Raw genomic sequence first — 576,716 nt, 5'->3', positions numbered from 1 at the left:
ATGGCTTGATAAGTGGTGTGCAGGTCCACATCTGGGATCCAAACTGGCAAACCCCCTACCACCAAAGTGGAACAGGCGAACTTAACTGCTACGCCACTGGGCTGGCTCTTAAAGATTGTATTTTAAGGAAACTAAAGTAACATATTAGGGAGGGCTTTTTAAAAATTTCCTTTGCAAGACTACGTATAAGAAATAATTTTCAGGGGGCTGGCCCCATGGTGTAGTGGTTAAGGTTGGTGTGTCCCGCTTTGGCAGCCCATGTTCACAAGTTTGAATCTCAGGCATGGACCTATACCACTCATCAGCCATGCTCTGGTGGTGACCCACATATAAAGTAGAGGAGGATTGGTACAGATGTCAGCTCAGGGCTAATCTTCCTCAGCAAAAAAACAAATAAATTTCAGCATAACACAAACTAATTACCTCATCAGTTTTATGGATGGACTAATAATAATAATTGCATTTTTTCCTTTTACTGTTTTATTTAGCTCAGAGGAATGAAAAAATATCCATGATAACCTGCTGGAAATCCACACCAATGACTGTAGCCATTATAGTCTCTAAATTTGGCATGTAATTATTGTATGACTTTTGTTTGCTTTTTCGGGGAAAAGGTGGGCTTATACATATTCATCCAGAGAACATCTTGTATATTATGCCATCATGCATTTGTAGTTTGGCTCTAGAGTCATGGTTCCTAATATTTTCACTACTAAGGACTTCTGGTACTCTCTTTGGAGCTCCCAGAAAGGCATTACTGAGTGTGCTTACAGATAAGATATAATATTTGTTAATTTTTTTAATAAAGTATTAAAAAGCATTTCAGATCACCGTTCTTAGTTTTGGAAATCTCTGGTTAACTGAGAACCCTGCGTTCTCAGAGTCACTGGTACAGAATCCTGTGGTGTTAGAGCCCTGTCCAGGAATTTCATTTCAGAGGTGAGGAGGATGTTGGCAGCCACCTGAATAAATCTTTCCACACATTCTTCAGTTACTGAATGGGTCCACGAGGAGAGCAAACAGAAAGTATGCCTCACTTCTACCTCCAGCATCATTAGGGACCAGAGTACTATAAACTTCAGAGCAAGTGGGGAAATACATATCTGGATTGACTTGAGCTGAGAGTCAGATGGAGACTGATGGAAATGAAGAGAGTGCAGCTGAGCTGCAGCAGTGGCGGAATACAGAGGCCCACCACCCTGGGGAGGGAGAGGGCCCCGCCTTGAGCGGGGAAGTAGTGAAGACAGGCCTGAGACCTGGTGGATCTGAGCACCGCCTGTTGGGGAATTTAAGGGAAGGGGATTAAAAATGCGAGGGACCAGAGGTGACAGTGTTAGGAGGGGGCTACTCTTGGAAAGAAGGGGGAGTCATCCCCTGGAGGTGTGGTGGTGAAGGCAAAAAGAAAAAGGGGGGGAAATTAAGGGTGCCCCCAAACAAAGAATATCAGAAAGTCAGGGGAGACTGACCCACTCCTCTCCCCACCACCAAAAAGAGATGTCACTTATTAAAGAAAATGTACTTCATTTACCAATGTAGCTGGGAAACCTAGTAGACTGCCCAAATATCTTGTCTGCTCCATAGGAGCGCCTATTGCTGCTCTCTGGAAAATCTGAGACATTTAAAAAGGAACTGAAACGGCAGGTAGCATCTATACGAAGCTACTCTAGGACGAACGAATACCAAGTGGGAAGCAAACATTATCGGCCCAAGAAAACAGCAGCCTAATAGTCCATCCTGAGTTGGATGTCTTTAAACAAGCATTCGTGGATAGCAAAATCTGTCTTAAACCAGAAATTAAAAAAACTCGGAAGAGAAGTGGACAAAAAACTAGAAAGTTAGGGAATAAGAGTTGACCACACTCAGGAAAGAAATGGAAGGAAAAGATAGTTACTTTAAAGTTGAGGGAACTGCGACCCAAAAGGTAACCTGACTGTGTAATGTCGTATAGCTGGTTTGTGGGAGAAGGGAGTTCAAACTCAAGTCCTCAGACCCTGGGCATTTTCCGTCATTTTACCTTCTGCTTAGGATGGCACTAAAGGACTGGAGTCAGGCCGTCGGGTTCAAGTCTCAGCTGTATTTCATACTTGCTGTGTGACCTTGGGCGCTCATCTCTATCCTTCACTTTCCCCCTGTGGAAAAGGGGGGTTATGGCTTACCTTGTGTGGTTACTGTAAGGATTAGGTAACATTGATGTTTGCAAAGCATCTCCTAAGTGCCTGGCATGTGGGAAGCACTCCGTGAATATTATGATGTTTAGCTTGTGTTTTAGATGTGCTGCTGGTGGCTCTTTTTACTGCCGGGGCCTTCAACCTGTGGGCTTGCAGAGACTCCCCTCTGGCTCTGGGAAAGTGCTTACTCTCCCCGATGCTCCTGATTCCAGGGCGTCTATGGACCAGCTAAGTGGGCAGGCTGGTGCTAGACCAAGTGTAGGCTTTGTAAGTAGACGGTGTTGGTTTGCAATCCAGTCTTTGGAGAAGTTTTTCTTGGGTTTCTCACTCAATTTGAATCACTTTCCATCCCAGGTTTGATATTGTGAGATACCACTTGGTTGCCAAAGAAGCTTTATTTTTCCTTTTCTCTTTTTCCTCTCTCTCGTCATTAGGTTTTGTAACAGTTAATTAAGCTTTCCCAGGGCAGCCATTTCTTTGTATATTTCTACGTCCTCTTTATTCAAGTGCTCAGGTAATTTCCATTTCTGTGAATGATGCTGCTTAGTGTTTTCAACCATATATTATAACAACTTATTCATCACTTTGTGAAATCCTGCATTTCATATAAACTGAGCTTTTATATCAGGAAGGTCATAGTGTTAGGTTATTCTAAGTTCTTATTTTTTTAATTTTTAATTGTGGTGAAGTACACATAACATAAAATTTGCCATCTTAACCATTTTTAAGCATGCAGTTCAATATTGGTAAATACATACACATTGTTGGGCAAGCATTCTCCAGATCTTTTTCATTTTACAACACAAAAACTATACCCACTAAATGACACCTCCCATTCTCCCTCCTCCCAGCCCGTGGCAACCACCGTTCTACTTTTTTCTCTCTATGAATTTAACTACTCTAGGTAGTTGATATAAGTGGAATCATACAGTATGTGTCTTTTTGCGACTGGTTTATTTAACTTAAGCACCGTGTTCTCAAGTTTCATCTATTTTGTCATGTGTCTGAATTTCCGTTTTAAGGCTGAATAATATTCCATTGTGTCTACAAACCACATTTTGTTTATCCATTCATCCACCAATGGACACTAGCTTGCTTCCACCTTTTGGCTATTGTGAATATTGGTGCTGTGAACTTGAGTGTACAGATATCTCTGAAAAGATGTATCTTTTCAGTTCTTTTGGGTATATACCCAGAAGTAGAATTACTGGATCACTTGGTAATTCTTTTCTTAATTTTTTGAGGAACCACTATACTGTTTTCCATAGCAGCTGCACCATTTTATTAGAATTGCACAAGAGTTCTAATTTGTCCACACTCCCACGAACACTTATTTTCTGTTTTTTTTTTTCTTCTGATAGTAGCCATTTTGACAGATATGAGGTAATATCTCGTTGTGGTTTTAATTTCTATTTTCCTAATGACTAATGATGTTGAGCATCTTTTCATGTGCTTGTTGGCCATTTGTATATCTTCTTTGGAGAAATGTCTCTTCAAGTCCTCTGTTTGTTTTTTTAATTAGTTGGTTTGTTTTTGTGTTGTTGAGTTGAGGAGTTCTTTATATATTCTGGATATTAATCCCTTATCAGACATCTATATGTCTATCTATATCTATCAAGAACTCAACAACCTATGGATAGAATAGATAGAGGAATAGATGAATAGATCTAGAGCTACAGAGTTGTAAGTGATTTACTCATATCTCTATCTCTCTTACTATAGATATCAATAATATAGATAATACAATATATAAAGAATATATAACTTTATATGTCTATATCTGTATATCCCTTTTCACCTATATGATTTGCAAATACTTCTCCCATTCCATAGGTTGCCCTTTTACTCTGTTGAGTGTATCCTTTGATGCATAGATGTTTTTACTTTTGATGTAGTTCAGTTTGTCTGTTGTTACTTTCGTTTTCTGTTCTCCTCATGTCATATACGAGAAATCATTGCCAAATCCAATGTCATGAAGTTTTTCTCTATGTTTTCTTCAAAATTCTTATTTTAACGTGTTCAAGAGAAGAATATTGACTGCTCAAAATTGTTATCCCTATTTTGAAGCTGTACGATCTTTTCCATACTGAGGCATAACTGCTATGGTGGTGTTGGTAGCAGCGTGCTACGGGAGCATGGGGGAGTGGATGGTGAGTCAGGAATGGCTTCATTTGTAGTCCTCGAGGTTAGTATGGAAGATGAGTCTGGGCAGAGAAGCTGGGCAAGTCTTCAGGAAGGAGGGAACGTATGTGCAGAGACCAAGTTGTGAAAGTGCACTCACGTTCAGCCAACTGTGATGTGCTCCCTGTGGCTGGAATGTAGGAGGAAGTTGGGGAAATGAGGCTGGAGAAGGAAACTAGGGTAAAGTCTGGAGGCTCCTAGTGTGTCAAAGCAGACAGTTTGGACTTGATCGTATGGACATTGGAAGCTGGGGAGCCAGCCAAAGCCTTGATTGTCAGGGGTGGGGATAGGGGCTGGTGACAGATGAACTGGAATAAGAGCCCCTTGTCAGGAATTTCTCCTGGAAGTCCCCATGAGAGATAGTAGGGGTAGAGGGGCCTGGGCTAGGCAGTACGGAAGACAAAGAGGAAATGCCTCTCAAGTTCAGTCGATAGGAAGTGTAGGATAGTATGTGAGAGATGAGCTACATGGGGGAGTCAAGAAGATTCTGAAGTATCTAGCTTAGCTGTGTTGTAAGAAGCTAAGTAAACTCCACTATTAGGCAAAAGAAAAGGATGACTTTTTTCCTTACAGTGGTACTTTTTAATCTATTGGTGACTCCTTTATAATGGTTTTATTCAGGCAGAAACAAATAATATGCTTTCATATTAAACATATTTTTAAACAAAAGCAAGTGAGCAAACTGATATTTGGGATTTTACTTTATTTTTAAAATCCTACAAGTTACTGCATATAGAGGAAGATTCTGAGCTGTCTTTGGAGCAAAGATGGTGCAGTGGAACCAGCACAGCGTTGGAATCAATTTTGATAATGAAGATTATTACAAAAGCAAACACGCAGAGTGTGAGAAATAGTGCTTGGCACTTTGGTCAGCTCTTTAGGTTTATTATTCCACCCTGTGACTTGCCTCTGATTTCTGCTTCCGTTTTACGGATGAAGAAATAGACTGAGTGTTTAGTTAATTTGCCCAAGGTCACCTGGCTGGTAAGTGGATTTGAATCCAGCAATTTGACTCCAAAGCTGGTCTTCTAACCTCTGTTTATACTGCCTCCAGCTTCACTGTGACCTCTCTAATGCAGGTTCTTCCTCTGTGTACCTTTGTAGAATTGGACAAGATTTAAATAAAAATCTTTGGAACTCTTGCTTATGTATAAAGTGATATTTTGGGTGATGTTACAGATTTTGACTTGTTCAACTAGTAGGAAAAGATTCAATTTAAGAATCTTTGAACTTTGCTTTCTCTTCTGGAGAATAGAGAATTGTCTAGCTGATTTATATATAGTGTTAAGAATTCTAATGAAATTCCTGCTTTGCCATAAAATAAATAATGCTATTTATTTAGAAATTAATAATTATAAAATAAAATAATGTTAGTTATAAGTTGTATCTCCTTTGAAGAGTATATCCTTCTCTGTGTGCAAAATTTAGTGGTAAGAGTGTTGATTACAACTTTGTTTATAATATAAAAATTTGGAAACAGGCTAAATATCCAGAAATAAAGGAATTTTTTTTTTTTTTTTTTTTGAGGAAGATTAGCCCTGAGCTAACATCTGCTGCCACTCCTCTTTTTTGCTGAGGAAGACTGGACCTGAGCTAACATCTGTGCCCATCTTCCTCTAATTCATTTGTGGGACGCCTGCCACAGCATGGCTTGACAAGCAGTGCCAAGGTCCACACCTGGGATCCCGACCGGTGAACCCCAGGCCGCCGAAGCAAAACGTGCTAACTTAACCACTGTGCCACCCCATATTATCTTTTTAATTGAAAAAAGCTTTTTACAAAAAAGGCCATTTAGAGCAGAGGTTGGCAAACTCTTTCCGTAAAGGTCTAGATAGTAAATATTTAAAGTTTTGCAATCAAAGAGGCAATATTGAAGATATTATATAGATATGTAACCATATAAAAATGTAAAAACCCTGCTTGGTTTGCGGTGGGTTGTACAAAAACAGGTATTTGGCTGGATTTTGACTGTGGCTTGCTGATTCCTGATTTCAAGTAAAATCCACTTTCTCTCCAGCCTCCAATATCCACATCTAAGCATAGAAAAAAAGACTACAAGACCATATTATCAGTGCATCGTGTGATTTTTATTTTATTTACTATCATTATCTGCCTTCATTTTCTAAATTTTCTATAGCAAATATGCCTTACTTATATACTTAGCAAAACAAGACAATTATTATTTTTTTAACAAAACACATTAATGTCTATGCATATCATAGTAGTCTGCTGTGTTGATGTTACAGAACTTTTGGGTTGCAAGCCATGGAACCCAGAATGAAAATGCATGTCATTCCTTCCCCACCTCAAACTCTTAACAAGGGAGTTAGCGAGAAGGTTTAGTTAGTTTATTTCTTGCCCTCTTTATTTTATCCAAGATTTTATATAAAGCCAAAATTGTTTTTTACTGTAATAGACATTTTTTTCTTGAGTTATTTTTTAAAAGTTTTTGTTTTTTTGAGATAATTGTAGATTCACATGCAGTTGTAAAAAGTAATAGAGATTCTTTATGCCCTTCACCCAGTTCCCAAAGGGTAAGATCTTGCATGACTCTTTATACATTACAACCAGGAAATCGATATTGATAGAGTCTACAGACCTTATTCCGATTGCACCAGTTTTACATGCACTCATTTGTGCATGTGTGTGTGTGTATTTAGTTCTGTGTACTTTTGTCACGTGTGAAGATTCATGTGAGCATCATTGTAGTCAAGATACAGAACATTCATCACAAGGTTCCCTTGTACTACCCTTTTATGGTCACAGCCGCTGGCAACCATCAATCTATTCTCCATCACTCTAGTTCTCTCATTTCAAGCATTATATGAATGGAACCATACAGTGTGTAACCTTTTGTAATCGACTTTTTTCCTACTCGCCAATCTGTCTTTTAATTGGTGTGGTTAGATCATTTACATTTAAGGTAATTATTGATATGTTAGGGCTTAAGTCTGCTATTTTTAATTTTCTGTTTGTTTCCTCTGTTTTTCATTTCTCTGTTTCTCATTTCTTCCCTTCCTGTGAGTTAGTGAATATTTCTTTAAGATTCCATCTTGATTTGTTAATAGCGTTTTTGAGTATATTTCTTTGTATGGGTTTCTTAATGGTTGCTCTAGGTTAAAATATACATATATAACTTAGTGGAGTCTGCTGGTATCCATAATATTTCACCACGTTTAGTCAAGTGTAGAACCTATACTTCCATTTATGTTCCTTTACCCTTCCCACTTTTTAAATACTGTTGTCTTAAATATTTACTTTATGTTCGTTGAGCACCACATCAGTTGGTATTATGCTTTTTGCTTCAACTATTAAATATTATTTAAGAAACTCATGAAAAGAAGGATAGTCTACTGTATTTACCCCTATTTTCAGCCATTCCTATGTTCTTTTTAGAGTTCTAAGCTTTCTTCTGTTATCGTCTATCTTCTGTTTCTTTCTGTTTAGAAAACTTCCTTTAGCCATTGTTTAAGGATAGATTTGCAAGCAACAGACTTTCTTAGTTTCTCTTCATCTGAGACTGTCTTTATTTTCTCTAGATTCTTGAGGGATATTTTCACCAGATACGCGTTCATGGTTGAGCTTTTTCTTTCGGAACTTGAGAAATGCTATGTTACTTCCTTCTGGCCTCTGTCACTTCAAATGAGGACTCTGTTGTCATTTAAATTGGTGCTTCCCACATAAGTAATGTGTCATGTGTCTCTGGCTGCTTTCAAGACTTTTTTTTTTATTTTAGTTTTCAGAAGTTGAATTATGATGTCTTTTGGCATGGATTTCTTTGATTTATCTTTTTTGAGGTTCCCTCAGCTTCTTGAATCTGTAGGGTTATGTCCTTCACCAAATTTGGAAAGTTTTCAGCCATTATTTCTTTGAATAGTTTTTCAGTTCTGTTCTCTTCCTTCTGGGACTCTGATAATATGAATGTTAGCCCTTTTCTTTTTGCTCCACAGGTCCCTGAGACACTGTTCATTTTTTTTCATTCTCTTTCCTCCTTGCTGCTCAGATGCAGGAAATTCTATTGCTCTGTCCTCAAATTCATTGGTTCTGTCCTCTGTCATCTCCACTCTACTGTTGAGCCCATCCGGTGAGTTATTTCTTTTGGTTTTTGTATTTTCCATTTCTAAAGTTTCCATTTTTTAAAATAAGTTACATTTCTTTGCTGAGATGTCCTATTGTTTCATCTGTTTCAAGACTTTTTAATTGCTTGTGGAAGCCCCTTTGTGGTGACTGCTTTAAAATCCTTGCCAGATAATTCCAACATCTGTGTCATTTCATTCTTGTAATATGCGTTTTAATACAACACAATATTTAAATCATGAAGAATCATCAATTCAGGTTTTTCAGTCAGCTTAGTACATGCCACGTGTTGCGAGAAGTGCTTTACGGTCATCATCTCATTTAACGTGAACCACAGTCCTATTAGGGAATATACTAGGCAGGAGGGACAGGTTATGCCACAGTAACAAGCGGTTCCAAAATTGTAGTGGCTTAACACAGCACAGATTTATTTCTGAGTAGAATCAGTAGTGTAGGGAGAGGAAATCGAGGCATCAGCAATACAAAAAGCTCATCATTTTCAAAAGCTTCTTTCCTATTTATGGAGCAGGAACAATATGCTGTGGAATACTTTGGTCATAGAGCTGAAAACTGAAGCAGTTCTGCTTCATGGAGATATGTATGTTTTAAATCCTGCTTATTTTGAATGGGTTCTAAGTTTTTTATTTAGAAGCATATTCTACCTTTTCTTAGAAGAATTTAGTGTGTTGTACAAAGACTTTTACAGTAGACGCATCAAACTGTTAGCCTACCATTTCAAGATTAAACTTGCAGAGCGAAGAGAAGAATCACAAGGGAAAAGCCATCAGGCTAAAGAGGGGTGGCGAGGAGAGAAAGGAGCACCTATTGGAAACTGATATGTAGTGAGGTCTGTGCTGTACCAGGTGAGGGTTTCGGTGACCTTTTGTTGTTCGTGAATGCCGCTCAATAGCTAAACTCAGGCATGTTCTGCCTGAAGTTTGTTACTTTGAAGCAAAGATTGCATGTAAATAACATAAGTCTGTACTTGGATCATGGCATGTAATAACACAGTAGTTAATTAGTGTCGCCTCTGTCTTTCTTAATTTTTGTTACTGTTATTAATAAACCTGCCTCCTAAACAGATCTCCATTCAGATCTAGCTTAGCTCGTGCAGATACTATAGTTAGGAGGCCTTTAATATGTTAGATATATTAATTTTAGTAAAATCAAGCAGGCTAACAAATAGTTGAATCTATTTAAAATAAACCTATATGCAATTTATGTTGAATGAGAAACTAATTTTAAAGTAAAATGCAACTTCTAGGTGCATCAGCCACAAGGAGAATTCTTTTTCAGTTTTATTAAAATGAAAACCAGTCGTGAGAAGTCAGGAGATAGCTTCTTTCAATCAGCAAATGCATCACACAAAAATAATTTATTAATCTTACCTGGTGAGTAGAACATTGTGAATCATTTATTGAAACTTAAATTGATTCTTTACATGTATTAATTTTAATAAACAAATTTATAGCAACTAGTAACTAAAATGGTAATGTACCTTGTTATGAGATTGATTGCTGAGAAAAATGGAACCTGGGGTTGTAATGTGACATCCTTCCAAATGGCCTTTGGATTAAAAATTTGCTCTTTCATTTAATGAGCTATTAATATTAACAGGTTCTGCTGATTATTGCATCATTCAGGCAAGGATAAACATTCCCTTTGAAGCATATATTATAAAAATTATATGTTTGGAAACTTCGTAGAAACTTGCTGAATGCAAGATTTATGAATCTCTCTTTCTGCCGTTGGTTCGAGATTGAAAAGATGAAGATGACTCTTTCTGATGATATGTGATATATATTTGAACAGAATTTATAATTTTACTACCTAGAAGAAAAATTATTTTAGGCAGTCCAAGATGGATTTACTGATCATTTATTCATTCAACAAATATTTACTGAGTACTACTATATTTGAGTGCTAGGATATACTAGTATTTGGTGAAGGAGGTAGACAATAAACAAAATTATATATATCAGGTGGTAATAAACGTGTGGGTAAAAAAATAACATTGGATAAGGGGAATATGGAGTGAGCCGAGGAGGTTATTTTATCCTGGATGGTCAGAGGAGCCCTCTCTGGTAAGATGACATTTGAGTAAATATCTGGGGGAAAGGTCTTCCAGGTAAAAGGAAGAGCAAATACAGTACTTTGGAGTGAGGTCATGTCTTTGAGGATTTGAGTGGGGCTGAAGCAGAATGGTAGGAAATTACGCCTGAGAAGTAATGGGTGGCCAAGAACCTAGGGCCTGTAAGTCAATTTATAGACTTTAGTTTTTACTGTGAGCAAGATGGGAAGGCATTGGAGGGTCCTTGTTTTAATAAGAGCACTCTTGATGCTGTTTGAAAGGGGGCAAGTAGGAAGCAGCGGGACCAATTAGGAGGCTTTGGCAGAACTCGAGCTGGAGGTGATGAAGGATTTAGGGTATTTTTTGAAGTAGAGCCAGTGGATTTCCTGACTAGGGTGTAGGGGTGTGAGTGAAAGTGGAATCAAGGATGAGCAGCTAGAAAGATGGAGTTGTTAGCTGAGATAGGGGAAGACTCTACCTAGAGCTGGTTTGGGTGCTCAAGGGGAGGTGGGGCGGGGGAGTTCCATTTTGGGTACTTCAAGTTGGAAGTGCCAATTAGACATCCAAGTGGAAGTGTCAAGTAGGTAGCTGGATAAAGAAGGCTAGTGCAGGTCTGGACTAGAGATGAGAATTTGTTAGTCAGCATTCGGATGGTGTTTAAAACCAGGAAACTGGGTGAGATCATTTAGGATATGAAGTCAGATAAATAAGAGGCCTGATGCCTAGACCTCAAGGGTACTAAGGCATTTTAGGGATCTGGTAGATGGAGGGAAATCAGCTAAGGAGACTGAGAAGGAGTAGCCAGTGAGGTAGGAAGAGAGCCAAATGAGAGTGGTGTCCAGGAAGCCAGGGGAGAAATGCATCTCAAGAAGAGCCTGGTCAACCATTGCCACTGCTGCTGAGAGGAGGAATAAGGTGAGGTCTAAGGATTTGCCCTTGGATATCTGCGAAGGCAGAGCTATTGGTGATCCTGATATGAGCAATCGCAGTGACTCGTGGTGGAGGTGGTGGTGGGGCCTGGCTAGAATGGGCTCAAAAGAGATTGGGTTGGCAAAAGGTCTTTGATGCTCTCAGAAGTTCTTGTACTGTGTATTACAAAATGATGATGTCTGGAACTCTCATAAGGGACAGCTCTGTTGAGTGACTGTCAAAAGCGATAATGTGTAGTTAGCGTGTGCGTGTCATTAGCAGGTATCCAGTAAGCGTGCTGCTGCTGCTGTTTTATTATTCCTGTCCAGGTCTATGCCAGGTGCTTTCATGAGGGCGGGGAGAGTCACCAGAGTCTCATTAGCAGAGCTGCTTGTGAGTGAATAAATGATTTGATTTCATTAAGCCTTACACCAATTATATGAAGCTGGCATTATGTCCTTATTTTGGACGTAATGGTGAAACCAGGGTTTTGAGAGCTCCCTTTGTCAAAACCAGATACGAAGGACCACCCCTGGCTTCCTGACTAGCTGAGAACTGGTTTACCCCACGGTGGGTCCATGAAAGGATTGTGATTTAACTTAGGAACAGCAGGTGAGAACCATCTTTTAACTTTGGGTTTGGCTTATGGCATCCAGCTCCATAGCCGCAACCATTTTTATTCTCTCTCATCCTTAGTGATAGGCAGAATAATGGTCCCTCAGAGATGTCTGTGTCCTCATCCCTGGGACCTGCGAGTATGTTTATGTTCCATGGCAAGGGAAATGAAGGTTGCAGATGGAGCTAAGGTTACTAATCCGCTGGCTTTAAGATGGGGAGATTATCCTGAATTATCCAGGCAGGACCAGTATAGTCATGAGGGTCTTCGCAAGTGGACGAGGGAGGTAGAGGAGGTCAGAGTGATGTAATGTGAGAAGGACTCCACCCATCCTTGCTGGCCTTGAAGGTGGAGGAGGGAGGAAGGGACTCACAGCCAAGGGATGCAGGTGGCCTCCAGAAGCAGGAAAAGATGAGGAAACGGATTCTCCCCTGGAGCCTCCAGAGGGACGCAGCCCTGCCAGCATCCTGATTTGAGCCCCTCTTGATTTTGGACTGTAGGACAACAAGTTTGTGTTGTTTCAAGCTACAGGGTCTATGGTAATTTGTCACAGCAGCGATAGGAAACATACGGTAAATGATGTGATTGGATTGTCTTGTTCCCTTAGCACTTTTCATTAGAGTTTGTTTATTTCTCAGGGTTTCAGGAGTAACATACATCCAGCAAGGGAAAACGTACAGAAAATAGTTGTAATGAAACCGCTAATGCTGTCAGGAGCTATATTTACAAAAATGTGTGTCTCTCTCTTCTGATAATTGCTCCAAAATATTGTTTAAGTGATAATTGCACTTGACAATTATGGCCTGTTTCTACCTTGTCAGGACTTTAGGCATTCCTTTCTCTGCAGACTCAAGAGATGCCATAACAAATCTAAATACCACGTAGATTTCTTTTCATCCATGAGCTGTTTCAGTTTTAGTGCAGCCATTATTAAATACAGAGATTCACAGGCATCCATGTCATCGTAATTCTTTACTTTAGAATCTGACTGTTTTCTCCAAAGACCTGAGTGGATTAAATAAATCCCTCAAAATAGTATCAGAAGGGGCGGGAGTCAGGGAAACCTCTGATAAAGCTTAAGGTTTTAGTCTATTGTCATCATTTCTGTTGATGATTGGGCGTTTTTTGAGATATTTGGCCTGTGATGGGCTACTTTTAGTCTTTTTTTTCCCTTGAAGATTGGCACGTGAGCTAACATCTGCTGCCAATCTTTTTTTTTTTTTCCTCTTCCTTCTTCTTCCCCTGAAAGCTCCCCAGTACATAGTTGTATATTCTAGTTGTAAGTACCTCTGGTTGTGCTATGTGGGATGCCACCTCAGCATGGCCTGACGAGCGGTGCCACGTCCATGCCCAGGATCCGAACCAGCGAAACTCGGTCACCAAAGCGGGGTGCACAAACTTAACCACTCGGCCATGGGGCCGGCCCCTACTTTTTGTCTTTACAGCGCCCAGGAGAGGTTATTGGCTTAATAAGTAGAAGAATGTAGCATTTCCTTTTACTTGGCTTATAAAAAGATTCACACTTGGATGTGTTTGAAACCATTTTTTTAATGATGTGGCAAAGTCAAAAGTAATGTATCTTCAGTTTCTCTAAGTACTATAAAACAAAGAGGTAATAATTACATTAGAGATGTTATGTTTGCTTAATGTTATGTCTGGGTAATGTGATAGGGAGTAAACTCAGAAGGGAGAGTATGAGTCATACAGTTTAAACTTGCTACTGTAGTACAAATAATGGTAATATTTTTAGTAACTGACATTCACCAGATACTTAACAGATACTGTGCTTTATGCTTTACATACGTTTATTTCATTTAATTCTTAAAACAATCCTATGAAGTACATGTTATCATCCCATCTCTCACGAAGATGAGGAACTGAGGTTTTAAGTAACCTGCCCCATGTATTTGGGCTGTGTATGGTAGGACCGGCCTAGGAGAAATTTATTTTAGTTTATTTTGTGGCTGGCCTCTTGATTATGAATTCCAGTAGGATTTTGGATAATTTTCTCTCCCCTTCTCTCTCATCCTTTTTTTTGTTGTTTAATGACATTAGTGAACTTTACCAAGATTTTTTGATCCTCCTTATTCTCATATCTCTTACAGCATCTCCTAGATGTTTCTTTCTATATGAAAACTTACTAAAAAAGTATGTTTCAGAATTTGTGCTGTGAGTCTTATGAGCACTTGTAAGATGCCCTTTAGGCAAGTATCTGGGAGGAAGCAGCACCGGGAGAGGGGCATCTCCCCTTGGTAGGGGAAAGTATATAGGGTGGAGGAGTGAATGCAGCTGGCCAGTCCTCACCCCTGCGAGGCTGGGCCGTTGCTGCTGATTTCTGTAGTGAATGGGGCAGCAAAATGTCCAGAGGCGATTTTCCCAGGAGAGGTGAGCGCCATGTCTAAACAGCTCCTCCTTCTGGATGATTTCACTTGCCTCCAGAGTTCCTCACCCAGGGATGTTAAGTTCTGGGATCCCTCTTTCTTCTCATCTTTACAGTATCTTCAGGGCTGATTTAGGGAAAGAGGGCCAGCAGCCCGGGCAAGCTCTCTGTCTTGGCAGGAGCTGTGTATTAGTCAGGTTCAGTAGGGAAATAGAACAGTAGTAGCTTCTGTGTAGACAGAAAGGATCTGAGAGAGATCCAGTAGCATCTGAGAGAGACCAATAGGATCTGAAAAAGAGAGAGAGAAAGAGATTCATTTTAAGGAGCGGACTCCTGTGATTACGGAGCTAGCAAGTCCTGAGATCTGCATTGTGAGTCGGCAAGCTGGAGACCCAAGAGAGCCAATGGTTTTGCAGTCTCAAGACCCAGAAAGAGCTGATGTTTCATTTCAAATCCGAAGACAGAAAAATCTGCCCAGTTCAAAGGTGGACAGGAAGAACTCTCTCTTACTTGGGAGAGGGTCCATCTTTTTGTTCTATTCAGGCCTTCAACTGATTGGATGAGGCCCACCCACGTTGGGGAGGGCAGTCTGCTTTACTCAATTTACCAATTTAAATGTTAATCTCATCCAAAAACACCCTCACAGGAACACCCAGAACAATGGTTGACCAAATATCTGGGCACTCCATGGCCCAGTCAAGTTGACACAAAATTAATCATCATAAGCTGTGTAAGTGTTTTGTTCTTTCCATACAATCATATCATCTTCCAGTAAGGTGATGCCAGCAATGATTGTTTTCCATTTTCTTGTCTTTTACCTTGGCTAAAACTTCTAAATCAGTTTTGGAAAAAAAAAGGTGATAGTTTCCTGTTCATTATGGGAATACTTCTCTTCATTGTGTCATGTTGGCTTTTGATTTCAAATGATCATTCTCAGCTCTTCAGGAAAGAAACCTCTTTTTATTTACTGAAAGCTTTTCTTAAAAAAAATATTTTAAAAATCAGCATTTAAAAAAAATTAGAGTGTTGAACTTTATAAATGTTGTTTCAGGATCTGTCAATGTGGGCCTATAGTTTTTCTTCTTTGACCTATCAAATGATGAATATCCAATCTTTGCCTTTTTGCAATATTTCGTCTTAAAAGTTTTCTATTAATACATGCTGGTTTAATTTATGCTGTTCTATTCAGAATTTTTACATTTAAATTCTTACATGAGTGAGTGAGTGAAGTATATATTTTTCTCCTTTGAGGTACTCTGGGAATTTTGGTGCCACCTTTTCAAAATGAATTGGGAAGTTTTTAATATTTCCCTCTTATGAGGCAGTTTAAATAACTCAAGAATTTTCTATTCTTTGAGAGTTTTTAATAGAACTTGCTGCTAAAACAGTCTAGGCAGATACCTTTCTGCAGGAGATCAGTAGCACTTTGATGACACTTATTTTCTGAATTCATTCTCTGGTTATATTATTCTGTTTAAATAAGATCTTTTAAAAGTAGTAACCCTTGGATAAAGAAGATATGGTGTGTATATATATATATATACAATGGAATACTACTCAGCTATAAAAAAGGACAAAGTCGTCCCATTCACAACGACATGGATAGACCTTGAGGGTATTATGTTGAGTGAAATAAACCAGACAGAGAAAGACGAACTCTGTATGACTCCACTCATAGGTGGTAGTTAACATATAGACAAAGAGAACTGATCGGTGGTTACCAGGGGAAAAGGGGGGTGGGGGGAGGGCACTAGGGGTGAAGTGGTGTACCTACAACATGGCTAATAACGATGTACAACTGTAATTTCACAAGGTTGTTAACTATCATAATCTTAATAAAAAAAAAAGTAGTAACCCTTGGACTTATTAACTGTTCTGTTTTCTGATTGTTTAGTGCATTCTTGCTTTTGCCTTTGTTAGTGTTCTCTGGTTCCCTGCAGGGTCCACCTTCCTGCTCTCTGTTCTCTGGGTCAGGCCAGGGCTCCTAGACCATTGATAATGCGCTGTCAAGGTGTTAGGGGCTTGTAGAGTCGGCCGGTGGAAGAAAGACGTAGACAGTTGGTGGCCAGGGCCGAAAGTGCAGTTGTGGAGAAACGGTGGGCAGAGGCTGCAGACTGTCGCCTCCTTCTGGAGAGCAGTCCCTCGGGGGTGGGCTGGGTGTCTGCTGGTCGAGTGGGGCAGACTCTGAGTCATGGGTACAGAGCTAGAAAGCAGCTAGCTTTCTACCTTTTGTTCAGGTGGTTTACGTTTTCATGAAACAAGTCAGGGTGTGTCATGAGTTCGGATTCATATTCAGCATATGTATCAGCGTCTCCTTGATTTTGGTAACAGTTCGTCTTAGTTTTTATTGCTATCATAAGTTTTTATCTTCCTCTGTTTCTTCATGGGAAGTTTTGAGAACCTGTCAGAGGCTTCGGTGGGCGTGGCTAGTGAGGGCTTCTTTGCATCTTGGATATAGAATGTGCAATTGGAAGATGCTGGAGAGGTATTTAATCTCCTCTAAAACATAAAATAATTTCAGGAACTGTAGTATTTTCCTTTTTCATATAATGATAGACATATAAGTTATAAATAAATGTAAATTTTTCATGAAAATTGAGTTTGCAGGACTTCTGTTTGCTCCTACTGTTAGAAGACTATAGAGCTTGATTTCTGTGCATTTTTCTATAATTTTAACTTACACTTTTTCTGAATAGCAACCCCCCTCCCTCTGTTTGGTTCCTCTACCCACATACCTCCCCCGTGTCTGTCAAATAATGCATAGTTTAGATGATCTCTGAGGGTCCTCTTGGCTGATATTCTCTGATTTGGATTTTCCTGTGTGGAAATCCAAATATCTTAGTAAAGCTTCTTACTCAACTTGGTCTGCTGTTACTGCATAATTGTGTTTTCACTGGTCTTTGTGAGGTACCCACAGTTTTGTCAGGTGAAGTTCAGAACAATGGAAAGGCATAAACCCTGCTTCTGAGGATCTTGTGATCGCCAGGGGATATTGGGAAGAAAGGAAAAGAGGGTTATGTGGGCTTCAGTGGCGGAAATTGTCCACCTGAATGGCTTATCTTGAAGATTGCTTAGGTTATTCCATATGGCTGGAAGGAAATGAAAAGCTTATTTGCTTTTCTCATTTTTTTTCCCCTCCTCTATATATTCTTATCGCTTTCCCAATATAAACTAAATGATGGGAGTTGATCCTGTTTATGGTATGTGGCTTGGGGCATGGGGACCTTCACCTTGTTTTTTCCTCCTTGAATTGAACATGAAATTCAGATGCTACAGGGCAAAGGAGAGACCAGGGTTTATGAAGACTGCATATCTTGTGAATCTTAAGTAGAGCTCTGCAATTATTAGAGGTTCCAACTTTTTCTCACTTTTCTAGTCAAAGTGTATGGTAAGGAAAGCAGCTTTGAGAGATAAGAATCTTAGTTAAGGCGATATAAGGTTTTGAAGAGGATGTTGAACAATGGCTTAAAAAAATAGTGTTTATTTCTACAATAAATATAATACATGTTTACTGTAGAAAATTGAGAAAATATTGGCAGTAGCTCACAGTAGTGATTTTTATTTGCCATCTTCTGTAATGGCCACAGCAGCCCTGTGACCCACTGTCACTCCCATTCTACAGATGAAGAAACTGAAGCTCAGAAAGGTTACTATTTTAGTGTTATTCTCTTCATTTTTCTCACACATGTGTATAAATATTTCTTCAATAAAATTTGGATCATGCAAAGCAGATTTTATGACCTACTTTTTCACCTATTAAGATGTTTTGAGAACATTTCCCTTTGTTATGAAATAGTCTTTGAAAGCAGATTTTAATGTGTGTGTAATGGTTAATCTTGTGAAATTTACTTAAGCCAGGGTTTCTCAGCCTTGGCACTGTTGGCATCTTTGGCTGGATAATTTTTTCTTCTGGGAGATTGTCCTGTGCATTGTAGGATGTTTAGCATCATCCCTGGCCTCTCCCCACCAGAGGCTAGTAGCACCTTCTCCCCCTACTCAGTTGTGACAACAAAAATGTCTCCAGACATTGCCAAATAAATGTCCCGGGGGGACAAAATGAACTCTGGTTGGAAACCACTTATTTAACCATATGTATTCTATGCCTTTAAAAATAATATATGGATATGAGTAGACTCATCTGAATTTTCTATCTATATGAAAAAGTAGACCGATGTCATCTAGATTACATTTATCACTTCCTAATTTCAGCTACCTGTTTTGGTTAATATATGTTTTCAGTAATAGCTATATTGCTTGAAAGTCAAAAATTTAACAGCATTATTTGCATTCCTGTAAGAACATAATTGGTTACCTGTCACCAGTCTGATGGAAAGGCATCCTGGGAGCTTTGACTACAGTTGTTTTACTGTAGATGAATTCCATTATCTCCATGTCACTTTCTTAAAAAGTTTGGTCATTGAGGCAGCTATAATACCTTGTGTTATTAATGGAAGCCAGAAGTTATTCTCTTGGCTTGTTTATGTAGTTTTCTTGATATGTCTTGACATTTTAGAAGGGTATATGAAACCATCTTTCCTATCAGATAATCATCTTTTTGTGTAAATAAAATCATCTTTCTGTAATAGAACTGTAGCCTACAATAATTAATAATCGCACTTGCCCTTTTAAGGAAGTGACATTCATTTGGGGGAGTGGTGGGCAATACAAAGCTAATTAAAGTCATTAGTCCTTGATTAATTTTGAATCTTACATTTAGGGTCTTTTTTTTGTGTGCAGATTTTTCTCATCATAGATCTCTTGTACACTTTCTGGAAAAATTCAAGATTGATATAACATATTTGGAGATGTCCTATATTGTCCATGTACATTAATTGATAACATTATAGTTTCAAGTAAATGTGTTTGTATATTATTTGTACAATAATATATAGTTCTTGATTATGTTGCCTTTGTTGATAGTACTGTGTTGTAGTGAATAGATCTGTTCCTTAAAAGTTTGTTAATTATGTTTTTGAGACTCAAATTATATGTTTTGATTGACTTGCAGTATAATTTCAATTTTGCTTTTTTTTAAAAAAGTCTTATTTTTGGAAGCAACTGGTTTTTTTAAATTTTTCTGTTCTCCCTCCATCTTCTCCAACAGTGATCAAAGAGAAATATTTTAGTATATCATGGGCTCCATATGAGGTGAATTACTTGTAAAGAGAAAATTTTTTAAATGCACATTTTCTAAAATTCAGATGTTCTGATATTAGATTTTTATAGCTTTTTTATATCTTAAACTTATAAAGTTGATTACTAATTTTGAATATTTCATTTCTCCTTAAGATAATTGGAATTCTAGAAAGAATGTTCTAGAGGAGGAAAGCCTTTATTTTATACCTTCATCATACCCATGGTTGAATATTGATTTGCTTTTTATTAACACTTAGTTTTTTACTGTGGAAGTTCAAACTGCATTTTCTTTTTGAGCAATGAGAATTCTTTTTGAGGATGTTAGTGTTCCCTGTAGTATCTAGCTTCAAAACATTGGATATTTATTAAAAGGATTTGCCCCTAGTCAGGTATAGTTGATGACATGAAACCAAGTAAACCATCTCTTGAGAATTCCTGGAGGTTCAGCTGAGGTCCTTCTGATGGGTGAAGCTGCGTGGGATAAAGGCCATCTCCAAAGAGCGAGGCTGACTTGTCCAGCAGTGCTCAATGGTGGTGTTTCGTACTAGCTTAACTTGGGCTTTATAAGAATCTCACCTCTCGCCTTCAATATGTCTAGTATCATTTTGTTCTGTAAAAAAAACAAACAGGACAAAACTGGAGTTTAATAAAGAAATGCTATCCAAAAACAAAATTTTAAGTTCTATATAAATATTAACAATAGAAAATGTAATGATCTGTTAACCTCCAGAATTCATGTCACACACACTTTTCAAAAGGACTGTAACAGTGGTGTGTAAAGTGTACTGATGTGTGACAGGTATGGATGAAGTTAAAATTAAAAAATTGGTTTTAAACACCAAAAGAATGTTTCTTGTACATGAATTTTAAATTATCAGGTGAGAAGTGTAATATTCTTTTTGGTACGCAAGTCCAAGGTGACAGGACTTCCTCCTTGAAATTTTATCCTATGGTGTTAGTAACAAATTACTAAATAGTTTTTTAGGCAGAAATCTTTAATTGCCTTAATTTGTTGTCCCCCAAAGTATTTTTTTTTTTGCTTTTAAGTTCAAAATTCACTAAGAATGACTCTGATATGAAATTTACTTTTAGATCATGTTCTAGAATCCTGTATGATGGTTTAAAGGACTTGTCTTTAATTAAAAGTGCTATACATTTAGTGAAAATCCATGTTAGTGGAGGAATTGATTCTTTTTAAAGGAAAGCTGCAAATTTTTCTTGTATGGGTAAATGTCACTCTGTTCATATCTTCGCTTAGCTGCAAGTCAGGACTTGTACTATTCCACTAGGTTGTCATAGAAACGCAGTTAACTGTCATCTCAAGTCAGACTGTTGATGGTTTTATTTGTAGGTTTGCAGGATTATTAAAATTTAACAAAAATTATTGATTTGCTTTTTATTAGCACTGGATTGTTTTCCATGGAAGTTCAGACTGCACGAAACCCTTTTTTTCTGTTTAGATGTTTTTTGTAGTGAAGCTCTATATTAAATCTGCTTGATTTTTAAAAATATTTTTTATTTAAAATGTGATATAAGTCTGCAGCAATACAGTAACCTCCATGAATTGTATATTTGAATTACTTTCCATTTTCTTTGTTTACAGCAAGCAGAAAAATACCTTAAAAATTCACCTTATCTTGCTTTTAACTTAACATAAGATACCTGTCAGAAAAGCGTGAAATGTTACATCAAGTGCCTAATATTGGAGTTTTCATTTTATTTATGGTTTTTGAAGCCTAGCATGAATGCTTCAGTGAACTGTATTGTGAAAGTATTTATTTTTGTATATTTATGTGAGAGAAATTATTTAGTTTTCACTTATAAATAAGACAGGCAAACCTTATTTACAGTAACTTTATCTAATGGTCCGAGGATGAGTGCTTTTATGCAAAATAGTCAAGAGGGTGGAATTAACTTTTCACGTTGGATGCGCATTTGATGTCCAGCCTGGAACAAGATGTGGCATCTTATTATAAAGACTAACATTCAGGGCTCAATTTGTATTTAACACGTTTACTTCAGAATGCACATATCATCTTTGCCACATTTAATGTTAACTTGTTGGTAATGATTTCTATTTCTTGCTTGGAAGTACATAAGCAGAACTGTTTGTTGCTTTTTGTAATTTTTCTTTTTCCAGGTTTTTTAGACTTGGTTAATTAGCTCTTTCACATTTATTTTAGCAACAGGTCGCTTTTTGACATGTAACAGCTCCTTGGGTTGGGTTGACTATCATAGCTACCTTTTTAAAGAAGTGTATGTCTTGAGATAACCATGTTTATTATGCTTCCTTCTATTACTATTCGTTCTTAAAATTATTCTTGGAAAGTTAATAGCAGGTGCATCATCTTTGACTTTACTACTCTTTTAATAACTAATAGCTTGTGCATACTTGGAGAAGAAAATTTAAGACAGCTCATCAGTAGACATGAATACTGATTTTTTTAAAACTAGGTTTATTGCTTTTAAAATTTTCTATCTGTTTTGTAGCTAGCCTGACTATGGCCCCCAGTGGTCCTCACCTCCTAGTATTCCTGCCCTTGTGTCCTCCCCTCCCACACTCAATTATGGCTGACCTGTATGATCAATAGAATATTACAGAAGTGTTGGTGTGCAACCTCGGAGGCTAGCTTGTATATAACATTGTGGCTTCCACTTTGCTCTTTCTTGGATCACTCACTCTGGGGGAAGCCACCTGTTATGTCCTGAGGACATTCAAGCAGCCCTGTGGAGAGGTCCATGAGGCCAGGAACTGAAGCCTCCTGCCAACAGCGAACACCAACTTGCCAACCACTTGAATGAGCCATCTTGGAATCGGGATTCTTTAACTCCAGTTAAGCCTTCGGATGATTGCAGCCCCAGCTGACATCCTGCCTGCAGCCCCATGAGAGCTCTAAGTCTGAACCACCTGGTTAAGCTGCTCCTGTATTGCTTACCCACAGGAACTCTGTAAAATAATATGTATTTTTGTTTTAAGTCAGTAAATTTTGGCATAATATGTTATGTATCAACAGATAACTAATGCACCTGCTAAATAAACACATGTTAAAACATTTCCTGTTGATCACATAGTTTAAATTTCTTTGTAGGCATAAAAATTGTGGAGGCTTCTGTTGTGATTTGTGATATTTTCATAGGAGTTTGGGTAGTGTGTTGTACAAGGAAGGCATTGACTTTAGAGCATTCATAACTGAATTTGATTTTTGGCTTTGTGTATGTGTCTTGATGAAATTACTTAAAATTTCTGATTGTCAGTTTTTACTGAAACTCTGTAAAATGGGATAATTATACTTAACTCACCGTAGATTTTTTTTTTAAGTCACGATGAAATGCGATATCTGATGTTAAGCCTATAGCATGACGTTTGATATATCATCCTCTCCATTTATCCACACATTAGCCCCCTTGCATGTGAAAATGCAAATCTGTGCCCCAAAGGTAAAGACTTTGTAAGCATATGAGTTTGCGGTCTGTGCTTGGTGTGTCCTGTCAGTTTTAATGTTTTCAGTAGACCCAGCTCATAGTACTCTGCAAGTCATTTTTCTTTTACATAATTTTCTTCTTACTATGATGCACCTGGGTGTGATTTTCTTCTTATTTATCCTGCTCAGGGTTGGAGATCTTCTTGAATTTGTGGATTGATGTCTTATCAGTTTTGGATAATTCTCAGTTGGTATCTTCTTACGTGTTGCTCCTGCCTCTCTTCCATCCCATTTGCCTTATCTTTCTGGGACTGTAATTAAAAGCATCTTAACCCTATTCACTGTGCTCGATACATCTCATACATTCCTTCCTTTATTTCCCATCCATTTTTCTTCTCTGGACTTCTCTTTGGATATGTTTTTACCTGTTTTTCATTTCACTAATCCTGTCTTCTGCTTTGATAATCTTCTGTTAAACCATCTATTGAGTTCTTAATTTGAGTTACATTTTTCAGTTGTAAAATTTTTATTTGATTCTTTTTTACAGATTGCCATTCTCAAAAACTCTATCTTTTCGTCTATTTTCTCCATCTTTTTCTCTTTTTTGAACATACTGGTCATAGTTGTATTAAAGCGCTTTTCTGCTAACTCCAGTATCTAGTTCACCTTTGCGTCTGTTTTTATGGTCTTGTTTTTGTCCTTGATTTTTAGTCATTTGGTCCTGTCTTTGGCAAACCTGGACATTTTTTATTGAATTCTCGGTATTGTAAGTGAAAAATTGTAGAGGCCCCAGTGATTTTCTTTCTCCAAGGAGTCACCCTTGCCTTACTGGACAGATGGTTTGGGGGTTATGTACCTTACTCCAGTCGGGGATTGAACTGAGTCAAAGCTAGACTGAAGTTTTGGTAAGCTACTTTTCATGTCCCCTGGAGACCAGGAGTGTTCTGAGTGAGGCCCCGCAGTATTCACCAGGACCTCATTTCCCGATGGCACCTGACTCTAGTTCTTGTCCTCTTGGCACCTCAAAGCAGCTGGTTTGCATTTTTGAGGCTTTCTGTTTAGCTTTTTTGCCTCACACTCTATGTAGCTTTGGAAATGGCCAGTCGTCTTCGGGGAACAGTGGTTGTGTAACAAGCTCACTTCTCTGCCTCTCTCTCTCACTGGAATCTTAGCCCCTCAGGTCTCCAGTTTTGTCACTCTGTCCCCACAACTATCAAAAAGCTCACTGCTTTCTCTGTCCCTAGCAGTGGCCATCGTCCCAGGCAGAGGCTGGGTTCTCAGCCTCCTGTCCTGCACCCAGAATTGGTAAATACCTCCAGGAAGAATGGCTGTGGAAGGCCAGCTCACCTCCATGGTTTCTCCACCACCTTGGAATCTGGTCCTTCTAGTTCAGGTTGCCGCAGCAGCCTTTTAATTGATGCCTTAGATGGATGCGGCTGTATATTTCCTCAAGCCTTTCTAGTTATGGTGGTGAGAGCATTGCTGCACCTCAGACTACTTGAAGGTTAGCTGTGAGGTGAAGACTATGTTTTTTTTAAGCTTTTTTTTTTTAAGATTGGCATCTGAGCTAACTACTGTTGCCAATCTTCTTTTTCCTTTCTTTTTTTCTTTCTGCTTTTTCTCCCCAAATCCCCCCAGTACCTAGTTGTGTATTTTAGTTGTGGGTTATGGGATGCCACCTCAGCATGGCCTAATAAGCGGTACCATGTCTGCACCCAGGATCCGAACCGGCAAAACCCTGGGCCACCAAAGCAGAGCACGTGAACTTAACCACTCCGTCATTGGGCCGGCCCCCTATAGAATTATTTTTGAAGGAAATCTCAATGAGTGGATTATTTTTGTGAACTTCTGTTTTGGCCAGCTTTAGCATATCATAGTTGTCAGCATGTGCACATTTTTTTTTGTTTCTCATTACGTATCGATGCAGTAAAATAAAATCTTTTTTTGAGTCATTGTAATGATATTTGTAACTACCCTTGATTTATTAAGTCATGGCCATTATAGTCAATCTAGATTTGATTTAGATCAATTTAGTTTTAGATCAATTTAGGTTGATCTAAAGTCAACCTAACTTTATTCCATAAATGTAAGGATTAGGGATATCTTATGATGCTATATCAACAGTGAGGTTGAACATATAAAGTTAATAGTGAATAGCAATACTTATAAAATGATTAAGAAATTTTTAATGCATAGGTAGGTTTATTTAGATGAGAGTAAATAATATATTTTCTAGCATGAACTAAAGTAATGACTGTGCATGGATTATCAGTTATTTAAAATAAATATTAAAATTTTTTATCTGAAGGGTAAGTATATATTTTCCATTATAGAAAGTTTCAAATTTTCTTTCACTTTGACTTAATGTTTTTGCAGTTATATTTTTCTAATGAAAATTAGATTTTTTTCAAATCTGACAAAAATATTTATAATCTTGCAATACAAAATTCACGTCTTTTAGAGATTTGTTGTATTCTTATGTCATTCCTGTGTTTCTTGCCCATGAGATCATGCTGACAGGTATTTTTCCCCCATACCTTTTATTGGCAAGTGTCTGCATAGTGGGCCAGGCAGTTTAGTATTTAATAAGCCAAAGTTGATTACTATCGACAGTAAGTATGTATATTCTTGATTTCAACTTTTGAATTTATTCCACCAGTAAAGTTGTAGCAGTTTTGATACATCTAGTTGGAAAAATGAAACGTGAAGCTCTTAACCTTTAGTTACAGTTGTAGTTATTGACGGTCATTGAGGGAACGGTCTCCGGTTCCCCCTTAAGAAGTGTATTTTGAGTCTATTTCGGATAAATCCGTGATATCTGTCATTTTCTCTGCTTTTTGTGCAGGAAGAAGAGAGTGAAGAGGAACCCAAACTGAAGTATGAAAGGCTTTCCAACGGGGTGACAGAAATCCTTCAGAAGGATGCAGCTAGCTGCATGACAGTCCATGACAAGGTAAGGTAGCCCTTGTAGAGGATTCTTCTGTAAGTCATGTCTCTTCTAAGTTTGTTTATACTTGGAGTCCAGATGCTTTTGGTGGTGGATTTTTACAGTAATTGTATCTCCCTGCCTCTCCTCCTCTCTTCTTCCTCACCAACAAGAAAACCAAACAACCAAAAATATTATATGTGTAATCGTGTGCACTCACTCAACACGTTGCAAGAGTGTATCAAGTAGAATTTAGATATTGATGGATGTGAAAGATTTATAGCAAGTGGTTCTTGGGAACTCTATTGCTTAATTCCTCAAATCATAAGGAATAGAGTAGGAAAGTGTTAAGATTAGAAAAAGTGTGGGGCTCAGTGCCTTCATAAGAATAGAAGAGATGACGTTGGAAGCATTAGGAATCAATCGACAAGCCCCAAATTATTACTTATGTATTACACGAATGAATTAATCCACATCTGGGTCTTCGTCGCAACAAAGCCCCCACCAGTTTTCTGAGTCGACGCTGAGTATCGTACAGCACCCTGAGCCCGTTCTTGGACCAAAACCTTCCGTGTCGTGGTCGGAGTACTGGAGGCCAGGCACTTTCACCCATTGCTCTCCTCTTCCCTGTGAGCCTCATCCTCTCCTTGCTCCTACCCCATTCCGTTTTGCTTCGGATTTCACTCCATTGTAAACAGATTCCTGTGCTCACTCAGCATGTTAATAGAACGTTTGCTCTCTGTTTTACCAGAAACCCCTCCTTTGAGACGCCTACTGTTCAGCTGCCCCACCTCTAGCCCTTCCCATTGCTGCCATCTCCCAACTACCTTGTCACTTCCCTTCGCCCCCTGGGAACTGGCCTTGCGGTTCTTCAGCCTACTTTAATTCCAGGGACTCTCCCGTCTGCCCTTTCATCTCCACCTTTAAGGCCACACCCTGGATGGTTTCAGTACCTGTAACTTGAGGATCTTTCAGTATACTCTCTGTTGACTCCTTTTATCCTTCAAGGTATTGTGTTAATTTTCCCACTAAGCCTGTTTTGTAACTTTGTGGCGCCCTGATCTCTGGTTCATTCTTTCTCTGTTCTTTTCTGTCTCTATCAGGTGGTTAACCGTCCTAACTTAACTTTGCCAGCATCTTCAATTCTCTTACATCCGTGTGCTTTCTTGTGCCCCTCAGCCTCACTCTGAACTCTGAGTCAGTGCTCTGATGACCAAGCCAGCCAGGCACTTGCTGGTCCAGATTCACATGTCCCGGTAAATGTGTCACTAAAAGTGCTCCTATTTATTTGCCCTTCATCAGCTCCTTTAGTCCTCTGTCTGCCTTCACTCTCAGAAGATGATGTCATTTCCGTTTAATTAAGATAATTGAATCTCTCAGGCATGATCAACCTCAGTTCCTGACCCCTTTCCCACCTCATCTGAATCTACACCCATCCTGACTCACAGGAGGTTTTCTTCCTTCTGTTCAAGGACCTTTTTTTGTCCACTGTTGTTTTTTACCTCCCCTCATTACTTCCCGTCTCTCTTAGAGAGACTATGTCCTGAGTCAGACCTATTCTAGCCCTAGGTAACCACTAATCTACTTTCCGTCTCTATGGATTTGCCTATTTTGGATAATTCATATAAATGGAATCATATGTTGTTTGGTCTCTTGTGTTTGGCTTCTTAGCATAATTTTTTGAATTCATGTGTGATATAGCATGTATCAGTACTTCATTCCTTTTTATGGCCGAATAGTGTTCTGTTGTATGGACATACCACATTTGGTCTGTCCATTCACCAGTTGATGGACATTTTGCTGCTTTTAAAACTGTGCATCTCACCTTTCTTCTTGAAACTTCTTTATCATGGCACCATTCTCATTATTTTCTTGATCATTTCTGTTACTCCCTTCTGGTTCTTTCACTTGCTTTTTACCTCTCCCTTTCCCTTACATGTTGGTTTTCCCAGGACTTGGTTCATTGTTTACATTTCTTCTGGATTTTTACTTTTCTGGATTTGAAATGTCATGTTTTCTGTGACACCTACACCCCGATGCTCCCCAGAGTAGCGTGCTTATTTATCCAGGTGCCTCCTAACCAGCTCCAGCTGTTGTTCTATGTTTACCTGAAACGCAGCACATCCATAGTGAACTTATCTTTTCCCTGTAACCTTGCATCTGTTTTTTCTTCTCTATCCCATTTAGTGGCATCACCATCTCCTTTGTCACCTAAGCCAAAGCTGACTTCTTGTCCACTTTCACCCAGTCTTCCCCAAAGTCCTGGTGATTTTCTTACCACACCTGCCCCAGCTTAGGCTCTCATCTTCGCCTGCCTGTACTCATGTGCCTCTGATTTTTCCACTTCAAACCCGCCTCCCATCTGGTTGCCAGAGTGATCTTTCGAAAATACAAATTTTAAAACCCATGTATAATTTTCCTTATCTACTAAGTAAAGTCTAAGCCCCTCAATATGGTATGTAAGATCCTCTAAGATCTTGCCCCCTTGTAGGATTGGCCTTATGTCTTACCACTTTCTGCCATCAGTGTGGTGCTCTGGTGGCAATGCTTGGCTGTCCCTATTTACAACATCTCTTCTGCCTGGATTCCACCCCCTTCTCACTTGCTTGAATCTGCTCCCATCCTAAGCCCAGGGTCCTTTAGTTCAGACATTCGTCATTTCTCCCTGGGACTAATGCACACATTGCAAACCAATCTGTCTTCCTCCAGATTTGCTTTCACTCTAGTCCATTCATAACACTTCGTTTACTAAAGTAATCTTGCAGAAATTCAAATCCTCCTTCCTAGAATTCTTTATTGGCTTCCTGATGTTTTCATGATTTGGACAGTCCTCCCCCCTTTCCTCTGCTTTCCTACCTTCATTTCTCCATAAATATTCAAGTGCCTCCTGTTAACCAACCTTTCCACTCCCATTGCCTGTCTCCTCCCCTGGGCACAAACTGGATGTTTCCGCTATGTAAAACTACTTAGAATTTCTTGACTTTGTCCAGCTCCTTATGTGACCCCATGCCTTGGAGTACATCACATCCACTCTGTCTGAAATGGTCTTTACCACAAGCTGCCTCCATGTCTGCTGTCTAACTCTCCTTCACATTTCAGTGCAGCTGACACCCCTCATGTTCCATAGAGTCTTAGAGATACTTGCATTTTAAGCGTAGTCTTTAAATTTAATTTTAATCAGTTAATTTTTTATATCTTTCTCCCTCATTATACCGTCCCCACTTAAGTCACGCTTGCTTATTATCTGAGCATATTTTAAATACTTTTTGTGTGTTGAATGGACCACTGAATGGATGAAATGGGGAACAAAGTTTGCCTGCCAAGACATCAAACTTTATTAACACTGTACTCAAACCACTTGGCCAAGGAGCTTGAGAGTGGGCTTTGTAATCAGTGCTAACTTCTAGAACATGCTCTCTGAATCTGAGACCCATCTTTCTATTCATCAGGTTTCTGATCCAGTTGAGAGTATTTTAGCTCTTAATTCTGGCCCCAGCACTGCCACTGATTGACTTTCCAGGGAAGTCACCTCTACTCTCAGGACTTATTTCCTCATGTGTATTGAAGGCATTCCTTGCTCTCATGCTTTGAATACTATAAAACGCTATGTGAAGCATAGATGATATTATACAGCTGACCATATTTGAAATATGATATTTCTTGTTTCCTTTTTCGTGTCCAAAGGACTGCTTATCACTTCTCCTACTTGTTTACTGACAAAAAGTCCAGTCATTCAGAGTAGAATCAGTTATGCTAGTGGAGGGTTCAGAAAAAGAATTTGATGCCTGATCTGATAGTTTATAAAATGAGTCAAGTTTCTGTAATTAAACACAAAAGTGGCTGATTAAATTGCAGTTATTATTTGCCCATCCTGGATACTAAGTGCTCTTACGTGGAAAAAAAAAATTAATAGTTATAAAAGAGGTGCAAGACTTAAAGGCTGGAAGGAGAGTCACATTTAAAGAATTTGTATTTACATTTGTGGTTTGTGGCCAATTCTGCATTTTTTGTTGTCTTTTAAGTAGTTGAAAGCATTAGCAAATTGAAGTATGAATCATCAATGATTTTGTTAGTTAAATAAATTTTTTAAGACCTGTATGATTGGCTTATCAAACTTGGTTTCTTCAAAGGGCACATGAAGTTATTTATTTCTAAAAGGAGCAGCAATAGTTTATCTAATCCAAGTGATGAAATATTTTTCTAAACAAAAGCTTGTCATAAAAACCACTGCATTTTTTTTTCAAAAACATTCTTAAGTAATTATAGTTTTAAGTTGAAACTATAAAACCAAAATAACTATCTTGTGTTTCCTTTCCATCTTAAGTATTGAATGAAATGAGTAACTTTGGAAAAAGAAAAAGGGAAGGCATTAATATTTCGGTAAAGCACCCTGCACAGAATCTTTAAAACTTCGAAAAAATAAAGTATAATTGGAGTTTCAAGAACGGCCTTCCCAGAGGGGTCAGAGGCTGACCCAGTATTAAAGCATTTTAAGGATCCAAGCCCCCTTGGTTTTCTAACAAATGAAATACAATATTTATGAGGCGAATCAATACTGTCGAGTACTTGGGGTGCAGGGAGCTTTTAAGACCCATTCTTTTCCCATAGATGGTCTCAGAATGAAGTGGAGTGTTGTTTGTTTTTAGCTAGTGTTATGTAGTATTTTTGTATTCAAATATTGTCAGAGTGTAACTGTAGGGAAAAAATTGCAACCATCTCAGTCCTCTATTTCTGATTAGAATGTTCTTTTGCTTCGGAGGAAACATCCCTGTTTGGTTTAAATATTCAGGCTAATTTCCCTCCAGAATTCCCTCTTTCCCCTTCCCTTTCCAGGCCCAGGCATCCTGTTTTCACCCGGCTTGCTGTCTGCCCTGGATGAGTAATCGGCGTGGCACCTGGTGCATTCAGGCAGGCCTGTGCAGCGGAATCGTCATACCTAGTTATGTCTGCACACCTGATGTTTTATTAACCAGTATTGATTTTTTTACCCCGGGGACTTTTTTCTTCCTGAAAAAAGGCAACCTTGCAGGGAGTGAAAGGCATTGCAGGGGATGAATTTCTAATGAACCCCCTTCTTTCCCTTTTTGTGACTCCTCTTTAATGTAGCTTCATATTTTAAGTGCCTGGACTGAAATTTCATTTTAAGCCATTCCATTTTGAGAAATCCTTTTAAATCTTGACTTTCTGTAGGGTTATTTTTTAAAGATTGTGCTGCTTGACTGAAACGCTTAGTAGTGCCTGTAAATTTGAGCATTTCATTATAGGTTGCAATGAAGCATGCTAACATGCAGTGAAATATAGAGAATTTGGAACTATTTGAGTAATGCGCAAAGAAATAAAAAGGGAGAAAAATCTCATGTCGTATTTCAGGTAGTCCTAAAGTTTCTTCTGGTTTGTTTAGGGTTAGTTCAGAGAATTAAAGGAACAGTGGGAGTTATGAACTAGTTTCACATCATAAAATGAGTATGTAGCACAGTAGTTTTTTTGTGACAAAAAAGGAATTTTTTTTGCATTAGGATATAAACATTTATACTCCATATTATACATTAACTTTTCCAGAGGCATTCTAATGCTAACCAATAGTATAAGTACATCTGAGTATTTTTATCTCTCTATATGGCATGGATTTCCTTTCTAAAAAATAATACTTTGTTGTTTGTGTGTGTATGTCTATGTTGAACTTAAATGATAGTGCAGATTTACACATTTGCCATAAATTAAGGTGAGTTTCTTAATCATTCCTTTCTGATTTTGAGTTCAACTGTAGGTTGGTCATGCTTTCACAGCTGCATTTTAATTTGCTGCCTCAGTCCAGCAGGCATTGTGTACAGAGCGCATACACACCATTAGTTGTCAGTAGATGAGGGCCCTCATGAGTCATTCTGACAGCTAGCTTGCACTATCACAATAAAATAGGCCCCGTTCTGTTCTTTCCCTGAAGCTGGAGACAAACCTCCTCCGAGGAACGCATATCTTCCAGGGCATTGCAGATCACGTACACATTAAGGAGGCTTGACTTTCAAAATGGTTTTATTACTAATTGTGTATTAATGGTATGCTAATAAACTGACCCTTCTGTTCTTCTTACAGTTTTTGGCACTTGGCACACATTATGGCAAGGTTTATTTACTTGATGTCCAGGGGAACATCACTCAGAAGTTTGATGTAGTAAGTATACAGTATAAAATAATGTATGAGCTGAATTTCATGCAAAAATGTGTGCCTTAGGATCTTAATTTTAGCTGTTTGTTTTAATAGCATAAAGAAGGATCTTTATCAATTAAATGATAGGGTGCTAAGAGTATAACTCTGAACTTAATAGTATATGCTAAAAATTTTAGAGGTGGACTTACAAAGAAAGAGCTCTATATGTATATGTTATATATTTTGGCTGGGTATCTTTTATATACAAACTCCCTTTAAAAATCTCTTTTTATGAATCCATTTAATGGCGATTCTTTAGTTAATTATTGTCATCCATTTGGCTTTAAATGGAGCATTTAAAATATTCCTATGTGTGTTCTTTTTAAATTGTAACAGTGCAGAATGTCTAAGTGAATTGTTATTAAAAAAAAAAATATTGGGGCCGGCCCAGTGGCGCAGCGATTAAGCGTGCATGTTCTGCTTTGGCGGCCCAGGGTTCGTGCTAATTTACGTACTTGGGCATTTGTGGACTCTTTACAGCATGGACCCTCTCATTTGGTGACTAGTGTCAGTTGTAAGTACGTGCCCCATCATCTTCTCTAGATGCCGAATGTCATTGAAAATTGATTGATCACCTTGCTGCTTCAGTTTCTCTCTTCTAAATATATAAAACTAGTATTTTATGTGAGTATTTTTATGCTTGGACTCTTAGGGGATTATATTGATTGAATTTGAAGAACCAAGTTTTTTGTTTTTTTAATTGTGGTTTAGAATCATTGAGGAAACGTTGAATTTGAAGCTTGGTTTTGGTGTTTAAGATGTACCTTGAAAGTATCAAGAGCATCCATGGTTGTGTGAATGTGAACATTTGGGATGAAAAAGGGGATCGTTTCAGGGGCAGATAGTACTTTTTTGAAGAAGGCGTCAGCGCTGTTGTGAGAGCCATCATGAGGTATTGGTGTAGTTTATAAAGGAAACCACAGTTTCTAGAGCTGATACATTGCATATGAAAGGAAAAGGGATGCTGTTTTACTTAAAAGAAACGGAACCGCCAAATGGTGGTAGAACCTTTGGAATATTCCAGAAAGGGAATTACGTGCTCTAATCATACTGATAGATCAGGAAAGTTGTGAGTTTTTGTTTTGCTTTAGCATCACTTCCAGGCAAGAGGAATATACTTTTGGCCATCTTTCATCTACCTCCTGGACACTGGACACCCGTCTTAATGACGTAAGCGTTTGGTCTTTCAGTTGCCATCCATTAAAATGTGTCGCTGCTGCTGGGCAGACCCCTTTTATGTGGTGTTACTCCTGTCTCCTCACCTTGAAAAAAGAACTTGCCTACGTGGTCTCTTAAATTTCCTGCTCCAGTTCAATGATTCTGTGACACTCTGCTTTTTAATATTGTATAGAAATTGTCGTGCTTGATTGCTAAGGTTCATGGTGCGTCTACCACTGGTTCCGCTGCCAAAAGAGAAACCAAGACAGATACTGCAGGAGTACATTCGTGTGTCTGCTCACTCATTCGTTTGTTCAGTCAGTCTCTGTGTCTGCTCAGTGTAAGCCTTCAGTGACATCTTCTGATGTTAATTTTATGTCAAGTGTATCTTACAACGTTTTTCAGGTCATCTATGGTATCATTCCTAAATTTGCCCACACTTTTTTTCACTTCTTTTTTTTGGTCCTGCTTACGTGACGTCTTTGAAAATTAAGTTCTCTATAGCTTTGCACTCTTTTTTTTTTGGCAGGAGAGGAAGGTGCCGTGGTGCTATTTTTCTTTATTTGTTTGCCTTACTCAAGAGTTTGATAGTCTGCTGTGGACAAGTTTTTCATGAGGCCCTGGCTTTTTCATGATTGTTACCATATTAGGTATATGACTTTCAGGTGACAAGTTTCAGATTGTCATTATCTTTTGAAAGGAGCCTCAATCTTCAGCTTCTTGTCTCTGATGAGTTTTTTCCTTTATTATTTTATTTTCCTATTTCTGATGATGTAGTTGCTTTGTGTGGCTCTGTATCATTGTTCCTAAAAAACAATTCTTTTAATTCTAAAAACACTGTTATGACTTGAATTTACTAATTTTATTTGAATGTAATGATTACTATATTTAATCAAGAACTTTTTTCATTAGAAATGTGTGAGAGTAAAACAAGTATTTTTTAAAAAATTAATGAATAAATGCCCTTTAGTTTCTGCTTCTAGGCGAAGATAATTTAAACAAAATAAAATTAGATAAATAATAATACCTTATATTTGTGTACCTTTTTTATTTTTCCAAGAAATATCTCTACAACTCCTTCATTACATTTATAGTTTTGAGTCTGGTAGTAGAAGTCGTGAAGCAGTGGTTCAAACCTCACCAATCAATAGAGTTTTGTTTGGCAGAGGTTGGGGGCATTGAGGAATCTCTCCTTTAATAAGGTTTCCCAGATGATTCTGCTATTTGTGATGGAGTGGAATCATTGCACCAGAGACTGTCTAACGTTATTTTAAATATATATGATATAAAAGAAGAAATAACTAAATAAATCATTCTGCATGTTGAAGAAAGTTATTTGTTATCCCATTAATATTTCAGGAGAAATACCGTTTGGCAGAATCTACAAAAGCTAAGCATATGCCTGCCTAATCGCCCAGCAGTTCCACTCCTAGGTGTATACTCAAGAAAAATGAATGGAGTGCGTATGTCCGCAAAAAATATATAGACAGGTGTTAATAGTAGCATAATTTTAATAGCTTCAAACTAGAGACAACCCAAATGTTCATCGATAGTAGAATGGATAAATAAATTCTGGTATATTCTTAGCAGTTAAAAAGAATAAACTATTGATACATGTAACAACATAGACGAATTTCACAGACTTAATGTTTAGCCAAGGAAGCCAGGCGCAAATGTGTACATGTTGTATGATTCCTTTTATATGGTGGTCAAGAAAAGGCAAAGCTGAACTATGATGATAGAGGTCAAATAATGATTTGACCTGCGAGAGAGCGCAGGAGATTCTTCTGGAGTGCTGATTATAGTCTCCATCTTGACGGTTTCCCAGGTATATACATATGTAAAAATCACTGAACTGTAGAGTTGAGATTTGTGCACGTTATTCGATACGAGTTATACTTCATAACACACCCGTACAGAAATACTTAGACACGTGTATGTCTCTTTGACCTTGAGCAAAGCTCAAATTATCCTTTGTCTGTTGAAGTAACCCTTTCCTCTACTCACTTCCAAACACCAGCGAATTTCCTAGGTTGGTATCCTCAGGGATCTTTATACAAATGAATCATGCTACTAAGATTATTCCTACAGCTGTATATTCTTCTACAGTTACATAAAAAGGTTGATAGAGAGGAGTCTGTGTTACCCAACCATCTATGACTGTTCTTTTGATGGGCAAGACGGAAAATCAACTAGGATGATACTTTATTTTGCCTGTTGATATTTACATTTGGGTACATTTGAAATATTCAGAATATGTGTTAATTAAAATGCTTTAGCCACAAATCTGTTTTTTAAGATTGTTTCTTGATGTAACTTTATGTTAACTCAGACTTAATTGATAAAATTCAATTTTACTTAACTCAAAGAATAAAATTAAAATAGGCCTTGCTTCTCATGTAAAAGGGCTCAAGTTGCTAAGAAAACTGCCTTCTTTAATATAGATCAGGCCGTATTCTCCTGAATAATGGTTGTCTTAATTGCTTGCACCAGTCTGTGACATGTGACTTTAATCCCTTAGAGAATCTCAAATTCCTTTTAAATTCCCACATGGCCTTTATGCCTAGGTAATGCCATTAATCATAGTAGTTACTTTCTCTTTAATAGCCTCCACTTTCCTTAAGCATGTTAATTTAAGTCTGACTAATTAGGAGTCAATGAGCACAGTATTTGGAGCATTATTCTGTATGTTTTAAATCTTTATTATTTTACGTGTGCTAGAAGGAGAGTAAAGAACTCCATTGACCAAACATAAGTTTCTGCCGTTTACCTTTATGTGTTTTTGTTTCTTTGCTAGAAATGGAAAATGCGAAGATTTTGCTGTCATGGTGCCCTGGCGGGATATATCAGATAAATACCTGTAAAATGGATGGTTACAAAAGGAAAGAGATAAAAAACCAAAACAGAACAGGGGCTTATTGGGCATTTTATGTTAAGATACATACCACGTTTTTTGAAATTAATCTCCTAACAGGTCGGTGCAGGATTCCCCCTGACTCCACCTAGAGAGTCTGTTGATATTTCTCTTCCTGTTTTTGATTTGGGATTCAACTAACACATTCTGTTCTTTACTGCTAATCTTTGGTGAAAACCCAGATTTCTGTCAATATTTAACTAGCTCACGCTCCAAAATTTAACACCCTCCTAATAGGTGTCCATTTCTGCTCCTTCTCCCACCCAGCAGTCTCATCTCTGGGTCTCCGAGAATGCTAGATAGCTCCTCATGACTTCCCAGGTAAAGTCCTGACTCTTTAGCTAAGCGTCAAAGACCCTGGTCACATGCTGAAACCTACCTTTCGAGTCTTGGTGTCAGTTTCTTCCCTCTTCACTGTGGTCCGCTCACCATCTCCTGAGTATTGCCTCGGATATGCTTGCTTCCAGTCTTTAATTATATCTTTCTAGAATGGTGGCTCTTCTTCCATTAAGTTCTGCTGTTTCTGTGATGTGCGTCCCCTGGATTCCTGTCCTGAGATGTCCTCTCCTTCTCTGAACTGCATTGTTACTATTCACTTGCAGCGCTAGTCCCTCCTGGTGTCAGTTCCAGCTTCACATGCATATTTAAGGTTTGGAGGGCGGGCGCCATGGCTCCTACTATGCTTCTCCCCTTGTTCCTCCCTCTCTTTTCTCTGGGGCTGTTTGGTACCCAGTAAGCATATATTGTTTGATAATATCTTGAAACATACCCATGAAACTGGTTTTCTGAAACAGACCCATGAAAATTAACCTCTCCGTGGGTCTCTGGGAGTCACCTCTCTGCACTCTTGTGTATTATTTCACCCTCAGCTCCCCGTTGGGTTGAGAATTAGGAATTGTTATATTGAGTCTCAACCTTAACTCCTACTTATGGAAAGTAACCCTTTTATGTAGCAATACTTATCAAGTTTTAACATATCACCTTTCCTAGTTGCTATGGGGAATTCATAAAGTCATCAAAGTTTAGAAGCTGAGGAGGCTTTAGAGATCATTCTAGATATAAAAGATACCAAGTAAGGAAACGGAGGGGAAATGGGCTTGATTTGCTTTGGTTCTGTATTCCCTGTCCACTTCCTCTTCTACCCTCGTCTCCTGGCTCATTCTAGGCCTCCCTCACATATCTAGACGCTCTAATTAAGTCATTTCCCTTACATAGTTTAGAAAGACGTTTTTGTGACTGGTGTTTAAATGGCCGTGGTTTCATTTCTGTCCCTGGGCCTGGGGACTCGGCCATCTTCCAGATTGCATTCCTGGCCTTCTACTGCTTTCTTTGGCTTAGAGGAATTAATCTCTAATATAAATCAGTCTTGTTTTTTGTTTCCTTTGTATTGATATATAAATATTGTTTGCAGGATTACCCATGTTTATTTTCATGTTTCAGCCAACGAAATGCCTGTCTTCTCGCTCATCTCTCTCTTTCCAATATAATCCTGAAAATTTATTGTTCCTTGAAGCCTCTTAGACTGCGTTTTTAATATTCACAAACACCTCTTTTATCTTTCACATGATTTAATCATCTGCTTTACTGTGATACCTTCATTTTGAATGTACAGTCATTTTGTTGAGATTATTTGCATCTGTGTCATTCTCGCCATAGAATGTGAGCTTCCTGAGGGCAGTTTCTGTATGTAATTTAACTCTGCATCCTCAGGGCTTAGCATAAAAGCTGGTAAAAAGTAAGAAATTGATAGAAGTTGGCTGAACTAATAATTCCAAATCTGAAAAGTTGCCTATATCTGGACTATTTTCCAGATAAGCAGGGTTTTACACCTTCCTTTCACATATCAGGGTTATTGTGTGTACGTTACGGGATATCATTTGAACATAACCATTTCTTTGCAAGTTAATGCAGATACCTTGCATTCGTTAATACCCTGAAGAGCCCAGCTATTTCGAGCTTATTCATAACATGGCCAGGATAATGTTGGGGTGACTACTTATTAAAAGAACCCTTGAAGCAGATCTAAAAACTTAATTTATCTCTCCTTGAACAAGGAAACTGCTCTACTATTGGTCTTGTGGTACTGGCTTATCACCCTGAAGCAAATCCCATCTATAGGATGCTGTTCCAGATGTGGTATCATTTCTTGGGAAGCATGGCATGTATCTTTTGATATTATCAAAGTGGTACATTGTTGGCTTAAATGTACCAGTGTCTGTAATACCTAAGACTGATTGGCAGGTCTCAGATTCTTATGTGTTTAAAGAACCTGTTTCCTATATTTGGACTTGGTATTTTGAGTGATAAGAAAATGTGTCAAATGAGTTGAGAATTACTTAAACAGAACTCATTCTAACTTCTGATGAATGGTGCCAAGGAAAGTCATATTTCCAATTTTATGCATTTTTTTCTTAAATAATCTCCAGTGTGTGGATTAAGTATTTATAGGTAAGTTGATAACTTTGGTAGCATTTATGCACAGAGGTGACTAAGAAAATATATTCAGCTTTAAGGATGCTCCTCTCATTTAGAATAGTTAAAATATCATGCTTACAGAATATTGTAATATCTGACCCTTTAGTGGTAACTACATTTGGGAAAATATGTCTTAAATAGCTAAAGTTTGAAATATTTCTTCATTGAACGAAGCTACCCTGGTACTGCACACATTTCAAAGTCATGGTTGAAGTAATTTTAACTTTTCAGAATAGGACTCTGACCTGGGTAGCAGACTGGGGCTAGTTGTCAGGAAGACTGTGGACCCCATTCTGTGGTGGGGGGGTCCTCAGTTCTGATGCCTCTTTCTCTGGGGTCAGGTGCTTATTGCAGCATAAGCACTTTAAAAGGATTGTGAACAGTGTGGAGGCTCCGAGGAGGAGTGATTAACTTTGTAAGCCAGAAAAAGTGACATTTGAGGTGAATCTTGAAGGATGAAGGAGTATTTCCTGATTGTTGGAGTGGGTCTGGACAGACTGATGCACTCTTCCTGTGAAACAAGGAATCAGAAAGGACTAGGAACAGTCATTGCAGACGTTTTATCTACATAGACGTTTTGTTGTTCCTCTGGTAGCTTGAGAATAGGGGAGTGGAGAGGAGAGAATGGATGGTGAGATGCACTGAGAGAGACTTAGGCAGCAGGTTGGGCAGAAGGGCCGGAGGAAAAACAAAGACATGGAGTGTTTTCATGTCAGCGTCGTTGTGGTGACTGACTTTGGAGTTAAGATTGTTTAGGGAAGTAAGTGAAACAAACGGTGATGGTAAATCGGATGTCTTGGACCAGGAGGCAGGGGCTTTTACCTGGGGTATGAGTGTCTGTGTATATAGTTTAATAGCAAATAGTTTATACCTGGAGTTTGTTAATAATAGACTTTTCAGTCTGTGGAAACCCTGACAGAGTATGTTTCAAAATAATGGTGTATTACTTCTTCCTTAAACAAGCTCCCTTTTTCTGTTTGTTTTATTAGCCTTCTCTAGAAATTACTTTTTTGGCTATAATTCCCAAATATTTTCATTTGATAGAGTCATGATATATTATGATAAATGGGAACTTAAAGAATATTTTGTTCATCTGTCCATCCAGACGTGAAATTCTTCTATAGCATTCTTATCATTTGGTTGTTCAGTCCTTATTTTACACCTCTACTAAGAAGAAAGTCTTTACTGCCAAGGGCGGCTATTGACTCTTAACACTTTTGCTTTTGTTAGTTTGATAGAAAAGGAAAAAATTCACATTAAAACTAAGTAAAATGTAATAATGCGTACCACTACACACCTCTCAGAGTGGCTAAAATTACAAAGACTGCTAATCAAGTATTGGTGAGGGTGTGAAGAAACCAGAACTTTCATACACTACTGGTGGAAATGTAAAATGGTATAACCACTTTGGAAAACAGTGTAGCAGATTTTTTGAAACATTAAACATACACCTACCATATGATCCAGCCATTCCACACTTAGGAAATGAAGCATATGAATGTTCATATCATTTTTATTTATAATGGCCGCTAAATAGAAACAATGTATATGCCCATCTACAGGGGGATGGAGAGAGAAAATGTGCTATATCCATACAATGGCATTCTGTTCATCAATGAAAAGAAATGAACTTTTGATACACACGACAACATGGAATCTCAAGGCTATGAAGTTAAGTGAGAGAAGCCAGACTCAAAAGGCTACATATTCTATGGTTGCATTCATATAAAATTCTAGAAAATGCAGACAAACCTATAGTAACAGAAAGCGGATCACTGGTTGCCTGGAGATGGCCAGAGGCGTGACATGGAGGGATTGTAAAGTGGCGTGAGGAAACTTTCAGAACTGATAGATATATTTTCATTATAGTGATCATGGTGAAGCTTTCACAAATGCACACATATCTCACAGCTTTGCCAGATTTACCCTTTGAATATGTGCGGTTTATCGTATGTCAATTATTTCTCAATAAAGCTGTTTTTAGAAAACAAAAAGACAAAACTACAGAAAAAATAGAATAATGTGTTCCCAGAGGTCATGTTTACACATCAAAATACTTAGGTTATTTGCATCCAGTCACCCCAAACTGTTGGATGTTCTGTAAGGTGTTTGACACTATAAATGACACCATACAAAGTGGGGTCTGGGTTACTGAGGATTTGTTTGAGGTTCCCCCAGAGCATTGGCACTGTGTTTCAGGTCAGAAAAATGGGCTTGTTTGCAATAATAGAGAGAGCAGCTTCTGCACTAAGTATCTTGTTAGGGTATCTCTGCCTAGTAGGCAGGAAGTCTACCAGAATTGTGTTAGATTTTCCAGAAGAGTTTCATCTCAGAGAGAGAGAATTAAATGCCCTGTGAGGTAGTCTAAAAATAGGATTCCATTTTACTTTAGTGCAAAAAAAATTAATATATTATTTCAGAGCATGGCAGAAATCCGACTCAGCCAGACTTAATCAACAGTGGGATTACTGGCTCCTCCTGTTGTATGTCAAGGTGACGTGCGGCTTCAGGACTCAGACGGTGTCGTAGAGTCCCCATTTCCAGGATAGGCTCTTTTCGTCTGGTGGGCGTCAAGGTCAGTCCACAGTCTAAGACCCGTGTCACAGAACTATAATCCTCATAAGCGAGCTAGGACTCCTCCTTCAGTCACTCTGGCAAAAACCTGCCAGGAAAGACTTTGCTGGGCCTGGCTGCGGTACATACTTCCCCCTGAAGCGGTTGCTGTAGGTCATTTGATAGGCTCCTCTGACTAGGCTTGACTTAAGAGTGGAAATTAGGGGAGGGGGATGAGCCCCACTCTGATCACACAGAATGAATTTCTTAAACAGAAAAGCAGGTCTCGTACTGCCTGGAGCTGTCTAGGAGCCAACTGTCCTGTGCCTGGTACTCCTATCGAATGATGCTAAATCTGGGAGGAATACTGGGATGAGCATCCTAGGGCCGGCTGGGGAATCTTGTGACACTTTATTTCCTTTGAACAGATCCTTTGAGGTGAAATCACTGGGTCAGATGCTATGAACATTTTTAAGGTTTTGCTGCAGATTGCTGCATTTCCCTGCACTTAGGTAATACCGAATTAGCCTCCCACCAGCACTGTATGATGAGAAGGTGTCACTGTGTCTCATCCAGCATTAGCTGTTAGCCTTCAAAAATTCTTTGCCACTTAGATTTCTAGAAAATAGGAATTTATTGATTTAGTGTGTATTTTTCTGTTTGCTAATGAGACTGTTTACTCTTTTGAGAATTGTTTACTTCATATGCTGTCAGTATGTGTGTAAAGTTCGAAATTGATTTGTAATTAAAAAGTTCGTTGTTTATAAGCAGAAATAACAACATTGATCAGGGTGGCTCATGTGATGGCTCAGAATCACAAGTCACCAGCAAGTTAAATTTAACACTTGGAAATAAATTGTTCCATATTAAATGAAACACTGATGATTTACTTTTAGGACAACAGCTGTTTTCACACTAAATTAATACTTTAAGTCTCAACTTTATTGTCTTTGTTCACTTACTTTGATTCTTTAAGTTCTATAAAAGCTGTAAACATAGGTGTTTGTAGCAAATTTTAACAGTGTTAAATTTTAACATTTTTGTTAAAACATGACTTCTATAACAAACTCTTACAGATCAATGAGGAAAACACACACAACCCAAAAAGAAACTGGACAAACAGTATGAACAGGAAATTCTCAGATGGAGAACCCCGAATGTCTCCAGTAACCACGTGGAAAGATGCTCAGTTTCTCTAGTAATCATGGAGTAATCAGGGAAATGTGAAATTATCCTAACCATAGATACCATTTCACACCCATCAGTTTGGCAAAACATTTAAAGTCTGATCAACACCAGATTTCAGACCCTGTGATGGGCCAGAGAATTGGGTGCTCTGCTCCAGGGGCAGAGGGCCTAGAGAGTCTGGACGCATCTCCTTGATGGAAGAGTGGCAGATGTCTGCTAGTCTGTAGTTTTATCTTTTAATTCCTCATTTATGGTATTTTCAGTGGTTCAGAAGTTTTTTTTATTTGAATGCAGTAAATCTGTATCAATCTTCTCATTTATGGTTTGTATTTTTTATGTCTTCTGAGGAAAAAGTTTTTTGCTCCTTCAAAGTCATAGAGGTGTCTTTCTGCGTTTTCTTCCAAAGGTTTTCCTTTTTACATTTAAGTCTTCATTCTTCCTCAAGAAAAAAATCCTCACTGTGCTGTGAGGAGAAGGATCTATTCCTTGATAGCGTGATGGCGTCTGAAGTTCTTGTCTTGACAGAAAAAAAATTACACAGAAACTTTACAACCTCCCAAACCTACTGATTCCCCATTTTCTTTTCTTAGTCTCACTTCAGGCCCTGACTCGGTTGCATTACTGGAAATCTGGCTACCCTAGAAAGGATGCAGAAAAGGTGCTGAGGGGATGATTGGAGATGAAGGCTAACGGGGCAATCATACCCAGCAGAGGGGTGGCTGGCCAGGGTCTGGAGTTGGCAGGTTGTGGTCATGAGGTGGCAGTTGGGCTGTGTGGCACTGTGGCTGCCAGCCAGCTCAGGGTCAGACTCCTGGCTTCCAGCCCTTGCCCCACATTCATTCGTTTGAGCAATTACTTAACCTCTCTTTCCGTTTGTCTGTAAAATGTAGAGTAGAGTTGCATCCCTGGTTGATGTGATTATTTTGAGGATTATATAAGATATGCATGTAAAACGTGTAGCACAAGGCTCAGTTAGCCATCATGAGGGAGGGACTCAAGCCAAGAGTCGGACTGCAGATGTTTACAACACTTCCTGCAGGAGAGCTGTTATTTTTTAATTCAGTTATATGGTTGGCTTAACAGTTGTCCTGACAGTGTCCAGGGGAGGCAAAATTAGAAGGGAAGGAGGCAGGAAGGAAAAAGGAAAAAGAAGGGAAGGAGAAAGAGCAAATTCCTCGACATACCCACTCTTACCAAGTGGTTTTGCTGCCTGCTCCGTCAGATCCTTTGTTTATTTGGGAACGGGTATCTTTTATCACATGGCATGAACAGGTTTCTCTCTTTGGACTTTTAAGAACATACTTGCTTATGTAACTGGGCTCTGTGAAGTGGTTCCTGGGGAGGTCTTGTGAGTTGACTCCAGGAAAAACGTCTTAGTGTGGGCACTTTGCAACTTGGTTTACAAGATGCCTCTTTTGAGAACCATTGAGAGATGACAATCTGCTTGGGAAATGACTTACTGGGGAAGTGATAAAGCACTGTTTTTATACTGGAGAGCATCATAGCAGTAATTTCTGTGGTGACAGTACAGCTGAACTGATGAAGTTTTAAATGCTCTTCATCTTATGTCTGAAAAATGAGGTAGGCATTTTCTACTTGATTAATGACTTGGTCTCAGTTATTTAAACTATTAGTGCTGCCCTTGTTAGAAGTGATTTTCTTTCCAACCTGTGGACACACAAAGGCTTTACTTTCTCAAATGTTTTTAGATAAATAGAATGCATTAGCATTGCTGCTGCTGCTAAGTTACAAATGAAAGCAAGAAAAAATAAGGAGGAACATCTGTAACACATTTGTCCTCCATCATTGATGGTATCATTAACTTGCACATTGAGACATTAAGCAGGGACGTCTGTGGGCCCTGGTGAGGTGCTCACATCACTCTGCGGTCATCATGGAGTTGGGCTGTGTTTGGCTTACTCGAGCTGCTTCTCTTGATGAAGTTTGTCCTCACAGGGGTGGCGTAGCAGATGCTTAAAATTTGGACAGTCTAAGGGGTAGCCCTCTAAGACTTAATTTTGAAAAACAGCAATATGCTTATTATTCCTTTTCTAGTTATATGGTCTCAGGGGCGACGACCTCATTTCTGTTGCCTTAACTCTTAGAGAAAAAAATTTATTATATGCCCTAGGGCAGTGTTCTCTGGGAAAAAAAAGAAGAATTTTGTTTTCTGGAATTGTAGTGTTAGAACCCTGTAGGCTAGGAGTCTTGGGGGCATGGCCACCTGCAGAGGGCGCCATATTCACGGTGCCCACCTTTTAGCCGAACATGTCTGGGTGTTGAAACATCAGTGTTTGTTTCTATGCTACATTTTTATTTGAAATAATTTAGGCCAGTTGGGCTGTGTGTTGTGAGTTACCATAGGGACAGAAGAGCCTGCCCTGCGCCTGCTCTGCTGAGGCCTGGCTCCCTGGGCTGACAGCACTAACCGTGCCCAAAAAGGTCTTGTCTTTTCCTTAGACCAGGTACTGTATCTTTTGTAAGTCCTTTCTCTTTATCAGGGGAGTCTAGTAGGCCAGACAAGGTCAGGTATCTTTTTGAATCTAAATACTGTAGCCAGGAAAAAGCCAGTGTTTGCCAAGCTGCACAGACGAGGCTTTTCCAGGCCCCTGGTGGATATCATCCCTTCAGAAGGCCCTGTGCTCTCTTGCTCATCAGTCTTCACTTCCGTCTCTGTGATGCTTATCCTCCTTCATATCCCTCCATATCCCCCAGATTCTTCTCTCAGCTCGCTCTTTCCTTGCTCGTTCTTTTTATTGCCACCACCCTTGTTCAAGTCTTTACTGAATCTCACCTGGGTTATTGCAATGAAACCCCACTGATCTGCGCCTCATGTCCCTCCTGATCCATCCTTCACACAGCTGCCCAAGTCATCTTCCCGAAGGAGCACTGGGATTTGCTGCTCCCCCACTGAAAGCGCTCGCGCCTCCTTGATGCTGTGGAATAAAGCCGAGCTCCTCTCTGTGGCCCTCAGGGCTGCCGCTGTGTGGGCTACGGTATTCTCCCACACTGTGGGCTGCACCCTCTCTAGACTTTGTCCTTTGGCTTGTGCTGGAATGTACTTTCCTATCATTACCTTTGGAAATGCTCAGTGGCCCACCTTCTTTTTGACACCTTCCTTGATGGCCCCACATGAAAGTACGTATGTCACATTCAGTGATTGCTTCTTATTCCTTCAGCAGACATTCTGTAAGGATATGCATGGGATGTAAAGAATAACATGACACAGCCCCTGTTCTCAGGTCGAACCAGTCGTGGAGCTGGTCATATAAACAATGATCTGTAATATACTGTGTTAAATTGTCAAATAGAAGTGTTGCCAAGTGCTGGGATCCCAGACTCTGTGTACACAAACACCTTGAAGGCAGGCCTTGTCTGTCTATTTTTTTGTTTAATCCTCTTTATATCATGTAGAGTTTTTGTTAATATTAGTTGCTCTTTTGTTAAATGCACTTATTAGTAAGTTTTTCTTCTGTACTATTCTCTTTTGATACTGCAGTGGTTTTGCATTTCTCTAGTGACTGCTTTCCTTTTCTATCACTCTTTCCTTTGTATCTTTGATAAGCAAGGACAATATTTACTTAGTTTAAAAACAAATAGTTTTTATCATACTTCACACATTATATTTCACCATTTTGAAAACTCAATTGTATTTCTTTTCAGATCATTTATATATGGAACAAATTTTTATTCTTTTAACAATGTTTTCTAGTAAAACAGATGGTTTTACAATGGCATCACAACCCAGCACAGTGTCTGCTCACTGGCAGGTGCTCAGCAATTCTTCCAATACAGAAACTACAAAGAAACTTTGCTGGCTCCTTATGCTGTTGCTTAGACTGACTTATTTACAAGTTCCTATAAAAGTTTTGCTCACTCCCCTGCCACATTTAGTATTGTAGACAGCCATCCAAGGCATCACAGGTCGACTTCTCTAAGTATCTCCTCTGAACTGTTAAGCAGGTGGGGCGAATGAGCTCTGACTCCGATTCGCTCTTCATCCCTCTCTCTGCAGAGGACAGCTGCAGGTTTGTAGCATCCGCTGAAGGTCACTGTCTTAAACATGGACAGTGTTTCGGTGATTTGCAAGCCTCATAAGGACAAGGACCACATTTACCGTGTTCACCATGTGCACAGTCCCTGGCGTGCAAATAAATGAGGAAATGTGGACCAAAGCCCGGTTTTACCTTTTATTGAAGCGATGTTTCAGTCGGTGCCTAGCCTGTGAATAACTGTCTTTGGGTACGTGCTATGTGCGAGCCAGCCTCCTACCATTGTCCGCGGGATGTGGCAGGCACAGGCAGAAGATGAAGTTTAACAAAAAGAAAACAGCTCTAGGAATCAGCGGTATGCCAGCTTCTTAGGAGGCCATCCTCTGCAAATCCTCCCTGTGCTTTTAAAGGTTGTTAGGATTTAGAAAACGAACACCTACGTAGTAAGGCTTCCACAGGCTCAAGGCCGTTCCATGCCCCCTGCCTCTTGGAGGTTGTGCTATCCTGGTGGGTGCAGCAGTGAGGTGAATGCCTGAGCCTCTCACTGGTCTGCTGCGCGCAGGGGCTGTGGGTCTCAGGGGCTGGGCAGAGACAGCAGCCTGGGGTTGGAGGGGTCAGGTGAGGGTGCAAACGGTCCTTGTACGTTTATAGCATCCAAGTCACACACAATGTGCTCTTATGGGGGAGTGGTTAAAAGCTCTTGATTAGAGGATACTTTTAAACATTAAGGTATTTAGGAATGTTTTAATGAATAACAAAGACTGATTTATAAGCATTCTTATAAGTGCAGAAAATTTAAGCTCAAGGGTTAACTTAAAACAGTGATGACACAGTGAATAAACAAAATTACTTTATTTTCTTTCCAAGTAAGGGGACTCTTCGTTAAAACTTCTTTCCATTGTTTTCTTTCCTGGATGATTTTTATTTCTTTTCAATTATTTTCAAGATATTAGTTAGAGGCAAGGACATTCATTTTGTAATAGGGTAATTTCATTTTTTTGATCTTTAGAATGGAAGTTAAATTTAAGTGGCTAATTAGAGATACTTAAATTTATTTTTTTCTATCAAACAGTATTCTTGTGGACGTTCTAGATTACTTATTAAGGCTATCTGGAGATACTTGTAGACAGTGTTCTCTGTACCTTAAAGTAATCATTTTATATTTACTCACATTAGCCTTGCAGTATCAAGGGAAAGCTATGATAAGCCATAAAGCTCCTTGAGTAGCTATGGCTAGTTTGAAATCATTTTGAGGGGAATCATTTGTAGTTCAGTAGATTATGACATCTGGGGAGTCGTTTTGAGCTCCTGTATTAGGAATGCAACAGATATCACCTCAAGTAATAGACATGTAATTGTTTCCTGTTATTAAAATGGCACTGGTATGCTCAATATTTTAACATAGAAGTTATTCAAATAAATACTTTTCACTTGGAAATCAACTTTGCTTATATAAATAGGTTAGTACTTTTCTTTTAGAATATTCGAATTATTTTTTCAAGCTTCATTGAGGTTTAATTGACAAATAATGTTATGTAAGTTTAAGATATGCAGTGTAATGATTTGATACGTGTACGTATTTCGAAACATTTACCGCAATAAGATTAGTTAGCACATCTTCACCTCACATAATTATCATTTTGATGTTGTTATGGTGAGAACACTAAACCTCTGTTCTCATAGCAACTGTCAAGTATACGATACAGTATTATTAACTATAGTCACTATGCTATACTTCAGGTCCCCTGATCTTCCTCATCTTATAACTGAAAATTTGTACACTTTGATCAGTATCTCGCCATTTTCTTACCCCCGGTCCCTGCAACCACCATTTTACTCTGTTTCTAGAGTTGGATATTTTTAGATTCCCCATATAAGTGAGTCATACAGTATCTGTCTTTCTCTAATTTATTTCCCTTAGCATAATGCCCTCAAGGTCCATGTATGTTGTTGTAAATGGCAAGATTTCCTTCTTTTTATGGCTGTATAATATTCCATATATATACACCACATTTTTTTATCCATTTATCTGTCAGTGGATGCTTAGGTCTTTTCCCTTACTTGGCTGTTGTGAATAATGCTGCTGTGAACATGGGGGTGCAGATGTCTCTTTGAGATCCTGATTTCATTTCCTTTGAATATACGCCCAGAAGTGAGATTGCTGGATCATATGGTAGTTCTAATTTTAAGTTTTTGAAGAATCTTTATGCTGTTTTCCATAGTGGCTGAACCAATTTACACTTCCATCTAGGGTGCAACAGGGTTCCCTTTTCTCCATATCTTTGTCAGCGTTTGTTATCTCTTATCTTTTTGGTAATAGCCATCCTAACAGGTGCGAGGTGGTACCTCCTGGTGTGGTTTTGATTTGCATTTCCCTGATGACTAGTGATGTTGAGCACCTTTTCATGTACCTGTTAACCATCTGTATATCTTCTTTGGAGAAATGTCTATTCAAGTCCTATGCCCATTTTTAAATTGGATTGTTTGTTTTCTTGCTATTTTGAGTTGTATGAATTCCTTACATAGTTTAGATATTAACTCCTTGTCAGATATATGGTTTGCAGATACTTTCTCCCATTCTTTAGGCTGCCTTTTCATTTTGTTGATCGTTTCTTTTGCTGTGCAGAGGCTTTTTAGTTTGATGTAATCCCTGCTTGTTGAATTTTGGTTTTGTAACTTGTGCCTCTGGTGTCATATCCAAAAGACCATTGCCAAGACCCATGTCAAAGAGCCTTCCTCCTATGTTTTCTTCTAGGAGTTTTACAGTTTCAGATTTTACCTTTAATTCCTTAATCTATTTTGAGTTAATTTTTGCAAGTGGTGTAAGATAGAGGTCCAATTTCATTATTTTTACATGTGAATGTCCACCATTTATTAAGGAGACTATCCTTTCCCTTATGAGTATTTTTGGCTCCCTTGTCAAATACTACTAGACCATGTATGCATGAGTTTATTTCTGGGCTCTTGGTTCTGTTCCATTGGTCTATGTGTCTGTTTTTATGTCAGTACCTCACTGTTTTGAGTACTCTAGCCTTGTAATATAGTTTGAAATCAGGATATGTGATGCCTCCGGCTTTTTCTTTCTCAAGATTGCTTTGGCTATTTGTAGTCTTTTGTGGTTCCATACGAATTTTAGGAATGTCTTTTCTGTTTCTCTGAAAAGGAATATACTTTTAAAAGTGTAAATTTAGTAATAGATGATCCCTAGTTGTTTGTGGAATAAAGGATATTTCAGCCACATTGTCATGCAAAATTTTAAATGTAACTTGTCTGCAGCCATGCCACATTTCACCACTACCCCTTCTGTTTATTCAGAGTAGAAAAATAAATGATTTTGCAGCTTTTTAAATTTCCTGATTATTTCTCAAGTTGGAGTGAATTGCTGCTGATAACGAACGCATTTTCCCTCCATCTGCAGAAACAGCAGCTTCTGTTAAAAGCTGGATTATCACTTCAAGAACCTCAAATTAATGTAGTTATTAAATCTTAGAGAGGCAGGTTTGTCTTCAAAACCTCCTAAGAGGACACATTTCTTGTATATTCATTTTAACTACAAAATAGATTATAGTTGGGGAAATGATTGCCATGTTTAGACTGTCTGCCCTTCTTCAGCTATTGAAGCCTGATATTGAGTATTGAAAACTTTGGGTCCCAGAAGAGCAGGGTATGCTAGAAGTTGACTCTTTCCATTGAACTTCTTTTGAGGCTTTACCATTCTTTAAAAGTTTTCCTATTTTTAGGAAAATAACATGTTAACAAAATTCTGTTTCTGTTTTTGTCTACTTTGCTCTTAATTATTTGTCTTTTTACAGAGCGTTTATTTATTTATTTTAACCTGTTTTCTAGCTCAGAGCCTCAGGCTCTGAAAGACTGGGGTTCACGTTCTTTTGGCAGCTTTGAGCTCTTCTGTGCCAGCTGCTGGATTTTCTGCTCTCTAGGAGCTCAAGTTAAGTGCCAGGAGCAGGTCACAGAATGAGTTCTTATTCTGAAACAGGTGTGCTCTGATGGAAAGTCATGTTGGAACACTTCAGAGGGGTATCTTGTCCAGCAGAAAGGAGGTGAGGCGTCTTCTGAGAGGAGTGGGTGTTCATTATCTGCCCTTGGGGTGAAAACATTGTATAGCTTTACTGTTTAAATGAAGGTCATCATCTCTTCTCACTTTCAAGTAAAAAGTCAGCAAACTAGTTTGCTGGTGATTAATATGATATTTCTATTTACTCATGGTAACTGAAATGTCTAGTCTCTTAATTTTTGTCTGCGTCATTTTAAATTTAGTGTTGACTTTTGCACTATTTTGTTTTAATCCTTAATCCATTTTTCATTATATGTTTATTAATCATTGTTTTTATCTTTTTTGTTGTTGAAGATTTTTACATCTTCATTTATTTAACATTTATTATATATCCAGAATCTAATATTGCTTTGAAGTCAGACTAGGAGTATATTCTTCATCTTTTCTTGTAGGATTTTTTTCAATCTCTTCCCCTAGTATTTGTCATGCTTGTTTACTTGAGATTTAATGTTTTTGGTGTGGCTTTTTCCCCCCATTTTCTTAAGTATTCACCCAAACAATATGCAATGGGTTCATGTTTTCTTAGCCTTTTTTTGGAATTGGTGTGCTGGGTAAAAATGATGTATTTAGCTTTTGCCACAGGACCATAAATAACAGAAAAAGGCTTTATCATTTATTTATTCTTTTCTTCAACAGTGTTTATATGTGATAAGTTCAGCAATGGAGAATGTGCTTGTCACTGCTGAGGGAAGAGAAAGTTGGAAAGAAGCAGTGTTGAGCAGGGTCACAGAGTGACCTTGTCACAAAGTGGCGGAGTAAAGTAAGAATGAAAGAGTTCCCGTAGCGTCAGCCCCAGGAAGTTCTTGGTGGCCTTAGGGAGAGCAGTTACCAATGGAGGCTTGGGAACCAGCCAGTTGCTGTGGTGTTCGAGAGTGACTGGCTGGCGTTTTTACATCTTCCTCTCTTTTTACCGAGCCCACATTTTGAGACTTCCAAGAAAGCTTCACAGAAGTTCTCCAACTTCAAGATTACCTGTTGATAAATTTATTCCCCATCTTGAGTCAAAGGAAGGTTAAATGCGAACCTTGAGATGAAATCTTTAGAGCAACTGAGAAGGTTTGAGTTTATAGTTAAAGGTTAGGCCGTTCTGGCGATAGAGTAAGTCAGTGAGAAAGTAAATATTTCTTTTATTTAATTTTGTTTTGTAGATTTGTAGAAAACCCACCATTAGGTGTATTTTTCAGAGGCTTAATAAGTCCACATGGAGGTCTTGCTTACCTCAGGGTGCATCATCAGGGGAGAGTGAAATAAGCAGTAAAATGAGCTTTTCCCAAGTCTGAAAGAACAATTGTTGCTTCTCACACGTGTAATGCAGGGGCAGCCTGCTTGCTGACGGTGACCACAGAGCAGGATGCTGCAGAGGTGGTCGTGTGGGTGTTGGGATGGCTAACCGGTGAATCTCTGAGAGAACAAAGATGAGATCCCATCTCTGGTTCTTATTCATTCCACCCTGGTCCACGGGGATGCAGCATTTGTGAGGGAATCAATTATCCATTTGTTAGTCAGGGGAGCCTTACACATTATACATTAGCAGATTGATTTCTTAGGTTCACTGTTGGGGGACCAATAGCTGAAGGTGGGATGATGAGGAGTGTCAGGGGAAAAGGAGTTGCCACAAAGAACACCATTAAAAGCAGCTTTCGAAATGACTGTGAATTTATTCCTAATTGAAGAGCTGACATAATCCATACTAAGTGTATTTATTTCAAGCGTTTTACATTAGGTCATTGATTATCACATGAGGTGTACATGTTGGTAATTTTGCCTTTTCTTTAAATTTAAGAACTTGAGGCCACCTGTGGTGGACTTGGACTTAGAAGGTATGTGCTGGTCCTCGCCCCCTCCTGTTTACTCGTGCTTCTTTTTTTGTTCCATTAAGGAAATATTTTTGTATGTTCTATAGTGTCGGCTTGACATTATTGATTTTTGAACAAACTCACTTATATTTGTCTGGAATTCCAAACATGTCTCCATTAGGAATAAAATTGTAGCTAATGGAAAATACAGCTGAGGCCATTTTTCTCTGGTTCCTTACCCTTATCTACATCTACTCCAGTTTCCCATCTTTGCAAACACACTCCCTCAATTATATGTCTGAAACAGGCAATTGGAAAAATCAGTCTTGAAGAAAGACAGAATCTTGCACTCCGGTTTCTCTCCTGTACCCTTTCTCTTTTTCCCATTTTTTCTTGTTGTTGTTTGTTTCTAGTAAATAGAAGGATAGTTACATGAAAGGCATTTGTCCCTATTTCTGAGAGGAAGGATTTTTACCTTTGACAGCTGTAATATTGAAATCCTGTTATTTATTAAATGTTACAGAACTATTATAGAAACTGATATGCATAATGATGATAACTCAATTATCACTCAAGATAAAAATATGTGCTGCGGGTCCCCAGAATGATGGCTGTAACAATCAAGATTAACTTCGGTTTCTCTTTGTTTTAAGACTAATGAATTTGCTACATAATCATGTAAATAATATTTATCTTTTGATTATAAACAAAATAAATATCTGTTGAAGAAAATTAGCAAACCTAAAAAGGGACAACCTAAACAATAATAATATCTCAGCACCCAGATATAACCAATGCTGATATATTGGAGTATGTACTTCCAGTATGTATATTATGCACAAATACCTGTAAATATGGTAGTATTTATAAAGACCAGATTGTACTTACCCACAGCTACCAAGTGAGATTTGAGGGCGTCGTCCTCCAGACTGCCAAGCCGACTGAAGACTTCTGACACCAACTACAAGTTCTGGGGGTTCCCAAATCCACCCTCATGTTTGATAACTAGCTAAATGACTTGCAGAACTCACTGAATGCTGTTATACTCACAATTATGGTTTATTACAGGGAATACATACTAGTCAAAAACTCAGCCAGTGGAAGAGACACATAGGACAGAGCCTGAGATGGTAGTAAAAGTGAAGCCTCCATAGTTCTCTGAACGTTTTATCCTCCTGGCATAGATGGTCAACCAGGGAAGCCCCCTTGGTGTTCAGGGTTCTTACTGGGGCTCTAGTACATAGGCATGATTGCTTGCTTGATGGGTTGTCCGCATGGTTGATCTCAGCTTCCAGGTTGACTGATACCCGGTGACCCAGAGCTCCTACTGTAAACCACAGCATTGGTCTTTCTGGCATGGCCAGCCCCCACCATAACACTGTCAAGTGATGGGCCCCGCCTTTAACAAAGACATACCTGTCAGGTGTGCAGGTGTGACGTAGATTACCTCCCAGAAGCCCAGGGCAAAGCTCAGACCTTTCTTTAGGCAAGGCCAAATTCTTTTCTACATAATACTTTTTTTTTTTTTAACTTAATTTGTTTTTTGTTTATGCTCTTAATTTTTATCATTTAGATTCCTTGCTTTTACAAATTTAGATAATTTCCATTTCTCAGTTTCTTTACAAAAGAAACCTGCTGTGAAAAGCATCTTTGCAAAATAGTCTTCTTACTTCTCCTCGGGAATAAGAGGCAATGCATATTTTAAAGAATTTTGATACGTTTTGGCAAATGATCCTTCGGAAAGTTTCTCCCAATGTGAATTCCTACCAGCAGTGTAAGAGGAGTGTCTATTTTGTGCTTTTGCCCAAACTCAGTTCTTAAAAAAATATTTTCTGATTCCGTAGGCAAAAATATCTCATCGTTTTGGTTTTTGTGTTTTTGTTATTACTGAGGTTGACTCTTGTTCTTATTTGTCTACAATTTGTTCTATTTCTTTAGTGAGTTGACTTTTTATTTGGTTTGATTTACGCGAGTAAAAGAATCCAAGTTTCTTCAAAAACTAAAGAAAATTTAAAAATGTACAATAAGCTGCAAAGTTGTTTGCAGTGCACATGACAAGGGGTAAATATCCCTTATCTATAATAACCGCTCATGATTCCATTTTTAAATTTTGGAGACTCCAATAGCGAAACAGTCTCTTCCTCTGGATTCATGCTTAGAACTTAAAGATTTTAGTTTTTACTGATGTATTTACTAACTTTTCTCTTGAATTCTATTTGAAGTGACCCAAGAAATAGAAAATATTTGTATTCTCACCTTAAAATAGGTAAGGGAAGGAGGTAGTAATGAGTATGTGCTAAATACCTCATCTTCCAAATGAGTCAGTTAATGCAAGTGTGTTGATTTCATGGGAGATGTAATTCATATATAACTTAATAATTTAAAGATAATCGCTATGATAAAAATAGAATGAGCAACATCTAAATCCTTCCTAGATAGACAAGAGAAACAATTTGAGTAATATGGCAAAAGAATAATAATGAAATGGGGAAATATAATTCTAAAAAGTATAAAATAATGTAGCAATTAAGATAACACTAAATGGGCTAGGTATTCTGTTACTAAAAGAAAAACAGCTGCAGTTTTGAAGAATACATATCCCACAAGATGATAGGAGTACAAAATACAGATGTGAGCAAAAATATACTATAAAAAGCCAAACGAAAATTAAGCACATTGACAATAAAAATGTGAGAAAAAGTAGAGTTTAAGGCAAAAGAGCATTACCCAGTAGAAGGCCTGTTATACTGATTATATTTAGGAGTCAAAAGGAAAATATAACTGTTGTACCCTTTGATGTGTCAAATTGTAGGGCATCTAATATCCAGACCAAAGTTTATTTGAAATTCAGGGGGAAATGGACAAAATTACAATTGTAGTGGGAAGTTTTTGAAACATATTCCTATCCGTCTTTGCTAGATCGTGAAGAAAAAAGTAAATGAGGCTGTGTTGAAATTAAATAGTATAAATAATGTGATTGAAAAAATATATTTTGAACCTCAAAATAGAGAATATAAATTATTTTGAAATTATATCTTAGGTTTCAAAGAGAAATCAGTAAATTTCTAAAAATGGACATTATAGAAATCACATTCTCTGAACTCCATTGTAGTCACACTAGAGTTTACTAATAACTAAATAAATAAGCAAATAACACTGTCACCATCCTTAGAAATGAAACAAAACAAAATGGTACTTTTCTCAAAGAGGAAATAATTATTGAATTACACATTATTTTCTGATCTCTGGTTTGTGGCCAATAATATACTCAAACGAAAGTGCAAGACGCTTTATTATTTTATGATTAACAAATGAGCAGTTACATGGGGCCGGCTCCGTGGCCAAGTGGTTAAGTTCGCATGCTCCACTGTGGCAGCCCAGGGTTCGGATCTTGCGCGCGGACATGGCACCACTCACCAGGCCACGTTGAGGCGGCATGCCACATCCCACAACTAGAAGGACGTACAACTAAGATATACAGCTGTGTAGAGGGGGGTTTTGGGGAGATAAAGCAGAAAAAAAAAAAAAAGATTGGCAACAGTTGTTAGCCCAGGTGCCAATCTTTGAAGAAAAAAAGAAAAAATGAGCAGTTATAGCCAACAAGCAATATATTAATGTGAGGAAATTAGATTAAGGTCAACAAAATTATTCTCAGGCAAAAAAGGAAAAAATTAATATTGAATAAGAATAGAAATTAATAAATTAGAATACATTGAAAATACATGAAATTGATTAAAGTCTTGCTTCTATAAAAATACCAGTACAGCTGATAAACATCTGATAAGGAAGATCAAAGAAAAAAAGGAAATAAAATATTTGTATACCTGTAAGATACTGCTATATATATATTTCCATATTTGCAAATAGGAAATAGGAAAATTAATGGTACCTACCTCGTAGAATTGCTGTGAGGATTGAATGATATAATATGTATAAAACTCTTAGAATAGAGCCTGATGCATAATAAGCATATAGTAAATGTTAACTTAGTAGTAGTACTACTGACTATTAGTAATAGTATTAATATTATTAGTAGTATTAAAATATTAAATGAACAAAAAGTAAAATACAAAATACTTTCATCACTAAGAATTTGAAATGCACTATTGTCTGAGAAAGTATAAATGACTAGAATAGAACTGGAACATTTGAGTAGCTTGACAGTCATGGGAGAAAACACAATCTAATAAATAACCCATTGAAAGTATTGATCCCAGACATTTTCATGCACAAGTTCTTTTTAATTCCATTTAAAAATTTTTAATGTTTTTACTGTGAAATGTAACTTTAAAAATTACCTAAAATGTGCAGTGAAACAAATAGTTACAAAACAAGTAATCATGTCACTACCATTGTCAAGAATATACCACATGACCCCCCTCCCCCACAGTTCCCTTAAAGGGACCCACTGTACTGACCTTTGTAGTAATAAGTGCTTTTCTTTTCTTTTTCATTTAATGCCCTCTATGTGTACCTGCTGTACACTACAGTATTATTTTGCCTATTTTTCTATGTTGTATAAGTGGAATTGTATCTTACATATTAGGAATAAGAAAAGGATGCTCGCTGTCGTTGCTATCCCAGAATAAAACAAAGTGCAAGACCACTAAGGGGAAAAGGGAAAAATTTAGGGGCATTAAAGAAGGCCCAATAAGTGGAGAAATGCCCCATAAAGGGTTAGAAGAATCAGTGTTATAAAGAGGTCAAAGGAAAAGCTCCCAACATCTCACCATTAAATGAGATTGAGGAGTTTTTCTCCTAGTAAGCTAAGAGTTTTTACCATGAATGGGTGTTAAGTTTCATCAGATATTTTTTGCATCTACTGAGATGATCTTATGGTTTTCCTCTTTATTTTATTAATGCAGAAAATTATAATATATTGATTAATTTCCCTACCTTAAACCAGCCTCGTATTTCTGGAATAAACTTGGCTTTTCTATATATGCTGACTTTATTAATATTTTCCTTAGGATTTTTCCATTTCTGTTCATGAGATTTATTTGTACTTTTCTTTGTCTTAACATCCTTGTTGAGTTTTGTTATTGTAAGGTTATGCTGGCCTGGTAAATGAGTTGGGGAGCATTTTCTTTTTATTCTGTTCTCTGGAAGAATTTGTGTATGATTGGAATTTTTTATTCTTTGAACTGCCTCTCATGAAGTTAATATTCTAGTGAGTGAGCTTGACAGGAAATAAGATAAATAAGTAAAATACATAGTAAGATAGATGGTGGTAAGTGCTAAGGAGGAAGAAAATTCGGCAGTGAAGGAGTTATAAAATGTGTAGGTGAAATGTTGAAATTTTAGATTAGGAGCCAGAGAGTGTCACTGAGAAGATGACTGCCAGTGGAGAGCTGGCGGAAGAGCATTCCAGGCTCCGGGCAACACGTGCAAAGATGCAGGCAGGAGAAACAGCAAGAAGGTCCCAGAACAGATTACACAAGTTTTGACGTGTATGTGGGAAGAAAATACACTTCTTATTGCAAGTTGTCGTAAGGAAGGCTCTTGTAAAGGAGGGTCGCATTCAGCATTGGGGCTGTTTTGTAGGCCTCAAACAGCACTGCCGATAGAACTTTCTGCAGTGATGAAAACGTTCTGTGCTCCGTGTGCTTTCTAATGCAGTAGCTGCTGGTCACATGTGGCTGGTGAACACTTGGCATGTGTCAGCGCAACCAAGGAACTGAATTTTTAATTTTGTTTAATTTTAGCTAATTTAGCTTTGCATATAAATGGTCACATGTGGATAGTATCATATTGGACAGGCTGGGAAACCTTGGCATTGATCAGGCTACATATGCCTATTAAATTGTAACTTGAGGTAGATTATAATCAAATGCCAATTAAATTACAATCCCCAGAAGTATGTGGGGTTTATATTTGGCAAGAGTAAAATGGGTGTTAAAATGTTTGGTGAACAAAAGATCAGCATAAGGAAAGTGTTAACAGAAGATATTCAGTGAGGAAAGCATTTACCCGTAGAATGTCGAAGCTGAGCGTTCGGACATCTCAGGCGGAAGTCCAGATACAATGGCTTCAGTGCTTTCCCAGCGCAGCTTCTGTTTTGCTCTTGCACATCCTCACCGCCCCTCACAATATTCCCTTGCAGGACGCCTCTCCACTGCGCTCCAGCTCGGAGCCCTGGCTCTGCTCTTTCTCTGTTGCGATTCTCATCCACGGGCTACTTTTCATTCTCCTATCAAATGGATCAAACGTCTACCTTCCTTTCCTCTGTTCACATTCTGGGAACTTTAAGGAAGTAGCTTGGTTTTCATGGACTGCATTTCAGGAATGTTGTTTGTGTGGTGAGCAGGATGAGAAAGGATTCTGTGGCCAGCTGTGGCAACCTGGAGCACAGGACTCAGTCTCAGCAGCATCAGTCAGTGGGTGGCCTTTCCGAGACCTGGGAATCTTGGTCTGCCCTGACCTCTGCTTACCAGCTCTGAGATGTTTTCCATTGAGGAAGGACCCAGCATTCAGTTTTGTGTATTTCCATTTATTCTTATCAACAAGCCAAACTGTTTTAAGGAAAAAACTAATTTGCAAGCTCATGTCGTAATTGATGAAGGCTTACTTTTCATGGTTACCTTGTCCCTGTCATGCTTTGTGTAAGATGGTTGGAAACTGTCATTATTTAAGAAGAAATAAAAAAGAAGAGTTTACCATTTTTTAATGTTATCAACATTCACTGATTTTGACTTCTATTAGAAAATCCACCTGTATCAATATTTCAGGAAGTAAATAGTTGGCTACATAGAGAACTGGAAAGCTGTGAAAAATATTGAAAATATAGTTGTATATTTACTCTTTGAAAAATAAATCCAAAGTAGAAAGCCTGAGTTCGTCTTCACAGATTTTTAAATTTGAGATTGTTCCAAAAACTGGGGGATAAAGTTAGTCAATATCAGTAGACTTTGTAGATTCCCCCGAGAAAGTACTAAGCGTAAAATATAAATTAAAACTTGATTTAGTAATTTATGAGAGAAGAACAAATAGATTGGCTGGTGAACCAAACTATTCAACTAAAATTTTTATTTACATCCTGAGTTTTATTTTTTCTTTTGTTTATTTTGTTCTTCTAATGGATTTTGGATTTGATAGAAATTTAGGAGTGTGGAGTAAATAGAGCAGAACAAAAAGGCATGTAACACGTAAGAAAAATAACATTTTAGCTGGGACTTCATGTATCTGAAAAAGATAATTTGGGGAAATCTCAGGTTCCTGGGCTTATTATAGGTCTGGAAACAAAGCTATGTTTTACTATTGTCATTTGCAAAAACAAAATATGTCTTAGACTCATGCATCTAAGCTAATAGACAGCTTGTATCAGTTAAATTTTACAAACAGCCAAGGCATTTGATTGTTGATATATATTTTCCTAAAGTTTTCCTTTTTTTTTTTTTTAATAGAGTCCTGTGAAGATAAATCAGATTAGCCTGGATGAAAGTGGAGAACACATGGGCGTCTGTTCAGAGGATGGCAAGGTATGGTGCCGATGTGCTCACGTGGAAAGTGCTACTCCGGCACTAAGGGCTGATTTTACTCAGCTGCAGGTGCTCAGAAAAGCACTCTGCTTGCGGTGTACCTGCATTAGGAGACCCTTGATCATTCTTTTTGGGTATTGGACTTGCTTCCGATTGCTCATAATTAAAGGAAAATATATTTTGCACAAATGTGCCTTAGGAAAAGTAATTACAAGAATGTCAATAGTGTAACTAGTATTAAGCTGATTAACAGCTGTGGCAGGGGGACATGTCACCTTAATCATTACTGCTGTGCCACTTATACTTCAGTGACTAGTCTGCAGTTCCTGCAAGACAGTAGTTTAATGCCTTTCTGCCATAAATCCACAAAATTGGATTTTGTGGGCATGATTTCTGTGGGCTGGTGGTTTTCATTTTCACACACAAGTTATGAATGTTTCTCTTGAATTATAGAATCTTTTGATAAGCAATCATAGTTTATCAGAAGAATAAAGTGTCTTACAATGGGCACATTAAATAAATGTAAAATCAATATATGTACAGTTTTCTAAAAACCTGGCACCACTTCCCCGACCACGGACATCCATCATTTGTGCAGTGTATAACGAACAGTTATCAGGGCTTCTTGCCGATGTTGAGCTGTGACATTTAGTGGTTGTGGTGATTGATTTTCCACTTATAAGAATGTCTTTTTTGTTTTTCAGTCGATGAAAGTCTTATCTAATGTTGGTTTGCAATGATAAAATTCTAATGCACAGTGTGTTTAAGCTACTTTACTAAAATAACAGTTTAAGAAGAGAGTGCATTAAGAATCATTGCAGAGCCTTACATATTCCTGACTGAACAGAGCAGATTTCCTAATCCAATTTTATTTTTTTTACATGATCTAAATTCAATGGGCCATTAGGACGAGTAAATTAAAAACAATGTATTCAGTGTAAAAGATTTATACCCATTTAATCTGTTAACAAAAGAAAAATGAAGTCCTCTTGACATAGAAGAGCGCATTTTATGTATCTAAGCATACTGTTGCCCGGAGAGTCTTTTGAAACAGTAATTGGAACACTCGTGCTCTTCAAAAAGCACTGTCGCATTTCACAGTACTTTCTGAAATTCTGAGATGAAGCAGACTGTCAAAGAGAGGTGAGGGAGGAGTTGCGATGTGCAGAAATCAGAAGAATTATCCAAACTGTTGAGACAGTTTTGTGTTCATGTATTTGTAAAGAAAGATCTCCTTTCTTTTGTTTTCTTTAAGACGAGGAATTTCTTACGGGCCGATACCAATTTAATTGAACTAATTTGTTAAAAGAGAATATTCATTTTTTGAGCTGGAAAAGAATTTTTACTAGGCTACTTTTTCTAGAAATTTTCAGAGCTTTAAATGTTGAAGACTTATCATTTGATGTGGCAAAGTGGCATATTTTAACTACTATGTCTGGTGGATGGATAACGAGACGCCCCTCGGATATCTCCTGGTACACTTCTTGGCAAATACCTGGTTTTTCCTATTTTAGCCAGGTTTATAACTGCCATATTTTGGTGTAGACCTGTGGTACACTTTTAAGAATGGTTTTCTCATATGTTTTATTAACATTGATAGAATAGAAAATAGATCTTTCAGTGCCCATATTTGTGTAAGCTAGTCCTTAACCCTGGGTTAGTCACTAGTAGGAAAAGTGAGTAGCTAGTATAGAATGATCTGGTAAAGTGGTTAGTGATGTAAAAACATAAAGATTATTACAGAGATAGACTCCAGATATCTAGATTGAATGCATCTTTAAATGGCTGTTGTGATTTTTCTTTCTTTAGTGTATGAAGAAGATGCCTAGGTAAATAATTATTTATCTTCTAAATAGAAGATAAACATAAATAGGGATAACTTTTGATATTTGTATTCAGTTTTAAAGCCAAAATCCTAACAGTCTTTAAAAATTTACTCTGTTTATTCAGCTGGTGCTCATTTCTAGTCTTTTTCTCCATAGTTTCTCTATGCTTGAGTTCTGAATTTTGAGATATACTCTGTGTGTGTGTGTGTGTATGTGTAGTTTCAGTTTACTGGCATACATTTTTAGGTAACTTTCAGGATAAATATGTACAAGTTTTATTTTCTGATCTCTTGTACATGTTGCCTTCACACATAAACTAGAATCTGTTTAGTATAGAATTCTGTATGGAAATATTGTCTCTCAACACGTTGGAGATGTTGTTCCCTTTTGTCTCCCCTTGATTTTTGTAGACATGTCTGAGGCCAGCCTGCATTTGTTCTTTCGCAAAATCTTTTTAATTTTTTTTTTGTCCTGCCTTGGAGCTTAGACTAGTCATAATCCCAACAACAATAACAACAACAATAAGCGGCCCTTGTAACTCAGTTTGCTAAGTTATGTCTCGTTCGGGTCTGCTTTCATTAATTTTGTCTGGAACACAGTAAGTCCTGTTGATCCATATACAGAAGTATTGTTTTCGTTTCAGGAAAGTTTACTTCACTTATGATTTTGATTATTGCTTCAGTTCCATTTGTTTTCATTTCTTCAAAGAAACTCAGTAATACTTAGGCTGGAGGCAGCATGGCGCAGAGGCGGAGAGCATAGCTGTGTGTTCCACCTGCCTGGGCGACGTCCCCACACCCCTGTATTAGGTGGGGGGCATTGTTGGCTCTCCCAGTGCCTCTGTGTCCTCAGCTGGGCAGTGGGCACAGGGAGAAGGCTGCAGTGCCACGTGTACAGCCAGCTCTCAGTATATATTAACTGTCTGGCCTCTTCCCCTCCACGTCATTGGACCTAAACTTTTCAAGCTAAGTGTGTGAATGGAGAAGCACTGGTCACTCGTCCTCTCCTTTCGAAAATACATCAGCTGTAAGAGAAATTGGTCATGTTGTGAGATACACACACACTCTCCACACGTGAGCTTTGCGTCCTCATTGTTTTTATCCTCTCATTTCTTTGTAGTCAGGGAGAGTTTCTCTGCTTGTTTGTTCCCTTTGCTGATTCCCTTCTCTTCCGATGTCAGTTTAGCTTTGTGGAATAGTTTTATTCCATTTTGCATTTTTAATTTTCCTGAAATCTCTCTCTCCCAGCTCTATTTTCAAATCAGCCTCATATATTTAAATTAAAAAAAATGCAGCTTCTTCTGTGTCTTAGGGTGTCAGGCAGTGTGATCTAGTGGTTAGGAGGGGGTCATCCTGCCAGGATTTAGCTGTGGGATGTCAGGTAAGTGGTAAGTTATTCATACCTCTCTGTGCCTCAGTCTGTTCACACCTCTATGAAATGGGGATAAAAACAGTACCTACCTCGTTGATGATTAGGAGGAAGGAAGGAAGGAGGAAGGTAATACATGTAAATTGTTTGGAATAGTACCTGGAATAGAAGAAACATGTAGTAATTGTTAGCTGTTACCGTCATTGTTGGCGTCGTTGTCGGCGTCATCATCCTGTCTTTCTGCTCCAGATTCTTAGACGTCTTTTCTTCTTATTGAAGTTACCAAACCGTTTTCTAGTTTTTCTTTCTTTTCTGGTTACTATTAAAACATTTTTTAGGGGCTGGCCCCGTGGCCGAGTGGTTAAGTTCGCGCGCTCCGCTGCAGGCGGCCCAGTGTTTCGTTGGTTCGAATCCTGGGCGCGGACATGGCACTGCTCATCAAACCACGCTGAGGCAGCGTCCCACATACCACAACTAGAAGAATCCACAACAAAGAATATACAACTATGTACCGGGGGGTGTTGGGGAGAAAAAGGAAATAATAAAATCTTTAAAAAAAAACAAAAACAAAAAACGTTTTTTAAAGCGTTGTTTTTCTCCCTCTGAGTTGTGAGAATTGTGTGCTGCGATATTCTTTTTATAGATTTTGCGTCCGTTTTTGTTGCTTGTTTGTCCATTCCAGAACAAGGAGACGAGCTCTTTCTGAACCTGGGTGAGCAAACAGATTCAGCGTCTGATTGCTCTTGACCGTGCTTGTCACCGTTTTGGGTGTGGTAGGATCACCTTCTTAGCTCCACGCGGGGGCCTGTCGATGAGCCCAGTTTCATCTGACTAGAGGCGTTCAGTGAAGGCCACCCCCCCAGCGTGAAGTGGGAGCTTCTCCAGTCATCTCTCCCGGGTCTCTACGTGGCTGGAGAATATGAAAACCAGCCGTCTCCCCTGCAAAGTCCCTTCAGCTCCCGCCCTAGATGGAATGACAGTTTACACGTTCATCCCTCCTCTAATTCTTGATCTGTTGCTGTTTGGAAGCTGGAGAGAGAGACTGGTTACGTGAAAGTACTAACTGGGAGGGTTGTCTGACACTCTGGCCGCCTCACTCATAGTTCCTCTACATCAGATGGGCTGTCACCCACTCTGCCAGTTGACAAATACCTAGAAATCCATGCTAAAGTGGAGAAGGGTACACACCTTCCTCCTTGTTTCATGAGGGTAGCTTTTCTTTATTCCAGACTGTAAAACGTGTATCACGTACCTTCTGTGGTTCTGTGGGATGTGAATCACATGGCTCTCTGGGTTTGTAGTTGATGAGAAAGCCTCCGGGACTTTACAGTAGGTTGATTGTAAGGCCAACTGCCCTGCGTTTTCTGTTTTTCCTCATTGGGTATTTCGGTGACAAGTTGGGGGAGGTCGTTAAGGCTGCTATAGGGGATACCATTTTCAAAAGGTTCTTCTCTGTTTTAATCTTTAATTATGTTATTCTTATCTAGGATGAGATCTACCTAAAGGCAAAGCTCTCTGGGCTGTCATTCAACGGATTCTTTTCACAGACGAGTATGATATTCACTGACAAAATGGCAAAATAAATAAAGAGGGAGAGAGAGGAAATGAATGAGAATTGTTTGGATTTCATTAGCTTTAGTAGTGTAACTTGTGACCAACTAGCTTGAGCTGTCTCATTAGTGAAATGAACTGCAACATTGAAGGTTTTACAAATCACCCTGCTTGTACTGATAACGTTTATGACATTTGTCTTGTGAAGTTACAGGGCTTTCCATAGTGAAGGAGAAAATAGGGACAGTTGAGGAGAATGTTATTCGGTTAAACCTGGTAACAGAGCGTGACCTAGAAGTTCTAATCTTGCTTCACCGCCTTCAGCAGACCCTGCTCCAGCCCCTGCTCTGGGGATGACAGTGGCGGTTTTGCTCCTGACTGGTTCTCAGAGATGAGTGTCAGCCTGTTTGTGAAGCACTGCGCAAACATTTGATTTGTTATCTTTCTGTGTATTTCGCCTTAGCACTCTGCTATTGTATCTTCAGTATGGATTCATAATTTCTAAAGGGGCATCTATCTCCGGAAATTCATAATTTAATTTTCACCATTAGATTCACAATCTGAATATTTATCTTCTCATTTACTGTGAAACAGGCCTAATGGTGTTTGTGTTCGTGTAATGGTAACAGAGTTGCTGTAAGGACCAGAGGAGGTACAGCAGGATTGTCCACACTGGGTACCTACTGTCAATGGTGGGCCTTTAAAAGTACCTTTTCTCCCCACCAGAAAGTTGAATTTGTCTAACGTGGGGTCTGGCCCTTAATACCCAGGGATTTTAACTGTGCAGTCAGGTTTGAGGGGCACTAAGGGAAAGTAGGTGGAAGCATTTAGAGATGTGTTATTAGCAGTACTCTACGATTTGACATAGGACCGTGTTGTAAGTGACATTTTTATATTGAATAGAAATTCCTATGTTGGAAGAATTTAAACTTCCTAGTTCAGCATGAGTTTATACTGAGGTAACTTCAGTACGTTGACCACTTGTCAATTTACTCCATTAAGATTCAGGTGATAAACAGTACCTCCCTTAATTTCTACCTGACTTTCTTGGGTTTGTTGGGATTGATCAAGTTAACCTTCCCTGAGGTAAAGTAAAACTCTGAATGCAATGCTTCTCTTTCCTGCTTCCTAACCACCATTTTATAAGAAGTTCAGTGTACCCTGTGCTAATGCCTTTATATAAAAGTACTGATTTGATACTCTCTAAACAACGAGAAGAAGGTGGTGGTGGGGCATCCGTATCCTTGCCGTGTCAAGAATACAGTCTAACAAACTGCCTGGGGTAAATCAAATTCCCTTATGGTACATTGTACTGTGTGCTGTTCTTGGAACCCAAATCACTTACTTGGTACAAAGGTATAAAAACAGTAGTCACAAAGTGAATGGAGTGTCCTAAAAATTTCATCTTTTAATGAATGAATTTGTCTCCCAAAATTATATCATGACATGAGTAAGTTTTCCTCTTTGAACTCGCAAAAATGAACTACTCACCACTTACCAAGATAAGAAGAAATCCGAAGTCTGAACAGTTTTGTATCTATTTAAAAAATTGAATTTGTAATTAAAAACATTCTCACAAGGAAGCCATTAGACGCAAATGGCTTCACTAGTGAATTCTTCAAAATTTAAAGAAGAAATAATTCCACTCTTCTAGAGACTAGAAAAAGTGAAAACTTCCCAACTGTTGGAAAATAGCTGTAAGTGGCCCTGTTACTTCCAAGTGTTTGAGAGCTCCTGAAATTCTTATTCTCTGTTGGTGAGAGTGTAAATTGATCAAAACCACTTAGTGAAAGAGTTTGGCTGCCTATTAAATGTGAACAGGTGCATAATCTGTGACTCAGCAATTCCATTCCTAGTTATATACCCTTCACAAAGGTGTATATACGTGCACCAAAAGATCTGTAAAGAGTGTTCATTGCAGCATTATTCATAATAGATCCAACATGGAACCAACCCAAATGATCGATAGATGATGGACACACAAATCATGATATGTCCCTAAACTGAAACACTACATAGCAGTGGTCAAGAACCAGCAACTGCTGTATACAACAGGATGGATAAATCTCACAAAGAAAATGCTGAGTGAAAGAAGCCAGTGAAAGTAGTTCATGATTCCCTTTATATAAAATTCAGACACCAGCACAGTATCTATGACGATCGATTTCAGGGGAGTGGTCAGTTTGTGAGCGTGTTATTGACAGGGAGGGGACCCTCAGGAGCTTCTCGGGTTCTATTTCTTGATCTGAGTGGTGGTTGAAGGGGTACGTTCACATCAGAAAAATTTGTCAAGCTGTAAAGTTATGATTTGTACCCTTTACAACATGTATATTATTCAGTTTTTTTAAGTAAACCACTCAGAAAAGAGATTGTCTGAGTAAAGTGGCCTGGAACAACTTCAAGGGTGGCACTGATAAGTAGAAACTGCAATCGTACATTTATACACTGAGGAGATTCAGCGTAAAGATTGTAAATGAAGTGCCGTTCCCCTCATCTCCTGCCTCATTGATCTGCACGGTAGATTTATATACATATCTATATGACTCCAAAAAGAAGCTTCTCTTTCTTTTAAGGGAAGGAAAAAATAATTCCTTTAAGAATATCCTATGGGAAGTTCATGAAAGAGTATGAATAACCTATTCCTATCTGTTTCATTTTTAAAAGTTGATATCCATTTGATAAAACTAATTTATGTTGAGTAAAGGAAACTCTATCCATGAAATGCCTATGACCTTGCAGCAGAGTACTCTTACCCTGATAGAATTGTTTTCATTAGATATATAATAGAGATCACAAAGACCTTAGATTAAGTGTTCTGCTTTTTTTTTTATTGACAGTATGTGTTCTCGCCGACTCAGCAGCCGTCTTTGTTGCTGTCCTGGTGAACTGACAGGATCCGTTTACTTTTTAGGTGCAGGTGTTTGGACTGTATTCTGGAGAAGAATTTCATGAGACTTTTGACTGTCCTATTAAAGTAAGTATTCACTAAGTTTTAATTTTTCTAAGGGTTTTATCAACTAAGGCAATAAGGATTACAATACTTTGAGCCCTCCCAGTCTTGCATTAATTGTGTCAGTAAGTATTCACCACTTATACTAGATACTATCTGATGCTGTGAAGGAGTACAGGATATGTATCATATGACTGTGATCTCAGTCTGTCCTCAGGAATCTTTTGTTGTAGTGCATGAGATGATACACACACACGCACAATCTGTGATTAAATACTCAAAGAGGTAAGCACAGAGAGTCCAAAGCTGAGAAAAGTTACTTCTAACTGTTTTTGTTAGTGCTGACTTTATAGATGGAGTGATGTTTGACTGGGCTTTAATAAATGGACAGAGCAGATGGAGAAGCTGGCTTTCCATGTGGAAGAACAGCATAATAGAAATGGAGAGGGTAGAAAGTTCAAGTTGTGTTCAGGAAGTGGCAAATAGTCTAGTTTAGATGGTGCATAAAATACTGAGTTGCAAGACAGCTGTACAGGCAGATTGGGGCTGGCTTTATATTCAGGCTAAGGAATTTAGACTCCATCTAGTAGATAAGGAGAAATTATTGAATGTTTAAGAGCAAAGAAGTGACATAAACTGAGCTAAGCTTAAGGAAAATTAATATGGCGACTATATATAGTATAGATTGGAGGGCTGGTAGACATGAGGCAGGAGGACCAGTTTTAGATAACAGTCATGGTAGTTATAGTGACTATTATAGTTGTTAAAGGACGCAGTCATTTGTTTTTTTCACTTGTTTATTCAAACATTTATTGATTGACAGGTGAAGGAGAGAGAGGATCTGATGTGTGTTTTAGAAAGCTAAATATGCCAGGATGGAGGGTGATTTAAGCAGGAGAGTGACTTGGGACAAGAGGCAATTTAGAAGGCTAATGCAGTGCTCTAGGCAGGTCATTACAGCATCTCAATGAAAAGAATAGTAGTGAGTATTCGGGATGGAGTAGAAGAAATGAAAAGCCTTTAGGAGGTAGACACAACAAACCTTAGTGATGGATTGCATGAGGGTGATGAAAGATGGAGGAGTGGAGGGTAAATCCAGGTTTTTGCTTTGGTAATAGTGCGTGAGAATGCCATCAGTTGCAATAAGGGATGATTTGAGTAAGGATGTTGCTAGTTTGGTCCTGAGTTTAGTTAACTGTAGTGCATCTGGTGGAAACGTTATATAGAAGTTTTGGAAACATGAGTGTGGAGCTCATTATAATACATAATGAGTTATGTATTATAAGAGAGCTAAAAGGACTCTTATGAGCTCAGGCTGGGGATTGGCCCTAAAATCACAAAGTTGATAACCCCAGTTGAGTAAGATGAAGCCATTTTTTTTTTTTAATTTTGTTTCATTTTTTTCTACTTTTGTTCAGTGTAGAACATTTTTTTTTTAGGATTTTTATTTTTTCCTTTTTCTCCCCAAAGCTCCCCAGTACATAGTTGTATATTCTTCTTTGTGGGCCCTTCTAGTTGTGGCATGTGGGATGCTGCCTCAGCGTGGCTTGACGAGCAGTGCCATGTCCGTGCGCAGGATTCAAACCAACGAAACACTGGGCCGCCTGCAGCGGAGCACGCGAACTTAACCACTCGGCCACGGGGCCAGCCCCCAAGATGAAGCCATTTTTAAAGATATTATCCATTTATAAAAGCTAAAGAATGAGAAGAGAAGATGACTCATGGTAAAATTCTGGAACACTCTAATTTAAAGATTCAGGCAGTGGAAAAAACAAACAGCAAGAGATCTAAGAAGAATCAGTTAGAGAGACTGGAAGAAATCCAGAAGAGTGGTGTCAGGGAAGCCAAAGGAGAGAGGGTTTCCAGAAGGAAGGAGTGGGCAGCAGCCGAAAGGCAGTGTGGAGAGTCAATGAGATGAGGACTGAAACAGGATATTTTATTTGGTCATCATGGAGATATTGACAGCCTTAGTGAGGACAGTTTCAAGAGCAGGAGGGTCACCTGTGTCAAGAAGTAAATTGGAGATGAAGAAGTAGAGACAACTAGTGTAGACTCTTCTTTCAAGAGATTTGATCATGAAGAAGAGAGATCATCTGGTAGGTGAGAGAGGGCCAGTGTCCAGGGAAGATTTCTGCAGATCGTGTTTTGGTTGATGGTAAAAAATCACTAGAGGGGGAAAGATTGAAAAATAAAAGAAAGTGAGTACTTAATGGAGCAGCACTAAGGAATGGAATCAACCTCTCGGGGTGGGTGAGTGACCTTGGAAAAGGTCCTACAGCCTCTGTCTGTGAGACGGGCACAGGACAGGGGAGACTGAGCCCAGCCGTTTGCTGAGTTTGGCTGCGACTGATCTTGATGGCCTTGTTTCCTTAGAGCAGAAGAGGAGAAAGGGGTAAGGTAATATGACTTAGGAACGTGGGGGATGTCTGGAATAACAGTTGTTCTCTAGGCTTATGTATTATTAAGAGAGCTAAAAGGACTCTTATGAGAGGGTTTAAGAATATGTAATAACAGAACGTGTAAATGATTCAATATTGGTATCTCAGGTGGATTAGAGAAGTGTTGAAGGAAAGAAGGGCTAACTTGGGAGAAAGGAATGATTAGAGAAATGAGGAGTCATACGCTAAAAGCCATAAAAATGGCAGTGTAGGAAGAGGAATCTATTCCATTGGAGGATGAAAATATATTAGTCAATTAACATGAATATAAAGTGTATTTAGTTGCAGGTTGGTGCAAGCTTAAGTGTGTGGATTTTTTTTAGTGTCTAGAAATATTCTGTATGTTAGGTTAGGAAGAAAACAAAGTGCATTAGTCAGTGATTCCATGGGTTTGGGGATAAAAAGGTAAGGGGGCAGAGCACGTGCAGGCTTACAGCCACAGAAGGGGAGCTCCGAAGATGGGCTTGCTCTGAGTAGAGCCACTGACCTTCAGAAAGCCACTGGTGCATGAAGTAAACAGAGATGACGGGTGGAGCGGCCTTGGGAGAAACTTGTGTAAGGGGTTGCGAGGAGACTGGCTGAGCGGAAAGCTAATGAGAACCGGGGGGGACAGGGACTGAGGCCATAGGTAGAAGGGAAGACCCTGAATGTTGTCTCTCACACTAACGGGGTCTTGGTGTAACTATCCTAAATATCTGTGAGGCTTCATTGCCCCACCTGTTCCATTTGGTACCCTCAGTCACTGAAAGGCATCCGGGCAAAGAGATAGTCAGGTTCTTCCTTTGGGTTTCTTCTGTTGTATTAGAATTGTATTCAGTTACAATTGCTGCCTTGACTGACCTCCCTTGCTGTGTCAGAGGATGGGGCACCCACGTAGAGGGTCCCACTCAGCCCGAAACTAGAACTAACTCACTCTCATCTTTTAGTTTTGACCTGGCTTCATGGAAGAAATCTTTTCACACAAGAGCAAGACACAGATGTCCTCAGTAGTAGCAGAATCTTACCTGAATAGGTTACTTCCTGCCAAAGTATAGGATGATTTTGAGATCCTGCTGCTTGGAAAGTATAAAGGGTTTTCATGCTGTGCTTTAACCATGACTCCTAAACCAGTGTCGGGTCCTTGTTCCCTTGTAGATCATTGCTGTGCACCCGCAGTACGTGAGGTCCAGCTGCAAGCAGTTTGTGACCGGAGGGAAGAAGGTAAATGCTGTGTGTCTGCCCTCACATGTGGTCTTTGAGGGGGCTTGCATTTGCTCTCTAATTTATGCTTAGTTTTTTTACGTCTGACTGTTCATTAGGAGAAATTTTGAGAAAGAACAGTGTAATGAAATTGTAAGACCATCATTTCTTGAGGGAGGTGTGGCCTTGGAGCTTCTCGCTGACATTCCTTTGGGGTATCTATAGGGCAAGAGAAAAAGATGTTACTTAAACTGCCACGTGGCCGTTTGTAATGTTGTTCCTTCCACAAAAGAGAGGTAGCATTTAAAAATAACAAAAGAGTAAATAAACTAGTGTTTTTTCCCCCTGTAGAAAATCTCTTGCCAGCCTTGATAAAGTTTTAGGACAATTATGGATATTTTTTACTGACATGTTCATGGCATATTTTGTTACCTTAGTGCCATTTAAAAAGTAAGAGTGCGGGGCTGGCCCCGTGGCCGAGTGGTTAAGTTCGCGCGCTCCACTGCAGGTGGCCCAGTGTTTCATCGGTTTGAATCCTGGGCACGGACATGGCACTGCTCATCAAGCCACGCTGAGGCAGCATCCCACATGCCACAACTAGAAGGACCCACAACTAAGAATATACAGCTATGTACCGGGGGGCTTTGGGGAGAAAAAGGAAAAAAATAAAATCTTTAAAAAAAAAAAGTGAGAGTGCTAAATTACCTTTTTGTACATTTACATGTTTGTTTGTAGATATAGTAAATTCTAAAGTTAAAATAATCTTTCTGCTAATAGCAGTCGTTAACTTTTTCCTACTTTTATTAACCAGTGAAATTTTGTAATCCATTTTATAGTAAAATGCTACCATTGTACTGGAACTCTGAATGTTATTTCATATTCAGTTTAGAGATCAGCGAAAAGGAGGTGGTCTGTGGTGGTTTCTGTAGCAGATGTAGTGCTATGGAATGACCACTTTGAAGCTCAGCTGCTAAATGGTTTCGAATGTTTTATGATAGTTACCTGTCATTTTCCCTTTGTCCACTGCTTCCTAGAATGCTAGAGTAGGAAAGCCTACTGGCTGCTACCTTATCCAGCCTTTCTCAGGCACTGGTTTTAGCTCGTTGTAATAATGGTTGAGTGGCAGGTCCTGTAGATCCCTATTCCATTCCACGGGCGCGAAGCCAAGTCTGCACCAGCTCTGATTTCTGGTTGAGAGGCAGCTCCTTCCCCCCCTCCCCACAGCCCATTGTTATCCTTATGTTCTGGCCTCATTGGCCTCACATAAAAATGTCTATGGGATTAATCAGTGGGAGTTATAGATTTAATCCAACATTCTCTATTTAGATCTGCAGGTGATTCACTCCTGAAAAAAAATAACTACCTTACTTGTCTTTGTTGACCTCAGGAAAGAGTAGCTTTAAAATTTCTCTTGTTAAAGTATTTCTTTACTAAATACTTTTCTAGTAGGAAATTTTCTGTGAGATATAGCATAAATTCACTTAGCTGTACTTTAAACTCATTTGTTTTTATTTAAAACTCAATGGGGATAAAGAAGGGGGAGCCACTGTTTTTTTGTTTGTTGTTTAAGTGGCTTAAAACAACAAACATTTATTATCTCAAAGTTCAAAAATTAAAGAATGGCTTACCTGTGTGGTCCTGGCTCAGCATCTCATGAGGTTTCAGTCTAGGTTTTGGCCTGGGCTGCAGTCATCTGAAGGCTTGACTGGGGCTGGAGAATCTGCTACTAGGATATCTCCTGCCTTCTTAATAATAATACTTCATAAAATATTGGTAACTTAAAATATTGATAAGTCACTTTGGTTTAAGTATTTTCCTGGTGTGGGATGCAGTTTTGAGTTCCAGTTTCCAGTTTCTGGAGTTGGAGATTTTACAGTTGTCTCCTATTTCTTGATGGTATTGGTATGAAAGAAAATATTAGAGATAAAGTGAGTGGTGATGTCCAAGTGGTAGGATTCAAACGGTTTCCACAGTAGTTATGCTACATGAATGGCTTGTCAACCTGCAGGATGCCTGAGTTAACTGTGTTGACAACCTATTCTTCATCCTTCTACTTAGCATTTTATATCATTTACAGACATCTTTTGGAAGCACAGTGTAAATGTACCTGTTTGGGTCAGAATTCATTGAGTAGACACATGAGTGTCATGCAAACGTCAGAGTAGTCTAGCTTCCAAGTGCTGATGAGGTAATGTGGGAATAAGTTAGAATTTATACAAAGATAGACGTTGTTAGAAGCAGTAAAATAAGTAGAATTCACCGAATGCTGAACAGGCAAGAACATCAGGGATTTGGTTCATCTCTTTGGTTATCATTGACTACTTGACAAGTTTTTCTGTGTTCAGTGTTCTATGACAAAGCACTCTGATTTCTCCTTTTTCCTATTCAGTTCTCCAGAAATGCATCTGTAGACATTTCTTCCCAAGGACAAAAAGGTGTTTTAATTATGTGTGTATAACATAAAAATAGTTCAGGTCATCTGGTGAAAAACTTTCAAAAAGTGATATTAAGTTAGAATTTCTGGATTAAAATAATTTAAAAGAAAAAACTATATACATATATATATATTTTATATATATATAAAAGAAAAAACCCTATATACTATAGGATTAGTATAAAGTGTAAAGGGCTTAGTATGTTAGGCTTGATAAAAGTGTGTGTGTACTATTTTGAAGTGAAGAATCATATGATTATACATATTAACGTATGTGATATTAAGTCATTTGTCTTAGATTTTTAATAGTTTTATTGATATGTAATTTGCGTACATAAAGTTTACCAATTTACAGTGTGTAATTCACTGATTTTTAACATATTTACAGAGCTGTGCAACCATCGCAGTACTCTAATTTTAGAACATTTTCATCACCCTAGAAAAGAAACCTTAACTCATTAGCAGCCACTCCCTGTCCTCCTTCCTCCCGGCCCTACGCAACCACTAATCTACTTTGTTTTGCTATGAATTTACCTATTCTGGATATTTCATATAATTTCTGGATATTTCATGTAAAGGGATCATACAATACGTAGCCTTTGTGTCTGGCTTCATTCATTAGTTTTATAGGTACATCCATGTCATAGCATGTACCAGTACTTTGTTCCTTTCTGTGGCCAAATTACATTTCATTGTATGAATTTATCATTTTTTCTTTTAGATTTTATTTTTTTCCTTTTTCTCCCCAAAGCCCCCCAGTACATAGTTGTATATTCTTTGTTGCGGGTCCTTCTAGTTGTTGCATGTGGGACGCTGCCTCAGCGTGGTTTGATGAGCAGTGCCATGTCCGCGCCCAGGATTCGAACCAACGAAACACTGGGCCGCCTGCAGCGGAGCGCATGGACTCAGCCACGGGGCCAGCCCCTGAATTTATCATTTTTTATAGCCATTCATCAGTCGATGGACATTTGGGTTGTTTCCGTCTTTTGACTGTTATGAGTAATGCTGCTGTGAACATTGGTGTACAACTCTTTGAGTGGCCGTGTATGTTCATTCTTCTTGAGTGTAGAATTATTGGATCATATGGTAACTTTCTTTTGAACACTTTGAAGAATTGTCAAACTGTTTTCCAAAATGACTGCACCATTTTACATTCCTAGTAGCAGTATGTGAGGATTTCAATTTCTCCACATTCTCACCGACACTCACTTTTATCTTTTTGATTATAGCCATTTGGTGGATGTGAAGTGGTATCTCATTGTTTTGATTTCGCTTTCCTTAAGGACTACTGACGTTGAGCATCTTTCATGGTCTTATTGGCCATTTGCATATCTTCTTTGGAGAAATATCTATTGAAATTCTTTACCCGTTTTTTGATTGGGCTATTTTTCTTTTTGTTATACACTTGTAAAAGTTCTTTATGTATTCTGCAAATGTCCTTTGTGAATATGTGATATGCAAATTTCTTCCAGTCTGTCACTTGTCTTTTCACTTTATTGATGATATCCTTTGAGATACCAAAGTTTGTAATTTTGATGAAGTCTCATTTAACCTTTTTTTAACACTTGAGCTTTTGATGTTGTATCTAAGAAGTCATTGCCTAATGCAAGATCCTGAAGATTTATGCCTGTATTTTCCCTATAATAAATACGCAAGAAATTGAGAGAAAGGAACCCAAACGTAATACTAAAGAAAGCCATCAAAACACAAGGGAAGAGAGCAAGAGAAGAAGAAAGGACCAGAGAAGAACTACTAAAACACCCAGAAAAAAAGTAACAAAATGGAATAAGTACATTCTTAGCAATAGCTGCTTTAAATGTTAATAGACTAAATGCTCTAGTCAAAAGGCATAGGGTGGTCGATTAGATAAAAAAACAAGACCCGTATATCTGCTGCATACAAGAAACACGCTTCTGACCTAAAGACACTCATAAACTGAAAGTGAAGGGATGGACAAAAAGACTCCATGCAAATGGCAATGAAAAGAAAGCTGGAGTAGCAATACTTATATAGACAAAATAGACTTTAAAACAAAACCTGTAACAAGAGACAAAGAAGAGTGCTACATAATGATAAAGGGAACAATCCAACAAGAGGATATAACACTTGTAAATATCTATGCACCCAACATAGGAGCACCTAAAGCAACTATTAATAGACGTAAAAGGAGAAATAGACAGTAACACAATAATAGTAGATAACTTTAACACTCCTCTTACACCAATAGATAGATCATCAAAACAGAAGATCAGTAAGGAAACATTGGCCTTAAATGACACATTAGACCAGATGGACTTAGTAGATATACATAGAACATTGCATCCAAAAGCCATAGAATACACATTCTTTTCGAATGCACGTGGGACATTCTCCAGGATAGATCACATATTAGGACACAAAATAAGTCTTATTAAATTTAAGAAGATTGAAATAATACCAAGCATCTTTTCTAACCACACTGGTATGAAACTAGAAATCAACTACAGGAAGAAAATCAGAAAAGCCACAAATATGTGGAGATTAAACAAAATGCTGCTGAACAATGAGTCAACAAAGAAATCAAAGGAGAAATAAAAAATACCTGGAGACAAATGAAAATGAAAACGCAATGTCCCAAAATTTATGGGATACAGCAAAAGCACTTCTAAGAGGGAAGTGTATGGCAATACAGGCCTACCTCAACAAACAAGAAAAATCTCAAATAAAAAATCTGATAGTGTACCTAAAGGAACTGGAAAAAGCAGAACAAATAAAGCCCAAAATCAGTGCAAGGAAGGAAATAATAAAAATCAGAGCAGAAATAAATGAAATAGAGACTTAAAAAAGAAAGAAAAAGACAAAATCAATGAAACTAAGAGCTGGTTCTTTGAAAAGGTAAACAAAGTTGACAAACCTTTAGGTAGACTCACCAAGAAAAAAGAGAAGGCTCAAATAAAATCAGAAATGAAAGAGGAGAAATTACAATGGACATCTCAGAAATACAAAAGATTATAAGAGAATACTATGAAAAGCTATACACCAACAAATTGGATAATCTAGAAGAAATGGATGAATTCTTAGAATCATACAACCTTCCAAAACTGAATCAAGAAGAAATGGAGAATTTGAATAGACCAAATCACCAGTAAGGAGATTGAAACAGTAATCAAAAACCTCCCCAAAAGTACAAGTCCAGGACCAGATGGTTTCCCTGGTGAATTCTACCAAACATTCCAAGGAGACTTAACACCTGTCCTTCTTAAACTCTTTCAAAAGATCAAAAAGGAGGGAAAGCTTCCTAACTCATTCTATGAAGCCCACATTACCCTGATACAAGAACCAGACAAGGACAACACAAAGAAAATTATAGACCAATATCACTGATGAACATTGATTCAAAAATCCTCAGCAAAATATTAGCAAATTAAATACAACAATACATTAAAAAGATAATACACCATGATCGATTTTATTCCAGGGATGCAGGAATAGTTCACCATCTGCAGATCAGTCAATGTGATACACTACTTTAACAAAATGAAGAGTAAAAAAATCACATGATCATCTCAATAGATGCAGAGAAAGCATTTGACAAGATACAGCATCATTTATGATAAAAACGCTGAATAAAATGGGTATAGAAGGAAAGTCCCTCAACATAATGAAGGCCATATATGATATACCTACAGCTAATATCATTTTTAATGAAGACAAACTGAAAGTTATTCCTCTAAGAACAGGAACCCAACAAGCTTGCCCACTTTCACCACTCTTATTTAACATGGTGTTGGAAGTCCTAGCCAGAGCAATCAGGCAAGAAAAAGAAATAAAAGGGAACCGTATTGGAAGGGAAGAAGTGAACCTGTCACTATTTGCAGATGACATGATTTTATATTTAGAAAACCCTAAAGAATCCACAAGAAAACTTCTAGAAATAATGTATATGGTAAAGTTGCAGGATACAAAATCAACATACAAAAGTCAGTTGCATTTCTATACACTAGTAGTGAAGAAACAGAAAGAGAAATTAAGAATACAGTCTCATTTACAATTGCAAGAAAAAGAATAAAATACCTAGGAATAAACCTAACCGAGGAGGTGAAAGATCTGTACACTGAAAACTATAAAACATTGTTCAAAGAAATAGAAGAAGACACGAGGAAGTGGAAAAGATATTCTGTGTTCTTGGATTGGAAGATTAACATAGTTAAAATGTCCATGCTTAGAGCAACCTACAGATTCAGTGCAATCCCTATCAAAGTTCCAATGACATTGTTCACAGAAATAGAACACAGGATCCTAAAGCTTATATGGAACAAGAAAATACCCTGAATAACCAAAGGAATCCTGAGCAAGAAGAACAAAGCCGGAAGTATTACACTCCCTGATTTCAAAATATACTACAAAGCTATAGTAATCAAAAGAGCATGATACTGGCACAAAAACAGACACACAGATCAATGGAACAAAATCGAGAGGCCAGAAGTAAACCCACACATCTGTGGAGAGCTAATTTTAAACAGGAGAGCCAAGAACATACAGTGGAGAAAGGAAAGTCTCTTCAATAAATGGTATTGTGACAACTGGGCAGCCACATGCAGAAGAAGGAAAGTAGACCATTATCTTATACCATACACAAAAATTAACTCAAAATAGATTAAGACTTGAATGTCAGACCTGAAACCATGACACTTCTAGAAGAAAATGTAGGCAGTACCCTCTTTGACATCGGTCTTAGTAGCATATTTTCAAGTACCATGTCTGACCAGGCAAGGGAAATAATAGAAAAAATAAACAAATGGATTACATCACCCTAAAAATCTTCTACACAGCAAAGGAAACTGTCAACAAAATGAAAAGACAACCTAACAATTGGGAGAACATATTTGCAAACTGTATATCTGATAAGGGGTTCATATCCAAAATATATAAAGAACGCCATACGTCTCAACAGCAAAAAAACTAACAATCCAGTTAAAAAATGGGCAAAAGATCTGAACAGACATTTCTCCGAAGAAGATAATACCAATGGCCAACAGGCACATGAAAAGATGTTCAACATCACTGTCAGGGAAATGCAAATCAAGACTACAATGAGATAGCACCTTGCTGTCAGAATGACTATAATTAACAAGACAGGAAATAACAAGTATTGGAGAGGATGCAGAGAGAAGGAAACCCTCGTACACTGCTGCTGGGAGTGCAAACTTGTGCAGCCACTATGGAAGACAGTATGGAGATTCCTCAAAAAATTAAGAATAGAACTACCATATGATCCAGCTCTTCCACTGCTGGGTATTTGTCCAAAGAACATGAAAACACGAATGCATAAAGATACATGCACCCCAGTGTTCATTGCAGCACTATTCACAATAGCCAGGACTTGGAAGCAACCTAGTTACCCATTGAAGGATGAATGGATAAAGAAGATGTGGTATATATACACAATGGAATACTACTCAGCCATAAAAAAAACAATGAAATCTGGCCATTTGTGACAACATGGGTGGACCTTGAGGGTATTATGCTGAGTGAAATAAGTCAGAAGGAGAAAGTCAGACACAGTAAGATCTGACTCATAAATAGAAGCTAAAAACAGCAACAAACACACACATAGAGGCAGAGATTGGATTGGTGGTTACCAGAAGTGGGGAGGGAGGAGAGGGAAAGGGCCAATTAGGTACATGTGTATGCTGATGGATTGTAATTAGTCTTTGGGTGGTGAACATGATGTAATCTACACAGAAATCGAATTATAATGATGTACACCCGAAATTTGTATAATGTTATAAACTAATGTTACCGCGATAAAAAAAAAAAGATTGATGCCAGTGTTTTCTTCAAAGAGTTTTATAGTTTTAACTCTTAAGTTTAGGTCTAGAATCTACTTTGAGTTAATTTTTTATGTATGGTGTGAGGTAGGAGCCCAAATAGATTCTTTTGCATACGGATGGCCAGTTGTCTCAGCACCATTTGTTGAAAAGACTGTTCCTTCACCATTGTCTTGTCCCCTTTCTCAAAAATCAGTTAACCGTAAATGTTAGGATTTATTTCTGGACTTCCCGGTCTGTTGATCTATATATCTACCCCTTTTAGGTTTTAGAGCCACTAATTTTGCTTTAATTACTTATGGGATGACAAACAAATTAACTCCTCTTTAAACATTTTGATTTTGTGTTCTTTCCCTTTAAAATGCCATTATAATTTCTCCTACTTATGTTAGAGGTTTAAGAAACATTGGTATGTAAATGTGTCCTCTATTCAGGGACTTGTGACATACGGACTGTTGACTGATTTCTTTGGATTAAAGCTTATTATGTACATACATATTTAGTAAATAGTTTCTTAAAGCTACTGTTTATTCAGTAAAGTATGGTAACTTCTTTGTATAGATGGTTAAATAACTAGAGATTTCCACATCGTGCACCAGCTTGGTGTGGTTTGCAGAAATCTCTACAGAGATTTCTTCCTTATGTGTGTGGTATGCACTTTTCCCCCCAGTTTTATTGAGATATAATTGACATACGTCACTGTGTAAGTTTAAGGTGTACAGCACAATGGTTTGACTTACATGTGCTATGAAATGATCATCACGTAAGTTTAGTTAGCGTCATGTAGAGATAAAAAGAGAAATAAAAAGAAAGCAAAAGAAGCAGCAATGTCTTTTTCCTTGTGATGGGAACTCTTAGGATTTACTCCAGCAACTTTCCTGTGTATGATACGGCTGTGTTAACTCTAGTTAGCATGCTGTACGTTACATCCCTAATACTTACTCATCTTGGAACTGCACGTTTGTACCTTTTCGCTACCTGTCTCCAGTTCCACTTTCCTCTACCCTTCCACCTCTAGTAACCACAAATCCGATCTCTTTTTCTATGAGTTTGGATTTTTGTTGTTTGGGGGTTTTTTTTAGATTCCGCATACAAGCGAGATCATACAGTATTTATCTTTGTCTGACTTATTTCACTTAGCATAGTACCCTCAAGGTCCATCCATGTTGTCACAAATGGCAAGATGTCCTTGTTTTTTATTGCTGAAAAATATGCCATTGTGTATATGTAACACCACAACTTCCTTATCCATTCTTCAGTCAGTGGACCCTTAGGTTGTTTCCATGTCTTTGCTATTGTATATAATGCTGCTGTGAACATGGGGGTGCAGCTGTCTTTTCATGTTAGTGTTTTCCTTCCCTTTGGATAGATTCCCAGAAGTGAAATTGTGGGATCATATAGTAGTTCTATTTTTAATCTTTTGAGGAACCTTCATACTGTTTTCCATTAGTGAATACACCAATTTACATCCCCTCTAGCAGTGCACAAGGGTTCCCTTTTCTCCACATCCACACCAGCATTTATCTGTCTTTTTGATAATAGCCATTCTAACAGGTGTGAGGTATCACATTGTGGTTTTAATTTGCATTTCCCTGATCACTAGTGATGTTCAGTATCTTTTCATGTACCCGTTGGCCCTTCATATATGTATCTTCTTTGGAAAAATGTCTATTTAGATCTTTTGCCCATTTTTTCTTTGGATTATTATTTTTTTGCTGTTGAGTTGTATGCGCTCTTTATATATTTTGGATCTTAACCCCTTATCAGATATATGGTTTGAAAATATTTTTTCCCATTCTGTAGGTTGCCTTTTTACTTTGTTGATCATTTCTTTTGCTGCACAGAAGCTTTTTAGTTTGATGTCGTTCCACTTGTTTATTTTTTATTTTATTGCTTGGTTTGCGCTTTTAAAGATCACTTATGCTGCATGGTTTTAGCATTAGGGTATTTTGTTTCTTTTAAAATAGATTTATTTAGTTGAAGATATTTCAGGAAACATTTCTAATTTCATTAAGGAATATATCTTTGATTTTAAAAACTAGGAAAAAGGCTTTTAGAAGGTGACATTAAGAAAGGGATACTATTGTGAAGTGAGTATTTTCATTTTGAAAATGTCAGCAAATTTTAGGGGTGCTTTTATAACCAAGCCATGGCGTTTTGTACCTTTGAAAAATGAGAAAAACAGAGGCTACATTGGCCCCATCGCAACTCTGATCATTCCAACTGCAGTGTTCAACTAGCATCATAAACTAAGCAGAACAAGTTTGATGAGTCCAACAATTAGCAAACGGTGATAACCTGGCAATAATCGTATATTGTAGATGTCAAGACCTCTGTTTGGAGCAGATGGCAGAGCACATGGGGGGAAAGAGAGTAAAGACAAATACCGTGTAACTGAGAGGTCATGGCCTTTTGCCTTAAGAAATAATTTAATCTTCAAAAAACATTTGAGCAAAGACTTTCCAGATGAAGGTGTAATGTGGAATAAAGGCATTCTTAACCCTTAAGGACACTGATCTTCCCTAGAGTGACAGCTAAATGAATCTTGGCATTTTATGCCAACTTCCGTAAGCAGTGGTGAAAGGGGCAGAGACTAGAGAAGTGAACTAGGAAAACAGAAGTCCTGCAATGAGACATTCGTCATGTCGTTTCATAAGAAAATCTAATTTAATATTTTAGTTGTTTGGCTTTCATTAAAAATTTTGATTCCTGTAAAAACATTTTTAAAGTCATTAGAACATACATTTCAGAATAGCTCTGCAAAACAGCACTGTAGCAGAAAAAACCTGCAACTGTAGCTTGACACATTTGTTGGTATTTTCTTTTTAAGGTTCCAGCTTCTTAGGCCTTTAGAGAGAGTCCCTTATCCACCAGGGACTGGGAAGAGGAGGCTATAGTTCTGCCTGGCATAAATTTTTATTTTATTTTAAGTTTTCAAGGTAACTTCTTAGTAGTTGCATGCCATACCTGGATTTATGGACTCCACTGCTTGGCACATGGGCATAAAAAGCTTATTCTAAATTCTGTTTTGTTTCCATGTTGGAAAAAAAGAAAAGAAAAGAAAAAGCATCTCTCTTAAAAGTGCCATTGGAGAGCGCTTTCAAACGTGTGAACTGATGGATTTTCTTTTTTAAGTGTAACCTCCTTATGTGGCAAGAATTCTAATACATGAGCATAGCAATGAGGTTTCTATTTTAGAGATGAGTCTGCCAAGCAGATCTTGTCTGGATTTTTCTTTTAATTGCTCAGCTTTCTCTGTCAGCAGATAAACTTTAGCTTCCTATGACCTTTACCTTTGAACTCTGAAATACACTTCATAATAACTGCTTCCACTCCTTTGACAAATTATTAAATTGTCGCCTTGCTGCTTGCAGCGGAGTTCATTTTTAGAAATGAGACAGTCAGCTGTTTGGCGTTGTGGTGGGATAGGAGGAGGGGGACCTGGCCATAGGGACAGGTTGCTTTGCAAGCTGGAAAATGTCAGCCAGCAAACGAGGAAAGGACCTGCATGAATGAAATGAGGCAAAGCGCTTCACTGTTCAGGGCTGAAGGCTTGTGGTAAATTTACCTGAAGGACGGCGGTGGTGGCATCAGCTAGCTTCTGTAAGTTTCCAACAGGGGCTTGCAAACAGCAGATCGCATCTTGAATCCATTTTGGTAGAGGATTCAGTGGATCAGCTTTTTGCAAGAATGCAAATCTTCTTAGATTCTACACAGCGCAGTGAGCCACCGTGACCGCTAAACACGGAATACAGACATGCTTCCTTCTGTGTCTGCTCATCTGGTCAGATTGGAGCTGGGGTTCTTGGGTCAAAAGGGATTTGACATCACTTATCCTGCTCGGTCTGCTCTCCAGTGGGTCTCTGGGATGGTATTTCTGCGAGTGGTCAGACACTTGATCTTGGGCAGCCTGCTACGTGCAGACTTTCTCACACGTTCCTCCACAGGCAACTGCCACGTTTATGTCCTAGTGGTTGCGTGTTGAACCACTGTAAATAAATATCTTCATTTCTTCCAGGTACTGTGTTATAAACTGTGGTTTCATTCCTAGCAATTCACTTCATGCTGTAAACAGACAAAAATTGATTAAAAACCAATAGAAAGGAAAACACAAATGTAACGTTCACAAACATTTTTTAGGTATGTAAAACAGCTATATTGTCAAAGTATATTTTGGTAGGCTTTTCTGTATGTGCTGAAGTGGCTGACGCTAAAAATAGAAATCCAGTGCTTAAAATAGAAATCATTTTTAGGCTCAAAAATAGGTGCTTTTCATACTTCACTTTGGTGGCGTGAGTTCACAGGTTCAGATCCCAGGCACGGACCTACTCCACTTGTCAGCCATGCTGTGGAGGCATCCCACATACAAAAAATGGAGGAATATTGACACAGATGTTAGCTCAGGGCTAATCTTCGTCGAAAAGAAAAAGGGGGAAATTTGGCAACAGGTGTTAGCTCAAGGTGAATCTTCCTCACCAAAAAAACAAACAAAAAAGGCATTCTTTATAGCTTTCAAAATTAGATTCATCTGTCTCAAATATTAATAATGTTTTGGTTTTGGGGGTTTTTTTTTGAGGAAGATTAGTCCTGAGCTATCATCTGCTGCCACTTCTCCTCTTTTTGCTGAGGAAGGCTGGCCCTGAGCTGACATCCGTGCCCATCTTCCTCTACTTTATGTGTGGGACTCCTACCACAGCATGGCTTGGCAAGTGGTGCCATGTCCACACCTGGGATCTGAACCCACGAACCCCAGGCCGCTGAAGCAGAACGTGCAAACTTAACCACTGTACCACCAGGCCAGCCCCTAATAATGTTTTTAATGTCAATACATAGGACTCCCAAAGTCCTTGGGATGGATCCATGGCAACTTCATTTTCTTCAGTGATCCCCGTTGTTTCATATTCATCAAAATCCTGTTGAGAATAGAAGCCTTTTTTCTTTAATGAGTTCAGCTAACTTTTCCATATGTAATGTTTCCATATGGATTGCAGTTTCCCCCTGAATTCCGATGTTAAGCCCACCATCTTTCTTCTTTGAGCAATCAAACCATCTTTGCTCCTTGCTGAAAGTACCTTCCTTTGCATGTTAAGAGCACTGTGATTGTTCTTAAGTATTTTGAATGGTTAAGGACTGTACAGGAATCATTGCCTAGTTCAGAATGCTCACCATGTTTTCTTATGGGGTTAAATACCAGTTGACTGCCGTTGACATTGGTAGGTTCTCTCTCTCTCTCTCTCTTTTTTTTTTTTTTTTTTAAAGTAAGGCTATATTAAATGCTGTCATTAACTTTGGAAGGGTTTTTCCTTTTTTTCTTTGTTAAAGATAAGGCTATATAAAGCAAGGGGTCATGCAGCCATTGTAAGTTGACAACACCAGTACAAACTGAATCCCAGTCATTTCACAGGATTAGTTGGCTTGAATCTGCTTCTTGAACACAACTTTGTGGCAGGGTCCATGTTAGGTGCTGTATCTGGATTTCAGGAATGGCAGTGCATTTCTCAAAGCAGATAGGTAAAATGCTGTTGGTGGAATGCAGTTGGTCAATAAGACCATTAATCAGAATAGTGATTTAGGAGGAAAATGAGTATTCCAGGTATTTTGAGAGGGAAAAATGTGTATATGTGTATGCATATGTGTACATACTGTATCACCATGGGGTAATTTTGAAATCCTTTGTCTTTAAGCATTTTGGACTTTCCCACCCTATTGTTTGTTTGTTTGTTTCCTTTTACTTTTCTAATTCAATTTCAGCCAATATTCTTCTTCAATGTTTGTGGCAGTGAAAATTGGAACAAACTAAATGTCTAATGATAGTCCTTTAGCTGGGTCAGCGCTCTCCAGATAGAGCTCACCAGGAGCACACCCATCGGGTGTCAGGAAGAGGGCATTGGAATGAAGGTGCTAGAGGTTTGGGGCTGGTGAGAGGTGATTTGGGGTGGGTTTAAGGAAGCAGGGCTTTGCTCTAAATTGGATGCTGTCAGGAAGCAAGAGTAATCCTACTATTCGGTATCTTAATAAATCTTATCTAAGAGGAGGAAAGACTAAATCAAGGCTAAAGATAACATTGGTAAAGCAGTGGAGGTCTCTCCTTGTAGCCTGGACACGGAGGTGCTTTGGTCACTCATGTGGTTTGGAAAATGTTCATATTTTATCTGTATTCAGACCTGATTATGGAGTGGGCTTATTTTTGTTCTGATTCTTCATGGGCACGAGGCCTTGTCTGATGTTGGTGTCTGTGAAATTGCATATATTCACCCATAGAACACCAGGGCCCAGCTGTGAGTGCCAGGTCAGCTCTTGGATGTCACCTTTTCTCTCTCAGTTGGAACAAATGAAATGCCCAACATTGGCTAAGATTGCTTCTTTTGAGGTACTTTACGAAAATGTACGTATGGTTTGATTGCATTTTTTTGTAGATATGTAATAATATATGTATGCAGCAATATTCATGGAAGGCTATACACCAAATTATTAACAATGTTAAAATATTTACATATTATTCACTATGTCTGGGCAGGATTTTGAGTGTTCTTTCGGGCCTTCATTGGCTTTTGTTTTCTGCTTTCTTTTTTTTCGTAGTAAACATTCATTACTTTTATAGTAATGAAAAGCAATAATAAAAGAATGTATAAAGTAATCTCAGCTATTTTGGATCGCTTTTTAACTTGCCATTGTAAATCATACGAAATTCCCTACATTATTGAAGTCTAATCTTAGCTCAAATATTCTTTAATGGTTACATAATATCCCATCCTATGAATAGATGGAATTCATTCCATCTATTTAATTTGCTTAACCCTTCTCATATTTATTAGACCATTAGATTGTATCCAGTTTTGGGTTGTAATAAATCATGATGTAATGAAGCAGAAATCTTTGGGCATGAACTTTGTGCTTCTGAATATTTTCGTTGCACTGATTCCTGAGGTTGGAGTTAGTGAGTCAACAATTGTGATTATTTTTTAGGCTTTTGATACATACTGCCAAGTAAAGTTGCATTCCAGAAAATGTACCAATTTACATAAGCTGTGTGTGCGAGTACCTGTTTCACTCTATCCTCTTTGCCAATTTGATATACAGAGAAAGATATTGCATTGTTCTGTTTTGTAACTTCTTTGAATTATTAGTGATTTTGAACACTTTTATTTACTAGCCACTTATAGATCTTCCTTTGTGATTTGTCTGATTGTATTCTTTGCTCGGGGCAGCTTTTAATATTACTAGAGAAGGCAGGACAATGAGGACTGTCCGTTTGATATTTATTGTCAGTTTGAGCGCAAATTATTGCTGCTTCCTGAATAGCCTGCAGCCTTTTCTCCAATTTTGGCTAAATCTGGGATAATTATTCTTGTTCCCAGGGAGGCATTATATAGGAGTCATAATGAGACTTTAGAGTAGACACTGAAGTGTGTAAAAAGAGGGTGAATATATGCCATCACGTGGATGTGGTTCTGCCCCCAAACCATCACTGCTCCCCCTTCTCTGGAAGTTCTTAAGGACTGGCCAACATGCCCCGCTAAAGGCAGGTTCCTTTGACTTGGTTTCTTCTGCAGATAGTATCTTGATCTTTATTTTTTCCCCCTTTGCTTTACTTTGAATCGAGTGAAGTGCTTTTTCAGATATATAAACCTGTGTTCAGGTGGCTTTTTATGTTATTCAAGACTTAGCAGTTTTGTGTTTCTTCTTCGTATCCTCACTGTGCAGAGATCTCCCTCCAGTCATCGTTGACTGAGATCATGTGTGGTTGAAATTAGAGATATTTGTCCATCGCACAGGACACTGATTCAAGTTTAATCACCCAGTGGCTGACACTTGTGTTTTCTCCACCGTGCCGCTGAAGAGGTCTGACCTTGAACCCAGCCCTGGGAGATGTATCCTCAGACGGCTGCAAACTGAAAAACAGACGCAAGGTGTTTGGCATGAACAACCAGTTCTGTTATGTCTGTGGGATCCATAAGGAAAGATTTTTTTTCCAGTGGTAAAATTACTTTTTAAAAAATTGCCCCAATCATTGTGGAACCACATTTGCAACTGTGGGTTTGCTTATGCAAAACTTGCAGATTGCTAGTTTCAATAGGAGCCTGTATCACATGCTGGCTGCAGCCGATTGCTCAACCCATAGAGGAGGGTAGCTAGATACATAGATTGGATCTGTCTGTCATCGTCGCTGGTTTTTTAATATAAAGGAAACGGCTCCTAAGTGGCACCTCTAGAGTTTAGCTTCTTTTGAACCCGTAACTTGTAGTTCTTGGTCACTAAATTGACTGTTACCTTATGTTGATATGTTTTTTGTTCTGTCTACATAGTTTTCAGAGGATTAGTTAACTTCAAGGGCTTGTCCAAAATCTGTGTTGCACTGGAGTTGTGTTTACTCAAATACTGCTGGAAGGCAAGTGGCCTGTCAGGTGGGCTCTGGAAATTCTACTGTGTACAGAGACTTGCTATGGGAGAGTATTTGGCCTGTATTTAACTGCTTTTAAACATGTTAAGTTAGCTTCAGAGAAAGGAGATTGAAGGATGATAACTTGCTTGTCCAGAGAGTAACCACTGAACTTAAAGGAATAATGTAGTGGGGAAATTCCCCTTATCTTCCTACGTGGTTTTTGTTCTCTCGTGATGGAGATAGTAAAACTGTTGGTGTTTGGAAACGCTGTGTGTTTTAAACTTTGGTTCTAAGCCAAAGCAGGAAGCAAGACAGAGGCACTGTCTGCTCCACTGGGTTCTTCTTGGTTACTCCTGCCTCCATCAAGACTTAAGACTTCCATCTGCCGTCGGCAGCCACCATCCCAGGGCTTCTCTGCGCTCACTGTTTTCTCATTTTTTCTTGACTTTTTAAATTCATTCCTAATCTTTTCTAATCTTGGGTTTTTAAATCCTTCTGTGATGACTCTTCCCAATCATTATGCCCTTTGTCTATTTTGCTGAGACAGTAGCGCCGTTTGCCCAGGGACTTACATACCAGCCCAGTCTTCCCTCTTTGCCCCCAGCAAACGGCGTTGCTGGTGTTTAGGAAGCCTGAAGGCGTCAGGTGATTTATATATTGCCAGATCACGAGATGATTAAAAAGGAGCCAATTAGACTCCCTTTCCTCCATCAGCGGAGAGGGGTGATGGGTAATGATTGGGGTTATGCTTCTGGAATCGGCGGCTTTATTACAGCCCGATGGGAATCCTGCCACACGTGAGGGAGATTCTGGGATGTGCATCCTTACCACTCTGTAGTGTAGGAAAGTACTAGATAGATTTATCAGCACAAAACATAGGAGAATAAAGTATATTGCTGAGGATGTGAGGACTCCCATTGAAATATAAGTACTGAGAGTGCTGACTGCCAGAATGTGGATTTATGGGAAATAAAGCCCTAAAATACTTTCTCCAACAAAAAATAGACCTCTTGGAAACAGTTTTTCCTCTCTATGTACTTAGCTCCCATTGAGCTTAAATTGCTCTGAGTATTGTGATAATGACAATTCAATATTACAGGATGTGGAAGATGAACCAAATAAATTAACCAGCTGCTTTTAAGGGTAGTTCACTCAATGGCTCACCCTCTAAAATGCCTTGCAGAACATTCGTGCTCCGTAGGTCTCTAGGCAGTTTTATGCCTAGAAGAAAGAAATGGATTTTATTAAATGTCAGTGAAATACAGGCAGATAGTTTTGCGGTAAATTAGTGTAGAATGTTTGTAAGAAAAGCAGCTTCTCTCTTCTTAAATCACTGAAGCAGCACTTTCCCTGGCATTCCTGCCAGACCATGTGTTTCTGCTTGAAATTCCCATAGATTAGGATTAAAAAAGCACATGGAGAGTGGACCGTCTGGTCTTTCTCCCTCCTGGATGAAACTCCGTGTCCCACAGCATGTTCTCAGTCTAATCCTGCGTGTACAGCGTAGCTGGGTTTGGAGAGTTTCAAAGGACAGTAACTGGAATGATTCCATAATTCCTAGCTGACATTTAAGGTTTTATACTGTTTATGGATTGGAAAGTAGGACTCGTGAGTAAAGAATAAAGTGGAGTAGAGAGGGAAGGGAGAAAAATGTGCTTCAAGGGGCCAGGCAGGTGAAGTAGAGGAGAGGAGCGGGCCAGGTGTGAGACCACGGGGGGAAGCGGGCTCTGCACAGTCCAGGGGGCCTCCTGCAGGCATGCAGACACGTTTGCAGTGACCACAGCTCAGGCCAAGTGGGAGGCCAGTTTGCATCTTGGAAATAAAAGAACTGCAATTAGTTAAACTGAACAGGGGAAGACTAACCTCAAGAGTAGCAGTCAAATTTTCCACAAGTTGTGCGCAAGGGTATCCTCTGGCATTGAGCAAAGGGAGACACGCTGACGTGTCAGGAGTGGGACGGGGGTCAGCGTCAATGAGATAAATGAGACCTTTCTCAAAGCAGGGATGTATTAATTGTATGAATCATCACAGGGTTCTTTCCTTTAGATTTTTGAGATTAGGGCAGATTCCCATCTGTCCCTAGTAGTTTAGGGACGTTACTAACTACAGATGGGCTGAGTGACTAGAGGGTTTGGGGGAATTCCATGGCTCTTCTTGTCGTAAACACGTTGTGTGTGTGAGTGGTGAAGAATAAGAGTAGTAGACTAGGAAAGCCTGTTCATTATCTAATATTTATCATGCCTGTGTGTCTGGCAAAGTAGAAGAGGTTCCTTTCCTCAGTGCATTTGCCGTCTGTGGGGGAGTTGAAAAGTAAACACTTGCATCTCAGGGAGCAGATGTCATGTGGTACTCAGTATCCCGGGATAGAGCCAGCATGACCCTACAATGCGTACAGAACCAAGAATTTAGGGGGAAATTATTTGACTTATGAAAGAATTCCCCTAAATGACAGTCTTCCCTAATATATTGAAGGCTGTTTATCTACAGATCATTTCTTACTTTTCATCCACAAAATATAAAGTGACTGGAACTACTGCTATTTGAAAAAATCAGAAAACAACATGAGTCGTGTCTAAAATTATAATGTAAATTAGTTAAAATTTGTTTCATTACAGAAGTTGGTATGTTAGCCCCCCGCCCCATTTTCGAGCACCCATCAGTGGCACAGAATGGCATGTGCCTGTCTGTACTATAAAAATATTATTAAAGGAGAAGCTGTTTAGCTCCTTTGATTTCATGTCAGAGCAGAGTACACAAGGTTTATTGTAATAGAACTCCGGAAACTCGGACTCAACCACGAGACGGACTGAAGTCAGAATTCTCTCCTTGCTTTTTTCCCTGCCCTCTGCTGGAAGTTTTTTCTTCGGAGCTAGAGCAGGAGACAAAGGGAAACCAGGGTCCGGTGGCCGCAGCTCCCTCCTGTACCTGAAAGCACACTGCCCACAGCAGAAAGGATCCTGGCAGTGAGTTTGGAATTCAGTTGGAAATGCAACAAGACTTTGTTAAAAATTTTCTAAAGAACTTAATGTTTTATTTAAAAAGTAGGTGCAGTCCATGTGAGTTAATTCTAATACATTTTCAGTATGCCTCAAACATTTCTTCTTTTTCTGTTTCAGTGAATTTTTTATATTGTTTTATCGTTTCATTCCAACTATTCCTCTAAATTATCCTGATCGTAAAAATAAGAATGGATTTTCATCCCAATATGTATTAACGTTATGAAAATAATTCACATATTCCGTGCAGAATAATTGTAAAGTAGAAATAATTACTATAAAATCTTCTGTCACCCATTTCTGGAATTAAGTATGATTACTTTGTAACATATTTTTCAGATTTTTATATGTGGATACACATTCATCTTTTATTTAAAGGTTTTTTAATTCAATAATGTGTTGCAATCTGCTTTTTTATTTAATATGCCGCAAACATCTTTTTATGTTAGTGAATGTACATATATAAAATCATTTAAAAATGCACGCATAGTCTTGAGTGGTGTAGCTCTACCACATTTTACTGAATCATTCTCCAGTTAATAGTTCATTTCTGGCTGTTATAGATAACTTTACGTACATCTTTACTCGCTTGTCTGATCGTCATTTCTTAGCATACATTTCTAGGTGTGGACTCTCTGGGATCATTTGTAAATCTTTGAGTCAATAATGCTAAAGAACCCTCCAGAAAGATGGTGACACTACTGCTCAGCAGTTTGAGTGCGCCTTGTTTTCTGGGCGTGCGCACATGCGTGCGCGCACACACACACACACACACACACTCTCTCTCTCTCTCTCTCTCTCTCTCTCTCTCTCTCTCTCTCTCTCTCCAGCGTCTGACCTTATCATTTTGATTCATCTTTGTCAGTTCTTTCTTTTCTTTTTCCTTCATCTGTCAATTCTAAGACCATTGCTATACTGTTTTGAGTATTAATTTTATAAAATGCTTCACTGTCTGGCAGGGAAAATCCACATCCCCTCCTCAAAAAAATTGCTCAATTAAAAAGAAAAATTCCTGTTATTCTCACATTGTTTCCAATGAATTTGTAGCATTTTGGAAGTTCTAGAAATAATTCCTTTGGGATTTTCTTCGGGCTCGCATTAAAATCATTGGTTAACTTAATGAAACTTAAGCTCTTCAGCGAGAACTTTGAGTCTTATTAGCCAGGAACATAATGTCTCTTTCCATTTATTCAGTTCGTCCCTCAGTAAAGTGTTTTTGTCGTGTGGCGGGTCCACGCACATCTGTTTTTGTTCATTATGAGTTTCTAGAGCTGTGACCCTCCCTTGTTTACAACTGTGATTGCATCCCCTCCGTGTCTCATTTTCAACATGCTCTGGTTGCAGACTGATTTCCTCTTTTACCCAAGGATGGAGAGTGTTTATTTTTTTGTTTCAGTATCTCGTGTTTTTCTTATCCTTTGTTACTAATTTCTTAGTTTTGTTGTCACTTGAGAATAAGGATTTTTTTTAATTATTTTTTTTAGTTTTAATCTTGTTTTATTGAGGTCGCATTGGTTTATACCATTATATAAATTTCGGGTGTACATCATCATATTTTGACTTCTGTGTAGACTGTGTCATGTTCACCATCCAAAGTCTAGTCGCCATCTCTTACCGTACACATGTGCCCCTTTGCCCCTTTCACCCTCTCCTCTACCCCCTTCCCCTGTGGTAACCACTAATCTATTCTCTGTATCTGGCTGTTTAGTTGTTGTTTTATCTTCCACATATGAGTGAAATCATACAGTGTTTGACTTTCTCCATCTGACTTATTTCACTTAGCGTAGTACCCTCAAGTTCTATCTGTATTGTCACAAATGGCAAGATTTCATCTTTTTTTAACGGCTGAGTAGATTCCACTGTATGTGTGTGTGTGTATATATATATATATATATATACCACATCTTCTTTATGAAGGATTTTTTTTAAAGTTCTTCTCTGTTTGGGGGAGTGTCTCATTCTTGTGGAGTCAGGAGTGGGGAATTTCTCTTATTCCCTGGATAAGTCTTATTGGTTTCAAATACTGAATTTGTCCATAGTGCTAGTGTTTTTTCTTATTAGTGCATATTAACTGGGAGAAGTCTCAGTATTCAGAGTTGAAGTTGCTGTGAATTTGTCACAGATTTTGTGAGAACTTGTCCAGATCTTTTATTCTGGACAATGTTGGGGAAGGGAGTTTTATGTTTCGTTTTTGCCTGAATTGGAACACCGATGTCTGTTGGGAAAATGGCTACCAAAGAATGTCATCATTGGCGTGGCAAGGAAGAACTGTGTTCTTTTTTTAAAGCCTGCCTTCTGCATTTACTAAGGCAGTTTGAAGTTTGGACGGTACTGCCCCCTCACATAACTGGCACAGCTGCCCTTGGTAGATGCCCTCCTTTTGCCAGCACACCTGCTTTCCTTCCGAGCTGTGTCACCAGCATTGGCAAGAGTGGCTGTTCAGGTGTCAGCTACCAGTGCTGACCGAAGCCTGGGTGCCCCTGCATGAAATTTCCCCTGTCACCCCCTCTTCTCCAGCTCCCATTGCACTGAGCAAGGCGGGTGTTTGACTATGGGATCTCCCCAACCAGCTGCTTCCCAGACAGGCTTTTTCTTATAATGAGTTGAATCATAGCCTTCACCAGAGTCTTATTTCTATCATATTTTACAGAATTTTTAATTTAAATTTGGGACATATATAATTTTTCTAACACAGGTTCAGATTGTTCCCCTTTTAATACTGTGTTGGTCATTTCTGGGTGGGAATTGGTGGGGGGAGGAATTTGATGCCTCGCTCCACTACGCTTCGCTCCTGGCCATCCAGCCACCCGAGCTTCCAGCAGGTGGGAATGGAGCACTCCCCGGGCCCAGCCCACTCCTTACGGTCACCCCCACCTGACCCGGGCCACAGATGGAGGATGGACATTTTGGTCTTATCAATTCCTTGTATTTAATATAATTTTTTTAGCTACCTTTCTTTAGTGCAGTGTGTAGCAGGAGCTGTATTCTCAGGCTTTCTCCTCCTTTCCCAAGTTTCAAACCTATCCTGTCACAAAATACTAAACACATTCAGTGACCTCCTTGCCTCTGTTCTCTGCTGATGGCCTAGGGAGAGGCTGAATCAGACAGGCCGTACGTAAGGGTCTCTAACTGGGAGCTGGAAGGCATGGCAGTGGTGATTGCTTACCTGGGACCTGGGCTGGGAGAGGACGAGATGGGTTAGAAGGTCTTTGAGAGTGTGGAGGATGTCCTGTATCTAAGGGGAAGACGGGACTGCACATGTTCAGTGAAAGCCCTGCCTCCTGCCTGCACGGTGGACGGTGTGAGGCCGCCTTTCTTTTGCATGGATAATAGGCAACTTCAGACATTTATGACATTTTAAAGGGACCCTGCTCTGCTCATTTGTGAAGATGGACACTTATTTAATTTTAGGGTTTGGCGGGATTTTCTTTGCCTTTTCTGACTTACAGGAGCCTAACTATTGAGAAAGATATATAAAAATTATAAGTAAAATGTGAATTTATTCTTTCTCTTGTTACCTATTTTCCCCCCTCTTTTGGGGTGGGAAGGGACACAAAATATACTAAGGTAAACTGAAATTGACTCTAACAATAGGAATTTTAAGAATTCTATTATGACATCTGTCATTAGCATTTACTTTTAAAGGTAAACGTATTTCAGGATTACATGCCTGAAGTTATATATTATATGAATTGTACATTGTATGTGTTAAGTTATATTGTATGTCTTTTCTTAAAGGATTTAAATTGGATATATCAAGAAAAAATACTTTATTATATCTTTAATAATGCATGAATTACTAGAACTACCTCTTCACCAGTCTTAGGATTTTGACCAGTTATATTTGGCAGTAAAATCTATCCAGCCGATTTTTTAAATTCTAGATTCTTCCCTTTAAAATAAAGACCCTTGCTACTATGAACTTTTTAAAGAAGTTGAATCCTAAAGCAAGCTTCTCTTATTTTATGACATGAATTGCTCCTCGAATGTCATTGTCAAATTAGTTTTCTTGGGTTAAAGAAAAACAGACTATTCTAACTATTAAAGTTTGCTCTGTGACTAATATCTTACTTTCAGAAAAAAAAATGATGAGGTTTTAATTTCCCAATTTACAAAATAAATTAATTCCTGAGTAATCGTTTGAAGAACTTCCTGTGATACAAATCTTTTGACTGACTAGTGTGTGTTATTCTCCATGAATTTTGGTATTTTGGTGCCATCTTGTGGCTTGGCTTTGTAGTAACTTTAGCACTCAGATACATTTTAAACAGTGTCCTGGGCAGGATAAGATGTAGTGGAAATTCTTTCCAAAATGCAGATCATATACTACTGTAAATCAGCAGGAAAAATGTTGAGAATAACTTGTTTGTTTTTTGGTCAGTGAACGGTCAAGAATCATAAGTAGGCAACCTAATATATGCTTCTCAGTTTCTAAAGTTCTGTCTCCATGAATTTTGTCCCTAGTTGCTGCTGTTTGAACGATCTTGGATGAGCAGGTGGAAGTCTTCAGTTCTGCACGAAGGGGAAGGAAACATAAGGAGTGTGAAGTGGAGAGGCCACCTGATTGCTTGGGCCAATAACATGGTAAAAGCACGGCTCCATCGTCCTAAGGCTTCTTCAGAGGAAGAGTGGGTGGACCAAGGGGCTGGACCAAAGGGAAAAGATGCCACATGCTGTGGTGGTCATTTCTAAAAGATCCAAATGGCAATTGATAGCAGACCTGGAAGGTTAAAGAATTAGATTGCTTTTAGCTTTCATAATAGAGTAATTCCCAACATCTTCTGGACTCTATTTTAGAGTAAGAAACCCGAGGCTTGGAGAATAGCCAAGAAAATGAAAAGGCATCTTAATAATTGAAGGGCTGCATTGGGAATGTGATCTTGAAAATACCATTTGCCTATTAGCCAAGGGCAAGTAACAGTTGATATGAAACAAGTGCAGGATATTGCTGATTTCTTTTTGACTCCCAGTATAATTACAAGCAGAAAGTAGGCCTGCCTTATAAAAAGTAGATCGTAATTTTTGGTGCTGCACTTACTTAAAGTTTACTCAGTATGAGTTAGGGCCAGTAGAAAGTTTAAAAATTATCTTTACAACATCTGGCATATCTTTTGGAATTTCAGGGTGTAATTTAGTAAATTAGCTCTATTCAGTTTTAAGTGGTGGTAGAAATCTCCCAGAATCTACCTCACTATTGAGGACTTTCTTACCTCTTCCGGGTCACAGTGAAGGTAAACAGACCTGTGGCCTCGTGGTTGATTTTCAGTTACTGCTTCCTTGATGTTTCCATTTGAGTACTTTAAAATGTCAGAAATAGCTTTCTTTACATACTGGTTTTTCAGGTTCAAAACATTTCTAAAAAACAAACTCCATTTTTGTAGTGGAGCAGTACAATTAGAAATGTTACTTGTCCGTCATTTTGGAAACGCAGTTGTTGCTATCTGTACAGTTCACATTTGCATTGTATTTGAGTCACTGATGCCGTCCACTGATAAAACCTCTTTCATCCATAAAGAAGGAGAGAGGTTTCTTTTATTTTGGCTTCTCACAGGGTTTGTATGGAGTAGGAGCATTTTCCTTTGCATAGCTCCCAGCAGGGCTCAGTAAACACTGTCAGTATTTTGCAGTGCTGGCTATCGGTGGTGTGTAGCAGTGGCTGTTAATAAGTTTTCCTTTACCTTCCTCCTCCTGAGTAGAAGATACTTAATGGTATTTTATTTTCCAGGGTGTGAAGATTTTTGACATCACCTCAAAGCAGAGAATCACCAATGTGCCCCGGGACGATATCAGTCTTCGGCCAGATATGTACCCCTGCAGCCTGTGTTGGAAGGACAACGTGACACTGATTATTGGCTGGGGGACATCTGTCAAGGTGGTTTTCCTTGTCTTTATGATAAGTCTGTGTTGTTATAGATCCACTGAGGATGATCCAAAGAATATGAGTTCTTGAATGGCTTCTTGGAAACAAAATATTTTCACCTGAATATTACTGTCCCATGATGATCATTTAATGCTCAAATTCTTTCATATGCATGAGTTTTAAGACATGGTCTGTCTTTTCCATGCCATGCAAAACAAGTTGTGCACCTCTCTCTGTTCAGAATGGTCCTGCCTTTCTTGATCCTTTTAAATTTCTCATAACCCAGTTGGCTGTAGCTGTTTATAGAACATGTGGTCAGCCTTGTTGGTTTGTCAGGCTTTCCTTTCTTTATTCTTTCCATTTCCCTTAGCTTTGACCCATAGCTTCTTCATTAGAGTTGATGGTGGAAAAAGGTTAAAACTAAACCATCCTGCTTGCTTGGTAATAGTTTGACTGAGTGGAGGCCCAGATTAATTGTCATTAAGATTTGGGACTATTTTGTGGTGTATAATTATCTGCTCTTTCCTTCCCTGGATAAATGAAATTTAGTTATTCCACAAAAGGAGGCCCAAAGCTTGTTCCCATTTATTTCATGCATACCAGTGCTTGTCTTGTACTGGATACTTCAGAACCAAAAGTTGTTTGTGTCCCTTTAAAAATATGTAGCTTAATCTAAACAAAATAAACTGAAAATTAGCTGAGGTAGAACTGGTATGAGAAATGGTAGAAAATCCCAGCAATAGTCTAATGGAGGAGCTCAGAGTTTAGAGTCAGACAGACTTGAGGTCAATTCCAGCATCTACATTTATTTCCTGTGTGACCCTCTCTAAGCCTTACTCTCCTCATCTGCAGAGTTGGAGTACTACTCCTTCTCACGTCCTAAATTTGGGGGAGCATTAAATGAGATAATGCATATAAAGAGCTTAGCATAGAATCTGACATATTGTAAGTGCCTGATAAATATCAGGTGTCATCGTTATGCCGTAAAATTCTTAAGGAGTCATGAAAGAGACATAGCTATTTAAAATTTATTCTTCTCTGGAAAAGAACGCATAAAAATTATTAATGTAATGATTGCTATTACCAAAACAATCATTGGATGTACCAGAAGAAGATAAGGTCCTTCTGGCCCTTACTTTGACATATTTAGGTTCTCTTTTCTTTCATTCTAGTTGAACATGGAGTAATTGTTTTCATGTGTTAAATGAACACAGCCTGATTCACATTTAGGGTCAGAGGAGGAGGCTGTGCCCAGTAGTCTAGGAGGAAAAAAGTGATTCCTCAGTCTTCTTATCCCATGTGTGTGGTTACTCATATGATAAACTTATATTCTGCATATTTAACAAATTCCTTAAAGGGACCAGGTGGCTTTTTTCTCTGTTTTAAAGTTGTGATTTTCTTTTCTTTTGGTGAAACACAAGGAAAACTAGCCTAGAGAGACATGTAAGAAGTTCATTGATTGCCTACCAGAAATGCTTTCTCTGTTAGGCAGAACAATGGCCCCCAAAGATAGCAGATCCTAATTCCCGCAACTTGTAAATGTTTCTTTATATGGCAAAAGAAGTAATTAATTAAGGATCTTGAGATGGAGAGTTTATCCTGCATTACCTGGGTAGGCCCTAAGTGCCATCCCATGTGTCCTTATTAAGAGAGAGTGGTCCCAAAAGAGAGGAAGGTGCTGTGGTAATCCGTTACAACAGGCACAGGAAACTAGGACACTTTCACAGTGCCCAAATTACGCTCCAACTCAAAACATCTGTCCTGTCAAATGTTTCATTTAATTGGAGATTCCTCTTCTTCAGACTCAATTAGTAATATGTTGAGGACTTCTTCTCAGTTCAAAATCTTACTGTGTTGTATTGAAGGAAGAGAAGATAGGACATAATTTTTCTTCTCAGAGAGAGAACACTCCTGTTGGGGAGAAACAACCACAAGTTATGTGCAATTAGAGCTAGCCATTTCATTCATTCATAAAGTGTGCAATTAAGCTAGCTATTTCATTCATTCATAAAGTGTGCAGTTAGCTACCCATGTCATTCATTCATAAAGTGTGCAATTAGAGCTAACCATTTCATTCCTTCATTCATTTGGCTGACAAATACTTACTGAGCTCCTGTGATGTGCCCGGCAATGTTCTAGTGTTGCACATGCATGCCTAGACAAAAGGGTGGGTTCTCTCCCTGGGGAAATTTACACTCTAGTGAGTGAAGATAGACAAAACAAACTAGCAAGTAAATATACTATGTTGAGGGTGGCAAATACCAAGGAGAAAGATTAAACAGGATAATGGGGCAAGGGGTTGGGAGTGGATGCCATTTAATACAGAGTGGTCCAGGGAAGGCCTCTCTCTTGACTAACATGTCATCTGGGCAGAGATATGGAGGGAGGATGCTGTGCAGCTGTGGGGGCGGAGGTGTCAGCAAGGGAGCAGCTGGTACAAAATGGTTGAAGCCAGAGTGTGATTGGTCTGTTTTTGAGAAGCATAACAAAAGTCATTCTTGGCAGAGAGGATGGGGCAATGTGCAGGACAGGGACAGAGGGGAGAGAGGAGATATGTCTATGGGTGTGTTGTGGTGGAGCAGATCACATAGGGGCTCAAAGGCCTTTGTGAAATCTTTAGTTTCAGTGAGATAGGAAGCCAGCAGAGGGTGTTGAGCAGTGGAGTTAGTTTAATGGTCTAACTTGGATTTTAAAAGGATCACCAGTCACTGTCTGGAGCAAAGGGGCAGGAAAGAGAAGAGATTGGATGGGAGGCTGCTGCAGTAACCTCAGTGAAAAAGAGTGGTGTCTTGGATCAGCCTAGTGGAGCTGATGAGAAATGACTGGATTCTGGATATATTTTGAGGGTCGACCCTGTAGTATTTGTTGATGGTTGAGTGTGGGACGTGAGAAAAAGAGAGAAGTCAATAGTGACTTTTTTTACTTGAGGAACTAGAAAACAAAGCTACCTTTTACTGAAATGGGAAAGACTGCTGATGAGCATGTGTAGAGGGAAAAAGAAGTTGTTTTTGTGCGTATCCACTCGAGATGCCTGTTAGACAGGTAAGTGGAGCAGTGGAGGAGACAGATGAAGCAGTTAGTGTTCATGGGCAAGAACCTACCTGCGGTTGTAAAGGGCTCTTGAAATCATTGCTCTGCTCTTCCACTGCACCTGAGCTCTGGGCAGCACTTAGCTGTCACCTGCTGCTCCCCATCTATGAGACAGGTGCTGGGAACAGAGCTCAGACCACGGAACTGAGGAGCGGGAGATGGAGCCACGGCCCAGCTGGCACTGGTGCCATGTGTCCTTGTCTTCAGAGAGGTCGTAGCATGGCCCGAGAGGCGCAGTCTGGCCTTGGCCTGAGTTCACTTCTTCCAGGAAGCCTTCCTCCCCTGCCACTGGGTGCTCCTGCTCTATGCTGCTGTACTTCCCCAGCACACTTGAGTAAAATGCCTTACTTCATTGTATCTCCCCACTGCACCATAATCTTCCTAAGAAAAGAGGTATGTCTGTTTTACAAAGCCCCTAACTCAGGACTGGTGTCCAGTAGTTGCTCAGAAGTGCTAGTTAGTATTATATATATACTCGTACTTTGTATTCTTATACTTCAGACCGCTTGAAACAGAAAAGTACTCATGTACTTTTGTCAGCACATTAAAACAGTCGTCCATTTGGCTTTGTGGAGCGTGCTTGTTAGACAGTTTAGTAGTTGCCCTGGAAAGTGTGGGCAGAAGAGGATAACATATGAAATCAAAACTCTAATGAAAAGAGAAGGATCTTGGGGAAAATCGGAGACGTTGTCTGATGTGCACAGGAGACAAGTGACAAAAAGCAGTCAAGGGAGGAAGTAGCCGATCACTTCTAAGTAAATAAATGCTTATACCTCCAAAGCCACGGGTTCAAGTCCTGTGTTAGAGAAAGCGAGTACTTTCGTGTATTCACTGCGTTGCTGGACGGCAGTTTGGACGTGTGTATTAAACAAACAAAAAAAACCTTGTGAAAATTCACATACCCGTTGGTCTATCAATTTTCTTTCTAGCAATTTATCCTAAGGAAACAAAAGTCCAAAGGTTTTATAGACAAGTGTGTTAATTACACCATTGCTTGCATTAGAGATAGAGCAAAAAACTAACGTCTAAAAGGGGATTGATTAAATACGTTATAGTGCACTTGTGATGAAATACTATGGAGACATTAAGGATTCTTGTTGTGGAAGAATATTTAATAATATATCAAGTCATTTGTAGTAAATCGTTAGGTTAATAAAAGTGGCTTCCCCCCAAAAAGGACTGTTAATAATGTTCACTTTGTGCTGAGACAACAGATATTTGTTTTTTCTCTTTTTGTTTTCCTGTATTTTAGAATTTTCCATATTGTAGCTATACTTAGGATATCAGCTGTACAAGAACACAGTAAATATCATCTGTAAGAAAAAGGGAAAAAACCTGACCCCTGACGAAGGTTGTATGGGGTCAGTCCTTAACTTCAGAATCAGTCTTAACCTGGATGGGGAACTTACGTGCATTTTTGTTGTGTCTTATTTCAAAATAGAATATATTCGCTTTTGAAAGTATAGCAGAGGAAATAGAAAATATCCATAGTCTTACCACCCTAAAACAACCATTGTTAACACACATATGTGTTGTGTATTGTGTGTGTGAGTGATAAATAACACACACATCAATTTGTATCCAAACTGCATACATACTATTTAAAATAGGGATAGCAAACTTCTTCAGTAAAGGGCTAGGAGTCAATATTTTAGATTGTGCAGGCCACATCCTGTTTCTGCTGAGTATTTTTCTTTTTTCTCCCTTTTTGCTTTTGTTTTTTCCTTTTCTTTCTTCCCTTTCCCTTCCCCACTTCCTGCCTTTAAAAATGTAAAAACTATGCTGTTTACAGGCCATAAAACACATGACAGAGGCCAGATTGTAGTTTGCCAACACCTGATTTAAATTATGTAATACATTGATTTTAATATACTCGAGAGAAGAAGAGCACGTGCTACCTTTGCAAAGTATTATTTAGCAACAGTGAAATAAATTACTACTAAGTAATCAGAGACCTCAGACCTAACGTGAGTGTTGCGCAGATTGACCACTGGGCATTTTTGTTCATATACTTCTGCCAGAGCTTTATCTGAATGATGAGCGAAGTAGTCCTTAAGTAGAGTTGCAGAGAATGGGTCATTGGAAACACGTTAAAACTATATTATAGTTTTCTTTCTTTCTTTGCCCTTCAATAAGACTTTATTAGAGAATAATGTTGGAGAAAATGAGTAATGGTTGCTGTATGTCATTGAAATTAATTTCTCTCACTTGAGTCCTAGGGTAGATTATGTGCACTCCATCTTCAGAGCTACATGGCTGATTTAACGAAAGTATCACATATTGAGTGAAATGTTATAAACAGTTTTCCATCAAATGAATAAAATAACCTGTGAATTTGTTTTCTAGATATGCTCAGTGAAGGAACGGCATGCCAGTGAAATGAGGGACTTGCCGAGTCGATATGTTGAAATAGGTACGCCTTCTATGCATGTACACAAGCCTTCAAAAGAGAATCCATTTTATTAAGGGGACACCTAAGGCCATCTTCTTCTTCAGGGCTTATCACTTGGGACCTTGATGAAATAGGTCAAGAAGCATTGTGTCTTCAACTTTGAAACTTCTCTGTAGAGACCCTTTTCTCTAACTATATTTCCAGTTTTTACACAATAATTTTGTAGTTGGCTTTGAAGTCGCATAACTGTGGGTTTGGGTTCTTTTATCACCTGAACTTTGGACAAATTTCTGCATGCCTCAATATTCCCATCTATAAAATGTGGAAAAGAATACCTGGTCCACAGGTTGTTTGTAAGAATTCCGAGAGTTCGTGCATGCACAGCTCATAGCACAGGACTGACCCCTGGTCCTGTACCTTCTAAATATTAATTTTCATCATCACTGGTCTGGTCCAGACTGCCACAATCTTGTATCTGATCAGTGCAGCAGCCTCCTAACCAGTTGCTCTCCTTCCACCATGAATTACTGGAATCTGGTCCCCCCCGATGCAGTCAAAATACAAATCAGAGCATGTCACCACCCTTCAGTCCCTTCCCTTTGTTCTTAGGATGAAGATGAGACTCCTTACCATGGGCCACAGGGGTCCGTGGTGGCCTGCACCTGCCTTTCTAGCTTCAGCCCATCGTAAGCTTCTCCTTGGTCCCTGTGCTGTGGCCACACTGGCCTTCTTTCATCTCTCTGTGTCTAGAATGCACTTGCCTCTTTTCACTTCATTGCCCCTTAGTCACCCTTGACCATACCTCAGCTCGAGTGTCACTTTCCTGGGAAAGCCCGCTGGACCCCCTACCTAGGTCTAATCCTCCCAGCAGAGGCGTGTGTACCACTCCCCCTTCAACCACTTGTTTCAGTTGCTGAAACAACTGATAGCGTGATTACTCAGTGCTTTTCTCTCTCTTCCACCAGCCTGTAACCTCCTCCAGAGCACACCCTTGGTCTGTCTGTGCTCAGGGTTTGTGTCTCAGGGACCTGGTCCCGTGCCTGGCACATGGTGCTAAATAATACTGTGTCGAATGAATCAGTGACTCTGGGAAACGAGCATTCAGCAGAAGCATGCCAAGGATGATATACCATGAGCTTTATAACTTAGTGCAAAGTTATTCAGACAGAAAGGATCAAAATTGACTGACTTTTGTCAATTAAACAGGTGTGGTAAAGCTGTTTTTGTAGTATTTAGAACTGAGCAATAGGCAATAGAGTTGTGTGTCCAAAAATTTTTTGCCATATTGTAAGTCAGCTGAAAAGTTCATTTACCCATTTGGATGATGGATATGGAATATAAATTTGATGGGTCATTATAACAAGGTGAAGCCAAGATAAATCATTTGCACATTTCTAAAAACAGAGAAAAATGTCTATTACCCACATGGCTAATACTGTTATAAAATTTAAACCTGGGATATTTTGTACGTGAAGTCAGAAGTTGATGGTGGCATTTTAATAACTTTTTGCCTTAGAAGGATAAATAAGTACATAGTTCATATTGCTCAGAGTATGGACAAAATAGGTATATGCAGAATATAATGGTACTGAGAAAAACTGAGGAACAAGGTAATAGAGAAGACTGATAACTTGAAGATGAAGATAATTATTTCAGTATCTCTCTTCTTTCCTGCCACCCTCCATTGCCTCCTAGAAAAAACACTCTGCACATCTCAATGCATAGTGTCCTGAGGAATAAGTATTAGAATATTTTAAATACAGATGAGTAAAAGAAAATAAGCAGAAACTCTGGGAATTTTTAAGGATGTAAAAATTGCCAGGGAGGCCTAAAAACATAGCAATTGTCCTCTTTTCTCAGTACATGATGGTTATCGCTCACGACGTGCTAGGTCTGGGGCATGGCACTATGTGTGTTACCTGCATCGGTTCACTTCACTCTCACAGCGCCCTCTGAAGGGCAGGTAGCACACTTCTCATCCTACAGACGAGAAAACTGGGGCTCAGGGAGGTAAATGACTTGTCCAAGATCTTACTACCATGACATTAAAGTGGATAGAATCTGACTCTGCAGAACCACCAAAACCTGCCAGGGAGGCAAGGCAGTTTGCCGAATTCCTGTCTGGTCTTGATTCGGCTACTTCACCTTCCTGAGCCAGGCTTCTCTCACCTGTAAAAAGGGATGTGACATACCCTTCTGGATGGTTGTGAGAATTAGTGTGACGAAAGTAACGTCTGTAACATGGTACTTGGCACACCTAGACACTGACTGAATGATGGTGGTTCTTGTCACTGTGCACACTTCCATCTCAGCTCCGTGATTGCTCACAGCTGGCCCAGTGGTGGCCCTAGAGCCCAGGGGTCACGTTATCAAAGTGTACTTCATCAGTACTACAATTTACGTGAAATAGATCGTGTGTGGCTACTAACAATATCACATTACTGACATTTTACTGCTATGGTTAGTGGTTAAGTACCATTTTTTACCCTCTTGAGAGCAAACCTTTAAGAATGTAAACCGTTTCCACAGCAGGAGGCAAAGTGGTTTAGGTAAGAGTCCTTGACTAGGATAAAGGAAAAGAGAAATATTAGGAGGTCTGGATTACAATTTGCTTTAGCCCTGAACAGCATGAACCACTGTTCTTTAGTAAAAGAGGTGAAAACGGCATTAAGATTAAAGAAATTCCCGTGACTGTACTGTCTTAGAAGCTGAATGTTTATAACTCTTCCTTAGATGTCAGAATCCCAACAACACAAAAGTTATTGCTCTCAATAGGATATTAATTTATTCTTATAAATGAAAAATAATAATGATGAAGATTAAGCTTACTGGCCAGTCACCAACCCATGAAGACATTCTCTGTACATCAGGCTTTTGGGATGTCATTTCTTCTTCCACATTACCTTGTTAAAAGTAGGTTGTGGTCCATGCCTACTGTACTTATTTTAACTTGGATCTCTGTGTTCTCACGGGACTTCCTAACCCTCTGGCACTTTCACCAGAGTCTTCCATGGTCTTTATGGAGTGGTACTTGGGGAGCTGATATTATGTTGTTAGGAAATGAAGCCAATATCTGTGTGTCATTTCTGGGTGTCTACTGCCAGGAGCAGGTGACTTACATGCAAGGAATTAATGATTGACTTCCTAGTCTTGATTTCATATGGAAGTTTTTTCCAAAAAGAAAAATCAAGAGAAAAACTATGTGGGAATCGATGTAAAATGATGGAGGAGCCAAGAAGAAAGAAAAGGAGGAGAAAAGAAGGGACCTCTTCACTTTGATTAAACAGTGTCAGTATCTTCAGTGGATCCAAGGCTCTGGCTCCTAGAATTCAGCCTGTCATTCTATTTTCAGCCACTTGACTGATTGGGAAAACAGTGACCTGGAAATGGGAGTCTGTTCCCCTGATGGAGGAGAGCTGAGAGATCTGTCTGTCTTAGATCTAAGGGTCTCTCTCCATCCGCCTGTTATTGTTCTGACGCAGACATGCAGGTTCCAGCAGGGGGACAGTCCTCTGTGCACGTGAGTGACGTGGTTCATCTCGTAGTCTAAGGTTCAGCAGGCGTCATGCCAGCTCTGGCATCATTCAAGTTGTTTTCTCTTGAGGATCTGGCTGTGTACGAATTTTCTCTTCTAATTTAGTGTGACTCTCTCTAATCTATTCATTCTTCTGTTCTGCATTGAATTTTTTTCCTGACATTTTATTATGAAAACTTTGAAAGACAACAAAGTACAGAATTTTACAATGAGTGCCTGTATACTCACCTCCTAGAGTCTGCAGTTAAGATTTTGTTGTATTTGGGGCCGGCCCCGTGGCTGAGTGGTTAAGTTCGCGTGCTCCGCTGCAGCGGCCCAGTGTTTCACTGGTTCGGATCCTGGGCGCGGACATGGCACCTCTCATCAGGCCACATTGAGGCGGCGTCCCACGTGCCACAACTGGAAGGACCCACAACTAAAATATACAACTATGTACTGGGGGCATTTGTGGAGAAAAAGCAGGAAAAAAAAAAAGATTGGCAATAGCTAGCTCAGGTGCCAATCTTTAAAAAAAAAAAAGATTTTGTTGTATTTGCTCTGCTTCTCTGTCCATTCCTCCTCAAAGTAAGAACCCTGTCCCACTCAGTGCTGGAGACACAAACGTTTGTTGTTGGGAGTGGCATTAATAAATTTTCTCCATAAGTAGTAAGAAGAAGTCTGGAGCACCTGAAGTAACAAATATATTTTATTCCTTTTATAACAGCAACCACCAGGCTCATGCTACATACTTTACAAGCAGAATTTCATTTAGTATTCACAGTGATCCCATTGGGTGGGGGCTATTAGCCCATTTTATAGATGGAGAAACGCTAAGGTTCAGAGGGGTCAAGTAACCTGCTGAAGATGATTACATTCATAAGCAAAGAAGGCAACATTTGAACTCAGATACGCCTGCTGTCAAAGCTGTTGCTCATAACAGCAGTGCCGTAACATTCTTCCCATGCATGCCTCTCCCTAACCCCTGGACCTCCTTTGCAGCCAGAGGAGCTGTTGAGAAGGACAGAGACTTGCTCCAGACATTCACATAAAAACCGTAGGGTAGAAATTCTCTAGAATCCAAAGACCCCTTCATACATACCAGTGATGTCTGCTCACCTGTTCTTCTTCTGATAGCCACATAAATGGGAATAATGCAGTAGGTTTGTTTTCTTTTTGATTCGGAGAAATATCTCCTATGGAGAAATAAAAGTTGCATTTCCACTTGTATTCTCCTGGGACTGAGAGCTCTTCATTGTCCCTCCTCCACATTGTCAGGGAAGCTCTGTAGCATAGTTGCCGTGGATGGCTATCAGAATTGTTTCTAAGGAAAGGGAACCAAATCCACACTGTGAGGCAGTTCTTGCAACCCTTTCAAAAAGAAAAAAAGCTCTGGTTTGCTCTTTTTTAGTGTTTGACTTTAGTTGATGCATCAGGGTAGTTTTGGGGTTTGCATTTTCTCTCTAAAATTATTTATTCACTTTTAAATTTTATTGTGGTAAGAACAGGTGACATGAGATCTACTACCTCAACAAATTTTTAAGCGTACAATACGTTACAGTCACGTGCTGGATAAAGACATTTTGGTCAAGTACGGCTGCATATTCAGTGATGGTCCCATAAGATGATAATGGAGCTGAAAAGTTCCTATTGCCTACTGACATCTTAATATCACACTTGGGTGTGGTTGAGGATGACATTGAGGAGCCCCTTGAGGTGGTTCCTGAGGCATCAGCTAACGAGGAATTGTAAGGACTGGACAGGAACGCTTAACTGATGCAGAAGCAAGAGAAAAGGAAACTGCAGGAGAAGAAAAAGCAGAAGAATCTCGAAGAAAACTCACAGTGAAGGGATGAGCAGAAGCTTTTGTAGACCTCAACCAGCTCCTTAAAAAGGTTGAAAACATGGACCCCACCACTGAAGCTTTCATTAATAGAGAGGAATGTTCATGGTGCATTATCTGCTTAACAAGTAAATCTATGATGAAAAGAGAAACCAAGCAAACCACCATGGACATATTTCTAAAATGAGTGACACCTCCTCAAGAAGGGCCTCAGGCAAGTCCTTCCAGAGGTATTCCAGAAGTCATTGTTGTCATAGGAGGTGACAGCTCCATGCGTGTTATGGCCCCTGAAGACCTTCCAGTGGGACAAGATGTGGAGGTAGAAGACAATGGTATTGATGATCCTGACCCTGTGCAGGCCTAGGCTAATGTGTGTTTGTGTCTTGATTTTTAACAAAAAGTTTTAAAAATAGAAAAAAGCTTATGGAATGAGAATATAGAGAATTTTATTTTTGCACAGCTGTGCAGTGTGTTTGTGTTTTAAGCTAAGTGTTATTACAAAAGAGTCAAAAAGTTATAAGTTAAAAGCTTATAAAATAAAAAAGTTACAGTAAGCTAAGGTTAATTTATTATTGAAGAAAAAATATTTTTTTATAGATATAGCATAGCCTAAGTGTACAGTATTTATAAAGTCTACGGTAGTGTCCAGTGATGTCCTTGGCCTCCACATTCACTCACGACTCACTCACTCACTCACCCAGAGCAACTTCCAGTCCTGCAAACTCCGTTCATGGTAAGTCCCCTATACAGGTGTGCTATTTTTTATCTCTTGTACCCTATCTTTACTGTAGCTTTTCGATGTTTAGATATGTCTAGATACCCAAATACTTACCATTGTGTTACAGTTGCCTGCAGTGTTCAGTACAGTAACATGCTGTACAGGTTTGTAGCCTAGGAGCAGTAGGCTAGACCATATAGCCTAGGTGTGTAGTAGGCTATACCCTCTAGGTTTGTGTAAATACACTATGATGTTTGCACAACAATGAAGTCACCTAACCATGCGTTTCTCACACGTATCCTGTTACTAAGTGACACATGACCATATTGTTAGCTATAGGTACAGGGTTGTATAGCACATCTCCAGATCTTGCTCAACTGAAACCTTATGCCTCTTGATTAACAGCTCCCCATTTTCTCCTCCCCCTAGCCCTTGACAATCACTATTCCACTCTGATTCTATGAGTTTGACTGTTTTAGGTACCTCATATAAGTGGAATCGTGCAATATTTGTCGTTCTGTGACTGGTTTATTTCACTTAGCATAAAGTCCTCAGGGTTCACCCATCTTGTTGCATATCGCAGACTTTTCTTCTTTTAAGGTTGGATAGTATTCCATTGCATGTATATACCACATTTTCTCTATCCCTTGCTCTGTCGATGGACATTTAGGTTGTTTCCACATCTTGGCAGTTGTGAATAGTGCTCCTGTGAATATGGCAGTGCAAATCTTTCTTCAAGATCTTGATTTCACTTCTTTTGGATAAATACCTGGAAGTAGAATTGCTGGGTCATATGTTAACTCTATTTTTAATTTTTTGAGGAACCTCCATACTATTTTCCATAGTGGCTGCACCATTTTGCATTCCCACCAACAGTGTGGGAGGGTTCCCTTTTCTCCAAATCCTCTCCAAAACTTGTCCTTTCTTTTTTTGCTAACAGCCTATTTACTACTTTAAGTGTGACTGTGTGATTTGAACCTTTTGACCCAGCAGGTCCTTGACCATTATCTTTTCTGTTGTCTAAGCGGTGTTGTGCTTAGCAAAGCAGCTTAGCTTTGTCATTTCACACAACAGTGTGCTAAATATTGATAGAAAATGTGCAATTAAATTGTAGACTCAACTTGTTTTAAATGATTTCTGACTTACGTGTACTGTGGCTCCTGGTTGGAATGTTTTTGTTACTTTGTCCATTAGCCATTCCCTTCTATTTCATTCCCAAATGTTAGGTCTTCTCCAGGACTTGCTCATGTAAAGCATTGTAAAGTCACTTTTACTTTAATGCATCTGCTTTGTAACACTGTCCTGAAGATGTGGAAATGTGATTTCCAAACGTATTTTCTTGGATCAGTGGTCATGCTGACACAGTGCCCAAACCTATTGAAAAATCTGTGGACGTTATATCTATTTGATTATGAAATATTATTATCTGGTGACTAAGGGGTCAGGTTTTCTTGGGAATGAGGCATTATCATAAGGGGACCTCTCAAAATCAAGAGAAGGCCCGGGCACCCTGGCTGCACACAGCAGAACCGCCAGACGATTGTCAAGCCCTGAACTTCCGTTCCTGCTAACTGTGGTGCACGTTTGACTTGAGCATCTCTGCCATCTGGTTTATGTTTCCTAGTGTGACTCTCATCTGGGGAAAGTAAGACTTCAAATTCCTACTTCTGCTACCTTCTACTTAAGGGACTTGAGTCAAATTACTTAACATCAGTGAGCTTCAGTGCCCTCTAAAATAAAGTGTAGGGGTGTTATGGTGAAAAGAGATAACGTATGCACAGTATTTAGCATACTGCCTCCAATGTAGTAATGCTCGGTAAATGGGAGCTATTATTAATGTTACTATTATATTCAGTTACTCAGTGGGAGAGAAAAACAGTGGTTTCTTTTAACAATCAGAAGACTAAAATATTATGTTCCTTAAAGTCAGTTGAAAGAGGATTGAAGGAAAAATATAAATACAGATTTGCTGAATTATGCTGAAGAGATTAAAACATTTCTCAACTACATTTCTCAGTAAAATGTATTTATAAACCTATATATTACAGAGGTACAAGTAATAATCAAAAATACTGATTTAAATACCATCTCTTATAGGTCTGAATACACTGATATTAAGGATCTAGTTGTGAATTATTTGGAGGGTGGTCTTTATTCAGACCTAAATAAAATCTTGGTTTTTATCCTTTATGATCTAATATACATTAGTTTTTTTGTAATTCTTTTTTTAATGAAATTTTATGTAATGAACATTTAATGAAATGTTTTCTTTCATGTTATAAGCACCATTCCTGCCTGTAAGGGGTTTAGAGTCGTGATTATTGCCCCTTGTTTCCACCCTCATCCTGAGCTCTCCGGAAATTAACCTTCCTGATTTGTAGTATTTCTTGCTTTATACCTCTTCCTATTTTTGCATAGCATGTGGTATTTTAATTATTTCTGTAGATGTCTAGATTTCACAATCTCTTTTAGAGGCAGAGACTTCGTCATCCTGATGCTTCTAGAAAAGTGTCTTATGCCTAATTGGTGCTCAGTAATTCTTTATTGAATTAAGTTGATAATGCTCAGACATGTAAGACCCAAGGTGCAAGAATGCTTTCTTGTGAGTTTTTATTTCAGCCACATGGCCATCATTCTGACACTGACACTGTGTGGGCTGTTGATGGCCCAACAGTATTTATGTATTTGTGACTGTAATCCTGACCCAATGCCCTTGCTAATATATTTATAATATATATATTTTATGGTTTATAACCCTGATATATACTATGATGCATAACTGATATGTTAACATTTTGTGCTTGGGGGATTCTGAGAAGATGGTAGGAATGGCAGCATAATTGTTCAATCTGCCTGAGTCGTCACATAAAAAAGGAAAAACTAGGTCACACAACCAAAAACCCATCGACAACATTTACACCAAAACTGAATGACAAGGTAGCCCTAAGAACTCCTAGATACAAGTGGATGGGAAAAACCGCCTATAGCCACAAGACCCGTTGTTGGGTGCGTGGCTGTGAGAGAAAGCAGAGGGGAGCAAGGGGGCATCCAGTGGACTTGAGACCAGGGGGATTCCACAGCTGCTGGCCGACGTTCCCTGGGAAAGACCAGGGGCCGCTCTGAGAGGAGTGGGCGCAGGTGCCCAGCAGCCCGTGTGAACTCACAGTTGAGCGACAGGGCTTCCTGCCAGGGCTGGGTCACTCGAGGAGAATAAGCAGGACAGGCACGAAAGAAACGAAAGAAAGAGAACGTCCAGAGAGAGATGGGGAGGGGCAGGGCTAGGAAGCCTCAGAAAGCAAGGGACCAGAGTTTGAACAGTAAATGGAAAACTGCAGAAGAGAGACCTCTGCGAGGTTAGAAGAGTATCCAAGTCCCTGCCTCCTTCTAAGAGATCACCGACAGTGGTTTCACCTAGAAATGAGCACCAGGAAAGTACCAGGGGCAGATCCCACACTAAGGTTTAAGAAAAAGTGGAGAAGGGGCAGAATAACATCCTTGGCAATGAAAACACATGGCAAAGAAACACCTGCAAAATAGACAACAACTGTAATTTGATGTTTCAGAACAACCTACAAGACATTTTTTAAAAGTGATGCAAGACATGAAAGAACAAAAATCAGAATTAAAAAATGTCAAATGAGGGGCGAGGCTGGTGGCGTAGTGGTTAAGTTCATGCGCTCCACTTCAGCGGCCTGGGGTTTGCAGGTTCGGATCCCGGGCGTGGACCTAGCATCCCACATAGCATAGAGGAAGATTGGCACAGATGTTAGCTCAGCAACAGTCTTCCTCAAGGAAAAAGAGGAAGATTGGCACAGATGTTAGCTCAGCAACAGTCTTCCTCAAGGAAAAAGAGGAAGATTGGCAACAGATGTTAGCTCAGGGCCAATCTTCTCACACACACAAAAAAAATGTCAAATTTGGTGACAATTCAGGAAATATTTATAAATAAAAGATTATTCCAGAAATGAAGATTAAACTAGAAGGAACGCAAGAGCAGATAGACACAAAGACAATGCTGTAAGAGAAGTAGAAAGGGAAGGAGGACTTTTAAAAATCACAAAGCAGTAAGGAAAAAAAGATTTATAATTAAGTGAGAAATACTGAAGACTGGCAAAGATGATCCAACCTACAAATAAGAGTTGCTGAAGAAAAAAAAACAAAATAAAGCAAAGGAATGGAACAAATTCAAAAACAATAATTCAAGAAAAATGTCCTGAAACTCAAAAAACAAAAGTAAAAGCATAAATTAGAATAGTACACTGTGCCTCTGAAAATAGTGACCCCTGATGAGCTATTAAGTGCTTGAAATGTGGCAGGTGCACATTGAGATGTGCTGCGTGTAGGATTCCAAAGACTCAGTATGAAAATAAAAAGTAAATTATCTCATTAATAACTTTTTTTCTTAAAGATTAGCATCTGAGCTAACAGCTGTTGCCAATCTTCTTTTTTTAAGAAAAATTTTCATTTATTTTTTTTTTCTCCCCAAAGCCCCCAAGTACATAGTTGTAGATTCTAGTTGTGCATGCTTCTGGTTGTGCTATGTGGGATGCCACCTCAGCATGGCCAGATGAGCAGTGCCATGTCCGCGCCCAGGATCTGAACCGGCGAAACCCTTGGCCGCCGAAGCAGAGCACGCGAACTTAACCACTTGGCCATGGGGCCGGCCCCTCATCAATAACTTTTTATGTTGTGCATATTGAAGTGATAATATTTTGGATATATGCATTAAATTAAATATATTTTTAAAATTTCACCTCTTTTTAAAAACTCCTCTATGTGGCTACTAGAAAAATTATAATTACATATTTATGTTGTGTTTTGGGGTTGCATTATTATTCTCTTGGACAGCACTGATCATGAACTCTAGCTTCCCTTCTGGATCAGGGCACTGTATAGAATCATTCTCATTCTAGATTCAAAGGATCCCCGTGAACAGAATTGTCATGGGAGTAGTCCTTTAGACTCTTTCTCTCTTTCCCTTTCTCTCGTAATCTTCTTAGGATCTCTCTGTGTCTTTTTTCTTGTATCGTTTCTTCTGGCCTGTCTAGGAACGCTTTTTCCTCCTGAATAAACCAGAGCACAGCACAGATGGTCCTTCCTTCTCCATCAGGATGAGGATGCTCTGCAGCTGTGATGCTCACCGCTGCTTATGTCCATCATCTGAGTGAACACAGCGCACTTCCTGCAGAGCTCTAGAGCAGAGCTTTCTGGAGCTCTTTGATCTGAAGTACAGCTCCTGTCTTTTGTGGCACCCTCGGGAAACCCTGCCTTTTTGACTCCTCTTTTTTCCCCCCCCTCCAGCTTTTGCTTTCTGTTTTGTTTTAATGCTCTCCAACAGAATTTGTCTTTGTTTTCCTTGTGATTTATCTTTTCCAGATAATCAGTTTGAAGGTGAGCTTCTGTGGTATTAAAGTTATAAACCACCTTTATTTAAACTGATTTTTTTTTAGTGACAAAATAATCTTCATTAAAATTATTAAAATCATTGATATGTGGAAAAGAATAGAATATCAGGGAAAGTAAACCGAGACCTCTATTGTTCCATTGAAAATTTGAAATAGAAAGACAGTAATTACTTGAAGATATTTTGCAGAATCAGTTCATAAACTTTTACAGAATTTATGTATGTTCTTTAAAAGAATAAATATTACCAGTCCACATTTCTTTCCTTAAATCTGTTCAGTGGAAAGAATATTCCTTGTACTTCCACTTTCATTCTGACCCCCCTGTCTCCAACCAGCCCTTCTTGGAATCAGTATTAATATAAAGAATACTGAATTGTGATAGATCTAAAAACAGTCAGGTTTGATTGCATTAGTTAGCAGTAATGGAAAAACAAAACACTGCCATTCACCCTGAAATATCTTTTTTAAATGTCGAGTAGCTGTAGACATTTCCCTAAACCAGGAGCTCACGTTGGGAAGTGAGTTCTTTTTTACATGGTGTCATTACTAGTGGGTGTTACTGGAGATGAATTGCTGAGTGGTAAAATATTCAAAGCTAAGATAAACAGACATTATTTTAGAACTCTTAATTTGTGAATCATACTGGTGTGACTATAATTGCAATTTTGTTTTCCATAAGAGGATTTTTCTGGATATTAAATTATTATAATAAAATGAAACAATTTTTTAAATTTCAACTTTATCTGAATGTTTATAACTTGTTAACTCTGCCTCTGGAAATCTTGACAATGCTAGTTTTATGTACCACATCTTTTCTTCATAAATAACATTTTTTGTTAGTTTCTAGTCACTTCATGTCTCTGCCTAAATTATTACTAGTTCTCAATTACCAAAGTCTGGTAAGATTTACTGCTTAACAAATAAGCATTTATTACAGTATCTGGAATTGAGAAGTGAAATAGATATGTGATTCTGCACATCGTTCCTTGTTTTCTTTAAGAACACATTAGATTTTCTATTATGTTCTTAATTAGAGAACAGGAAATTTTCTCTTATTAATCCAAGCTATTGAGGACGAGGAAATCAGAACGTACAGTAGAGGAAAGGTTTGGATAGGATTATTTTCTGGCTTCTCTCTTCTGTATGTTACAGCTCATTGATAGAAACCAAGCCTTGATGTGTCTTTGGTTACCTTTAGAGACATACTGTCCAATACTCCTTGTCAGTGATCCTGGGCAGCCCATTTGGGGCCCCAGACAGGAAGAGTCCCTCGTTGACCCACCTCTTCTTAGATGATCTTCTCTCTCGGGTGCCTGTGGCAGATAAGCACATCAAGCCTCTTTGTGATTCCTATGAAACAGTCTCTGTGTCATCTCTGATTGTTTGTTCTTCACCCAAGATGCTGGTAAGGGTAGGTGCGCGTAGCATTTCAACAGTGGAATGTGAGCTGATGAAACAGAGCTCAAGTCCGTCTCTAGCAAACAGAGCTTAGCAACCTCAGGAGTGATGGCAACTAAAACCTCTTGTAATATGCCTGTATGTCTTCTAGAATGTGAAACTGTCACCTCTTTGATCACTGGATCCCGTGTGGCCCCACACTGTTCAGTAGCATCTGCACATTCCAGCCCTACCCCCCTGCCCCACCCACCCTCCCCCACACACACTGGGAGCTTCTCCAGAACCTTCGGTGCCTGGCTTCACTGGATCTGCTCATCTCTGCGCATGTGGAGGTGGTTAAACATGTACACTTCCGGTAAATGTTTATCACATTACCACTTTACCAAAACTATTTTGAAGCGCATGGGTAAGAATATTCAGTTTCAGCCCACAGATGTTGAGGGAAAAAGTGTGAGCGGCAGAGCTGGGACCAGAGAACCTGCCTTTGGACTTCATTCTGTGGTTCTGTTCAGGGCACCCTGACCACCTATAAGATCTAATCAAGGACAAAACATGAGAAATGTTATCCTTTTTAATGCTTATGTTACTAACTGTTTAGTTATTCTTTTTGGTCATCTTCAGTTTCATTTTGGTGTGAAAATTAAATTCTGGAAACAGTCATGTAAGGAGCAAGCACTGAAGATAGGTAGAGACAAGTAACAATAAGTGATTTCCAGGTAAAATGGAGAAGGGGAAGAAGAAGAATACAGTAGCCCTCATTTCATCTGTGTTATGGATTCTTTTCCCTCTAATTCCATTATTTTATAGATGGCAAAAGTTATAACCACAGAAATTAAAATGACTTGTCCAGGTTCAATTCAGTGGCAATTATAACCCAGATTTCCTGACTACAATCAATATTGTTTCCAGTATTCTACACTGACTTCCCCTACTTTAAAAAAGAAGAAAATTTTATCATACAAGTTAACTAAATCTGAAGCTAATACCACAGAAGTGTGGAGAAGATCTGAAGCAAGAAACTCTTAGCAAATGTGGTCAGTCCAAGTAGAGGTTTACTCCCAAATGAATCTGCAGGTGCAGCGTGTGCTTTCCGCAAGCTAACCGTATCAGTTAGCTTTGCTGCGTAACGAACCATCCCAAAACTTAGTTGCTTAAAACAACAGTCCTGTATTATAAATATTTTACAGCAGCTAATCATCCGAATCAAACTGTAGCAGTATTTGTTATTTGTACTTCCACCCCTGAGCTTTCTATCAGATCTTTGAGGTCCATTGTAATTAAATCCATATGCTTCTTAAGTGATGCAATATTTCTTCTAAATCTTAAAGACTGTCTTTAAGAAGGAAAGAGAAATTTATTTTCTCTGACCTTTATTTCACTTAAGAAATAATGATGTTTCATCATAATGTGATTTACATTTACGCTTTTTATTTTTAAGTCTTTAGATAAAATGTTTAATAAATGTTTAAAAAGGAATAAAAATAGTGTTTCATAATTACAAATAGCATCTTTTTGGGGTAACCTTTGTACCACTATAATGTCCTAATTGTGAAAAACTTAAACTCAGGCATTTTTAAAGATTATTATTGTTGTTAGTAATGGTGTACATTGGGTTTTATGGGTTTCAAAGTGGCTTCATGCGATTTAACTGTCGTTTTTAAACTAGCTGCCTACAGTGTCACACTTCATCATTCATGCTGCTATATTCTTGGGTCTGCTTTATATTTGTGATAGAAATTTTCAAGCATAAGTGCCCAGGTATCCTTTTCTGGTACTGATTATTGTTGAGAAAGTATGTTTATCCACGCCCCCTTTAAGTTAGATGTCTAAAATGGGTCCACCCAGCATTCATAGTCAGTATGTCCCTTCCTTGGTGTGCTGCTTTTGCTCCTGTTAATGGTGCATCTTATATCCCTTTTGTTTGCAGTGTCTCAGTTTGAAACCGAATTCTACATCAGTGGACTTGCGCCGCTCTGTGATCAGCTTGTTGTACTGTCCTACGTCAAGGAGGTTTCTGAAAAAACGGTAATTTTTTTCACCCCGAATACAAAGGGAAGTGAGGGTTTATTTTTAGCGTTATACCTGGATCAGGTTGCCCATGAAACGATGCTGCCGTCATCTGAGCAGAACTCCCTGACCTGTGGAATACGGTCGGAGGGGCTACCCTGCTGACCTGCTCTGTTTACCTTTCAGAAGCACCACGCATTGTCTGCCTTGGTTCCTTTTGCTGGGCAAAAGGGAGTCATTTTTTTTCCTCTTTTTTTAATCTCTCTTGGTATTTTAGTTGAAAGGAATGAAGGATTCCTCTTGCTGAAAGGCGAAGAAACTAAGCTGACACTGTGCATTAGCAGAAATGACAGCAATGAAGTTGATCTGCTGCAACAACAGGGGTCCCTGTGGTCAGAGGGAATTACAGAAAGGGCAGTTCATTATTTCCTGCGGTCCAGACCTATTTCTTTACTTCCCAGTGATTCTGAGTAGCTTGATTCTTGCTTTGAAATAGATTCTTGCTAAGTCTCAGTTATCAATGCAAATGATGGTATGAAATGTGTGGCTAATAGGAAGCAGCAGAGAATCTGAATTGTGTTATGCATGACTTTGGAATGAAGCCTGTTATAGATGGTCCAGTGGAGGGGCATGCACACTCAGCCTCCCTTTGAAGCCCAGGGCGGCCCCATTCCCAGCTTTCTTCATTGTCGGCTTCCAGGGGTCCTGCCAGGGAGGGGAGAGGGGTGGCTTCAAGGCTTAAACAAGGAGAGCTTATTGTAAAGGATTTTCTTTTGGATGCTGTGTATAAAAGAAATTGTAATTGATTGTCTAGCCCTTTACAGTAAGTAGACTCTCCTTGGCTGTATCCTCTCCTTCTCTCCTTTTTTTTCTCTTTTTCCTTTTTAAATGGCAAGAAATAAAATAGGGAGAAAAGCCCTGGGAGCCCCAGTTTTGAAGTGGTAGCTGCTCTCGAGCATTTCTCTGAGCGAGCACTTGCATTAGGAAGCCATTGCTATAGTAACCTGAAGCTCTGGGTGCCCATGTTGCTAGGCAATGGGAAGCTGTCGACTTAAGTGAACACTCAAACCTGCTAAAATCAATAGGACTGGCTTCTAGCCCTGTTGCAGGACATCAGTTTATTATTATTTTATTTATTTTTTTGAAAATAAAGAAAAGCAGTGGCTCCTGAGGGAGTAAACACAGTGCTTTTTGATGAGGAACGTGGGGAGGGTTGAGAATGTGATTGAAAGACATAAGGAAAGAAGCAGCAAAATGAAAAAGGGAAAGCCTAGTAAACAATTGACCAAAAAAAGAAAGGAAGGAAGGAAAGCTTTGTTAATAAAAAGAGTATTACAAAAGGGTGAAAACCAGGAGAGGCTGCTCATATAGGAAATTAGAAAATGGTATTTTTTCAGAGGAAGAAGTGAGGGTCTTAGAAATGACTTAAAAATTTGTGTGCCACTATGTATAGCTATTAATCTTATGTAACACCAAATACACCTGAAATCCTTGAACACAGAATAAGCTGGTAACATTACGACAAAAAGCATAAAGAGGCAGGCTTAGGGCCAGTCACACTCCCCTTTTTCTTTTTTCATATCAAAAAGCCTGTTTAACTGCAAAATTAAAATTCGTTTTTATATCACTGATAATATTCTCCGCCAACATATTTTCCCCGTTACACCTTTTACATACATGCACGTTTCCACACACTTGCAGTCGTAGTTTTAAGCTCTTCTCTTTTTTTTCATGAGGAAGATTCGCCCTGAGCTAACATCTATGCCACTCTTCCTCTATTTTGTGTGTGGGTTGCCGCCACAGCATGGCCACTGACGAGTGTTGTATGTCCGCTCCCAGGAACCAAACCCAGGCCACTGAAGTGGAGCGCACTGATCTTAACCACTAGGCCACAGGGCCAGCCCCTACAAGCTCTTCTGAATTCCCATATTTTTAGAAGCATTATTCCATTCTCTTTCCGTATGGCTGTGTAGTCTCCCATCATTATCGCTAGCAGTGGTTGTATATTCTTTCCTCTTGTTGATATACCCTAATTTATTAAGCTGTTCCCCTCATGTTGGTTTTTCTTTCATTCATTAATAAAGCACATGTGTGTTAAAAATCATGCTAAGCATTGGGGATCAAAGATCAACAAGACCAAATTCCTGCTCCTCAGAATTTCACAAATGAGTAGGGCTGTGTGACCTCTGGACAAACGTAAAGTAATGAGATGAATCACATTGCTGATAGTTTTCTTACACATATAAAGGAGCTATTTATATAGTCTAGTGAGTTTTCTTTTAATATTTGGGTCAAATATTTTTTTCTCTTCTGCTATTTTGATTTTGATATTTTTTACCATTGTTATAGCAGTTAACTTTTTTTTAATTAAAATCTTTCAGTCTTTTCATTTTTTTTCTGTTTCAAAATTGAGATATTTCTCATTTCTTATAGAGCTGATAAATTATGCTGTATATTTACTGGGTTTTTTTTTTTCTTCTCTACTAGTTGATCTTTTAGTTGAGATTTTACTTTTGGAATGTTTTAAATGTGTGAGATGCAAAACTAATGTCATTGCTTCTCAATTAACCTAGCAAAATTGATCAAAGAAATCTCTGAGGTTTACGTAGGAAACTTGGAGAGTTGAGGATAGTTCTGAACTTTTTTATTCCGTCCCTTTCATCTGTGTTCTCTGCACCAGTGTCACACTGCTTTAGGTCTTGTTGCTTTAGAAAATAGTCAAGTGTATGTCTTATGCCTGTGTGCTAAGTGTTCAGAAAGCATGAACTTTAAAGAAAATTTGATTTCAAATCTGAGGTTCACCATAAGTCCCAGTTTTTCCACAAAGCCCAGTCTGTTTACTTATGTAACTTTGACCTTAGTAAACATTTCGCTCCTTAGTTCCTTCATCTGTAACATTAGGCCGAATAATACTTACTAAGGGTTAACTTAAGACCTCAATGAGAATAATCTGTGTATGATCACCTACTCAGCTAATAGAACTGTCATAAGCCCAGTAAATCGTGTATTCCCCCCGTTCTGTCTTGATCTAAAACTGTACTGTCCAAAACTGTAGTCACTAACCATATGTGCCTATCTAAATTTAAATGAGTTAAAATTAAATAAAATTAAAACTCAGTTTTTCAGTCACAGTAGTCGCATTTCAGGTGTTCAGTGGCCACCCGTAACTTCGGTCTATCATGTTGGCAGTGTAGTTAGAGAACATTTCCATCATCTCTGCAAGTTCTGCTTTAGACATAACTCTCAATCTCTGGCTTTTCAACATTACCAGTACTTTTACTCGTGGTGGCAGTGGTTTGGATAACAGAGCAGTTTGTAATATTATTTTGCTTTTTCTCACATTTGTCAGGAAGAGATGTGACAAAGTTGTCTAAGTACACGATAGCTGTCCCCTTGGAGCTGCATGGGCTGCAGCACTGGGCAACTGAAATGACACAGTAGTACTTGTCCTATTTATCTCATGCAAAAGGTCAGGAAATAAAATACTTACGAGGCTGTCTGTGGCAGGTGGTGAGAAGGGCTTACATCTGCCCAAATTATGAAACCAAGGCATTTATTCATGGCTAGCTAGAATTACTTTGCATAAATTATAGGAATGTAGTTAAAATGAGCCTTTCCCCTCTTTTTTCCCCCCAGGAAAGAGAATACTGTGCCAGGCCCAGATTGGATATTATCCAGCCACTTGCCGAGACTTGCGAAGAGATCTCTTCCGATGCTCTGACAGTGAGGGGCTTTCAGGAGAATGAATGTAGAGATTATCATCTAGGTGAGAGAGATCAAGGATCTGGCTCGTGTTTTGTGTTACACTTAGGTTTTTTCCCCTTCCACTCGAGTAGCACAGCCAGGAATAAAACTGAGGTGCTGAAAGGATCTTAGAGAATATTTAGGCAGGCCTGTTATGTTGAAAATGAGGGCATCGAGGCCCAGAGATACTGCACGACTTGCTTGAGCTCCCACAGCAGGAGGGAGGGGTAGAGATGGGGCCAGGACAGAGGTGAGTGGGGGCTGTAGCCTTTGTTCTTTTGTTTGGTCTGTTGTCCTAATTAATTAATATAACACTAACTCACATTGATGTCAAGCAGCCTGGTTCTGTGGTTGCCATGTCCCTCCCAACTTTATGTCCCAGAAGGTGTGCTCTGAGATGGCAGAGAAGTCATCTTTCTGTTTGTGACCCAATCCTCAGAGCCTGGAAGAGTACCTGGCACATACCAGGCATTTGCTGAATATTTGTTGAGTGCGTGAATGAACATAGTCACTGCTTAGAAATAAAGAGCTGCTATTTAATCATACCAGGGGCATCTGTGTTTGGGTGTCGTCATATCTTCGAAAAATACGTTGATGAAAATAGAACAGCTTGAGCTTTTTAGGAATTCTTTCCTGCTTTAAAAACAATTGACATTTTTTGAGAATATTTTTAGTCTTCATTTTGGCTAAAAGAAATGCAAAAATATTCTATACGTGTTTGAGCTTTCTTTATGAAGCCCCTAATCAGCTGAGAAATGTTGAGAGCATATTCTGGACTTGGCAGAAAGCACGTGTGATTCACAACTGCAAGCATCCAATCTAGGTATTTTGCTCAGAGCAAACTCTGCTGCGCACTCAGAAACCCTTCAGAACAGGTTTTATAATTGAATTCTGCGGGAAAGCCCCACGACTGGCGTTGTGCACAACATGCCGAAATGATAGATGATGTCCCCAGGGCCTGGGGCATCTGTCATTTATGCTTTAGATGGCCTTGACCTTGATGAGGAGGAAACATTTTTTGCCGACTGTGGGTTGTAATTGTTCTGTAAAGATAGAACGGTGCTGTAAGTGGCCATAAATAAAGTGTATATACAGTAGATGAATTCTAATATGCAACAGACATGGAGAATTTTGAACGCTGTCTTTCAGCTGAGGTCAGAATGTTTGTGTATTAAACACAGAATTTTGAACCTACCTTGTTTTTTTAAGTTTTTTTTGTATTTCCTCCCTCTCTCTCTTCGTTTCTCCTTCCCTTCCTTCTTTTTTCTTCCAAATAATTTTGCACTTAAATATTTTTTCATCACTGGAACATGATCTGTCATTCTCTGCACTGTCTCCACCCCTACCTTGAAACAGAGCCAAACACACTTGCTCCAGAGGTGGGCGAGTTTTCTTTTGTTCTGACCTAGTCCCCCGAGACCACTGCCAAGGTTCCTACTGTTGAGTCACCGGAATTGTTCCTCTCTTCTCTCACTTATAGAATACTCCGAAGGGGAATCACTCTTTTACATTGTGAGTCCAAGAGACGTTGTAGTAGCCAAGGAACGAGACCAAGACGACCACATCGACTGGCTCCTTGAAAAGAAGAAATATGAAGTAGTTTTGCTTTCACTTTCTTGAAATTATTGACATGCCTATACCAGAAAGAGGATAAAAGGTTTTGGTAATAAATCTTTCATTTAGGTGAATTAGAATGCCTAAGCTAAAAATATGTAGGAGACTAATAACTTTCCAATAGTCATTCAGAGATTAAGGGGAGAAAGATTACTGTTCAGTGGAGAAGAGGAGTTGATGATAGAGAGGGAGTGGGTTAGATCCAGCCTATTGAAATGTTTATTTTGTGGTTTTCAAAGAATATAAAATAGAGCTAGTATTTCAGAATTGCCTATTTGGATATTTTAGTGAAATCATCTATTTTGTGCTTATTTCATATGTAAAAGTAAAGCTATCAAATTAGTAGTAACTTAGGATATTTTGAACTATCTGTTCAGATAGAATGACGTTGTCCACTTTGCTGAGTCTTCATTCAGACGGATTTGAGTAGATAATGTGCCATCATGACTTTTTTTTTTAAAAAGGGAAACATTTTTTAACTTTAGTAGCTGCAAAGTCGTTTTTGTGTTGGTTTAGTTAGAGAAACTCTGGATGGGCTTATATACTAATCAGCTAAAAAGAAATAAAAAATAGTCCACTTACTTGTTGCTTTAGGTTTGTAAGCACCTAAAAGGATTTGGAAGAGAATGTTTTTAATTTATAAACATTTAGAGTCTAGGTATTGATACCAAGTTCATACCCCAGTTATTACCATGTTGCTTTAGATCCAGTAGTTTCTTAAATTTATTTAAACATAAACATATTTTATTAAAACAAGTTTTGTCATAAACATTTGTGTTAAACTAATAATTATAAACATTCCAAAATAAAAATAAAGTCAGAGATTTTAAAAATCTTAATGTAGATGTATCTAAATGTATGCATATAGTTTACTTTTTCATGTTTCATAGAGGAAAAGAGCCCCTTTGTCAATATGTGTCATACAGATTTAGAATGATGGATGAGTTTTTGTTTGAACCTAGCAGATTTGGTTTTATTTTGATTTGTGTCTGAAATGTGATTCCGGTATCTTAATCTGGAAATGAATTCAAATGGAAATAAGAGAAGTCTTCATTTTGGTTGAGTGCTTTTGTTTGAGTTTGAATTCAGTGAGGTTCATTCAACCATAACATTAAAAATTCCTGTGCTTGAAGCAAAAGCCACGGGAAAATGGGGCTTTATTTATGTAGTGCAGAACTTGAAAGCATAATAAATACAGTGCTTATAACCTCAATATCTTTCTTTCCCACTCCCTCCCTCCTTTTCTCCTCATTTTATCATGCTTATGTAAATATAGGAAGCTTTGATGGCAGCTGAAATTAGCCAAAGGAACATTAAAAGACATAAGATTCTGGTAAGTGTGTAATTTTGTTGTTTGAAACATAACTTTACCTTTCACTAAGTTATAATGAGACTGAATGTAATTTGAAAAGAACAGATTCTTCCTACTTTTTGAAAATTTATTTCAAACTAATTCTCCTACCTGTAAGGTCAAAATATTTCATTTTATTGAATCAGTTTTGCCTTGTAAACAAGAGGCTTGAACACCTGCTCAGAGGTAGTTTTAGGTAATTTGGAAACTGGATTTGTGAAATACGCTTTAAATACAAAGCTTTCCACTTATGTCTGGGAAAGTTTCTTTAAGTCATAGGTAAAATCACATTATCACAAAATTTATCAAAAGAGTGGTTTCCTAAAACTAGATTGCTTTGGTGTCTCCACAACAACACATTCAATTGATTTTGTTATGGAGACTGATCTAGGATATCAAATACATTTTTATTACATTTTGGACTCTGGAAAAATACAGTGAAAGCCCATTTCTTTGCTAACTGTGACAGTGAATGTGCAGATGGAAAGCAGAAAAGAAATCTTATGCTGTGAACGTGAAGTGTCCTTAGAGATCCTCCAGCCCCCGACTCTTGTTTACGGATGAAGACTGGAAACTTAGTCGTTCATGGCTCTCTGGGTTTCAGCACAAATTCCTTCTGTCTACACTTTCCCCACCTTAGACTTTTCTGTAAACTCCATATAAAAGCCTGATTCCCAAAGAGTATACAAGCAACATAATTCAGGAACTAAAAGGAGGAGAGAGAACCAGGACATCTTTTTTTTTATTTTTTCCATTCAAAATTTTAGAGAACAAGCGAAAATTATTTAGAAATGGAGCAGAAGGCATTCCAGCCAATAGAATAGTGTATGTGATGGTTTAGAGAAGTGAAACCGCTTGGCCTGCTTGGTTATATGGGGCAGTTGAGGAGTTTATACATAGGTAACAAGGGCCAGATCCTGAAGGGCCATGTGTCATTAGGAGCTTGGCTCTATTTGGGAAGCTCTAGAAGACAGATTAAGCTTTCAGTGCCATCAGATTTGCTGGTTAGAAAGATTCTCTGGTGGAGCTGAGGGCCGCAGGGAGGCCAGCTGAGATGGGAATCAATTAAGTATGATCTCTTCTTGGTATGGAAGTAGAAGTAATGAGACCTGCAGAGTTGGTAGAAATGGCAAGGTGAAGATAGATGGAAGATATGGTCAGCTGGACTCTTGGGGATATGATGACTGGCTCCGTGTACACAGGAGAGAGAATGAGAAATCTTGGCTGACTCCCAGGCTTTAGACTTGGGCCTCTGGTGGATGATGTTGCCATTCACTGAGAGAGAGAGAGAGAGAGAGACTGTGCAAGGAGGAGCAGGATCGGGGGGGGGGGGGCAATGAATTCTAGTTTTGACACACTGAATTTTGGCTACCTGTGGGACATCCTAGTGGAGCTCAAGAAAGAGATCTGGACTCAGAAATAGATTCAGGATAGTCATCAGCAAATTCATGAGTTTGAACCAGTCCATGCAGGGTGTTTATAACGTCAAAGAACAGAGAACCATGACTGGAACCATTGGGAACACTGACATTCAAGGAGTGATGCATACAAAACAGATTTGGAACAGCCAGAGGAAAGTTGTATCATGGGAACTGAGAGAGGAGAGCATTTCAAGGTAAAGAGAGTTAAATGCTCAAGTAGTTGAGCTAGGCAGATCAAAAGTAAGACAAGCTCAGCTAGTTAGTTGCACATTGGGGCTGGTGAGATGAAAGTGACTAATGAATTTTCTGTATATGTATTCTTCATTCTCAGCATGCTCTAGGGAGTGAAAAGTGAATAGGAGCGTATGAAGTAGAGTTGAATGTATACTCTTAGGCAGCTGTGAAGTGGAAAAGAGTGAAGACTGTGGCTGGGGGCCATGATGTCATGAAGGCTGTTGTTGACAGAGGAGTTATGTGTAAGACAGACACTTAACATGCTTATGCTAAGGGAAAAGGCAAAATCGGGTTAAAGTTAGAGGAATGCAGAGAGAGGGGGTGAGTGGCAGAATAAGCTCCACAATGAGGAGGGGACATGGACATGAGGAGAAAGGTTGGAGAAATTGGCTCTGCAAAGGAGACTTTCTCTTCTCAGAACCTGGACAGAAAGACCCTCCACTGATACGTGGTATGTGGTTTGTTTTCAGAAAAGTATAGTTAGGCACCCTTTCTTCCCTCTGTAGTTCCTACAGATTTGAAATATGATTTCCTACAGAGTAGTCATTAAAGTGAAAATTTAACAAACTAAGAACAATGGATATTTTCCTTCACTCTTGAAATGGGCATGTCCTAGACATTAATTATGCACAGAATTTCTTCTCCCGGCACAATGTAATTTTGTACCCAGCAGGCAGAGAGAGAAGTGGGCCCCTGCCATTTCTGCCATCCAGGAAGAAATGTCACAAAAACTTTTTTGTGCAGAAAGTAGAAGTTAAAATCCACGTTTGTTATATATACTGAGTTAAGCTTCTTGTGAAATGCTTTTAGAAGGAAATTGTATTTCCTAAGAAGAGTTGTGGGGAGATCAAGCAAGAGCTCCCGTGTCTGTGGTGACAGGGGTCACCCCACGTCCTCTCAGAACCAGGGTAGAGTAAGTGGATGCATGTGAACTCTGAAGCTAGTCAGCTTGCTGCTTCGAGCCCCACTTTTCTCATCTGTAAACTCGTGGGTTTGAATCACATGTTTTTTAGTTCTTTTTTACTTTAATGTTAACTTTAATATTTCCCTTTAATATACTGTTCTGTCGTTTCATTTTTCTTGCGACATTTCTTCAGACTTGAGACAGAGGACACAGGTAGCTCACGTTTTACAGATGAAAGCACAGGCACCAGTTTTGTATCCAGCGACATTGTGAAATTGTTGGATCATGTTGCTAATTATTGGAAATTTCTTTTGTAGAAAATCTATTAGAAGTGGGCAGGTTAGGAGCCTTTCACATAGTAACATTACTGGGGCCATCCTGATGGCATAGTGGTTAAGTTCGTGCACTCTGCTTCAGTGGCCTAGGGTTTATGGATTTGGATCCAGGGCATGGACCCACACACCGATTCATCAAGCCATGCTGTGGCAGCGTTCCACATACAAAATAGGGGAAGATTGGCACAGATGTCAGTTCACGGACAATCGTCCTAAAGCCAAAAGGGGAAGATTGGCAACAGATGTTAGCTCAGGGACAATCTTCCTCACCAAAAAAAAAAATTAGTAACATTACTTAATTGTTTAAAATTGTGAATTCTAAAATTTGTGAAAATACAAGGACATTTAAATATGCTTAAGAAAGAAATGAGAATAATTACATAAATATGCTTGAGAAAGAAACAAGTGTAATTATATAAAGCAAACTAAGATGTGTAAACAGGTTCCAGTTGGTGTTGCTTATAGGACCCTAATGTCATGACCTGCTCAGAAACTGAGACTCACCTTTTCAGCTGTTCCAGTTAATTATGAAATTCCTTTATTTAATTTTCCCTAGGATATTGGCTTGGCATATATAAACCACCTGGTGGAGAAAGGAGACTATGACATCGCAGCACGGTAATAATACCATTTTCACAATTATGTGTTAATATAAGTAGAATTGAGCAATGTTGAAAAAAATTAGCCATTCTCTGCAGTTGACATTTTTTAATATCTTTCTAATGGGTAATTTTGGAATATTAATGGTTTTAACCACGGAATAGAGTGATATTTATTTACCCATCTACTGTCTCGTTTTCATCAAAGGAGAAATTTTTTTGGCTTATTTCATGAGAAAGGTGCTGAGAACCATGAGGATTTTCCCCAATTTAGAAGCTAACAAGTTATCCTGGCTCCGTTTCACGGGTGCTAGCAGAACACATGAGGCTCCTGGGTCAGAGACACAGGACTGCCAGTCTCAGCAGTCATAGTAGCCTGAGTACCAGCACTTATGCCAGATCCCACAGTGCAAGACCGCGAGGGCCACAGGGCCCTGCACAGGCAGTAGGTTGTGTTACAGGAGAGGGACCCTGACCTTAGGGTATCTGAATCTTTTCTAATGGCAGTAAGTGTGCCTGCCCTTGGCAACAGAGGAAGACGTTATTTTTATTAAACTAGACAGTAAATAAATCTGCTCTTTGCTCTGGAGGGAGACACTATCTGTGTTCTCTGATTTCCAGGGCTGTTACCTCCACAGGCATCCTTGAGAAGATAGTCCAGAATAAAGGCAGTCACTGCCTCTTTTCACGATTCAAGAATTGTTTCCCAACAAGAAAGTGGCAATGGAATGGCAGTGATCAGACAGACCCCAGGCTCCTGGCTGGCAGGAGTCTATGGTGGGCTGAAAACATAAATGGTATATAGTGGTCGTGGGGGTCTCCATGAGTCACTACCCCTGGAGCTGTGCCTGTCTGCAGGACTGCACATACATGGCAGCCAGGGAAGATAGCCTTCACCCATGCTTTTCCTCCCCTGTGACTTAGGGAAACGTGTTTCTTTGATGTATAAATTGTGAGGTTTCGTTTATCCATAAACACTTCTCCAGATTCTAGACAATGGTAGTATTTGCGTTTTCTGAAGTCTGGTTTTGTAGTCCATTACGTAAAGTCATTCTAGAAGTTCTTCACATTGGCGCTTCTGAGTATGATGAGATTTCTTCAAGGCACGAAAGGTCCCGAAACCAGCAGGGCTCATCTGGATAAGTAGGAAGCTCAGAGCAGGAAAATCATTGGGAGAACCCCTAATTGTAGTCTTCTGAAAGGGCTTCTTCTTTAGTTAGAAGTATTTTGTATTCATTTCGATGATTTCCATCAACCTTGTATATGCAGTCAAGTGTATAACAGTAATAACTTTATGTTCATTGGCACTTGAGAGAGAAATTTGTCAAAACTCTGGGATGAGAGATGGATCTAAACCACTGGGGAAATGTCTACTTATTCTGTCTCTGTTTCTTTTTTTATTTATACTTTATTTATTTATACTATCTCCCTTGGATGTTTTTGATGCCAGGAAATGCCAGAAAATTCTTGGGAAAAATGCAGCACTCTGGGAATATGAAGTTTATAAATTTAAAGAAATTGGACAGCTTAAGGTAAGCAAATCTTTATTTTTAACTCAGTTTTTGCATGTAGAATATTAATATTGAGATAGAAATAAAATGAAGACAATAGTAACCAGTTCTTTATTGAGAAGTATCTTGGCTAGAAAGAAAAATCCACCTTTTAGAAATTAGTTGCAAAATATGACCCTAGTTTATATTTTGTGCATTAAAATGTATACAATATTACATTGTGTTCGTTTTCTTATCTCCTTCCAATTCTCTCTGTATTCAGATGAAGTTTTCATATTCCTTATAATGAATGTGGAAAACAGGTATAGTCTCATCCAGCAGATTATAAAACATAAGGCTTTTTTCAAAGGTACTGAAGAATTAATGCATTATTCAAATAATATTTTACTTGCTGGAAGATAAATGGAAAAGTTCGACCATGCAACTCTAACAAATAATTTTGGTGTTTCATGTTTTTATCTTTCAACTTAGTGCACAGTCTCCAAACTAATTAATAAAGTGTTCCTGCGTTTGTTTAAAACCTTTTTGTAAACTTTGCAGTATTTGTGGGCCTTTTCAGTGCTCTCTTGGTATTATGCTTTTAAGAATTCCCAGTTACCCAGCTGGGCAGCCCTGTGACTCCTCGAGGCTCACCCCATAAATGTTATTCTTCCTGGGGGGCCCTCGAGGACACTTGTCATCATGCTTAGTGGGCTGTTCCTGGAGGATCTGATCCAGTCCTGTGGCCAGGTTTACCCTGATGGCTCCATAACCGGGACCTCTCTTTTGAATTCCATATGTGTGTTGGAAGTGTGTGATGGCCATTTGTCCTTGCATGTACTGCTGATAATGACCACTCAAATTAGTCTGAATACATTTCCTTCCCAAATTTGGTCCTTCTCCTTTCATTCTGTGTTTATGACATCGCAATTTACCCATTCCTCCATGCGTAATAGCTCCAAGCCACGGCCTTAATGGGAACATCTAACTCACCTGCTGATTCTGGTAAACTCCGATTGTCAGTTTTACCTTGTCAGTGTCAGTTGGGCCTCTTTTCCCTTATAGTACCACTGCCTTAACTCTCGATAGATCTACGGGCAACTGTAACCCAATGTTAGCTGTTTAAACAGCAATAAATCTGCTACTCTCACTTGGCTAACATCTGTTGTTTCCTTCCTGCCAGTAGGATAAAATCTGAATTCCTTTCATGACCCCACTGCACCTTTCTCTCCAGCCTCATCTCCCTTCAGTGACTCTGTCCACATCCCTGAGCTACTCTGGCCTCCCTGAGTAGAGTGTGCTTTCATGGCGCCATGCCCTTGCTCTGGCTGGTCTTCCTGCCAGGGTGCCCTTCCCCTTCTTTCTTTGCCTAATAGAGCCTGGGCATCTCTGACCTCTGCTTCAGTATGCGAGATTCCCCATAGCACCTTGTTAACCTCTCTCTTATAACACTTACCACAGAATATTGCAGTTGGCTGGTTAGATCTCTGCCTGTCTTCCCTCTGGGGCTGTGAGCTCCTTTGCATGGTGCCTCTGTCCCCAGTGCAAAGCATAGTGATTGGTGCACAGTGCACTGCAGTCATTTAACAGTGTGTGGAAATTCCACACTTAGCACTGAAATAGCTGAAGAAAACAAGGTATATTTCTAATTTCAAAAGATGACTGAGTTTTTAAAAGTTGATATATTCCAGTTGAAGAAAAGAAAGATTAGTAGATGACCTATAACTCCTTGATTACTTAAGAAGTTGATTTTTATCAACTCTGTGACGTTGTCCTTCCTGTTATTTAGATTTCCATTAATTCATCAGGAGGAACAGAGAGATAAAGGTTAACCTAGGGAATTACTTTATTCATTCATTCACACACATATATACCTCATATATACTTTTGAAAACATCTTATAATGTGTTGTAAGAAAGTAGAGTTTATTTGAATCTTTGTATAAGAATTTTCCAAGGTGTTTTGTTGCCTTAAATTTTAAAAGTGAAAATATAATGTTATATTTTCTGCATAATTGGAGTATGGTTTTGTTTGCCACTTTTTAAAGGATTTTTTTTCCTTTTCTTTCCTTAGGCTATTAGTCCTTATTTGCCAAGAGGGGATCCAGTTCTGAAACCACTCATCTATGAAATGATCTTACATGAATTTTTGGAAAGTGATTATGAGGTACGACATTCTGACGTGGTCATATTTACTTGTTCTCAATGGAAAATGTTAGGGAATGTAGAGAAATAATACAACAGAGCACCTGGTTTAAAGGAAACAGGTTTGCAGTTGTGTGTGGTAGATGAAAGTGTGGTAGATAATCTCTGATGACAACTAATGTTTATGTAGACAATGAAAATCTCTAATCCAGGTACATTTTGAAGAATTCCTGAAAGCTACCTCCTGATAGAGCTAAAGAAAAAGACTAATGCCATTTGGAGGATTTCATAAGTAGAACAGCAACTGCTATTGATGCTTGTACCACCCCTAAAGAATTCAGAACTTTCTAAAGCGTGAGACTCAGACTAGGTTTGCCAAAGGAGGATTAAAGGGAAATTGAGGGGGCCGGCCTGGTGGCGCAGCAGTTAAGTTTGCACGTTCTGATTCTCGGCAGCCTGGGGTTCGCTGGTTCGGATCCCGGGTGCAGACATGGCACCGCTTGGCAAAAGCCATGCTGTGGTAGGCGTCCCATGTATAATGTAGAGGAAGATGGGCACAGATGTTAGCTCAGGGCCAGTCTTCCTCAGCAAAAAAGAGGAGGATTGGCAGTAGTTAGCTCAGGGCTAATCTTCCTCAAAAAAAAAAAAAAAAAACGGGAGAGAAATTGGGGGTCAGGAATGGGGAAGGAGATTGGAAATGATCTGTTTATTTATTGCTTAAGGAGAAAGGCAGTACTTAAATTGCTTATTTACTACATGCCATGCGTTTAGGAAATATCTGTTTAATGCCTACGGTAGTCCAGAAATGTGTTAGGCAGTAGGCTTGTGAATGTGAATGAAATGATCTGTATTAACTGATAATTCATAGTCTAAGTCACACCCTAACGTGCTAAGTTACACAAGCATGTAAACCAGCAGTTCTCAACAGGGGCTGATTTTGCCCCCCAGGGGACATTTGGCAATGTCTGGTGACGTTTTTGGTTGTCATGACTGGGGATTTGGTGCTACTGGCATTTAGTGGGCAGAGACCAACAGGAATGCTGCTAAACTCCTAAAATGCACAGGATGGCCCCTCTACGACAAAGAATTATCTGTCCTTAAATGTTAACAGTACTGACGTTGAGAAACCCTGATATAAACAGATAAATTCTTATATAATATGCTGAGTGGTCTCATAAAGCTATCAACAAAGTGTTGTGGCTAAGACTCAGCCTTGTCCTCCTTCTGACCAGAGGAAAAGAGGAGATTTCTGGTGGGCAGGTTCTAGATAAAGCTGGTGAGCCCTTTTTCAGAGCTGTGACTGGTGCTAGGAGGATCCATGAACCAGGGGATGTGGCACCGTGGGCTGCTCTTCCCCAGCTTCCGCCCCGCCTCCATAGTCTTTCATAAAAGTGGCACCATCCTCAGCTTCTTGTGAATTTCAGAGGCCCAACCTAGATAAGCTTTCGTTTTGGGGGCCTCACAGTGGGCTGCAGGTTGTCATTGCCTTCTTATATTCTGGGGTTAGTTTTTAAAGGTCAGCAAGACTTTAGTTTACAACTTTCCTCTTTTCCACGAGAATGTGAGGTGGCTTGCAAAGAGGTTAACACACAGAAATAGAGGTGATCAGTCTAGAGGGGGATGAGAGAAGGAACTCCTGTATTTCAAATCCCTGCTGAGTCCTAAACACCTATTTAAGATCCTTTTTTAACCAATAACGGATTCAATTTAAGGAGGAGTAGTATCGCAAATACCATGTTTTAGCTCTGAGATGATTTTTAGATCTTAAGATCTAAAGGGACCTTTGAAATAGTGATCCCTTGCCCTGATAACTTGAGTGTTTGGTCACTTACTGTCAACCAGGTATTCCTGGGTACCTAAGATCCAAGCATCCTGATGTGTGGGTGACCTGTATAGTTCCTTTACTTTTGTAAGTCTGTATTCTGGTTATAGGAAGGGATTAAGTGCTTTTGCATGAATAACTTGAACAAAATATTTCTTTAATAATCACGCATACTAATAGAGGCAGTGTTTCCTCATCTTCTCTTATTAGCATGTATTATAATATCATAATCCAGTCTTCTCTAACAGCATGGATCTGTTCCTTTCTAGATCTGTACAGAAGAGTCGATGGTAATAGTTTCTGTCATTTATGCTGAGTACCACCTGATGTAGGCCAGAGGCATGCTTCCTGTTCGTTTCCTATTCAGTTCAAGGCAACATTCCTCTATTTGGAACCCACCATGGTCTAGAACTGGGCTGGGTACTCAGTTGGATCCAAGAGAAATAAAAAAACACAGTACTAGTCTTCACTGGGTTTACAGGCTGACTGGGGAAACCATATTAACAAGCTTTAGGCAGCTAGAAAATAAGTCAGCCAGGCAGAGCAGTATCTCCTATAAGAGATCTAAAGAGAGGCCATTATTGGCCATAGTTATTGGAAAAGGTTTCTTCAGTGAATAAAGACCTGTGATGGAGTTCTCCTATTTCTTTCCAGTATGTTCTTAGTACACAGAGTGGCTGTCATAAATATTCCATCTTTGTTCCTCTTCCCAAAAGAAAGAGAATATGAGTGTTCTGTGAAAATGATGGAAAAGAGTATGAACTTTAATTAGAAATACTGAAATTTAGTATACTTGTCCTCTTTTTAAAGTAATGTAATTTAATCATAAAAAGCAATTTTATTATTTTTATGATTCCATTACACTTCTTTCACATGGTTCACCTCTTACTGAAACTGTTTTAAATCTTATATCATCAGAGTTATCCTGTTGATTGATATCTTGAAGACTTTTGACTGAGGCTGAAAGAAATATGCATGACTTAATCTTAGAGCTTGTAGATGTTTTTCCCTAAAGGTTTTTGGGGTGTCTACCTGGACAGTACTATTAAGAAGGTTATAAATAATTCATTTTTATTGTCATAAACCCTTAGGAACAATTCATATTTTAGCTTCCATCATTCTCAGTTTCATGTTTAATTTTGAATTGAATTGTCGCATAATTGATCAGATAGCATTCTGTAGCAACGCTTTTTATCACATTATGCGGATGAAAATTTTATGCTGCTTAACAGCACTAAAGGTCAGATTTAGGGAAAAAAACGACTACTTCTCTGGAATATTGACTTCTCAATTTTCTTTTCTTCCTAAAAAGCTAAGAAGTAACAGTATTTTGGGGGGGTAATGATGCTTCATGACTAATTTGTATGGGATTTCTACTGAAATGCATTTAGCTTTGCCTGTTAATTTACAACCTACAGAATCGTTTTAAATAGTTATGCTTTGTTTCAGAATATTAATGGCAAATGTATAAACACGTTAAAAGTGGGATGATTTCTCTGGCATTTCATTTAATGAGTACTTTTTAGCTTTTTACTTCCTGTCTTGGGCACTGAGGTGTCTGACTTTGCTCACTCTATCGTCCCAGCTCCCTGTGTCCTCTAATTAATAATAATGGCCACAGGGTTGATTTCTTCAGTATTTCTGAGCACATTTATCCAAGGGCATGTGAAGCCAATTAAGCAGAGAAAAGCCTAACATGAAATGTGATAAATGTTTATTTTAGTTTATGTTGGAGTCATCATGCTTTTATCGCACAATGTGACCGGTCATTTTGTCTTATTTTGTATTGGAAGTTGGCAGTGCTGTGAGGCTGTTGCATGAATAGGGAAAAGAGAAAATGGAGCCAAGCTTTCTTCTTTCCCTTGAATCATATTACTCCTGGTCTTAGGGCTACTGAGAGCTGCCAGGATTTGGGTGGAAATCTTTTCAGACTTTTTTATCTTGTAAATTGCAGAGTCTTAAGAAAACAGAAACTTGATCCAAAGTATGGTTTTGGTTCAGAGAACATTTTAATGTTCTGATTCAGTATTTTTATAAAATATATCATCTTTTCTTAGTGAACCCTCTCCTCAAATCTCTAAAGTCAAACTGTAGTCATGCTCATATGTAGGAAGGGTGCAGTTTGGATGGAAAATGTGCAGCCTGTTGTTCTGGTCTCCTGCCATCTTTCCTAGGGTGACTGTAGTGGAAAGTGGGTAAGACTTGAATGGCGACCATATTCCAGATTCTTTGGGGATTTCCTTCTTGCCAAATCCTGGTACTTTAAAAAAGCAAATTCTGCCACACTTCTTTCATTTCTAAATATTTAAACAATTCATTAAAGCATTAGTTGAGGTATCATTTAATATTAATCATATGATTTTTTTCAACAATATGGACATTGTTACTTCTATTTGCTGTCTTTTGAATGCATCTAAGCTGTTTTTTTCCTATGAGCTGTTAAGGATCAGTAAGTAAACTGCTCCACCATATTTTGTGTTAAAACTCTGAGGGCTGAAGTTGAGAATCAGGAGGGCAGAGGCAACACAGGATACTGGCCAAGAATCAACCGTAGGAGAGAAGCAGGATCCAAGCAGGGGCTCTGGGGTTGTCTGTCAGAACCACAAAATGTGAGATCCAGAGATAGTGAGGGTAAGAGCTAGGGGATAGAAGACTTGGGCCAAAGTCCCAAATCCCCAAACAAAATTAGACGTAGAGGCAGGAGCGGAAGGAGGACAAAGATGGTAACTTGTTGAAGGTGGAATGCCCGGCAATTCTGCTGTGAGAACAAGCCACCATGTGCAGTTGTGCTGGCTGTGCAGTGACAACTGCATGACCAGTGGACACGGCAGCCCAGACCTAAAGTGCATACAAGGCGGTGGGGAAAGTAGCTGCCTTGGACAATATCTGTGAGATGTTAAAGATGTCATCCAAATGTTATAGTTAGTCCAGAGTGAGGACAGAGCAGGTCAAACCTAAATTCTGTGCTGTGGTACTTTATGGAAGAACCAGGGGGCCTTTCTTACTTGTGCATTTCATGAAATAACAACAGAAGTGGATGGCACCCCTGGCTTCCCGGGCATGTTAAATGGAGATCAGTGTACAGTCATTCTCTGCCTGCCCTCGCCATCCGCACACCCATACTCTAAACAGTGACGTTGTGTTCATGGACCAAAGTTTTAATCATAAAATTAGTTTGTTTACATGAATACTTTTGGGCATTGTTTAAACTGGTTTGGATTTTACTCTGTCTGGAGTGTGTTCCTCTTCTCTTTCTTCCCCTTCATTAGGGTTTTGCCACACTGATCCGAGAATGGCCCGGAGATCTGTACAACAATTCAGTAATAGTTCAAGCAGTTCGGGACCACCTGAAGAAAGACAGTCAGAACAGGACCTTACTTAAAACCCTGGCAGAATTGTGAGTATATTTTGGTGCTTCTTTTTTCAAGTCAATGTACACGAAAAGTTTTCCATATTTTAGATCTGGCAACCTCTGAATGGGGGGCACACAGAGGAGGGAGACTTTTAGACCGTTTTCTTAAATTCGCTGTTAGTAAAAACCTTTTGTAAGCTTCAAATGAACAAGTGGAAGGTGAGGAGAGCCTGGGGAACGGTACAATGGTATGGAATCCGTCTCCTCCAGGAGAGGAGCCCTGGTGAGCAGCCTGTGGTCAAGGCCGTGGTTCGGGGAGAGAAGGGCCCAGGTCTTGCTTTGACCACTCCAACAAGGCAGTTTCCCGGTGAGGCTCTGGATCCTGTCATTCTTGGACCTGCGGTCAGTCAATCTCTCCAACCGCGGACTCCTTATCTGTAAGATCCCGGGTAACAGTTCCTCGTGGGATGGTTTTAAGGGTTAAATGAGATACCTTGATCAAGGGCTAAGCTCAGTGCTGGCTCTGAGTCAGGGCTCAGAAAATGGAAGGTTGGTTAATCTATTTCGTATTTATTGGGCACTTTCAGTCATGCAGGCTTTGTGCCACGTGCCTGTGATAGAGAAATAGGTAAGATACCCTCGTGCCCGCGAGGAGCTTTGGTCTAGTGAAACAAGAAGCAGACTGTGGGTAATCTCAAGAGGACTGTTGATGCCTCAGCCCCGCTCAGCGCTCCCACTACCTCAGACCACCCCGCCCCCACCTTCTTATGTCTTCTTCCCAAAACTAAGAGAGGGGCATCAAAATGGCCTAGAATTAGGACTGTCTAAGACTTTCCACAGAGGAAGTCATGTCTGTGGCATTCTAAGTTGAAACACTAATCCTTTTCTTCTGGAAACTTTGATATAGATACTCCTTGGATTCTGTAGTATCAACAAGGTACTAAGAATGGTAATAATTCCATGGTGCTAATAATGGACTAACAGCACAATTTAGGTTCACTGGGCTTTTGGGAGCTGGCTTAGGGAATTAATCGATGTGAGTGAAAAACATTGTTTCAACAGAAAACACATTTCAGTTTTATACATCCTCCTTACAAATAAGCTTTTGCAATATATCTTATCAGCTGAACACTGCTTGTAAGAGTTTTAACTGATTTTTCTATTACCAGAATAAAAATTTCCTTCATTCTGGATCTTAGTTTCTTTGTCTACTTTGTGGATTGCTGTAAAAAATTTTGCATCTCTCTATAAAAGCAAACTTTTATTACTTGAATATTGTAAATTTTGGTGAGATGGGAAGCAAGGTTCTGAGAAAGAAATACTTGTTGGTCACATATAGCTCAATCCCGAGGAGTAGTTTTCCAAATAAAGTTAACTTTTGTCTCTCAACAGGTTTTTCAGTTTCTAATACTGTAAAACATTTATGTATGTGTATGTTTAGAAGTGTTGATGAACATTAATGTAAAAATTTTGCATTACCAGGTACACCTATGACAAAAACTATGGCAATGCCCTGGAAATATACTTAACATTAAGGCATAAGGATGTTTTCCAGTTGATCCACAAGCACAATCTTTTCAGTTCTATCAAGGATAAAATTGTTTTATTAATGGATTTTGATTCTGAGGTAATGTGTTTCTTAGTTTAATACTGATAAATTATTTGTACTATTTCAGATTTTTAATGATAAGACATCTGTCCAGAGGCTGGAGTAGTTAATAAATCACACAGCTTGGCTGTATGCTGACCACGCTCAGGACACTGTGACCCTCAGTAGATGCTAAGTTATTTTAGTCGTTGGAATTCAAGAATCCTTTACTTGATGTGGTTATTCTGTAAAAGCAATCATAATTTGATGTGGAACTTTTAAAGTTGTGTGTGTGTGAAGTAATTTTTAGTAAAAGAATTCACGTAACTCATAGAAACAACGAAACGAGCCATACGCTTTGGCTCATTTTAATTGTATGGGCCAGAATTGAAATTTTAAGTAAACTTCTATCGTGATTCATTTATTGCAGTTTTATTCCTTGGCATTCACAGATGTAGCATGTGGCGTTTCCATTAGTCTCAGATGATGCTCAGGTCCAGGACACGTGGCGTGTGTTATTTTATTCTAAGACAAATTTGAATAGTGGTTCACTTGACCAGTGAGGGCACCCAACCTCCACAGCTCACAGTGGCTCTTGTAAAGTGGTAGAAACTGTGTGTGTGTGTGTGTGTGCATGTGCTACAAACTGCATGTGTGTGTTTTAAAAAAGAAAGCTAATGACAATTGTTGGTGATAGAAATGAAGAGGTTCATCAAACACAGTAGTTCTTATTCAGAAAATTTAAATAAATCAGAGTAGAAACCTTAAGGTTCCAGAAGGGTTACTTGGATTTTCAATTTTATTTTACTGTCTTTGGGGATATTATGTGCTGTGTTATGTATATATAGGTACTACATATTAGTCTTCACAAACTTAATTTAAATAGGAACTAAATCTACCTCTTTTTTCTGAAAGATGCTTTTAGCTCATTTTTCGTACTGAATGATTAAGTCCTTAGGGACGACAGACCTGCAAAGATTTAGTGCACTTCTGAGGAGGTTCAGGTACAGAGGTTCTGCTTCTCTGGCAGAAGATGATTAAAAGGATGAGATGCTTATATAAAAATTAATTGCATTTCCCCGTATCCAGTCTCAAGAGCCTAGTTTGGCATATGTAGCTGTAGAAAAAAGATGAATGAGCTGAAACTAATTGCTATTCAAGAGTATGAACCAGAGTTAAGGAATCATAGAACTTTCTAATTAGAAGATAACTTAAGGATAATCTCTTCTAACATCCTCATAATTCAGAGGGAAGAAAATGTTTGGGGCAGACGTTTATGAATGTGAATGTTAAACGTAGCTAAAGTAAATTCTAAAATTCCATAAGCTTTATATCATTATGAAACTTCAGGTATCTTATTTTTTTTTCTCTACATAAGACTAGCTCCTTATATCTGTGGAATCTACAGAGGGACTCACTCAATATTCAGTTGGTCAGAAGAAAAACTCATTTTTGTGGTACTGGGAATCATAAGCTGTCCGTAACTACCAAGAGTCACTTGAGAACTTGGGACTATGTGTAGGCAGGATGTTTGCTATTTAGTCAGTAGTAGCAAGGTACCATTTTAGTAGTACGTAAAGCACACAGGCCTCAGACTGAGACACACTTTAAAATGCGTTCTTTTATAAATATCTCATTTAAGGGCCATTGTACAATGGACCTGTTTAAGTATGAAAAATAAGCCCTCTGCTTTGACAGCATACACGATACATTGTTGTGTTCTCTCTTCTCCTCGTCTCTGGCAAATTTCAATGACTGGCTCTTTTCTTATATTTCAGAAAGCTGTTGACATGCTTTTGGACAATGAAGATAAAATTTCAGTGAGTGTCTTTTGTTTTTATGTGTGTCACCATAGGAATGCTTGAGACCACTGTCGCCAGAAAGAGGAGAGATGTTTCTCAGATAATTTTGCAGCTATGTTCATATCCTCTACATTTAAAAATTTATTTTTTCTCTAGATTAAAAAAGTAGTGGAAGAATTAGAAGACAGACCAGAGTTGCAGCACGTGGTGAGCATGACAGTCTTCTTCTCTTGCCCTTTGCTTGAACCATGCAGCAAGGCACCTTCAGTACTGGTTTGAGAATACTGGAGTGAACTCTTCAGTTTAATGCTCAGATTGGAGGTTGCACCACAAACAGTGTTCTGTAATCATTAGGATGTAGTGTATGCTCTGAATCCAGGCTAGGGATTAGTAACAGACCAGGCACTTTAACTGTAATTCACAATTGAATTGCGATTTTTAAAAAAGTTACCACATTATGTTATCAAACTATGCCTAGGAGTAAGCACTTTCCTTCTGTAGTTACCATTTACCATAATTATGGCATAAATTATAGCAAAGCCAGTGCCCTGCCCTGTGCCCTGCAGAGGTCCAGTTCTCCTGCCAAGGGAACACCGCACAGCTGTTTCATGTCCAGGCCCACCGAAAGATCAGAGGACAGGGCATATTTTTTGTCCTTCAGCCCAACACCAGCTCTTCCCACTTGTCTCGTGTGGCGTTGGTGGTGGTGCTGTTAAGACCCATTATTCTAGATTTCCTTTGGGGGGCTACTTTATTCTCTGCACTGCTGTCATTCATGGGAGTAAAGCAGGAGTAGATTATAGAAGAGAAGCCTTCAGTGAAAACAGAGATTAGACCAGTAGGACTATATGCGTACCACATATGACAAGCACTCTTTTATCTTTGCCCACCTCTCTACACCACAAGAGGAGGCTCAGGGAGTAGAGTATTTTGTTCAGAAGTCAGTTTTAGGCACTGAAGCTTTTGAAGACTCCAGGATAGGAATGGGTGGTACTTTTTTTTTTTGCTCAGGGCTTGTGCGGATGCTATTGCTATTTTGTTCATGATTGGAAATCTCAAGATTATCTGCTTACCCAAGCAAGGTGCCTCTGTGCTGGCCACCTTGGGATTTGTTTGTAAAGCAGTGATTTCTGGCCTCCTTAGGCCGTGAGACAGGATTACAGGCCATAGGTGTCTGTGTGACAGTGTCATTAGTGCCGTGGTGAGACGCTGGCAGAGCTCACACTAAAATAGCTCATCTTCCCTGTCAGGCGGTGTAATGTCTCCATAAATTTGCCTTGGCAGATGTGACAGAGCCTTCCCGTCCTCTTTGCGCCTCTGGGAAGCAGCACCATGTGTCCAGCTCGCACACTGACCCCAGTGCCAGTGGACTGGCAGGGCCCTCTGTCCGACCCGCATGGAGATCTGTCTGACCACTCTCCCTGCTTCTCGCCTTAGGGAGATGTGGACAGTTAACCTGAGGAGTGGTTTCTCCATGTGCACAGGTCGTGGCTGGGCTTACTTAGTGACCGTACACAGCAGTGAATGTCGGACTTAGCTGACTCATTGACAGTCACAGCTTCGTGGGGGCTGATGCTCCCTGTTGCTTACGAACTGGTCCTCAAGGTGTGAATACACTTCATGCAATTAATGTGAAGTGTTTCCGCCTCTGGTGGGTTATGGAGCGTTTGTTGACATTAAACATTCACTAAACGTTGAACATCGATTTCTAACTTCTACATAATATATTTGTAGTCTTAATCTTGCCTCTGAGAAGAAAGTGAATTACTCCGTTCCTTTGAGGTCCGTTAAGTTTTTCTGACAGCTAGGGAAAGGAATCGGTTTTGAGAATTAGTTCAGAACACCTGTGCTCTTCTTGATTTTGACTTTTTATTTCTGTTTTTGATGTCCCCAGCATAGGCAGCATTTCACTGCAAAGATCTCTGAAAAGATCTCAAAAAGACTTAACAGAGAGGAGATGCAGAATGTATGAGAATGAATTTAGCACTTACTGCTTCAGTTTTTAAGAACATATTGACTCTACCCTCTGTTATATAAAAGACAAGGATTTTTTTTTTTTTTTAAAGATTTTATTGTTTCCTTTTTCTCCCCAAAGCCCCCCGGTACATAGTTGTATATTCTTCGTTGTGGGTTCTTCTAGTTGTGGCATGTAGGACGCTGCCTCAGCGTGGTCTGATAAGCAGTGCCATGTCCGCGCCCAGGATTCGAACCAACGAAACACTGGGCTGCCTGCAGCGGAGTGCGCGAACTTAACCACTCGGCCACGGGGCCAGCCCCTAAAAGACAAGGATTTTTGTGATCTAGGAAGACCACCAGTCTGGTATTTTATTTCTGAGGTGAAGCAGATGACAGTGACGATATTAACCCTACTATGGTTAACATTCCTGTAGTGCTTAGCATATGCGGGGCAGGGTTCTGAGTGATTTACACATCGTAACTCATTCAGTCTTCACAGCAACACAATGAGATTTTTTGCAGATAAACAGACTCAGTCACAGAGAGGTTAGTGACTTGCCCAAGGTCACAGGGTTGGTCAGTGGTAGAGCCAGGTCACTCGGGGCCATTCTAGAAAAGCTCAGAAGCTCCTTGCTCTCCCAAAGGCATTCTCCTGTCCACTTCTCCTTCACCCAGAGATTTTTCCTGAAAACGACTTTTTCTTCAGCCTCTCCGTGGAAGATGTTTAGAACTGAATAACAATGTTAAACAGGTATTACTTTTCTCATTTTAATATTCATGATTGGTTCCCTTGTTCTCTTTAGTATCTGCATAAGCTTTTCAAGAGAGACCATCATAAGGGGCAGCGCTACCATGAAAAACAGATCAGCCTTTATGCTGAATATGATCGACCAAACTTGCTTCCATTTCTCCGAGATAGTACCCATTGCCCGCTTGAAAAGGTAGGTCACAGACTCCTCCGCTGGCACACTTCAGGTGCAGAAGTTGTCATTGTTGGTCAACTGTTTGTTCTTCTAGTCTTCTTCTGTCTGCTCACCCATCCCTGTTCAAGGGGAGGATTCTTGCTCTCAAAGCAGTAGGTTTTGCCAGGGCCTTCTGATGAGAGTTGGAGGTCCTGTTGGTTAGATTTTGGTGAGGAGCACAAGCATTTCTATGCCAGGTTTAATTGGAATAAAGGTTTAACCTAAGGTCTGGAATTCAATCAACCATGAAGAAAAAACGATATCAGAAGTCTGAGTCAGTTTACCAGAATCAGAGTTAGGCCTCACAGTCGGCCAAAGAGGGAGACAGGAACTGTCCCAAGCCAGAGGTACTGGCCCCAGTTGGGACTCAAGGTCAATAGCTTATGTCCTGCACCCTGCCTGCTTTAAATATCCACCTTAGGTGTTTCTGTATTTCTCTCTCACACTACATTCCATTTTTCTATCACACTACATTCACTATAATTATAATAAATATAATTACTAGTCTCTCTTTCCCACTGTCCTGTAAATTCTTCAAGGACAAGGAGTTTGTCTCATTCATTTTGTGAACCCAGTAGCCAGCACACGTTACATACTTACTAAATGTTTGTTGCGTAACGAGTGAGTGAGCAAATGACTAAATGAATACTCAGAGGTTCTACTTAGGGCTAAATATGAACGAGTAAGTTTTATGAGCCTGCTGTTTCAAAATAAACTATAATACTTACTAGTATGTACTAGAAACCTGGCAATCTAAAGCCGTCAATATTGTTTTCTATGGTTCTTCATACCATCTGGAATGCTATCTAACATCTACAAGTGTCTTAGTAAATTCAGATGACAAGATAACAAGTACTTTTTAGTCAACTGTGTCTATCAACAAAACAAAACATGAATTTGACCCATAAGAGACGTGTGTTAAGAAGTTGATTGACAACGTGCAGTTTCTGTGCACCCACAACTTTTATAGTTGCTTCTTGAATCCATGGTGATTAACTTTAAATATACGGGTTTTACTATGAACCAGTTTCAGCTCAATGGATTTTCAAAATCTGCAGTTAATGAAAAAATATCTTGCCTGCATATTAGTTTATTAAAATCTGTAACATTTTATATTTGGACCCTACAACATTTTCTCAAGAGTAAATTTGGAAATACATCATCTTACTCCAAAAATAAAAGCAGATGTTTCCCTCTTTTCTTACTATGGAATCTGTAATCTAGAAAAAGAGTGAGAATCTTATGCTTTGAACAGTGCCCCTTCATTTATATCTCACTTTTTGAGGACATGGCATTTGTTTCCAGGAGGGCGTGGCTGTCTCTAGTTGACTCCTTGGACAGAGTCCCACACAGGTGGGTGATGAGCAGCCATCCAGCCTCCTCATTCACTCAACACAGGTTCAGAGGTGCACCCGGATTCCAGTGTGTTTGTGTTTCTCACACACTGTAACCCATCTGGTTTACACTTTGCTAATCTAGTAGTGTTCAACAGAAGGCACACTGCTCTGTAAGGGAACATCAGAAAGTTGAAGACCTGCATATGGTACTTCTGATACATAGGACTCACTTAGAGCATTGTGTAGACCTTTTAGAATTTTTCTCTCGGATCCATTGAGAAGAACCCATTGCATATAAAAGAACACAAGCATACTGAAAGCAATTATGTTTTAAATAGTTTTTAAAAAAATTATCTCATGGTTTCCACTGAAAGAAAAATTTGAACAAAATGGATTAGAGGATTGTAATGGTGGAAATAATGCCCCTATAAAATAATGAAGTCAATAATCAACATTTTTAGAACTCCTTAAATGGGCTTTCATGTTACTGGTCATTGAATGACTTCTTCATAAGAGATTATCTTTTCATCAGAATCCATTGTGGGAAATCTGTATGTTTGCAAAAACATCACTGTCCTTGTTCAGGTACCCAAAGCCATCTTAAAGGAGATATTCTTGATTTTATTAACTCATGAAGGGTCTCTTTCCTTTTTCCCTTGAAGTAGGAGCTCTGTATACACTTAGTCATCTTAGAAACTAATTTCTCTTATGAATACTTATAACATGAAAAAGCTACAAATTCATAAAAAGCAAAGTAGATTTTCCCCCATTAAATGCCCCCCAAGCATGCTAACAGTGAAGTGACTGAAGGTCATAGAGATAAGTTCATCTGTTTGGTCTGAAGAGAGACTCAGAAAATTTGGTCTACTTTTCTAAGTTAAGAACTTAAAAATGTAATGCCCTCCCCCTCGGAAGTCTCTACTTCGGAAGAGTTGATGGATTGTTTAGTCCTGTAGATGCTTAGGAGGTCTTTTGGTGTTTGTTTTTATTTTGAGTGGGAAGTATTTAAGGTGTCAAGGCATTGTTCAGAGCATATTGACCCACTGTTGTTGGTAATTCACTCTGGCAGAATAGCGGCTCTTTCTTCCATATTTCTGGTTGTCTGCCTTTGCTGGGATTGGGTAATTGTTGAGAGGAGGGGTGATTTCATATGACAACTTGTTGAAATCTTCAAGAATCCAGGTCAAACTTATTTTGAATTGATTGAAATCCCACAGCCAATAGCATTTGGCCAAAAACTTCGTAGAGACCCTGACATCACATTAAAAGCCCTTTAGGCATGTAGTTATCAAGGACAAGAGTTCAGGATTTAAAGTCACCACATCTCCTAAATTCCAAAATTAACCATAAGCTTTTATGAAATTGCTCATTCTAAAGGAGATACAGAGTTGGTAAGAATTTATAACATCTGTAGCAATTTAGAAAGACAATAAAAATCGTTTCTGTTGTGCTTTATGTGTTCTGTGCTTTAATGCACTTTGTTTTTGTTTAATCTCAATAAAAGTGCAGGTAGGTAGATAAAGTCATTTTGTACATGACGAGCTGAGTCTTCAGGAAGTGAAAGAAACAGCCCAAAATTTAGAGCTAATAAGTCAAAGGGCCAAGACTTGGAACCTGGATCTTTTAACTTCAGGTCCCATGTTCTGCCCCCTGTGGTAAGGAATCATTGTTCAGGTTCACAAAGTTAGTTAAAATAATAATGACAACATCAATAATAAAGATATTTCTTAGTATTGCCAGAATCATGAAAGATAACAGTTTTTAAACGGCTAAATTGTCCTTTCTCCTGTGATTTCCAGGTGTGGTCGTTGAGCATAGTTTCGTTTGCAAATCTGATTTGTTTATGCCTATGATACTTAAAAGCAGAGTATCAGTTTTATAGCTTTGGCAAATTTATACCTGAATTTGTGATCTCTCTCATGTATAATGGCATTCACAAGGTGGCAGTATTTGTGGATTTCGAGGAATAAAGCTGGGAGGTACAAAGTTTATAGATTTTCATGAAAGAAATTTAAAGAGAAGATTGGATAAAAGATGACAAGGTCAAGGCCAAGTGGAAGTCATTATTTAGTTTATAGTTGATAAAGTTCCTGTTAATTACCCCAAATTTCTAACTCTCTTCCTTACCTTTATACTAATCAGGAAAAGGAAAATTAAAATATTATTTTTGGATCGTTTTTTACTCAATTTCTGTCATTATTCTGTCTTTTCACTTTTATTTTTACTACTATTCTCCTTTCCTGTGCGTCTGTCTGTCTGTCTCCCATTGGCTTTAAAAGTGTTTCCCATCTCTTTCCTCTAGAGGGAGCACCACGGCCCAGAACATGGAAGAATCTGAAACTGGACACATGGTTTTATGCTTCACGTGTGTCAATAATAGAAAAATTCTATGTACCAGAAATATTTTATTTTTATAGTTTACTCAAAATTTCTAGAGAGTTCTAGAGTCTCTACTTTCTCATATATGAGAAAAGGCTAATTTAAGATACTTTTAGAAGCTAGTTCTAAGATATTTAAAAATCTGTGAAAGGCAAATTTCGGACACTCAGATTATCTTTGAGCTTGGTGTTACACATCTTGCAGTGCAGACCATTCTTGACTTCAAACTTGCTTTCAGACCTTTCTTCCCACCCGAATTGTCATTTTTGGTAGTATCCTGAAAGAGCTTCCAGCAGCACTGTCCTCTAGAATGTTCTGCAATGATGAAAGTGTGCTACTGTCTACTCTAACAAGGTAACCACCAGCCACAAACAGCAGTTGAGTATTTAAAATGTGGCTAGTGAGGAACTGAATTTTTAATTTAATTTAAATTCCAGTAGCCACATAAAGCAAGCTACTGTCTTGGACAGCTCAGTGAGCCTTCACTCTGCAAACTCGCTTTGTGGTTTGAGACAAGCACCTTCTCAAGCTTTCTAAAATACTCAGGAAAAGGGGGGATGGTTCTGTTTGAAACTTCTGAGTGGTACTTTAAACTGTTAGTAAATTTCCAAATACAAAATTGATTTATAGATAGTTTTAATAAACTACTTTAAGCAATATACTCATCCTTATTCATACTGTCCAGTTGTATTACCTATCCAGTTGTATTACCATGTTCTGTTTATCTGTGAATGACAGTCTCACTAAACCGTAAACTGTCCATCTGTATCTCCAGGTAGTACAAATGTAGGCCAGTGTCTCAATAATTTCTTGTTGGAATAGTCCCGAGTCCTCTGACTTCAGATTTTTTGCTTTTTTCCCCTATTTGACTTCTCACTGTGTATCCTGTCTCTGCTCTAGTCTCATTCCAGAAGAGTTGGGAGTTGATGAGAAAGTTGGTCATAAACATCATTGTTTGTGATGATGATTTGTGGATGTGACGGTATACAGATAGGTAAACCATGTTTTTACTCAAAATAAATGAGGATTTTCTAAGTGTTCATTATGATTGGGTTCAGCCATGAGTGATAAAAATCCCAAAATAATAGTGGCTTAAACAGAGCGGTAGTTTAGTTCTCTGTGACAGGGAAGTCCTAATGGAGTGGCCATGCTGGTGGTGGCATGCCACAGGGTCAGAGACCTCTTTTCTCTTCCCCCACCTTATGTCACCTTGACCTTGTGGTGTGAGATAGCATCATCTGTGTTACAAGCAGCAGACTGGATGAAAGGACTGAAAAGAAGAAAGCAAAGAGTTCCCTTGCTCGGCTTCTTCAGAACGCCCCCAGAAGCTGCCGGTCCGCGTTTCTGCTCCATCTGTACCGTGGACGTCAGTCACGTAGCTCTCCCACCTCTGGGGAGCTTGGAGGGTTTTGTTTAATTCTTGGCAGTCACACACACACCTGAAATCTTATTACTGTAGAAGAAATGGGTGAAGGATAGTGGGGGACAACTACCTACCTCTGCCACGTAATTTTTAAAGGAATCTTGTGGGCAATCAAATCAATAGTATTTCTTCCTCGATGTGACCTTCAGGTCTGCTCATTACTTCATTTAAATGATTTGTGTACTTTACAATACCATCCTCATTTCATTGCAATGCTAAAGTAAGGTATTACTGGTGTTTTCCTTTTTTATGTTTGGTTTAGAGGTTTTTCTCCCCTAAATTTTTGATCTCTTTATAGGGGTTTTCTCTCCTGCGTTGATCTCTGTGATTAGCATTTTCCCCTCCATTTTAGCTGTTAATCTCCAATAAGAGACACAGATTTAAACATATTCTACACACAATTTTTAAGTCAAAAATCAAAATGTCAAAACTAGCGGCTGCTGTTATTTCCTAAACTAGATCGTTGAGCCAGAAGAGCTGATGAACCTGTGCCGTTCTTTTTATCTTCTTGGTTCTTGTTTTTAAAACAACCTCAACTGGTTGTTTTTAAATGATTACTCTAGCTATGCAACCCAGTGATCTTCCTCCTGAAACCTTTTCTGTCTGCTCATCTACTTAGGAAATATATACTGCACACCTACTATGAGCCAGGCATTTTGTAAAGCACAGGGCTTAGAGTGTGCATGGTCCCAGCCTACAGAAATCAGACAGACAATTAGGGAAGTAGTTAATTGCACCTATGATTGTGTTGTGAAAAGCATGCAGGGTGCAGAGAGAGTAAGGACTTGGGATCTGACCTGGTGTAGGGGTCCAAGAAGTATTTGTCTGAAGTACTTGCCAGGGGTGGGGAGTGAGGGCAGCCTTCCAGGCTGAGGGACAGGGTAGAGGGATGAGCGGGGTGTGAGGTGTTGCTGCACAGAAAGGCAGGGCCAGAGCGAGGATGCAGTAAAGATTCTCGGCTTTGAGTCAGAGCAGAGCAACACCATAGGAAGGATACATAGGAAGGATTTGAGGTGAGCTTTGCTGCTGAGCTCTTACTGCACCACTGCAGATGCCACCTCTTCTGTGAAGCTTTTTATAAGAGGGCCATGCTGGAGCTCATGTCCTCTGTCTATGCACATGGCCCCCTATTTGTGCTTCTCCTGGTCCTGGGATTCGGTGTTGTCACATCTCTGTGACCCTCCCTGGACCTTGCTTCCACTCCCACTGAGCCACCACCTCCCCCCACTCCTTGTTGTCCTCTTACATGTCATCAGCAGCAGCATTTTTATCACTGCATCTTTGCATCTCCATCCACCCTGACCCTCTAGCGCCAGCACAGAGTGTATAGTGGATGTGTGCCGGTTCTTTCAGGATTATTGGATGATGTGTAAACACATAGTGTGTCTTTTTTCTTACACTCAGGAAATGCTGTCATCTCTGCACTCCCCCATTTCTTTTCTTTACTTGATCTCCTCCTTTTTGATCCTTCTTGATTGTCCGATCTGCTTTTCCCCTCTCCCTTTTGACAGATCCTTGAGCTGAGTTCTCTTTTAAACCCTGTGAGCCGGCAATAGAAATATACTCAGTATTTATTTATTTATGGAACACATGTTTCCTGAGCTCTGGTACGCTCAATACTGGGAACATGTGGCAGGGAGCAGCAATGCTTTCATGGAGCTTACGGTCCAGGGGAGGGAACCAGAGCTTAAACCAGGGACTGAAGCAGCTCGGGAGGGGGCAGTGCTGCGAAGAAACCTAAAGTGATGGAAAGAGAGAAAACTTGGCGGGAAAGGTCCTTTCAGCATCTTGCCTTCTGCCTTTGCTCTTGGAATGTTCTGAGTTGCCTCAAATATGTTATCCGTTAAATTGTGTAGGATCCAGCACCTCCGTGAGAGTGAATGAGGACAGCCACTCCAACACCTAAGGACGGTTGTGTCCTGTTTGTTTGCTCTGTTTTGTTTTTAAAGGATGGCAATGGAAAAATTCTCTCAAACTTGTGTTTAAGGGACTCTATTAATATTTGTTGTTGTCTGCTAACCCATAGCAGTGTTTTTACCATGCTTTATTTGAAGGCTCTTGAGATCTGTCAACAGAGAAACTTTGTAGAAGAGACCGTGTATCTTCTGAGTAAGTAGCTTTTATTCATTTTGCTCCCCATAAACTAAGAAATGGGATGACAACGTGATAGAAATTGTCTAAGAGTAGACGTAAGTTTAGACGAAAGTAACACAAAGGTTAGAGCCTATTTTACACAAGAATTCAATGCATGGAAAAGAAGACTTCACAGCTCTAGGAAGAGTTGTTTAATAAATGCTGTTGAAATTGCATCTTAGTATTGTGTGATAAAAAAACTGTATCCGTTCACATCTCACAACATAAAATAAATTGTAAACGCATTGACGAGTTTGTCCTTTTTTTATTTTTTTTTTTTTATTTTTTTTTTTTTTTTAAAGATTTTATTTTTTCCTTTTTCTCCCCAAAGCCCCCCGGTACATAGTTGTGTATTCTTCGTTGTGGGTTCCTCTAGTTGTGGCATGTGGGACGCTGCCTCAGCGTGGTCCGACGAGCAGTGCCATGTCCGCGCCCAGGATTCGAACCGACGAAACACTGGGCCGCCTGCAGCGGAGCGCGCGAACTTAACCACTCGGCCACGGGGCCAGCCCCATCCTTTTTTTATTTTTTAATTATCATCATCTTATATTACCATCACCTCAGTAGAAAATAAATAATGCTCATTTTCAAAAATCACACCCTAAACAATTGGAGGAAATGCAATTGAATATCGAAGTTTTGGAGAGAGAGGAAAATGTTTTAGTATAGCATAGCTAATGGTGTTTGTCCCTGGTCCTCTGGCCCCTGCCTCCATACATGTCACAGTTTTTGTATCCTGCACACCAAGGCACAGAACTTACTATATTTTCACATTCCTCCAAAATGAATCACTTACGTAAAAGCAATGTAGATTTTTCCTAAGGAAGCTCCATGCAGATATTCTTAACATAAAGATAGAGTTAATATTAGGTATTTCTCCAGCATCTCCTCCCAAGAAATACTCCAGTAGAGTAGATTTTTGTCATAATGTTACATTGTGTTAGAAGGAGTAGAGAACTTACAAAGGGAGACATCGTCTCCCTTTTTTACGTTATAAAAATTTAAAAATCCTATACACATTTAAAAAGTAAACCATTTTTTTAAAGACATAAACTATGGAAATAGTGTTCGTAGGAAAACAAAATGCTTTGGAAGGTATAACAAATGGGATATCATTTTATTCACAGGTCAGCTATTATCACTGATAATGGCTGCCCAGGGTCAGAAGGGTTCAAGGTCCATTACTACCCCAGGCCAGGGGCCGTGGGCGTACGGGAGGACCATGGCCCACAGCCGGGCAGTCACTGTCCCTCCTCTGAGAAAAGTTTTCTACATGAACTGTGTTAAAAACTCCCGGAAACTGTTAACAAAACCATTAGAACGCCAAGAGATCAATGAGCAAAGTGTGTAAAGATAATTAAGCGAGTAGAAGCCTAGTTGGTGAATACTTTCATTTCATTGGGGTTATTGAAAAGCTTTGCCCTGAACTTGGAAGAGAAGGAAAAGAGGCAGCCCTCTGATAGTTGAGTTTGCAGTTGGCACAGTGTGTCAGAAGAGCAATATGCAAAGCACGTAAAGAGGCAGAATGACTCCAGGGCCTTTAAAAGCCTTAACTGTATCTGGATCCAAAGAAATCCAGCTCTGTCCGAAGGAAGTCAGAATCTACAGGCCTGTGTTTAGATTCCAGATCTGCCATTTAGTAGCTGAATGATCTTAGAGTTACTGACATTTCAATGTCCTCTGTAAAATAGCACTATGAGTAGAACATACTTCATAGGATTATAGTGGTGATTGATGTAATTTCATGTGAAGCACTTCAATGAGTATTCAGCACAAGTAAACACCCAGTAAATAGGAGATATTTGTTTTGTATTTTGTTATAGGTAGTGAGTGCTAATATCACTTAAGAAAATATGCTCTTGTCTCACCTTTCAAACTGTGTAAACAAATTAAAGAGATAGGCTATTTCTTTAACAATATTTTCTTGAAATGCCCTAAGTGAAGTATTTCGCACATCTTTGCTAGGCCGAATGGGCAATAGCCGAAGTGCCCTGAAGATGATCATGGAGGAATTACATGATGTTGATAAAGCAATTGAATTTGCCAAGGAGCAAGACGATGGAGAACTCTGGGAAGACCTGATTTTATATTCCATCGACAAACCACGTAAGCAGAAAAGCCATCTGTGATCATAACTTTTTCTCTCAATATAGCCAGTTATGTCTGGAGTAAGAATTATCTCAAGACACGTTGACTTAAAAATATTGCAAAGTATCCGTAATAAAAACAGCCCAGGCACATCGTAACGATTTCCAATACTCATCCTGTGCAGAGAAGTCTGGAGCCCCATCTCTTTGCATTACTTTAGTGTGATAAAGAACAAGTGGTTAACCTCCTAATATTAACTGTCCCCATGAACCATAGTTTTACCTACTACACCCAAATTGAGTAAATGTGATCTGGCTTAGTTTGTTTTTTTTCTGTTTGTCTACAGAGTGCATTTATTTTGAAAATGGATAGCCCTTACCAGTCTCTAGCCTTTACCAGTCTCTTTTTATGGAAATCGGTGACTGTCACTGGACGTTGACCATATGTGGATGTTTGCTATTGTAATATTTAGTCTCTCTTTCCTGCCCCGTTTTATGGAGTGTAAATATGTTGGCGCTCCGCTTGACCATTTGCATTGGGTCTCCCATTTTGGAAAGAAACGAAAGCAGTCACTTAACAGTCACCCAGGTCCTCTTTTGTAGATACAGAAATGATTCAGAAACTAACAGTAGTGGTTTGAAATCTGCCCCCTTCCCTTTTTTATTTTTTGGTAGGAATGCTTATCTATTTCAAGATTTTCAAGTTCTAAAAACTGCTGTTATGATTGTGATACAAGAGGACAGTGGTACTCAAGTCAATTTCAGATTAAGGTAGTTACATGCCCGTATGTCTTTGAGAATCTAATTTAGGGTGATAAAGTAGTAGTTTAAGGAACCTGAGGCCAAAGTACATCGTGAACTTGAATCTGTCCTGGGTTTGAATTTGGGCTTATAACTTGCTGGCTGTGTGACCCTGGATGAATTAGTTAACTGCCCCATTTCCCTATTCTGTGAAATGGAGACAAATAACATTCCGACCTGGCAGAATATTGGAGAAAAGTGTGTGATAGGGATGAGCCATAGTAAATTTTCAGTAAATATTAGTTGCAACCCTTTGACATCGCAAACTGTATTCTGAAGGAATCATTTCTTTTTCAGCTGTTTTAAACTCTTCTCATTTAGCTTCTCCTTTATGTCATGAGGAAAATAAAGGAAAATTAGTTCTTGCGAGTTTAGAAATTCATACAGTTTTAACATTTTGAAGGAAATAGTTTTTTCTTTGAGTTACTTTTGGTTTAAAATTGCATTATATACATTGCTTATAAAATTGTTTTATGTGGTATTTTGTAGCATTTATTACTGGCTTGTTAAATAACATTGGCACGCACGTTGACCCAATTCTGCTGATTCACCGCATTAAGGAAGGAATGGAGATTCCCAATTTGAGAGATTCCTTGGTTAAAATTCTGCAAGATTACAATTTGCAAGTAAGTGTCCTTTCTTGGACAAATAAGCATGCTGAGTGGTTGACTAACTACTAGATAAACTTTTCCAGGGTTTATTTTAGATAGCAGTCAAATAATTCAATTTGATAATTACATTTTATTTAGGCCCAGATGTCTAGAAAACTGCTCACATGGAGAAACTAGAACTATCAACCTTTAAGGAAGCCATCGAATGTTTTAACCATCCCCAAATTTCTCTTCCTAATGAGCAGACGTTCGTACATTTATGTAGTAAGTACAGCATGGCATCGGAGAGGGCGTGAGAGTGGTGACCATGCTGTTAGGTCAGACCTCCCAAACCGTTTTTAGGTAGAATGAGTATTGTGTCCATTTAGAAGAATAAAAAAAAAAATGTTTCTCAAATAGTTTGATAATTTCCTGAAGCCACTCATTAACCCACTGCCTGAAACATGTTAAAATACAGGATTTTATTTAACCTTTTGTCTGTTTTCTAGATTAGTACAACTTTAATCCATAATAATTCAGAATTTGTGATAAGAGCAATGGACCCCATTATTTCCATATAAGTAATTAATATGCTAATTACAAAGTATCCTAATCTTTTCTTTAAAAGGACTCTAACAATTACTATTTTTCCAGATGCTGGTAGCTTCCATAGAACTTGAAACTATTTAAAGTCCATTTCTTTAACAATTCAGACCGTTCTTTCTTTCCCTCCTTCATTCGAAAATGAGTTTTTGTTATAATATGGATGAAATTCCTTTCCTGGAAACAAAGATTTTTCACGTAGAGTCAAAAGATAAGGTTGTGGTGGAGAGAAATGGTTACGAGGGTGAGTAAGGAGAGGAGCGTAGTGAGGAGGATGTGTGGAGCCTGGAGTGACCATGAAGGGTGCAGAGTGGGGGCCTGCCTGCTGAACTCGGGGTGGTGGCCTCAGATTAGAGATGTGAGAGATGAAAAAGAGTGACAGAGCTGGAGGGACAAGAGCTGTGGCCAGGGAGTGGGATATTGTTAACATTAAAATTTCCAAAGGAATCCTTGCGAATATGTTCAAAAAGTGGGATGAAGGTTAAGGTCATTGGCGTGGAATTCTGAGAGAAACTGTGAGGACACAATGAGTCATCCAAGTGGGCATTGAGGAACGTGGGGTTGGGGGCTGTAGGCCAACTCCAGCCTTCTCGGTGAACTGGAGACTAACCTCGCAGCCCACAGGTGACGGTGGTCTTACTGGGAACACAGCTTCAAAGGCTTAAAGCTTAGGAGAAAAGGTTTCCCCGAAGGCGGGATGTGAGAGAACAAGGAGCCTTCACGCAGGAGGGCTTGTGGGAAATCGGGGTCGTGGGAAAGAAAGGGGTATTTGGTTAAGGCAAAGAGGCAAAGGAGAGGACCTATCCTATGAAAAGCTCCAAGGTATACACGTATTTATTTACAGTGGAATCTGGAGGTTTGCAGATGACCCAGGGAAAGGTTATCAGAGGGGGAATGGGAGAGGCAAGGAAGGAAAGAGGAATAAGGGAATGGGGTAATAGGCGAGGAGAGGTGACCTGGGAGCTTACGTTTTGTGCAGTGCCCAAGGGACAAAGAAAAGTGATCCGGGCAGGAAATAATCCACTGAGTCCGAGGCTTGCAATTGGGCTTTGGGGAAAGCCGTTCAGTGTCAGACCTTATAAAGCTCTGGATGTGAGTTTGGGAATGATCTGTACTTAATTGGCTCTTAGCACCCCTTGTATGCCAGGATATGCGCAAAGTTTCAAACTCAGATTTATTGGGAAGTCATTTATGTCTCTCTGAACCACTCTGCCCCCAGGAAGATGAGGAAATAATTACCCCTTCTCCCCTCCAGCTGTCGTGCATGAAGCCCAGCCTCCAGGTTGAAAAATAGGCCTTACTTTTTTCCCAGCCTCTCCAGTGCCTGCAGCAGCACCTAATGGATCCCTCTTACTAGCTCTTCATCCAGAGAACCAAGCGCATGGACACCAGTGGGTCTCACTGCTCGTTCATTTTTTTACGAGTAAATTTGCATAGTTCTGAGTCAGTCGGCAATAAAAGTAAAATTATTATTAGATGTGAAATGGATTCCGTTATTAAAATTATCCGCTAAAACAGCTGCTAAGTCAATATTTTATCCTCTTAATTATATTTTAAAATGTACTGAGAGCTTTCCTTAAGATGTGTAAGTGTGCAGTGGGTGCTGTGTTAAGGAGGCCAGCGGGTCCAAAGAGTGGTGGCTGCCTGTAGAGCCCCAGGCCACGGAGGGGCTTCTGGGACGGAAGCGGAGGGACCCACGGGGACAGGGGCAGAGCTTCTGGGATCTGCTGCACCTGTGGTCTCCCCTGGAGCTCTGACATCTTGTGGGAGGATGCAGAGAAAAAGTGGTCTACTGGGGCAGGGTCTTCAAAGAACTCCAGGGAATACTTCCTTCTTACACATGGAGAAAGAGTTGAGAAGTTTTTCTATGAAAAAGGCTACTGTTTTTCATTAATGACCATTTATTTTCTTTCTCTAGGCAACCTGTTAGGGATCACTGTAAAAATAAGTCTATTTATAGAGTGTTTTGAAGTTTCCAGAAAAGTTTAACATACGTTTTCATTTGATTCTGTCCAGCCTTTATTTTTTTCATAAAACTATGGTTGATTTTCACGTGTTCTAACCAGATAAAAAATTGCCAACCCTGTTAATCCCCAAAATCAGCGTGCAGGTGCATGAATTTGCAAGAATTTGGAACCTACTGTGTATGGGGAGCCGGGTGGTAGGGGGAATGACCCTGGAGGAATTAAGAACCATTTAGTAAGCGTGGGGATCTGTGGTCAGATGTTAGAGAAGGGCTGTCACGGGGCCTCTCAGCACCTCTTCTTGCTGATAGGCACTGGGGATCTCTACGAGGGAGAGTCACGGTAGAGCACACAGCATTTGAAAATTTATTTGGCCACTGAAAATGCTTTCAGAGATCTCTCGTTAGCCAATTGCTAATTGGAAAGAGAGAGGGTAGGGGCCGGCCCCATGGCCGAGTGGTTGAGTTCGCGTGATCTACTTCAGTGGCCCAGGGTTTCTCAGGTTCGGATCCTGGACACGGACACGGCACCGCTCATCAGGCCACACTGAGGCAGCGTCCCACATGCCACAACTAGAAGGGCCCACAACTAGAATATACAACTCTGTACTGGGGGGATTTGGGGAGAAAAAGAAAAAAGATTGGCAACAGTTGTTAGCTCAGGTGCCAATCTTTAAAACAAAAAAAGAGTAGAGAACATTTTGGGCGAAAAACTTACAATGAAATCTTTTCTGGTTTTAAAATTTCATGTTTTCTAAACTGCAACAACTTTCTTCAACTGAAGTTTAGCATTAGGCGTGTTAGATGTCTGTGACATCATTAAAGTTAAGGAAGTAATATAATCAACCACATTATCAATGTTTAAGTTTTTAAAATTTATTTTAACTTACCATCATATGTTTTTATACTTTGTTACGTTGTTAGTATAATTAGTCAACAAATTTTAAAGCCTCATAAAGTCAGTAAGATACCAGTAGCCCTTAGCATACTTCATAAACTTAAAATGTTTCCAGGTCTGATATCAAGGATAAATAGCATTTGATTTGATATAAATTATTTATAAAACAATTTGGTATAATTGCTATTTCAATTTTTATATTAAATTGACCACAATTTCCAAATTATTTTTGTGCTATAAATTTTTTATATTTTTATTTATAAATTTAGCATGTATTTATTTAGCATTTATATTCATTTCTGTTGTGGTTTTTTTCTCTGAAGAATTCCAGGATCTTTATTCATAAACATTTCTCCTTTGACAGTCTAATTTGAGGGTCATTTTTCCTTCACAATGGTCCTTTAGGAACTGTCATCTCCATTTTACCGGTGAGAAGACTGAGTCTCAAAATGGTTAAATGACTTGCCAGTCTGGGAAGGTGATGAACTGGATTTGAACCCAGATCCTCTGACTAAATCTTGTGTATTTCTCACTGATTGTCCCATTGTTCTCTGGAGATGCACTCATTGTACCGACAGAAGATTATACAGGATTAGCGTGGAGTATGAACAGGCAGCCTGTTGTCTATAAAGACCAGTGGATGTGATGTTTGCAGACCTGGACTCTGGTCCTGGCTTTGCCATTAACAAGCCTGTTGACCTTTGGGAGGGCACATAAGTTTTCTGGAAATATTTTCCCATTTGATTAAACCAGTGTTTGTCAAGCCTGACTACACACCAGAATTATGTGAATTCTTTTTAAAATTACCTAGTTCAGGTACCACCCCAGATCTGCTGGATTAGAGTTTCTTGGGGAAGACTAGGGACTGTGCTTAAACCTCCTGGCTATTTCTGACACTCTCGGCCGGGCGCCGGGTGTGCATTGACGTTTCGGAACCTCGAGAGTGGATGATGTTAAAGTGTCTTCTGTCTCAAGTTCCTGACAGAGTCATTTCATAAACACGCCTTTATATAGTGATTGCAGCTGCACGGTGTTAATGTTTCAGTGTAAATCCTCCATAATACTTATTTTGGAATCTCTAATAACGCAGCTAGATTTTTAGGTATGATTTTTTTAAATGCCATATGTTTGATTGTTTATAAACACATTTATGTAAAGATTTGAGTGCCTGCTGCGTCAGATACTGCGCTAGGTTCTAACAGGGCCTCCACGTACTGTCTCAGACACCTGGAGGGGAGTGAGCTACAGCCCTTTGCTCAAGCAGCTCATGGTCTGAATTAATATTTCTGGGAGAAGTAAAAAGCTTTAACACTTCCATTTTGTTAAACCTCACACATGTACACACACATACGCACACACTGGTGAAAACTGATTCCAGATATCTCCATGCCTGTCAGAGTTATTTTCTTGTACTTACATTTGCTACAATCCCCATTTCTTTATCATTTCCCATATCTCTCTACATTGAAATCCAGAGACAAATAAAGAGGAAACGGTGAATTCTTTCTTATCTGCCTTTTTTTGGTCCACATGGGTTTTTTTTTGACTAGCAGTATATAAGCTCTTAATTTCCTCTAAGAGATAGTTTTTAAATTTATAAATCCCTGAAATGAACTTTTAAGATAAAATGGATTTTTTTTCCTTTCAAACTATTTCAATTTGGCCTCATCACAGCTTTTCGGTGGCATAGGTGGCCTATGACAACCAACTCTAGCTTCTTTACTCCATTTGGTACGTGCATACTTTGTGCTATTGTAAATTTAAATATAACTGTATTTATAATATTGTTTTTGAACTCCAACATAAGACCTTGGAGTCTGTCTTTTCCTTCTTACTTCTCTGTGGTTCATCATCTTTGATAGTAATTCTAATGAGAAGCAAAGCTTTTTCAAGTAGAACTCGAATCCCATTGTGGCCTAAATGATGGATTAGAAATTAGGTAAAATGGTGTCCCAGTCTCGCTCTGGTGTCATATTGAGGGCTTGTAAAACCAGGTAACTGTCTGTCGTTTGCAGTTCTAATGATAAGCAGTGGAGCACGAACAAAGCAATGTCAGCAAAAAGTTCAACATTCAAAGCGTCTTTTAAAATAAAAATTTCAGAAACTCGGCAATTTTTTATGGCATTTTTCCCACAGCAGCTGTTTCTAATGAACCATAGTAACTTCGCTGATGTATGGTTCTTTTATTGCTTTATGAAATATCTGTGGGTCAGGTGCTTTGCTTTAGGTTGGGATTATTATCAATGATGATGAATTGCAAAGAAGAAGGAAAAATGGAGAGAATCTAGAGTCTCATCTGGGTTTTCAACAGCTGTCTTAAAAATGCATTCTTATTTCTGTTAACGGTAGAACGAGGTGTGCTTGTAACAGACTGATTACAGAAGCTACAACTGATTGTCTTGAAAATGGTGAAGAGGAAAAAATAAAGGTAATGTTAGTAAAACAGAATTTAGAAAAACTTAGAACTATGGAGGGAAACTGTGGTATAAAGAAAATGAGAGTGGTTGAGAAAGATGTAAGAAGAAGTTGGCCCATTGATTTGAATAATCTTGGAAATACAAGGGACAGTCCCATAGGGAAAATGAATCTCTGAAAGATAATATTCTACTTGCTAAGCACTGCCTACAAGTATTTTTTTGAGATGAAAGTTAATGCCATTGTGAAAGTGAGGCAAGAACAGACCAGACAGTGGTTTCTTTACCTCTGTGAAATTCTAATATGATATAGATTACAAAGCAAAGATTAATAGTGGTTCTGTCTTATTTACCAAGTGGAGACATTTCATAGATGACAAGATAAGGGTGTTTCAAACTGATTTTAGTTTCTGAAAGTGATATCAGAGGCTGCCCAACACGGGGAAACAAAGGTAAAACAGGAGGAAACAGACAAGAAAGATCTTGCTGGGCAAAAATTTACTTGCTCGTTAAAAGGCCAGTAGGCCTGATTTGGAAAACAGGGACTACGTTTTGTGGAGAGGGGAGAGATGATTCCTAAAACTGCATACTTTAGCGTAACTTCTGTAGTCTACAAATATTGTGGAAACATCACAAAGTGTATTTGTGAATTCCATAAAGTCTAAGAAAAAGGTATGGGAAAACAACCAGTATAACCATAAAAAAGAGAGTCCTTGTAGACTAATTTTAAGTCTTTAACAAAATTTAAAGTAAGTAAAGAATAAGTTTATTTCATCAAATATCAGGTTCAGTGGTAAAGACTAAGATCTTAAGAATTCAAGTATAATACATTCAAGAGTAAATCTAGATGTAATCTATCTTGATAGATATCTGCCTTGCTTAGCATAGTGAACAGTATATAAACTAGAAATTGATTTTTCTAAACCAGAGAAGCTTTAAATTTCAGGATACATGACACACTGAACTGAATACCCATTTCCTATTAAAAAAAAATGTTAAATAGGATACAGTCGTGCACCACATAACAATGTTTCAGTCAGTGACAGACTGCATTGATGTACCATAAGACTGGTGCCATGTAGCCTAGGTGTGTAGTAGGCTATACCATCCAGGTTTGTGTAAGTGGACTCTGATGCTCGCACAATGATGAAATTCCCTAGCAACACGTTCAGAATGTATCCCCGTTGTTAAGCAACACGTAACTGTATTAAAAAGAATTTATTTTTATAATTCATAGCAGATTTCAAAAGATATAACCAGGTACCAGGAAATACTGAGAGACAGTAAATCCAAAGTGGCAATGGAGGGTTGTTGCTGTGGCAGCCCTCTGGAGTAGCAGATACAGTTACTGGATTATGGGCTTCTAATATTTATGTGGAAGCAGGAGAAATAGCTACTGGCCCACCTAAAGTGAGGAACTAAAATCAAATGCCCTGCACAAAGCCTGAGTCTCAAGCCATAGAAAAAATCTACTCTTGGGGCTGGCCCGGTGGCGCAGCGGTTAAGTGCACACGTTCTGCTTCGGTGGCCCAGGGTTTGCCAGTTCAGATCCCAGGTGCAGACGTGGCACCACGTGGCAAGCCACGCTGTGGCAGGTGTCCCATATATAAAGTAGAGGAAGATGTGCACGGATGTTAGCTCAGGGCCAGTCTTCCTCAGCAAAAAGAGGAGGATTGGCAGCAGTTAGCTCAGGACTAATCTTCCTCAAAGAAAGAAAAAATCTACTCTCTGGTTTTGTAAAATTCCAAGGGAACTAGCCGTCTCCTCAGGGGTTAGTGGGAGAGAAGGTTGGGGAAGAACAGAAGGCCCACAAGAAATCGTAGGATCTGAAGTTACACTATACTGCTTGTGAAAACTCTTCTAGGACCATTGAAATCCCTGGAGACTTCCAAACGAGCAAAAGTGAAGCCACTCAGGATGGTGTTCCCTCAAATAGGGTACACGGGACTCTCCGTTGATGGTGAGCTCACAAGAGAAAGAATTATGAACTGTATCCTGAGGGGTAGTCAGGAGATACAGTGCACAAAAGAATGTGAAGTGATATGATAATCTTAGTATTTCCAAGCACTGAAAATACTAGATCAGTCTCAAAGGCATTATTAATAAGTTCATTTAAAGTGAAGCTATGAAAGAAAGAATAGATACCATAATAAAAAATAGAAAAGTATGATTGAAAATGGGAATATTTGAGAAATAACCAGGTAGAACTCTTTGAAATTATGTATGTGTATGTGTGTATTCATTTAAATTATCCAGTGGACAAAATAAATAGTAGATTAGACACAGCTGAAAGGGAGATTTAAAGAACTGGAAGGTAGATCTGATGAAATTCAGCATGCAGCACAGAGAAATTGAGATAGAAAATATAAAAGAGTGCTTAACAGAGACGTGGAGGTTAGAATGAAAATGTCCTCAGCAAAGGAGTCCCAGAGGAGAGAATAAAAGGAATAATAAAATAGGAACACCTCCGACAAAATTGATCAAGAAAAATCATGAGTGTGAAGGTCAGAAAGTGGTAAAGACCACCTCCGTAAGCCAGCTGCTACTGTCTGACTTCAGCCGTCAGTGTTTTAACAAAGGCACTCATGGAAAATACCAAATGTGTCCGTTTGAGGGTGACATCAGTGTCAGCAACAGCACATTCTTCATGAGTCACTGATGGAGTTGCTACTGGGAATCCATGGTGAACACAATGCCTTGCCCGGTGTCTGATACTGGGAACAACACCTATGTAACACCACACCATTCTTGTACAATCTTTCACTCACCACCTCTGATTGCCTTCAGTTTACTGCAGATTTTATAGAATAAATAACTCTTTTGTACAGGTGTTAAGTCTCATTTTTTTATGTACCTGTCTGGCATCATGTAAGTGAAAATTAAAATGTTTTTCCGACTTGGAGCCTTAGGTTTGATCAAATGAAGTAGAAAGTAACATACTCTACCACAGTAAGCTGTGTTTGTGTATTTCCCCTTTTCCTGGCTGTGTGCCTCTGAATACTGAAGTGTTTCCTAGACAATGCTTTCTGCGGGCAGATGGATTGTACCTATGTAGAAAAATGTAATCCTGGTGAAGAAATGGTTCCTTCTTAGTTTGCATTTTTTGCTGTTTCTTTTTTGTTTGCAGACACTGTGGCTTCTGTCTAGACTGTGGGACCCGCCCTTCTTGTATTATTCATGCAGTGGGCATTAACACCCAACTGAGGGCAGAGCCAGCTCTTTTTGAAACATTTTACCAAAGATACTGTAATTGACACTATTTTTCAAGTTTTTATTTTGGTGTTGGAGGTTGAGCAGCTTTATATGTTTGCTTAGAAATTTTCTCAAAGTTTGCTGACATCTGTATTAGATTTTTTTCTTACCGTATTTGATATTTTTCTCTCCTTCCTGTATTTAATGCTTTAATGATGTCTGTCAAAGTTCTAATGTCTTTTTTAAATGAATCAGAAAAATTCAATTTCTAGGAGCATTTTAAAGAATAAAACTTCATAGAGAGTTTCTCAATTAATACATAAATAGCAAAATCATGTTATTTCCCGCTGATCGGTGCTAGAAGCGGCAAGTAGAGAAACTTTACTCTGGATATCAGTTCTGTTCTTGACTGTCTGCCTTCCTGTGATTGGGGAAGCCCTCGGGCTGCGTTCCCTCAGAGCCAGCGCTCCTTGGGATGGGAGCGGGGCTCGTGTTACTGAGATGAGTTGGGGATGGGGCCCACAAGTTGGCGATGCCCTTGCTTCCCTTCCCTGGTGGCACAAACTGAAAGCCTGAGAGCAGAACGCCCTTGTAGGTTTTAGAGTTGAGAGTGACTTAGTGTGAAGAATGGCAGGATGCACCTCGACAGCAGCATTTGCTGTGACCCAGAGCTGGACCGCCGCGAGGCAGTGATGTCTTCATTATGTGAATGGCCATGCCAGTTCTGTGTGACTGCACAGACCCACGTGTAAGAAGGCACATTGGGCCAGAAGAGGAAGCTGCGGCCACTGTACGGAGCTTCTCAGTCCTTTAGGCCCTGAATGTCTCCCTCTTTGAAAAGCAGCAACAAGTTCCTGTAATAAAATATCATCTGGGTGCCAGCCTGGTGGCACAGTGGTTAAGTTCACATATTCCGCTTTGGCGGCCCAGGGTTCGCTGGTTCGGATCCTGGGTGCAGACCTATGCACTGCTTGTCAAGCATGCTGTGGTAGGTGTCCCACATATAAAGTAGAGGAAGTTGGGCACGGATGTTAGCTCAGGGCCAGTCTTCCTCAGGAAAATAGAGGAAGATTGGCAGCAGGTGTTAGCTCAGGGCTAATCTTCCTCAGAAAAGAAAGTGGCATCTGTCTTAAGCATACGTCACATAGCCTCTCCCAATTTCCTATTAAATTACCCAAGAAGACCCAGAAAAGGGTGGAAACTCATGCAGTGGCCAGCCGAGGCGGTTTGAAAGGTGATGTGGGTTGCCTCTCCCTGCTGTCGCCCTGCCTAAAGGCAGGTGGGTGGTCCTTGTCTCCATCATGCCCCCAGCTCTGAAACGGAGTGGGTACCAACCAGAAGGGGTAGTCAGCCTCAACTGTCTGCATCCTGACTTCTCAGACTGCCGAGGTGTTGCTAGGGCTCGTTATCCTCCAGGCAGGGAAAATAAGCCTACAAAGTAACAGGAAAAATGCATAAAGAAGCAAAAGATACAGTACCAAGATGAAGAATAAGAAAATGAATCTCGTCACAGGATATTTAATATCTGTGGTCATTCTACAGTTGTCAGCCCCATAAGAGTCACTGAATGTGAGGGTTAAGGTAGTCAGTTAATAGTTTACACAGCACATTGACAGCATTATGCTAAATGGTTTGGATGGATTGGAAGAAAAGAAGGACAGACTGCACCCTGGAGGGGGTTCAGGACAGACATCATGTCTGCTTAGGTTCCTTCTCTATGCCCTGTTCCTTGTACATGATAGGACCCAGTACATATTTGTGCAGTAAATAGATGAATTTATTAAAGAAATGGATGGTTTTGGAGTCAGTTTTCCATCCTGGGCAAAGATCTGGAGGTTGGAATGAGCAGGTCATGGAGGTGCCAAACTCTGCCAGAAAGAATGTGTTAGGAAGCCCCATAAGATTATAATAAGGGTAGATAATATAGGCCCTTCCTTGCCAGACTTTGGAATTTGTAATTGATTTTTTTTTTTCCTGAGGAAGATTCACCCTGAGATAACATCTGTGCCAGTCTTCCTCTATTTTGTATGTGGGTCGCCACCACAGCATGGCCGCCACTGAGTGGTGTAGGTCTGCGCCCAGCAACTGAACCCAGGCTGTCGAAGCAGAGCGTGCTGAATTTAACCACTAGGTCCCAGGACCAGCCCCCGTATTTGATTTTACAAGCACTATGAGAAACACTCTATGTTCATTAGAACAAAATGCAGAGTCCTGACCAATTGGAGGCTGGAAAGGTTGGTCTGGCAGTAGTTTGGAGGCAAGAAGGTGCTGAGGGCAGGGGACAGTGATGGCTTCTTTGGAATATCTCAAACAATGATTTTCTGAATTCCCAGTTAGAAGATTCTCTCCCATCTTGGAGTCTTTTTCAGATGCCTTTTGTTTTTACGCTGTGTGCATTAGATTCTGCTTCGTGAAGGCTGCAAGAAGATTCTCGTAGCAGACTCTTTGTCCTTACTGAAGAAGATGCACCGAACTCAGATGAAAGGTGTTCTGGTCGATGGTGGGTATAATTGAAATAATCATGTTGGAAACATATGCCTTGCTTTCAGAAGAGACAGCAAAGAGAAACATTGTGTAATCCCACATGTGTGCATGTGTGTTTCCTTGCAGAGGAAAACATCTGTGAATCGTGTCTTTCCCCGATTCTTCCATCAGGTAAAATGGTTGGTGGGGGGTGGGATCCCCAAATATGTGTCAATGACAAGTGGAATTAAAATTTTGGAGTTTGCTGATTACTATGTATAAAATTATATAACTTTTGGGATAATACAGTTTAGAGAAGGATTTCATTCCACATCCCTACTCAGTTGAGTGCTGATGCTGCCATTCCTTGGAACGGAGATTCTGAAGCTGCAGGCTGAGTGGGCATCACTCACCAGGCAGGCTTGTTAAAACTCTGATTGCCGGTCCCAGGTTCTGATCCAGTAGTCCCAGGGTGAGACCTGAGAATTTGCATTTTTAACAAGTTCCCAGGTCATGTGGCCACAACTGGTTCAGGAGCCATTCTTTGAGGACCACTGCTCTAGAGTAAAATAAAACAAAACGAAAGACTACCATCAACATGTTGGAATTCCAAGGTGGAAAAACCGTGTGCGTATCCAGGGAAACAAATCGTAGATAGCTTCTCCTGTTCTTTAAACTTTTCCTCTGCTATTTGGTTGTAGGCACCCAAGTCATCGCACATTTCAGTGGAAGGGTGATACTCACCATCTAATGGGCACTGTGATTCCATTAAAGACATGAGCATTTGTTTATTTATAGTCCTTGGTAGATAGATATATCTTGGTGTATAGTCAAAGGCCCTTACGTGAGGATCCTATGACATGAGGAGGAAATTCCGTAATTTCAAAGTAGAAATTAAAGCGTGGTTGTTGGGATGCTAAAGAACACTTTGTTTTTTTTTAAAGATTGGCACCCGAGCTAACATTTGTTGCCAATCTTTTTTTTTCTTCTTCTTCTCCCCAAAGCCCCCCAGTACATAGTTGTATGTTCTAGTTGCAGGTCCCTCTGGTTGTGGCATGTGGGACGCCACCTCAGCATGTCCTGAAGAGCAGTGCCATGTCCATGCCCAGGATCTGAACCAGCAAAACTCTGGATGGAGGAAGTGGAGCGTGCGAACTTAACCACTTGGCCATGGGGCTGGCCCCTAAAAAACACTTTTTTTAACATGAATTCCACATAGAGAAGTACTAAATGACCTAGTTGATAGAGCATTTACTTAGCTTTAAGAGATTATTTAATAGGGCAGAAGCACGAGAAGTCATTCCACTTAAGGTCTCTTCTAGAGGAAATAGGTTTGGATTTTAAGTGCTTACATTAAAAACTGCAGGGGGCGTGCTGGCCAAGTGGCTTAGTGGTTAAGTTCGCGTGCTCCACTTCAGTGGCCCAGGGTTCATGAGTTCAGATCCCAGGCTCGGACCTACACACCACTTATCAAGCCATGCTGTGGCAGTGTCCTGCATGCAAAATAGAGGAAGATTGGCACAAATGTTCACTGAGGGCCAATCTTCCTCACCAAAAAAAAAAACCAAAAAACAAAAAAACCCTGCAGTGGGCACAAGAAAAGAAGTGAGCTTTCATGGTGTTCTGGGCAGTGTTTTAATAGAAAGAGACCATATGCACCCTCACTGTATAGTTAGATAAAATTTCTGCAAAAGTGCAGTACAACACAAGGTCGCAGCCTCAGATTTTAACCCAGCTCTGCCCTGAAGCCAGTGAACGGTCTTGGCAAGGGCAGTAGGTGAACTGGCAGAAGGCGTGTTTATAAAGCCACGAAATTGGCTTCAGGATATGGCAGGTCACAATTTCATGTGGGGAGCTGATCAGGAGGAAAGATTGCACACGCACATACTGATTCTAATTTTAAAAATAAACGTGGTTGCATTTGCTGGGAAATTGACCCCAGTCTGTAGTTGTGGTACCTGACATGGAGGCCAGGCAAGATCTCAAATGCAGTGTCTACTCTGCATGTGATGGCACCGCCCTCAGGAACACGTTTGTCAGTAAGTGGTCCTCCGAAGGCAGCTCCTTGCTAGAAAATTAAACCACAGCTGGATTTGCAGACGCAACTGGTTTTGGAAGTTCCCGATCTGCTTGTTGCGTTGACCTCTTCTCCCTTTTCTGCCGTCTGCCTCCAGATGCAGCCAAGCCCTTCAGCGTGGTGATCTTCCACTGCCGGCATATGTTTCACAAGGAGTGCCTGCCCGTGCCCAGCATGGTGAGTGGGCGCCTGGCAACCAGCAACTGAAGAGAAATTGAGGCAATGAGAGGGATGTGCCCAAAATTACCACCTCAGGGCCTCAAAATTATAATATGTGTAGTTTTATGTCACAGAAGAAAAATGCATTTGTCTGTTTCTCAAAGGTAAAAATGCTTAGCATGCTACAGTAAACGTAATGAAAGCGTGTTCATTTAAGTGAATCCGTACAGGTAAGATTGATGGCTGTTGCTATGGAGATGTGAGAGCCAGCGAGAGCTGTTCTCTATTTTGTATGACTGTCTCAGCCTGATTGCTGTGTCATGACACTGCTCTTTTTTAGTGTCAGGTCACGTTCTCCCATGTCCCCCAGGTCACCTTAGACGCGTTTTGCTGTGGGGTGTCCTTTGACTCACCCAGTAACAGCTGGTGTAGACGGACTCCGAGAACCAGCAGGCATCTCCAGGAGGCGGAGTAACATTTCCCAGCTTCCTCCGTGCCCCCGACTACTGCTCCCATGACGTCTCTGAACACAAGAGAAGGAGGAGAAGGGGTGGTTGTAACTCCGCTCTTTCATTACGTTTGTAGGCCTCCCCCGCGCAGTTCTGCAACATTTGCAGCGCGAAGCACCGCGGACCGGGAAGTGCCATCCTGGAGATGAAAAAGTAGCGCAGGCCGCTCGCCAGCGCCCCCTCGCCGCTCCTGGATCACTGTCTGCGACAGCCGGGGCGTTTGTTGACGCCAGCGCTGTGAAGAGATTTGTACGCGTCTGTGTCATGTTCAGGAAAAGCTGCTTCATCTTCACCTGTCTACCAGAGGTTTCTCTTTGCAGTTGAGAAAGATGTTAGGGTTCACCCTATCCATGCCTTGAAATGTGGGTTCCCGGGCAATCTTTCGTCATTTATTTCTTTGGCTCATTCTTTGGTTAGGAATGGAAACATAAGTCAGCGAGTTGGAAAGGAATTTTTTAGATCCTAGTAAAACTATTCGGCCGTAAAGTGGACTGCTGAGTTATCCCCAGCTGTCCGAGAGCATCGCCAGTGCGGCCGTCCAGCCAGCTCCTGCCACAGCTTGGACCTTATTTCCATACACTCTGCTGGCCGCAGTGCTCACCTTCTGGGTTTGGCTTTTTTATATATGTCATCAACTGTGATTATCTTCTTAATAAGCATTTAATGAAACGTCATGCAAATTGTTGCTTATTCAGTGATGTCTGGGAATAACATGAGCAGGCTGACGTCATGCCGTTTTACATTGACCAGTCCCACGTTCCGTGTGTCCTGACAACTGGCAGTGTCTGGCCCTGGCAGGCACACAGCCTTTGTTGATTGAATAAATGTTACCTCTGCTTATTGTGAAAGACTCCCTTTGACTGGGTTGAGCAACTTCAATCAGGAATTCTAGCACCTTCATAAGGAAAGGAAGAGAGCTTCAGCATCTTAGAGTGTGAGTAATTGTGGTTGGGTTTGGCTAGCAGGCAGGAAGTGAGTGGCGCTGTAGAATCCGAGAGGGATTCTCCAGAGAGATGGGAGTGCGTAATGCCAGAACGTGAGCATAAGGATGTTTTCTGGAGCCTTTGCCCTCAGAGAATGTAGGGAGCGTAGAACAGAGGGAGAGAATTCAAGCTTGTGACTGTGTCTTGGCTTCCTCTGTCTGGGTATATATTGCCATCTGCTAATGGATGTAAAAGTGTGAAAAACACACGCACACTGGCCGTGCTCTGTCAGTCCCATAAACGGGGATAAATATGGCTTCTGCTGCTCTCTCTTTGGGGAGAGGGCAGGATGCTAATGAGTACTGAGCACATCCTCACCACCAAAGTTGGCCCCGCCCTTTCCCTGAGCAGCATCTCAGTGAATTCCCACGGCTCCCCCAGCGAGAAGAGAGTGAGTGTATCCCTCGGTTTACTGAGGAGGAAACCAAAATGCAGAGATGTCACCCCAGGCGCAAAGGTGACAGCCTGACTCCAGAGCAGGACTCTGCTTTAAGAAATCAGGGCCAAGTGCAGAAGAAACGCACAGGGCGTCTCTTCACACTGGAGTTACAAAGAATATTCTCTAACAGACAGCAGACTTTCTCTGTCTTGACTATTTAGAACTGGAAAGTCCTTTGTTGTAAGTGCATGTCAGCCTCAGCCCTCTGTTTGCTTATTCCAAGACGAGAGTCCTTTCTGCTTCGCTGCTCGTTTTCAGTTTTCATGTTTGTTTTTGTTTTAACCAGAGGAACCCTTCCTTCACAAAAAACCACACAGGTAAAAAGCAAGCCTGCTCCGTTGTGCTGGAGAAGAGGACCGTAGCTGCCAGCGTGTTTCCCATCCTCTCCTTAGGGAAGGCCATTCCAACTGTCACACAGCCAAGTTCAAAGTTACTTTGTGACGGCAGTTTTATTTTGCTTTTGTTTTTAGCCAAAAGAATTTTATACTAGTTTAAGTATGTTCATTTTTGAGAATTTGTGAGAACTTCTCAAGAAGTTTTTAATTAATTTGGTGGTGGTTATAGTGTGAAACTATATTTTAATATTAAATATAATATTTAATATTTTAATATATATTTAATATTTTAATGTCAAACACTTGTTGAGCAGGGGCTATGTGTCAGGCACTGTTACAGGTGCTTTGCACCTGTCATCTCGTTCTGTCATCCCACCCACCCCGAGAGCTGGGCACCAGCCCATCCTCATCTCATAGACGACGAAACAGGAGCACATGAGGGTCAGGCCTTGTCTCCGGGCCAGGAGCAGGCACGTGGTAAGCTGGAATTCACAGCCAGGCAGTCGGCCTTCAGAGTCCATGCTCTTAACCACTGCATATTTGATCCTTTTTGTAAAAAAGTGGTTATTTGACCTGTTTTGATCAGTGTATAGAAAACAAAACCCACTCTAGTAGAAGAAAGGAATTACTCATAAGGTATCGAAGGCTCCCAGAATCACAGAGGACTGAAGAAACACCCAGGGCGCGTGTGCAGGAACACCTCCCGGGGCACGCCCGGCTGCACAGAGCCGTGCAAAGAGTTATTTTGAAGTAAACTTTGTGTAAATGAAAGTATACACATTTCTCAGTTTCTTTTAAAGTTCACTCTCAGTAACACTAAATAAGGAATATTATGTGTACATATGTGTATAGGAGACGTTTCTACGTGCAAATATCACACCAGTTTATTCTGGTTTCTCTTATCAAGAGCAGGCTATTAAAACTCCACCAGTTTTGATACCAAACAGGAACTTTCAGTTCCCAGGCACTATGCCTGGACTCGAAGCTCATTGTCACTTGATAAAATCTGGAAGAAATGCCATCCTCTTTGCTCCCACAGTGCAGGTTTGGGGATGATTAGAATCAGTGAAGAGAAGACGGGAGAGAGAAGAAAAGACTCGGCCTCTAGCAGCAGGTGTCCCAGAGTTAGCCGCTCCCCCGTCCCCTCTTTACGTCCACCCAGAATGGTGGTTCTGAAATGAACACGCGGTCACGTCGTTCCTCTTCTCCAAACCCTCAGGAGTCCCCACGCGCTGTACGTGGAAGGGCTTTTGGTTTGGGGCTTGACCTGTACAACCCATCGCATTTAACTCGGCAGCCTCCTCTGTGTCACTGCCTGAGCTCCAGCCTTTACAGATTGGCTTGTGGTTCCCTTTACCTTCCTGCCGCTCTCCGTCTTCCAGGGCTCCGCTCAGGGGGACCCCCCGCTTGCTGACCCCCTCAAGCTGGGCAGGAGACCTCTCACTTGTCCTCTCACAGCACCCGGGGCTCCCTCTGCCGTTGTCCCACCACACTGCGTTTGTCTGTGTGGCAAATATCATCTCGGTCCACAAACTCAGGTCTACAAACATAGAACGTTTAAACCTTCTCAAGTCTATAGTCTACCTAGTGGCATAAATTTCATCTTAGTTCAGGGTAAACTAACAAATCAGGCTCTTCTGGATAGTTCAGGGACCCCTTCTCTCCTGGGTTGCCTCTAAGTTCTGAGGTGGTGGCAAGGATCTTCTCACTGTGTCCAGGATCAATGAGAAGGAGGCATCTGGCCAGTCAACCTCTGTGCGTACTGGCATTGGCTGAAATGCCCTCATCCCCCCAGCCTTCCATCACCTGCCTCTGCTGCCAGCATCTCTTAGATGGTTGCCATCCCAGCTAGTCTCTGGTCCTCAGTCCTCGTACTGACCCTGCTGCTCCTGGCCACCAAGCCTCTGCAGTCCCCCGCCTCCTGCAGCAGCGCCCCCCCCACCCCCCGCCTCTGTCTGCCTCGTGGCTCTGATGCTCTGGGAAATTCAGACTTGCCAGCCAAGTTGGTCTTTCTCTGTTGCTTCCTCACCATGCCCAAGAGTGTGAGTGTGTGTGAGGGGGGATTGCAAAAGGTGGGCATATGGTTTGCAAGGCTTGCTACTTCTCAAAGGAAATGGAAAGTGGGGACCTTCTGTTCTCAAAGCTCCACACCTGCCTGCTGAGTCCATCTCTACTGCATCCCCACGTGAGAACCGGTTCCGGAGTACAGGGCCAGGCGCCCCTCCCTCCTCAGCTCTCTTCTCCCTGAGTCTGTCTCCTCCTCTTGCTCTGCCCCGGTCTGGTTGAACGTTTCCTTATTGGGGCAGTGGAACTGCCTCTCACATTATCGTGTATTGTTTTTGGTGTAAACTGTGGGTTTTGGTACTCAAAAGATGGAGGCTCCTGCAAGCTGTTGATTCAGTAGATGTTTAAGAATCCATTTTGAGGGGCCTGCCAGGTGGCACAGTGGTTAAGTTCTCACATTCTGCTTCGCAGCCCGGGGTTCACCAGTTCAAATCCCGGGCGCGGACGTGGCACTGCTTGTCAAGCCATGCTGTGGTAGGCATCCCACATATAAAGTAGAGGAGGATGGGCATGGATGTTAGCTCAGGGCCAGTCTTCCTCAGCAAAAAGAGGAGGATTGGCAGCAAATGTTAGCTCAGGGCTAATCTTCCTTAAAAAAAAAGAAAAAATTTAAAGGGTCCATTTTGGAACTTAAAATCAAAGATTTACTTTTCCTTCTCTGCTGTATCATCCCTGCCCTTGTTACTCCCTTGCTATGAACAGGGGAGCAGTCGCAGAAAGCCCAAGGGGTGAACAGTCCACCTTGGTTACTGCACCAAAATACCATCCTGCCGGCTCCGTGTCTGTGTCTGTCTCCTACTGTGGGCTATGAGCTCAGTAAAGACAAGGAAGATATTGTGTATATCTTTCCCACAGTAGAGTGACACAAAGGAGCCACTTGAAAATGTTTGTTGAATGAATGAAAGTAAGCCCAGTCTTTCTCCCCTGTTGGAGATTGATATAGAGATATATACTTCATATATAAATAGCATTCTGTGACAGTGAGTGACATAAAATCGTGGCCTATCCTGGTGGACGTTCTTATCTGTAGACCTCTTGTTATTTCTCCCGCCTGGTATTCCTCCCAATCATCCTCACCGCCACCATCTGAAAAAGTCTCATTTGTCTATTTTCTTAATTCTGTAACAGGCACAACTTACTCTCTCGTTCGTCACCCCTGAACCCTCATCTGTGAGTGCTCTTCCTCCTTGGGTCATAACCACTTCCCTCCCAATTTGCCTGCCTCCAATGCCCACACTTCTCTGATTTATTCTGCATCCAGCCTCAACATGCATCTTCCTTCCAGATTAATCCAATCAAGTTCCCAGATACTTTGCTATTCACAGTGCTTACAATCTCTGCTGGTCCGTTTTTCCCATGTTTTCAATTCCCCTCTTCCAGCCTCTCCTCAACTTAAAGCCCACCCAGCCTTCAAAGTCCAGCTGAATGTCTTATCATCTCCCTGTCTTCCCCAGCATCCTCTGCCCCCAACCTAAATTGGTTTGCACTCCAACCTCCCATTGCTGTGGCGCAAACGTAACAAAACTATTCATGTGATACGTTATCCTGTGTGCATGTCTTATCCCCTCAAATGATTTGCTTCTCAACGGAAAGAAATCTCTCAGACTCTCCAGAGGCATGCTACTGAAGGGGCACTCGGTAATGCCCTTTGATGGACTGAGCGGGACCTCATCCTCCCTCTGCGTGTGGGATTCTTTCCTCAGGAAGGAATGTTGGGGATATATGGTGGGAAGAGATGGAGAAGAAGCCTGCCAGCTTGGGTCGCTGCTGTGATTATCTTGATACTTGACGGCTCCATGGGTCCATCCGCTTTCCATAGTTCCCTTTCGTGCTGTGGCTTCCTAAAAGCGAACCTTTCTATCCATTGTCAAAAACCAGACACATTGGGAAGGCCCTTAGCTCCAGACACTGTAAACGCCTCAATGGGTCCTATCACTACAGGTCAGTGTATTCAAATGAATTAAACTAAGGCATTTTTGCCAAAATTAATCCAGCTTTTTGCCCCAGTTATTCCAAATAGCTTCACTTCCCCTTTGCTTTGATATTGGCACATCAGTGATGTATTTTCAAAATTCGATCAACTCCTCTCTGACCACAATGACCGTATAATTTGTGATCCCCAGCAGGGCATTCTGAGAATGTGAGGAGACACTATTAAAAATTACTCCAAGCCAACAGGACTGTCCCTTAGGTGTCCCTAAGAATTATGTCACCCTCTCTGTGACTCACAGTACTGTTGGTTCAGTCCTACTTGTAACAGAAGGAGGAAAATCATGTCACTTAAAGCCAAAACTGACAGTAAGTTCTGCCTTCTAAGGGAAATTGTGCAAGTCATACCCGTGGAATAAATAGATATACTGCTCACTTGGAAAGACTGACTGATGGGGGATGGACGTAGAGGTTGCGGAGGGAGAGAGGAAGCGCCAGAACTTCAAAAGCTCTTCAAAGTCCTTGTTGCAAAGCAGAGCCAGTTATTGGCATTTTAAATAATCAAAGTTACCCAGCGCTCTGTCAGGAAGGAAGAGCTGAGTTGCTCTGCTTTCTAAAGCGAGGGAAATTGAGAGGCGACGGTTTTGGGGAATGAGGAGAGCAAGCAACCTGGGGATCAGAAAAGGAAAGATTGCTATTCAGTTTCCTGCTGCATCGATGCTGGATCCTTCATCTCTCCGGAATGGTCAGTAAGGTCTGGTGTATAAACCATGTCATCTGTGAGCAGTTTTTGGGGAAACAGGAGCTGTGTTCTACATCCGGGACCCTGAAGAACAGAAAGAAGTGAGGAGTGGCAGGAGGCAAGAGCTGGAGTTGACTGGGAACAGAGGTTCAGACCCACAGCTGACAACAAGAATATAAAAACCCTGGAATTTGCTGAAATGTTGGGAGAAGACTGGTCTTCCCAATGGAATATGGATAAAGGCCTTCAGACCATTTTCTATAAATGTCACAGAACAGACTGGGTGACCTCAGCTACACTGAGTTACATATTCATAGCCATATTGACAAAATTTAGCTATGGAGTGCAAATTTAACCTTCAATTTTTTAAGATAATTTTACTTCAAAAACTACATACGTGAAGTCACCAGGCTTTTATTCTAGTCCTAATGTGTATCCTGTTTTAGAGACATGTCTGTGTTTTCTGATTTCTTCAGAATTGTTGTCCATTATGTTCTGTGTGCAAATAGGATTTTAGATGGCACAAGTATAGTGAAAGGAATTCGTAAGTGACATAATTGAGAATGAAAATTGGCTTGTAATGTTTAATAAGTGTGCAAAATTTAATAGAGGTTAAATGCAGAATTCTTCAGTTACGATCAAAAAATCATTTGTACAAGGATGGGTTAGGAGAGACCCGGTTACTGTAAAGTCCAAGTGAAAAGAGGCCTTGGGTAACAGGAGGATTTTGCTCTAAAGGTAGACCTACATTGTAATCCACGCTCTGTCACTGACAAACAATTTGGCTAAGTTACTTAACATTTCTAAGCCTCAGTTGCCTCAAAGGTAAAGTGGGGTGTTGAGAATAGCACCAATCTGGAGGACACTGACAACATTAATTGAGATCATGCACGGAAAGTGCTCAGCTGGTACAAGCACAGGAAAAGTAACTAGTGTGTAGCAAATGCTTCACAAATGGAGGCCTCCAAGATGACCCCTGTGATCCCCACCTCTACGAGGGTTGGTCTGTGACGAACAGGTACAGCAGAAGTGATGGTACATGGCTTCCAAGACTAGATCATAAAAGACACTGTGACTTGACATCGTTTGCCCTGGGGGAAGCCAAGTTGTGAATGGAAAGGCCCACTTGGTAAGAAACAGAAGCCCCTGCCAACAGCACACGAGGGAGCTTGGAAGTGATTCTCCAGAGCCAGTGAGATCTTCCGCGTCTGCAGCCCCAGCCAACAGCCTGACTGCAAACTCATGGGAGACCCTGAGCTGGACCCACCCACCTAAGCTACTCCCGGCTTCCTGCTGATCAAGAACTGTGTGAGATGCTAAACGTTTGTTGTTGTAAGTTGCTAAATTTAGGGGTAATTTGTTATGCAGCCGTAGATAACTAATACAGCAAGTACTTAGTAATCGCTAGCCTGCTGGCTGCTGCTTGACCACAAACATGGGCCATCAGTAACTGCTAAAAAATATATAATAGGACATAATATAATGTGACATAATGGACTGTCCTGGTCACAGAAAGTGGCATTTTCCATTCTGCATGTGACAGCACTTTGTTCAAGACAATTTTTAACAGATTTTTGACAAAGCAGAGAGGAGTAACTTAGAGTGACCGAATTTGAAATCATACCATTTAGGAAACAAGAAATTGGATAGTATATTATTTCAAAGATATGAAAACTGAGGGGTGAACTAATTTGCAAGGTTCGGAAGTATGTCATGTACAAAAAGGCAAGAGAAGCAATGATCATGTTCCTTCAGAAGTCCAGTTGCTGAGGTTGATCAGTGAAAGTTATAGCAAGAATGGTGGAGAACTTTCTAGCATCCGAGATGTCCAGAAATAGATCCAGGGGTGCCCCTCTAGGGTCGTGTTCTGGAGGAGGGGCCAGTTCCACCCAAGGCTGCTGCTCACTGACCTCTGGGCCGCCTGTTAGAGTAGTTGCTCCATAAAGCCCCTTTCCACGCTAAACATATCTAAATCCCTCTAGAAACAGCAAATTTAATCAGTCGCTCTCACGCTCTGTTATTTTTATACTCATATCCTATGCCCATCTGTCGTGTGTCTGAATACCCACGTCTTTGGCTGGCTTATTAATTCAGTGTCACTATAACGTCCTTCCTCCCATCCCCCTCCCCGCTTGTCTCTCCCATCTCACCATTTTGCAGCTTCCTTTTATTTTTCCCGATTAATGTATATTCTTTGGCTTATAATGGTTTTTACAGAGCTGCCAATATTTCTTTTATTTTTCTAAAAGGAAAATAAGGATAAATATGTTTCCACATATGTTATGGGCCGAATTGTTTCCCGCAAAATTTATATGTTGAAGCCCGAATCCCCAGGACCTCAGAATGTGAGTGTGTTTGGAGAAAGGGCCTTTAAAGGGGTGATTAAAGTAAAATGAAGTCATATGGGTGGGCCCTAATACAATAGGACTGGTGTCCTTATGAGAAGAGGAAATTTGGACACCAACCTGTGGGTGCACACAGAGGAAAGACCCTGTGAGGAGGCGGCCATGTGCACACCAAGGAGAGAGGCCTCAGAGGAAAGCAAATCTGCTGAAACCTTCACCTTGGACTTCCAGCCTCCTGAACTGAGAGAAAGTACATTTGTGTTGTTTAAACCACGCAGTCAGTGGTCTTCTGTTACAGCAGCCCCAGCAGACGAACCCAACGTGAGAATTCCTTGTTCTGTAAATGGACTCTGTCTCAGCCCAGAGACGGGCTGCCCCTCCCCCCAAGGACCGCCACCTGCACCGGGCATGCCACCGAGCCCCCTCACACGCTAGCTCTCTTTCCAGAATGCCGTATGTCTTTATCATTTCTCCACTATTACTACCTTTCATGCTTTCTCTCTGATTCTTTGGTGCCAGCCTTCCCCACCAAAATGTATTGACTAGAGTATAGCAGGAATTGTCTACTTATTCAGACAGTGGGAAAGGCTCAAGAACATAAATTTCTGATTCCAAAAATCGAGAAGTGTTCTTTAGAGGTTGGTAAAATATTTGTAGATGATGTTCCTCTAATTTAAAGTTCATTTTAACGTAGGTAACTTTTTTGGGATTCTTTCTGGCTTCAATTAAAAAATGCTTATGCTAAGATTTAGGCTCAAAGTAAGTGCTTTCACCTTTACACACATTCAGTCACATGACTGCTTTAGTCAGGACTCTTGTTTACAAGTGAGAGAAACACAAGTCAAACTAAGCTTGGTCGAAATGGAGAATTTGTTGTGAAGGTCATCGACTTGCAAGGAGGATGATGTTGTGCGTGCGCTGCGGGGACTCTGGTAAGCCCAGCACTCTCTCTGAAAAAGAGACCCTCATGCAGCCTAAGGAGACAAGGCTGACTTCCTGGAGGAGGTGGCACCCACGGGCAGCTTCCCCTGCACAACCCAGAGATACAGACTGATGAGCCGTGGTTGCCTGGAGTATTATCATGCGCGTGGCCAGTTCGCCAGTATCAGAGCCAGCACTGTTAGCTGTGTTCTCCCCTGTTGCTTCTCAGTTGTGAATAGTGTCAGCTCAAGAGTGGGGGCCACTCTCCTGCATGAGTCAGGACTGGGTCTGGGCTCAACATACTGATATTGGAGGAAGAAGTGATCGTAAGTAGGAAAGGGGGGGACACCCCCAGGTGCCTCCTAGCTGATTCCTACACCTTTGGAACATTGCTTCGCCAGAGTTGCCTTTTCTGCCTTTCCAGATAAGACTAGCTTCCTTGTAAGCAACCTGGACTTCAAGGCTTTTGAACTCTTGAAATGCTTTAATTATTCATTCGATTCCCGCTAGGCTATTAATTCCCGGATAGCAAGGAATGTCGTTAATTCTATGCCCATCCCCAGTGCCTAGTTAAGTGCCTGAAATTTATATAAAAGACACTCAAATGTCTGTTCACTGACTAGTGGGATAACAGTGGAGTGAACCCTCATCATTGCAGGCTACTCAGACCCAGAGCTAATAGCTGAAGGCAAGACACATCAGCCCCTGGAGAAGCCTCGTCCTGGGCCAATCTTCATTCAGTCTCCCCTTCCTCTCTGTTGATGTGGTCAAGTATAGCACTGTCACCATTGTGGATTTGAGATAGCTGTGATCCTCTCTGTGCTGCAGGGATGTTAAAGAAGGAGAAGGAGGCAGAGGAGAAGGAAGATGGAGAAGAAAAAGGAACAGAAGAAAATAATATTGGCCTTAGTATTTGGAGGTCAGGGAGTTCTAGAGTGTACAATGAAGAGAACAGCATCTTGTAAGCTGTAACACTTTGACGATAGCACAGTTATGTTAAGGGGTTCGTTGTCCTTAAAATTGCCATTTTCCAGAATCTCTGGCTTTTCTAGGTCCAGAATAAGTCAGAATTTGCCTCTCCCCTTTCTGTGCTCACGTAGCATCTTGTACATTTCTCTGGCACAGCATTTCATAGTTCTCAAAGTGTCTATCTGCTCCAGTAGACTGGGAACTCTGGAAGGCAAAGACTATTTTGAGATTATATATATATAACCTCGAGCCTATTTAAAGAGTTGGCCACATATTCAAGGCTTAATAAATGTTTTACAGATGCACTGTGGATGGACAAGAGCACCCTGAAGAAGACTGTGGTACCAAAGATAGCTGGGTGTATTCTGTCTGGCTTTCGATGACCCTTTATCCAAGGCAGTACCCTCCTCAATACACAACTAGGATGTTCCTTCACATTCGCTACTATCTTCTAGGCACACGTATTATCTCGTGTAATCGTTTTAATAATCCCCTAAGTGCCATTACCCTTATTTTACAAAGAAAGTGGCTGAGACCCGAGGAGGTAAAATGGCTTGCCCAAGTTGGAAGGTGTCAGAGTCAGAAGTTGTAAGTACGTCTATGTGATTCTTCACCACTCCTGGCTCCACATTTTCCTATTGTGCTTTTTTCTTCTTCATCTCCATCAACGTACCATCCTGTCAAAAGAATAAAATGAAGAATGAGAGCCGAAGAGTGTTCTGTGCTTCAGCTCCTCACAAACTCTCTTGTACGTGGTGGATTGTCAATGTATATTTCTTGGTTTTCCAAAGGGAGCTGATGCAACTTTCCTAAGGGCTGTCCCTCTCCAGGCCTCTCATCTTGCTCACCAAATCCAGAAGCAGAGTCAGACGGTAGAAGCATGGTCATCCAGAAAGTGCTCATGAAATTGGCAGTTTTCCAAGGGGGCTAATTTTGTTTGATGCACTGTAGGGAAGACCCACGATGGAACTAAACTAGTGCTTGGTTTTAGCTTGCTTGCTTTTTGACACCTCAACAGCAACCTCAGTCCTGCCTGAAATATCTTTGATTCCCCACCACATAACCTTTAGATGACCCTGTATTCAAGGCTACACCATTAACACATAGTTAGGGTACTCCTTCAAGATCACTGGAAACATATTGGATTGTAGTTTTCTTCCCAAAGTGCCTACCATTTCTTATATTCATTTAATATAGAAAAATGTCTTTAATAACCTCAGCAGCCTGGTCACTGGCAGTAACCACTGCTAAGATTTTTATGAATATAATTTTTCTTGGTGACCACAAAAATAATGGAAACTTCATTTTTTTCAGTAAAAAATGGTGACGTTCCTGAATGGAAAAGACATGTTGGCCTCAAGAGACTTGAGCTAAGGTTTTTCCCAGAAATGCATTTAGAGTCCATCTGAGACATGACTCAGAGGAAAGAGAGTGCCTCTTCTAATATTTCTAGAAAATTCTCTGTATTAACTGTGATTGGCACAAATCGGTTCATATGCACACACTTGAAGTCACTGGATGAGAGTCAGTCCCATCCAAACCACACAGATTGAGGATGAGGAGGAGGCTGGCGTTAGGAGGAAGCGTTAAAGTGAAGATACTTTTTAATACACTTAACCCGTATAAACCTATTTACCCAAAAAGAAGCTCACCAAGAATTTTCCACAATCTATATGCTCTCACTTAACAAAACTACTGTTCTATGTACTGTACTGGGAGTAGGGTTAGAATAAAAGATGAAAAGGCAGTCCCTACCCTCAAGAAACTATAACTCATGAGTTTTTCTCAAAGAAACTGGTCGGCTAAAGGGAAACTCCCATAATGCATTTCAAACAGAGGAAATTTAACACAGAGTAGTGACAAAGATGCTCTAAAGGCTTAAAAAGCAAAAGGAAGGATGAGGGAGTTGGGAAAGGCGACAAGGAAGAAGGAGCGGTACCGAGAGATGAGAAGCCGCTGATGCCACTGGCTGTAGGCAGGGGGCAGGCGTGACCGGTCAGTTTGCCGTGGGTCGTTTGCAGTCGGCTGTGGACACACCAAAGTGATGCTGCACTGACCTGTGATGGAAGTGCTGAAAGATGCTGCTAGCGTCTGAAATCGAGGCCACCGCCCCCCGCCTTCACTGCAGCAGCGCAAGCAACCCCAAGCAAATGCCAGCTCTGCCAGCAACGCCCACACTGTTGGAGCCAGGAGTCGGGAGATTTTCTCTTCCTCCTGCCTTCTGATCTCCGGGTAGCACTTTTGATGGGTGGAACATGAGAATCTGGTGGGTAAGACAGCCTAGAAACGGGTTTGCAGACTTCCAGCCCCAACAAGGTACAGAGGGCAGATGTGGGGCTGAGAGAGAATGGGTAAGTAACCAGCACCGCGGTGCAAGCACATCCTTTCAAACAGGAAATGTATAAAATGCTTTAGGAGCATAGAAATAATCAGCTAACCCAGATATGGGCTGAGGAAAACTACCTGAGCTGGTTCTGAAAAGATACATATAAATTAGCCGTTTATTTATTTCCTAACTCAGCCGTATTTAACTGCCCTTATGTACCAAACAAAAGGGGTGAGAGAGAGATCAAGTACAGGGAGCAGCTTTCGAAAGACGTCTGTCCCATCAGGGAAATGCAAGATAGGAACCGAGAGAGGTCAATGGGCCATGTCGTGTAGGACATACAGGCCACGCAGAGGAGTTTGGACTGTGTCCTAAGCAAAGTACGAAGTAGGGGAAGGGGTGCGGGGGGTTGAAGGGTTTTAGGCAGGGAATGACATGCTCAGACTACCCTATGTTCTGGAGAGATCATTTTGGCTGCTATGGAAACGTATTTTAGGAGGGACTGGACCAGGAGGAATCCCGGCCCCGTGAAGTCGGTGGTAACAATACAGCATGAGCCAGGCCTTTGGGACTCGGACCTTCCTGGGGTCAATCCCAGCACCTTCCTCAGAGGGCACCCTCCTTACGTAGGTGTTTAGTTCCACTTGGGAGAAACTGTGGCCCAACTCAGTCTGACACTGCAGATATTTTGAAGATGTCACACAAGAATATTTATAAATGGAGAATTCAGTTTATTTGCAAAAAACATGGGTCTTTAGGAGCAATTTAAAGGTCAACCTTGCTGATGACACAGCATATTTATTAAAGCCCAGGAAGCAAGATAGAAAGATGTGATGTGCGCTCTCCCTTCCACTTCTGTCACCACCTCTCCACATTTCTACCTGTCCACTGTGATTGGTAATGATTTTTTTAAAGGAATGAAATAGAAAAAAAAAAATGTGTATAAGGAAAACATATGTTGCTTACTTCCATTATCAGTTCAAGTAAGTATGAGAACTGCTGGGGTCCTTTAGGATGAATGATGGAAAAGCACATACCCACAATATTTATCTTCCAAGAACTAATGCTCACCTTTAAAAGGCTGGCATTCTCCTTTGGATGGTGACATAAACGTGCACTAACCATAACACCAACACAGCAAGAGAGCGGAGCAAGTGACTGGTGCACACCCTCTGCCACTAGAATTCCTAGGCGAGAGACTTTGATGTCACCCTTTCCAGGCTGAGGGAGTGAATCCTGCGGGTATGGCCTATGCCCGGTCAGGGTTGTCTATGACGTTGGGGGAGCCGAGGATGGCAGTCCCAAGCCCTGCCAAGGGGAATCTTTTTCAGGTGAATGTGCTCTTGGCCAAGACAGACAAATCATTTTTAAATCCATGATAGAAGTAAGAAGGATGAGAATCAGGAGATTATATGCCTTTAAATTTGAGGAGCAAAATATGTGGGGCACCAGGGGATGAAGTAAGAGTGACAGTTGGAAGCCAACAGCCCGGGAGAGAAATGGAGTAAAATTGGCTTTGGGGGACTGACTCCACAGGGCAGCTCTTCTGCCCCAATGCCACTGCTGCATACACACATGTTCCTGCTGTGTTTCATGAGGCTGAAAGTATGCTGACTATTGTTGCTGTCTTTTTAAAGCATTTTATTATGGAAATTTTCAAACGCATACAAAAACAGGGAGATTGTAATGCATCTTTAAGTACCCATCATCCAACTTCAATAATTACTAGTTCTTAGTGAATCTCGTTTCTTCTGTACCCTCCCCCCCCCCCAATGCCAATGGATCATTCTAAGGCAAATCTTATATGACATATTATTTTGTTCATAAATATTTATGTATATGTCATCAAAAGATAACTCTTTTTTATACTCAAACTACAATCTCCTATCTAAAAATTAATAATTTCTTAATATCCAGTCATTAGTCTACACTAGTCTGACCATCTTACAAATCTCTTTTACAGTTTGTTCAAATCATAAACCAAATAAATCACATTGATATATTTCCTAACTCTTTTTTTAATCTGTAGGTTTCCCCTACCCTATCTTTTTTCCACTAGGAATTTATTTGTCGACAGTTTTTAATAGAATTTTTTCCCGTCATATAAGCAAGTGTATGTTTTCATTGAAGAAAACTGGAAAATGCCAAAATGCACGATGTAATTGTTTTAAAAGTCACCCAAAATCCCAATATCCAACATAATCAACATTTTGGTATTATTTCCTTCCTGATATAGTTCAAGGTAAAAACTAAGAAAAAATAAGAACAGCATTGTGGAGAGGCCTGTCATTGCCAGCCTACTCCACTCCCTTTTCCGCACTCTGTCCTTTCTTATATGGATCTATCTATCTTTGTTGCATTGTGTCCTAAAAATAAGTCCTCGGCTCAAATGATATGCCCCCTTTTAAGACTTTTGAAACATATTGCCAAATGGCCCTCCAGAAAGACTACCAATTTGTACTCTCCCCGGCAGTGGTTGAGAGCATGAATGTAATCTTCAATAATTAGCGGCGCTAGAGGAGAAAGTTGATTGGTTTGGTAAGGTCAGAGAAGTCTTTTGGAATCCAGAGATGGCAGAGAGGCAGGGAGAGGGCACTAGGGGTGATGGGCACCAAGATGAGTCAGGGAGAGAGGCGGGCTGTCCTCCGGAAGGGAGTCATGTCACCAGCCTCTTTATCAGCCAGCCATGTGAAAACTTGGTCTGTTGAGTAAGGAGATGTTCCAAGTCAAGCAGAGCCCTTTGTAAGCTGCGGGGAGGTGGGAATTGTTCGAGAATTCTGCTGACACAGTCTGACAACCAACAGGTAAAGCCCTTCCAGTCAGCTCCAGGCCACTCATCCAGGAGCCTTGTTGATGGCGCAAATCTAACGGAATCTGTCCTTGAACACAGCTTTCTTTTGGATCTTTTTCCTTGTTCCTGCTTGAATTTCTAATAAAAACGATGTGCCAATTTCCTGACCAGATATTTCTGTGCCTTTCTGGTCCTCGTCAGGATGCCAAGTTCTAGTCTAGTTACTATGGTACGTCTCTTTTTTTGTGAGGCTTTGCAGTCTCACGAGTAGCTGAAGCTTAACCCAGAAAGGTCTTTAATTTTTTCAACTCCACAAAAATAATCTAGCACAGTGGTAGGTCCAAGGAGTACAAAGAGGATTAACACATGGGTCCTTCCTTCCAGAAGTTTAGAAATTCCTCTGAGTATCTAGAGCATATAATCAACTAAGATGAATTTTAAGAAGAAAAAAAGAAAAGAGTCAAACAACTCAAGTAAGAAATGGACAAAAGATGGAAGAAAGCAATTCACCGAAAAGCAAAGACAAATGGCAAAGTGAGGGAGAGAAAAAGCCCAACCTCACCAATACTCAGGGAAATGCAATGGAATATGCCAGGGCTGTTGGCAAGGGTACAGGGAACAGATACATTTATCTACTGTAGGTTGGAGCTGTAAATTGGTCACAGTTTTTTGGAAGGTAGTTTGGCAACATTAATTAAAATTAAAAATATACATAGGCTCATCGCAGTAATTCAACTCGTGGATGTCTATCCTAGAGAAATTCTCACACTTGTGCACAAAAAGCACGACCTATGAAGGCCATTGTAAAGGTCAGTCAGTAAAGGCCTGTGTAAGCCAAGGGTCATGCTCTGAAATTCTAGAGAGCAGCCTGAGTGTTATAACGGACCAATCTCTATGACACACAGTGTAAAGTGTGAATAAGCAAGAGGCAAAACAGGACATACAAAATGGTTCCACTTATGTGTGATAAAACAAAGCAATCACGTTCTTCAGAGATGTATATTAGCATGTACATGCATAGAAATACAGCAATGAATTACCGCTGAGGTGGGAAGAGGCATTGGCGAAAGAACTGAGAGAGGGATTTTTTTGACTTTGTCTTGTTTTTATAAGAATGTATTTATATGGGGCTGGCCCAGTGGTGCAGCAGTTAAGTGCACATGTTCCACTTCGGCGGCCTGGGGTTTGCCGGTTCGGATCCTGGGTGCAGACATGGCACCACTTGGCAAAAGCCATGCTGTGGTAGGTAGGCATCCCACATATAAAGTAGAGGAAGATGGGCATAGATGTTAGCTCAGGGCCAGTCTTCCTCAGCAAAAAGAGAAGGATTGGCAGCAGTTAGCTCAGGGCTAATCTTCCTCACAAAAAAAAAAGAAAGAATGTATTTATACATTACTTGAGTGACTAAAAAATAATTTATACAAAATTTTAAATGGATTAGCAGCAGCAGGATATGATTCTTGTGGTTATCAGTTTCCTTCTGTCAGTAGGGAGAGTCTATCTACCTCTTTGAACCTCTCCTTCTTGAAAGTAAATACTTCTTATGGTTTTACATCTTCTAATTTATAGTGGGTCCCTCAGTGTTTTACTTGACCAAGAAATGAAACTTCCAGGGCTGGCCCAGTGGCACAGCGGTTAAGTGCACACGTTCTGTTTGACAGCCTGGGGTTCGCCGGTTCAGATCCCAGGTGCGGACATGGCACTGCTTGGCAAGCCATGCTGTGGTAGGCATCCCACATATAAAGTAGAGGAGGATGGGCACAGATGTTAGCTCAGGGCCAGTCTTCCTCAGCAAAAAGAAGAGGAGGATTGGCAGCAGATGTTAGATCAGGGCTAATCTTCCTAAAATAAAAAAAAAAAGAAAAGAAATGAAACTTCCAACAACAGTTCAATTCGAAGTTCATCCTGACCTCGAAAGAAGTCTGTCTTGAGTGCCACTGGTTAGTGTATTTCTTAATGACACAAAGGAAAATATTCGTATCAGCTACTATTTTGATGGGCTTAGGTACCACTGTGACTTCGTAGTCTTGCTTAATAAGGTCAAGATACACTTTTAAAAGGGATCTTCTAAGGCGCTGTCTCAGAGCCAGCTCACGCTGCGGGTCTGCCACGTCATCAGGCTTGTGGGTGATGGACTTTTTTTAAGGCGGCGGCAAAACTTGGCTTGCCTTCTTTTGAAAGGCGTGATTTTATTTTCTCAATCTGTGCATCTTGTGACCAGTGTTGGGAAAATTGCTAGAATCAATATAAAAAAATATTTTAATTTTAACTCAATTAAAAGACAGAGTAAGATCATGTTTCTGTAGTCTTTTAAAAAAGATAATGTAGAAGATTTCATCAGCAAGGCAGGATCACGATATGAAGTGATCTTTTTTCCTGAAAGTAATCTACAGAAGATCTATAAAGATGAAGGGGCGGGGGGAGAAAATGTCCGTTCCAATATGTTGATCACAGATATGCACGTTGGATGAAAGAGCATTTTGCACGGTTTGGAGGAAAATATTCATGGCAGCTCTTCGGTCTCAGCATATGGAAAGACATGGATATGTGTAAGGTCTTCTGTTTGCTCCAACTGCAGAATTTCTAAGTTACTTTGTCCGTTTGCTGGGTTTCACTCTTACGTACATATCCCCACCATTGACAGCTATATAGAGAAAACATAGGAATGGTCTCCAGTGTTAAACTGGGGACAATTTGTGATTTGGCAAAACCTCTGATTCTCTGCCTTCTTCAAGCCGTTCGTGGATAAGGGAACTTCAAGAAAATTGAGGAAGAAAAAGGAATTACTAGTAAATATTACTAAGATGGCCACCGGAATATATCTCACATTCTTTTCTTACAATATTATTGCCTTGACCACTGGAGTATGGCAGAGGTGACCAGGCTAGGTCATAATGCCATGCTTCCATGCTGTTCTCTTAGAGCTGTACCCACAAGGCTCTGAGACGGCCCAGGCCACGCACTCGAAGAGGTTCTGAATAAATGGTCCAGATGCCAGCCCCAGCTAAGCACCCAGCAGACAGCCAGCATCAGCCATCATACGTGTGAGCGAGGAAGCCTTGAAGGTGACTCCAGCCCCAGCCACATGTGAGTGCAACCCCAGTGAGAACTGTCTCGCTGGCCCCAGTCAACCCCCAGGACTGTGAGAGGTGAGAAAATGATTGCTATTGTTTTGAGCCACTGGAGTTTTTTTTAAAGTAATAATAATTGTGCTTCTTAAGCGATCATTATATTGTAGATATGGTTAAGCATTATATACACATTTTGTCATCTAAGTTTCACAACCACCCTATTATTAAAGACAGGGCGAGTGAGACACAGTGTTTAAGTAGTGCTTCCAAGGTCACTCAGCTGGGAACTAGCAGTGTGAGCTTCAAATCCAGGTGAGTCTAGAGCCTGACTTCTCCTCTGCCTCCCAGTGGCCTGTCCCCTGGAAGGGTGAGCCCTGGAGGTAGCTGGGAGGCCACCCGGTCCGCTCCTCCCGTTCCAGAGTGGGGAAGTGGCTTTCCCTCCGGGACAGACTTTCCCCTCCAGCACTCCAGGACAAAGCTGTACTGGGAAGAGAAGCCACATCTCTCAATTCCTGTTCATCACTGGGGACCGACACAGGCCACGGCCGCACCACATTCCTGGGTCACAACCCTGGTCAAGAACAGCAGTTTGCTCTAACTCTCTTTTGTGTGAGTGCAGTAAAGTAAACATCACATCTCTAGATTCCAAAAGGTTTCCCTGACTTTTGCAAAGCAATTAATTTTTCAGTCCAGCTCCACTGATCATGGAAGATTATGTCGATGCTCTCGAATACGGCTGGTGTATTTTGACCATTTTTAGTTGCGCAGTTCAGTGGCATTAAGTACATTCACATTGTAGTGAAACCATCCCCGCCATCCGTCTCCAGAACTCTCTTCATCTTCCCATTTGAAACTCCATACTCGTTAAACTGCGACTTCCCTTTGCCCCCATTCCCAGGTCACCACCATTCTACTTTCTGTTTCTGTGAACTTGACTACTCTAGGTACCTCATATGAGTAGGATAATACGGTACTTGTCCTTTTGTGACTGGCTTATCTCACTTAGCATGATGTCCTCTAGGTTCACCCATGTTGTAACATGTATATCAGAATTTCCTTTCTTTTTAAGGTTGAATAATATTCCATTGGATGTATATACCACATTTTCTTTATCCATTCATTTGTCTATGAATATTTAGATTGTTTCCACATTTTGGCTGTTATGAATAATGCTACTATGAACTTTGGTGTACAAATGTCTGATCAGGTCCCTACTTTAAATTCTTTTAGGTACATATCCAGAAGTGGAATTGCTGGATCATATGGCAATCTTATGTTTAATTTTTTTGAGGAATTGCTGTACCATTTTCCTCAGTGGCCACACCATTTCATATTCCCATCAACAATGCAGCAGTGGTCCAATTTCTCTACATCCTCACCAACACCCATTATTTTCTGGTTTTGTTTGTTTGTTTGTTGTTTTTATGATAGCCACGCTAATGGATGTGAAGTGGTATCTCACTGTGGTTTTGATTTGCCTTTCCCTATTGAGAGCTAAGTTTGAGGATGATTAGTTACACAGAAATAGACAACCAGAATATTAATTAATCACATTTCTCTTGAGCATTGCCTGGGCTAGACAGCCCTGTCTGTACAGAAATAGCTTATTATTCTTCTCATTCTGGAACAGTCTCTTTCTTTCACTCTTCACATCCCTTAGCAGATGCTAAACACTCTTGCTCCTACCTCTAAAACAATACTCAAATTCTTCCTCTCCAACCCACTCATGATGCTCTAGTTCAGTCCTTGGTGACTTTTTACTTGGACTTCGTGTTCCCACGCAGGAATTCCTTCTCAGCATTGATGGCAAAATTTATTTGTTTTTGCAGATCCTGAGAAAAATCAGTCAAGAAACTGGGAAAATGGAAAAAGTATTATAATTTTGCGATGATTAAAGCTGAACACTCAACACAGAGATGTTACCGTTTTGAAAGAATCCACTGATGCCAAGGGCAGGAAACCTGGATATGGGAATCGAAAGTTAAGGTCAACATTTTCAGGAACCAGGACTGGAGCATGGAGGGCGGGAGCGGCCGCCGTTAACCAGACGAACTAATTGCTCATTGCTGTTGCCGTGTTCTCAATGTCTGTTTGTGATACTGTTTGCTGATAACGAGTCATTCCTGCAAGGAAAATCAATGGCAGTAAATTTATACACGTGGTATACTGCATATAAATCCTATGAGAGGGATTCCAAGAAATAAGTTTTAGAAGCAAAATAAATGCTTAAATTGGCAATTTCGACACATGATTCTATCTAGTGGTGTTAACCTTGCTAGGAGATCCAAATGTTTGTTTTTGAACACTACTCGGTCATGTTCACTGCTTTTCAGTGTTTGATTATTTGCTATGGGCTACAGTTCTTTGTAAATACTTTAACAGAAGACATGCAAAGAGAAGGAGATATGAATGTTGTTGTGGAATACTCCAATGGGAATTAGAAACTGATGGAAAGTCTGGATTAGCAAAGCTATGTAGATTATAAATTTTTACAGCAAAATCCAAATCAGGGCAAGTAGACGAAACATTTTCATTTCTAAAAAGGAATAAGCTTATATGAAGCAGCAGCTACCCAAAGGCCCAGCTTGAAGATGCTTTAGGGTATACTCTTCACAATGCGACCAATGTCAATGCGAAATGAAAGAAATTTTTTCTGCATCTGGGATATTAGTCATGAAACAAGGATGAAGGCTATGGGATAGGGCAATTGGTGCTTTGTGTGTTTAAAAATTTCATTTCAAGGGGACCACCCTGGTGGCATAGTGGTTAAGTTCACGTGCTCTGCTTCGGCTCCCCTGGGGTTCATGGGTTTGGATCCCAGGCACAGACCTATACACTGCTCATCAAGCCATGCTGTGGTTGTGTCCCACATACAAAATAGAGGAAGACTGGCACAGATGTTAGCCCAGGGACAATCTTCTTCACCAAAACAAAATCATTTTAAGAATGGATAGTGTTAAATATTAAATATGATATTTCAAGCTTTTTAAAGTGATTTTTAGCTGGTGTTTATTTTGTGTTATTATTCCCATCTTACATTGTTTTTACTTTTAAATGTCTATGTCAAGTAGAGATCATTTTTAGACGTTGTTAAGATCTATCATCTTGTCACAAGACATTGGTCAGCAACAAAAAAATTATTCATTGATTATTATACCTTTCTCTGCAGGAAATTGAAACTTTGAGTATATAACCCCATCACTGAAAAATTATTTACCATTTATTATTATGGTCATTCATTATCACTTAAAAACATATAAATGGAATCTTTTGAAAAATACAGGATAGCCTATGATTTGGGGAATTCATGAAAATTTATGGAATTACACCTTCTTCTTGGCAAATGCCAAATCCAATACCTCTCAGTTAACGGCCCATCCCTCTGTTTCAGTGTTCCTGGTCTCCAGCCAATAAGAGCACAGTCACACATTCTCACAGAGTGATGGGTAAAGGTTGTGTTCTCTGACCTCATTTCTGGGGAGATAAGTTTGGGAAATTTTACAAACTCTCTTCCCCCCTTGGAGATTCAGAAAAGCCTATTAGTATAATAAAAGTCCCAACGGTCTAGCGATAGAGACTTCTGTGTCACATCAACTTTTATCTTATAGCAGAGAAAAATTGAGGCCAGAAAGGTGACGTGAGTCACTCAAGCCTCGACACTAATGAGCTCCAGACCTGGGCCAGACTGAGCCCCTCTCCACTTGTGAGTCAGGACTCTTTCCTTCTCTCCCCACAGCCCCTCTTCGTCCCCAGGTTTGTGTCACTTCATAAAGACTCAGAGGGAAAGTTCTAAAACTGGACCCATGGGACATTTTAGCTCCTAATGGGCTTATTTCCCACAGAGCATGAGAAAGTTCATGGAGTTTATGTGCCATCTTAAGATCCCGGGCTTGTTGCCAGCTGGTTCCTATGCGGGTTGTTACTTAAATATGATCCACATAAAATTCAATTTTGTACAGGGAACAGTGCTTGAGGTCCCAAATAAAGGTCTTTCTATTTTCCACAGACGCCAGTAAACGGCCACTTCTCCTTCCATATTTGTGAGTCATAGCTGCAATATAGCTTATATCAAATGCCGCAACTGATGCGCATTCATATAACAATTGTGGGGCATTCTTTCATTTGTCGCAAAAGTGAAAGTATCCACATGCGTGAATTTGTAAAATAATTTCAAATTTCCCTAGGAAGCACAATTTTTTTTTTAACATTCAGTGGAAATCTTTCTATATATGGTACATCTGCTTGTCTTTTTCGTCAGGGTACACTAAGCATCATTTAACTTTGTTGTAATTATAAACAACGTGGAACAGCGAAACTCTCCAGCCATCGAATTCTACACTGAAAAGAAGAGGCACCTGGCATGGCAGTGAAGAGCTGAGATTTACAAGGGGAACATGTGTGTGTCATCCTGGTTCTGCCTCGCACAACCTGTGGGACAGTTGACTTCACCTCTTGACGTCTCAGCGTGTTCCTCGGTAAAATGGGGATAGCAACGCCTACCCCTAAGGGTGGTGGTAAAGGATTAAATGGCTCGGCACAGAATACCCTTCAATGAGTAATAAAAACTGATGAGGATTATTTTAGGCTGGTTACTTTTAAAACTGCAGATGAGAAGGGGGCTGGTTACCTTTAATAAAAGCAACTCTGAGGAGTTGCTTGTCCTTTGTTGGGAAGCATTTACATTTGTAAGGGAAACCTCCATCTGTAAAGATGCCTCCCTCTCTGTGCCAGGAAGAAGGGGGATGACCTTATCTCTAGAAACTCTTAATCAGTGCCAAAGGCAAGAACTTAAGTTGTTACTGTCCGGCAACCTCATGTAACTGACCACCCCAACATCCTCCTTTGTCTTTAGCTGAAGATAATATTTAAGCGGTGGCTTCTGCCATTTACTCAATCTGGTTTGATTCTTATCCAAAAATTGTGGGACGGCCCAATGGCCGGACCCTACAGGCACTGATACCATTTTAACAACTCTTTTTACATATTCTTTCCTTTGTCTTGTAGGGAGGTGACTCACATACCTATGCCTTAAATTTAGCCTTGCTCTCCACCCATGTTGGCAGCAGCAGCGGTAGCAGCAGCAGCTCTGACTGCCCGTGGGTCCTGTCCCCATGCTTTTCCACACTATTCTCTAAATAGAAGAGCACTACTGCCAGACCTTGAGAGTCCAAGAAATCTTTCTTTCGACAACTCAGCTCACCGACCCTGCATCAAAAACTATTGCCTTCATGTTTCTGGATGTTTTTAAGATTTACTTTCTTTGCCTTCCTTTTTCTCTAAAGATCAGGAGCAGTCACTCTTTGTTGCTTTCTATCCCAGAGGTCCCCATCTGTAGGGGAATCTGTCATTCATGCGTGCTCCAGATCTCCTGAACACACGCTCCATGTTTGGGTAACTCCCAGTGTGGAAAGGGAAAGCCTGCTTTCCCAAGAGAGACAGAAAAAACCTATAGCCTGCCCATCACATGCACCCATGAGACAGCTTGATTCAGAGCCCGAGATGCTCCTGTCCGAGTCCCTCTGGTCGCTAAAGCCAGTTGGGTACATTCATGGAATATGGAGGGTGCACACAGTCCTTTACTCAGAATTCAGTTGGCCTGTCCCAGCCCATGCAGAGCTGGCAGTGCTGAGCAGATGTGGACGCACTTCTCCACTCCATTTTGTCTTCCCAGATCCTACAATTAGTTTATAATAGTGAAATTTCCAGCAAACTTGCTAAAACTAATGCCTTCAGGGTCACGCATGGCCACCTATCTCGCTCAACAGGGACGCCCTCTCCAAACTCTCTTTCCTCCAGCCCCAGAGGCGCTCATCTTAACCCATTTCCTACCACCCACACCCTGGGGCATGAGCACAGCTTTTGACAGAAGCCATCTGCCATTTGGCTCCCCTTGGTTGAGCCAGAATGGAGAGGGGGCCCTCCAGATCCAGAGAATGGAGAGGAACTGATGACCTAGGATAATTGTCTTTCACGCTGCCATGATCAACCCCCAGGCATATCTTCTGTGTGTTATTATGTGAAAAAGAGTGTTCATCCCTTTCTTCATTTTGAGTTTCAGATCTGAGGCCCCTTTCAGTTATCTGAACCTTAGTTCCTGCCAGGACCGTGGGAAAAAAAGTGGATTTGGTCTGCCTGGAAGAAGAGGGGAGCGACCGATCTCAGAATGGTATTCTTTTAATGAAGAAATATTCCCCCGAATCCTAAATTCTTAAAACAGATGTCTACCTGGTTGTGCAATCTTGACCGTGTTATTTGGGTTTCATGTTTTAGGACAATTTATTTCCTTAACTTCAGTTTTCCACTTGACAAAAATGTGGTTGCAACTGTGACCCCGAGTGAAAGGACACAGTATAGTTTAACTCATCAAAAGCTAATTGGAGGGGCTTGTGCTTGGCTGTGGCAGAGTGGCTGATACCTGACTACTCAACAATAAGAGCTGGAAGACAACAATCTCCCCAGATGCCCAAGAAAATAGAACTGTTTGAAGATGTCAAAAGGGCAACCAAGGCAGTCAGGACTTTGGAGAAAGAAAGGAAACTCACAGAAGTGAGCAGGACCTCTTCCAGAGCTTTCTATCCACAGAGTGTTTGCTAAATCACAGTGTGGGCACAGAAGCCCAATAGCATCCAAAAGCAGACTAGAGGTTGCCACGGTCTCACTGGACTGGGGACGCCTCAGCTGGAGTTCAGGGCTACCAAGGCAGCTAGGAACTAAGGAGCCAAGATCCCGGAGAAAAGGGAACTGCAGAGGAAGGAGTCCCACATCCTGCATGGAATTGGCCATTGAGGCCTTTGCTGACAGCTAGATACCTAAGGTGCACCTTGCGGAGTGAGACACCAGGAAGACCAAGACAGATGCAGCCTTCTAGAGAGCTCTGCCTGGTCTAACTCAATACACACGCATTCAGTGTCACAGCAACTAATGAATAAAACATCTACAAGTGAGCAAGGAGCCTGGGGCAGATCCACAGACTGAGGAGTGTGATTAACTCAAACCTCTGCTACTAGGCTCCAAGGAAGAAAAAAGCTGTAATAGAAACCTTAATTACAAGCTACTTAGAAGCAAATGTGAAAGATCAATACGAAGAAAACAACTAAGCTTATGGAGACACATGAATAATTGAACAAGTGGAGGGACATCTCTGATTTCTGGATGGGAAGACTCAGAGTTATAAAGATATCGATTCTTCCCATGTTAATCTGTATATTTAACATAATTCCAGTCGAAATCCTGAAAGATTACTTGTAACATGATAAAAATTAATTCTAAAATTAATAGAGTAGCATAAACCTGTGAAACTATTCAGAGAATGTTTTAAAAAGAAAGTAATGATGGTGAACTGTCCCCAGCAGATTAAAATGCATTATAAGGTGATAACAGGAACAGACAAAGCTATCACGGGAATAGACTAGATCGGAAAGGCATGAAAGATATAAATGTAAATAAGCCACAAAACACAAACCTTAACAGTAACGCAGCACCGTGTCGGTCAATATTTATACTGGTTATGATTTCTTTGTTTATAATACAAACTTTGATCCATTTTGGGAATGAGGTAGGAATTAAGCTCTATTTTTCCCAAGTGGTGAACCATTAACTGAATACTCACACGGATTACAAAGTATCCTTAGCTTTGTAATTTAAAACATTTTAAACATCCTAGTTTCCTGTGATTCATTCATTGTCTCATCCTTCACCTGAACTATTTTAATTGCTTAGTTTTGCATGTTTTCCTGTGCAAGAGGCAAATCTACCTCATTATGCTTTATTTTTAGAGTTTCTCCCAGCTTTTCTGTTATGTATTCTTTCATATGACCTTTGAAATTATTTCACTGAATCACAAAAATAAGCTCTTTCTTTGCAACTGCATTTAATTCATTGATAAATTTGGGAAGATGTGACATCCTACAATGTTGAATCTCTGGACCCAATCAAAAGATACGCTGATAGGGGGTTGGCCCCATGGCCAAGTGGTTAAAGCTCCACGTGCTGCTCTTCAGTGGCCTGGGTTTGCGGGTTCGGATCCTGGGTGCGGAATTACTCCACTCATCAGCCACACGGTGGAGGCAGCCCACATACAAAATAGAGGAAGACTGGCACAGATGTTAGCTCAGGGCTGATCGTCTTCAAGCAGAAAAAAAAGAGGAAGATTGGCAATGGATGTTAGCTCAGGGCAAATCTTCCTCACCAAAAAAAAAAAAAAAAAAAAGATACGCTGATAGTTTTCTTAAAGGAGGTATATTTTCCAAATAAGGAATAGAATATATATATTATCAATTACATTATTCAGCTATCATATAATTTTGTCTATATAATCTGTCAATGACCGGAACACATTCAAGTCTCTCCCTGTGATAATGTTCCTGTCACATTCTCCTTATATTTTCAGCAATTTTTGTGTTAAAGGTAATCTTTGACTTTTGATTTTCATGAAAGTGGAAGTTATACATTTTAAAAGTTTTTATTGAGCTATAATTGACATAAAACATTGTGTAAGTTTAAAGCATACAATGTGTTGATTTGATATACTTCTATATTGCAGTATGATTACTACTCTAGTGTTAGCTAACATCTCTACCATCTCATGTAATTATCATTTCTTTTCTATGATGGGAACAATTAAGATTCAGTCTCTTAGCAACTCTGAAGTTTCCAATACAAGATTGTTGTCCATAATCACTCTGCTGTGCATTAGATCTCCAGGACTTATTCATCTCCTGGTTACAAGTTTGTCCCCTTGAACAACATCCCAGTTCCTCCGCCCCCAGGCGCTGGTAACCACCATTCCACTCTCTGTTTCTGAGTTTAGCATTTTTAGATTCTACATGTAAGTGAGATCATGCAGTATTTATCTTTGTCCGACTTATTTCACTTAGTGTAATGCCCTCAAGTTCCATCCATGTTATCGCACATGGCAGGATGTCCTTCCTTCTCATGACTGAATAATATTCCATCATATACATATGCCACATGTTTACTCATTCATCCATCCATGGACACTTAGGTTGTTTCCATACCTTGGCTATTGTGAATAGTGCTACAACATGGCAGTGCCTATATCTCTTTGATATCCTGTTTTCATTTCTTCTGGATACATACCCAGGAATGGAATCGCTGGATCATATGATAGTTCTGTTTTTAATTTTTTGATGAATCTCTATATTGTTTTCCATAGTGGCTTCACCAATTTACATTCCCACCAACACTACATAAGGGTTCCCTTTCCTCCACATCCTCACCAACCTTGTTATCCCTTGTGTTTTTGAGAACAGCCATTCTAACAGGAATAAGGTGATAGCTCATTGTAGCTTTGATTTGCATTTCCCTGATAATTAGTGATATTAAGCATCTTTTTATGTACTGTTGGCCATTTGTATGTCTTCTTTGGAGAAGTGTCTAGTTCCTCTGCCCATTTTTTAATCAACTTATTTGTTTTTTTGTTATTGAGATGTATGAGTTCTTTATATATTTTGGATATTAACCCCTTATCTGATATATGGTTTGCAAATATTTTCTCCCCTTCCATAGCTTGCCTTTTCATCTTTTTTATTGTTTCTTTTGCTGTGCAGAAGTTTTTAGTTTGATGTAGTCCCACTTGTTAGTTTTTTTGCTTTTGTTGCTTGTGCTTTTGGCGTCATGTCTAACAAATCATTGCCAAGATCAATGTCAAGAAGCTTCTTTCCTATGTTTTCTTCTAGACGTTTAGGATTTCAGGTCTTATGTTTAAGTCTTTAATCCATTTCAAGTTAATTTTTTGTGAGTGGTGTAAGATAGGGGTCCAGTTTCATTTCTCTGCAAGTGGTTATGCACTTTTCCCAACGCCATTTGCTGAAGAGGCTATCCTTTCCCCACTGAGTGTTCTTGGTGTACATTTTTAAATGGCTGCTAATTCCACTCCACCAGCTCTGACGTGCTAAATTCAGACTTTCCTATATGAGCAGACCCAAGAATTCTCAGAATTATTTTTTCATGGCAATCATGCCAGTCAGCCAGTCAAGAATCCAGTTTTGCTACTGTTACTATTTTGACTTATGAAATTATCTGAATACCAATTGTATTTTGCCCTTATTATTTTATGAAAATGGGTTGAAACATGGAAACATAAATGGGTTGGTGCTGGTGATAAGAACCGTAGCTTTTTCATAAACTTAGTTCTGTTACAATAAAGATGGAATTCATCAGATGCACCCACAAGCAGCAAATCCTCAGCTTCAAACAGGCACTTATTATAAAAATAAAGCAAAATTAAAGAAATTGGATGAATTTTATATCAAAACTATTTTAACACGATGACTATATAGAAGAGCAGTGTCCAATGGAATATAATACAAGCTATATAGGCAATTTTAAGCTTTCTCGTAGCCACATTAAAAAGGTAAAAAGACACGAGTGAAATTAATTTAATAATATATTTTATCTAATCCAATGTATCCAAAAGATTATTTCAGTATATAATAAATATAAAAATAACTAATATGGTGATTTACAACCTTTTTTTATGCTAAGTCTTAGAAAGCTGGTATTTACTTTACACTTACAGTGCATCTCACTTCCGACCAGCCCGATTTTCAGGCACTCCAAGGTCCTCATGTGAGATCAGCGGCCATTGTAATGGATGACACAGATCTAGAAGGTAAGGCAGAATTAAGGATCTTACCGCATTTTAGCTCTTTTAGAAATGGAAGTCCCTTTGTAACTCAAAGCATGTTCCAGCTTTGGCATATTGCATGTTCATAAACCTTTTCATGAATATATTATAAAAAAAGAGAATTGTTTGCATGATGTCTTGATAGTATGGGGTCCAAGGCAATTAGAAACTTCTTATGAATTTCTTTACCTGTCATATCCACATTTATAAAGTGACACTGTTGGGCATGGTTAATGTTCTTTGCTTGACTTTATCTTGATAGTAACTTTGGGACCCATGTTTTATTTTGTTTGAATTTCCCTGACATATTTTGCCCATCTTTTCAATTTTCATTTGGTTGTTTTTGTTCTAGGCGTATCTCTTGCAGATGTTAATAATTATAGACCTCCTGTTTTAATTGTATCTCTTAAAGACATTAATTCATTGGTTTAAATTTGTGATCCATTAGGTGAGTAAATACCACTTACGTGTGTTATTACTATAGGCAGTTCCACTGTCCCTTTCGTGTGAGTATGCTTTCTCTTTTCCTGTCTTTGCTTTGTGGCCTGTATTTTCTTTGAGTTCATCTCACTCTTCTCCTTGTGGTAATTTGAAAGTTACTAAGAAAGATCTTATGTCAACTTTAAGTAACATACTTCACTGTGGATATTTCAAGTCAATTTCTGTCACTTTCACAAGCAAAACAAAATCTCTTTACTTCTCCCTATGGAAAATGAAAGAATTCACCCACTTAGATTTCCTTCTGATACCAGCTCCAAGTTTTTGTTGGGGCATACCAATCTAAGTCTATTATTCTTAAGTTATTATTTTTAACACTATGGGCTATTCTGTAAAGAGGTGTAGCATCTGCACTCTGTAATGTGAACATGATTATTCTATGTTTAAATAATTTAACGTTTACTCTCAGTCAGAGCTGGCTACATAATTTGTACGCCCAACACAAAATGAAAACGTGGGAGTTTTTGTCAAAAAATTATCAAGAATTTTAAGACGGCAGAGGCAGAGCATTAAGCAATGTAGGGCTCATTTAAGCGCGAGGCGTAAGTGACTGCACATATCTTAAAGCCCATGAAGCTGGCCTTGTACAGTGTTTTCATACCACGTCCTCATTTATTAGTTATTTAGATTTATCACTTGGTAGACAGATTAAGACATTGTACCAATCCTGGGCCTGCCGGTCCTCAAATTCCTTCCTCACCCCTCCCCTGCTTCCTCTAAACCATAGAGGAGCTTTCCCTTGCAGGATATTTTCCCAAGCTCTTGAGTCAGCTGATTTGCAGTGAGGTTTGGCCAATGGGACAGTATGAGAAGAATCCACAGGATGAAGGAAGGGTGCGCCAGAGCATGTCTCCCCCTCTCCCTGTCCATCTCAGATGGCATCTGAGGCACCAACCCCCCGTGTATCTCGGGCGGTGCCTCCATTGCTGCTAGACTGGTCTGCCAGGCTTACAACTTGCTTCAGGGAACCCTGGCCCCTGGGCTCCTTTGTCCTGCCAGCCAAGAGATTTGCTGTTGCTTCTTGCTGTTGCTAATCTTGAAGTCTTACTGTCCCCTATTATCTTAGTTCTTACGTCAACCATAAAACTAATTTTCTTCATTCAATTTCCCCTGTTTCAAATATTCATGAGAAATATATCTCTTGAGTCTATACAAATAAGAGATGGTTGTCTGATACCTTTGCATGTAAAAGACACTTTAACATGGTATACAATTCATGAGTTGTGCTGCGTTTATTTCAAAAAAACTACAGAGCAGTGCTCCTTAAAGTTTAGCATGCATCAGAGTCACCTGGAGGACTTATTAAAACAGTTTTCTGGGCCCCACCTCCAGAGAACTGAGATCGGTATGAACAAGTGGGCTCCAGGATTTGATGTACTAACAAGATCCCAGGTGATGCTGAAGCTGCCAGTCCGCGGACCACACTTGAGTAGCACAGTTCTGAGAGATGCTCCGTTATCTGTAAGCATTTCATGCCACTTAGAAGACGTCTGAGTTCACCCCATTTTTAAACTGACTAAGTGACGTGAGTATTTATAAGACTTTGCCTTTAACCCTGTAGTTCGGCAAATTCACTGGAATATTTACAGCTTACCCATTGTAAAGTTTCTTTTTCATCTTAAGATCTCTGCCTGCCTTCATTTTAGAGAGAATTTTTTTCTCAAAATATTTTAAAGTATCTCTTTGCTTCTCTTTTGTTTGTTCTGTCCTCTACTTCAGGCCGTGACACCAAGTTATCCACGTAATGGACCTTGATTGTTGATGCCTCGTCCGTGACACTTCTAGGTTTCATGCGCCCCGATTGGAAGCCTGCGAGGTCCAGTTCTTCAGATAATTGAAGCACTGGGAATGAAACCAGGCCATCTGCTAACTTTGTCCTCACATATTTTTCTTAAAAATGTGGCGAAGGGGCCAACCCCATGGCCGAGTGGTTAAGTTCGCACGCTCCGCTTCGGCGGCCCAGGGTTTCGCCAGTTTGGATCCTGGGCGCGGACATGGCACCACTCATCAGGCCATGCTGGGGCGGCGTCCCACATGCCACAACTAGAAGGACCCACAGCTAAAATATACAACTGTGTGCCAGGGGGCTCTGGAGAGAAAAAGGAAAAAAAAAATCTTAAAAAAAAAAAAAAATCTGGCAAAAACCTAGTGGGAAGCACTTCGGCCAACATGGACTAGGTCTCTTACAGAATCTGGATCTGAATAATGAAAGTGGAACCTAGGTGCCTGCTACTTCTGGATCCTGCCACCAATGTCATTCTGTGGTCAGGACCAGCCCCCTTTTCTCTCTCGGCTTTCCCAGATATTTAACCTCTGCCCTCCAAATTAGGGGTTCATAGCAAGACCTTCAAAAATCCCCGTGCCTCCCTTCTGCTCTTGAATAGTGGAACTGTGTTCTTGAACTTGGTCAAAAATAACTGATTAGTTATTTTTTACAATCTGTGAGCAGCTGTTTGGGAAAATACTTGGTTTCCGAATAAAAAAAGTTTTCTGAAGTGTTACTTAAATTTTTTTTTTATTTAGGTGGGTTATAAAGAAGGTTTTACTTTTTTACTTCTCAGTAAGTTTTGTTTCCTAGTTTAAAAATAACGTGCATAATGGAGAAAATTAGGAAAGCATGGAAAATATAGAGAAATAGGAAATAAGAACTGCCCATCATCTTCCGGATGGTTTTTGCACACTCCTTTCTATATTTTTTCTATGAATTTTAACTTATTGAGACAAAAGCTGTATAATTCAATTTTGATCTTACATTTTTTATCAGAAAATTATAAGTGCGTTCTCCAAGTCAAGTGGGCAGATCTGGCAAGAATATGTCTCTATTTACATGGCATGACCAAAGATCTATTTGATTACACCTATTGTTCCAGTGTAATTAGTCTTGTACTCTCAAAAACGGTTTAATTGGGAGCCAGCCTCATGGCCTAGTGGTTAAGTTTGGTGCGTTCCACTTCGGCGGCCTGGGTTCAGTTCCTAGGCGCTGACCTATACCACTTGCTGGTGACCATGCTGTGGCAGGGACCCATATACAAAATAGAGGAAGACTGGCACAGATGTTAGCTCAGGGCAAATCTTCTTCAGGAAAGAAAAAAAACGTGTTTTAGTGGAAGAAAGTTGGAGAGGAGAGTTTTACAGGGAGGTTGAAAGATGTCAAGATAAAGTTGATTGAACCAAAATAAGTAAAGATTTATGGATATTATTTAAAGTTTGAAGATACCAAGAGAAAATTTAAACATAACTTAACTACAAAATTTGGGGAGGAGCAGAAGGAGAGGAGAGAGAAGTGTTAAAGTGAGTTAAATCCTTACCTTGGATGTTACCCACCAAGAAAAGGGCACCAAATAAATAATGCCCAACTATTCTGCAGAATGGATCTAACGGAAACTCTGTTGTCACCACATGCTATCACTGGGCACCTTTGATGCTGAGGGACAGCACCTAATCTACACCTGGACCACAGACCCTCTGCCACAGTTACTGCAGATTAACAGGCATCTCCACCTGCAGGCTTGCCGGAAGATGCCACCACTCAAATTACGAACTTCCTTCTCCTAAGTCTTACACAAGCAGCATCTCTCCTTGGTGAAAACTAGGTCACATATGGATCCCCAGCTGCAAGAGAGCCTGGGAAATGTAGGTTTGCTGCTTTTTTTTTTTTTTTTTTTAAGATTTCCAGCTTCTATAGTACAGGAAAGCAATCGAGGGTGTTGGAGTTTGTGTGGAGCGAGCCAATTTGCAGAATTTGCCATAATCTTCCTGCCTAAACGACACCCGTTGACAGTATTTTAAAGAGTACAAATAATACACATCTACAAATAGAAAATTCTACAGTATAGAAGACGTAAAATAGAAGGTATTCCCTGATTCTTAGAACTCTTTGCCATCCTCACTTCCTGTATTAGTTATCTGTTGCTGCATAACAAATTACCCCAAATGTAGCAATGTTCTAAACAAAACATCCACTGTCTCTGTTTCTTGCGGGTCAGAAATCTACACACAGCGTAGCTGGTTGTCTCTGGCTCGAGCACTCGCCTGACGTGTGGTCAGCTATTGACTGGGACTTTGGTCTCATCTAAATGCTCAACTAGGGGAAGACCTTCCGAGCTCACACATGTGCTTGTCGGCAGGATTTAATGCCTCACAGGCGATGGACCGAGGGACTCAGTTTCTCAAAGGCTGGCAGACGCAGGCCCCTTCAGTTCCTTGCCACGTGAGCCTATCCGTAGGGGAGCTCACAACATAACAACCAGCTTCCTTCCCAGTGAGCAGACCAGAGAGAAGGCAAAAGAAAGCACCCAAGAGGGGCCGGCCCAGTGGCCCAGCAGTTAAGTTTGCATGTTCCACTTCTCAGCGTCCTGGGGTTCGCTGGTTCGGATCCCAGGTGCAGACATGGCACCACTTGGCATGCCATGCTGTGGTAGGTATCCCACATATAAAGTAGAGGAAGATGGGGATGGATGTTAGCTCAGGGCCAGGCTTCCTCAGCAAAAAGAGGAGGACTGGCAGTAGTTAGCTCAGGGCTAATCTTCCTCAAAAAAAAAAAAAAGTACCCAACATGGAAGCCACAGTCTTTCTATAACCTAACCATGGAAGTGACATCCATCACTTCTGCTGGATTCTACTTGTTAGAGGCATGTGACTAAGGGCAGCCTGCAAGGGTGGGGATCCAGGGTGGTGGGAACAGCTGCCCGCCACAGCCCTTCTCCCCCATGTCCCTGTCCCCCCAAAGTAACCACTGTTAATAATTTCTTATGGTTCCTTTCAGGGGGGGAAAAAAATTGGATTTAATCAATTTTCCAAAATTAAGCTGGAAGTGTTCCAACAGTTACTGCTAAGATTTAAATGTCAACCATCCTCAAGTGGCAGGAAAGTCATCCTCTTAGCCAAGAGACCAGATGAGCATTGAAACTCACAGCTTGTGTTCAAGCAAAAAGGTAAACAGTACAGCAATGGTAGTGTGGTGACAGTGCCCGAACTGTGTTTACACTTTCACAAATGAAAAAAACACCACCAGAGAACATATGGGCAATGCCTCCGAAGGAGTTTTTGAAAAATAAATTTGCTCAGAAAATGCCTCCACCCCTGTATACACAGAGCTGACAGGGAACCAGGATGCTCCATGACACGGGTGTGCTGTTAGCGTAATGTACAAATGACACTGACCGGTGTCTGCTGCCCCGGGTACCACACCTGGCCTCACTCAGTCCTCCTGGCCAACTCTGCAAAAGCAATATGATGAACCCCCTCAGAGATGAGAAAGTGTGGTTCTGATATGTAAGTGAGTTGCCCAAGTTCCAACCCAAGGGTCTCTGGTTTCAATGCCTTCGCTCCTTCCATTTCACTCTCCAATGCCTGAGGTCTGTTTTAGCCTCTCCCCCACCTTTACTCTGTCTAAACTATTCCATGGCTCGACTGGACAGACATAGCTATGGCCTACCACGGGGCCTACCCGCTAGGGTCTCCCTCGGTTCAGAAGAGTATCTTTCAGCTGTCACCTGCCAACACCTCTCCTGTGTGAAGAAAGATTGTGCAAATAAGGATCACGTGCTTCTCGTGAGGTTCCAATTAATCTAGGTAAGTGATACCTTCTAAGGTCTTTTTTTTATTACAGAAACCAGCAAATATTGAGAAATCAGACTTCAGCTGTGTACGCGGCAGCAGGTCACTGGAGGCTGGCTTTTGTCCTGTTTGAATTTAAATTGAGAAAGTAACTAAAAATAGCTGGAAGACTCAGCTCTTTGGGGGAGAAAATTCTACAACGAACAACACTTGTAGACGATGTCCAAATATAACCAATAAAACATGTAATTATGTTAGAGAGACTGCTGGGAAATAGAAACTACTAGAAGCTATCTGACTTAGATATTTGAGCTATAACTATCTCTAAAATCTAAAGTGTTAAGTACCACTGCAAGATTACCCATTCATTTAACAAACCTTTGTTGAATTTCCTACCAGGTGCAGGAAATGCAAAAAGAAACAAAAGCATCTTGGGGACGTCTAGAAAGGCAGCGTGAGAGAGGATCATATAAAAATAATTACAGTACTCTTAAGGGGGCATTTCTCCCCGAATTCTTATGGTTTCACGAGGAACTTCCATTAGACAACACCAGGCTTTTCCTCACCCCACCCCTCTCCGTTCCCCTTCCCTGGGAACCGGGCTAAGGGTGGACTATCTGATGGAGAGTTGGGAAGAGGAAGATGGGCTCACTTCTTTGCTTCTCTCTCTCAGCTCACCTCACTCCTACTCTTGAGCTCTCTGCCCCTCTACTTACAGGAAGCCTGGCAGGGCACGTTCCGCCCGTGTGGAAAGAGTTTCATTTCGACAGGAAAGTGTAGTTGTAAGCCCACGTGACCACACACTTACACTTCACCTTCCAGGGTACAGCCTGTCAGGAATGGAGCTGATATTTTGATCTTCATCTGTCTGCTATGCTATGTCTCTCTTAGAACCAGGCAAGGAAGAGAGACATTACTTTTACTGTGCCCCATAAAACTCCAAGAAAAATGGAACATGTGCATAATTAGTATCTAATAAGTGATATGGGATACTGAGGGGAGGCCACCTCTGCCCACTGGATAGATAAGGACCTCATGGTGCGGATGTTCTTGGGGCTAGCTGTTGAAGTGCCTGGAATTACTAAGGCAAGGAAGGCAGGAAAGAACACTCTAGAAAAGATAATACAGAAAGTTACTCCACATGTAAGTGTGTGTCACAGTAGGAAAATGGAAAATAGTCTATGTGGCCTCAGTGTATGGTGGGTTGTGGGGAGAAGGAAAGTGGAGTTGAGGTCACATTGTTGGGGGCCTTGCGTGGAGAGCACTGCACGGATTCCTGTGCCCCACTCCCAGGATCCAGTGTGTCTGAGATGGAGACCGCTGTCTGTTAGTTTTAAGAACTACTCCAGATAACCCGGAGCACCGTCAGCTTCGGCAGCCATTGTCGCCCACACTAAGGAGTTTGAACTTTATCCCGTTACTAACCAGAGACCATTAGAGGGAGCTGACTTCAAACATCTGCGGAAAGATAACTCTGGTGGTCAGCGTGGAGGCAAAAACAAATAAGGAAAGCTGAAACCACAGCGGTTGGAAAGAGAGAAAAATGGAGTAGGTTCTGGGTATCTTTTGGAGGAAGGGAGACAGGACTCAGTGACTGGATGTGAGGCTAAAGAAAGGACACAGGTTCTGAAGAAGGAAGAGGTAGAAATGACCAGAGGACTCTAACTTGGCTCAGGAGAGGTGGAGAGGTGCCTGAGGGGGCATTTGTCCCATAATGCTTATGTCTTTCTCTCCATCCCTTACTCACCCACGCCCAGGAAAGGAAGAGAGGCTGGTCTCATTAGTCAGATCCTGCCACTCTTTGGACCACGCTTCTCTACTGGGTTCGCTCCCTGCACTGAACAGTGCTGCAAATCCACTGTGTTCTTTCTGTTCCACTGTGCCTTTGAGCAATGCAGACCCGCCGTTTTCTTTGTGGAGAAAAGAGCCTCTTAGATTCGGGGGCGAAGAAGAGATGGAAGAGGTCTTGCTTGATTGTCCTGGTCTAAGCCAAGGTCTCCAATTCTTCTTTTAAGGTTTTGAGGTAGGGAATCAGTAGGGTAACTATTCATCCCAGTTTGTTCTGGAAAGACCTGTTCTATCCATATTCTATCCTGTGCAGTATAGCCTTTGTGCTAAATATTTCTGTTTTTTATCTGTTTGCTTGCATGTTTGTTGCAGGGGAAGACTGGCCCTGGGCTAACATCTGTTGCCAATATCCTCTTTTCTTTTCCTCCCCAAAGCCACAGCACATGGTTGTATATCCTAGCTGCAAGTCCTTCTAGTTCTTCTGTGTGAGCCACTGCCACAGCACGGCTACTGACAGACGGGTGATGTGGTTCCACACCGGGAACCGAACCCAGGCTGCTGAAGCGGTGAGAGTGTGAACTGTGGAAATTTAACCACTAGCCCATCAGGGCTGGCTCCTAAATATTTCTGTTGTAAAGTCGTAGTATTAGTAGTTACACTAAAATTAGCTGGGATGAGTTTGGCAGACCCACACTTTGTACTTCTGGCTGCTGCCATGGCCTCATGTAGGAATGAATGATTTGCCTGTGCAGCGAGCATAGTTTTCATATTAACATGAAAACAACCAGTGATAAACTATCCTTCTTTTTCCATAAGTATACAGACAGGTGTAATTTACACCTCCTTTTTATCGACAGCATGTACAGCTTTCAATGATAAAACAAAGAATTTCTGGCTATAAGCAGATAGTGGCAGCTCCCTCTTCTGCTCTCTGAGGTGGTGGTGTATTTGCTGCTGCCCTGCTGGCCTCTGGGTGCCCCAGGGAGTTGTACCTCGGCCCATGTTTTGGATGCACAATGCATGAAGGCTCCCAGGTGATTAGTCATCAAAGTAAATGGGAAATGTGGGGAAAATGTGTAGGAACAGAGGTTGTGTGTGCCCTGCTGGAGTGCACACAGAAACAAGTCTGAGTGGTCTTGCTACAGAGATTTTATTTTATTTAGTAATACTTTTTTTCTCTTTTTTTTTTTTAAAGATTGGCACCTGAGTTAACAACTGTTGCCAATATTTTTTTTTTTTTGCTTTTTCTCCCCAAATCCCCCCAATACATAGTTGTATATTTTAGTTGTGAGTCCTTCTAATTGTGGCATGTGGGATGCTGCCTCAGCATGGCTTGATGAGTGGTGCCATGGCCGCGCCCAGGATCCAAACCAGCGAAACCCTGGGCCACCGAAGCAGAGCGTATGAACTTAACCACTCAGCCACGGGGCTGGCCCCTAGTAATACCTTTTAATTAAAGAATTATTTGCATCAATCTAGAAAAATGAAAGTACATATTTAATGAAAAATTAAGTTCTGAATGTCCATTTGTCCAGCATGTAATTTGCACAAAATTGCTGTTGACATGGGGAGGGGGGTGCCACCACTGACTGACTGCATGAGACCAGAAGGTACATCTGCTGAAGACACATCAGCCTTATGCTGGTTATCAATTTACACATCTCAGCCCCAGAGTCACCCTTTCTGCCTGCTCTGTGGTAGTGGAGATGGACCTTGCAAGCATTTTTCTTTGTCAGCTGGCACAATGTTCAGCTTTTTAAGCAGGATGCCCTGGAGAGACATTGACGAAGGAAGGGTTTTCCTTCCTGGCTCCAGTTTGGCTTGCTCCCTCCTGGAGAGTGCCGCTTTTCTTTTGTTTCTTCAGGGCTCGATGCCCACAGGGTGCAGCCTCTCTAGCATTGGGGTGCCATATTGCTTTCTGCATCTTTCAACTCAGGCAGTAACAGTGTTGGGGAGGATGTGGAGAAATTGGAAAGTCTGTGCTTGTGTCCAATTCACACTGTTAGTGTGAATGCAAAATGGTGCAGCCACTACAGAAAATAACGTGGCAGTTCCTCAAAACATAAAGAACAGAATTACCAACTGACTCAGCAATTCCACTTCAGGGTATATACCCAAAAGAATTTAAAGCAGGACTCCAAGAGATATTTGCGCTCCATGTTCATAGCAGCATTATTCACAATAGCCAAACGGTGGAAGCCACCCTAATGTCCAATGACGGATGAATGGATAAACAAAATGTGGCAGAGACATACAAGGGAATATTATTCAGCCTTGAAAAGGTAGGAAATTCTGGGATGTGTTACAACATCGATGAACCTTGAGGACGTTATGCTAAGTAAAACAAGCCAGCCTTAAAAGGACAAATGCTGTATGATCCCACTTGTACAATGTACCTAGAGCAGTCACTATATAGAGCCAGAAAGTAAAATGGGATTGCCAAAGCCTGGAGAGAGGGGAGAATGGGGAGCTGTTATTTAACAGGTGCAGGGTTTCACTTTTGCAAAATAAAATGAGTTCTGTGGACAGATGGTAATCATGGCGACGCAACAATGTGAATGTACTTAATGCCGCTGAACTTTACCCTTAAAAATGGTTAAGATGGTAAGTTTAATGTGTATTTTATGACAATTTAAAAATGCAAGACAATTTTTTTGAAGAAAGATACTTTGAAGGGAAGCAAAAGATATGCTCTGTGAGAATGTTGGGGCTCAAAATTTTACATATTTCGGGCTGGCCCCGTGGCCGAGTGGTTAAGTTCGCGCGCTCCGCTACAGGTGGCCCAGTGTTTCGTTGGTTCGAATCCTGGGCGTGGACATGGCACTGCTCATCAGACCACGCTGAGGCAGCGTCCCACATGCCACAACTAGAAGGACCCACAACGAAGAATATACAACTATGTACCGGGGGGCTTTGGGGAGAAAAAGGGAAAAAATAAAATCTTTAAAAAAAATTTTAAAAAAATTTTTACATATTTCAATATAAAGAAATTTCGAATTGAGCGTATTCTCCATTTAGCAGAATCTGTTCTGCACTTGCTTGCCGTGTTAGGACCTGTACAGATAGTATTTTCTCAATTAAAAATCTAGACTATGGTTTGGAGAGAAGAGTCAAGTGAAGGTGTGAACAGTTTTAAATTTATTACCCATAAAACGCACATTTGAAGATTACTGGCAATTTTTTGAAAAAAAAATTTAAATGATTTTAAACAGTAAGTTTTTCAAAAAAAATCAGTGACAGAGAAACATATATGGCTGAGCAGCTAACATATGGCTGAGTATGTACCAACAATACTATTTTGCTCATGTTATTGCAAATGCTTAAATAATCAATACAAAGAAGTTTTTATTAAAAATGTGCTTTAATGTACATGGGAATATGTTGCTTTTTTACAATTTTTTTTTCTTTTTGTTGGTGAGGAAGACTGGCCATGAGCTAAAATCTGTTGCCAGTCCTCCTCTTCTTGTTTGAGGAAGATTGTCACTGAGCCCATCTTCCTCTGTTTTGCATATGGGACGCCACCTCAGCATGGCTTGAGGAACAGTGTGTAGGCCCATGCTGGATCCAAACCCACAAAACCTGGGCCACTGAAGGGGAGCATTGGAAATTAACCACTACACCACTGGGCTGGCCCTGTTACTTTTCTTAGAAAGTAATTTATTTTAAAAAAAGTCATTTCTACAGAACTATTTTTTTATGCTGCTACATAATAAACCAGCTGAGGGTCAAGAAATAAATATTTCAAATTATATAATTCATTCTTCACGAACTTTTTCAGTTTCAGAAGCTTCTTGTTTAGATGATAAATTATATGCTCAGCTGTTTATAAAGCTGGTATGTTCCCATTTGATCGTTGATCCTCAATCCCCCCGCAGGGAATGCCAGAGGAAGGAAGGATGCGCAGTGGGTCATGAATCGTGTTGCACTGGTGCCCAGCCAAGTGACGACGCCCTCAGAAACCAGCATTTGAGACCACTGTGCTTCCCGGGAAGCCACGCCCCACTGTGCAGCTGTGGAAGCCATGGGGTGGCTGAGGCTGGTGTGAAGCTGTTGGCAAATGAGGTTCTTTCAGTCCCGCTTAAGGCTTATTTCAGAACAGGCAGCGCATCAGACAGGCTTTTAGGCAGCTGGAGGGAGAAGGCTGTTTTGCTATCACAGCTTGTTTCCCCTTTAAAAAATATGTGTCTCAGCCGGGACAGCAAATACGGACGGTAAACTGCAAAAAGCATCTACGTCCCACATATGCCTCAGGCCTCTCGTGTGCGATGTTCAAGGCCTTTGGTTCATTAGCTCCAGACCTAGGCAGGTGGCTGTGGATGAGTCTTCCCAGACCGTGTATCCAGAGCCAAGTAGGGAACCAGGGTGCCACTGACTTCCTGGGTTCACACAGCTTGTGCGGTTCCTTAGATTCATCACTTCCTCCTCTCAGGGAGCAACTCAAGTGTGGATTGCTAAGTATAGACCTTTTAATGATTGCATTCAGCATCTCATGACCCAAACTGTGGTTTCAACTACAGTGTGTGATGGAGTTTATTTTACCAAGAAATAAATGAAGATGCCTGAGGGTCTTATTATACAAGCACTATGTCATCCTGAGTTAAGGTGGATTCTGATAGATTGTATTATTCTTGGCCAAATCCTTCAGCTTTCCTTCCTTGGGTGCTTCTGCAGGAGGGTTACACGTTCTTACACAGTGGAATTCAGGAGGGGCCGTGTGATTTGCCTTGACCAAGGGAATAGGGTGGGAGGAATGTGTGTTACTTCTAAGCAGAAGCATTAAGAGTCGGTAGGTGATTCTCTGCATCTCTTTTCTCTCTGTCACAGCAATCAGCAATATTTCAGGCAGAGACTGCTCTGCTAGCCTGGTCCCAGAATGAAAATGACATGAGGCAAAATCATAGCAACCTGTCACAATAGGGCAGGTAACGTGAGTGAAAAATCAACCTTTATCATTGTAAGTCACTAAGATTTGGGATTGTTTGTTACTACAGCGTAACTTAACCTATCCTAACTAGTGCATAATTATTATAAACCCAAAGGCTATAAATAAAATCTAGGTGCACTTGGATGCTTTGCTGATGGGAATCAGGGTTGTTCAGAGATTCAGGGAAGAATGGGATGAAAAGTACAGTACAGGCAAAGCCAGGCAGGATCACAATAACATAGTCCCAGCCAAGTTAGATGTTGGGGAAACAGGAGGATGATTTCTGGGTCAAACTGCCTCATTTAGATAGGGGCACGATTTGTTCCAGAAATAGAAGTTCTAATAGACTCAGAACCTGGTACATTCATATTTCTTATGTTGAAGAACCCCAGAAGGTGGATTATGGACGATCATCTTCGGAAAGCAAATGTTTAAGCCCAAAAGGAAAGAGAAAAGAAACAGAAAGCACCCTGGGCCATGCACAGCGTTAGCCCGGCACGTGCAGGACAGGAAGCAGGCCCAGCGGACACGATGGCTCGATGTTTGACTCAGCTGGGCCTGCTGGAAGAGAGCAGGAAAGAAGAGAAGCAATCTGGGCTCTAGAGGTTTATCTAGAATCTGGCTCTAGATTTGCTGCTTCTTTCTTCTGCAACAGAAGGCACACAAGTTACCCCAAGACTGGAATTTGAGAATTTGCTGCCTTGCTCTGCTGTTTCTGCCGTGATGACTCCCCCAGGAGCCATGGAGGCCCTGTCTGGTCACCTGATCAGGATCAGGGATCAGACAACACACGGCAGCACAGGAAACATCTTGGCTAATGTTTTATAACACTGTCCCTCTCGACATCTGTTAGCCCAGCAGCTTTTCCCTTGACCTGCTGGGGCTCTGCCTTGTGGGTAGAGTTTCAGCACGCGGTGTTTGTCGCAGGGAGGGCAGGTGTGACTAGCAGGGCAGCCTTGGGAAGTGCTATGCCTGGTCATTTAGTTCCTAACATCAGATAATTGAATATATCTCAACTGATCAGAGGGGTGAGCAGGAGTGACTGGTGTGTCTACAGGCAGTTTTATAAGAAATAAGCACATACCTAGAGAGACTCAGCGTGCAGCTGGAACAGTCTGCGAGAGGCATAATAGGATGTACAGACAGTAGAACAAGTCCAGTAGGTCCAGAAGGGAAGATGCAAGCTCTGCCTGGGGCACTGCCCTGCAATCTAGGTTAAAACAAGCCAACACCCACATGAAGAAAGGGGAGTGCTGGATGGGCTTCAAAGAAGGCAACGCTCCTGCTTTATGGTAAGACATGAATAATGAATAATGTGAGACAAAAATGGTGAGTTCTGCTTCCCTTTCCCCATGACTGATGCTTTCATACATGTACATGTCTGTGCACACATGGACAAACAGAGACACACAAAACCAAGACACACACACAAACATGACAGTGATGACAGGGGTAGCGATGGTGAACTGGCCATTTGTGAGATGAAAGGGCTGGGGAGGGTGTCCAGACCAGAAGAACTGCGTGTCTGACTCTCTGTGCCGCCCCTTGCCCTCTGTAGGGAATCCGGAAGGAATTAATTCTGCCCTGAAGTTTGAAGATAATTCTCAATAAAGATGTAGCAGGCACTGTCTGCGCTCTGCCCAGCCCCCTGGGATTGTTTTCTCCGCATCTTTCTCTCCTGCTTCTGTTTACATTTGCCTCCAGAGCACTGCACCCGTCATTCTCCCAGAAGACATCCTCAGCCTCCTGGAGCAGCTTTTATCTGCAGGAGCGCAGAGCCCCAGGGGGTACCTGTGCCTGGAGGTTGGTGTTCCTGCCTCTATGGCCCTTAACTAAGGACAGATGGGTAAGTGTGGGTGGGGGGTCTGACTTTCTGGCCCAGTGCAGACATCTCTGAGGCTCATTGACACTCCAGGGTTCTTCTGAAGCATCAGGCTACAGCCATCCTCCCCAAGAATCTGCCTGAAAGTGCCCTCTTTCTTGCTTCTTCCCCTTTGCCCCCTGCCAAGCCCCCTGACTCCCTTACTGATTTTCTTCTGAGAGCATTTCCTTAATAAATCACTTGTACCCAAATCCTTATCTCAGAGTCTTTTCCTGGAGAATTTGACTCAAGACAATTGACTACTGTTGGCTTCTTGCTGGAGTTTGCTGAGAGGCAGAACCTGTAGGCAGCCATGCTGTTAGGGCAAAGCGACCTCAAAATTGTAGGGTGCACCAGGCACCAGAGTGTGGGAGGAAGTGGCTACAAGAAAGAGCCCACAGTGGGTACATCCAGGGCTGTGGATGGGCTGAGAGCAGCTGTCAGCTGCAGCTGGGCACCAGGGCCAAGCAAATGTGATGAAAATGAAGACGTACGGGGCTCCCTCACATTTCCACCAAGTGTGCTACCCGTCGAAACAGACACTTCTTCTCCATGATTCTGTCCAAAGGTGGGAGCACCAAGCCTGTGGAGTAGAAGTAGGGTTAGTAGGAGGTGAGTGGGAGACTTTAGGATGTGAAGAGTCTGGGAGAGGGAGCTATGAGCTTGGATCAAAGTAATACCTCACTTCAATGGAATATTTCCCTGAATAAGATGAAGTTTTAAAACAGGAGTGACTAGCATAGCTGGAAGGAAGAAGATCAATATCCAGTTAGTTGCATACTGCTGAGAAGCAAGGGGGACTCAAAAGGGAAATGCGATCTATTAGAAAAATAATTTTATGTTATTTCTTTTCATACATCCACTTTGTCACACACCTGGCACCATACTCACTCCCTGTTTAAAAGATAGACGATAATAAACTTGCAATTGGCCTGCCTTCCTCAGCTCCCGTCATAATTGTTTAGAAAGGGACAGAAAACCTGTCCTCTTGGCAGCATAGCCCTATCGAAGACCCATCAAAAAGCAACTGTGATGATGGATAGTAGATGTCTTTCAAATTCTTAAAGATTGAGCCAGCCCCTTCTAGCTGGTGTGTAGGGGTCCACAGGAGAGAATGGCTGCAGTGGGGGAGGGCTCCACTATGGGAGGGCCATGGTGGGGGTGTTTGTGGCCTGCTTTATGAGATTTCAGCCACAGGGCTCACTTCCCTAGGCTGTGGGACCATCTCCCAGGTCACAGACATTGGGCTTAAAACCTCTTGGGCCAGCTCTGAGTGACTGCAAAGACCAACAACTTTGGTTGGTCACTGCCCCAGTCCATACAAGCAGGGAGTTGCTGGGGATGAGCCCTTTCATCTTCTCCTTCTAGACTGAAGGGGCTAGACTCATGGCTGCCCAAAGAAACTGTTTAGTCTGAGTGAACCCTGCCTGGAATCCCTGCTTTTGTCCTCAAAACAAGGATGAATATTCTCCATAGGACTTTGCTCCTGATCCATTTATGGACCATGGAGCTGGTTTCCTCTTTGCTCTCATGCTGTCTCCTAACATTAGACACCACCATCTTGCAAAATAAACAAAACAGCACTTGGCTCCTTGGAGGCTCACATCACTGGATTTATCATACTCAACCTGTCAGCCACTCATCAAGTTCCTCACACTCAATCCTTCCCATTTATTAAAGGTTTTGAACCCTGCTGATAATCTTCAGCTCTGTTCCAAGTTCTTCACCCTGGGTGACTTCAACATCTATTGGGACCACCCATCTAATATATCAGTTTCTCAGTTCTTTGATCACTTTATCTCTAATGACTTTCTCCTCCATCTTCTCAAGCTACCACTCCCAAAGTAGCGGTGTTGGATTGAAGAAGTCAATAAATATTCCCACTTCTCTCCTCTAATTAAATTCTATACCAGTTATAATATAGAGAGGATAAGACAGATGGAAATGAATTTCTTGTCTTTATTACAGATAATAGCTAGATTAGAGATTGTGACTTAGCTGGGCAGCCAAGATTAAGCTTCCTGATAGCGGGCACTAGAATTAGGTGCATCTGCCCAGCTGAATAAGCACAGGATTCTTCATGAGGAAGTCAGAGGAGCAGATCAGAAGGTGCACTTCCTGGTGTGGTAAAGGAGATAAGGGAGAAGGACCTGGACACTCACATTTAACTTCTCCTTTCCAACTCATCCAGAGTGGAAGTGAATGAAAGACGGAGAGAGCTGCCCCATATGAAAGGAAATGAGGAGAATGGATTATAAGTGATCATCCAAAACTGCCTTATCTCCAAAATCCCTCATTTGAGCATCCTACTCTCTGGCCACCATGCACCCTCATTGGAATCTCTGGTCCTCCGACTCTCCCTTGTTCATCTCCCTTCTATTATAGTGTAGATCCCTGTCTAAGCTCTCACTAACATTCCAATACCTTGCTCCTCTGTACTTTCTTCATATGTCTAGCAAAACCGTGACCCTATTAAGATTCTGGGTTGTTTTGCACCTACATTCAAACAGCCAAATACTCGTGGAGAAAGACAAACAACAGAGCAAGTTGGTATCATTTAACATGCATGATCGCTAGCCTCAAATACCCCCTCAACGCTGACCAGCAGTACTATTCCATTGCCTGATCAACTCACTCTCCTGCTCTCAGCACTGACTATCGAAAATCATGCCCCATCCTTCTTTGAAGTCTTTTGGTTGCCAGCAGATGAGACCTTTTCCTATTTTACTGAGAATTGTGAAGCCACCAGAGAGGAACTCCTTCAACTTCCTGATACCAAACCTACATAACCTACCACATCCATACCCATCATCAGAGCTGTCCCTCCCCGTGGAGATGGCCCACACCTCTTCTCCGGTGCCTTGGACCCTATTTGTTCCTGCCATCAGAAACACGCCTCTCTATAAAATATCCCTTTTCTGTCTGCATATCCAACCAGTCCTTCCCAACACCATTTGATGTGCTCAAGTCTATTCTCTCTTAAAAATAACCTCCCTTCAGCAGGATGTAATTGGGGAGGGACGACAGGGACTTCTAAAATTCTGGTAATGTTCTTTTCCTGAAATTGGTTGTGGGTCTTTGGGTATTTTTTCTTCTATTCTTTGAACTGTGTGTGTATGTATCACACACTCACACACACACACACAATACATATGCTCTTTTGTATGTATGAATTTTTCACAACTAAAAAAGGAAAACAAAACCAAATCTTCTCTCAATCTCAAATCACTTTTTATCTCACCACCATATATCACTCTTTTCTTTCACAACCAGACTTCTTGAAAGAGATGTCTGTATTCTCTGTCTCCACTTTCTTAATTTTCAGTCTTTGCTCTGCCTGTTCCAGGCTGGATGTCCTGGTCCCCAATCACTCCTCTGAACGAGCTCTGATAAGGTCAACAATGACCTTCCTGTCCTCCAACAGTGGACATTGTTCAGACCTTGTCTTACTGCACAATTCAGCAGTGTTCTTGAATGTTATTAACCATTTCCAATTTCTCGCAGCTCTTCCTCCCCTTGCCTTCAATGCTGCCGCATTCTCTGGTTCCCCTGCTACCTCTCTGCCTGCCCCTTCTTAGTCTACTTTGTGGATTCATCTGCTACTCAGCCATTAGATTTAAAGCTTGTTCTGGCCTAGGTATTTTTTTTCCAATATATGCTTTCTTTCTAGGCAACCCCACCAAGATCATTAGTTTTAACTGCTATCTCTAAGCTATGTATATCCAGTTATATGTTAGGCTCAGACGTTTCCTTGGAGTTCCAGATGATATCCAGCCACTCATTTAACATCATCTCTTGGTAAGTCTCAAAGGCACTTCAGACACCTCATGTCCAAGACCTAACCCAGGCTCTTCCCCCATAAATCTGGTCTTCTGCCAGTGATCCCTTCCTCATGGAGGCCCCATTCAACTCTTGCTGGCCACTTTGGGTCCCACCATCGGACCTTTGCCCATCTAGCTGCATGGAATGTGCTTCCTTTTTCTCTTTCCTTAGGTAACTCCAGACCTTCTTTATAAGTCAAATTTCTCTTCCTCAAAGATATCTTCCATGTCCCACAAGCACAGGTCAATTTCTACATTACATTCCTTTTCCTTGGACCTCTTACCTAAATTCGATTGCTTGCATTTATTAATTAGCGTGATTATTTGGTAAATCTCTGGCCCTCCCACTGGACTCTTACCTTTCTCCCCCACAGAACGACCCTTGTTATTTCTCCAGTATGTCACTAGTGCCCAGCGTGGAGCCTGACACTCATGGAGCAGGCGTGCAATAATATTTGTTTAAGGTATGTGCGTATAGTCATAAATAAAATAATGATGAGCATGCAGTGTGATATAATTTACTTCCTATGTAAGAGTTAAGTAATTCAGGTGCTTGTTTTATTTTGAGGTCTGGATTGTTTTATCCTGCTGTGTGGCTAAGGTCCAGAGACTTGTGGATTTCAGCAGTGTACTGGACCCTCTGAGGCATCAGGATTGTAATAGCACTGTAGGCGCCATAGGGTAAGATGCCAGGAGCCCATGGGAAGAATATGAAGAAAACTCTTCCTGCAGAGAAGCATCAAAAGCCCCCACTGCCTTCTCCCCTTGCTTAAAAGCCTCTCTTGCTAAAAGCTAAAATTATATTATGAGATATGGATTATTATGGTCATGCAAGGCAGAGATGTATTTGAGAAGAAGGCATTATAATGTGGACAGGGGCTCAGCTCAATCCGCAGAAACTTTGAGTGGAAGTCTCTTCCTTTGAGACAGGCTTTAAAGGCTGCAATGCTTACTCTTCGGAATATGAAGGATCTCAGGAGGAACATGAGAATTTCCCAAGGTCCCACAAGCAGACTGATCTTTTCTACCCATTCCTATGGGATCCCAAAAAGACCACAAAAGAGGCACCCTGGCAATGGGAACAGAGTGGAATTGAAACCAGGCTTAGGAGGCTGACAAAGTAGAGAATTCCACATTGAGAAGAGAGAGTAGGGGGTGAAACTCAGTGACAATCAAGATGAAGATAAGGAGCAATGACACACATTGATCCGAATCCTGGCACTTTCCTAAGGCTTTAATATATATTAACTATTTTAATCCTCAACACAATTTTATGAAGAATTACTATTTTCACCCTAATTTAGAGATGAGGAAAGTGGAGCAGAAAGGAGCTGAGTAATTTTCCAGAGATTATTAATGTTGCACCATGGTTATAAACCTTTGAAACAGAAAATGAATTCAGACGTGAAAAAAAGTATATGGTACTGCCTAAAATGAACAAATGAGAACTGGTGGGAGGAAACCTGCCAGTAGTTCCAGAATTAAAAGAGACTCTTAATGGGATGGTTGTTGGCTCAGAGCTGGGGGCCCACAGTTGCAAATCTGCCTCCTCTAAAACTTGCTTACTTCTTGAACGAATATAGTCACCTGTCTATAGCTTAGCATTCTGAAGATTCTTCCGAACACATGAAGATATAAACCAAATCCTCCTTGGCCTACAGAATGAGACTGATGGACCTTCGTGGGACTAATTTTTCTATTTTCAAAAATTGGAGTAGGGTGGACTCTAGGAGCATTGAGAGATTGCGACCCTAGGTCCTTGATCTATTTGCACATGGATCCTTATCATTTTGCTTGGATTCAAGGACCATTTGAATCACCAGCTACATGTGTGTCAGAAAACATGATACCATAGAAGACCATTCTCCTCTTTGTAAAGAGAGAGTGTACAGAGAAAAAGGAAGGACATTCTTAATTCAGCTTGACTCACTTCTCAAGTGACACAGGGTTCCAAAATTGAAGCCCCTTGACATGAGGCCAAAGTTCTATACGGTAGTGAAAACAGAAATATACTCAGAAAATGCATTAGTGTCAAAAAAGTTGGGGACAAATGTTTAAGCCTCTGGAATCCATGAATAGGAGCTGCAAGGGTCGTATGGCAGCTCAGTAAACAGGATCCCAGTGATCCAGATAAGAATTTCCCAGAAGAACACTGGGGGACAACAGGAGGAAGAACATGCCAGTGAAGGGGTCCCTCTGGGTCTGCAGGGTCAGAGCCATTCCACTCCCTAAGCCTCTTGTGGATCTGGGTCAGGGACCCTTGGAAGAGCTCCCTAGGACAACGCTGGGGCTGTGGATTCACTCCCCAGGGAGAGTTGGATGTGTCTTTCAGCACACGCTAGAGGGCGCTGTGAAAGAGTGGAGGTGGTGACTGCACAAGGACCAGCAGAGATGGGGATGAGTTCTAAGAATTAGGAGAAAGTGCCAGAAAGGGAGATAGAGTCAAAGAAACAACAAAAGATGAGAACAGATAAAAGTGTCTTATAAGGGTTAGAGAGTACAACATGAGACCAGGTAGAGTCACATTAGGGACATCATGTGGCAGGTACAAAACGTCCTCCTATTGCAGGGTTAACTCACGTGAAAGAATTCTGACAAGCCTAGCCTTCATGGCTCCATATGAGGGCCTCTGAAGGTCAGCTCTGCATAAAATACAACATGAATAAACAGAAAGTTGTACCACACTCCTGAATGAGCAAATTTAATCTCACGAAAATGTGAGTTCTCCCATTGATATGGAAATTGAGTGCAATCTAAATTAGAACCTAGACTTGTGAAGGCTTTTTTGGATGAAATAGGTTTCAAGTTCTTATGAAAGAATAAATGTTCAAGAATAGTCAAGAAGATTTTTAAAAAACAGGACCTCATAAGATATTAAAACAGGTGAAGCCTTTATAATAAAGGCAATATGATATTAGCATTGGGATAGGCAAAAAGAGATAAGTGGAATTGTGTATAACAGAGTACACTAAAATAGATTCCACTGCCTGTGGGAATTTAATATGGGGAAAAATATGTTTTAATCCAGCAGGCAACCGTGCTTTATTTAATAAATAATACTGGCAGAACTGGCTACACATTGGGAAAGAAGAAATTTGATTCCTGCCTCTCGTGCAAAAATAAATTCCAGATGGAGCAAAATCTTAAACATAAAGAATGCAACAATAAAATCCAGAAGAACACGTAAGAGACCATGTTTGCAAGCTGGAGGTTGTTGAGGCAGGAAACTCATAAGCTATTAAAAAATTAGTCATATTTGATTTTACAAATATTAAGACATTTTAAAAGGTAAGATAAAACAAATATAAAAGTAGCATACAAACAGTGGATTGAGAAAAACATTTGCAATGGATGTAACAGCTAAAGGGGATATTGCATACAAACGACCATAACAAATTGTAACCACATCAGAAAAAGACAACTCATTAGAAAAATAGAGGTTATGAATAAACAAGTCATAAGAAGGGCAAATTCAAATACTTGAGACATCAACGACGGGTCTTTAAGCCTCCTAGTAGTCAGGGGAAAACAAATTAAAGTAATTGTGAAGGGCCATTGTGCACCAACAATATTGGCAAAAATTAAAAAGGAATTCCACCTACTGTTGGTGTTTTACTGTCAGGAAAAGGGGATGCTCATCCACTGCTGATTAAGATGTGAATTATTCAGCTTTTTGTGAAAACAATCTAACAAAATCTATTTTTTAAAAAAAGCAACCTAACACCTGGAAATCCAATCTCTAGGTATAAATGTAGCAATGCAAAAATAAATAGGTACTCAGATGCTTGTTCCAGCATACTTGGTAGTACTAAGAAGCCTGGAAATAAAGTGAATACCCATGAATAGGGGAATGGTTAAATACATTGAGGTGTATCTGACAGAGAAACATCATGCAGTTATTAAAAAATCAGCTAGAGCTACACTAGTTGACTTGGAGGAATTTCCTGAAACTTAAACTAGGAATGCAAGATGCAGGGGATATATATGACACAATCCCATTTTTATGAAAGTAAATGACAAAAAAGCCCCTTGATTTTATATATATGTGTGTGTATATGTATTGTGTATTTGTGTGGTTTACTCATATAAAAGTATGTGTATGTTCACAAATATTTGCAAAGAAGATCATGAAAGGATGGTCACCAAAAGGTCACTGGTGATCACCGCAAGACGCCATGTTTCTAGGTGACTCTAGTGTCCTCTGAGTCTGGGGATGGGCGCCAGAGCATGGGGGCTAAGAGGACAGGCTATGGAGCCAGACGGGGAGGATTTGAAGTCCGCCTCTGCTGTCTTTCAGCTGAAAAACTTACTTAATCTCCTTGGGCCTCAGTTTCCTTGTTGGTAAAACGTTTTTATACCAGCTCACTCAAAGACTCGTGAGAATTTAATTAAATGAGTCAACATTGAAATCACCTAGAGCAGAGCTTGGCATGCAGTAAGCAGTGTTTAAGTCTTTCGCACATTGCTTTATTTTGTTGCAATGAGAAAGTATTATATACGTGATCAGAAGAAAAGTTGAATGACATTAAAGGACAAACTAAGTATTGCTATAGTAGAATTTTCTGATTTAAAAAATCGTGCAATTTTTTAACTTCTTCCCTTCACTTTCTGTAAAGTACGAGGGGCAAAAACACCAAAATTTCTCTTTCTGGGTGGGAAGTAAGAAAGAACAGAAGAGAGGGAGAGAGAAAGGCAAGACGGAAAGGTGGGAAAGAAAGAAAAGAGAATGATGTGTATTCACCTCTCTGGAAAGTTCTCTAAAGCACAGGAAGCAGATAGTGCCAGGTGCAGAAGAGTGTAAACGGTGTGATCATTTTTTCCAGTCAAAATAAAGACATGTAGACAGCCATGTGAGCAAGGTGTAGGAATAGTAGGTCCCAGCACACATCCTCCCGCAAAAGCAATGATTTAACAACTATCCATAGACTAAAATAGCTCTGGAATACAATGAAGAAGCTGCAATAACCCAGTGGAGCACAAAGACAGAGGATGGCCACGTGAATAAGGGTAGGAAGCATTTTCCTGGATCACCCCACCTCTAAACCAGCAAAGGTCAGCACGAAGAGGAATCCCCTTGGACATGAGTTCCCTCCATGGGAGAAAAGGAGAGCAGGAGGGCCCCGGCAACCTCACCATCAAGGCCCCCAAAAGCCATCACTGTGGCTGTGGGCCCTCAAAGCCTTCGCCACTGACGATCCCCGCAGTTGTCATCTCTGTGGACCACAGCTGCCGGAGTTTCCCAGAGCCTAGATCACTGCGCCCCTCTGAGGCCAGTGCCACCACGTTCCTCCCCCTCAGCAGTGGCGCCTTTGCGCACGCACACCCGGTATCTGGCGGCGTGCACACCCTCGGAGCTGGTGGTGCACCCGGAACCGGCATCCGCGCATGGCCCTGGACCCAGCAGCTGACTACGAGCCAGTGCCCTCACGCCTGCTCCCAAGGGAAGCTCTTTCCCCAGAGAAGCCACTTGATAAAGGCTGGAAGAGGTGACTACTTCAAATGTAGACACCGATGCAAGACCACAAGGAACAAGAAAAATCAAGGAAACGTGGCACCACCACCAGAGAAATGCAGTAAATTTCCTGCAACGGACACAAGAAATCTGCGAGATCTTTGACAAAGAATTCAAAGCAATTGTTTTAAAGAAGTTCCGAGAACTACAAGAGAACACAGATAATTCAATGTCAGGAAAACAATACATGAACAGAATCCAAATAACCCGAATGAAAAATGGGCTAAGCACTCAGACTTTTCTCAAAAGAAGACATAATCGCCGTCAGCTACATGAGAAGGTGCTCATCATCACTAATTATTATGGCAAATCAAAACCACAATGAGATATCAGCTCATACCTGTCAGGATGGCTATTATCAAAAGCCAAAAGATAGCAAATGCTAGCGAAGATGTGGAGAAAAGGGCCCCTTGTGCACTATTGGTGGAATGTAAATTGGTGCAGTCATTCTGGAAAATGGTATGGATGGTTTTCAAAAAATTAACAGTTGCGGGGCTGGCCCCGTGGCCGAGTAGTTGAGTTCATTCGCTCCGCTGCAGGCGGCCCAGTGTTTCGTTGGTTCGAATCCTGGGCGCAGACATGGCACTGCTCATCAAACCACGCTGAGGCAGCGTCCCACCTGCCACAACTAGAAGGACCCACAACGAAGAATATACAACTATGTACCAGGGGGCTTTGGGGAGAAAAAGGAAAAAAATAAAATCTTTAAAAAAAAATTAACAGTTGCACTATCATACTATACAGGAATCCCACTGTATATTCTGGGTAGATACCCCAAGGAAACAAAGTCAGTATCTTAAAGAGGTATCTGCACTCCATGTTTATTGCACCATTATTCACAATAGCCAAAGAATGGAAATAATTTAAATGTCCATTGATGAATAAATGGATAAAGAAAATGTGAGATATATGTGTGTGTTATCTATGTATACGTGTGTATGTACACATACACACAATGCAATATTATTCAGCCATAAAAAAGAAAATTCTGCCATTTGCAACAACATGGATGGACCTTGAGGATATTATACTAAGTGTAATAAAACAGACACAGAAAAATAAATATTGCATGATTTAACTTATATGTGGAATCTGAGATAGTCATACTCAGAGCCAGAGAGTAGAATGGTGGTTGCCAGGCATTGGGGGATGGGGCAAATAGGGAGATGTTGGTCAAGTGTAGAAAGTTTTAGTTATGCAAGATGAGTAAGTTCTGGAGATCCAAGGGACAACACGGGGACTGTGGTTAACAATACTGTATTGTATACTTGAAATTTGCTAAGAGGGTAGACTTTAGGTGTTCCTACCACAAAGAGAGAAAATAAAGAATGTGATAATCATGTGAAATGATGGAAATGATAATTCGCTTGATTGGGATCATTTCACAATTTACATATGAATCAAAATATCAAGTTGTGCACCTTAAATATATCTAATTTTTATTTGTGAATTATACCTCAACAAAGCAAAAAATAAAGACATATACTAAATATATGCTGGTATATGTATAAAATACTTTCTGAAAGGAAATCAAAATAAATTTTAATAGTAGTTACTTTTGAGGACTTCAACTGGGGGAGGGGGAAGAAGAATAAACTTCTTGCTATTTTGTGTCTTTCTCCATCGTTTGAACATTCAAACCACATACATATATTATTTTATTTTTTAAAATGTCATCAGGATTTATTGGGATGATAGGATTATGGGCCATTTGCATTTTTATTTATCTATTTTAAATGTGTTACAAATGTCCTTTGTTTTTGGTAACAGTTTAATTGAGATATAATTCACATACAATAAAATTCACCTATTTAAAGTGTCCAAATCAATGGTTTCCAGTATATTCATAAAGTTGTGAAACCATTACTACTACAATTTCAGAATATTTTCATCACTTCAAAAAGATTCCATGTACCCTTTAGCTACCTTCCACTTATCCCCTCACTTTTTCCCCTCCCCCAGTCTTAAGCAACCCTAATCTACTTTCTGTCTCTGTAAATGTTCCTGTTCTGGACATTTCATATAAATGGAATCATACACTATATGGCCTTTTCTACCTAGCTCCTTTCAATTAGCTAATGTTTTCATGGTACACCTGTGTTGTAGCGTAAATCAATACTTAATTCCTTTTTTATGGGTGAATAATATTCCCATGTATAGATATACCACATTTTACTTATCCATCCATTAGTTGATGAAAATTTGGATTCTTTCTACCTTTACACAATTATGAATAATGTTTCTGTGAACATTTCTGTCCAAGTTTTTGTGTGGACATGTGTTTTCATTTCTCTTGGGTATATATAGGCATACCTCAGAAATATTGCAGGTTTGGGTCCAGACCACTGCAATAAAGCAAATATCACAATAAAGTGAGTCATATGAACTTTCTGGTTCCCTACTACATATAAAAGTTACGTTTATACTATACTGTAGTTGATTAAGTGTGCAACAGCATTATGTCTAAAAAAAATGTACATACCTTAGTTAAAAAATACTTTATTGCCAAAAAATGCTAACCATTACCTGAACCGTCCGCAAGTCATAATCTTTTTGCTGGTGGGGGGTCTTGTAAAAAATGCAATATCTGTGAAGCATAATAACGCAAAGTGCAATAAAATGAGATATGCTTGTACTTACAAGTGTAATTCCTGCGGCAAACTGCAAGACTATTTTCCAAAGTGGCTGCCCCATTTTACAGTCCACAAGCAGTGTTATGAGGGTTCTAATTTCTCCACATACTCACCAACATTTCCTATTATCTGACTATTTTTTTAAATTTATACTTAGTTTTTTAGGTTTTAGGTTTGCAGCAAACTCAGGGGAGGGTACAAAGATTTCCCATATATTTCCTGCCCCCACACCTGCATACCCCCCATGATCAACATCCCCCACTAGAGTGGTACCTTTGTTTAATTGATGAACCTACTTTGACACATCATTATCATCCAAAGGCCTTAGTTACATAAGGTTCACTCTTGGTGTTGTACATTTTAAGGGTTTGGACAATTGTATAATGACATATATCCATCATTTAGCATCATATAGAATATTTTCACTGCCCTAAAAATCTTCTGTGCTTTGCCTATTTATCAATTCTCCTGTCCTAACCCTGGTAACCACTGATAATTTTACCATCTCCATAGTTTTGCCTTTTCCAGAATGTGCTATAGTTGGAATCATACAGAATGTAGCCTTTTCAGATTGGCTTCTTTCACTTAGTAATATGCATTGGGTTTCCTCCATGTCTTTTCATGGCTTGATAGCTCACTTCTTTTCAGCACTGAATAATATTCCATCGTCTGGATATACTAGAGTTTACCCATTTATCTACTGAAGGGCATCTTGCTTGCCTCAAAGTTTTGGCAATTATGAATAAAGCTGCTATAAACATCTATGTGTAGGTTTTTGTGCAGACATAAGTTTTCAATGATTTTGGGTAAATATCAGGGAGTGTGATTGCTGGATCATACAGCAAGAATATGGCAAGTTCCAAAATGACTGTACCATTTTGCGTTCCCACCAGCAATGAATGAGCTACTTTTGCTCCACATCCTGGCAAGTGTTTGGTGTTGTCAGCGTTCCAAACTTTGGTCATTCTAATAGGCATGTTACAGTATCTCGTTGTTTTACTTTGCATTTCCCTGATAACTTATAATGTGGAGCATCTTTTCACATGCTTATTTGTCATCTCTATATCTTCTTTGGTGAGGTGTCTGGTAAGCTCTTTGGCTCATTTTTTAATAGATTCTTTTTTTTCATATTGTTGAATTTGAAGACTTTTTTGTGTGTTCTGGATAACAGTCTTTTACCACATAAGTCTTTTGCAAATATTTTCTTGTGGCCCGTCCTTTGTCTTCTCATTCTCTTGACATTGTCTTTCATAGAGCAAAAGTTTTTAATTTTAATGAAGTTCAGCTTATCAATTATTTCTTTCCCGGATGGTGACTTTGATGTTGTATCTAAAAAGTTATTTCCATACCCAAGTCATCTAGCTTTTCTCCTGTGTTGTCTTCTAGGAGTTTTATAGTTTTGTGTTTTACATTTATGTGATCTATTTTTACTTAATTTTTGTGAAGAGTGTAAGGTTTGTGTCTAGATTCATTTTGTTGTATGCGGATGTCCAGTTGTTCCAGCGCCGTTTGTTGAAGAGACTATCTTTGCTCCATTGTATTGCTTTTGCTCCTTTTGTCAAAGACCAGTTGACTCTGTTTGTGTATGATCATTCCCACTTCTTAGAATACCTTCTCTCCAAAGATCCAAGAGGCTCCTCCTTCAGGTCTTTGCCCACATTTCACCTTCTCAAAAGACTCACACTAACCACCAAATTTAAAATGGCAACAGCCAGCACTTGTCTCCCCCCTACTTCCAATGTTCTTTTCCTTACTCATTTTCATGTATCCATAGTACTCATCATCTTCTAATGTACTTATTTATTAGTTTCCGTGTTTGTTGTCCTTCAGCTCTCCTATAATATAAGCCACAGGTACAGGGATTTTTCTACATTTTGTTCTCTGATGCGTCCTGAGTACTTATATTAGTGTCTGGTACATAGTAGACAAAGAAAAAAATATTTGTCTAATGAATAAATGAGTGAAGAGCTGAAGCATCTAAACAAAGACTGCACTGGGCCTCTTTTAAACTCTCTCCCACTCCTTGGCCACTTCTTCTGGCTTTAAAAAAGCAAGGAGAACATGAACTCCTCAGCCCTCAAACTGAAATTTTAAGAGAACACAAGCTGGCCCCATACAGTGGGAAGACAGTAAAGAAAACACTCACATTATATCCGAGGAAAGGGGGTGTCAGGGCAGGGCCAAGGAAGCGTAATTAAGATGAAAAGAAATAGAAGTGCAACCTGTAAACATATCACAGAAAAAATAAAGTGAGAATTCTTCCATGCAAAAGGCAAACAGAGCCCGACATAAATAAACATGTATCTCAAAGAACAGAAGGAAATTCCTCAGAACCACTCTTTGCTGTAAAACAAGTTACCAAAAACATAAACTCAATAAAGCAAGAGCTTGGAATTGTGCCTTTGACAATGATGAACTATCTTGTAGTAGACCAAAGCTCCTGCTGGGAATGTGTAGAAAAGTTGAGCAGAATTAAACCAGCAAACACGCACACAATCACACTCACATACACACACCACACATATACACACACCATTTGAAGGCATCAGAGCTACCAAGGCAGTGAGGACTTGAGGAGGTAAGAGTCCATAAATTAGAAAAGAGAAGAATTTGAGACTGACACTTGGCACCATTTTTCACTCCCAGCTTCCAGCTGGGAGCTTTTACTGATTAAAAGGCAGCTGCAAGGCTAGAAGGTTGAGGAGAGAACTGATGCTTATGGTTACGAGAGAAGCTGAATGGAACTTCTGGAAGTCTGATGGGACTTGGATATAAAAATTGGAGAACAAGCTCACAAAGGAGGTAGAGATCTGGTAAACACCCTGAACATTCATTTAGGGTCACAAAAGGATAGACACTCCAAGTTAGAGTGAATCATAAATTGTCCAGACTTCACAAAAAACAAGTTTGAGTGAACTCAGTCTCTATTGGGATTAATGTGATTTTCATTTCTCTAACTGCTCACTGAAAGCAAAAGTAAATCTTACTTGGAGGAAGATATCATCAAGATCCTCAACTTATCTTGACGATATGTCACATACAATGTCTAACATTCAATCAAAAATAACTTGGCATTGGGGCCGGCCCTGTGGTGTAGTGGTTAAGTTCGGCATGCTCCGCTTTGGCAGCCCAGGTTCACAAGTTTGGATCCCAGGCATGGACCTATACCAATAGTCAGCCATGCTGTGGTGGCAACTCACATACAAAATAGAGGAAGATTAGCACAGATATTAGCTCAGGGCTAGTCTTCCTCAAACAGAAAAAGAGGAAGATTGGCAAGAGATGTTAGCTCAGGGTGAGTCTTCCTCAGCGAAAAAATAAAATAAAATAAATAGCTTGGCATGCAAAAAAAAAAAAAAAGGAAGGAATAAAGGGGAAAAATGATTTGACTGAAAAGAAAGAGAAAAAAACAAGAAAATATTTGGATGGGAAATTCAAACAAAGTTATCATATAAGAACATTAAAATAGTTTGGATTAATATGCCCAAGAAATCAAATGACAAGATGATGAATTTCAGCACATACTGGATGTTATAGAGAAGAATCAAATGGGAATTCCAGAACCAAAAGATATATAACTGAAATTAAGAATTCAAAGTTTGGAGGAGATTAGGTTGTGAAAGTTATGAAACTTTCATAACGTTGCTTCTGCCCAAACAACATATCAGATAAACTAAGACTAAACTTAAAATGACATTGAAGAGCTGTGGAAACAATAAAGTCTAAAAGATCTATATTGAAGAACATGGCAAGTCCTGTCTGGGTGAGGAATGACTGGCAGCCATTTTCACATGTGGAAGTAATTGTCCTATCTGGTAGCATAGTTGTGCTGCTGAAAAAATTCTTCAAAGAAGAGATTTGTTGGCTTAGCTGTTGGGAATGTTGTCAGGAGACAGCCTTTGGTTGTTGATAAACCCTTCAGTGATTGCCTCAACTGCAGAAATCCACATTGCGCAAAGTCATGGCCTTCTTGGGGTAGCCTATCTCTAATGACTGGCTGAGGCATTTTGGCTCAACATGGGAAAACTGCAACTGGCCATTTATTCCAGAACTCTTTGTGGGCTTGGCTGAGACTACTGGGTCTGTGTTGCAGCTTGACTTTTCTCTCTGCCTTAGTCTGCTTCTTTCCTCTCCCTTCTAAAGACGTTGATTCCTAATAAACATCCTGCCTATTAGGCTCTGTCTCAGAGACTGCTGCCTGGAGAACTCCATCTGTGACAGTTACGGCCATGAGTGACCAAAAAAGTGAACATGAAAGTGGGGTTTTCGAGCTAGATTACTCTCTGCCCAGCCGGCAGTGAGGACCCCTTCACTGGTGATAAGTGGAGCACAGGCTGTTGTGAAAAGTTTCAGCAGTGATAAATGCTGCTGATACCCATGGAAGAGAAGGCACTAGCTAGTGAAATGTATTAGCCAATGTTTGAAAAGTATGGGAGAGGAAAGCACCTCAACATATTAAAGGCCGTATGTGAAAACCCCACAGCTGATATCCTACTCAATTGTGAAAAACTGAAAGCTTTTCCTTTCAGGTCAGGAACAAGGCAAGGATGCCCACTGTCACCACTTCTATTCAACATAGTACTGGAGGTCCTAACCAGAGCAATGATATAAGAAAAAGAAATAGGCATCCAAAGCAAAAAGGAAGAAGTAAAACTGTCCTCGTTTGCAGATGCTATGACCTTATATACAGAAAACCCTAAAGACTCCATAAAAAACAGTATGGTACCGGCGAAAAGACTGTTAGAATTGATAAATGAATTCATTAAAGTTGCAGGATATAAAATCAGCATACAAAAATCAGTTGTATTTCTATGCATTAACAATGAACTATCTGAAAAGGAAATAAGGACAATGCCATTTACAATAGCCCCAAAATGAATAAAATTCTTAGGAATAAACTTAACCAAGGAGGTGAAAGACTTGTACGCCAAAAAACTATAAAACATTGATGAAAGAAATTAAACAAGACACAAACAAGTGGAAAGACATCCCATGTTCACAGATCAGAAGACTTAATATTGTTAAAATGTCCACAGTACCCAAAATTATCTATAGATTCAATGTGATCCCTATCAAAATCCCAAAGCCATTTTCTATACAAAGAGAAAAAACTATTCTACACTTTGTATGAAACCACAAAAAAGCCCTGAATAGCCAAAATAGTACTGAGCAAGAAGAAAAAGCCAGAGGCATCACACTACCTGATTTTGAAACATATGACAGAGCTACACAATCAAACAGTATGGTACCAGCATAAAGACAGATATATAAACCAATGGGATAGAACAGAAAGCCCAGAAATAAATCCATGTGCATACAGTTAACTGATCTTCGATGAGCGTGCCAAGAATACACAGTGGGAAATAATAGTCGTTTCAACAAATGATGTTGAGAAAACTGGATAGCCACATGCAAAAGGACGAAATTAGAAACTTATCTTACACCACACATCAAAATCAGCTGAAAATGGATTAACCAAGTTAAACATAGGACCTGAAACTATAAAACTCCTAGCAAAAACATAGGGAAAAAGCTTCTTGATCCTGGCAATTATTTACAGATATGACATCAAAAGCAAGGCAAAAAAACCTGAAAATAAATAAGTAGGACTACTATCAAACTAAAAACCTTCTGCACAGAAAAAAAGAACAATCAACAGAGTGAAAGACAGCCTAGGGAATGGGAGAAAAATATTTGCAAACCATACATCTGATAAAAGGTTAATCTCTAAAATATAAAAGGAACCCTACAACAAAATAGCCCAAAAACTAATAACCTGATTAAAAAATGGACTAAGGACTTGAAGAAGCATTTCTCCAAAGAAGACATAAAAATGGCCAATAAATATATGAAAAAAAATGTTCAATGTCACTAATCAGTAGGGAAATGTAAATCAAAATGACAGCTTCGCATCACACCTGTCAGGACAGCTATTATTAAAAAAAAACAGACAACACGTGTTGGTGAGGATGGAGAAAAGGGAACCTCTGTGCACTGTTGGTGAGAACGCAAAATGCTACAGCTGCTACGGAAAACAGTATGGAAGTTTCTCAAAAAATTAAAAATAGAACTACCATATGATCCAGGCATCTCACTTCTGGGTATTTAGCCCAAAGAATTGAAAATTATGATCTTGAAGAGATATAAGCATTTCCGTGTTCACTGCAGCTCTATTCACAATAGCCAAGATATGGCAACAACCTAAATGTCCATCAACAGAGAAATGAATAAAGAAAAAGCAATATAAAAATACAATGGAATACTATTCAGCCTTAAAAAGTTAATGAAATTCTGCAATATGCACAACATGGATGAACCTTGAAGACATTATGCTAAAGGAAATGAGCCAGTCAAATACTGCATGATTCTACTTACACGAGGTATCTAAACTAGCCAAATTCATAGAATCAAAGAGTGGAAGGGTGATTGCCAGGAACTGGGTGAGGAAAAAATGGAGAGTTAATAATCAATGGGCATAGAATTTCAGTTAAGCAAGATGAGTAAGTTTTACAGATCTGCTGTACAACATTGTACAGTCAACAGTACGCTATTGCCCACTTCAACAATTTAAGTGGGTAGATCTCATGTTAAATATTTTTGTCACAATAAATTAAAGGTGAAAAAAAGAAAAATATGTGGGAAACAGCAACTAAAAAGATTACAGAGTTAGACACCTATGGCTAAACTCACTGACACTCTAGAAAAAGACAAGGAAAGACTAAAAGCAATTAACTAGCAATTGAAAGACCAGGTGAAAGTCAGAGCATCCTCTTGGTAGAATGGAAAGAGGCTCTGAAAAGTATCTTGCCGTGGGAGAGCAGAGAAATCTGAGCACAGGGCCCAGGACTTCATCACCAGAGTAGCAGAGCTCCAAAGGTTAAGCTCTCAGCCATGGTAGGCCTTCAATACCAACATTACAGCCTTGTTTGTGGAAGAATACGACACTGACACACGGGATGGGGATGTCTGGGTTGAAAACCCTGATAATCTTCAATCCATAAATTTCCCTAAAACTTCTGCACCTTCAGAAATGGCCCTTCCCTCCCTATCAAGAGCTAGCCCTCATTCCCTGGAAGAAAATTCAAAGGTCTCTCTGTTGCAAGGCAAGGATGTACCTCAAAGCACACCCCTCACTTCCGGCCTGGCTACTAGGCATATAATAAGGGTGAAGTCACAGGATGTCTCAGCCAGCCATGTGCAGGGAGGAAAAGGGCTGTACCAGTGAGGAGCTGCATGTCCCAGATAGCATTCACTGCAGGAGCCGGGCAAGGATGTGTGGGACTGGATTCTGAGCACGTTTGATAAATGGGGCCCGGAACATAAGATTGGATAAGGGAAAGTTTATAAATTAGTTGCACTCTCCCAAGATATAAGGTTTAACACTTTGGCAAGGACTCCAACCTGGCTAGGACAATGGCTCCTAGAAGCACGGAAAATATAAAGGTCCATGCCAAGTGAGGAAAAATACCAGAACTACTAAGCAGACAGTGGAGGAAGGGATTAAGGGACTCAGGGAAGTGGGCATGCGGGAGTGGATCTACTATGTAGGCCAGAAAATGCAACAGATAATTGTGTTTGATGGAAAGGCCTTGAAGACCCACCATTTACCAAGCTCATCAGGAATGCAGTGACATTATTAAGAAACTCAGTGGTAGCCTTCTTTTGTAGACCAGGGCTGAGGAGAAGCCATTATCAGACTAGACCATGACAGCAATGGGGAAGATAAGGTTCCGGAACAATAGAAGCCTGGTGGATGCTATTATCATAAAGAGAGACAAGGTTGGAGGAGTAGCTCCCCAGTGTATATGACGCAGTGGATCTGAGCTGCACAAGGTAGACTGACTGCAATGGGTATGGAGATGCAATACCCAGATTCCCTTTCAAAGAAGGACTGTTGCCCGCCCTGCTGAGTGCTATTAGCCCTTCAGAGATTGCCTCCATTACAGAGGTCACCCCACACTTCCAGGGGAAACCCACATGTTATGACTGCTTTTGAGGAATGAGTACAAAGGTCTGGACATTTCTGCACAATGCAGGAGAAATTGGAAGGACCATTCCAGTTCCAGAGCTTTCCGTGTGGCTTGCTGAGGCAGTTGGGCGTGTAGTGCAGCTCAGCTTCTCACTCTGCCTAATCCTGCTTGCCATCCTCTGGCACCTCCAAAGATATGTCTGCTTCCTAATGCCTTGAACCTTTGAATGTTGACCTATTTGGGAAAAGGGTCTTTGCAGATACCGAGTTAAGGATTCGAGAGGAGTTCATCCTGGATTATCTGGGTGGGCTCTAAAGCCAATGAATGGCTTCCTTATAAAAAATACAGAGAAGACAGACACACAGAGAAGAAGAGAGGAGGAGAAGGCCATGTGAAGATGGAGGCCGAGATTGGAGTGAACAGCCACAGGCCAAGAAACATCAGTAACCACTAGAAGCTAGAAGAGGCAAGAAATGGGAATCTCCCCTAACACCTCAGGAGGCAGCACAGTCCTACTGACACCTTGATTTTGGACTTCAGCCTTCCAGACTGTGAGAGAATAAATTCCTGTTATTTTAAGTCATGTAGTTTGTGGTTATTTGTTATGGCTGCTCCGGGAAGCTAAACACTTCCTTCCACAGGTGCTGATCTCAAGGGCACTCCATGAAAACAGCCTGCACATTGAGCTCTGTCTCAGAGTCTGCTTCCCTGAGAACCAGCCTGTGACATGGGTAGACGACTGGGTTGCCATAGTTAGAGAGACTTTTCCAAAACAAGAAGAAGCCAGCTGAATGTTTAATGTGAGCTGGCATGACAGAATGGAATCTTGAAAAGACCTTTGATAGGCAGAATAATGGCCCCTCAACAACGTCCATATCCTAATCCTTGGGACCTGAGACTATGTTACGTTACATGGCAAGGGGAAATTAAGGTTGCCGATGGAATTAAGGTTACTAATCAGCTGATTTTAAGACGGGAAGATTATCCTGGATTATTTGAGTGGGTTCAATGTAATCACAAGGGTCTTTAAAAGAGGAAATTGGAAGAGAGAACCAGACAGATGACAACGTGAGGAGAGGAGGACTTGGACTGACATTGCTGGCTGGCTCTGAGGATAGAGAAAAAGACCATGAGCCAAGGAATGTAGTTCTAGACACTGGAAAATACAAGGAAATGGATTTTCCCCTGAGCCTTCAGTAAGGAATGCACTCAACTGACGCCTTGATCATAGCCCACTGAAATTTGTGTCAGACTTCTGATCTACAGACTTGTAAGATAGTAAATTTGTGTTGTTCCAAGCCACCAAGTTCATGGTAATTTGTTAGAGTAGCCAGAGAAAATTAACACAAGCCCCAAACATAAAGCTAGCCCTCTAGACTCAGCAAGTCTTTCCCACTTTGTCTGAAATAGTGGTGTTTGGTGATGGAACTGGAAGACAGAGATACCTCTTCATCTCACTGTGCCTGTGTCAGAGGCTGGAGAGGCCTGATGTCATCTCAAAAACACTCGAAACTAGAAGATAAATTAACTAAACCTGCACCCTGGCTGCCACCAACTCAACTCTGATAAAATCAAAGAGATCAGCCCTTTGGTAGTGTAAGAAGCTGGAAACAGAGAGAAAGATCTCAAGGTCTTGTACTAATACTGCTAAACTGCTTGCAAAGCCTTGCTGGAGGGAGTAGGGACATCTTTTTCAAGAGGACCAGGGATAAACTGAAACTAATTAAAGCTGCTGTTGATCCCCCACCCAGCTTAACTCCTAGCAGATCAAAGAAATCGTGCCTTCACCTAGCTGCATGACAGAAAAGCTTGTGCCATTTTTTGGAAAAAGATCATTTGCTTCAATGTCTACTCTTTTTTTTTTTTTTTTTTTTTTTTTTAAAGATTTTATTTTTTCCTTTTTCTCCCCAAAGCCCCCCGGTACATAGTTGTGTATTCTTCGTTGTGGGTTCCTCTAGTTGTGGCATGTGGGACGCTGCCTCAGCGTGGTCTGACGAGCAGTGCCATGTCCGCGCCCAGGATTCGAACTGACGAAACACTGGGCCGCCTGCAGCAGAGCGCGCGAACTTAACCACTCGGCCACGGGGCCAGCCCCTCAATGTCTACTCTTTTATACACAATGTCTGTCGTAAAACTTAAAAAAGTATAAGACACATGATGAGGCAGGAAGATGTGACCTATAATCTAGATTTAAAAAAAAAAACATTGCTAGAAGCAGACCTACAGATGCAGAGGACCCGGATACTGGAATCAGAGACGTGAACTTCATAATCTTGCTTTGTAACCTTAGTGAGATATTTAGGAAGTAAACTCTCGTTTATTTCAAATTTAAAGTTCTTTCAGTTTTTTCTCACCCATCAGATTGACAAAAATCCAAAAGCTTGACAAGATTAGCAAGATTGTGGGGAGACAGACACGGTCATACATTGCTGATTGGGATGAAAAATAGTATTATCTTATGGAGGAGAATTTGACAATTCTGAACAAAACTACATAGGCTCTAATTTTTTGACCTATAGACTCCACTTCTAGGAATTTACCCTGAAAATACACTTTTAACAACATGAAAATACATATGCAAAAAATTATTCATTGTGGCATTATTTGTAATTATAAAATATTGTAAACTACTTAAATGCTCAAATATAGGAGATTGATTTCACTGGCTAAGTTTGGGATAATTTGAGCATCAAGATTAATAAGAACAATAATTATTGGCAGAATAAACTGTGGTAAATACACACTATGGAGTTCTGTAAACTGGTAAAAGAAATGAAGAAAATCTTTACGAACTGAAAGGAAGTAATTTCCAGAATACCTTTTAAGTGAAAAATACAAAAGAATATATTTAATATGCCATCTTTTTTTGTAGGAAAGAAGAGAAAATAAGAAAAAGTACACACACTTGTATGATTTTGCAAAAAGAAATAGAAGAATGATAATACAAAAACTAAGGAAAGTGGTTACCCACAAAGGATGGAGATGAGGGGATGGGGTTAGGAGTGACCTTTCTATACAGTTTTGACTTTGGGATTCATATTAATGTTCTACATGGCCAGTAAAATAAAATTAACAGGGATGGGGAAAAATCTCAAACTAAATGAAAAGAGTAACAAATGAACCTATTTCCAATGAGTAAAGTGATTTGCCTGAGGTTTTTCAATTTTTATTGTGCTAAAATATACATAAGATACAATTTATCATTTTCACTATTTTTAAGTTTGAGTTCTGTGGCATTAAGTACATTCACATTGTTGTGCAATCGTCACCACCATGCATCTCCAAAACTCTCTTCATCTTGCAAAACTGACTCTGTACCCATTACACAGCAACTCCCCATTGCCCTCAGTCCTAGGCAACTGCCATTCTGTTTTCTGTCTCTATGAATTTGACTACTCTAGGCACCTCATATAAGTGGAATCATATAATATTTCTCCTTTTGTGACTGTCTTGTTTCACTTGGCATCATGTCCTCAGGATTCATCCATGTTGTAGCGTGAATTTCCTTCCTTATACACAATATTCTATTGTATGTATATACCACATTTGTTTATCCATTAATCAGCTACTGGACACTACCTCTTGGGTAGTAGGTATAATGCTGCTATAAACAGGGTGCTCAAATATCTCTTTGAAATCTTGCTTTAATCTTTTGAGGGCGTATGTATCCAGAAGTGGAATTGCTGGATCATATGATAATTCTATTTTTAATTTTTTGAAGAAGTGCCACATTGTTTTCCATAGTGGCTATACCATTTTACATTCCCACCAAGAGTTCACAAGGGTTCCAATTTCTCCACATTCTCACCAACACTTGTTATTTTCTGTTTTTGGTAGTAGCCATCCTAATGGGTATGAGGTGGTATCTCATTGTGGTTTTGATTTGCCTCTTCCTGATGATGAGTGATGTTGAGATTTTTTCATGTGCTTCTTGGCTATTTGTATATCTTCTCTGGGGAAATATCTATTCAAGCCCTTTGTCTATTTTTTACTTAGGTTGTTTGATTTTTGTTGTTGAGTTGTAGGAATTCTTTATATGTTCTGGATATTAATCCCTTATCAGCTATATAGTAAGCAAATATTTTCTCTGATTCCATGGTTTGCTTTTTCACTCTTTTTTCACTCTGTTGATTGTTTCGTTTGATGTACAAAAGCATTTAACTTTGACCTAGTCCGATTTAACTAGTTTTCTTTTGTTATCCATGCTTTTGGTGAGATATCCAAGAACGCATTGCCAAATACAATATCCCGAAGCTTTCCCCTTATGTTTTCTTATAAGAGTGTTACAGTTGTAGATCTCACATTTAGGTCTTTGATCCAATTTGGGTAAATTTTTGTGCATGGTACAGAGTAGCAGTTAAATTCATTATTTCAATGACACTCAGTCACTCAGTCGCAATGAGAAAAGTCTGAGCCCAGAGCTTGGTTTCTAAAAACAGTTTTCCACAAAAATGAACAAGGCTTCACGGAGAAATGGATTATTCAAAGGCTGGGACAGGGAAAATACAACATGAGCCTGGAACATCTTATTGTGCCAGAAAATAAGGAAGTGCTCGAAAAATCTTGAGGACATATAAAAAAATGAAGGAACTCTCACTGGCCAAATCTGGGATAATTTGAGCATCATGGTAAATAAGAAAAATAATAAAGTGAATAAAATAAGAATCCGTGAGTCCATACTGACAACAGATAAATTAATAAATATGTGGGAAGAAAGGGAGAGCTCTTCCATATAGTAGAATGCTGGTTAATAGACACAGTAGCATTGATGGAATTAGAAAACAATTTAAAAACCATCTTAGTAAAAATAGATTTAGGTAAGAATCGTTATGCATGCCAAGTTGGGGGAGGGAGAGTTTGGCAAGAAACAGGGTATTGACATAGTCTCAGAGTATCTGCCAACTAGTTTCTTATTGATTACAAATGGAAAAATAGTAGCTATATAGTGGAGAAACCTGACAACACAGATGACTATAATTAACTACATCAGTGAGGGGCAAAGGGACCGTGTTTAAATGTCAAAGTCTGGGCTTTGAGGACGATGACCAAGTTAGTATTAAGAAACCTTCAGAAACATCTAGTGTGGCTGGGAGGCATGGAAACATGGGAGGGTGAAGAAACAGAAGATGATATTTTGGAGAGGATTGAAGGACATGTGTCTACGATGTGCTGGGAGGTCTACAGCTGAACCACACAGAGTATGGGATGGGCCAGCTGCCCAGATGCCCCCTCAAGAAGGGCTTGCTGCCCACCTCTGCAGGAGAGCAGTCCCCAGGCAGCCTCCTGCCTGCGCCTGCTGGATGGGCTCCAGCAGGAGAGAGCAGCCTGGCTCCACTTCACACTCCTCCTGGGGCCACCTGCCTCCAGTGGCCCACGTCCTGCTGGGCAGGGGGGTAATGGCCCAGCCCCTGTCAGCTGGTTGGGGACACTCTAGGCAGTGCTCATGACAGAGCCCCCTCCGGATTGGCCAAGGCTTCCTCAGGCCTGCCCGGCAGTGGATTTCTGCCGGTGCTTCTCCCTCCCGCTGCCTTTCACAGGTTCACCGATCTCTGATCAACTTGCATCCCAAACCCAGCCTCTGCTTCCGGACAACCTCACCTTCAACCGGCTGGCTCAAAAGCCACTGCTTGTTCCACTAAATTAAGAAGGAAAATAAGGACAAAGCATATACTTACAAAAATACATTGTTTCAAAAGAAAGCAACAGATGAGCACAAGCCGTTCCAACTAATGAAAATCCTGCTTTTGGAAATCTGTTTGTCAGTTATTTGGACTGGGGGATAATTTTTTCCCAGCGTACACTGTTTTGACCAAAGAGGTTGGGTTCTGCATTAGTTTCCTAGGCCTGCTGTAACAAAGTAACACAATCCGGGAGGCTCAAAGCAACAGAAATGTATTCTCTCAGCTCTGGAGGCTGGAAGTCTGAAATCAGCGTGTGGACAGGGCAATGCTCCCTCTCCCGGCTTCTGCAGTTGCTGGCAACCCTTGGAGTTCCTTGCCAGAGCAGCTGCATGACTCCCGTCTCTGCCGCCATCGTCACATGGCCATCTTCCTTCTGTGTCTGTCTTCACACGGCATTTTCCTCACTGCGTGTGTCTGTCTCTTCATCTCTTCTCCTTCTTTTATAAAGATGCCAGTCCTGCTGGATTAAGGGCCCACCCCGCTCCAGTATGACCTCATCTTAACTTGCATCTAAATTACGTCTGTAAAGACCCTATTTCCAGGAAAGGTCATACTCACAGGTGGCAGGGGTTATGACATCAACTATCTCTTGAGGGGACTGTAAAGAAAACACTCCTCCTGTGCGTTTCTTCTCTACTCTCAATACTTCTGGCCGCCAAATGTGGGGGAGGGGTTGAGTTTCCCCAAACCAAGCAATTCTGAGTGTCCCACGATTCAATGCAGTCCTGACGTATCTATCTGGAGTTCGGGTCTCAGAGATTAACGGCTCAGTCCCACAAAACTGCACCCTGCCCCCCTTCAGACACCAGCTGTAAGTCCAGATTGTCACCTGTGCTTCTGACCAACTGGCTATAAATCTGAGATTCCCACAACCCCCTCCTTGGATTCAATTAATTTGCTAGAGTGGCTCACAGAACTCAGAGAAACATTTTACTTAGTAGATTACAGTTTACTGTAAAAGAATAGCCAGATGGAAACCAGGTATAGGGTGAAGCACGTGGCAAGGGGTACCCGTCTGTGCACCCTCCAGACACACGACTCCCGCAGCACCTCCATGTGTTCACCAACCCAGAAACTCTGAATTTTGTCCTTTTGGCTTCATTACATAGGCATAGTTGATTAAATCATTGCCATTGGTGATTGAACTTGATTTCCAGCCCCACTCCTCTCCCAAGAGTTTGGGGGTTGGGAGGTGAGGTGGGGGTGGAGCTAAAAGTTCCAACCCTCCAATTAAGTGGCTGGTTTCCCTGGCAACCAGCCCCACCCTTAGGGGCTTTCCAAAAGTCACCTCATTAACATACAGTGATACAGTTATTAGCATACACAGGTGGGGTTGAAAGGACCTTTCTTAGGAATAGCAAAAGGACACCTTTATAGCTCTAATCACTTGGGGAATTCCAAGGGTTTTAAGAGCTCTGTGTCAGGAACAAAAGATCAAATATAACATTTCTTATTCTAAATCACAATATCACAGGGACACAATTTAATCCACGACAGATTCTGTCCTAGAGTAGTTTACTGGAGCCTAGTAATGTAAGCCTAATAGTGCTGAGCTATAGCTGTCACAGGGAAAGCAATACTGTGGGAACTATTCCTACCATCGCCACCCGACTCCCTTAAATCCTTGGAGGTGGCTCTAAGCAGCAGTGTGCTGGGGGGCTTTAGAGAAGAGAGGTGAAGGGAGCAAGGACATTTCACAGTGAGAACAGGCAGAAGGTCGTGTGACCTCTGGAGAGGAAAGAGGCTGTACTGCAGGAGAGGAGGCAGATGTTCGGGAGAACACACGCTTAGTCCAGGTTTCCTGTGCACAAAATCATCCTCTGACTCTCGGCTGGTCTTGCTGCCAGATGCTTTGGCTGAAGTGGGGGCTCTGCTTTGGAGGGGTATTGTGGTGGGGGATCCTATGTCCAAGGTGTCGACGAAAATAATCCATAATCAATCTATAAATGAGAATTTGGGAGAGTTTATTCTGAGCTAAAATGTGAGGACCATGGCCTGGGGCCTTTCTCCCCGAAGGAAGAAAGGGCACCAAGGAAGTGGGGTGTACAGAGTGGTTATATATCCCCAAAGAGGATGTTTCACATATGACTGAAATGTCCCTTTTACAATAGTTGCGAGACTGCTCTGTCGGCACAGCGATTGATGGACACAGCAGGTAGGTAGGTTGCTGTCTCGGTGAACACAGCAGGGTGGCAGGTTTGGTGTCTGGAGCTGGGTGGTCAAAGGTGAGCTCAGCAATTAGTTCCTAGCCTAAGGAAAGAGGCTTATCCTCGAGGAAATGCCAATGTGGGGGGAAGTTGCACCTTTATCTTAAGGCCATTTGTTCTTGCCATCTTAAATGTTTAAAGCAGATATACAATGCACGCTCGATGGCCATGTCAGGCCCTTTTGGAAAAACAAAGTCAGGCCGAATTAGGTTTATACCAAATGGCTTCCTCATATACTCCAATATATCCTGTTGCTTGCCATTTCTATTTGTCACAGGTAATACGTCTACTGCACAGGTGGCCACCGCTCTGGGAGCAGCCATGGAGAGAGGAGGGTGGGGAGTGGCAGAAGATAGGGTAGGGGTGAGGGAGCAGCCAGGCCGGCGAAGGCAGTCGCCTCTGGATGGCTATATTCATGTAAAATATCAATAGGACAAAGTTTATCAAAACTAAGTTCCTTAAACCAAAACCGTCTCTGCCAATATATGATAAAATTAAGCGTGTGTTAAGATGTTTTAAAGTAGATCAGTTACAAAGGTGGAGTTTGTCAAAGCTGACATGTTCCCCAATAAAATAGTCCAGCCATGTAAGCAATCCTCAGGGCGCTCTCCGTAGCCCAGACATGTGTGCAGATTCCCTCACTGTACGTGGAATTGTTATAGCTTATTTGTGGATAGCAAACAGCTTAAAATATCTGCAGGAACTTGTTCCCTTCTTCAGAAAGAGTTGTGGCTAATTAGAGTTTCTATTTTGTTGTGCTTCCTGACCTCTCAATTGGCCTGTAAGCTATAAGTGATGTTCAAACAATTTGTTTGGGACATAAAAGTTGTTTTGCATCTACTTTGCATAAAAGCATCAAACATGGTGTTGAAATACGTTCAAATTATTAGGCAATTTAATACAATGTTATTGTTTCCCTCAGTGGCCAATGGCTCTGTCTATGTAAAACTAAGCTCTTGCCTCTTATTTCATATTTTGGGATACATTAGAGATATATTATGAGTATAGTTGGAGGTTCTTATTTTTAGAACTCGTTAAATTAAGAGAGGAAGACGGTAGTCACACAGGCGAAATTTAGTAAAAATATATGTGGAACTAAAATGTAAATAGTTGGCATAATTTGAAGAGCTAACTGTGAATCTATACTTGAATATTTTCATTTGAAATGTACAAGATAATCAGTCAAAAAATATATATATGCACATATTACAGAGCATCCTCCTTTCACTGCTATTTTAACATTTGTGAGAGAAAAAATTTCATCGGAGTCTTTAAACAAAGAAGTAAGTATAAGAATTAGTTATAATTTGGTTAGGGCCAAAATTGCAGGTAAGTTCAACCAGATGTTTCAATGGAATAACTCCTTAATTACCTAAACAATGACACAAAGCCGTTGCAGCTAAGTAGAATATATAGCATATAACTCTTATAAATGTTAGCAAAGAGCTAGATACATTAAACAATGGATCTAGAAATCTCCTTCCCTAAGGGTCTAAATTGTACAAAGATAGGCAAGGATAAACTTCTGTGCCATTAAAACAGATGGAAAATGAGTTTTGTGATAATATAGTAGTAATTCTGGGCCTATTTCAAATTATCAAAACCTGTCATAACTCACATTTTTGACTTATCAACCAATTGGAAGTGCAATTTAGAAGGAAGGAAGGTGAACTGGAAGTTAAAATTAATTCAGGAATTCTGCCTCACTCAGATGAATGCTGGGCTTTTTGTGAAACTTACCCGAATAAACGTTAAATATAATTTGACGTCTAAGCTTGTCCTGAAATTGGAGAGAACTGGGGTTATTTTTCATGAATAGTGAAAGCTACATGGAACTGCATGGGCCACATTTTTCCTTGACTGATTGAGGAGAAAAATGGCTGGCAACTACGAGGGAGAGACACAAGCGATCACGGATTTTGGTGGGCGGGCTCAGTGGGGTTGGGGATGAAGGAAACACACAAAGCGTGGATCCCACAGCGTTGGAGATGGAAGGTGCTGCTGAGACCCCTTGTGCTGTGGATTTCCACTGTGTGCAGAGATCTCTGCAGCTCTGGGGATCTTCCTTAGAGACAGCTGCAGGGGATAAAGGGACAGGCTAATCGGTGGGGCTCTTGGCACCTAACACTCTCTGTAACCACAGAGGGCCCTTCTGATGAATATATTTGGGTCCTGCATAAGATTTTGTATGAAAAAAAGACTCTACTGTGTGGCATAACAATGTTTAAATGTCATTATAGTTAGGGGTCCCCTTCCCCACCGCAATTATTGCAGAATTATGAGAAGATTACCTAAGGATGGATGCTCATGAGCTAGTCTCAAGCATGCATGCATTTTCCAACAAATATTTACAGAGCGTCTACTAAGGAGCAGCTAAAGTGCTTCGTCAATACCCCAGAGTGGCTAGAATGAGCCACAGGGCAACCTGAAAATGGATACCGCTCTACCTCTCAGTTGGAGAGCAATGATTTGCTAACAGTTTGCACGTTACAACTTTTTAATCTGCTCAGCATGTATTCCAAATAGAATTATCAAGAAATGACAAGCTTCCCTTTTCCACCCACGTTACAGAACTAGATTTGGGTATCTGAACGATAAGAAAAGTTAACCAATTGAGATTTATTTCAAAAGGTATTTGCTGTGTTCCAAAAGTTGGTGCGAGAATAACTGCAAGGAGAGACAAAGGCTGGTACAGTGGCAACTGCTGGCGTGGGCTCCAAGGAAGCAGAGGAGAAGGAGCCGGCTGCTTCAAGCCGTGTCCCTTGCTAGCTGGAGAGAGGGCAGAGATGTCTGCAGCGGGAGCTGTCTCCAGGCCCAGCACCGGGGCTGAGGGGACCCTGGGGCTCATAATCTGAGTGACCATGGACTGATATGTTCTGGAATATTCTGGTGTATTCCAGCATTCTGAGGCTTGCATCCTCATGGCCAAGACCCTGACAAATAAAAATGGCAAGCAATAAGATATATTGGAGCATATGAGGAAGCCATTTGGTATAAACCTAATTCGGCCTGACTTTGTTTTTTTCCAAAAGGGCCTGACTGTGGCTGTTGAGCACGCATTGTATATCTGCTTAGACGTTTCCTATGGCCAGAACAAAGGCCCTTGAGATAAAGGTGCAACTTCCCCCCAACATTAGCATTTCCTTAGGGATAAGCATTTTTCCTTAGGCTAGGAACTGATTGCTGCACTCACCTTTGACCACCCAGCTCACCTGTGACCACTCAGCTGGAGACAACAGACTGCCACCCTGCTGTGGTCACTGAGACAGAAGCCCTACCTGCTGTTTCCATCAATCGCTGTGCCCACAGAGCAGTCTCGCGACTATTGTAAAAGGGACACTTCAATCCTATGTGAAACACCCTCTCTGGGGGTATATAACCAGTCTGTGCACCCCACTTCTTTGGTGCCCTTTCTTCCTTTGGGAAGAAAGGCCCCGGGTTATAATCCTCAGATTTAAGCTCAGAATAAACTCTCCCAAATTTTCATTTATAGATTGGTTATGGATTATTTTCGTCGACAACCCCAATGTAGAGCTAAGTGGAAGCTGACTCCAATTCCTGGCTTCTCAGCAGTGTTTTCTCCTGAATGTTGACCAAGCGAGCAACCGAGTTTCTCTTTACTTCCCTCTGATGTTGGAAGCTGGGTGACCAGCTCATCCAGGTGTACCCAAGACTCTCCTGGTTTTAGCACTGAAAGTCTCGTATCCCAGAAGACCCTTCATTCCACGGCAAACTGGGACAAAGAGTCACCCTAAGGAAATAAGAGGCAAATGAATAGGCTGGGTATTTCAGTAACAAACCATCATGAAAGAGAGTGGCTCAAAACAACCATCATTTTGTTGTTCACCATTCTGAAATCTTGGCTGGGATCAGCCGGGCGGTTCTTCTGCTGGTCTTGCTAATGATTATTTGTGTGGCTGCATTCAGCCAGGGGTTGTCAGGAGGCTGGGCTCGGCAGGGATGCAGGGACATCTGGGCCTTGCTCCCTTTCCAGGCAACCTCATGGCCTGTCCCTTTCCAGGTGGCCTCTCCCAGGGGCTTTTTACAGTAGGGTAGCTGAACTTCCACATGGTGGCAAAGGGCTCCTCAGAGAGCAGACCCTGCCTGGCTTCTCAAGGCTCAGGCCTGGAACGGGCACAGTGTATTTCCACCATTACTTCTTGGTAAATGCCAGCACCGTGTCATTCTAGAATCAAGGTGAGGGGACTACATAAGAAGTGAATACCACAGGGTAGTTCATTGGGGGCTATCAAGGTGCCAGTCTACTCCAGAGGTTCAGTGAGAGGCTCACTTGGCCTCACAAGATTCAGATGCCTGATTCACTTCTGACCCGTTTGCTGGCCACCTTCCTTACTCTCCTCACATTCTCAGAGAGAGCTGAATATGGACCTTCGACCATTGGTCAGAGCCTTCGAGAGCTTTGGGTAGGTACAGTATAGGTCAAGTTTATCCCTGTTATTCTGACTTCTGCCAGGCCTACTGAGGATGGTGAATCCCTGTTAAGATTACCAGAAGGTTTGCAAGAAGCAGCAGGTGAGGAGGCCTGGGTCTTACAGGCAATAAAGGCCTCGAGTCTTCTCTGCAGCACTTCCTGGGGAGTGAGCGCCACGTGGAATCTCTCCTCAGGGCAGATTACAGAGATCACCAGCACAGCCCCTGGTTTACAGGAACTGACCCTTTCCAACATGGAACCTCCCTGGTCCCACTCTCCTTCTGAAGTTTAAACAACTGTCAGCATTGGTCCCTCCCTCCTTTCCTCTCCACCTGCCTCAGACTGCAGCTCTAACCTCTGCATTGACTTGGCTTCCCAATGGGCTTCCCTCCCTGCGCTGTGAGCCCTGCCATGGCAGGGCGACGTCCACTCCTTCTTGAACACACAGGATAGATGGATGGCGAGGGCTGCAGTCTCCTGGGAGACCAGCCCATCACTCTCCACTTCAGAGCAGCTGAATCTCGCCGGTTTCCACATCTCCCGGGCTTTTCCTTCCCTCTTCCCGTCTCCCCCCGCTTTTTTTTTTTTTTTTTTTGCAGGAAAGAATCGGGCCCCCTCTCACCTTCCCCCAACACAAACTGCCTTCAAAGAACCCCTGAGCTGCCTCGGAGCCCAGGACGGCTGCTTGCCTTCCTTCCCTTTCGTCTCCTGACCTCCTCTTCCATCACTGTGGGCACTATCTGCGCACTGGGACTTGTGGCTTCTTCCCTCGTTTTAACGCCACCCCGCCGCGTGTCACCGCCGGGCCGCGCGCATCCCGCCTCCGCTCTGTAGCTTTAAGCAGGTCCTCGCTCCGCGCCCCTCCCTCACCGCTCCGGGCGCTCGGCTGCTCCTAGCCGCCTCTCCCGCTCCTCCTCTCCTCCTCCTGCTCCTCCTCCTCCCGCTCCTCCTCCTCCTCCCGCTCCTCCTCGCCGCCGCCGGCCCCGCCGCCCGCTCTGCATCTCGCAGCCTCCCGGGCCCCGCAGCCATGGCCGACATCAAGACGGGCATCTTCGCCAAGAACGTCCAGAAGCGACTCAACCGCGCGCAGGAAAAGGTCAGAAGCGGCCGGCGGGGCAGGTGGCAGGAGCCCAGGGCGCGGCGGTGGGGCCGAGCCGGCCGGGGAGCGGGAGGCCGGGCGGCTGCGGCGCTGCGGGGCCGGGGTCGCGGGGCCGCCCTGCCCACCGCCGCGGCGACTGCAGCCAGGCGCCACCTGGCGCGGGGGGGCCCGGCCGGGACGGGAGCGCCGGGGGCGCGCAGACCCTGGCCCCGGGGCGCTGGGTCTGCGGATCCCGCGCTCCGCTTCCCCGGCCGCGCGCTCCCCGGGCGGGAGCCGGCCCGAGCGGTCGCAGGTGCGGCCGGGCCGAGCGCATCTCCCTCCCGGCGCCCGCTCGCCCGCGGCAGCTGGAGGGATGCGGCCGCGGGTCCGGGCGGGAGGTTGCGGCAGCCGTCCTTCCTCCGGGGGGAGTCCTGGCCGCTGGAGTGCAGCAGAACGGAATGATCTGGCACAGAAGTTACCCCCAAATCTTCAGATGAGTAGGGATGATCGCGAAAAACCACCGGCTTTAATACAGTGCTGTGGAGTGAATCCTGGAGTTCAAAACAGAGATCTAGATACATACTTTTTTTTTTTTCTCTTTCTCGCTCTCTTTTTTAATCTCTGTGTGTGTGTCCCTTTTGACGCCAGTGTCCTTCTCTGGAAGGTCAAAAATAAATATGACCTGAACCTAACAGTTCTTCTCCGCACATTTCTGCACCAAGGAGGGCGTTTCATTGCATTTAAAAAACATCTGTGTTGCACGGGTTGAGTTCTCTGGTGTTTTACAAGCCCTTCAGTAAATTGGCCACAGTAATTTATTTTTCTCCCCCAGAGATGGCCACAAACGAATCCCAGGTCCGTAGCAAGCACAGCCCTGAGCAGTTGGAGAGGTATTGTACCAGGCACTGGCTTTTCCTGTCTTCTCTGATGACCGCTGGTCGTTAAGACCTTGCCAGCACCGGGGTCTGCATTTGTGTCCCGAGCACAGGACGTTCGTATCGTAGCTTAAGCACTGTGCTTGAAAATGCACACCTGCCAGAGAGCCCCATGGTTTCTGTCAGTTGAACTGTGTTCTCTTTCACGTGGCAGTATTTTCCGTCCCCGGGATTCTGGGTGTTTAGTGGTTTCTTGTGTTCCTGGAAGTCAGATTTGCTGCGTTGCTCACTATGACAGTGAATTTCCCTCTTCAGACCCAGACCTCAGGCTGCCCCCAGTCCCGCTGACCTGAGGAGCGGAGCAGAGTGGGGCTGATGCCTTTGCTTGTTCCCGGGCTGGAGGCTGGCTGCTGCCTCTAGTCCCTCCCTCCACACATGCACCGTCTCAATGCAGTAAGAGGATTGTATTTCTTTTAATATCTACCCAAGCTCATCCTGAACTACCGTGATCCGCCTGCTGCTCCTTCAGCAGCTGAATTAGCAAGGCTGCCTGCCCCCTTCCAGTCCCTGGTTACTTGTCCAGAAAGGAGCCACGATCTTCTGGGATCCCGGCCAGGTCTGGTCATCATTTTTCCATATTTCATTTTACACACTTACTTGTGGGTGTTCCTCCCCGCCCCTCCATTCCAAGTGATTTACTTGAATCTTTGGTCTGAAGCCTTTCACTGAATCCACTTTTCATCCGTGAAGGAATTTAGCCATGCTGTCTGCCGTTTCACATATCAAATTATTTCTTAATCTAGGTCACCAGCTGTTAATATGCCAAAAATAAATGAAAAGAAAATGTCATCTGTCTCACGGAGCATTCAGGCCCTTATGAATTGTTGAAAACTCACTTTTTCATGGTTAAGGTGGAGTGTGTGTTATGATTGCTGTTGTGGATGGTGTTGCTCTTCTATGGGTCTGTGGGAGCGGAGGTCTCAGGGAGCCTTAGGCAGGGCTTCAAGTGTCCCATATTTGTTTTTCCTGGGGCAAGTTGCTGATGAAAAGTGCCCGTGGCACCTAATCTAGGAGGTTAAGACACCAAGAGGCTGAGAGTGTGGGCTCTGCCCCTGGGTAGGTTGTGCCTCCTTCCTGAGCCTGTGCAGCTCAAAGGGAAAAGCCGTGTGGGAATCCAGGATAGGCAGCCCAGCCCAGCCCGAATGGAAGCTGCTGGAGAATGGAAAGCAGAGGATGTGGCTATTGCTGCCTTCATTAGACGTCTCCTCCAAGGATGCCTTCTTTTTGCCTCTTCAGTCTCTTCCTCTTCTCCAGTGCCCAGACTCTCCGTCGCAGTGACTACGCCTCGTGTGTTCTTGAGACCCTTTGCTCCTTGTTTATACAACCGAATTTTCTGAGAAACGAGTCCACTCCCTTGCCTTCCTCATCCTCTGTGCTCCACCTAACAGCTTGCGTGCATTTTGGCTCCAGAGGCATGACTGAAACTACTCTTAGAGGTGTCTTATGGATTTTTATGAATTTAAAATGCATTTTTTCTTATTGAAAGTCTATGCAGGGTCATTGGAGAAAGAGTGAAATATACATAAAAGCCAAAAAAAAGAAAAAAATCTACCAAAGTAGGATGCTTATAATTCTACCACCCAGAGATTTTACTAGCATTTGATGTATCTCCTAGTAGATCTCTTTCCATAGGAATATGTATATATTTATACAACAAAAATAGGCTCATACGATATAGTTTTGTAACCTGTTTATTTCATTTAATAATCGTGAGCATTCTTCAATATATCTACATATTTTCCATCAATATTTCATATATTTATTTATTGAGGAAGATTAGCCCTGAGCTAACATCTGCTGCCAATCCCCCTCTTTTTTGCTGAGGAAGACTGGCCCTGAGCTAACATGCGTGCCCATCTTCTTCTACTTTATATGTGGGACGCCTACCACAGCATGGCCTGCCAAGTGGTGCCATGTCCGCACCTGGGACCTGAACCAGTGAACCACGGGCGGCCTAAGCAGAACGTGCACACCTAACTGGTGAGCCACCAGGCTGGCTCCTCCATCAATATTTTAAATGACTGAACAATATTGGAATGTATGGATTTTAATGAACTCCCTATTTTTGGGCATTCAGTTTCCAGCGTTTCTGTATATAAACACAGATCAGTGAGGAAACTTGTGGGGAAAAGGCTGGCACACATCGTTAAGTCTTTCCTTAGATAAATTTCTAGAAGAAGAATGATAATTGCCTTTCAGAAAGGTTGTATCAGTTTACATCTCACTAGCAGTCCACAAGATGATTGCCAACACTGGATCATAAAATTTGAAACAATCTTTAGATATGTCATTGGAAAAAATTAGTTGCTATTTATTTCATTGGTTTGATTTTTAAAAACTGAACATAACTTTTTGCATTCCTGTTTTTTCATTTGCAAATTATATGTGTATGTTTTTGCCCATTTTGTGTAGCATCTCCATCCTGGTGTTTGTAAGGGCAAAAACTTTATCAATCCTAAAGGTTATAAACATTCTGCCGTCTTTTTCTGTTTACTTTTTAAATTTTTTGATGATATTTTTCTCCTATAGAGATTGTTTTTATTAGGTTTATGTTTGATGTATATTTGCTTATATTTGTCGATTGATTTCAAAAGCTTTCTCATTTGGGTGTTGAATTAGTCAAAAGCTTGCCGCTTGTAAGTCTCAGAGAACTCAATTCAGACTGACTTGAGGAAAAAAGGGAATTTAATTACTAAAAATAAAAATATGGCTCTTGCACATATAAATTTAAATGAGGTTTTAATATATAAATATGTATTTGTGCATGTGTGTATTATATATATTAACTCATCTGATTCTATGAAGTAGGCACTGTTACTGTCCCCGTTTTATAGATGAGGAAGAGGTTAGTAAGTGGTAAAGCGGGAGTTTGAACCCGAGCAGTCCAATGCTTTGCCATTACATGATGCTGCCTCTTAGAATTATAAAAAGGGCAGGGGTAGAAGAACTTCCTACTTGCCCCAGAAGAACCAGGGGCTCAACCGCAGATGTCAGGGCTTGGGTGCCTTCTCCCATCTCTCATCTCTGCCATCCCTTCTGCCAGCCGCATTCTTGGGCAAATTCTTCTCTCTTGGTGGCAAGATGGCTGCCAGCAACTCTAGGCAATAGCACGTTTCTCCTTCAATGTTTACAGAGAACTACTCTGAATAGCTTTCATTGGCCCAAGTGGGACCTTGTGTCTATCCTTGGAAGAAAAAAAATCTCTCTGGCCAAGGGCCAGGACCGTAGGTTGGATTGGGCCTGAGTCACAAGCTGCTGCTGAAGCTAGGATGGAGAAATTCTCCCCGGACCACGTGGACTGATGGTGCAGGATGAGGGGAAACCAGAGTACAGAAGGTGGGATGGATGCTGTGCTGGAAAAATAAGAAGTATCTACTGAGGCATACTTAAAAGGCCTTCTCTGTCCCATGTTTATATTAATAATCACATATTTAATAATTTATAATTTGATATTTGGTTTAAAATTTCCTATCGAATTCATATATGCACAGTTTAAAAAATCAAATATTAGTGAAAGGCTTACTATGAAAAATAGCAGACACCTGTCCTTCCTCTCATCAACTTCCAGTCTTGTTTCCTCAGAGGCAGCTCTTAAAAGTATGCTTATGTATGGGCCAGCCCGGTGGTGTAGTGGTTAAGTTCGTGCTCTCCACTTCGGCAGCTGGGTTAGCGGGTTCTGATCCCGGGCACAGACCTACACACTGCTCATCAAGCCATGCTGTGGCACTGTCACACATACAAAATAGAGGAAGATTGGCACAGATGTTAGCTCAGGGCCAATATTTCTTGGGCAAAAAGGGGAAGATTGGCAACAGATGTGTTAGCCCAGGGCCAATCTTCCTCACCAAAAAAAAAAAAAAAGCTTCTATAACTACTTCTTGATCTATGCTTTCATGTTTTGTGAAGATAGGGAAAGATTTAGCTTTCTTACATTCATCCTTCTACTTCCATGTCCCTTAGTCGTATATTATAGCAAAAATTGTTGATTGCTGAGATAACATTTAAAAAAATTAAAGTATAATTTTCATTGAAGAAAGTATACAAATCTTAAGTATTCCACTTGGTGAATTTTTGCATATGGAAATCTCCCTAACTGCTACCCAGGTCAAGTTATAGAACGCTTCTGTCATACCAAATACCCATCATCCCTCATGCCTGTCCTGTTCTTTGTCTTTTTCTTATTTATACCTTTGTAATTCCTTTACTGTACTTTCCCTGATGAGCATCTTTTCATGTACTTATTGGTTTGATATCTTTTTTGTGAAATGTCTGTTAAGGTCTTTCGCCTATGTTTATTTGGGTTGCTTGTCATTTTATTATTGATTTGTAGAAGCTCTTTATATATTCAAGATATAAGTCCTTTGCCAGATAGACATTTTGCAGAAATTTTTCTCCCAGAAAATGGGTTGCCTTTTTACTTTCTTAATGGTGCCCTTTGATGAGCTGAAGTTGAAAACTTTTATGAAGTCTTATCTGAGGATTAAATTTTTCATTCAGCTTTGAGCTTTCCCTGGAGTTAATAATTGCCTTTTCCCCCCATTTACATATTTTTGCATGAACTATTTAGAATTGCTTATTCTGGCTTCATCAGATCTGTCAAATCATATCAGTATTATTTTCAGAGGTTCAATATATCAGATAACGTAATTGTTCTGTTTTCTCCAACTGAAGGACCTTCCCCACGGCCCCTCCTTTTGGACACTCTTTTGCTGTGATCTGGGCTGGTTTTTTCTAGGCCTGCTACATAGCTGTCGTCCTGGGTCTTTCCCAGGATGTTGGGGTCAAGGAAAGGACTTGAAGCCTCCTCTATTGTGTGTTCCCAGGCTTTCCACCAGTCTCCTGTTCTCAGTGTTGGGCTTCCTCCTCACTTTCTGCAGGACTTGGTTGCCCCAGGTTCTAAGCCTGAGTGTGTTTGTGTGTGTGACTGTGTAGTGAGAACTGGCTGCTCTTTCCTTGACTGCCCTATACAGACACCTTTTTTCCTAGCTTTCTGTGTTCTGCTGAGTTGTTTCCATTCTTCCAGCTCCTTTCTGCTTCTGTAAAATGTATTGAACTCTCTTAGCCACTAGTGGTGCCTGCCCTGTTTTTGCCCTTGTGTGCTCAGACCTTTTTTATTCCTTTTCTGTCATTTTAGTTGGGTTTTGGGAGTGGATGGACATAAACACATTCATTCAGTCTGTCTGTTTATCCATAAGCATTTTTACTTAAATATTTAATCCCTCGGGGATTTATTTTTTTGGTCCATCTTTTTCTATTTTTGAAATCTAGTGACATTTATTTGGTCTTAAGCCTCCTTGACCTCTATGCACTATTTAAATTGGCAGAGAGCTTTAGACATATTTTAACATTTAAACATTTTTTTTTTATCATGCCTCTGGTGAGCAGAGAAACATTTGATATAATGCTGACCTCTTTAGGCATTGATTTTTTGTTTTTCTTTTGTTTAATAAGGGAGTTACACTATTTAAATTCTGAGGATATGTCCAGTTTGATATTCTTTGTGCCAGTTATCTGTCCCAAGTGATTATTATATGATAGTCTTAGGTACAGTTTTTTTTCTTGCATTGTATCTTCCCAACTAAATTGTAGGTGCTTGAGAACAAGGACCAAGCATCTTGTGAATTGTATGTATTCAGTGATGTATTGATGTACTGATTTGACTTTCTGTATTCTTGCTTGTTTATATCCCACCCCTGTAAACACATGGACTTAAAGCATCCTTCCACATTATCCTTTCTCTGACTTTTGTGAAATTATTGCAAAGGTTTCCCTGTGTATCACTGTTGTCTACTCTTTCGTTTTGTAAAGGTAGTACATCAAATAAAATTATCCTTCTGGGTTCGTACATGGTAGGACCTCCATCAATATTGGGTCGAACTGTGCTAAAGTGTCATTTTTGTAAATCAAACAGTAAAATATTGGTAGAATCATGTGGTTCAACGCAATATTGACTGTGTGATATGGCAAGAAAAACAATGCAGTCTCCGTCTGTGTGCCTAATTATGTGACATTTGTGGTTTGTTTTGCATTATTCCCTTGCTGATGCCCACAGTGAGGTTTATTCTCAAAGAGAAACATGTAGATGATGTTTGTGTGTGTGTGTGTGTGTGTGTGTGTAAGTAGAATTGGAGAAGGAAGGCCTGGCTCTGGCCAGGAGATTCTTTCTGTGGGGCCCAGGGCCTTGTCTGTAGAAGAGTAGCTGTATGACCATGTTTGCATCCGAGGACACTTTGGAGACTGAGTCTCTGAGGCCGTCCAAGGTTTCCCCTGTTAAGATCATCTGAAGACTTTCTTGTTGCCTGCTTCTACATTGTACAAGCTTCTACCTTCTTGTCCACTAAGATAGTTTCTCTAGCTGTATTAGATACTGCCCAAATTACAAATAATGCTTATGAGGACATTCTTTTCTCTTTAATTTTTTAAATTTTTTTAATTTAAGTTAATTTTTATTGAGTTAATGATAGTTTACAATCTGGTGAAACTTCAGTTGTACATTAATGTTTGTCACTCGTGTTGTAGGTGCACCCCTTCACCCTTTGTGCCCACCCCCCACCCCACCTTTCCCCTGGTAGCCACTAATCTGTTCTCTTTGTCTACGTGTTTAAATTCCTCTGGCTTATTTCACTTAACATAATTCCCTCAAGGTCCATCCATGTTGTTGTGAATGCGACGATTTTATTCTTTTTTATGGCTCAGTAGTATTCCATTGTGTGTGTGTATATATATATATATATATACCATATCTTCTTTATCCAGTTATCAGTTGATGGGCACTTATGTTGCTTCCACGTCTTGGTTATTGTAAATAATGCTGCAATGAACATAGGGGTGCATGGGACTTTTGGAATTGCTGATTTCACGTTCTTTGGATAGATACCCAGTAGTGGGATGGCTGGGTCATATGGTATTTCTATTTGTAATTTTTTGAGAAATCTCCATATTGTTTTCCATAGTGGCTGCATCAGTTTGCATTCCCAGCAGCAGTGTATGAGGGTTCCTTTTGCTCCACAACCTCTCCAACATTTGTTACTATTTGTTTTGGTTATTTTTGTCATTTGAATGGGTGTAAGGTGATATCTTAGTGTAGTTTTGATTTGCATTTCCCAGATGATCAGTGATGATGAACATCTTTTCATGTGCCTATTGGCCATCCGTATATCTTTTCTGGAGAAATGTCTGTTCATGTCTCCTGCCCATTTTTTGATCAGGTTGTTTAATTTTTTGTTATTGAGTTGTGTGAGTTCTTGATATATTATGGATATTAACCCTCTGTCGCATGTATGACTTGAAAATATTTTTTCCCAGTTAGTGGGTTGTTTTTTTGTTTATGTGGACGTTCTTGACAGAGTAAGGTTTCTTTCCTTCTTTTTTTTTTTTTTACACGCAAACGCTCACACAGTCATGCAACCTTCTTTCTCTGGGAAGGTATACAATAGGGAGTCAGCACTGTAGGACCTCAGATTTTAACATTAGTAAAAGTTGCCATTCTTCTTTATAAGATAGCAATATTGTGTATGTGTGCGTGTGAGATTCATAAGCGATACTTTAATGGTCAACTTGTCAGTGGACCAATACAACTTAAAATAGCTGACATACTTGTATAAATAATATGGGCCACTTTACTTAGGGTATAAGATTAGGCCCCATTTCTTTGAATATTCAAATTAAATGATTTCGACATCCCATCCAATTTGTCATGAGAAGCTCTTCCTCCTGCCAACACAGGAGTCCTTGTCTTGTGATAGGTTCAGAAACCCTTTAGGGAGTTTCCCCTCTTTAAAGGAGTCAGTGGTTTTGACTATGGATTTATGGAAAAGGATCTCAGAAGGAGTCCAGCATTCAGATGTCCATCTTGTCCCCCAGGTGAGCATTGCAGTGAACAAGGGACACAGTGCCCTCGCTCATGGTTCTCACAGTGGGGACAGGGGCAGGAGACCTTTCTCTCCAGGGTTATACTCAACTCTGGTCATTCCATGCCACAGCATGCCTGAGTTCTTTGTCAATGGGCTCATCATTTCCAAATACTCTTGCATATATACACGTACAGCTCCCCCACTCAAAGATTTCCCCATGATGCCAGGATTCCTAAGTTAGGAAAGATTTAATATTGGCAAACACTGATTATCCATCCCATTCCATTCCACTCCACCCTATTCCATTTTTAAGAAAATGCCCATGGGGACATACCAAATTGATTTCAAGTCTGCAGTTTGAAAATACTACCATAGAGGACCTCCAGCATCCTGTCCTGTAAGTTGACCTTCCTTTGGGCTACACAGTCCATTCAAAGATATGTGAATGTGTGTGTGAGTGTGTGTGTATGTGAGTGTGTGAGTGTGATTAAGTTTCAGACAAAAAATATTGTGAAGCATTTTGGCAGGGGGTGCGTAGAGAAGGGAAAGAGTATTTAAAAAAATGATATATTCTGACATTTTAAAGTCTGGGAATTTCCATTTTACTATTCAAACAGAATTTCTGATTTTTCCAGCCATTTACACTAGGGGCCATCTGAGTAGAACTCCTGAGGAAGTCAGTGGACCTGTGGGCTTCTGTGAAGGGGATAACAGATGTAAATATTTCTTGTGTTGCAGATATAATTTTCCAGACATTCTCACTATTGGCTAGTATTTACATAATGAAAGTGGCATTATCACAGAATTCAAGGAATTTACCCATGAATGAATATATTAAGACTATATATATAGCATTATGCAAAATTAAAGTGATAGTAATCACGATTTCCTGGGAACATATCCATGGGCCAACTTTTAATATAGAAATGCTGAAACTTCTTTCTTATTGATTCAAAATCTAAATTTAAGTGTAGTACTTCAGTAGATGTATTTCCTGAATACATATTGAGAGAATCTCTTATTAGGAATGATGTTGAATAAAGCCAAGGATAAGATCTTAGTTTTGAAATATTTGCTATGCTGTAGTCATATATCACTTTTGATTACTCTAAAGCTACTTAGAGCGATGTACATAAATCAGAAAACCAACATTTTGGTCATTTTCATCTTATTCCCATATAGTTATTTGGTTAAAAGTTTACTTCATAAGTGAGAAGAACTTGAATATGTTTATATCTGTATGTTTTTCTCTATCTTGGGGTGCCTATAATGATTTAACCAAATACGCATGGGCCCATGCATAAGTGTGCTTTTATTATGGCACCTAACACTCATTGAGTAAAGGATGCTAAATTTACATACTCTAATAGTTATGTATTCTATTGTGAAGTCAATCTGGTAGAATTCATTTGTTTATTTAGAATCATTTATTAAGAATCTAATGCACTTGCAAGATACCCGTAATGTAGCAGTCAACAAGACCATCCTGGTTGAGCATACCGACCAGCAGGAGTTGGTAGAGAGATAAATCTTTGAACGTGAGATCTACATAGTTATTAGTGAAAATCATAATTAAAAATTCTGTGAGGGAAAAACCAGTTTATGTAACTAGGGGACTAACCTAGAGTGCGAGGAGTGGACACACCTACCCAAAGAAGGTAGATTTGAAGCAAAGATCCTAAGGATGAGTTGTAGCCATCCAGGCAAGAGGACTGGGTGACAGTGCGGTGACTAGGAGTCAGGAAGCGTTCCATTCATCAGACTCTTTGCCCTTGTTCATTGCGGATAAATAAAAGCCATAGAATGTAGATATCAGAATCGACTGTTAGCATTGGTCTGGTAAATGATCTCTTCTCTCATTTGCATGTTTAACGAGGCAGAGTGGACCCTAATTGGGATGGTCCTGCTATAATAGCAGTCCTTCTTTTGTGGATCAGATTGTTGTCCTTGTATGTTGAAGGGTCCTTCTGGGGCAAAGTTCCCCCTTGACACAGAGGCAGAACACTCGTTCAGAGCTGACTCATCCTCTGAATTATCTTCATACAAAGATTCCTTTGTACAACAGCGGTAAACTCCAACCCAGTCTGCTTTCGTGAATTTGTAGGGTCTCTTATCTTAAGCCATCAGAAACTCAAAATAAAAATGAAAGACCTTATAAAATTCTTAAATGTCACACATCTAGAAAGATTAGTTTGTCTTTGAAAAGTTTGATTGCACTTGAATTCCCAAGAATTAATGAGAGAGAGAGACAGAGAGAGACAGAGACAGAACAGAGAGAGCACACATGGTTAAGGCTGGCACCAACTTGACTTAATTATGTTGTCGGCGTTGACTTGATTATTTTGTAGTCAGTGGTCTTGAATTTAGGAATAATGTCTTTGAGGTGATTTGCAGCTTGGAAAAAATCTTAAATTTGGAAGAGAATCTTTTGTAGTGGATAGTCTCTTCCTCTACCTAAAAATGATGGCTAAGGGGGCTGGCCCTGGGGCCGAGTGGTTAAATTCATGCGCTCTGCTGCAGGCGGCCCAGTGTTTCGTTGGTTCGAATCCTGAGCACGGACATGGCACTGCTCATCAAACCACGCTGAGGCAGCGTCCCACATGCCACAACTGGAAGGACCCACAACGAAGAATATACAACTATGTACCAGGGGGCTTTGGGGAGAAAAAGGAAAAAAATAAAATCTTAAAAAAAAAAAAATGATTGCTAAGAGTTGACCGGCATGGATGGTCGGAGCCTTGGATGGATCCCCCATTTTGTGGTGGCACAGCCTAAGAACAGTGCGACACCTTTCATATGCCCTCAGTGTTTGAGACATCTGTACAAACAATCCTGCCTCTTTAATCTACATATTTCTATGGCAAAATATCAATCTTCTGCCTGCTGTCTGTTCGGTAGGTTCTTCTGTGAGTCTCTATGAAAAATATGTCCAGACTTTTCTTTCCACCCCTCTAGGAAATTCTTGTGACCATGGGACCAGTAGCATTCCCACTCAATGGGTTGGGAGTTGAGAGGGCTCTCCTGGGGACTCATATTGGCCCATAGTTGCTCCTGTTCAGCATAGAGAATGACTCCAGAGATCAAGTACCTCCAGGGCAGTGTTTTCTCAAAGCGTAGTCAGGAAAATTTGGGGAGGGTGTGAGTTAAAATGCAGATTCCTGGGCCTAGTTATAACCTTACCAGAATCTCTTGAGTGAAACATTGGAATGAGCATATTTAATAAGTTCCTCTGGTAACTCAAGGCTTAATGAAGTTTGGAAAGCACACTGCTTTAGAGAAGGGAGTTTGGTTGAAACTTTGTGGTGGTTATCAGCTCCTAGGTCCATTTCGGGGTTATAATATGGAGAGTAAGGCTTTCTACCAACCAGTGACTATAAATTTATCTCCAGAGTAATAAAGAGAGGAAGGTGAAAAGCAGTGCCCTTGGAGAATGCTTAAAAATACCCTTATGCTTAAAATAGCCTACTTAAATTTCAAAGAAATTGGTTAGTTGTATGGAAGCCAAATTGGAGATATGTCATCAAGAGCCAAGTGGCTTCCTTGTTAAGAATGTTGTAAAGCATGGAAGGTTGGATTTTGTGTAATCAGATTCTGTAAAAACCATTATAATTTTAGAGTCTTGTTGGTTAGTGCATCAATCACAAAAAGGAGAAATGCTTGACTCAAAAAACTGTTGCATATTTTTTTTTTTGTTGGGAAGGTTGGCCCTGAGCTAACATGTGTTGCCAATCTTCCTCTTTTTGCTTGAGGAAGATTGTCACTGAGCTAACACCTGGGCCAGTATTCCCCTATTTTATATGTGGGATGCTGCCACAGCGTGTCTTGATGAGCGGCGGTGTGTAGGTCTGCACTGGGATCTGGGCCTGGGAATCCCGGGCCCCTGAAGCGGAGTGTGGGAACTTAACCACTATGCCATCAGCAGGCTCAAAATGGTTGCATATTTTTGATAGGTGACAGACAGAGAAGGGGTGAGTTTGGGAGATTTGTTTATAATTACATTGATTTGGTCTGTTTTATGATGGAGTGAGTAGTAATGATATTGCTTAAAGTGTGTAGTAGGGAGTGTGGTTGAAACTCAGAGGATGATTTTGGTCTCCTGTGGACGAAGCCCCATTTGTTAGGAACTAGATTATGAGTTCTAAGTTTAATTTTTTAAAGTATTTTATTGAAGATTTATGTGTCTATATTCTTAACAGATACTGTTTTGTAGTTTTCTTTTCTTGTGATATCGTTGTCTGGTTTTTGTATCTGAATAATAATGGCCTCAAAGAATGTTTTGGGAAGTGGCCCCTCTTCTATTTTTTGGAAGAGTTTGTGAAGGATTGGTGTTAATTCTTCTTTTAATGTTGGTCAAATTCACCAGGGAAGCAATCTAGGCTTGAGATTTTTATTTGAGGGAAGTTTTTTGATTGCTAATAAAATCTCTTTACTGTTTTAGGTCTATGCAGATTTTCTGTTTCTTTTTGAGTCAGTTTTGGTATTTTGTGTCTTTCTAGGAATTTTCCATTTCATCTAGTTTATCTAATTTGATGGCATACAATTGTTCATGGTATTCCTTTATATAGTAGCATTCTTTTTTTAGTCTCTCTAAGGTTGATTGTAATGTCATCTGTTTCATTCTTAATTTTAGTAATTTCAGTCTTCTCTATTTTTTGGTCCGTGTAGCTAAGGACTTGTCAATTTTGTTACTCCTTTCAAAGAACCAACTTTTGGTTTCATTGATTTTCTTTATTGCTTTTCTGTTCTCTATTCTATTTGTTTCCATTCTAATCTTTATTTTTTCCTTCCATTTACTTTGGGTTTAGTTTGGGTTTAGTTTAACATGGAAAGTTATGTTATTGATTTGACATCATCTTTTTTTTAATATAGGTGCTTACAGCTCTAAATTTCTTATTAAACATTACTTTAGCTATATCCCATAAGTGCTGGTATGTTGTGTTTTCATTTTCATTTGTCTCAAAGTATATTCCAATTTCCCTTATGATTTCTTCTTTGATCCATTGATTATTTAGGAGTCTGTTGTTTTATTTCCACATATTTGTTAATTTTCCAAATTTCCCTCATTATTGCTTTCTAATTTCATTCAATTGTAGATGGATAACATACTTTATATCATTTAAATCCTTTTAATTTTGTGGAGGGTGGGGGGTGGAGAATGGAGTGAATGTGGTCAAAAGGTACACACATCCAGTTATTGGATAAATAAGTTATGGAGATGTAATGTACAGCATGGTCACTATAGTTAACAATGCGATGGTGTCTGTTTGAAAGTTACGGAGAGAGTAGATCTTAAAAGTTCTCATCACAAGAAAAAAAATTTGTAACTATGTGAGATGATGGATGTTAACTAAACTTATTGTGGTAATTATTTTCCAATATGTACGTATATCAAATTATTATGTTGCACACCTGAAACTTATACAATGTTATGTCAATTATATCTTAATAAAACTAAAAAAGAATAAATTTGTTAGGCTTGTTTTATAGTCTAACCTATTGTCTATCCTGAAAGGTGTTCCATGTACACTTGAGAAGAATTGTAGTCTGCTCTTGTTGAGTAAAGTGTTCCATGGATGTATGTTAGGACTCTTGGTTGATAGTGTCGTTCAAGTCTTCTATTTTCTTATTGATTTTCTGTCTAGTTGGTCCATCCATTATTGAAAGTAAAGTATTAGAGTCTTAAACTATTCTTTTTGAATTGTCTGTTCTTCTCGTCAGTTCTATCAGTTTTTGTTTCGTGTATTTTGGTGCACTTTTATTAGGTGCATAAATGTTTATATTTGTTAGATCTTCTTCATGAATTGACCTTTTGGTCATTATAAACTGTCCTCCTTTGTGTCTAGTAACAATTTTTGTCTTAAAGTCTATTTAGTCTGATATTAGGATAGCCACTCCAGCTCTCTTGGTTACTGTGTACATGGTATATCTTTTCCATCCTGTACTTTCAACCTATTTGTGTCTTTGAATCTAAATTGTGTCTCTTAATGGACAGTAGGTAGTTACATCTTTTTTCATTCATTTTACCAATCTCTGACTTTAATTGGAGTGTTTAATTTATTTGCATTTAATGTAATTACTGATAAAGTAGGATTTGTGTCTATCATTTGTCTTTATTTTTGTTCCTCAATTTCTCATCACTGCCTTCTTTCTATTAAATAGATATTTTATAGTATGCCATTTTAATTCCATTGTTATTTTTTTACTATATTTTTTGAATAATTTTCTTGGTGGTTTCCCTGGGATTACAATTAACATCTTAACTTGTAACAATCTGGTTCAGATTAATGCTAATTTAATTTCAGTGTTATACAAAACTTTGCTCCTATATAGTTCCCATTTCCTCTATAATTATGGCTGTATGCAGTTGTCTTTTAAATCAGATAGGATAAAAAATGAGTTAGAAACAAAAATACATTTATACTGTATTTAGCACTTACCTATGCAGTTACTGAATGTTTCAAAATATATTTTCTTATGATATGGACTTTGCTGAGTAATAATTAGCTCATTCCCCCGTTTCTTAAGACTAAAGCAAGATCGTAGAAGGAGATATCTAGTATTAGCACGTTTATTAAATATCAATCTAGCTAAAAACAAAGTAATATAAAGAATTAGTCTTTAGCTTTATTGTAAATAAATACATACCTACCTTCTGTTAGACTGGATTATGGAGAAGAGGTTAGCACGTTTATTAAATATCAATCTAGCTAAAAACAAAGTAATATAAAGAATTAGTTAGTCTTTAGCTTTATTATAAATAGATAAATACCTACCTTCTGTTAGACTGGATTATGGAGAAGAGGTTTCAGACTTCTCTTAATAGTTTTACAGTTCTGTTGTTAGGAGCTGTTGTGTATTACTTAAGACTTAAAATATATGCAAAATTTTATGCTTTTTTTCCCCCCTGGGTCCCCATAGCTTTTATAAGATTCTCAAAAAGATCTGCGACCTTAAAAAGCTTAAGCACCAATGAGTGTAAACTATTTAGGGACTCTTTCTGCTTAAACGTTTCCGCAAAACTCCTGGAGGAGCAAGAAAGAGAATGAAGTCATTGGTGGATGCTAGAAATACTGGCACCCGGGCACCCAGTATGGTCTGTTCTGGTTTTGCTCATGTTCCTTGCCTGTTGAAGACTCAGAAAATCTGGGTCTCTCAAGATTAGCTAGTTATCATGATTATTTCAACATGGACGTGTGGTACGTGCCCTCCATGACCCCAGATTCCTCATCACACATGTTTAAAAGAATTATTTTGAGCTGTTATTTAAGGGATAATATGCAAACCTGTGTGTACGAAACAAAACAAATATGTAACCTGTGTTACAACCACTCAGATGAAGTGAAGTGTGTTTCTAGAACCCCGTAGGCTCCCTCATGTTTCTTCCTCTCCTCTGCTCACTTCTTCCTATCTGGTATCAGCTATTCTGATTCTATTCTCATAGGTTAGTTTCACTTGTTCTTTAAATCTGTATAAGTGGAATCATATGGTGTGTACTCTTTTGAGTCTTATTTCTTTCACTCATCATAATATATATGAGATTCATCCATGTTACTGTGTGTAGGAGTTCATTCATTTTTATTCATGAATAGTATTATACTATTTGATATCCCACAATTTGTTTATCCATCCTCCACTTGATAGGCACTTGGTTTGTTTCTAGTATTTGGCTGTTATGTCAGGCTTCCATGCACATTCTTATGTGTCTTTTGATGGACAAAACCACTAATTTCTCTTGGGGTAATACCTAGGAGTAGAATTACTGATTCATCAGGGTAGGCATTATTTAACTTTAGGAGATAGTGCCAAACAGTTTTCCAAAGGGATAGACCAACTTTACACTTCCATCAGCAATTGTGAGAGTTTAGAAAGTCTGTATCTTCAAAGATAAGTTTGATGTTGCAAATTGAGTTGAATTTGTTCACTGCTTTATTTGCAGAGTACTTGATTAATGAATGAATGATTTCCTCTCTGTATAGTTTATACATAATCATAGGAACATTTCCTTGCAAGAACCTGTCAACATCTTGTCTTTGAATTAGATGGTGGAGTGGTCACCATTTTTAACTCACACTACAACTCACATGGGCAGAGGAAACGGACAGATGGTGCCTGTATAGACGGGGTGTGGGGGAGGATGATTGTCATGCGGATAGTCTCCTGGTAGCAAGGTGCTTTGGTGTGCTATATTCGGCCTCTTGTCCTCTGGGAGCTGTGTCTGGCCCACATGAATGGCTTTCTCTGCAGGCGTATGTGGTTCACTAACTTATGATCTGCGTCTCTGGGCTCAAGCAAGGCCCATTGGCATGGCGTGCTCCAACTGACTCAGCCTCACCTTGGTTTCTTCTGGCACTGTACCTTCCTCTGCCATCTGGCTGGACTGACGCTGGGCTCTGATCCCCAGCCCTTGCTATGGAGCCACGTGATCACTGCCACAGCAACCTGTCCCCTCTTCCAATCTGGCGAGTTTCTCGCCCAGGCTTCCAATAACTATGTATTCACCACATGAGTATCGAGGGCAGCTTGGGCAATCTAGACTTCAGGGTCTCCTCACCTCGTTGCATTGTGCAGCCATGGTGATGCAGCTGTGCCCTAGGTTGGCGCGTAGGGCAGGCCGAAAAGTGATCTTTCTAGAGTGCTCTGTGGGATGTAAGGGGGCTGAGGCTCTGCTTTTCCCTTGACATTATCTTCACTTGAAAGGGAGGAGAGGGGAAAACTGGCATGTGCTTTTCTTCCGTCTCTTTTTCTCTTCTCCGTGGATGGGGAGGCTTTCCTCTTCATTCTGTTATGTCCTCCTGCCACAGAGCTTGCTAGGCTGTCGTGGATGAAGGCGGCATCTTCATCCCACTTTGGGAGCGAGGACTCTGTGAGCTGCGCTTTATTTCCCTCCTTAGCACTTGATTTACTAAAGAGAGAAATGAAGGATTGTGGAAAATCTGCACTCGAAGCATCTTAATTCTTGTGCTCAGTCTAGGTTGCCTTCAGAATTAGGTGCTTTCTATCTCTTAGGCACTATTATGAGCAATTTACATGTACTCACTCATTTAATCCTCGTAGCAAACCTATGAAGTAGGTGTTATTATCCCTAGCTTACAGATGAGGAGACCGAAGTGCAGAAAGGAAACGGTTAGGCAGCTTGCTAGTTAAGTATGGGGTTGGGATTTGATCTGGGAGCCTGCTTCCACAGAGCCCACGTTCTCTGAAGTGACTGAAGACTTTGCAGGGCAATATTCTTTTCCTCAGATCTGGTGATGTTCTTCTGCAGTGTTGAGTTGAGAAAATGTCAGGTCTCCTGTAGTGGCCAAGGGTGGGGGAGAAATTCCGTGTTGTCTGATACCTGAAAAGGTTTCATTCCTGTACGAGTCATTCACTGCTTTATGTGTCACTGTATTTATGTTCCTGGGACCTCTTGGTTACCTTCTTCTTAACTTTTGCGCTTTATGTACTGGATTTTCTTAAAGTGGGGCAAACCGATGTGACAATCACCTGTTTTTGGTTGTATGGTAGTTTGATCTCAGTAGCTCGAACTACTTTAGTAAACATGATGCTCACAGTCTTGTGGGATCTGGGAAGGAGGCACTGGGAATTTGGGTCTTAGTGCCTCAAAAGATGGGTTTGGAAAAATCATACAGAATTCTTGAGTATCGAAGTTCATTTTACTTCTTACAAGGTGAACATCCTGCAACATCTTTATGGCTCACCCTAAAGTTGAGCACCAGGAGAGGTAAGAGAAAGATGTGCCCCTAAATGTGACCTCACAGATTGGGGCAGAGCGAGCAGAGCGTGGATGTGGGTACTCTACCAGGTTCACAAAGGGCAGCTTTCCACAAAGGGCAGACTATTCCTAAGCCATTAGTGAGCTTGTGCATGTTATATATCTGCTTCTTAGAAACTTGCGTATACTAAGGATGCTGATTTTCTCTGAATTTAAGCTCACAAGAATAGCTCCATTTTTATTTTTCCAGATGCTTTTCCAGAGCCTTTCTGTTCAGTAAGTTTTATGTGATCTATCCTAGAAACTCTATAGCATTGTATAACAGTTCCAGTTCTTTCTCTTGGTATGTGGTAGAGATTGTAGTTTGCCCCTAGTATCAGTTCTTCCCTTTTCGTTTGGTAACAGAACCCTCATTTGTGCTGGGCATATGGCCATCCAGCTAACGATAGCATTTCCCAACCTCATTTGCAGCTAGATGTGGCCATGTGAATAAGCTCTGACCAGTGGGTGACAAGCAGAAGGCCTGCGTGTAAAACTTTTAGATCTTGATCTTAAGGGTAAGAATTTACCTTCCACTGCCCCCTGTCCGTCCCCGCTATCTGGAATGTGAACGTAATGGTGAGAGGTGGAGCCGAGTCCTTCGCCTATGAGATGGACATCATGCCATCTCGTGTGTTGAATGTCACAGGAAGATGAGATGGAAGGAGCCTGCATCTTCCACACTGTGGAGCCACCATAACATCCTGGGCTACTTACACTAGGACAGTTACTTGAAAGGGCAAGAGAATTCTATCTCTACAGAAGCTGCGGTGTTTTTTGGCTGCTTCTGCAGCTAAACCTCTGTCCTGAGGTTTAGTTTTTTTTTTTTTTTAATTGAAGAGTAGTTGGTGTACAATATTATATTAGTTTCAGGTGTACAGCATAGTTATTTGACATTTATGTACATTATAAAATGATACCCATGACAAGTCTAATAACCATCTGTCACCATACAAAGTTATTACACTGTTATTGATTATATTCCCTGTGCTGTACATTACATCCCCATGACTTACTTATTTTGTAGCTGGAAGTTTATACCTTTTAATTCCCTTCACCTATTTTCCCCATTCCCTTATGCCCCTCCCCTCTGGCAACCACCAGTTTGTTCTTTGGATCTATGAGTTTGTTTCTGTTTTGTTTTGTTTGTTTGTTTTGTTTTTTAGATTCTCTATATAAGTGAAATCATATGGTATTTGTCTTTCTCTGTCTGACTTATTTCACATAGCATAATACCCTCTAGGCCCATCCACGTTGTTGCAAAGGGCAAGATTTCGTTTTTGTTTATGGCTGAGTAATATCCCATTGTATATATATACCACATCTTCTTTATCCATTCGCCGAGTGATGGACACTCAGGCTCCTTCCATATCTTGGCTATTGTAAATGATGCCACAATGAATAGTGCATATCTCTCTTTAAATTAGTGTTTTTCGCTTTCTTTGTATAAATACCTAGAAGTGGAGTTGCTGGATCATATGATAGTTCTGTTTTTAATTTTTTGAGGAACCTCCATATGGTTTTCCATAGTGGCTGCACCAATTTACATTCCCATCAACAGTGTACGAGGGTTCCCTTTTCTCCGAATCCTCTCCCACTTGTTTTTGTTTTCTTTTTCTTAAGAGCCGTTCTGACAAGTGTGAGGTGATATCTCATTGTGGTTTTGATTTGCATTTCCCTGATGATTAGTGATGTTGAGCATCTTTTCATGTGTCTATTGGCCATCCGTATTTCCTCTTTGAAAAAATGTCTATTCAGGTCCTCTGTCCATTTTTTAATTGGATTGTTTGTTTTTTTGATATTAAGTTGTATGAATTCCTTATATGTTTTGGATATTAAGCCCTTATCAGATATATCATTTGCAAATATCTTCTCTCATCCAGTAGGTTGCCTTTTCATTTTGTTGATGGTTTCCTTTGCCGTGTAAAAGCTCTTTAGTTTGTTGTAGTCCCATTTGTTTGTTTTTGCTTTTGTTGCACGAAGGGACGATCCAAAAAATATTACTAAGACCAATGTCGAAAAGCTTACTGCCTATGTTTTCTTCCAGGAGTTTTATGGTTTTGGGTCTTACATTTACGTCTTTAGTCATTTTGAGTTTATTTTTGTATATGGTGTAAGATAGTGGTCCAGTTTCATTCTTTTGCATGTAGCCGTCCAGTTTTCCCAGCACCATTTATCGAAGAGACTGTCTTTCCCCCATAGTATTTTCCTGCCTCCTTAGTTGTAGATTAATGGGCCATATAAGCATGGGTTTATTTCTGGTCTTTCTATTATGTTTCATTATATGTGACTTTTTTTGTGCCAGTACTACACAGTTTTGATTACTATGGCTTTGTGGTATAGTTTGAAATCAGAGTGTCATACCTCGAGCTTAGTTTTTCTTTCTCAAGATTGCTTTGGCTATTTGGGGTCTTTTGTGGTCCCTTACAAATTTTAGGCTTATTTGTTCTAGTTCTGTAAAAAATACCATTGGTATTTTAATAGGGATTGCATTGAATCTGCAGATTGCTTTGGGTAGTATGGACATTTTAACAATATGAATTCTTCCAATCCATGAGCATGGTATATCTTTCCAACTATTTGTTTCATCTTCAATTTATTTCATTGTTTTATAGTTTTCAGAATACAGGTCTTTCACATCCTATTCCTAGATATTTCATCCTTTTTGATGCAATTGTAAATGGGATTGTTTTCTTAATTTCTCTTTCCAATTGTCTCTTATTAGTGTGTAGAAATGCAGCAGATTTCTGTATATTGATTTTGTATCCTGCGACTTTACTGAATTCATTTATTAGTTCTAATATTATTTTTGGTGCAGTCATTAGAGTTTTCTATACGTAGTATCATGTCATCTTCAAATAGTGACAGTTTTACTTCTTCCTTTCCAATTTGGATGCCTTTTATTTCTTTTTCTTTTCTGATTGTTGTGGCTAAGACTTCCAATACTATGGTGAGTAAAAGTGGTGAGAGTGGACATCCTTGTCTTGTTCCTGATCTTAGAGGAAATGCTTTCAGCTTTTCACCATTAAGTATGATGTTAACTGTGAGTTTGTCATATATGGCCTTTATTATGTTGAGGGATGTTCCCTCTATGCCCACTTTGTCGAGAATTTTTCTCATAAATGGATGTGGAATTTTGTCAATGCTTTTTCTGTATTTGTTGAGAGGATCACATGATTATTAACCTTTATTTGTTAATGTGGGGTATCACGTTGATTGATTTGTGGATATTGAGCCATCTTTGCATCCCTGGGATAAATCCCACTTGATCATGGTATATGATCCTTTTAATATATTGTTGAATTTAGTTTGCTAATATTTTGTTGAGGATTTTTGCATCAATGTCCATCAGGGATATTGGCCTGTAATTTTCTTTCTTTGTAGTGTCCTTGTCTGGTTTTCATATCAAGATAATGCTGGCCTTATAGAATGAACTTGGAAGCATTCCTTTCTCTTCAAATTTTTGGAATAGTTTGTGAAAGATAGCTATTAACTCTTCTTTAAATGTTTGGCAAAATTCACCTGTGAGGTCATCTGGTCCTGGATTTTGCTGTTGGGAGTTTTTTGATTACTTATTCAATTTCATTACTACTAATTGGTCTGTTCAGATTCTCTGTTTCTTCCTGATTCAGTCTTGGAAGATTGTATGTTTTTAGGAATTTATCCATTTCTTCTAGGTTGTCCAATTTGTGGGCATATAATTGTACATAGTAATCTTTTATGATCCTTTATATTTCTGTGGTTTTGGTTGTAGCATCTTCTCTTTCATTTCTGATTTTATTTATTTGGGCCCTCTCTCTTTTTTCTTAATAAGTCTGGCTAAAGGTTTATCAATTTTCTTTATCTTTTCAAAGAACCAGCTCTTAGTTTCATTCATCTTTTCCATTGTTTTTTTAGTCTCTATTTTATTTATTTCTGCTCTGATCTTTGTTATTTCTTTCCTTCAGTTAACTTTGGGCTTTATTTGTTCTCCTTTTTCTAATTCCTTTAGGTGTAAGGTTAGATTGCTTATTTGATATTTTTCTTGTTTCCTGAGATAGGCCTGTATTTCTGTAAAGTTCCCTCTTAGAACTGCTTTTGCTACATCCCATAGATTTTGGAATGTTGTGTTTCCTTTTTCATTTGTCTCAAGTTATTTTTTGATTTATTCATTGGCCATTGGTTGTTTAGTAGCATGTTGTTTATCTTCTATGTGTTTGTGTTTTTTTTAAGTTTTCTTTTTGTAATTGATTTCTAGTTTTATACCGTTGTGGTCAGAAAAGATGCTGGATATGGTTTGAATCTTCTTAAATTTATTGAGACTTGTTTTGTGGCCTAACATGTGATCTATCCTGGAGAATGTTCTGTCTACAGTTTAAAAGAATGTATATTTGGCTGTTTTTGAATGGAATGTTCTGAATATATCTGTTAACTCCATTTCGTCTAATGTGTTGTTTAAGGCCAATTTTTTTGGTGGGTTTTCTGTCTGGAGAAACTATCCATTGATGTAAGTGGGGTGTTAAAGTCCCATCCTATTATGTGTTACTGTCAGTTTCTCCCTTTATGTCTTTTAATATTTATTTTATGTATTTAGGTGCTTCTGTTTGGGGTGGATAGATATTTACCAGTGTTAGATCCTTTTTTTGGATTGATCCCCTTATCATTACATAGTGCCCTTCTTTGTCTCTTGATATAGTGTTTGTTTCAAAGTCTATTTTGTCTGAAATAAGGCTTGCTACCCCAGTTTCCTTTTCATTTTTGTTTGCATGGAATATCTTTTTCTATCTCTTCACTTTCAGTCTGTGTGTGTCTTTAGATCTGAAGTGAGTATTTTGTAGGCAGCATATATATGGGCCTTGTTTTTTTCTTTATTCAGCCACCCTATGTCTTCTGATTGGAGCATTTACTCCATTAAGTAACTATTGATTGGTATGTACTTATTGCCATTTTGTTAATTGTTTTCTGGTTGTTTTTGTACTTCTTCTCTGTTCCTTTCTTCTCTTGCTCTCTTCCCTTGTGATTTGGTGATCTTTAGTGTTATGTTTGTATTCCTTTCTCTTTATTTTTTGTGTATCTGTTATTAAGGCTTTTGGTTTGTGATTACCATCAGTGTCAAATATAGCAAGCTTTATATCACAGTCTACTTTAAATTGATGGTCACTGAAGTTTGATCGCATTCTAAAAGCTTTATAATTTTACTCAACCCCCACGTTTCATATTTTTGATGTCACACTTTACATCTTTTAATTTTGTGTATCCCTTAACTGATTATTGTGGATATAAATGAATTTACTACTTTTTTCTTTTAACCGTCAAACTAGTTATATAGATGGTTGATCCACTGCTTTTACTATATGTTTGGTATTACCAGTGAGATTATTTTTTCTTTCATAATATTGTTATTTCTAGTTATGGCCTTTTCTTTTCTGTCTAAAGAGGTCCCTTTAACATTTCTTGTAGGGCCGGTTTAGTGGCGATGAAGTCCTTTAGCTTTTGCTTGTCTGAGAAGCTCATTATTTCTCCTTCAGTTCTGAACAATAACCTTGCTAGGTAGAGTATTCTTGGTTGTAAGTTTTTTCCTTTCAGCACTGTATGTATCTTGCTGTTCCCTTCTGGCCTGTAAAGTTTCTGCTGAAAAATCAACTGATCATCTTGTGGGGGCTCCCTTGTACAGAACTAGTTGTTTTACTCTCTTGTATATAACTAGTTGCTGCTTTTAGGATTTTCTCTTTAACTTTTGACACTTTAATTATAACGTGTCTTGGTGTGGATCTCTTTGTGTTCATCTTATTTGGGACTCTCTGTGCCTCCTGGACTTGGATGTCTGTTTTCTTCACCAGGTAGGGGAGGTTTTCAGCCATTATTTCTTCAAATAGGTTTTCTGTCTCTCTTCTCTTTCTGACACCCTTATGCTAAGAATGTTACTACACTTTTTGTTGTCCCAGGGGTCCCTTAAGCTATGCTCATTAAAATTTTTTTTCTTTTTGCTCTTCCAATGGGGTGATTTCCACTACCCTGTCTTTCAGATTGCTGATCCGTCCCTTCTGTATCATCTAATTTGCTGTTGATTCCCTCTAGTGTATTTTGCATTTCAGTTATTCTGTTCTTCAGCTGTGATTGGTTCTTTTTTATATTTTCTATCTCTTTGTTGAAGTTCTCACTGTGTTATCTGTTCTCCTCCTGAGTTCAGTGAGCATCTTTATGACAATTACTTTGAACTCTTTATCTGGTAGATGGCTTGTCTTTGTTCTGTATAGTTGTTTTTCTGAGGTTATGTCTTATTCTTTGGTTTGGAACACATTCCCTTGTCTCTGTATTTTGCCTAACTCCCCATATGTGTTTCTATGTGTTAGGTAGGTCAGCTATGTTTCCCAGTTTTGTAGTGGTGGTCTTATATAGAAGGTGTCCTGTGGGGCCTAGTAGGGCAATGCCCCCTGGTCACCAGAGCCAGGTGCTCCAGGTGTGTCCCCTGTGTAGCCTGTGTGCACCCTCTTGTTGTGCCTGGGCTTTAATTGCTGTGGGTGTGTGGGGCTGGCGTCCTGCAGTGGGAGCTGCTTTTGAGGCATGTTGGCCAGGGTGAATCTGCAGGGGAATACCGGGGTGCGGTGAGCAGTGCTAGCAAGGTAGATGGAAAGTCAGAAATGGCATATGCCAGGGCTGGGCCAGTGAGGTAGAAGGCAGTTAACCCAAAAATGATGCATGCCAGCGCTTCCATCCCTGGAGAAAGTTCCAACAGATCCCTGCTGCTCCAGGACATGCCCTAAAATTAGTCAATGAGTCTCCTTCATGTATAACTCAGGTACTTTTCAAACTGCTGCCTCTGCCCTGGGACTCGAAGCCAGTGAGTTTGTGGGTGCACCCTTTAAAAGTGGAATCTTAGTTTTCTCTAGCCCATTGTCTCTCTAGGACATAAGCCCCACTGGTTTTCAAAGCTGGATGTTATGGGGGCTCATCTTCCCAGTGAAGATCCCCTGGGCTGGGGAGCCCGATGTGGGTCTTGGGCCCCTTCTTCATCCTGGAGGACCTCCACAGTTGTGATACACTTCTCGCTTGTGGGTTGCCAAACTAGGAGTATGGGTCTTGACTAGATCACATCTCTGCCCCTCTTACCTGTCTTGATGTGGTTTTTTCTTTATATCCTTAGTTGTGGGAAAATCTGTTCTGCTAGTCTTCAGGTTGCTCCCAGCAATAGTTGTTCTCTGTGTAGTTGTAGTTTTGGTGTGTCCATGGGAGGAGGTGAGCTCAGGATCTTCCTACTCCACCAGCTTTGTCTTCTCCCTAAGGTTTAGTTTGAACCATTTGAAATTGCCATTTTTTGTGAATCAAAATTGCCAGATATCATCAATTTCATACAGTTCAGCTTAAGACTACACATTCATTTAATCATTGTCTTTTCATTGAGTTTTGCACAGGATGCATACTGTGAAAGTAGAGTGTTTTATGGAAGCTGCAAAGATAACTCAGACACAGTGGAGAAATAGTCAGTTCAGAACAGGGGATAATGAGCAGGTGTTTGGTAACTTAGAAATTATCCAGATTCTATCTGTTGAAAAGATTGATCTCTTTAGTTAAGACCTCCTGGAAGCATCGTAGGATATTTTTATTCTAATTAGTTGGAAGGCAGCCACCTCAGCAGCCAAGTTTATCAATGGATGGCTTTGAGGTTTGACCCCTGGGTGGTATTTTCTCTTGATTTGTGATGCAAATGGTCCACCTGTATTGGGTCGTATGCCAATGCTAGGTGCTGATGATTCTAGCAGGGGACTATTTGGAGCCGGCCATGATACTTTAGAAGGAGTGTCTTTGGTAAAAAAATAAGCTGTGTTTCTAGAACTAAAGGTTTTGCTAGGATTTGGAAGCAGTTCAGGATTGCGGGAAGAGATTTTGGAATTAGTCAGGTGTGGGTGTGAATCCTGATCTTCTCCCTTCCCAGCTGTGTGGTCTTGGGGCAAGTCTCTGAACTTACGTTTCCGCTTCAGTCAAATGCAGATGATGATGCTGATTTTTCAGACTGCAGTAGAATCTGAGTTAGTGTTTTAAAGATTGGCACAGTATGTAGTATTTCCATAGAATAAAAATGGTAGGTATTTTTATTTTCTTTGCATTTTAGTGTCTTTCTCAAGGTGGCAGATTAGTGCTATAGTTATATGTTTTTAATTTTATTTTAGACTAGATGGCAAAAAGAGGATCTAAGTATACACTCCACACATCTATTTGGGCCAAATGGGGAGGTGCCTTGTTTAAAGTGAGAAAACCTGGTACATAACACATATTTGCTTTGGTCACATGCAAGGATGCTAAAGAGGTGCTCCAGAAGCACAGGTGGAGACAGACCATTTGACCTCATCTACCTGCCCTTGTGTATCTCGCAGGCAGAGTGTGTGGCTCTCATTCTCAGTCATGGGGAAACAGATCCACAGTATCTTTTGAAAATCTTGATTCCTGTTCATGCAGAGAACCAGCTTTGGGTAAGATCAAGATAGAAAGACATTTTCTCCCAAAGCTCTCTAGATATCAGTGCTTATGAGGCCCTTTGAGGAAATGAAGAACTTGATGCTGTAGGTAAGATTTGAAGCCCCCTTTGAAACTCTAGCGACATTTTCACTGTGATAATGGTAAAAAACAAAAAAAGTCTTACTAGAATCTTCGTTGAACTTACAATTTTAGAGCTAGAAGGGAAGTGAGAAATCAGAGGTGTGTCCTCAGACCTGAGTCATTTGCTTAGCCTACTGTTCAAGTTGTATAGAGAGATACTGTTTGGGATCTATTACATTTGCAGGACCTAGGCTCATCTCTTGTGATTTGGCCATTTCATGAGTAGTAAAAATTAACTACCTATTGCTTACATTTCTGAAATAAGGAATTAATTAAACCCTCTGTCCCAGTCCAACGCACAGGAAGTATATTTGAGACACCTGTGGACAAGATGAGCTAATCTAAGCAGGCAGACTTAGGGAGGCAGCCTGTGCCCAGTGGGTAGAATTCAGCTGTTGGTTTCACGTCTTCTGAGCTGCTGCAAATAACAGGTGCAGACTCATTGCACAGGGCAGGGTATAGAATTCAAAAGAATATTTCTTATTGTGGCTATGCCTTCCACAGTGTAGACTGGAGGGTTAGGAATGAGAGCTGTACATAGGGGTTAGTCGGATAATCATAATTTTGTAGAACAAATATGATCCTGGGGCTCAGATAAGAGAAGTTACCCTTAAATTATTTTTTAATGTGGTAAGAACACAAGATGATCTCTACCCTCCTAACAAACTTTTAAGTATACAATACAGTATTGTTAACGATAGGTACAATGTTGCATAGCAGATCTCTAGAACTTATTCATCTTGCTTCACTGAAAGTTTATACCTGTTGATTAGCAGCTCGCTATTTCTCCTCTCCCAGCCCCTGGCAACCACCATTCCACTCTTTGATTCTGTGAATCTGGCTATTTTAGATCCCTCACAGGGCTAGAATTATGCAGTATTTGTTCTTCTGTGGTTGGCTTATTTCACGTAGCATAATGTCCTCATGGTTCATTTTGTCACGTATTACAGCATTTCCCTTTTTTAAGGCTGAATAATATTCCACTGTATGTATGTACCACATTTTGTTTATCCATTCGTCTGTCGACGGACACTTAGGTTGTTTCCACGTCTGCACTATTGCGAATAATGCTGCAGTGAACGTGGGAGTGCAGACATCTCTTTGAGATCCTGAGTTCAATTCTTTTGGAATTAAGGAGTGGGATTGCTGGATCACTGAACATGATATTTGACCTCATCTCTGGGTATCGCCCACCTCACTTCTGTTTTTCTTCCTTTCTGCTTTCTCATTCTGCTCCTCTGTCTTTATACTCCTTGGTTCTTTTCTATATGAGCTTGTAATATGGCATTAAATTACATTTCGTTTACTATATTGCTAAATGTTTTATGTTCCCTTTTTATTTATTTATAAAACAGGTAAAGATGGACAGACCCATGTTTAACACCTGGGCTCTTCCAATTACTTGTTTGGCCAAGGGAAGTAATTTAGCCCCCTTAATTTTTACTTTCCTCATTTGCAAAATTTGTAAAACACTTAATTTAAATGATTATTGAAGGGGTTTAGTAGATAATGCAAATAAAATGTCTAGCTTAGTGCCTGGGATAGAGTAGGTTCTCCATACGTGGTAGGTGATGTTTTTAAAATCATGTAAGTACAGCATTTTATATTTTATAGAACAAAATCTCAATTAAGTTGGCTTTTGCTTGCATGTGCCTTTCAATGGATTTTTCATTTTTGTAAGTCACTAGATTTTTTTTATAATATGCTAACCCCCCGCCACTAGTTTTTTTTTTTTTCCAGTTTTTTTTTTATTCAGTTATTGATAGGTTACAATCTTGTGAAATTTCAATTGTACTTTAATGTTTGTCAGTCATGTTGTAGGTGCACCACTTCACCCTTTGTGCCCACCCCCCACCCCACCTTTCCCCTGGTATCCACTAAACTGTTCTTGGTCCATAGTTTTAAATTCCTCATATGAGTGGAGTCATACACAGATTATCTTTCTCTTGCTGGCTTATTTCACTTAACATAATTCTCTCAAGGTCCATCCATGTTATTGCAAATGGAATGATTTTGTTCTGTTTTGCAGCTGAGTAGTATTCCATTGTATATATGTACCACATCTTCTTTATCCATTCGTCTGTTGATGGGCACTTAGGTTGCTTCCACGTCTTGGCTATTGTAAACAGTGCTGCAATAAACATTGGGGTGCACAGGACCCCCGCCACTAGTTTTTGACCAGAGTAAGTTTTTAGAAAATGGTCATGGAGTGGATGCATTAATGATTGTCTATTGAGTATTTGTAATGTGATTTGTAACTAAGTTTCCTTTTTTAGAAATATTTACAATTATCAATGTGATACCTGTTCGCTGCTGGAAAGCACATACAATCCATCACCCAGGGATAACCACTCTTTTAACGTGTATATACTTTCTACCATATAATCCCAATTTTGTTAAAAAAGAGAGAGAAACTTGTACAATTGCGGTTATACATTCTATAGCTTTAGATGCAGTGATTTTTGCTTAGCACCATATTCATGGTTCAACACACTTGGAGAATGTGGTTTTTATGGCTGGAGTAAGGATGGACCATTGTTTGAACCAGACTCCTCACAGGCTGCCCTCGTGGAGCTCTAGGGATGGGCTCAGGCACTCTACAGTGTGTCAGATGTTTCTAACAAGACGTCTAGAAGTGTTCTGAGCCAGTGGCCGCTGCAGCTGAGTTGGGGCGGGAGGGTTTCTGGGTCTAATCAAGTACGCGGAGGAAGTGTAGCAGATGGTTCTCAAGTTGGCTTCGAGGGGTTTTATTGGCACTGAGTCAAACAGAAAGAAAAGAAAACCTCCGTGGAAGACGAGCCCTTGTTTATCCAAAGACACCCGTGCCTTTGCCCTCATGTGCGCTGCCCGCATACTCTTGCTGATGCTGACTTTGAGACTGTTAACTGGCATTGAAAATGGTTCCTATTGAAGCGTCAGGCATGAAAGTGGAGAGCTGATTTCGGCAGCCTGCCTCTCCGCAGCCTTGTAGTTTGATGACTAGCCTCTCCTCGCCAGCCATCTTACTTTGTGGTGGGTGGGGTCGGTGCCAAGAGCCTGTGGGTTTGCTTTTCCTTAAAATAATGCTCTTTGCTTCATGATGACTTATTATTGAGGACACAAAGCACAGTTAATACAGTAACAAAAAGGTAATAGCACATTGAAGCTGCCCATTATGTTGTTCAGAAAACACATATCTTCTCTGCTACTCGTTCTTCTGTAGGAACATTCCAAATGTAGGCTTGCCAAGAGGAAACGGACAGGTTGAGCGAAAATGGTTGTTGCATGAGTTTGATTGCTGATGCAGGCTGGACGTGTGGGTTAAAATGGTTAGCTGCTGAGGGATTTTTATCACGCCCAGGAGAGAGGCGAGCAGAAGCCTGTAGTCCACTGAGGACAGCATCTAGGGACCAGGCCTTCCACCCCGATTTATCTCTGTGCGAGGCCCTTGCCTGTTTCTCCAGTTTGATGTCAGTATTGATAATCAGTTCGGTAGTGACCATTAGTGGCATCAAGATCTTGGGGGATGGGAGAGATACAAGGCAGAGACAAAACTATCAGTCTTTCTTCTTTTAAGTCTGGGGGCTTTTGGGGCGCTGATCAGGATAATAGCTACTGCTACAGAGCTCAAAACCCTAGACAGAGATCAAAGTGATGTATTAGGAAGGGGGGGAGCTACTCAGAGAAGATGAGGTGGAAGAAGGGGGCAAGACAGATAAATTTATCGAATTTAATTTTCACAACAGTATTGGGAGATAGAGAGCTTTATAGGTGAGCACACCAAGCTGCAGGGAGAGAAAGTGGTGGATAATCAGAACCACTGGCAGTGACGAGGAGGCAGCATCTGGGAAAGGTGGCCCGTGGATTCACGCTCAGACGCCCACAGTCCTGCGTCCCATCAGAGCCTGTGTCTTATGCAAGCAAACACCCACAGAAGCTCTGACCACAGGGATTTTACGAATAGCCACAATTTGTATCAGCCTTTTCACCAAGGAGGAAAATAAAAGAAAGTGCCGTCTTTTAAGTAGTTTTCCTACTGCTTTATAAATGGAATTTTTAATAGACTCGATGTTTGTAACACAGGAATAGTTCCCCAAACGCCTGGATATAGGAAGCCTTAGATCCTATTTTCAGTACCTTTAGTGATAGAGGCCATTAAAATAAAATCCATTACCGGGAAAATTGTGCAAGCTCCTGGGGTTCCTCCTTGTAGCGCCCGGACCCCCTGCACTTCCATTTTATTGTGCAATCATGGAAATAGACGACGTAACAGACGTTAGACCGTTCTCCAGTAGTGGGAACAAACCCTTCTGGTTTCTCTCTATCACCTCCCTTCTGTCTGTCTGTAGCTCTTGCTTCACTGGAGGCCTGGATGTCTTCTGGAAGGACCTTCTCACACTCCTGCTTTTGACCACTATGGCTTCTTTGATGTTCGCTTGAAACATTGCCCAAATACCCTCTGCTTTCAAAAAGTGGGCATGTATCATTAAAGTATAACCCAGTTTATATTTAACTCTTTTAGCTTTTGGGGTGCTCTGCTTTGGAAATTTGGTTGCAAGGGAGCTTGTAATTAAGAAAATGAAGTGCTTTACGTGCTGGTTAGAATCTTCGGTGTTGGGTGCGGCTTCTGTAATTATTTGGGAACTTCAGAAATTACTGGTGAAATTGAGAAGGTTTCAGTTAGTAGAATTTAGGACATTTCTTTGAATGTGTCCTTTCTAAGTCACTGTCCCGTCAACAAATACTTTCTGAGCCTCTTCGGACATCTCATGGCATCATGGGTGTCATGGGAATCGGTCCCATGTTGGAGTCAGGTAGTGCAGTGATTAAAAGTATGGGGTTTCCCAAGGGAATTGAAAACAGGTGTTCAAAGAAAACTGTACATGAGCATTCCTAGCAGCATATAGTAGCCAAAGATGGAAACATCCCGATGTCTGTCCACTGAGGAGTGGATAAACAAAATGTGTTGTATCCATACAGTGGAATGTCACTCGCCTTAAAAAGGAATGTTGTTCTTACACTGGAAAAACATGAATGAATCTAGAAAACACTGTGCTAAGTGAAAGGAGCCAGACACAAAAGGCCATTTATTGGATGATTCCACTTATATGAAATATCCAGGATAGGCAAATCTGTACAGACAGAAAGCAGACTAATGGTTGCCTGGGGATGGGGGAGTGAGGAATGGGGCCTCACTGCTTAGTGGGTACAGGATTTCCTTTTGGGGGATGAAAATGTTCTGGAACTAGATAGTGGTGATGGTTGCATACAGTGAATGCACTGATTGCCATTGACTTGTCCATTTTGAAATGATTAGAATGGTGAATTTCATGTTATGTGATTTTCACCACAATTTTGAAAAAAGCAGTGAAACAAAACAAAATGTAACAAAAATCAAAAGCGTGGGTGTTGAAGTTGAGCTGCCCTGGGTTTGAGTCCTGGCTCTGCCATTCACTTACTGTGTAAACTTGCATGAGTTACATGCTCTCTCTGAGCTGGTTTCTTCATTTGTAATAATAGTGTTTCCTACAGTAGCCAGTTGTGAGGGTTATGTGAGACAGTCATATAAGGGGCAGTGATAGGCCCTTGGTGATGGGATTGCTTTTCTAGTGAGTTTAGGCTGCAAGCATAAAATAGCATTAGAAGTCCCAAGTGAATATTGGGTCAAAATTCTAAAATAAAAAGACATATTGAATACATTCTTCCTTTAGGTTTTCATGGGCAACCAAGTACGACCTCTAAAGAATTCTTAGGAAGTACTAGAAGTCTTTCTGAAGTCTCTCAGAAAGGTACCAAAGGGGGAGTACATTGAGTGATACCGGCAGAATGTTCTGGAGATGCTTTTCACCTCATCTGTTTTCCATCATCCCATTTATCATGCTGAGGTGGCCCCCTGAATACTCTCCTCTCTGCCTCTTGCCTTATCTCGCAACGCCTGAGCCTTAGACCCTGCTCCTCTGATGTCTCCTGCCCTCTCCTCTCTTGCTCCCTCCTCTCAGCTCTTCTTCACTGCGTGGCTCCGTACCTTCTTCTGGGTGTCACTTTGGCCTCTTTCTAGGCCTTTTCAGTTCTGCAGCAACACCTCTGACCCTGATCAGCGCCCCCGAAGCCCTCAGACTTCAAAGGAGAAAAGCTCATAGTTTTTTCCCTGTCACTGGAAATTTGTATTTACGTGATAAATATCCTTCTTTCATCTTCACTAGTATTAAAATGAATCACTTGTGAGTCCTTTGTCATTTTTTTGAAGGCTAGGGAAGTGTTAGTTAATAAAAATGATAATCTGTTTTGACTAATCACCTCATACCTCCAAATAGAGAAGTCATTAGAAAAAAATGAATGGGGGGCCGGCTCCGTGGCTGAGTGGTTAAGTTCACGCCTCTGCTGCGGCCGCCCAGGGTTCGGATCCTGGGCGCGGACATGGCACCACTCGTCAGGCCACGTTGAGGCGGTGTCCCACATCCCACAACTAGAAGGACTTGCAACTAAGATATACAACTATGTACCGGGGCGGGGGTTTGGGGAGATAAAGCAGAAAAAAAATAAATAAATAAAAAACAGAAGATTGGCAACAGTTGTTAGCTCAGGTGCCAATCTTATAAAAAAAAAAGAAATAAGAAAAAAATGAACGAACATGCTATTCTTATAGACAGAATGAGAAGAAAAGAGAGAGAAAGGAGAAGAACGGAATGGGGTCTCGTTTGCGTTAGTGGACAAAGTCAGTCCTTACGAGGCTGATGGAAGGGTGGAGTGAATGTGGATCATGTAGGGTAGAGATTTTATTACAGGCAGGATTCCCGGGGGTAAGAACAAGAGCTGGTCTTGGATGATGATCTCATTCAGATCTCAGGAACCTTAGGAGGCAGTTACTGAGGAAACTGAGGCTCCCCTCCGGGGAGAGTTTTACTCAACTAATGAGTAAAAGGTGGCTGAGCCTGGATTCCAGCCCAGGCCACGGGACTCAGATCCCATGCTTGCCCGCTCCTTGCAGGGCTGGGGCAAAGGTGCGCATCCTCATTCCTCTGTGTCTCCTTTCTCCACCCCACACCTGACTGCTTCCCAGCACACCAGCATAACGCCGTCCACAGTCATGGTGGGCGTGCAGAAGGAGCAGAGGCTTTGGGTCTGCGGAGTCAGAGGCTTTATTACCCATCTTTCATTCTTGTTGCAGTTTCTATCTTGCCATTATCTGCTTCCACAAGGAGGGCCGAGTAGATGAGGATGTTTGCTGTTGACCACCTGGCAGGGTGCCCAGCAGTGATCTTCTGACCCTGTTTCTCAAGGACTGCTTGGGACAAACCCTTGTGCTTCTGTGTATGGCCTTTCCACTTGTTCCTCACCCTCGTCTGTCACGCCTTGGTAGTTAAAATTTGGCTTCCTGCTCTATGTGTGATGATTTTTTTTTCTACATCTGTTTACTATGGGCTTTTTCTATGTCTGCTTTGTTGGGGACAATGCAGATAACTCCTCCTTTATTTGGAAAGATTTCAGTGCCCAGGCAAATGAGGACCAACACTTGAAGGTTCATCTACCAGCTGTGGTGTTCATAAATGACGATGTTGGCCCATTCCACACAGGAGCAATTGCCCTTATTTGTGTAGTTTTGAAGGTTTCTGGAAATTCTCTCAGCATCTTGATCAGCATAGAATGTAATTCTCATGTTGAGCTAATTCTTTCTGCAGTATGACCTGAGTCCTTTATGCTCTGTCTGTTGTCCACTGAAGAGAAAGGACATCGCCCGTCACACATTGCGTACTCACGTGTTTTGTGAGATTTGACAAAACCTGTATTTCTTTTCTTACTTTTGTTTCCAGAGTGAGAGCAGGGCCTGAATACAACTCAGCTGGACTTGGTAGCACCCTCTACTCTGGAACCTAGGAATAGTCTTGGGGCTCAGGGTGGTGTCACATAGATGACCGAGTTATATGAGTGGGGAAAGCGGGAGCTGTGTGAGGCCCGGTACTAGCAATGAGCTGTTGCGGTGGGTTTGATGAAACCTGGCATGCCCAGTTTCAGAGCCCGCATGGTGGGTAGATGTGGAGGCCTGGATCTTCTTTGCTGCCTTCATTTGGGCTTTCCTGTGGATCCACACAGAAAATCTGCCGGTGGTTTTGTATTGATACTTGCAGGTAATTACAGTTTTGCTTTTGGGATCTGAGCAATACACAGGGTCCTCTGGAGCTTTCAGGGGTTCCTTGTAGGGTGTTAGGATGAGATGGGGAGTTGGGAGGGTGAGGAGAACGCTTGCTCTCTGTTAGGCACTATACTTGCTGTTTGTTTTCTTCTTGAGAGTTGTCAGCAGTGTGAAGAGGCAACGATGATTGGCCTGTGTACAAAAGTGGAAACAGAAACTCAGAGGGCTGGAGTTGCTTGCACGAAGTCATATCATGGAGCTGGCCTTTCCAGGCGGGTCTGTGGGACCCTGAGGTCCTGCTCTCTCCATTATACCACCTGACCTCTGAGAAGGGGGATTATGTTAATGTTTCTAATCCAGCAAGCATGTAATGAGCAGTTCTGTGCTCAAGACACCATGAGGGTTTGAAAGAATAAAAGGACAAATAAGACATAGCTTGGCTTTTCAAATATCTTATAAATTAGATTATCAGATCACACCTTTGAGTGCCCTAGGCCATGGAAAAATAACTGTTTGATTTAAAGGACCTTGATGAAATGGAACTTAAGTTAGATTGAGCAAAGAAAAAAGTGAATGTAAGTGTGAAATAAGACAGAGGTCTTTGGCCTCGTCTCCCCGGGGAAGGCTGCTTTTTTTTTTTTTTTAAAGATTTTATTTTTTCCTCTTTCTCCCCAAAGCCCCCCGGTACATAGTTGTGTATTCTTCGTTGTGGGTTCTTCTAGCTGTGGCATGCGGGACGCCGCCTCAGCGTGGTCTGATGAGCAGTGCCATGTCCGCGCCCAGGATTCGAACTAACGAAACACTGGGCTGCCTGCAGCGGAGTGCACGAGCTTAACCACTCGGCCACGGGGCCAGCCCTGGGGGAAGGCTGCTTTTAATGGGGTATTATTTGAGCAGATCTGGACAAAGGAGGGCGGTCAGACACCTGCTTCTCTGGGAGAAGTGCCTCCAGTTAGTGTCAACGTGAGTGTGGGGACAGCTCTTCCAACAGTGACGGAGAAGGGTCAGCAGTGGCTGGCTGTGCCTTCGAGTTGGGATGCTGGAACCTTCTCTCTTGGTTTCCATCTCAGCAGGGTAGATCTTGGCTGGCCATGGGCTTAAAGTGTGCCCCACGCTGATAGTGGAAAGGGCTGCTTTGGAGCTAGAGAGGAGAGCCCCTGGGTGGCCAGGAGCCTCGAGAGAGATCAGAGTCTCGGTGCTAATGAGCTTCAAAGAAAGGAGGAGAATCGACATAATGAGCAATCCTTTGTAATGGCCTTTTGAATACCTTCCCCTGTTTGGCAGAAGAATATGCTGTACCTTTGGCTCAGTACCAGCAGGGTAATGTTTGTCTATGGTGTACCTGTCACTTTGTCACAGTGTCTTAATGTTTTATTCCGGTTGCCTTACAACAAGATTGAACAAAGAATGCTTAGCCCAACCTCACTAATGAATGTAGATACAAAAGCCCCATATAAAAATGTTGACAAACTGAATTTAGAAGAGCATTCAAGGAATTCTCCTCTGACCATGTAGGATTTCTCTTAAGTGTGGGGATGGTTTAATATTTAGCATGTCTTTTAATGTCACATTGAACAATAGGAAATTACCATGTTTTCTAGGTAAAAAATGGCCAAAGATTGGCATTTTCCTATGGTTCAACATAAAAATGTAGCCAATGGATAGGTAATAATTCCAATAGGTATGTAAAAATGTCTGGTAAAATTCACCACCCATTCCTGATTAAAACTTTCTTCCTTTCCAGGATAAAAAAATATTAATCTTATGGTGAACATCATAGCCATTCCACTTAAAATCAGGAATATGAAAAGGATCCCCCAATTAACAATATTACTTAATGTTGATCTGGAATTTCTGGGAAATCCAGAGTCATGAAATGGAAATAATATTATAACATGAATGTGACACACACAAAGAAAAATTTAATTATTCAGCTACAACTCATACAGTTATTTAAATCACTTAGTAATAAATTTAGTACATTAGTACATATGAGACAAAGAAAATTACTATTTTTTATATATCATCAATATTTAGAAGATATGGCAAGAAAAATTATTCCATATAGCATAAAAACAGCAAAATATAAATTCTGGACAACTCTACTAAGCAATGTGTGGGAATTATATACAGAAAATTATATGCTGAGAGCCATAACTATAAGCTAAGTGATGGTGTAAAAATATCTGAATACACAGAGAAAGGTGCTATGTTCTTTTAAGAAGACAATGTTTTAAAGATGGCAACACTCCCCAACTTAATCTCAATTAAAAAAATCCTAGCAGAACATAATCAGATGAAAATACATATGAATATTTTGGATTCTTTTGTGATATTAGAGGACTCATCCTCTTCATATTTAATATATTATAAAGATAAAATAATTAAAATAGTGGGGAATTTGTTCAAGGATCTATACACAGACTAGATTAGAACTCAAACCCCACAGAAAGGCAGACCCTTCATGGAAGCATCACTGTGATAAAGGGAAGCACTCCAAAAATATATGAAAGGAATATTCATCAATAGTTGGTCATAGAAAAAGCAGCTGATTGGGGAAATCACGAATTATTCACCTTACATCATAAACAAAAGTGTTTTTCAGATGGATTAAATATGAAAATGCGGTCAGATAAGACTATAAAAATTAAAGGTGAATATATAACTGAATCTGTGAAGAGATGAATTTTCTAAGCATAAAAGCAACAAAGCAATGACATAGTTTTGATCAGATAAAAATTTAAAGCATGTTTATTTGAAATGTATTAAGCAATATTAAAAAGCAAGTAACTGAAATATATTATTTGCAACATACGTGAATTATTCCTACTGCATCAAAAGATCTTATAAGTCAATTAATGTGACTTCTTTAAAATTAAAGTGGAACATTTAAAATAGCCCAGCAGGGAAATGGACCAATGACTGGATTGGATGGTTCTTAAAAGAAGCAATAAACATGGTTCAGAAAGATAGGAAAAAGGTCAGATTAATTGGTAATAAAAGAAATGCATTTAAATTGGGATTTTACCTCTTATTTTATTAGACTCTCAAAAAAAAAAAAAGGAAAGAAACAACTCATTTCCTCTTGGTGAGGGTAGTTAAAGGGTCTGTCTCTCAAACTGCTGGTCGGGAATGTGATCCTTAAACATTTTTCAACCTTTGATTCAGTAACTCCCCTTTTAGAATATATTATAAGAAAATTAAAAGCTACAAGCGTATTTTCTATAACCATGCTTTGGATGGGGAAATTTCTAATGTTGGAATAAATAATGTTGGAAAATCGGGGCGTTATTAATTAGCATTGGATCTATTGATTATTAAGTTACCATTAAAGTATGTACAAAATTTATGTAAAGTAATATTTTAAAAATTTCAGATCTATTTAGTATTAATAATAAAGTATTAAGTAAAAGTGCGTGCTATAGACTAAATATAATTTTATACGTATGAACATATCAATTTATATAGATAAATATTCATATATAAAGGGTAGGCCATGAGTGATTTATTGTGTCCTATAAATCAAGAATATGTGTCCTTTCCTAGTGCTTCAAGAGTATTTACACAGCTAATACTATATTAAGCTATAAAGAGCCCCTCACTACATTGCTAAAAGCAGACATTACATAGACCACATTGTCTCCACAACTGAAAGAGTTAGAAAATAACTCAAAATTTTTATCACCATTCAGCCACTTGAAAAATGACAAAGAATTCTGTTAAGTAACTTAAGTTGAATAGAGGAAATCAAAATCATATTCAGACACTATATAGAAGTTAATGGCAGTGAGCACATTACATCCTACAAGTCATGAGAAATGTACAAAACTATATTCAGAGAAAAAGCAATTATTTTAAATGCTTTTGTATTAAACAGGAAAGGATGAAATCAAATAAAATGAGCTTCTACTCGAGAAGCTAGGAAAATATAGTTTAAGGACGGGAGGAAAAAGGAGTAATAAGATTAAAAGCAGAAGTCAAGGAATAAGACAATAAAATCAATATGTTAAAGTAAGACTTAGTTCTTTGAAAAGACTAATAACATAAATGTAGTTCTGGGATGAACACGAAGAACAAAGTCTAGAATGCACATCAAGCACATAAGGAGAAAGGGGATGAAATAACAGATACAGGGCTGATAAAAAATGTAGAATACTAACTCTATAAGTTGGAAAATTTTGCTGAAAGGAAGTAGACCTTGTCTTACCAGATATTAAAACATTGCAAACACAGATAAACTTAAGTACTGACAAAATTTTAGTGAAAGGAAGTGAACCTTGTCTTACTAGATACGAAAATTTACAAACATAATTAGACAAACAGTGGAAAATTAGAGAAAGTTGAAATCTAAAGCCAAAGCTATGTAAGAGTCATTTAACAAGTCTATTTGGGCCAACATCATTATTTTGGGGGAAAAAAACATCGTATTTATTCTATACACTATATGCAAACATAAATTCACAGCTCTAATGCAGATTAATGGGCAAAAGATAAGGTGTTGTGAGAGACAGAAGGTGAATACATGTGGAGACCGAGGGTAGGGAAGTCTGCCTGAGCCAGTTTCCAAGGTGGACGCCATACCAAAAAAGATTGACAGACTTCACTCATTAGAAACAAAACAAGAAGAAAATTTACCACAAAGAAGATTAGGAGATAAATAAAGATATTTTCAAATTATAAGACAGCTAGCTCACAGCATGTGGTATTGTTATGTTCCATTGAGTTTTGGTGGGTGGCTGTTATTAAGCCGAGTTTAGCTTATCAGATGTTAATGTTGCCTTCTGTGTGAATTCCCAGTATTTGGTAGGAGTGATTTCTGCCTCTGCTTGTGGGAGATGATAAAAATCTATTTTAATTGTGGAAAAAAATTTTAAAAGGATAGGTCACCTCAGCATAAGAAATGTATATTTAATTCTGTTTAAGAAATCTCAGACAATGCGTTACTTCAAAGCGTATCTCTTGAATTAAAATATTCATAATTAACTATAAAAAATGTATGTTTTTTATCTCAAACTTCTAGTTACAGAGCTGATTCCAACTCATCTAGGTCAAGTGTATGATCTGCTGAACTGAGTGATTCATTATATCCCTTCTCCTATTTCTCTTATGTGACAAATATTCAATAGAGGGCGATTATTTAACATATAACTTTCATGATGATGAACTCCTATTAAATGGAAATGCAGTAGTCTACATAAATTTGCATGAATTCCTATCATTTTATATGTCACGCAGTTTCACAAGTAAGCAAAAGGATTGACTGAATCAGAAGATTTTATTATTTATTTTATCAAAACCATAGGATGAACTGGATCTTGCTTTTTCTGCCTTTTCAGTTTACGGTAGTGGTTGACAAAGAACCACGTATGCCTTTTAATATTCAGCTCAGAGGTTTATACAAAGACCTGAAGAGAAGTAGTATATATAGAAATGATCTAAAATAGGTTTTTTTCACGTATTCAATGACTATTTCTTGCGTTCTTGCTGTGGGCCGGGTGGCATTGGACCTTATCCTAAAGTCAGGGGGAACCGGTTGAAGCAGGAGAGAGAGACAGTTAGCTTGGAGTGTTTAAAGGGTCATTTGGACTGTGGTGTAGAAAATGGATTAGAGGGTAAATAGGACTTGAAGTGGAGAGATGAATGCATAGTGAAGGGACAGATAACAGAGGCCAACTGCCCAGGAGTAATGGCAGTGGGCTGCAGAGAGGTGGATAAAATTGAGGGGTCTTTGGGAGGTGGAATTGACAGGATATGGCCTCGTCTTGCTTGTCCATCTTGCTCACTACCCTCACTACTAGCAAGAGGGACAGTCAAGGACAATTTTAGATTTCTGATTTGAAAGAGCAAACACAGAAGGAAGAGGATTGGACTGCCGTCCTTTCTCATCTTTCCCTTTCTGTCAGCAGTTTCAGCTTCTTTTGATCATGCTCAACTGCATCATGCAAACGTGAGATTCTGAAGCTACAACATGAAAGCACGACTCTGAGCGTGTTTATACCGTAGTGTCCCAATTTAAGATTTGGTGTGAGTAATGCACTCTTCGCTCTGGCTGTCGTGTGCCCCCAGCTCTCCGTGGTGTCTCATCATATACAAATTTCACCTCCTGCTGCCCACACTTCTTGCCTGGGGTCTCTCTTTCTGTAGGTCTAAAAAATTCCCTGGGTTCTTTACTTATGTCTAAAGGGCAGTTCTGTGTGTTCCCGCGTGGAGCTGGAACTGAGACCAGAGGCTGGAGGAGGTCCCACTGACCGCGCCTGGAAGGCGGTTGCTTGTGAACAAGCTCGACCGTTCTGTGGACTCAGCCCTTCTCTCCCACAGGCAAGGGTTGCCTCCTCCTTCCCAGCAGTTTTCAAACCTTACACATCAGTAGCTTCTTTCGCGCTTACTCATGTCCAAGTTAAAGTTGGGCTTTTCTGGACACTCTTATTTATATTTGCCCTACATTCCTTTGGGAGGATTCTTGCTCTTCTCTGTAGCTTCTGCTCTGAATTTGAGCTTCACTGGCCATTCTGCTATCCTTTCTACCTATAGGAGAACCGTGTCAGGAACTGTCTATTGGCTGCTGAGTTCCCCAGCCCGGACTCCGGACACTGTCTTTTTATGCAGGCTGTTTTTAAGATGACCTTTATCTTCCCTAGCGTCTCACACCCCATACACTGGCACAGACCATATGCCTGTATCCACCACTCCACCTACTGCTGAGGGGAAAGCAGGAAGCAGGGGTGATGCGTGGAGGAGAGAGAAGGAAGGTACACAGGCGTGGAGCCCTCGGGAGCAGTTAGCTTCCATTAGGAAGCAGGGATCAGAGTTAACAGGGCGAAGGTATAACTGGATAGCTGTACCCCTCTGTCCCTCCACAGTCACGGAGCACTGGCTGCTAGCGGGCTTCCTGCCCCAGTTTTGCTTGGCAAGTTTCTCTCCTGGAGGGCAAAGGCCGTTTGTGTCCTTTCTCTCTTGTACGTCTGGTATGTAACACATACCATTACAGCGGCCCAGAAGTCAGTCTTAAAATTCTTACTCTTTTTTGACTCATGTTATCCCTGCCTTATGTTTCTTAGATTCTTTGATTGCCTCTGCATCACCTAGGATGATCATTTGTAAAATATGGCCCATAAAAAAATCCAGAAATAATTTAGAATTAGTAATACTGACTTCTCCATCTTGCCAGGATGGACTGCCCTTAGGTGAAATTTGGCATGCGGGTGTGTTTGTTTGGCCCATGGAGTGTTAGTTTTTTTAAAACCATGCATTTAAATATCAGGAGAATCACTTAATAATCTAGATTTCAGATTTCTGTAGAGAAATATGAAGATGTGCCAGGACTTCATATTACTGGCTTATGCTCCTGGCAGCAAACTGCTGGAGTGGAATAGATGGCCCTCCTTCAGATGTGTTCTCTCTTCACCAGGTCCAGCTTTAGGCAGATCACCTCTCTCTGCTGAGCCTCAGGGGTCTTTACCCTAAAATGGGGTAATAATCACAACCTCACACAGTTTTCAGTGTGGATTACGTTCTTATAAAGGACCTGGCGCCATGTCTGATATGAGGTAGACAAGCAGTGAATGTGGGTTACTGTGCCCCAAAGAGCTAGTTTATGGGAATCAGAGGAGATGGTGTGTTTTGGGAAGTGTTTTGGGGACACCAGAAGAGGTAGTTGGAAGGAGCTTGGAAGTCACTGGGATCATTCATGTATCTTGTGTACAGACCTGGCAGAACCCTTGTCATCCTAGATGCCTCTCTCTCTTGCCCCACATCCAGTCCATCAATAATTCATGTCAGCTCTACTTTTAGAACTTACCTGGAATTTGACCACTATCCGCCGCCCTCATCGCTCACTTGGTTGTGGAATTAATCTCCCAACTCGGCTTCCAGCTTCTGCCCTTGACCCCTGCGACCTGTTCTCACGTGCCCCCCAGAGTGCTAAGGTTGAAGGTGTCAGGCCTCTTCTCAAAACCCTCTTGCGGCTCTCCATGTCATTGAGGAAGAGCCACTGTTCTTACCTTGTCTCACAGGCCTTGGTGATCTGGCTCCTCCTCATGTCGCTGACCTCATTTCCTCCCTCCCTCACCCCAACTCTCTCTACTCCATTTCTCTCCTCTCTGGGTTCCTTATTGCATTTGAGCATTTCAACCATCCAACACACTACGTATTTTACTTACTCGTCTTATTATTATTTTCTTCCCAGTTGCGTGTAAGCTTTGGGCAGGAATTTCTAACTCTGTGTTCACTGCTGTGTCCCCAGCGTCAAGAACACCTGGGTGCCCTCCAAGTGTTTGTTGATGAAGGAATAAAAGTTACTGAAAACATGTAACCAAGCAGGGTCTAATGTGGCATTCTTCTTTCCAAAGCGAAGCTATAAGGTAATGCAACAAATTAACACTTGCTGTTTTTATAGAAGCAGTTAGCTCATGCGACAGAACTGAAAGCAATCAAGGGAAAATCACAAGTCCCTTAATATTTTTATTTCATGAAATGTGAGAGCCACCCAGGAGGACTGCTTGTTATCCCTTGGTGCTATGGATGTGACCTTGGTTAATTTGACAGCGCCTGCTCCCTTAGAATACACATTCATTAGAGGGTCCTGGGAGCTCCTGGAGCTATTTTTTTTTAAGCATTCAAAGCAATTTAGTGTATATATTCCTACACTGAAAGAATAGATTGTGTTTCACAAGAGTGGAATAGATCCTTTTATAAAGACAAAAATAATTAAATGTTTGACCTGTTGTTAAGATGCTTTATGGTTTCTTTCCTCTAGAAAGCCTTTTATTTATATCATTTAGCTGACATATTCATTATCTCCCTACTGTGTGCCAGGTGTTTTATAAGATATAAAGAGAAGTATCAAAAAGATGTCTGCAATTCAGTCAGAGAGATAGCGCAGATTCCAATGCAACCGCAAGAGCAGGTGTGCAAGTATGATAAAAGACATGCAGCTTTAATAGTCCTGGGGACCTAGAATATGCCAGACACTGTCCTTGGTATAGGTCAAAGCAGAAACCCTTATTTAATCAGCTGGGAGGTAGGTATTGCTATTCCCTCTTCATCGATTAGTGAAGTGGGATGCAGAGAGCTTAAGTAACTGGCTCAAGATCGCACAGGTGAAATCCTGCAATGGAAGAAACTGAATTTGAATCACGGTCGTTAGATCCCAAGGTCATATCTCTTTCCACTCCAACATGGCTGAGAAGGTGCCATGGTCCATGAGGGGGGAAAGATCATCTCTGCAGGGAGAGACGTCAGGGAAGATTGAATGGAGGAACTGGCTGTCGAGGACTGCAGTGTCAGGGCAGTGAACAGGACGGAGGTGGGCAAGGGGGCGTGCTGAGTAGTACAGCTGAGGGGCTGCCAGCACTTTGGTTATGAGCTTATTGTTGGCAAAGTAGGGGAAGGATGATGAAGACCTAGGGAACTTCGCAGTATTTCCCCACTTTTGGGGACCCGTTCAAACTTAGGAGAGCAGAGTTGACAGAAAGGAGGCATTGGGCCTCCAAGATGTTGTAGGAGAGGAAGACATTTCCTCTACCAACTGTGGGTTCTTCTGGCCAGAGAATGAATTAAATTTACATGAGACAGAATAACAGGAGAAAATTAAACAAAGCATTATAACATGTATACATGGGAGAGGCTCAGGCTAACTGAGCAGCTCACCAAAATGGCTGAAGCCACCACCTTAAATATCATCTTCAGCTAAAGGCAAAGGAGGATGTTGGGGGTGGAGGGGGAGTCAATCATGGGAGATTACTACACAAGTACAGTAAACAAGATACAGATTTAAGTCCTTGCCTTTGGCATTGATAAAGAGTATCTAGAGATAAGGTCATTCCCCCGTCTTCCTGGTACAGAGAGGGAGGCACCTTTACAGATGGAGATTTCCTTTACAATGTAAATATTTCTTAACAAAGGGTAAGTAAACTCTGGTTTTCAGTCTTGCTTTCCTGTCTGCAGTTTATTAAAAGTAACCAGCCCCAAACAATCCTCATGCTAAGGAGACATATCTTGGGGTGGCCAATTCCAGGCCCCCACAATGTGTACATTATTCTCTCTCTTGGTTGGGATAATATTTGCTTGGCAATTGCCTTAGCTTTAGGGGACTAGAGAGCATGGGGCCAGTTAACTTAGCCCTGGGCTCAAGGGAGAAAACAATAATGGGACTTCATTTTGGAAGAGCTCTTATGGTGTAGTGGAAAGACAACCCTGGGCCTTGGACATAGATCTATCTGGGTATTGATTGCCATCTATCAGTAAGGAGCTGTGTGGTATGTTTTTCCTTCTCTAAAATGATGATAATCGTATTTATCATGTTCTCCTGAATATAAGACAACCCATGAGAATAATCACGCTCAATCTTTTTTTTTGTCTTGTGTATATATGAACTTATGAGGGTATAGTTGAAATAGTTGAATGTCGACTTATGATATTAATGTATTAATTTAGTCACATATATTTAAAAATATTTTATATAAAAGTCATATCTTCTCTTAGGGAAGTAGCTTTTTCTATTCTTACATTTTATCACACAATTTTTTAGCCTTTCGCATGCATCTTTGATCTCAATGTCTTTGTTTCCAGTGGAGCTGCCTTTTCATTTCTCTGTCTCAGTTTCTCTGAGCCTTTCAATATTCTGTCAAAGTTGTTTGAAATAAGTCACCTGTATGATGCCATCCTTGAAATTTTATCCCAGGCAACAAGAAGCCATTAGGATAGTTTTTTATTTTTCACCCATCCCACTTGTGATTGTGATTTCCACCCACTGAATTGTTTCAAGTGATTTCTAAAATCTTTTCCTATGACGAGGTCTAGCCTTTGCTGTTGTGTGTTCACAGGTGTCCTCTATGGGCGTATAAAACTGGCATTGATGGATGTTGGATCAGGTTACTGTGTATACCCCTAACTCTACTTTCTTGTTCTCATTTAATAACTGAGTGCTATGTAGTATGAATTACTGTGTAAGCAACCAAATACAAGGCCTTTATTCTTAGAGGAATCATTTTGTTTAATGAAATCTTATCTTCATCAGGCAGAAATAGTATTGTGCAAGATTGTTATGATGAAATAATTCAGATAGTGGAGAGAATACACCACATTTTGACATGACCATTTTGCTTTAGATGCAGCTGTTGTGATGTTTTGATCCTTTCTTGCTGACCCACAGTGAGACTCTGGTGGCCAAAGTTGATGAAGTGAAGTCCACGATCAAGTTCCAGATGAAGAAGGTGCTTTGGATGGCAGCAGCTGTTGGCTACGTAAAGAGGACGGATGATGAGCTTGTGTACAATAGCCACTTAGCTGTCAATTTCCTAGTAGTCATTGTTCAAGAAGAATTGACAGAACATCCAGGCTTTATACATCAAGAACACCATGGACAAGCCCTGATGTCTGTGCTAAGGCACAGCTTAATAAACCCTAGTGCCACCATTAAAAAAAATTAGGGGCTGGCCCCATGGCCAAGTGGTTAAGTTTGCACGCTCTGCTTCAGTGGCCCAGGGTTTTGCCAGTTCGGATCCTGGGTGCGGACATGGCACCACTCATCAGGCCATGCTGAGGCGGCATCCCATATAGCACAACCAGGGGCACTCACAACTAGAATATACAACTATGTACCAGGGGGCTTTGGGGACAAGAAGAAGAAAAAGAAGAAGAGAAAAAAAGATTGGCAACAGATGTTAGTGCAGGTGCCAATCTTTAAAAAAAAAAAAAGGTTATTTTTTAGTCTAGAAGGTTTTCTATAGTCTAGAAACCAAGTCATTAAACATTCTGCTACTTAAAAAAATTACTGAGCCAGGCTTAATGGCCTAGTGGTTAAAGTTTGGTGCTCTTACTGCTTTGGCAGCCTGGGTTCGTTTCCCAGTTGTGGAACCACACCACCCATCTGTCAGTAGCCATGCTGTGGCAGTGGCTCACATAGAAGGACTTACGGCTAGGATATACAACCGTGCACTGGGGCTTTGGGGAGGAATTAAAAATTACCAAGTAATGTATAAAACAGTCATCCTTATCCTGTGTGTAAGCTTTATAGTCTCACCAAGCCTGAGATGAGGATTAGGGTACAAGTGGGGATGAAAACGGAGTGAGGAATTCGATGAGATTCAGAGATTGGGTAAATGCTGGTGTCAAGAGTTAGACCTGATCTGGCAGCTAAACCACCATGACCATGTACCACATATCGCAACCAAACTGTAAACCACATAACCAAGAGTAAATTGTTTACCACACTTATGTATTTCAGAAAGGGACATCTGCTCTCTCTGCATCTTGTATGGTCTGAATCTCAGATTATCCGATTTCTATCTTAATGTTTAATGGTGATACTTTAGTATCAATTAATAAACTTGTTAATTGAAATTGGAATTTGATTGATAACAAATTATGGTGCTTTCTTTTCTAAAATGTGGAGAATGGGCACACCTGCTGTTTGTAGGCTTCCATATGCTAATCTTATTTGACTGAATATCGGTTGGGAGTGGTGGTTTAGGGAGCAAGAAGAAGTGTGGACGAGGGTATTTGAACTTCAGATATCCATGAAATATTCAGTTAAATTTTAACAATTATGGCCACAATCACACTAAAATATATATTAAATATAGTATCAAGAATTCTTTATACTGATGTTTTGGTGGTAAAGAAGTCACAATGTTTAGACTCGAAACCAGTTCTAATGGTTTTCTGAAAATATCTGTTATTTTTCCTGGTTATAAAAATAGTAAATACCCAAAACAATTAATCCAAGATAGCCTCCCCTAATTGGAGGGTTGATCAGGCATAGAATAAAGTCAGGAATGTGAGTAGGGCATATTAATTGGCAAAAAACAATGTTTTACATTTTAACAGGTCTATTTTGATGTGGTGGCATTAACATGTCTGGCACATACAGTAGACATTTAGAAAATCATAAATCACAGAACCTTTCCTTACCCAGATCAGTTCACTAAGAGAGGAAAAGAAGAGTCGTGACTTATAATGATTATACTATGCTTAGAATTCCTTTGCTTTTTTTAATATCTAGGGAACCCAAATTCAATGGAAAAGATTCAAGATAATAAGGAACTGCCTTATGTGTAGATGTTGAGAGAATGGCACAGACCTAAAGCTGGGAGGAAAAGGCTATTTGAGATAAGATGGAAGATGTTTTAGAAAATGATAATTAATAAGCTGTTTTGAAGTTCAGAACCTTGAAGCCAAGAAGCCTAGCTGAATACTCAAGACTGTTTGGGACTTAATGTTAAATATAATGATTTAGGACTTGGAGAATGAGCACAGTTGACAGTCACAATAATTATGAAGATTTTCTTTTGGAATGAGTCAAAGGCATTGGCATACATAGATATATGACGTTTTAGTATATCAAAGTCGGATCATCCTTGCAGTGCGTTTTGTGCTATTTAAAGATTTCTTTCATTGTTTGGGACATTTGTTAATTAAAGATTTTGTTCCAAAAATTAAGCTCAGAGGACTTTGATTTGCATTTCCCAGCCCCTGGTGAATATCCCAGGTTATCACATAGTGCCTTCTCTTTTGCAAGCTTTCATTAGTTAATTGTCAGAGTCTCTCTGGATCCCTTTTCAGTTGATTTCAGTACAAAATGTTTAAGTATCAGAGGATTTTTTATTACTTGGACTTAAACACCACTGATAGCTTGGGAAGTTTAAGCTGACAATTTCCCCTGGAAGCACCTCGTCTGAAGCACTTCCAGTTGATGTCAAGATTGTTCTTTGATGGGACTAAACAGTCTCAACTGCCGAACCTTGTCTCCCACCTGCTGTAGGAGACACTGGTGCCCAGAACTGTTTCTTAATGTTTCCTGATATCTGAGGTGGTCTGAAGTGCAATGAAGGGTTTGGCGCCCAGCGTGCAGACTGGCATGCCTTCAACTCCTTCATTTATTTACTCCTTAAAGAGTCATGAGAAAAGCTATAAAGTTGCTAAAGGACCTCATAATCTCAGATTTTAACCAGATATCACACAGGTACTGATCATTTTGTTCTTTAACACTGTAGAAATTCAGAATAGCTGTGGAGTTAGTGTGGTACACACATAGTGGTGTGTGCGTGTATTTATATAGTTAATAATATTTGGGTCAATATTACTAGGGAACGAAGTGTGTTACAGGGAAAAGAATGCAGACACTGAAGTTAAAAAGGACCTGGTTTATAATCTAGACCCTACTGGGCAATTCATGTAATCTTGCTAAGCCTCCATTTCTCCATCTGTAAATTGATGATAAAAGTGCCTATTTTGTTGGATATTAAAGAGTTGTGGGAGAGTGCCCAGCACAGGATGCAGGATAGAATAGTTGACGGTAAATAGTAATGATGGAGATAAATGATGATGATGATGATAAGTAAAATTGGGACCAATGGTCCCAACTCTGGTGTGGTAGAATATAGGCTATTGATTTTCCTGGTTTGGGTAATGTGCTTTCATCTTGTACACTGCGTTAGCTTTAAACCACTCCTTCCATCCTTGTATTTTTGTGTGAATGTGATAAATGTAAGAGAAAAGACCAGTCGCTGGTCATGTTGCTGACTCACCAGCAATTAGCACTTTCATATCTCGATTTGTTGCGAGCGTGAGTTACTATCTAGAGTAGTTTCGAAATTGAGCAGATGCTCTTGATTTGAGATCCTCCGTGATTGGTACACAGGATAGAAGTCTGAAGGAATTACTGTCACTTCACATCATGCTGTTACGAAATACCAAATTTCGGGCACCACTGGTATTCTAATGTAGGGTTTGTTTTGCTCAAAGAAAGCCCTTTTAGAAGATTCTGGTGAGAACGGGGCGGACACATGGTACAAGACTGGCAGAACGTTGACAATTATTGAAGCTGGTTGATGGCTCTATGGGAGTTTATTATACTGTTATCTCCACATCTGTATGGGAATTCTGAAAATTCCCATGGTAAAAAATTTCCACGTTTAGAAAATTCTGGGACGGTTGCCTTCCTGTTGGACTCTTCAGAAGTAATAGGCGTGTGTTAGTCCCATGTCTGACTTCATGCAGCCATCTTTTATGTGTTATTTAATGTATTATGTCGTTCTTTGTAGGATGAGATGATTTAAAAGGGTAAAAGCTAAAAAGCTAAATTTGAAAAAAACGTGAGAACGTTATCTCAGTGCAAAGAGATGAAGCTTAGAAAGAAATCTCTCAGGATAGCTGCCATCTCATTGTCCTCTGATTTAAGGATTATGTAAGTGAAATCCTCTGTGTATGCAGACTCCATAGTTATGCATACATTTATATTTAATTTTTCCACCAGGAGAAGTAATCAGTGCTGAAGCATTATGGAGATTTAGAAATTCTTCCATATATGGCACTTAAATGATGAAGGACATTCAAAAATAGCCCTCACTGCATTGAAATAGCCTATTAGAGTAGACAGGAAAATTCCGCTGGCACAGTGGACCATGAGGCTACTTAATAGATCCATGTATTAAAAGCTTATGCTAAATTTAGATCGGTTGTGTATAAAATAATGTCAAAACCTAATATAAAGCGCTTTTTTTGCATTGCTTCCTCAAGGATGCTTATGTTTAAAGAGAAAATGTATTTTTCTTCAGCCAAGGGTATGTCTCTGCGACCTGGTCCACAGATGACTCAAGGCTAGCTGTCACCATCACCTGCATCCTCTTACTTTGCAAGAGCCCATGAGCGCCCTGCCACAGTTAATGGCCAGGTTTATGCATCTTTCCTTCCCTCCAGCTGAAAGCTGGTGATCAACTTATATCCACTACCCTCTGTCATGCCAACTGGAAAAAGGATGTTTGCTCACTGTTTCTCAAAGAGTAATGGTTTCGAGCCTGGACCGTGGAGTCAGACAAACCTGAGGTTAAGTCTCCAACACGACTTCTTAATAGCTTTGTGACACACGGCCTCACAAATTCTCAGATTGCTCATCGTAAAATGGGATAATAGTGATATCTACCTTATAGCGCTATTGTGAAAGGAAATAAGATACTGCTCCTCTCTTAACTGGGACCCGATGAATAATTATGTGGATTATTGTTATTATGATTATGAATCGTTGACTCTGAAGTCTGAATGCTTGAACATGTAGCTTGCTGCATCTGGAAGTTGGAAGTTCCCTCTTTCTTGGTTGTCGTGGAGAATTCAAAGTTGAGTATTTTGTAATTCCTACTTGGAAGGGAGAGGAAATTTGTCTAAAACCTGAAGCCCGTGGGGAAAACGTAGAACTGGTGGCTACTTGGCCAAAATACACGTATGCCCTTGCCCGCTGGATGCAAGCCCAGGTCTTTATATGATGGCCATTTATTTAGGTGGAAGTTGTAAGGACGTGGCTCCATCTGCTCGGGTCTCTGCAGAGGCAGCAGTTGAATCAGACCTTGTGCCCAAGAGAGTACAGAGGGAACATTTCCAGAAAGCCTCCTGCCCATGGCATTGATTTCCCGTCTCTTATCACAAATCTTCCAAATCCCTAGGATGTCCTTTCCCCTTGCTACCACGTGATGTGGATTCGTGGTTAAATGCCAAGAATTACTTACCAGAGAAGAAACAGCATATCCCTAAGGGGAACCTTAATTGAGGGTCGAATAACTGCCTCCAGAAGAGAGTCCTTCCTGGATGGCAGTGCCTGGAAAGGAAGGTGGTAGGTGGTAGTAAATGACTGACCTGTCTGCAGAGACACCTCATGAGGATAGCCACATCTAGAGAGATACACAATTTCTAATAGAGAGGCCTAGAATCAATGATATCCATGCAACAGTGGCCCATTTCCTACTAAAAGGAACGATTTCCTACTAAAATATCTTACTGCAAGGGCTCCTTGGAGAAATAGCTGTTCCACGTGTGGGCGGGAAATGTAGAAGATGAGTCTGGAATATCTTGTGGCCCCCTAAGGCAAGGAAGCTATCAAAGACTAACCAGGGTCACTTCCAAAGGACACAGATGCCACCTTGAAAGTTCTCCCGGTGGCCTGAGACGTTACAAGAGGAGCATCAAAAGGATAATAACTACAATGGGTTGAAACATCAAGTATATAAAAACTAATGAGCTCTTAATGATCCTAAAAATGTTTAAAAAGATATGCACATGTAAAAATAAACTGGTTGTAAACCAAGTCATTTTTCATGGATTCAGGCAGATGAAGATGAAATCCTAAACCCTCAAAGCACAGTGACAGTCCCATCTCTCTTTAACTCTGCCACTAGAGAGCAGAACTCAGTGACCTGAGGGGTGTGACAGTGGTGAGGGTGGGAGAGGGGACAACTTCCAAGGGTTGTTACTCACTTAAAGAAGACCACAGGACTTGGCGGACAGCAACAATGGGGTGGCTCCTGACCCCTCCTCATCTCTGCCTCCCCACTCCCCGGTGCACGGCCCTCAAAGCATTGTCCCTTTATATTGCTGTTTTGTTCAGGGCTGTTTCTCTATTAGACCACGAGCTTCCCAGGGGGCAGGGGCTCTGATTTATCCTCATCACTGTTCCCATTGTCTGCCCCAGTGCCTGGCACATTGTAACGCTTGATAAGTGTGTATTGAATGAGTAAGTACCTGATGAATTTGTCTATCCTAGGAAGTGGGTCATCTGAAAACTGAATGCAAGATGCTTCACTATGAATATTTACATATGCGTGTTCCCCATAAATCCTTTATTGTATATATTTTTTGCTTATTATAAGTGTGTATCTTGATATTATTATTGCACTCTTAAAAGGTGTATTGCTTGTACTCTAATAGTGAAATACTTAAAAAAAAATCCACCATTTATTTAATATCTACCATTTGCTAGGCTATAGATTGGGCACTTTGTAAAGCTTTCTTTGTTTGACCCTCACAAACCTCTGAAATCTCTGTTTTCTAGATGGGGAAATGAAATCTCAGAGAATTTAACTAACTTGCCAAAGTCACTCAGCTAGGAAGTGGTGGTGCCCAGGTCTGTGGAGTTCCAAAGTCTATATTCTTTTTACTACACTGAGATAAAGAAATGTAATCTTGGGCTCACGGATGTTTTGGGTGAAAGGGAGCTCTGGTGAATATAATCCTTGAGAATGCATAAACAGGACAGTGGTGATTATTTTAACTTTGACATTTTATTAAAAGAATTCCCTATTCCCCTTAGTAATAAACCATGAGATTGCCAGGGGGTTGTCTACTATTATGTATGGAGAAGCATTCTAAGATAAATTTCCCCTTAGACAAACATGTAGTGAAGATAAATGGAGTTAGAATCCGTGGGCCAAATTGTGCTTCAATATGGGATGGTTTTAAAATCAGGCCTTGAATAAATAAGGTTGTTTTAGGATAGAGCCTTTCAGATAGTCACGGATTGCACTGAATAGAGTCTGCTTTTGACTGGGACCGTGTGTATCCTTCAGCATGCCCCTTTGGGCAAAAGCTTTGCCATATGCCAACTACTGGGGCCATTATGTCTGCTTAAGCTGATGGTTGATTAGTAGTTTAAGAAATGCATGTGAGTGACTTAGAACCTTAGACAGTGGAACTGGGAGGAGAATGCAGCGTGGGAAGCCATACAGAGGAGCATGACGTTCATTCACACTTTCAGTATGTGTTTGTGTTTCTATCTACCATCTATATGTCTGCCAGACTGTCTATCTGTCTACCTACTCACTGGTTCTCAGACTTTTTGGTCTCAGGATCAATTTACACTCTTAAAAACAATTGATGACCCAAAGAGTTGCAGTTTATTTGAATTATATTGATTGATATTTCCTATATTAGAAATTAAAACAGAAAATTTTAAAACTTAAGAATACATGGGCGTACGTTCCATTAGCCGTCAGAGTAAAGGTGTCATCACACGTCATAGAGAGTCTGGAGAATTCCACTATACCTTCATGAGAGTATAAGGGTGAAAATATTTTTGACATTGTGGACTCATTGAGGGGTCTTGGGGCCCCCCCGATGGGTGCGTGGACCATACTTTGATAATTGCTTATCTGTGTGATCTTCATTTCTCCTCTTCTTTCTTGAACCCACTCCAATCAGGCTTTTTCCCTGACCATGCTGCTTAAATTGCTTTTGTCATGGTCAGCAGTGACCTCCACATTGTTTAATTTAGTGGCCGTTTCTCAGTCATCACCTTACTCGATCTCTCAGAATCATTTGATATAGTTTATCATTCACTTATCCTTGAACTGTTTTCTTCATTTGCCTCCCCAGGTATCAGACTCACTTCCTCTTTTGCTGGTTCCTCCTTATATCCTTGACCTCTTATACTGGAGTTCCCCATGGTTCTGTCCTTGAACTTCTTTTCTTTTTTATCTACATTATTTACTTGGTGCGGACATCATCCAAACTTGTGTCTTTAAACACCATTTATGTACAGATACTCCCAAGCATATATTTCCAGCCTTGACTTCTCTCCTTAACTCCAGATCTGTATAGCCAACTGCTCACTTGACATCTCTTTTTGGATGTCTAATAGCATCTCATACTTAATCTGTGCAAAACTGAGCTGCTCAGCTCCCCCCCAGCAAACCTTTTCCCATAGGCTTCCTTATCTCCACAAATGCCCGTCTTTAAAGTTGCTCAGTACAAAAACTTGGAGTCATTCTCAACCCCTCTTTCACACTCCTCATCCAGTCCATTACCCAGCCTTATCTGGCTCAAATTCTAAAATGTATCTGGAATCCTACTACTTTCCACCACCTGAGCTGCTATCGCCGCCATAATATCTTGCTGAAGTTACTGCAGAGCTTCCGAACTGTCCCCTGGTCCCTCCCGCGCTCTGCTGTAACCTCTTCTTCACACAGCGATCAGATTGTTCTTGTTAAAAGGAGAGTCAGATCATGGCACTCCTGTGTTCCACATGCTCCGGTGACTTTTCATCTCACTCAGAAAGAAAGCCAAAGTTCTTACAAGAGGCCCCCAAAGCCATCTCCGTTATCTCCTTAACTCTTCCCCGGCTCACTTCTGTCCACTCGCGCTGACATCCTTGTGGCGCCTCTGGCCTTTTGTCCTTACAGCATCATCCTCCTGGAGTACCCCTTGCCATTCTTCTGCAGGGTTCCCTCTATTATCAAAACAAAAACAGAAGAACACAAGAGAAGTTTGGGAAGGAATAGAAATGTCTGTTACCTTCATTGTGGTGGTGGTGTCGAGTTTGTTTGCATATGTCCAAACTCATCAAATTGTACGCATTAAATATGTTCTTTGTATATCAATTATACCTCAATAAAGCTGTGAAAAAATAACTTTAGACCATTATTCAAATATCACATTCTCAAGTCACATTCTCTTGTCAACACCCGTTCCTGCTTTATTTTTCTCAATGACATGTTTCACCATTTAATATACTGTATATTTTACTTATTATTTAAAAAAATTGTCTTTCTTCTCTCCAACCACAGCTGAAAAATCTATTAAGGCAACAGTTTATTATGTCTGTTTCTTCAGTGCCTAGAGTGTGTCTGGCATCTCCTAGACTCTCTGAATTTTTGTTAAATGAATGAATGAGTGGGAAGTAAACTGTCTATTTCATTTCCTTAGGTTGAGAAAGAATTTATTGAAAATATCAAAGAGGGGCCAGCCACGTGGTGTAGCGGTTAAGTTCACACGTTCCACTTTGGTGGCTTGGGGTTCACCAGTTCGAACCCTGGGTGCGGACCTACACACTGCTTGGCAAGCCATGCTGTGGCAGGCATCCCACATATAAAGTAGAGGAAGATGGGGACGGATGTTAGCTCAGGGCCAGTCTTCCTCAGCAAAAAGAGGAGGATTGGCGGCAGATGTTAGCTCAGGGCTAATCTTCCTCAAAAAAAAAAAAAAAAAATCAAAGAAATGTAATAGCATTAGCCAATTCTAGGCTCCAAATTTTTTTTTTTTTAAAGATTTTATTTTTTCCTTTTTCTCCCCAAAGGCCCCCGGTACATAGTTGTATATTCTTTGTTGTGGGTCCTTCTAGTTGTGGCATGTGGGATGCCGCCTCAGCGTGGTTTGATGAGCAGTGTCATGTCCGCGCCCAGGATCCGAACCAACGAAACACTGGGCCGCCTGCAGCGGAGCGCGCGAACTTAACCGCTCGGCCACGGGGCCAGCCCCTCTAGGCTCCAAATTTTAAGAATATTTAAAATAATGTATAACTTTAAAAATGTCTTAGAATAAGGCATGACTTTGATCATAGGAAGGCCCTAATTTTATATTGAGGTTACAGTATAGACTCACACCTATGTGGTTGGGTGCCTTGGGCATAAATTGATTTTGTAGTGGAGGGCCTTCAGGGTGGAACGATGCTTTCAGAATAAGTGCTGTAGGGTTCTCAGAGCCTTGTCCTCATCGTCATCATTACCATCATCATCATCATCATCATTTCATTTATCTTGCAACTTCTCATACTCAGATAACAGCACTGATAAAGAGGGTGACTGTCTTGGGATCCTTAGGATACTGGCAGGAAAGACCACTCCCCTGACAGGTCTGGTCCATCCATCCGGGTCATCATACCTAACACCCCTGGGGTTTGGAGACCCAGGTTGGACGTTGGAGGATACACAGTCCCGACAGCTATGAAGGCTTGGCAGTTTGAATAGATGTTATGCAAAAAGCAGGGAGGTTCAAGATAAAATAATTTGGGAAATAATCAGTTAAAGTTTCTGCTTTTCTTAGGGCTTTTATTTTGCTATTGTCCATTGTAAACCTCTAAGAAGAATGTATAGGATGCAGTGTTTCACACACTTATTGGAATACAGAGCCTTTGTTCCTGTAACATCTCACTGGGGGAATTACTGAGTATAGTAATGAGCTTCACTATTTGTATGTGTTACATTTTTTCATCTTTCCTCTAGCCTCCAACACTAGGAAGAGAAAGACATAAAAATTAAGTAGGAAGGTCTTGTAATTAAATGCTTTTTCCAAAATGGGAACAAAGTCTAGCAGGGTACTTTATGTACATGGAAGTGGAGCAGTGCTTGGATGAGAATCTGTAAATAATGCTAAGAGGTCGGCTGGGCATTTTGGAGATTCACATTAGGCTAGCTTTTTACAGAAACGTTTCCTTGTAACTTGGGGCCTGATCTTACATTGTGTGCGTTGTCCTTCTCTTCCCTATGCACGGTATACTTACAAGTTTCTATCAGAGAGGGGCTCAAAGTTAAATTCAGGTGTAGGCATTAATGTCAGTACTTCAGATTCGCCTGTAAATACCTAAAATGTCTTCCCATGATTGATTTTGATTTTTCCTTTATCTCTTAAAGAATTGTTCTGGGAGTATGACCATTGACATAAATATTATTGCACTCAACACAATTATTGCTGCTTTTGTAAGAAGAGTTCTGGGCCAGATATTTCTTACATCTTAGGCTATTAAGTTCTCTCTTAAGATCTCAGTGCATACCAACTGATGACTGATCGTAAGTCAAGACAATATATCCCAACAGCTGTAGCCACCACCCAGGAAGAGACAGCCTACACTTGATGTATATTATATTAAGACACAACTTAGGAATTGTTAGTTTGGAAGTGAAGTTGTCACCCATACCTACTTTGAGCCTTAAGAATACCATTCTCTGAAGAATGGTGCTGGAGGTGAAAGCAAAGCCAGCAGATGGTGAAGGGAGTCTGGCCATGTTTCTGTTGTGCCAGAGGAGAGTGACCCCTGGGGACATCCCTGGACAGGGGCCAAGAATGGGCATTTCTTTCTCTCCCACTGTCATAGACAGTGACTTGTTGACAGTGCGTTGTTGCACATTGTAGACGAGCTGGAACCCAGCAGGGGACACCAACACAGCCTCTGCCGGGTGTTTTGTAGTCTTTCCATTTGTCCCTGGTTGGCTTGGAGTCATACTTCTCAAAGCGTGGTCTAGGGACCCCTGCAGAGCCCAAGACCCTTTCATGGGCTTTCTGAGGCCATCATCATTTTCATAATAATGCTGAGATGTTATTTGCTTTTATCACTCTCCTTCTTTTACAAGTATACAGTGGAGTTTTCCAGACGTTGGTATCTCAGCAGAGTGAACGCAGAAGTAGATGTGAGGATTCAGCTGTCTTCTATTAAGCCAGACAGTAAAGAGCTTTGCAAAAATGTAAAAACGAAGCCAAAAAACTAAACCATAAAATGTGTTATTTATATTGACATACCCAAGGGGTTTATTGTTATTTTAAATGACTTCATAAATATTTTAAGTAATTTTTGGTTAAAATTTGAATGTGGTAAATATTGATGAGATATAACTGCCATAAACTAAAGATCTTTGTGAACTTTTTTAGTATAAGCATGTCCCAAATATTGCATGTGTTTTTATTTGCTCATCTGGCAATCTTAACTGCTTACCCCTTGTTCTACAGGGAGAGCTCGTTTCAGCACCTACTCTGTGTGGGGAGAAAGTGGAGAAACCACAGGCTCTTCTTGCTTATTTGTTGACCGCCAGCTCAGCAGGTGGTGGAACCAGCTTTCATGAGTAAGGGCACACTGGGTTCTTCTTGATGTCTTTCTGACTTTGCAGGGGTGGGTGTGATTTTCTGCTGGAAAGAGTTGAGAGTTACTTGAAGAGCATCATCTGTAAGGATGCAGGGCCACTCTGGTTCCATGTGGCCATGTGAGCAAGTGTTGCCAGCCCTGCTCTCTGTCATTTATTACTAGGGACAGGTAGTTGTGTCTTTTGTCACTCATAGCAGAGCCTGCATAGCTGGTGCAGTTACTGTGCCTGTTTCCAGTGTTAAGCCGTTGGACTTTGCCAAGAGAGGGCTACAGGGCGAGCTCTCAAGAGCTTTCTTTTTTTTTTTTTTTTTTTAAAGATTTTATTTTTTCCTTTTTCTCCCCAAAGCCCCCCGGTACGTAGTTGTATATTCTTTGTTGTGGGTCCTTCTAGTTGTGGCATGTGGGACGCTGCCTCAGCGTGGTTTGATGAGCAGTGCCATGTCCGCGCCCAGGATTCGAACCAACGAAACACTGGGTCGCCTGCAGCAGAGCGCGCGGACTTAACCACTCGGCCACGGGGCCAGCCCCCTCAAGAGCTTTCACTGGCATTATTTGATTGATTGACTGACTGATTGATTCATTCATTATTTCTCCTTCTTCCCTCTTTTCCTCCCTTCTCCTTTACCTCTCTGTCTCTATTTCTGTCTCTGTCTCTGTCTCTCTCTTATTTTCTCTCATTTGTTCAAAAATGTTCTTATTTGTTCATTGCATTCTGCAGTGTATGAGGCACTATTCTAAGTGCTGGAGAAAACCCAAAAAGTGATGTTCTTGCCTTCAAGGAACTTGAAGTATCTCAGAATTCTTTGCAGTTGACTTGTGCTAATTACGCTCACAAGGTAATGAAGATATGAGCCAGAATGTAGATGCCTTAGTTTACAGTGCAGGAGTGTCCTTTCCAGTGGATTGGTTTCTTAGCATTTGCATATAGAGAAGAGAGGACTCGTATGCAAACCTATACGTGACAGGGCTGGGACTCGGGTCCAGGGAGGAAGGGGGATGCCCCGGCAGCGAGGTGGTTTCCCTCCACTGCATGCGGTTTGAAGACCTGCTATGCCGCCAGGGTGCATTCATCCACAATGCAGCTTGTTCCTCTCCTTCCTTTTGATGTTTTTAAAATGAGGTTTTGGATGTCGTTTGCTTCGTAGCATTATTTTTTTTAGCTATAATAAAGCTTTATGTTGGAAGCAGCGTATCTTCTGCCTATTCCTGCTACATAAAAATCTATTTCCAAATTTCCTCGTGCTCTGGTAAAGATGATTTGTATGTAGATTAGAAGAGAATAAGATGGAAAGCCCTACCCCCGTATGGATCTTCTTTAAGAAATAATAATAATAAGTAGTGGTTATTGAGAGTGTTTTATGAGACTTATAGGTATTATTTCATTTGGTTTCTCAAAGCAATCCTGTCAGGTAGATTTCACCATTTCCATTTTATAGGTGAAGACACGAATTCCAGAGAGGTTAAGTGACTTGCCCCAGATCACATAGCTGTTACATGGCAGAGTCCGGATTCTGTCTCTCAGTCCATGTTCTCATCCATTTGCTTGCTGCGCCCCTCGCTTTCCTTGTGCTAGACACAGGAAGGAGTTAAGTGGAGATCTCTCTGGCACGAGGCTCGGGTTTCTGTCCTGTTCTTTAACCTTTTCTTTAGGAATACAGATGGAAAAGAACAATGAGTCACCTGCACGCCCCATTCTTTTGCCTTTCGTCTTCCATACTCTCCGTTGATAAAGAAGACAAGATCAGCATTGTCTGGGCATCTGATTATCACTCCAGATGATTTCCTGGAAGGCCCTAGATGGTTCATTCTGGGTATTCTCAGGCGGATAAGTATGAAAACAGGAAAAAGTAATGAAGACAGAACAGCAATACATTATAATGAAAATTGCTACAATTTAATATCTGAGGATATTAAATCAAACATTTGAAGGGCTGTTGTGTGGAGCGGGGATTAGTTCTGTCCTGAAGAGCTGAGCTAGGAGACCCGATAAAGCGAAATGACAGTTATGAATTGTGGAGCTCAGTACGTATGAGGAAGCTCTTTTGTTCTGTTTCCTCTTCCCCTGCCTCCATCCCTCTATCCCTGCCTTCCTTCAGTTAGACTTTCCCCAGTGGTGTGCCCTCCTTCAGAAGGTTTGGAATTCTCCAGCATCGGATGGTCCCTTCAAAGGCTTGTTGTGAAGATGTTTTAGTTATGGGTTGTGTCCTTTAGAGCTGTGGTCTTACACAGTGCCACATCTCACAGTGTGAGATTCCAGTGGCAGTCTAGCCCAGAGGCTTAAAAAATGCTTATCAGTTCAGAAGATTCCTTGTAACAGTTACTTAGGGAAGGTGAATAAAAGCTTCAGCTGTGGGTGGAGGAGGTTACAGGAGTGCCTTTGCTGTTGCAGCCCTGTCAAGTTTGGAGAGGACCGGCGGGAAGCCCACCTCCTCTGTCTGGCTCTGATCCCGGGTGAGCGCCCCATAAGAACAGAGGGAAGGCGGGTTGCAGAGGCTGGACATTCGTGGAGAAGTGAGGGGCAGGCGAGGCGGAAAGAGCATCACGCTGCCCTTTGATGACTTCCCATAGAATCCTGGCTTTGACACAGAGTGTTCGCTCTCCATTTTGTACATTTATAAACATTTAAAGAATTAACATTTAATTACACAAATATTCATGACTGTATTTCCCAGGTTAAAAAAAATCAAATTATTACAGATAAGACTGAACATTCTTTTTTTCCTCTATCCCCAGTGCCTGATGGAGGCTCTACAAAGAGTGGGGCTGAAAACGCATCTGTTCATAAATGAAGGATGCAACGGGAAAATTGGGATCCACACTTATACTATTTAGTCACTGTGAAGTGTTTTAATAATGATTTTTATTTAGGTAAAAGTAATGAATGCCAATTATAGAATTTTGGAAAGTCTGTATAAAATAGAATAAAAAACTTACACATGGTCCTTCCATGTGAAGATAATGTTGGTAACCACGATCATTCTTTTACTCATCCCATAAATATTTATTTTTGGAATAAGTGGTTTTTTGGTTGGCACATTTTTCGGGCCAGCCATTTCTCTCTTATAAGTGGCAAAGACTGCGTGAACGTCAGCTGCTGATTGCGAATCTTATTTCAACTTCCTGAATCTTGCATTTAGGGGAGATCCTAATGAGAGGGTGATAGTCGGCTGGAGTTCTAATCTCCAGGAGGTCGTGAGTGCTCGCTTGTGTCTTGAGGACCCTGCTGTCTGAGTAGGACTTCACCAGAGGCTGCCTCGTCTGCCCGCCAGATGCCGTGGGGCAAAGTCTGCTGCTGTGGGATTTGGATAAATCACCTTCTCTGTTGTCTTTCTTACTGAATCTGTTTAAGTGCTCAATGGGAATAACAAATCCTCTGTCGTCTTGCTCATTGTGATGCAAGGAAAATAAGAATATATGTGATAAAGTTGACATCACTCATCGTGGGAAGGAAAGACGATCCAGTCATGTTGCTAGCAGTGTTAGCTGACTCCTCAGGAAGGAGAAAAAAAGAACTTTAGATCTTTGCCTTACACTTTATATCAAAGTCCATCCTGGAGGCAGCCTAGCATTGTATTTTAGCCCTGCTTGTCTAGAGCCGGCCTGCCTGCATTCAGGTCCTAGCTCTGCCCCTTTGATCAAGTGACTTCACCTTGTAGGCCTCCATTTTGTCATCTGCAAAATGGGGATGGTAGCTGTAGCTACCTTAGGGAAGTTGTGAGAATTAAATGAGTCGCTCTAGTAGTTGCTGCTTAGAACTGTAATTTATAACAGTATCTGGCACAAAGCAGGTTCCATACAATTGTTTGCTATTATTACTGTGATCTAAAGCAGTAAATGTTTTTTGTGGAAAGAAACCATAAAACAATGAGGAGGAAATATAAATTAATATTTATCTGATCTTAAGATCGGGAAAGACTCCCTAAGCGTGTACTCAGTGCAGGAAACCACAAAGGACTGATAGCTTTAGCTACGGAAACATTAAAGTCCATAATGTATAGGTCAACCGACACAGCAAAAGTATTTGCAACATTAAAAGTAAGTAAAATACAGAATAAATAGTTGTACTATGTCTGACAAATGAAGAGGTAATAGTTAGGCTTCAAACCCAATTTGGTGCTCACCAAAGCTCAGCCTTAGATTTACCTTGTGTTATATTGTGGTTGCCACTAGCTCATGTTCAAAATTATGCATGTACACTGATAGGAGTGTATGTACGTGTGGGTGCATGTATGTATTTCTTTCCTGCTTTTTCCATAAACTATTTAAGTACACTTAGAGTAATGCAAGAAGTGCAAAATAGCAAATGTGAAAAATAGGGAAAAAGAAGAGAAAAACAGTGTATGGAAGACTGAGGCCAAGCCCCATGCAGCTATGATGGACAGCAATGTAGGAAGCCAGAGCAGCCTTACCATCCAGTGTCCATAAGCCCAAATCTACCGAATTATTTAAGGGAAGTACAAATAGTTTTGATACTGAGAACGGCAGAGAAATTTCTTGACAGGGTCTTCAAACAAATTACTGGTAATTTAATGGATAGTAATCTTGACACCATTTTGTTAATAGCGTTAATGCTAATGACCCATTTCATTCTGTTGGTATAGGCTGGTGGCCCCACACCAAAGCAATTTACAGGGAAGTGATTTGGAGTTGAAGATGCTGGTATTGTGATGCAGTCTGGCTACCACGAGGGTCCTGGGCATGTTTGTCCTCAGATGCCTGCCTCTGGGGCAAATGCTCCCCTTCCCCTGCTCTCTGTGTTGGAAGGGGCTGGACCCTGAAGGCTACATTTCCTAGTTTGGCTTCTGGCTGGGATTGGCCAATGGGAAGCACTGTTGGTAGGTTGGACGGTGGGCGGAAGGATAGAAACCAGTATTTCTCCCCTTCCCACTTTACCTGGGGTGCCTCCTGTAGCAGCAGTTGTGTGTTCCTCATGGGTCCAACTTCCCATGGACTGGCCTCCTATGATGCCAATTCTATCAGGTGACCTTGGCCCCTGGGCTCATTAATGACATCACCTCCTCTTTGTTTCTCTCCAACTCAGGTGTGCGAGCAGCTTCCCAGAGTTGCTAATCTTTGGAATACCTCACTGTCCCCCTTGGCTTCTCAGCTCCCCCACCTCCCATACTGCAAATATAGGAAGTGGTTTCTGCTTTTCCGATGATCTCAACTGATCTGGCTGGATTCTGGATGATGATATGTCATCTCACTAATCAGCAAAATAATGCAAATGAGAAGCTTGAAGACTGGCCTCACCATCTAGTCTTCATTGCTGTGTGGAATCCATGACTTATTATAAAAGTCTTCTTTGTGTTACTTCTTGGAGTATACTTTCTTTGCCAAAGGGCTGCTTGGAGATTCAGACTGAGCCTTGTCAACCAGCTCGGAGTCCTGCCTCCAATTTCCAGGACTCATTAGGGCAATTTCCAGGCAGGCTGCAGTGTTGGAACCTACTTGAACATCCATTTGCACTGTGCACAGTGTTATGTAACATTTGTGCTGTCATGGAGGATTACCATTTAGATTGAAGAAATGGAATTCATTTGTTTCAGTAATTTATTTCCAGGAAACTTATGACCTTACAAATGTAACATAATTGGAACATTTCAGTTTTCTGTTTTATGAAAATTGCTTCCGTCTTTATATTAATAAGAAAATCAAAAATATCAAAATCAAAATACCTCAAAAGACATAGACATATGACTTTTTAATCACCTCAAGTTCTCTGGTCCCTCTCTCAGAGAGCCCCTCGTGCCAGCCTCTCACAATGATCACAGTGTTCCAACCCCCCCACCTGTCAGACCTCTGAGCTCTGAGCCAGGATTTGCTTTATATCCCAAGTCTTTCTGAATTCTGACATCCATGCAAATTTCTTTAAAAAAAGTGCTTTTTCATATTTTTATACATAAGCTATACCAATTTATTAGAAAATGGAAAAAGCCCTATCCTAGCCATTATTACTCTTTATGTTACTTGTTTTTTTCCCCCCGTTTCAGTTTGAATATGCTTTGCACTAATGGTGTGTACTTCTCTCAGGTGGTTCTGTTTTTCATATAATGTGGGCTGGTATTTATTTCCTTTGGGTACAACTGTATAAGCACAGTAATACAATATTTGTAGTACAAACAGATACAAATACACACGTAAAACTTAAGCTACCATATAACTTAAAATGTCAGCTAGCACTAGAAATTGAGTATAATGATTTAAAAAAATTACCTTTCATGATTATAAAATGCATAATGTTGCATTGTATTTTATTTAGCAGTTCACCAATTTGGGGTCATTTCTTTTCCTTTTCACAAATAACATTATGATGAGAGTATTTTTGTATAAAGTCATCTCTGGGTTTTAGACTATTGCCTTAAGTAGCATAAATAATTTCTCAGTATTCATATTATGCAAATTATATTTATCAGCCAAAATAGGTGAGGGTTGGATTATTAAATCATGTCACCATTTTACGTCTAGTGTTAAAACACGTATCTTCTAGTGGCCATATTGTTACTGGTGAAGAGCATGGATGTCGTTGTTGCACAGACGTGGATTTGAGTCTCATCCCCACTCAGTTATGTGACCTTGGGCCTTTCTAAGCATCAGTTTATAACTCAGTAACAATGGCATTTATATCACCCATTGTTTAGAGGTGCCCAATGTGGTAGGTACTAGGCACATTGAGGCTGTTAAGTACTTAAAATACAGCTAGTTGAATTGGGATGTGCTGTTAGTGTAAAATCTGCACTTTGAAAATTGAGTACAACAAAGAATACAAATATCTGATTAATAATTTTATATTTATTACATATTGAAATGATAATGTATTGGAAATATTGGGTTAAATACATTATTAAAATTAATTTGAACTATTTCCTTTTTTTTCTTTTTTGGTGAAGAAGATTTTCCCTGAGCTAACATCTCTTGCCAATCTCCCTTGTTTTGCTTAAGGAAGATTGTCACTGAGCTAACATCTGTGCCAGTCTTCCTCTATTTTTTATGTGGGGTGCCTCCACGGCATTGACTTGATTAGTGGTATCTAGGTCTGCACCTGGGATCTGAACAGCAGAATGCACAAACTTGACCACTGTGCCACTGGGCCAGTCCCTCTTTTGATTTTTTAGTGTGACCAGTAGACAATTTAAAAGTACATATGTGGCTCACATTATATTTCCACTGGACAGGGCTAGTTTTGGGGGTACATGAGATAATACATGTGAATCTCTTAGCACAGTGCCTGGCATGTGGAAAGAGTTTAATTAATACAGATCTTCCTTCACTTATGATGGGGTTACTTCCCTGTGAATCTGCCATGAGTTGAAAATATTAAGTCGAAAATGCATTTAATACGCCTAACTACCGAACAACATAGCTTAGCCTACTCTACCTTGAATGTGCTCAGAACACTTACATTAGCCTATAGTTGGGCAGAATCATCTAAGATAAAGCCTATTTTATTAAAGTATTTAATATCTCATGTAATTGATTGAATACTGAAAGTGACAAACAGAATGGCTGTCTGGGGACAGAATGGTTGTCACTGTATTCTTGTTCACCCTCGTGGTCATGGGGCTAACTGGGAGCTCCAGCATCATGAGAGAGTGTCCTATTTACTGCCTATGCTAGCCCAGGAAGAGATCAAAATTCAAAATTTTGAAGCGTGCTACCTACTGAATGCATACCGCTTTCACACTGTTGTAAAGTTGAAAAATCGTAAGTTGAACCTTGTCACTTGGCGACAGTCTGTGCTATTGTTTGTATTATTATAGCAGTAGCAGGAGTGATAGTCATTGTTGTTGTAAGTGTCTCAGATGCAGAGGCTGAGCACTAAGTGACTCCTTTGCACCTGAGGGCAGAGGGAGAGAGAATGCACCCTAAGCGATGCAGGAGAGCAGACAGAAACCCAAGGGTGAATAAAAGACCCAGGGATGGTTGGTCAATAGTGAGTGCAGGCGATCTCCAGCTTTGTTCCGCGGATGTCTGAGCTTGTTTACGTGTAGAAACAACCAATATTAGTTTAGATTAATTCTTCCTGGGGAGCCAAGAGGGGTCTAGCCATAACCTCTCCAGTGCCTAAGGGAGACAAAACATCTCTCTGACTTGCTAGGAGTGGTTGAGTCCAGTTGGACGTCGGAAAGAATCCACAGCTCAAGGGGCTTCCACAGCAGCCTCCTGAGAAGTTAGCCCACCTTTGGCTCTTCCTGGTATGAAGGGTCTGCACGCCTGGAGAAGCACCCTTGTCAGAGTCTGGGGGCGACTCTTGTCATGCCCTCCCGGAGGCTTCTCTTTGCTGCCACACTGTGCAGAGGAGGCTCCCCCTTCCTCTGTCGCATGAGCTACTGTTACAAATTTATCAGGTGTCCTTGGGCAGTGCTTACGTGTTGATTCCCCTCCCGGGCCAGGCTGCACTCTCATTAGCTCTGTCCTCCTCCATTGGCACCCGCCACACACACGTGCTCTGATGCAAAGCAGATGCCTACACTTGATAGGACTGGGCACTAGGTGTGATTAGCTTGGTCAGACATGGTCCTGGAGTAGGGATGGAAATAGCACTCCATGGGCTGCTGTGCCTGTCCCATGCCTGTGGCAGGCATCAATCATCAAATGCAGCACTTTTCCCTATTAAGTCAAGATGCAGCTTCAGAGCAATAATAGTAGTGACAATAATTATAGTAATAATATCTCTCAACCAGTTTTTCAGGCAGCCGTGTATGCTAAAACTTATTTGTTCCAGCGTTTGGGTGAGTATTAGCTCAAATCCATTATGGAATAGTCACAACTTTAGAAGGAAGGATTCTTTACATATTAGCAATTACAAATTATATAAGTGGCCTACTTAATTTAATTTGTATTTGCTTGTAATACCTCAACAGTAATGAACAATACTGGTTTTGCTTTAAAGTTAGTGTTTCTTAAAAGTCTTGGGGAGTGTGAAGACACTTGGGAAAGTTATTTTGGAATCATATTTAATATATCTGTAAGGGGCTGGCCTGGTGGCGCAGTGGTTAAGTGCGCACGTTCCGCTTCTCGGCAGCCTGGGGTTTGCCGGTTCGGATCCCGGGTGCGGACATGGCACTGCTTGGCACGCCATTCTGTGGTAGGCATCCCACATAGAAAGTAGAGGAAGATGGGCATGGATGCTAGCTCAGGGCCAGGCTTCCTCAGGAAAAAAAAAAAAAAAGAGGACTGGCAGTAGTTAGCTCAGGGCTAATCTTCCTCAAGACAAAACAAACAAACAAACAAAAATATATCTGTAGTCCATACTACCTAAAGCAATCTACACATTCAACGCTATCCCAATGACATTCTTTGCAGAAATGGAACAAAGAATCCTAAAATTCATATCGGGCAACAAAAGACCCGGAATTGCTAAAGCAATCCTGAGAAAGAAGAACAAAGCTGGAGGCATCACAATCTCTGACTTCAAAACGTACTACAAAGCTACAGTAATCAAAACACCATGGTACTGGTACAAAAACAGGTGCACAGATCAGTGGAACAGAATTGAAAGCCCAGAAATAAAATCACACATCTATGGACAGCTTATCTTTGACAAAGGAGCTGAGGGCATACAATGGAGAAAAGAAAGTATTTTCAACAAATGGTTCTGGGAAAACTGGAGAGTTACATGTAAAAGAATGAAAACTGACCATTCTTCTTCACTATTCACTAAAATAAACTCAAAATGGATCAAAGACCTAAAGATTAGGCCTGAAACAATAAGTCTTCTAGAAGAGAATATAGGCAGTACACTCTTTGACGTCAGCTTCAAAAGAATCTTTTCAGACACCACAACCCCTCAGATGAGGGAAAGAATAGAAAGAATAAACAAATGAGACTTCATCAGACTAAAGAGCTTCTTCAAGGCAAGGGAAAACAGGATTGAAACAAAAAAATGGCCCAGTAATTGGGAAAAAATATTTACAAGTTATTTATCCGAGAAAGGATTAATCTCCATAATATATAAAGAACTCACACAGCTCAACAACAAAAAATCAAGCAACCCAATCAGAAAATGGGCAGGGGACATGAACAGACATTTCTCCAAAGAAGATATACGGATGGCCAATAGACATATGAAAAGATGCTCATCGTCACTAATCATCAGGGAAATGCAAATCAAAACTACACTAAGATATCACCTTACACCTGTTAGAATGGCAAAAATATCCAAAACCAAAGGGACGAATGTTGGAGAGGCTGTGGAGAAAAAGGAACCCTCATACACTGTTGGTGGGAATGCAAACTGGTGCAGCAACTATGGAAAACAGTATGGGAATTTCTCAAAAAGTTAAAAATAGAAATACCTTATGACCCAGCCATCCCACTGCTGGGTATCTATTCTAAGAACCTGAAATCAGCAATTCCAAAAGTCCCATGCACCCCTATGTTCATCGCAGCATTATTCACAATAGCCAAGTCATGGAACCAACCTAAGTGCCCAGCAACTGATGATTGGATAAAGAAGATGTGGTATATATACAATGGAATACTACTCAGCCATAAAAAAGGACAAAGTCGTCCCATTCACAACAACAAGACCTTGAGGGTATTATGTTGAGTGAAATAAGCTAGACAGAGAAAGATGAACTCTGTATGACTCCACTCATAGGTGGTAGTTAACATATAGACAAAGAGAACTGATCAGTGGTTACCAGGGGAAAAGGGGGGTGGGGGGAGGGCACTAGGGGTGAAGTGGTGTACCTACAACATGACTAATAATGAAGTACAACTGTAATTTCACAAGGTTGTTAACTATCATAATCTTAATAAAAAAAGAAAGAATTAAAAAAATATATCTGTAAAATTTTACAGGCATTTCCAAAGAAACTTTATATCAATATATAATGAGAAAATATAAATATAAATAATTATATAAGTATTCCCATTTATATCTATTATATTGTTACAATTTCCCCATACATTTTAGATGCTATCAATGTTAAAATGCATGTTTAAAACAATGATTTCCTGAAATGGTGATAGAAAAATTGTGCATAAATATTTTCAGCATTGATTCAAAGGAGGCACTTAATTCTATAGTTTGATGATGATGATAACGATGATAATTTTGGTGGAGCTGGCAGCGTGGTATACACACAAAACTCCATTTCTTGGTTTACAAATTATCCTATATAATTTTAACTTGAGATTTTCCAAACAGTACAAGGTTGCCAATATAAGGTTTTCCTGTAGTTGCAAGCTCAGGTTTGTGACATCCATCTGATGACGGCATGGCTGTGCAAGGGCAGATACCCTTACAGAGTGTGATCTGAAGATTTATAGATGGCAGTCGTAATAACTCTATCCCCAGTGTGTCTTAAAGCTCATGAGCTTCAAGAGGATTCAAGCTCTTTCTTAGCTTGACACCATTAGGACAAGTTGCTTTCATCTCAAGGTGCTTTTCCTAAAATCATTAGTTTTTCTTTTTTTTGGTCAGAGTCAAAAAGTTTTACTCCCCCCTCTTTTTTTAATTGAGGTATAATTGACATATAACATTGTATTAGTTTCAGGTCTAGAACGTAATGATTTGATATTTGTATATATTGCAAAATGATCGCTACAATAAGTCTAGTTAGCATCTGTCACCACACATAGTTACAAAAAATTTTTTTCTTGTGATGAGAACTTTTAAGATCTACTCCTTTAGCAACTTTCAAATATACAGTACAGTATTATTAACTGTACATTACATCCCCAGGACTTATTTATAAGTTTGTACCTTTTGACCCCCTTCACCCATTTCACCCACCCCCATTCCCCAACTCTGCCAACCATCTATCTGTTTTATCTACGAGCTCAGTTTTCTTTTTTTTTTAGATTCTACATATAAGTGCGATCACGTGGTATTTATCTTCCTTTGTCTGACTTATTTCACTTAGCATAATGCCCTTCAGGTCCATCCATGTTGTTGCAGATAACAAGACTTCACAGTATTTTGGCTGAGTGATATGCCTTTGTGTACATTTTCTTTATCCGTTCATCCATCCATGGGCACTTAGGTTGTTTGCGTATCTTGGAAATTGTAAGTAATGCTGCAGTGAACATGGGGTGAAGATACGTTTTCGAGTTAGTGTTTTCATTTTTTTTAAGATAAATACCCAGCGGTGGAATTGATGGATCATACAGTGGTTCTTGTTTTAAGTTTTTGAGTAACCTCCATTCTCTTTTCTATAGTGGCTGTTCCAATGAAGTTTTACCTCTTAATGGGAAAGAAAATGCTACAAAAGCAGACAAACAGGTGCCCCAAATGGAACAGAAACAAAAATAAAAATCACAGGGAATTAGGGAAAGAAGCAGACTGTGGGGCATGTGGTAAGAGGGTTTTGAGAAATGCAGTTCTTGTAAAGGTGGTCCTGTTCAGATTGATATTTTCAAATCTTACCTGTATTACTTGTTGGTGCGTGATTTCTGGAAAGTTACTTAACTCAGGCCTCTTCCCTGTGGAATTCATAGTCTCCTGGGAAAAGTGTGGTGTGTCTATTTACCAAATGTCTTGAAATAATTTGATCATGGTGTGTTTATTATTGGTGTCTGGCCTAGTGAGTTCTCAAATAGCATTGGAGAATAAATGATTGAAATATATGAATGGAAAAGGATTGATTTAGAAAGTCTTTTCTCCTAGAGTAGAGAGATTGGTTGGTTCTTCTGGGGCATTTATATATGCACTTAACAAGCTGCCCCTGAGTGAACCATGGAACCCATTCATCCATTCATTCGCCCACTCATTCATTCATTCACCATTTAATACTTAATGAGCATCTTAATATGTATAATGATAGGCCTGCAAAAAGTCTTGATCTAATGCCTTGTCCTCAGAAAATACATTTTAATTCAAATAGGAAAACGTAAAATGCTTAACAGTTGGTTTCCCAGCAGGGTGCAAATGTGTTTGACCTCAAGTTACAGCTATTAAATTCAGATATTGGTGGCTATGCTTAGTAAGGAGAATTATAGAAACGTTCCAGGAAGCTGCATCTGAGACTAATGATGGCTTTAGATTCTGTTTCAAGTGAAGCTTTCTCCCGTAAAAGAAGGGGAAGAGTAAGTGTGAAGACACAGCTTTTGCATTGTTGTTTCTTGTTTGTTTATTCTTTTTGCTGCTCTGTTCTTATAACAGCAAATCACAAATAAAAGATGCTTCTGTTTCTCTCTCCTCTTTCTAACTGGTACTCTCCATACCCATGCCTCTCCTTCCTCTCCTCTCCTCTCTCTTTTTGTGATCAAATCATGGTGCCTTTGAGTATTTTGTTACAAGCCCACTGTTGCCTCAGAAGTTGAGGCTGTTGGTGTCACCACCCCTTCACGTGTTTGAGAATCTGTGTCTATAGCCTGGCTCTGTCTCTTCATTGGTGTGGGAGGCCTTTAAGTGTTTCTTCAGTTTCCCCTTCTTCTCTCCTGCTTTGCCATTAGGCGATCATAAATATTTATGCACGAGCGAGTCCGTATGGATGCTGTCACAGTAGTATAAATGACGTCAGCCCAACTTAAGATGTGTTTTAAAATTAATTGATTTAATGAGAAAAGGAAAGCACAGAGCAGTTCGTATGACCTCACCCTGTCAGACAGCTGCCTAATGCTGCCAGGTGGTAAAGACTTTCTCTTTTGAATGTCAGGGTTCGTTGGAAAGAATTGAAAATATTACTGTGTTTTGCTTCGGATTAAACAGGAAGGTTTCCTCCTTCTGTGCTGTCAGGTTGCTCCTTCCTTGCCTTGCTGACTTTTCTCATTTTTCTTTTCCAGTCTTTCCATCCATGGAATGACTTCCTTTTTTCCTCCCATTTCCGTTTCCATCTGTCTAGCTTTCCCATGTTCTTTTCTACTTGGCCCCTCAGCTGAGGTCCCATCTCTTCTGGAAACCCTTCAGTCTTGGTCAGCTTGAACCATAGACTGAGTAGCTCCAACAACAGACGTTTACTTCTCTGAGTTCTGGAGGCTGGAAAGTGCAAGATGGAGGTGCTGGCAGATTTGCTGTCTGGTGAGGGCTCTCTTCCTGGCTTGTGGACGGCTGCCTTCTCTCTGTGTGCTCACAGGACTTTCCCTTGTGCATGCACATGGAGAGAGAGAGAGGGTCTTGGTCTCTTCCTCTTCTTATAGGGTCCCTAATCCCATTTTGGAGGCTCCACTTACCTCCTGAAGGCCTCACCTCTAGATCCTGTTGCATGGAGATTACGGCTTCAACCTATGATTTTTTGGGGACACGTTCAGTCCTTAGCACCTTCCTTTGTCTGAGCCAGAGTAATTCTGCCTTCCTCTTTCCTTTAGGGTTCACGCATGTGCCAGTCATGTGGCTCTGTAGGTTGATCTTCTCTCCTCTGCTTCTCCATAAACTTGATTAGCCCAGGAGCCCCTGCACTTTGCTTTCCTCTGTTGTTCAGTGCTTAGTACCGTGCTTGGCATGTGGTTGGTATTTGGTATTTCTTGACTGAGTCATTGACTGATCATGACCCATGTGCTTGCACCTCCCTGGACTGTAAACATGAAACTTTCCAGAGGGTGAGACAGGCCTTGCTCTCTAACCTCATGAGAGGAACCAAGTGTTGATCATTTAGTTTGGAATGCTGGTAACTGTTATGCAATCGTATTTTCAGAGCTGGAAGGGAACCTAATGGTTCATTCTTCAACACCTATTTCTATATAGGAAACATGACTACAGGAGAGGTTAAACGTCTTGCCTGTGGATTCACACAGAAATAGCCACACACCAGCAAGTGCCTGCTGATAGTCTTGGCTCCTGGGCCTTTGAATACCAAGAATCAAAGGGTGCTTCAAAAAAGATGGAGAGTCGATGCTTCATCAAAGATAACTTTTCTGAGTGAAAGGGTTAACTTTCTTTAATAAATGGGTGGATTTTTAAAATTTCCTTATAGCTCAGGTTTGAGAGAGCAGCGGTAAAAATAACATGTCCATCAGCCAATGGCAGATCTGGAATAAAACCCTCACAGGCTGTTTCTGCAGAATGAAATAGCTATGCTGTGGCCTCACCCCACACCAATGAAATCAGAATCTCTGAGGATGGGTCTAATGCATCGATATTTTTTAAAAGCACCCAAGTGGTTCTGCTGTACAACCAGGCATGGGAACCACCAGTGGAATGAGGTTGGCTACAAATAATATAAAACAAAACAAAACAGATTCTCATCTTGAATAGACATGACCTCTTGAGCAGTGTGGCTTAGATGAGGGAAATGCAGCCACAGGGTCGCATTGTACTATGAAGACTGCAAAGATGCCAGAACTTTACTTTCTAAATACTTGTGAGGTCAGCTTGTGCTGGGTAACAACCACCCCAAAACTTACTTGCTTCAAACAACAAACATTTATCTTTTCTTTATTTCTGTGGGTCAGGTGGGCAGCTGTCGTGGTCTGGGCTGTCTTGGCTGATGTCAGCTGAGGTTGCTGGCATCTTAACTGGGGCGAGATGGTCTAGGATGGCCACACTCGCTTGATACATTGGTTTGTTATTGGCTGGGGTGGTGGGAATGCCTTGGCTGCGTGTGCCTTATTATCCAGCAGCTTAGCCTGGGTTTGTCCGTGGAAAGCTGGGTCCAGGGTTCCCAAGGAAAACAAGGCATGCTCTTGAGTAGGGACCTTTCAAGCCTCAACTTGCGTAAAGTTTACTAAATTCTCATTGGCCAAAGTAAATCACACGGCCAAATTCACATTCAAGTGATGGAGAAGTAGCCTGTACCTCTTGATGGGAAGAGCTGTAAGGTAATGTTGCAGAGCAGTGTGGGTATGGGAAAAGAAAGACTTTTGTGGGCATTTTGTCCAGTATTCCAATTAGTAGAATTCCATATGAAACATAAGAACTGTCTCTGGACATACACATTCTTATATTTTTATATTTTGAGTGGCCTTATAATAATTAAGCAAGGCCGTGTTAAGAGAGCTTGGCCAACAGTCTGTAGGCACAGATGTGAACTGCACAAGGAACACGTGGTCTCTTGATTTGAGATAATCCACAAGCTCAGCATCGTGAACAATAGGTTATTAAAAGCACACACCTGAGTTTCTAGTGCTGGCTCTGTCACTTCCTAGCTGTGTGATGTTGGGCCATTTATTCAATACCTGTGAGCCTCAGTGTTCTCATCTGTAAAATGGGGCTAATAATGGTACCTACCTTATAGGGTATTTGTGAGAGTTGGATGGAATAAAGCATGTGGCACAGTTCTTGGCACAGCATGAGCATTCTGTACGTGAAGGTGTTAGAATCAGACATCTCCACTTGTCAGAGAGCCGAGATGGAACTCCCGTTAGTTCCTATTTTATATGACTCGGGGATCCAGTGGGGCATCCGGGCCTGCAGGCAATGCTGGCTGACTGAGCATACTGCTGGGATCCCTGGCTCCCCATTCTATTCGGAAACCCAGTGAACTGAAATCCCAGGTCTCTCTTTCTTCCAGGACATTCTGTAGAAGCCACTGCCTCTTCTCCTGCAGCCTAAAAGTTAGATTTGCACCTTTGTCCTTCATCTCTGTTCACCTCTTATGGGGGAGCTGTAAAGTCTGCAGGCATTTCACTGCTCTGTCATTCACTGTTGGCATAATCAAGAGGGGAGCTCAAGAAATATACCTGGCTACCTGATTGTGATTTTAGAAGTGTGCCTGCTGGGCTTGCCCATGGGCCGGGTTACAAAATGCTGGCAGCTGGTGAGCTGCATGTATTGTACCCGCGAGGAACCTGAGGAGGCTGGAAAACATATGAATTATACATTTTTACGACGTGCACATGCAAGGAGCGTGTCTTCTGTGACTTGAGCTTTTCATTAAACAAACTGTTCTTGGATTCCAAATCTATACTTTCCTACATCTTACTGTTTCCTGGTTGGCGTGTCACCGCCAGGATGACTTACAGGGAGTGACTACAATGGAAGGAGGCAAAGTGAGCTTCATCACACGGAAGGTCTGTTTGTCTCGCACGTGTCAATTACAAAAACAATGAGCGTTATTTTCTTTCATCTTTTGCCCCCAAGTTGAACTACCCCGGTCACTGGAGCTCGGATGTTGAAAGTCACAGGACTAACACCCTTCAGTCACCAATGTCTTTTGAAGGCCGCTTTCTTCGAGATGTGAAAAGTGTTATATAACATGTTGTTTCGAATCTTGTAACCTACCAACATTCCTTTAAAAGAAAATGCTTTGTCTTTCTCCACCAGATGCTTACTAACCAGTCTTGTCCCTCCTCCACGGCATTGTTCCTTTCTTTCCGCCACCCCGAGGACTAGAAATAGCATTAGTCCAAGTGTTTAAAATGGTTCCTCAGATTGAATCTGAGGAAAGTTTCACGGTGGAGACCACTTTTTAGGTCCAGAAAGTTTCAGTTCCCTGAGTAGACCAAGAGGCAAATTAAAAACTAGGCCCCTAATTGCAGGACTGCATTGTCAAATGCCCATGTGTGGCTTTTTTTTTTTTTTTTTTTTGAGGAAGATTAGCCCTGAGCTAACATCTACTGCCAATCCTCCTCTTTTTGTTGAGGAAGACTGGCCCTGAGCTAACATCTGTGCCCATCTTCCTCTACTTTATATGTGGGATGCCTACCACAGCAAGGCTTGCCAAGCAGTGCCATGTCTGCACCCGGGATCCGAACCGGTGAACGCCGGGCCACCGAAGTGGAAAGTACAAACTTAACCGCTGCACCACCAGGCTGGACCCCTGATGTGTAGCTTTTGAGTCCCAGTTAGCAGTTTTGGGCCAGGTGTGCCTCACCTGCGTTTATCACGTTTGGTGGTGCATAGCCCCTGGTGTCACAGGCAGCCCCAAGCCATCAATGCACACACCTGTTTGCTCACCACCTTTAAGTTGTGTTCTGTTGAATTCTTTCTCTGAGCTGTCTGTCACGTGCTCTCCTTTGGATGGATTTTCTTTAGGATCTGGGCTCAGAAAGGTTTCAAGAACAACATTATTTGCTGCAGTAGTTAAGTCAGTAATGAGCATTATGAACATTTCTAGGCAGCCTAGTGGTCAGCTTGTCTTGCAGTTTTTCCCTCTTTAATGTTTCAAATCTTTCTCTTTTCTCCTTTTCTTTGTTTTGCTTCGTGTCACTGAACACTGCCTGAAATTATTTGGTTTATTATACTCTTTTTTACTCTCTCAGAATAGAATGTAAAGTCCATGAAGGAAAGGCCTTTGTCCCTTTTCTTCACGAGTGTGTCCCCAGAGATTGGCACAGTGCCTGGTGTAGAATCTGCTACATTGAAAGCTGCAGTAATAGCTACTGTGGCTGTGTCTACCGCATGCAATAGTGTGTACGATCAGTAATGGTGGAATGAATGAATGAATATGCCTATTACTGCATCTCGGTTCAGTCTATCTTTCTCTTCCTTGCCTGCCTTCTACCACAGCCATCTCAGTTGTCCCATGCTTCCTTTATTTTCCACCCCTCAGTTGGTCCTCCACATTGCTGTCCTAGACCATATCCTTCCTTTGTTCCACAATTCCTCACAACTCCATTGCTGTTAGGATGGTGGTACCTGGACCCTCCATCATCCGGCCCCCGTCTCCTCCCAGCCTCTTCTTGTGTCGGGGTCTGCCCACACTCTAACAACAGTGGACTGAAAAATGGTGTTGTTCTGCATTCATGCTTCAGTTTCTTGCTTCTCTGTCTTTCCTTCGTTTATTCAACAAATGTTTGAGCACTTATTATGCATCAGACCCTGTCCTAGGTGCTGAAGATACAGCAGCACACAAGACAAAGCCCTTTTCTTTGTGGAACTTACGATGGAATGGAAGCACTACATGAATAACATAATGGTGGGTAGTCTATTTGTTATGAAGGAAAGCAGAGCAGAGCAGGGGGCGGAAAGGAAGGGCTAGAGGGAGGGGAGTGGGACATGTGTTCTCCTTTGTTCAAGCACTCTTTCCCTTCCCTTCTGCATCTGAGAGTAGTTCCCATTCATCCTTTAAGACTAAGATCTGGGCTCATTCTCTCCGGAAAGCCTTCCTGGACAGCTGGACAGGCAGAGGGCGGTGCCCTCCCAGGTGTTCCCCAATACCTGGTGTGTGAGCCCATCACATGGCTGGGTTTTATACTTGTCACATTTCTGCATCCCTGTCTAAGCTGTGAGCTCCTGAAGGCCAGGACTGGGTCTCACCCATCCTTGTGTCTCTTGTCCTAGCAGGGTCTGGCATACAGCAGGTGTCTAATAACAGTAAAAGTAAAAGTTATGCAATGCTCACATCCGTGCTTCTGCCACTGTTTATGTTAGGGTAAACAAAATATAGCAGGAATTAGATCAAGTGTTTTCTTAAAAGTTGGGATGTTTTTCTCTATGTTAAGTTTTGTTCAGAATTTTTTTTTTCTAATTTCCAAAGCATATGTGCATTGTACAAAATTTGGAAAACAGTGAAAATTATGAAGATAAAAGTGAAAAAACCCATAATTCTATCTCTGCTGACCTTTAACCGCTGGTAACATAGTTGCTGCATAGCCTTTATATATAAAAGCTGCACATGTCTCTATATATGCACACATACACGTATTGGAGCATGCTTTTCTTATTGTCTTATTTTTTTTTACACAATAAAATACTGAGAATATTTCTCCCTGCTTTCGAAGATTCTAGGTGTGTATTTATTTGTTATTAGATATATGTGATATTGTGATTTATAATAAGAAATGGTCTTCATCCCGCATTCCTGGCACAGAGTTCCTAAAACCCTTGGACTTTCCTAAGCGATTAGAGCAATGAAAGTGTCTTTTGTTATACTAATGAGTGATTTGAACTGTGCCTAGGGATGGGGGCAGGTTGCCAGGGGAACAACCCAGGTGATTAGAGGATTGAAACTTTCAGTCCCTCCCCCACCCAGGTCACTGTGGAGGGGAGAGGGCCTAGTGGTCTGGAGGGTGAATCAGTCGTCAATTACCAGTTATTTAATCAATCATGCCTACATAATGAGGCCTCCATTAAAATCCAAAAGGTCAGGGTTTGGAGTGCTTCTGGGTTGGTGAACATGTGGAGATTTGGGGACACTGGTGCATCTGGAGAGGGCATGGAAACTCCACACCCTTTCCCAGATACCTTGCCCTATGCGTCTCTTCCGCCTGGCTGTTCCTGAGTTATATCCTTTTATAATAAACCAGTAACCTAGTGAGTCAAGTGTTTCTGAGTTGTGTGAGCCACTCTAGCAAATTAATTGCACCCAAGACAGGGGTTGTTGGAACCTCCAATCTGTAGCCAGCCGGTCAGAAGCACAAATGACAACCTGGACTTTCGATTGGCATCTGAAATAGGGTGGTCTTGTAGGACTGAGCCCTTTACCTGTGGAATACGACACTATCTTCAGGTAGACAGTGTCAGAATTGAGTTGAATCAAAGGACACTCAGCTGGTGTTGTAGAATTGTTTGGTGGTATAGTTCCCACACACATTGGAATTAGTACTAGGATCATTAGTATGGTATTCTTTATTATAATAGTCCTTAGAACTTAAACTATGGGAATTCTTTGAGGAGAGGGCTGAAGTTAATTTCCTCCAGAGGGGATTTGTGTTTGCCAAGGCCAGGCCCCTGGATGCACCGTCACCCCTGGGAACCGTGGGTCTATCCGTGCAGGGTTGCTTTAAGCAAACTACTCGGCTTGAGGTTGTGTCCATTGACCCCACAGATAGTGGGATGTGGGCTTCAAATGCAGCGAGGCCAAATTGGGCTCACCACTTTCAGAAATGGGTTTCTTTCTACTCCCCCAGTAGCAAGGTCAAACAGAAAGTTTTTCTTACGTTCTCTTTCTAGGGACAGGGATAGTTCAAATTCACCGTGTCACTGCAAATATAGCCCTTTGGCATCTCAGCCTTATGCAGGAATGGGGAGAGAAGGGTGCAGGTCTCCCAGTGGACTCCCCACCCTGGGCTAGCCATAGCTAAGCTTTGTCTCTTGTCAATCCAACCAGTGTGGCCATCAGAGCAGTGGAAGATGCTCCCTGGGCTGGAGTCTCCCAGACAATTCTCCTTGGCCTCTTGGAATGTCTTACTTCTTGCCAGCTCAGCAATACAGTGAAAACAGTGTTTATTATCTTTTGTCTGGAAATTTGAGGTGGGAGGGTTGTTCTAGATTTCTTGCTCATTGTAATGTGGGAAAGAGAAATGCCAGTAACATATTTACCTAATTTCCTATTTTTTGCTATTTGGTTTGTCTCTACCACTTTGCTGTGGTGGGTAAAGTTATAATGAGCATTCTTGTAGAGACATCTTTGGAAACATCTCTGATTAATTCCTGAGTGTATTCATAGAAGTAGAATTGCTAGGTCAGTGAGTATAGACATTTTTAAAGATTTTGCCAGATGGTCACAATTCCAAACTGTACTCCAGAAAGAGCGAATGAGATTGTACACTCATAACAATGCTCATCTATTTATTTTAGGCCTCTAGAGAGCATGACTGATGTTTTCTGTGGCTTATATGTGGGGCAGACCATATGCCCAATGGCCTGGGTGGTATTCAAGTCACAGATTTACTCAGTTCTCTATTGAACACTGGAGACCGCCAGAAACCATCAGTGACATGAATCTAAGTTCCCTCTTGGGCTTCAAAGGGAAAAAACCTTGGGCAGCCTTGATAAAAATGCCTGGACTGTGAGTCTGTGCATCTTCCTGATGAGAGGAAGCCAGGCTCAGCCAGGTGGGCAAAGTGGAGGAGTATGGGTAATGGGATATGGTGCAGCGGGAAGGACCCAGCCCTGCGTTTGCAGGCCTCCAGCACCTCTGAGCATGTTCTGAGAAGGGCTTCTTCTGGAGGCAGAATCTAGCAATGCTTAGAGAACCTGGGCTCTTTGGTTGTAGCTTCACTAAGCTTAATGTGCTTAGCAACTGGTGAAACCTGTAAATGACCTGTCGCCCCTTCTGTAGCAAAACAGAACTCTTTCCAGCCTGTGGAGTTGGAAGATGAGGCTCCAAGCATGTGGCTCTGGTCCTCCCACAGGGCACTGCCTCTAAAAACCGCCAGACTCTGCTTTTATATCAATTTGAATTTTGAAATTTTGTTTTACAGAAATCAGATTCTGGAAGTACTCGAGACCCCGTCAACCTTAGCAAAAGTTCATGACAACAGTTTTTAAGGGCTTTAATCTGAGTAAATATCTATTACCTTTCCTAGGATGCAGGCTTGTTTTACACCTGAGCCTTTGGAACTTTTTTTTTTTTTTTGAGGAAGACTAGCCCTGAACCAACGTCTGCCGCCAATCTCCTCTTTTTGCTGAGGCAGACTGGCCCTGAGCTAGCATCCGTGCCCATCCTTCTCCACTTTACATGTGGGACGCCTACCACAGTATGGCTTGCCAAGCGATGCCGTGTCCACACCCGGGATCTGAACCGGCGAACCCGAGGCCGCCGAAGCGGAATGTGTGAACTTAACCACTGTGCCACCAGGCCGGCCCCGAGCCTTTGGAACTTTGACTCAGTGTAATACGTATTTAAATGCACACTACTTGGTGCACATTAAAATGGTCTATTTGGACGCTTAGGAACCTGTTCTGAGACTAGTTTTGTTCTGTGTCTATGTGTATGTGCATCTGTGCTTTAAAACTGCAAATACGTGCCCCTGCCCCCACCCCAGGGGTTCGAGATGGGCATACCAGAGCAGATGGTCTCGTGCTGTCAGCCAGGGCCTGGCAGGAGGCAGAATTCAGCTTGGATGGTTCAAGAGCCTTTAGTGAATGGAGTGTTGGCACAAGTGTGCAAGTGTTAAGGGAATCAACCAGAGACTGGTAGCAACAACAAGAAGCTGTAACCACTGCTAGGCCTGAAGGGGCTAGGGGAGAAAATGGTGCAGCCAGACCTGGTGAGAGCTGGAGTCATAAAGAGGGGTCTCCAGATGGGAGCTGTAGGGGTGAAGGGATGTAAGCACAGCCAGAAATGCAACTCAAAGCTGGGATGGAGCAGGGCATGACCTTTCTCTCCTCATCCCTTTCTTCTGCTGGTGCCTCCCATTGCCCAGGAAGTTGGAGGTGTGGGAGCTTGGTTGCTTCCATCCTGCAGGGTGCAGGGAACTGTAGAGAATAGGTGTGGGGCCAGTGGATGGTTAGGTCTCTGGACGGTCTCGATGTGAGAGTCACACAAATGGCTTTATTTCAGCACTTATCGGCTAAATGGTGAAAGAGCAGTGGAGAAGAAGAGGACAAGGGGAGAAAGCTTTAGCTTACACTTGGCCGAGTGGGTCATGAACCACAGCTTTCTCTCCCCCCTCACTCCATTATTTTAGCCTGGTTTATATTGAATTACTCATACAGGGCAATTAATGGTGCTCATCTGTGTATTCTAGTAGGCTGGACTATGCCTGGCAGGGGTTACAATGTAGGGGTTCTGTTTGGGCACAGATGATCTTCAGACCCCTGTGTGGGGCCTTGGGGTGGTGGACAAACGAGGAAGGAAGAGTCATGAAGCCTCAGTGACTTATCCGGGGATAGAGAACCGGTGTCTGGCCGAAACAGGACATCGGATCATTTATGTTCCTGAGGGATGGTTCACTTCTGGGTGTTATATAATTTGGTATTAAATGAAGATAACTACTCCTTAGGAATAAGCTGAAGGATTTGCCCACATCTGACAAATCCCAGCACTTCTGTGGTCATCAGAATGATCTGTGCGGACGGGCTACAACAGAAGTCTGCCGGGTGAGCCTCAGGCCACCAGGTTGAGGAGCCCTGTTTTAGAGCTGCGGGGCTCCCCAGGGCTAGATCTCTATGGTGCACCTCAGGGTTTCCCCAAGTGGGTTTCCTAGAACATCGGTCACTTGAGATACTCCTTTGACAAAAAGGTTCTCTGGTCAAAAACATTTTGGACAATACTACATTCTGCGTCTCCCCCTTGGAGATTCAGAGTGCACTTGGCATGTTAAGGCCATACGAAGTCTTCTAGTTTCCTGAATAATTTTGTTTAAGGGTGAGTTATCATTTAAATTTACATTTATTTAAGTTTATCTTTTGTCTTTCCGATTAGTAATGGAACTCTTTAGTTTGGCGTTTAACACCCAGGAGAGTTCATCTATATAGTCCATATTCATAAAGAAAACACATTTTAGTTGCTCATCCACCTGCTTTGAGACCCGAGTATGGTACAGACATTTCTTTCCTTTTCCCATTTCCTAAGAGTGTATAGCTTAACATTTCATAAGCAGCCTGCCTGGAACGTGCGGCTCTGCGTCTTTCTCTCGCTTTCTCTGTCTCTTTCTTCTCTTCCCTCGCGATTCCCCCCAACGTCCTGGATTCATCAGGGAGAAGAGGAATTTGAGTTTCTGAGGTCCTGGGCACGTCTGGAAGAGAATTAGGTCCTTCACTTTCTTCAAAAAGCACCTTCCTCTTGCTAATACCGGCCACTTTTCACAGCATAATTTAAGTGTATTTTATGCTGACAAAGTCTGTCACGAGACTCCCAGTAAGAGGTGAGGAGGGAAGAGAAAAAGGAGAGAAGCAGTGGTGGGGAGAGAACAGCCCCTTTGCCACAATTCTGTTCAGAGGAGGCGGTGACTGTTGTGGGTATTTGCACATACTCTGTGCTGGGCTAAAACATGATGTCTTGTTCACACCAGGTGCTGGAGTGGGCACTTGGTTACAGATTGCTCGTTAGGTTTTGGAGGAGGAAGCAAAGATGGGTCCGGTGGTAATGATGTGATGGCGTGTAAACTACTGGGTTAAAGGCTATTTCTTATTTTATGTAAAAAGCCATCATAGGACATTTGACATAGAAGTAGGTTTGCTCTTTTTTACAGCTATGATTGTCCGATGTTAAAATTCCTGGCTTGTAATCCCAGTTGCTTGAAACATTGGTTCTGAAATCCCAAACTAGATGTTGCTCCTTTGGTTTCAATTGTTTCCGCATGAAAGGGCAGGAGCATCCATGGGGTTTTGAGCAAGCCAGTGGTGACTTATCATTTGGGGGGATGGCCAGGAAAAACTTCCTGAATGTTCCTGTTTCATTTGTATGAAGTTATTGGATGTCACTGAGCCAGAAACTCCAGTTTAATTCACGTATTGTGGACAAAAATGTGACTAATTAGAGTGATTCCACTTCCTATGGAGTGGTTTGCAGAATCATCTTTTTATAAAAATCTAATTGTGCTGACTTCATTAAAATGCAAATTAAACCACAAACAACCAGAACCCAGTCAACTCTGCAGAACATTAACCATTTGGAAACTTTTCTGTCGTCTGCTTTAAGAGAATGGAGGAAATGCTAAGCAGAGATCATGCATTCGTTTTAGTAACCAGCATGCAAGGTGTATCTTAAGATCATTACAGATTCAATCTGATAACCTTGATTTTTTTTTCTGCATGTACAACAAATGCCCAGAATAATGACGTAGGTTCTTTTATTTCCTTGTAGGATTTGACATAAAGTTTGTCATTTTTAGAGCAGGCTTCCCAAACTTTAATGTGCGTGGGAATGTTTTTAAACTGCAGATTCCAAATGAGTGGGTCTGGGAGAGGCCCAAGATTCTGCATTTCTAGCAAGCTAACGGGTGAGGCTGATGCTACTGGTGTGAGGACCCGATTTGACTGGAAAGATTTAGAGAAGGAAATGTGAATAGGATGAAAGGACTCCATCAAATAAAGAATCAGTTATACTTATTGCTTGGTAAATTCATCATAATCAGTAATTCTTGTAAGCTGTGCAATAAGAAGATTTGAAAGTGTTTATAGGTTACTCTCTTTCAGTTAACCTGGACATTATATTGATGGCACTATAGTATTCTTTCAATTTTCTGACTAATCAAATATTATGTTATTATAAATTATGGCTTTAACCAGGTACACAGGAGCAGAGGGAAAAGAACCAACATTTTTAGAAAGTAATACTTCTACAATGTGGCATATGATAATGTGTGGAACCGGTGTGTCCAGTGAACCTAAAGTAATTATCTCCTGAGCCTGCATTTTGTGGAGAGAGGTTTTATTCTAGAAACACAGCCAGTTGTTTTTCCAAAAACACAGCCCCAGCTTTTTCTCTATTGATTTCTATCTTGTGGCTTCTGTGCTTTACTCCAGGGACCCTGCATGGGATTCGATTTCCTGTGGACATGAAATAAGATTTATAGGAAGTGGGTTTTTTGTAGGAGTTGTTTACTTTTTACTGTGTTCAGGATTTACTAGGTGCTGAGGTCAAAATTTTGAATGAAGCCGCTATTTTGGTATGACAGAAGTTTTCAGTTTTCTCTTCTGGAAGTTCGCCTTAATGTCTCCAGAGAGATTGTGGGATGTAACATCCTTTTATTATTCTCCTTTTTTCAAAATTGTTTTGGCTATTCAGTGTCTTTACATTTCCATATAAATTTTAGAGTTAGCTTATTCGTTTCTTCAGAAAAGCCCGCTAGGATTTTGAGTGTGATTACCTTGAATTCTCAATGGAAGAAAGTCGACATCTTAACGACATTGATAAAATGATATTATGCAAACTCTTGTGATAAAAGTCCTAAACCTTTTAAAAGGAAAAACAGCTTCTGTCCTTTGAGATGCCTTCAATTGAAGGCTGAAAACATCCGACTAAACACTTTTGAATGATAATTATCCTTTGCCAACTGTAGGGCTCATGTTCCTGAAAAGTGTCGTTGTTGGCAAAACCCCATTGTTGTGGGATCAGTATACTTAGACTTGCTTACTGTGCCGATTGTTTCTGGTGGGGTGAATTGTACTGGTTTGTTTTTAGACCAATTGTGCAGGGTGAGACAACGTGGTCCTATTTTTACAAGTATGTTGGATTGTTTTGATTCATTATTTCTCACAGTTGAGAGGTAACGAGGTAGTGGGAGATTTTGAGCTAAGAATTTTGAGACCCCAGTTCTATTGCAGGATGTCCTGTGGGGAGAGTTAAGGGAAACCCTCCCCACAGGGCATGGGATGGAAGGCCTCTGTGCCTAGAAGCAGTGGAGGATGCTGGGGACCTTTTACCTCCAGGCCTGAAGAGGAGGAGGAGGGAGCCGTTATCAGAACTCAGAGAGAGGAGATGTAATTGTTGGAGGGACCACCGAAAGGGAGTGAGGCTTCTGGGATGGTGGCGTAGGGAGGGAGCCAGGAAGCCGGTGCTCCAACCTCTCCCTTCTCTTGCCCTTCCATCTCCTGCTGGCGCTTCCCATTGGTTGAATCCAGACAGAAGCCAGGGGGCCAGGGCAGGATGCAGCCCCTAGTGGTCCGCTTCCTGGAGTGCTGAGCAGGGTGAAAAGGGTGGAGTGTGGATCTGGAGCGGTAAATGCAGAGAATGCACCACAGATGTGTCTGCAAGTATTTACAGATGGCGCGAACAGCTAGTGAAAGGCTGTTCCAGAAGTTCCTTTCTCTTATACGTGTATTGTATGAATATCCCTCAGGGTCTCCAAAAAACGATTGTGTTCTTCCGCCCCACTCTGTCCTGCAGTAATTCACAGTCACCAAACTATGCTTCTTAAAACAGCCCCCTAAGCTATTCCCAAGTGGCAGACAAGAGTCTTGTGATACAGCTCCAAACAGCATACTGTTAACACAATATTTCTTTGAAGCCTCAATTTTATTTTAAAAATTCATACAAAATTTGCATTTAACTTTATAAAATATCCACGTTAAGCATAGGAACATGGTGATTCCAGCTCGAGAAGCCCAAATTCAGTCTGAAGGGTCGGCCTTCCACAAAACCAGGTTTAAGAGTTGCTCTTCTTTAGTAATTATCTCCATGCAGATCAGACTTTAAAAACAGCTGCAGAAAACTACAAAGGCATCAATCAAAATAGAGAAATATATGCAAAAATAATTAGTACTGCATGATTTTCTTGTTTGTTTGTTTGTTTGTGGCAATTACATGCTCTGCAGCGAGAAGTGTTTTCAGCTCTGAGTCCCTGGGAGCAGGAGGCGGGGTCCTCTGACACAGGCGGCCAGAAGGAGCAACCTCTTTCTCGCCCGAGTCTCTCCAGCACCTTCTGTCGGCCCTCTGTCCCAGTGCTCTTTAAGGAAAGGTTATGCAGGCACTCTGAGTTCCTTCTTGAGCACAGATCTTTAGAAAACAACCACAGGAACACTCTGAACTGAAAATACTGCGCCCAGTGCTATATTAGGACTCATTTCCAGAGGAAGTACCATTTGGTCTTCAGTCTATTAGCAATCTCCTTTTTTTTTTTTTTGACTTCCATTCAAACCTGCAATATGTATAATATTTGTTTTTTTTAAATCAGATTATTGTTACTTTGGAATCAATAAACATTAAAGATAGAAACCACCAGTGAAATCACCTTTTGGCCTCACAACCTGTTGGATCCATCTGAAATCCTTGGTAATAATGAGCCTTGGCATTTGGACTATGTTGCATGGATTTTGGGAGACCATTTAAGAACTTGTGGAATTTTGGTGGTACTCTAGTCAGGGATTATGCAGAATATTTTTTCGAAAGTTCTCTAAGTACCCTATAGCCTTTCTCTTTTTCTTCATTCACAATGTGTTTACGAGGCAGGAAGGGACAAGTTACAAAAAGGCATCTTTTAATAAAAAATGGAGGGCAGTTTGCTTGAAGAGGGCCAGTGACCTTCCTGATATCAATCAGCGGCCCTAAGCAGGGTTGCAGTGGGGTCTTTGGTGTGAGGATTCTGGTCACACTATCCTTTCCAGCAAAATATGCTGCATTTTTAAATGCCTTTTAGTCTTGGAAATAAAACCTACACAGGGACAAGGCAAGCTGCTCTTGGTATGAGGCCAGATTCCACCCTCAGTCCCCATACCCGGGTTTTCATGATTCCGAGGAGAAACATTAGCAGTGCGGCAGCGTTTGGTCTTCTGGTTTAACGAGGGGCACGTGGAAGGGTTCTAGTCCTGCTGCTGCAAAACTCTCCTCAGATGCTTCAGATAATGCGAAGGAGTCACCAGTGAAGACCATTTCTAGGAAGCTAGGCCGCTATTCTGGGCTTTCTTGGTTGTTTTGGCAATGCTACCAACACATGTGTGTTTCTTGGAGCTGGACAATTGCTTAGAGACATTTATCGAGCTGCGGATAGAGAATTGCTGGAAACCATGCTCCAAATAAAGATGGTTCCATAGTCTTTACAGTGTCCCATTAGCCTTAAAAGATCCATCTGTATCATAGAAGGTTGAAGATGTGACCTCAGCAATACACTTGACTTTCCTCGGAGTCTCATCCATTGGATGAACGAATTGGATGGATAAAATCTAAGCTCCCAGTCAGCTCCTTCATATTGCAGTTTGCGATGAACATATTAAATCAAGGAGAAGAAAAATAACCCTCACTAAACACTTTTTGGGGGCAGGCATCAAATTAGGCACTTTTACTTGTGTTCTCATTGTCTTCCCAGGATTCTCCCCCTTTTAAAGATGAGGGAACTGAGGCTCAGTGAAGTTAAAAATTTTGCAGAGGTTATTCAGATCTGATGGATAATCGAGTGGGATGCAGTTTTGTTTGACTTTCACATTGAATTTTCTTTGGGCTGTGCCCGTGATGTTTCTTAGAATTCAGAGCACTGGTTCTTCATCTGATGGAAACTATGAACTCCTCCTAATAAAAAGCACATAATTTCAGGTCATTCATGGATGCTGTGGAATCTATCCATGGACCCCAGATAGAAAGCTCCTTGCCTAGAGAGAGGCCATGGGCATTTTTCTTTTCCTCAAGGGAGATCAACAGCCAGTCTTCATGGTCTTCACTTTGCGGGTTTCAGTTGGAGAGACTATGTCCCTGTGATTGTTCCTGAGGATGTATTTTCATCAAAGAAAGGGAAATTTACCCCATTGGGATAAATCACAGGGTCTCAAGATGGATGCGTGCCTCAGGGTTCATCCATGAGCCCCTAACATCAAGTACTTAAAGATTATTGAGTATTATGTGTTAGATGTCAATAATTCTAACAGCCAACATGCTTGAGCATTTATTGCTAGGCATTGAAACAAAAGTTTGACACATTTTATCGTACTACCATAGAAAGATTAAGAGCCTTACCCAGGGCAGACTCTGAGGGGCGGGGCTGGGGTGTAAAGCTGCATTGTTCAAACTCCCTGTTGTCACTCTGGTATGCTGCTTCCTGTCGCTTAGTTCCTACCCGCAGCGAACATTCGCCATTTTAGCTCTCTGTTTTCTTTTAAAACTTTTTCAAAACCAGAAAATTCACTGTGGAGTTTTTACCTGAACCAACCAATCAGGAATTACCTCCCACCCACAATCTGAATTCCTCTTGCTCTTAAATTTGCTTGTTTTTCTCTGAAGAAGTCCAGTATGAAGAAGGAGACTCTCCTTACGAATGATCAGGGGATTTTAGATTCTGCACCTGTGTTTGTAGGGAAGATCAGAGAAGTCCGTAAGATGCATGGAGAGAAGAAACGGTTCCCCAAATTGTGCTCCATTGAATGGTAACTTTATGAGATGTTAATGGTTTCATGTGAGCAAATATGTGTGGGAAACACAGGGCTAAATAATGTTACATGAATTTCCTTATTGCAGGACTTCTTGGAACCAGTGATCAGGAAAATTATAAAAGGCTTATGAATTATCTTGGGGGTGCAGTTGACTATTGTCCAATTTATTTTCCATCTTTATGTAAATTTGTCTCAACATTCCTTATTGCCTATATAGGTGGGTTCGTTGAATTCTTCTTGGAACTGGTTGTTATATCTTACCAGTTCCCTCATTAATTAATGAGGTAAAAAAATAATCTTCAACAGATGTTCATTTTGTATTTGTATAGACATCGTGATTTTTCCTTTTTTATCCTTTAACAATATTCTTTGACACTTTGATATGGTGGTTGGTATTTTTCAAACAGATTTGACCCTGGAATTTTAGTTCCTTTTTTGGTATAGAGATTTCAGAGATTACTTCCCACAGAACACACTTTGGGAAACACTGCTTCAGAAGGAAGATGGTAAATCAAAAGTGTAGCTGAAAACCAAATGCCAGCCTGATAGGAACTTACAACATCCCTGCAAAGTAGAAAGTGGGCAGGCATTCTTATTCTGATTGTGCTCCTGATTCGTGTGGTGCAAAGCAGATAAGCTTTTATCCCAAAGTACTATAGAGAGACCATGCTCAGTCCTATCCATTATCAAAGATTTTAGTGCAGGCGCTCAACATACGGTCTTAATTTTTTTTCCAACCATACCTGAATTTGCCCACCTTTCAACCTTTCAATTCACCTCTTGAAATATAGGAGAAAGCTTGTTGATAAAGATAGAACAAAACTTCCCAAGTCTTCCCTATGATTTCTAATAAGTTAGGGAATACTCTTCGGCATGGGAACTCTGTTGCCAGAATGAGAGGGAAGTTGGGAGCATTTGCTGAAAACATGTCTTGTGGTGCAAAGATTATGGGCTTTAAGGGGCTCATGAAGGTGAGTGGTGGCAAGAACCAGACCTTTGGTGCTGTTGGGTCAGAACAGGTGTAATGAGAGATGACCTGGACCTAGACACCAGAGGCAGCCATGTGGAAAGCCATGGTGAGTCCAACTCTGCATTAGGCTCCCTGGGAATTTGTCACTTGTCCTAATGGAATCATCTTGTCTTGACGTCTATGGAATCAAGTGAGGTTGTTTTGTTTTGTTTTGTTTTTCCAGCACCATGCCCTGCTGCTGCACTCTGTGTGGCCTGATCTTGCAAGGAGGTGATGTCCTCCCAAGGCCTTTTGCTAGTCAGAGGCCAATTGGAAGCTTTTTCTCCAAGTGGGGGTGGAGTGGGGGACAATACACATTTTGTATGACCTGCGCCCCTCACCCAGGGTATTTGAATTAATACAGTAACTATTTTGGGTGGAGATGGTGTCAGATCACGCAGTTATTATATTAGCATTCCTGACAACGGGATACAGTCAGTGGGAGTGGGGTATGGGATGGAGGAAAAGGACTTAGTCGTCAAAGGAAGAGTATATGGTCACCAGGCCATGATTCTTTCCTTGCTGCTGTCTTCAGGGCGCTATAGCTTAGTGGTTAAAAGCTGACTCTGCAGTCAAACTGCCTGCTTTGAATCCCAGCTCAGTTACATACCAGCTCTATGGCTGTGGTCAGTTACGTACCCTCTCCAATTTTCAGTGTTCTCATCGGTAAAATGAGGATAATCATTGTAACTTAGCTCACAAGATTGTTGGGAGGATTAAATTCATTTTTAGGTAAGATGCATTTAGAACTATGCTTGGTATATTTTAAATTTCTGTAGACGATAGCTAATGAATTAGGGAATTATGGAGTTATTAAGCTGGGGCATTTTCACAAGAGGAAGAAAGCAAGAACATGTCCTTTCTCCCTTTTCTGGAGCACTCACCTTTTCATCTGTTTCATATCCATCAGCACTAACAGCTCCCTCTTATCTTAGGCAATTTACAGTCCTGATTGAAATCCTGGGTTCGGTTTTGTGGACTTTTCGTTCTACCTCAGTTAACATTTTCCTTCCTATTTGTGCTTCAGGTCAGTGTTTTGAAACTGCTGATTCATCTTCTGTTGGTATAGTGGGTAACTGAGGTCGCAAAGACTGCCTGAGGAGTCTGTAGAAAGGAGTCTGGAACAGAATGGCTCCCTGGTGAGCTGCCTGGGTGTGGAGCCCTCCCTGGCTTCCATGGCCACGTGTCTTGGGAGCAGTTGTCCACAGGTAGATTGCCACCATTTCGCAGACATGCTTTCTCTCAAACATTTGGTCAGTGGTGAATGGAAGAGTATCTTCCCCTAGCTAAGGAGCATGAGGATTAATTTAAATGATCTACAGAGATTGGAGGATCACTGTATTAGACTGCCCTATTGGCATGAGACTTGAAGGGAGCTCCATCCTTGAAGGGAGCTCCATCCTTGAAGGGAGCCACTGGAGAAGGAAAAGCCAGTCCCTCTCAGAGCCTCAGGGGACGACTTGCAGGCTTTAGCAGACTGCCACATGATGGAACTTTGGTGTAAATGCTGTATTCTGGGTTGGATACTGCAGGTATCAGCTTTCATAGAAAAGTATTTCTGAGCAAGGTGACCCAGCCCAGAGGGAGAGAGCAGACACCTGGCTTCCCGGAGAAGGATGCATCGGATGCCAGGACTCACGATCCATTCATCTTTGCTACATCAGTATTCCTCAAGCCATCTTTTTCCACCAAGATTTACTTTTTCTAAGTCAGAGGACTAAGATGTCTTCAACTTTAAAGATGGGGGAGGATAGAAGAGAGCAGAATTCTGGAACCTGATACCTCACCATGTAGACACATGATTGAAAGCAAATTTGGCCAGTGCTTACTCAATCTGCATTTTGGGAGCCCTTCTCACGTGCCTCTATTTCCCTTCCAGGCTCCTGGACTTTCTTTCCTCCATCGCTTTCTAACTCCCAGTTGCCTTCATCCCGCTTAGGATAAACCTGTCTGAGATGTGTACTCTCTCTCTGCCATATTCTCAAACTTTTTAAGTCTGAAGGCCACTCAAAAGGAACAGAAGGCTATGAACATCCCCTCTCTCATCTGTTGTTCTTTCTTCTCCAAAAGCGTTTCCCAGAATTGACAGGAAGGGTCATGCCAGCTTCTAAGAGGCTTTAATGACGTGATGGCTAATGTACTGTTGAGATCTGCCAGAGCCAGGAGTGGATGTCATATGGTGCAGAAATAATTCTGCAGAGGACAGATGGAGGGCAAAGGGAGGACCTTGACGGGCACATACCAAAGGATGATTCTTCTCGTTCCTCTTAAATTAGGGCATGTTAAAACCACTTCTTTAAGTCCTGAAATTTACCCAGAGAGAGATCAAAGAACTAGTACCCCAAAGTTGAGGAAACAGTGCAGTGCCTTCCCAGCAGGTCTCTTCAGGACAGGCAGCTGCCCTGAGCTTGCATGTACCCAATGGTCTCCCTCCCGCCCAAGGTTTTGGAACTTTGCACAGTGTCAGAGTGAGATCTTGATTAATGCTTTGGCTTTGCAGGTGCGTATATGACAGATGAATGAATGAATCATCTGAATATGGGCAGAAGTGGAGACCAATCCTCCATGTCTTGTCTAGAAGAGGCCATGGTCATCCCATGTAGTTGATTCTGGATTCACTGGATAACGTATATATAATTTTTTGTGCTCTTTTTCTTTATGAAGATAGAAAGTGTGAAGAGAGGGGTGCTTCCTTGTTCAGAGGCGACTAATTAAATTGTGCGGTTCTCTCCTTGACTTAGTCTGCCCTAGGGAAGCATGAATCACCCAGAGTTGGAAATTTGTCTAGTCTGAGCCCTCATCCAATGCATGGATCTCTCTAAGGCATCCCAGTAGCCAATCCCGCTGAATTCTTTTTATCATCACCTTTGTCCCAGTATGAAGCCATATATAAAAACCTGTCTCTGACAGCCCTGTGGCCTTCATCTTGAATTACTTTGTAGTCTGCATCCTTTCCTCTTATCAGTTTCCCCACTTCTGATGGTAGGACCAGTTTTCTTCCTTGGGACCACACGTCACCGTAGGTTGACCTTACTTTGATCCTCCTTCCTAACGACAGAAGTCTTTTCCTTGCGGAATAAAAGATTACAGATTTTTTCTTTGACTTAAAATGCCAACTACTTTTTTTGAAAGTTGCCAACATAGTATTCCATTTCTAATTTAAAAATATTAAGAGGGTATTCATTATTCTCTTAATACCATAATAGTCAATATTTAATTTTCACTGGACTGTGAGGATTTGAAACTTGATCAAAATTTTGGCTTTACGGTATGGGCAAACTGCCCACATTAAAGAGTTCTAAATTTGTAGGGGCCTTACTTGGGCACTTTATACATGAGCAATTGTTCTAGAAAAGAATATGAGATTGACATCATTGGAGAAAATTGGCCACCCAAGCTGAGGAACTAACTGCTTTAGGAGACACTGAAAGAGGATTTATTTGTTGAGGTGTTCCAAGTTACCATATTCCTGCCTTTCCTTTCCATTTAATTTTTTATTTGCCTATGTTATGATGTCTTTTAGAATCAGATCAGAACTTCTGAACTTGGGGCTGAAAGTGAGAGAATGAGCACACAGCTAGCCCCAGGGGAATATTTCAGAATCTCACGGGAAAGGAAAGGCAGTTTGCAAAAACTGATTCAATTTAGGATATTATTTTGCATTTGAAAAACAGCGGCAACAAAAGTAACAAGAATCTTATTGTTTTGAAATAGTAAAGTGTCAATGTAGATAAAATTATCCTTGAAGTATAAGACTTAAGTCCTAAGCCAAAATGCACAAGGCACAGAATTTTCTTCATTTTGCCTGTAGGTGGGAGATGTGTCATGTTGTCAAAGTCTGAATATGAGATGCATGAATATATAGTAATCCTCCTGTAATATCAATGGTGCCAAACTCCTTCAGGCTTAATTGGTATTTTCAACATAGCCAGTAGAGAAGTAAACGAGAGAGGTCACCTAAATTATGAATTCACTGTCAACTAGTGTGACATAAAACAAGGTAAAAGATATATTTTTATCCTCTCAATTTTATGTTTCAGGGTCTTTGGTGCCCTAAGATGTTTTCTATGTAGCTGATCAGTCTCATCACCTTTATCGAGGCTGGTATAGAAAATCACAGGACGGCTATTTAATGTGCGCAACTGCACTTCCATGGTTTCTGCCAAAAGTCTTGTTGTGTGTTTCTGGTTCTGACCTTTTCCTGTCCCACGTCTGAACCATTTCCCTCTCCCTGGAGTCCCTACGGCAACCTGGCCCCCCTGGCTCTTGGCAGATGACCTGCTCAGTGTCCACGCAGAAATCTGAGGTCAGCCTTGCGTCTTTTCTGTCCCTCATCCTTTTCATCCCAGGAGCCACTTCTTAAGGGTTTCTTTTATCTGTTCCTTAGCTCAGGCTCTGTCATTTATCACCTGGATAGTTTAAATAGCCCCTTACCTGGTCTGCCTCTTCCAGTCTTTCTCTCTTCTAATCGTCCTTAACATTGTCACCAAGGAGTGCAAATCGAATCATGTGGCTGCCTCCCGGGAACCACTTCATTGCCTCTCCATGGTCTATGCAAGAACATTGAAGTCTTTAGTCTGGCACAGGAGGCCTTTCCATAATCTACCGTCAGCCTACCACTCCAGCCTTGTCTAGCCCAGCTCCACATCTTGCACCTCGTGCTTCAACACTGTCAGTCCCTAGATTGCAGCTCGCTTTCCTGCAGCCCCTAACACAGTGTTTGCCATGCAGTCTTCCCAAGTCAGTATAAGTTGGAGATAGGAATGAATACTTTCTTCTCTGCCTACCATTCGTTGCGATTTGCGTTCTTCTCTAGGGAAAATGGCTAACATGATAAATTTATTATGGATTCAAAAATTAGAAGATATTTAAAATTAGAATTATAATTTCGATTAGAAGATGTTTATTCCATTCACCTGTTTGGTAAATGAACCCCTTCCCCAGCCTCTGTATTGGTTAAGCTCAAATAAGTGCCAGGACAGTGGACTCATTACCTCTACCAACAAACGATTTAATTTCCAGAAAACCATAATGAAAAGTTTTTGTGCAAAATTTTTCTTTTTATAGCTTTTACCTGCCAATGTTAGTTCTTGATCTTGGTTTCTAATGGAACATGTCCAATCTCTGTTTACTGTGATGTTCCTTTGGATAATTGAAGAAAGCCGCGCTCTTTGCTCTCCTCTTCTCCCTAGTAATGCAGCTAATTGTATCAAATATACCTCTTACCCCTTGGTGTCAACTCTCTGCCTTTCTGGGGAGCCTTCAGCTGGCTCCAGATTGTCTATGTATTTATGTGTTTACCAACTCATCCAGCGAGAGGAGCATTTGGGACTGCTCTCCTGGTAGCTGTCATGCTTATTAGTGCAGCCTGAGAGTACATTAGATGCTCTGGCAGCAACATCACTTTGTCAGCTCGTATTGCGTATCTGCTAAAGTCGTACCTTAGTTCTACTTAAGGGCAGAAGCCATGTATTCCTAGCGTTCATCCTGTTACATTTTGGTTGAAAGTTGAATACATAAATCTAGTACTTGTACGATTACATCTCTGACCTAACTTTTATCCCTGTTGAATTTCATCTTGTTAGAGAAGCTCTTTTTGTCAATCCTGATTCTTATCATATAATGTATCCAGTATCCTCCCCAGCTTTTTGTCTACATAAGCTTATGCCATTGATGAAATTATTCATTAGGTTAGATAATAATATCTATAATAATAATAGATACTTCTTGAGCATTTATTATATGCCAGGTATCATAGCTCAGCATTTCCATGTGTATCCTTGGTAGTTACATGCAATCTTGTGAAGTACCATTAATACCCTCACTTTACGCTTCATACTGAGTGAGCCACTGCCTCAGGTATAGGTCCCTGAGGGCTGCCTTTGGGATCTTTCTTCTAGTTGATGTTAATTCACTCATCAGTATCTTTTGGGGAGATTCAACCGGTTACTAACAAATTCACTAACTTCTACTAGAATCTATTATGTAAAATCTCTTATATACAGGATATCAGTATGATAAACTCTTGTTTATCTATCTTTATGCTTTTTCCTGCTTGCTTTAGTAACGTATAACCATTGAGGAAATTGTGGAAAATGTAGAAAATTATAAAGAAAAAATAATAGTCACCCTGAATCTTATCTTTTAGAAATAACCACTGTTAACTTTAAAATGTTTTTTAATTTCTTAAAAATTGATACATGATCTCATTTTTTTATGCTTATCAGTTTATTCCCAAGTTATAGTGCCCAATTCTTGCAAAAAATGCAGTATTTTCTGCTCTTTCAAAGAGACTCATAACTGAGAGGAAGTTATTAGTTAATAGAGTGATTATTTGTCCTTTTAATATTTATGTTACTGGATCCTTCCAGCATTTTTTAAATAATAAATTTGCAATGTGGAATAATATATCTTTCATATTATTCATAGATAACGTTGGTTTGTGAAATGAAACTGTGTGATATTGAGTAATTGATAATGTGTGTGAATCTGTATACAGTTTTATTTAAGAAAAACCCTTTGTTTATTAGTGCCAAAGGAAGGCGTAGTAGCATATATTATGAACAATTAGTTTTAGAATAGAATAACACAAGCGGTTTTTACTTGTATACTTAGAATGATTACTACTTTCCTCCAAAGAAAATTTATTTCTTGAAACAATCTGCACGGACTCTGATTTATTGGTTAAATACTTTGATACTTTGGTTTATTTAAAACATTATAAATCAAGTCTAAGGGGGAATGAAAAATAGCAGCTAAGAAAACGTCTGATGAAAAAAGGCATGTTTATTACTTATTTTGTATTCAAGGAAAGTGGTTTCTCTCTCTTTATTCCCAAAGTATAGTATTATCTTCTTCCTACCCTAATTTTCAAACAGAAAGTACGATTTGTTCCTTATGTTTTGGTAAATCATCTTCCTCTAGAGGAAGCATTTACACATTTCTGGTGATTTGTTGCTTTAACCACTGCGTACGCTACAACTTTATTTTCCGGAATCCTTTTGTTTCAACCCAAAACAGTTCTGATCATTTGAGCAACATCAGAATGACATCTGCCTGGGCATCTGATTTTTCTCCTGTCTTCCGCTTGAATCTACCAAGTGGACTGCTTTCTTCCAGTTCATTCATTTTCTCTCTGCCCTTTTCGCATTTTCTTCTGGAAAGCCTTGTTGAATCAAATAATACTTCTTTGCCAGAAAATGAGTTCCTTTAATTCATATTTCTTTTCCTGGGAGAAAATTCGGATTTGTCACCATACACGTTATTCTGGGAGCGCTGGCAACTCAAGGCTTGTAACTGCACTGGATGGGCCTAAATTCTACCACCTGGTGGTCTGTTTGCTGGGATGGGTGGCTCAGTGAAGTTAGCATTGCAAAGTCAGGTGGGCCTGCATCTGACGCTGCACACCTGTGAGATCCATGTTCCTTCCAGGAGTGTAGTCTCAACTAGTAGCAGCGTGATGCCTACGTACAAACAAACCGAAGTAAGATGATGATAATAATAGTGGCTAACATTTAACAAACATTTAATATATACTAGAAACTCTGTTAAATACTATATAAGGTTTTGTTAGTAATTTGAAACAATTCTATGAAATAGATGATGTTAGTATCCCATTATATTATATCCCTTTATAGAATATAATAATATTATATCCCATTTTATAGGAGAGGCAAGGAGAGGCTAGGTACTATGAAGTAACAGTGCCCATGTTACAGCATAGACAAACGTGGGTCTGGCCAACATGCCACAGTGATGGCAGGAGAAGCAGGCCTTTAAAGCCACTCCATCATCCCCATCAGCCCTCCCTCAATCCTCACAAAGACACGTGTAGTCTACTTTAAAATGTGTGCTCACCAACACAGCTTCAAAAGATTTCCTGAGAACTTTGTCTTCTAAATGAGATTGCCGCCTCTCAGGCCACCCGTGCAGCAGTTTTGGAGCCCCACTGCTTTAGAGCCTGTGCTCTTAACACTGTTCTGTGAAGATAAGCCAAATACAACCTGAAAGTGAAATAAAATGTATTGACAAGGTCAGAGCAAGTGTATGAACTCTCAGTAGAATGGGATATACTACTTGGATCAGAACCTGGGCTCCTCCAGTAACTAGCTCTGAGACCTTGGACGAGTTCCTTAAACTCAGTGTCTCATTTTTCTCATCTGTAAAGTGGGTTTAATGGCCTCTACCCTATAGGGTTATTGTGAGAATTAAATGAGTTAATACGTCTGAAGCGTTTGGAAAAGTGCCTGGAGCATGGAAGAGCCCAGTCGCGGTATTATTATGGGAATAACAGGAAGCCCATAGCTATGGGAGTTTTGGTACTAGGTTGGATGGAGAGAAGGTGATGTTGTAACTCAGACTGGAGTGGTCAGGCTTCATGGAGGATCTGGGAAGCTTCATGATTGAATAATGGGAGAGGGATTTTTGTAGGATGGGGATGATGGGAAGAGTCAATGTAGGAATGAAGCATTGCTTAAAGAAAGCCTGGAGCTTTTAGAATCATGACTTGGTGTTTTTTTTTTTTTGAAGAAGAAGATTAGCCCTGAGCTAACTGCTGCCAATCCTCTTCTTTTTGCTGAGGAAGGCTGGCGCTGAGCTAACATCCATGCCCATCTTCCCCTACTTTACATGTAGGATGCCTACCACAGCATGGCTTGCCAAGCGGTGCCATGTATGCACCCGGGATCCGACCCGGCGAACCCCAGGCCCCCGAAGCGAAACGTGCACACTTAACCAATGCGCCACCGGGCCGGCCCCATCATAACTTGATCTTAAGTTACGGATGATAAATAGCTTTCAGCTCACAGGCCAACTTAGATACGTTTCATGCAAAACTATTCTGAGGTCAAGTCTAGGTTCAGCAGGATAGAATGGTGTGATAAACTAGGATTCCCCACAGCATTGGAATATGACAGCACGCATGCCAAATATTTGCTCTTCTGCCTCTCAGTGACTTTCTCAGGACGAGGACCTCGGTGTCTCACTACCCTTCCAACCACTGCTCTTTCTGCCACATGCTGGCTCTCTTGATATGTAAGAAGAGTGTCGGCAGGGCGTTGGGACTTTGGGATCCTTCATGAGAAACTAGGATTTGATTCGAGAAAGCAGAGTAAGGACTTAGAGGAGGGAAATAAGATGTCCAGAGGCACATGTTAGAAAAGAGAGCTTGGAAACCTTGGGAAAATCAGAAAAGAGGTGGTGATGGTAGAATCTGATGGTTTAGCAAAGTAGGTCTTGCTCTACTTCAAATAAGAGATTAAAAATGCCTGGAGAAACAAAATCGAGAAACAGAGGTTTTGTTATAGGTGAGAAGAATCATCATGGGTTTTTGATGGATTGATTTGCTATGTGGAAATAAAGGCAAATAATTTAGCACCTGTTATAGATACCACTCCCTATGACCACATTAAAATTTTGATAGAGAAGTTTGGCATTTCTATTTCATAATATTATAAGCATCCATTTTATTACGTGGATCAGCCATTTGGTACTGTCTTTGTGGCGACGGCACTGTGAGGAATGGAGTAGAAGAACTGGGTTTGAATCTGGTTCTGCTGCTTGTAAAGGGTATGATCTTGGGGAGGTTGTGTGAAGTCTGAGAGTCTCAGTTCACTCGTCTGTGAAGTCAGATGTGCAGGTTCCTGTGAGGATCAGCTGAAATCATAGACACAAAGTGCCTAACGCAGTGACTGGCCTGGAGAAGGCTCTTAGTGTTGGCCGGATCCCTTCCTGCCTCTCTCCCCTGCCTCTTCCATCTCCCCTGTGGCTGTGCCATCAGAGGCAGCTGGTATCAAGATGTGGGTGTGCAATAACTCGAGGAGTTCTGAATCCTTCGTTATTTTCCTTAGAAGACAGAGTGTGGGCTTATGATGTCATCCAATTATAATTCTTTTGTCTCTCTTTACACCCAGGAGCAGTTTTTTGTCGTTAGTGTTTTTGTTATTTTAGTTTACTGTACAATTTCTAGAAACATAAAAAGCGAAGAACTATGATTCGAAGTTTGCATAAAGAACTTTCAGCAAGGGGTCTGCTGAAGATTGCCTGTATGGTTGTACATGTGTAGCCTAGAAGACATGGCTTTCTTAGGGCATGGTAGCATTCAGGAATCTTGAACGAGAAGATGAGAATAATAGTTAAAATGTATAAATCCTATTTGCTTCCAACGAGGGGAAAAGGCTATATGGGTGGGTGGTGATAGAGGTATCAGGCCTCAGAAAGGGGATTTTCCTGAGAGCCTGCATTAAGCTACTTACTGTGTGATCCTATTTCCTCCGCTGTCATGTGGGTAAAATAAGTGCCAGATAGGAGGGTAGCAACAACTAAAGAGGTGCTGTGCCACTTTCCCCAGTTTCAGGCACGTAGCAGATGCTTCATAAATGATTGTTTCTTTTCTCCCATTCTCTGAGACAAGAGTGCCTTTTCACTAACATACAAAGTTGTAGAACCGAGGATTGGACTGTTGCTGCTTGTCCAGAAGAGTTTGATAACCTTCCTTGTAGACCGCTGCCATCGGATGAGGTGTTGCTGCTTCCATGACTTCCCTCATCTAGAGTAACAAAGATTTATGAATTAGTAGATTTTAAGAATTAGGGAAAAATTCATATGGTAAATGCTAGGTGTCTTTCCCCTGCTACTTTAGTTTTCTTGTTTTTTAAAATTTGTTGGTTTTGTGGTGGGGGGTCATTTGGGAGACACAGCTATAAAAAGGTAAAAGGAAAAAAGAGGAATCAAGCAAACTTTTTTTTTTTTTGAGGAAGATTAGCCCTGAGCTAACTACTGCCAGTCCTACTCTGTTTGCTGAGGAAGCCTGGCCCTGAGCTAACATTGTGCCTGTCTTCCTCTACTTGATATGTGGGACGCCTACCACAGCATGGCCAGCGTGCCAAGCGGTGCCATGTCCGCACCTGGGTTGCGAACCCCGGGCTGCCAAGACGCGGAACGTGCGCACTTAACCGCTGCACCACCAGGCCGGCCCTCAAGCAAACTTTTTAAAAAATTATTTTGCTATGTTTATTACAGATAGTTTTTTAATACACCTTTATTGAGGTATAATATAAATACCATAAAATTCACTAATTTAAGTATAGAATTCAGTGATTTACCGAACTATGTAACCATTACCACAATTCAATTTTTTTAAAAAAATTATTTTACTGAGGTCATACTGGCTTACAACATTGTGTAAATTTTTGGTGTACATCATTATATTTCAGTTTCTGTATAGACTGCATCGTGTTCACCGCCAATAGTCCAGTTTTTATCCACTGCCATACATATGTGCCCCTTTACCCCTTTTGCCCTCCCCTGATCACCTTCTTGTCTGGTAACCAGTAATCTGTTGTCCTTATCTATGTGTTTGTTTATCTTGCACATATGAGTGAAATCATACGATATTTCTCTGACTTATTTCACTTAGTGTAATACCCTCAAGTCCATCCATGTTGTCACAAATGGCACGATTTTGTCTTTGTATGGCTGAGTACTATTCCATAGTGTATATATATATATAGCACGTCTGCCTTATCCATTCATCTGTTGATGGGCGCTTGGTTGCTTCTATGTCTTGGCTATTGTGAGTAATGCTTTGATGAACATAGGGGTGCATATATCCTTTTGAGCAGTTGATTTCATGTTCTTTGGATAAATACCCAGTAGTGAAATAGTTGGATCATATGGTATTTTTATTTTTAATTTTTTGAGAAATCTCCATAGTATTTTCTATAGTAGCTGCATCAGTTTGCATTCCCACCAGCAGTGTATGAGAGTTCCCTTTTCTCCACATTCTCTCCAACACTTATTTCTTGCCTTGTTAATTATAGCCATTCTGACAGGTGTGAGGTGATAACTCATTGTAGTTTTGATTTGCATTTGCCTAATAATTAGTGATGTTGAATGTCTTTTCATGTGCCTGTTGGCCATTTGTATATCTTCTTTGGAAAAATGTCTGTTCATATCCTCTGCCCATTTTTGATCAGATTGTTCTTTTGATGTTGAGTTGTATGAGTTCTTTATATATTTTGGAAAATTAACCCCTTCTCAGATATATAATTTGCAAATATCTCTCTCAGTTGGTGGGTTATCTTTTCATTTTGTTGATGATTTCCTTTGTTGTTCAGAAGCTTTTTAGTCTGATGTAGTCCCATTTGTTTATTTTTTCCTTTATTTCTCTTGCCTGAGGAGACATGGCTTTCAAAAAGATACTGCTAAGACCAATGTCAAAGAGTGTACTGCTTGTATTTTCTTCTAAGAATTTCATGGTTTCAGGTCTCACGTTCAAATCTTTAATCCGTTTTGAGTTAATTTTTGTGGATGGTGTAAGATAATGGTCTACTTTCATTCTTTTGCATGTGGTTGTCCAGTTTTCCCAACACCATTTATCGAAGAGACTTTTCTTTCTCTATTGCATGTTCTAGGCTCCTTTGTCAAAAATTAGCTGTCCACAGATGTGTGGTTTTATTTCTGGGTTCTCAATTTTGTCCCAGTGAGCTGTGTGTCTGTTTTTGTACCAAAATTTTTTTGATTACTATAACTTTGTAGTGTATTTTGAACTCAGGGAGTGTGATACCTCCAACTTGGTTCTTTTCTCTGAGGATTGTTTTAGCTGTTCGAGGTCTTTCGTTATTCCATATAAATTTTAGGATTTTTTGTTCTATTTCCATGAAAAATGTCATTGGGGTTCTGATTGGTATTGCATAGAATCTGTAAATTGCTTTAGGTAATATGAACATTTTAAATATGTGTATTGTTTCAATCCATAAGCATGGAATTTCTTCCCGTTTCTTTATGTCGTCTTCAATTTCTTTCAATAATGTCTTATGGTTCTCAGTGTATAGGTCTTTCACCTGCTTGGTTAAATTTACTCCTAGGTATTTTATTCTTTTTGTTGCAGTTGTAAATGGCATTGTATTCTTGATTTCTCTTTCTGAAAGTTCATTATTAGTGCTTAGAAATGCGATTGATTTTTGTATGTTGATTTTGTACCCTGAAACTTTACTGTATTCTTTGATTATTTCTGATAGTTTTTTGGCGGATTCTTTAGGATTTTTTGAATATAGAATCATGTCATCTACAAATAGTGAGAGTTCTACTTCTTCCTTTCCAATCGGATACCTTTTATTTCTTTTTCTTGCCTAATTGTTTTGGCTAAAACTTCCAGTACTCTGTTGAATAAGATTGGTGAGAGCGGGCATCCTTTTCTTGTTCTTGTTCTTGTTCTTAGAGGAATAACTTTCAGTTTCTCACCATTGGGTATAATGTTGGCTGTGGTTTTGTCATATATGGCCTTTATTATGTTGAGATACTTTCCTTCTTTACCCATTTTATTGAGAATTTTTATCATAAATGTATGTAGGATCTTGTCAGTTGCTTTCTCTTCGTCTATTGTGATGATCATGTGATTTTTATTCTTGATATTGTTAATGTGTTGTATCACATTAATTGATTTGTGCATTTTGAGACATCCTTGGAATAAATCCCACATGATCATGGTGTATCATCCTTTTAATGTCTTTTTGCATTCAATTTGCCTCATCTCCATTTGCCAATGCAGGTTCTGTCCCTTACTTCTTCCCCTTCTATATTTTTGTTTTCATAAATTATGTTTTTTGTCTTGTTAGTTTGTGATCATATTGAAGTGGGTATAGTTGTTTTTGATGCTTTGTTTCTTTTTGTCCTTTATGGTATAATTAAGGGTTTGCCAACCTCTTCTGACTTAGAGCTGCAGCTTTCTGATTCTATTTTTTTTTTTTTTTAAAGATTTTATTTTTTTCGTTTTTCTCCCCAACGCCCCCCGGTACATAGTTGTGTGTTCTTCGTTGTGGGTTCTTCTAGTTGTGGCATGTGGGACGCTGCCTCAGTGTGGTCTGATGAGCAGTGCCATGTGCGCGCCCAGGATTCGAACCAACGAAACACTGGGCCGCCTGCAGCGGAGCGCGCGAACTTAACCACTCGGCCACGGGGCCAGCCCCTCTGTCTGTCTATTTAACCTTGCTCAAAGCTTTGTAAACCTTTGCCTTTTTGTTTGATGTAGGAGGGCTCCTTTCAATATTGCTTGCAAGGCAGATCTAGTGGTGATGAACTCCCTTAGCTTTTGTTTGTCTGGCAAAGCTTTTATTCTCCATCATATCTGAAGGATAATTTTGCTGGTTATAGTATTCTTGGCTTATAGTGTTTGTCTTTCAGTATTTTGAATGTATCATTCTACTCTCTCCTAGACTATAATGTTTATGCTGAGAAATCTGCTGAAAGCCTGATGTGGGTTCCTTTGTAGGTTATTTTCTTCTGTCTTGCTCTCCTTAATATTTGTTTTGGTCATTTAATTTTAACAGTTTTACTATTATATGCCTTGGAGAAGGTCTTTTTGCATTGAGGTAATTAGGAATTCTGTTAGCTTCCTGGACTTGCATGTCCAGTTCTTTCCCCAGGTTGGGGAAGTTCTCAGCTGTTGTTTCTTTGAATAAGCTCTCTGCTCCTTTCTGCCTCTCTTCTTCTGGGATACCTGTAATCCTTATGTTACTTTTCCTAATTGAGTCAGATATTTCTCAAAGAACTTCTTCATTTTTTAAAAATCTTATTTCTGTCTCCTCCTCCACCTGGGTCATATCTAGGTTTCTATCTTCAGTCTCACTAATTTTCTCTTCCATATGATCTGCTCTATTTTTAATGCTTTCTACATTATTTTTTCTCATTAATTGTGTTCTTCTTCTCCAGAATTTCTCTGTTTTTTTTTTTTTTCAGAGTTTCAATCTCTTTGGTGAAGTACTCCTTCTGTTCATTAATCGTATTCCTGAGCTCATCGAACTGTCTTTCTGAATCTTCTTCCAACTCCTTGAGTTTCTTTATGACAGCTATTTTGAATTCTCTGTCAGTTAGATTGTAATGTTCTGTGACTTCAAGTTTGGTTTCTGGAGAATTGTTATTCTCTTTCTCTTCTGCCGTGTTACTGTAGTTGTTCCTGGTGTTTGATGAATTGATCCTCTGCCAGTGCATTCGTGGTAGTACCCACCTTTCTTATCTGGGTAAGGCTTTGATGACTTTGGTTCTGAGCTGCTTCGGATGGTATTTAACAGCCTGCACTTCCCACCCTCTGCTGCCTCTGCCAGAGGTGTCGTCAGTGCCCTCTTTGTGCTCCTTGTGCCTCTCAGGTTGCTTGTGTCTTGCTGCTTTCGATGTCCCTGCAGTCTGAGGTGTTGCCAATGAGGCTACCAGGCTCCAAGCACTTCTGCTGCTTCTGGGGTTGCCTGGATCTCGTGTTCCTCCACTGGCTCTTCATTGGCTCTCCATGGGCTCAGATGCTGCTGACCTGCACATTGTCTATGCCACTGCTCCTGGGTTGTCTGGGGATGCTGGTTGCACTGCTGCCAGAGGTGCTGGGTTCATGAGTGTTGCTGTTGCTGCTGGGGGCCTGGGGACCCAGGGACTTGTATGCAGCCCTTGCTGCTAGTGGAGCTGGTTTTCGGGGTGCCATCCATGGGGGCAGGGTCACCGGTTCTGCTGTGGTTCCTGAAATCTCTGGTCGCAGGTTTCTCCTGCCACCACTAGCGGGGAGCAGCAGCTAAGCAGGGAGAGGTTTCTGTTGTTGCTTGCTGTGCAGCCTCTGGTCTCTGGTGCTAGCCAGTGTGTTTTCAAAACTCAGGTCAGGGCACCCTGTCCAAACTGGGAAAATCTGAGTTTTGTATAGTATCCCCATTGTTGGAAAGACCTGGCCACTCCAGGGGCAGGGGGAGGGGGTGTGCATACTGGATCTGCTGGGACATGGGCAGGGAGCAAACCACACCTTTTCTTTCCTGCCCCTGCCAAGTTTGCTTGCAGGTGTGTGGGCCTGTGTGATCACTGTGCCCTGGGTCACTGCTGCTGGGGGAGGGGGAGAGGGTGCTGTCCTAGTTCCATTTCCTCTTGGGGGTCCAGTCCACCCACCTTTAGATGTATAGATGCATGGATCCCTTAGGCATCCTGTTGTGCTGTGTAAGGAATCCTCTGTTTGTCAGTGGATGTCCAGTTGCTGTAACGTAGAGGGGAGAGACAAAGGGAACAACTCACTCCCCCATGATGCTGACATCACTCTTCAAACTTCCTCTTTCTTAAAGCATTACTTAGAATGAAAATATGGGCATAGATGGGAAGGGATCTTGTAACAAGCTCGAGAGTCCCTCTGTGATTGAATTTTACTTTTCTTGCTCATGGGCCTGTGTAATTTTGCTTTCCCCTCTCTCTCTTACAACAATAGTAATAAAAATAATAGTAACAATATCCTGTGTTTGCATAACTCTTCTAGGTTGATCTTCTTGTTGTAGTTTTTGAAAACTAAAGACAAGATTTTCATGTAAACATAAAATATATGTGTCATAGATTTTATTCAACTCGTTAATTAATGAAGTGCCCAGTATGATGTTAAAACTGATTCACAGTGTATTTGTCGAGCTGGGTATTTATGGACTGTTTAATGAAGAGATTTTAAAATAAGATTGCTGAGTTAGATACAAAACTATTTAAAGTCCTACAGGGTGATAAACTATAATCTTTGGGGTTATCTTTTCCATTGGACGGAAACAGTTATCATGCCTTTCTAAGAGATATTTTCGAGTTAACCTCTGTCCCTGTGGAGCTGTAAAATGCCCATTCGGCAGGAGGCCAATCAGAAATGCAATCCAGCACAGCACCAAAGGACGCCCAGTAATGTCTCTTGTCTCTTTCCAAGTTTTAGGTAGTTTTAATGAGGCCTTGAAAGACCTCATTAAAACTTCTTAATTTATACAAGGGTATAGGTTTGATTTTAGGAAACAAATTGGTATAATCTCGTGTAAAACCTAGCCATAGAAAGTGCTTTGTAAGAATATATGTTTTAATACCTGAATGTTTATGTTTCACAAAAATATATTTGGTAATGCCGTAGGGCGCGTGTATCTGAGAAGGCAGTGTTTGCAGAGTTTTTATATTCTTAAACACGTTGGTGTTTTAGGTACTAGATACAGGAGTTTGAATAGTGAACCCAGTTGTGGCTCTCAGAATCCTTCTGCTCTGTCTCATAGTAACTTTCTGTTGTATCTCTAAGAACGACTTCTCCTGATAATCAGTCCTGTGCTCTAGGAAAACAGGACTACTCATGCCCAATCCCACAGTCGTAATGATTTTTCCAGTGATCTTTACTTAGGCTGCTTCCTTGGCTGGAATGTCCTCTGCCTCCTTCCTGTCTATTGGAACTTCCAGTACCGTTTGAGGAACCTCTGCAGAGCATTCCCTGAAGCCCTCAGCTCTAAAGGAGATTGCCCGTAACACTTTGAAAGCCCCTCATGTTGCTTATTACACATTGTCTTTGATTTGTTATTTGTGAACCTGTCTCGTCTACCCCACTAGATTATAAATTTCTTAAGATTAAGTGCTGGGGCCTTGCTTTATTCGTTTTTGTATTTCTGGATGACCAGTGCTTATCGTGGGGCCTAGCGTATCCCAGTGCCTCTTCAAGAGTTTCGAATTGAAGGGAATGTGGGAAGATGGTAGAGGGAGAACTTACCATGTGCCTGGCTGCAGTGACTCTAATACCATCCCTATGAAGTAAGTTAATACTTCAGTTGAATAACTTTGGTTCACTGTTTAACAAACAGTTGAATACCTGTTATACATCAAGCTTTGTGCCAGATGCCTTGGCCAAAAAGACAAGGCATAGATTTTGTCTTTTAAGTCATATATAGCCTACTGGAGAGAACAGATACGTAAATAAATAAAGGCAGTGTAGCATGACACTTGCTCAAAGTCACGCAGCCTGGGAGTGATGGGTTTGTGGTTAAAGCCTGTTGAACTCCAAAGCCAGGATGTCCCAGAACAGAAAAACCAGCTGTGCTAAGAGTGACATCTCCTCAAAAGAGCAACGCAACAACCTTGCTCTGCCTATTATTGGAAAACGTTATTAAATCAAACCATTTTGTTTTATTTGCAAACTAGGTCCTTCAGAAGCTTGGGAAAGCCGATGAGACAAAAGATGAACAGTTTGAAGAATATGTCCAGAACTTCAAACGGCAAGAAGTGAGTATGTTTATCTAGTTAAGGGAGTGGGAAATGAGTTGATTGGGTTTGTGTAGTATATGATTAAAATGCTTTAAGGTTGTAAGAACTTCATTGGGGTTAGTGTTTCCTTGAGGGTTAATGCTTGCTAATGCTGTAGACTTTCTTCTGGAGGGCCGAGGAAGAGGCACTAGGCGCTGCGGGAAGAAGATTTGTGTTTTAGCATCTCAGGAGATTAAGACTTTGCTTCTCTGGAGCTCCTTAATACAGATGACTGATCTAAAGGGGAGATGATGTTTTCGGTGATTTATACGCCACTAAGTATTAGAGAAGCAGTGGTTAAACACTTCTGGCAAAATTACTTTAATTGTTGCCTGCTTTAAGATCATGCATCCTCAGCAGGCATTATGTCTCTCCCAAGGGGCAAAAATTGGTTCTTGGTGGGTGAAAAAAATCATGCTCTTTTTATGTGTACATGTCACGAAACAGATATATAGTATATCTATGGTATTAAACTTGTCCAAGGAGGGGTGCGATTAGAAAAAAAATGTCTAAAAAGGCCCTTCAGGGGAGGCAAGAATGAAAAATGGGTGAGAAACACAGTTTGTGATGTTTGTTCCTTTAATGGGCTGCTATGTGCTCAACAGATGCATGTGTAAAGAAATAAACTTTTTGAAATGGGCTGTTTCTATCTCCAAGGCTTTGATAGTTGGCTAGTGTATCACTCTTTAGAGAGCATGCGTGAAGATCAGGGATGGGGGAGAGATACAAGCCAGGCCCTCTGAGATTAGAAGCCTCAAATCTGGAGATCATTCTAGAGGTGGAGTGGGAAGAAGGCTGGGCCAGCAGACTCTGGAAAATGGGATTTGGACATGGGGATAATGTGAGGACATGGATTTGTTTTTCCTACTATCGTTCGAGCCACCAGTGTCCACAGAGGAAATTGTGGCCTCAGGGGTGAGGATGTGTGGCTTCAGGGATGACACCCCAAAATGGGAGATCATCACAGGTTTTGTGTCACCCTCTTTGCTTCTGTTTGCAGATCCCTGATCCTGGAGGTTTCTTTCTTCCATATGTGTAGCAGGGTTCCCATTGTCTTCTCGCTGGTAACATGTTATTTCTTTTCCTCACCAGCAGGGGTTGTAAAATCCAGTAGGTATAGAGCCAGTAGACTAGTCTCCACCAAAACACATTCCTGAATGCTTTCAATTTCATCCCGAGACTAAGCGTGGACATGTGCAGATAGGAACTGCATTTACTGTGAGGGATGGGAATCTCGTTCTATCTGAAAGTGAGAAACAAGAGGGGAGGTGGAGAAGAAAACAGTGATAGAAAAACAGATCATGACCAAATAACTGAGTATTAGAGAGAGCTTTGCATTAACCAAGGTAGAAGAGAGAATTCCTAGAGAAATGTTGGATGTAGGCGCATAGAAGAAGTTGTCCCCCAGGCTCCTCCAGGAGAACAGATTCTCCACGTCTCCTTATGTTCTCATTTGCCAAGTTCTCGCGCATTCTCTCATGCATGTGGATAACACTCATACCGATCATTGTCTTGGATTGCAGCAACTTCCCACCGAAAAACTTGTCAATCAGTGCCCTCTTACTTCACAGGGCAATCCCAAATGTCTGCTTTAAGGGATCGGATTTGGATAAAGAAGTGAGTCATGTTTATAGTTTTCCCTGCTTGAGGGTTTACACTCTACCCTTTGGAACTTAGCCTTCCTGTCTGGTGTGTCCCTATGGAGCTAATTAGTTCTTTGCTCTTGGATTTTTCCTCTATCATTTCTATGGCATTATGATGTTGTTAGCTCCCCAGAAGGTTAACCTGGGGAAACATCAAGTTCAGGAACGCATTCATGACTAGGAGGCGCTCTGCTTTTTTCCATTACATTGAATTTTTATTACGCATTTTGGACTTTGTTGACGGAACCATGGGAGGATTGTGTTTTGTCTAAGGTATTAGGGAAAAGTGCAGTTGGTTAAATCATCAACTTCATCGGTTAAGTGATCTGTGCCAGAAAGAGCATCAGCATGGGGTAACTTTATAATGCTGCCCTGCCATCAATTCCTGTCGCTATACACATTTTCAGATGTTATGGAGCAAATCGTATACTATCGTTCTTGAAGACTAATACCTTAGGTCTCTGAAGAACATTAGCAGATTTTAAGATCTGGGTAAAACTTCAAAATTTGGGGAAATTTGAGCAAGCAGTTCTACTTTATGAGAGTGAGACAAATAAAGCGAAATAAAGAAATAGCATTTCTTAGAGGGTCTCCTGACCCCCTTTGGTATCCTTTGCAAATATTTTTGGATCGGAAACATCTTGTATTTGCACATGCTCATTTTGATATTTTTTGTTTTAATCAGAATGAGTGAATTTATAGTCATTGTACTGCAGTGAGGAGAGAGGGTACCTTACCCCGTCCGTATTTTAGAGGGAGAGAGGGTGGAAAGGAAGGGGTGGGAGGAAGGTAAGGAGAGAGAACTGTTAATTTTCTATAGAAATAAAGTAAAGATTGGGAAGAAAAGCTGAAGGCTGAATCTATTAATACTCTATAGAGGGAAAAATGTATCTCTTTAACCCCCAATATGTATTGGTGACCAGTTCACGCCTGTTGCCTATGCTGAAAAGGTGTGCTGCTTATGTGGAAGCGTTAGGCTAGGAAGGAGGATATACAAGATTGTGGTAACCTCTACAAGGCCTATTATTTTTCGTGTTAATGTAATGGTGAGTCATTACTCTAAAGGCAGAAGGCATTATCTAAAGGCGGCCTACTCTGAAGACATTATCTGAGCTAGGAAATCTAGATTTCATATTTAAATTTTCTGTGAATATGTATTTTTCAAATCCAAAAAAGTTACTATCTGCAGTATAAAATGAATTATATTTGGATCTGTGCATTATATGATAGTCATCTGGCCACACTCCATTAACACTTAATCAAAAGTAGACCATTCTGGAATGTTCTAGAAATTGTTCAAACATTCTGAGCCCTGATCTTGATTCTAAATTCCCTTTAATAAAATCGTAAGGGTCCTCATAGTTATTGACATAGTCCCTACTTTTTCATGTTGGAAACAAAGGTGGCAGAAGGGTCTATGTTTGAACTCTAGCTTGAGGCTTATCTTTTCTTTGATTGCACTCCCAAATTTTGTTTTTGATCCCAAACCTCTTTTCCTAAAAGGTAGTTTGCATTAGATTAAGAGCATGGATGCAGGGTCTGTTCCTGCTCTCTCAGTTGTCCACTGGACTCCCCATTGCAGTGTCTTTGAGGTCCAGGTTTCATAAACTGCCCAGTTAGGACAGGAGGAAAGGGGAAAGTAGAGTAGAACAAAAGGGACTGGAGGGAGCTCCTCTGCAGAGAGCTCAGGACTTTCATGATGAAGAGCGCTAAGGAAAGCAAGGGTTATAGAAATCCAGCAGGAAGAACAAAATCTGACTTCCACATTTCCTCCCAGGATTTTTTTTTTTCCCCTTCCTATCTGTTTTTCCTCTCTTACCAGAGCTGCTAACAAGTAGCAGAATTGCTGGTGGGAACATCAACTCCTTTCAGTTCACCTGGTTGCCTGTTGACGATCCATTAATGAGCAGAGAAAAGGAAGTGGAACAAAGGTCCTTGGCCTCCCTCCCTCCTTCTTGATAATAAACTTGCCCACTAAGATGGCACGCCTGTGGCAAGTGTGCTAACACAACAACAAAATGACACAGGGGCTGGTTGGGCCCAGATAACCAGCTTTGATCCCATTTCTGTGAGCACAGATGTGAGCACCCCACTGGAGGTGCGACGTGTGAACAGTCCCTCAAATAAAGGAAAAGGAGGTCTCACTTCTCACATCACCACAGCTTCTCATTCCCTCTTTTAAATACCATAGCAGAGTAGTTTTGCGGGTTCTCTCCATGCCCACCACCGAAAACAGTCTAACTCTGGTGTAATACAAAAGAAGAAGAAAAGAAATATCGAGAGCTTGAAATCCTCTCCAGTGGTGAGAATTCGGAACCAGCAATTCCATTTATGAGGATAATGCAATGATGGTTTGAAAGCTGGAACATGTCTTCTTCGTCATCTCTCCTCTGCACAGGGATCCTGTTTGCCTGCTTTCATCTTTTTATCTCCACAGGACTGAGTGCTTTGCACATAAGCTTTAAAATATTTGTTAAACTTGAAGCTGAACCTAGTGGCAGAAATGATTATTTTGAGCACATTCCTAGAGCATGTTTTTATTCCTGGGATGGAAGAGATGTTGAATCTTGTGTGAATTTTTGTAAGCAGTTTCACGACATTTTTTAGGACGTGCTTATATAAATAATTAAAAAGGAAAATTACAGAAGAGAAGTTTCTAAGAAGAATGTAAATACAAAATGTACTCTGACAGTGGGTTAAAGTGTGGATAAAATTTTTATTTATGGGAAATCATATTTACATTCTGAAAACTTTTGCAGGTTGCTTGAGCAAAAGGCCTAGCGAGTACCTTAGAACTATTTTTTTTTTTTTGTGCCACAGATGGCCATCATGTCAGTGTATCCACCTTTCGTATATTAATAGTGACCTTCTGAAATAGCCACTGCTTTGATTAAATGTGAGCTCATTGGGTCTGTTTTGAGTAATTGTCGAGTTCTAAATGGCAGTGTCCTGGCTCAGAGTGTGGAGACCTTCCGTCAGCCACAGAGCCTCCTGTCAGGTCACTAGACCTTCTGGGTTTTGAGTAAGAACCTCAGGTGGCCAGTTTTGTGGGCAGCAGAGCAGTGGTTTTCAAACTTTAGCTGCATCAGAATCACCTGGGAGGCCTCGGTACAGTGCAGGTTGCAGGGCCCCACCCCTAGAATTTCCAATTCAGTGGCTCTGGGATGAGGCCTGAGAATCTGCATTTCTGACAAGTTCTCAGGGGATGCCACTGAAGCTTCTTGTCTAAATTAGCTGTTAGTCTGATGGTTGCTAAATGATGATTTTTTAAAAATTCCTTATACACTTATTAATTAGCATTCTACTCTATGGTCAAACTTTCTCTTCTCCCCTAATTAATTATGTCGGTATGGACTTATGGATTCTTATTTTATTCAATGGGTTATGACACATTATTATTATTAGTGGTGGTTTTGAAGCACAGTTGTCCCCAATTTGGCCAGTGGGGACTCCTGGGAGTGGAATCCTGTGTCCCTTTCAGATGTCCCCATCATTCTTTGAGAACTCTATCTTACTTTTTGGCACAAGATGTTCCAGGTTCATGTCATGCTTTTCTTTACTCAGCCTTGGAATCAGCTGTTTCTCAAGGAGTCTGGTTTCTTTCAGTGGAGAATGGCATTTAGAAACCAAGATCTGGGTGGGAAGTATTCTCTGTGCTTCTAGGCCTTCTAAGTGGACAGAACACACACACACACACACACACGTGTATTTACACGCACAGACATCTATACTATTTATTTCTCAGCTTTCTGAAACCATGCCATCTCCAATTATAATTCAGTGTCTCCTGCTTTATTTGAGCCTTCTCTCTTTCTGTGTTTGTACTTCCTTCTTTGAGAGTGAGAAATCTGGCTTCTCAATATACATATTTATTTGTGCATCCCCTTTATGTAACCCATCTCCTCATTTCCTGTGTCGCACCAGTGGAAAGCGTTCCCTGCTCCCTGGCTGTGGGCTGATTCATATCAGCTTGCACTTTCCCCTCCCCTCTGCTCCAGAGGCCCGCTGGCCAAGACTCACCACCCACTTGGTGCACCAGCCGAGAGGTCCCCCTTGCCTAGTGGTGTGCCTGCTGGAAGTTCTCTGAGCCCTGGCTTCTGGCACCATAGCTTCTGAGAGTTTCCCCTCTACCTCCACTAACTCTGACTGTGCACCAGTGGAAATTACTCAGCTATTACTTGTTAGCACCTAATTGAATTTTACAATGGGATCTATTAAAGAAAAAAGCCATGTCTGTGGGACAAAGTTGACTCACGGGCTGCACTATGCTAAATGTACCTGCATTACTATACATATAAGTATACTAAATAATAAGCATTATTAGCACCCTAAAGAAAGGTAGCAGTTAATGTAGTCTGTTAACTTACTGGAATCTTCTTTTTAGACTTTAATAGGATGATTGTTATCAATTATAAATGTACACGTTGCATTTACCCTTGAAGAATTAAAATGTGGTTCCCCCCAGAGTATCAGGAATTTCTTATGAGAGGTGTAGTAGTAAATTTCACAGGATTGTAGAATTGGCCCTAATTACCCTGTTTCCATTGTGGCTACTGAGGGAAAGCTCAGTAGAGTATCAATACTGGAATGAGGGCTTAACTCGTGCCAGGGCAGCTCTGGTGCAAATTATGGGTGTATTATTTATAGAACATATTCCTCCCATTGTTGATTTTTATACTTTTATCTAAAATAGACATTATTTCAGGTCATGCATTTGAGAAAAGAAATCATTCAGGGCCAAGGGAAGGTAGAAGAATAAAATATTTAAATTATGTTGACACAAATATAGCAGGGCTCTTGGAGATCACAGTGTGGTCAAAATATAGCAAGTGCAGTGTCGTGATAGTCATGACATTCTTTAATGGTGTGTTGCTAAGTGTCTGGTTGCCTTCACATTCAGTTTTTGCCCTTTGGTAGATATCTTTTGGCAGAACACAGCAAGCTCTAAATCGGATCAGGCTTGTTTGGGTCCTTTATGTAATGGATAAGGCTGTTAGGGGGAAAGAGATGTGTTTTGATGCTGGGTGAACACCTGCCCAGGTCTTAAATGGACATGGCAGACCAGGAGGACAGAATTCTGGAGCCATTTCAGTAAAGAGTGTGTAAGGGAAGCTATTACTGAAAGTCATGCCTCATATCAAACCTTTCTAACAGAGAACAAATAGTCTATAGATCAAGAAAGCAGCATAAAAATGAAGTGGGCAATAACTCGTTTTTCCTTTAATGAAGTGTAATAAAGCAAGAGGTGATGCTGGAGGGGTGTGTTATACTCAGCCTGCACTTACCCAAAAACCTCTCTACCAATAACTTGCTCCATTCTCTAAAAAATGTCTGACTCCACACGTACATTTTAACTCAGGAAACTCTCCGGCCTTCTGTCTGGGATAGTTCCTTTAATTTACCCTTGTCAGAATATGTGTTTGTACACTTGGAAAAAATTCTGCTTGGTTGATCTCTGTCTTTATCAGTCCCTGCTCTGTAGGGCACGAATTATTTGAGCTACAAATTGCTTTGGGCTGCTTCTCACATTCAGAGCACTAAGCTTTTCTTCAGCTGCACCCTGATTTAATCGCACTGCCTTTTTAGTATTTGGCAGATAGAGCCTAGCAGCCCTGCAGATGGCTTCTCTCTTCAGGCATCACGTTGAGGGAGCTGATTCGAATCAAGATGCTCTGGTGTAATTAAGGGCGGAAGTTGGTGGAGTGAATAGCTGGTGGTCCCTGGTGATGGTGTCATTTAGGAACTGGAGTGCTTGCTTCCAAGCTCTTCTTTCACCTCCCCCTCCTGCAGTTGCTTCGTTATGATTGCACTGCCCTTGCCTGGGCTGCCATCTTCATCTGTTCACTACTTTTCTTTAAGGTCAGCTTACAAGATGTTTCCTACCTGATGTCTTTCCAGTCCCCTCAGCCAGGATCTTTCTTTCTCTGTATACTCTAGTCGTACGTTATTTGTGTTCATACGATAGTCCTTGTTTCAGTTTTCTTATGTGAAAGTTATTTAGATGTACATCTCTGTCCTCATTAGGTTATAAAATATTTAAAGGAAGACATCCTTAGTCGTTTCAAAAATCTTCCATGTCCCCTGGCACCTATTAAGTGCTCAGTAAATATATCCCTCCTTGTCACACACATTCTCTGTATTCACCTTTTGCCTTGGACATTACATGCCTCCTCCCTTATTCAATATCAGATCCCTCTTCATTGTCGTTTACTTTACCTCTTTCATCCCGATTTTTGACAGCAAAATATTCCTTGGGGAATGTCTGACTTGGCCTGGACTCGGTTCCTACCAGGGTTATTATCAAGACTAGAACAAGGCCCTGGCCCTGCCCTGGGTTCCAAGCTGCCCTGGGTCCATGCTGTTCCATCTATATCTGCTGGCATTTACAGTATTTTCAATCTTTTAAGAGCTTTACATACTTTTGCTAACTGAATATAATGTCATTTTAATTATGCAGAAGAATGTTTTTAGTCCTTGAATCCCAGTTATGTTCTCCGATTTGTAGATTTTTTTAAAAATATATTTTTTTAGAGTAAGCTCATTCTTCTCTGATAGGATAATATTTTTACCACAGAGCATTAATATATTTAATTGGTATCAGTTAATTGTGTCTGATGAACGTCTGAAGGAATTGTGAGTCTTGTTGCCTAAATTTATCCTGAGTTTCCATTAAAGTTTAAACTCAGTAATCACACAATATTCTATGAGGGAATTTGTATATGTCTGCATCTCTGGAAATAAAGTTTACCTAGAGTTACTCCTATGTCTAAGTAGCTATAAATTTCTCTGAGAATTCTGTAATACTGAACACCATTTTAGTGTGCACATGTTTTCTAACATTTAAAGTGTTTTCTTTTAATATCGACTTTCAAGGAAGTTTTTAGGTTATTTGATAGATAATCGCGTGTGAATACACGTTTAGAACAATAATATGTAACTGTTTAGACATCCATTTGCCTCATATATTTTGTGTCTTCGGCATGCCAGGGATGAATCTAGGTCTTTGGGAATCTTCAGTGAATAAGACAGACAAAGGTTGGGCCGACCCAGTGGCACAGTGGTTAAGTGTGCATGTTCCACTTTGGCGGCCCTGGGTTCACTGGTTTGGATCCTGGGTGCTGACGTTGCACCGCTCATCAAGCTGTGCTGTGGCAGGCATCCCACATATAAAGTAGAGGAAGATGGGCATGGATGTTAGCTCAGGACCAGGCTTCCTCAGCAAAAAGAGGAGGATTGGCAGATGTTAGCTCAGGGCTGATCTTCCTCAAAAAAAAGACACTGCCATTGTGGATCTTACATTCCATAACATTGGGGAGCAAACAATAAACAAACCACAATAAATAAGCAGATTATACTGTCTGCTAGAAAATGATGTGAGCTGTGGGGAAAAACAAGTAGAAAATAAATAGAGCAAGATGGAGGGTGTCAGGAAGCTTGGAGACAGCAAGTCTCAAGTTTTGCTTCAAAGGGGAGCAAATAAAGGAGACTATAGCTGGGAGGGGAAGTGGGATCAAAAGGACATTTTCTTAGGATGGCAAAAATATGTGTATTCTGACGAGGCTCCTTTAGTACAGAGGACAAAGTGATGGCTCAGCAGAGAAAGGGGAGAGCAGCTGACTTTTGTCCTTGGCTAGGCAGGAGGAGATGGGGTCTAGTACACAGCTGCAGGGATTGACTTGAGCTGGGAGCAAGACACTTAATCAAGGATAACAGGTAAAAGGCCAGATCTAACTTTCCTGGGGATACACATCTATCAAAGCATTTCTTGGCTGACTCAACACATAATTATTGAGTGTCTGCTAAGCACAAGGTGTTGGAAACAAAACGATGAACAATTCAGATGTAGTTCCTATCATTATGAAGCTTGTGTTCTAGTGTGCAGAAGTCGTCTTTCCTTTGAAGCAATTAAAGTAGTATAAAAAGACAGAGGATCTTGAGATAATGTTACTGTACTTCCTTCATTATGATGCACTTGGATATCCTAGTTTCACCACTTAACATTAACACATGAGTATACTCTCAACCCAGTTGGTATTCTTAGAAAAAAAGGTTTCTACATCTTTCCTCAATCTCTTTTCCAGCTAGACTCCCCAGGCTCAATGGCTGCTAATAATTCTTACTCCAAAGGCTCTCATTCTGTAGAGCTGCTCCAATAGCATACTAATTATTCATGCAATGGTTATGATTGGCTGTGAAATTCTTAGTATAACTGATTTATATGTAGTTATAGTCGCTGTATGGCAAAAAAGCAAGGGAATATAATTTGCTGCTAAGGGCTACTAAGTCTTTAGTTAAGACTGTCAGTCTCCTTTGTAATATTATTCTTATGGAAGAGATGTGTTTTACGTATAGAGGCTTGATTTAGAGTCCGTCTTTGATAAGTATAACCATGATTGCTAATACAGTTGACTTCTGTGGGAGAGAGCAGATAGTGGAAACCTGTACCTGTCGAAAGAATGTATTGGCCCTTGCTCTTCAAATTGTCCTGCATTTTTTACAGTCTCTCGATATATTTCATTTTGAACACGGTCATTACACCTCCACTTTTTGCTCGCTTGCTTTCAAGGAGCAAAATGAGTCTGCCTACTTTGTGTGTTGGGGATTGCTGTCCACGGTGCCAGATGGGAGAAAGAAGACACAAACATTCCTTGGAGATCCTGTCCATCTTTTACCTTCTCTACTCTTGTCTGTTTCATTCCATCTACATGAATATCTCTTCAGTGATGGCCTATATAAGTCAAAAGCTTTGCCTGAAACCTCACTAAAATTTGACCCAGTCAAACTACAGATGTTCCAGGCATCACTGTTTGTGCCGCTTCCCATGGAGCCAGTTCCCCATTTAAGAAATCACTTCTAGTGAAAGCTCTTTATGTTATTGCTCTGAAGATTTCCTTTTATCTATCCTATTCTATTACCTATCTTTAATAGTATTCCATCTTACTGCATTAATTAACCATTCCAGCTGGGGAGGGTTTAGTATCCCATTCCTCAGCATTCATTTAGAGACCGATTCCATATTTCTTACACTTCCCCTTGAGAAGTAAGCTCATTATCTAGTTTGGATGCTCCTCTCTAAATGAGCCCCTGAGTGACTGTACTATTTGGTAATGGGATCCAGAGAATTAGGCATATCTCTCATCTAGGCCTAAGGAGACTGTCTGAAATGGTTGTGAACATCTGCACAGATGAGCTGCAGTTGATTTTCAGATTTGTTTCAGTGTTGTTGGTTCCCATTGCCTGTAATTCTCTCTCATAACTCACCCTGAAAGCCCCATGCTGACTTTGCATTGGAGTCGCAATCTAAGTGACGGAGGTACGTTAGAAGGAGTGTCTGATGGTGACTGACTGAAACCTGGAGCCAGACATATTTTTAAGTGTCTTTTGGCCATCTCATACTAGAGCTACATTCTAGAGTTTCCATCGACATATTAAGTATCAATTAAATTATAGACACAGTAAAAAATTATAGTAGAAGTTCCCAAATAACCTTTTGAATCACCTGGAGGCCTTTTAAAAATTCTGATTCCTGGGTCCCACTCCAGACTTCTGAATTAGGTCACACATTTGACTTGCGTCTGTAAAGAGACATCATATAGCAGTAACAACTTGGATGCACGCCTGAGATTGCATCAATATAGTAAAGATAATCGTTCCCTTAATTGCACATCTCTTTGAATGTGTTTCTAAACCTTGATGATTATAAGAATCTTCTAAGAAGCTTTAAAAATTTACAAATTTCCAAGCCAAACTAAATTTGGTTTAGGCAAAGGCAGCAATAAAGTATTTTTATTATTAAGACCTTCCACAAGTAGGCTTTGGCACTTATAAAGTGTTTTGTATACTATCTCACTTGATTCTCATAACAATTCGTAATTATAATTCTGCTTTATGTATGAGAAAACTGAGTATGTGGTGTAAAAGGTTTTATTTTGGGAATGAGCTTGAATTTTCTTTTGACTGTTGGTATTCATGCTTGTTTTCTCACAGTAATTTATCATATTGGCTTGATTTTTCTCAGATCCATTGTTAAGTAGTCATATTATCTCCATAAATTAGTCCCATGTATTTTAGGATCCTCTATTACTGCAACATTTAAAGCTATAAAAATACTTTCTAAAAAAGATAGCTGTATATTTGAGACTTAGAAGTACAAATAAAAAAACAAGGAAGCATTTTAATTCCCAAGTAGCTTGTTTTGGGGAGGTTTTATGTATTCCTTGTGAAGATATTCCTTTGTGATATGACATGTAATTTAGTCAAGGATTTATGAAACGCTTATGCTTTGCACAGTTTATCATTTAAAAAGTATTGAGTAGAGTAATAATAGTGACGTCTAATGTTTATTGAATGCATACTATGTGCCTGGCACTCTGCTGATACTTTCCATGGACTGTCTCCCTTGACCTTCATCATAGCCCTAGGAAGTGAGTACTATTATCATCTTCATTTTACCAATGAGGAATTGAAGGCCTAGAGAAGTTAAGTGACTTGCCCAAGCTTGCACAGTTAGAAGTAGCAGAGCTTAAAGTTTAAAACCAAGCGGTGTGATCCCGGAGCCCACAGACTTAGCCACCATGCTATATGAATCACATGGAAGATACTCTGTGGATTGTGAGCTTTTGAGAAAAACAAGTGAACAATTGGTATTTTTATGTACAGATAGGACTGCATCATGAGAGCATGGAGAGTGGTACCTTTAGTTAAATTCTGCTCGTTGGTCAACAGTTGATTCTTCTTGGACAGCCTCATGCATCATCAGCTGGCAGCCATGCCTTTACAGCCTGGGGGCATAAAGGTGGTAGAGCACAGTGGTCAAGCATGTGGGCTCTTGAGGAGGATTATGGGACCGGAGTAATCCAGACTACTTGGGCTCCAATACTAGCTTGCCGTCTACTAGATGTGTCGCCTACAGGCTAGTGTCTCAGCCTCTGTGCCTCAGTTTTCCCTTTTGTGAAAGTCTACTGGCCTTGTAGTTATTGTGAAGATTGTGAGTTAATAGAGCCGTGGCACTTAGGACAGTATCTGGAGCAAAGAGAGCACTCAGTAAGTGTTAGCCTTTGTTATTATGTTGCTGTGTTAAAGTCTTGCTTTGAGGACATTGTTATGGGCTGAATTGTGTACCCCCTAAATTTGTGTGTTGAAATTCTAACCCCCCAGTACACCTCAGAATGTGACTGTATTTGAAGATTGGGCCATTAAAGAGGTAATTAAGGACAAATGAGGTCATATGGGTGGGTCCTCAGCCCTATGAGTGATGTCCTTGCAACAAGCAGGACAGATACCAGGGAATGCACGCATACAGAAAAAAGTCCTTGTGAGGACAGAGTGAGAACTCAGGTGGCCACCTCCAAGCCAAGGAGAGAGGCCTCCGGAGAAACCAAACCTGCCAACACCTTGGTCTAGGACTTCTAGCCTCCAGAACTGTGAGGAAATACATTTCTGTTGTTTAAGCCATCTGGTCTATGGTATTTTGTTATGGCAGCCCTAGCAAACTAATACAGACCTCACCAATGGCAGTTTCAGAAACATTCTGGAGCTTATATTATGACTGGAGTAATGGTAGACAGGGTGCGTCTTTCCCTCTCATGAATGCATCTTTGTAACTTGACACAGCAATAGTTTTTTAATACTTTTACATCCTGTCCAATTTGGTCAGGATAGAACATCATAGATAGAGCTGGCATCCATACCCACAGAAGGAGACACTGGACAATAAGGCATAGGAAGACTTGTTGGGATGGGTCTCCTGTGGAGTTTACTTAATTTCTGGGTCACTCTCCCTCCCCCCACCCCACGATATGCAATACTGTGCTCTAGGTATTGAGGCGGAGGTTGAAAAGGTATTTATATAATGCCCCTAATGCACCTTATAAGTGAAGTCCTTTCTCTCTCTCTCTCTGTCTGTCTGTCTCTGTCTCTCTCACACACACACACTTGGAAAAAAGTCAGAATGACTTTTCAAGGGTCACAAACTCAATTGGCTAAAGGCACTAAAGCATATCTTCAAATCGTATGCAGTCTGCAGCCTGTGGTGATTTTAATAGTACTAACTAGGTAATTCTGTCCCCTTGCACACACAGTGGGTTAGCTTTACCAAGCGACCAGAATAGAGATCTGTATAAACTCAAGTTGGCTGGCTTAAGGGATATTTATGGAAAACCTGAGCATGTATTACTAGCTAGCTTTCTTATTTTGTTTTGTTGAAAGATAGAAAGTATATTAGATTTGATTTTCAGATCATAAGTATTCTTCGGGTTGCTGACAGGGATAGTTGGAAATTGGGCCATGAATCTTGAATAAAATGATAGAAACTGAGGTGATCTCATTGATATCCATCTCCCTTCTATGCACCACCCCCTACTGCCATCAGCCCAGGAAAATGATTTCAAAATCCATTCCTGTTTCCTGTCTGTCTCATATCTTTTGCATTAATATATGCCAAAAGAAGTTTAAAAAAATGGAGAAGTTGTTCCATGAAATGAATGCTAGGTTCTTAACAAAAGCTCCTGTTACTACAAAGAGCTCACAGTAAGAAAACAAAAACATAAATTTCAGAGGCCCTGCTGCTTTTACCTTTGAAAAACTCTCGTCTTCCAATTTAATGGCACCTGAACTTGTCATAGGGCGAGCTCTATTTCCTGGTAAACCGAGAGTGCCTGCGGTGCTCAGCAGCCTGGCATTGTCTTTGGTCGTAAGTGGGCTCAGATATTACGCCTTATTAGTCATCTGTTAATCAAGGTGCTGATTATGGCCTCATTAAATCTCATCTCCTTGATAATCTAATTTTCTTCTAAGCTTCAAAAATGCTCAGAAAATTTATTAACATTGCTTTCAAGATTGAATTAACATGTCTGAACTCTGAGAAACTGAGCCAATTTTAATTTTGACTTGTTACTTAGCCTTTTCAAGAGAAAAATGTCAGTAAAGGCCAAAAATAATAATGCGATTGTGGGCACTTCTTAGGCTCATGATCACAGATGAGATGACAGGACTTGCCTTTGTGAAATCACAGCTTTGTGAAGTTCTATCTCCTCAGATCCAAATTTCATATATCTGTTAATTTTCCACTTGAGCCTCTTTCTAAATATCAAGTCACAGATAGTTTCTGATTTAAAGAGGCAATTTGAGGAAAAGTTTTTCTGTGTTGTGTGTGTTGTTTTCTTTCTCCTGTCAATTATAACTCTTTTTGTAACAAGAGTTACCTACAAATATAAATCAGTACTATATTTGCCATATTTTAACAAGTCAATTCAACAAGCTGTTGCTTGTTTGATAGATACTAAATACCTATTGCCTCAAGGTGTTTGGCTAGACCTGTGTAACCTTATGAATAAAATGCACTGGATTTGATTTTGCAAATACATTTAGGGCCTCAGTGGTACATGCCTGCCTAGGGGTGTCATGCACATGGTAGTATGTGGGCATGGTGCCCCAGAATTTCAGTGGTTGCTGCCTGAGTTTAGTTCCTAGAAATAATTAATTTATTCTATGCATTGTGTCTACAATTCGATCAAATTAAATACCTCAGATATGGCTTCTTTCTTCTGGGCAGAAGTAAGTTAGTTAAAGGTTGAGCTAACAAAATTGTTTTGGCTCTTGAGGTCCTAGGCATAAGTTTTTACACATATTGATACATTTTTAATGCTTCAGAATTTAGTGTATCTAAACACTCATTAATTTCAATTGTCATTTGTCACAGCTTAATGCAGCCCTGTTTTTTTTTTTTTTTTTTTTTTTTAAGATTTTACTTTTTCCTTTTTCTCCCCAAAGCCCCCCAGTACATAGTTGCATATTCTTCGTTGTGGGTCCTTCTAGTTGTGGCATATGGGACGCTGCCTCAGCGTGGCTTGATGAGCAGGGCCATGTCCGCGCCCAGGATCCGAACCAACGAAACACTGGGCCGCCTGCAGCGGAGCGCGCCAACTTAACCATTCGGCCACGGGGCCAGCCCCAATGCAGCCCTGTTTTTTAAGCCCAATGCGTAGAGACGAAATTGCGTGACAGTCTGTGGTAGCTCTTCTTGCCAGAGACTTGGCTCACCTTGGAGGAAATCTGTCGGTAGTTCTTCTATGCTTTTACCAAAGTGCAGTATGAAACTTTGATGTGGGAGAATTTATAGCTGGTCTTTTGATGCTGTGTAGATGACATTGTCACGTTTGAGAATCAGCGGTGTTCTGGAGCTGTCCAAGGTGCTGAACTTACAAATGAGAGCTGTCCCGGAGCCCAGCCTGTCTGGGAACCGACTTCCCACTTACCCCTAACCCCCACTGCCCAAGACATACGTGAAATAATTAAGAAATTGGTGTTACTGAGGACTAATATGATTTTAAACAATTTGGAAACACGTTTAATTAGGTTTGGAATGTGATTTCTTTGTATTGAATAACAACAGCGTCTGAAGCCTTGCATGGTGATGAGCCTGCCACACTCTTTCTTGAAGTATTTAATTAGATTTTAAACTTCATGGTAATCCTTAGGGGGGATATCACGAGTGGTGCACACAGGACTAAGGGAAGAAAACAACAGCTTCAAGATACTACTCAGCAGGGGAATAAAGGGATTCTTTGACTAAAGGCAGTGATTCTCAGACCTGTGTAAAGATTTAAAACCATGTATACTTTTTGCATGCCTGTTAAGTTTTGATGTCTCTGTGATGAAACCCAAAATGACCCTGGCTTGTTTTCCGGGACAGTCAAGAAGCAGAGAACTGGGGAGACTGCTTCCTTCTCCCCCAGCCTTGCAAGAGTGTGACACCCAAGGGAGGGAGAAAGTGGGAGTAGCTTTAATGAGGAAGGAAAAACAAGCCAATTCTCTTGGGCTGTGTGGGAAGAAGGGGGCCTGGGGGACCGTCTTGGCTTGAGAAGCGGCAGCTCCTGACACTGATAAATGATTCAATTGAATAAGTAAATGAAGAACCTCTGACTAACACCAGAGCCACGTTATACTATATGTCAGTGCAAGGAATTTTGTAGGTGGCAAATCTTTCTTGGATCTTGTTCAAAGAGATGTATGAGTAGGCAGTGCAGACAGCTTAATTATAATAGACTCAGTTGCCCTCGTGTTGCCATAAGCATTGAGGAAAGTGTGACCGGGAAATAGAATGATCATTTTATCTTATCTTGTAGAGAGTGACATAAAGAAATAGAAGGGAAAATACACACGTGTTGTCTCAAGGTTGTGGAATTTTGAATCTCTTTTCTTGACACGCACAAGCACAATACATAATTCAAGCCTGAGTTAATAATGAAATGGTAATTTCCAGAGGAATTTGGAATGAACTTCAGATTCAGTGAAATCTGAGCAGGGCTATAAGAATTTATTTCTAATTTAGAACTTCTTTGTGATTCACGTAGAATAATGATGTTAAGAAAATTTTAATTATGCCTTAGGTTTTGTGGAGAACTACTCTATGGCATATTGTAGGAGAAAAATTTCTCTCCAGAGCCTTTGCCGTCTTGATTTAGGCAGAATTTTAGATGAAATTCAATATGGTTTTTACCAAATGATTTATGAACCTTAATACTCATGGGGGAGATTAAGAATTTTAATAGTTGGAAAAGGAGCAAGTCATTTAAATTAGCTTCCAGTTTACCTGCTTAAATTGAACTCATCTATTTAAGCCATTATTGTATAGTTTGAACTTTTTCCCACTCTTATAATATCTAAAAAGTCTCTTTTGGGGTTCTTCTTTCATTTTTTAAAAATGTTTATTGTTTCCCTTGGGTAAGATGAACACAGTGTATGGATTGGAGCCTAAATTATTTTGTTCTCTTTCTTGTTCTGAAAGAAAAGAATGACTTAATTGTGGTCTTAATCTGACAGGCTTTACTCCCTAAATACTTGGGACAAGAATGCCCTTACCCACTGTTCTTTTGCTATTTCCATATGCTCTGAACAATCGTGGTGACTCATAACCATCAGTTACCGTGGCAGGCTTTGTATTACTTTCTGAGGGGAAAGCATCCTTCTGGGTGAAAAGTGAGCCTTTCCTAAGCTCGGTGCCTCTCACTTTTCCAGGGAAAGACCACAAACGGTAGTAGAGCGGAGCCCTGGAACAGACAACTGAAAGCAGGAGATGTCTGTGAAGTTCTGTGTTTCATCTCCATGCAATTTTTCATTCTACATCATTATAGGTGGCTTTGTTGTTGTTAGCACCATCAAGTCAGTTCTGACTCCTAGGGACCCTGTGTGCAGCAGAGTGGAACCTGCCTGGTCTTTCTGCACTATCCTCTCACCTTCTGGTCCTGTATCAGACAAGCTCTGCTGCTATTCATGGGGTTTTCATTGCCAACTTTTTCAGAAGTGGATGTCCAGGTCCTTTTTCCTAGTCTGTCTTAGTTGTAGAAGCTTTGCTGAAATGTATCCACCATGAGTGACCCTGGCGGTATTTGAAATACTGGTGGCATAGCTTTCAGCATCACAGCAACACACAGCCACCACAGTATGACAACCTACATACAGGTGGTGTTTCCCGGTTCCCTGGGAAACAATCCTGGACCCGGTGGTGACAGCACCGAATCTTAACCACCCTCGCTGGCTAACAGGTGGCTTAGTGGTGTAAAAGAATGCCTTCTCCTCCATTTGCTCCTTTCCAACCTTAATAAATTGATGTTCCAGAGACATGTTTTAGGTTTATTTTGTGGCTTTATATGCTCTAGACATTAAGTACCCCCAAGGTCTACACTTAACGATTTGAGAAATGTGGCCTTAGGGATTCAGACCCTCCTAAGTGTACCTTGTAGGCTTTAGATTGTTCTGGGTCTAGATCTGTTGGGTAAATCGCGTCTGATTTAGATATTATTCTCTCTAAGTTATCTGCCGTCTGTTGGGAAAATGATCCCAGGCCTTGCTGTCCTCTTTTAGTACCATTCTACATCTTTCTATCACTTGACCAGCACTCGGGCTTCCATTTGCTAAGCCATCCACTTTGTCCTAAATCTTTCCAATTTGATTTCCTTTCTGAAATGTTTCTGTAAATGTCTTTAATGCTTTTCTGCTAACTCCATCGGCTTTTTTTTTTCCTCCATTAAATCTCAGCCTTATCCATCTTTCAGCATCTCCACTGTTGATGGCGCACCATTTTTTCAGGTCGTGTAGGGCAGGTTATGCCGTGGAAGCAGTACCTTAATGGCTTTCAAGAGCAGAGGTTTATTTCTTGCTCGAGAAAATAAAAACGACAGCTGTGTTTCACGTTCCCTTCACTCCGTGTTCCTGTCTGGAACATTACAGAGCTCAGGATGGAGGGAATAGAAATGGGAGCCCTATGTGATGGTTTTTATATCTTCTGCTCACAAGTAGCACATGTCACTTCCACTCACGTTTGATTGGCTAAGTCAAGTCCCATGGCCAAGCCTTATGCTGATGGGGCAGGAAGCATGATCCTCTCCAAATGGATCTGTAAGGAGGCACAGAGTAGATTCGACAACAACAAAATCTCCCAGTGCCATATCTTTTCAGCTTTCTGTATACTCAGAATCTAACACAGTGCCTGTCACAGAATAGATATTAAGTAGAGGAAAGACCTACTTCTTTTCTTTCCCAAATTCTTTTCGTGGTGGCGTTGAGGACCTCGGTCTGACTCCACCTGTTTCTTATCTGGGTCCCCTTTCCGACTCGACCTCTATCCAGGTGTTTATCATCAGTGTTTTCTCTTCATTCTCCCCATCCTTTCCCTAGAAATAGTGTTCTATTATACTTTGATGTTTTGGAAATCCATCCTGGTTTAGTTTTTTATCCATCTTGTGGAAATTTGTATATTTCTGAATGACCTAACAAGACAAGCAACACCTAGAGTTTTGATTTTAATTCACGTTGAGACACGAGGAAGGGAGTCAGTTGTTGGGAACTTTGATGATTTCTGTTTTTTCCTTCTGAACAGAACTGTTCTGCTTGATGTTTGTATGTACAGCAAATGAATTAACCCTCAACTTGTATCTGGTAGTACCTGGGCTTAGAGAGCAGACAAAAACAGCTGGAGCTTAATGCAGATGAAGAAAACCTCACGTGAGCTTTACATAGATTTCATCGGAATAATGTCCCTACACTGGCACTATACCTATAAGAGGATATTCGCATCCAGAATCCCTTTTGGGGTCCAGCATAGTCTTAACACTTCTTTTCAGAGTTTCTTTCTATTAATCACTATCTGTCTTTAAATATTATGGGCTTTTTGTCTTTGCTTTTGTACCCCCAAACACTTTGAATGGCTGTTACAGAGCTAAATGTAATCTGCTTTGCAATTTTGCAGTTTTTTATTTAGGTATTTTAGTTCCCCTATTAGATAGTAATTTTCTGAAGGAAGTAGGTTTATTTCTTTCACCCTTTCTCCATTTTTTGGTAAACACTAGCAGTTGCATGTTGAGTTGAATATGACTATTATTGTTGCTGTATTATTAACAGTCAAGTTAGAATTATAATATAGATGCTATATTATTAATTATCAAGGTGGAGTCATTCTGTATTGCTAGCTGTCTGCAGTTCTGTTAAATGATTATGCAATTAAAATGCATATAATGTTTATATTTTCCTTCGCAGTGTCATAGCACACACTGTGTGTGCCCAACCATGTGCCCCCAGCATCTAACCTTTTCTGAGCCCACTGGACTTAGTTACAACTGCCAGCAAGGGCAGCTCTTTGCCTGAGGGCTTTCTCTGGTTACTGGAGAGTTCTCTGCCATTGTGTGGACATACTAGGGGAATGAATGTCCCCGAGGAGCAGCCCTCAACCATTGACTGACCCCAGGAGTTGATGGATAAATGCTCCAGCCCCCTTGCCCCTGGTTAGGATATCTATAGGGTGTTTGATACTATCTCCCAGGATTTCCCAGAGGGACTAAGGCCAGGTTGCCCCCTGTGGTGACTTGCTTGATAATACACCCTGCATTGGCTCTCTTCCCTTCCGGGCCTCACTTCTCCACACCCTCATTGACATTTCCTGGATTAACTTCAGATTAAACTACTTGCAATCTAATCTCAGATTAGAGTCTCAGAGTTTCTAAGAGTAATCCAAACCAAAACGAGGATTCATAGGTCAAAATTTACATTTTAACAGTTTCTCTATTTCAGTAATGTCCAATACAAATAGAATGCAAACCACATAGCGTAATTTAAATTTTTCTAGTGCCTACATTTAAAAAAGTGAAAATAAACAGGTGAAATAAATTTTAATAATTTTGTTATTTAACTCAATATATCCAAAATATTATCATTTTAACATGCAATCGATATAAAATACATTAATGAGGTATTTTATTTTTTGGTACTAAGTCTCTGAAATCTGGTGTGAATTTTACACTTATGGTACATCTCCATTTGGACTAGTCACATTGCAAGTGCTCAAAAGCCACATGTGACTAGTGGCTACTATATTGGACAGTGGTGACCAATTCTCTACCGTTATAGCCCATGTATCAAAATTTAGAGATTTGCTAGCTGTTGAATATGTAGGAGGCTTTTTGGTGGGTCATAGTTTCCATTCTTAGCAAAATCTTACTTGCCTTCTCCTTTTCTTTTAAGCTGAATAAAATCTTTGTAAATATCTAGACTGGCGGGCACCTTGTTTAGTTTGTGTTCACATATTTATGTTCTTTCAGGAATGCGCCTCTGGCAATAATAACTCTGAGACTTATTGCTTCATACATGTTTGCATGCAAAATATAGACAAGATGCTTACCATCTCTGTGTTTGTGTGTTTTTCAGGCAGAGGGTACCAGACTTCAGCGAGAACTCCGAGGATATTTAGCAGCTATCAAAGGTAATGTGTGTGAGTTGTTTGCTGCATGTTGCCAAGCACGGGTTGTTCTTGGAATTCATGAGTGACGGGATCGAGTGTTAATTACAAAGCCATTTGGCTTTCTGGCAAGATGGGTACTTGAGCACAGGTGTTCATTTCCACCCACCCCTCAGTTCCCATTGAAATGATAATCAGAATATACAAGGAGAAAGTATGTCTGTCCTCATGCTGGAAACTGGGAATAAATGCTTCCCATGTGCCAGAGATTTCTAGGAAGAGTTGTTCAATAGAGTGAGCTTGAGACCTTAATAAAAGCTGCAGCTGGCTTACACCCAAGGGAGAGCATATCCCGAGAGCAGAACACTCAGACTCACACACGCTTAAGCCCTCTTGCTGGAACGGGGAGGGGACGGCGGCAGAGGCAGGGCGAGGCTTGTCAGGAATCACGGCCCTGCCTGCCTGTGGCTTGCCAGGCCAGCTGCACTTGCAGTTCCGCCACTGCCTGAGGACAGAGAGGCCCTGGCACTGGTCTCTGGCCTCAGCCACGCAAGGAATAGAAATGAGCTAGTGGTGGAGGAGGGAGAGAGCAATAGGGAGGTGTGCTTCGCCTCTGCCTGCTGTACGTTATCCGGCACCCCGGAATGAGCTGGGTCCAAGGGCAGCCAGCGATGTGTTGGATCATTAGGCAGACTTTGAGATTAGTGGGGAGAGAATGGATTATCTGACAAGGGGTCTTGGATAAACAGGCTAAACGCTCAGAAAAATGTGAGATTCCCAGCCTCACACTTTACTCCCTCCTTCACAATGCTAAATATAGTAAAGCTTTAGATTTGTATACAAAGAGATGTTCAAAAGTGCTAGAATAAAATACAGTAGATTTAGTCTCTAGTCTTGAGAGACAAAGTCCTTACAAGGATAACCCTAAAGACAGAAACCGTAAAGGGAAAGCTTGAGAGATTTGACCTCACAAATATATAAAACTGATATACAGATGTTTAAAAAGAAACATTATTTTGACAACATACTTAATGAAAGCAAACCAAGATATAAAGAGCTCGGTGTGTAAACTAGATGAAGATGAGTTGATTGAAAGAAAACCTCTGAAGAGGAAGTTAGCCAAGGAAGAACTATGGATGGGTAATAAATGTGAAAAATGCCACCCTCACGAGTAATCAAAGAATATTAGATAAAGTCGAAAGGGAGATTCTGTCATTTTTCTTTCACATGTTCAAAGACAGTAAAATTGTTTTAGAAAACACCGTAATAATTGGCAAAGCTGTGGGGAGCAAACCCCTTTCATATACCACTGGTCAGACAGCTTTCCTGGAGAACAATTTGGCAAAAGCCTTTAAACGCCTTGTTTTTTGGTTTATTTTGTTTTTGGCCTGCCTTTTGACGCAGAAGTTCCATTTCTAAGAATTTATTCTAACAGTTTCAATATGGATGTGTGAAATTGATTGTAAAGATAGTGATACATAATGAAGTAATGAAGATTTTAGTGATAAAAAATTCGTCATAATAATAAAAAAATTAGTGAAATCGATTTGTAAACTGAAATTTGTTTAAGCTTTTATATGCCAGGCATATAATTTTAATCCTCATGACAACTGCCTGAGGCAGGTACTTTTGTTATCTTTATTTTATTGATAAGAAAATCGAGGCACAGAGGTTAAATAGCTTGTCAAAGGTCATGAGCCTAGTAAACAGCAGGGTCAATGCTACTGTGGTCCTTGTGTCTCTTCAGGCCTTGCCTTATCCTCTGTCTTATACTGCCTTTAGCTATGTTACCTTCATTGGGCATTGGTTTCACAAATTAGAGTTCATCTATATTTTAAACTCTAATTTGTTCATCTATACAATGGAATAATGACAGTTTACTGCTGCTACTTTTTAGTGGGTACTTACCATGTGCTGGACTCTATTCTACGCATTCTGGGCATATTACCTCTTTGTAACCCCCAACACAGCTATATGATACGTGACATTAGCCTTATTTTGCATTTGCAAAGAAGTAAGCCTCAGAGAATTTAACTTCCGCAAATTCACTCATAATTAACTGCTGTAGTGAAATTAACCTAATGCATTTATAACTGTTCGGTCGGAAAATAGAAGGCACTCTAGGTATTTCTTTCATTATTGATTTAGGAGTTGAACACAAGAAGTTGTGTATTATTTCAAGCACGGGATTTTCTCTGTTAGCTGATTTTTTAAAAAATGTGGCTAACTTTGTTGAGTGAGCAAATTCAGTCTCTTTCCTAAGTCTGTATATTTTGGTCTTTTTTACCTTGTTAGTACGGAGAATGCTGTTTGGAAAGGCTGACATAATAATTTTCCTTAATGTGATCTAGAAGGTGATTCCACTGAGTGAGGAGTTATCTCCCAGAGACACTGGATGGAGCATCAGAGCAGCCTTTCTCTCGGCCTGTGCCCTGCATTCCGCTTCTAATGGCCACATCTCCCTAGGAAGGAGAAAGGACCTTATATTAGCTTGTCCCCCCAATCACATTTTGCTAATTGAGTGATGTTGACAAATGGTACTCCATGAAAGAGATCTATGTCTAAATTACTTTGGCCAAGACTGGTTGAAATCAATTTTTAAACAGGTTACTAAAGTTTATCAGAACCCTTAAAATGCTAATATGATCTCCAGCAGGCCTGTGGGGTGGGCAGCGTCTGTCTCCCAGTTATTTGACTGTGGGATGCTTTTCTCATCTCAGTCTTACAAAGAATTAGCGCTCCTTGGAGCACATTTTGGGTTTTGCGAAAACACTTAAAGACAAGAGTCATGCCTTAAGTAAATCATAATTTGTGTATTCAAAGTACAGTTGTGAATTTCAAAGTGCAGAGTGCTTTCCTGGCCAATTTTTCTGGTTTTCACAAGAAGACCTCTAGCCAATTAACTGTCCTGTAATGCAGGCAGCATTATAGAGGGATGAGATCTGGGCCTGGAGAGTGAGGGGCCCTGGGTCTGGTTTGTGGGAAAATCACTCAGCCTCTCAGCTGCCTTGGGTTCCCTATCTAAGGTGCTGCAGTTGCTCTGAGAAGCCCCCCAAATCTCTGGAACTGGGATCCTGTGAAAGTGGGTTAAATGAACTCTACCCTTCCTCTTATTATCGCTAATCCCTGGGTCGGGGCATTCGCCTCTGTAGGTCTTTATTATTTCTGCTGATGCTTGGGCTTTCCAAGGTGAATCTTATGCTCTCATTCATTTTGGCAGCAAACATCTCATTGAGCCTCATTTATGGGCCTGACACTGTTCTAGGTGCTGGAGATGCAGAGATGAACAAGATGCAGTGCCTGTGATCATGGAGCTTGCAGTAGAGACAGGGAGAAAGCTGAACAAACAGGAGACCAAATATGCATAGTAATACATATTTTAACATAAGTGCGCACTGTGTGTACTCACAACAGAGGATAGACTGGATCGGGAATGGTCCTTCCAAAGAACTTACACTTGAATGGACCCAGGAAGGGGATATACGTAGTCACCAGGTAATAAGATGTGCTAGAGAAAGAGGATGACATTGGAAGGACTCTCCAGGTAGAAGCAGCAACATATACAAAGACCCAGGAGGCAGGAGGAAGCCTGGGCTCTTTAGGGAACAAGTACATCATTTAGGTGCAAGCAGGAAACTGAGCTGGATGAGACGTGGAAAGGCAGGCAGCATTTGTATAAAGAAATGTGTATGCATCAATCATATTGGAGTTTTATTCTGTCAATGGAGAAAAGGAGTCATTACTTTATTGTAGGCAGCGGAATGAGTCGTGATTAGATTAGCATTTTAGAAAAATTATAATTGTGGTTGTGTGTAATTCAGGCTGGAGGAAATGAAACCTCAAGGAGACTTAGAAATCTAATCCAATAGTTTAATAATAATTATAGCCAACATTTATTGACCACTTATGTGCCAGGCCCTGACATAAGCTTTTTACTGCCTCATTTCATATAATTCTCACTACAGCGTATGGCATGTACTATTATTTATTAATAATGTACACTTTGGAAAACTGAGGTTGAGGATGGTTAGGTAATTTTCCTAAGATCACACAGATGATATGTGATGGACTAAGATTTTAACAAAGGCCAATTGTAATTATTATGCCATCCTTCCTCCAAAAATATTTTTCATAATAATGGTTGACATTTGAATGTTTGCTGTTTGTAAGTACTTTGCTGAACCATTTACGTGGGTTATTTCTTCTAATCTAAACGATAGATGATGAGGACCTAATCTAGGGCAGTGGCAGTGGGCGGGGAAGGAAAGGTCTTCATGTGAGAATCAGGCAGACCGGGTATGTCTTGGTGACAAGTTCTGTGTTAGGGGATGAATTTGGGATCACTTCCAGTTTTCTAACTGGGACAACTGGGTGACATTCATGAGGATGGGGAAAAGGAGTAGGGCAGGTTCGGATAGGAAAACTCTGAGTTTGTTTGGACTGTGAAGTTTCAGGTACTGGTAGGACATCCACGGGGAGATGTCCAGTGGGGATTTGGAATCAGGAGTCCTTGGCATGTGGGTGGCAGTGGAGGCTAGACACAGGGGTAACGAGAACACAAGCTCTAAGTGGAGCCTGCAGGTGCTGTAATTAATATTTGTTAGTTGTGTGTGACTTATGTGTAAGCAGGACCCCAGTGGCAGGGCTGACTGTTCTTGAGCTGACTCACTATCTGCCTGTTTTTTCCCAAATTCTTGCTCCTCTCCACCTCTCCTCCTTGAGACTCAGGGAGAAAGGCTTCCTTTTCTCTGAGGCAACTACTGTCTTTTTTTTTTTTTTTTTTTTTTTTTCCTGAGGAAGATTAGCCCTGAGCTAACATCTGCTGCTAATCTTCCTCTTTTCTTGCTTCAGGAAGATTAGCCCTGAGCTAACATCTGTGCAATCTTTCTCCACTTTATATGTGAGATGCCACCACAGCATGGCTGACGAGTGGTGTAGGTTGGCACCCAGGATGGGAACCCATGAACCTGGGCTGCCAAAGTGGAATGTGCTGAACTTAACCACTATACCACAGGAAGGCCCCCAACTGCTTTCTTCTTAAACAACTCTCTTCTAAACAATGGCAAAGCAGCTAGATACGTACAGTATTTTAGATATTCTTTTAGTGGTTTATAGCTGCTGCTGGTTATTGTCATAATGTATTTTAACTGATGTTCTTTTTAACTAGACATATACCTTCAGGCTGTTCAAGCGAAGAGGACTCTTGTAGCAGTGCATTTATGCAACAAATCTTAGACAATGAAAATAGAAGCTCACAAATTTGGTTGCAAGTGGAAATAGAGCGTATTATAATAAATGCCGTGGAGAGGGTCCCAAATTTTGAAGAGAGAAATGTTTCCTATCCAGTAGTAAAATGATAATTCTTCTATATATGATGTTGGACACTTATCTTGTAGTTTTAGAAATTACTACTCTTTTAAGAAAAGATTAGATGTTAGAGATTATTAAATGCCATTTAGCATCTGTTCTGTTTTAATGTTGCCGAATTACTTTGAAGGGAACTTGGGTGTTATCTTTATTTTTCTTTTATGATTTATCAGCAGAATAAATTCTAAATCCCTAAAATCTCTACCAGTCTTTCTGCCCCTTAAGAGAAAGGCTTGTGTCTTGTTCACTTTTGTATCGAGCAGAGTACTTCCTATGGAGTGTTCTAGAACGAATTTCTATGTCAAAATGGATTTTCTCCAAATTGTTAGTCACTACTTATCCACACAGCAATTAGTAATTCTTTTTGACTGCTAACAGATATATTTACTGCAACATTGTGCTTTTAGCCTCAATGAGTAAGGTCTTATATATTTTGTTTTAAGCTTACATTCAGTTTTATTTTCACCACAAAGCTTATTTGTCCTACCATGCCATCATTTCTTTTTCTTCTTAAGACATGAAGAACCTATCAATCCAGCTGTTTATAATTTCCATCAGACTTAAGACAGAGATTTAAAAGAAAACTTCAGAAGCCTTTTGGCATCCGAATGATAGAATGATAACTAGTGACTCACTTTTGGTGTGAATTTGAGGGGCACATTTCTTTGTATAGATTTGCTTGTACTTAGGGATGGGTGAATATATGTACTTGAGAGAATGTTGCTGCTACCTCAGCGGTGCCCACATGTACAAGAGAGAGATTCTCCCTCATTTGGATTCAAAGTGGTGAATGCAGGAGGCAGATGCAGGGTTTTCATTATTTTTTGGCTGTGTTGTCACCTCTGTGACCATTTTGTCAGAGTCCCCAGAGACTTGAGTCATCACTGTCCTTTCCTACCCCAGCCTGCCGGGGCTGCATCTTGTGGTGGCCAAGTCATTACGGCCAGTGTGGGCCGTACAGCTCGTTGTAAAGGGCATCCTCTAATGCGCCCAGTGATATACTTCATGGAGAGAAACTTACAGGCTACCACACCTCATGTGGCCCAGAAACACGTTCAAACTTTGAATGTGCAAAGACCGTGTATGTATCTGCATCCTATGAGGGGAAGGAAAGTAGGGATGTTCTATGCTTGAGAGTGAAAAGTCCTGTGAAATACCAAATTATGTGTTGGTTTTTGTACATACTCTTCAAGGCTATACTTCTCTCAGTTTAGACTTCTTATATTTTGTTCCTTTCTCTCACACTTGAACCTGGAAATGGCGACCTTAAATCCAGCAAGCACGTGATTGAGTCTAGAGTGTTACAGTTTAACAGGAACGTTCTGTCTTTGATTCACTGGCACTAAGTTTGTGAGATGTGTTTTATTTCTAATGACAGCACTCTGCTGTTTCACTCCCCTCCCTTTATCTAGCTCCTTTTCCTATTTGCTAGTGACAAAGACCAAGAAACCAAACTGGCCAGGTCTCACGTTCCAGCTGGTAGGGAGAGTCTGGTGCTGGACAGTTGCTCCTCCAAGTCACCAGCCTGAGACTCCTCCTCGTTTGGTCTCAGCCCTGAGCTGAGGTCTCCATGGCAATCCCCATGTTACCCTCCCTGTTTGAAGGGGAGGCGGAGGGGAGACTGGAAAAGACTTGGTGATACTTCAGTGACCATGTTGTACTTGAAACTTCACCTCTTTCCTCTTATTAATAACCACATTTTTGCAGCGTACCAAATGCACCTCTTATGAAAATTCTGATCCATAGGCTTAAGAACTCTAAACTTTCTGAGAGTTGTGATTTAAAACTGTATCTATAGCTTTTAATAATATTGGAAAAAAGGGAAACATTTTTCTTTGAAAATTTTTAGGCCACTTAAACCGCTTTTAACTGTTATGCCCTAAAACCCGGTTGATTTTGCTTCTACCTGCTTCTAAAAATATGCTTTGTTTCTTGTATTTAAAGTTGTTAAGGATGAATATTATTTTTAGAACTCTGTAGTTTTATGGACTGGTCTTCAGGTGTCCTATACATTTCCATTTCCATGCCATTTAGTAAGTGACAGCATACATCATAGGACACATTATTATTGTTGTTTTCAGAATAGGACAACTCGTTGATTTTTTTTTTGAAGACCTGGTATCTGTCATTATCATGTAAATAATAGAAAATGCACAGTGTAATCAGATGAGTTTTAGAGACCTCATGGGAAGACGTGACGGCAGAGGCAAGTAGCAATCGTGCCTTCACAATTTTTCCTTAAGTAATTGGCGAGTACTCAAGATTTTTCTCTTACTTAGAAAAGTAGGAGGAGGAGGAAGAGACTCCCCACCCATTTCTGTCTAACGGGAGCTGCTTTTCTCCACTGCTAGGCATGCAAGAGGCCTCCATGAAGCTCACCGAGTCGCTGCACGAAGTCTACGAGCCGGATTGGTATGGGCGGGAAGATGTGAAAATGGTTGGCGAGGTAAGAGCCAGGATCGGAGCACGTGGGAGGCCTGGGCTGGCTTCTGTGAGGCTCCCAGAAGTCCTGTACACTCAGCCGATCCCCTGAACCCCTCCTGTCATTCAGGGCCTAATCGTGAGGGGACACCATGTCCCCAGAAGGCATCATGCAGTTCTGCCATCGGATTGTCCCAAACTCAGAGTGAACATGATTATAAAACCACTTGGGTGGAAGCTGTGGATTAAGAATAAGAGTAGCATTTTTCCTTGCCTTATTACCCATCTTAACGAGCTCATTTCAGCAGGAGAACTGGCTCACGGCGTGATTTTGTGTACTGACTTCACCCCTTTGCCCCTCCTTGCCCCATCCCTCCTTGAAAGCAGGAGCGGGAGCTGGGGAGAGCATCTATTTCACTTCAACACCAGCAGGGCCATTCGCTGGTGTGCAGGACCTGAGGACAGACGCAGCTGGTCTGCTAATAGGAATTTAACTTATGAAAGGCTTTGTCCCTAGACCTGTATCAACATCTGAGGTGCAACTTTTGGCCGAGGCCCATCTGGCTGGCTGGCAGGAAGTGGGTGTTGCTGCTTTGAAGTGGCAGAATGGGGTGGAGACCCAGAGCAGCTCTATGTGATGTTGGGCGAGCCCTTTAATCTTCTCGGGCTTTAGTTTCCTCATCTGCAAAATGAGAATAATAATTATACCTACTAATAACACATTTCAAGACTGCCTTCGCGTCGTCAACAGTGCACAGTTCATGTGATTATTACGGATATTAGGAAACCACCTGTCAGATTCTCTCACGTCCAAGTTCTTTGTTACAACAAAGAGCAGTTGTTTGTCATGCCCCACTTCAGGTGAGCTCATTGCTACTCATTTAGGCACAGGAAACACAAGAGATGTGGCCGCCCCAGCTCAGGGGGAAGTCTGATATGTGATGAGCTGACCGTCTGTGCAGCCTTCGGAATCAGGTTAACCCTGAAGCCCCATGCTGCTCCAAGGAAATTCTGACATCCCCACATTAATCTTCATAATCCCATTGTGACTGAGATAACAACAGAGATTTGCTTTTGAGGAAAGCTCATCTTGGCCCTGTTACCTCTTTTGTAAACTTTCGGGATATGAATTTGGAAAAACCAGCCTCCACTCACCATTTTCCAATGCAATTATTAAGTCGTTGCATCTTCTCACATTTCTTCAGTATAAAGACACTGTGTTTCAACATCGTGTTGTTAAATGATTAACTCATTTTGTAAATTTCTGATTAATGCTATATAATTAAAAATTCATAATGAAAAGAAGAATATTGAAAGGAGTAAGAGAAACTTTCATTAATGGCTTTTCAGAACACCGCCTTACATTCTCTGTATGGCAGGTGCCACCATTGACATTTCTTCTAAAGGATGACTGCCATCTTACCTTGGTCCTTGAGGCTGCCGGGGTTTGTGGAATCTTCAGTTGCAGATCCAAATATGGGCTCTTTTGATGGTGAAGGAACTGAGCACTGCGTGTTCAGAGGGTCTACTTACATCAGAACACGAGCCTTTTTATACAGAAGATTTAGATTTTTTGTTTGCATAAAATTTTTGATTTGGGATTTGTACAATTAGGATTAGTTTTTGGTTTTTTTTGAGGAAGATTAGCCCTGAGCTAACTATTGCCAATCCTCCTCTTTTTGCTGAGGAAGACAGGCCCTGGGCTAACATCTGTGCCCCTCTTCCTCTACTTTATACGTGGGATGCCTACCACAGCATGGCTTTTGCCAAGCGGTACCATGTCCACATCCGGGATCCGAACCAGTGAATCCCCGGCAGCTGAGAGAAGCGGAACGTGCACGCTTAACTGCTGCGCCACCTGGCCGGCCCCTAGGATTAGTTTTTGAAGTGTGAAAAAGAAACAAAGAAAATAAGGAAAAAGAAGTTTCAACAGCATAGAAACTTATCTCTCTCCCATAAGGGAATTTGGACCTGGGCAGCCCAGGTGTGGTGTGGCGGGTCCACAAGCATCAGGGGCCCGTCTTTGCCATCGTTGCTGCCTCCTCCGGGTTCAAGATAACTTTTTGAATGCTGGCCATCAGCTCTCATTTCTGCATTGCAGTCAGCAAAAAGGAGGAAGCGTGGAAGAAAAGCCCAGTCTCTCCTTTTAGGAACACTTCCTGAAAGAGCATCCCACTGGCCAGAACTTAGTCTTATGCCTACATTTAGCCGCAATGGAGGCTGGGTAATACAGTCTGTATCCTCTGCTGCTAGATACCTGCCTCAAACTGGGGGTTTTATTTCTGAAAGAAAGACAGGGTAGATCCTGGGGAACAAGTAGCAGACTCTGACAGGATGTAGTGATGGGAGAGAGGTGGAGCTGATGTTCTTGAGCACCTGCGGTGTGACTCGGATTCTGTGAAGCACTTTACGTTGTCAACTCGTTTAACTGGGGAAATGGCAACTCAGAGAGGTTCGCTTTTCCAAAATCGCACAGCTGTGGTATGAATCCTGTTCTGGTGAGGCAGCCTGGTATACTAGACAGATCAGGGGCTTCAAATTGAAGAGACAGACCTGGGTAGAAACCTGAGTCTGCTGTTTATCAACTGCATGACCTTGGCCAAGTTATGTAACATCTCTGGGCTTCAGTATCCTCTTCTGTCTAGTGGCAACAATGAGAATTTCTTCATAAGGCTATTTGAGAATTAAATGACCACACGCACACTCACATAACGTGCTTAACCCAATGCCTTGACAGTGATAGCAGTAGTAATCCCTACTAGTCAGTGTGTGTTTGTCATAGTTGATACTCCACAAGTGATAGGGCCCTTCCCAATGTGACTGTAAATTTTCTTCTTTTTCTGTTGAGACTTCAGAAATGATTTGTTGTTTGTCTGGAATTTCGTGGAATGTTTCAGAAGCAAGCTGTCTCAGTGGAATTATTTACAGTCTCTTAGCCCCGAAGTCCCCCTGTGAAGACCTGGGGTCCTTGTGAAGCCTCTGCCTTCTTTAGTAATTCAGAATCAGAGATACATTTTTTAATGAGCTAAGCTTTAGATGGTCTATATTAGTACATTAGAACTGGTCTCCAAACTGCCTTGAAATTGTATTGTATTATTAAATCCACATTCTTTCTAGCATTTACTATCTATGAAAGTATTTCTTATCTAATTTTATATTTTCAGATTTTTTAGAAGTTTGGTGAAAGGTATCCAATTTAATTTAGCAGTTATCACTTTATTTCTCTTTTTTCTTTCAGAAATGTGATGTTCTGTGGGAAGACTTCCATCAAAAACTAGTGGATGGATCCTTGCTGACACTGGATACCTATCTGGGCCAATTTCCTGACATAAAGGTATTTTACTCTGTGTCTATAAAGGGAAGAATTAAATGGTCCCATGTACTTATTGAAACATGGGCAAGAGATAAGTGGAATTAAAAGTCCTCAAACTGGTATCAATGACAGTTGGTAACTTTTCATTTATTTAAGCATAGGATTTTTATCCTGTTCCTATCTGTTTTAAATGAAATGTAGCCAGAAATCACATATTCCCCTTTAGTGAACTGCTTCAGCTTTTCTTTCTCTACAGAAGTGTTTTTATTCCTGTAGATACAAAGTCGTACGTCAGATACGAAAAAAAACCTCAATCTTCTTTATGTTTAAACCTTTTTATTATAAAGCATTGGACAAGAATTTCCATTAGAATAATCAACAGTCACAGGAATGGAGAAACTTCATTGCAAACATGAGAGCAAAATCTAATCTTTCCTTGTTTACTGTTTATTTTGCATCTGTTCACAGCACACCTGCATATTTGTTCTCTCCTGGAAATTTTCAAGTTCAAACTGAACTATTAAGATATAGGCATTTCAAATACATTTGCATTTGGATCTAAAAATATCTTTGTCTAAAACGTTTGTCTTATTTGATACTTATTTGACACTTAGGTCTATAGAAAGAGAAATACACAGGTAAAGGATTAAATTTCGTAGATTTGGAGTTGATTCTGGAGGTAAAGACGGATTTTTAAACCATCTGGGTTGTATATAGCAAAAGGTAACATTAATAGATCTGCTTCCCCCCGCCCCCCCAACTGTCTTCCCTGCTCAAGGAGGAGTGCCAGGTAAGACAGCCATGCCTTCCCTTCCTGTAGGGTGAGGAGGCCGTGAATAAGCATCCATGAGCATCTGTGGTGCCTTGTTAAGTGTCTTCTGGTGCAGAGTTCGACTTTTACCTGGCCTTCTTTGTAGCCATTGCCAAACACCAGGAAGCCATCTGCAGTAATGTGTGCTGGCTTTCGCCATGAAACATAGTGAATTTTCTTGGCCAAAATAGCACTCACATCAATGACATTAGTTTCCGTGATCCTACAAAGAATGCCTAACGCTAGTTGGCCAACATACAAAGTGTGTTTTCAGACACCAGGGACACCAGACAAGAACCTAACTGGATCAGACTAGATACATTAACCTCGTTGACAAAATGTCACAGGGAACAAATCCAAATGATGGAATCTCAATAAAGCTGCCATAATGGGCACCAATGCACTTAATTGAGTCGTTGGATAACTTATCCTTATTAAAAGGTATAAATCAGTGTTTTAAAAATTTTCTGAGAAGTTAAATTATATTAAAAACATTTTAAGATTCTGTAAGGCTGCATGCACCAGCCTAGAGGAAGTGTGTTTTGGGAGCTCTTCAGGTCATTTAATAGACATTCGAATTTTGTCTTGGAATTTGTAACATTCATGGAGCAGTTTCAGAATCATTATCACACTTCAGAACATTGTTTATTGCATGGTGATTTAATCTCCATAAAAATCAATTCTTAATAAATCAGAAGAGGATCGAGAAACTTTGTCTTCCTACCTGAAAATTGCAAAGCAGCTTGCAACTTGTCTAAACTATTCATATAATATATGTTCATAATATGACATAGCTAAGCAAATGAAGGCTGCGATTGACTAGAGAAGAACACATTTGAAAAGTTGTTGAGTTTTAGGAACAAAAACTTAGTATCATCAAAAAAGTATGGAAGATCTTATTTGTTGTAGTTCTGCCCACCGATAGTTATTTGGAAATTGGCCAAACCCTCTAGGAGCATATAATTTTGGAAAACAAATAACACACAGAAGTACCTGCGTTGAAAGAAAGAGAGATTAAAATAAAATCATGATGGATTATATTGGCTAGTCAGTTTGTTCCATGTCAGAAAGATGAAGAACTCAGTAGAACTTTTACTTAAGCAGATGGTTGAGGTCGTGCACAAAGATGATCCTCTAGTTACTGAACCATCTTTACACTAGAGATTTGGGAACAATATCATCCAGCTGGATGCCCTGAAGATAAGTGAAATGGATGTCATGATTTTACCTGTATCAGGGAAAGAGGCTGAAACAATCTCTCTCTTTCTCTGAAGTCACAAGTAGCATATATGTAGGGTATCAATCAAGACAGTTGAGAAAATAGCAGTGTTTAACTTGAGAAGGAAACAATTTGGAATTGGAGAGAAGACAGGATAGCTGTTTCTAATATTTCAAAGACTCTTCTACTGTGAAAATGCACTTAAGTCATTCTGTGTGCCTGTACTCAGTGGATGAAAGTTAGAAGGGAATACATACAGACTCCATCACTTCATATAGTTAGTGCTGACTGATGATGTAATGAATAGGTTATTGATGGAAAGGAGGGTTATCATGCAAAATGCTGAGTGGAGAATTTTCAAAGTGTGGAACACAATCAACATCCTTGACTCCCATTAAAATCAACAGGCCATGTGTAGTTAAAACCTCAGGCAAATTCCCAAATATTTACTGCAGCCTTTCAGGGAGGGCTGTGAAGTACCATTCATGAGAGGATGATGTTTGACTTTTCCAACTGTGATTGGCAGGGTACCCAGTCTTATGGTTCTTACTAGGCGGAACTGACATATAAAATCAATGTTATAATAAGAGCCAGCTTGTCACCAACCCAGGCAGGCTTACAGCTGTGAGTACTTATTGTAAAATGTGGTTTAGATTCTATCTTGGCAACCATGCATGAGCAACTAAGCATATATTTACAGCAGTGTGCCAAAATGAATCCCGAATTGGAGGTATTATTGAAATAAAAAAATGCAATAAATTATTTTCTTTACTGTGTAAGGTCAGTGTACAGTGGGAAATCTGAAAAAATTTTAATTAAAGCATGTAATTAAACTATTTACTATTAAACCAGAACATTTGTTTAATTGAATTTACTATCGGATAGTTAAATAAGAATTGTATCATTTTCTATATACAAGCTACCCTTACTTAGGAGATTTGGTTCTTTTTTCAAGTTTCCCGAATATCAGATAGGTAAGGAAATAAGATCAATTTGTTTTTCCAATACAAAAATGTATACATCAAAATGAATGATGGCCTTCAAAATAGTCACTTATGCCATGGTAAGCTGTAGTCTGTGGTGGACTTGTCAGTTACAAGAAAATGAGTCACATTATTTATTTCACTTTGAACGAAAAATAAGATTACCCAAGGTACTCTTCCACCTTATTCCCAAGATTGGGAGTAATTGAATTCTGGCTCTTTTCAAAAATCAAATTCGTCTTCAAAGAATCAAGATTTGCTTCTTAGAAGGTATTACAGGAGACTCAGCCCCACGCCCCGCTCCCTCCACAAGTCCACAAACCATACCTTCACTAAAAATAGTGAACTTTGTCACCTCACAGGCACACTATGTCTGCCGTCGTTCATTGAAGGGCTCCACTCTGCCCTGCCTGGGCTAATTCATCACGTATCTTTGAACGAATGCGGTGTGTCAGCCACATTTTCCACTACTAACACCAGCTGGAAGTAATAGGTGCAGAGAGTAAAGTAAAAGAGAGTGGAAGCAGCTAAATGAGAGTAACCACCCCAGCCCACCTCTCACTGTCCTGAAGCAGATATAGAGGAATAGTGTAGAATGACGGTTGGTGGCTGAATGATAGAGTGTGTCAGAGAAACGTGGGAGCTGTTAGAAGGAGCTCTAACCAAGAGTGAGGAGCAGGGCTGAGGCCCAGTGAGGGCACTAGGATTCAGAATACAAGGAGACACCTCCTCTCGCTTGCTGACCCTGAGAGTGAGGGCCTTCTTAAATTTTGTGCCCTAGGTGTCTCATGTCACCCTACTCCTGGCACTGGTCATGGAGCTGATATCTAATTCATCTTTTGCTACAGATTTTCTGAGCAATTTTGGACAAATTAGAAGTTAATCTTATGCAACTTCAAATTGTCTACCTGTAAGATGGGAATAACCACTGGAGCATCCGTACTGTGGGTGGCTGTGAGGATCCATGGGACTATGTTTTGTAAGCCATAAACATTTATAGTGTCACTGTTTTTCTTCTTCCTGCCATATCAAATTTAAAGTTTTTTTTAAGAATCTTCTTCTGTTGTAGTTTTCCATGTTATAACTGGACCACTGGGGAGCTTTTATAAAAGGACAGATGCCTGGGCTTTGTCTCAGACTAATTACATCAGAATCGCTTAGTCTGAGGCTCAGAAGTCAGTATATTTTACACTCTTTGCTTATAAGTTGTACCTCTGTATGTAACAATCTTTTAGCAGTTGCCCTACAGTTTACAATAAACGTCTTTAACTTATCATGTCTAACTTCAAATAATATTACAGCACTTTATGGATTGCCTAAGAGCCTTATAGCAGTACCCTTCCAGGTCTTGTCTCCCTTCCTTTGTGCTATTACTGTCGTCCAGTTTCCTTTACATATGTTATAAACCCACGATACATTGTTTCAGTTTTTTGCTTGTAGATTATCCATTACCTTTTCAAGCAATTAAAAGTAAGAAAACAAAATCTTCTATATTTACCTTGGTTTTTACCATTTCTGGTACTCATTTCTTTGTGTAGCTCCACTTGGTATTAAAATTCTTACGCTGGCAATGAATTCTCCTAGCTTTTGTTTGTCTTAAAAAAAAAACACCTTTATTTCACCTTCACTTTTGGAAGGTATTTTCATTGGGAATAGAGTTCTGAGATCTGTTTTGATTTTTTTATTTTTCAGTACTTTAAAGATGCCACTCCATTGTATTCTGGCTTGCATACTTTCTGAAGTGTAGTCTTCCCTAATTCTTACCTTTGTACTTACTGTTTTTCCTTATTCTTAATTTGAAGCAATTTGGCTGTGATGGATCTGGATGTGTATTGTTTGGAATTTATCCTTCTTGGGATTCTGTGAGTCTCTTAGGTCTGTACTTTGATGTCTTCATTATTTTATAAAATTCTCAGTCATTATCTCTTCAGCTCTTTCTTCTGACTCTTCCTCTTCCTTTCATCTCTTTTTTTTTCCTTGAGGAAGATTGTCCCTGAACTAACATCTGTGCCAATCTTCCTCTATTTTTTTTCTTTTTTTGTATGTTGGATACTGCCACAACATGGCTTGATGAGCCGTGTGTAGGTCCACACATGGGATCGGAACCCGTGAACCCCAGGCCTCCAAAGCGGAGTGCGTGAACTTAAACACTATGCCACTGGGACAGCCCCTCCTTTCATCTCTTTTTGAGACTCCAATTACACTATATCAGACTATTTGATGTTGTGTTATGGGTCTTGTATGCTTGATTCTGTTTTTCTTTTTTTGTCAATTCTTTTTTCTCTTTGTATTTTAATGGGAATAATTTTTCTTGATCTATCTTCAACTGTGCTGTTTCTTTTCTCGGCTATTTTAAGACTAGTGAAGAAATTTTTTCTCTCATATCATTTTTTTTTCTTTCTAGCCTTTCCATTTGACTATTAAATTTTCTGCATCTCTGCTGAAATTCCCCATCTGTTTATGTATGTTGTCTACCTTTTCCAACTAGATACTTTAACATATTGGTCCTAGTTATTTTAAAATTCTTGTTTGATACTTCTAACATCTGGGTCATGTCAGAGTCTGGCTCTGTTGATCGCTTTTCTTTCTCATGGGTTGTTTTTCTTTTGTGTGTGTGTGTGTGTGTATGTGTTTTATAATTTTTGATTGAATGCCAGACATCAAGTATAGAATGGTGAAGACTGAAGTAATATTTATGCCTGGAAATAGGCAAGCCTTTTTGTCAGACCATTAGTATAGCAGTTCAAATAAATCTGATTGCAAGTTGAGCTGCATTTGGATTTTGTTGTGGCTGCTGTTAATTTCAGTGCACTATGGCTTTCAAATTCCTCTGGAACTGGGCTGCTAAAGCCTTGTGCTTATATTCTAACATCTATAATGGTCTAAGGCTTTTAGGTTGAAGTCTAGTTTTTGCCTCTTCTTTGACCTGCATAGGGGGCGCCCTTGGATGCCAGAGAGTTTTTCCCATTGTTTCTGCTCCCCGTCAGATTTCAGTTGACCTTGTATGCAGACAGGTCTCTCTCCTCGCACTCCTTCCTCCAGTGGTAGGCATCTACTGCTTGCTGTTCAGTGCTAGACTTGTAGTGGGGTCTGGGCTGTTTTCTGCTGTACTTTTCTGGCCTGTCTTAAGCAAAGTCAGCCTCATATCTGTGGTTGGTCTTGAGCAGAAGTTTCCTGCCCAAGTAGAAACAGACCTCTTCTTGTTACAGCACTCAGATCTTGGGCCCAAGAAGCTTTGATGCCCCTCCTCTAGGGGTAGAGATATTTTCTTCTACCTTTCTGTGTATAGCAATTAATTTTGCATGTATCCTTGGGGTCACAGGGGATCCTATCCCTTCCCCAGGGCCAGATTGGTTTTGCTTCTACCCCTCCCCCTAGAAGCAGTGGATCTTTGCCTGGCCTCTGTGGGCAGGAGGATTTGTTGCTCTCTCCTCAAGCAGCTTAAAGCTTTTGCTTTGTAAGGGAAAAATGTCCATGGAAACGGGCAGGGCTTTGTGCCCACCCCGTAGCAGCCATAGATCCCCTCATTTTCACCTGCACTGTGAGGGAGTGCTTTGTCCCCAAACATCCTCATAGCATCCACTGGAGGCCCAAGGCAAGAGCTCGCCCATAAATGCAATTCCGTCTTGTGTCTTGGACATCCAGCTGTTCCAAACCGATGTGTTAGCCCACACTAGGCCTTTAACAATTAGTTAAAATTTTAGCTGACCTCTTCTTGTCCACTTGTATGGTGGCCACAGCTTTTACCTGTGCCTTGCTAAAGGTCAAATGGTTTATGTGTCCCATCTCTCCTTGGAAAGACTTGTCCCTCTTAGAATTCAGATTACTTTATTGCCTTGTGACCTCAGGTCTCTGATATAATCAAGAGGAATGATGCTTTTATAGATTTCCCAGATTGTTTTGTTATTAGTATGAGAGTAACATTCTTTGCAGCTCTATATATCCTAGCTGGAAATAGCAGTCTCTAGGAATCAATATAACTCCTCAGATGATTCTAATGAACAAAAAGGATGGACAAACACTTCTAGGAAAAAGGATTTCTTACTCCTAAGAATCGGCCTTGTAGAACTGCTTTATAAATCTGCTTTATAGAACTGCTATTAGTGTGTGTTATTAGAATTATAAAACCAAATCCTAATGAAGGATTCCACTATCTTCAAAGTGGAGCATTTAAGATTTAGAATAGAGACTAAGAGAGAGTATAGGTTTACCCACTCCCCTCAACCGACTCTGGAATTTTTCTGGTCTTTGACTGCAAATTCTGCCTTCAGCTCCTCTTGATTGGCCTAATTATTATCAGAAGGGGAGATATTTACCTCATGGTTTTCGCACAAAGGATTGAAGGGTATAGTCTGATTTCCAGGGATCATTTGTCTACTGAAATTCTGGTTCACCTCAATCGCCAGTCAAGATCCTCAGCTGCTCTGGACAAGGAAAGCATTTTGGCCGTCAAAAAGAGAACCTATAACCATATCTCTTTCTTAGTGCCTGTATTTCCCTGTTGGCAGAATCGCATTGCAAAGCGCAGCAGGAAGCTGGTGGACTATGACAGTGCCCGCCACCATCTGGAAGCTTTGCAGAGTTCCAAGAGGAAGGATGAGAGTCGAATCTCTAAGGTAGGGATTGATCCCCCTGTTGCCACCAGTCTCCATATCCTTTGACCTATAGCAACTTTGCTTTTTAAAATCAAATGTTTCTTTTTTAGTGGAGATTGGATTTGGGACAGAATTTAAACTGAAACCTGGTGCTTGTGGGCTGCTTTCCATAGTTTTTAATAAAAAGAAAGCTTTTTACATTATTATAGAGTTCACATGGGTGACACTGACTCAGACATTTTGATCAGCAGAAGCTTTGGTCCCCAACAATACTGTAGGATCAAAGAAAGTAATGCGTGTTCCTGCACTTGTTTTGTGGTTGTGGCCCATACGTGATCCTGAAATGCAGATTCCGATGGGAAACTAAGTTTGAAATTCTCTAACATAACTTATGAGTGTCTGAGGGTACATACATGTGCTAGATTTGCATAACATGCATTTTCTTTTGGAAAACCCATTTCAGTAGCTTTTACCACGTATGTCAGTCATTTACAGATGCCAACTCACTGAAAACACCTGCTGACTACTCCCTATGCCTCCAGTCTTGCCTCCTCCTATTTGCCTACACACAACTGCCTGAATGGTCTCTCTATATCACATATCTAGATATATTTCTCTACTCTGTGAGTCTTTTAATGGCTCCCATTGCCTGTAGAAAAAATTCTAAATTCCTTAGCAGGGCGTGTTCGACCTTCACAATTTGGTTCTGACTCACTTATTCATCCTTGTCAACTTTCAAGTCTTCTTTTCCCTCCTTTCCCTCTTCAATGCACACCTCTTAAGCCAGAGCCTCCGTGACCTACACATTGGTTCTGAGCAGCTGCAATAACAGCTGCCCTTCATGGGAGGCCCCACGGATGCTAGGCACCACAGTCCACACTTCCGTTATGTCATCTTCCCTTCATACTCACAACACCTCTGAGGCGGGCATCACTATGTCCATGTTTTGGATGGGATATCTGAGGTGCAGAAAGTAAAGCAATCTGACAAGTTGTCATGGTTAGTAAGCTAAAATTCCAACCCTAGGAACTTCACCTTTGCTTATTGTAGTATATTCTCCACCTCCTTTAGCAAACATTTGTTGATTCTTCAAGATTCGATTAAAGTATCACCTTCCATGTGAAACCTTCTCTTTCTTCTGCATCTTCTTCCTCAATAGCATGCTCTCTAACGGCTTGTAAGCCTATTATATAATGTAATTATTTAGACTTATCCCTAGACGGGGAATTTCTTGGGGAAGCATCCATTTCTAGTATTCTGAGCAGAGTGGTCTATGAGCGAGGCAGTTAACATATTTTTGTAGAATGAATGAAGCTGTCAGAGACTGCCAGAGCAACCATTGTAGTCAATCCAGTTGTCTTTTTTAAATAAAATTTAATAGCTCACTTTTATTGAAAAAAATCGTGTGGATTTTAACCAGATTTCTTTTCTCCCTAAAATGTTTCCAGGATGCCATAAAGCTATTCCTGTTTTATATTAAATGATGTTGCTGTGTATAGAAATGGCTTGTGTTTAGGTGATTTTTTTTTGTTTGTTTTAGTGTAAACACATGTGTGTCGTTTCTAGGCAGAAGAGGAATTTCAGAAAGCACAGAAAGTGTTTGAAGAGTTTAACGTTGACTTACAAGAAGAGTTACCATCGTTATGGTCAAGGTAAAGATGTTTCTGTGCAGGTTGTGTATGTCCCTTTTAGAAGTTCAAGAACAGTGTGTATCCTTTATCTTGTCTTCATTGCCTGTGATGCTTCAGTGCTTTCCAATGGAAGTATTCTGTAATCTATGCTTTCCAATATGGTAGCTACTTGCCACATGTGGCTGGCTGTTGAGCACCTGGATTATGGCTAGTGTGACTGAGGAACTGAATTTTAAATTTAATTTATTTTGTTTTAATTCATTTACATTTAAATGACCCCATATGGCTAGCAGCTACCGTACTGCATGGCACAATTTTAGACCTTGGTATAGTTCTCAAGTGGAGAACCAAATCTCAATTAGAGGCATAGGGAGCATTGCCCTTAACCTTGAAATTTACAAGAATTCCCTTTCAGCTCTAGGCAGAACTTCCTTTATTCCAAGAGCTTACCTTGTCTTCTGGCATCGATGCCAAGCCTCTACTTTCAGCCCTCACTTATTAAGCTGAACTTCATTCCCATTTTAGACACTAAATATTCTTCTTATTTACAGGTACTTTGCATTTCTCATGGCAGTAGGTGCAGTTTTCCTACTCAGTGGTAGAAACAAGAAGTTGTTGGGTGAAGTGGACCTTATGTCTCTCAATTGCCATCAGCACTCCCATGCTACCACCCTAAATAAACAGAATTGTGCTTACCCTAAACCTTTGCTTTAAGTAAAATCTTCCAGCCCAGCTTCCAAACTGATAGTTGCCCCTAAAACCTTCCTATATAGAAATTATAGGGCTACTTATCCTCCAGAATTATAGGCATTTTGAGGGTCTAGATTGGAGTTTGTCCATTTCTGTGTTCATCCTTAGTGCTCTCAATTTTTTGCCAATAGTAACCACTCAGTGTTTATTTTTGAACTACTGAAATATCTAGAGGAAATTTTGGCTAGTTCACTATAAAACCAGTCTTTGGGTAGTGAACATGATATAATCTACACAGAATTGGAAATATATTACCATGTATACCTGAAATTTATTTAATGTTATAAACCAAGGTTACTGCAATAAAAAAAATTTAAAAAAACCCCAGTCTGTAGGACATGCCGTCTTCAATGTCCAGCCATAACTCAAAGTTCAACATGTGTGAACTTAATTCACTGCTCAGCTGGATTTACTCATTCTTTCAACATCTGCGTTTCTGTCTTTGGTACCAGCATTGCTGGGCTCCCAGCCTCCAAGCTTTGGAGTCATTAACTACGGGAAACCAAAGGACTCTCGATTGTTAAAGGAAACAATCCTTTTCCTGTGTGTTCCTCTGATTGGTCTCCCCCTCTCTATTCTCATTGTTATCACCCTAACCCTCATCATCCTCTTGTGAATTAAAGTGGTAGTCTTGCGCTCACCTTTCCATCTTTGACCTCATCCTCTACACTTCTTCATTCATCTCTGTGACCTGCTTAGGAGCTTACTGTATATGCCCAAAGAACACCTATCCTCTCCCACAGTCAGCATTTTGAACAGCTTAAATATGTAAAACTTTTAGAGATATAGATGAGACAAATAGCTATAATTTTAAGTTATTTACGGATTTTCCTCAATTTACGAAGGGATTATGTGCTGATAAACCCATTGTAAGTTGAAAGTGTTGTAAGTCAAAAATGCATGTAATGTACCTACCCTACTGAATGTCATAGCTTAGCCTAGCCTGCCTTAAACGTGCTCAGCACACTTACATTAGCCTATGGTTGGGCCAATCATATAACACAAAGCCTATTTTATAATAAAGTGTTGAATATCTCATAATTTATGAATACTGTTCTGAAAGTGAAAAACAAAATGGTTGGATGGGTACAGAATAGTTGTCACTGTATCGGTTGTTTACCCTCCTGATGGCAGGCATGGCTGACTGGGAGCTGTGGGGGCTGCCCCTGCCCAGTGTCACGAGAGAGGATTGTACAGCATATTGCTATGCTATATCCGGGAAAAGGTCAAAATTCAAAATTCTAAGTACAGTATCTACTGAACGTGTATTCCTTTCACACTATCATAAAGTTGAAAAATCCTAAGTCAAACCATCATAAGTTATTCATTTAAAATTACAAATTCTCTGGGCCAGCTCCGTGGCCGAGTGGTTAAGTTCGCACGCTCTGATGCGGGGTCCCAGGGTTCGGATCCTGGGCGTGGACATGGCACCGCTTGTCGGGCCACGTTGAGGCGGCGTCCCACATCCCACAGCTAGAAGGACATGCGACTAAGATATACAACTGTGTACAGGGGAGTTTGGGGAGGTAAAGCAGAAAAAAAAATTACAAATTCTATGAAATTGTGTGGTTTTTAAGAAATGTTATTTTTTGCGCCCTTGTATTTCAAGATACTTGTATTGAAAATCTTTATATCCATCTTTGGTATCTGTGTCTTTGTCCTCATTAAAGATACTCATCAAGTCAGCCAGTGGTTGTCCAGAGTTTATCATCTTCCTCAACAGATATTCCATCCCAAACGCAAGTTGTCGTTTGCATATAATTAAGACAGTTATTCTTTTCACTTCTTCTGTAAGGGAATTTTTGTGATCTCAAATGAAATTACTTTCTTTATTGCTTTTTAAACTGATCTTTAAAAAGGCTTGGGTACCACAATGTTCAACACTTCCAATTATGAGATAATACTCCTGGGAAAATTGCCAAAAAGACAGTTATTATTTGCCTTAATGTGTATTGAGTATGTAAATTTTTTTTTCTAGTGCTCTTCTAGAAGAATCTAAAACTAGCATTGACTGATGTCATTCCAGGCTTATGTGCCTTCCCAAATAGTATTTAGTTATTCAAACTTGTCAGTGTCTTTTAATATGAAAGACTTCTGGGGACTTAAACACAACTGGAATATTTGAGGGGGAAATTTTGGAGAGAAACCTTTCCTCTTAGCTGGTCATACCCAGTATAAATGTTTCAGTGCTTTTTAATAGAGTCTAACTTCTCATTTCAGCGCTCAAATCTCTTTCCTCTTTGTGTCAATCAAATCCTGCCCTTTGATCAAAACCTAGCTTAGGCCTCTCTTTAAATGCAGTGTGTTCCTTGGTTAAACCCAGATTACTCAACCACCGTAATTGTGTGTGTTGTGTGTCTTTTTTTGTGTGAAAGAGAAAGAGATTGTTTATTGAATGCTTTCTATTTGCCACATATCATTTTATATACTTTACATACATAATCTCTAATTATCACTATTACACATATCCCCATTTTACACATGAGGAAGTTAAGGATCCTGTTGCTTCAACACCTTGCCTAAAATTGTGAAGTTTGTGAATCCTAAAGCGGGCATTTAAAGACACTTCTGTGGTTTTTGCTATAGATTTTGATGCATTTAGGGCCTCTCTTTATTTAAAATGAGATTGCATGTAGTCTTTCATAAATAAAATTTATTTCATAAAATTATTTTATGAATAGATATGTTTTCTTCCCAGCCATATTGCTCCACCTTGAAACTGAAATTTGTCCTTTGTATCTTCTGTGCCTCCTATGGTGAAACAAGTAATTCTAGACAAGTAGTAACAAGCATGTATTAACTGATTAATGCCTGCAGTCCTGAAGCAAACACTCATAACCATTCGATATGTTGGGTGGAGTGTTCTGTAGATGTCTGTTACATCCAGTTGGTCTGTAGTGTTCTTCAAGTCTTCCATTTCCTTATTGACCTTCTGCCTAGTTGTTGTTTTCATTATTAAAAGTGAGGTACTGAAGTCTCCAACTGTTATTGGTGAACTGTCTATATCTGTTCAATTCTGTCAGCTTTTACTTCATGTACTTTGGGGTTCTGTTGTTAGCTGTATACATGTTTATGACTGGTATATCTTCTTGATGGATCAACCATTTTATCTTTATAAAATCTTCTTCTTTGTCTCTAGTAACAAATTTGTCTATTTTGTCTGATATTCCTACAGCCATTCCAGTTCTCTTTTGATTGCTCTTTGCTTGCATGAATTTCTTTTACTTTCAACCTATTTGTGTCTTCAAATCTAAAGTGTGTCTCTTGTAGACAGCATATAGGTGGATCGTGTGTATATGTGTATGTTTTATCCATTCTGACAATCTCCGCCTTCTGATTGGCATGCTTAGTCCATTAATTTAATTACTGATAAAGTAGTTTACCATTTTGCTAATTGTTTCCAGTATGTCTTAGGTCTTTTTTGTTCTTCTGTTCTTTCATCACTGCCATATGTAGAAATTGTTTCAAATTTTGGATGTATAAAGGAGAAGAGAAATAAAGTACTACCTGGATGGGGGGATGTAGGTTCAATTTTAAAAGAGGAAATACTAGGGTATGTTTTTATGTTGTAAACGAGCTGACAATTCATAAGAGATGATAGAGAGGTATTACAAAGAAGGACAGCTCCAAAGTGGATACTGTAGCTAAATCTTCAAAATGAGTGAAGTCACCAGTCATTGAAAAGGATATTCTAGGCTGAGGTAGAGCATGCATGAAGGCATGGAGCTTGAAGAAGATGTGTGGGTTCATGGAACTTTAATTAGTTTACTGTATCTGGAGGTCAGAGTGAAAGTGTCAAGGAGGAGGGTTGCGGTGATAAAGCAGGAGAGAGCCAGTGGTCAGATTTATTTATCGTTCATTCAACAAATATCAGTTGACCACCCACTGTGTGCCAAGTACTCTTTCAGGTGCTGAAGATCCTGTACAGAAGCTTACCTTGAAGAATAGGGGAAGGCAATTATCAGGAAATAAATAGAGAATGAAACATCAGACAATAAGTTCAGTGAAGAAAATAAAACAAGATAATTTAATAGAGGGTGACATGGGGTGGGCTAACCAGTGTAGACTGGATGGTTAGCAAAGGCTTTTCTCAGAGAGATTGACAATACATGAGGAAAAGGAAGTTTTGGGAAAACTCTCCGTTTTGTATATGTTGAGTTTGAAGAATTACTAGAAAGTCCCAAAGGATATGTCTATTGGGCTAACCAGGTGTGGATCTTAAAAAGAGGTTCGGGAGTCATTATCTTACAGGTGGTAATTGATGCCATGAGAGTTAATGAGGTTAGTAGTGGAATAGGTCAGATGGCAAGATGAGGGCCAAAAACAGAACCTTTGAGAGCACCAATATTTAAGGAATGTGCAGAAGAGGAGCCTCAGAAGAACCGGACAAGAAATAATCAGAGATGTAGAAGGAGACATGGAAGAGACCTGGAAGAATATTATCTCAAAAAGCCAAGAATAGAGAGAATTTTAAAAGTGAGGGAGTGCCAAGAGTGTCATTACAATAGAGAGATCAAGTAGATGAGGACTAAAGATGCATTGCCTTCTGTGGACTTCCAGGGAGGTTCCAGTCAGGTTGGGTCACAAGCCTGCTTACAGGCATTGGAGACTCCATGGGGGAGGAGGAAGCAGAAACAGTGGATATCGTCTGTTACTTTGAAGATCTTGACTGTGATGGGCATGAGGAATCGTGGCAGTAGATATGGGGGGAGGGAAGTTTGTGTTTTGGTTGGATAGTCACATGGATGTTGAGATCTGCTGTGTTAGTGTTGGGATTTGGTGAAGGAGAGAGAGGGAAACCATGAGACATGTGCCCTTGTGGACAGTGAATGGGCTTAGGCGGGGGTGCTGGGAGGTTGATAGGTGAACCGTGAAGAGGTTGAATATGTGTGGGATAAATCTCGGAGGAGGAAGTATAAATAAGCTCAGAAGATCAGGGGAGAGCTGAAGAAAACTCTTCTGTCTCCCACTTCACCATCATGCTAAGTCAGGGATGGCAGAGGATGCTTCTTCCATTGCAGGGACCTCAAGGGGAAGCAGTGACCACCATGCCCTCTGGCCCCCACCCCACCCTGGGTCACAGGTTTCTCTTAGGGCAGTGCAGAGGGGAGAGTGTCCTGGCCTGCAAACTGTGGCTATGATAAGCTTGGCTGTCAATCCTTCCCATTGTTTCCAAGAACAAAGAAATGTCTTAATAAAGAGATTAAGTTGGTCTTGACAGTTAACCAGAAGGGGCCTGAGGATGCCTCTGAGAAGTCCTTTGGGGAAATGGTAATGTCTCAGAGTCCCTTGTTTATGAAGAACTTGTGAGATGAAACCTCCCAAGCAGATAATATCAGCATTCGGAGCCTGGTACTCTTTGTGGATGCATATGTCACTGCTGGTGACACTAGTTCTTTTCAAGCCAGGGTTGCAGTCAGAATATGCCCTCCCAGGCAGATGAGTGCCATGGTGGGTCATTCATTGGCTTGTTCGTTCATTCATTCATCCATTCATTCATTCATTCATGAAATATTTACTGCCTGCCTGCTCTGCCCAGGTGCTGTATTTGATGCTGGGCCTATAGGAGTGAAGTGGTCACAGGCAGTTCCTACTTTGAGAGCCTCTGGTTTCATGAATTGGAGAAAATCACTGTCTGATGAGTTGCATCAAAAATGCTGAGCACTTTTTTCCTAAGTTAAATACATCCTAGTTGATTTAATTTCTAAATTCTGAAAAGAAACCATAAGAGTATTAGAAAATTATAGATAATTTGTTTAGACATTCTAAATAAGGTATTTCTTTCTGGCACTGCACCAATTATTTCTCTAAGTAATAATTAACCTAAACGAGTTAACATATGCCGTATATCAGAAAACAAAACTTAAAGATGGAATATTCAAGCTTCGATATATTTAATAGAAAATCCCTTACAAATAAATAAGAAAGAGCAAGCACTAAGAAATAAGCAAAGAACATGAACAAGTGACTCACAAAGATGCTGGCTCTTGCCTTGCAAATTTACAGAGGTTTGTGTGAAGTCGCATTCAAAGTTGAGGGAATGTGCAAGCCCAGCCCGCGTGGGGGCAGTTTGGCGGGGCCGTCAAAGCTTCTGTTGTCTGTGCCTTTCACACGGCATTTACACTCAAGAAACTTACTCTGAGGAAATAGTAAGGCTGTACACAGAGTTCTCATTCATAGATCTTCATCAGGGTTTTGTGTATCATAGTGAAAAAATCAACGAAAATAAAATAATACCCGCCAATCAACTTCAACTACACCACACCCGCCCGCATCTGCGCCCATTTTCTGTTTAAGTCTGACCCATTCTTCAAGGTCTCCTAGGTTTGTCCTCTCAAGTGGATGTTTGCAGCTACTCCAGGGCCCATTGCTCCCCTCTCCTTTCAGTTCCTTTAGCTGTCTGTATCTGCTCATTTTCGATATTTAATCGTGCATGGTCTTTTGCGGTAACTGACATTCACATGCTGTTTTGAAATGTGCTCCTTTCCTACCAGTATGAATGTAGCATGTGTTCATTGATCAGCCCCTCTGGTGCTCCTCTAACTGCGTTAGTTCCTGGAGTCACCTTAGCCCACCACTAGGCATGCACCCAGAGCCTCCTAGGCCCTTTGTTGAGTAATCAAATGAGGAACAGGAATTACTGTTCTATGGGGATCCTAGAGAAGGGATCCTGGGTTGCCACTTAAAGTGCCCAGGGAGATTTCTCTGCAAACCACACAATGAGCCAAGTCCCTCTGCATAATATTGTCAGGGCTCCTGCAATCTCTTCTCTCTCCCATCCAGCTGCCGCCTTAGTTAGCTTCTTCAAATACACATCCAAGTCGTCAGCTTTCCCCTGTCTCAAACACAGCCAGGGGCTGCAAATAACCATTGCCTGCAAGTAACTGCCGTGGGTCCTGGTCTGGACGGTCCCCTGCCTCAGAGCACCGATCAGCCTCACCCGGCCCTCATCTCCCAGGCTTCTGGTCTGACACTCCTAAGTATGTACTATTTCCCAAACACACCATGTCAGGATTTTTTTATGTATATGCACACACATATACATGATTATGTATATGATTTTAAATCAATTAGAGGAAAAATTATGTGAAATCAGGTACACATGATCACAATAGGTATAGAAAATTAAGATTAACTGGGACGTGGTAGGAATTTAAGGTACAGGATAAGCCATAGAAAAAGTAAATCTTACCAGCGGGATGGATTTAGCACTCAACTGTTATTTCATCTCTCAATCTCTAAATTGGACTTCTAGCTTTTATTTTGTTAAAATTCCAAACCACCTAATTCATGAGAAAACACAGATTTTGGTAGCACTGACATAACGTTATTCATGCTTAAGCAGAATTTCCTGACAAACATTCCGTGCTTTTCTATTGCATTTTCCTCCTTTTAAATTCAAATACTGGTTCTTCATTTATTAATTGCATGACCCTGGACAGTTAATCTCTCTATGCCTCAGTTTCCCTGGATATAAATTGAGGATCGCTGCCTCAGGGGTAGTTATGAGAATTAAGTGAGGAAATGTATGAAAGTGCTTAGATGGCTGCTCTTTCTTTTGGCTTTCATGGCAATGCAGCATTCTTCCACCTCTGCTTGTTGGAATCCTACACACAGCAAGTTGCAGCTCGACTACGGGAAGACCCCTTTTTTCTATCCTTTCAGCTCACTCTTTAAATAAGATGGGTGCCTACTGTGTGCAGGCACATTCTTATTCCCTAACTATATTCTAAACTCCCTAAATATATTTTTGTTCCATATATTAGGCCTACCTAATGTTTCTGTATCTAGGTCCTTACTTGATTCTTGATTGAGATTTGGAATCTAATTAACTAATCAGATTGCTGGGGTTATTTTCGAGAATGTTATTGAAACAAGAACATGAATTAAGTCACAGCAGTAATTTACTTGGATGGATTCAGAAGGATTGAGTCAATTCAGGGTCCAAAGAACCCTCATGTAAAAACAGAGGGAGCTTATACTGGGTGCATGGGGCTGAATCCGTGTGTGATTGGTGTGCTTAGGGACATAAAAAGGAAGACTGAGGGACTCTGCTCATGTCACAGAGCACCGCCACTGATGACTTTGCTTCACAAACACATGTGAGGTGCTGTGAATGGACAGCTTATGTTTCTATTTTCTTAGTGATAGCACGTTCTCACTTTAGCTAAAGAATTGTAATTAATTTGTGGGTTTTTTAATTTCCCTCTGTTAAACAAATTTCAGAGTCCAAATATATGGTACCAAAACTGGCCCATTTATATTTTATAAGAATTAGTAATAAAAATCTGTATCCCCAAACCTTTATCTATCTATCTATCTATCTATCTATCTGTCTGTCTATCTAAAATACAATCAAATTCTTAGGGCATTGATTCCAAAAGTGTTGTCTTGGAACCAACAGCATCAGTATCACCTAGAACGTGTTAGAAATGCAAGTTCTCAGGCCCCACCTCAGACTTACTGAATCCAAAACAAACTCCAGGTGATTCTGCAGCACATTAAAGTGTGAAAACCAGTGTCTTACAGTATTGATTACATTTTAGAGGAGGTCACGCTCTATGCTCAAAAATGTTATTTTTGCTCACAGGAAAGATTGGGCATACTTTGGGTTACTTTATTTAATCTAGTGTTTTTCAAAATTATATAAGAAAACCTATTTTTAGTAGATTTCGTTGACATTAAAAACACAGTTTTGCAGACTGGCCTTTCTCCTCTCTTCTTTCCTCTTTGAATCTCCACATGGCAGACGAGTTGGATTTTATGTCAATACTTTCAAAAATGTCTCCAGCCTTGAGGCCAAGTTTCATAAGGAAATTGCGGTGGTGAGTAACGATGATTATTTTTACTTATGGAATGTAAAGTAAATGAACATTTATTCTGGCAGCAAATGAAACGGTGTAGCGTCATGCGAAGAATTCACTCTCTTGCATATTTCTTTTAAGTGTTATGACTCGTAGTAATATTTCTACAGTTTTTTGTAGTGACCACATAGTTTTTTATATCTTCTAGAGGTTTTAGTTATAAAATTTAGATATAAAAAATACTGTCATGAATCGCTGCCTGATTTTATTTCTGTTTTCAAATTCCTTTTCTCTTGTCACAGTCTTCTTTTTTTTCAGTCAGCTTTTAAAGTTGGAGTTTTAAGTGATACTTTAGGCTGAGGGAAATTTCATCTCCAGATATTCAGATCATCAGCCACTTTGTCATCCACTAATATTTTCTTAGTTGAGCTGGGTGGTTGTGTGATTTTAGTAGAGTAAATGTAAATAATGTTTTTTTTTTCTGCTGTATACTCTGGTTAATAAATATATTTTGGTTTTTCTTAGTTTATTTCTGTTCGTAGTCTTTCCGTTTTGACATGAATTTTAAGTGGGACCATATACAGAATTTAAATTATACTGGTACCATAGATACGATCATAAGATTCTTAGCTTTTCAATGAGCAATTCCTGTCTTGGGGCAATAGCCTGAATTGGCACCAGAATGACTTGCAGCTAATAGACAAGTGGCCTCTGTCCCTTTAGCTTTGCCACAAACTGTATGAAGTGATGACGAAACTGGGCGACCAGCACGCTGACAAGGCCTTCACCATTCAAGGAGCTCCCAGGTAGGCCATGTTCATCACAGCCAAGTTCATGTCCCTGCACCTTGAATGCCATGCTTGTTGCAGTGTCTGCAGTCTGTCCCAGCCTATACTGTTCTACTCATCCTATAAAAATCCAAAACCGAGGGGCCGTTCCATCTAGAGGCTGACGCCAGCCTTCGGTCTGTCCTTTAACATCTACCTTTAGCCTTCAGATTTACCCTACATGGGCTTTTGTCACTGTCACGATGGAATAGATTATCTGCCTCTCTCTGATTTCCACAGGACCTGACAGCAATGCTGTAAATTTTTAACATATAATTTCTAGTTGTGTACTTGTTACTTTCTTTGGAGAAGAAAGGAATCTCCCAAACTCAGGACCATCCGGGTGCTTATCATTGGTGCTGGCATCTGTAATGAAGCCATTTTGGGAAAGGAAAGAGGAAGCAGTGAGACCTCACAATCATCTTCCCTCCTAACTCGACCTGGGAAAATCTGTGTTGTTTTGGTTTACTACACGTTGTTATTTTGGGTATGCCTGTCAAATACACCGACGGCCCAGTGATCCATAGGTATATTGTCTGCCTTGCCAGGATTTGGCTTCACACCAGCTTTCTCCTGTGCTTTTGGAATCCCTTTTATTCCATCCCTCTCAGGCATTATGTACTCAAGGAATGCAGGCTAGTGAGCCTTGGCTGGAAGTCAGAAGACCCAGCTTTCAGGTTTATGACTGTAGTTAACTTGCTTTGCCTTCCTTGATTAAGTCCAATAACCTCTCTGGTTAAAGATCTCGTTTTTTTTAGTCAATAGAAAAAAAAAAGATGCTATTGAATAAAACAGATATTCTAGGGTAATATACAGTCCTGAAATTCTATATTTGTGATTTTAACATCAGTCAGTGTATACACTCATACGCCTGCACATATAAAAACACACACACTCCTACACAGGCACCACCATCACCATATTCAGTGTTTGGATCTCTCTGGGGACAGCTGAGTTTCTTATTCCATGCTCTTTGGGTTAGCTGTACTTGTAGTCTCTGCCACGGCTGCTATACCAAGTGAACCTTACGTATATCTTCTCTTTCTACGGGAAAGACCATTGCCTAAAAGAATACATGAAAGGGGTAGAGCTGTTGTTTCCAGTACAGTTATTTTGATATGGGGCTGGGGACAAAGAGAGAATTGTAATAACATCAAAATGACATTAGAATGTTTTAGGAATGAAGTACATGAAAAAAATTAAGGGTTGCTCCCTGATAGAAAGGTGAAAGACAAATCCATCTGAAAATTTCAATGTTGCTGAATCAGATTAAATGAAGATAAACATGGGGCCATGGCCACTTAACAAATGTTCCTTTCATTTTTTTCAACGTTCCTCCGCAAAATGAGGGGGTGAGTGAGCTCAGTGGGATCTTATTAAGATCAACTGGGGCTGAGCTCCCGACCAATCATGGAGGCCATGATTGCTGGCATGGGCCCAATCGTGTGCACATCCGTGTTCTCTCCACAGGACCCGTTCCCTCGGCCCCTTGAATATGTAGACCGTGCCATGGTGTACATGCTCGTTTATTTTGGGGTACATACCTGTTCCCTTGATTTGTAGACTTTAGAAATTCTTAGAGTGAAGGATGTGTCCCAAGTGTCCTCTTAGTCATTGCCTTTGGGCTATTCACAAGCATCTGGCCCTGTGCCAGAAACGTGGCGGGTTCTCAGGACACATTCCCAAGTCTGGTCCGTCACTTAATTTGTTTGCACATTGCCGAGTGTCTGAGTTGCATCATTGTGTTCCATAAGTTGTAGAAAGAGAAACAGTTAATGAATTGATTCCCAAATGTTGTCAGAAAGCACCCCTACAAAATCTTAGCACCATCCTAAGAATGCCTTTTTACATAAAATTGATCATTTTCAGGGTAGAATTTTTTTTTTCATAGATTATGACAGCAAGATTCTTTTGTAAATCAGAAGTGAAATGAGTTCCATTAATTCAGCGTATATTTGGAAGATTCTCGTAGAGCCTGTTTGCCATAGTGGAAAGAACAGGGGGTTTGCATTACTAAGGCCTGAATTCAGATCCTCTGAATTACTGAGTGTCTTTAGGGTTTTTAACCTCTTTGTGCCCAACTTTACTTACGTGTAAAGTGGGGACAATAACGCATGAGTGTTGTGGTGATTAGAGATAGCATATGAACGGGGTCTGGCACACAGTGTACAGTGAATGGTACCAATTATCACCATCACCATCAATAATAACCAGAATAACCTGGAAAGGGGGATAGATGACACAGCACCTGTTATGCCTCAGGATTTCTCTGGGTTGGAGGACCCCTGATAAATAAGTACTGTTCTGAGAAGGCCCCTTACTTACTCTTATGTGTGCATCTAGTGATTCTGGTCCTCTCCGCATCGCGAAGACGCCATCGCCGCCCGAGGAGCCTTCGCCCATCCCGAGCCCGACAGCAAGCCCCAATCATACACTGGCACCCGCGTCTCCTGCACCAGCAAGGCCTAGGTCACCTTCGCAGGTAGACAGAGATCAAGTATACTGGGGGAAATGGAAGAACTCGTGGTGAGACGACCCCAGCTGGGATAAACCCACGCTGCTGGGGCATAAAGAGGAGTTTCCAGGTGGAGAGTCTCTGAGGGGTGAGGCTCCAGGCACTGTGATCGTCACTAAGGACTCCCCTTAGTTTCTTAGGTGGATTTTTATATTTCCTCATACCTTCTCTGCTTGAGTGTGTTGAGACTTCTCTATGCAATCTCAGCTTCCTCAGGCTGGCATGGTCTTCTCTTCTCCCATCTCTTGCTTTTCCGAATCCTTTCCTTCAAGGCTCCGTTTAATCCTCCCTTCTCCATGAAACCCGCCTCCTGTAGCACCTTAGGTAACACTTGGGGCAAATACGGCCAAGAACAACTGTTCTGTTTATCTGTCATTTCACGTTTTTTTTTGTATCAGCCACAGTATATTGCATATGAGTAGGTGCTCACCAAAAGTGTGTGGAACAAGTGAAAGGAAGAAACAGTAAGGGCCAGAAAAGGTACATGTAGAGAAAAATTGCCACCCTTATCTTTGGGTGAAGATGAAATTTCTTTAGGAATCTTGAAGTCTGCAGTCTGGTTCAAGGTTCCGTGTGTGTGGCTGGACCTCAGGAGAGTCATAGAAGATGTATGTGATAGATTTCCAAAGTTCTTACTTTTCAGAATACTGGAGTGGACAGTGAAATGTGTGCTGCCTATAGGTGATCTCGCTGATTCCAGTGAAAAGCTTGCTTGATTTTAGTTTTAAAATTCTAATCTATTGCTGGAGTGAGATATCATTTTCAGTTTACTTCAGAGAAGGTCTTGCCTTAGTTTAGCTTTAGAGGCACAGGGACCTGACCCTGTGGCCCACTGTGTGGATAGCACTTGTGTTGGGATGAATGGAGCCTCGTAGCCTGAATACGTCTCATTGGACCCTTGCTTGTCAGTGTTCAGAGAGCCGCCCAAGTAGATTGCATTCTTTACCTGAATCAGGTAGGTTATTTCTATAGGCAGAGCTACCTTTCAATCAGTGGTCAGTCTGTCTGCCTCGCTCCCTTCACATGACATTTCTGCACCTCGTGTGCATCCTCTTAGGCTGAATTAACCACTGTTTGTTTGTCTTGAATGCTTTGTAGACAAGGAAGGGTCCTCCTGTCCCACCGCTGCCTAAAGTCACTCCGACAAAGGAACTGCAGCCAGAGAACATCATCAGTTTCTTTGAGGACAACTTTGTTCCGGAAATCAGTGTGACGACACCTTCCCAGGTGAGTGCCTGGTACACACTGGGATGTCCACGAAGGTCCCATGGTGGAGGGACTCTCTGAGGTCCCCTCTAAGGAAAGCGGCAGGCCTTAGAGGCAACAGTCTAATTTCAGTTGTCGTTTAGGTTTGCTTGGTATGTATGAAGCATTCACAAATAGGAGAGATACAGTATTTGAAAATACTCATTTTTTAAAATTCTTAACAGGAGTACATGCTTATTTTAGAAAATTGGGAAAATATTGGAAAGTGCAAAATGAAGAATTTTAATAATCACTTAAATCAGACCACTCTGACAAAGCCACTAATGGACTTGGGTTTATTTTCTTTTAGCCAGTTTTTTTCTAGGTATCTATTGATTTTGCACCACAAAATTCAGATTGTATTGTTGTGTATTCTTGACTTTTCTACTTAATTTTATTGAGCATTTTTTTCATATCATAATACTGTCTTTTCAAAAAAAATGTTTAGCCAGAGTATTCTATCAGATGGATGTACCAAACCCTGATTGTGGCCACAGGTTGCTTCCAATTTTTCTGTTACTTCGCCAGCACTATTCATTCATGTTTATGCCTTCATTATTTCTTTCATGTTGATTCCTAGTAGAGAATAGGAAAATGAAATGAAAACAGGCGCCTATTTTTAAGTCTTTTGACCTTTAGCAGAGTCTAATCCATTTATGTGATTTGGCAAATGGAAACATTAGCATTCCTCCTGCTTTCAAAGACCCCTGGGTGCGTGTGCTCCACCGACAGTACTCTCGTTGGTCTGCAGACCTGTCCCTGCTAGTGGTGTGGCTGTCCCATTGCCTCAAGAATAGTCTTGACTTCCAGGGCTGCTCCTAATGCCATAGACGCCATGTCTTTGCTTTAGGAGTGAAAGTCTTAAAGGGAAGCCATGCCAATATCACTTCCTCCCAGTGTCCTCAGGGTCAGAAATAGTTACATTTTGCAAGAGGTGTGAACATGATACTATAATTATGGAACGCATTGATAACAACACTATGTACAACATCCCAATTACAGTCACATACTGTTGATGGTAATGGAAATAATGTACTAGTAACAGGGAGCTCAGAAAATAAGAATTCAGGAGCAACGCGGTGGCAAATCGTTTATCATCCCTTTCAAGAGCATTTATCAGTAGGTACCATGCTTTAGTGATTGTTTGCCTCCTGTTGTTTGTACGAGATGCTGAATTTGATGAGCTAACTCAGGCCTGAAATGTGATTTAGCAGCTCGTTTTAGGAGGGGGAATAGCATGGTTATCAGTGCATGGACAATTATGTCTGTGGAAACACAGAGGCCACCAGGGGTAACTGTCTTAGAGCCAAATGATCTGTCCCTGCATCTGCCAGTTGCCTGGCACCAAACTTGAATGGTTCTCATTTCCAAGTCGTGCTGGCCATTTGTGTCTGCTAATAGCTCAGCTTCGTTCTCTTTTTTGCTGCATCAGTTTTCGAAGTGAGTGTGTCGGACGGTGATAATACCCTTACTCAAGTTGCTTTCACTGGGACCCTCCAAGAACACCCTCTCAATTCCATCACAAATCGAGAATGTGGTCACCTAGAAGCCTTGTGTACTTAGCTGACGACATTTCCATTTAGCATTTAAGGCAGCCGAAGTAGAGAAAATGTATCACTAGTTCTGAAATAAAGATGGGATTCTTTCTTTAAAATGTTTCTTTATTTGCAGTTTCCTAACTCATCTAAGGGTCCTTCATGGTGACGGAAAAAAAAAAAGAATGAAAGCACATTTTAAAATTACAAATACCAGAAGAGGCCCCTATGTACTTCTAGGAGCATTAACTTTTGCTGGTATTGTTGAGTGAGAGTGATGGGAAAAGTGAAGAGTTGAAGGAGAGGGAGAGGACCCACCTTTCAAAGCAGAACCATCTCCAGCTGTGGCTGCTGCAGTGACGCCATCAGCTGGTAGAGCCACCGGCCCCAGCTTGCCTTGTCTGAATGCACGACTCCAAGCCTGTTGGGAAGGGAAGGAAAAGCACCCCTCCACCAGTACCTTTTATAACTTACTGGCTGTGTGTCATGTCCGTTAGTCTGCCAGGTGATTTTGCAAAAACTGACCGCCAGAGACTTTATGGGGGTGCATTTTGGGGGTTCAACTGCATTTATGTTGTATTGTTTTAATCTGGGGAGGAGGCAGAAGGGGGTTTCTGTCATTTTTGCTGAATCTGAGAAGCAATCTAGCTCTAGCAGGTGGACCACAGTGTATGACTTGAAGCATTTGCGTTGACTCAGTGGCTGTTAGTCTCACGTCCTGATGTCAAGAGAGAGAATGAAGCAGTGATTTATATTTCAGTCTGTTTTCTCACTTATCGAGTGATGTAATCTAGCTTTCTTTACAAATTTACAGATGCTGCCTTTTCCTGAAGCGTCTTGACAGTTTCCTCTGTAGATATCAATAGAGCCATTTTGTGTTACTTTAGCCTTTTGGGTCCCAACTAGCAGAGACTCTGATTCGGCAGATCTGGGGTGGGGACCAAGAATCTGCTTTGCTAACAAGGTGATGTTGATGCCACTGCTCTTGGGACCACGTTGTGAGAACCAGTTTTAGGCCATCAGGATTTCCATGTGGTACAAATTTGTGGCCATGAACAAACTACCACAGTGAATGAACAGATTTCTTCCAGGGAAATATCTATTTGAGTCAAGTGTATGTCATGACTGACCATTTATAACTGCTCCCTTTAAAAATAGTGTGACTTAAAATGTTCCGTATTTAGGGCTGTTGGACTCACACACACATGTATGCGTATAGTAGTTTATGTGTTGATAAGATTGTCCATCAAGATATGTATTGTAAATGAATGGTTTGTCTCATCTGGACAGTAATGTTTTTGGACATGCACAGAGAAATGATGAAAAAGAATAAATAGAAATGCCAGGAGAAAATGAAATGTCAGCTGCGAGGAAACAGAATATTGAAAGCTAGACAGCTCAGATGTATCTGAAAAGGTTTCTCCCAGACACATATATTGTAATAATAGAGAGTGGTCCATCTAAATTTTATTTTAATATTTAAAAAATATTTAATGGGTCATTCTATATTTAACAGATAGGTTTATGTCCCCAGTTGGCTATTTTTATCATAAGCTTTATGGGGAGGAAAAGCATTTGTATTAATCCCACCCAGAAGCTCAAAATGTGATGATTGCAATGTTCCTCATCTCTGATGGATTTGTGTTCCTCATCACAGCGATGATTCTCTTGAGTGTGTCCTGGGATTGGAAACAGAAATCGGTCAGGCCTACAGAGCCCTCTAATGGCCCAAACCTTAAATACATCTCAGAATCTTTGGGAAATATCCTTACCTGCTTACCGGAAGATGCTTGAGTGTCAAGCTCAAAGAGCTGTATACAGAAATGGACCTGCCAAAGGATGAACCCATCCTTCTCTATTTTTCCCTCCCAGACACCTAATAGACATCCCGTGTGTATACGTGTGTGTGTTTTCCTGCATTATTCTTTTAAAACCGCATTTTCCTTCTATTCCTATAAGATGCTGGGAAAAGGGGGTCCTTGGTCATATGAGGCTGGGAGGGGCTGCATCCCCTTTTGCTTTTTCATAGTTCATGTCAGCATGTTCAAATCTCTGAGAAATTCTGCAGCAAAAGCCCTATTTGTTTAAATCAGAGTTTCCCAGACAATCTCCCCTTCCCCAAAAAGCCCTGTTCCTGGGAAATGGATGTTTGGTAAGACATTTTAAAAAGGAGGATTTAAAAGCTATTATGTCCCTGGAAACTAAATTTGTGGCATAGGAATAAGATTTTAACAGGAGAGCAAGACGAAAAAAGCCATCATTTATATACACATAGATATGTATACGTGCAAGGTTGTTTCTTTTCTCTTCCAGGAATGTTTTGAGTTGCTTTCTAGTTTCGCTTGAAGATTTAACTTTAATTCAGATGTTCATGCTTCCCTCTCACCAGGGCTTTCCTTAGGGATTGTGGCCCTGAGCAAATTTTTTTGGAGGTCTCTGTCCACCTAAACAGTTTGAGTCACTTGACATGAGCATGTTAGCAACATCTTGGTGGCAAGTCTCATGAGATTCCATAAATGAAATGCCATGCCAGCCAGAGGGGCAAACTGCTCACCAGCCACCTTGTCGGAAGCAAGCCTGGCCACCACGGTCCCAACAACCTGGTGGATGTGACCCCCAGAGTTCCTGGGGCATGTGATGGACCCTCCATATGGAGTAGGGTCGGGGAGTGCTCCAAAGAGGAGAGATGGGGCCAGGCCCAAGCAGATTGTAGTGCAGACTCGGGGTGCCCTGACCACTGGCACTGCCAGCCACAGCTGGTCCCCACAACCAGAGGAGGATTTAGAAAATTTCAAGCAAGGTGCTCAAAAGTGGAGGAGCCTCCTTTGGTGTAAGGTCTGGGGCAGCGTCTGTGCTTGCCCATCTTCCTGTCAAGTGGCAGAAGGGAGAAAAGATGGCCTGTTTGGGGATTTTTCTCATAGCGGATACCCCCAACTATTTTGCCTCAATCTTTTTCCCAACAATGATGTTGCAGTTTTTCTCTCTCTGATAGAGCTTTCCCATTTACAAATCCAGAGGGATTATCTTTTGAACACCCAAGCTTATTCCTCCAAGCCTTTCTCATGGCTTCTGTTGGGGGTGCCTGCTGTGCTGGAAGGGGAGACATCAGCACAGCCTTTAAATCCTGTGTCTGTCGGGATCCATTTAGCACCATTAACTATGCTACTTTTATATTTCTGTTTTGCAGCCAAGTACTGCATCTTACATTTTAAGTTCATGAAATCATCCTCTTTTTCCTAGCCAATCAGACTGAAATAGGTTTTCAACTTGGAAAATAAGGTCATCAAATGGCCCCTTTTTCTCTCCACAATCCTGATGAGGCCAGCCTGCAATTATGCGCATATGCGCTGCTCATTCCTGGGTATCTGTAACCTGGTTTTAAATACCACCATGGCTTTTCTTTTTAATGTAGCATCTTTCTAGACCAGCTGCTTCTTCTTTCAGTTGATATTTTTTCAAAGTAAACATGTTAATGTTCTTTTAAGATAGAAAGAATTAGTGAGGTGAAAATTGGAAGGAAGAAAAATATACAGTGCATTTCAAGCCCAAATGCAGTCAGTTTATCGCCGTGGTGGATCACCCACAGCATTGCTCCGTTCCTTGAGCAGGGATAACCAAACCGTGCAGTTCGTTTATCATATGGGATTCTGACAGTATTCTTCAATCATTGAGTTATTTGGCCTCACAACCTTCCATGGTTCTCAGCCTCTAGAGCGTCTAACAATGGCCAGACCCCTCCCAGTTTCCCCCTATTTTGTATCGTCTGTTGTACACCCTTATAGGGCATCTCGTGATTGAACCCTTTTTGAGTTTTTGTATTTTCGAATGTGGTTTGAGGTGTGGGTTAGGGAGTGGTGGTTAGCTGGCACAGAGAGGAAAGCAGGAGGAGGAAAGGAAAGAGCCAAAGGATGAGTGGGGAGTAGAGAAGGAGCTCAGGATGGGGAAGCATGCGAATGAGTGATGGCTGAGCCCCCAGCCAGAATGGGGATGGCTACTGAATGTCTATATTCCTGAGTCTGTTATATATGCAGGGTCTTGTTCAGTCCGGTTTTGCCATCGTTCCTGTGATTTGCAGGTCATTATCCCTGCTTTAGAGAGGAGCCTGTCATCTTTCTGCCCCACTGTGGTCTCCCAGGGCAGACATGGAAAGCAGAAGGCTGTAGTCCATGTGCACCAGCCTTTTAAGCACCTGAAGAATAGCAGAGACTAGACATCCAGTACATGAGCAAATCTATTTTAACTCTTTCTTCTCTCAATATTCAGGACACGTGTTCTTTAGAACTTCTTTGGGTTTTTGATGTTAGCAAAGTTTTTCAGGTTGTTACACACCAGTGATGTTATTGGTAAATACCTGGATAGTGCTAGAAGGGTCTTCTAGCCACTTGTCCGTCCACTAGTCTTAAGAGAACCTCATTGTAAGCAGAGGCCTGATCGGTCTTCCCTGCCATGTCTATTCTCATTACTGACAACTTTACACTCTTAGTCATAGTATATGTGAGGGCAATGAGCAAAACTCATGGCATGCTACGCTAAGAATAAGTTTGTAGTCTAGCAACTGGTTCCAGTAAAAAGCAAGCAAGCAAACAAACAAAAAACCTAGGAAAACAGTTCCCCAGAACGTTTAGTTTATTTTGTCAGCTCGTTATGGTATTGCAGGATTGTGTAGATGGGAGTCAGCACATGAAACCAATGTGGCAACAAGATAAAAATTGACGAGTCTAGGTCATGGGTAAATGGGCATTAATTATATTCTTTTTTAAGTTTTATATATAATAAACTTGTGCAATGAAATCTTGAAAACATCATTTTAAATGTTTGAAAGATGTCCCCTTAAGATTGCAAATATAAAACTCTTGAACCGTGTCAGTGTCCTATAGTCATTACCATTATTTGTATTGACTACAGCGTACCCATCCACAGTGGTCTTATCATAGGCTTCCAACCACAAAGTTAAATTTCCTTGGGCCACTACTTCATCATAATTACTGATAAAATGCTGTTTTACTCACTGATAAAAATTGTAAATTATTTTGTGCCCTTTCAGTAAAAGGCATTTTATTATAAGAAAAACAACTCCCAATTGCCCTTCTTCCTAAAAACTTTATTTATCCTCTCTGTCTTGAGCATCCTTATCCAAACTCCCCTGCCTCATTGGGAAGTTATGAGATAAATGTCCAGCACAATACCTGGGATATAGTAAATGTTCTCAAAATAGGTTTAATGAAAGAAAAAAATGGAAAAAACTCTTTGGAAGAAGTGATACCTGTGGCCTCCCTGTAATCTGGCTCACTGTAGTGTTGTGTTATGACTAAGAAGTCATTGGGCCAGCCCTGATGGCCTAATGGTTAAAGTTTGGTGCTATCACCACTTGGGCGGCCTAGGTTTGCTTCCTGGTCGTGGAAGCACACCACCACTCTGTCAGTTGCTGTGCTGTGGCAGCAGCTCACATGGAAGAACTAGAAGGACTTATAACTAGGATATACAACCATATGTTGGAGGGGCTTTGGGCCGGGGGGCAGGATAAATCATTATGGGGGTGTGTGTGTTTGTGTCTGTCTATCTGTGAGCAGCCTTGGGGGATGGTTCGGAGACTATAAGTGTTATTCCTGAATATTTTGTGGCTAAGCTATAAGATGAAATCTCTGTTACCAGACATGCTTATGAAAATAATACCCAGGGCTGGCCAGGTTGCGCAGTGGTTTAGTGTGCACATTCTGCTTTGGTGGCCTGGGGTTTGCCGGTTTGGATCCCGGGTGTGGACATGGCACCGCTTGGCAAGCCATCCTGTGGTAGGTGTCCCACATATAATGTAGAGGAAGATGGGCACAGATGTTAGCTCAGGGCCAGTCTTCCTCAGAAAAAAGAGGAGGATTGGCAGATGTTAGCTCAGGGCTGATCTTCCTCGAAAAAAAAATAATAATACCCAAAAGAATGCATGGTTCCTATAGAAAATTTAGTAAATTACAGAGAAACAAAAAGTAAAAAAGGAAGTATATTTCTATTTTCCAGCAAAAACTACTCTTACTAATTTAATTTATATAATGCCACATTTTCTTTCTCTCTAAATAGTGACTGAAAGGTGTATTTTTGGAAATTTGATCGTTGTATATCAGTTTTGTAATTTGTGATTTCTTTACTACAAACATAGCAGAGATATTTTCGTGTCAATTTAATCTGTATTGCATCATTTTAAATTGCAGTAGAACACTATGTTATTCTGAAGATGTGCTGTATGTAGTGTGTTTAAGCAATCTCCTATTGTTAGGATATTTTCTTCTTTTTTCTTTTGTTAATCAGCTTTATTGATGTATGATTGACATACGATAAACTGTACATATTTAAGGCATACATTTTGATAAGTTTTGACATATGTTTACACCCATGAAACCATCACCAGTGTCAAGATAAGGAAGGTATCTGTCAAAAATTTCCTTGTGTTGCTTTGTAATCCCTCCTGCTCCTCCCCACACACTGCACCATCTCCAGGCAAACACTGATCTTCTTTCTGTCACCACACATTAGTTTGCATTTCCTGGAAGTTTACTTAAATGGGATTATACAGTATGTACCCTTTTTGGTCTGGCCCCTTTTGTTCAACATAATTGTTATGGGAGTCATCCAGGTTGTAGCATGTATCTGTAGTTTTTTCCTTCTTATTGCCGAGTGGTGTCCCATTGTATGGCTCTATCACAGTTTTTCTTTTCATCTATTGATGGATATTTGAATTGTTTTCAATTTTTGGCTGTTGTACATAAAGGTGCCAGGAACATTTGTATACAAGTCTTTGTGTGTACGCACACTTCCATTTCTCTTGGGTAAATACCTAGGGGTGTATGGATCATATGGTAGGAATAAGTTTAACCTTTTAAGAAACTGCCAAACTTTTCTAAGTAGTTAGACTTATGTTTCCATCAGAATTGTATGAGTTCCAGTTCCTCCACATCTTTTCCAACGCTTAGTATGATTACTCTTTTTAATTTTGGCCATTCCAGTAGGTGTATAGTGGTATTTCATTGTGATTTTAATTTGCATTTCCCTAATGACTAATGATGTTAGTCATCTTTTCATGTAGTTGTTTAACATCCGTATGTCTTCTTTTTTTCCCCAGCTGTATTGAGATATAATTGACAAATTTAAATTGTATGTAACAAAGGTATACAACTTGATGCTTTGATATATGTACACATTGTGAGCTAATTTTCCCAATCCAGGTAATTGACATACCCATCTCCTCACCTTGTTACCTTCTTTTTGTTGTTGTTGACGTTGATGATATGAGAGCACTTACGAGCTATCCTCTGGGCAAATATCAAGTATATAGAACATTATTTTTAATGGCAGTCACCATGCTGACCATTAGATCTCTAGGATTTGCATAACTGAAACTTTATACTCCTTGATAAACATCTCCTCTTCTCCCCCTCCCCCGGCCCCTGCAACCACCATTCTACTCTCTGCTTCTATGAGTTTGACTATTTTAGACTTCACATATAAGTGAGACCATACAGTATTTGTCTTTCTGTGTCTGGCTTATTTTTCTTAGCATAAAAACCTTCTGTACACCCAAGAAAACAATCAAGAGAGTAAAAAGGCAGCCTAAGGAATGGGAGAAAATTTTTGCAAACTATGTATTTGATAAAACGTTAGTATCCAAAATATATAAGGAACTCATACAACTCAATAGCAAAAAAACAAATAATTGGATTAAGAAATGGCAAAGGACCTGAATGGACATTTCTCCAAAGGAGATATGCAGATGGCCAACAGGCATATGAAAAGGTGCTCAACATCACTAACCATCAGGGAAATGCAAATCAAAACCACAATGAGATATCACCTCACACCCATTAGAATGGCTGTTATCAAAAAGACCAGAGATAAGTATTGGTGAGAATGTGGAGAAAAGGGAAGACTTGTACTCATTTGGGGAGAATATAAACTTGTACAATCATTATAGAAAAAGTATGGAAGTTTCTCGAAAAATTAAAAACAGAACTACTTTATGATCCAGCAATCCCACTTCTGGGTCTATATTCATAATAAATGTAAATGAAATCTGTATCTCGAAGAGACATCTGTACTCCCATGTTCATTGCAGCATTATTTACAATAGCCAAATTATGGAAGCAACCTGAGTGTCCATTGATGGATGGATCAAGAAAATGTGGTATGTATATTTAATGGAATATTATTCAGTCTTAAAAAAGAAGTAAATCCTGCCATTTGCCACAACATGGATGAGTCTGGAGAACATTATTACATTTGTATATCTTCATTGGTGAAGTGTCTATTAAAAACTTTTGCTTGTGTAATTATTTATTAATTTATTTGATCAAGTTTTGAGAATTCTTTATATATTCTGGATACAAGTTTGTTATCAGATGTATGATTTGTAAATATTGTCTCCCAGTGTGTGGTTTGTTCTGTCGTTCTCTTAACAATATCTTGTGAAGAGCAGGAGATTTTTATCTTGATGAAGTGCAATTTATCCATTTCATTTTTTATGAAATATACGTTTCATGTCACATCAAAAAAGATCTTTGCTCAACCTAAGGTCACAAAGGTTTTCTCCTGGAAGTTTTATGGCTTTAGGTGTTGCATTTAGGTCTGTGACCAATTTGGAGTTAATTTTTGTATATGGTGCAAAGTATGGCTTGAAGTTTATTTCTTTACATATGGATGGAGAATTGTTGAAAAGTCTCTCCCTATTCCACTGAATTGCCTTTGTACCTTTGTGGAAAATCAGTTGTCCATAGGTGTGTTTCTATTTCTGGACTGTGGTTTTCCGTTGATCTCTTTGCCTCCCTTATGCCAGTACCACACTATTTTGATTAGTCACTTTATCCTGTCTTAAAATTAGATAGGCTTAGTCCTTCAACTTTGTTATCCTCTTTTCAGACTTTTTTTGGCTATTCTAGGGCCTTTGAATTTCCATATGAATTTGAGAATCAATTTGTAAATTTCTACAACACCTTCTGGGATATTGAATTAGATTCCTAGGCTCTTGTAACAAAGTGCCACAAACTGAGTGGCTTAAAATGACAGACGTTTATTCTCTCGTTGTTCTGGAAGCTAGAAATCTGAGATCAAGGTGTCAGCAGGGATGTGCTCCCTCTGAAGGCTCTTGGGAGAATCTGTTCTTGCCTTTCTCCTAGCTTCTAGTGGTTGCTGGCAATCCTTGGTGTTCACTGGTGTATAGATACATCATCCCGGTCTCTACCTCTGTCATCACACTGCCTTTTCCCTGTGTGTGTGGGTGCTCTGTATCTTCACATGACATTCTCCTGTGTCTCTGTATCCAGCTTTCCTTCTTCTTATAAGGAGACCAGTTATTGAATTAAGGCCCATCCTAATCCACTTTGACCTCACCTTAACTTCATTACATCTGCAAAAACCCTATTGCCAAGTAGGTCACATTCACAGGTTCCTGATGGGCATGAATTTTGCAGGGGGTGGCGGGGCAGGGGGGCATACAGTATTCAACTCAGTATGGATGTTGATGGGTATTGCCTTGAATCTGTAGATCAATTTGGGGAGCATTGACATCTTAATAATATTGACTTATCTTACCAATAAACACAGTCTGTCTCTCCCTTTATTAAGATCCTCTTTAATTGATCTTTGCCATGTTTTATAGTATTCAGTGTCCTGATGTTTCACATTTTTTGTTGAGTTGATCTGTAAGTATTTCATACTTTTAGTGCTATTATAAATCATATTTTTAAAGTTTTAGTTTCTGGTTGTTCCTACTCTTATGTATAGGTACAACTGAGGTTTTTTTGTTTTGTTTGTTTGTTTTTGAGGAAGATTGGCCCTGAGCTAACATCCGCTGCCAATCCTCCTCTTTTTGCTGAGGAAGACTGACCCTGAGCTAACATCTGTGCCCATCTTCCTCTACTTTATATGTGGGATGCCTCCCACAGCATGGCTTGACAAGCGGTGCCATGTCCCCACCTGGGATCTGAGCCAGCAAACCCCGGGCTGCCAAAGCAGAATGTGCCCACTTAACCGCTGCGCCACCGGGCCAGCCCCACAACTGAGTTTTTTAATATTGATGCTATATCCTGCAGCCTTGCTAAACTCAATATTAGTTCCTTTAGCCTTTTGTATATTTCACTGGATTTTCTAGATAGATCATCATATCTTCTGAGAGTAAAGATAGTTTTACTTTTTTCTTTCTAATCTAGATAGCTTTTTTTTTGTTTTTCCTCCCTTATTTCACTGTTAGTACTGCCAGTATGACGTTGAATAGAAGTATGAAGCAGTCATCCTTGTCTTGATCTTAGGGGAAAAGCATCCAGTCTTTCATTATTAAACATGATGATAGGTGTAAGTTTCCATAGATACCCTTTATCAGTTTGAGGACGCTGCCTTTTTTCCCTACTTTGTTGAGACTTTTGAACAGGAATGCATTTGGATTTTCTCAAATACTTTTTATACATCTATGAAGATGATCATATGAGTTTTCTTTTTTACTGAGTTAATATGATGAATTAATCACATCCATTGGTTCTCAAATGGTAAATCCATGATGCATTCCTGAGATAAACCGCATTTGGTCATGATGCATTATATTTTTATATATATTTTTATTCAATTTGCTAAAGCTTTCTCTAAAATTTTTGCACCTGTGTTCATGAGGAGTATTAGTCCATGGGGTGTTTTTGTTTTTTTAAAGTCTTTTTCTGATTTTAGTACCAGGGTAATGCTTCCTCATAGAATGAATTGGGAGGTGTTAGCTCCTCTTCCATTTTCCAGAAAAGATTGTGTAGGACTGGTATTTTTTCTTCCTTAAATGTTTGGTAGAATTCACCAGAGAAGCCATCTGGGCCTGCAGGGTTGTTTTTTTGTGGACAAATGTTTTAAACTATAAATTCAATTCCTTTAATAGATAGAGAGCAATTCAGTTCATCTGTTTCTTTTTGAGTGAGATTTAGAATTTGCGTTTCTCAGGAAATTTGTCTGTTTCATCTAAATTGTCAAACATGCTGGAATAAAGTGACTCATAATAGTTCCTTATTATTCCTTTTAGTATCAGTGGTGATGCCCCCTCTCTCATTCTTGATATTGGTAATTTGTGCCCTCTCTGTTTTTTTTTTTTTATTTTCTCCCCCTTATCACTCTGGCTAGAGGCTTATCAATTTTATTAATCTTCTCAAAGCTCTACCTTTTGGTTTTATTGATACTCATTGCCTCTCTTGTTTTCTTTTCTTTTCATTTTTTTTTTTTTTTGAGGAAGATTAGCCCTGAGCTAACATCTGCCACTAATCCTCCTCTTTTTGCTGAGGAGGACTGGCCCTGAGCAAACATCCATGCCCATCTTCCTCTACTTTATATGTGGGACGCCTACCACAGCATGGTGTGCCAAGCAGTGCCATGTCCTCACCCGGGATCCAAACCTGTGGGTGAACCCTGGGCCGCCGAGAAGTGGAATGTGCAAACTTAACTGCAGTGCTACCGGGCCAGCCCCCTAGCTTGTTTTCTGTTTCATAAATTTCCACTCTGATATGTATAATTTTCCCCATTTCTATTTAGAGTTTTATTTGCTCTGTGTTTTCCCCCCGCTAATTTTCAAGGTAGAAGCTGAGGTTATTGATTGGAGAGCTTTCTTTTTTTCTTATATGGGGTTTAGTGCTATAAATTTTCCCCCAAGTACTGCTTTAGCAGCATCTCACAAATTTTGGTATACTGTTTTTATTTTCATTCAGCTCAAAATCTTTTCTGATTTTCACTTCAGTTTCTTCTTATTCTTCTTTTTGCTAAGGAAGATTCACCCTGAGTCAATATCTGTTGCCAATCTTCCTCTCTTTGCATGAGGAAGATTTGGCCTGAGCTAACATCTGTCCCACTCTTTCTCTATTTTGTATGTGGGTCACCACCACAGCGTGGCCGCCAACTCGTGGTGTAGGTCTGTGCCTGGGAACTGAACCTGGGCCGCTGAAGTGGAGTGTGCCGAACTTAACTACTAGGCCATGGGGCCAGCCCTTTGATTTCTTCTTTGACTCATCAGGTTATTTAGAAAGTATTATTCTTGTCCAAATTTTTATGGATTTTCCAGAGATAATTCTGTAACTGATTTCTAAGTTAATTCCAGTGTAGTCAGAGAACATGCTTTGTGTGATTTGAATGTTTTTAAATTTATTGAGAATTTTTTATGTCCCACAATACTGTCTGTCATGTTTCATGTTTCATGCACACTTGAAAAGAATGTGTGTTCTGCTGTTGTGTGGCGTGTTTTATAAGTGTAAATTAGGTCAAATTGGGTCATAGTCTTGTCTTTATCTTTTATAACTTGCTGATTTTCTCTCTACTTGTTCTTTCAGTTATTGAAAGAGGACTATTGAAATCTCCCCTACAAAGTTGTACATTTTTCTATTTTGTATTGCAGTTTTCTTGGTTTTGACTCATGTATTTTTTTCTTTTGGAAGATTAACCTTGAGCTAACATCTGCTGCCAATCCTCCTCTTTTTGCTGAGGAAGACTGGCCCTGAGCTAACATCCGTGCCCGTCTTCCTCTACTTTATATGTGGGATGCTTACCACAGCATGGCTTGCCAAGCAGTGCCGTGTCCACACCCAGGATCTGAACCGGCAAACCCTGGGCCACTGAAGCAGAACATACACACTTAACTGCTGTGCCACCAGGCCAGCCCCTGCTTCATGTATTTTAAAGCTCTAAAATCGAATGCATAAATGTTTAGGAATTGACTTCTTTTTATATCAGGAAATGACCTTCTTTAACCCTGGTAATATTCTTTGATTTGAAACCTACTTTGACGTTCATATAACTATTCCAGCTTTCTTTTGGTTAAATTGGCATAGTATCTTTTTCATCCTTTACTGTTAACCTGTTTGTATCTCTGTATTTGAAGGTAGTTTCTTGTAGGCAGTTACCTAGTTGAGTTTTGCTTTTTGAATCTAGTCTGATAATCTCTGCCTGTCGTTATATTATTTAGACCATTTTCATTTAAGGTGATTATTCACATGGTGAAGCTTAAATCTAGCACCTTCATATTTGTTTTCTATTGTACCCTTATACCTATGTTTTATGCCTTCTTTTGGACTAATCATTTTTATTATTCTCTTTTATTTCTCTGTTTATTAGCTGTAATTTGCTATTTTGTTATTTTAGTGGTTAAGTTAAGGGCTTAAAGTATACATTTTAAGTGTTAGAGCCTACCTTCAAAGGGTAGTATACCATATCAGGTATAGTACAAGAAGCTCACAATTGTATACTTACTTTTCTTCTCTTCTGGTTTTTGTGCTTTTTTTGCCATGCACTTTGCTTTCACCTGTGTTATGAACTTCACTTATATTATTTTTATTTAAGCAATCAGTTGCTTACCTATGTAGGTACCATTTCTTGTGCTCTTCATTCCCTTGTGTGGATCCATATTTCCATCTTGGATTATTTCTTCTGCCTGAGAAATATCCTTTCACATTAGTTGTAGTACGGATCTGATGGTGATGAATTCTTGCTGCTTTTGTACGTCTGAAAAAATTTTCATCTCATTTTTGTTTTTTAAAAATATTTTCAAGGTGCATAAAATTCTAAGTTCGCAGTTACTTTCTCTCAGTACTTCAAAGATATTGCTCCACTGTCTTTTTGCTTACATTATTTCTGGTGCTAAATCTGCTATTATTCTTATGTCGTTCCTCTGTAAGTGACATTTCTTTTTTCTTTGGCCACTTTTCAGAATTTCTCTTTAACACTGGATTTGAAAAATTTAGTTATAATGGGTCCAGGTGTGCTCCATGTGTCTCCCATCCTCCTTGGCCAGTGGCCACCCAAAGCTTGTACATTTCTTGGTGAATGGCAGGGATACAAAAAAAGCAAGTCAGCCATACATGCACCTTTGTAGTCTTGTTTACGTATATTCACTAACATCCTCTGGCCAAAGCATGACACCTGGTCGATCTCAAGCCAAGGGATAAGGAAGTAAACTCCATCTATCATGAGGCCATGGCAAGGCTAGGCATAAGGATTATGCTTAAATTGTACACCTCTACTGGAAGAAATCTGGTCCCTTAATTGTAAACATAGAACTCCCTAGCAGAAGACTCTTCATGAAGTATAACACAGAAGATTATTATAATGGGTACTAATTTCCCATTGAATATATCTCCCCACTGTGGTTTCCACATCTCCTTCCTTAGGAGCACATTCCAGGTCCCATTTCCCAGACTTCTGATGGCAAAACAGTACTTAAGATCAAGCATGTTGGGACCACATCAGACCTACTCTAATGCTGATGTAGGTGTAAGGAATGAGAAAAGTTTCCTTTTGTTATGTTAAGGGAAATTACATGTGACTGTGTTTCAACATGTAATGACAGAGTTGTGAGTACTTCTCTGCCCTTTATGAAGAGATACTACATAAACAGGCAACCCTTTTTTGGTCTTTTTGTAGCTCTGTCAAATCACGCTTTGATGTAGTGCCTTGAGGGATAACACTCAAGGTTAAGGGAGCAAAACCACATAGAAATTGAGCCTGAAGAAGCCAGCTGCACATTTTGAAGTCAGCCAAACTGGTATTATGGATATTTCATGACAGTAATTTTACACACCTATACATCATTACTAATAGTAACTAATAACAACATAGCTTTCATTTCCATTTTGAGTATTTCTCTTATATTGTGTATAGTGCATTTATTGTCTTTATTATTCATGATGATCTTACTAGGTATTATCACTTTCATTTTCTGCATGAAGAAATAGAGGCTCAAAGAAGCTGAATTAATTAATTGCTCGACAGAGACAGCAAGCAAGTGGCAAAATTGGGGTACAGACCTAGATTTATCTCAATAAAGGTCTCAGCATAGCTCATTACAATCTAACGCCTATGTTCATCCTTCATCTCTAAATTCCCATTTGAGATTCCCGAAGAGGATCTGTTAGGCTCATAAGGGACTAATGGGGATATTTGTGTGGGCTAAATTTTCATGGAGAACTTGCAAAATGTCAAGAATTCCTCTGCAGATCCTTGGGGTCCCAAACTGTTTGGGAAATGTGGGACCGGGTCTCATCAGAAGCCTGGAGTAGCCCTGGAGTCAAATGTATCTGGCTGTGCACGGTCCTGTGTCAACGGCATTGCAGCTGAGGAACCCGGGATAATATAACCTCGTTTAGCCCATTCTCCTCATCCTAAAATGGGGAAATGATGCCATCTGCCCCATGATTTTTTTTAAGGATTAGACAATGCAGGTAAAATGCAGTTTGGGGAATGTAGAAAAGCAATTCTTTAAAGGCGATAATGGTGTTGTCGTCATTAGACTGCAGCAAAGTGCGTTAACATGAATTAATGTTCATGTGTATAAAGTTCTTAGAACAGTGCCAAGCACTTTCTAAGTGTAATATAAGTGTTTGCATAATTTGAAAAATATAATTTGTGCCAACATAAAAGTTGGTGAAAAACAAAACTTACAGAGATTTTGAATAGGGGCCAAGGGAATCAGTTGACAGTTTTGTGATGGTAACTTTTAAAGAAAGAGGGATCTCAGAAGAGCATTATCCTTGTCAAATTTTCAAAAGTATATGGGAGTAATCATGCTGCTAAATAGGTAACTCAAGACTAATTGCATGATTTACGATATATGATGTCTAAGCATTTCCTTCTACACTGAGTGCAGATGTACTAAGAAAAGTGTTATCTTATGCTCCCAAGCTTTTCATACGTTTCTAAGTTTTGAAATTTTTATGTGTATGACCAATATTAATTAAAATAACTCCTGTTCTTTAAAATCTTTCTTTAAACATCTGTATTCTTATGTAATACTTTATCTATTGTTGTGATCTTTCAATTTTTAGACAATGAGTGGACATATCAAATACCAAATACATGTAACTTGAATTGTGTGGGACCCCGATTCTCTTCACTGCGGTGTAGTTTGTGGGGACTTTCTTTCAACTGTGCCCCTTACTGTGTAACGTGAGCCTGGGTTAGGCCAACTTCAAGCCCATATTATTTTCCTGTATACCATGATACTGCAATAAATGAACAAATGTTAATGTTTAGTATTAGAATCTTTTTGCTATTATAATAGCAACACTTTCATTCTCTGTCTTATTTGATTTACCTTCTCCAAGAATGTTATTAGAGTGGGAGCTCATTTTGCAGGAAAGATTAGGGGACATGATTCTCTCTGTCTCCTTCTCTCCCTCCCTTTCACTCTCCTTCCTTCATACATACAGTGGAGACAAACAATATTATGGATGAAGAGTGGATCATATGATAACTAAGTCAAGGGATAGGGTACCTCTGAGGGGATGAGGCAGGTGGGATGTGGTCAACAGTAGACAGTGATCTCTTCCTTTTTAAATTTTAGCTTTACGGAGTAATGTCACCACTGTGGTTACTGTGATGCGTCCAAGCCTTGGTCCATTTTGCCTATGTGGTCATCTGTATTCTTGATCTGAGATTTATGAACTAGCAGAGAAGGAGATAGCTTGGATCTTGGTGGCTTTGGGATACATCTCTCAGACATTGTCTTTGTTGGCTGGACTTGGAGCCGGACAGTGGACAGGAACTGGATTCTGGGCCATGTTCCCAGGTGTCTTAGGTTATATTTGACCAGAGCTGGTTATTTCCCCTCTCGTCACATTTACCTAGTGACTCTAGGAGAATATGGATAAGCCACCTAAATGGTAAACCATCAAAGCATGCTTTCAAGATATGAGATGATATTAAAGGATTATACATGGGGTATTATCATGAAGTCTTATCAGAATCAATCTATTGCATGTTTTGTTTTGTTTTATTTTGACAGAATGAAGTTCCCGAGGTGAAGAAAGAGGAGACTTTGTTGGATCTGGACTTTGACCCTTTCAAGCCTGAAGTAGTGTCTGCGGGTTCTGCCGGAGTGACCCACTCACCCATGTCTCAGGTATCAAGTGGGGTTTTTTTTTGATGTTTGAGGATGATACTTCATTGACTTTAATAAGCTCAGTAAGCTAACAGGTACATTTCCATGACCCCTCTCCCTTTCAAATGACTATTTACTTTTGTTTCTTTTTGGTTGAAAAGTATTTCCTAATGGTAAGGAAGGGTAGAAAGAGGACCTCACCAATAGCAATTATTCCAAACCTCCTCATACTATTAACATTCCCTGTCTGTAGAGCTGGATAACCAGACATTCCAGTTTGCCCAAGAATTGTCTATCTCAGAGTAATTAATAATAGTGTTCCCTTTTGCCCTCAGAACTGTCCAGGTTTGGACGATACATTTTATGGCTTCCTTAAGTAAACCTTTTTCTTTTGACTTTGGGTTTAATCTTCTCACTGTTTTCTCTACTTTCCTTCCTCATACTTTGCAAATTAAGGCATAATAGAAATAACCATGAGATTATGCCCCACAGAAATGTTTTTTAGTATTGATAGTTCTGAACTTGATGATGTTGTCCTCATTCTCCATATTCCAGAAGCTTCCCTTATGTGATCTTGATTATGGCTTGATGCAGAGTTGGCCTTGCATATCCCAGCCTACCTTTTCTCTTTACTCATCACTTCCTCACTCTCGACAATTTTCTCATTTTGATAGGTATTGCAGTAGCATTCGCTGTCAGAGGAATACTGGTGGTGGGTGCTGTAATGACTTGTGGGTGATTCCTGGAATATAGTTAGCTTACAATTATCTATGCTCATGGTAGGAAGTTAACTCAAAAGTTTGGCTAAACAGTAAGTGTTTATATCAGTATTTTGGATGTGGTTGAGGCCTCACCTTTGAATTTAGGCAAATCCCAAGATTCTAGAATATATTTCAAATTAATTAACGAAGTTGTATTATAAAACTCAGGTTAAGACTTGAGACCCAGCTCAATTTTCTGGTCTTGAAGCCTTCTTGATGGCTTATAGTAAACCACTGGGGAACTGGCAGCTCATTTTGAAACTCAATAAATAAAACTTCTCTTTAATCCATGCTTTGTCCCAGAATGTGATTTGGTTTCTAAAAGACCTCCCTGTTGTAATGTAGCAACAATAAGAATCTGAGATGTCAATAAAGCAGGAAATTAAGTAGATCAGACACTAGCCTGAAAGGTAGTGCAAAAATTGGTCTCTTAGATGAATGTTTGAGAAAGTTCTGTTAACTCCTTTTTAAGAGATTCATGTCATGTATTCGAATATTAAAGGCTCCAAGAAGTCCTGCAATCAAAAGAAAAAACTGTTTAGATTTGTTTAACTTAGAGTTTCCCAAATTTGTTTGACCACAGAAATCTGTTTTAGTGACACTTTTTTTAACATTCCTTGGAATGTTCTCTAAAACATACTTTGGGAAATGCTAATGTACTAATTGTTGGTAAGTTTGAGGGTTCTGTCTTTGTGGCCAAGAAAAGTAGGAAATGAACATACGTATCATTCAGAATGCTTCCCTCTCAGAGCTTTCTCGTTGTGTGCACAGCCAGCAGAATTCAGGGGACTTCCTCTGCCCGACTCTCCAATGCTCATTACTTTACGGGCAGAAGGAAAGTTTGCACAGTGGGTGCTGTGATGATCAGTGGGTGAGAATCCACAGCATTTCTGTCTGCAAGTTTGAATCAAGAGGGAAACTTCTTTTATATCAATTCATGATCAAATTAATCCATAAATCTTGAAAGTTTGTGTGGATTTAGGAATAAGAGATTCTTTCAGAATTAAAAAAAAAATGACCTTGGTTAAATCTTGGAAAGTCTTAGTTCTGAAGAAAACACGTTACTGCAGTTAGGGAAAGCTGTGTGTGCCCCCGTTTGCTTCCCTCCCCCAGGTAATAAACTCCTCTGGCTTCCCAGTGGCTGTTGATTGAGTCACCTCACTGCAGAGTCGTCTTCCGATCCAGCTCTAATCACATCTCTCCCCTTTTGCTAAGAGGTCGTCTTAGGCTGAGATAACACAAAGCGTAGAGTGGTTAGATTCTGCTGGCCTTCTTTCCCCTTCACTCACAATAATCTCCCCTACCCATCGCCTGACCCCATGTTTTGAATTGATGTTCTCGCTGCTCGCAGACTACCTCACCTCGTGATCTCTGCAGCGTCTACGCGAGCTTACACATCCTTTTCATGATCCTGAGGATGGATAAACATGATGTTTCACGTTGCTGCTTTCCCTTAGAGAAAATGCTTGTGCTGTCTGCATTGTGCAGGGATGTGTAGTAGCTTCTTAGGAGCTATGATTCTTGAGGGGCTGTGAAGCAAGGAAACATAAACCTTCTTGATAATCAGAAAATGCATCTCAGATGCAGAAGGAGTCCATGTGCAAAAACCTGTGGCTTTCAATGGAGCTGCTCTACTCTTTTTTCTTAGTCATTCTACAAATAGATGCAAACCCGGAGAGCAATCAGATTGCACAGAGATGCGGGGGGGGGGGGGCAGTGTAGTTAGAGTAGGCCCAGACAAGTGGGTGGGTTCAGTCAGAACCACAGGTCCACATTCTATAGTACGGATTCCAAATGGGAGGCATCTATAATTCCATCTGGAAACCGTCATATCCTTAAGATGGGAGTGCCAGGCTCTCTAATATGCTGTTCACATTTAGTAAACATGGATCCATTCTAGTCACAAAGATATGGGTAGAAAAGGATGTGGCTTTAGCGGTAATTCTCAATCACAAAGAAAATAAGAAAGAGAGGTCTCCCCCACTTTCTCACACACAGTGGAAATCATCTGAACCATCTGAATTCATTTCTTAGGATCAATAAGCTTTATAATTAAAATGCCAGTAATAAGTGTAATTCATCCATATGTCTTAGGGGGCACCCTGCTAATTTGCATGATTACCAATTAATTGAGCTGTGTATTATCATCTAATTCAATGTACTGAAGAATAAGTTGTGTGAGATTCATTTCCCATCAAATGGTCATAAGGCATCCTCTTGAATTTGGTGGATGGAGGGGAGGAAATACCATTAGCAATGATTAGGATCTTCATTTCCTCAAAGATGTGATAAACTCTGATATCTGGACATCTTGGTTTACTTCATTTTAATTTTTTTGCATGTATTAAAGTAAGCCCATTCATCATGTTTTGGATATAATTTTCCACTCTTATAGAGAAAGGCAGATTGACTAGACCTGTGCTATCTGATATGGTAGCCTCTAGCCACATGTGGCTATTTAGATTTAAATTAAATAAAACTAAAAATTTGGTTCTATTACACTAGCGCATTTCACGTGCTCAACAGCCACATGTTGCTAGTGGCTACCATACTGGACAGCACAGATATAGAACATTTTCATCACCCAAGAAAGTTCTATGGAACAGTGCTACGCTAAATGTTTCAAAAATGTTTATGATTTTATTTCAAGAGCTTTTATCACCTCAGCATTTTTTACATGCTTGGGATTTGTACACTAACCATATTTTTGTTGCTCTCTTTGCTTTCAGACGTTGCCTTGGGACCTTTGGACGGTAAGAGTACTAAGAACTTGTATTTTGATGTATCTGGATCCCTAGAAATTTAGAAAACTTATTATGTTTTATTTCACCTGTGATGGAAAGAAGACCCATGAATTTTTAATGATAATGTAGTGCCCTAGGACAATCGTCAGTCACCTGATGGTTCCAAGCATTTCTAGCACCTGGAACCAGTGGTGGAAAAGAATGTCGTGTGCCAGAGCCCTGGGTGGGCAAGAATTTGATGTTATTCTCCCTTATGCTTCTCCCTGCAATTATTGGTGGCTAGAGGAGATGTTGTAGTGAGGGACATGTACCTTTGTTGCTGCTTTTAAGTAGAATATAAGACAAGTATGGATGAGAAAATGTGTGGGTTGGGCTACCCTGCACGGGGAACCATTTTTTCATTATCATCTTCAATGAAGCTTAGTCAATAAGAATTTGAGCTTCAGAGCCAGACAGTCCTGGGTTTGAATCCAGACTCGACTTATTGTAGCCTTGTGACTTTGAGTGATTTCTAAAACTCTCTAAGCCTCAGTTTTTCTCATCTGTAAAATAAGGGTAGTGACACCAACCTCAGAGGGTTGTGTGAAGATTAAGTGATAACATTTGTAGAATATTTAGCCCAGGGCCTGGTATGTATCAATAAAAGGTAGATATTACTCCTGATGTTATTTATTCAGCTAATCTGATGTGCATTGATGAGTACTTCCAGAATTTAGAGTCAGGAAACAGACACAAACAGAGCTGTGTGGTGGCAGCATCTGTGCTGTGACATTTAAGAGGTTGGCCACACCCATTAAGAATCTCACATCCCGCGGAGTAGGGCCTTTGTCTGCCCTGTCTTAGAAGAGCCCTGGTCACGTGGTCTTAAGAACTCATGTTTTCTTCTTTTTCAGTGAGACACAACAGGAAAGTTTGGTAGATCTGGCTATTCACAAGCTGGTCTTCTGAAGGGACATTGCTTTCTTCTCTTAAAACAGAAAGATGGTTGTCCCCTTTCCTGTCGCAGGAGCAGGTTTACACCACACTTAGGATCCTTGGAGCATCACAGAGAGCTCTCACGAGAAGAGCTAAAGGATGTTGATTGAAAATATTTTTTATAGTGAGCTGGTTTTACTTGTATGTTCACAAAAAGAGATGCGTGGATTGACGTTCAGGACATTTGAATTCTAGTCTCAACTTTGAGATAATTTTCTTGGAGATTAAGAGGACAATGTTAGTTTTTTGTTATTGCAATATTTCATATGTTTAGTTGGAGCTCTACCACATGTTTCCTTCCCTAGCTGGAAAGGGTATGATGAGGGTGAGGGAATCATCTAGAAGGAGCGTTTATTATTTCAAATGACAAACCTGTGAGGAATGGCAACAGTGACAGGATTGCAAAACAGTAGCTCCCTAGACATAATTGGTCACATTTCTTAGTCTTGTCAGCTCCTTGTGTGGTTTCTCTGTGTGCAGGCAGGGCTACTGGACTTGGGGGAGAATGTGAGGCGAATCCTCCAGAACGTTAGAGTGGTTAGTATCAGACCATCCTCCATCCAAACACCACCTCAAAGGCAGAACCAAGTGCAGGAGAAATTTGGGGAAGAGTTTTTTCTGGAACTGTGTCAGAGAGATGAGACTGTAATTCTGTGGCCGCTAGTGCTTGATCTTATTTTGGTGTTCTCAGGCTTATTTATTTATTTGAAACTTTGCATTTCAGGGTCTGCTAAAGCAGAAGTCATGAAATAGCCATAAAACATCCTTCTTGATACTAGCAAATGACAGAGGCTTTCTTCATGTTTCAATTGTGTAGTCTTCAACAGTATTGGAACAAAACTCATTCCTGTCACAAAACGATTTGTAATATTTAACCTCAAACCAGTAAAGTCACAGCCTTTACCAGTATGTTGACTCTAGACAGCATGGAATTTTAATGTGCTAGTGAATTTTTTTCTCTTGCCTTATGATTACTATTATTATTTATTATTAATTTTTGTTTTTACTCATACAGACTAGCACTGATTTGGTACAGCCGGTAGGTAAATATCCAGAAAATTCTGGATTTTTTGTATTTAATACGCATTATATACATGGTATATTATCTAAAATGAGCTTTTCTTCTCATGGCATTGCTAGTCTCAAATTTAACCTTAAGCCATTTAATTTAAATACTCTCTAGTTTTAACTGGCGGTGCCCCACTGAAGAGCTGTGTGTTTCTCATCAAGTCTTACCGTGATCTGTTTCATCTTATGTTTCTTTTTTTCCTTTGCTCTTCTGCATACTCTAAAGACTGACTCTTCAAAAAGTCTTTCCCTGTGTAACCTGATCATGGAGGAAACTCCAGACAGTGGGTTGACTGAAGAAATTCAAAGATCTCAAATTGATCTAGGTGCATTTATTTGGGGCCCTGATGCTAGTACAGACAGTGTCAGCCAGGAAATTACCCAAGGTGGGTCTCAGGAAGACTCTGCGTGTCTCTCTGAAGCAGAGCAAGGCACGGGATTGTTCACCGGATTGCTTCCTTCTGCTGACTGGCACACCGAACAGGGTGATCATGTCTTGGGGCCAGCCCCTCCATGTGAAAATGAACAGTTGTCCCCAAAGCCCAGGCCTGAGGCTGAATTTGCTGTTGCTGCTTGTATGGAGATGGAGCAGCCGTATGACTTGCCTGAGTCACAGATGCCAGCCATGGAAACTGGTGGCCTGGTCACAGAAAGTCAAGAGGATGTTAAAAGGTCAGAAGACGAAGAAGAAGAGAAACAGAAGACAGAAGATTCTCTGTGGGCAGGTGTGGAGACATGTGAAAAGGTAGACACTGGAGCTGTTGATATCAAGGCACTAGAAGGAATAGAGGAATTTGGAGAGAAAGCTTGTGAAAGTACAGGAAACAGGGTAGTACATCTTCTTAAGATGGCAGGGAAGAGCAACCAGGAGACCTCAGAAATCAATGAAGAGGAAAGTAGGAAAGATCTAAGAGCTAGGTGTAAGGAAAATAGCAATGGAAAGTATTTTGAGAAAGCTGACATATTAGAAAAAGTCATGGAAGGAGTAGATATGGCAGAGGAATTTAGTGACAGAGACCAAGGGCTAGATGAGGGGATTCAAGTAGTAATAAATAATTGTGAAATTACAGAGGGCTCTGGAGCTGAAACTGCCAATCACACAGGTCTTTTGAATCTGCCTTTCCAGACTGACTCTGTATCTAACATTGAAGATGTCAGCCCTGAGGAATGGGTTTTTGCTAGAAAAGACATAAAGAAAAATTTGCTAGAGCCTCCTAACCATGATCTAATATATCACTCAGCCTCAGCACAGGGCGGTGCAGATGCTGAAGAGATTCAGTGTGAGCCTGTGTTATGTGATCCTGGAGGTGACAGGGATGAAAATCAGGCTGTTGTTTTATCAGTAACACATGAAGTGGCAGCCCAGTCTAGGACAGATCTTAATTGTTTTCTGGGAACTGATGCAAACAGAAGAGATTGGTGTTTATGTAAGGTAGAAGATTCATTAATAGAAGGCTCTGAAAGTACAGTGACTGGGAACTGTAGTCATACCATTAACTTGCCAAGAATTGCAAAAACAGACTTTAGGGGAACAGATCCAGGTCAAGTCTGGCAGCCAAACTTGGAATTAGCAGTGAATAACATGGATCTATTGGAATTCTCTGGTAAACCAGATGGCCAAGCAAGTGGATTTGCCAGTTGGCTTGAGTCTACTAACCACTGGCCTATCAGAGATACGGGAGGCTTAGATAATTGCTGGGAACATTTAGATATAGTTGAGAGCAAGAAAGGGCTGGAGGTGGACTTAGTAGCAGATGTATGTGGGGAACGAGCCATTGCTAGCTGCTGGGAACAAAGCCGAGAGACAGCTAGACCGCTGGTCCTGGGAACCTCCCAGAATGCTAGCACCGAGAGTTCCGCTAGTCCCCAAGACCATGACATCAACAACTCAGATTTATCTGAAGATGAAATTGCTAACCAGAGATATGGATTGTTATACCAAGAAATAGAGGCTGATAAAGAAGAGGTACTTACCCCGATATGTAGTATAGACTAGTCCAAGACTTCTGTAGGTTCTGTTTTTCCTAATGTTTCCCACCTGCCTCCTTATTCATAACTGTCTTCTCTCAGGCCTACCTCATCTCCTTGACAGCTTGTCTTGTACCTCTTGAAATCTGTTCAAACCAAACACAAATAGGTTGACAAAAAAACTCCGCAAAAAGCAGACTGATTGTGTTGGGAACTAACAGAGTCTTATTTTACCATCCCGTTTACTGTGTTTATTGTTTCTACTCTCATCTTGCTATTCAAACACTAAAAAAGATGTAGAGCAGAACTAATTTACTGTTGCTAAAGTGATTCCATTCCAATACGAACACGTAAAATGTCTCTACCCAGGCCCACTGGATCCATAGAATCTCATAATAGCTGTTCATCAAAATGATATATTAGAGAAATACTGGAAATACTTCTAGATTCTATCAATAGACTGAAAAAAGAGTCACTTAACCCTTCGTGACTCTTCTCTAAAAGCATCTTCTCATAATTGAGAAAGTGGATTATGGTTAGCACTGAGCTGTGCACCAGCACTCATTGTAAAAATAATCTTTCTTTTTTTTTGTCAGCCTATTTAAAATAATACAGTACTGCTTTTTGCATTTCCTAAGCACTTTCATGCACAGCAGCCTTTTGTATTATTTTAAAATTTGTGGCAGTCTTTACTTTCCAACTTGTCTAATGGATATTTACCGATTATACAAAAATGATGAAAAAATAACATTCTCTGGTTTCCATTTCTGTTTAGGCTTCTGCTGGTTCATTTAATGGATTCACCCAGGTAAGAAATGGATTTTCTGGCAAAATCCATCTTTTGAGAATGATGCAAATTTTTAAAATATGGACCTCTGTGTTACTGGTGTAGCCTAATGATTAAGTGTGTCTGCACAGAGCTTTACCCCACTCCTTACGAATTCAATAATGGAAACAGTAATAGTATCACCATTGTAGGGTTGTTGTGAAGATTACATGAGATATGCATGTAGAGCACTTAGCCCAGCAGCCTAGCACATTCTAAGTGCTCCGTGGCTGTAGTTAGCTATTGATATTATTAGCTATACCATGGGATTTTTCTGAGGCCTCTACTAGAAGTTAGAAGTTGTCTTGATTTGAGAGATCCACTAGGTTCAGCTGTTGGAAAAGAAGAGAGAGGATTGTTTTGAACTAATGAGATGGGTCTTTGGAAAATACAAGAGGTTTTTAGGAGCCTCCTTCTAGAGATTCGTATGGGAGCCACGCTACACAGAACCTTCCCTCTTCAGTGGTTCTCCAGAAAGGAGCCACTGCGAGATCAGAAACGAGCTGTTTGCTCTGTCCAATAAGACAGTGTTTTCCTTGGGAGTCTGTGAAAGAGGAACCAGACGATGGACTGTCCAATTCGCTGTACATGTCCAACAGATGAACAGTTGTAGCTCATGTAGAAGGCAAGCCCATGGCTATCAAACTCATAGAATAAGTTCTGAAAACCTCTTCAAGGGAGGTTTCAACCAGAGGCTTATTTGTGATGAATGGTTTGTCTCAGAATGTTAGACATGAACAATTTCAAATTTTAACATTTAGAATTTCTCTATTTAAAAATTTGATTACTTTCCCCCATCTTACCAATAAAAAGATAAAACCCACTCACACACCCACACCCACATACAGATACACACAAACACAGAGATTGTAATGCATCTCTTCCATCTGCGTAAAACTCTTTTGAAAGGTCATGTCATAAGAATTGTTATTCATTTCTCATTCTTTTAAGTTTGTATTTTTATCAGTTATAAATGCACGTAATTGAAAGAGTAACAAAATTTTATGAGTTTTTTATTTTAAAATTTGGGACCATCATACACCCCCTCCATTTGCTGTTTCTTAGAGGTAAACGCTTTCTCTACTGTAACAAATTCACTAGCTTCCCCCCCATATATGTACATGACTTTCTTATAGGCTCCTTCTTGATTCTGAAGCATTATCTATTGACTTATCTCTCTGGACCGTGAGGATTTAAAGCACTTCAGCCTCCTGCCCTTCCAGTTCACATTTCTCGTCAGCTTCCTGCCCTTCCTCTGGAGTAGTTCTATCATAGCCATCTGGCCAATCTATGGTAATATTATAACGATGACGTAAATGCTCTTAGTGCTCAAGCCATGAAGTTTACATTTCCTTTTATGCCAACTTTTTGTTTTCCTTGGAGGAAATTATTGTAGGGTCTTACTTGTTTGCTTGTTGGTTGGTTTGCTTCGTTTTCTAGGTACTGATAAGTTCAACTAGTTCAACCCCATACTCTGTGGTTACATAAATCTCTTCTTATTTTGTTGGAAATATTGAATATTAATCAGCCTCATCTTCTTGACAAACTTGCCTGTCTGTCCTTCTGGACTGCCCCAGTCTGAACTGCGGACTCCATGGCTGCCACTTGCTGCACAGCTGTCACCACAGGCTCCCCGTTACATCTGTCCTGGGGATCGCCTTCTCCTCTTTCTTCCACTCTTTTCTCGACACTGATCTTCCTTGTTTGTGGTTTAATCCCTCATTTGCGTAGAGCACGTCTTCCAGTAGCTTCCTGAGAAAAGTGTGCAGGAAAGTATGTATTTGTAACCTTCTGCATGTGAAAATACCTTTATTCCCATATACATAATGGATGGTTAGTTTGGATATTATATTAGAAGCTGAAAATCATTTTCGCTTAGAATTTTGAAACCATTGCTTCACTCCATTCTACCTCCTAGTGTTCCCACTGAGAAACTGTCATTTTTATTCATGATATGTTGTAAGAAATCCTCTCTCTCCACTCTGATCCACCTTATACACCTAATCCCACCCTCCTTTTTGTCTCTTTCTCTCTGGAAGTTTGTAGAATCTTCTTTTTACCCTACTGTTGCTGAAATTTTACAATTATGTGCTATGGTCTGAGTCTATTTTCAGACATTTTACCAGGCCCTTTAAATTTAAAAATATATATCTTTCAGTTTGGGGAAATTTTTTTTCACTGATGATTTTTCTCTATTTCCTGTGTTTTCTGACTCTGTACTACTTCTCTTTTTCACATCTTGGCTTCTTGAGCTAGTCTTCTAATTGTTTTTTTTTCTTTGCTATTTCCTTCTCTCTGTCATCTTTCTCTGCTTTCCAACACTTCCAATAGATTCTTCACTTCTCTATTTTTTAAGTTTCTAGGAGGTCTTCTTGTTTACTGAATATTTGTTTTTTAATAGTATCCTCTTCTTATGTCATGAATACAACATCTTCCATTATGTTTCCCAGGGTGTTAGTAATAGTAATCACTTTTGAAGGTTTTTTCCTCCAGTAAAGTCTTTGTTTCTTCTTCTTGCTCTCTATTTTTTTTTTACTGTTTGTGTTCTCACTTTCATATTTGAGACTCTTCTCAAATGTCTGGTGACCTTGGCTGTCTAATCATATTTAAGAATAGGACACTAAAAAGCCGAAAGGAAACTTGTACAGGTAGGTAGAGCTCACTGACCGTGGGTATTGTTGCAGGATTTTCTGGCCCATCTTTCCTGTTGGGGAGCCCATGATGTCAGATTCTTTAGGCATTTTCTTTCTTAAGCTGGTCCAATTTTCCTGGGAAGATTCTTCTGGTCTCCTGTCTGGGAGGTACAAGCCTGGCTGCCAGTGTAATGGGAGGTGAATGGAGAAGAAGTTGGGGGTCAAGTGGGTGAGGGGCCCATGTTCTTGATATTTATTATGTAAATGTTCACTTAGTCCTGCTACTTTCCTAATATGCCGGTGTGTCCCCTAGTCCAGGGACCCTCTGTTTTGGCCTCTGGAAAAAATCCCAAGTCTTGTTCAAGAGTGGAAGGGATATTGCTTAGATTTCTAATAGATGAGAGTTATCTTGTGGTGTAATTACTTTTTAATAGACTTTCACGCAGTTCCCTGCCTTTAGCACCACCTTCCTTCCTTCCGTTTCCTGTGGTCCTCGTGTTTCTAATTCTTGATCATTTGGGAGTTCTGAGTAATAAATTGGGTTGCTTTTTGGCGTTTCTTATATCACCTCAAGGTACGGAGTTTTTGGACCCATCAAGTTACTTACTGTTCATTTGTCTGCTTTTCAGTTTCAGAATCTTATTGCTGTTGTCTTTCTTCTCATTCTTTTTGCTCTTACAAATTTATGTTTTAAAAAAATTTCCTTATTGTTGTTTGGTTTGGATTCTGGAGGTAACAGAAGTAATTGCACATGTTCAGTCCACCATCTTTAGCCTAAAGTCATTGGCTCTTTATTTCTGTTGGGGAACTTCTGATATCAAATTTTTAAGCACTTTTTTTTTCCTTTAAACTGATCAGATTTTCTAGGAAAGACTCTTCTGGTCTGTCTGGAGGGTATAAGCCTGACTACCAGTGTAGTGAGAGATGAATATTCTCTTAGAGACCTCTGTTCCCTTTGACTTCCTCCAGCTTGATTGTTTAGGTCAATGAATATATTGTATACAATTTTTAAGTTATGATTCATACTTAACCCAAAAAAGTCACACTTAAGTGATATAATAAGATTGGATTTCCAATGTTTAAAAAGTTTAAATGTGTAGCTTAGAGCTACTAAATTCTAATTCAGTGTAGATGTCCAGAAGAGAAGCTGCAGAGCGAAGATGCCCCTGAAGACACTGCCCTTTATTTAATGTCTCTCACATGCCATCATATTCTGCTAGCTCAGATTTTTATTTAGAAAAACGACTGTGTTAAAAATTACATTTGCATTATTTTTGGTTTTCTGCTTTAAAATAAAAGGAGACTTTTAAAAACTTTATAATGTGTTCATTGAAGTTATAAATTTCCTTTACACAGTGTTTCATTAGAGTCCTACAAATTCTGACATGTAGTGTTTTCATTGTAGATTAAATCTATTTTGTTAAACATTTGTTTTCCCACTATACAATTGGTGGGAGCTAATTTAAAAGTTATCTTTGTTGTTGCTTTTTTATCAAATTAGCTGGATTCCTAATAATTTTTAATCTTTATTTTCTCTCCAATTTTCAGCCCCAGGACACTTCACTATTCACGATGCAGACAGACCAGAGTATGATCTGTAACTTGGTAAGTTGATTTTGGTTTGTGTTTTTGGGAAGTTGTTAGTTACTGATGAATGTTCTGAGGTTGATCATCCTAGGGTATCTAGAGCTTGGATATCCAGAATGTGGTTTCTGCAGCCCATTGTTTTCTAGAAAATAGGAAGGAAAGCTTCTGAAAAATCTCAGTGTGACTTTGAATGTGGTTGCTTATATTTATAAAGGCACAGTGATCCCAGCAAAAACCAAAGTCTCCTAATTATGGGCTTCAGTGGGACACAGTAAATCCATCAAGGACACGGATATTTCCACGTGACTGTAGTTTAAGTTACAGGACTGAAAATGAAATTGCCTCAAGAATTCATGCTTTGAAATAGGTCCTTGCTTTTTCTTGAACCTGAAGCTACCTCATTTCTCATCTCATCCCTTCATTTTGTGAGTTGTAGAAAGAACTAAGGCATAGTAGAGGTGTGATTTCTGCTTTGCTGCCAAATGAGATGAGAAATAAGCTTCGCCAGGGAGTGGCTAGGCAGCAGAGTTCCTCTTGGTGTTAAAGGAGATTCTTGCAAGATCGGCGGCGGTTATCATGGGAAAGCTTTCTAGCCGCAGCTTACTCTTAAAGGTGAATGAAGAGACCTTGAGTTATGTCATTTGTGAACTTGTTCGTGATACATCCAGAGGATTTGGCTCTTTGAAGGTTAGTGCACAAGGGTTATTTGTAGCTCACTGGTTTTCCATGGGGATCGTGTATAATTATGCTAGCTCCTGGCTTTCACATTGGAAGCTTGGAATTGCACTTGAGTAGAACAAATTTTTCTTTTTAGATGATTTCACTTCTAAGTAAGGAATTCTGTTCTGGGAAGTTTGTCTTAAAGGTTAATATGATATTTTTCAAAGGCAGGTGTATCTCTAACACCTTGTCCATAGATTGTCGTGCTTTTGACTTTTGTGTAACCGGGTGAAAAGAGGAGTGTGCGTGGCCTGCCAATAAGAATTCAAATGTTTAAAATACAAATTATATTGGTGTTAATAATGGAGCCAGGGAGACTCATGGTTCATATTCATTGGTGATTCTTGGGCTGGGTGATTGAGTAAGGGTTATACTGATGTGTGAGGATGAGATTTTTAATTGTCAATTGTGAATGGGTTAAGAAAAATGGAGAAATACTGGTCTAAAAGGAGAGTCAATGGATCATAATTAAACTCACACCTATTACTTTGATACAAAAGTCCAGGCGTAGAATCAGTGGCTTTAAATTTCTCTGAACATCTTTCCAGCCCCCATAGCTGGTTTTAGGAGCTTCCATTGCCTGCCTTCCCCTTCTCTCGATATGTATTCTTTGAAGCAGACATCTTGAATCTTCTTTACTTTGGGGAACTTAACTGTGTCATGCCCAGCATTGCAGATGCTGCCAGTTGTGGCTCTGCCCTGTGAGGAGCTAGGAAGTCACAGTGAATCTGTATCTCCGACTGAGTTGTGTTTATACAAAGGCTTCCCAGGGGCAGGACAATTTCCCAACATTTGGTTCACTGACTGTTCTGAGGGAGGTGGATGTTGAAGTTGTTGTCAGCTGCACGTCTTCCCAGGCTGCATCTTACAGCCCCATGGCATATTCCTTGAGTCAAAGTTCAAACTCTTTCAAATCTGCAAGCTTTGCCCAAGGGCTCAGAGTTGGCTGCACGGTCCTTTCCAGTTCTCACTAAATTAGCTCTCCCAGGATTGGAGAGGCAAGACTATCAGGCAAATGCTATATTGGAGTGTGACTAGACTCTTAAGCCTGCTGTCGTGACCCATCTCCTCTTGCTCTGCATTGACCCACCTTCCATCTTATCACAGAGGATGCTGGAAAATGTGCACCAAGGCTACACTCCTTTTTTTGTTCTAAAGGAAAAATTCCATGTATGAGTCTTAGAGTTAGACCATTATGGCATCCTGCTGCCGTCAGTAAATAAAGAATATTTACTCCCCTGAATGTATAATGATTGCTATTCCAGCAAACAATAAGGATTCATTACCAGAGCTCCAAAATAGGTGTGGCAAGGTAGCATCTTGTAGAAAAAAAGTGTGTCAAGGGAGGCATCTTGTAGAAAAAAAGTGGTTGAAGCAAGACACAATTCCAACAGGGACTATTTTAGATCTTTCCACGAGAGATTGTCACAATTTCCCTTTATTTTTCTTTCTATCTTGACAAAGGATTTACGATTTTACATTATCTTAGAAGGAATGGAAAAGTGACTTCTATTTCCAAATTTGAGTAGCTAATTTTGTGTACAATCGTGCTTTCATGTTTCATCCTTACTCATCATTCGGTGAATTATAGTTATCGCCTGGAATTTTAGTTAAGTTGTATTGCTATATTGTAATATTTGGTGTGATATTATAATGTTGGGGAAAATGTTGTGACTTGTGGGGACATAACCAATCCTACGTCCTCTTCATACAATGTGTCTGTTGCATTGTCTGATTTCAGCAAGCAAATGCAGTTCAACTCATTTATGAAATCACTCCACTTATTCTTGCCTCCTGTAAAACTTCAGAATTTCTTCAGTCTTCCCAGAAACCCAGACTCTGATGCAAATATTTTTTTCATTTTAAGCTATCTTTACATTTGGTGTTTTTTAAAAAATATACAATGATATATTTATTTGACTCATATTTTGAAACTTCTCTTGGCTCCTCATCTGACTTCAGACTTCCTCTTTCCATAGTGTAGACTTAGCTCACAGGGGGACAGCCATCTGCATATGGATTTCTTGGTGCTTTGTCAAATTACCCTTCCTATTCTTCCTTGTGTAGGTCATTTGATAACATGTTCTCGTAGCAAATCACCTTGACTTCCAAAATGGTAAGATCATACCCTGAGAGCTTACAATATCTCTTTGCTGCTATGAAAACTGATTCCATTACAAAGATAATTCTTTTTGAACAATAAAAGTGAAATCTTTTCTCATAAAGGACTCCTGAGAGTATATTAGAGTGAATTTTTATCTCCGCCTTTCTTAACAATTGTGTCAGATCACCTTTTAAAGGTTATAAAAGCCCATAAAAATATCCAATCTCTGCATACTTATCTACCAGTGTCCTTTCATTTTATTATGCCCCTTGAAGAGAAGGGCAGTGTGATCGTGGCATGAATCTCAGTGGTGGATTTGGTGGGGGCACAAGACAATTATTTTTTGTATTTATCCAACACTAGGCTATTCATTATTCATTTTCCATATCTCAGCATAACTTTTCCATTACTTCTCTATGGAACTTGTCATGTGCACCAACTTAGGTGGATGTAAGAACTGGAGGTGGCTGTTGATTGGTGAGTCTGGCAGAAGTTATTGGTTTCTCCAATCAAAGTGTTGATTGGAGACTTCTTACTCCTGTAGGAAAACGCCTTTAAACTTTTTTACAGTTTAAATGTTCTGATGGAAAAGGATCTTAACATGCCCTCTAGTGCCCATCCATTTACTGAAATAATCACTCTAAATACATATGCTTATTTATGTTAATCAAAATTGATAAAGAAGGATCATTTTCAGTAACTGTGGTAACAGGCATTTGCTGTGCTGTGTTTAATGGCCTGTTATTTACTATTGCCAATTTTAAAACTAAGCATTTAAGAGATCCCAGAAGCCTGATTCTGCCTATAATTGGAATCAAGGTGATGTCTATGCATATGGGTCACAGTGGGATGAAAAGTCCACACAATTAGAAGAGTCTAATTGGTGCCCCGGAGAATACTGCCCTGTGCTTCCTTAAAGAATTAGTTTATTATACGAAATAAAGTGACTGTGAAGGATTTTGTTGGAGGGAAAAGGGGAAAGGATTGAACAGGAATGTTCAAGGCAGCTAAGTGTCTATGATTGTGGTGGCTGTTTGCCAGGGAGCTGGGTGTGCTCCTCCCAGCCTGGCAGTGACACACTAGCTTTATAATGACCTAACTGTGCAAATAAATGCATTTCGATCTGAATATTGGGATGACCCCTCAGTTTTTTTGGTGTAATGCATGTCAACAGAGCTGGGAGGTCCCCGGGCAGTGTGTCCTGTGAGCTCTTCCTCACTCTTCCAACTGGCAAGGCTGGGAGCTCCTAGGATCTCTTCTCTCTCTGCTAAGTAGCAGAAAGTACCATTTTAGGATCTCTTAATAGATATCATGAGAAAGTGAGTAACTTGTAAGTAAGTAAACTGAGTAGCCAAAATGCTAGTCGTTGTCTCACTTCAAAGGAAATGACAGATGATGGTAAAAAGAAGCTTAATAAGAGTCCATTCCTAGACCTTTCAGTTCTGTAAAGACCTGTGACGTCAAATGTGGGGCTTTTTTCCAGCACAGATTTAATGAAGCTAACTGCCTGTGGGATGATGATGAAAATCTTAACTGTCCATTATTCTGTAATGTTGTCTATTCACGTGTTGAATCTTTTTCCTCTAACCCTCCAAACAAACAATCAAAGGCTGAATCTGAGCAGGCTCCACCCACAGAGCCGAAAGCAGAGGAGCCCCCTGCCGCTGCAACACCTGCTGTTGGGCTGGAAGCTGGACTGGACACCCAGGCTGAGGAGCCAGCGGAGGGGGCTGTGGTGAGCGCCACCTCCCTCCCACCCTCCACCTGCCTCCCTTGCTGCAGCCATGCTCATCTCATGACCCCATTTCTCGCTTCTCATCCATGCTTCACCTGGACGAAATCACCTCCATGTCCATCATGGCTCCCCAGGTTCAAATAACCTTTGTTCCTTTGACAGAGAAACTCCCTTCACTTTTATTTTTTAAAAAGGAAGATATCCAGAGACCGGCTCTTGTGATCTAGAGAAAATTATCATGCAGTCACAGGCTTGGTTCTCAGAAAAGGATGCCTTGATTCTTTCTGATATCTCCCTTTCATGGTAGATGGGTTATAGAAATCACAAATAATCAGAACTATTAACGTTGTACTCTACCTGTGACAGCTGGAGATATGCCTGCATTAGAGACCAACCTTCAGGTGACAAACAGCAGGATACTAACTTCATTGGTTATGTCTACATATTGATTTCTTACAATATTAGTTTTGTAAGTTGATTAAGGCCCAATAAAGGATTGAAATCCCATATCACAAATCCATGAATCTATAAGGATTCCTATGTGTACAACCATTTGCTCAAAATTGAGTCTGGTGCTGGCTCGTATAATAGGAGACCTTGAGGATGTATTTTGTACAAGGATGGAGACCCATCTCCCTGCCTGGAAACCTCCTCTTACCCTGCTCCATGCAGCCATATACCACACCCCGTCACAAGCTGGGATGAGCTCTGTGTGCACCATGTTGAATTGGATAGTGCAACACTCATGACAGCGTAGAATAATAATACAAGGAAAATTTAATTCACAACACCCGTGGAGAGTAAAAAAGGTTATGAAGTGCAGTTAAAGTATTTCCCAAAAATTTCAGTCAGGGTACCATTTACCACAACCTTTAGAATCTATACAAAGAGGAAAAGCAATCTCCCTATTCCCCAAAATAACATTGTCTAGATTAGATAACAAGAAATAAAAGTTATATCTCTTGCTCTTGGTTCCCTATGTTATTTACCAGGAAAAGGATAGGTCATCTATCAAATCTATAGTTTATTAATAGAGTAGAAAAATAAATAACAGGGCAAGATGGTGATGGGAAATACGAATTGAGAATAACTCAAGAAAAATGATCGTATTTTCCATTCACAGATATAGAGTTGGACCAAGTCCTGTAGGGAAAACAAGAAATGTGTCCCACTAGATTGATTGAGTCCTTCCCAGAAGTGCTGCTTGCACAGACTTTAGCCTGGGGAGTGCTGAGGCTCTGTGGTCCGGTGTCCGGGGGTTTTCTTCCTGACTGTCACCCCTAGATTCACTGGTGATCTCAGTAACTCAGTGCAGATAGAGCATTTTCATTTGGTGTCAGATTGTGATCTGTCAACCCAACTTGGCTTTAAGATTATTGAAGTAACAGAATAAGGGAAAGGTACATTTGAATTTTTGACTACTGTTATAATTTAGAAGATAATTGATTTTAAAAAAGAATATAGATGATGCCAGGGAAGTAAAAAGATATTTGATTAGGTTCAGATATTGATTTAGAAATTGCTTCAATTCTGGAAAGTTCTCATCAAATTTCTGTTTTGAATAGCAGCACAGACTTCATCTTTACCAGTGCTTTCAAACTACATTGATTCCATGCCCCAGACTACTCAGTATAAGGGTTAATGCCATCATGCCCTTGGTTTTGAGCATAGGCATTTGATGTCATACAATAGATTGGAGATGTGAAATAGACAAGCTGGCATGTTAAATACAGGTTCCGTGGTTCTCCATGACCCCTTCTTGGAGGGTCATGACCACACAGCTCTCACACCCATCCTTTTTTTTTTTAACAAACTTATATAAGTAGGTTTTTGGTATTTTAGAATCTAAGTTCATTGCTTTTCCAGTAAAAATATTTGCAGCTACCAATTACACATACTTACTATGTGTAAAGATTTATAAGAGATTTGTCATCTTTTTAGCAAGTGATATTAAAAAGATTTAACAAAACGATATAGTATAAGCATCAACCATCACTAAAACCAGCTTCCCTTATGTCGGGTAAGGAGATGTTTGGGAGAGTTCTTCCTTCTGAAAATCCTTGTCTCCTAAAGCTTATAAACTTTAGAGGTTAAAAAATTTAGATTCCTTGTGAAATACAAGGCAGTTTGGAGAGTCTTATGAAGGATTCGGGCACCTACCTGCTGAGACGCAGAGGTGATGTAAGAACAGTTGGTACAGAGCTCACCGTGTGAGCCACCGTCTCCAAGAAGAAGAAGTTCAAGTGGTTCATTTCTCCATCCTTGTATGGACTGAAAAATAATAGTAATAGCGTTAACCGCGACAGGGCAGCTTACAGCAGTTCAATTTGCCTAATGCTCATCAAAAGTGGCTACCTTCCATATTTTTAAAATTAACACACTTGGATAAAGTCATTTCTTCCCCACATTCTCCCTTCTATTAGGAAAATAAGATCACATAGAATATATTTTTGTTCTCTAACTTAGATGTATAGGTCCTTTCTTCTAGTCGTAATAATCTAACATAATATTAGTGTTATTTTTTCTAAAGAAAGGTCTCTTCTGTTGCTAGATGTGTGGCATTTAGTTGTAAAGACATAAAAATCCACATTGTATCCTGAGCATTAATTAACAGCATGGTTATGGCTGTCATCAGTCAGGATTGGGTTGACATGACTTTTTGAGGTCATCCTTTTCACTGCTGAAATGTCACCACATGGTTATTATTTCGAGTCTTGACAGAATGCATTTCATATGAGGCGAAGTTTTTGGTGGTTTGTTAAAAAAAAACAAAACAAAGAGACAAATGTAATTTCAAAAACAGGAAATTTTAGCAGTGTTTCACAAAGAAACCTGGGGCTTTCAAGAAAAGTTTAATTATTACATTTTTGTTTGTTGTTTTATTCCCCACGTAGCTAATATTGTCTTTGGTTTTTCCCTACTACACCCAATTTTACCAGTATATCTGCAGGATGCATTTTAAAATCCAACACTTGCTACCTCTTCTCCAGATGTTTCCCTGTTACAGAAGTAATAAAAATTTTCTTTAGGAAAAAAAATGATCAATATTTGTTTCAGATATGTATCAGAGAATTAGGTTAAAAAGCCCATAAAGATGATTTTTACTCACATTTTCCCATTTTCTTGCAAAGAGTCCCCTTCTAATTTTCTCTAAATTTCTGTCGGCTCCTGTATTTTGTTCAAATAATGTGAACTGGGCCAATACCCTTTTTTTTGCATTTTATTTTTAAAGAAATAATGTTCTGTAATTAAATTTATTAGCACTGTTTCCAAAACATATAAGTGGGGAAATGACCAAGGTGCAGTTGTTTTTAGAATTGGTAGAGAATTCTAGAAGATGAAACACTGACACATTATTTTGGAGACTCTTACTTTTGATTTTGCAATGTTTTGTTTTTTAAAAATTTCACCAAACTCAAGTTGACTTGTTGGGACCAATTTAAACGGGCAAATAGATGTGTATATATGGCAGACTGCAGTCTCTCCACTTCATCTTGCTATGAATATTTCTGTCTGCTTGAATAGAATACTTGTGCTAGTTTCCTCCTTCGTTCAGTTGTCAAATATAGTTGAGTCCTTGCTAGATGTCAGACTCTGCTCTGGATCTGGCGAGTGTGATGATGCAGTAAGTAGACATGGCTCCTGCCATCGTAGTTCACACAGACTAGCGGAGGAGGTCGACATTACACAGTGGTCGTGGCCTCCTTCTGTGACAGTCATGTGCTTGGGGAACAGCATTTGAGTTTTCTCCTTGTACGGAGTAAGCATGAGAGCCTGTGCTTGCACTGTGCCTCCAGATGTGAGCTCCCAGCATCTGGTATGTAAGAGGAAGATGCTGAAGATCTGAGGAAGCCAGAGGCACTTGATTGCTTATTATAGAGTGTTCTCCAAACTCGAAGGGCTCACTCTGAAGCATGTTTGCTTTAAATTAAACTAAATATATACATGCCTTGGAGATGGATGTACCTTTTTACCTTTCTCAGAAAAAAACAAAATCATAGGAATGGTGGTTTTCTCTGAGTTTGGCTGTGTTCCCATTAGCAACTAATTACATTTTCAGTGCCCCTCAGGCCAGACTAATGGCACTGTTTCCTTTTTGTTCCCAGCACAGAGCAGGCTGTATTTATACTACATTCCCAGTAAATTCTCGGTCATTCACTTGTTGATTGATTGACAATATAATCTAGGGGTCCTGAAAGAGACCACAGCTGGATCTCTTAAAACATAGATGTTTAGACTGTCATTTTCTTCCTCTTTGTTTCCATTCAGATAATTGGTTTTTATATTTAGGGAAAACAAGCTGTTTATTGCCATCAAAAGCTGTACCGTCTCTTAGTATGATTCACAGTAGCTCTGTGACAGCTGAGCCCCAGTTGCCTCAAATGTAAATGAGTTAATAATGACTTCCTTCAAAGTTTCCTGTGAGGGCTTGGAAATAATACGTGCCACTAGTTGAGCATCCAGCACATAGAGTTCCTCAATCGATGACAGTTTGCTGATATCAGTATTGTCATTATGATCATGAAAAGTGGTTTCCCCCAGATAAGCAGAAGTTGGTGAAGGAGAGGCACCTCTGAGAAGGAGAAGGCAACAGATGCGGAAGATAACACCCTCCTTTTTCATTTTGCTGCATGTTAGAAACGTTAAGAGACTCAGTCTCCCCCATCAGCACAGATTTCCTCTTGGTTCCTAAAGAAGCTGTGTCCCATCAAAATTCTCTGTCCTTCCTAAGAAGGCTTTCTTCTAGGGCCCTTCATGCCGGATCCATTGACAGGGAATGTTCCTACCTTCATTGCCAGGGAGATGCGGGCATTTGGAGAACAGGCTGCATCCTCCTTCAGGTGGTCGTAGAAAGAGAAAAAAGGCAAATGAGACGTATACAAAATTGACACAAGTGGCTGGGCCTGGATCTTTCTTTCTCCCTACCATTGTGCCGAGTCACAGGAAAGAGATGAAGTTAGCTAAGACTGAAATGAAAGTAACAAGATGGTGGACAGCTCCCCACACCTCACACCTCACAGAGCAGGTGGACCTGGGTGTGTCAGTTTCCATGTCTGGAAAATGGGAGCATCACTGTTTGGTTATGTGGCTGACATTGAGTATTCATTAACCACCTGCCAACTGCTAAGGAGCACACACAAACCATCTTCCCTGCTTTCTGGGATCTAATATTCTAAAGCTCCTTCTTGAACAGGCCCGTGTGAGGATTTGCGTAATGTTGTCATTTGTTCAGAGTGTTATTATAATTATATGTGAACCTGAACATCAGGTTTCAGATTGCTCTCCCACTATTGAGAAGCCATTTGTAGATGATGGGTATATAGTGATTCTTTTTTTTTTTTTTTTAAAGATTGTATTTTTTTCCTTTTTCTCCCCAAAGCCCCCCGGTACACAGTTGTATATTCTTCGTTGTGGGTCCTTCTAGTTGTGGCATGTGGGACGCTGCCTCAGCATGGTCTGATGAGCAGTGCCATGTCCGCACCCAGGATTCGAACCAACAAAACACTGGGCTGCCTGCAGCAGAGCGCGCGAACTTAACCACTCGGCCACGGGGCCAGCCCCTATAGTGATTCTTAACTGTTAATTTTGGCATGTATTTTTTTCTTACCAAGGTGAAACTCACATAGCATAAAATTAATCAATTTAAAGTGATCAATTCAGTGGCTTTAGTATATTCATAATGTTGTACAATTATCACCTCTATCTAGTTCCGGAACATTTTCATCACCCCAAATTAAAACCTCCTCCCCATTAAGCAGCTACTCCCCATTGTCCCCTCCCCCAGCCCCTGGTAACTGCCAGTCCTCCCTCTGTCTCTGGATTTATCTACTCTGGGTATTTCATATAAGTAGAATCATACAATATGTGACCTTTTTGTGTCTAGTTTGCCGTATACTTTTTGTCACATACTAAATCTAGTGCTTTAGCTTGATGTTTTTGACGTGGCTTCGGTTGTAATTAACATCAGGATTAATAAACGCTCCCTATTCTCTCTTCTTAGTGCATATTGGGCTCGATTCTCGAGCCTCTGTGGAAACCATTCGGGAACATTCAGGAAACCATCAGCACAGCTGGGGAGCCTGTGTAAGACCAGACCCATTCAAATGTTATAAAGATAACTCTGCTTAGACAATAACGCCCATCTCCCACATTCTCAACATCAATTGTAGTCCCACCCTGTAAGTCAGATTTTAGCCCTGGCAAAACCTTAAAGATGTGTTCCACTGGCTCAGCTCTCTCATTCTACACGTGTCCATGCTGAGATTTATTTGGTCCATGAATAATATAGAACTGTTGCAATTCCGCATCCATTTCTTGCCCTTTGTTGTTTTGTCCATTCTCTCACCACCTCTAGGGTAGAAAGGCCCTTTACACAGACTACTCCTCATTAGTGGACATGGCCTGGAACCATTGGTATGATCAGGAAAATGTTCTTGATTTGAGATCAGAGGTCCCTTCCTTTTCTCTGGCAAATTGCCTCTGTTCCAACATGGAGTCTCAAACAGCTCAAATGCTGCCTTTGAGAATTACTGTGTGTGGCCTCAAGTGAAAGGCAGGACAGCTAAACCTCCAAGAGAGCTAAGTTATAGTAAACAGGGCCATATTGTAATAATAGATACTACCGAGTGTTGATCATTGATGCACATTATCCCACAGCAATGCATGAAACAGGCACTATTTAGGCATCATGACCCCATTTTACAGATTAAGGAAACTGAGACACAGAGAGTTGAAGTGGTTTCACCAAGACCACACACCCGGAAAGTCATGACATGAAATTCAAATCCTGGCATTTTAACCTACAGATATCTATCTCTTGACTACGCCAGAGGCTATGTTTATAAAAAGAATAGATTTTCTGAATGTCCGTCTATCGACTAACCTCATATCACATCTAACTAAAGCTATCAGGGTCGCAACCGGGCTGAAGTCTTTCAGGACTTTCTACAACTGATGCGTAGGCTTGGTGGATATTCCTGGTTTGTTGCTGAGGGGTCAAAATGAAACAGAAATGTTTGTGTGGCCTCAACGTTGAGCTTCTCAGAGGCAACGTGTGTCCTAATCCCTCACTTTGGCTGCAAAGCAAGTGTCTAAGAGGATGTATTGGGAAGACTCTTGAATTGGGAGTCTGGAGAATTAGTTCCGTGTCTGACCAGTGAAGTGGCCTTTGGAAAATCATTGGATCCTTCTCTGCCAGTTTTCTTCTCTCTTCTTTAAGAGGATTGTGCCTGATGAACTCTCTTCCTGCTCTCAAAAATCTACAACTTACTAGATTAAAAAACTAAGGATTTCCACATCTTTTGTGATAATGAGGGCACCCTTTGTTTATGGCTTCTTTTCCAGCCTCTATTTGCTAGCCACTTGGGTGACAAATTATCATGGAGTAGGTTTTACTCACCAATGCCATGGACCACTCAAAGGCTGTGACATCACAGAGTTGGCACTTGAGTCTTTCAAGTACAATTGTCAATTGCCTACCCCTGCTCAAGATTCAGGCCCCATACTACCATCTGGCCAGATCCTAGGCTGTCTGGGGAGGTGTATGTGGTTCTTGGCAGGGTCAGGGTTGGGGTTTTGTCAACAGAGCATGATGACATTTCGATAATTTGCAGATCACCATGTTTTGGTCTCACGTCTGGGTGTATCTGGAAGCCCTGCGTCTGCCTCCTGCCAACCCAAGCCTGGGTCCCCTCACAAGAAGGCAGTTTGAGCAGTGGCAACAAATGCTCTATATATCGTTCAAAGATAATGTAGCCAGGCAAGGTAAAATGTTTATTGCGCTGTAAAGGCATTTCCTTAAACCGCCTCTTTGACAAGCTATTTGTGACCTCCATTGAGGCTCTGCTTTGTGGCTACTTCAGAAACTAGTACTTGCTTGTGTGCCCATCTTGGAGAGTGTGCAGTACACAATATTGCCTTTGCTTCAAAAGATAAATCCACTTCTCCTATCCACTTTGCAAATAAATCTCTGATTAAAACTTTAATGTTTTAATATGTATCATTATTGGATATTCTGCCGTGACCTTAAAGACCAAATTAACCAAAAATTTATTGACTTTGACATTTCTGCAGAAGATCTTAGTTTTTAAAGAAGGTATGGAGCTAATTCTGACAGATGTTGCCATGGCAACACTGCTGCCAGCAGCTGAGTCGCACTGGGACCTGACTGCTGAGGGTTTCTGACAGGACTGCAGGCAATACTAGGAGAGTAGATTGAAAAAGATGATTGAGATGAGGGTCAGGGAAAAAAACCCCACTAAATTCCTTTATTAGAAAGAAAGCACACAGATGTATCAAATGAAGTTTGTAATACCAGGTGCCACCTTTGAAAGGAACACCATTGGCGGCTCAGTGGTCCAGGGGGGAGCTCACCCCTACAGTCGTGCTGAAGGAAAATTATGACCTCCAGTGTCTTCAATATAGTTTGTGTGAAGAGGAGCACCAGCCACCAGCTTGTGTCTTAGTACAGGAATCTTCTCTTTGGGGCCCTATCTGCCTCTTGGGCTTTTCTTTAAAATGGATCCTGAAAAAAATCTTGTATTTTTATTCAAATGCTACGATCTTCAGACAAGTCAAGAGTTCAAGCTGGATCCAGAAGAAGGGATGGGCAGAAGGCAATGGTAGCCTGTAGCCAGGATTCCCACTGTGATATTTATCTCCCTTTGTTACTTCCCAGAGAGACTCAGGGAGTCACTCCAGCTTATTGCTAATTAGTGGAAGAGGCAGAACTATAACTCGGATCTCCAACTCCATCGCCAGTGCTCCTCCCGCTCCACCGTATTCCCTCACTTGTAACATGAGAACATTGGGTTAGATGAGCGCTCTGGTCCTTCTAGCTGTGGGATCATATTAATCTCTAACTTGTGAACATAGCTATGAAAGTTCACAACCTGATTGCTGTGTTCTCAGTTGTAACTCTGTAGTGCAATGGATGAAGCCAGGAGAAGACCAGTCAATCTTCTTTTTCACTTTCCAATTCTGTATATATCTTTCTAAAGAGTGCAATCTACAAGACTACAAGGCAAAAATAATGTGGAGAAATTGTATACAACTAATGTCTTCTTAATATCTTTTTATCATATAATTTGCTATTAATTAAGAGGGATTTTATGACATATTCGCTTAGGTGCCCACATAGTACATGTATATGAATAAAGAAAGATTTTATTTATCATCTATGCATCTCATTTTAAAGAACAGCATTCCAAGACTGTAAGTGAGTGCATTGGCTGTTTATTAGCACACCCTTGCATTCTTTGTCAAACATCACTTGTTTGGCCGTTGTCTGTAGGAAGCAGGGGTTCTGTGGAGGCATCTGGTCTCAGGATTACTCTGGAACTCGCTGATTTGAGAGATGTGTTGTCTTTTTGCATGCGGATTGGTGTGAAAAAACACAGAATTTAGAGTTAGACTTTTCCAATCCTAGTTCACTGACTGGATGAATTACTTCAACTCTAAGTATTAGTTGACTTGTCTAGAAAGCAAGAATGATATCTAATAGTATTGTTGGGTGAATAACGTGCAATAAATGTAAAACACCCAGGATAGTGCCTGGAAAATTGTAGATGCACAGTAAATGTCAGTTTCCCCCACAGGCTACAGAATGTGCGTGTATTGAAACTGTCAAGCGGAAGCCTGTCAGTGGATCAGAATTATTACTCTCCATGTTTGGGGTAAATTGGTAAACCTAGAAGTCAGTGAGCTTTCAGCGAAGCGCCTCTACCAAGAGCAAATGTCAGGAAGAATGGCTGCTCTCTGACTCTGGTATACAATGTCCTTTAGCCAGGGTAGAAGACCATTTGGCTAAAATTAAAAATATGTAGCTTACATTCTTTATTTATCATTTGTGTCATTTACCCCAAGAGTATTTTAAATGAAATGCATGCCAGGAGCGCATAATTGAAGATTGTATGAGAAAACTGAAAACATTAAAAAATAAATCACAAAAACATCCTACCAGATTCACTGTTACCAGGTTTTTTTTTTTTTTTTATTTGAATGCTCTTTGCACTTAAATATACAAAGAAGGTCAAAGCATCAATAGTGCTGGATTCTAGAAATACTAACGAAGCCCAGGAGAATTTTCCACAAGTGAAGGCATATAGACAGTATAGTTACTGAGCCCAGCGTAGAAATAAAACGGTGTGAGGGCCTCATCCATCCCCACCCCAGGGAGAAGATGACTGGCATGTCACCCCCAGGAGGATGGGAGCATCTTTCTGAAGTGTTCTGGTCATCTTGGGCCTCCTGCCATTTCCACACCAGTGCATCCTTTGACACGATTCTTTGGGGGATTCAAGACAGGTGGTCACGTGCAGACACTTGAAAAATCCCTCCCCAGCCCCTCTTCTGGAAAGGACATCTAAGAGTCCCAAGGTGGAGAGTAAAATGGAGCAAAGAATATGTTTCCATGTCCACTGGAAACGTTAGAGTTTTCTCCTAGTTTTAGATAACGAAGCAAATAAGCATATTTTAAAAATAGCATAGGGCCTATATATAGAGCAATACAGAATAAGGAAAAGATTGCAAAGTAGATACAGAGTTTAAATTTACTTTACAGAAGAAAACCAAATTTACCAAAAGTACAAAGGAAAAATTTGAAAATTGTCTGCCTTTTGTTGTCAGTAAAATTCAGGTGTCCCTGAATATGTGAAGGAAAAAATGAGAGATGAGATGATCAGGTAACCACATGGAGATGAAAAAGAGACTTGCTTATGAGGTGGATGAGAAAGGAGCTCAATGATGTAAGAAGAGATTTTAAGGGGAGGAAATGTAATGTTAGAATTAAAATTTGCATAAAAAGTGGTGAAGACCAGAAGCAACAATGCAGAGAATTGATTTCCTGATTTGAGGACAAACTGGAGGAGTTCTCTTAAAACAAAGAGAAAAAGCATAAGCAGAGGTGATGGATGTGGAGGCCAAAGACTGAAGACACAACTCATGGATGATTACTATTCTCTAAGGAGAGACTGCAGAATGGCGCAGAGGTGTAGCGGCCAATTTAACAGGAGAGAACAAGCATGAGCTGAAGTTTTCCTAGCTGAAGGAACTCCTGCGTGCAGATCATAAGAAATCACCAAAAGGCGGAATTAATGGGAGGCTAGCCTCTAGATATATTCTTTTCAAATTTTAAATTCAAAGTTTACCAAAAAGCTCTGCAGGCATCTAGATGGGGGGAAACATGCACGACAAAAGGACAACAGTTAGACAGACCTGAGGCAAAGACGTTATCAAATATGTGAGGGATATAGCCAACTAGTGTTCCGTGATAGAACTGTTAAATAAATTGTTAAATAAAAAAGCAATAAAGTATTATATAGCCGTTGATAGGATTTTTCTAAGAAACTTGATCTGTGTGTTGTAAAATAAACAAGTAAATAAGGCCCTTATGTGCATAGAAAATGAATAAAAATAAATACATCAAAATGTTACCATAAGTTATTTCTTATTATTTTTAAACCTGTGGTATGCATTATTTTTTAATCGGAAAAATGTCTGTTTTCGGCTAAAAGAACCTACCATATAAATAAGTATGGAATTTCGTGCTAGGGCGTCACTTCAGTTGTCCTCATCCAGCCCAGTTACACGAGTGGCAGGCTGCTTTTCAGGCCTTATTCAGGGCTCATATTGCCAAGAAAGCAAACAATGAATAAAGTCAGTCAGTCAATAACTTCCATGAAGGGCAGAGATTACAAGTTCTCCTGCAGCCTGTCGCTACCTTCACTACTCTGGGGTCTCAGTCCTGGTTGACCTGCACCCACGGCACAGTCTCCTGCAGGGACTGGCTAGTTTCCGTCACCCAGCTCTGTTTCCCCACTTTGCAGGATACTGCGTCCATCACTGCATTGCATTCACTTCATTCCACTTCCAGAACATTTTGCTAATGCAATTAGGTGTTGGAGGGGACTCAGACATGAATGCCAGAACCTTACTGCTTTCCGCCAAGGAGACTGTTGAGGCAGAAGATGAGAAAGCAGTGAGATGTGCACAGTGTGTAAATTGAGAGCCACGCTCACCATCACTAAGACAAAGATGGTCCGTTCTGACTCTTGTGATTTCTATGTGGTTAATGTGCATATTGGCGACAGTCATGGTGGTCGTGCCTCCTGGACCTTGTGGACACAGTAAACAACATGTGCCTAAGGGCAGGGAGAGCTTTTTTTTTTAGTTTCTCTTTGCATTAGATGTTTTCTACTGTAAATATATTTGGCCAACAGATAGTACAGTTTTTGTGTTGTTTTATGTTTTTTTAATTGAGATATAGTTGACCTATAGCATTGTGTTTATTTCAGATGTACAACATAATGATTCAGTATTTGTATGCATTGCCAAATGATCATTGCGATAAATCTAGTTAACATCCATTACCTTACATAGTTAGAAAAAAATTTTTTTCTTGTGATGAGAACTTTTAAGAGCTACTCTCCTAGGAAGTTTCAAATATGCAATACAGTATTGTTAACTATAGTCACCATGCCGTACGTTACATCCCCATGACTTACTTATTTTATGACTGGAAGTTTATACCTTTTGACTATCTTCATCCATTTCTCCACCCCCTACCCCCCATCTCTGGCAACCGTCAGTCTGTTCTCTGTATGAATGAACTGGGTTGTTTTGGTTTGGGTTTTTACATTTCCCATACAAGTGAGATCATACAGTATTTGTCTTTCTCTATCTGACTTATTTCACTTAGCATAACCCGTTTAGAGTCCGTGTTGTCGCAAATGACAGGATTTTCTTCTTTTTATGGCTGAACAATATTCCATTATATATTTATATATATATGTATATATAAAATATGTGAATATTTTCTCTATCCATTCATCCATTGACAGGCATTTAGAAAGTACCGTTTTGGCATAAGATAGGGTAATGGTGTTTTTCTTCACATTTGGAATGAAGAGAAAAGTTTAATAACATTGAATATCAGAGACTTGAACTAACAGAACTTGAATACTTGAGTATTCAGTAGTTTGAGTCCTTTGGTCTCCGTGGTTAACACTTAAAAAAACCCGAACAAATAGCAGTCATTTATCATTGTGGTTTTTCCTGGCAGGTGTAATATCTACAGTAGCAAGCAGAGTCTAGAAAATGCTTTTCTTGTTTAAATCTACAAGTAGCTACCAAACTAGAATGTATAAAAATAATAATAATAAGAGGGATAACTCTGTCTTTGAAAACCATTTCAATCTTTCTTTGATTTTATCTAGAACTAACACCTAATCTAAGCAAATGGAATCCTGTTTTCCATTTTAATGTTGGCCTACTCCTGCAGTCAGTAAATATGCATTGGAAATATTTAGTAAGAGCCGAAAATGTGGAACAGATTCCAGACATAAAGGGAGGATTGAGGCACCCTTCATTTTCAGAGCAGTGCCAGAGGCAGACAGATATGAGGAAATACAGGTAACCGACAGTCCTTCTCGGTTTCTGTAATGTTCCTAAGCTCTGTGAAAGCAAAGTGCTAATTTTGGCTGGAGAAATAGGAAGTCGTTACTGATGGACTCAAAGCGGAATGGAGGAGTGTTCATTTCTTCCATTTTCCAAGTAGGTCATTCAAATTGTTTGGTTTTTCCTCTCTGTGAAGTGCCCATTTCCTTAACACCATGCCTCTACCAGCATTAATTTCAGTATTTTGGTGACTTTTGTTTGCCATCATTCTTACCAAGAATTTTCTACGTGCTCCCTCCCTTTTTTTGTGACAGAGATCAGGTAAATCGTTGATAGACTGAAGCTGGGGTATTTGCTCCTGTGAGTTCAGTGAACATGAGACCGTGGACAAGACTGAGCCCTTGGCCTCCACCTGCTGGTGGCTGGCATCACAGCAGCCACGCTGGCAGGTCTAATCCAGCCAATGAGGTATATTTAAATTATTTAGCAAAGGAAAGGTGATAACATGTATATCTTGCAGTGGTAAAATCTGATACAGTCAAATTGGTAGGTATATAGAGCACTAGAGATAAATCAGAGACTCATTATTAACATGCTATTTGTATGGAGAGAGTTCAAAAAATGACCTTTGGCAACACCATTAATGCTTCACAGAAATATATTCTCTTCTGGAGGTGTTTCAATTCAGTTAATAGTAAAATCCAACTACTAATAGTGTGTCCTTGGAACGTGTATGCATAGAAGAATTTATGTGTAATCACTTTGAGAAGTAGCCTCTGAAATAACATAACGGCTGCTTTTTCATATGTAACAATATGTATGTGTGATGTGTGCGTGTGCTGGTATGTGTGGCTCTATTTGTCCATACTGTCTGCGTGTATCCTGAGTCCATCTGGTGCGAAGTTGTTGAAATCATTGGGATGTGCACTTCCTGGGTGTGATTTTCCAGACAGATGGAAAGCATTAAGTAACTTAGAATGATGACAACACAACTTGCTTTCTATATTTGAGTCCATAAATCCAGTGTTTGCTCATAGGCTTTATGTATAGTTTCTGATGTGGAGGAAACTTTGCTAGGTCCTTAGGATCCTGGAGAAAGCTTGCTGATTTCTCCAACAGTAAAGCTGTGAGCAGTTGTTTCATTATTCTTAGAATTAAGATGCTCTCCTATTATGTTCTGATTATTACTCTCTTGACAATGGCGACAAATACATAAAAAGAGCAATGTTTATTTAAAACAAGAGATGCAATTCTCCTAGATTTTTAAATAAACTTTTTATTATGGGAATTTGCAGTCATTCAGCAAAATAGAAATCCCCGTGTACCCGTTTCCCCACTTCAATAATTATCAACATTTATAAATTCACTTTAAATAAGTATGTGACAGTTCATGTAAAAGGATTTCTGAGCCCATGTACTTTAATGACAGGGTAGAAAAAAGAAACACATGCTGTGCATTGACTACATTTTGGATCCCTGCACACTTTGGAGAGCCAAATTCTCAAGATAAGAGATTCTCATAGGAGAAGGAAGGAAGTCAGTTTCTAAGAATATGAGTAATACTTGGCCATGTAACAAATAGTATAGCTGTTAACATTATTTTTCATTCCCAAAGTAAAATATGTGGCAGAACAGTGTATTTTGCAACAGGTTACTTTAATAAATAAAAATAAATTTGGGTCAGAAGGAAGGTTTTTAAAAATCCCTTGCCGTGACTGTAGACGAGTGACTCATACTCTCCCTCTCCTGTTTCTGGTTCCCACGCCGCAGGCACTCTCCATCGCCCGTCTCAGGATTCTGGGCTTGACAGTTAATATCTGCAGCATTAATTTAATAGAACAAACTGAGCAGAGTTTATTCAATAAAGAGGAGGAACGGCTAATGCTAATCACATCAGATGGCAGGTTCAATTTTTGAAATATGTGTCCTGAGTATATTCAATAAGATCAATCTGATATTCTTTCTCAGTCTTTCTGATTTAAACATCTCAAATCAGCTCTGCAAAGCTGACACCAGAGTCTTGTTAAAGATGTGGACTCCAAAACCAATTTGACCAATTTGTTCAAAAACTAAAACTTCGGATTGCAGCTTCTTTGTTTCATTATTGCAAGATTTAAATACTACTTAAATCTCTACTTCTGACTGTGTTCTGGCTTTAGAAACAAAATACTCATTTTTTTTTTTTTTATTCTACTTCTCCCAGTAAAGGACCCAAAATCTGGTTTATTTTTGATTATAATGCATATTTGATAACAAAATTGATTTTCCCTTCATTTTCAAGAGGTCTCGTTGAGAAAGCTCCCTAGTGTTTTTTTTTCCATGAATGTGATTTAGCTTCTGGGACCTGCCTCATGAAGATTTTAAAGTTTATACTGAAACGCAATTTTTGAAGATTCTGACTTTGCATAATGAGGACGCTTTTCTTATGCAGCTTTCTTCCATGACCTAGGTATTGGGGCAGACCTCTTCCATTTGGTGACTGAGATGTTCTCTAGGGCATTGCTATCATCTGCTTTCAACCAACAGAAATAGAAATAGCTTGTAGAGGGGACCCCCCACACCTTAAAAGCCATGTCTCAGGAATGGCAAATGTCACTTGTACTCAAATTCCACTTGATACAGCTAACTGCAAGGAAGGCTGGGGAATGGAACATTGTTGGGTGCCCTGGAAGCAGAGAAGACAGAGTTTTGCTGAACAGATAGGTGAGCCTCTTGTATCTGAATCCTGGGCTTCCGTACATTACAAAGAAAGCTTTGAAATCTGAGGAGCTTCCGCAGACAGAGAAGTGAAAGGGCTGAGCTGACTCTGGTTGAGGCCCGTGGAGATACAGACATGACCTGTTTGATTTCTGGTTTACAGATCATCCCTGGAACTGAGGCTGATGTGACTGTTGGAATCTCCATGCCGGCAGCGGAGGGGGCCCCGGTGGAGGAAGCAGAGACAGAGAAGGCAGCTCTTCCAGCTGGGGAAGGAGCAAGTTTAGAGGAGGCCAGGATTGATGCTGAAGCCGCAGAGGCTGTGGATAGCGACAGATCTCAGCCAGAAGAAACAGCAGCAGCAGCACCTCCGGTAAGTGCCCTGGTGAAGGGGAGGTTCTCAGGAGATGGTGCCGGTTGGAATGCGCTGTCTGTTGGTGAATGGTGATAACTCTTTTGGATGCAGAATAAGTTTGTAGCCATTCCGTGGCATTACATGCCACCAAAAAAAAAAAAAAAATCAGATTCTCAGAAAGGGTGATTGCAGCATTCCTGCAATATCAGCACTGGGGGCTTCCGCACAGATCCCCAGTGTTATGACAGACTGGACTTAAGCACAGAGAGGGGAAAAGGAAACTCTGCAATAAAGTTATGGAGAAAAGGAATGAAGCACAGACGATGAAAAGGAGGACAAGGGAGGGAGGAGAAAGAGAAGATGATGGAATGATAGGGTGGTTGTGTGGATTAAATGAGAAAATAGCCGTCAAGTGCTGAGCCTGCTGCCAGGCACGTGGTGAGAACCCAGTATTAGTAGTTAAATCATATTACTATTATTACTGTTTTGTAGTGGTTATTATTAGGGTGCCCCAAATTCACCCCAGCTTAAGGCTTCTTTCACCAAATGCCGATCCTTATGTTGCATTTTCAAAAGAAAAATGGGTCCTTAAATACATACATGAAGTTAGACCCAGCCCCAGTTCCTCAGTTCTTCAGAGAAGCATTTAGGTAACAAGCCTGCATATTCCATGAGGTGGGAGCCTCAGACCCTGGTGCCAGAGCATGGACCGCTCTTCTAAGCCCCATGTTTGGTTCTTCTGTGTTCTAGAAGGTCACAATGTGAGTGGCTTAATGTTATACTTTCTATTTTCCTGATTATTGTACTCATAATAAGTTTCCAAAAACCTCTCCAGCTTTACTCAAAGCTTGACACTGAATTATCCCTTTCATCCTACTAGAAAAACAGATTGTATTGATATTTGGAGAAATAACTCAAAAGTATGTTCCATTTTTTTCGAGAGATTTTTCTTGTCACAATGTCAGGATTATTTTGTATATATTGTTAGACTTGTTGAAAGAGGGTATTATTTTCTCCAAACTGAAGACTGGAAGTGCTTGTGTCCACTGATAGCTGAAGGAGTGTGAACTTGATCTGAAAGGCAGAAAACATCTCCAGACTTCCATGAAGCTGGTGAAACCCCCCTCCTTGCTCATCTTTGTTAAAAGACAAAAGGGATGTCTTGATCCTTTGGTTCTGCTTTCCCCCCTGAAAATAGAGTACGTGGTGTGGTTGGTGGTGGTTGTAACCCCTCAAGCTGTAACTGCAGTGTGGGCTCTAAGGAGAATCAACAAGCAAAGGACAGGGAGATTATTTCCAGACATGGGCCAGCTCTTTGCCAACAGTATGGTTTCAGGCCATTCGGGAGTCCCATGGGACTCAGAGAGAAAAGCACTCAGGGGAGGTGAAATGTCAGTGGGACAAGAATGGACCACCGCAAGAATGTGACGCCCTTGGAATCCTACTGCGGTCGCTTTCAGGACAGTCGCCACCACCCTGCCCTGCCCACGCTCCCTCCTTTCAGTCTCCGGTCCCTCTTCTCAGTTTCCACAGAAACCTCACTCTTCCCAGCCTGCGTGATTGTTCAAGGATGCAGAAACTAATCCCACGGAGGGTTTCTGACTTAGGAGAGAGAGAAAGGAGGCCGTGTCAGGAGGAAGGCCCTGCAAGGTGGAAGGCCAGAAAAGTTTGGAAACAGCAGGCATTTTGTTGAATGAGGGAGCTGGGGAAAGTGGGAGCCAAGGAGGGTGGGGCAGGGGTAGAGGCAGCCCATGGAGAACACAGAAGTCTTGTCTCCCTGGCCTGCTGGGTATCACCATGACTTCCTTCCTCCAGGAGAAGGTCATCCCTTCTGTCATCATCGAGCCCGCTTCCAACAACGAAGGGGAAGGAGAGCACGAGATAACCATCGGTGCAGAGTCCAAGGAGGCCACTGATGCTGCTGCTCCTCCTGTCTCCACCAGCGTGACGCCAGAGCTGGCCTTGGAGCAGGAGGCCGGGGAGGACTCCCAGCCGGCGCCTGCAGCTCTGTCTGCCAGCGAGGTCTCTCAGGAAGTGCCGCCCGGCTTTCTCTACAAGGTCTTTCCATTGTTTCTTTCTTTTAATCTGGTGGCCATTTGTCCTTCCTTTGCTTTGAGGCCCTTTTGCTTGAACCTGTGGTTTTCCAAGTTTTACTTTTGCTCTTTGCAATCTGTATTCTTTCTCCGTACTGCTCTCGCCTTCATCCCAACATCACATTGCCACCTGGCAGGGTTTACGGGCTGCTGGACAAACAAGAACTACGGTAACGTCTTACCATATTGTAACAACCCATAATTAAAGGAAAGTTTGCCACAGGGCAAATGATATGTCCCTTGGTGCATGGGTGGATTGCTTCGCCCGAGGGTCCTCCCCTCTCCCCTCCCCTCCCCCTTCCCCCCTCCCCCCCCCCCCCCCCCCCCCCCATGGAGCCCTGGGAGTCCCTCCAGCCTGGGCTCTGATCAGGGCTTGGAAATTACCCTTGTGCTCACTTGCTCCCCATGTGGATCACACGCCTCCAGAGGGTGGAAAACACGAACCATTGAGTCAACTCTGGCACCTCCTTATTGTGCATGCCCCAAAGTAGGGAGCCAATAAGTGCCTGAAAAGTAAGTGAATAAATACATCAATGGGCTTCTATGAAAATGAAGAGAAAAAGAGGCCAAATTAATGGGAAGAAGGTTTTTGCTCAGAGAGGCCATCAAATGGCTACTTAGAGCCTTCATAAATCCATGGATCCTTACCAGAAACCCCTGTGAATACCTGAAAACACTGGCTTAGGCCAAGGGTCGAAGGCAGAGAATCCTACCTAATAGAATATGGTGGGAATTTTAAGTTTCATATTTGATTTTACATTTCAAAATTCAGCTCTTTTTCTTTTAGAAAGTACTACATTTATGTGTGTTTGTGGAGCTGGAATTGAATGGTAACAGTCATTATGTTTTTCTTCTCTCTCTCTCTGCTCATTAGAAAGTAGCTGCTATCTTACCACCTCACGTGGGGACAGAGCGAGTATAATGGACTTATGAATGAGATGATGTGGGGAAAAAATTAGACATGTGGCTAGTGAGGGCTTGTGTTTTAAGTAAAGCACAAGAAGTGAAGGAGGCAGCGTGCACGTGAGGCCCCCCCTGGCTGGGCCCGTCCCTGGCTTCCCCCACCACCTGCGATGTGAGCTGAGCATCACTTAACTCCTCTCTTGGGGGGTGGGGGGGGCTTCAGTTTTCTTATCAGAAAAATGAATTTGGAGATAAGCTCGTCATTTCCAGATCTGACATTTTATGACTCTATATGCAAAATCCACGTTTCAAAAGCTAGTTGTTTAATCTCAGGGGGGTCGAGGAGAGGACATGGGAGAAGTAAAACGGGCCATTAAATAGTTATTCCAGCTGGGTGATGACGCCATGGGCTTCATTATACTATTCTTTCTGCATTTTAAAAAAATTTTCTATAATCAAATTTTAAAGAAATTTTTTTAAAAAAGGGAAGGAAGGGTGGGAAATAGGACAAATGTTATTGAAGGGTGCAAGCTTGCAATGATATTAAAAATACCCTACAGACCTACAGCACAGCATGATGAATATAGATAACAGTAGTATATTATAATCATCACACTTACTAAGAGACTAGAACTTAATTACTCCAGCCTCTAAAAGGAAATGATAATTATGTAACACGGTACAGGTCCTAATTATCAGTACAATGGCAATCATGTTACAATCTATAAATGTACCAAGTTAACATGTTGTACACCTTAAGTTTACACAATGTTATATGTCACATATAGTCCAGTTAAAAAAAGAAAGAAAAAGAAAGAAAAGAAACAGATTGGCATGGTTTAAAGAGTAGGATAGAGACGGAAGTTAATTTATAAAGGAATTGATCACAGGGTTTAATTCAGCAGTGATTTCCTTATAACATGCAAGTGATGGTTTTCCTAATTATTAATTATTTGAGAAGCTGGGGTTAGAGGAACTTTCTGCTGCACATTTTTAGTTCCGGTTAAAAAACAAACAATAATAAAGCATCAGTGATAATAAAATGCAAATCTGTAACAAAAATATGACTAATTAAAATTTAATGACAACATTTCAACTCTTGCAGAAGGCATTGCACCAGTAAATATACACCCAAGTGGCCTCAGGATCAGTCTATAAGAATTGGATTTTTTTTCTTTTTTTTTTGAGGAAGATTAGCCTGAGCTAAGTACTGCCAGTCCTCCTGTTTTTTGCTGAGGAAGCCTGGTCCTGAGCTAACATCGTGCCCATCTTCCTCTGCTTTATACGTGGGACACCTACCACAGCATGGTTTGCCAAGCGGTGCCATGTCCACAACTGGGATCTGAACCGGCGAACCCCAGGCCGCTGAGAAGTGGAACGTGCAAACTTAACCGCTGTGCCACCGGGCCAGCCCCAGAATTGGATGTTTTAAGTAAACAGAATAGGGTTTCCTTTCTGCCTTCAGAGGCCTTTTCCTTCCTTGGGATGTGGTACATAGCTTCCTCTTTTTTATCCAGCTTAGAGATGCTTCTCAGAGTGCCTGCTGATAATCCGGGAGACTGATTTTACGTCTCCTTTTCTTTGTAAAATTGATTGGTTCTTTTACAATCTTTTGCAGGTGGAAACACTGCACGATTTTGAGGCAGCAAATTCTGATGAACTTACCTTACAAAGAGGTGACGTGGTGCTGGTGGTCCCCTCGGACTCGGAAGCTGACCAGGTAAAGGATGAGATTGGAAGGTGCTACAGGCTATATTGGTTTTTCCTGAGGGTCACTTGGACACAGTGACTCCCTGAGGACACTTTCATTTTCTGAGATGCTCCAAGGCAGCTCTGAAAAGGATTTAAGGGCTGTGACCACACACATCACTAATTTTAGGTTTTTAGCACGTCTCTCTTGGGATGCTGTTATATTGTTTCTTTTTTATACAAATAGTTGACCATTTCTTATTACATACCCACTTTCTAGGGGTGTCGTCTCTGAAACACCAGCCTTGAGGAAATACAGACGCTATCCATGTGCATTAGAAATCCCTTCAAGAGTAGTTAATGGCCTCTGGGTGTGTGGAGGGGACCAGGAAAGAACATGAGGGAACTCTCTGGGGATGGAAATGTTTTATATCTTGATATGGGTGAGGGTTACACGTGTGTACGCGTTTGTCAAAAGTCACTGACCTATACACTTAACAACCTCTGCATTACACCGTATTTAAATTATACCTCAACTTTTTAAAAGGTTCTCTAAAAAGAAAAATCATCTTTGAGCATACAGGTCTGATGTTAAAGAACCGAGAACTCCGTTGTATTCTTGTTCATAGGGTTTGTGAACTCCTGGGCCCTGCCCCGTGGCTGAGTGGTGAAGTTTGCATGTTCTGCTTAGTTGCCTGGGGTTTGCCAGTTCAGATCCTGGGCACGGACCTAGCACCACTCATCAAGCCACGCTGAGGTGGCATTCCACATGGAAGAACTAGAATGACCTACAACTAAGATATACAATGAGGTACTGGGGCTTTGGGGAGGAGAAAAATAAAAAGAGAAAGATTGGCAACAGATATTAGCTCAGGGCCAATTCTTCCTCTCCAAAAAAACCCGAAAAACAAAAAAGATTTGTGAACTCCTGAAATGGTATGCAAAATGTGTAAATTTGTTTAACGTATTTTTCTTCAGAGAAGAGCTATAACTTCCCTAGTATTTTCAAGGAGATTTATGAGCCCTTTGCCCCGAAATAAAGTCACTACTTAGGATTTTAAGGCTTACATGTGCCACATTTTGTTGTTTCTCTTGATAGTACACTTACCAAGATAGATTACATGCTGGTTCAAACAAAGTCTCTAGCACAAAAAAATTAAATTAGAAATTAATAATAAAAATAATAATAATAAATTTTTAAAAGCCCCAAGTATTTAAAAATTTAAAAAATGCCATTCTAAATAATCCATGGATCAAAGAAATCACAGTGTAAGTTTAAAAAATATTTCATAGTGATCATTGATTTCCAAGTTTTCAGCCTAAGAAGATAAAAAGAGATCAAATTAAATACAAAGTACATAGAAGGAAGGAAATAATAAAAATAAATTGACCAATGAATGCATTTCTTTGAAAGGATTAATAAAATTGTTAAAACCTTAGAAATAGTCTTCAGGAAAAAATGTGATGCACAAATTTCCAATATCAGGCAAAAGTGTGTACATATCTCAAAATCTTTAAAAATCCCATTCTAAAGTTATAAAATATATAAAAAGATATACTTAGAAAATATAAACATATTTTTTGCTTGAACCATAAGTTATCTTTTAAGGGAATTAAGAGCAAAAAAGCTGGTCTTTCGTGTTTACCAACATACTTAGCATTTCCGGTCCTCTTACATGCTTCTACAGATCTGAGTTTCCAGCTGGTCTCGCTTCTTTTCTGCCTGAAAAATGAAAAATTTCCTTTACCAAGTCCTGTAGTGCTGATCTGCTGACAATAAATCCTCTCAATTTCTGTTTATCTGAAGATGTCTCAGTCATCTTCAGTTTTAAAGATATTTTCCTTAGGCTATATCCTTAGATAGATTAGAGAGAGAATTCTGAGTTGATTATTATTTTCTTTCATCTCTTTAAAGAAGTTGTTCCTTTGTTTTCTAGTCTCTACTGTTTATATTAGAAGTCAGCTGTTGCTTGTTTAAAGTCATTTCTTGGTATATACAATGTGACTTTTTCCCTGACTGCTTTGTAAGAATTTCTCTGTATCTTTGGTTTCCAGTGGTTGGCCTGTAATGTGCTTAGGTGTTGGCATTTTATAGTTTTCATGCTTGGGGCTCACTGAGCTCCTTAGACTTGTATCCTGATGTTTTTCACTACATTTGGAAGACTTTCAGCTATGATTTCTTAAATTTTTTTTCTCTTCCTCCTCTTTTCCTCTGTCTCCAATTACACATATGTTGGACTTCTTGATGTCTAAGACTGTTCTTCTTTGTCCAGTATTTATTTTTCTCTGGTACTCAGGTTGGATAATTTCTGTTGATCTGTCTTCAGTACAGTGAGGCTTTCTTCTGTTCTTTGAATTTGTTGTTCAGCTTATTCAGTGACGTTTTCATTTCAGATTTTATATTTACACAGTTCTATAATTTCCATGTTGCTCTTTTATATAGTTTCCATTTCTTTGCTGAGATTTCCCACTCTTCTCTCATTAGTACCATCTTTCAATTTAAGTACTTGAACCTATTTATAATAGCTGCTTTAAATTTCTTACTGCTAATTCCAAAGGCTGGGCCATGTCAGGGTACATTTCTGTTGCTTGGTTTTGATCTTTGGGTCATATTTTCCTATTTTTTCTCATGTCTGGTAACTTTTTTAATTGATTCCGGACACAGTGGATCATACATTGTAGAGAATCTGGATCTATTTTCTCTCCCTGAAGATTACTCCTTTTTCTTCTAGCAGACATTTAAATTGCTGGATAATTACTTTGAATTCCTGTAAGTTTGTTTTACGCTTTGTTAGGATGGGTCTGTTTCAATTTTGCCCTTACTCTTAGGATGAATTCTTAGTTCTGGGACAGCATCTCTACCTCTAGGACATGGCTCTTCAGGGATTTCAGTAGAAATCCCAAAGGGTTTATCAAGCTCCCTAACTTTGTAAGATTCAAACTCAACTCTGCCTCCCCTCCACTGGCAGTGCTTAAGTTTCTACTTAGCACGTTTGCCTTCTGCTGTTGCTTTCTCCCAGGTTCCTTGTGGTACCCCTTATGCCTTCCCAGCTTTGGGGGGCAGCTCAGGATTTCAGGAAAGTTTCTCTGCATATTTGGGGACCCCTCTCTGTAGCGCTCTCCTTTTCAGGATATCCCCCATAAAAGTGCAGCTGCTCTGGCAGCTCTAACTTGTTCCTCTGAATACCTTGCATCACACAGACAGGATAATCCTCCCTGTGGAGAGGGGCAAGGCGTACCAGCATGACTCTCAGTCAGTGCAGTTCCCAACTTTCAAGGGTTAAACATCTCCCAATTCCTGCATGCTGCTGGTCACCCTCAGTGCCTTCAAATACTTGTTGTATATGTACAACCCCATTATTTAGAAGAACAACATCATATAAACTTATATCTTACAACGAATAGTCATTTCTATATATTGATAGTTGCATATATGTATACATATGCATATATAGATATGTATAAACAGATGGTTATTCTAGTGTCTATAATTGTTCTGTGCAGAAGCATTTGTCTGATACAAGCTATTTTGCTCTTACCCAAACTGGAAATCTTTAGTCTACTTACTATTTTAAGCAGTCAAATTTTAATTTTCCATATTTTCCTCAGCTAAAGATTGATATTGGCTATTATTCTTCACTTTTTAAGTTGGATTTCAGATTATACATGTGGGAATATATCTTGATTATGGGTTTGTGCCAGTTTTTTCCTTTTCATCTTTATTGAAACTATTTTCAAATGCATGGCTCTGCTTGGCTCCATTAGCTTTCTCACTCACTGTAAATAAAGTCAAATATAGACACTTGTGAGGAAAATACGGCCTTTTATATGCTTCCTGGAGGTTTAGAAAATATTTAGATATCATCTTTTACTTTAAGTATAGCTTTGTCCTTCACATACATAACATCATAATTTTAAAGAGGACACTTTTCCTCATCAGCTAGGATATTATCAGTTATTTTATTGTCATTTTTTTCTCAGTGGTGGTTTTTTTTTTGCCTTCAAAATTGGCCTGTCTAAATGTTTATATTTCTTGTCTATATAGCAGCGCCAATTTATAGTCTCAGATTATATCCAAAGGGAATGTATTCAGCTTCTTCATTTAATTTTTGAGACCTCGCTTTATCTGATGTACTTGAACTGGAGATTGGTTCAGATTGCTTCTGGCCATCCTTCATCTTAAGTGGGATCTCCTTCCTCTATTGGTTAACATAATAAAGATAATCGTTTCCCACCACTTTCACTTCATACAGTCTGTACGTCCAATACTCTTCCTTCAACTCAGCTTTTTCCAAGTAGCGTCTGCTTATCCTTAGGAGGCCGAGGGCAGACAGCAGCCTCCTTTCTCAGTTTTGTGTGTCATCACTCATGCTGTACAACCATACGCGGATGGGTTCTTTAACCTTTCTGTGGCTAAATGTCTTCATTTTTGTGATGGCACACCTGTACGATAGACAGATGTTTACGAGGAATTTAAAGAATACATGAATGTTTCCAACAAGAATGTCGTGACAACAAACTGCTTTATAGTTTATATAAACTTGAAAAATTAGGATAACAGCAATAACAAACACAGCAGTCATATCAGGTGAGACATATCTTGCTGTTATTATTTGATAAGCCCTGTATACGTGGTTGGTTTGGGTTAAATGAAGTAAGCTGGGGCGCAGAGGTCTTTCTTATAAGCAAGTGATTCGGGATGAAATGTGAGACCTACCAGGGCCTTGTCAGCACTGTATTCTAACCCAGGTGTCCTCAAGCCTTTCTTTCACTATGACCCAGAGGACAGAGAATGTTCCTGTGCATGACACTTTTTCACATGGTGTTTCTCTCTTTGCACGGGCTGTAATTCGAATCCTTTTCTGTTCCTTAAGAACTCATGTCATGGGGCTGACCCTGTGGCCAAGTGGTTAAGTTTGTGCACTCCGCTTTGGTGGCCCAGGGTTTCGCTGGTTTGCATCCTGGGCGTGGATGTGGCACTGCTCATCAAGCCACACTGAGGTGGCGTCCCACATAGCTCAACCAGAGGCACTCACAACTAGAATATACAGCTATGTACTGGGGGGCTTTGGGGAGAAGAAGAAGAAGAAGAAGAAGAAGAAGAAAAAGAACTCATGTCATAATCCAGTTAGCATCGATTAACCATATTTTATACAAAATTATAATATTAATATTGACTTTCAGTTAACTATACTTTATGTACAAAATAAATAATCTCAAATGTTTCTTCTTCTTTTTTTTTAATTAACAGCTTATTTGGGACAAGGCTTCCCACTGATCTTAGCACACTGGTTTATGTGTAATGTGACATCCTGGTGCAGGACCACAACACTAAGCAAATTATTTTACTGCTGGCAGTGCAGATTTTCTCAGGAGTCTGTTGGACTTTGAAAGCCTTGTCTTTTTCTTGCAGGATGCGGGCTGGCTGGTAGGAGTGAAGGAATCAGACTGGCTTCAGTACAGAGACCTCGCCACCTACAAAGGCCTGTTTCCGGAGAACTTCACCCGGCGCCTGGATTAGGGCCGAAAGTCTTGTAGAGAGAGCCTGGTTACTGGGTTTTTAAACCTTCAGGAAAACCTGAAGAGGTCACTTTTGCTATTACGCTCTTAATGATTTACAGACTGATGCCAGACAAAGCTTGGAAGGATATATCGATGGCGCATGTGTGCAAAAAAATGTAAGAGAAAAAAAGTCAATTATGAAAAAAGTCCTCATTGGTCCCCATGTTATGGCTAACAGGTTTCTTTGTGTTTTGTCCAAGCTCTGGAGACTCTTGTACTTGATCCCGTCCTGCCAATTCTAAAGTAGCTTTCTCCAGACCAGAACCTGAATCTCTCCACACCAAGTGTATGGTATTGAGTGGCTGTCCTGCAGAAGCTGTGTTGAATTATCCTGTAGTATGAGATTATCTCAGTCCCCCTGAGCACGTGCTCTCTCTCTCTCTCTCTCCCTTTCAAGTTTACTGTGTTTAAAAGTACACTGCTGCAAAAGTTTTCAATGTCCTTTTCCAACACACCCTTCTCTCTCTATATATGGATACACAATCACACAAGCTAGTTTCCATCACTCTTGGATCTATGTGTATGCACACAACTACATATGCATAGTTGCTTTCCTTTCCATTGTAGCTTGTGGCCTCTCGAGTGTCATTGATACATGCATTGCTCTTCTTTCGTCCAGCATTACAGTTGCAGTTTTGCCTCTGAGCAAAACCAGTCATCCCATTGCCAAAACAGTCGACAGTATCTGTGTTCGTAATGTGCATTTTTGAGGATGCGATGACGAGTAGCATGTCTGAGTGGCCGCCCCTTTGGAGAAAGCAGAACCTGATTATCTAGATGTCCGGCTGCTGAGGCTGGCGGTCGGCTAGTCGGGATGGGCAGCTAGGTAGTCTCAACATCTGCCTTTCTGAGATTGGCCAGATGATGGGGCATGTAAATCCACCCCAAAGGAACACTATTCAAAAAAGCTCCTATATATTTCCACCTCTTTATATTTATGCAGCTCATCTTCACAGATCGTCCTAAAATAAGATAGGTGATGTATGCTGTATCCACACCATCTGTAACAGTTATGTTTCCAGTGCTGTGTCATTCCAAATAAACCTTTGGTAATCTCCAGCAATTACCCTAATTCCTTCTGATGAGTCATTTGTTTTGGAAAGCTTGTTTCAGTCAGATGCACTCCTTGAAACGGTGTACGCTGGAGTTGTTATTTGTGCAGAAATATGCTTTTTCCCTGGAGTTGCGCCCTGCAGCCTGCCTCCTTTCTCCACACCCCTTCATCCCAGTCATTGCTGGTCACTTGGTGGTCCCTCTTGCCCAGCAATCACTAGAGCACAAATAACAGCTGTGGGTGGAGGCCCCCAGAGGTGCCAGCTGTGGCCACCCAGTCTGTGTATCACGGAAAATCCGGCAACCTTCATCATCAGCAGTCTCTTCTCACACCAGCCTCATTGTTGGGTGGCTTTTCTTTCTGACATGTTTATGTTCGTAGGTACATAAAAAAAAAATAGATCTGATAGAATAGAAAAGTCAATTCGCTGGGCCATTGTTTATAGAAGAGAATTCTTAAAACAAAAACCCTTCATTTGATTTAGATTCTTTTCTGCCGATATAATTCTGTACACAATATAAGCTGATCCAGAATGGGCATCATTAGACTTTTAGATTTGGTATGTATTTCTGATTCATGGTTTGCATTCTCCTGCTGGATTGCTGACTTGGATGTGCAAGTGTTAATAGAGAAATAGTGATTATTGACCGAAGAGTTTTCCAGGGGCTAATTTACAGGGAGGCTGGGTCATCATGAAGGCTAGTCTAGGGCAAGAAAATAGCATGCTGCTGCCCAGCGGCGTAAGTGATAATTCAGCAAATAAAGTGCAGTGATGTGAGATTGATAATAGAGAGCCATTCCTGACATTGGGAGTACATGCGAGAGGTCGAAAGCTGAGACTGAAAAATTGGTTTTTATAATAAAATGCACTTAATAGTCTACAAAGATAATTGCTACATCTCCCGGAGCTGTTACTCTGGAATTTCTCTCATACTCCTCCCTATAGTGCATGTCAAAGTGTACAATTTGTCTGCACATAGCACCTTAGGTAACTTTAACCGACACCTGTAACATTCCTAGATGAATTTAACAACTTCCTCCAAAATGACATGTTTTTAATTAGCTATTTTGTCCTGGTTTATAGCCTTGAAAAAAAATTTTAACACCAAATAAAGGTAAGCAGATTATTTGTTTTAAGAATTTTCAAGATCCTGGATTTTCCAAAGCACTGAAAATTAAGAGGATGAGGGGTGGAGGATGGCATAGTGGTATCTCCAGAGATGTCCCCAGAGATGGAGGGGACATACTTCTCCATTTCTGTGGACTTTCTAAGGGACAAGTGAGCAGTTTCAAGGAGTCGTTGTGGTTACTAGTGTGAAGTACTTTTCAGGTCCGTTTCTCATTTAGTCTAATTCAAGTTCTCAGGCCACAAAACCATCACAGGCGCATCACCTGGTCATATATTGGTAAGTTTGTAGCTAAATTTTATTCCAAATGGCCTTGACCCAAGAAGCCCTATTCAAGCCTCCGCTTCATGTTTTAAAATTTCTCTTACAAACCCAGTGGCACTCGAACCTTCAAATAGTTCATAGAACTTTCAAAGAATCGGATAAAGAAAGCCTGTGGTTTTTATTAAGCAGACACCTATCTGGCATTCCACCACGTATAGACTCTCATTCAAACCTGAGTGATGCATATAATTGCAAAGCAAAGCTCTTTGGCAATTTGAAATTTTAACAACATCTCCACTTGGCCAGGGCCCTGGGATGGGAACAGCTTCATGCACCATGCTGTCACATTGCTTCCACCATGGCCTGCTCTTTCTGACAAAGCTGGGACAGCTTTTGTGTGAGGCAGAACACCACATCCATTATGTTTTGGGCTGCCAGGGAAAGATTTTGCAGACTGGGAATTCTGAGCCCTCTTTTATCACATAAAGAAGCCTATAATCAGGCTATTGGAAAAAGCGTACATGACTCCATGGCCCATTCTGATGACCCATTAAAAAAAAAAAGAAACCTTTGGGAAATTGCAAAGGTTATGAGAAATCAATGCGTTTAACGATTACCGAGCTTGGTGCTTCATTCCACACAAGTTGCACGGCCGAACACCTTGATGCCTTAGAAATAAACGGATTTGCCTTGTAGGACTCCACTACTCTTTTCAAAGGAGCCCAAGCTGCCTCCTGGTTTTTACTTGCAACCCAAGTAAAAACCGTATAAATGTTATGTGCCAGACCTTGGAGTTGAGCTGATCACACAGTTCCGCTACCTGGTGGTGTAGCTCTGTTTTCCCAGTGTAAGGACTCGAATAAATGGAGTTGGACGTTTGATAGCTGCATGAAGATGATGAGCGATGAACTCTTAGCAATCATAGAAAATCAAGAGCCCTGTGGTTCTGTTCATCCTTGACCTCTGCCCGTCCTGGACCTGCTTTATGATCATCCCGTCATGCAGGGCCAGGCTGACACGAGCCCTAGCTGTTTACAGCAGCTGTCCTCAAGGCACACAGCAGGGGTTTGATAAATGCTTCTTAAAAGCCAAATAAAATATGCTTGAATAAGTTCAACAGTCCATCCAAATGGTTTGTGACTCCTTGGTTATCCTTTATAAAGATTGCTTAATGACAGCACATACTGATTTTTTCAATTTATTTGTTTATCTATTTATTTTGAGGAAGATTAGCCCTGAGCTAACTACTGCCAGTCCTCGTCTTTTTTGCTGAGGAAGCCTGGCCCTGAGCTAACACCCGTGCCCATCTTCCTCTACTTTTTTATATGTGGGACGCCTACCACAGCATGGCATGCCAAGAGGTGCCGTGTCCACACCCGGGATCCGAACCCACAAACCCTGGGCCGCTGAGAAGCGAAAGGTGCGAACTTAACTGCTGCGCCACTGGTGAGAGGAAGGCCAGGTCCCTTGAAGCTCTTTCGAAGGATGTCTCAACTTTCTCTTGGTTTACCTAAAGTCCAGTTAACTCCCAGTCCCCTGTGATCTCAGGTCCAACACTCAGGTTGCCTTCGTCTTGCAGCTTGGGTCAGAGTCCTGTATTTATTTGCCCTCCCTGGCACCCACCAGGGCAGGTCTGCTGTAAGCTCTAGAGAAACGCTTCCCGATGCATTCTAGTGCCACGGAGATCCAGTGTGGTGCAGGAGCATCTTGTTCCTAACACGTTGCTCCCTGGCTGATGCCCTTATACCCTCCCCGTCAATAAATATCATTAAACTCGGTGTCCTTGTGTTCTGCTCTCCAACATCCTACCATGACCACAAGATTTCTGTGGCATTTGATGATGCCACCAAACTCTAAGATTCCAAGAGATGAATTTTCCGACCTCTCTGATTGTTCCTTCTGTCACCTTTACTAATTTTTCTTCCTTCTCCCAGAGGGTGCTGGAATGGGGGTTGGGGTGGGGCAATATCAATCTCTGTCCCTCGGTTGTCTTCCAGGGATGCAGAGAATGTTTCCTTTGGAGTGTCCGATCCTTGCTCCCAAGTCCACATGGTCATTTGTTCATTAAACATTTGACAAGCTCTTGCTAAGTGTCATGACTGTGCACTGGGACCACAAAATAAGACCTGGTATTCAAGGAACTTCTCTGGACGCCTGCCACAGGGCACCACCAAGGGGTCCCCTTTCTTCAGAACCCTAGGCCTGAGAATGTGGGAGCTCACTTCTGTCTTCATTTTCCAGATTACAAATACCTAACTTTGTTTCTTCCCTCAAAACATCATGCGACCTCACACTTTCATCCCTGCTACCTGAGCTAGGAGTGGTCCTCATTCCTGCAAGAACAACATTGGAGCCCTGTCGTCCCCCTCATCTCCCTACTTCTGGTCTTCCCAATTTGGCCCACTCCGCAAACCACGTTACATACACTGATGTCAGAATGTTACCACTCCACTCTTTCACACGCTCGCTCTTTCTTAGACACACACACACACGAATGATGAACGTCTATTATATGTTGTATTAAATCTCCATGCCTCTGCTTAGCTTTCAAAGCCCCCATGTCTTCACCAATACTTGTCTTCTGCTTCCATCAGACACATCTCCTCTGTCCCCTCCTGCCCTCCCATTGCACCTCTACACTCTGCTCACCCCATTGTAACCGCCCTCTCCCGGAATGCCCTCCCCTCTCCTATTTGCCTCTGCAACTCCCCCTGCCCTCAAGGCACAGTTCAAGTCCCATCTCCTCAACAGAGCCTTCTGCACCGGTTCACCCCTCTACCTGTACCCATTTGGCTTTCTTACTGAATTTAGTGAGAAAATGCTATATTTTAGTCTTTCGTTTCCCCCACTAACTGCTAAACTATCAACCTTCTCTGTATTCTGAACCCGCACCAGAACCTTCTACACAAGTGCACCAAGTGAATGAATGAAAGACTGAGTGATTGATTAGCTCACGGAAGTCTAGAAACTCTAATCTAAGGATCAGCATAGACTGAAATCTGAAATTATAAGAATGTTTTTGTGATATTGGAGAAGGAAAAGTTTTCTTAAACAAGGCTCCAAAGTATGCAAAGTATATGGCCAAAAATAAAGTTTAACTACAAAATTGAGAATTTCTATTTAATGAAGGGTACTTCAGACAATTAATAGACAGATGATAGATTTGCTGAGGATGTTTGTAACAGCCAAAACTCACAAAAAGTAAATATCCAGAATACATAAGAAACTCACTCAAGTCAACAGGAAATTAATAATAATGATTATAATCTTAATATGATTTTAATAGTTTAATTATATCATTTCATCTTTTTATATTTATAATATTAATAAATTACTGTTAATAGTAAATATAACAACTAGCATTTGTTGCATGTTCATTATTTGCCAGACACTTTCCTGAGTTTTCTGCATATATCAATTCATTGAATCTTCATAAACCTATGAGGTAGTTGCTGTTTTGACTTCATGGAGATGAGGAAGCTAAGGAACAGCGATATGAAGAAACTTCTTCAAGGTCAGTAAGCGGCAGGGCCAGGCCATAGTCTAGGCAGCCTGACTGTGCTGTAAGCTATAACCCTCTGCTTTCCAACCTCCTTGTCGCTGTACGTAAAGGACTAGAACAGGCAAATCTTTGAAGGAGGCCTTTCATTGGATACCAGGTATAAGAAGAGCCCCTCAGCTTCCTAATAATCAGACCAGGGCCAATAATCTCATAAGACAATGAGAGACTGCTTAGTAGCCATCATGTTGGTGAAAATTAAAATGTCAGATAACATACATTCCCAGGGAAATGCTTACTCTGGGCATGAAGAGACCCTGAGGTGTCAGTCACAGCATCGCTGGTGACAGTCAGGAATGGATGCAAAGCAGTGGCTGCAAGCCTTGGGGCAATGAGCAGAAGAGAGGAGGGGTGTGCTAGGTGTACAGACAGACATACGGACAGGGATAGATAGGAATGGTAAGCCACTTACATCAATGTAAAAATGCATCATTCACAAATAATACTCTAGTTTTCACAGATGCACAGGATTGAAGGGCACACATCAAACATTAGATTGAGCATTCATGGGGGAAGTGGAATAGACAATGAAGGGGAAAGCAGAATAAAATAACTATATAAAACTATATGATATGACGGGCACAGATTAATGATGATAGTGTGCCATGCACTGGGAAATATGACAGAAAAATATGAGAACTAAGGTTAGAAAAAAAAGCAAAAAACAAAAAGAAATCAGAAAGTATTATATCATGGAGACACCCAGAAGGCACTAATTTCAGGATAACCCATTGAAATCTCTTAATTAAACTTTGAGACTTAATGTTCCACAATCCATAACCCGGCAATCTCAGAAAGTGGTTTCAACTAGTAAATTAAGATCAGGGTAATTCTGAAGGGAATTTGTTCATTTTCTTCCATGGCTGTGGAAAACAGGTCATTTTCCTTCTTCAGGGAAAATCCTTGTACACCAGCTGCCACCGGACCTCTAGCTGGCCCTGGCCATTGTGTGTTGGTTTTGGGAGTTGGCCTTATCCTCAAGGCAGCATCCTTCTCCAAGACAGTTGAAGCAAACCTGGACTGAGGATGCTCCCACATTTGAGAGCAATGGATTCAGACACTCATGCCAGCCCTCGGGGAGCTCAGTGATACGCAAATGAAAGGAAGTATGAGAATTTAGTTTTTAGCCAAGACATTTTCCAAACCATAGTCAACAACCATGCCCTTCAGAGACGAGCATATTAAGTATGTTGTTGACAGTCCCATTGATTTTTAAATACCATGAAACACTGAAACATTTTAAAATTATGAATGAAGTTGAAGCATGGTGGGGCGTTACAGACAGATGGCAAATTCTACATGTCCCCAAGAGAATTCTACTTTGTGTATTTATATTTACTAAGGGTCTTCTCTTTTGATTTCTAGACAGGGCCAGAACCAAATACCTTTACGAATCAGCACAATTCAGCCTTCGGCATCTACTGCAGTTGTGTCCATGCACCTGTGTGTGTAAGTGTGTGTGTGTGTGTGTGCGCGCACATGGGCTCTTACCCTCTCTAAGCCTCAGTGTTCACATTCTTCTAAGGCAGGAGTTTCGAGCGTTGCCTTTATACTGGCCAGAAATAAGTTTGCTGGAGTCATGGGCTTCAGGTAGTGGTCAGACTGGGAAACATACACATTGGCTAGCCACACCATCACAAGATCTTTAGGAATTAATGTGTTTTTGTCAAGGAACCTACTTGGAATAGAATTTTCCTAGAGTGGAATCGAGAGGAAGCAAGCAACATGCATTATAGCTGGGATCAAAATAAAATGATCAGCGTCCATTCTTCATTCTGCTACACCTATTATTTCAATATCTGGAGTATCAATTCAGTTCAGGATCACAAATTATTAGAACTAGGCGGGACCAAAAACATCATCCACTCGTTTCATTTAGAGGCTGGGGAAATGGGGCCTGGCAAGGAGTCACTTGCTTAAAACTACCATTCACATTAGGAATACAGGTTTGGAAAATACAAAATTAGGAATACACGTCGGAAAAACAGGGTTCCTGCCTTACATTTCGGGGTCCTTTCATTCATTATGCTGAGTCTCTGCTGTTAATACACATCGATTACTGGGGCTCCAACACAGAGGAACATAGCATATGAGACATACCTGCAATGGCCAGGAGGGGGTGCTAGAAGTCAGTGTAAGCAACGTGCGATCAAAATACTGTACTTTTTAAGCAGGAATCAGGGAATTGAAAACAAATCAGAAGTATAACAACATCACATTTTGCATTCAAATGCAACAGCCCAATGAAGACAGAAATTAATCCCTAAATAGTAACCAGCCAAGCAGGTTACTTAGGGCACAGGCCCTGGAGACGGGCACACGGTTCAAATTCTTGGTGTGCTCTTAGGCAACTCCAGTTAAGTTACTTAACCACCCTAATCCTCTGTTTCATCTGCAAAATTGAGATCAGTAACACCTACTTTGTGCTTGCAAGGAAGGAATAAATATGCACAATGTTTGACATTCAGAAAAGGGTATTCACTATTGTTTCATGGATCAATACTTCTGATAGGGCCTTAAACAAATTAGTCTTTTACAAAAAGCCATGAACGGTTAACTCAAAAGTGCAAGAAGAAATTTATACTACCTTTTGAGGTCTACCCCTGTTAATTGAATGACTGCTTCTCAAGAATTTCTTATACACTTTGCTTGGTGACAGAGGAGAGTTATTCTTGAATTTCTGCAGTCTTTCTGAAATTTTCTTCATGGTCCCTTACGCTTCATAGTTTTAAAAAGAAATTCTGTATATATCTATATACTGAATTCTATGTATGTTGAATGGACGGTGGCATGGGTTTTGGAATTTGTTAGACTTGGGTTTGAATCCAGCTCTATTAGCTACTGATTAATTGAACTGAGCGGGTAAAACTTTTTAAGATTCTGACGATCTCATCTGCTAAATATGGTTGATTATAACTACTTTCAGGTACTATTATAAGGATTAACTTACAAGAATTATCTTGTGCTTAAGACTAACTTAGACAGCATTTATTTTATATTATTTTGTTTTTTTTTTAAAGATTGGCACCTGGGCTAACAACTGGTGCTGATCTTTTTTTTTTTTTTCTGCTTTATCTCCCCAAACCCCCCATGTACATAGTTGTATATCTTAGTTACAGGTTCTTCTAGTTGAGGGGACAGCATTTATTTTAAAAACAAACAAATTGGCATGGTCCCTGGCACATGGTGGATGATGAATCCAGAGGAAGCATCATTATTCTCACTTACAGAGACTTTCCCAGGACACATCCTCCAAGTGGCAGTGCTTGGACTCGAGCTGTCATTTTGTCTTTTTCAAAGCAATATAACTTCACAGCGTGACAAGGTCTCACGTCAAAATCTTGAAAGTGTCCTTTTTGGCAGCTCTGTCTTGAGAAGGACCATGTCCCCTCAGCTCACAGTATCGGATTACATCATTGACTGCCCAGGGAGTTGGGCTCCCAGGCTGAGCCCATGACTGGTCCATTCACAGGGAAAGGAACTCTGGAAGGCTGGTACCACGTGGAGCTGATCAGAACCTGCAGTTCCCTGAAGACCGCATGCACCTGGCAGCCAGAGAGCCCGTGGGAAGAGCAGGCAGAATGCGAAGCTTTCATTGAGGTTTCTGGGCTACACTCAGCTTCCCTGGAAACAGTGCCTGCCCAGCCCTGCCCCAGCACAGGCAGGAGATGCTGCTGCTTTCTGGGAAGCTGCAGGGCAGCACATAGCAGCACGGGGCCCAGGGACAGGAATTGGGCCCCTTTGTCCACCTAGTGTGGCTTACCCTCTCCTCCACTCTCAACTCCTACTTTAGACCCATGTGATGAGGAATGATTTACATTAGAGTCACTGCTTCCCATCCATGTCCCAGCCCAGACTGTATGAAAATGTTCGCTGACGCCTTCCTTTAATCTTCTATAGAAAGAACACACACTATAATTCAGTTTCACTGACACCCTTATAAGAATCTTCCAAAACACACACATGGTACTTTACACCATAAACATGAATCGAACACCCGGGCTTTGCTCCAAATATTCTCTGCACTTTTTCTTTCCCATTAAATTTGGGAACCCTACGTGAGGTGGCGTTTTGCACTCGAGGATGAACAGAAATCCTCTAAAAAATTGATTTGTTGCCCTCCCCCCATACAACCATTTGACTTTGAGGAGAGTCAGATGTAGACCAACATACCTGATCCTAATTCTTTTACTAAAGCAGGTTCAGTGCTTATAAGCTTTGCTGGTGGTGCCTCACAGTTTACTGACAGCTGTGAAAGGAATCTGGTTCAGGGCGAGAATACAGAGGCTGCATCGCAGGACAAGCCCATGGCAGCAGCGTGAACACTGAACTCTGAGTTGCAGGGAAGTCCCCCGACTCAGGACCACTCCCTGCACCAGGGGACATGGAGCTGCATCCATGGCTCTCCTGCCCCCTCCATGGGCTCAGGCTGTCCCTCCCTCTGCTCTGGGCTCTCAGGGCTCCTGGCTCCTCCTCTTATCCAGAGGGCCTGCTCTCAGCCTGCCCCAGGAGGCTCTCAGGAAATGGGCTGAGCAGAGAGGCAGGCTCCTCCCCAGGCCTCCCCCAGCCCCACCCTCTCTGGGTCATCAGCTGGGTGGTCTTCTAGGAGAGCCCCTCAGTCACTGTCTGCCTGTGACAGCTGTGCAGAGCCTGGCACTGACTCTCTCCTTGTGTCCTGGGCTCCCTGTCTTTGAGTAGGACTGGAGTGTGAGAGGGTGTCTGCCCCTCCTGTCGTCTGTCCCTTTCCTTCTAAGGCCCGAGGAGGAAGGCATGCTGTGGGCTCTCGCCTTCCTTCTAGCTTTCCTGGCTCCTGGTAAGTGTGCTGCCTCCATGCTCCTGGGATTTTTCTCTTTTTTGGCAACAGGAGGCCATACTGAGGGATTCCTATTAGCTCTTCCTCATTACTTTCTGTTGTTCCCATTGCAGCCACTCAGATATCTCCCAACCTGGAAGGGACACAGATGTCAGTCATCAGACAGGCTGGATCATCTGTTGCAATCACTTGTGATATTAAACAAAGCAGCGACTACATCCACTGGTACCGATTCCAGAAGAGGATGGCCCCACGACATCTTCTCTACTACCAGTTCTCCAGCTCAAAATTTGTGGAATCTGGAACCAGTTCACAAAAATACCATGCTTATGAAGGCCCAGGGAGGACCTGTAAGCTTTACATCAGATTTCTGGAAGAAAGTGATTCTGGTGTGTATTACTGTGCTGTCTGGGAGAGGCACAGTGATTCAGATCTCCTCTATCCTGCACTGAAAACATTGCTTGTGGATGCCAAGAGCAGCCTTGACACACAGGGTAGACCAGCCCCTGCCTCCATTTCTGACCTGACTTCACTGTGCTCTGAACAAAGAGAGACCCTGAGCTCAGTGCCTAACCCCCACCGTTATATCCCACTGGTCTACCACCTACTACATGAGCCATAGCACTTCCCTAAAGACCCAGCTCCCATCTCCAGGCCTTAGACAAGCAGTCTCCAGACAGCACATTCTTTCCGCTCTCCTAGGAGCTGGTGGAGTCCATTCAATCTGCTTCCTGGCACAGACAAGGTCACCTAGAGTGGATGTGTTCGGGAAAACATTTAGGAGAGCAATATAGGAAGGCTAATGGTACTGAATCATTTATCCAACCATTATCCAGAGAAAATGGCTGGGAAAGGAGCTCCTGCCTTGCTCAGGAGAATGAGAAATGATGGAATGAAGACTTTGGATTTCATGAAGACCTTAGGCTGGTTTCCGACATTTCTTTTGGACAAACTGATATTTCCTTCACCATAACCAACCATGGCACTGTTGAGACAGTGAAAGTGTCAGCCTTTGGCCACACACACACACACACACCCCTTAATCTCCAAAACTATGATATCCCCTATAATTTCTCCTTTATGTCGACCCCAGAGATCACCTACTGCGGTCTCTCCAGTTTCGAGGTAAAACAGTAATCCCACCATGTCCTGAGCATTTCTGTGCATCTGGGACAGGGCTACATGCTTTGCTCACATCATCCTATTGACTCTCTGGACAACCTCATGAGCTCCCTTTTTAAAGATGAGGAAAAGGAGGTGACATAACTTGCCCAAGACTACAGAGCTATCCTGTTATTTTAGGACATTTAAAATCCCCTTCTGATGGGACCTCTGGTGAAGTGCTCCATGACAGCTCAGATGGCAGGCATGGGTTTCTGGCAGGGATTGCTGTTCTGTGCTTGACCCTCCCTCCCAAGCAAGCTGCACACTCATTGCTCTATTTTAGTATCAAGAGGTAAAAGAAGCATGAGATTTGTCTCCAGCCGGACTTGGCTCCACATCCCTACCTCATTCTCCGTAGGTGTGCAGCCTTGGGAAAGCGATTGAAAACACTAGCCCCGTTTCCCCACTTCTAAACTGAAGACAATAATCTTCATCCCACAGGGTTGTTTTCAGGATTTAATAAAACAACGAACACAAACCAATTAGTGCAGTGCTGGCATGTAGTCCAGTGTAGACCAATCAAGGATTGCAATTACTACTGTTGTTACTATTCCACCAATGTTCTTTAAGCATTTCTCAGAACTCCCACCATTCATCGTCTCTCCTTTCACCTTGTGGTCAGAATTCTGTCTCATCTCTCTCAGGCTCCTCCCCCGACCCTTTCTCTCACCAGTTGCTCCCTTGTGCCCCCAGGGAAGCAGAGGCTCAGGCCCTAACCTGGCCTCCACCACCCACCGAGGTGCACATCCTCCCAGAAGTTTTCCCAGCAAGGTCTGTCTGGGCTTCTCTCTCCCCGGGCAGGACGCAGAGCGATGCTGGGCTGCCTTGCCCTACTGTGGTCCGTCTGCTTTCCTGGTAAGTCCCGAACCCCTTCCCTTGTTTCGCGTGCACCGGAAGGCTGTGAGGCTCTCCTCGTCCCTGTCTCATCGCTGTCTCCATCGCAGGCAACCAGGCGGCGGTCAGCCTGGAGCAGCCGCCCTCCGTGACGGCTCGCCTGGGCAGCTCGGCCATCCTGCCATGCGTGGCCAGCACTACAGTCAGCTACATCCACTGGTACCGCCACCAGGAGGGCAAGGCCCCTGAGAGGCTCCTCCTACTGGCTATGTTCCAGTCGGACGTACAGTGGGATTCCGTTGTAAAAGCAGATAAAGTCACTGCGATGGAAGCCAAGGACGGCACCAGCTGTACCCTGTCAATACTGAAGCTGGAGAAGAGCAATGAGGGTGTGTACTATTGTGCTGCCTGGGACCTGCACAGTCTTGCAAGCTCACCTGGCCCCCACTCAAAAACCACTCGGATTCTCCACTTCATTCAGGCTTAGCAACTTCCACTGCCTTTGGGTCCCTTGGCTTGGCCTGGGGTCATCCCTCAGCATCTTAGATTCTCCCGGATGCCCCTCCCCTGGTCCACTGCAGGTAACAGGATGAGACTAAAGAGCCACTGGGGCATAGCCTGGTGTGGAGACAGGTGCTACTGCTAATCAGAAGGAGCCTTTCTAAGATCATCCAGCTCAGCGTTTCTGAAACATTTGGAGGAGGATCTGTGCTGCTCAATCCAGTAGCCACTAGCCACACGTGGCTATAGAGCACTTGAACCGTAGGTGGTCCGATAAGCCAAGAGGAGAAGGGCTGCGTGTGTAATACAAGCTGTATTTTGAAGACTTAGTCTAAAAAAAAGTGAAATACCTGATAATTTTTATATTGATTTGCATGTTGAAACAATATTCTGGATATCTTGGATTAAATAAAAATAGTCCTAAAATAATTTCACTTGTTTCTTTTTACTTTTTTTTTTAATGCAGCGGCTAGAAAAATTTTAGTATGTGGCTCGAATTGGTGACTCACATTTATTTCTATTGCACTCTTATAGACTGACCATTTAAGAATCTGACCATCTCCCCTGAAGAATGCACAAATAAAATATTTTGCAGGGAATTTCAAAGATGAAAGACTCTCTAGAGATTGACCACAAAATGGCTGAAAGCTGAGACTGGATGTCAGTTCCTAAATCCAGTTTCTAAGCTGTTGTCACACCATCCATCAGCCGCTTTGCAACAGAGGAGTCAGCAATTAGATGCACAGGAGACAATATTGCCACCTTCTCAGCGCCCTCGTCCGTTAGCAGGCCCACTGCTCAGATCGTGGTGGTAGATGACAATCCTCATGCAGGGTGAAGCAGTCAGCTTTGGGGAGACATTGGGCCCTCCGCCTTCCAATTCTCCCCTGATGCCACCCCATATGGGAAATAGGGTGGATCTCCGGTTTCTCTCGACCTCTGTTCTCTCCTCTGTAAAATGATGTGGTTTAACTCCTAAAATTATATGACTTTGATTTTTGTATTAAAGCAAAATCATACAAATCAGATATCACTATGATCACTACCTTCTCATAAAGCCAGTCAACTTTTTGCAAAGAAAACCTGTTACTGATCCTCCGGCCCCAAACAAGAAACCCCTCTGTTGCTATATGAAGGGAAAAAAAGAAAAGCTCATTGACGCTTAAGCTGAATTTAAATGCCTTTTCATGTGAAAATTCAAAATTTATGTACAGCTTAATGGCATCAGTAAAACAATTAATGAAAGGAAAGTCTAAATGATCTGAAGGAAATTGGTTCCTCAGGTTCCTTAATTCATTATCTGTCTGTCTTCCTGAACATCTGTTTTTGTAGTTAGAAATTTATAACTGAGACACACCTGCTCGTGAAAGAGCCCAACACCCCCATCCTCTCCTGAAGGTCTATGTCGAGGCTAAGACCCCCTAGTACGTGTGAGAGGGGATCAGGGTGGAGGGGGCTGAAAATTACTTTAGCTCTGTTTTCAGGTTGTTCCTTCATTTTGAGTTCCCCGTTGTCCTAATAACACAGAACCCTTTCTGCTTCCTGCCCCCACCTCAGTGCCTGAGTCCATGGAGGAGGGAGCTCTGTGAACTGGTGATAACAAGGAGTGTGGCCAACAGGGGAACAAGCTCCTCACTCATCTCCTTACAGAACAGGATCATCCACATTCCCCAGAGGAGCTGCCCAGTGCTCTGCTGTGAGCCTCCACACCGCCCTACACCCTGTCTTCTCCCCTCACTGACTCCTGCTTTGCCCTTTACGAGCTCTGTGACCTTGAGCAAGGTCTTAACTCTGCTAGGTGACGGTTTTCTCATCTCCAAAATGGAAAAAACAACAGTGCCAAAAATGTATCTTCTCTGAATTACACCACTTGATTTCATCCTCAACCTCTGGGGTGATAGACTAGCTCTTTTCTGCATGAAAATCCTACAGGGAAATATTTAGAGACCAGTTCTAGATCTTTCTGGAGTGATCTCATCTTCAGGGGAATCACTGCCGGATTCTTGAACTTTGATTTCTAAGAAATGGTTGCAGCTTGTTTCACTCTCAGTGTCACTTGCTTTCTGGGATCATTCCAGCTGGTCTCTCTCTAAATGAGGGATTCAGCATGCCAATAGCATGGCTGCTGCATTTCTGCTGATGCCCCAGGGCATGTTAATTGAAAGCAACATGACAGAGTATGACAGTAATTGCCATCATTTTTTCGTGGGCTTGCTGTGTGTCAGGCACTATTCTAAACACTCCACCGGGACTATCTTATTTATTATTCACCAAAACCCCATAAAGTAGATACTCATTTTATTCTCACTGCATAGATGAGAAAACTGAAGAAGAAAGAGAGCTATACGAAGAGCACAGGCTTTACAGTCAGACGGAATTAAGTCTGAGTCTCAAATCTGTCTCTGAAGACTGTTTAATCTTTAGCCATTTCCCCACCTGTTTCTTCAAGTGCTTCATGAGGACTATTTATGAAGTTAAATAAGCTAAATGTATGGAGCTGAATACGATAAGTGCTTCAAAATGCTTGGCATCTTTAAAGCATTCAGTAAGTGTCCATTACTTGGTGACGCTTTTTAAAACTTATATTAAAAATGTTGATTTTTTCATTGCCATTTCACCAAAAAGAAATACTTCAATGTCTATTCATCCCCTCATTCCTTTGCTCCTTCATCCATTCGGCAAACGCCTGAGATGGCAAAGATCAATAAGCATGGCCTCCCTACCCTGGGAAATCTTAGTGTCTAGCAAGAGAATAATGAGCAGGAAGTGCTATGAGAGAGGGAAGCACAAGGTGGCGTTCCTAGACAGCACTTGGAGGCGTGTCCATCCCTGACTTCCTGGGTAAGGAAAGCTTCCTGGCAGAGTTGGTGCCTGAGCTGAGCCCAAAACAATGAACAGGAATTAGCCAGAAAAGTGGGATACACGGCAGCCAGATAGGAAAATCTGCGAGTCAATCCGTAGGACCGGTGGAAAGTGGATGAAGTTGAGAGAGGCAGGGAGGTGGTGGCCCCATGATAGAGAGCCTTATGACCCAAGAACTCTAGACTTTATCCTCACACAAAGGGTGTAGCAGGGTGAGGAATGTGAAGCAGGGACTTGACCTGATCAGATCAATCCTGTGGTCTTGAGGAAGTTGGGTAGGAGAGGCCAAGATTAGACGTATGGAGATGAGTGTTGTGGAGGCTGGAGCAGAGCAAAGAATCCACAGGGATTGAAATGTAATGAATTAGTTAGAGGGGAGAATTGAGGCTGACACTCAGGTTCCTGGCTTGGACAAAGTGAATAGCTACATCCTTCACTGAGACAGGAAGAAGAGATGGGTTGGGGGAGAGAATGAGTTAACCCCGGGCTATGTGTAAAGTCAGTTTGAGCTCCTATGTCAGACATACTTGAATATGCTCAGTAGACAGCTGGATATGTGGGTATGGAGCTCAGGAGAAGTGTGGGATGGGGATGGACCTGTAATTTCCTCCTATCATCCCTTCCCACCCCCTCCCCCAAGATAATTAAAGCCATGAATAGGAACAGATCCCTCAGGTGGAGAGTCAAACTGAGAGGAGAAATCTGGAATATAGCAATTTTTTGGTAGATTGGGGAAGAGCAGTCTGTAAAAATACCCTAGGACAGATGGAATGTCTTGGGTTAGAGAAAGAAGAACAGGCAAAAAGGAAACTCAGGAATCCAGAAAGAGTAACCCCAGTTTCATAGAGGAGAAGCTGGGGTTTGGTAGAGATATATCGTTCAGGTGGCTAAGGGAGAGGACGTAAACGTGAACCTTAAACAGAAGAAAACAAACCAGAATAGAGTATTCAGAGCCCTGAAGGTGCCGGTACCCCTCTAAGCTGTAGGGTGTGTGGGAATCTGAACAGATGGCAGCAGATTGAGGAAACAAAGTCTCTCCAGCTGGTTGCAGAAGTTCCCTGTGGGCCCAACAATGCACAAAACAGCCCAGACCACCCTCCGTTCTTCCCATCAACTATTGGCAGACTACTCACTCAGGTTACTGAGGATGTCTTCTGTGACAGGCAGTGGGAGAAATCAGAGATGACCAAGGTGATAGCATTAAGTCAGCATGGTCTCCCTATAGACAGCTGTCCACGGTTAGGTGCCCTATCATTGCATCTTTATTACACCCCCAAAAGTTAGCATCATTCCTTGCACATAATGGGAAGTTCATGAGTACTGTTGGGATAAACGAGTCCTCTCAGAGTTCTATGGCGGCTGTTTGTACCATGTGGTGTGATCTAAGGTGGAGGAGCTTGCTCTGCTGTCTTCACATAGAGTGGACGTGCTAACAGTGGTGAGGACGCTCCTTCACAAGGAGGCAAGGGAGCCGTGTTCATCCTCCCCAGTGGGAGGTTTGACTTGGTGGACTCAGCCAAGCCACATGGTCTGGGACTCCTCTCAGCAGGGGATGCAGGCTGCCCTGGAGGAGAGGGCAGTTCATGCAGACATGTTGTCATCTTCCAAGCCTTCTCTGTTGTAGTCCTTGGAGCTTCCAAGTTGTTTTCCTCCCTCAATTCACATTAGATATTCTCTAATTTTGTAATATTTAAAAAAATCTTAAGTTTTTGAGCATAACTCTCTGCTTTCCCTTTTTTTCAGTGTGTGCGTATGGTGTAGGCCATCCAGAGCAACCTCAACTTTCCAGTACTAAAAGACTGTCAAAAACAGCCTGCTTGGAATGGGTGTTATCTGGTGTAACAATTTCTATGACGTCCCTATATTGGTACCAGGAAAGCCCTGGTCAAGCCCTGCAGCCCCTGCAGGACGTTTCATCTGACAACGATGTCAGGATGGAATCAGGCATTGCGATGAGCAAATTTGAGGTAGACAAGATACCCGAACCTTCTGTGTCCACGCTCACCGTTCACAATGCAGGGAAAGAAGACTCCGCCACCTACTGTTGTGCCTTCTGGGAGGAGCACAGAGGCAGATGTTAGAGCCACGTCAGTCGATAAGTGTTCAGTGGTTTCTCACTCACTATTATGACCTGGGAAAGCACAGTGACCACTCATATGCTTTTATGCAGTTTTCTAGAAGAACACTCATGTGAGTGACTGTATGTGGAGTTGCCAAATTCTTTATTTTCTCAAAAAGGAAGCTTTGTATAAGTAGCTGCAAATGATCAGCCTTGTCTTCTCAAGAATTCACTCTCTGCCCAACAGGCATTCCCATGGCGCCCACGTTTATTCATCTAGGTCAACCTCCCCCACTCTCTCTTTTATTTTCTGCCGAGATATGTATGTCACATCATTTCTAAGAATTCTTTTGTACTAGTCATTTTGCATTACACTAGTTTTTTCTGATCCACCTATCTCCTTTGATTGACAAAACTGGATATTAGATTAAATGCTATTCATTTTCATACAAGCTAAAATGTACCAAACGTAGCACAATCTAATTACAAGCAGAGCCGACTGCAATGATAATATATCAGATGCATGCCCTGGAGTGGGGATATTTGATTTTGCACAAAATTTATGAACACTGCTACTTAATGAGTTTGAATCAAAGTCTACTTTGGGTTGGAGTTTGAGTGGCTCATTTTCCGGCTTAAGATTCCATTCATCCAACAGTAAGTGTTTGACTGACTCCTCTGAGCCAGGCACTGTCACAGCAGACATTGCAAATCTCATCTGCTCTGTCAAGGCTGCAGGTTGCTCCTGCAGAGCCCCTTTCTCCTGCTATGCTGCCATTATCTGGCTACACATATGGTAAAGCAAAGTGGTTAGGACCCAGGCCTCTGGTACACAGAGCTCCAGGTCTGACCTGGTCTCTGACACTGCCCAGCTGTGTGTCAGGCCAATACCTTCTCTAGCCCATCTCCTCACCTGTACAACAAAGGTCCTGTAGTTACCTCGTGGGTTGTTGTGAGGGTTCCTGAGATGATGCACACTAAGGGCTTGATCCAGTGCATGGCACATTGTGAGAGCTCAGTAATGCTAGCTGATAAGAAATAAACAAACAGAACAACAACTAGCATACGTACTCATACAGGAACACACACACACACACACAACTTTGTATACCAGGGCTTAGCACCACATCTGGCATACTGTGACTGACTATTACAGTTTAGTTAAAGAGACGTTAGCTAGACATGAAGATACTCTCATGAGTAGTCATCCCAAATCAATATAAATCTAAGTCTTCAATCATGGTTCTATAGTCCCCTTGACTTACACACATTGGGGAGACAGTGGCCTTGTGCTTGGAGCAAACTGCTTCTATTGGGGGAAAAACAAGTCCCTATTTGGAGTCATTTCCTCCTCCTGCCCTTCTCCTTTAGGCTGAGGTAGCTTCTCCAAGGACACTTTGACCACACTCACCAAAGGCAACCAGCCAGAGGAAACCAGCCCCGGCCTAAGTGAACGTTTGTCAGTTGAATGGTGGTTTAAATTGCTGATTCATAGAAACACTGAAAGCATCTATTAGAATGTACAGCACTGAATATAGTGGGGACTCAGGCAATGTCTGGGAATTGAGATGAATATTTTGATTATTATTGCGGTGCCCACATTACCTAGTGGGTGGGTGATTTGTGTCCTTGGATGCCTGAAAGATCCTGACGATTTTGGATCAACTTATTTTTCCTTCAGACCTGAAGTGGGTGAGACACAATAACTCTGAGTAATAGAAGCAACATTATAGTATCTAATGAATGCTGAAGAAAATCCAAGAAATTCTTCAGAATCACTATTTTCATGCAACAAATCTATCACCCAATTCCCCACACATCCTAGTACTGTGGGAAAGTGATGTCTGTAACCCAGGAATTATCTTGTAAAAATCACATTTCAAGAAATTGTGAGGCCCCCCTGAAATCCATGTTGACTGTTTTGTGTTGGGGGCTCTTATCATTCACCCCCCAGCATGGGTTCAGACGAAAGAGCACGGCTTTGGAGTGGTCATCTCTGGATGTTGGGATCATAGAGTCTTCTTTCTGTGTCTTTTTTATAGTCTCTAAATTGTCTAGTAGAAAACATTAAGACTTTTGAATTTTCTTTTAAAATTTAGTTTGAAAATTAAATTCACGTTTCAAAATATTCCAACTCTCTCTGCATATTATGGAGCACTTAGAGACGATGTGTGAAATTTGGCGATTAGAAAGACCTGCAATGGGCTCTGTCTTGACCACTTTTTCTCCCTTTTTCTTTAGCAATTTTGCTTCTTTTACAAAATGAAACCTGTTTTCTGTCCTGATTCCTACTGATCCAGTCTGCAAGTTAGAGACAAGGTTCATGCTTGGGTGCTCAGGGTGGCTTATTGGGCTTGAAAATCTCTTTTTCCCCACGTTGTACAGATATAAAGTATTACAGCTAGCAGTAAAAACACTCAGTCTTAGTCTTCCCATTGTACTATCACTTTCTTGCTTTCTTCACCTCTCTTTTGTCCAGATGCGGCTGCAATGATGAGATCCTCTCAAGGAGAACTGCACACATTGTGGCATGTGATCTGGCTTTCCTTTTGGAAGGTCATTTGGCATTTTTATTGCCTGAGAACATGATCCTCTACCTTTCATGGAAGGTTGCTAGAAAATCGGCCTCATATGATCTTCACCTGGAGAGTGACAAGAAGACAGACTTTCAGCAAAGATTCGGTGTGTCCCCTCCTTCTGCAGGGGTGACTCTGCAGAACGTCTTCTGTTTTCCCCTCAAGATCATCTCTCCATGTTTCTCCTCCCTGCTCTGTGCCCCAGGAGGCTGACTTCTATGGATTACACTAACGGGCTTCTTTGCTCTCTGATTTCCATTTAATTTTGACCAATGGAAGTTGACATCCAAAGGACCAAAACTGTGTCATCTGGTGAAAGCATTCTTTCCTTGGGCACTAGGATTTCTAAGCCCTGGGAAAAAAGGAACAAATTCTTCCAGTGAGTTAATTGGTATAAAAGAGTGGGCACTCTCATCTCCACCTCTTGGTTCTTGGACATAAACCTATGGGCTATGGGGTAGATGGCACTATACACTGGCCACTGGGGGAGGATGCAGCCAACCCAAGGCCACCTGTCCGGGAGAGAACCCTGACCTCACTCTCCTCGCACTTCCTAGTCTCCTGCTGATGCTTCCATTGACTGCTTTCACACAGCAACTGGAGAATAACAAAGACCTTTAATGCAGTCCATGAGGGTCTGACTTGTAAGGCATGGTGGAAGGTAGAAAGAGGTGGAGAGTCCATCTGGAGGAACAAAAGAAAGAAGTTAAGCAGATGGTCGAATAGGTGGGTTCTGTTTGCCCCCAAATAAGTAAAACAAGTTGGAAAGAAGATTTTATCTAGTTTGTTTCATTTCACTTCCCACAAAGCCACGATGATCCCTTATCTAACAGAACAGGATGTGCCCCTATTTCTTTAGAAAGAAAACAGGAAACTAGACAGAGTTGAGAGATTATCATTAAATTCAGTACTTTCTAGTTAAAGAACTTAATAGAGAGGAGCATGTAGATTATTTGTAATGCTTTTGTTCTTGGGTTAAATGATGGATTCTCGGGTATTTGTTGACTTACTAAGTAAATCATCAACATATAAATAGAATAGAATAAGTAACATAAATGAGATCTATGTGTAGATAAATAATTACAGTGCATTATGAACCAATATTATGATTACTCCAATTCTGTGTTTTTGATTTTCTTTGAAACAATAAACAAGTATAAAGAAGTGAAATAACTCTAACTCATTAAATTATTGAGACTAGAGAAGTGCTTGCCACTTTTATAATGTTACCTAAAGTCTACCCCCTGCTTATAGTTGTTATAATTGATCTGTGTCTTTTGCAGATCCTAATCCACTTTCTGGCCGCTTCTGAGTCAACATTTAACTGTTTCAATCACATGCTGATCGTTACTATTCTACTGTAGTTCTGTTGCCTTTATTTTTTTAATTTTTTATTTTATTTTTTTGGGGAAGATTAGCCCTGAGCTAACTGCTGCCAATTCCCCTCTTTTTGCTGAGGAAGACTGGCCCTGAGCTAACATCCATGCCCATCTTCCTCTACTTTATATGTGGGATGCCTGCCACAGCCCGGCTTGCCAAATGGTGCCATGTCCGCACCGGGGATCCGAACTGGCGAACCCCGGGCTGCAGAGAAGCAGAACGTGCGAACTTGACCGCTGTGCCACTGGGCCGGCCCCTGTTTTTTTTTTAACTTACAAAGTTACAGAGTAACTACCAAAATTCCGTGGTTATATTTTGAAAGCGGTAGAATTAGAATTGGCAGTCTGTAGGTCAGCAAATTTCTTTGACTCTACTTATTTTCTTTGCTTAGCCAAAGAAAAACAAAGAATTAGTTAATATGTACCGAGTTGAATATACAGCCATTTTCTCCAGGAGCTCAGTTCTCTATGAAAATAATGTAATGTTCGGATAAGACTATAATAACAGTAGCTATTGTTTATTGAGTACTCAATACGTGTTAGGCCCTGTATTATATATTGTTTAATCCTAATAACCACACTGTGAGATAGCCATTATCACTATTAATTCAATTTTACAGATATTTTTAGGTACAAATTTGAGGCTTTGATAAATGAAATGACTTCATAGTAAGCATCAAGGCTGAGATCTGAATCCAGATGTGTCTGATTACAAAATCTATGCTCTGGATCCCAGAATGATGAGCAAAACAAAACAAAAAGCGCTAAAGCTTTCTAAAGGAGACATTTTGAGGGGAAATAGGAAATTTAACCATTCACTTTATGATTAGGTTTTTTTTTTAAAAGATTTTATTTTTTTCCTTTTTCTCCCCAAAGCCCCCTAGTACATAGGTGTACATTCTTCGTTGTGGGTCCTTCTAGTTGTGGCACGTGGGACGCCACCCCAGCGTGGTCGGACGAGCAGGGCCATGTCCACGCCCAGGACTCGAACCAACGAAACACTGGGCCGCCTGCAGCAGAGGGCGTGAACTTTAACCACTCGGCCACGAGGCCAGCCCCTATGATTAGGTTTTTTAACCTGCAGGGTGAGGTTCCCTTATCCAGGGCCACAAGAAATTATTTAAATTAACACCCACAGTGTTTACTTAGAGATAATCTGCAGATGATTCTCTGCTGAGAATTTTATTATGTAATCAATTTTTGCTGATTTCTGGGTCCCAGGAAATTTTTTTAACAAAAAAAAAGATAGTCATAACAAAAAACTATGTTTGTTGAGCAACAGAAGAGCATCCAGATGGAACACAAAGAAATATTCTTGACTACCACCTGTGGTGCAGCACTCAATCTGCTGGGGAGGACAAAAGTGTTCTCCAAAGGTGGATGGACTAGAGAGTCAAGGATGCCTGGGTCAGTCATGGAGACTGAGCAGAACACACGTATGAGAAGTTGTTTGAAGACGTTGTGTGCAGAATCTGCAGTGTTCCTGGGCACACCCCCACCCACACTGGTAACAGCCTGAGAGCTGTTCAGAAATGGAATCCCCTTAGTGAGGAGAACCTGAGTGTCAGGGCCTGTGGTGACTAGTGATCATTTTCCGCTGACTAGGGAGAAGAGGTTCATGGAGGAAGCAGCCACCATATATAAAAACTCAAAAGTGAATCAAGGATTTGAAGATGCAGAATATGTTCCCACAAATGTACCCAAGTAGGAAATTTGGTCCTGTAACAAAAAGGGTTGAAACAGAGAATTCTAATTTATTGGATGAAACATCATTAATCAATCAAATAGGATAATGGGGTAAATAATAATAGGACTAGTGCTATGCTATTCATTATGTATGTACCTCAAGGGAAATAAAGAATTAAACTAAATATTCTTTGATTTAATGAAGGATATAAGTGTTCTGAGAAGATAGAAATGAATGAACCACTGAGAAGGCTTGATGGAACCTGAAGATTCAAGAAAAGATATTGCCAAATAAGAAAACGAGAAAGTTTACTTTTGTCACACACAGCCTGGTTGAAGCAGTAAGAAGGATTAGTAAAATACCTTTTGTAATCAAGTTTTCTGACACTGAAAGGACATATCTTGGGAAAATAGCATCCCAAAGTTTCATATATGTTATCTACAGATCTTTATTATTTTTTAATCAAACTCTCCAGTCATTAATTTTCACTAACACTTTGGGTACAGGAAAAATAGGCCATTTGTAGCCAGTTCCCTCCTTGCCCATGTTTGCTGTGCGTGGGGATGTGGGGGATCTCTCTGAAGGAGGGGATGGGTGTGCCTGCTTCCTAGCCTTGGACATGAAGCTCCACCTCACAGAGCATCTTCTAGGAGGGCAGGGCTGAGACCCCACAGCACCTCATGCTGGGGAGTTCTTCAATCTGGAGATGCCATTGATATCACTCAAGTCAAGGAACTAAGAGCATGTAAAGAGCATACCCCAAATCCCAAACAGGCCTCCCAACAGTAGATCTGTGCTCAGCCTGCTTCAACAGAGAAGAGAGGAAAGAGGTGAAGGTCGTGGAATCGATGAACTCCTGCCTTATGCAAGGGGTTGTGTTACGTACCTTCCTTAAACTGATGCTGAAAGATAGGCTTGTTTATTTCATCTGCACAGTTGAGGATGTTGAGTGTTAGACAGCAAATAAATCAAATTGATAACAGGCAGAATTGGAATGAAAAGCAGCGCTGAATGATTTTGTGCTCTCTTCTATAGTACACTGTGTGGAATTGGTATAAAAGAAATAAGTTCCAGTTCCAGCTCTACCATTTACTACCTGAGAGGCCTTATGTTACACCCTCATCCCCTCTGAGACTTGCTTCCTGCCTCAAAATATTATGATATTGATAGAATGAGCTAATGGATGTGTTTAGGAAATTGTAGACACTACATGAAAGTAAAGAATTATAGTTTCATTTTAACATCTTACATCCATTCCAATGAGATCTATAATATGAATTATCTCTTAGTGATAAGCAATATTTAAGGAGTGCTCACATAGGGAACACATCATGCTTGATCCACTAGGGGGATTTAACAATGACTAAAACATATGGCTGGTGTAGAAAAGTGAAATTTAGCACAGGATATATGAAAGCAACAGGTAACAACTGGTCAAGCAAGGCAGCAGTGCCAGATGCTAACTAAGTGATGGAGGTATTTGCAGTTATATCGACTCAGATGAGGGAGAGAAATCTCTAAGAAAAGACAGGATGCTACAGATATTAAATGATATTGCTCATGAGTGAATAGAATTTTTGTGTCTGGATATTTAAGAGTTTTATTTTGTCTCAGTCTTGGCTGAGCCCAAGGCATAAGGCAACAGTCACAAGGTGTGCCTGCATCCGTAACAAAAGGGACAAGAACAGTGATTCTAGCTGGGGGCAATCCCCCCTCCAGGGGACATTGGCAATGCCTGAAGATATTTTTGGTTGTCACTATGGATTGGGGGTGCTACTGGCATCTAGTGAGTAGATGCCAGGGATGCTGCTGAACATCCTACAATGCATAGGACAGCACCCCCTGTCAAAGAAGTTTTGAGCCAAAAATGTCAGCAATGCCAAAATTGAGAAACCCAGGGCAAGCTATGTTTCTGAAAGACTTGGCATGAGGTGGACAGAACTGATAACTCCAACCTTTGGTCATGAACTATATATAGCCTGGGTACAAGAGGAGTTTACAGAATCCTGGGGAGCACTGACTGCAGAGACTTTCTCAAAGAGCATTGTTGGCAATGTCTTGGTAATCTCTCTCTTCTCCCAGTGAGGACGTGAGGAGGCAGCACTCCTACCTCCACACCAAGCAAGGGGACTCCCCAGGCCCTGGGCCCCCAGGGACCAGAGCAGAGGTCTGTGTGAGGGGTCATGGAGGTGTTTGACCTGTATTCTGAGGGCTGGTGGGCGTAGAGACCAATGATGACTCTCACCTGGAAAAGTCAAAAGGTGTCTTCAGGTCATAGCAGACTGGGTAACTTGGACCAACTTTCCTACTGAAATCAACAAAATAATCTTGATGAAACAATAATAATAATAAAGAATCTTCCTGAAATATTTTCAGACATAACAAGATAAGAAGGTATGAATGACTTTTACTTTAGTAAATGGACTGCTTATTTTGGTGTCATATAGTTATGGGTCAAGCTTCCATATAGTGCTTACCAATTAACCTCAGAAACGACTGATCTGGGCTCGGGGCTCTGAGTACCCATTTCCTCTGCTAGCATTCTAGGTGGCTCCCTCCTCCTGTTCCATGTTCCTATCTCTTCTGCCTTCCTTTTTTTGGGGCACACAGCCTGGACAGACAAGATGTTATGGCTACAAATATTCATCTGCTCTTCACTGTGGGAATAAATTTGTTTCCGTATTTCTCAGATTGGTTGAGGGATTTTAAAAATTCATGTTTTATTTCTTGATAATTTTGTGATTTTTTTCAATGTGCTATTCTTTTTTTTATAGCTCGAATTGTATAGATACAATCAAAGCAACTGAAAATATTTATTTCAATAGCAGAAAGGAAGCATGTATTTTTACTGTAAGGTATCCAAATATAACTTTTCATTCATACAGAGGTACTGATAGACACCAAATCAGGCTTTTGAGTATAAAATATTTACTTGAACAAAACCCTTGTTCAAGGTCAGTTACAGGCAAAGAAGTGCAACCATGAGGTACATAAAATTCTGTCTGCTCCTCTTTAGTCTTTAATATAAAATTCACAGAAGAAGACATGATGACCTAATATATTGGCCCCTGGGAGCCTACAGTATCATTGGAACTAAGATAATAAGCACACACAGCCCTTATCATGACTGTGAACGTATCCTTCCCTACATGGAGCAAGCTTGGTCCTGAGTCCAGACCTCAGCCCTGGCTAGACCTCAGCCTCAGCCTGCAGCACTTCCTGTGCTTCTCAAGTCAGTGCATCATTATCAGAGGGCAGAGGAAGGGGAATCTAATGGTTGTCAATTTTATCTCCACAGATGCCAGTAACTGTGCCCCAAATGTCTGGTTTGATGTGGATTCCTGTTTACACACTTTGTTTGTTGAAATGGCCTGATTGTCTCAGACAGAAGGTAAGGTCCATTATTTTACTTCTCAGGGAAATGTAGCAGATCCAAATGCCTCCCAGAGTCTCTAAGAGGGTGAGGGGTGCTGAGGGGACCAGGGCACGCAGCGCACTCAGGATGGGGATGAGAAGCTGCAGGGTGGGAACTTCATATCCCAAGGCATGGTGTGAATCACTGGTGGGTTTCAGGTCTGGCTATTGCACCAGCCAATTCAGAGGAAGAGGCCAAATCCCAGAGACCAGCAGGGTAAAGGGCTGGAAGTCAGTGAGGACACAGAGGGTGCCAGGGGGAGACTATAAGAACTAACACTCCTCCCACGTGTAGTGATGTCATGTGGGGATGAGAGGAGGAAGAGTGAAACAGAAAAGATGAAGGCTGTTCCAACGAGACTGAGCTAACCAGAAAGAGACTGTTCCAAACTGGAGGAAACCATTTTACATCTGTAAGTTTAGCGCCTCCCTCCACTATCAGAACAAGAAAGAGATGAGATGTATCATTTACATATAATGACGCTCCTCTGCAACACACACTCAGTGGTAGTGTGTGTCTGTTCTACCACATGCCCTGCTCAAGGGTGCCTGGGTGAGGGGGCACCAGTGGGGACAAAAATCCCATCCTTGCCCACCCGACTCTACACCCGGGAGCAGGGCTGCAACAGCCTGGAGAAAGAGTGCCTTTTTCTAATTATTCTGCCTAGGTGTGCATCTGTTTTTAATTAGTAAAAAGGAGTCTTAAGTGCTATGAGAGGCCCTATTTATGAGGTAATAAGTACAAAGAGTTACATAGACAAGCTACAGGGTTTTAAATAAATTGAATCCATGAAGCTTCTTGGCTCTAAGGAAAGATAAAACTAGTCTAGATAAAAAGAATTGTCAGAGAACCAATGAAAACAGTGTTGTTAGAATGAAGTAACCAGACAAATTCCAGAGCCCTGAGAGAAACTGGTAATCATGGCAAACACAGGGAAAAAAGGTCTTTCCATAGACTACATAGACCACAAAGCCCAGACCCTGGAGTCAGAGCACAAGAGTGGACTTGAGCATCTCCAGCGATGTGATGCCCACTCCAGTGACTCCTGTGAGGATTATGAGGTTCTAAATCCAACATGCTTAGCATGCAGGCTGCAGGAGAATAAGGACTCAGTAAGATTAATTATTCACACCTGGAACCAAATTTCACTTTTGTCTATAACTTCTTGTGTGAAATAATTGGGACAATTAATCAAGAAAAATCTTCCTCCGGGGACATTTGCAAAATTGCTATCAGCACTAGATATACCTATCTCTATCTCTGTCTCTGTTTCCATCTCTATCTCTATATCTTTCTATCTATATCTATATCTGTGTCAGTGTCTATGACTATGTATTTATCTGTGTCTACATCTGCATCTATATCTGTGTCTAAATCTATATCTACCTGTCTATCTACCTAACTATCTGGAAATGAACTGGTGGGTTTGCTGTTGACACAGTCTGACTAATACTCTCCAGACAAATCAGAAACCTCAGAAATGTCATGGATGGTGGCTCCTACTTGACCCACTATTTCTTTCCCTGATGCCAGCGGTCACACGCACCTGACACTGATCTGAGGCTTCTGGCCACCAGTGTTCTCAAGTCTCTTCCTTGACTTAGAGGCAAAGCCTGGGTAGACAAGATGTCCAGCTACAAGCTATCACCTGCGCTTTCCTCTGGGCTAGTGAGTTTGTCCTTCCTTCTGTTCAGATTAGATGAGAACCTAAAGAAAATTTTTAATGCTACCTCTGACTATTTTAGAGAAAACTTCTGTTGAATTCTCTTTATCTCTCTCTTTTTCTAGTTAGTAGTCAAAATGGTACAACCAGAAATATCTATATTGACAATAGAAGAGAAGGATAAATTTTTTCATGTTCTGTACTCAACACTGCATCTCCTACCTTAATCATATGTTGATACCAACACAAATGAATCAGGCTTTGTAGCATCTGATAAATAGTTGGTCTATTACAACACCTGCTCAGAGGCAGTTAGATGGGAACAAGAAATAGGCAGTATTGAGAGATCCTGTCTCCTCCACTGCAATTCTTTTTATAAAGTCCCCAGAATAAAGTAGTTGAAGCCCCATATAAATGGGTACAAAGTATTAGAGGAGCCAAGACAATCAGCCCAAGAATTCCTTTTCTGTTCTGGACTTGCGTCCTTTCCACATGGGCAGCCTCAGCCTGGTCCCCAGTCTCAGACTCAGGCCCTGCCTTGTGTTCCCTGAAAGGTACCTCAGTCCTAGAGTCAGCAGGGAAAGGAGGCAGACAGCCGCCAGCTGAGCCCGCGTGATGTCAGCCTTCATGCTCCAAATTCCAGTTGACCTGATTGCACCCTGATCAGGGCTTCTGTCTGAGACTTGATGAGAACAGCCTGAGTGAGTCAGTCATCGATCCTTTGTCCTGAGATTTCCAGGGAGTGTGGATGGCACAGACTGAATAAAAAGGGACTTGAAATGAAGGAAGGGTGCTCCAGGTCATAGGATGTTACTGCAAGTGCCAAATGTTGCATCACAGGAAGTAAGATTAATGCAAGTGCCGCTAGAATATAAATGCCACATAATTAGGAACTTTCGTCTCTGGCTTTTCTGATATTCCCAGGATCTGCTTAATGCCCTGCCTGTAACGAATCCTCAGTAAACATTTGCTGAATACGTGTTTGAATAAAGGATTCTCAGCAAGCATTTCTGAGGAAGCAGATCTAGAATGTTCCCTGTAAGGAATCCTAGAACACGCATTCTAGAGTCTCCAGAGGAAAGGAGATATATATGTGAAGTACAATGTCTTGTTTAAGGACATGGGTTCCAGAGTCAGACTCTCCGGTACAAATTACTGTACTGCCACTTCCTCCTGTCAGAACTTGCACAAGATGTCTGCTCTGTCAAAGCCTCCATGTCTCATCTGTTCCCCTCCAAAAATGGGAACAATAAAGAAAGCACCCACTTAATAGGTTTTGTTAAGATTAAATGAGATAATGGGGCCCAAATGTTTGCAGCACCGTGCTTACCACATAGAATGTCTTCAATTATTGTGAACTATTCATATTTTGAGAAGTAAATAAAATGAAATGCCTATTTTCTGAAAGCGTTTAAAATAATAAGTAAAAGATAAATTCTACCTTCATTTACTTCCTTGTTTGAAACAACTAGCAAATAAAAAAATTCATTTCCAGGAACGTTTCTAAAATGGTCATTTTTCTTCTCTGGCTCCTAGCATCCAAAACTGTGTTTAGGGAATTTCCCATCTTATGAGTGTTGAAGAAAGAATGAATAGAAAATGTCTAGATTCATTTTCTCAGCCACCCTTGCAGCTAAAGTCAGGTAGATAGGGTGGGCTTCACCATTTAGACACACTTCCTAAGAGTGCCACCCCTATCTCACACACACACACACACACGCACACACACACACAGATGCTGGAGTTGCAGGAGCTGGAAGGAAAGGTCTGGCAGGGATGGTGATACAGGGGACCTGGTTCCAGGGTAGCTATGGCTTCCCAAGCAGTGGCAGCATCCAGGCACCAGAGCCGAGCGCCTGGAGCAGCACTGGCCTTGACTGCAGCGTCGGTACCCCTCTCCTCATTCCCTGTACAGGGGAACAGTGAGTCCTTCTAGTTGTGGGCCATGGGCCTTCTGGTCTACCACCCTCTGCTCCTCAACATTCAACTTCCCAGTGTTGATCACCTCAGAAAAGATATTTACTGGAAAAGAGGGAAAACAGGGCAGCTGCCTCAGGAGAAAAATCCAGCCACTGAGCCAGCTTCTTCCCCTCTTTTCTCCTTGGGAGAACCCAAGCCAGTCTGTTTTCACATTGATCCCACACGATATGTGACAGAGCTGGACATAAGTTTCAGGGACAACCGCTGTCCAGAGTTAAAAGAGCTCTAATACACACAAAGAATTCAGAGAAAACCATATGGGATCATAACACTAAAAGAAGCAGCTTAGCTGAGAAAAAGTGGAGGAAAAGAAGTTCTTCAAATATGGAAAAATGAAATGCTAATGATATTTGACTGCTGTCCCAGGTTTCTATTTCCAAATGGTCACCAAAGCATTTAACAATCAAAGTTGGGGACAAAATAAAATGGTTGACAGCATGGGGAAGTTAAATTAACAAAATGGTAGTAGCAGTGATAATATTTAACAACTACTGAAAATTTGATAGATGCTGCAGACTGTGCTAAGTACTTTTAGTTACTTAATGTGCACAAACTTTTGAGTTGGGTAGAATTATCGCACCCATTTTCAGATGTGGAATTTGAAGCACAAAGAGATTAAGAAATTTGCACAGGGTCAGGCAGCTTCTAAGTGATAGGGATGAACAGGGAATGGCAGCCGACATTAAAAAACGCTTCAGTGACGTGGGAAGTTGCTCAGAATATAGTATGAACCGAAAGGAGAAGAATACAAAACTCTATGTGTATTCCACATGTAACTTATAAATATAATTAGAGTTCACAAAGTCATATTAATATGCATATATATGCAAAGAAGAAATCTAGAAGTTAACTCATCATAATGATAATAGTTGTTGGTCTTAATGACATGATCATGGGCATTTTTATTTTCATCTTTACCCTGTTTCTCTGAGTTTTTTCAATTAGTGTCTTTACCAGCATGAGCCCTTATAACCCGCATGACTTTTGTTGTCACATTACTCCTCTGTGCCTCATTTTCCTGATCTATAAAATGAAAACTACAAACATCCATATCGTGTGATTGCCTTGAAGATTTTAAAAGAGAACATTTAGAAAACACAGCCTAACAAATAGAAAGTACTCATTAAATATTTGCTATTATAAAAGTTAATGGTTATCAAACATTTTAAAATATTATGCTGAGAAAAAGCCTTCATAAAATAGCTCCTAGACAAGTAGAAGCCCTTCCCATTTCTGCAGCAATCAAGCTGCCTCCCTGGCCCCCTCACCTTCACCCCAAGAGCCCTAAGGAGACCACCAGCCTTATCCTGAGATCAGCAGGGCATGAGGCCCACAGAAATCCCTAACCTCAGCCCCGCGGCCAGCACTAAAGGCCAAGGTCCCACCTGACCCACCACTTCCTTCTCCCTCCCCAGTTCAGGCCACGCCCACTTGCCACTGACCTGAGGCATCCAGTCACCAGGTCCCCATTTTCCTGCCTTCTCCTTGAGGACGCAACCTGGCAGACAGGATGTCACTGCTGGAAGCATTCACCTTCTTGTCCTTCTGGGCTGGTGAGTCACACTCCTTGACCATTTCGGTCTAGATGAGTGAGCAAAGAAATTCTTTAACGTTTCTTATATTGTCAGAAGTTCACTGGAAATTCTCTTCTTCTACTTACAGTTGGACTTGGGTTAACAAAAGTGGAGCAGTCCCAGATATCCATTTCTGCAGAAGTAAAGAAAAGTATTGACATACATTGCAAGATAACGAGCTCAAATTTTGAAGGGGAATACATTCACTGGTACCGGCGGAAAACGTATGAGGCTTTGGAGCATCTGATTTATGTGAGCTCAACAAAATCTCCAGCTCAAGCTAACCTAGGTGGGAAGAAAAACAAAATTGAGGCAAGAAAAGATTCTCAAACTTCCACTGCAATCCTTACTGTAAATTTCATAGAAAATGAAGATGTGGCCATTTACTACTGTGCTGGATGGTACCCACAGTACTAGATCTGTTGAGACGACCCACACAAGATCCCCTCCTTGGGTCTGTGCCCACCCACATCCTTCCCAACCGTGGCAACCACAACCAACCCAGCTGGGCTCCTGGCTTCAGCCTCTCCTTCTCTGCAGCACTTTCAGAGCTTTTCAGGAAGCCATTTTGGATTAGGCTTGCTCATTAGCTTCCAGATGACCCCAGGAATTGTGCTTCCAAAGCTTTATTTGACACTATTTACCAACGAATTAAAGTCCCATCTGGGGACAGAGAGCACAATGGCTGTGCCACTGTCCATCATCTCACCATCCAGAGACTCTCAGTAATTGGGCAAGGTTCAGACTGAGACAGGAATTGCCATGAGCCATTATTATCATATATACTCAAGACAGCCCCTCTACAATATAACTGTTATCGGTCCATTTTACAACTAAAGAAATTAAAGCTTAGCGAATTTAGGCTTAATGATCAGCCAAACACAAGAAGTCCACGCTTTTCGAACTCAAATGTGAGACCACACTGGAAAGTTTAAGGATTGCAGTTCTGTAAGTGAACACTAGAGTGTCTGGATAAATTAGGGATGCAGCAAAGCCGTTTTTCAAGGAGGTGTGGGGACAAGGATTCTGCCCATATGATATCATCAGAACAGAGCTCCAAATTCATTGAGACCCTTGGATGAGCCCACCATATTGGGTAACTCTTGATCTGCTGGTTAAAGAAGAGAAAGAATCTGCCAAGACCAGAAGAACTAGCATTGTGTGTGTGTGTGTGTGTGCAAGTCCTCTATCTGTGGTCTCAATTCTTTGACTATATCAGCTTCTTTAGCCCTCACTACCTACAAGGTCTGTTCCATTATCATCAAGCATATTTGACTCATGAGGTAAGTGGGTACCAAGTGGTTCAGTCACTTGTCAAGTCACACAGCTGGTGCGTGGCTAGTTGGCAGAGTAGGGTAGGGACCCAGATAATCTGGCTCTTCTTGCCTGTTACACTAACCACTTCTTATTCTTTTTTCTGAGGAAGATTAGTCCTGAGCTAACTACTGCCAATCCTCCTCTTTTTGCTGAGGAAGACTGGCCCTGAGCTAACTTCTGTGCCCATCTTCCTCCGCTTTATATGTGGGATGCCTGCCATAGCATGGCTTGACAAGCAGCGCATAGGTTGGCACCCGGGATCCGAACTGGCGAACCCCAGGCCAACGCAGTGTAACATGGGAACTTAACTGCTATGCCACTAGGCTGGCCCTGACTTTATAAATTTTTAAAAAATGAACTACAAACATTTTTATAAATAAAATACTATTTAATAAGGTAATTTTCTCTTGTTCACTAATAAAAATATAACTGGAAAACATCATAAAGGATTTATTATGTGGCAGGCACTATTATTTCTATTTTATGTTCATTATCAGTTTTAGAGTGATAATGTAACTTTCTGAAGTTTCTGAAAGATATTTTTTTCACAATTATAGACGTAGGACCTGAGACACAAAGCAACTAAATAACTCAGCCGACATCAGAAGGGGTAGGTAAGTAGTATAGGAGGGTGATTACTTTCAAAGGTCATTAACAATGATATTCACATAAATTTTTTAAGGACTTGATATATTTTCAAAGTATAAAGTTAACTAAAAGAAAAGAATATGGAACTGTGTGTAAAACTTTAAATAAAAAATAAAAAGACTTTTAGAAAATGTTTTTAAAAATATATTTTTAACTCAAAAAAATATGTGCAATGATCCAAGCAAACATCATACTATGTATAAATGTGTGGAGAAAACACTTAAAAGTAAATGATGGCTTTTATTTGCATCACTTCATAACACCTTTACTCAGATTTTCTTCAATGAGCATCTATTACTTATCCAAGCTCCTACATCAACCAGCTTTGTGACTTGGGATCAGTCACCTTTTCCACATGTTCTCATCTGCTGAAGGGAGATAACAGTATGACTAACTTTCAAGATTGAGAAGTGAAGTGAAATAAGACAAGAAAACACTTAGAACAGAGCCAGCACATCCTCAATACATATTAGACTTATGCTAATTTTAAAGGCTTACTATTACATGTAAAAATGAACATTAATTGGGGGCTGGCCCCGTGGCCAAGTGGTTAAGTTCACACGCTCCGCTGCAGGTGGCCCAGTGTTTCGTTGGTTCGAATCCTGGGCATGGACATGGCATTGCTTGTCGGACCACACTGGGGCAGCGTCCCACGTGCCACAACTAGAAGGACCCACAACGAAGAATATACAACTCTGAACTGGGGGGCTTTGGGGAGAAAAAGGAAAAAAATAAAATCTTTAAAAAAAAATGAACGTTAATTAAAAATGCCCCTCTCTGTGACACTGTGTTCATCAGATAGTTCCAAGGTCCAAGTCAAGTGGAAGCCAATCTCATTCCCACAGGTTATCTAATATTCCTTCCGGCAACTTCAATCCCGTCTCTTCTTGAGGGGCACCAAGATTATGAGTGAAATTTAATTTCTCTGAGTTATAATCTGTATGGTCGCATCCCAATTAATTACAAAACAAAATGCTCCATTGTGTTTCAAATCAAAATGTTTATGGCTTCTAAGATGAGATATGAATAATGTGAATTTGAAACTTTGGTTTGTCTTTTATTTATATTGTAAAATACTGTCCATATTTCATACTCTTGAGTGCCAAATCCCAAAAAATTAATTTGCGGACCAATTTTATTTTATGACACAAAAGCCATATCCTCACATCTCTGGAACAAAGTTTCTATAATGTGAAAATTAATGAAAGTTTGAAACAGAATTAGGTCAACTCCAGACTGCCCCATCCACCCGACAGACACATTCCCATTCAGATGGTGAACCCTACTGCCCCATCTGTTGAGCACCGGTGGGTCATCAGAACTGTCAAAACTGCTCAGCTCTGCAGCAGGTAGCGAAGTGTCCCCTAGGACCACCTGACCCACCACTTCCTCCTCTTACACCAAGTCATACCACACCCTCTTCCCACTGGCGTGATCCCTCCAAGAACCAGGGGCCTCAGTTTCCTGCCTTCTCTTTGGTGACACAATCTAGTAGACAGCAGGATAGTGCTGGAAATAATTTTCTCCCTCTGGGCTTCTGAGTTGCTCCTCCATTGTTTCAACATAGACAGGAGGTGAAAGAGATTCTATATTGTTTTCTTTTTCTGTGGCAGGTGTTCATGGGAATTCCCCTTTTTTGTTGGCAGTTGGACAAGGGCAGGTAAAGGTGGAGCAACCTGAAATGTCAAACTCCATGGCAACAGAGAGAGAGCTCACATGTCTTATACGGTGCCTACTGCAGACGCTGAAAATACGGTTATGCTCTGGCACCAGCAGAAACCAAAAAAAATTATGGCACGTCCTATGTCTATCATTTCAGTAAAAATCCCAGTTCAACTGGATTAGGTGAGAGAAATGAGAAGTTTGAGACAAGAAAAAGTTTCAAACATATACTTCAATCCTCACATAAACGTCACAGAAAAAAATGTGGGCATTGACTACTCCGCTGGTGGGACCCCCCATTACTGGAGGTGCCAACACACTCAGCAACAGCCTCCCCCAGGTCTCTGCCCCACCACAGCCTTCCCACAGGAGCAAACTCAACTACCTCCCGCCTGGGCTCCCAGCCTCAGGCTCGCCTCCTCTGCTGCACTTCCTGAGCTTTCCCGGAGGCCAGCATGGGTTATGCTCACACATTAGGCCCCACCTTGAGCAGGAAGCACTCCTGACCATTATGTTCCCAAAGCTTCATTTAACACGACTCCCTAAGGAATTAAAGTCTTGTCTGGGCATGAGTGGACACAGGCCCCGTTTATCACATCACCATCCAGAAACTTCCACTAACTGTGAATGACTCAGGCTGAAGGTGAGAGCCATTGTGAACACAGGACTCCTAGATACAGTACATATATGTTACCATATATAGTTATCACAACACCCTTACAGTATAACTATTATTTGCCCATTTTACAGGAAAGAAATTAGGGCTTAGAGTGTTAAAGTGTTTTGCTAAAGACAAGGAGTCCAGGTTTTTTTAACTGGACCAAGATGCTACCTGGAAAATTTAAAGATCATAATTCTATAATAAACTGAATACTTGAGGTAAAAATGGAGCAAGCGTCTTTTTTCTGAGGGAGGAGGAAGATGGTTCCTCACTTCACATTCAGGCTGTGCCAGCATGATGCCATCAGAACAGAGCTCTGAGTCACTGTGGCCATTAGAGGAACCCACCATATTGTGAACAACTCTTGGAATTGTCTGTGAAAGAACAGAGAGGAGCCAAGAGAAGAACAGCTAACAATTTTGCCTGTGAGCGAGTTCTCTGCTAGTGTTCTCAATTCTTTGCACATATGAGCTCCTTTAACCCTCACAGTAACCTCTGAGGTCTCTTCCTTTGTCACGAAGCCCATATGAGCCGGGAGGTGAGTGAGATACTGTGTGTCTCGGCAATGTGTCCAAGTCACACAGCTGGTACGTGGCAGAGAAGGGTTGCACCCAGGTAATCATCTAGCTCCAGAGTCTGTCCTTTTGGTCCTTGAGGATAAAAAGAAGTGCTATGCATTGTTCCTACCCCCATGGAGCAAAGAAACGTAACCTTTGTGGAAGATTCTCTGACACAATTTGTCATTTTGTACTGAATATGTGATCAGGATTTGAGTAGTTAGGAGTCTTCACAGAATATGTAAAATGCCAATAAATTAGTGATTTGTTTTCAAAGATATAAAATAATAAACATTCTATTGTTTATGATTCCACCTCTGAAATAATTGTGAGATAACTGAAGACTACCCTTTAGTCCATGCATCCTTCTCATACAGCCCATCCTGAGCACCCCATGGAAGAATATGGATATCACTTTGCATCTGTGCCACACATATTCCCTTATTGAAGTTTCCAGGGTCATAGCAGCGTACTCATCCCCATCACCCCCAATCCTGTCTCTCACTTCAAGGAGGCCACTGGAAAGAAGGGAGGGGAGTCACAGGAAAGGCAGATGTAGGACCAGTTTGCCAGCCTTTCTCCTTCCGCCTCTGACGCTTGCAAACTTCTGTGATTGCATTTGTCCCTGTAATTCCTGACCCTCGCGTTCCCTCTGTGTGGGCCAAAATTGGCTTCTTGAACCTATACAGGCTCTACTAGTTACCTAAACTTTTAATAGAATCTCAGGTGGAGAGCAAGACCTGAGAGAAACGCAAAGAATCTGAAAACATAAGCCCTTTTCAGACAGGAGGGCACAGACAAGCTTGTCAGCAGACCTCTGCTACCTTTCCTACATGGTTGTCACATCTGGACTCAGAAGAGCCTCACAGAGCAGTAAGACGTGTCCACAGTGAGACACCTGTGCTCAGAAGAAAATGCTCTGGCAGCTTTTTACGTGTCAGAGAAAAAGGTGACAGGGAAAGAGAGACCTGATTTATACTCTATTCAAAGGATAGAATACAATGCAGCGATTGAAAATAGTGTGCTGTGGATTTATTACTAAAATTTAAAAATCTTTATGATATAATACAAAGGAAAATTCATTAGTATATAATAACCTCTTAAAAGTGTATATGTCTATGTTAATAGAAGAATAAAAAAAAGGGGGAAGGAAATTCTCCAAAATTTTAAGAATAGTTATTCCTGAAGGAATACATAGTTTCATTTCTTCTATGTGCTTTCATTAGTTTTACATATTTTCCTTAATAAGCTACCATGATTTTATTGTGAAAAAGATTTAAGAAAGTGATTTTCTCGTGTTTGATAGTAATAATAAGAGTTCATAACATCATTGAAGACTCATGATGTAGCAAGTACTAATATCTGAGTGTTTTATGCATTACACTCATAATGCGATAATGTAAGCCTCTTAATATCTCTAAAAGATATATATGCAGGCAAGGTGCACATGTGGAAAGTGAGGCACAAGAAGCTTAAATAACTCAGCCAGTGTCAGATAGGGTTGAGTGGTATAGGAGGGTGTTTAATTATCTTTGGTCACTAAAAATAATACTCACATAGATTATTTAAAGACCTATAATATTGCTCATAATAATAACCTAACCAAAAGAAGAGAATATAAAGCTAAATATGCAAATCCCACTTAAAGTGTATGTATATATAATACCAAGCAATCCTATTTGTATCCATAAACATATAAAGAAAAAAAATCAAAATAAAAGGAAAATTTCAAAGTAAAAGAGTGACTTTTATTGTCATTTTTTATACCTCATTTTACTCAGATTTTCTTTCATGAACACTTGTTACTTATCTGTGTTCTCGTGTTTACCAGCTCTGTGTCTTTGAATGAGTCACTTCTGTTTGCCACTGTCCTCATTTGTGAAAGGGAGATTATCATAACAGCTACCTCACAGGACTGTTTGGAGGATAAGAAAACATTTAGAAGAATGCCTGACAAATAGCAAGTTCTCAGGACATTAGATGCTATATTAATTGTAAAGCTTATCCTTACATAGTAAACCTAGCATGCTTTGAAAGCAGTCCTGCATGTGGCATAATGCTGAGGAGACAGCTCCAAGGTCCAGGTGAGCAGAAGCTGATTCCCACAGGTTCTCTGTCTCATATATCCGCCAGCATTCACGATCTAGTCCCTTCTTTAGGCACCCATATGATAAATGAAATTGATTTCTCTTAGTCAATCTGCCTGGTGACATCTCAGTTCATTTTAAAAAAAACAAAAATACTCCAGTACTAGTGCATATGGCATGTTAGATAATGTCTATGAGATGTTTCAGACTCTGACTTTTGTTTTGCCGTGTCTTTCTTGTTGTCTCTTTCCATGTCATTTGTTCATGGGAATTTTTCTTTTTTGCTTGCAGTCGGCCTTGGACAGCTAAAGGTGGAACAACCTGAAATATGAATTTCCAGAGCAAGAGATAAGAGTGCCCACATATTGTGTAAAATGTCCACTGAAGACTTTAACAGAGAATTCATACACTGGTACCAGTAGAAACCAGATCATTGTATAGAACATCTAATAGCTATTGTTTCAACAATTCTTGCTTCAGGTCCCTTAGGTGGGGAGAACAACAAACTTGAGGCAGGTGAAAACTCTCACACTTCCACTTCAACTTTGAAAATAAATTTCTTAGAGAAAGAAGATGAGGCCATGTACTACTGTGCCTGTTGGATTGGGACCCATAGCATTAAAGTCACCAAGATAACCTACACAAGAACCATCTTCAGATCTGTGCCCACCCACATCCTTCTCAATATTGGCCACCACCCAGACTGCACACCTGAGTGCTCAGCCAGAGCCCCCGGCCCTGCAGAATTTTCTGGACTTTTCAGGAAGACATCCTAGATTCTGCTTGTATAGTGGGTCCCACATAAAATCAACAATTGTGATCCAAATTAAAGCAATTTGACACTATTTTCTTACTAAATTAGTCTATCTGGGAACTCTGAAAACACAGGATGGTTCAGAGCAAAATCCTTTTGTCTGTTAATTCACTGTAGGGACAGCGATTTCCGGCAAGTGAATGTTTCAGAATGAAGGCAGGAAAGTTACACATATTACACACATATTTCTTGTTCTTATTATTTCCCATTTTATTCATGAGCATAGGAGGTTTTCAGAGGTAGAATGATCTGTCAAGCATAAAAATTGCACGCCTTTTATGAGTATCCTGAGGCCATCATGAAGAAATCTAATGACCATTAAACCCACAAGTAAACAATCAATTATTTGGGGTATATTAGAGTCTAAAGTATAAATCTTATATCCTAGGGGAAAAAGTGGCACCTCATTACCCATTCAGGGCTCCATGCTGGGACAAAACCAGCCCCACTCCGTTGGAACGAGCTCCCGGGCACATCCGGTAACTCCAACATGGCGGACATACCCTAAAATCTTGTTCTCCAGGGTTCTGCAAAGAAAACTAAAGATCCTGCATAAGGATCAGATGGTTAAAGAGAAGGACAATGTATGCTCCCTGCATCTATAGGTGAAACAAAGGTAATATCCCACAAAAATTAATAAAATAAAAAAATTATTGAGAATTGAATTCTGTGTTTAGTAATTGGGTGGGTGGGAGTTTTCAAGGAACAGGGAAACAAAATGTAAAAGGTAAAACTATAAACATTCCTTTCTCATGTCCTTGTAGTCTACTTTCAAACAATGAGGAAATTAAGGAGGAAAAATCTTTACTTCAGAAAATTGTCTAAGGTTGGTCCCTTTATTTTTATGGCTATCTTACCACACAGTTGCCACAATGTAGTTGATCTAGTTCCTGAAATAACTGCCACACGTGCACTCTCCATCTCTCCCTTCTGAGAATCAGGTTGTGCTATTAAGCACGGAGATGCCATGAAAGCAGAATGAAGGAACACCAGGGGGCTCCCACGGCAGTGTCAGCCCCTTCTCAGGGGCACACTCAGGATTGTGTGTCCTACACGCCGTCCTTCGTGCTTCCTGACTGTGGTGTGTCCACAGTGGGAGGAACTCCAGGGCCAAAGTTTCCACAGACCCTGAAAGGAATATACAGAGTCAGAGAACATGAACCTTTTCCAGAGAGAAGTGAACGAAAAGATTCAATTAAGCCTCTCACAATATCGGTGCTAAATACTTCAAATGGATTCTTTCATTTAATCCTCAAAAGAACAGTGCAGAATTCGACTGAGGTGGCCACCCAGGGACTAACCTCAGGCGATGAAGCTACTTTGACTTTGCAACAGACCACTGGGATGTTTATGAGGGTGAAAACCTGGCCACGCTACAGTGATGAACAGGAGAAAAAGGGGCACCTTATCTAAGTGGTTTTAAAGCGACAAAATACTACGAAGGCTTTAAAAACATGTTTTTTGAAGAATTATAAGTAAAATTGAAGATATTCATCACATATTAGCAAGAAAAATGTTGAACACAGAGCCCATCTATACAGTAAGCTCTCAAATACATAAATGTATATAGACAAAAGACCAAAAGGACAGAAATTCCCCAGTTTAAAAAGTAGATGCCCCTGAAGAAGAGTTGGTTTTAATTTCTTCTTGGTACTTCTACAGATTTTATACATTTTAACCAAAAGCTTCTAATACTTTGAAAGATATGTATGCATATCTGAGTCAATATTTTATTGATTTATACATTTAATAATGAGCCTGTTTCTATAACCATATAAAATATAACTATATATATGACATGCTTAAAATTATGTATTTTTAATTTCCCATCTAATTATATTATTATTCTATATCTCCTAGAAAAACAAAAACTAAAAAACTACAATTAACCATAATGGTAATAGTGGTTCCACGAAGCAGGGAGTAAGTAAAATGTCCATGTCCAGCAATCCTTAGTTTTGTAAATAAAGTTTTATTGAAACACAACTTTGTCCATTTGTTTACATATTGTCTACCCAGCTGCGTTTGCACTACACTGACAGAGTTGAGTAGTTGCAACAGAGACCCACAAAACCTGAAATGTTCACTATTTGGCCCTCTACAGAAAACAGTTGTTAGTCACTGCCCTGGAATGACATACTGAGGAGTGACATTTATTTTTATTTAATGTTTTCCTATTTCTCAACATTTCTTCAGTGACCCTTTGTTACACATCCACCCTCCCCATATTAGCTGTCTTACTCTGGATAAATTGCTTAACATAGCTTTGATTCATTTTCCTCATTTTAAAATGGATAACATAATTATTTTTACCTGAATAAACTGTTGAGAAGAGCAACTTAAATAATACATATAAAGTTCTTACAATTCTTGGAGCATGTCTAATGCTCAATAAATTGAGACATTCTGTTGACCATTTGGGTTATTATTTCATATTCAAAAATAAAATTATTTAGACTAATACTCTAAGTCCTTGGTACTCAAAGTTGGATTCACGGACCAGCAGCATCTGCTTCGCCAAGGAGCTTGTTAGAAATGAGGAAAATCAAGCCTCAACACAGACCCACTGAAGCAGAATCTGCATTGCGCAAGGTTTCCGGGTGATAGCCACACACTTTCCATTCGGAGAAGCACGGCCTGGAAGGCAAAGAAAACTTGAAGGTAACACAAACCAACATAAGAATATGAGACTTTTCCTGAAAGGAATGCATAAAAAGTGTGGATTAAGCCTTTCTGAAGGAATAACTCACAAAATCCTTGGAATAGTGTCATAAACAAGTCCTAAGATGGCCACAGGGGGACACCACAGGACAGATCTCAGAGGGTGAAGCCATGTTGGCTCCTCAGTACCCTCCCTGGAATCCATGGGGAAGCTACTTTACGTTGCACTCAAATTTTTGGAAACACCATATGTCTATCAAAAAGAGTGACTTTCAAGGAATAAAGTTGAAGATACTAATTTGAAAATATCAAGAAAAACAGGAGATCATAGAATTGCATACATGGTCAGCTCTCAGATACATGAACATATATATATTAATAAAATCAAGGTAATTAAAAACTTCTAAGAGTAGTAAAGCCTGTGTGATGGATGATTTTTATTTCTTTGTACTTTTACTGATTTAAAAAATTTTTTAAATGATCTCACTACATATTGTAAACATTCTAACATTTATATTTAATTATTCATAAATTTTAGACATAAAACTATGTATAAGTCTGTGGTCAAAATAAATAGTATAAACAGGTCTATATGTAAATGACTACTTAAACTATATAAATATATGTGTGTATATAATTTTAAATTATATTCAGTCAAGCACAGCATAGTGACATTTCAGTCAACAATGCACCACACATACAACAGTGGTCCCATAGGATGAGTACCGCAGAGCCTAGGAGTGTAGTAGGCTACACTGTCTAGGTTTGCGTGAGTACACTCTATGATGTTTGCCTGGTGATGAAATTGCCTAATGACGCATTTCTCAGAGTGTATCCCCGTTGTTAAGAGACACACGACTGTATATGCATATAATTTAGGATTTGTATATAATCATATAACTTTATGTGTATCTGTGTATGTATATGCTATAGAGGAAGAAAAGTATAAATAAATGTACTACAATGAAGATAGGGTTTGCCCTACAGTGCTATAATAATGGGAGTCTTTTACCATTATGTTTATATTTTCCCCTCTTCCTCAAAATTTCTTCCTTGAGCTCCTATTACTTACTCAGGTTCCCAAATGTACCATTTGCGTGATTTTGGATAAATGAATTGACACCTGTTTGCCACACTTTGCTCATCTGTACAATGGTGACTAAAATAATACATCATAGGACTGTTGAGAAAAGAAAATGAAATAATATATATATAGCACGCTGCCTAAAATATTGCAAATTCTTAAAAAATAGTAATTGTAATGGTTTCTATTGTAATCATTGCATACCAAAAATTACTTTTAAAGCATCTTCTCCGTATTGTGATTTTCATGAGATAGGCTACAAGATCTAGGCTGGCTTCAAGCCCTTATCCATTGTACAGTTTTTTCTGCAGTTGTCTCAATCAAGTGAAAGATATGAAATTGAAATTTGGTTTCTCTGAAAGTGAATATGTATTGTGATGCCCAAATTAATATTAAAAAATGTATACCATGCTTTATGCATTTGGATTTCAATTTGGTATCCAAATAATATCAGTAGTAATTTCAGTAATGGATATAATTATTGAAAAATACAGCTGTGTTTCTTACATCTGGGTCCTGAATCCTTAGGAAATTTATAAGCGGAAAAGTTTTTGCATTAAACGCAAAAGGCATGTTTTCACATGGACTGTATGAAAAACTGGAGGGACCCAGGGTATATGAAGGAAAATGAAGTCAATCTCTGCATCAACCCCAAACCAATAACGATCAAGGATCTGTCCTCTGATCTGCTGGACACCCCTGGGGCACTGAGGCTACAGCAAGCTCAGACCTGTCTTATCTGCAGTGAACACAGAAGGGTCCCAGGAAACCATGTGACCCAGCCAAGACAGGTCACACCCTCCTGTCCCTGACCTGTGCCATCTGGGCATCAAGTCCTTGTTTTCCTGCCTTCTTAGTAGGATGTCATTGCTGGAAGCATTCACCTTCTGCCTCTGAACTCATAGCTGCTCCTCAGTCGCTTCAACTCTTGATGAGAGAGCAAGGAAATTCTTTAATGGTGCACCTTATACATCAGGTGTTCACATGGACTTCTCTGTTTTTGCTTACATTTTTTTTTTTGACAGTTAAAATTGGATCAACCTGAAATATTAATTCAGAGAGAAAAACATACAAAGTCCAAATACTGCATAGGGTGATATCTAGCCACGTATACTGGTTGAAGCACAGCCTGAGATATTTTTCCCAGCAACATCACCTGCTCAGGCTCAGTTAGGTGCTGCAGCCAAAAATCAATGTTCCCAGTTCCATTTTGACCTTGAAAACAAATTTGCAGGAAAATGAAATGTGGGTATTTACTACTGTGCCTACCTGCCTGTGGGTGTTTACTACTATGCCTGCTGTGTTACAACCACAGCCATGAGAAGTTCCAAGACAACCCACACAGAATCCCTTTTCAGGTCTGTCCCTACCCACAGCTTTCCCAGGATGAGCAACATGACCAGTTCCTCAGCTGTGTTCTCGGTGCTGGCCTCCACTTCCCAGTACTCCTTCCTTGACCTCTGAAAACTTGGATTATGTTCATACACTAGGACCCACATAAATCAAGTCAGGTATTATTTTTTTTTACTATGTAGAGATTACCTATAAGTTTATATGGCTGAGATTCAAAGGAAATCATTGAGTGCCAGGAAACATGTTGGCGATCCTACAAATCTTATATAATCATCACAACACTTTTGCAACGTCGTGTCTATTTTTTCCACTTTAATAGGAATAATTTGAGGCATAGAAAAAAAACTTTTTACATTTCATATCCCATGCTTCTTCAATTCTGTCAGGCCATCCTGAAGTTTAGCATTCATTTACTTCACACTTATTGGAGGACAATGTGGGATGAGCTCACACCTCCTGCTCTGGAAAGGAGAATTATAAATCTTCCCACTCTGTAGGGTCATGTTACAGCCCAAGCAGCACGCTTCCTTTTGCACAGGCCTCAGATCCGCCTGGGGGGCAGTGGATGTTCCCACAAGCAGGTGGATACTCCTATCAGGATCCTTTCCCTGGGGTTCAGCTGTGAGCCTGCTGAGGATCACGGTGGCTATTTATTCCGAGATGCCGATCCTTCTCAGTCACAGTTCTAAAGCCTTCAGTTACAATTCTTCTCACGCTTGTGACAATCTGTTGACATTGGTGCTCTCACGATTCATTTTATAGATGAGGAAGCAGGAGCCCAGAGACTTTATTTACTTTGCGGTCAGGGAGTTACTGAATGGGGGTGGAGGGCTGCGTTTCTGGCTTCGGTGTCTGTCCTTGTAACCACCGTGTTATCCTGCCTCTGAGACACAGGCTGTAGAAATGGCATGTAATCTGTGGTTCCTACAGCTAAAGAGAAAACGAGCTGTTATTCAAAAATAATTACTGAAACAAACAGATGACCGTTCTATGCCAAGTGTGAAGTTAAGTGTTGTCTTCCCAGAATAAGTATTAATGCTATGGCTGATTTGATGCCCAAAATATAAAACAATTACAAAATATAAACCAAAACAATAACATATTCTTTTCTTTTCTTTTTTTTTTAAATAATAGAAATAAATGAAAAAAGAAAAAATTTCCTTTAGGATACTTCTAATAGGACATCTGCCTTTGACGTTTCTAGAACACATCTCTAGAGCAGTGTCTATTCATTTCTGTACTGTCGATGACTGCTTTTGAGCCACAATGACAGAACTGAGTAGTCATAACAGAGGCCTTATGGCCTACAAAGTCTAAATAAAATATTTCTTGTCTGACCCTCTACAGAAAAAAATTTGCCAGCCCTTACTGTGCAACGTAGGGTTAGAAAATGAGTTTGTAACTATAACTAAAATTCAAAATGCAATAAAAGAAAATATTGATAAGTTTTAGTACATGAAGTTGAAAAGAAAGCTTTCATGGTAAAAAGCAATATAAATTAAATCGAAAGACAAATGACAAAGCATTAGAAAATATTTGCAAGATGTTTAGCAGATAAAGGCCTACTATCCCTCATATAAAATACATTTTAAAAATAGAGGCAAAACCTTATAACATCCTACTGGAAAATGACAAAAGACATGAAAAGCCAATTTATGCAGAGAGATATAAAAATAGCTCTTAACCATATTAAAACATGCTCAACTTCACTTATAATAAGGTAAATGCAAATTAAAACTACATTGAAAGACCATTTCTCACCCATGAGATTGGTAAGCATTTAAAACTTTGACAATATACTCCATTGGTGAAGCTGTGGGTGAAAACAGGTGCTCTTAGATATCGCTGGTGAGAATGCAAAATACAATCTTTTCATAGGGGAATTTGGAAATACCTAAAAAAATTCATAAGCACTTACCTTTCAACCTAACAGAAATGCTTTTAAAAATTTACCCTGAAGGCACACCTTTTAACAATATGAAAAGACATATGCACAAAGTTATTCATTGGGTAACTGCAAAATATTGGAAATAATATAAATATCCAAACACAGGAGATTGTTTGAATAAATTACGGCACATGCACAAATTGGAGGACTACACAGCAGTAAAATAGAATGAGTGATGCAATCAACTTTAATTCTATATACTGGCAACTTATAATTGGAAATTAGAAGTTAAAAAATAGTACCGTATACAATAGCAACAATAACCATATCACAAAACCTGTATAATATTTAGAGGTAAATTTAACCAAAAATGTGCAGGATTTGTGTCCTGAAAACTTTGATGGCAGAAGTCAAAGAAGAGCTACATAAATGGAGAGATATACCGTGTTCATGGATTGGAAGATTCAATATATTTAAGATGTCAAAATTTCCACAAATTGATAAATAGATTCAATGTAAGACTTTATCTAGAAATCAATAAGCTGGTTGTAAAATTTATATGAGAAGGCAAAGGACATAGAATAGACAAAACAGTTTTGAAAAGATTTTGAAGACTTGTTATTAAGCTACAACGATCAAGACAGTGGATATTGATGAAAAGATTGGTACGTAAATAAGAGAAACAGAAAGGGAATCTAGAAACAGACCCATACATAAATGGTTAATGTTTAACAAAGGAGCCAGGGAAATCCAACGGAGGAGGGATAGACTTTTCAACAAATGGTATCGGAACAATTGTTCATCTATGTGGAAAAAAATAAACCTCAATCCATACGAAACACCATGTACCAAAATTAACTCAAAACAGAATAAAGGCCTAAATTTAAAACCTAAAACAAGAAAACATCCAGATGAAAATACAGGAAAAAAATCTTTATTGCGTGGGATTAAGCAAAGATTTCTTAGGAGAAAAGAAAGCAAGAATCATAAAAGAAACATTTGATAAATTGCACTTTCTCAAAATTAACATTTCCACTCTTTTCAAGACTGATAAGAAAATGAAAAGGTTAGGGAAAAAATATTTTCAAAACTCATATCATAGAAAAGACCAGTGTCCAGAATATATAAGGAACACTGACAATTTACTCATAAGAAAAGCAACCCCTTAAAAAATTGGAAAAAGGACCAAAATGTGCTTAGAGATGTAGAGAGATGGAAATGGCATTGCTTCCATCTTATGACAACTTCACAAAAAGTTGGACAAACTGAAAATTAATGATATCGCTTGAACCCATTAGAGAATTGAGTTTGGAGGGCAAGTGACTTACACAAAATCTGGAGACAGACAGGCACTTTCAGGGAAACAGGGGAGCTGAGAATTTGGTTACCTTGGACAGATGTCATCAAACATGTTAAGCTGGTCAGAAAATTAAACCAGAAATTTGTAATGAAATAATAAGAGCTGAGTATAGAGTAGTAAGAGAGTATGAACCCTTGGGGACCACAAATATAGGGCGTTTCTCACCATCTTTTCCAAAACCCCACATGATTCTTTCAGGGAAGATCAGTGAGAATCCACAGAAGGCTTCCTCCTTGGTGCTGGCTGCAGGAGAGTAACAGCAGCCACTGCCAAAGTCCACCTGGACCTAATCCATCCCATCTCTACTGTAGGAACTGACTCTTCAGGGGAAGGCACGGGTGAAATCCCACTGCAGTTAAGAGAAGGGAAATGAAGGTGCCACCAAAACTTTGCCCAGAACCATCTCTCTTATCTCCACAAAGTGACAAGTTTTCATCTGCAGGAGGATGGACATCAAAACCACGCCCTGAAGTAGGTGGATACCTATTGCATCAAGGAGAGGGGTACGAGAATTAAAAATGTCCTACCTCTGGAAGAGGGGCAGGGACCCTTCCGAAGGCCACATCCTCAAGACCCAGTTTCACTTACCTCTTTACAACAGAGTCTAAATCAAAATATCAGAGAATGTCTCCCTTCCCCAACTCTGACCACCATGCTACCAAACCTTGAGGAAAAATAATGGTGGATACAGAAAAATAATAGCTAAGAGAGCTTGAAGAAACAGACTACCTGTGGGGATCATAACAAAGGCAAGACTCAAAGCCAAGTGAGAAGACAAAAACAAAGTATGACTAGAGAAATTTTAAGCCTCTGAACCTTAACAACGACAAACTCAACCCTGATGATTTTGCAACAACAAACTACAAACCCAGTGTAACTCCCGACTAGGCTAACACAAACCCCCACATGAAGACCTAGCAGAAGGAATGCTGTTCAATTTCAAGCACAAAATATGTTTACCTCAGTACATATTGTACTATAGAATACGTCTAGCTTCCAACCAAAAGCTTCAGAGGCGTACAGAAAGGCAAGAAGTGGAGAGAAAGCAATTAGAACCAGACTGAGACCTGACACAGATGCGGGAACAATCAGGGAATTTAAACTAAATATGAGTAATACGGTAAAAGCTCTGATGGAAAAGGTGGACAAGACGTAAGACCAGACTGGTAATTTCAGTAGAGAGATGGAAATTATGAGAAGGAATCAAAAGAAGGTGAAAGAAAGAAAAAACACGGTAACAGAAATGGAGAATGCCTTTGAAGCGCTCACCAGTAGACTCAAAAGAAAGAAGGAAAGAGTTAGTTAACATGAAGATAGGCCATTAGAAGTTATCTAAACTGCAATGCAAGGAGATGAGAGAGAGAGCGAGCAGAATATCATAAACCACAGAACAGGACTGTGGACAATGTCTGATTTTCAAACATATTTGTAATTAGAATCCCAGAAGCAGACGAAAAAGCCAAGGGGGAAGAAGAAATGTTTGAAGAAATAATGGCTGAATATCTACCAGAATTAGTAATGGACACCAAAAGCTAAGATAAAGAGCAAATCTTGAAGACAGCCAGAGGGGAAAAAATCGTGGACTTCTGTCAGAAATAATACGAGCAAGAAGACGTTGGAAGGAAATCTTTAAAGTTTTGAAAGAAAAAAACCTGACAACCTAGCAAAAATATCCTTCAAAAGTAAAGCAGAAATACAGACTTTGTCAGAAAAAACAAAAACTGAGGGACTTCGTTGCCAGCAGACTTCCTCTATCAGAAAAGTTAAAAGAAATTATTCAGGCAGAAAAAATATGACAGAAATCAAAAACTTGAACCTACACAAAGAAATGATGAGCACTGGAAATAGAATAAATGAAGGTAAAATATAATCCTTTAAATCTTATTTTTAGTTTCTTTAAAATAGGAGTTGGCAAACCTTTTCTGCAAAGGACCAGATAGTAAATATTTTCAGTTCGTGTCCATGTAGTTTCTGTCCCAACTACTCGGCTTTGCCATTGCAGCACAAAAGTCATTGCTACACTCAGACCTGGAAGGACAGGGAATTGTCATGACAGATGGGAGGGTATCTGTATTGAGAGGCCACCCGACAGGAGCTGTAGCCTTTAGTCAAGGGACACAACCAACCTGTCCTAGCTGAGTTCTCTAGAAGGTGCCCCTCAGAATTTGAGTGTCAGTAGTTTATTTGGGAGGTTCAGGCAGACCAGCAGGGCAGTAAAGAAGTGACACAGGGAAGGAAAGGCAGGTGATAAAGTGTATTTTAGTGACCAGCTGCCTAGTGAGCAGCTGGAGAGTAACGGTGTTCAAAAACAGTGATAAATGAAATAATGAATTTCTTGTTCTGGTCTTATGCTTTGTGGAGCTGGTCATGTAAAATTAATAAAATCTGTGAATGATCCAGTGTGGAGGTGGAGCAAGGAATCTTGCTAAGGGTTAGAACACGGCAAGGAAGTCATTACAGAGTAGAAAAATGTTCATGGTATCATATGAAGTAATAAAGACAGAGCATAAAATTGAATATACAATATTAGTCTATGTGAAACATTTAAAAAAGGGACAGGGGCTGGCCCCGTGGCCGAGTGGTTAAGTTTGCGTGCTCCACTGCAGGTGGCCCAGTGTTTCGTTGGTTCGAATCCTGGGCGCGGACATGGCACTGCTCATCAAACCATGGCAGCGTTCCACATGCCACAACTAGAAGGACCCACAACAAAGAATATACAACTATGTACCAGGGGGTTTGGGGGAGAAAAAGGAAAAAAAATAAAATCTTAAAAAAAAAAAAGGGACAGGAATTAATCCATAAGGGAATACACCAAACTGTTAACAGTAGTTGTCTCCGGGTGACGGGACAAAAAGCGATTGTTTTCTCTTCTGTTTGTGTTTCTTTATGATCTGTACTGAGTATGCATCCATTTTTTACAATAAGAAATAATGTTTTTTGTTTCAAAGATATGTTAAGGTACTCCAAGGGCACCGCATTTCTATGGTTCCTATTTAATGGTACATTCAAAAACAAGAGAATCTGAAATGTTTCCTTTGCCTGGGTTATTTAAAGCATAAAGCTGGGTCATACCTAAGTAAGCTCTCCCTATGTCCACGGTTGCCTGACGAAGTGTAGTTATGTGCAATGACGTTAGAATAGGACAGTTACCCAAGAGGCTCCTCAAATGGAGACTAGGTTCTCTCTCTCACTCCATCTCTCCCTCTGTCTCTCTCTCTCCATCGCTCTCTGTTTTAGACCAATAAGGGACTTTAGTCCTTTAACCAGAAAATGGCTTCTTTACCTTAACATCATCGGAAGGCAACAATCACACAGTGGTGAGAGAAATCTGCTGATGAATGGAGTTAGCAGAGCTGTTTCCCCAGGATGTTTTGGGGGAATACCGTAGGTCCCTTTCATGGGCGCCTGCAGTCTATGGGTCTTAGCTGTGTGTTCAGAGCACCACTTCCTCTGACTAAATCAGCTCTGAGATTAGCTCTGTGATCATTTCATTATTCAATCTTCTCTCCTGACAGGTGCGGGCAGAATGCTGCTCCTGTCACACGTCATTCTGGTGGCTTCCCTTTGGACTTGTGAGTGACTCTACCCAAGGGGTATCTCACTCATTGGAAGGGAGGCCATAGAAAGCGTGGACGGTCAAACCAGCCCATTCAGGTGGAAGAAAGCCACATTGGCATTCAAACTAAGCTGACAGATTCCAGACCCCAAGCTTTCCATGAATAGAGAACAAACGTATACTGTTTCAATGAATATCAAAATTTCCCTAATTTTTGCTTTCATTTTTCTTTCAGATACAAGTGAAGACATCCTAATAACACAACTCATAACATCCATTACCAAGAAAAAAGGAAATACAGCATTTCTTGAATGCAAAGTAAAAAGAGATGACTTGAAGAAGAATGCGCACATACACTGGTACCGACAGAAGCCAGGCCAGCCTCTAAGACGAATTCTCTACATTTCCTCAAACGAAAATGTCGTCCACGAGCGAGGCGTCAGTGAGGACAGATACGAAGCCAGGAGACGGCAGGGCGATCCGTCGGCGAGCCTCAGGATCCACCACGTCGAGGAGGCGGACGCGGGGCTGTATTACTGCGCCTGCTGGGACACACGGCAGGGACGTGCGCCTCTGTCGCTGAACAAAAACCCTCCCACGTCGTCACACCTGTGCAAACACACACACCTCCCCCTTTCTCTCTCCCGGAGGGACCTGCCTACTGTCACAGAGGGCTTTTCTCCTGCACATGCATCCTGAGCAAGGTCTGACCTCAGAGCCCATGGACTCAGTCTGTGGTGCTTCTTTCAGTTCGGTTAGTTTATTGTGTAGCCTCACCTCCCCGGGGCCTGGGCTGGCTTTTGTAAGTGTCCCAAATTGTCCCTGCTTCGCCATCTATGGGAAGCCTACTGGGAAGGAGGCCATAATCCAGTGCTGAGAATGATTTGTTCACTTTCAAGGAGGGGAGGGAGGGAGGGAAGGTGGAGGATTGTCCAAGGAAGGAAGGGAGGGAGGAAGATATGAGGCCTTTTGAGTAACATGTACCTGGGGTTCAAGTTCCTGCTCAGCCACTCAGTGACACTGTGACTTAGGGAAGTCACTAGATCGTTTTCCTTCTGTTATTCCAGTTTCAAGTGGGCATGGTGTTGACCTCACAGGGTTGCTGAGGTTTCATGTATGAGCATAGAGTTCAATGAGTCACAGTGTCCTTTCCTGTTATAACTCAACCGCCTCACTGAGCCATCTCAGCAAAAAAGAGAAACTCTTTAAAAATAGCATCTTACAGTGTCCTCCAAACAAAAGTAAAGCTTGGCTTTAATTCTGACAAACTAAGAATTGTGAAAAGGAAAAGAGTGGAGGGTAACAATCCGTAGTATCGAAAGCAATAACTACAGAGATTGTTAATATTTACCAAACTTTGTGAACTTTCTGCAAACTACTGATCTATAAAATGTATATACTTCTGCATAAGGTTGTGGGATTATTATCTCATTTGTTACTATACACAATAGTGATAATTTCCTTCCAATTCTCATGACAGCCATACAAAGCTCCCACACTGTCACAAAATATGGTGAAAAATCAAAAACTCAGGAACTGAGAAAAAGCTCAAGACAAGGCATATTTGAAGCAATATGTGAAGGAAAAATGGGAGGGAATTTCTCCCAAGGAGAAGTTAACATTGAATTATTGTAACAGGTGTTTTGATGGGTCTCCCAGGATCTGAGAGTTCCTTAATACCAGGAAAGTGATAAAATAGCTGCGACAGATCTTACTGAGAAGGACTCATTGGTTCTAGAGGAAACCTTCCTGCCCCATCCCTGACTCCCCAGAACAAGGGCCACCACTGCATCCCTGGTCCTGATTCATGCCTGATTCACAGAATGTCCATTCTGACCAGTCACTGGCCATGCCAACCCCATGAATTTTCCTTGTGTCTTTGGCTTGAGTTTGTAGGTTGGCTTTTTTCCTTTCTTGTCTGTTCGTTGGTTTTATGTCCAGAGTCAACCTCTTCAAGTGCCTCTGAGTCCTTTCCTTGCTTTTCAGAGGAGACACTGAAATTAGAATATCTCAGGATCAACTCTCCTCTAGCCTGAGACCAGATAAAACAGGGCACCTAAGTTGCAAGCTGTCTGGGGTTCCCCTAGAGAATGCCACTGAGCATTGGTACCAACAAAAAAGAAGGGGAGCCCCTGAAACGAGTCCTTTATGACTTAACCAAGAATTGAAAGCAAGACAAGCCTAATTACCAATGGGAGACAGATAAGACAGATAATGGAATCTTTTACCTGACTATCAATCTCGCCAAGTCCGATGAAACCAGCTGCTGCTGTGCCTGCTGGGATCTCACAAGGTCACCGAGTCAGAAGGGACCTGTAAGAAAACCTTGTCTATTACTAACCCTCAACTCCTTTCACACTTGAGCACCACAATAGACTCTTCAACGCTCTTAATCATAGGATCACAGGCTGTTGGGACAGGAAGGGCTCTTAGCCCAATGCCCCCACTTCGAATGAGGAAGCTGGGGCCCAGAGATGGTGAGTCCGAAGCTAGTTAACCACAGAGGTAGGGCTACACCTGCATTTCAGGTTCTCAGTCCAGGGCTGTTTCCTGCCACTTGGTGGTCAGTGTTGAACTTCTTTCAGCAAAACTGCATTTCTCTCAAAAGGAAGCTTTAACAACTGTGTCTTGTCTTCATAATGCTATCCTCAGAACATCAGTCAGGTCTGATATGTAGACAAAGTATGTGACTGCCACACCATTGAGAAGGGATAATGGTCAGCAGGAGAGGGACCCCCAGCTGTGTCTACCTCCCTGTTGTTTTCCCATGGCTATTTACTCCCCTTCCTTTCTGTGGCTTCCTGTCCATTCTGAAAACCCCAATAACTGAAATAGTTTCCCTGGCATATACATCAAACATATGGGCGTGTGGGAGGTGGAGATTGGTTTCTTTACAAATACATTTGTAAATTCCTTGCCAGTTACAGAAGGACCTGGCAAACCAAGGCCTCAATTCCTACTATTCACTCTGATAACCTGGGACCAACCCTAACTGGATGGTCACACACGTGGTTCCAAGTTTGGTAGCCCTGACCCGCTTTCTGCTTTGCTAGAGTGACTCGGGACATTTTCATGTCCAAAGTCTTACCAGCCACACCTTGAAAATACCAATTATGGTAATAACAACAGAATCTATACCATCACTTTACAGCTAAATATCTGTTTTCTTGGATGTCTAATAAGTAGCCAGAAAAAATCTCTGGTTCCACTCCCAGTCTCTCACCCTAGTCCCCACAGTTTGTGTTATTTTTCTGCCTAAACTCCCCTAACTAGTAAAGGGCAAACACAGTAGTAAGAATGTTTGTCATTCTTGAATGACATTCTTGAAGAATGCTTCTGTTTCCTTGGCCTTCCACATCCTTTGCTTCCTCTGGTATTAAGAAGGAGATGAGGAAACCCAAATATTTTTTAGACAGTTCCCATGGTGTGAGATCTGAGAGGAGGAGACAGGAGACCCTGGGAATTGTGGTTTCCTCTGCCAGAAAGTGAACCACAGACTAGATCAAACCCCGTGGGGCTCCACCTGAGTCTAGAATTGGCTGTCAAGACAGAGCCCCCAACCAAAACTCGCAGATCCAACACAGAGAACTCCCACTCCTCTCTCCAACTTAATGCCAGTTTAGAAACTCTTTATTTTCCAGCTTACACATGCAGAGTAATCAGCAAGCCCATGACAGAAATAGCCACTTAATCAAAATTATAATTATAATTCTGAACTGCACGCCCCAAATGTTTCCATGGACACTTCAATCTCCTAGTGTAACTCAAGGACAAGCAAAAAGAAACTAAATTGTGGGATCGAGTTGTATATTTGGATTAAACTAGACTCAGTCCCCACAGATTGTTTTGCTGGGTGCTTGCACTGACTGCTCACTGCTTTTTAGAATTTGCAAATCAACCCTTTCACCTACTTTTAATCTAGTTTGATATTTCCCGTGATTCTTAGAAAGTAGCATCCAATATCTTATACTCGACCATTTGAGATAGAGATCCTCTATATTATACAGATCTGGAAGAGAACTGGAAACTATGTCCCTGCCACATACATCTTTCCAACACCCAAGAAGCGTGAAGTAGTTGAAAGAACAGGGTTTGGAATCCCGTGAACTTGAACTCAAATCCAGGCTCACTTTGAACTCCTTGACTCTCAATTTCCTTCTCTGCCTTTTAAGAGTAGTAACTACTGTATAGGTAAAGCTGAACAGAGATAAATGTGTGGATGGTGCCTAATTCATAGCAGACCCCATCTTTATGCATTTTCTTTCCGTTCAGCACTAGAAAACACAGAGTCCCAGCTTGTGGCCTTGGAGCAGACAGAAAGGTGGGAAGGACATTCAGATCTAAGGTTGAGTGTTTATTTCCCAAGAGAGATGTTTCCACAAGCAAGTGCCTTTCATGCACGTCTGTTCAGAACAGACAAACGCACACTTCTTATTTTGAAAAAAAGAAACACGTACTTCATTAAACATGTTTTGCCTGTGGGCGTTGTATAAATTAAGAAGTGTCCCTTTTATCATTATATAATTCCCATCTTTTTCTCTCGTTATCTTTTTTGTCTTGAAATCTGTTTTGTCTGATATAGATATAGCTATACCCACTTTGCTTTGGTTGCCATTTGCTTGGAGTATGGTCTTGCATCCCTTTACTCTAAGTCTATGTTTGTCTTTAGAGCTGAGATGTGTTTCCTGGAGGCAGCATATTTTTGAATCTTGCTTTTTAATCCACCCTGCCACTCTGTGATTGTTGATTGTTGCATTTGATCCATTTACATTTAGAGTGATTATTGATATTTGAAGGACCAATACTACCATTTTATCTTTTGTTTTCTGGTTCTATATTTCCATTGTTTCTTATTCCTTGTGTTTCTGTCTGCCATTTCACTTTGGTGGTTTTCTGTGATGTTTCCTCTCAGTTTATGTTTTGTGCCTCTGCTCTGATTTTTTGTTTTGTGCTTACCATGATTTTTGTATAAAAGATCTCATAGATGAGATAGTTCTTTTTCTGATAGACTCTGACATCCATTAGCCTATGCAGGTTCCGTCTTTTTCCTCTTCCCTTTTTATGCTTTTGTTGTCACAAATTGTTCTTTTTTGGTTGTAAGTTTGTGACCAAACTGATGTTGTTATAGTTGTTTTTGATGACTTCTTTCTCTTTATCCTTTATGTCATAATTAAATATTTACTGACCTATTCTGATATAGAGCTGCAATTTCCTGATTCCATCTGTCTATTTATCTTCTTGCACAATGCTTTGTAAATTTGCCTTTTTGTTTCAGGTGGGAGGACTTGTTTCAATATTTCTTGTGAGGAAAGTCTAGTGGCGATGAATTCCCTCCGCTTTTGTTTGTCTGGGTAAGCTTTTATTTCTCTGTCATATCTGAAGTATACTTTTCTTGCACCCAGTATTCTTGGCTGATGGTTTTTGTCTTTCTGTATTTTGATATATCATTCCACTCTTTCCTAGCTTGTAAGGTTTGTGCTGAGAAATCCACTGAAAACCTGATGGGGGTTCCTTTGTAGGTTATTTTCTTCTCTCTGGCTGACCTTAATATTTTTTCTTGGTCATTGACTTTTGATAGTTTTAATATTATATGCCTTGGAAAATGTGTTTTTGCATTGAAGTAATTAGGAGTTCTCTTAACTTCATGTACTTTCATGTCCAGTTCTTTCCCCACGTTTGGAAAATTCTTGGCTCTTATTTCTTGAGTAATCTCTCTGCTCCTTTTTCCTCTCTTCTCCTCTGAGGTGCCTATTATCCTTATGTTATTTTTCCTAATTGAGTCAGATATTTCTCATAGAAATTCTTCATTTTTAAAAAGTCTTAGTTCTCTCTCTTCCTCCACCTGAATCATTTCTATTTCTATCTTTGATCTCAATAATTCTCTCTTCCATATGGTCTGCTCTATTTTTAATGCTTTCCATTTTATTTTTCCTCTCATTAATTGTGTCTTTCATCTCCATCATTTCTTTTTGTTCTTTGTTCGAATTTCAGTGTCTTTGGTGAAGTACTCCTTCTGTTCATTCATTTTATTCCTGAGCTCACATACTGTCTTTCTGAGTTTTCTTGTACTTTGTTGAGTTTCTTCATGACAGCTCTTTTTAATTCTCTGTCAGATTGTAATCTTCTGTGACTTCAAGTTTGGTTTCTGAAGACTTGTCACTCTCTTTCTATTCTGCTGTGTCACTGTAGTTCTTCATGGTGTTTGAAAAATTGATTCTTGGCCAGCGCATTTGTGGTAGCAACTATCTTTCTTATTTGGGTACAACTTTGGTTCTGAACTACTTTTGGCTGTACATGAGTGCTGGCACTTTCCATCCTCCACTGCCTCTGCTAGAGATGTTGTCAGTGCCCTCATTTTGCCACTTGTGCCTCTGAGGTTGCTGATGCTTTGCTGCTTATGATGTCCCTGTAGTCTCAGGTGTTGCTACCAGAGTCATCAGGCTGTGAGCACACTTCTGCTGCATCCAGGGTCACCTGGGCCTTGTGTTCCTCCACTGGCTCTCCAAGGGCTCTATGGGCTCAAGTGCTGCTGCCCCATGCATCACTTGTGCTGCTGCCCACAGGTTGTCTGTTGGTGCTGGTTGCACTGCTGCCAGGGGTGCTTATTTCTTAGGTGTCACTATCACTGCCAGGGGCCCGGGGACCCAGGGACTTTTATGCAGCCCCCTCTGGTGGTGGAGCCATTGTCAGGGGTGCCACAAATTGGTGCTGGATCATTCTATGTTTCCTGAAGTCTCAGTTCACAGATACCACTTGCTACTCCTGGAGGAGGGACAGGGGTTAAGCTACAAGTGTTGTTGCTAGTCCTGCAACCGCTGGTCACTGCGATGTGCCTTTTGAGACCTCATGTCTGGGCACACTGCTCCTAATGGGGAAATCCACATCCTCACTGCTGGAAAGACTAGGACCACTGACAGGAGAGGAGGAGAGGCCTGGGTTGCTGGCACCGTTCTGTGTTCTGAAGCCTCAGGACGTGTGTGCCACCCACCATTCTGTTGTGCTTTCAAACCTCAGGTCAGTGCCCCCAACCCTGCTGTGGAAATTCATGACTTGGATGTTGTCCCCACTGCTGGAAAGACCAGCACCATTGCCAGAGGAGTGGGAGAGGGCTGGGTCACCAGCTTCACTATGGGTCCTGAATCCTTAAGATGTGTTTGCCATTCGGCACTGCTGTAGGGGACAGGGGCCAAACCATGAGTGCCCTGTTTGCCTTTGCAGACTATGGTCACTGGCATGTGCACCAGTGTGAGGATTCGTGTTTTGGATCACTACTGGTAGGGGAAGGGGTGGGGGAGGGGGCTGCTCTCCTTTTTCCACTGCCTCCTGGAGGTCCAGTCCACTCACGTTCAGATGTATAGATTCATGAATCACTCAGGCATTCTGATGTGCTGTGCAGAGAGTCCGTTTTTGGTCAATGGATGTCTGACTGGTTGTAACTTAGAGGGGAGATGCAAAGGGAACAACTCACTCTGCCATAATTCTGGTGTCACTCTAGTGCCTGAACGTTTGCATCATCTGTTCTAGACACATTCTTCTCATTTGAACCTTACAAAAGTCCAGAGAAATAGATATTTTCATCTCCATTTTAAAGATAAGGAAACCGAGGCTCTGCGAAGTACCCAAGGACACATCACTAGCAAGGGGAGGACTGGAATTAGAACCACATCTTTCTGATTTTAACATGTCTTTTTCTTCACGTTCAATCTCTTTCATGGTAATTTGATTGATTGCGTGTGGGTCTTTTTAAAACTCTAACAAATCTGTTAACATTTATTGCACTAGCCCTTCCATCCATCTCCACGTTGCTATAATAATCATGGCTCTAAGGATGCCTCTTAGCGGCTTATGGCAATCATCTTAAAACATGTCTCCTTCATTGGCATTGCTTCCCTGACCAACACACCTTTCTGCTTATACAGTGATCTTCTTAAAGCACAGATCTGATCATGTCACCTTTTTCCCTAAAACCTTCAGGAAGTCCTCACAATTTATTGCGTTTTAAAAATATTTATTTGAAAATACTGTAAAAAGTGAAAACTCTCTACATTCCTCCTTCTTAAAAATTAAATATTAACTTCAGTTGCCTCCTACCCACTTCCCATTCCAAGCTCTTCTACCCAGTGGACACAATTAGTCTCCTACTTTTTCTTTCTATTCGTATCTCTGGATGCTTTTTAATTTAAAGGATAATCTACTTGGAATGTATTTTTTTTTTTTAAAGATTTTATTTTTTCCTTTTTCTCCCCAAAGCCCCCCGGTACATAGTTGTGTATTCTTCGTTGTGGGTTCCTCTAGTTGTGGCATGTGGGACGCTGCCTCAGCGTGGTCTGACGAGCAGTGCCATGTCATTCGAACCGACGAAACACTGGGCTGCCTGCAGCGGAGCGCGCCAACTTAACCACTCGGCCACGGGGCCAGCCCCGTACTTGGAATGTATTTTATGTGATATGAGGTAGGGAGCACTTTTTATTTTCCCAACAGATAATTAATAGCCCAAAGCCATTTTTAAAGTAACTTACCATTTCCCTACAACTTAAAAATGCCAAATCATATTTTAATGTTGACCTCTACTTTTAGCATTTTTCTGGAGGATTTCTGTTTTGTTTCGTTTCGTTATTCTTGCATCATTGTCAAATCATGTCAGGAGTTTTGTAATAAATGTTAAGATTTACTACACCAAATGTCTATTCACTATTATTTTTCAAAAAACTATTTTTCAGTTGTCTCCTATTTATTCTTCCTATTAGAATTCAAAATCAACTTATGTAGCCCATCCCCAACCCTTACACCTTAGAACCAAAATCAAAATGCTGTCATAACTCTGACTGAAATTGCAGTTAACTTATATGTATATGAATTTAGGAAAGATTAGCATCTATATGATATTGAGCTTTTCCTTCACAAAAATGGCATGTCTTTCCACTTATTTGGGTTTTCTTTTATGCCCTTTAGTAAATCTTATACTGTTTTCTGCACACTGTTCTTGCATTTTAAAAGATTTATAACTGTTTACTTACTCTTTTGCATTTTATTACTTACATCCTTCATGGATCTTGAAATATTGACAGCTCCAAAAGTGCCTGTTAATTCTGCTCGTGGTCTTGGAATAAGGAAAAACAAATGTTAAGGTGTCAGACCAGGATTAAGTAGGCATTGTTCACGTCTCCAAAATGTGCAAAGGGTATTTGATGGCTCTGAGTAGTAATAACTTGAAATTCTCAAAAAATGCCTTTTCAGATCTAATTTTCATCCAGCCCTCTCATGCTCTCCTATTGTGTTGGGGGCTGTGAGCTGCTGTGATGGGACAGTTGGTCATCGTGACTATCTCATACCTTCATTCTCATGAGCAGAGACGATGTTTGCTCATGGGACTCAGGCTGAGGGAGGGTGGATCTGAAGTGGACACAGGGATGCTCAGGGCCTGTCTTCTCTGGGTCCTGGCAGATGGGCAACTCATCTGAACTCAGAGGAACACTTAGCTGCTTCTGGCAGTTCTTTTCCTCCTGATCCAAGATTACAATTAATAAGAATACAGACTAATCTTAACAATAAGATTACAGAATAGCCTCCAAGAGGCTTTTCTTTCAACGTATCAAAGAACCAGATGTTGTTTTCAATTTTTAGTTCAAGTAAGGAAACATATTTTTCATAGGAGATATACTTCTATAAATTTCTTCTTTTATTCCAGGAAAAATAATGTCATCACAGAACTTATTTTCTCTTTTGGCAGTGCCTGGGAAAGAATCATGTTGCCAAATGTTAAAGTGGGTTTATTAAAAATGAAGAAGCTTGTTCACATTTCTTGAGTATATTTGTGTTGGCGTATTTGCATTTCAGTTACTGAAGAGTTTCTTCCTTTCAGAAACACATTCCCAAATTGCTAACGAAGCAGCCCTGGTGTTTCTGAGAACAAAACGGCCTTCCCTTTGATGTGATCTCTGAGCACTTTCAACACAGTTGAACACCTGGGGAAAAAAATGTCCTAATTCTCTGAATGCTTTTCCTGGTAATTTAGAAAAGTAGTTGGTTGACCAGTTAGGCCTAATCTCTTCTTTTTCTGCTCTTATTCTTTCTGTTTTCTATCTACACTTTTGGATGATTAGTGCCTTGTTGGAAAACAGACGTTTGGGTCAATTTATCTGAGGCAAACTTATAAAATATCAGATGTCATGAAACCTATATGCAAGGACTTCCAAAGGAACCCAGAAGATCACATTGCCAGTACAAGGCTATTCAACTACTAGTCATATCATGAAGCTTAGGAGAAAGCTGAATTTTTGTAGAAGCTGTAACCAGTGTGATAGCTCAGGCTGGATCAAGATGTTTGGAAAAGGGACTAAGCTCGTAGTAACTCCCTCTGGTAAGTAACTTTTTTTCTATTTTTGTCCTACTAATGAACAACTGACTGATGCTTTTTAGAAAAAACAATTTAGGATCTCCCTTATCTGACCACCATATACTTGGCCTCAGCATGTGAACAGCACGTTTGCAGCCACTGGTCTCTGTACATGAAAACAAAACTGCTTCATTAATGGTTTGTTCACTTCCCTGATTGTAAGCAGATTGAAATTATACTTTTAGAATAAACACACAAAATTGTAGACTCAGGCTAGAAATAAAGATATTTTGAGGACCACGTCAGTAAATCACTGGTATAAGTTATTGGTTCAAGATAATTTTCTCGTAGAAGATCTTTTAAATGAGAGACACTTTTATTAATTACTTCTTCTTTATATTTTGAGATAAAACATAATGCTCCTTTCTCCCAATAACTGGAAAAAAACCTATATTATTGGTTTGCATCGTGTCCTTCACAGCGGTGCAAAAATTACTTCTTATAGTAAACGACTATAGAAAATTAATAAATCCCACTGCTTATTGACCTGGCTTCTTAGAGGTAGGCTGAGATCAGTCAAAATTTATGCTACCACAGTTCTTGTTGTATTGCTCAGTGATGGGCCAGTTTAAGGGAATTTGTAAGCTCAATAAGCTCCATTTTGACTCCAAAGTCCATGAAAAGAGTCTGCATGGTTTTACGTCCTCATTTACTCTTTTACTCTGTCAGCAATCATTCACTGAAGATGGTTTCTGTGCTGGATCCTGGAGATAAAAGAGGGCACAAGACACAGATAGAACAAGTCCCAACATTGCCAAAGCTTCTAGTGTAGTGGATAAGTGCTCTAGATTCTGGCTTCATTGGGCCCCATGTTCTTTGGCCTGTGGCTGCCAGAGAGCCAAGAGGTCTTGGACTCATGTGCTCATTTCCTTTTTTAATTTAGGTTATGGTTATTGCTAATAAAATCCATATATTTTGTTTGATTGAAGAATTTGATGAAATGGCCTCTAACTATCCCATTAAAGAAAATAATATTAGCTAATATTTGCTGATGGCCAGACACCATGCTAAATAGTTTCAGTGCTTTAACTCATTCCTCAGCAGTCCTGTATAGAAGATCCTCTTATTTCCATTTCACAGACAAGCAAACTGAGGTTTAGAGAAGTTCAGTTACTTGCCTAAAGGCACATGACTAGTTACTATGTCAAAGTTTGGGATCCAACAGAGACTTGTCTGTTATAAAGTGCTTGGTCTGGACTTTTATGTGATATTAGAAACATTGTCATATTTTTTTTTTTTTAAAGATTTTATTTTTTCCTTTTTCTCCCCAAAGCCCCCCGGTACATAGTTGTGTATTCTTCGTTGTGGGTTCTTCTAGTTGTGGCATGTGGGACACTGACTCAGCGTGGTCTGATGAGCAATGCCATGTCCGCGCCCAGGATTCGAACTAACGAAACACTGGGCCGCCTGCAGCGGAGCGCGCGAACTTAACCACTCGGCCACGGGGCCAGCCCCTGTCATATTTTTATAGTCTGAATATTTACTCTTCTGTAGCCTGACCTTGTAAGTGGACTCTTTAACTAACTTCTTCATTAGTAACTGCTTACAATTTGTATTAATATTCATGTGTGAAAACAATAGTTTTCTTCTAATCATGGCACTTAAGTTACCTCTCTCTTTTCCAAAAAAGATCATGTAAATCATATTGAATATGCATTTATTAAATACTTAAAATAGGATTCTTAGGGTATCTCTGTAGAGTGACAAGTCATTTTGCCACCATTCCACTCAATTTTCTTTCTGTATTAGCATCAAATTCGCCAGAAATATTGAAGCTGGTAAGAGAAGCGTAACAGTTGTACTGTACTGCATTACTAAATTGCGTAACCCGCAGCTGCTTTTCCACTATGATGAGACAGCTGCAGAAATACCTAAGTAAATAGGATCCTCTGATGAGCAGCACGGGATTTTAATTCAATGCCCTGGAAACGGGAAGTTATTTTCAAGTGAAAAGGAGCAGTCTTTAAACAAGCAATAACGTAAGAGATCATCGTTGAGAATGTACACTTGGTAACAACTCATCTGATCTGCTATCAGTGGGAATTGAATTCTGAGAAAAAGTTACTTTAGTATCAATCCAGAAACCCCCATTTCAATACACATAAATCACAAAATACCTGTAAAACATATTGAATATACACTTATTAAATACTCAAATATATTATTTCTATTATTGCTCCTCTTTGGAAATTAAAGAAACAACTCTAAATTACACTCTAGGCAAAGAACTGACTTTATACATGAAAATCGTTTGATGAAGGAGATTTAGAAGATTCAGGCAAAATGAGGAGAAAAGATAAAATCATACTCTCCAACATACGTGCGGCGAGATGGGAAAAGACATAACCCAAGCTGCACAAGTGGGGAGGGGTCAGTTCTTCAGTTCTTGACTGCACTCATATCTAATGTGATTTTGCTTGAGTTTCATCTCTGTTAAACGTTAGCTGGGCCAATCTTTATATATTTATATAAATATGGAAAAAATATGGGTACAATTTTAAAATAGGCACAAAGGGAAATTTCTATAAAGGCTTTTCTGATAGTGGCAAAAGGATGGCAGGAGAAAGCGTTTGGTCCTGGCACACAGCTCTTTGTTACAAGTGAGTTTTCTTTAAATTCTGTAGCGTAAGTTGGGGAGGAGAGGCAGGTAATGCAGGTGCTACAGGTTAGAGTGTTGGTGCTGGCTCAGAATTCTTGGATTAGACCCAGTTGTGTCGTGAATCACAGTGGGATCTCTGGAGAGGTTGGTGACTTCATCCAGGTCCTTGGAAGCAGTTCTCTGCCTGACCCAGCACACAGGACATTAACAAGGAATTGACTAGTTAGAGCAACTGTGGGTCTGTAAGGGGTGGAGATCTTAGGTCCATTTGGTATTTCTGTGTTGAAATATTTGTAAAGAAGTGTAGATATTTTATTTATTTGATTCCCAAAATAACCAATGGGAAAAAATGAACAGAAGTGCTAAACGTGCCATTTGTTCAGAGGATGATTAATAGTAAGCATCAAAATAATTAACGACTATATTCAAGAATGTCACAAGATGGGTTTATTTTTTCTAAATTCAGTTCAGTAAATTTGTTCAGTCCTCATTAGCCTTAAAGATGAAATTTTGCCTGAATGAGGGAGAACACCTTGCAAGGGTGTTGCTAGCCTATTGAAATGAAAGTTTTTAGAGAATTGTCACAAAGCAGATCAAGCATTGAAAAAATGAAGGAAATTTTATATTTTGATTTCTCTAGTAGATATGATCATGTGAACAAAAAATTCATAAGTTAAAAAGCAACTTTCTGGTGGTCTTTTTGTCAACTGACTACATACTCAGTATAAATTGTAGCAATCAAATTAAACAGTGGTGACACAGATATAATTCATGACATCCTGAAAAATGTTTTTTAGGAGAGTGTGGTGCAAGGAAAAATATAGACTTTGATCCTGGGTCTGTCACTTTTGGTATAATCATCCTTTAGCAAATAAATTTTGATTCATTCATTATTTCTTTATTAAAATTGTAAATAATATATGCTCATTATGGAAAAAATTGGAAAATACAAAAAAGTAAAGAAAAAATTAAAATTTTATATTGACGTGTATCACTGTTAACAGTTTGACATATTTACATCCGTTCATTCCATCTATGCAACAATCATCCTAATGGGATGTTTTGAGGATTAAATGAAATTAAATATGAAAATTACCTACCACAAAGCTAAGGACAATCTTGGAACAGTTGGTGATAAAAACGTTGATTCCTTCTCCAGAATTCGAATTAGTACCTGGCTGAGTTCTTTATGAGATCAGGAGTATAGATAGATGTATTAATTACCATCTAGTCTACAGGTCACTTTAGAACAAACGATCAGTAATTGGAAAAGCTTTCAACTTCTAAGATAATTACTACTTGCTTCTATAAATGGTTACAGTATAATAAGCATTATCTCAAATGTTATTAATCTGAGTATAAGGTGATCTCGCATTTTCCAGCAGAAATATCTGGGAAGAAAAAAAGTGGTTTTTTTTTTTCCCCATCACTTGAACATATAAACTTATGGTGATAAAGATAAAAGTCAAATATCCACTTATAATATTTAGTTTCTTACTTGGATTATAGCTAGCAAGTTAAAAATTATATCAATACAAATATTTGTTGAGATATATTGCCTTTTTGTCCTTACATTTCACCAAAAATTTTGTTCCTACTCTTCACATGAATCTGAAACATCCTCTTATAGCACCTTTCTGGGCCGTCTCAGGGGTTGAGTGTCTGTTTTTGGATGCCTGTCGGATGATGTCACTGGATATTTTATCTAAAGAGGCAATTATCCATTTACGAAATAAAAATAAAGCATTTTTTTCATTATTCTGTTATCCTATAAATGTGCAACATAAGCATAAACTGTAGAAAGTTTAGTCCCAAGTAATATTTACAAAATACGTGTTAAATTTCTTTATTTTCTTTCACAAGTGAGCTCCAAAACTGGCATTAATTGTGTTCATTTCAGTTTCATCTCACTTGGAGATCCTGGCCAAGTAGTATTTTTTGGTCACAGCAGAGTATTAGAAAAGCATCTTTTAGTATGAGAGGTTCCCAAGGACTGAAAGATAAGGCGACCCCTGTTTTCTGAGGAATAATTTTGGGAAAGAAAGCCTCACCTTATGTTCTGGCACTTTTTTTTTGAATTCTGCATGTTTTGTGTCTACAGCACGGTGCTATTTGCAAACACATTCTCCCATCTGTCATGTCACATTCATTTTAGACTTCTCTAATCTATCAACCCCTGGGGCGGAAAAAGAAACAAACTATTTGTAATGCACAAACTATTTGTCATTTATTTCAGCTGCCTATTTCCAAAATCTACTTGAGAAGACCTAAAATCAAATACACAAATGCAGTCAGACCATGAAAGAAAAATAGAAGTTCAAAACCACTAAGGAAAGCAGAAGAAAAAAAGGCCTGTGAATATCTAGTGAGAAGCACAGGGTCAGTTTTTATACTCAAATGTAAGAGAAAAATTTGGTGGAATTCATGATCTTCATTAACTGGTGCAACGAAGCACACCAAATTTTCAAATAGGGTGTGTCTTTCCCACCATATAATTGGAAAAGTACTTCAATGCATGAATCCTTTAGGAGAACAGTGAAATAAGGAGTGGACGTTGCCTTTAACATCCATTTTATAAAACGGAAGAAATGGTCTTTCAGCAAACCCATTTTATCCCACCACTGCATCAATGCTATGGGCATCATAACATTGAGTGTCATCCACAGATGGTGACCCTCAGCAGATACAGTCAGGCAGGTAACATTTAGTGTCTAATGTGACAATAGGAGGATTCGAGGACAGACCTCCTTCCATCTCTCTAGTCCTTCTGCCTTGAAGGCCCACTGCCAGGAGTTTCAAGCTGAACTTTCTGGATAAGCTAGAAAGATAGCTTGAGTGAGAAATTTCTGGTGAAAATTTGGAATGCAAATAGATTGTGCTGTTGATCACGGAAAAGAGCTATTTGTTTTGGACAACACAGTGAAGCAGTTCCATACGCTGCGTATTATTAGGCTTTAGCCAAAGTTCTCATTGATTTTCTTACACTGGGAATACAGAAGATAAGACAAGACAATGATTGCCTATTAATTGTGCGTGTGAAAGGCACGTTTCCTCTGATGACGGCTTTGAGAAATCCAGGCTTATTAGAGCAAAGTGGAATGCAAACGAAGGGACAAGTCTTCATGCTTACTTGCCACGGATCTAATCCAAAATACTGAATCCCTATTAGCAAGGTTTGGTCACATGAGATTAAAATGTCATGTTGGAGCACCAAATCATCATAAACAAATGATTAATAGTAATGATAATATCTGTTCCATTTTCCCCCACAGATATAAGCCTTCCTGCAGACATTTCTCCCAAGCCCACCAGTTTTCTTCCTTCAATTGCTGAAATAAAGCTCCATAAGGCTGGAACATATCTTTGTCTTCTTGAGAAATTCTTCCCTGATGTTATTAAGATATATTGGAAAGAAAAGGATGGCAGTACAATTGTGGAATCCCAGGAGGGAACAACTGTGAAGACTAACGACACATACATGAAATTCAGCTGGCTGACCGTTACTGAAAATTCAATGGATAAAGAACACAAATGCATCGTCCAACATGAGAATAATAAAAGAGGAATTGACCAAGAGATTCCTTTTCCTTCAATAAAGAAAGGTAAGTGTATGTAAATATAAATATAACCCTCCAGAACACTTTTTTTTCAAAGCAGATACCCCACCTTTTCCGTCAATTATTAATGAAAAGCAAACAAATATAAATCTTTCTTAAATGTCATTCCATTTATTGGTAACATAAATGTCCTTTTATTTCCCCACAGAGTAAAAATGATATAGGCTTTGGAACATAAAAAAGAAAAAGAAAAATTTCCTTAACTTTTCTCAGCCTCATTTTAGGGTTTTGTCATCAAAAATATTAAGATCATGATGTCTTTTTAGGGTTGTTGATGGATTAAATGAAACAATATATGTGAAAACACCCTGCAACTCAGCATATAAGACATGCTCACAAAGATTCCCCGTTTGATATTATACTTGATCACGAAGTAAGAACAATTACATGTCTTTCAGGAATGTTCCACTCAGCAAGCAAAAAGTCGCTCTTGCTTTAATCTTGCTATACACAAAGTACAAGCCCAAAACAATGTTATTAGGCAATAAAATGGTGTTCATTTGAGATAACAGCTCAGCAAACAATTGAATAATTTGGCCACTGCAGTTTTTTTATGGTCTTAGGTTTTTCAGATTTGCATTTTATATACCATCATAAGGTAAAATTTCGTAATTAAGGAATGGATAAGGCTTACGCGTACAAACATACTTTCATTTTACATAATGAATGTATTTCGTGCCATTGGTAAATGCAGCTCAACAAATATTTACTGCTGAACTGGCCAGTGCCAGGCCTGGAGGGGATGTGTGGATGCGGACACTGGGATGACTTACTGTCCAAGGAGGATGCACTATTGTAAGAGAATACATTCTTTTCCTAATCACTCAGGGTCACTCGTGATTCAGGCATGATGTCCAAAGGAGTCCCTTTGATGCAGATGCTGCGCACATTTAGACAGTGTGGGCTGAGGGCTGAGTGCCTTGGACCCGGCAGTGGTCCAGTAACTATCTAGACTCAGGACCTGATGTCAACACACCAGACCAAATGCCCCAGAGCACTCATAAGAAGGAGCCAGTTTGTACTTTTCCCTGTGGTTAACAAGCCCTTGTGAAGCCGTGGAGAGCAAGCACAGAACAAAACATGTGAAGACCTTTGCTGTGTAGCAGTCTGAATTCTGAAGTCAGGCTGTACATTCTCAGATCCTTAGTGTCATCAGTGACCAGATTAGGTTCCAACACTTGCCCTGACTTTCTCCTGGGGCTGGGATGAAGAGCAAATGAAATAATGTCAGTGAAAACACAGCATGGATGTCTTTATTTTTGTATTTATTGTATTTTTAAATATCCTTTCTTAAAACTAACTAACATAAGATTTAAAAAACAGCCCTAATTTACTATTTCTACAGCTAAGAAACAGATGGGAAGCAAATACACAGAGCATGAGTTTAATATAACCGCTGGGCTGATGTGTCGCATTAGTACTTCAATCAGCGCATGGGAATAAGAGATTTTCATTTATGTTTTAATGAATAAGTCACCATTAAGGAAAAGAAAGAGACTTTTAAGACACGTTAAAGTCTGTTCTTGAAGATAGTTTAATATCTAAACATGGTTATGCTAACATTTTTATTCTTGGAATTTGTCCCAAATCCTATACCTCAAACTCAGTTTTAGAGCCGCCAAAAAAAAAAGATCCAATTTAGTGCATAAAATTGCGTACCTGAAGCATTTCCATACAGACAAGAAAACATCTAGTGGAAAAAGGATAAACCAAAACAATCATTTCAACTCTGTTTTCTTCCATCCAACAGTCAGTTATCTAAATTTTTTTTTTTTAAAGATTGGCACCTTACCTAACAATGGTTGCCGATATTCTTTCTTTTCCTGCTTTTTCTACCCAAATCCCCCCAGTACCTAGTTTTATATTTTAGTTGTAGGTCCTTCTAGTTGTGGCATGTGGGACCCCTCCTCAGCATGGCCTGATGAGTGGTGCCATGCCTGCACCCAGGATCTGAACCAGCAAAACCCCGGGCCGCCGAAGCGGAGCGCGTGAACTTAACCACTTGGCCATGGGGCCAGCCCCCAAAAAAGATTTTTATTTTTGTATGTTTGCCTTCTTTTGTTTTTACATTGTAGATAAATCCCACCTCAGGTTGTCTATATTCAGGGAAGTATAAATATGGCTTGGCCTATCTTTCTATCTTTGGAAAGAATTGCACTGAAACGCTGAGCTCCTGTAATGAAAAGTTCATTTGTTCAGAATATTTAACATATCTGGAAGAGAAGATGTTTTTACTGTCCATAATGGAGGAATTACGTTGTTTCTCTACAGATTTTCTATTTCTATGGATTATTTTTACATGCTCTATCTCACTGAATCCGCCACAATGATCCTTTGGACGCTGGCTGTGCCGTCCCTGGTATGACTCTCGGCAAGTCACTTATTCTCCCAAGCTTATTGCCTTGTTTGTAACAAGGAGTGCTCCAAACTACAACTCACTTCAGTGTGACTGGAACATTAAACAAGATAATGCGTGTTGCTTCCATTTAACATAGTGCCTGGCACGTTCATAACCACTCAACAGCTGTGAGCTTTTATTCATATCTTGTCACGTCCACAAACACCACAACTCCAGAAAAATCATGTGCATGAGTTGGCCATATTAGGATATGCATGCTCTGGAAAGCCATGCCTCATTCCTTTACCCTCATGGGAAACGTGTCTAAACCAAACTCTTTCAAATGTGAGATTTTGTAGGGGATTCTAAGATTTTATGACTTGATTTTGGTAGCAACTCTTCATGTCAGCAGCGTGTGCTGAAGACTGTGGAGTAGCCACATTTTCTGTGCATTTTCCCACTTGACAGGTGTTTCTCCATCACCTCCTTTGCAGCAGGCAGTGTGCTAGGAGCTGTGAGTACAGACAGAAAATGAGATAGTCTTGGATATTTCCCTCCAGTTGTGATAAAGAAGAAAACAACGTGTTCTTCATGAGGGTCAACATCTTCACGAGCAGAAACACAATGCATGAATTAGATCTACTGAATTATACAGAGTCAGATGAACTACGCCTGGAATTGCAGGGCCCATATTTTTAATGACTCTTTCCTCTCTGCTGGCAGATTCTGTCTATCTATCTGTCTGTCTGTCTGACTGCCTATGTATCAGCACACGCACAGATACACACTGTCAAATTACGGATATGAACTGTTGACTAATATTTGCTCTCATTTCTTCTAGTGGTCGCTGCTTTTGATTCTACTAAAACTTGTGTGACAGACGAAATCTGTAAGTTTTTGTATATGTTTGCCTTTATGACATGCTATAGCATTTTTTTCCTCTGGAAAAATTTAACTTTTGAATTTCCCTAGTCTCAGGTAGTAAAACTAAAATGACTCATGTGACAGAATAGACTGGGTGATATTTTAATTCAATGCCTCATTTCCTGGGAGCATCTTAATCCAGTAAATGCTGGTTTGGGATGAGATGACCGTAAACTAGAGGGTGCAGTGGTACGCTCTGAATTCCTCCAACAATGGACTTCATTCATTTGTTCAACTTTTGTTGCTAATGATTGAGGAATGTGTGATATCAAGGTGCTTCTAGATTTTTAAAAAATCCTTGGTCCTTGCTAGAAGCTAATAACATGAACTGACACGTACTGAGAGCTTCCTATACAGAAGGCATTGTGCTGGGTTTTGCATGCAGTTTCTTGTTTAATTTGAATAATACTTCTAGGAGCTGGTACAGTAGTTTGTTTACCATTTTACAGATTAGGGCAAAGAGCTACAGTTAATTAAGTCTTTGCACCATGCCACACAACTAGATCTGGGGTTTCAACCTGGCCATCTGAATCAAGAGTTCATACACTGACTCAGCCCTCTCTTCTTCATCAGCAATATGGTCCTAGAGCTAGAAACCCCAAAGCCAAGGCTCTGAGACACGATGGACATGTGGTGGGGGGTGGGTAATTAAAGGGACTACACCATATCCCAGACTAGACTTGAATCCCAGTTCTTTCAATGATTAGTTGCATCAATATAGGAAAATTACTTACATTTTCTGAGCCACAGATTCCTCATCTGCCAACCAAGAATAATTACACCTAACTCAGTTATTGAAGAGATAATGTTGCCTATGTGCAATGACTAGCATAGGATATCTCATTTGGCTGTCACAGAATCACTGCTAATTTCTGGCTCTTTCTCCCTACATATGTACACAGAAAGTGACTAGAAGCATTGGCTCCAGCCTTGCTGATCTTTCCTTCATTTCCAATATCTAGGGGGCTCTGGACCTCAGCTAACACATTAGCTGATCAAAGGCAAGGAGTTGTGAGGACATCACCTCTGGGATCCCTTTCCACAGCAAGTGCTAATGATTCTGAAATTTTGACTCTATGAAAATAAGACATTTAAAAGGGGAATTTCCACAGGAAGAGACTTAGCAGTGTGGTTCACTGAATACTCAGTCTGGCTCATCATCATTGTCGTTAATTACTTCTTACCATTATACATTTCTTGCAAAACTTCAAAGGATATTAAGTGCAATTTCATCCTCATAGCCACAATGAGGGACAGTTAGGAAGGACAAGTGAGTGAGCCATGACCTCCTAAAGTTTCAGAGAATTTGGATTAACCACTCTCTTCCATTTTACATAACGCCTTCTTTACTCACACCTCCTACCGAACCCTCTGTGAACACCACCGAATTTCCGTAGATTGTACCCTTTGTAGGAATCTCACTGCATGCACAACATGTAGTGGCTCAAATGATTCTAAATCAGAATTCCACTTTATATTTATGCTTAGGATTTTGGTGTCTGGGGCATTTATTGCACTTGGAGATGCAGTATTACAGAGTACCTAAGAATGTGTTCTTTGAGGTTGCGTTGCTAAGATTAAAATCTGACTTCTAATAATAACTAAATGCATGGTATCAGACAAACCACTTCTCTCTCTGGCTTCAGTTTATTTGTAAAATGGGAGTGACAATAATGATGTCATAGGCTATTGTAAAATGTAACAAGATTAAAGCTTTGCATGCAAAGCTCTCTGAACAAAAGTTTGGCATTTGGTTAGTGGTTAATGAATATTAGTTATTATTATCACTTAGAGACACAGTGGGGATGAAGAGATGCTAAAAGCTATGATCACAAATACTCTATTCCATTGGACACATTCACTAAAAATGCAATCTTACTTTTTATATTTTGGAATAGTCTAAGTGAATTTAGCAGAGGTTGTTGTTTGACATGACCTGTAAACTGCATTCTGAGTTGTCTTGTTGTCTGTGGTGGGGGTAGATGCTTACTTTTGGGTTTTGGTAGTATGAGGTGTCGCTGGAATGTAGGTTGTCAGAAATAGATAACCGTGACCACACTCCCGTTAACAGGTCCCATCCTTTATAAAGAACAGTTGAAACTAATCAAATGACTCCTCTTAGCCCCCCTGCAGCTGCAGCTCACCAGCACCTCTGCCTATTACACCTACCTCCTCCTCCTCCTCAAGAGCGTGATCTACCTTGCCATCATCACCTTCTGTCTGTTTAGGAGAACGGCAGTCTGTGGCGATGGAAAGAGTTCTAGCAGACGGTGGCGCAAAAAAGTCAACTTTTCTTCATCGTTTATTGTCCCTAAACGCATCTCCTGAGGATCTAGCTGGGCCTTCTCTCTGGGTTTGGGTTATTTCAGCTTACATGTGTCCTTTCTATTATGTTGTTATCGTATGGTGGTTTTTCAAACAACTAGGGAAACAGAAACTCTTACTCTGTAACAGCAATGAATTCTGCCATTACTCAGGGGAGGGACATGGGGTCGTCCTTTAGCACCACTCTCTCCATGATCTCCACCAGTTCCTTGAGCAACCTGTATAACAATGTCTTCCGAGTACAGACAGCATGCAGCTCTTGTCCTGTCCCTTAGGGCCATTTAACCAGATAATCAGCTAGGAGCCTTCCATTTTGCTCATTCTGACCCAAAATCTTTGCTACTTAAGTTCTGGACTCTGTTTTTCATAATAGGCACAATAAAAAAAATCAAAAGTCTGCATTTGTCTCTGTGTACTTTAATTTGATGAAATCTAACGGAAAGTCCAAGGTAAGAAACAGTGTGACGGCTGAGCCATCAAATCCAGCGTTGGCTGTAATGATGGTCAATACCACAGTTCTAATTCTTTCCCTGCGATAATGGTCATGATGCTTTCTTTGGGGCACTGGCTCCAAGAGGAACCACAGTCACATGAAGGCACCCAGGTTACTTCTCTTTCAAAGGTCACCAGATTCAGACTCATTTGGTTTGGGACATTCTGATGGTGTCAGTATAACATCTAGCATAACTTGCACTGTGTGTGCTCAGCTCTACACTAGTGTTTCACAAGCACCGTGTTTCCTGGTCCTCACACTAACCCCGTGAAACCTGCACTCACACCAAGAGGCATCGCAGTGGAAGGGTTGCGCCCCTCGACTCCGAAACTTGAGTGCCTGGGTTTGAATCCCGGGTCTAGCATTAGCATCTGTGTGACCTCAGGCAAGCTATTTGGACTCTCTGTGCCATAACTTCCTCATCTGTAAAATGGAGTTACAGCGCCCTGTCTCCTGGAGTACATGAGCTAGTAATGCCTGGTACTTGCAAGCCCTCAACAGCATTAGCATCCACTGTTGGCAGTTCTACTTTTGAGTAGTAGATTCTACCAACACAGAAACACGCACAGTCATCTGTAATCTTATTTCCCCACAGAAAGGTTAGGTGGGGATGGAACAGGGACTGTGAGCTTCTACTTTGTACCAGGCAACCCCGTTAATCCTCTAGGAGCCCCCAGAGGTAAGTACAATTATAGTCCACACTGTAGATATTGGAGAGATGAAGTTTTCTGCTCAAGGTCACTATTTTCTAAATAGTGGTCATTAAAGCCAGGTCTCTCTGAACTCAGAGCCAGTATTTTTATATACACTATCAGGTGGCTTTCCCTTCAACCACTGTCAACTGGGAAAAACAAAACAAAACAAAACCTGCACAGCTTCTCTACTAAAGGCATCCTCCAAGGAGTCAGTGAGAAATTTCTTAAGGACCCGTGGGTGCATCTGTGTTTTCTCCTCATGTACATACTCTGTTATTACCTTTATTGCTCCCTTTGTTGTCAACACTATGGAAATCCTACTTTATTCTGTGACCGTGTGTCCTAGATTTGCAACTGCTCTTTTGGGGGCTGCTAATGAAATGGACTGAGAGTCTCAGGCAGAGCAGGCCTGTTGGTGGTGCTCTCTGGGTGCACCATTCGGACACCCCAGCTCCTCCCCTAGATGGAATGGGCCCGGAGATCCTCAGAATCACCTGTGGAAACCTCTGGTAGGTCCAGGTGCATTTCTGATTTAGGAAGTAGATTATATATCCTTTTTGGTTGTGTGCTTTTCCCCCACAGCACGACTGCCATGTGGTGTGGTGGGAGAAACACTGGCCCAGAGGTCACACCTCACACCCCCTAATTACAGCCTCCACTTCTTCGTCTTCCTCTAACTAGCTGTGTCATTTGTTCATGACCATGTCACATTGTCTAAGTTTGCCTAGCTTTAGAAGAAAGTGTTCAAATTAAATAATTTCAGTTGCTAGTGACATTTACAAATTCAATGGTTACCATCCTAATGAAGTAATAATAGCAAATGCTGGTATGGTATTACTGGGACTGGCCTAAGTACAGGTTTACTTATTTAAGTCTCACAAGAACCCTATGAAATATGTACAATTATCTCTGTTTTACAGATGGGGAAACAGGCAGAGAGGGGTGAAGAAGTCCCCTTAGTTAGACAGCTGATAAGAAGCAGAGCTGGGATTTGAACCCAGCAGCCTGATTGCAGGAGCTCTGCTCTTAACTTCCACATTATTTGCTCCTAGAGTATAAACAGGTCACTTTAGTTTCAATTAAAACAGGAAAATTTCCCTTCTTAGTAGGTTAAGGGCTGGTGGAGAGAACTTCCTCTTTGCCTGTCCACACTTCCTCTCCTTGCTCCTATGCTGTTGGGACAATTCGAGGATCATAGTCAACCTGCCACATAATTTTTCGTCCTGGAAAGACTTTTATACGCTGACCTCCACCCACCCATAGGACTTCTGTGATTGAAGTCCACGGCACTGTGTTGGATAAAATGAATACCAGAACAACAGGTTGCATCCACAGGTGTGCAATGGAAAAACCAGGCAAAGATTTACACAATTCCACATAAAAACACTCGTGTCTCAATAGTCTTTATAGAGCAAGAGTCTCCATCCACTTCTCAACTGTAACAGAGGGAACCTCAAGGCAGTCATTCTGAAAATGTCCCCATTATGAATTCTCTCTACTGTTTTGGAATTCTTTTCCTCAGAGACTTCATTTTTGAAGGCTTTCTGTCAATGAAGCAGGTCACAATTAAGTAATAACTGACTTTCCCCTTTATGTTAATCAAAGAACTCTATAACTGCTAATTAGAAATTCTGAGTAATAAAAGATAACCAGAGATACTACACCAAAATGACACAATTCACCCAAAAGACCAGAAACACCATTTTCGTTAGCCATGAAATTTTATCCGGGTAAATGTGTGGTCTCTGTCAAGTTCTGTTAGACTTTTTTTTATTTGTTTGCTATCTTTTGTTTTGTATGAATAATGGCAAGTCCCTACCACTTAGTGAGCATCAGGAATTCTGCTGGGCAGTTTGCGTGCTTTATGTCTAATGCTCTCACTGGACCACATATGGGTATCACACTCATCTCAGTGATGAGAAGACTAGGTTCCAGAGAGGCTAAGAAATATGCATAAGGTTAAGCATAGAGTAGTGCCCGAGTCCACGTGACTCCAGGTCTGCCTGACTTAGGACCTGCTGCTCTATCCGTTATCCCAGCGCCTCTCCTCTTGGAAGCCTTTAAAAACCACTGAGGCCCAGACTTCATCACAGGCCAGGCACTGGACTTTAAAAAATATCCTTCAGTAGTTCTAATGTGCTCCAGGGTGGAGGCCAGCAAGTGACTGAAAGAGCTCCTGAGTGCCAGCACTGCTGTCCTAGATCGCACGCAATGGGGAGCCGTCACCAGGCCCATGGTACAAGGAAGAACGTGCTGCAGCCTGGAAAGTGTTCTCATCATCCCACCCATTGATTTCCTAAGGAAATGAAAGGTATGAACTAAGATTTCTGTGCAAGGGTGTTCACTCAGTGCAGCATCGTTTGTAGCATCCGCAAATTAAAGCAAACGCCAATAAGAAACTATGAAATAAACTACAAAATGTCACGTTATTGTCTGCTATGCATCTTCAAAGAATGTAGCTTGTTTAACGAAATAGAAAATTAACCAGAAGGTGTTGCTGAAAAAATGATATGCATAGCATGACGCTATAAAACTTGTTAGATAATACCTTTTGGTTCAAAAATTCAAACACTAAAAAATGCATTAAAGGATCTTGCTTTAACTACTGTCTCTACCTCCTGACCTCTTACTCGTTTCTTGTGCACCCTTCCAGCTTTTATATATGCAAATATGAATGTACATATATAAATATATATGCCTGTATACATAGTCTCATTTTATCTCTTCTTACACAGAGGTAGTAAACGATATACATTATTCTGTGCTTCTCCTTTCCCTTAAACATCCTAGAGCTCTTTTCATGTCAGTGCAGAGGGACACTTAGAGGCTGCATGCCATTTCACTGGTGAATGTCAACACTTTAATACAGTCAGCTTCCTGTGAAACTCATTTCCAACCTTTTGCTCTTGTAAGGAATGATGAAACTATAATAATGTTTTCTGTCACTGTGAATGAGTGTACTGGTCATTTTGATAGATATTGCCAACTCGCCCACGACAGAGAGAGCACCGTGCTGTATTTCTGTCAACGTGTCAGTGAATGCCTAGAGTGTGCCTCAGGACTTTCTAATCTGACAGGTGAAAAATAGTGTCTCATCATGGTTGTAATTTGCTTTCTCTTGCTGTGAGCGAAGCTAAGCATCTTTTCATATATTGAAAGTTTATATTTCTTTTTCTGTGAAATATTTGATCATTTATTTTGACTATTTTTTCTATTGAGAAATAATACCAACATGTACTACACTCATTTATATGTATCCTGTTTTCTACAATCATAGGCATAAAACAACATGTTCAATGTATGCTAGAAGAGTGAAAAAATGATAAGAGAGTGTAGATTTGTCTATTTTCTCTAACTAATCTTTTCAAAGTAAAAATTTTCATATATTAAAAACAAAGACTGTCTCATTTGAAATTGGGAAAAGTTTTTTGTTTATTTCTTGATAATCAGCCTCAGTTTCTGTGAAACACTTTTTTGGGAAACTAAGTAGAGGTTCCCATTTGGAAACAAAATAAGACCCATCAGATCCAAGAAAGATTAAATTTAATTAGATCTACTCCTCGATCCCCATGAATCTGATCATATTCTCTAGGCCCAATCTCTGGCCCTCTCCTTAGAGACCTGGAACTATATCTACGTTGGGAAAGAGTAGAAGCAAAGAGGAGAAACATGCAAATCATTGGAGCTTTGTGCAGGTGACGTCACTGTCAGGCACTACTAGGCAGTGTCTCCCATGGCTTCCAACTTCTGAGCAACTTCCTTCCGCACTGGGCCTGGGCTGCCCTGAACGAGGCGGCACAGAGAGGGAGGGCACAGGTGGTGGAGGGGACAGCCTGGGTGGTGGGAGGGGGCTGGTGTGGCTACTGGTGTGTTATTTTCTCAGGCTTTTTTGTGTACATGCTCTGTCAAATGTGGTTGATTCGTGGAAAATGCTCAAACTCAAACCGACCCCTACTGGTTGGGGTTTTGTAAGCAGTAGGTAGGGTGTCATAAGATAAATTAAGGACAGTTAAACCGCAACCAACCTTGCTCACTTTCAAAAGGTCACAGCTAATGGGAGGAAAATATCCACTTACACACACATGCGATTGCTGTCCAACATACTCTTAGGCTGTGGTCGGGGGTTCCCTGCTTTTTATATACAGAGTTACTCCAATTAGCCACAGTGTGAGTTGGGAATCTTATGCCCAGGACTGTTCAGATGCTGCATCTCAGTCCACTCTCATGACCCTGTTCTGAAGGAAAGAGCAGACAGGACATCATGGAGTACTAAGGTCATCCTAGCCAGCCACCAAGTATCCAAGCTCTTCCATGGTATTCGATTTACTGAGGCTAGTACCTTGGTTTCATTTTCTCAGTGTAGACAGGGTGTCACAGATCTGTGCTTCTGAACCCGGTCGCATGGATGGACTGTAGCTGTGGGCAACAGTGATGTGCTGTTTCCCTCACAAGAACACAGAGACACAGAGGCCCTGAGTCCAACTGTGTAATTGTCATTTACTGAATCATATGGGTCCCTCTAACGAGTCAGAGTCAACCTGAGTAAGGCTCAATAGGGGATATTAACATCAGATAAAAGTGAGATTTGGCTCAATTAGAAGAGGGCTGTTCAGCAATGAGAGCTTAAAGAGCAATTTTCCCGACTGCCACCCATCTAAGCATGGTAGAGAGCGGGTGCCCAGGCCCACGGACTCAATCTGCCCGTCCAAGAGGAAGTGGAGCTCTATCGTTGAGATCGATGCTTTAGGCTTTCATAGTCTGACCTCACGGAACATTCAAATCTTACACTCCATTCTTCTTGGTCTGTGCTCTGAGAGCCGACTTCCGGGTGAGCCTTGGCTTCCTCCGAGGATTGGCTGCATCTGCTGGTTGAGCCCAGCATGTCTGGAGGAGAGATCTTTCTCCGGTTAAGTTAATACACGGACATCTTGCTTAGGCATCATCTGTGGGCCTGGGCACCCACTCTCTTGGTGTATATGCGACTCCATCCTGAGACAGGACATTCTCACTGCGGTAACGCCATTGAGTTCCTGAGGTTTCAGTCCCACAGCAGCCCCTGGAGCTGTTCCTTATGCCTCTCTCCTCCATAGGAAGCTCTTCTGGTTAGGACCCAGCCTCCCAGTGAGCCTCCCAGTTGCATTTCTGTCATTTGGCCCATTCTTACAACAAGCACACATGGAGTTAATGTGATCTGCATAAATGGCCACTTTCCACCCAAACCAGGAGGATTCCCACTACACACAATTGAGTTTTTCTTGAATCAATCAATGAATAATGAAGGAAAACTAAGAGACAAGCTGCCTGCTTGTGAAGCATCGAGGTGAATATTCATGTTACAAAAAATAGCTCACCATATGATTTTGTTCATTTAAATACAAATTAGTTAAACATAAAGGGAAAATGATGGTAATGATTTCATAGTGTGGGTTCAAAGTAGGAGTACTCAGACTATTTCAGAACTGTACTCCACAGAGAAAGATACTATTTCATGATAAAAGTAACGCAAATGTCTGGTGAACTTTTATACGCATTCACAATTCCTCCTTTTCTCCCTTTCCTAATTCCAACACTTCTGGCTAAAGACATAAGGCAAAACAAGAAAAATAAAACGAATCATTTTGATATATGAGATTTTGTTATTTTAAAATTGTATAAAGAGCACATACGCATGATTTAAAAAACACAAGTGAAATACATGGTATTAAAAAAGAAATACAAAAGAAATCTGAGACATGAAACAAAAATTCCATTCTATGAATCAAAACAAAAAAAAAGACATCTTGCTTCCTAAAACAGTGTTATTCCAATTTATTACGAACTCTTGACTAGGAATGCAGCACAAGCCTTCTCTTCAGCTCTCCCTTAACAGATCAGACTCGGTCTCACTGAATACAAGACGGCGGATCATTCTATCATCTTACCAGCCACAGGCAGGCCACTGAATGTAGACAGATGTGGGACGGTGTCTGTGAGGTATTCCAATAAATAAATTCTCTATTAGCAGTTCAAAGAAGGCAGCAGTGGACGTCACCATTTCAACCTTCAATAGGCAGACCCCATCTCTAGTTGTTTTTTTTTCCTCCACTAAATTTCAGTGAGGGTTTTCACACTAGAAAAGAGAGAACACAAAATATTTGAGACGAACTCTAAAGGCAAAATCCTACATTTGCCTTCTGTTTTTATAACAACCTCTGTGTCCTGAAGATGAGCTGTGTTACAGACACTTGAAGGACCCTGGTTGTGGCCACACAAGAATTTATTTAAGGTGTTTCAGAAGAGGACCTGCTATTCACATGCCCACACTGTTGCTTCACGTCCAACCACTGCTGTGGAAAGAAGGGGCCGCAGCGTGTCGGGTGCTTCTGCTGCGGGCACAGGGCCTCCACCCACCACGACTCCAGCCGTCTCTACTTCTTCACGACTCCGAGTCCATCCACGACCTCTCACTTCTGTGACTAAACAATCAGGCAGAGTCGCTGCTGCTGCAGTTGACTTCAGTTTATTTGCTTGTGTCTCTGAGGATGAACTATTTCCTGTGATGACCTGAAGGGACTCAACCACGTGCCCACCTTGAGGCCCAGCACGAGCTGCTGCTCTGACGATCACGTCCTTCATCTCTGAGTCTCCAGAGCACTCGAGAGACATCCCAGTGCAGGGCTGGAGCGGACCCTGGATCCACACTGGGTGGGCCTGAGTCCCGGCTCTGACACTTGTTCCCTGTGTGACCTTGGACAAGTTACTCACCCACTCTAGTCCCATTTGCCTCAGGTGTAAATGGAGACAATAACAGGACCACATCTCACAGGACTGCGACCCTCACAGCTCACTAAGTTAGGGTTTGTGGATAAACAACATCTGACATGGAGACATTCTGACTAAGTCAACAATAACGAACTCATGCTCATTGTTTAGAAGTTTGGGACCCTGAGGTATTTTTCACACTTCACAAATTTGTATCTAAGCAGGAAATGTTAAGAAATATGACATTAACAAAATATGACTGATAAATTCATGTAAATAGGACAAATCTGGCTACTCACTCACACGCATATTCTTCGAATTTTACTTGGAATCTACTCAAAGAAAATGCTCCATGTTTAACTACTTTGTTGTTACAGTTTCACCTTCAAAGCCTTACTTTCACAAATGTAGCTCTCATAGTTCTACAAGTGGTTTTTCACTGTCCTGCTTTTCTTCAGATCCTCCATGGTAGGGAAGGGGAAGGAGAAAAAGCATCGCACTCCATTCAAGTAAGAAACAATTTCTTCAGTATTACAACATAGATACATAACATTTTAAATGAGAGACACATGCTTAATCCACAAGAGGTTTACGCTAACAAAAATGAGACAGTAAAATAGAGCTTTACTTTATCTCTTGTAGGAGGAAAGCCTTTCACATAGCATCTATCACTACCACTATTCTGTCAAAATGCTTTTCCCGATGCACTTCTACAAATACTCACGTAGAACAAGAACTATTATCCACTGCTATTCCTGCTCCGACACTTTGCTGACAAGCTTGCGTATGTTTTTCAGGCGCAAATAGCTTTGAGTTTTGGTACAAATAATTTAATCTACATATTTTCAAAATAAGTGTCCCCAGTGAGTGAGAGAGCTCTGACGGCTGCCTGATGCCCAGGGCGATGCCTCCTGGGCCTCATCTTGTTCCTTCATTTGACCCAGTCATTCCACCTTTGAATTATTTCCGTAGGATATATCCCTGAAGAAATAATACTTGTTTTCCATTATGTAGATTTTATTTCTAAAAATTACCAATAAAAGCTAAATGTATGAGAGTAGAAGAAAAGTTAGATAATTATTATATTGCCATGAAATATCTTACATCCACTTAAAATTATATTTATAGTTTATAACAATGTGGAAAATGCATATGTGATAAAGTAAAAGCAAATACATAAATAAAACTATATGTCCTGTAAGACGATAGTTAACGTAGATTAAAAAAAGTAAACATGAATGTACAAATGAGAAACTAGAAGAAAATAACGAGCTAACTCACATATATTTCTGGGGATTCCAAAATTTCTACAATCAACTAAAGCTGACCTTTCAAATTTTAGATGGGGTATAAATAATACGGGCAGTGTGACCTCACTTGTGTTAATTACAAACACAAACTAGAAGGAAAGAAACTAAACTTCACACTGATGTTGCTGAGTCGTGTGAAGGACAGGGGATCTTTATTTTTGTCTTTCCACATTTGTATAAAAAGCTTGTGTTACTCTCACAATCAGGGAAGGGGTATAAAAAGAAGCAGTGAGAAGACCGAGGCAGCAGGTCAGGGATGTGACCTCCTCACCCTCAGGAGCAGCCTGCCTCCCGTGCTGTCCTCGTGTCAGAGAACACACTTCAAGAGGGACGTGTTTTCTTATGAGAGTGTCTACCTGGATTACAGCAAAGAACAAACCTGCTACAGGAGAAATAACAGCCGAGGATCCTAAGAGAAGATCGTGTCCCACATCTTAACCTCATCAACGTCCCACAGTTCAGGTTACGTTTGTGGTGAAATAAATAGAGAAAGATATAGGGTTGGAAGGCTGCACTTTCCAGCCATTAAACTGCAGTAAATTGTAGAGACACTGGGGTGGTTTAACCACCTTCTCCTTTTGAAAGGAGTCTGAGGAAGACGGTCAGACCAAGTCTTCCTGCTTCTGGGCTCCCTTTCCACCTGTCAGGCTAACGGCATGGCAGCTGCAACGACCTGACATATCTTGGAATTATTTGTGAGTCCTAAGTAAAGTCAAACTTTTAATTAAAACTTAATAATATGTATGCGTTACATAACATAAATGTGAATGCCAGCAAGGCCTTCTGGCTCTGGGCAAGAGAGGAGGTCAGTAAACTCTCTTTTGGAAAAGCAATTATAAAACTGGACCAGATGATCTAAACTAACCGTTTAGCACTCAGGAAATGAGCACAGGCACAGAACAATCTGAGAAGTGCTTATGCTTGAAAAACTGCAGAATTCAGGCAACAACAGTGGTGTTCTTGCGCGGAGTTGCCCCCATTCCTTTCCCACCTCCCAACACCCAGCTTGATGGGCATGACGGTTCTTCCCATTTAGCGCAGTCCATGAGGACAGGCAGAAAAATTACACTGTTGGAGGGAGCTCACTTGATGTGGGTTGGGGAGTGCTGTGATGGTGAACTGACAAACTCAGTGGTGCAAATGGGAAGGACCAGAGGCTCTGTCGGCTTGAAGTTGTGGTCATGGCTGCAATACGCATATGCTTGGCTGAAGCTGTGTGCATGCTCAGAAGAGACCCAAAGAGCCTGAGCTAGCCAAACACTTGTGCTCAACCCTGAGGCTGCGAGCCTATGCAGAGAGATGTGAAAGGACTCAGCGAAACTTACAAGCTGGGGAAGACTCCAAATGGCCTGCACTCAGAATGTGCTACCCAATTCATACACATATCCACCTGGCAGAGGATGGAAGGCTTAATCAAGGGGCTTGAGCACAATGTTCCTCCCATCACTTGCTACCACTAAGCTATGTAGCACCAGGGGTACCCACTAGGAAGTTAGGCTTAAAAATAAGAGAATTAAAAAGAAAATTCCAAGAAGAGATATCAGCCGACATATACCACAGGGGACATAATTTCACAGATTTAGTTCAGGTCATTTTCTAAGGAAACAAACAGCAATAGCAGCAACCTTATGGGGGAAATGTCAGAATCTAGAGTTGCTACAATGTATTTTCAATAAAATAGTTTTTAATAAAAAATTAGAAGACAGTGAAACAACTAGAAAAGTGTGACTAAACTTAGGAGAAAAATGAAAACAAAACTCACAATTCAATGCAAACTGTCTCAGAGTGTATCCATATTTTTTTTTTTAGCCAGACTTCAAGAAAGCTATGATAAATATGTTCAAAGAAATACAGAGAACAATGCTGAAAGTATGCAACGTTAAATCAACAAGTATGGATGCCCAAGAAAGAGACAATTACAAAAGAAAAAGTTTAAGAAAATAAAAGCAAGAGTAGAAAATCATAAAGATGGAAGTGAAATATTGACTCGAGGGGATTAAGAAAGAATACCCAAGTTGGCAGAAGACATAGTCTGCAAAGTTGTAGATAGAGTAATAGAAATTATCCAATCTGTATAACAGAGAGAGAACAGACTGAAGAAAAACTGAACAGAGCTCAGAGACGTATGAGATAACACAAGCATACTAATATACGTGTAATAGGACTCCCAGAAAAAGAGAAGAGGGAATTATGAGGAGAAGTGCTTGAAGAAATAATGGCCCCACATCCCCAAATTTGTTAAGAAATATTAATCTACGCTTCTAATAAGCTATCAAAGCACTGATTAGCATAGATACAAGAGATCCACTTGTAGACACATCGTAGTGGACCTGCTGAAGACCAAGAAATGCATGAAAACACAATACTTCAAAATTTATAAGGTGTCACTAAAGTACGGCCTAGGGGAACATTTATGGCTTTGAATGTCTATATTGCAAAAGATGAAAGATCAAAAATTACTCATGAAAAAGAATAGCAAGCTAAACCCAGCCCAAGCAGAATAAAAGACATAATAAAAATTGGAATGGAAATAATTGAAATTGAAAACAGAAAACATGAGAGAAAAACCAATGAAAACAATGGTCAGTTCTTTGAAAATATCAACAAAATTGTATTTCTATATACTAGCAGTGAACAATTTGAAAATGAAAGTAAAAAAACAATTAGATTTACAATAGGGCAAAAAGAGTAAAATACTTAATAATTAAATTAACAAAAGAAGAAGAACACATATATGCTGAAAACCATAAAACAATGCAGAGAGAAATTAAAGAACATCTAAATAAACGTAGGGAGAATCCACGTTCATAGATTAGAAGATTCAGTATTGTCATGATGGCATTTCTCCCCAAATTGATCTATAAATTCACTGCAGCAGGCTTTTGGGGCAAAACTTAACAAGCTCATCCTAAAATTTACATGAAAACACAAATGACCTAGAATAGCCAAAATAATTTTGACAAAGAACAAAGATGGAGGACAGTTCTGATCACCCTGCAAAAGCAGTTGGGGAGGGAGCCCCGAAAACGAGATTTGGACATTGAGATTGACGATGCCACACACACCAGAGGGTCTGACAAGGTTCATTACTTACAAATCGAGGTCTCAGGGGACAGCAGGGCAGGCTCTTCAAGAAAGGCCTTACAGAACCTGATTTCAAAGCTACACAAAAACAAAATCATAGTCATCAAGCCAGTGTGGTCCTGGGGCAAGGAGAGCACACAGATCAACGGAGAGAACTGAGAGTCCAGAAATAAACCCTTATATTTACGGTCAGCTGTTTTTTGAGAAACGTGCTTCGTTAATTCAAGGGGGTAATGATAGTCTTTTCAACAAAGGATGCTGAGACAACTTTACAACCATGGGCAAAAGAATGAATTTAGCTGCTTACCTCCTCCATACACAAAAGTTAACTCAGAATAGCCAGAAGGGGGTGCTAGAAGGTAGTGTAAGTAACTAAACACAATCAAAATACTGTACTTTTAAAGCAGGAAGCAAAGTGAGAACAAATAGGAAGCATAACAATATCACATAATGCATTCAAATGCAACAGACTACTGAGGACAGAAATTAACCCCTGAATCACAAACAGCCAAGCAGGTTACTTAGGGCACAGGACCTAGAGATGGGCACACTTGGTTCAAATTCTTGGTGTGCTCTTTATTAGCTAGACAACCACGAGTTAAGTTACTTAACCAGCCTAAGCTTCTGTTTCATCTGCAAAATGGGGATCAGTAACACCTACTTTATGCTTGCAAGGAAGGAGTAAATATGTACAATGTCTGACATTCAGTAAGGATATTTACCAATATCATGGATCAATGATTTCTATTGACTTTAAAAATTAACTATTACAAAAGGCGATCGAGTCAAAAGTGCTAGAAGAATTGTCTACTATTTTTTGAGGTCCACCAGTATTAATTGAATGAATGCTCTTCAAGACATATGAGTATATACTGAATTGTATATATATTGAATGAATGGTGGCATGCATTTTGGAATTTGTTCGACTTGGTTTTGAATCCAGGCTCCATGACCCACTTTCTAAGTGACTGGAGTAGGTAAAACTTTTTAAAATTCCAATGATCTCATCTGTCAAATGTGGTTGATTATAACTACTTTGAAGTACTATTGTAAGGATTAAATTGTTATAAGAATTAAATGGTACTTAAGATAGACTTAGTAATTATTTGAAAAACAAACAAATTGGCAGGATCTCTGGCATGTGGTAGATGATGAATCCAGAGGAAATGTTATTACTCCCACTTACAGAGACTTTCCCAGGACACATCCTCTGAGTGGCAGTGCTTGGACTCCAGCTGTCATGCTGTCTTTTTCAAAGCAATACATCCTCACAGAATGACAAGGTCTCACATCAGACTCTCTAAAGTGTCCTTTTTGGAGGCTCCTTCCTGAGAAGGACCATCTCCCCTCAGCTAAGGGTATAGAATTACATCATCACTGCCAAGGGAGCTGGGCTCGCAGGCTGAGCCCATGACTGGTCCATTCACGGGGAGAGGAACTCTGGAAGTCTGGCACATCTGGAGTGGATCAGAACCTGCAGTTCCCTGAAGACTGCACGCACCTGGCAGCCATAGCACCTGTGGGAAGAGCAGGCAGGATGTGAAGCTTTGGTTGAGGTTTCTGGGCTACAGTCAGCTTCCCTGGAAACTGTGCCTGCCCAGCCCTGCCCCAGCACTGGCAGGAGATGCTGCTGCTCTCTGGGAAGCTGCAGGGCGGCACAGAGCAGCACAGGGCCCAGGGACAGGAACTGGGCCCCTTTGTCCACCTGGTGTGGCTTCCTCTCTCCTCCACTGTCAACTCCCATTTTAGTTTCGTGGGATAAGTCATGATTTAGATTAGAGTCACTGCTTCCCGTCCACGTCCCAGCCCAGACTGAATGTATGAAGATGTTGTTCACCGACAGCTTTATTTAATCTTCTTTGGGAGGAACATGCTCTATATGATTCAGTTATACTGAGATCATCATAAGAATCTTACAAAACACACCTAAGGCACTTTACCCTATAAACATATATTAAATACCTGGGCTTTGCTCCAAATGCACTTGATAACAGAGGTATGTGCCCTCATGATGCTCATTTTAAATACTGTTGACCTATCTCACTGTGGTCACAAAACACTATAGAAGGGAAAAACGTGCATTCAGAGGTCACGAAATCACAGGAAAGTCTAATAACTGATGATAGACTATTTTCCATGTTGCTGGTTGATGGCACCTCATGGCCAGCTAAATAGAAATATAAGCAATAGTCTGTATGCTATACTCTTCTCCCCAAGGCAGCAATGTTTTGACAGCTCTTCTATCTTCACCGTAATGATTCTGATCTCTTGATACACGACAGGTACAATTATTAGGAAAAGCAGCAGTAGTAAATTTACTTTTGTGAGCTTGGACTCATTCTTCCATCATAGCGACTTGACCAGACACACTGCCTACGTGCCAAAGCCCCCAGGAGACCAGAGAAGAGGAAAAGATAGAAAGAAAGGGAGACAAAGAGGAGAGAGGGCATCATGAGAGAGGGGGAGGGAGGTATAGAGAGACTGAGAGCATAGAAATTAGTAATAGAAACAGAGAGAGAGAGAGGGATACAGAGCAGAGTGGGAGCGAGAGAAAAAGCGAGAGTGACTGAGACGCTGGCATACAGACATAAAAAGAATTAGTGAGAGAGAGAACCATACACAGAGAAGTAAAGATCTCTGTAATGAGGACAGAGAAATAGTAATGGAGAGACAAAGAAATAAAAAGACAGAGACGGACAGTCACAGAGACAAAGGAATAGAGAGAAGGAAATAGAGAGGTACAGAGATGGAGGGAAGATGGATATAGAGAAAAAAGAACAGAGAGTAGAGAGAGATTTTGATATAAATATAGCGAAGGAGAGGTAGAGAGAGAGAGGGGTAGACATACAGAGACAGAGGTAGAGAGATAGGGAAAGATAGAGGAAGAGAGAATCTGAGATAGAGGGAGAGAGAGAGAGAATGACAGAACTATAGAGATAAGGGATTCATGTGGGCACACTGAGTGTGACAGAGTTAGGAAGATAGAGGTAGACATAGAGAAAGAGAGGTAAATACTGTCAGAGAGAAAGTTAAAAGATATATGTATATTTATATACATATTATTACGAATTATATATTTACATATTGTTAGACATTTATTTACGTGCATATGCTTATATTTCTAACTTTATTTTTTCCCTTATATATATCATCATTCTACTCCTATCTGTCTATGTATTTATGTATCTATGTATTTATCCTTGTATGTAACTATGTATGCATGTATCTACCTCTATTTTTTTGCACAAAAATGCCATATAACAAACACCCCAAAGCATAATGGCTTAAATAATCACCATTTATTAATTCTCAGAGTCCCATGATCAGCTGGCTGTTCTGATAACATGGTCCGGGCTCAGCTGATCTCAGTTGGACTTGGTCACATTGGTCAGCTGATGGGTTGGCTGTAGGCTGGCTGGTCAAGGTGGCCTGGGCTGAAATGAATCAGCTCTCTTCAATGTGGTATTTCACCCTCCAGAAGGCCAGTCTGGACTTGTTCTCATGACCATGGTGGGGTTCCAAGAGAGCAAGCAGAAGTGTGTTAGGCCCCCTGAGGCCTAGACGTGAAACTGAAACGCCATAACTTCCTCCCGTATTCAAAAATGTGGAAGTAAACTGCACCTCTTGGCTGAGGAGCTATGAGTCCACATCAGAAGCAGTGAGCTCCAGACCGGAAAATTTGCAGTGAGCACATTCGGCCCTGTGTCTCTCACTGAATGCAACTAGAAACCCTGTTCTGAGGACTCTGAGAGTGGAGAGAATCCTGGTGTCTTCTGTTGTCTCTTCATCCTCTCCCTGCTTGGCCCAGAAGGCAGACACAGTTGCAGGAAATGCACAGCAGAGCGAGAATGCTACAGCCCCCACTTGTCTGGCCAGAGGAGAGAAAGGCGGGCCCTGTGCAATGCAAACTGTTGTAGAGATTGCAGAGAGGAGAGAGTTTAAGGAAGAAATCTCACACAATGGTGTTTGAACAACTGGGTTTAACCCCTAGCTGCACAGGCATAGATATGACCCTAACCAGCCTACCATTGGCTTTGCAAACTGATCAGGGGTAAACCATGGCCCAGCTCCAAGACTGACCACTGGGAGGCGCTCACACAGGACAGATCCGAGTAGTACTGCAAAGGCTTTGAAACCTGCTCTGATTGGAACTGCCCACCAAAAGCAGGTGAGAACTCACAACCACTAACTGGGTCAATTGTCTCCGAGCAAAACACTCAGCCTTCCCCATAGTATGTAAACACTGCCTAGAGCCCCTAACACAATATTCAAAATATTCAGGCTACAGTCCAAAATTACTCAATATATGGAGAACCAGGAAAATCTCAACGTCTCACAATGAGAAAGCCATTAACAGATGCCAATCCTGAAATGTCACAGATATTGGAATAAGGAAGACTTTAAAGTAGCTTTTATGACCACGAGAAGAAAGTGAAAGAGGGGTATAGATAAAGACATAAGGTAAAATATGAGAGATACAAACAGAGAAATAGAAAAAGTAAGACAGACAGTAGAGATAGGCAGATAGAGAGAGAGAGAGAAATGTAGGGAGGTAAAAAAGAAGAGAGAAAGAGAAGTAGAGAAGGAGAAAGAGACTGAGCGGGAAAGGGAGACAGAGAGAAAAGCAGAGAGGGAGGGAGAAAACAGGAAACAGAAAAAGAAAGAGTGTGGACCTAGAGAAGGAGAGATGGAGGGAAATGAAGAGTGATGGAGACAGCAGAGGGGAGACAGAGACATGGAATGGTGGAGAGAGAGCCAGTGCAGGAGGCAGAGCTGCACAGCCATTGATGGTGGTCGTCTAGTCCAGGACATCGTTAGGGTTGCAGGATGGTAATTTCCTAATTTAATCCTTCTCCTGCATTTATTGGTTGTAACACTCGCATAAAGAAAAGCTTTCATTCATAAGCTCTGTGGTATCATTAAGCACAGTTGGTACAGAAATGGCAAGGTAAATATTCCTGTGTCAGAACAATGAGATGATGCCTTAGCAGCCTCCACAGGTGACATTAATTTTGAGTCTCATCAGTGAGCCTGTGTGTTATTATATATTATGTCTTTAACATGCTGTGTAGCTGTTGTGCTTTTGGTGCTCATGTCGTCCTCTCTGCGGCCATTGAGAGACTCTGAGAGTTGGCTTTTGTGTCCTGTGTCATGACCTTAGGCGTCTCTTGTGGGTTGTTTGCTTTCAGGAGAGACAAGGTGTCATTGATCTTGTCCACCTCCTTCCCAGTCCTGGATTCAGGCATTTCTCCGTTAAGCCCAAGTCTTTTAGTGAGAAATGGTATTTGATGCCACAGGACAGACGCTGGGAGAGCTCATAACGGCTCAATGGTCATTGCTTTCTAGTTTTTTCAGTGGCTGACTTAAAAAAAAATAAATAGTTCTTAGAAAAAACAGATTCAAATGATAGATCATAGAGTTTTTACTAAAGTTTGAAAATTTTTATACATGCCATTTCCCTTATATTGAAATCCTGATTTCTACAAGTATCAACATAAATTTAAAAAGTAGACCTATAAACAATATTATATAATTACCGCTAAGAACACTAGGCTCAGATTGTAGTTTAAGATTTTATTCTTTTTCTTCTTTCTCTCTCCATTGTGTTCCACGAATATTTTGCCAATAGTGCCCCCTTTTCATTACTGTAACTTCAGAATAGTTTTTACATTCTGTGGAGTACTTTTCTTTTATTACTTTTTTAAAGAATTTTCTTTCCACTCTATTGTGATGGCATTTTCTCCTTTCTCAGCATTAAACCACGATTCTGTCTGCAGGGATGTGCTGGGCCTCCGCGGCACTGAGCTTGCTTCCTGCATAGGGACTTGGAATGTTCTCTTGCAGAGCTGCTGCTGCAACACCTCATGTCCCTGCACGTGTGGTCCCTGGGGCAGAAGGAAGAGCCAAAAGACCTGAGAGAGAGGCCAAAACAATTATGGAGAGGGGATTTTTCTGCATTCTACTATGAATACTGTAAACATGTCTGAACACATTTATAAAAGTGGGGGGTGAAAATCTGTGAACACATCACTTCAATAGTCCATGATTTCTCTATTCTTGTTTGATCGCCTATCTACCCATCTGTGAATCCAAGTAAATCACAGCTATGGGCACACTTCCTGAGTGGAGGGCTGAATAATAATACACAGGATGCCCAAGGAAATCTGAATTGAAGATAAACAACAAATACTTTTTGATTCAGGTGTGTCCCAAATATTGCCTAGCTGTCTGCACAGTTTTTTTTTTCGCTAAATCTGTCAACCCTACTTGAGTTGGCCTTTTTGGTTGAGAATGAATAGAAATCATCTAACAAATTGACTTCATACATGTACACAGACACACATACACACACACACACACACACACATACACATCCATTTGACTTTGAGGAGAGTCAAATGTAGACCAACATAACTGATCCTAATTCTTTTACTAAAGCAGGTTCAGTGCTTGTCAGCTTTGCTGTGGGTGCCTCACAGTTTACTGACAGCTGTGAAAGGAATCTGGTTCAGGGCCAGAACACAGAAGCAGCATCGGAGGACAAGCCCATGGAAGCAGTGTGAACTTCCCTGTGTTGCAGGGAAGTTCCCCGACTCAGGACCGCTCCCTGCACCAGGGGACATGGAGCTGCATCCATGGCTCTCCTGCCCCCTCCATGGGCTCAGGAGGCCCCTCCTCTGCTCTGGGCTCTCAGGGCTCCTGGCTCCTCCTCTTCTGCAGAGGGTCTGCTCTCAGCCTGCTCCAGGAGGCTCTCAGGAAATGGGCTGAGCAGAGAGGCAGGGCTCCTCCCCAGGCCTCCCCCAGCCCCACCCCCTCTGGGTCATCAGCTGGGTGGTCTTCCAGGAGAGCCCCTCAGTCACTGCCCGCCTGTGACAGCTGTGTAGAGCTTGGCTCTGACTCTCTCCTTGTGTCCTGGGCTCCCTGTCTTTGGAGCAGGACTGGAGTGTGAGAGGGTGTCTGCCACTCGTGTCATCTGTCCCTTTCCTTCTAAGGCCCGAGGAAGAAGGCATGCTGCGGGCTCTCACCTTCCTTCTAGCTTTCCTGGCTCCTGGTAAGTGTGCTGCCTCCATGCTCCTGGGTTTTTTCTCTTTTTTGGCAATGGGAGGCCCTACTAAGGTTTTCTGTTAGCTCTTCCTCATTACATTTTGTTGTTCCCATTGCAGCCACTCAGGTATCTTCCAACTTGGAAGGGACACAGATGTTGGTCACCAAGCAGGTTGGATCATCTGTTGAAATCACTTGTGATATTAAACAAAGCAGCAGCTACATCCACTGGTACCAATACCAGGAGGGGATGGCCCCACAACGCCTTCTCTACTACCAGCTCTCCGGCTCAAGGGTTGTGATGGACTCAGGGTTCAGTTCATGGAAATACCGTGCTTATGAAGGCTCAGGGAGGACCTATAAACTTTCAATCAAACTTCTGGAAGAAAGCGATTCTGGTGTGTATTACTGTGCTGTCTGGGAGAGGCACAGTGATTCAGATCTCCCCTATCCTGCACTGAAAACATTGCTTGTGGTTGCCAAGAGCAGCCTTAACACGCAGGGTAGACCAGCCCCTACCTACCTTCCTGCCCTGACTTCAAAGTGCTCTGAACAAAGAGAGACCGGGAGCTCAGTGCCCAAACCCAACCTTATATCCCACTGGCCTCCTCCCACATGAACCATAGCACTTTCCCAGATTTGGGTCTCCCATCTCCAGGCCTTAGGCAAGGAGTCTGGTTGACAGGGTATTCTTTCAGCTCTACTCGGAGCTGGAGGCGTCCATTCAATCTGCTTCCTCAGACAGACAAGATCACCTAGAGTTGATCTGTTCAGTAAGACATTGGGAAAGTATCTGGCTGCACACCCAGTTGAGCAAGCAGTGTGGAATACTGTGTGAAGAGACTGAAGAAGAGACCCAGAGATGGCATATGAGATAAATAGATATTTTCAGACCTATGTATAGGGAGTGTCCAGGGGCAGCTGGCTGGACAGAGTTGTGCACTCCTTCCTACAGGCAGAGACGGGGTTGCATATATAGGCAGGGGACAAAGGCTATGGTTTTGCCAAGAGGGACTGTCCTTGGTGTGAACTGTGTTCGAAAGGAAGGGCAGCTCATGTGAAAGGTCTCTGTGTTCCTTTAAGATGTGATCTTCTTTGAGAGAGATAAGTTAAGATCCGGGTTGGCCAGGCCCTGGATCATTACAAATCCCAGAGGGTTAAAGTTCTGCCCAGTAGGGGGCCGGAAGGACACATGGCTCTTTAAGGGCTCACAGTTTATTACTGAGCATACAAGACCCTACTGGGAGCAATATGGGGAGCCTAGCTGTAGCGAATCATTTATCCAATCATTCTGCAGAGAAAATGGCTGGGAAAGAAGCTCCTACCCTACTGAGGAGAATGAGAAATGATGGAATGAAGAATTGGGGCTTCAGGAAGACCTCAGGATGGTATCTATCTGACTTATCTTTTGGACAAACTGCTATTTCCCTCACCATAACCAACCACGGCGCTGTTGAGACAGTGAAAGTGTAGGAATAAAGAGATCCTTGTAGAGATGCCAACCAGTGAGTACTACTCACAGCTTCTTTTGAAGGTCAGCCACAGCCAGAAGTGCTCTGTCTTAGACAAGTAAAGCCAAAGCTACTTTCACCCCTCCCCAACATTGACATGGCCAAGTCCTAAACTGGAATGAGTCTTTCAGATTATTTTTTCTCAAGAATTAAAATTAAAAGACACTTTGGTTGAACAATCAGGCAATGAACAGTATATATTTGAATTGAAAAGTCATATAGGAAAGGGGTTGTGGCTGCCATATTGGTCCATGTTTAAGGATATAAAATTAATATTGAAGTACAGAAATGCTGCATTCACACTGGTATGGTCTGTTGTGTATTGGATCCTCCAACTTTCTGCCAGAACTCTTAAGCTTGACGCTAGCTTAGAGTTTAAGCTCCTAGAACAATGTTTCTCAAACTGTGGTCCATGGACCAGCTGCATCAGAAGCACCCAGGAGGCCTTGAATAGAAATATGTGTTCTGAGTAACGTTGGACAAAATCAACCAGACTCTTAGGAGAAAGGCTGAAAATGTGTATTTTTCAATGACCTCCACACTAATTCTTATTCAGCTTGATTTGTAAGAACTGCTGTCCCAGCACAAACAGATAGGGTGACCTGTCTCCCTCTGAACTGGGCCTATTCCCAGCCTGACACAACAATGCATTCTAGAAAGGTGTCCCTGGGCTTCCTCCCAACACGCTAAGCCCTCCTCTCTTATCACACCCTGGATGCTGCTGCTCTAACCGGTCATCACATTTCTCCATGACGATTCCACCAGAACCACAAGTGGAAACTTCAGTCCCTTCTCACTTCTGTGACCTCAGGCAAGAAGAACTCTACACTAAATGAGCCAGCTTGAACTTGCCCTACTGTACCAGGGACCATGTATTTTAACTAATTTGTAGCCTCCAGAAAGCTTGTTCCTTACCTTGAAGCGTAGATGTGTTCTCATTTATATTTTTCTCATAGTGTTAGGCTTTGTTCTGCACATTTATCTGTTTGCTGTGCCTTGAGTTAACTTTTTGTGTATGGGAGTGAGGTAGGAATCTGAGTGTGGAGATCCAATTTCTCCCCTAAAATATTGACTAATCCATCATTTCTCCCACTGTTTTTCATGGTCCCCCGTCTGATAACTAAGGTTCCAGAGGCTCACACAGCCCTTCCTGCTCTCTCTCTTCTTTTCACTGTAGGTGTCCACTTACACGTGACAGTTTCTCTAAGGAAACAGCTTGAGGTGGAGTCACTGCATATGCATGACTTCACCTTTACAAATGGGCCTGATATGTATTTTGTCTATTCCTCTGTTAAGAATTCAAGATTCTAGTTATTATGGCTTTATTACAATTCTTTCTTTTTTGTAAGCAAATTTTCTTGCATTATTTTTTCAAAATTTTCTTGGCTTTATTTTATGCATGAATTAACCCTCAATGTATGTTAATTATCTATTTTTAAAGTAATAAGTTTCATGAACTATGGTAGAAATGCATTGTGTATATTATAAAACATACACAAAAGTAAACAATTTAAAGTATGTAATACAAACAAATAGTAGTGCTAACACTTTCTCCCCACACACCAACGTATTGTCTTATGCTCTCAACCTTGGAAACCACAGCGCCACCAACACCAATGCCAATAACACATTTCATTGTAAATTCATCTAGTTTCCGGACTTACCTCACTTAGCCTAAGACAAATCATACTCAATGTCTTCTTTTTTTCTTCAAACCAAATTCTTATAATCCCTGTAATGTACACCTTTGTTTCCTTCACAGAATTATTTCTGGGCTTATGAATGGACACTCTATGGTGTCTTTTCATGTTGCTTAAAAGAAACTACCCTTAAACCTGATAAATCTTGGGCTTGGTCCACTGCTTAAACATACCTTTGTGAGGAATGTCCAGGGAGTCCGACTCTCATCTTCTGGTGACTGAGAATAGTAGTGTGGCCTCGTAGAGTTTCACTACCTTTACTGGTTGTAAACATGAGGTTAATGTTGTCAAAGGGCCTGGCCCCTGCCTGACATGTCCTGGGTACTCTGGATGAAGCTGATGAATTTGAAATGACAGGTTTGTTCCATGCGTGGTGTGCACACCAGAAAGGAGGGAGCAGGTGTTCTGATCCTGCCTCAGCTGCTCATAGTCCTGTAATGTGGAAGGAGCCACCTGCATTTTGGGAGCTGTTTTGAAATCTTTAAAAAGGAGAAACGACGATGCTTCTCGTAGGAAGGGTTGCCCTTTCAGCTGCACGTGTCCAAGTTTCTGTGTTTCTTTAGCAAACCTATGACTTGGTTTTAAAAATGGGGTTAATAATTCTAATAAAAGACAAATGAGTTTTTTAAGAAAAAGTATTCAATAGACAGTGTTATAAAGATGCAAATTGGAGTCGAAAGAAAGGAAATCATATCCACAGTACTCTTATCAAAATATATCAATTGCTTTCTACTTTTTGGTTTTCCAGACTTGTCCATTTCACTAGTAATTGTCCTCATGTGTATATCTAATTGATTCCAGATGGCAAAATGAAGAAGTCAGATTAGATGAGTTCTCAGATTCTGTGATGGCCAGAAGAGCACTGTCCCGGGTCTGATAAAGTTGCCGGGGTCTCAGAGGTTAAATTAAAAAAGTCCAAACTTCAGTACCTGGGTCTCTGCTCACCCCTCTGCCTGAGTCTGATCTGCTCTCCCCACCCCCTGCTCCCAGGCTGGCTGAGCTCAGCTCCGTCAGAGCGGTGTCAGTCCCGGCAGCAGCAGGAAGACCCGGATGAGAGGAAGTCCTCCTCCCTCAAGCAACACCTGCTTCTCTTTTCCTGGAGACCAGGGGGATCCTGAGGAGAACCCTCCAGACTCAACATGAAGGTTGAGAGGGAAGGCCCTGGCTGCTCATTGACTGTGTCCTGAACAAGAGTTTTCGTCTATTATATTTTATAAATGTGTCTCTTTTGGACGAGTATTACCTTTCAGTGCCCCTTCGAGAGGAGCAGAGACAACATAGCAGGAAGAGAAGTAGAGGAAAGGAGAACAAATGATATCTGTCGAAATAAATTTCTAAGGCCAAGATGGAGCCGCTCCCGCCCAGGGTGCCACGTCAGGAAACTGAAACTTAAATAATTTTCTTTTCCCTGTAAATGCTGCACTTGATCTGAAATGCAGAATATGAGCCAGTCAGTCCCTAGCTGCCTAGAATATGTGATGATTTCCCTGTTCTAAATAAGGTCAGATATGCAAACCCAGCCAATCACCTTAAGCCAAATACTCTTTCCTTGTTCCCTGATTGAACTGCTGGCTTTATAAGGAAATCGCTCACTTCCTGGTTAATCCTGCCTGTTTCTGCATTGCTGTTCCTAAGGCTCCATGGAGCTCCTCTTGCCCACAATCCATGGGAAGAGGGCTCCACTGCCTGTTGATTCAGGCCCTGATATTGATGCCCCTACATTAACCCAAGCATATCTGGGGTTAAAAGCATATGCACTCATCCCCTTTCTCTTCTTCTTTAGTTGTATTCATATGTAATTATTGGTTTCTATTGGTTCCCTGAGCTTCACATATGCATGAAACTAGTGTTGAGATTAGAGCACTGACCTCACCCTGCTTAAGGCACAGAGAAGTTACAAATTGCTAAAACCCAGGTGGCCTGGTGCTGAAGTCATGGCTACTTAAGGGTCCTTGAAATTTATTGTAGCAAATCTGATGTCCAGAGAATGTCGGGAAATGAAAGCTTCCCAGACCCCAAATCCTCAGCTTCATGGCCCCGGAATCCACCATCCATCATGGAAGCAGACAGCCAAGGACATCAACCTGCAGACTCCCTTATCTCATCACCCCTCTCCCTGTGCTTAGTCATGTTCCTCACAACCTTTACAACCCCTTGCCTCCTGTGTTTCAGAGAGATGGATCTGAATGCTGACTCCTGTCTCCTGGCTGATGTCACCTGAAATAAACTTCTTTCCTTGTCCACAATCCTGGCGTCCAGTTTTTGGGCTCCTCTTGTGCAACAGGTAAACAAACCTGTGTTTGTGTTGGAAACACTGTGAGGAACTGTACTCCTGAGTCCATGGATTGTGTTCCCTTGAATAAGGGTATCAAACTCATTACTATATTGCATTATTTTTATAATTTGTCACACTGAAAAGAGTATTTGGCTGGAGGTGAAGGGAAGCCTTTATTAAAATCTATGGTCGGTTATTATCAATAGTTGTTGAGTCTTTAATTTGAGCAGTAATTGAAAAAAGTGCTTATAGTAATTGAGAGAAACACGGTATTCAAAGATGATAATGTGAAATAAAATTTATTTTAATAAAAAAATAAATGTCAATGGATTGTCTCACCCAAAGCAATGTTTTCTTATTGGTGAAAATCTAGGAAACAGAGAAAAATAGAAAGAAAACAGCTCACCCAATTTCCCCCTACCCAATTTCTTCCCATTTATATTGAGACTCTTTTCACCTCTCCTTTTGCTATGCAGATGTCACCACAATTGTCTCTTTCTTTTCCACTTAACATTTTGCCACAAATGGGCTGGATACCTGCAGAAGGTATAAATGATAGCCCTGAATATTCTTTTAACAAATTATTCTATTACTTTATATTTTCCCAACATCTCATCAACTCAGCACAACCCCAAAGCCTACATTTGGGGACACTTGAGCCTTCAATCTTGGTTATAGCTGAGCAGGTCTGACTTTCAGTTTTTACTTTAGAAGAGGAGCTCAGGAACTGGGTCTGGTGGTCCATGCTGAAGGACCCACAACTTCCCTCACCAGGTGACTCCCCTTTCCAACTGCTTGCTCCTCTTGGCTTTCAGGGTATAATTAGTACAACTAACTAGCGTTACTATACCCAGGAGGCCATGTGTATAATTAATGTACCTGGAAAGGAATCTTCCTTTCAACTGGAAGTGAGCACTACCTTTATTTATCAAAGCTTCATTTCAGATGCATTCCTCTCCGATCCTTCACAATGCGTTGTCTTACCATTTCCGAGGATATGGTGCTGGAATGGGAGAACCTGGTCCTGACCCCTGACCCTCACTGCCTCCTGGCTTAATTTAGGCTTCCTCCTTTGGCTAATCACACACACACACACACACACACACACGCACACACACCCCTGATTCTCTGAAATGGTAATATTCCCCATAATTTCTACTTTACGTGAACCCCTGAGATCATCTACTGAAACCTGGCAGTTTTGAGGTGAACAACAATCCCACCGTGTCCTGGGCATTTCTGTGCATCTGGGACTGGGCTACATGCTTTGCTCACATCATCCTGTTTCCTCTCCAGGCAACCCCATGAGCTCCCTTTTTCAGGTGAGGAAAAGGAGATGACATAACTTACCCAAGGCTACAGAGCTATCGTGTTATTTTAGGGCATTTAAAATCCCCTTCTGATGGGACCTCTGGGTGAAATGTTCCAGTGCAGCTCACATGGTGGGCATGGGTTTCTGGGAGGGATTGATTTTCTGTGCTTGTCCCTCCCTCCCAAGTAAGCAGCACACTCATTGCTCTATTAGAATCAGGAGGTAAGTGAAGCATGAAATTTGTCTCCAGACCGACCTGGCTCCATATCCCCACCTCATTCCCCGTAGGTGTTCTTAGCCTATAAATACATAAACCAGTTTAAGGGAAAAGTGTTTATTTGGGATCAAAGAACTACAAGTCAAAGGGCACAGATTCTGGTAGAAACCGAAATAGTTTCTCATGTAAAACAGAGGGCCTCAGGATTTTCATGGGAAAAAAGGAGGAAGATGAGGTAAGTTGTATTAAAGAAGAGTTCATTGGTGCCAAATGAGGGAAGGCTAGGACTGTACTTCACAGACTGGCTTGAGATCCTGTCATCAGGCAAAACGCTAGACTTGTACTTCATTCATTGGCTAGCGATTTGATCATCAGTAAAGTCCAATTTCATCAGTTCTTACAAACAGGACATTCTTGTCCTTACTGACTGCTTGGAATGCTGGCAGTTTGGTCCAGTTTGGAAGATAAAGAAAAGAAAATGAGCAAGGCAATTCCTCAGAAATGTCTGCTTCTGCTCTGTTTTAATACGACTCCACTCATGTCGTCTTTTACAGTGTGAAACTTTGGGGAAGTGATTTAATATATGAGTCCCACTTTCCTTACTACTAAACTTACGATAAGAATATTTATCCCACAGGACTATGTTCAGGATTTAATAAAACAGTGAATGTAAACCAGTTAGTGCAGTGCTAGAGTGTAGTTGATATCCGATCAAAGAATGCTATTATTGCTTTTATTATTCCACCAGCATTCTCTAGGCTTCTCAGAGCTCTCTCCATTTACCATCCCTCCCTCCCCTTGTGGTTAGATTCTGTCTCTTTTCTCTAGGGCCCTTCCCTCCCTCATTTCTCATCAGTCACCTCCTTGTGCCCCAGGGGAAGCAGCAGCTCAGGTCCTAACCTGGCCTCCACTACCCACCAAGGTGAAGATCCTCCTGAAAGCTCACTCTGGATTCACCCCACCTGGCCAAGACACAGAGCCATGCCAGGCCACCTTGCCCTCCTGTAGGCCCTCCTGTTCCTGGTAGTTGCAACCCCTTTTACCAGTGCAGGGTGCACAGGAAGTTTCTGAGGCACTCACTGCACCTGCTTCAATGCTGTCTCCCTTGCAGGCTACTGGGCTCCAGGCAGGCTGCCGCAGCTGGCCTCAGTGGTGGCATGCATGGTCATTCTGGCTCAGCTTGGCCATCCTTCCATGCATGGCCCACATCACAGTCAGGTATAGACACTTAGTACCACTGCCAGTGGAAGGCAAGGACCCTGAGAGACTCTTCCGACTAGCCATGTTCAAGGCAGGTGTGCAGTGGGATTCATTCCTAAAAGCAGACAAAGTCACCACTATGGAGGAAAGGACAGCACCAGCCATATCCCGTTGGTGGTAAGGGGAGGGAAGCATGATTCAGGCATGTACTACTACACTGCCTGGAACAAGAACAGCCCCACAAGCCGGCCTGTATCCCATGCTAAAAGCACACGCACTCCCTACTCGGTCAAGGCATGGAAACTTCCACCGCCTCTGGGGCCCTTTGGTTCCCCTGCGGTCATCACTCAGCATCCTAGACACTACCAGATGCCGCCTCCACCAGTCAGCTGCAGATAACAATGAAACTAAAGAGCCACTGGTCAGCACAGGCTGACGCAGACCCAGGGAGCTGTCTAGTCAGAGGGGCCTTTCCAAAGATCATCCAGTTCAGTGTTTCTGAAGCATTTGGTGGAGAATCTGTGCTGGTAAAACCAGTAGCCACCAGTCACATGTGGCTATCGAGCACTCGAAATGTAGCAAGACCAATAGTCCAAGCTGAGAGGGACTGCATGTGTACAATCCAAATCACGTATTGAAATTAAGAAAAGTAAAATGTATCATTACAATTTTTTATGTTGACTGCATGTTGAAATGGTATTTTGGACATCTCAGAATAAATTTAAAAGGTTTTAAAATTACTTTGACATGTTTCTTCTTTTTCTTTTTTATGCAGCAGCTAAAAATTTTTAATTTAATTTTTAATTTTAATGGGTGACTCAAATTTGCTTCTATTACACTGTTACAGACTAACTATTTAAGAAGCTGACCATCTGCCCTGAAGAATGCATAAATGAAATATTTTGCAAATAATTTCAAGGGTAAAGACTCTCTGGAGATTTACTACAAAGTGGCTGAAAGTTGAGACTGGAAGTCAGTTCCTAAATCCAGACTCTAAGTTGTTGCCCCACCAACTGTCAATCATTCTGCAGCAGAGGAGTCATGGAAATGCAAGTTTCATTTTATTCTGAAAAGAATGAAACTTAAAGAATCTAGCTAAGGACAAGGTATAGGAGGTAAGAATAGTGTGTATAGTTTTATATTTATAATTCCCATCATTAGATTAGCAATAAATGTATAATCAACTAACAATCCAGCATCCAAATCACGTGCCTTTGTAAACTACGATGTTTTGTTATATATTTTGACATTTTGTCTGCAAGAGACTCTGGAACTGTGACATTTAACATCACACCAGTTATGTATATACTTTATTCAGCAGGTGATGACAAAGGAAACAGTGGAGCTCTGAAACAGTTCAGCAGACTTATAGGATAGGTACAAATTTTGGAGGAGACATTGAGAGTCAAAATGTGGTGTATTCTTCATCATGCTTAAACTTCAAGAAATTCCAAAATAAAATGTGCTTTTGGTGAACATATTCTAAAGTGAAATAAAATTCTGACGAGTACATTACTTGATAAGATTAATATAATAGCATTAATGAAAATAATAAATTTGTTAATAGGAATTTTCAAAATATTACTGTTTTGATTCTAAATTCAAGCCACCGTAATTAATTTGGAGGTGCAGCTTTAATATTGTCCTACTCAAAAATCTGGGGTGGTTCAGTTGTGACACTGAGATATTATATAAAATTAGACATCAAGTTAGAGAACTCCATCGCCTCAGAACTGGGCATGGCATCCACATTTGAAGCTGAAAGGTCAACTTGACTGTCAAGTGCACATGGAAATGGATTCCCGTTAACAAGTGACCACGTACTATTTTCAAAAAAGTGAAAAATTTCCTCTGGATATTTATTTTTATGGCAAATAAGACAAATATGGTGCATTCCAGAAAGAGTTAAATGAAAAATGAAGTTTCACAGAGTTGCAGAATGTGAGAAAGTGTTAATGGGCCAAAAGAGCCTAAGTTACAAAATTCACAGGATTGGAAAAGAGAAGTACTTTAGAAGGGACCAAATATTCTCCTGTGTAGGGAGATCATCAAATTTACCTGATCTCCTACCCCATCCCTGCCACCCACCCACCCACCTTGAAAACATGCTTCACTATGGTAGAACATAAGCGATTTAAAAAAATACGTGTGTTCATTAATGTTAGATGCCTTGAAATGGAGTGGTTAAAAGTCATACTCCATCTTAGCATGTGGCGAAAGAACAAAGGCCAAGTTGTAATCCAGGTTCTGCCACTTACCAACCATGACTCTGGGCAAGTCACATAACTTTTGGAACCTCTTTTTCCATTGAAAATAAGAAGAATAAACACCTCACAACGTATTGTGTATGAAAGGCTATGGTAAGCACTACTTCAATGGCAGCTTTTCGTCTTTTTACTATGTGATAGGTTGTTCCAAACCACACAATATTTTTGCTTCTCTAATGATTCTTTTTAATTGCTATTCCATTTCCCCCACAGATAGACGCCTTCCTGCAGACATTTCCCCCAAACCCACTCTTTTTCTTCCATCAATTGCTGAAATAAACCTCCATAAGACTGAGACATACCTCTGTCTTCTTGAGAAATTCTTCCCTTATGTTATCAAGGTATATTGGACAGAAAAGAGTGGGAATACAATTCTAGAATCCCAGCAGAGCAATACCATGAAGACACATCATGAAACACATACGTGAAACTCAGCTGGCTGACCGTGACTGGAAAGTCAATGGATAAAGAACACAAATGTATCGTCCAACACGAGAAAAATAAAGGAGGGGTTGACCAAGAGATTCCTTTTCCTTCAGTGAACGAAGGTATGCGTATATAAATGTAACCTTCCGGAAGACGTTTTTTCAGAGGGATATCCCACCTTTTCTGTCAAGTATTAATGGAAAACAAACAAATACAAATCTTTCTTAAATGTTGTTCCATTCACTGGTGGAATAAATATTCCCTTATTTCTCCAAAGAATTAAATAGCATATGTTTTGGAACATGAAAAAGAAAAATTTCCTTAACTTTTCTCAGCCTCAGTTTCACATGGCAAAGTATTAAGATCTCAGTGATTTTTTTTCTAAGATTGCCACCTGAGCTACCATCTGTTGCCAGCCTTTTTTTTCCCTTTTTTATTCTCCTCACAGCCCCCCAGTACATAGTTGTATATTGTATTTGTAGGTCCTTGTGGTTGTGCTATGTGGGACGCTGCCTTAGCATGGCCTGATGAACGGTGCCATGTCGGCACCCAGGATCTGAACCAGGGAAACCCTGGGCCACTGAAGCAGAGGGTGTGAACTTAACCACTTGGCCACGGGGCTGGCCCCCTCAGTGATGTTTCTTGGGGTGGTTGTATGTATTAAATGAAATAAGATACATGAAAGCACCTAAGAAATTAGCACACAAGATATGCTCTAACAGAGATTCCCTTTTTAAGATCTGCATTGATCAGAAAATAAGAACAATTATATGTCTTCCAGCAATGGTCCACTCAGCAAGCAGAGTCACTCACTTTCATCTTGCTATACTAAGAGTACAACCCCAAAACAAGCCCACTAGGGACAAAATGGTGTTCATTTGAGGGAGCCAAATCGCAGCTCAATAAAAAATAGAATAATTTGGCCATTGCAGTTTTATTGTGTTCTTAGATTTCCCATATTTGTATTTTATATACCACCATATAGTAAAATTTCATAATTAGAGTTTGGATTAGGCTAATGTGCACACACATACTTCCATCCTACATAATGAGTGTTCTTGCCATTGGTAATTTCAGCTCAACAAACATTTATTCCAGACCTGGCCTGTGCCAGGCCCGGATGGGACGTTTGGATGAGTACCCCCGGAAGAATTACTGTCCCAAGAAGGAGGCACTACAGTAAAGAGAGTACATTCTTTTCCTAATCACTTAGAGTCACTCGTGATTCAGGCAGGTTGTCCCAGAGGAGTCCTGGCAGTGGTCTGGTAACTTACTAGACTCAGGACTTAAAATCCTGGTTATGAACACAA

At 40.7% G+C, this 576,716-nt stretch overlaps 2 protein-coding genes, 1 long non-coding RNA gene, 1 pseudogene and 2 gene segments (V, D, J or C); all 6 read left to right on the top strand.

Moving 5' to 3' along the window:
* VPS41 (VPS41 subunit of HOPS complex) overlaps positions 1-168,069 on the top strand; it is a 178,661-nt gene extending 10,592 nt beyond the window's left edge. For 2 of the 10 annotated variants that reach the window (XM_005609089.4, XM_070265500.1), the window contains 27 exons: positions 25,806-25,913; positions 31,977-32,054; positions 59,642-59,716; positions 67,373-67,435; positions 70,984-71,049; positions 95,116-95,235; positions 96,377-96,523; positions 101,948-102,014; positions 116,796-116,893; positions 120,512-120,641; positions 122,100-122,215; positions 123,510-123,566; positions 127,035-127,096; positions 128,528-128,609; positions 130,641-130,733; positions 135,803-135,930; positions 137,368-137,512; positions 139,252-139,293; positions 139,432-139,482; positions 142,035-142,172; positions 149,387-149,441; positions 151,431-151,571; positions 152,843-152,979; positions 164,414-164,513; positions 164,624-164,668; positions 166,651-166,730; positions 167,298-168,069. In XM_005609089.4, the coding sequence (XP_005609146.1) occupies positions 25,806-25,913; positions 31,977-32,054; positions 59,642-59,716; positions 67,373-67,435; positions 70,984-71,049; positions 95,116-95,235; positions 96,377-96,523; positions 101,948-102,014; positions 116,796-116,893; positions 120,512-120,641; positions 122,100-122,215; positions 123,510-123,566; positions 127,035-127,096; positions 128,528-128,609; positions 130,641-130,733; positions 135,803-135,930; positions 137,368-137,512; positions 139,252-139,293; positions 139,432-139,482; positions 142,035-142,172; positions 149,387-149,441; positions 151,431-151,571; positions 152,843-152,979; positions 164,414-164,513; positions 164,624-164,668; positions 166,651-166,730; positions 167,298-167,378 (2,505 nt within the window). In that variant the 3' untranslated portion in view covers positions 167,379-168,069. Of the gene's footprint in view, positions 1-25,805; positions 25,914-31,976; positions 32,055-59,641; positions 59,717-67,372; positions 67,436-70,983; positions 71,050-95,115; positions 95,236-96,376; positions 96,524-101,947; positions 102,015-116,795; positions 116,894-120,511; positions 120,642-122,099; positions 122,216-123,509; positions 123,567-127,034; positions 127,097-128,527; positions 128,610-130,640; positions 130,734-135,802; positions 135,931-137,367; positions 137,513-139,251; positions 139,294-139,431; positions 139,483-142,034; positions 142,173-149,386; positions 149,442-151,430; positions 151,572-152,842; positions 152,980-154,801; positions 155,022-164,413; positions 164,514-164,623; positions 164,669-166,650; positions 166,731-167,297 lie in introns of those variants that run through there. The other 8 variants (XM_023638941.2, XM_070265501.1, XM_023638942.2 and 5 more) reach the window with 5 other exon arrangements.
* A 75,953-nt stretch (positions 168,070-244,022) lies between these two features.
* On the top strand, positions 244,023-471,845 carry AMPH (amphiphysin). Of its 6 annotated transcripts, XM_023638939.2 has the most exons (22): positions 244,311-244,766; positions 352,605-352,685; positions 374,048-374,102; positions 381,797-381,891; positions 385,105-385,200; positions 392,701-392,808; positions 394,354-394,439; positions 403,918-403,993; positions 404,696-404,778; positions 407,143-407,281; positions 408,413-408,541; positions 426,863-426,979; positions 430,449-430,472; positions 432,454-432,477; positions 432,733-433,251; positions 435,250-435,282; positions 439,482-439,538; positions 443,954-444,079; positions 460,335-460,544; positions 462,342-462,584; positions 465,141-465,242; positions 470,625-471,845. In XM_023638939.2, the coding sequence occupies exons 1-22, from the start codon at positions 244,698-244,700 to the stop codon at positions 470,730-470,732; spliced, it is 2,580 nt and encodes an 859-aa protein (XP_023494707.2). In that variant the 5' UTR covers positions 244,311-244,697; the 3' UTR covers positions 470,733-471,845. The 6 variants fall into 6 exon arrangements, with proteins under 6 accessions (XP_014594469.2, XP_023494707.2, XP_014594470.2 ...); XM_014738983.3 differs by lacking the exon at positions 432,733-433,251 and having other exon boundaries at positions 244,023-244,766; XM_023638940.2 differs by lacking the exon at positions 443,954-444,079 and having other exon boundaries at positions 244,507-244,766.
* Positions 471,846-482,843: 10,998 nt separating this feature from the next.
* LOC138923880 (T cell receptor gamma variable 8-like) lies at positions 482,844-484,515 on the top strand. The segment is given in 2 exon segments: positions 482,844-483,609; positions 483,699-484,515. Coding segments are annotated over 2 exon segments (420 nt in total).
* An 18,615-nt stretch (positions 484,516-503,130) lies between these two features.
* LOC138923881 (uncharacterized) lies at positions 503,131-503,444 on the top strand. Its single transcript, XR_011438111.1, has 2 exons — positions 503,131-503,263; positions 503,373-503,444. It is a non-coding gene; the product is annotated as an uncharacterized lncRNA (long non-coding RNA).
* A 19,341-nt stretch (positions 503,445-522,785) lies between these two features.
* LOC100062578 (T-cell receptor gamma chain C region DFL12-like) lies at positions 522,786-545,532 on the top strand. The segment is given in 6 exon segments: positions 522,786-522,948; positions 523,168-523,489; positions 533,237-533,292; positions 539,200-539,529; positions 542,724-542,771; positions 544,929-545,532. Coding segments are annotated over 6 exon segments (1,008 nt in total).
* Positions 545,533-564,317: 18,785 nt separating this feature from the next.
* Positions 564,318-575,542, top strand: LOC100629410 (immunoglobulin kappa light chain-like; annotated as a pseudogene).
* Positions 575,543-576,716: the final 1,174 nt, after the last annotated feature.

Source organism: Equus caballus, chromosome 4 (assembly GCF_041296265.1).
Source record: "Equus caballus isolate H_3958 breed thoroughbred chromosome 4, TB-T2T, whole genome shotgun sequence".
Lineage (NCBI taxonomy): Eukaryota > Metazoa > Chordata > Mammalia > Perissodactyla > Equidae > Equus > Equus caballus.
This window is presented reverse-complemented; position numbering and strand designations above follow the sequence as displayed.

Coding starts and splice junctions, on each gene's coding strand:
- AMPH (XM_023638939.2), top strand. CDS start 244,698: ATGGCCGACATCAAGACGGGCATCTTCGCCAAGAACGTCCAGAAGCGA. Junction 385,201..392,700: donor GCCAATTTCCTGACATAAAG/GTATTTTACTCT, acceptor CCCTGTTGGCAG/AATCGCATTGCAAAGCGCAG. Junction 465,243..470,624: donor CGGACTCGGAAGCTGACCAG/GTAAAGGATGAG, acceptor TTTTTCTTGCAG/GATGCGGGCTGGCTGGTAGG.